The 460,615-nt window shown below is 45.3% G+C and overlaps 1 protein-coding gene and 1 long non-coding RNA gene across 6 annotated transcripts in view; both read left to right on the top strand.

Moving 5' to 3' along the window:
• The window catches only part of LOC138288131 (uncharacterized), a 147,607-nt gene extending 49,955 nt beyond the window's left edge, over nt 1-97,652 (top strand). For both annotated transcript variants that reach the window (XR_011202346.1, XR_011202345.1), the window contains 2 exons: nt 94,373-94,480; nt 96,638-97,652. This is a non-coding gene — a long non-coding RNA (uncharacterized lncRNA). The remainder of the gene's footprint in view (nt 1-94,372; nt 94,481-96,637) is intronic.
• Nucleotides 97,653-120,632: 22,980 nt separating this feature from the next.
• LOC138288128 (cadherin-related family member 5-like) lies at nt 120,633-411,700 on the top strand. 4 transcript variants are annotated; one of them, XM_069229387.1, is made up of 16 exons: nt 120,633-121,443; nt 265,788-265,927; nt 267,026-267,234; nt 269,262-269,321; nt 269,513-269,605; nt 273,331-273,417; nt 276,396-276,506; nt 311,680-311,850; nt 312,943-313,033; nt 332,157-332,257; nt 357,265-357,465; nt 369,489-369,620; nt 370,547-370,625; nt 372,616-372,809; nt 399,467-399,487; nt 409,570-411,700. In XM_069229387.1, the coding sequence occupies exons 2-16, from the start codon at nt 265,867-265,869 to the stop codon at nt 410,413-410,415; spliced, it is 2,457 nt and encodes an 818-aa protein (XP_069085488.1). In that variant the 5' UTR covers nt 120,633-121,443; nt 265,788-265,866; the 3' UTR covers nt 410,416-411,700. The 4 variants fall into 4 exon arrangements, with proteins under 4 accessions (XP_069085488.1, XP_069085489.1, XP_069085492.1 ...); XM_069229388.1 differs by lacking the exon at nt 399,467-399,487; XM_069229391.1 differs by lacking the exon at nt 399,467-399,487 and having other exon boundaries at nt 120,634-121,443; nt 410,828-411,700.
• The last annotated feature ends 48,915 nt before the right edge of the window (nt 411,701-460,615 follow it).

Genomic DNA, 460,615 nt, shown 5'->3' with positions numbered 1-460,615 from the left:
CTTTTGTTTTTCTTCAAACTAGAAGCTAAATGTAACCATACTAGATCCTTTCCCATGAATTCTTTATTGCTTGTAGGAATTATTAAGACAAAATGCAACAGTGTAGATTAATGTAATGTACAAGGTCATTCAAACCGGTGAAGACAATGGAGCTACTGACCAAAGATGTGCAAAGAATTACAGAAAGATGAAATCATACTGGACGTGCTACCTCTGAAGACATCGAACATGAGGACCAATGAGAGACTTGTAAAATAATATGGGGTGAAAGATTAATGACATAATCTCTTTTCTAATAGGGTAAAGATAGTAAGTTTGGTGTGAATCTAGTGAGGGGCGGACAAGCCGCAAGACTTTGTCAGCTGCAGTGTGTGTGAGTGTGACATCAGTGATGCTGCGCTGAGATAGGTCAGTTGCCGAGAGGGGTCGCGCACTGATTGGCTGCCGTCCGTCAGAGGCAATAGGTTGAGAAAGGTGGGTGAAGAGTGTCCTTGGAATGAAAGTCACTTTCTGATTAAATACAAACAAAAGAAAAGACGCAAAGATTAACTTTATCAAAGCTTTTAGGAACGCTCTGAAAGGAGACGCATACATTATGGCGAGTGAAGGGGAGCCTACACCGCCTGAGGGTACTCCAGCTTATATAGTCATGGAGGAAAAAGGTGTCGCGCCTTGCCTATGGATGAAACAGTGGCGCAAACTCACAGAGAAGGAGGGATGTTTGGCGTTTCCAGAACACGGAACGTTCAATACGAGAGTTCTAGAGAATTTGAGGTGGATGTTAAGTGTACAAAAGCCACCTCCGAGGCCGGCTCAGTACGAGGCATTAGCAGTCTGGGATTTAATGGGTGTTAAACAAAGACAGCAGAAATTCGAAAGGAGAATAAAAAGAGCAGAAAAGACTTTAGCTGAGGCTAGATGGGACAATGAGAGCAAAATGTGGAGACGAGGAATAGTTGACGGACTCAAATTGTTTCCAGCAATAGCACAGGGAGACGAGACGCAGGGGAAGAAAGCCACATGTAAAACAGACAAAGACTCTAGTAAACCTAAAGAGACTAAGAGATCTTGGATAGAAGAAGATGATTCAGACGATGAAGAATTCCTAAATCAGATACTACATGATTACCCGCCACCTTATGCAGTAAGCGACAATGTTCCGAGCACTAGTGCGGGTCCTGGGAACCAGACGCAGGAGAAGGGAGTTACTGATACAGTGCAGACTAGTGATACGGTTTTGACACAAAATGGTGTCAGTGTACCCACTGCGCCAGACATGCAGATACAGTTGCAACCTCCACCGCAGATACAGAGAATCTATCCAGACGTCCCAGTACTAGAAACTACTACAAATCTGATAGTGCCGCCTGACCCAATATATACAAAATCAAGGTTAGTGCAGATTGAGCCAACTCCACAATTGCTGCCCCAGCCACAGCAACAACTGATACCAGGGTATAATCCAGCAGCAGGACTTCCATTAGTACCTGCCCCAGCTTCATAGAACCAAACCTTTGGAGTTGCTGCTCCACGGAGTTTGGGATCAGGTCAGACACTTGCTGCCATATCGTTACCAATTACTGTTGGTCCACCGGTGCCATTGTTTGCGCAAGGTAAGCCTGGTGTGTGTGATCAGGGGGTAATGACCCAAGATGCAATAAGAGGAGGATCCATAGGAACTCCCCAGATAATGGCCCTGGGAGGGCAATTAGTTGAAAGACCGAGGTCTTTACTAGACCTTAGCCCGGTTGAAGCGCCGTTGGAGACAATGAAACAGGCAGGTCTAGGTGTGCTAACCCCACAGACAATAAGTACGAATGCTTCACAGTCGCCAATGATACATGCGGGGAATATCTCACTGCAAGGTTTTACGGTACAACAGTTAAATGAGGGGTTAGAGAAAACCTATGTTTCACAAAAGACTGCAGTAACTGCAGAGAAGCCAGAAAGGTCAGAAAAAGATGAGTACCTGAACATTGTGAGTCTGGGCATGGAGGCTGCTGAATTAGTGGAGGGAACAATGGGGGTAAACAGATTAGAGTCATACACCAAAGCAGAATTGAGGTATCTGTGCCCTAAAATCACTAAAGAAGTAGGTAAGGTACATCAAAGATTAGCGAACCTGGCAGACAAATACAACATCGATATTGAAAATACTAAACATTTGAAAAGAAGCTACAGATTAGACTTTGACTCAAAGGATTTCGAGCACATGAGGTCTGCCGGAATGAAAGTGCATCTAAAGGAAATTCTGCAAAGTGCTCAGATCTGGGGAGCTTTAGAAAAGTGGGAAGGCAGATGGTCAAAGAAAAGAGATAAGGAGAAAAGTGACAGTCCGGGATCAAGTCAAGCTAAAGCTTCACCAGATACGGGATCAGTAAAGATGTTACCAATGAGAGAAACAGCTGGTGGGGTTTTAATCCATGTACCGTGTACTAGGGGAGACATTCTGTCATTTACAAATGATTATCCCAGGTTGAGGGAGAAGCCGATAGAATGGTATCAGCAGACAGATAGGTTTGTGAAGCTTGCGAAGTGTCTCTGGGAAGACTTGAATACCTTGTTTGAGATCATTGTTCCGCCCGACTTATGGCTTGAGTGCAAGAGAGGTGTAGACTGGCCGACACAGGAGCCGGAAAGGGATAAGGTGACCGGAGCACCCTCTGAGGAGGTGATGAAGTACTATCACAAATGATTGAGTTTTTGAAGCAGAAAGTGTCTCCGAAAGTGACAGCTTGGCAGAAAATAGATCGGACCTCGCAGGAGGTTAAAGAATCGATCCATGCTTACTACGAGAGGTTGTTGAAAGCATTCAAACATTACAGTGGCACTGAAACTATTGAGCCGAAAGACATGAACCATCTTGTGTTTAGATTTGTTGAAGGGCTGAGACCAGAGGTTAGCCAGATGATTAAGAATCATTTGATCTGTTGGCAAGCTAAGCCAATTGATGAGGTGTTGCAACATGCGAAATACTGTAGTGACGAGATTGAGCTGAAGCAGAGAAAGCTGAAGCAGAAAGTGATGGTGATGCAGATAAGGGCAGCGCAGGCAGGTATGCAGGGAAATGGAATCCAGCAGATGATACAGCAGCAACCGCAAGGGAATGGTGTGTTTCAGGCGCAACCGAGAGGCTGAGGTCGAGGTTTTGTGAATCGCGGTCCAGACTTGAACATAGTTGTAGTTCAAAATGACATACAAGGGATGAAAAAGATGTCACCATGTCACACGTGCTGGGGTGTGGGGCATTGGAAGCGGAAATATCCGAATGCGGTGCAGGATGGTGCCGTTCAACAAAGCATAAATGTCGGTACATTACAAAATATGAGAGGTCCAAAAATGAGAAGTCAAAATTAGAACTTCCAAAATAATATGGTTCAGATGCAGGGGCTACAGCCCATGCAGCAAATACAAATGCTGCGTATTCAACCAGTGCAAATGCAGCAAGTACAACAGCAGGTTCCCATGGTACCTAGACAGCAAATGCAATTACCATTAGCTCCAATGGGACAGCAACAGGTGATGCTTCCTCAGCAGGTCACAGGTCAAGTAGTGAGCCAAAATAATACAGTACAGCAATTCCCATTGTGTGGTGAAGATGGAATGAATGATGAATGGTCGGATGAGAGTTCAGACAGTGAAGAGTGCAGGCTTGCAGCGTCCCTAGAAGTAGATCAATGGCGACCTTATATAGAGGGAAAGGTAATGGGTCACAAGGTTTCCTTCTTGGTTGACACCGGAGCTACATGCTCTACAGTCAGAAGTGCAGAGGTTCCGAAATTACCACTTTCAGGGCGTACCATAAGAGTGGTAGGAGTAGCAAACCAGTACTTGACAAACCCGATTACAGATCCGGTGCAAGTTGAGATTGAAAACTTCCAGGGACTGCATAAGTTTGTAGTCTGTGATTGAAGTCCCGTGTCCCTACTGGGAAGAGACTTATTGTGCAAGACGAAATGCTCAATTACCTGTTCCAACGATGGAATTGAGGTGCAGACAAACAGTGATGATGAAGGGGATGATGGTCAGTTTTCAGAATTAGAGACGGAAACCGCGAATGACGATTACCCTTTGATAACCTTATTCCCGATGCTTACGGTAACTGACTTACCTGCTGAATTACAGGGGACAGTGACAGAGAAAGTGTGGGATTTGGCAGGAAAGAAGTAGGAGTGATAAAAGGAGTGGAACCAGTTAAAGTACAAGTGAAGCCTAATGCAGTGTTTCCCCAGGTGCCACTGTACCACATGGCACAAGATGTCCTTATTCAGGTGTCGCAAATAATTGCGGATTTTGTAAAGCAAGGAGTTCTGAAAGAGGTATTGAGCAGCCCATGTAATTCATCAATAATGGGTTTGAAAAAGCCTTGTGGGAAGGTTCGAATTGTGCAGGACTTGAGAAAAATAAACGAGATTGTGGTAAAATGTTGCCCCATAGTGCCGAACCCAGCAGTGATTATGTTTCAGGTTCCGTGTGATGCAGATTGGTTCACAGTTGTGGACTTGTCACAAGCGTTCTTTTCGGTGCCTCTTCATGAGGATAGACAGTTTTTATTCAGTTTCAAATTCTTGGACAAGGTTTACAGCTGGTGCAGAATTCCTCAAGGGTTTTCTGAGTCACCGTCCATCTTTAATCAGATATTAAAGAAAGATTTGGAGTCACTAGAACTGCCTTTCAGTTTGACTCTGGTACAATACATTGACGACTTACTGATTGCGTCCAGAACAAAAGATGACTGCAGGTACGACACAATTGCCTTACTGAACCATTTGGGAAAGAACTGACATAAAGTGTCCCCAAAGAAGTTGCAGTACTGTCAAAAAGAGGTGAAGAACTTAGGTCACTTGATTGAGAGTGGGTCCAGGAGAATATCAAAGGAAAGGGTGACGGCTATTTTGCAAATGAACCCTCCGACAACAAAGAGAGATGTCAGGATGTTTTTGGGAATGGTGGGCTACTGTCGCCAGTGGATACCCAACTTTTCAATTATCTCTAAACCATTGATAAAGCTGACAGGCAAGGAAACTAAGGATGAACCGTATACCATAACTTTGTCTAAGGAAGAGCTTGGGTCATTCATGGAATTGAGGGAGTGCATGTGCAGGGCACCAGCTTTAGGTATGCCTGATTACACGAAGCCTTTTCTACTGTTTTGTCATGAACGTGATGCTTGTTCTTTGTCTGTCTTGGCACAGGCCCATGGAGATGCAAACCGTCCTGTAGCGTATTTTTCAGCTACCTTGGACCCAGTTGCAGCAGCCTTACCAGGCTGTTTGCGCGCAGTTGCAGCAGTTGGTCAAAGCCTTACGCAGTGTGAAGGCATAGTGATGGGACATCCCTTAACAGTAATGGTTCCACATGCAGTTGAAATTTTGTTGACTCAAACTAAAACTCAGCACATGACAAATGCCCGACTTACCCGATATGAAACAATTATTTTGGGGTCACCAAATGTCTCCTTGAAGCGATGTACTGTATTGAACCCGGCAACTCTACTTACTGTTGAAAATACTGAGATTAATAATGAAGAGGAAGTGGAGCATGATTGTCTTGAGGTAACAGAACTATGGGGGTCATTCCAAGTTTGGCCCGCCAAACGGGAACCGCCAGTTGGCCGCTCCGCGGTCAGAAGACCGCTGGGGCCATTCAGACTTTCCCGCTGGGCCGGCGGGCGCCCGCCAAGGGAGCACCCGCCGGCCCAGTGGGAAAGGGCCTGCAACACTGAAGCCGGCTCCGAATGGAGCCGGCGGTGTTGCAGGAGTGCGACGGGTGCAGTTGCACCTGTCGCGCTTTTCACTGTCTGCTGTGCAGACAGTGAAAAGCATGCTGGGGCCCTGTGAGGGGGCCCCTGCACTGCCCATGCCAGTGGCATGGGCAGTGCAGGGGCCCCCAGGGGCCCCAGGACACCTGTTCCCGCCATCCTGTTCCTGGCGGTAAAAACCGCCAGAAACAGGGTGGCGGGAAGGGGGTCAGAATCCCCATGGCGGCGATGCTTGCAGCGCCGCCATGGAGGATTCGCCCAGCCGGGGGAAATCCGGCGGGAAACCGCCGGACCCGGTTTTCCGATGGGCAATGAAGCACCGCCAGCCTGTTGGCGGTGCTTCAGTCATCCGTGGCCCTGGCGGTCTCGGACCGCCAGGGTCAGAATGGCCCCCTATGTACCAAGCCCCGACCTGACATTCAAGATAAGCAGTTAAAAGAAAATGACTGCATTATGTTTGTTGATGGATCCTGTTTGAGAGACTCATTCAGAATGTTGAGAGCTGGTTATGCTGTGTGTACCATAGCTGGTATCATTGAAGCTTCCTGGCTCGAGAGAGTGTATTCCGCACAAGTGGCAGAATTAATTGCCCTTACTAAGGCATGCCACGCAGCTGAAAATCTGAGAGTCACTATCTATACTGACAGCAGATATGGATTTGGAATCGTACATGATTTTGGCCAATTGTGGTCACAGAGAGGTTTCATGACCTCTTCTGGTTCTCCAGTGAAAAATGGCGAACACATTAAGGACTTGTTGCATGCGATTCATTTACCTCTTGAAATTGCCGTGGTGAAATGCAATGCTCATGTTAAGTCACAAGACTTTGTGTCAATGGGAAACGGCTATGCAGATCAAGTCGCAAGGTTTTGCGCATTGAACTGTATATCGTTCAAGGATCAGTGGGAATTGTTACCGCAAACTGAAAATGAAACATGCTTGAACTTTGCATTAAGGGTGGTTGATACATTAGATGAGTTAAAATCTCTACAGAGTCGTGCTAGCAGAGAGGAGAAACGCTCCTGGCAGAGAATGCAATGTGTACAGAGAGCTGACGACTTATGGGTCTCAGAGGAGGGGAAGCTGGTTTTGCCAAACAGTCTTTTGTCACAATTTGCAAGGCTTTATCATGGACAGGCAAATCTTGGGAGAGATGCCATGATCAGGTCATTCAAAATTGACTGGTTTAACCCGAAATTCAGACAAGCTGCAGAGGTTACTTGTCACAGGTGCATCATCTGTCAACAGATGAATGCAGGAAAAGGGACTGTGGTAACTTTGAGCCACATAGGGAGAGCTGGCGGTCCATTTAGCAAGATGCAAATGGATTTCATTGAAATGCCTGTTTGTGGAGGATTGAGGTACGTGTTGGTGATAGTGTGTGTTTTCAGCCACTGGATTGAAGCTTACCCCACACGTAGAAATGACAGTCTCACAGTTGCTAAGCTGTTGCTTAGAGAACTAATACCAAGGTTCGGTTTTCCGGTCTCTTTAGAATCAGATAGGGGCAGACACTTCGACAATGAGGTGATTAAGCTCTTGTGAGCTGCATTACACATTGAACAGAAGCTACATTGTAGCTACCACCCTGAGGCATCAGGACTAGTAGAACAGATGAATGGTACCTTGAAGTCGAGAATGGCAAAAATGTGCGCAGCTACCAATATGAAATGGCCAGATGCATTGCCCTTAGTACTTATGTCAATGAGGAATACCCCTGATAAGAAGGCAGGACTATCTCCTCACGAGATATTGATGGGCAGAGCTATGAGGCTACCCGCAGTACCCGCAAATGCTCTTGTGAATATCACAGATGATATGGTGTTGGACTACTGCAAAGGCTTGGCTGATGTGGTTTGTTCTTTTTCCACCAGGTGGAAGCCAACACATTGCCACCGATCAGTGATCCAGGTCACAACCTGCAACCCGGTGACTGGGTGGTTGTCAAGAAGCACGTGAGAAAGTTGTGTTTGGAGCCGCACTGGAAGGGGCCATACCAAGTAATACTGACAACAACCACTGCTGTGAAATGTGCAGGCGTTCCAAACTGGATACATGCCAGTCACACAAAGAAGGTAACATGTCCGACTGATGAGGAACTTGAAGTTTCTGACTCAGCAGTTCCAGAGAAGGAAGTCTCAGGGCCAGAAAATAGCCAAGGGGGAACTGGGACTACAGGAGAGCCCACTGAGAACAGCCTAGTCCCTCAAACGGTAAACGAGTTCGAGAGAAGTGACAATGAGCCTATCTCAGTAGAAGCAGCAGGAGAACTAAATCAAGGAGAGGTTCTCCCAGAAGTAGACGGATACGGGTTAGAGCTTGAACCTGTTGCAGACCCAGAAGAAGAAGAAGGGGAAATAGTAGAGAGAGGTCAAAGCACACCGGTATCCCCTGAGCCAGTTGCAGGTCCGTCAAGAGAAAACACCATAGCACAAGAGGAGGGTGCTGTTCAGCGTCCTGAAAGGACAAGCAGGAAGAAGACGCATAAAGGTGATAACTGGCCAGAGAAACAGGCTGCGAAAGAAAAGGTTGTACCAGGTGATACAATAACAGAAGAAACTGATACATCCCGAGTAGAGGATTTAAGTGAAGGAGAATTGCAAAGTGAATGCAGGTTGAAAAGAAAAAGATCCACAAATAGAAGGTATGCAGGTCCTGAATATGCAATGACATCTGAATGGCAACAAGAATTCTTAGCGTTCTGTTTTGATCGAGAAGTACCAGGCCAATACTACGGTACCTGAAATCAATCAGAGAAAGAGACTGTATTAAAACTAAGATTGAAATTGAAAGCTGAAAAGCTGAGAAAGAGACTTATAAACCACCGGATGTGACACTGATAACCTGAATTGACTTTGAAGCCCGATTATGACAAGCTGCTAACCTGATTGACAAAAGGGTCCTGGAGTGAGTGAAACGCTGTAAATACACGCAGAGAGAGAGAGAGAGAGAGAGACTTTGCAGCAAGAAGAAAAGAAAAAAAAAAGAGCTTTTATATCGTCCTCAAGTCGATTGTTTTCTTTGAGTTATTCTGCTACCTGATTCTTTACAGACCATGGCTTATAATAGAGGTAGTAACAAAAAGGGTAAAGTGTGTGGTTGGTTAAGCCTTATATTAGGTATTGTGTGTGCAATAATAATTGTAGGTGTGATTGTGGGAATGTCGTGGTTAGATAAGAAAGCAACTAACAATGCTTCAAAACCTAAGACTACAACACTAACACTGTAGGAAAAGTTTGAGCAAGATACAAAACACTTGCATCAGGGAACTAACTCAAAAGGGGAACTCTCCACTAACGTCTTATATCGCTTGCTGAATGAGTATGTTGAGACCATGGATGCGAAAAACTGTTATGTGTGCACAAAGATTCCTTCATCAGTACAAGAAGGGGTCACTTATCATAGTCTTCCATTAACTTACAGGATAAGTTGTAGTTTACTACTAACAAGATTTTATAATCAAGAGCATGTGCAATACTTTTATTCAAATTTGGATGTGGTGTTTTCTTTTGTGCCAGTGATTGAGTTTCTGAACAAGTTAGCTAAGGAGCATAGTATAAAATTAGTTAGAGGGTTCTTTGAACCGACACTTACATTTGGAACAGCTTATGCACACCGCAATAATCTGACTTGCTTATTAACACCTGTAGAGAAAAGCTTCTTAGATCGCACTGATGATAGACGCAAAGCTTTGAAAGAACGACTAGAAAAGGGGCTAGAGAAACGCACATATGTAAATGATTATGCTTACACTGCAATAAAGACACAAGGCAAACTAGTTATAGATGCATTACATGTAGGAAGGCTTTGTGTATATATATGCCGAAATCTGAACATGACACTTTATTTGTGGGAACGAGTGAATGCAGGCATGTGTTTTTGTTTCAGAGTAAATGGACATTCATGTTAAATGGACAGGATCCAGCGATACCTGGGATCTATTATATCTGTGGACTAAATGCTTATTACCGTCTCCCTAAGGGATGGTATGGGACATGTTATTTGGGGATAGTTTTCCCAAAGATTTACCAGATTGATGACTTAAAACAAATACCTAAAGCGTCTGAAATACAACATGCTAGACAAAAATGAGAGACAGCGGCTGCTGTCGTTGGTGACATATTTGGAGCCATAATTCCTTCAGTAGTGGTTATTCTAAACTCCATAAAGATTCGAAAGTTGTCTACTATTGTGGATAACATGCTGACAAATTTAACAGGGGCTATAATCCTGATGGATACTGAACTTGCTGCGGAAAGAGCTATGACTCTTCAAAATCGGCTCGCTTTAGACATTCTTTTAGCAAAGAGCAGTGGAGTCTGCAAGATGCTCAATGAGCGTCATTGTTGCTCGTATATACCAGATAATAGTAAAAAGATTAGAGGTATGCTTACTAACCTAACTAGAGATAGTGCAGATGTGAAGGATTTGAAGGAACCTGGAGTGTGGGAGAAAGTGGGAAAAGGAATTGCCAGGGTAGGGAGCTGGTTTAGCAACATTTGGAATGGGGTTCTTGCAAAAATATTAGGGGGTCTATTAATTGTTCTGGCCTGTTTATTAGGTTTATGGGGAGCATGCAAAATTAATGACAAAATTAAAAGAAATTGGACAAAGAGAAATAAGAAGAATGAGGAAAGTGAAAGGGAGAAAATGTTTAATGAAATTTGGGAAAGTTCACACAAAGGACAAGATGTTGAAATGCGCATTAGGCGTAAGGTGAAAAATTAAAAGTGAAAGGCCAAAAGGGAAAGGTTTGTGTGATGACGAACGTCATCAGAGGAGGGACTGAGAGAGCGTAGCTTATATAATCTATATTAACATGCAATGTTTATGAATTAATGTGTGATAATGCCGAATAGCAACAGATGTAGTGAATTTCGTTTAAATGTGCACTTGAAATGTGACCACGGGGAGTGGCCGCCAATGTATACGTGGACTAATAATGATGACTAAAATGTTTATAAAATGTTATACTGAATAAGTTTTATACTAATTATTAATAATTGCGTTATTGAATTTGTGCTGAAATCTTTGTAGGCCTTAAGTTAGCATGAGCCGAAGCTTAGCTGTTTGGCTCTCATATTAAATGTATTTTTCCTATCTTGCAGTGTGCTGACTCGCAAAAGGACATGACCTTTTGTTTTTCTTCAAACTAGAAGCTAAATGTAACCATACTAGATCCTTTCCCATGAATTCTTCACATGCAACAGTGTCGATTAATGTAATGTACAAGGTCATTCAAACCGGTGAAGACAATGGAGCTACTGACCAAAGATGTGCAAAGAATTACAGAAAGATGAAATCATACCGGACGTGCTACCTCTGAAGACATCGAACATGTGGACCAATGAGAGACGTGTAAAATAATATGGGGTGAAAGATTAATGACATAGAGGGTCATTCTGATCCGGGCGGGCGGCGGACGCCGCCCGCCTGGCGGGAACCGCCAAATGGCCGCTCTGCGGTCAGAAGTCCACAGAGGCCATTCTGACTTTCCCGCTGGGCGAGTGCCCGCCGGCCCAGGGGGAAAGGCCCTGCAACACAGAGGCCAGCTCCGAATGGAGCCGGCGGTGTTGCAGGGGTGCGACGGGTGCAGTTGCACCCGTCGCGATTTTCACTGTCTGCTATGCAGACAGTGAAAATCATGCTGGGGCCCTGTTAGGGGGCCCCTGCACTGCCCATGCCAGTGGCATGGGCAGTGCAGGGGGCCCCACGACACCCGTTCCCGCCATCCTGTTCCTGGCGGTCAAAACCGCCAGAAACAGGCTGGCGGGAAGGGGGTCGGAATCCCCATGGCGGCGCTGCTTGCAGCGCCGCCATGGAGGTTCAGCCCAGCCAGGGGAAATCCGGTGGGAAATCCGGCGGGAAACCGCTGGATCCCCTTTTCTGACCGCGGCTTTACCGCCGCGGTCAGAATGGGCACTGAAGCACCGCCAGCCTGTTGGCGGTGCTTCCGTTGCCCGCGGCCCTGGTGGTCTACGGAATGAGGCCCATAATCTCTTTTCTAATAGGGTAAAGATAGTGGGGTATAGCAAAGGTCCAATAAAATTTTGTGGGAATGTACAACGAAAAAGGGATAAAAACCCATGACACGGGGAGCCATTTGGATGGGTTAGGGAATGCTATTGATTTTATTCAGAAACTTTGTCACTCTGTTTGGTGACTTATTGGATTGCTTAGAACCATCCTCGTCCTTAGAGTGCCTATTTTTACACTTTACCTCCTTATTAGGGAAGTGCTCTTTTTGCCCCCAGAGCTGAGTTCTCACTGATGCCGATTTAACTGATGTCCTGAAGACGAAGTCTGAACCTGTGCGCTGACCAAAACTTTGGAGGGTAATTATGACAATGCATTTGTGATTTGTCGGTTTGCTTTTCCTTTGTAGGTACCAACTGCTTACTTTTGATAGATACCATAGTTAGATGTTTTCCAAATTGGTGATCTAAATTGTTTTGCATGAAGCCCAACATGCCAATGCTAATTAGCGGTTAGGACAGATGTTCACTAAACTGACGCAAATAGACAAACGACCGAATCTATGCTTTGTTGAACTGACGCGTTATTGACACTCTGCTAAATTGATCTATGTTCACGCCGTGTTATGTGTTGATGTTTGTGATTCTCGCCTTAATGAAATCTTATCAGAGTTGCCATATTGTGACTATGCTACTTTGCTTCTTGGTTTTAAGATTAACACATTTGCTCTTAGAATTGTAACCAATAGGGAATAAAACTCATAAAATTCTACTAAACTGGTGTGGTTATTCATGACTGCAAGGTCATGGTAGAGTCTTGAATTGATTAATGACTTTGACTAAATTGAAATGTATTGTTGTGATAAATATTGATGACATTATTGACGTATTGATTATCTATCTCGTCCTAAGGTGTCTTTCAACTGGGTCAAAAGATTCTTGGCCTAAAAACGAGTCCTGATGTGTAATAAATTATCATAAAGGGATGCTTTAACACTTCTGCCCCCTCTCCCTGCCCTCAATTATGTGAGTCTGCGTCATGACATTTATCTCCATTACAGTATTCTAATGAACAACTAGATTGCTAACATTCTCTATTTATTACAAAAGTGTGCCACGCCTGGCGTAATCTTGAGTATTCAAAACTGTATTACCTGAAGCATTTCCTTTAGAAATTATAAAAAATGAGAGGGTCATATTCCCATAGAATATGTGTCAAATTATTTCAAATAGCGACTAAGCACTTTTAAATTGTTTGCTATCTTGATGGTTTTTTATCCAGTTAATCACCTAATTATATGTTACACTTAGGGGGAGAGAATGTGGCGTTACAGCCATAGCTTCAGACTTTGCAACTGGGGAACCGGGTTCGAGTTTCGGTGTCAGCAAGACATCTTGTGATTCTGGACAAATTTCTAAATCTCCTCATGCCTAAAACTGAAATGAATGTGTCCTTGTGTAATGAAATTGATGCTCATGTAAAGCACCCCAATACCTATGGGTCAATTCAATGTCAGGACCAGAGACTTTGAATTATGCTTCTCCTTCTTTGCTGTTTATTAATGTAAAACTCACAGTGGCCAATAAAATCAAACTTTTGAAAAACTACATTTCCCAACAATATGACATCACAGTCTCAATGCGAATCACAGCATACACTGTCATATGAACACGGCGACCATCATAACTCTCCCTCTTTCTTTGCTGCTGCATCGAAAAGATAAGTACATGTCCTAACCCTTTTTTCTATAGTGTTGACAAGATTGTATACTAGTGAGCTTGCGCGCTCTCTGAAAAAAAAAGAATTAAGTGTTGCACCCTTCTGTCATTGGGCTATACTTGGGCTACATTAAGGTGATATTCATGCTACATTTGGGCTTTTTGTCCTCTGGTGGACATCCTAGCAGTCCTATTTGTTATGAAGCTCAGCTCCCTAATCTCCTCATTTACTGCAGTTTTCTCCGTAGAAAATGCTTTCAGTTTTCCACCTCGATTCCATCAAGATGGCGTTCAGATGTGCCACACTTCTGGCATAAATTCAGAATGTTACCACTCTAGTTTCTCATTAGAACACTGTAGCAAACTGCTGATCACCAGGGAGTCAACTAGCAGTCTGCTGCAGGTGTTGAAAGTACATGTTTTAGTATGCAGGTCAGAATGTTTTAATTAAATGGAAGGGGGAGTATTTGAGAACTCACCTAAACGTGTCCTATTTTTTCTTACTACAGCACTAACCATAATTTCCATGACAAAATCAACTCCTCATTTTTTTCTTTAGAATTTTCTAAATTAAATGTTTTAAGTTTTACCACTTTGATTCAATCAAGATGGCTTAAGGTGTGTCACAATTTTGTCATTGCTAGCGCTCTAGTTGTTCTTTAGAACACTATGGGAAGCTGCTTTAGAACACGAGGGGATCGACAGACAGGCTGCTCCTGTTGGAAGTGCAGGTTTTACTGAGAATATCAGATTTCATTCTCATGTGGCTGAGAAAGATAGTGTGAATTTACAAATAATATGCACTCATTTTAGCTTCTGGAACATCTTCCATATTCTCTAAGGGAAAATCATGAGAAGGCAGTTTTCTCTCAAACATGATTCATGAATTCCCAGCAGAAGGCTTTTTCACAGGGTAAAATCACCTTACCTTAGAACACACCGCAATTCCTAAAATTAATATGCTACCATCAACAAATGATTTAAATTGTAACTGAAATCTGTTATCACCCTTTATACATTCTCCTTTTTGTGTCTCTCAAAACCTGCCATTCACTACAATGTATTTCGGTGGGGTACTATCATGTATATTGGTCCCAAGATGGCTTCCAGCACTTTCTGGTTGAAGTGCTGGCAGCCAATCAGATTTCACTATGAGATATGTGCATAGGCTCCAACCAGATACACAAATTTGGTTTTCTTTAAATATCTCTAAAACTACTGAATGAATTTACACCAAATAACAAAAAGTGTGCTTTCTGGACCACAAGCTACCTTTCTGCCATATTTGGTGTAATTCCGTTCAGCGATTTGGGCTGTAGTCGTGTCTAAAATCGCTATGGGAATTAAATTGGGAAATGCCCTTTATTTTACACCCTCCCCCCTTTTTCTGGGCCCCCGTTTGACAGATCACCTTGAAACTTCCCATCTGCACAAAGAATTACCGGCGCACTTCTTTTTGGAAAATGTCATGAAGGTCCGTCAAACGGCCCCAAAGATATGGGCAAGTCAAAAAATGCTTTTCCTATGGAAACATGGTTCTAACTATAACTACCTGTAGCACCTGTAGGACAGCAGTGGAATGGCATACACTGATGAACTGTTACCCATGACCTAAGCTCAGGGCTGTCATAAATGAAAGTTAGGCATGATAGCACAAAATTACTGTAGTACTCAAATGCAGTACAAACTACTTCCGTACTCATCACAGGCAACATCAGAGGGATGAAGTAACCTTGCAAGAGATTTGAGATTCATTCCTACCTCAGATGTAGGGGATGTGATTCACATTTCTTCAAGAAACGAGACACACAAACACTGAAATCACTAAATTACAACATAGGTGGGAAAGCAACTATTTGGTATTCCTCATTTGCAAGAGTAGCACTAGTTTGGGCGAAACCTGGTACCCCATTTGTTGCCACTGAGATCTGTGCTGATAGAGGAGGGAGGTTTGTCCTGGTGAAAGGGAGATTCATCGGACTGATGTGGCACGACCATAAGCCTTTGCTGTTAAAAGCAAGGTGGGATGGAAAACACACACCAATATAAACTTGGAAACTGTAGAGCTCTATTTTAGGAGATAAATAATTCAGGGAATATTTAAATGACACTATAAGCATGAACGTCAATTTACCAAAAAGCCAGGGGTAGCGGAAGTGACATCACACATTATTTGACCTTTACATTTGCTCACATACACATGCTTACACATACACACACAATCACACACACACACTCTCACGTAAACACACTCTCACTTGCATGCATGCACACAACACACATGTAAAAACATTTTTTACTTACCTCAACTGCTAGGGAGGGTCATATTCCAGCTAATTATACTCCATATTTATTATAGTAAAAGTCAATAGTATCTTATTATTCATTATTAGTGTAATAAAAATGGACAAAAAAGGAGATTGCAGCCCCAACCGATCTTCATTAGGACGAGCTGTTCAGGTGTTTCTGGCACAGAAATTGCCACCTCTTATGCAGGAGGTCACAAATGCAGTACTAGGGGTCGTGATCGAGGTAAGTGTTTTTTTTTTATTCATTGAAAGTTTATTCCCCCCTCGCACGCCACCCCTTCCGCTTGCCGCGAAACAGCCGCGACTGGAAATACCCTGCCCTCAAACTAATACAAACGCAGAATTTCTATCCCACAAGACTAGACTCTATAGCAACATGGGGAGAGCCACTCCTAAGCTTGTTCATACCTATCTGAACAGAGCAAAAATAGTGAATAAAAGTGTGAGAGAGGGCCCCACATAGCATGGGGACAGGGGCGCCGTATTCTATGGACAGAAAAAAGATCGGCCCTTGGAAATCAATAACTCTCTAATTGCTCCACCATCACATACACTCATTTCTCACACCTACCCCAAACATAATCCAGTTTTCACAAGGATCAGTACCACAATAATATGTGACAAAAATCCACACAACAATGTGGATGTTTGTGCTCCAAAACTGATACAAATCGGCACTTAGTATTGGCTTAGGGTTTACTTTGCAAAGTAGCCTTAAAATAATACAAGGGAGCGCTGTGCACTACTTTGCATCAATAGAGTGTATTATGAATGGTACATAAACGTTCCTTTCCAACCATGGATGGATTTTGAAACAAATCCCTATGTAGTAAGAAAGGTATAAAAGCATTTGCATAACAAAAAATGCCTCCTCAAGGCAGACATAATGTGTGAGAAAAGTGTTCTCCCAAAAACTTTTTTAAGTTTGTACATGTGCTGTGAAAGCACAGCACACAGGTACAGTTAGGAATCTTTGTAACTATGCTCAAGCATTGTATTTCATACTGGAAGGGTAGCCACCTAATACAAAACCTTTGCTTGACTTCACACACACCCTTGCACTATGGTGCAAGAGTGTGTGCGATGGTGCAAGGCAGCAAAAAATGAACTAGTACAGGGGAGCAGAGACACAAAGCAATATCTTAGTAGATATGCAGCTTTTCTGCTCTCTCCCTTTTGACACAATGCTGAAACTTTGGTTGGTGTGCTGTGCTGTGTTGTTTAACACATCATTAAATTTCCACCTACACGTAGAAAGGTGTGATGTAGAAAATTACATTGCGAACCTATATGGTGTACCCTAAGCGGCACACAACACACAACAAATGTACAAGAGAATGTATACAGTTAACCAACCTTTGCATGATTACTTTCACAAAAATGAATAAAAGACATTAAAAAAATTAAAAATAGAAGAAATATTGATATTCCTTTACCTGTAGACTGGTGAATCTACGGTGAGCATACATGGATTTATCTCCTGGGGAATCCCTCTTCTTGATTCCTTCAATTCATCCCACACCCACCTTATTACAATGCCTGTCACAGTCTGAGTCCGGTTCAGGCATTCAAGGGAATGTAGGTCACCCAGGTGCCATGCATATGAAGGCTCCAGTCAGGGTTACAAGTGAAGATATGCGGTTCCTGCACTCACTTCAGTAAGTTCAGCCTCCGACACCCAACAGTGTCACATTGTCTTCATCTCACCCTCAAGATTCCATTGATGACATCACAGGAGTTCAGCACTGGTGACTCTAGAATCTTCTGCACAAAAGCACTCATGCAGAGTATATATCATACAGAAAGAAAATCCACAAAGAAATACAGGAACTCCATGAGATCAATAACTCCTCTTTGACACACAATATAATGCAGAATGCAGCCGTGCGGACTTAGGGCCAGATGTAGCAAAGGTTTTTACCCATTCTATGTCTATGGGAAAAAGTGTTCGTACATATGGCCCTTAGGGCCTAACTTCGCCCTTGGAGGATGGAGCACCGTCTGTCAGGGTGGCCGAGGACTTAACATCGACTACCTTGACAGATGATGGTTTGTCCTTTTTAGGGGTGACTGTCAGACCAGTAGTTCCCTTTAAGGTACAAAACGTTCAGTGGACAGCTGCCTTCGGTTTTGACAGTCCTCCACCAATCTTTAAACATTTGTGATTTTCAAAAACAAATTCCCAAAGTGGGAGTTGGTCTTTGAAAAAGGAAACTGATGACCCCCACATCCTGGGAGTTTTCTCACAGGGTGGGAAGTCACTGTTTTTTTCCCTGTCCCTCGCTGCCACATTTTTCATGGAAGAAAACAAATTCGACCATCTACTATAAATAGAGTGGGCTGTGTAATGACTTTACTGCGACGGCCCCTGCTCCATAGGGAGGTCTGGCATAGCATTGTGTTGACAGAGCCAAATCCAACCCTAAATGGGATGGGTGGACCAACAGTTTGGCAGACAATGTACTCTATCTGTGAAACTCCAAATCACCTGCTTAATAACACAGACGTGCAATGTACCAACACTGCTTCTTCTGTGCTAGTTACCTTCCGTGGAAGCGCTAACGGTGTTATGCTCAGAGAGGCTACACATGCACCAGTTCTGTGGCATCCTTCTCCCTAGCCCCCTACACTTATAGTAAAGGCCAGTATCTCTTCTGTGGTGTAAACTGATGGTAGGGTTGTTCCAAACAGCTTCTTTCGGATCTCCCTCTTTTCCTCGTTCCCACTGGAGGACATTCGACAGGTCACTATGGCAACAGCATCCTGAAGCCACTACAAGTCTGAGGCATGACATGAAACAAACATAGAAAGGCACACCATGACTGACATGCATGTGACATGGGACACCAGGCAGCTGGAGCTGAAAAGTGCTCAGTTTACACAGTCGTTATGGGCTCCAGGGGGTCTGCACTCCCAGCTCGTCTTCAGACTCGTGAGACCAGGATCACACTCCGCTATGTCTCACTGTTGGCAAGTTAGCACTGACCGGGGGGGAGGGGTCTTTGTGCCCGTGCTGAAACATCTGGATCGGTTTCAGCCTGCCACTGCAGGTCTTGTTGCATATAGGATAGCTGTGTATTGGCTTCACATTTTGCAATGAAATCCAATGGGGTATCATTTTCAATAGGTAAGGAGGGAAAGCTTTGAGAAGCAGCCCTGATGACAGAACATGTTCCTGGAGGGACCAGTACTGTAGGCCTTAGAATGTTAGGACCAATAAATTAGAGGTGGAGGGGCATTTGGCGCATAGGGCAGATTACCTGGCACAGCCCACTTGCTCTGCAAGGTCTGTAAAGGCTGGGGCAGAGAAGGTGGTAAGTTAGGCTGGTGCATTTGACATGTGAGTAAGACTGGTGTTTTTTTAAACTATGTTCTTATATCACAGGAGGGCCCTAGCATACACTTCGAATTCCGGCTCAGGCATCCCTTAGATGTTAGCTTTTTCGAAACTGCAACATGCTGGCTCAGGGTTACGCCAGCCTCCATCACGGAGATTTCAGGCTGCACCATGCGAGGCGTGAGAACATTGGGAAACATATTGAGGGCTGCAGGCTCACTAGCGTGAAGAGGTGGCAAGTGATGGTGTATAACAGTATAGCACGTCATCGTAGGTCTATAACTCTCATCATTGGCCACGAATCTCTGTACCTTTGTCCATGGTACGATGACATGAACCCTGGTACGGGTGTTACGTATTTTAGCAGATATCATTGTCACTATCTAACCCTTGAAAGCACCCCCCTTGCAAATGGTATCGATTCTGTGTGACTGGTGCCCTCGCTGCCCATGGGAGCCTGGCGCGGGTCACTGCGGCTCTGTGGAGAGGGTGGAACAGCGCCATTGTTTGAGAGACAGAGCTGTTCACACAATCCCATCCGCCCCTGACCCTCCTGGGAGGTGTTTGGACAGCTTGCCCAGAGCACTGTAAACATTGATTCTTCACTGGGGCCCAGGTGGGCGCCCTTCCCTCAACACCACCCACCGGGAGCATCGCTTGAAGTCCCCGAACCACTGTCTGTCCAGTCAAATATTTGTTTTCCCAGGGACAGCCGTTCGTGTGGTCAGTGGGGAGAGATCAGAAGACCAGATTTGATGCCCCCTAATGCCTGGGCGGTGCACCTTCGAACCCCTCCTCCTGCGCGCACTGACAGCCCCGCACTAAACACTCCCGTGGGTTGGGTAACACACGGTAGCACCCGCTGTCTCGTCCAGGAGAGATGAAATGCCCGGATTTCTGCCCTTGCACTGGGAACGATCCATCGACAAGCCCCACAGCGCGCCTAAACTACTGAGGGAGATTCAGAACTCATCTTTCACCGTCTCACCGCTCCACACTTTGGGAATAACCCGCGTGGCCGTGTGGTGGAAATATGCACAAGGTTGCAGGCAGTACAAGGGCACATGCATACAATTAGTCAGGGTCCATGCTCGTCACTCTCACATGTTCACTGTGAGCTGAGCAGACCTACCACTACCTATCCCTACTGTTAAGGGTTGTCTGACAGAATACCGATGAAACAAATATCGTGTGGAAACAATATAGAGTCAAAAATATCGAGGACCAAAACATCAAGAAGGTAAATGCAACGAGGTAAGTATAGATATACTTTTCCTAACTCCACAACTATGTACCTTAAATATAGATATAGATATATAGATATAGATATATAGATATATATCATATTGTCACGGTACATGTATGTGGAGTTAAGTATAGTGAGGCCCAAATTTAAGAAAAGTGGTGCTGAATCCAATGCAGCGCCACTTTTCTTGCAACCCTTAGCACCCCCCTACTGCCATCATGTGTGCGCTGTATTTAATATACAGTGAACCATGGCAATAGCTTCAACGTTTTTGACGCTTTTGATGTACTGTGCAGGATTAGCACCAAAGGTTTGGCACTAATCCTTCAGAGTACATAGGGGCCCATTGAAAACAACTTTTAATACCTGCTGTGTGCAGGTGTTAAAAATAACTGCTAAAAAATAGCACAGTGGAATCTCTTAGATTCGACCCCCCCCCTTGCATACATTATGCCTGGCACAAGGGGTTACAAAGTGAGTTGTAAATATGGCATGGCAAATTTGGCCTTGTTGGTCAAACAAACCCATTTCAGCAACCTTCGAATAATGAAAGAAGGGGTAAAAACATAAAGTTCAATCTTACACTTTACAGATTGCATGCAACTCTTTGAGGACAGTTCATAGCTCACTGTGCTATATTATGATTGGAATCTATGAATTGCAAGTAACCAAAGGTTCTCTGTGACAAAAGCAGTAAGTCAATGAGCTCTCTAGACACAATAGAACTATGAGATCTGCCTGGTACATGTGCCTTACAGCAGGCACCTTAATCCTCTGTGCTACTTTATAGTGAGTCAAAACCGCAACAAGATAAAACTCTGAACTCTCTCCAGCAGGTGCGTTCATCACCAGAGCTATCTTGACAGTTTTATTATGTCTGAAATTTGCAGGACACACAAATAATTCTGTAGCAGGAGCTTTTAACCCCAGAAGATCTTTCAAAACACAGTCCCCCCTCGCCCCCGAGCTTGGTGCCAGGTGTGGTGGCAACTGTTGCAATACCCTAAAGTAGGCCCTGACCTAAGGGAAACAGGTTTGCTTATGCTCCCATTTAGAGGGTGCATGGCCTGGCGCTTCAGGTTGGACTGTTCCTAGTGGAGTAGGACCAAGGCTGATTTATATATGGGCAGTTGTTGTCTAAAATACAGTGGGCAAAAACAAGGTGGAGCAGAAAGCAGCCTTGAGCAACTGGCTTTCCAATTCCACCCATTCCATCCATTACCTTTTAGTTTTCCTCCGAGCTTATAGTCACAGAAGCCAGGGAGCCTCCCTGCTTTTAGGGTCACTATTCCCAGAAAACCCCCTATTTCCTAGGGACACATCCTTCAAGGTAACCCTTTATCTTATGGTTACAACAGTCCCCCAAACAGTCTTGTTCCTCTTAGCAGCATGTTACCACAGACCACTCATGGCTCCTGCCGTCTGAGTCTCCAGGAAACTTTCATTCTCATAGCTGAATTGTCCTTATGTCACCCTTTACTCTCCACTTCGTGTTGCATTTCACAAGATAGCTACCATTATGTTCATCACGTCACCCTCCTAGGCAAAGCTCCTTGTTCCAAAGTGACTGGCTGATGTGTAGTAGATGTTTTTCAGGTTGTAAACAACAAAGGCCTGCTCGACGCAAGCGAACATAACATTCCCTTTAAATTCAAAGGCTGTTGGTGCGAGGTGAACGGCCTAGAAAGCAGGACAGCTTGTCATTTTAGTTTTACAGTTAATAAAATGTGCTTGGATTGCCAATTTTTAAACTCATGATAACAAGACTGAGAAGGAAAATTTCCATACTATCATGCATGCAGTGTTAGTAAACATGGCAGCTGAAGAGATAGCTACGAGGCAGATGACCTTGTGTGTTATGTTCTGTAAAGAAGGAAAGAATGTAGCAGTGAGTTTACACATACACATTTTGAACAAGAAGCATTGCATCTATTTGGTAGTTGTTTCGCACGGACCTAGCCAAAAAGAAGAGGAGAGCTGTAAATGGTCGAAAGCAAGCATGCAGTCAACACGTGATAGGAGAGGCGTCTGGGTTCTGGGAGCTGAAGTGTAGTGCTACTGCATTGTTATGCAGCATTTTATCAAGAGGTGCATCTTCAACTCTTTTCTAAATTGGAGAAGCATTGTTAAGTGGTTCTTTATCATGACATAAGAGCCGGGCATGTGCTGCCCCCTCCTTGCTCCATTAAATGCCATGCCTTGAAAAGGTATGCAAAGCATTAATGCAGGGACGGGGTTAGACTCATAAACTGGTTGCTGGAGTGTGCTGAACAATGGATTTCCAACTATCAGTCTCGAGGCACCATAAGGCGCACAGAGAAATACTGCATGAATTGGCATATTAGTATATTAGTTAAGACATACCCAACCATGCTGTTAGAAGGACAGTTACAACAAACGTAGGTAAAACTAGTAGTATATAGATGCATGATAAAATATGATTGGGACATATCTAACCCTTGCCCTACTTGATGTAGACAAATAGGGTATAACAGATAATAATTCAGTAAAATACCAACTTTTGTTTGTTCATACTGATTTTGAGTTTAGGGGGTGGGATAATATGTATACGACCTGTTGACAAAATGTTCTCTGACAGGATTGTCTGACTCCAGTCATTCATTATACACTCAAGCTTAACTCCGTAGGAATGGAGTTAGAGACACCTGCTAGTTTCCCTTTTTGCTGAAAATGTTGTTTCAGACTGTGGTACCTCATCCCCTGCCATCCTCTTCCTTACCTAATCCCAGACTCTTGGAAGAAGCTTGATTTTGAAACAGTCTGTAGTCGGGCAATGAACTTGTGAGACAGGCCTACGCCTCTGAAATCCAGCAATCAGCAGTTAAATTGGAATGGAGAAGTAACAGCAGTGCTACCTTTGAGCCACCTGCAGTGGTGGTTTGGAGTGAATACCCATTGGCAAAGAATCAAACCTGGGACAAGCTTGAGGGTGGTGGCACCCACATGGCATGATTGGCCTGTATTCAATAATGGGGTCTCTAGTTGGCAGTCAGTTTGCACCCTGTCCAAGTAGGGACCCTGACTCTAGTCAGGGTAAGAGAGATGCACAGCTCAGATAACCCCTGCTCCCCCCCATTGGTAGCTTGGCACAAACAATCAGGCTTATCTCAGAGGCAATGTGTAAAGTTTTTGCACAATACACACAGTAACACAGTGAAAATACCACAAAAGACTCTGTACCGGTTTAGCAAAATAGCGAATATTTATCTAAATAAAACAAGACAAAAAGGCCAAAAATCCAGCATACACAAGCAAAGATATGAATTTTTAAAGTAAAAAGAGTCTTATTCCATAGAAATCAATGGATACGTTGTTTTAGCACAAAGTACTTGGTATGCATCAAAAATAAAGCTGCATAGGCGAGCGTGCGTTGGAAAAGCAATCGATGCGTCGATTCCTTACTCGCAAGTGAGGCTGTGCATTGAAACTTTCTCCGCCGGGCAAGCAGTGCATCGATTGTTTCTTCACAGGAAAGGGATGCGTCAATTTCCAGATAAGCAGCCTCAGGTCCGTGCAGTGATGTTAAAGATTTTCATGCTCAGGGTCGTTATGTGTAAAATTCCAACACGCTGTCCGAAGGGTCCGCGTTGAGAACAGGCGCTGTGTCGATTCTCTAGCTACGAGACAGGCGCTGCTTTGAATTTTCAGCCGTAGGTCAGGCCTTGTGTCAATTTTCCTGATGCGCACACAGGGGTGCGTTGATTTTCTCCTGCAGGTTATCAGCTTCCACTTCTAAGGGTCCAGGGACTGGATCTGGCATCACTTAACAAGTCAGGACTCTCAGCTGAAGAGCCCAGGCACTGGCAAATTAAGTCTTTGATGCCCCTGAGACTTCAGAACAGGTGGCAAGCTCAGTCCAAGCCCTTGGAGAAACTTCACAAGCAGGTTTTCAGAAAGCAAAGTCCAGTCCTTTCCCTCTTAAGGCAGAATCAGCAGCAGCAGGCCAGCACAGCAAAGCAACGGGCAGACTGGCAAGTCCTCCTCAAGCATCAAGCTCTCCTCCTTAGCAGGGATTCCTCTTGATATAGAAGTAATCTAAAGTTGTGGGGTCAGCAGTCCAGTACTTACACTCATTTCTGCCTTTGAAGTGGGCAAACTCCAAAGGAAGGTCTTTGTGGTGCACAAGACCCTGCCTCATCCTTACCCTGCCCCAGACATACACCAGGGGGTTAGAGACTGTATTGTGAGAGGACAGGCACAGCCCTTTCAAGTGCAGGGGTCAGCTCCTCTCTCCCACACTAGCCCAGGAAGACTCACCAGGACATGCAGGACACAGCAGCTCCCTTTGTGTCAAAAAAAGCCCAACTGTCAGTCTGACCCAGACATGTATTCAGCAGCCAGGCAGAGGCAAAGAATGGTTACGCAAGAAGGTGCCCACTTTCTAAAAGTGGCATTTTCAAACAGACAATCTAAAAACCAACTTTACCAAAAGATGGATTTTAAAATTGTGAGTTCAGAGACCCCAAACTCCACATCTCTATCTCCTCCCTAAGTGAAGCTGCACTTAAAAAGATATTTAAAGGCAATCTCCATGTTAACCTCTGGGAAAGCTAGGCCTTGCAATAGCGAAAACCAAATCTGCCAGTATTTCACTCTCAGGACATGTAAAACACAGTACATGCCTTACCTATTAAATACAGTGCACCCTGCTCATGGGGCTACCTTGGGCCTACCTTAAGGGTGCCTTACATGTTGTAAAAGGGAAGGTTTATGACTGGCAAGTGAGTACACCAGAACCAGTAAATCAAATATCCCAATCATGGATAAACCAATCACCAATACAATTTAGACAGAGAGCATATGCACTTTAGCACTGGTTAGCAGTGGTAAAGTGCCCAGAGTACTAAAGCCAAAAAAACGGGTCAGACAAAATAGGAGGAAGGAGGCGAAAAGTTTGGGGATGACCCTGAAAAAAGGGCCAGGTCCAAGATGACCATGCAAAAAGGGCCAGGTCCAACAACCTGCTCTTCCCCCCTGAAAAAGTCACCACAGCAATGATGTAATTACGGTGCAATACTGGATATATCCAAGTTCGCAACAACTTCCCTAATCAGCCTTTTTGAGCTGGTGGCATGGGGTGGGGTTGGTACCAACCTCTTGTAAAGTGAATCACCCACCACTCTAAAAATGTCAAGACCAATGGTAAGGAATGCGGTTATCAACAGGCAGCCTTGACGTAACAACCATCATTCCAACAAAGTCTGCTCCTGGAGCTGTGTCAGGCTCACCAGGGCAGGCCTGAGGGAAAGGAGGATACAAAACAAGAGAAGAGGTGTATTTCACATGTAGCCAGTGACTTATACAAAGTAATATAAATTCTCAATTCACTGGGTCTCATCTGGTAAATGGTGCACCCTGGGGAAAACCAATCAATTTCAGTTTGATGCACAAATTATCAAGGACATAATATAATAAACGATAACAATTTACTTAGCAGAACACACTTAAGGACATACTGTGATGAACCCTACGGAGTACCTGGAGACATCCTGGAATACGACGACCACTGGCAATGGTATTGTGCTGTGTTTAAGCTCCACCCTGCAGAATGGTGTAAACAGAATTGATGGATGGAATGCTTGAGTTAATCTCAGCTACTGGTAATTTCATAGGCCACATCCATTCCAACATTATTTTGCACCACATGCCACCTCAATTTGGACTCAGCCATATGCAAATCAGTCTTGACCCTGCTCCAATGGGAACAGTCCAGTCTGAATTGCCATGCTAGGTCCTCCCTGAATCAAAACACAAGCAACCCAGGACCGGTTTTGCCCTAGTTAGGGCTCATCAGACAGGTTTAGCTTGTGGAGGAGGCTGGCCTGGCTTATAGTGGGTACCTTGTGGTACTTACACCTTGTGCCAGGTCCAGTTATCCCTTATTAGTAGAATAGAGGTGTTCTAGCAGCTTAGGCTGATAGACGTAGCTATAGCAGAGCAGCTTAGGCTGAACTAGGAGACATGCAAAGCTCCTACTATACCACTTATATCATATAGCACTATATCATAAGAAAACACAATACTCTGAGTTACAAAAAATAAAGGTACTTTATTTTAGTGACAATATGCCAAAAGTATCTCAGAGGATACCCTCACTTAGGAGGTAAGTAATATACACAAATTAAATGTACAGAAACCAAAATCAGGTAAGTAACAGTGAGAAAAGCAGTGCAAACAATGTAGAACACAATAGAATGCAATAGGGAGAAATAGGCCTAGGGGCAACACAAACCATATACTCCAAAAGTGGAATGCGAACCACGAATGGACCCCAGGCCCAGTGTAGTGTGTAGGGGGTCGCTGGGAGTGTAAGAAAACACTACGGGTGTCCAAGATATCACACCCCAAGACCCTGAAAAGTAGAAGTAAAGTTACCCTACTACCTCAGAAAGACAGTAAAGCCGAGATAGGGGATTCTGCAAGAACAACAACTGCCAGCAAAACACTGAAGATGGAATCCTGGACCTGAGGCTCTGTAAAGGAAGGGGACCAAGTCCAAGAGTCACACAAGTGTCCAGGGGGGGCAGGAGCCCACTAAACCCCGGATGAAGGTTCAAAAGGGCTGCCTCCGGGTGGAAGAAGCTGAAGATTCTGCAACAACGGAAGGTGCCAGGAACTTCTCCTTTGGTCAAAAGATGTCCCACAGCGTGCTGGAGGATGCAGAGTTGTTTCCACGCAGAAAGACCACAAACAAGCCTTGCTAGCTCCAAGAGTCACGGTTGAGGATTTTGGGTGCTGCTGGGGCCCAGGAAGGACCAGGAGGTTGCCCCTTGGAGAAGGAGACAGAGGGGCGCTCAGCAACTCAGAGAGCCCCCGCAGAAGCAGGCAGCACCCGCAGAAGTACCTGAACAGGCACTTAGAAGATCTGAGGACAGCGGTCGACTCAGAATCACAAAGGAGGGTCCCACAACATCGGAGTCTAACTCAGCGAGTTGGGCAATGCATGACAGAGTGCTGGGGACCTGGGCTAGGCTGTGCATGCAGGAAGTCTTGGAAAAGTGCACGCAGTACACAGGATTACTGTCTGGCATGGGGAGGCAAGGACTTACCTCCACCAAATTTGGACAGAAGGGCCACTGGACTGTGGGAGACACTTGGACCCAGCTCCTGTGTTCCAGGGACCATGCTCGTCAGGATGAGAGGGGACCCAGAGGACCGATGATGCAGAAGTTTGGTGCCTGCGTTAGCTGGGGGAAGATTCTGTCGACCCACAGGAGATTTCTTCTTGGCTTCCAGTGCAGGGTGAAGGCAGACAGCCCTCAGAGCATACACCATCAGGAAACAGTCGAAAAAGCCGGCAGGATGAGGCGCTACAATGTTGCTGGGAGTCGTCTTGCTACTTTGTTGCAGTTTTGCAGGCATCCTGGAGCAGTCAGCGGTCGATCCTTGGCAGAAGTCGAAGAGGGAAGTGCAGAGGAACTCTGGTGAGCTCTTGCATTTGTTATCTGAGGAATAGCCCAGAGGAGAGACCCTAAATAGCCCACAGAGGAGGAGTGGCTACTGAGAAAGGTAAGCACCTATCAGGAGGGGTCTCTGACATCACCTGCTGGCACTGTCCACTCAGAGCTGTCCATTGTGCCCTCACACCTCGGCATCCAAGATGGCAGAGGTCTGGGACACACTGGAGGAGCTCTGGGCACCTCCCCTGGGAGGTGCTGGTCAGGGGAGTGGTCACTCCCCTTTCCTTTGTCCATTTTCGCGCCAGAGCAGGGCTGGGGGATCCCTGAACCGGTGTAGACTGGCTTACGCAGAGAGGGCATCCATCTGTGCCCATCAAAGCATTTCAAGAGGCTGGGGGAGGCTACTCCTCCCCAGCCCTTCACACCTATTTCCAAAGGGAGAGGGTGTAACACCCTCTCTCAGAGGAAATCCTTTGTTCTGCCTTCCTGGGACCAGGCTGCCCAGGCCCCAGGGGGGCAGAAACCTGTCTGAGGGGTTGGCAGCAGCAGTAGCTGCAGTGGAGACCCCGGAAAGCAAGTTTGGCAGTACCCGGGTTCTGTGCTAGAGACCCGGGGATGCATGGAATTGTCACCCCAATATCAGAATGGTATTGAGGTGACAATTCCATGATCCTAGACATGTTACATGGCCATGTTCGGAGTTACCATGGTGACGCTACATATAGGTATTAACCTATATGTAGTGCACTCGTGTAATGGTGTCCCTGGACTCACAAAGTCCAGGGAATTTGCCCTGAACAATGTGGGGGCACCTTGGTTAGTGCCAGGGTGCCTACACACTAAGGGGGTGATTCTAACCCTGGCGGTCGGTGATAAAGCGGCGGCCAACCCGCCAACAGGCCGGCGGTCCAAAAAATGGAATTCTGACCCTGGCGGGAACCGCCAACACAGCCCGCCACATTAACACTCCGACCGCCACGGCGGGACCGACAAACAGCGCGGCGGTCACCGCCAACAGACAGGCGGCAGACAATGTACCGCCCACACTATCATGACCGGCCAATCCGCCACCTTTTCCGGGGCGGGAGCACCGCCGATAAAAACACGGCGGAAACAGACTACGAACGGGAAAACGCGCACCTCTACGCACTCCACGAGGAAGGAGGACAGCATGGAACCCGAATTAAACATCCTACCTGCTCTTGTCTACCTGCTCATCTACCACGAGTACGAACGCCGGCGCAGACGACAACGGTGAGTACTGCACCTACGACACAGGGGAGGGGGGAGGACGAAAGGTTACGTGCACACACATACATGATACACCCACCCCCCCAAACCATGTACACACCAATGCAGAGCAACAAGTCACAGTGACACCACCCAAACCCCCGTAAAAAAAGCAAGGACATAATTAAATTGTGACTCAAAATTTATGGGAAATAAAAACCACTGATAAGTCACGGTCAAATAGCAATAACAATTAAAAAAAAACAATTCAATATCCAGTGCATACGATAAACCGAGGCAATAAGTCCTGCACATCTAACGATATTCCAAGTGTCCGTGGGCCAAAGTGTATCAACACAAGGGCAAAGCCCACACAGGAGACCTGAGTCCTTTGGAGAGAACACTGCAGGGGCATCTGATGAAAAAACTACAGGCACCTCAGGGGGAAGGGAAGGGGGGGGGGCACCACAGCCACATGAGTCCACGACGCCAGATCCACGAAGGGGCCACCATGCCCACTGTGCCATCCTGGGGAGTGCAAAGCCACAGTCTCTCAAGTCTCTACAGTGGGTGGCTTGCCCACTCGGCCATCCTGGGGAGTGCAAAGCCACAGTCTCTCAAGTCTCTACAGTGGGTGGCTTGCCCACTCTGCCATCCTGGGGAGTGCAAAGCCACAGTCCATCAGGTGGATAACAGTCTCCACCGGTCAAGGAGGAGGCATGGTGGGCACAGTGAACCGTGAACAGTAGCTCGAGACAGATCCGGCACTATCATTGTGCCAGTGGTGCTTGAGACGGCGGGGCCCAGCGGAGCGGTGCTTGACAGGAAGGGCCCAGCGGAGCGGTGCTTGAGATGGCGGGGCCCAGCGGAGCGGTGCTTGAGACGGCGGGGCCCAGCGGAGCGGTGCTTGACAGGAAGGGCCCAGCGGAGCGGTGCTTGAGACGGCGGGGCCCAGCAGAGCGGTGCTTGAGACGGCGGGGCCCAGCGGAGCGGTGCTTGAGACGGCGGGGCCCAGCGGAGCGGTGCTTGACAGGAAGGGCCCAGCGGAGCGGTGCTTGAGACGGCGGGGCCCAGCGGAGCGGTGCTTGACAGGAAGGGCCCAGCGGAGCGGTGCTTGAGACGGCGGGGCCCAGCGGAGCGGTGCTTGACAGGAAGGGCCCAGCGGAGCGGTGCTTGAGACGGCGGGGCCCAGCGGAGCGGTGCTTGAGACGGCGGGGCCCAGCGGAGCGGTGCTTGACAGGAAGGGCCCAGCGGAGCGGTGCTTGAGACGGCGGGGCCCAGCGGAGCGGTGCTTGAGACGGCGGGGCCCAGCGGAGCGGTGCTTGAGACGGCGGGGCCCAGTGGAGCGGTGCTTGACAGGAAGGGCCCAGCGGAGCGGTGCTTGAGACGGCGGGGCCCAGCGGAGCGGTGCTTGACAGGAAGGGCCCAGCGGAGCGGTGCTTGAGACGGCGGGGCCCAGCGGAGCGGTGCTTGACAGGAAGGGCCCAGCGGAGCGGTGCTTGACAGGAAGGGCCCAGCGGAGCGGTGCTTGAGACGGCGGGGCCCTGTTCAGCGGTGCTCTTCTGCACGGCGGGGACCTGTTCAGCGGTGCTCTTCTGCACGGCGGGGCCCTGTTCAGCGGTGCTCTTCTGCACGGCGGGGCCCTGTTCAGCGGTGCTCTTCTGCACGGCGGGGCCCTGTTCAGCGGTGCTCTTCTGCACGGCGGGGCCCTGTTCAGCGGTGCTCTTCTGCACGGCGGGGCCCTCTTCAGCGGTGCTCTTCTGCACGGCGGGGCCCTGTTCAGCGGTGCTCTTCTGCACGGCGGGGCCCTGTTCAGCGGTGCTCTTCTGCACGGCGGGGCCCTGTTCAGCGGTGCTCTTCTGCACGTAATTGCAAGTAACCAAAGGTTCTCTGTGACAAAAGCAGTAAGTCAATGAGCTCTCTAGACACAATAGAACTATGAGATCTGCCTGGTACATGTGCCTTACAGCAGGCACCTTAATCCTCTGTGCTACTTTATAGTGAGTCAAAACCGCAACAAGATAAAACTCTGAACTCTCTCCAGCAGGTGCGTTCATCACCAGAGCTATCTTGACAGTTTTATTATGTCTGAAATTTGCAGGACACACAAATAATTCTGTAGCAGGAGCTTTTAACCCCAGAAGATCTTTCAAAACACAGTCCCCCCTCGCCCCCGAGCTTGGTGCCAGGTGTGGTGGCAACTGTTGCAATACCCTAAAGTAGGCCCTGACCTAGGGGAAACAGGTTTGCTTATGCTCCCATTTAGAGGGTGCATGGCCTGGCGCTTCAGGTTGGACTGTTCCTAGTGGAGTAGGACCAAGGCTGATTTATATATGGGCAGTTGTTGTCTAAAATACAGTGGGCAAAAACAAGGTGGAGCAGAAAGCAGCCTTGAGCAACTGGCTTTCCAATTCCACCCATTCCATCCATTACCTTTTAGTTTTCCTCCGAGCTTATAGTCACAGAAGTCAGGGAGCCTCCCTGCTTTTAGGGTCACTATTCCCAGAAAACCCCCTATTTCCTAGGGACACATCCTTCAAGGTAACCCTTTATCTTATGGTTACAACAGTCCCCCAAACAGTCTTGTTCCTCTTAGCAGCATGTTACCACAGACCACTCATGGCTCCTGCCGTCTGAGTCTCCAGGAAACTTTCATTCTCATAGCTGAATTGTCCTTATGTCACCCTTTACTCTCCACTTCGTGTTGCATTTCACAAGATAGCTACCATTATGTTCATCACGTCACCCTCCTAGGCAAAGCTCCTTGTTCCAAAGGGACTGGCTGATGTGTAGTAGATGTTTTTCAGGTTGTAAACAACAAAGGCCTGCTCGACGCAAGCGAACATAACATTCCCTTTAAATTCAAAGGCTGTTGGTGCGAGGTGAACGGCCTAGAAAGCAGGACAGCTTGTCATTTTAGTTTTACAGTTAATAAAATGTGCTTGGATTGCCAATTTTTAAACTCATGATAACAAGACTGAGAAGGAAAATTTCCATACTATCATGCATGCAGTGTTAGTAAACATGGCAGCTGAAGAGATAGCTACGAGACAGATGACCTTGTGTGTTATGTTCTGTAAAGAAGGAAAGAATGTAGCAGTGAGTTTACACATACACATTTTGAACAAGAAGCATTGCATCTATTTGGTAGTTGTTTCGCACGGACCTAGCCAAAAAGAAGAGGAGAGCTGTAAATGGTCGAAAGCAAGCATGCAGTCAACACGTGATAGGAGAGGCGTCTGGGTTCTGGGAGCTGAAGTGTAGTGCTACTGCATTGTTATGCAGCATTTTATCAAGAGGTGCATCTTCAACTCTTTTCTAAATTGGAGAAGCATTGTTAAGTGGTTCTTTATCATGACATAAGAGCCGGGCATGTGCTGCCCCCTCCTTGCTCCATTAAATGCCATGCCTTGAAAAGGTATGCAAAGCATTAATGCAGGGACGGGGTTAGACTCATAAACTGGTTGCTGGAGTGTGCTGAACAATGGATTTCCAACTATCAGTCTCGAGGCACCATAAGGCGCACAGAGAAATACTGCATGAATTGGCATATTAGTATATTAGTTAAGACATACCCAACCATGCTGTTAGAAGGACAGTTACAACAAACGTAGGTAAAACTAGTAGTATATAGATGCATGATAAAATATGATTGGGACATATCTAACCCTTGCCCTACTTGATGTAGACAAATAGGGTATAACAGATAATAATTCAGTAAAATACCAACTTTTGTTTGTTCATACTGATTTTGAGTTTAGGGGGTGGGATAATATGTATACAACCTGTTGACAAAATGTTCTCTGACAGGATTGTCTGACTCCAGTCATTCATTATACACTCAAGCTTAACTCCGTAGGAATGGAGTTAGAGACACCTGCTAGTTTCCCTTTTTGCTGAAAATGTTGTTTCAGACTGTGGTACCTCATCCCCTGCCATCCTCTTCCTTACCTAATCCCAGACTCTTGGAAGAAGCTTGATTTTGAAACAGTCTGTAGTCGGGCAATGAACTTGTGAGACAGGCCTACGCCTCTGAAATCCAGCAATCAGCAGTTAAATTGGAATGGAGAAGTAACAGCAGTGCTACCTTTGAGCCACCTGCAGTGGTGGTTTGGAGTGAATACCCATTGGCAAAGAATCAAACCTGGGACAAGCTTGAGGGTGGTGGCACCCACATGGCATGATTGGCCTGTATTCAATAATGGGGTCTCTAGTTGGCAGTCAGTTTGCACCCTGTCCAAGTAGAGACCCTGACTCTAGTCAGGGTAAGAGAGATGCACAGCTCAGATAACCCCTGCTCCCCCCCATTGGTAGCTTGGCACAAACAGTCAGGCTTATCTCAGATGCAATGTGTAAAGTTTTTGCACAATACACACAGTAACACAGTGAAAATACCACAAAAGACTCTGCACCGGTTTAGCAAAATAGCGAATATTTATCTAAATAAAACAAGACAAAAAGGCCAAAAATCCAGCATACACAAGCAAAGATATGAATTTTTAAAGTAAAAAGAGTCTTATTCCATAGAAATCAATGGATACGTTGTTTTAGCACAAAGTACTTGGTATGCATCAAAAATAAAGCTGCATAGGCGAGCGTGCTTTGGAAAAGCAATCGATGCGTCGATTCCTTACTCGCAAGTGAGGCTGTGCATTGAAACTTTCTCCGCCGGGCAAGCAGTGCATCGATTGTTTCTTCACAGGAAAGGGATGCGTCAATTTCCAGATAAGCAGCCTCAGGTCCGTGCAGTGATGTTAAAGATTTTCATGCTCAGGGTCGTTATGTGTAAAATTCCAACACGCTGTCCGAAGGGTCCGCGTTGAGAACAGGCGCTGTGTCGATTCTCTAGCTGCGAGACAGGCGCTGCTTTGAATTTTCAGCCGTAGGTCAGGCCTTGTGTCAATTTTCCTGATGCGCACACAGGGGTGCGTTGATTTTCTCCTGCAGGTTATCAGCTTCCACTTCTAAGGTTCCAGGGACTGGATCTGGCATCACTTAACAAGTCAGGACTCTCAGCTGAAGAGCCCAGGCACTGGCAAATTAGGTCTTTGATGCCCCTGAGACTTCAGAACAGGTGGCAAGCTCAGTCCAAGCCCTTGGAGAAACTTCACAAGCAGGTTTTCAGAAAGCAAAGTCCAGTCCTTTCCCTCTTAAGGCAGAATCAGCAGCAGCAGGCCAGCACAGCAAAGCAACGGGTAGACTGGCAAGTCCTCCTCAAGCATCAAGCTCTCCTCCTTAGCAGGGATTCCTCTTGATATAGAAGTAATCTAAAGTTGTGGGGTCAGCAGTCCAGTACTTACACTCATTTCTGCCTTTGAAGTGGGCAAACTCCAAAGGAAGGTCTTTGTGGTGCACAAGACCCTGCCTCATCCTTACCCTGCCCCAGACATACACCAGGGGGTTAGAGACTGTATTGTGAGAGGACAAGCACAGCCCTTTCAAGTGCAGGGGTCAGCTCCTCTCTCCCACACTAGCCCAGGAAGACTCATCAGGACATGCAGGACACAGCAGCTCCCTTTGTGTCAAAAAAAGCCCAACTGTCAGTCTGACCCAGACATGTATTCAGCAGCCAGGCAGAGGCAAAGAATGGTTACGCAAGAAGGTGCCCACTTTCTAAAAGTGGCATTTTCAAACAGACAATCTAAAAACCAACTTTACCAAAAGATGGATTTTAAAATTGTGAGTTCAGAGACCCCAAACTCCACATCTCTATCTCCTCCCTAAGTGAAGCTGCACTTAAAAAGATATTTAAAGGCAATCTCCATGTTAACCTCTGGGAAAGCTAGGCCTTGCAATAGCGAAAACCAAATCTGCCAGTATTTCACTCTCAGGACATGTAAAACACAGTACATGCCTTACCTATTAAATACAGTGCACCCTGCTCATGGGGCTACCTTGGGCCTACCTTAAGGGTGCCTTACATGTTGTAAAAGGGAAGGTTTATGACTGGCAAGTGAGTACACCAGAACCAGTAAATCAAATATCCCAATCATGGATAAACCAATCACCAATACAATTTAGACAGAGAGCATATGCACTTTAGCACTGGTTAGCAGTGGTAAAGTGCCCAGAGTACTAAAGCCAAAAAAACGGGTCAGACAAAATAGGAGGAAGGAGGCGAAAAGTTTGGGGATGACCCTGAAAAAAGGGCCAGGTCCAAGATGACCATGCAAAAAGGGCCAGGTCCAACAACCTGCTCTTCCCCCCTGAAAAAGTCACCACAGCAATGATGTAATTACGGTGCAATACTGGATATATCCAAGTTCGCAACAACTTCCCTAATCAGCCTTTTTGAGCTGGTGGCATGGGGTGGGGTTGGTACCAACCTCTTGTAAAGTGAATCACCCACCACTCTAAAAATGTCAAGACCAATGGTAAGGAATGCGGTTATCAACAGGCAGCCTTGACGTAACAACCATCATTCCAACAAAGTCTGCTCCTGGAGCTGTGTCAGGCTCACCAGGGCAGGCCTGAGGGAAAGGAGGATACAAAACAAGAGAAGAGGTGTATTTCACATGTAGCCAGTGACTTATACAAAGTAATATAAATTCTCAATTCACTGGGTCTCATCTGGTAAATGGTGCACCCTGGGGAAAACCAATCAATTTCAGTTTGATGCACAAATTATCAAGGACATAATATAATAAACGATAACAATTTACTTAGCAGAACACACTTAAGGACATACTGTGATGAACCCTACGGAGTACCTGGAGACATCCTGGAATACGACGACCACTGGCAATGGTAGTGTGCTGTGTTTAAGCTCCACCCTGCAGAATGGTGTAAACAGAATTGATGGATGGAATGCTTGAGTTAATCTCAGCTACTGGTAATTTCATAGGCCACATCCATTCCAACATTATTTTGCACCACATGCCACCTCAATTTGGACTCAGCCATATGCAAATCAGTCTTGACCCTGCTCCAATGGGAACAGTCCAGTCTGAATTGCCATGCTAGGTCCTCCCTGAATCAAAACACAAGCAACCCAGGACCGGTTTTGCCCTAGTTAGGGCTCATCAGACAGGTTTAGCTTGTGGAGGAGGCTGGCCTGGCTTATAGTGGGTACCTTGTGGTACTTACACCTTGTGCCAGGTCCAGTTATCCCTTATTAGTAGAATAGAGGTGTTCTAGCAGCTTAGGCTGATAGACGTAGCTATAGCAGAGCAGCTTAGGCTGAACTAGGAGACATGCAAAGCTCCTACTATACCACTTATATCATATAGCACTATATCATAAGAAAACACAATACTCTGAGTTACAAAAAATAAAGGTACTTTATTTTAGTGACAATATGCCAAAAGTATCTCAGAGGATACCCTCACTTAGGAGGTAAGTAATATACACAAATTAAATGTACAGAAACCAAAATCAGGTAAGTAACAGTTAGAAAAGCAGTGCAAACAATGTAGAACACAATAGAATGCAATAGGGAGAAATAGGCCTAGGGGCAACACAAACCATATACTCCAAAAGTGGAATGCGAACCACGAATGGACCCCAGGCCCAGTGTAGTGTGTAGGGGGTCGCTGGGAGTGTAAAAAAACACTACGGGTGTCCAAGATATCACACCCCAAGACCCTGAAAAGTAGAAGTAAAGTTACCCTACTACCTCAGAAAGACAGTAAAGCCGAGATAGGGGATTCTGCAAGAACAACAACTGCCAGCAAAACACTGAAGATGGAATCCTGGACCTGAGGCTCTGTAAAGGAAGGGGACCAAGTCCAAGAGTCACACAAGTGTCCAGGGGGGGCAGGAGCCCACTAAACCCCGGATGAAGGTTCAAAAGGGCTGCCTCCGGGTGGAAGAAGCTGAAGATTCTGCAACAACGGAAGGTGCCAGGAACTTCTCCTTTGGTCAAAAGATGTCCCACAGCGTGCTGGAGGATGCAGAGTTGTTTCCACGCAGAAAGACCACAAACAAGCCTTGCTAGCTGCAAGAGTCACGGTTGAGGATTTTGGGTGCTGCTGGGGCCCAGGAAGGACCAGGAGGTTGCCCCTTGGAGAAGGAGACAGAGGGGCGCTCAGCAACTCAGAGAGCCCCCGCAGAAGCAGGCAGCACCCGTCGAAGTACCTGAACAGGCACTTAGAAGATCTGAGGACAGCGGTCGACTCAGAATCACAAAGGAGGGTCCCACAACATCGGAGTCTAACTCAGCGAGTTGGGCAATGCATGACAGAGTGCTGGGGACCTGGGCTAGGCTGTGCATGCAGGAAGTCTTGGAAAAGTGCACGCAGTACACAGGATTACTGTCTGGCATGGGGAGGCAAGGACTTACCTCCACCAAATTTGGACAGAAGGGCCACTGGTCTGTGGGAGACACTTGGACCCAGCTCCTGTGTTCCAGGGACCATGCTCGTCAGGATGAGAGGGGACCCAGAGGACCGATGATGCAGAAGTTTGGTGCCTGCGTTAGCTGGGGGAAAATTCTGTCGACCCACAGGAGATTTCTTCTTGGCTTCCAGTGCAGGGTGAAGGCAGACAGCCCTCAGAGCATACACCATCAGGAAACAGTCGAGAAAGCCGGCAGGATGAGGCGCTACAATGTTGCTGGGAGTCGTCTTGCTACTTTGTTGCAGTTTTGCAGGCATCCTGGAGCAGTCAGCGGTCGATCCTTGGCAGAAGTCGAAGAGGGAAGTGCAGAGGAACTCTGGTGAGCTCTTGCATTTGTTATCTGAGGAATAGCCCAGAGGAGAGACCCTAAATAGCCCACAGAGGAGGAGTGGCTACTGAGAAAGGTAAGCACCTATCAGGAGGGGTCTCTGACATCACCTGCTGGCACTGTCCACTCAGAGCTGTCCATTGTGCCCTCACACCTCGGCATCCAAGATGGCAGAGGTCTGGGACACACTGGAGGAGCTCTGGGCACCTCCCCTGGGAGGTGCTGGTCAGGGGAGTGGTCACTCCCCTTTCCTTTGTCCAGTTTCGCGCCAGAGCATGGCTGGGGGATCCCTGAACCGGTGTAGACTGGCTTACGCAGAGAGGGCATCCATCTGTGCCCACCAAAGCATTTCAAGAGGCTGGGGGAGGCTACTCCTCCCCAGCTCTTCACACCTATTTCCAAAGGGAGAGGGTGTAACACCCTCTCTCAGAGGAAATCCTTTGTTCTGCCTTCCTGGGACCAGGCTGCCCAGGCCCCAGGGGGGCAGAAACCTGTCTGAGGGGTTGGCAGCAGCAGTAGCTGCAGTGGAGACCCCGGAAAGCAAGTTTGGCAGTACCCGGGTTCTGTGCTAGAGACCCGGGGATGCATGGAATTGTCACCCCAATATCAGAATGGTATTGAGGTGACAATTCCATGATCCTAGACATGTTACATGGCCATGTTCGGAGTTACCATGGTGACGCTACATATAGATATTAACCTATATGTAGTGCACTCGTGTAATGGTGTCCTTGGACTCACAAAGTCCAGGGAATTTGCCCTGAACAATGTGGGGGCACCTTGGTTAGTGCCAGGGTGCCTACACACTAAGGGGGTGATTCTAACCCTGGCGGTCGGTGATAAAGCGGCGGCCAACCCGCCAACAGGCCGGCGGTCCAAAAAATGGAATTCTGACCCTGGCGGGAACCGCCAACACAGCCCGCCACATTAACACTCCGACCGCCACTGCGGGACCGACAAACAGCGCGGCGGTCACCGCCAACAGACAGGCGGCAGACAATGTACCGCCCACACTATCATGACCAGCCAATCCGCCACCTTTTCCGGGGCGGGAGCACCGCCGATAAAAACACGGCGGAAACAGACTACGAACGGGAAAACGCGCACCTCTACGCACTCCACGAGGAAGGAGGACAGCATGGAACCCGAATTAAACATCCTACCTGCTCTTGTCTACCTGCTCATCTACCACGAGTACGAACGCCGGCGCAGACGACAACAGTGAGTACTGCACCTACGACACAGGGGAGGGGGGAGGACGAAAGGTTACGTGCACACACATACGCGATACACCCACCCCCCCAAACCATGTACACACCAATGCAGAGCAACAAGTCACAGTGACACCACCCAAACCCCCGTAAAAAAAGCAAGGACATAATTAAATTGTGACTCGAAATTTATGGGAAATAAAAACCACTGATAAGTCACGGTCAAATAGCAATAACAATTTTTAAAAAACAATTCAATATCCAGTGCATACGATAAACCGAGGCAATAAGTCCTGCACATCTAACGATATTCCAAGTGTCCGTGGGCCAAAGTGTATCAACACAAGGGCAAAGCCCACACAGGAGACCTGAGTCCTTTGGAGAGAACACTGCAGGGGCATCTGATGAAAAAACTACAGGCACCTCAGGGGGAAGGGAAGGGGGGGGGCACCACAGCCACATGAGTCCACGACGCCAGATCCACGAAGGGGCCACCATGCCCACTGTGCCATCCTGGGGAGTGCAAAGCCACAGTCTCTCAAGTCTCTACAGTGGGTGGCTTGCCCACTCGGCCATCCTGGGGAGTGCAAAGCCACAGTCTCTCAAGTCTCTACAGTGGGTGGCTTGCCCACTGTGCCATCCTGGGGAGTGCAAAGCCACAGTCTCTCAAGTCTCTACAGTGGGTGGCTTGCCCACTCTGCCATCCTGGGGAGTGCAAAGCCACAGTCCATCAGGTGGATAACAGTCTCCACCGGTCAAGGAGGAGGCATGGTGGGCACAGTGAACCGTGAACAGTAGCTCGAGACAGGTCCGGCACTATCATTGTGCCAGTGGTGCTTGAGACGGCGGGGCCCAGCGGAGCGGTGCTTGACAGGAAGGGCCCAGCGGAGCGTTGCTTGAGACGGCGGGGCCCAGCGGAGCGGTGCTTGAGACGGCGGGGCCCAGCGGAGCGGTGCTTGACAGGAAGGGCCCAGCGGAGCGGTGCTTGAGACGGCGGGGCCCAGCGGAGCGGTGCTTGAGACGGCGGGGCCCAGCGGAGCGGTGCTTGAGACGGCGGGGCCCAGCGGAGCGGTGCTTGACAGGAAGGGCCCAGCGGAGCGGTGCTTGAGACGGCGGGGCCCAGCGGAGCGGTGCTTGACAGGAAGGGCCCAGCGCAGCGGTGCTTGAGACGGCGGGGCCCAGCGGAGCGGTGCTTGAGACGGCGGGGCCCAGCGGAGCGGTGCTTGACAGGAAGGGCCCAGCGGAGCGGTGCTTGAGACGGCGGGGCCCAGCGGAGCGGTGCTTGAGACGGCGGGGCCCAGCGGAGCGGTGCTTGAGACGGCGGGGCCCAGCGGAGCGGTGCTTGACAGGAAGGGCCTAGCGGAGCGGTGCTTGAGACGGCGGGGCCCAGCGGAGCGGTGCTTGACAGGAAGGGCCCAGCGGAGCAGTGCTTGAGACGGCGGGGCCCAGCGGAGCGGTGCTTGACAGGAAGGGCCCAGCGGAGCGGTGCTTGAGACGGCGGGGCCCTGTTCAGCGGTGCTCTTCTGCACGGCGGGGCCCTGTTCAGCGGTGCTCTTCTGCACGGCGGGGCCCTGTTCAGCGGTGCTCTTCTGCACGGCGGGGCCCTGTTCAGCGGTGCTCTTCTGCACGGCGGGGCCCTGTTCAGCGGTGCTCTTCTGCACGGCGGGCCCTGTTCAGCTGTGCTCTTCTGCACGGCGGGCCCTGTTCAGCAGTGCTCTTCTGCACGGCGGGGCCCTGTTCAGCGGTGCTCTTCTGCACGGCGGGGCCCTGTTCAGCGGTGCTCTTCTGCACGGCGGGGCCCTCTTCAGCGGTGCTCTTCTGCACGGCTGGGCCCTGTTCAGCGGTGCTCTTCTGCACGGCGGGGCCCTCTTCAGCGGTGCTCTTCTGCACGGCGGGGCCCTGTTCAGCGGTGCTCTTCTGCACGGCGGGGCCCTCTTCAGCGGTGCTCTTCTGCACGGCGGGGCCCTGTTCAGCGGTGCTCTTCTGCACGGCGGGGCCCTGTTCAGCGGTGCTCTTCTGCACGGCGGGGCCCTCTTCAGCGGTGCTCTTCTGCACGGCGGGGTCCTGTTCAGCGGTGCTCTTCTGCAGGGCGGGGCCCTCTTCAGCGGTGCTCTTCTGCACGGCGGGGCCCTGTTCAGCGGTGCTCTTCTGCACGGCGGGGCCCTGTTCAGCGGTGCTCTTCTGCACGGCGGGGCCCTCTTCAGCGGTGCTCTTCTGCACGGCGGGGCCCTCTTCAGCAGTGCTCTTCTGCACGGCGGGCCCCTGTTCAGCGGTGCTCTTCTGCACGGTGGGGCCCTGTTCAGCGGTGCTCTTCTGCACGGCGGGGCCCTCTTCAGCGGTGCTCTTCTGCACGGCGGGGCCCTGTTCAGCGGTGCTCTTCTGCACGGCGGGGCCCTGTTCAGCAGTGCTCTTCTGCACGGCGGGGCCCTCTTCAGCGGTGCTCTTCTGCACGGCGGGGCCCTCTTCAGCGGTGCTCTTCTGCACGGCGGGGCCCTGTTCAGCGGTGCTCTTCTGCACGGCGGGGCCCTGTTCAGCGGTGTTCTTCTGCACGGCGGGGCCCTGTTCAGCGGTGCTCGTCCAGTAGGTCAAGGGAGCCAGACATGGCCTGGACTCCCTGCTCTGTCGCCCTCCGACCGTGCTGTTGCTGGACCCTTCGGTGACGGAGTCCTGGGCCCTTTGGTGTTCTTCCTAACACCCGGGATGGGGCTTGTGGGCCCCTCCTGCTCTGCGCTCCTGCTGGCTGACTTTTCCGCCCTGCTGCCCTTTCGCTCCTTAGATGGGGCTCTCGGGCCCTTGCCTCCCCTAGATGTTGTGGCTGGTGAAGTGGGCGAACTTTGCTCCTTGGGGGCAGCAGTGTCAGTCCTCTCACGGCGGCCCTTTAGCTTCCTGGTCCTCTTGCCTGGTGGGGGGCTGGCTGTCCCCTTGCTGCTGATTGAAGTGTCACTGCTGGCAAAGGGTGGGCTCCAGAACCCATGCACCACAGTGACACTCGAAGCTGGGCTGGTGGTGGCTGAGGTGCTCTTGGGACTCTTTGCAGATGGAGGGGGTGGGTCAGTGGAGGGAAAGAGGTCAAGATTAGCAAGGAAAACTTTCTTAGGACCAAGGTAAAAGGTAGGAGAAGTGGTGATGGGAGTGGAGGAAGAGGATGTGGTTGTAGGAGAGTCAGGTGTGCTGTCTTTGGGTGCAGGTGCTTGTGCTGGAGGCTGTCGTGAGGTGGATGGCTGTTGGGTGGGTGTCTGCCTGCGTTTGTGTGTCTTGGAAGAGGGGGTGACAGACACAGTGGGAGAGGACGCAGGGGACGTGTAAATGGTAGTGGGGGTGGTGACTGCACGTGTGCGGACTGGACTGGAGGGTGTGCTGGTGATGGAAGCACTGGCTGATGGTGGTGTGCATGCAGGTGTGAGTGTAGACGTCACAGGGAGGGAGGAGGGAGACGAGGAGGAGGGGGACACAGAGGTGGTAGTGACTGTTGGAATGTCTGCATCTGGGTGTTGCTTGCGTGAATGCTTGTGGGTTCTGTGGTGCTTGTGTCTGGATGAGCTGCCCTTGGGTGTTGAGGTGTGTGCAGGCTGGTCTGATGGTGTGGATGGGATAGGCTGAGGAACAGGAGACAGAGACAGGCTGGAGGCAGTCAGAAGAGGGAGGCTGGAAACAGGGACAATGGCTGCCGTCAGTGCTGAGGCCAGAGCATTGAACGATCGTTGATGGGCAGCCTGACCCGAATGAATGCCCTCCAGGTAGGCATTGCTCTGATGCACCTCCCTTTCTACCCCCTGGATGGCATTCAAAAGGGTAGTCTGCCCAACAATGATGGTCCTCAGGAGGTCAATGACCTCCTCACTGAGGGCAGCAGGGGTAACAGGGGCAGGGGCAGGGGCTGAGGTGCCTGGGGCGAAGGAGACGCCCGCCTTCCTGGGCGAGCGGGCACGGAGCGTAGGCTGAGGGGCTGCTGGGAGGGCGGGGCTGGTGCGCTGGGTGGCGGCTGTACCTGTAGAGGCCGGGGGCCCGGATGTTGCCGCCACCGCTAGGGAGCTCCCATCCGAGGACGTGTCGCTGTCGCTGGTGTCACCACCGGTCCCCGTTGTGGTGCTCCCCTCGCCCTCCGGATCACTGGTGCCCTCGGTGTCTGTTCCTGGTCCCACCGGGGCCTTGTGACTTGCAGCTCCCTCGTGCTCCGATGCCAATTCTCCTCCGCCTGATGATGCTAATGCACACATGCACAAGAAGATGAAGAAGAAGGGTGGGGGGAGAAAAACGAAGACCAGGTTGAGTGCATGCAATGTCAACACCGTTGGCGGAGAGGACAGACACAGGAGCCTCATGCACTAAGCCGCGCCTTCGGGGTACACTACTCAGTACTTCTGACTAGGACAACAGGTCTAGAGACGAAAAAGGCGCACATGTGTGATGCTGGACCATCGATAGCTGTACTTGTCACCCTACAGAGGTGGGGGCCGGTAGCACAGGGCCATGCCTAAAGGAGAGGACTACACTACAGAAAGCGCCCTGGCCTAATGTCACCCACAACCCTCCTCCCCCACCCAGACGCCTCCACTGCGCAGAGAGATAGCAGAATGTGCTGATACTCACCCCCTTGTGTCTGCTGTGATGTCCTCAAGCGCCCATCCAAATCAGGGTAGGCCACCGCCAGGATCCGGGACATCAGGGGGGTCAGGGTACGACTGGCACCCCTCCTAGGTTGGGAGGCCATCCCCAGCAGTGACTCGGCAGTCTTCCTGGTCCCGCGGCGGATGTCCTCCCACCTCTTGCGGCAGTGGGTGCCCCGTCTAACGTGGACCCCCAGGGCCCGGACTTCCTTGGCGATGGCACGCCAAATGTCCACTTTCTGATGGGCGCTGACCTATTTGACATGTACAGGGTGGGAAGGAAAAATCATCAATTTTCTGCATGTTAGATGCGATTGGCCCCCCCTCCCCAACCTTGCCATATGGCACATGCTCTCATCTGTCGTGCGTTGCACTCCTCATTGGCACCCCACCCCACCAACTTACATCCACCCCACTCCACACAGGCATAGCCAATTCAATGTGCATCCAGTGTACTTACCTGTTGGTCTGGAGGACCGTAGAGTAACGCATACTGGGGGAGGACCCCATCCACAAGTTTCTCCAACTCCTCAGACGTGAAGGCAGGGGCCCTTTCCCCAGTCGCAGCAGCCATTGTCACTTCCAGACCGAGGTCACAGCAGCACTTGCAGTATAGGTCCTCTCCTGTGGATGATCAGGTCTCGAGTGATTAAGCAGATAGAAAATGGCGGTCACGCCCGCGGCGGTGCGTACCGCGGCGGTGCGTACTGCGACCGCCGGCGCACCTCGTCATTGGCTCCTGAAACCCATAGGCCTCACTGTTAGCCAATGCGGCTTCGTATAGCGGTCTTCGACCGCCTACCGCCACGGTGTGCCACGCCAGCGCATTGACCTCACATCCCATTGTCCCACTTCACAGGTCAGGCAGCCGCCATTTCAAGGGCCCACATGGCATAATTTGTACTGCGTCACACAGGCCTAGGCCTTGCATTGCAACACATACACGCCTTTCAATACATAGATAATCGTGTGCTATGCATGCAGTGGTGAATGTACCTGTGATTTGCTTGACTCTGTGCGCCATGTTGTCCTTCCTAGGCACCGTCCGCTGGGACTTGCGAGGAGAAGGATGAATCCTCGCGTGTACCGACCGTTGGTGGACCTGTCGACAATGGAAGAACGCCACATCATACTACGATACCGACTTGACCGAGCCACTATACATGAACTGTGTGCCCAGCTGGAGCCAGCCCTGATGTCCCCCATCCGCCAACCCACAGGAATTCCCCCTCTAGTGCAGGTTCTGTCAGTCCTCCATTTTTTGGCAAGTGGCTCATTCCAGACAACAGTGGCCATGTCATCGGAATGTCTCAGCCTATGTTTTCAAAAATCTTGTCTAGAGTGTTGTCTGCCCGGACGAAACACATGCGGCGCTACATTGTATTCCCTGAGGAGGTTGATTTGGCCACTGTGAAGGGTGATTTTTATGCCCTTGGACATATCCCCAACATAATTGGTGCCATTGATGGGACCCATGTGGCTTTAGTACCCCCAAAAGACGATGAGCAGGTGTACAGAAACAGGATAGTTACCATTCGATGAACGTCCAGGTGGTCTGTTTGGCTGACCAGTACATCTCCCATGTGAATGCCATGTTCCCTGGGTCAGTGCATGACGCGTATGTGATGCGAAATAGCAGCATCCCTTATGTGATGGAACAGCTACAGAGACAACGTGTGTGGCTAATTGGTGACTCTGGTTACCCCAACCTGCCTTGGCTATTGACCCCAGTGAGGAATCCCCGGACCAGGGCAGAGGAACGGTACAATGAGGCCCATGGGCGAACTAGGAGGATCATTGAAAGAACCTTTGGCCTCCTGAAGGCCAGGTTTAGGTGCCTGCATATGACAGGGGGATCCCTGATGTACTCACCAAAGAAGGTGTGCCAGATCATCGTGGCCTGCTGTATGCTTCACAATCTGGCATTGCTACGTCAGGTGCCTTTCCTGCAGGAGGATGGTCCAGATGGTGGTGTTGAAGCAGCTGTGGAGCCTGCGGAGAGTGAAGAGGAGGAAGACGAAGAGGACGACCCAGACAACAGGGACAGAGTTATCCAACAGTATTTTCAGTAGCACACAGGTAGGAATCACCCACGCCATTTAACATTTACTGAAAGCCCCCTGCATCTTTACTTTGTGTATTTCCTCCCAGTTCTTTTAAACTGATGTTTGATTTTCCCTTCCCTTTTCAGTGCTGTATGACCCACTGCGTGACTTCTGCTTGGTTAGCCCATGGACTAATGCTTATTGACATCGGTATGTTGTCATCACATAAATAACAGAACATTATTGATAAGTAATGTGTTATACATTTGTAAATAATGCAGGCTGACTCCAGAATGATTTCAGTGCAATGAGTGATTTATTTTTAGTGCTAGATATTGGTACATGATATTAAAACGGTGATGGGTGAGGGTGGAGTTATGTCCATGGCAGAGTCCAGTTCTCGGTCGCACAGGTGCATTGTTCATATGCCTGTGGAAGGATGGAGCAGGGGCAGTTCAAGGTTGGACAGGGTGACACTGTGGGACAGTGGAATGACATCCGGGGGGATATTAGGCTGGCGGGGGTCTTGGCATCCTACTCTGTCTTCCTTTGAGATCTCAGGTTCCTCTTGCGGGGTGGTTGTTCTTCAGCAGGAGGTGGGGTTCTGGTGGCCCGTCGTTCTGTGGGGGCCTCCTGACCACTAGCGCCGGCGGAGGTGGTAGGCTGTTCCTGGCTAGTGACAGGGGCCCTTTGCGGTGCCACATGGTCCCGCAATGTGGTTTCTATCCGGTTGAGGGCCTGGATTATGGTCCCCATAGCGGTAGCGATGTTCCTGAGTTCATTGCTGAACCCCATGTACCGTTCCTCCTGCTGTGCCTGGATCTCGGTGAACCTGGCCAGTACCGTCGCCATCGTCTCCTGGGAGTGATGATATGCTCCCATGATGGTGGTGAGGGCCTCTTGGAGAGTCGGTTCCCTGGGCCTGTCCTCCCCCCCCTGTCGCACAGCAGCCCTCCCAGTTGCCCTGTTTCCCCGGGCCTCTGTCCCCTGGACGGTGTGCCCACTACCACTGCCCCCAGGTCCCTGTTGTTGTTGGGGTGTTGGGTCAGCCTGGATGCCCTGTAGTGGCGGACACACCGCTGATTGACGTGTCCGCGAGACAGAGGCATGGGCCCGCTGGGTGGGAGCTGTGCTGGTGTTCCCAGAGGGGTTTGGGTCTGCTGTGGCCTGTGTCTGTTTGTGGGGAACCGACTGTCCAGAGGTCCCCGATGGTCCGGGCTGGTCGTCAGGTTCTAGGTCGACAGAGCTGCTGTCCTCGCTGGGGGCCTGTTCTGGGGGTGGGATGGACAAATCTGGACCCTCCGTGGCGGTGTGTTGGCGTTCGGGCCCTGCAGGGGTAAAGGAGTATGGTTATTGTTTCTGTGTGTACCATGGTGTGCATTTTGAGTGCCCTTGTCCCCCAGTGCTGGCATTCCCTTGTGGGAGGTGTTGTGAGGGTTTGGGGGGGGGGTGTATGGGTATGTGCAATGGTCATGCTTTGGTGGTGGCTGTCTATGGTTTGTGTTGGCATTCAGGGGTTGGTGTTGTTTAGGGTGGGTTGTGCTGGTGAGACATTGGCAGGGAGGTTGTGTGAGGGGGGGTTGAGATTGGGGGTGAAGGGGGGGGGTTGGCATGCTGGTGGTTGGGGGGGGTGAAGTAGTTGAGATTCGACTTACCAGAATCCATTCCTCCGTGTACTCCAGCGAGGCCATCAGGATGCAGGATGTTTACCACCTCTTGCTCCCATGCTGTGAATTGGGGTGGAGTGGGTGGGGGTCCGCCGCCAGTCTTCTGCACAGCGATGTTGTGCCTGGAGATCATCGAGCGCACCTTCCCCCGTAGGTCGTTCCGTCGCTTTCTGATATCTTCCCGATTTCTGGAATGCTGTCCCACAGCGTTGACCCTGTCTACGATCCTTTGCCATAGCTCAGCCTTCCTTGCTATGGTGGTGTGCTGCACCTGTGTGCCGAAGAGCTGGGGCTCAACCCTCATGATTTCCTCCACCATGACCCGGAGTTCTTGGTCCGAAAACCTTGGGTGTCTTTGGGGTGCCATGGGGTGGTGTGGATGAGGTGTGGGGTGGTGTCTGTGGTGATGTGCGTGGTGATATGTGGTGATGTGTGCATAGATGTGGTGTGGGTGATGAAGTTGGGTTCCTGTGTGTGTTGGGGTTTTCTATTGCTGTGCTCGCTCTCTCTATCTCTATCTCTCTCGCTCTCGCCTTCGCTCCGATTTCCAACTAGTGGGGGTTTGTGGGTGATGTGGGTGTGTGTTTTATAGTTGATTGGATGTATGGGAGTGTTGTTTGTATGTGTCTCAGGTGTGCGTATTTCAATTTGTCCAATGTGGCTGTGTTTTGGAGCTGTGTGTGTATTTTGAGCGCAGCGGTGTGTACCGCCAATGGAATACCGCGGTTGAAAGACCGCCGCGTGGATTCGTGGGTCAGAATGGCATGGGCGTGTTTGTGTTGGCGTGACGGTGGAGGTTTGGTCATCTCCAGTTTTCCGCGGCCCGCGGATGAGGCGGCCTTCCTTGGATGTCGGATTTTTGGCGGTTTCACAGTTGGTGGTCAGAATGACCGTGGCGGTTTACCGCGGCGGTAGAATGGCGGACTTCTGACCGGCGGTAAGGGCCTTTTACCGCCGAGGTCAGAATGACCCCCTAAGTAATTTTGCACCTAACTTTCACCAAGTGAGGGTTAGACATATAGGTGACTTATAAGTTACTTATGTGCAGTGAAAAATGGCTGTGAAATAACGTGGACGTTATTTCACTCAGGCTGCAGTGGCAGTCCTGTGTAAAAATTGTCTGAGCTCTCTATGGGTGGCAAAAGAAATGCTGCAGCCCGTAGGGATCTCCTGGAACCCCAATACCCTGGGTACCTAGGTACCATATACAAGGGAATTATACGGGTGTTCCAGTGTGCCAATGAGAATTGGTAAAATTAGTTAGTAGCCTGCAGTGATCATTTTAAAAGCAGAGAGAGCATAAACACTGAGGTTCTGCTTAGCAGAGCCTCAGTGATACAGTTAGGCACCACACAGGGAACACATACAGGCCACAAACTTATGAGCACTGGGGTCCTGGCTAGCAGGATCCCAGTGACACATATCAAACATACTGACAACATAGGGGTTCACTATGTGCACTGGGCCCTGGCTAGCAGGATCCCAGTGAGACAGTAAAAACAGCCTGATATATACTCACAAACAGGCCAAAAGTGGGGGTAACAAGGCTAGAAAGAGGCTACCTTCCTACACAACCCCCCCCCCCCCAAACGAAGGACAATGAGGCTAACCTTGGCCACTTGAGTCTTTATTGTCTAAGTGATGATAATTGGAGAGTAGCTCTGCAATAGATTGGTTACTCCCTTTATCATCCACTATATGGTTACTTCCCTGAGGGGATGTGAACCACCTTGTTTGACGTTTTTTAGCTAGCCAACAATGTGAAGTTATATTCTCAGAGTTACTATTAGTAGGTTTAAGTTTAGAGCAGTGGGGATTGTCCACTGGACCTATATCAAGTGATGAGAATGCCAGTCTGGGATGCTGTCTCAATAAAGCCATAGCTGGGCAAAAACTTTGTCCATGTGGCTGTAAGAGACAACAGGGTTGCTGTTTCTCTTGAGTTGGAGCAGGGCAGGGGTGCTGTCCAATGAGCTCCACACTAGGGCAGGACTGCTGTCCTAAGTGTTGTGAGGCAGTGCAGGGTTGCTGCACTAAAGTTTCTCTGGGAGGGTTGGAGGGATGCTCCATGTTAACTAAAACGGTGCACCTTTTCTCACCAATATTATTTATCCCACAGAGAGGTACTTCTATCTCAGGGAGTACAGCTGTGCTAGCTGATGGTTCCCTTGGTACTGGTGCCACCCCAGGAGAGGTTTCTCCCACCACAGGAAAGGTATCCTGAATGGCAGGGTGGGTAGGGGATACTTTGATGCCCTTTTTACCTGTTGTTGGAGAAGGATCTTGAGTTTTCAGGCCTTTTTCTCTCCTTTGCTTTTTAATTTCAGCTGAAATGAGAGGAAGCAATTCCTCAGGGATACCCAGCATGGCTGCATGGGTATTAAACTCTACCTCAGCCCAAACTAAGGCCTCTAGGTCATTACCTAAGAGACAGTCTACAGGTAAGCTAGGTGATACTACCACCTGCTTAGGGCCAGTAACTCCACCTCAACTAAACTGAATTATAGCTAAGGGCAGGAACTTAGTGGAGTTATGGACATCAATAATCTTGTACTGTTGTCCAATGATGTGTTGTGCAGGAGACACTAGGTTTTCAGTCACTAAAGTGATACTGGCACCTGTGTCCCTGTAGGCCTGATCCTCAACACCATTTATTGAAACTGTCTGCTTGTACTTATCCATTGTAAGGGGACAAGCCACCAGTGTGGCAAGGCCAATGCCACCAGGTGTGACAGAAACTGTCTTGGGACTGACTACCCCAGTTTCTATAATGGACCCATACGTGAACCCAACTACACCCTTATTTTGACTGTTTCCAGCAGTCCCACCACTATTACCTCTACTGCTAGGGGCACTAGAGTTTGATGTACTAGTGGTGGTAGGCTCAGGGGGTTTACCTGGGCAGGACTTATCCCCTGGCCTATGGCCTTTATTTTTACACACATAGCACCAAGGCTTTTTTAATGTGCGTGGGTCGTGAAGAAGAGGAAGAAGATGATTTATCCCCACCCCCTGAAGAGTGTTTAGGATTTGAAGAAGGATCTTTAGTTTTACCTTTATCACCATGCTTATCCTGAGATTTCTCACCATCTTTCTTCTTGCCATCCTTGTCACCTCCTCTATGAACTTTTCTGTTCACCCTTGTTCTGACCCATTTGTCTGCCTTCTTTCCCAATTCTTGGGGAGGTGTCAGATCTGAGTCTACCAAGTACTGGTGCAACAAATCAGACACACAATTGTTAAGAATGTGCTCTCTCAGGATCAGACTATGCAGGCTTTCATAGTCAGTCACTTTACTGCCATGCAACCAACCGTCCAAGGCCTTCACTGAACAGTCTACAAAGTCTGTCCAGTCTTGAGAGGACTCTTTTCTGGTGTCTCTGAACCTAATCCTGTATTGTTCAATGGTTAAGCCAAATCCATCCAAGAGTGCATCCTTCAAAACTTTGTAATTATTAGCATCACTTTCTCTGACAGTAAGGAGACTATCCCTCCCCTTACCAGTGAAAGATAGCCACAAGATAGCAGCCCACTGCCTTTGAGGGACCAACTGTACCATACAGCCCCTCTCAAGTGCAGCAAACCACTTGTTAATGTCATCCCCCTCCTAGTAAGGGGGGACTATCTTATGCAGATTTCTGGAATCTTGCTCTCTAACAGGATTGCTATCAGAAATACTGCTGCTGCCACCGTGGGGAACTAACCCCAATCTCTGTCTTTCCCTCTCTACATCCAGGGATTCCCTGTCTAAGGCCAGCTGCTGCTGTTTAAGCTTCAGCCTGGCCTCTTCCAAACTCAGCTTTTTGAGTTCCCTTTCCATTAAGTTATGCTCAGGGTGGGAGGCTTGGGAATGTTTAGATGCAGAGGAAATGTGGGAATTGGCAGAGAGAGACCTGTCCCTAACTGGCTGGACCCTAATAACCTGGCCTTTAGGAGTGAAAGATGCCCTGCTAATGTGTGACCCTCTCCCACTCCCAGTGTCACTAGGAGGCCTGCTAGAGGGCAGATCTTTGTAAGAACCCTCCCCAATCTCTTCAGGGAACTCCTCTGAGTCTGACTGGGTACCTTCCCCTCCTACCTCCTGTTCCTGAGATGGGCCAGACTGGTTCTGATCACTTTCTAGGAGAAGGTTAAAGAGAAAGTCTTTTGTAGGATTCTTGCTGACGCTTAAACCTCTTTCTATGCAGAGACCCCTCAAACTTTTAAAGTTTAAACTCTCATAGGTTGCTTGAACAATTGTGGGAGTGAGCTCTACTGCAGGCATGATAGAAAAGGTTTAGGACAGAAAGAGAAAAAGTTTTAGAACTTTTGAAAGCACAGAGAAAAAACCTTTTCAAACTTTTTGAAAACTTAAAAAAGTTTTCAGAACTTTTCAGAATATTTGTAGAAAGTTTTAGAGCAGAACAGTAAACTGTTTTGGTTCAATGTACTTATATTGAAATATTTGGTATATGTTTTTCTCATTAACAGTACAGATGACAAAGTGGTAAAGCAGTTACAAGTACTTATCCCACCGCTGCACCACCAATGTAGGAGGCTGGCCTGGCTTATAGTGGGTACCTTGTGGTACTTACACCTTGTGCCAGGTCCAGTTATCCCTTATTAGTAGAATAGAGGTGTTCTAGCAGCTTAGGCTGATAGATGCAGCTATAGCAGAGCAGCTTAGGCTGAACTAGGAGACAAGCAAAGCTCCTGCTATACCACATATATCACACAGCACTATATCATAAGAAAACACAATACTCAGAGTTACAAAAAATAAAGGTACTTTATTTTAGTGACAATATGCCAAAAGTATCTCAGAGGATACCCTCACTTAGGAGCTAAGTAATATACACAAATTATATGTACACAAACCAAAATCAGGTAAGTAACAGTTAGAAAAGTAGTGCAAACAATGTAGAACACAATAGAATGCAATAGGGAGAATAGGCCTAGGGGCAACGCAAACCATATACTACAAAAGTGGAATGCGAACCACGAATGTACCCCAGGCCTAGTGTAGTGTGTAGAGGGTCGCTGGGAGTGTAAGAAAACACTAAGGGTGCCAAGATACCCCACCCCAAGACCCTGAAAAGTAGGAGTAAAGTTACCCTACTACCCCAGAAAGACAGTAAAGTCGAGATAGGGGATTCTGCAAGAACAACAACTGCCAGCAAAACACTGAAGACGGATTCATGGACCTGAGGACCTGTAAAGGAAGGGGACCAAGACCAAGAGTCACGCAAGTGTCCAGGGGGGGGCAGAAGCCCACTAAACCCCGGATGAAGGTGCAAAAGGGCTGCCTCCTGGTGGAAGAAGCTGAAGATTCTGAAACAACGGAAGGTGCCAGAAAGGACCAGGAGGTCACCCCTTGGAGGAGGAGACAGAGGGGTGCTCAGCAACTCAGGGAGTCCCTGCAGAAGCAGGCAGCACCCGCAGAAGTACCTGAACAGGCACTTAGAAGATCTGAGGACAGCAGTCGACTCAGAATCACAAAGGAGGGTCCCACGACGTCGGAGTCCAACTCAGCGAGTTGGATAATGCAGGACGGAGTGCTGGGGACCTGGGCTAGGCTGTGAATGCAGGAAGTCTTGGAAAAGTGCACAGAAGCCTGGGCAGCTGCAGATCACGCAGTACACAGGATTACTGTCTGGCGTGGGGAGGCAAGGACTTACCTCCACCAAATTTGGACAGAAGGGCCACTGGACTGTGGGAAACACTTGGACCCAGCTCCTGTGTTCCAGGGACCACGCTCGTCAGGATGACAGGGGACCCAGAGGACCAGTGATGCAGAAGTTTGGTGCCTGCGTTAGCAGGGGGAAGATTCCGTCGACCCATGGGAGATTTCTTCTTCGCTTCCAGTGCAGGGTGAAAGCAGACAGCCCTCAGAGCATGCACCACCAGGAAACAGTCGAGAAAGCCGGCAGGATGAGGCGCTACAATGTTGCTGGGAGTCGTCTTGCTTGTTGCGGTTTTGCAGGCGTCCTGGAGCAGTCAGCGGTCGATCCCTGGCAGAAGTCAAAGAGGGAAGTGCAGAGGAACTCTGGTGAGCTCTTGCATTCGTTATCTGAGGAATAGCCCAGAGGAGAGACCCTAAATAGCCCACAGAGGAGGATTGGCTACTGAGAAAGGTAAGCACCTATCAGGAGGGGTCTCTGAAGTCACCTGCTGGCACTCGTCACTCAGAGCTGTCCATTGTGCCCTCACACCTCTGCATCCAGGATGGCTGAGGTCTAGGACACACTGGAGAAGCTCTGGGCACCTCCACTGGGAAGTGCTGGTCAGGGGAGTGGTCACTCCCCTTTCCTTTGTCCAGTTTCGCGGCAGAGCAGGGCTGGGGGATTCCTGAACCGGTGTAGACTGGCTTATGCAGAGAGGGCAACATCTGTGCCCATCAAAGCATTTTCAGAGGCTGGGGGAGGCTACTCCTCCCCAGCCCTTCACACCTATTTCCAAAGGGAGAGGGTGTAACACCCTCTCTCAGAGGAAATCCTTTGTTCTGCCTTCCTGGGACCAGGCTGCCCAGGCCCCAGGGGGGCAGAAACCTGTCTGAGGGGTTGGCAGCAGCAGTAGCTGCAGTGGAGACCCTGGAAAGCAAGTTTGGCAGTACCCGGGTTCTGTGACCCGCGGATACATAGAATTGTCCCCCCAAAACCAGAATGGTATTGGGGTGACAATTCCATGATCCTAGACATGTTACATGGCCATGTTCGGAGTTACCATGGTGACGCTACATATAGGTATTGACCTATACGTAGTGCACACGTGTAATGGTGTCCCCGCACTCACAAAGTCCAGGAAATTTGCCCTGAACAATGTAGGGGCACCTTGGCTAGTGCCAGGGTGCCCACACACTAAGTAACATTCCACCTAACCTTCACCAAGTGAGGGTTAGACATATAGGTGACTTATAAGTTACTTATGTGCAGTGAAAAATGGCTGTGAAATAACGTGGACGTTATTTCACTCAGGCTGCAGTGGCAGTCCTGTGTAAGAATTGTCTGAGCTCCCTATGGGTGGCAAAAGAAATGCTGCAGCCTATAGGGATCTCCTGGAACCCCAATACCCTGGGTACCTAGGTACCATATACAAGGAAATTATAAGGGTGTTCCAGTGTGCCAATACGAATTGGTAAAATTAGTCACTAGCCTGCAGTGACAATTTTAAAAGCAGAGAGAGCATAAACACCGAGGTTCTGGTTAGCAAAGCCTCAGTGATACAGTTAGGCACCAAACAGGGAACACATACAGGCCACAAACTGATGAGCACTGGGGTCCTGGCTAGCAAGATCCCAGTGACACATATCAAACATACTGACAACATAGGGTTTTCACTATGAGCACTGGGCCCTGGCTAGCAGGATCCCAGTGAGACAGTAAGAACACCCTGACATATACTCACAAACAGGCCAAAAGTGGGGGTAACAAGGCTAGAAAGAGGCTACCTTCCTTCAGCTTGGTCTAGTGACACAGTGCACACGGGACCCACAATGACACAGTGCACACGGGAACCACACTAAAGTATACAAAAAAGTGATGGATGGAATGCTTGAATTAATCTCAGCTACTGATAATTAATAGGGCCGCGTCCAAGTCCCTCATTATTTTCTACACCAAGGGCCTCATTAAAAACCCTGGCGGTCAAAGACCGCCAGGGCTGTTTTGGCGATTGCCTCGCCAACAGGCTGGCGGTGCAATCTTGCCTATTACGACCACGGCAGAAGCATCCCGGTCGCACCACCTTGACCGGCGGTTTACTGCCATGGTTGTCCCGGCGGTTTTAATCCTCCAGCAGCGCTGCCCAGGGGATTACGAGTCCCCTTTCCGCCATCCTGTCCATGGCGGTAGAGACCGCCATAGAAAGGCTGGCGGGAAGGGGAGTCGCGGGGCCCCTGCACTGCCCATGCACTTTGCATGGGCAGTGCAGGGGCCCCCAGGTACAGCCCCACACGGCTTTTCGCTGTCTGCACAGCAGTCAGTGAAAAGCGCAACGGGTGCAGCTGCACCCGTCGCACGGCCGCAACACCGCCGGCTCCATTAGGAGCCGGCTCCCATGTTGCGGCGGACATCCCTGCTGGGCCGGTGTGCGGAAACTCTACTTCCGCCCAGCGGGGATGTCAAAATGGGGCCGGTGGGTGTGCGGCCGCATTAGCGGCCGCATGGCGGTTAAACCTTGGTGGGCAGCGGTGGCCTCCCGCCAAGGTTGTAATGAGGCCCCAAGTCTCCTCAGGTTGGACCCAGCCAAATGCTTGACCTTTATCCAATGGGAAAATACCAGCCCGACGTGTCAGGCCAGGTCCTCTTTGAACCGGAACGCAAGCAAGCCAGGACTGATTTCATCGTAGTTAGGGCTCTCCAGCCAAGTATAGTTTGGTTCCAGTCACGCAATGTGCACTAGACCCACGTCTGGCCATACCTGGCTCACGTAGGGTGCCATACTAAAGTACACAAAAAGTGATAGCTGGAATGCTTGAATTAATCTCAGCCACTGATAATTATGCAGCCAGGTATAGCTTGGTTCCAGTGACACAGTGTGTGTGGTATCTATGTCTAGGACTACCCATCCCACTTTGGGTGAAACACTAAAGTAAACAAAAAAGTGATGGATGGGATGATTGAATTAACCTCAGCCACTGGTAATTGCTCGAGCTGCATCCCAGGTCATCATTATTTTGCACACCATGCCACCTCAGTTTGGACCCAGATATATGCAAATCAGTGCTGACCCTGTTCCAATTGAAAACGTCCAGCCCGAACTGTCAGTACAGGTCCTTCCTGAACTAAAGCATAGGCAACCCAGGACTGGTGCCACCCTATTTAGGGTGAACCAGCTAAGTATAGCTTGGTTCCAGTGACACATTGTGCACCCTGGTGATTGGTTAGGAAACATGATAAAAATTAATAACTCACAACTAGTTAAGAAGGAACAGGAAGGAGGTCCCAAGGAAAGCATCAAAATAAAGGTCAGGGAAGACAATGCTGGTGAACGAACTATAGTGAATAGCAGGAGTCACAACAACACAAATGCAAAGTTAATAGGCACCATGGTCATAGATCTCAGCTTTTTTATACTACTACTCTCTAATGTGACCCAGAACTACTAGGTGACCTAAGTTTCTAAGAGGGACTGCTGATCTTAAACTAATCCTTGTTAGAAAGTGGTAGCCTTCTCCCAGCACTTCATTGATGTGTTCCCCAAACATGTAATTCTCTTATTCCCAGTAACTTTCTTGCTGTTCTCTTGAAGTCATCCGTCGGTACGCTTCTAGTTTTATCCTGAGCTTTCTTTCTATCTTCCTGATTTTAACATGCCTGTGTTCAACTCCACCTCACTCTATGTGTGTGTTACCCATCTCCCATTTCCCTGATTCCTGAAAACGAATGAGGAATGGCTCGCAGGTACATCTATATAGGGTGGTAAGATCTGCGCCAGTGGAGTCACCTGGATTGCATCAAGTGAAAGGTAGTTGGGGATGGACATGTATGACAGATACGATCAAAGGTCAAGAGTAAAAGATCCTTGTCCAGCCCAGCTCATAAGGTACAATTAAAGTTGTAAGAAGCAGAAAGAAGGGGCATGTGGGTACCATCAGATGTGCAGATATAGGCCTAGTTTGTCACTTATCATCAATAAACATGATCAAAAATATCAATCCTTTTGCTAGGGGGCGTTTCCCCAGACTGTTCTATTCCCTCCATGGTTTCAGATAATATGAATGGTTGCCACCCGTTTCTAACCAAATCCACTGTGTAGCATGGTTATTGACTCTGCGCCGTTAATTTTGGTATTGATGTCATTTTGTGCATGCACCATTGTTAGAGTGTGTGGGAAGTAGGCCAACCAACCAATCATGAGACTGGGGAGTATCAGCCTGTCCTTTGCCCACCACAGAAGACATGATGTCCACATAGGATGTGGGACAGCAAAGCGCATCAGACGTTTCTCCAGCACAAATGTCCCCTCTAGCGCTTCAATGCAGTCCACTCTCAGGGGATAATGCCCACATAATCCACAATTCGAAGCCCAAAGTAGAGGGCAGGAAAATGTCAAGGCTTTAACTTCCCTCCTTCTCTCCATTCTCTGTTTCTTTCCCTAACAAGCGTTCAAGGAGTATTGCTGGCTGTACCTCAATCACCGGTAGTCCTTACGCAACCACACACTGTTGAGGAGCCAATGAGTTATGCCACTGGTACTTGAGTGGGTTACCTATTGGGCACGTGTGCCGCATCCCGTAATGGTGAGCTCTGCGAAATTCATCCACAAATCCTAACAAATTCCTGGCACACCAACAGTGCCCGTGCCCAGACATTCTCGGATGCCCCAGCCTCCGGGCAGAGTGACAGGACCTCGTCCCACAACCCTTTCGATAATTTATGTGAAGCTGCCTATATTATAATCCAGGGGGAAATCTGCCCAGAGGGAAGCAGCACAGACAGCTCGATAGCTGAATCTTCCTGTTTACCATTAACCTTCTGTTCCCAACTACTCTTCCAGATGTGCCCAGCTCAAATTCTCTTTCCTTTCAAGTACAGCACATTGAAAAAGAGGGGGCAAGTAAGCATTTAGCTAAAACTGAAATCCTTCTCTTCTATGGCAATGTGGCTTTTTGTAAAATTACAGCCTTGAACACGATGTAAATCCCCATCTGCGATTTTACCAGTTTACAGCTGGTCTCACGTTTTTACCTACGGAACAGATAAAAAATGTGATTTTTCCAGGAAAAGACAACTGGTTAAGGGAGATAGGTGAAATTGCACCTTGAAACCTTTTTTAAATTACTAGGACAACGCTAAATGTTCATTTTAACCAGGGGTGAAGGTCTAAATAGTGCAGCAGATGCAGCACCTCATTTGTGTTTTGCCACCGAACCAATGATTGTGGGCCATTTTTTGCATGCATAAGGGCCAATGGCTCCCTTGGTACACCATTGTCGTTCACCAGGTATCATGGTCAGTTCCAGGTGTTACGCTCTGTTCAAAAGCACTTTCGTTTCCTACACTTGCGTAAAGCTTGGCACTTTAAGCTTGATCATTTTTTGTGCGTACAGAATGGGCTTGGGCGTTGGTAGCAGTCTTCTACAAAACTGTAAATGAAGTATAGTGGTATGATTTTCAAGTACTGAAGTCAATGGAGTGGGGGCCGAAGCAAAATTACAGGCTTTACAATTTGATTGGTTGAAAATTTTGAAAATTAAATCCATCTTTTTGTTTTGTATCTTTCCCGCTGCAATCAAATGGGATAAGGCATTTTCTGGCCCCTCCTCTTAAACAGTCCATCTAGTTCTCAGATATGGACCTTGATGTTTTGGCAGCCCCCAGAGCCGTACGTTTGCTGCTAGTATAACTACAGCACCAGCTTTCCCATTGCAGTGAACTGTAGCTCGGACACCAGGTTAGAACTTCACTGGTCATTTCCTTAAGAGTGCCCTGTCTGTGGATATCGACTACCAGATTACTGGCTGCCTCTTTAACTGGACACTGAGGCCCGTATTTATACTTTTTTTAGCGCTGCATTTGCGCCGCTTTTTGATGCAAAACGGCGCAGACCTACAAAATACAATGGTATTTTGCAAGTTTGCGCCGTTTTTGCCTCAAAAAACGACGCAAATGCGGCGCAAAAAAAGTATAAATACGAGACTCTGTGAATACCGGATTCATCACCACTGACGTTTAGTATATATATATATATATATATATATATTATGAGGAAAGTGGTGTATTGCATGGTGTGGTTGTGCGACCTCACCATGTAATGCACTCACAATACCGTCTCTGGTCCAGTCAGGCTCATTTCTAAAAAACCTTAGCCCACACCTGGGCTAAGGTGCTTTGAGCAGTCAGGCTTAAACAAAGGAACAAGTGCAAAGCATTTAGAGTACCAAAACAACCGAATAATAAAGTCACACAACACAAAAGATAGCCAATACTAATTTATAAAACTAGATTTTATTTTCTGACTTTTCAGAGCCCAAAATGAACAAAATTCACCTATGGCTCCAAAGATATAGATTTTTAGTAAAATATAAATCACTGTTTTTCACTCAAAATGAAAGCAAGCATTGTCAACTACCAAGGTTAGCGGAAACTGTGCAAACTTTCTAAAACTTTTATAAAGTTGTGTTCCAGTACTTCGGCCGGCTTTGGGCAACCACCTCTGACAGGGAGCAGGTCAAGAGGACCAGAAAATATTTATAGAACAGTTATTTTGTCACCAAAGCAGTGCTGAGTCCAGTTCCAGGATCTGTGGGCAAACCGACATAGACATCAATGGAGTGTTCGTGATGAAAGAGACACATGAAACTGTAGGATGCTGTGGGGTTAATAGGGTGGATACTTCCTGGGGCTACTCTTCAATCCACATTCTTGGTGGGGTAAATTGGGCCACAGGGGTCGATGTCCCTCAAAGTCCTGGTGGGTCCAGCAAAAGTCCAGTTGCCACTAGACTACTGGTCACAAAGAAACCAGTGAAGGATTGTATCCTTTTTGGGCAACAAAACTCCACTAAGACAACTCTTGTGGGCCCAGCTGACTCAGGTGCAATTTTTGAGTGCTGGGACTTGGTCTTCCAGGCTGCATGTCGGCGGTTAATGGGGATCAAATGATTGTGGCCACTGACTTGCCAATGCGATTTTCTTCAGCTTTTGTGACCCTGGAGCTGTAACAGTAAGTCAGCCAACCGACTCTTTGAGTTCACCTCTTCTTATTGGGGCTCAAGGTTAATCTTTTTTCAGAGCAGGGCACCACAGGCACTGTACTCTCATTGCTAGCCCAAGAGCAGCAGGTGCAGTCCAGCCTTTGGTACAGCCTCTCTTGCCAGGTGCAGGGAACGGCAGGGCAGTCCTTCTTACATCCTTTCTTCAGTCCATATGTGATCTGAGGTCTGGGTGCCATATTAATGCGCAGAAAGTTTCCTCGAGGGGTGTTGTGGGTATTAGCCAATGGGCTATCAGGTTCCTTCCTGGCTGAAGACAACTTCCTGCGAAATAAGGTAATTATCCCAGAATATTTTGCTCATTCCCAGGATGGCAGGACTGCTCTCTCAGTGTGTGGAGCTTGGTAGCCCACCCTAGAGGTGTGTCTGCCCGAGGACTACATGCTCATGGAAAACTGGTTTGGCAACTGTTTTCCCTTTTATGCTGCCACCGTCAGCCAATCTTCCAGAACAAAAGAGCAGGCCCTCTCTTGGGTATCCACCATTTGCCCTTCAAAGCCAGTTTCCACTTTGAAGTTTACCTTTGAACTCACACCCTGTGTGGCTTCCTGCCAGGGAGAAGTGGCACATCTTCTGACAACAGCCTTCTATTCTTTCCTTTCTTAGAAGGCGTTCACACTTCTCCCCAGGAGGGCAGAAAGCTGTCTTATGGCCAGCATATGCAACTGGAAACCTCGGGCAAATGAGTGGTAACTCAAAAGTTACATTAAATTCGACCTGGGCATCAAGTAGAGTTTAATGCAACAATTATTTTGATACCCTTAAGTACCAATTTTAGTAGTCTCATTCAGAAGTTAGCACAGCTGAGTTGTCAACTTGTAACCCTGTACTCATCGATGGGGCTACAAGCCTTTCCAAAGTAAAAACAACAATTTATATTGCTATCCACCCAAGAAGGTCACTAAACTGCTGATGTCAGCCTCGCTGCGGAGGGTGCTGCTCAATTTAGGACTGTCAGATGGATGGCGCTCATTGCAACTGGAAGGCAAGGAATATACTTGCCCTTCTCGGTCCCACAACACTTATAGCTGTCTGAACCGCTTCTTATTAGGACATCTAGATCTCACCAGAGTGGCTGCAGTGACGCATATGGGGAGGTTCTTGTCAGATCGTGCCACAGCACTTCTGTCTTTGTCAGAGGGAAATAGGCAAGGAGGCACTAGATCATGGCGCATGCCGTCCAACCTTCTCAAGGATCAGGTCAGCCGAGAGGGCATGAGAAGGGCCCTGGAGAATTACCTAAAGGCGACTGGGGGCCCACAACTAGCAGGGCGGTTGAGTGGGATGCACTTAAGGCGGTAGTCAGGGGGACTTGTATCGGAAAAGTGTGCGGTGTCCGGCAGAGCCTTACAGAGGAACTCAAGGATTTGGAGGGGTGGTTGGCAGACATTCAGAGAGGGGAGATTCTCTCAGAGGAGATGCGTGTAGAGGCCAGTTGTTACACAGGGCGAGGGGACAAATCTGGTAAGCTTTTACCGTGGATTCTGCAAAGAGAAAATTAGATCCCCTCCTGCACATCCGCAATTTACATGGTCGACTACAGACTAGGAGTAAAGATATTCTTGAGGCTCCATTGGAGTATTTTAAATTGGTGTACTGTGCAAGCCAACCACATTCTAACGGTGAGTCCAATAGGGTACTGGCCAGAGTGGGACGGCCAAAGCTGCAGGTACAACTCAGAGAAGAATTGGAAAGGGACCTGTCCATGGAGGAGCTGGACAAAGCTGTGAAAGCAATCAATAAGTCTAAATCTCTGGGTAGTGATGGGCTCCCGTCGTAATTTTAGCTCACACATATTCTGCTAGTTTCGAGAAAAATCTATTGGAGGTCTTGCGGGAGGCCAAGGTGAGTAGGCTCCTTTTGCGGTCTATGCAGACGGGAATAGTATGCCTGGGGGCAACCCAGAACATCCCTCTTCATATAGGCCCCTCACCAGGCTGAATACAGACCTTAAAACATTATGTAAAATCCTGTTGACCAGGTTTCAGGGGGTAGTTCGGGAGTTGGTACATGAGGACCAATGCGGCTTCATACCTGCACGCAGCAGCAAACGTAACTTGACATGTTATATGCTGCCTTGGATGCAGACCGGGAGATGGCTCTGATCTCCCTGGATCTTGAAAAGGCATTCGACATGCTGGAGTGGGGATATCTAGAGTCAGTGATGCAACGTATGGGGTTTGACCCAACATATTGCTCCTGGATTTGGCTCCTTTACGCTGAGCCCTCAATCTGCATCAGAGTGGGGGAGGGAGCTCTCTGCACCCTGGAGGGTGGGTAGATGAACAAACCAAGGATGCCCCCTTTCCCCTCTTCTATTCACATTGGCCATAGAGCCTCTCACACTGCTGCTGTGCAAAGAGATAGAACCCTGGGGGTTTAGAGTGGGCGCTGTCACACATATAGGCCCTCATTACAACCCTGGCGGTAAATCCCGCTTTTTGCCGTGCAGAAGACCGCCAACATACCGTTGCGGCAGCGGAATTCCGCTACAGGTATTACGGCTCACAGCTCGTAATCTGCCACAATACAGACACTCACACAAGTCCGCCACACCAAAGGTCAGTGATAAACTGGTGATACCAAAACCTACACCGTCACGCCAACTGGAATACGCGCCCAGGATCACGACCCACAAATCAACGTGGCGATCTTTCAACCGCGGTATTCCATTGGCGGTACACACCACCACGCTCAAAATAAATACACATTTACAAAACACAACCACATTGGACAATTCAAAATACACACACCTGACACACATACACAAACCACACCCAATCCAATTTAAAGCACACACCCACATCACCCGCAAACCCTAACAACCAAAATTCTGAAAGAAGGCCAGAGAGAGAGACTACCTAACACAACACCAGCATCCACACACACACAACATCATCACTCATACAACATCCATGCACCGCAAACAACACACACCAACACATCCCCTCACACATCACAACAGACACCACCTCACACATCACCCACACCACATCATGGCACCTCAAAGACACCCCAGGTTCTCTGAGGAGGAGCTCAGGGTCATGGTGGAGGAAATCATCCGGGTAGAGCCACAGCTATACGGATCACAGGTGCAGCAGACCTCCATTGCAAGGAAGATGGAGCTATGGCGGAGAATTGTCGACAGGGTCAATGCAGTGAGACAGCATCCAAGAACACAGGATAACATCAGAAAGAGATGGAACAAACTACGGGGGAAGGTACGTTCCATGGTATCCAGAGACCAGATTGCTGTACAGAGGACTAGCGGTGGACCCCCACCTCCTCCCCTACAACTAACAACATGGGAGGAGCAAGTCTTGGCGATCATGCATCCGGAGGGCCTCGCAGTAGTAGCAGGAGGACTGGACTCTGGTAAGGCAAATCTTTACTACTTCATCCCCCCACCCCACCTGCATGCCATCACATGCTCCCACCCTCACCCTCACAACCATCACCCCAACAACCCACAGATACCCCACTAACACAACCCACACATCCCAAAATCAAGCCCTGCATGTAACACCAATGCATGGACACCCATCACTAAAGCATGTCCAGTAGAGAGACTCACTCATGCCCCAAAATCACCAATCACACAAGGGCCATGGCAATAATGCAAGCACAGGAGTAGAGGGTAACTCACCCATTGCACAAGATGGCACACACAGATACAATAACTATGCATTTACACCCCAACAGGACCAATATCCAACGTCACCAGACAGGAGGTACCAGACATATCCAGTCCCCCCACAGAAGAGGCCCACAGTGACGACAGCATCTCTGCACGCCTGGATCAAGATGACCAGACCGGCCCACCTGGGACCTCGGGCAGTCAGTTCCCCTGACACAGTCACAAACCACCACTGAACCTCCCCCCTCAGGAAACACCACCAAAGCACCCACCCAGCGGGCCCATCCCTCTGTCCCCAGGACACATCAATCAGCAGTGTGTCCACCACTACAGGGAACCCAGGCAACCCCACTAACACAGGAGGATCAGGGACCTGGGGGCACTGGCAGTGGGCACAAGGTTCAGGGGACAGAGGCACAGGATAACAGGGAAGCTGGGAGGACTGCTGTGCGGCAGGGGGAGGACAGGCCCAGGGAACCCACTCTCCACGAGGCACTCTCCAACATCATGGGAGCTTCCCACCATTCCCAGGAGACCATGGGCAAGATACTGGCCAAGTTTCAGGAGACCCAGCGGCTACAGGAGGAACATTACCTGGGGATCAGGGAGGACTTGAAGTCCATCAACACCACCCTGGTCACCATTGCAGGGATGCTGTCAGACCTTCTCAACACCAGGAGGGACACAGTGGCACACCAACGGGCCCCTGACACTAGCCTGGATGACGAACAGCCCTCCACCTCTGCAGGCGCTAGTGGACAAGAGGCACCGCCACAGGAACAACAGGCCACCAGCACCCCACCCCCTGCAGATGGAGAACCACCCCGCCAACGGTCCCTGAGAGCCAGGAACAAGACAGAGAACATTGCCAAGAAATAAGACCCCCCTGAATGTCACCATTCTGTCCCACTTTGTCACCCTGTCCACCTTAAACTGCCATTGCTCCACTTCCTATGCCCCATTGGACAATGCACCTGTGAAAAAAATAGACTGGACTCTGCCATGGACATTCCTCCACCATCACCCCAGCCATTTCATACACCCCTCCACTTATTTGCACAGAAATAAACACACTTGAATCACAAAACAATCTGGAGTCTGTCTGTGCTTTCACTAATGTGTAATTGCAAAACCTCTGGAATATAGCAATGTCAATGTACTTGTTCACATACCAATATAACACAGCTGTAGGCCAGCAGTAAACATAGCAGAGGGCACAAAGTGGGCCCCAGATCTGTGAAATGGAAAGGCAAAGTAACAAGTCAGGGTCCATACACTGAGTGAAAATGACAGACTTATGCTAGCTCCAACAATAGTATGAGATGTGGGAAGCAGTTACAGCTTCTTCCCTGTGTCTCACTGGAAGTATTGCATGATGATGTTGTTTCGGTTGTCGACATCTTCTTCTTCTGCGCCCTCTTCTTCACTGTCCACAGGCTCCACAGCTGCCACAAGACCACCATCTGGCCCATCCTCTTGCAGAAAAGGCACCTGGCGTCGCAAATCTATAATCCTCCTAGTTCACCCATGTGCCTCATTGTAGCGTTCCTCTGCCCTTGTCCTGGGATTCCTCACTGGGGTCAGTAGCCATGATAGGTTGGGGTAACCAGAGTCACCTGCAAATGTCGAGGGACAACTGTTAGACACACACTAACCCTTAGGGACAACCCCATACCCAGACACCTATGTCAACTGTGTTGGGACCTTGGCCTCACCTATTAGCCACACACAGTGCCTCAGGAGTAGCCCCATCACATAAGGGATGCTGCTATTCCTCAAAATGTAAGTGTCATGCACAGAGCCAGGATACTTGGCATTCACATGGGAGATGTACTGGTCTGCAAAACACACCATCTGCACATTCATCGAATGGTAGCTTTTTCGGTTTCTGTACACCTGTTCATCCCTGCGGGGGGGGGGAAATACCACATGTGTATCATCAATGGCACCAATGATGTTGGGGATATGTCCCAGGGCATAGAAGTCACCTTTCACTGTGGGAAAATCCTCCACTTGAGGGAAAACGATGTAGCTGCGCATGTGTTTCAGCAGGGCAGATAACACTCTGGACAACACGTTAGAGAACATTGGCTGGTACATCCCTGATGCCATGGCCACTGTTGTTTGAAAAGACCCACTGGCCAGGAAATGGAGTACAGACAGAACCTGCACTAGAGGGGAGATTCCTGTGGGATGGCGGATAGCTGAAATCAGGTCTGGCTCCAACTGGACACACAGTTCCATGATTGTTGAACGATCAAGTCTGTATGTGATAATGATGTGTCTCTCTTCCATTGTTGACAGATCCACCAGGGGTCTGTACACCGGAGGATGCCGCCATCTCATCACCTGCCCCAGCAGACGTGCCCTATGGAGGAGAACAGCGAGCAGAGGGTCATCCAACACTTGGGTATCACAATGTGTTATTTGCTAAAACGTTGGAAAATCACAATGTGCCGGTATCTGTCTGTATTCCAGGCCTAGATATGTCTGATGCAGTTTTTTTCCATCCCATGTGGCCCCCTGAAATGGCGGCTGCCTGACCTGTAAGGTGGGACAAGGGGAAATGAGGTAACTGCGCTGGCGTTGTACACCGTCGGTGGGCGGTTGAAGACCGCAGCGCAATTCAGCATTAGTTGACATTGGGCCGTATGGGTCCCAGGAGCCAATGACGATGTACGCCAGCGGTGACGGTACGCACCGCCATGGACGTGACTGCCATTTTCTTACTGTTCACTCACTTGATACCTGACCTTCAACAGGAGAGGACCTACACTGCAAGTGCTGCTGTGACCTGTGTCTGGAAGCGACAATGGCTACAGTGTCTGGGGAAAGGGCCCCTGCCTTCACTTCGGAGAAGTTGGAGAAACTGGTGGATGGGGTCCTCCCCCAGTACACGCAACTGTACAGTCCTCCAGACAAACAGGTGAGTACACTGTGAGCATGGTGGATGGCACCTGAGTGTATGGAGTGTCGTGAATGGAAGAGGGTGGGGAGGGGGACAGGCCAGCATGTCAGGATTGTGTGTGTATATATGGCAAGGCCTATGTGGGAGGTGTTTGGCAATGCGTGAGATGAAATGTACGGACTAGAAACATCCATTTTTACTTCACTTTTCCTCTAGGTCAGCGCCCACCAGAAGAAGGGTATTTGGCGTGCCATAGCCAAGGACGTCCGGACCCTGGGGGTCTACCATAGATGGAGCAACCACTGCCGTAAAAGATGGGAGGACCTGCGCCACTGGAGCAAGAAGATGGCGGAGGCCCAGCTGGGGATGGCCTCCCAACGTGGAAGGGGTGCCCGTCGCACCATGACCCCCCTGATGTACCAGATCCTGGCGGTGGCCTATCCGGAGTTGGATGGGCGCTTGAGGGCATCACAGCAGCCACATGGGGGTGAGTACACTCTAATTCAGCTGACTCTGCGTGCATTACGAGGTGTCTGGGTGGGGGAGGTGGGCCGTGGGTTCCCCTAGGCCAGGGAAAACTTGGTAGGCAAGGTCCCTTGTTAGGCAGGCTCTGTGGCACCCCAACCCCACTACTGCTAATAGCCATCTACACCTAGTCAGGCTCCTGTGACGTCCAGGTGTGCAGCAATTGGGCTTAGGCCTCGTCCCCCATGGGCATGTGAATTTGCTAGGAACTGTTAGGGCATGGCTTAGTGCAGAGGGCTGCTCCCTGTGTGTTGTGTCCACCAACGGTAGTGGTGTTGAATGCACTGAACATGTGTTTCTTCTGTCTCCCCCCCTTTTTGTTTTGTCTCCCTATTCTTGCATGCAATAGCATCATCTGGCGGAGGAGCAGTGGCACCGGAGCAGGAGGGAGCTGCAACCCACTTGGCGATGGAGGGTGAAGCAACAGAGTCTGAAGCCACCAGTGGGACGGAGGGCGAGAGGAGCTCCACGACGGGGACAGGAGCATACACCAGCGACAGCGACTCCTCCTCTGATGGGAGCTCCCTTGCGGTGGCGGGCACCTTTGTGGCCACCGCATCAACAGGTACAGCTGCCAACCCCCCACCAGTACTGCCCTCCCAGCAGCCCCTCAGCGTGTGTCCCATGCCCGCTCGCCCAGGAGGGTGGGCATCTCCTTCGCCCCAGGCACCTCAGGCCCTGCCCCAGTCAACCCTGCTGCCCTCAGTGAGGGGGCTATTGACCTCCTGAGATCCCTCACTGTTGGGCAATCTACCATTTTGAATGCCATCCAGGGTGTTGAGAGGCATTTGCAACAAACAAATGCATACCTGGAGGGCATTCATTCTGGGCAGGCAGCCCAACAGAGAGCATTTCAGGCTCTGGCCTCAGCACTGGTGGCAGCCATTGTCCCTGTGTCCAGCCTCCCCCCTACAACTTCCTCCACCCAGACCCAATCCCCTGTACCTCAGCCTATCCCAAGCACACCATCAGACCAGCATGCACACTCATTAACACACAAGAGTGGACATGGCAAACATAAGCACCACACATCCCACAAGCACTCACACAAACATCATCCCCATGCAGACACAGCAACATCCACTGCCTCCACTGTGTCCCCCTCCTCCTCGTCCTCCTCCTCCCTCCCTGTCTTGTCTCCACTCACACATGCATGCACTACATCCTCAGCCACTACCTCCATCACCAGCACGCCCATCACCACACACCGCTCACGTGCAATCACCACCCCCACTACCATGTACACATCCCCAGTGTCCTCTCCCAGTGTGTCTGTGAGCCCTCCTTCCAAAGTACACAAACGCAGGCACACACCCACCCAAGAGCCATCCACCTCACAACAGCCTCCGGCCCATGCACCTTCACCCAAATTCAGCAAACGTACACCTCCTACAACCACCTCCCAAACCCCCTCCATGTTCCTGTCCCAGTGTGTCTAAAAAACTTTTCCTGGCAAACTTTGACCTCTTCCCTTCACCTCCCTCCCCAGCCTTCCCCTAGGGCCAGGCTTTCCAGGTCCCAGCCCAGCACCTCAGCTACCAAATCCCCAGGCACTGTGGTGCCAGCAACTGCGGGGTCAACGAGTGCGCCACCCATCAGGGCTGCCAGTGTGCCACCTTGCAAGGCCAAGGACATTCCGCCACCTGCCAAGGTGAAGAAGGTGCCCACATCCCAGAGGGAGAAGCTGCACCTAACAGCCACCAAGAGATCCGCCATAACAAAAGGGGACAGTGGCAAGACACCTGCGGCACCATCATAGGTGGGGAAGGGACAAAAGCAGAAGAGCAGGTCAGGACAGGGCACGGTGGCACCAACTGAGGGACTAGTGTCACCCCTTCTGTCAATGACTACACCAACCTATACGGCGGCGAACACCGCAACCTGCCCTGCCCTGCCACCAGCACATGCCAACTGCCCCGCCACCAGCACCGCCACCTGCACCACCACCTGCACCGCCACCTGCACAGCCACCTGCACTGCCACCTGCAGGTCTGCAGCCTCAGCAACAGTCCCCAGCATCTTCCCCAGTGGGCAGCCGTCCGAGGCTGCAGGAGATGTCCTGCTGTGTCCCTCAACAGGTGCTGACACATGCTGACACATGCACCACTGCCAGCACCGCCGCCACAAACACCGTCGCAAGCACCGCCACCAGCCCCATGACGTGCTCGGACAGTGGCACCACCGCTGACATGGCTACCATCCCCAGTGGTCAGCCGTCCGAGGCTGAGGAGACTTCCTGGACCCTGCCCAGCTTCCATGAGGCATGACTTTCATCACTGTTTGCACCTGCAGGTGGAAGGCGAAGCCGCAGCAGGGTGGGGTATGTCTCTGCCTCCATAGCGTATCATGCTACCTGTTCCTAGGAATTCCCGTGGCACTGCATGTGGAGCACTCTGGGCACATGGCCCCCTCCCGAACCAGTGGAGAATCACATCCACTACCTCAGTCCTTGGCAGGATGAAGCACTGTGTGCAAAATGCTCCTTCCAGAACCAGTGGAAAATCACATCCACTACCTCAGCCCTTGGCAGGATGAAGCACTCTGGGAACGAGGCCCCCTCCAGAACCAGTGGAGAATCACATCCACTACCTCAGTCCTTGGCAGGATGAAGCACTCTGGGCACAAGACCCCCTCCAGAACCAGTGGAGGCTGTTATCCACTTGAGAGACTGTGGCTTTGCACTCCCCAGGATAAAGCAGTGGCCAAACCACCCACTGGAAAAACTTGAGAGACTGTGGCTTTGCACTCCCCAGGATAAAGCAGTGGGCAAACCACCCACTGGAAAGACTTGAGAGACTGTGGCTTTGCACTCTCCAGGACAAAGCAGTGGGCAAACCACCCACCGGAAAGACTTGAGAGACTGTGGCTTTCCACTCCCCAGGATACAGCAGTGGGCAAACTACCAACTGGAAAGACTTGAGAGACTGTGGCTTTCCACTCCCCAGAATACAGCAATGGGCATGGAGCCCCCTCATGCAGCAGTGACGTTGTGCGTTCACCCGACTGAGGTGCCCCCCTCCCCTTCCCCCTGAGGTGCCTGTCTATTTTCAATCTGATGCCCCTGCAGTGTTCTCTCCGTTTCGAGTCAGGAATCTTGTGTATACTTCACCCATGCATTTTGGGACCACTGGTCCACGGACAATGATTAGTACCCTATCTGACTTGTGTAGTTGGTGTACATATTTGTATATACTGATTTTTGAACTTTCACTATCAGATTTTTCATGATTACAATTGTTACAATCATTTAATTTTGTCCTTGCGTTCTTCCAAGGAATGGGGGGGGGTGTATATGTAATGTTGCTGCATGTATTTGTGTGTATGGTGTTGTGGGTGAGGGTGGGGGTGGGGTATTGCATGTTGTGTTTGTGTGTCACTCTCTTTTCCCTCCCCTGCCCCTGTATTGTAGGTGCAGTACTCACTGTGGTCGTCAACGGCGTCTGTACTGCTCCTGATACAGCAAGAGGAAGACCAGCATGGGCAGTACGTGTAACTCGGGCTCCATGGCGTCCTGGTTCCTCGTTGGGTGTCGAGAGGTGAGTGGTTTCCCTTCTGTGTACTGTTTCTGCCATGCTTTTGATAGCGTTGGTTCCACCCCGGAAAAGGTGGTGGATAGGCCTGTTGTTATACAGTGGGCAGTACTTTGTCCTCCGCCTGTCTGTTGTCGGTTACCGCCGTGGTGTTTGTTTCTACCGCCGTGGCGGTCGGAGTGTTAAAGTGGCTGTCTATGTTGGCGGTTTCCGCCATGGTCGTGATTCCATTTTATTTTCTGCCAGCTTGTTGGCGGTAATACTGCTGCTTTACCACCGTCCGCCAGGGTTGTAATGAGGACCTTAGTCTCCTTGTATGCAGATGATGCATTGGTATATTTGCATTCCCCCAGAGAATCAGTTCTGTTGTTGATAAGGCTGTTTGTAATGCGCACTGTTGCACAGCAGAGGCTGCGTGCCGATGACAGCCCCTTTAAGGTGGAGCGCGCAGTCTTTATGGCTGCCTGCTACACCGAGATGACCGCTCGTCATCAGTTCTCTGTCTCCTCCCCCTTGCACTCACCTAATTCTGCGACATCCTTGGTGGTGTCCTCTTGCTCCCAGGGTGTTGGACGTTCAAATCTGTATTTTTCCCGTCTTCCCTTGCCTGGCTACCTCGCTTCTGAAATCGTGTTGGATTCATCGGTTGGCATCACGTTCATCAGGGTTTCTTCTGGTTACCTTTTCAGACCCCTGGAGCTGCTGCTTTCACCTATGAAGGAAAGGAAACGGCAATGTTAAAAGCAGAAATCATTTTGGAGGGTAACAAAAAACTGTACATGTGATGTAATCTGAGTTAATACTTATCTCTTGGCATTGTTGTATGAACAGGTGACTTCTCTGACTGTACCTGCAAAGGACAAAGAATAAATTGCATGTTTAAATGTTATGTTTATTTGGATTGCACTGTTCAACAAGGAGCTAGTGTTGTGGAAATTTGACTGCTCATTAAGTTACAAGGACAGCAGTTCAGTATATGCCTTTCAGTTATTCAATCTGACGTATATATATATATTCACTGAAAAAAATAAAGTTTACAGGGACGTTATAGTTAGTTTCTGAATTGACTCGCACAAAACCAGAAACATTCAGCAGTTATGGTGATGGTTAACTCAAGTAACTATAACTTGCGCCCTAAGGTAACTATAACTTGTGCTTTCGCCATGCACAGTTTTCTCATCAAAATTTTTATTGCAAATGTTGTAGTAATTACATCAATAATGCCATAGAAGGTGTCATGAATGACGTAATATGTGGAGTAACTAGCTGTGCCTGGCAAGGGCACAAGTTATGTTCCTTAGGGAGCAAGTTATAGTTACTTGAGTTAACCATGACTGCTGAATTTCTCTGGTTTTGTGAGAATCAATTCAGAACATAAGTAAAATGTCCCTGTAAATGTAGTTTTTTTTCAGTGAATTTCTATGTCTTTTTAGCATGCTCAGACTTAAATATAACCAACGTCGTGCACAACCGAAGGCTGTGTGCAGCAGCAGTTGGCTGCCGGGCCTGACCTGTGGTCAGGCCCTGCAGGCAACCCTCCTGCATGCCATGCGTTTAGCCATGCGTAGGATGAGGTTGGATGCAGTGGATGTTTTGTTTTAAAAAAACAGTCTCTGGATACGCGGATCCAACAGTGGATCCGCGGGTCCACAGATCCGAGGATCCACTCATGGATCCGTGGATTGGGCAAAAAAAAAAAAACGGCCAATTTTTTGCCCACGAGAAAGGTACCCCGCTATGTGTCCTATGGAGTCAGAATACTTGTATCTTGACCCCTTATGTGTTTTTTCACTGATTGTTTCCCACCCCTGAGCCGATGTGACAAAAGAAAGTGGCAGCCGCAACTTTTCTGTCAGGTTGCGGCCAGCTAATCAGGGCTTTCCTTTACCCCCGGATCCACGGATCCAAATCTGCAAATCCAAATCTCAATCTGCGGCCCTATATAACTATATTTTTTAAACTCTATTATCTCAGAAACTACAGAATGGATTCACACCAAATCACAAAAAGCACACTTTCTGTACCAAGAGCTAGCTTTCTGCCAAATTTGGTGTAATTCTGTCCAACGGTTTGGGCTGTAGTCGTGTTCAAAAATCCCATTGACTAAAAATGGGGAAAAGTGTTTTGGGCCCCCCCCTTTTTCACTGCCCCTGCTTAACGGATCACCCTGAAACTTTCAAGACAACAGCTGAACTGACCAAAGTATAAGTTTATGAATACTTCGTCAAGATTTGGAAAGCGGCACCAAAGTTAGTGGCAAAATAAAAAATGCTCTGTCTATGGTAAAAAAAAGTCCTAACTATAACTACCTAGTGGCAATTGTCACTAGGTGTATATATATATATATATATATATATATATATATAAATATATATGCATATATGACTCATACTGCCAAAATTATAAGGATGTGCTCTATTTTTGTTTTTTATTTTATTTTAGCTCCTGAAAAAACAGACAGTACTACAGGTATGTGTGTACAAAGAATGACCTTGGCCTACATATATAAATGTATATATGATGTATTGATTCATTAGTGTCTAGTTTGCTTTACAGAACCAGTACACCTCCTTGCCAGAAGTCTAGGAAATTGTTTTTGAGTTCACAAAAGGGATTAAGGTACATTAGATGGGTGAATGGGGCAGGCAGTGTTACATGAAATACAGTTCTTAGAAATATTCCCAGGGTTAAGCAGTATTATTTGTCTTTTAGAAGCTGATATACTTAACCGTCGTCATCAGGTGTTGGACTTGGTCAAGCTTCATCCTTTCATCCCGGTGGGTCAGGCGTGAGCATTTATTGGTCCATCTGGGTTGAGGGAAGTAGGGAATTACATTGTGACCATTTCACTTCTTTGAAAAGGTAATCAGAACTTGACACCGTTCAGCTCATTCGGTGATGCCTCGGGACTGAGGGTCAATGCTCGCAAATCGCTATTGTTCCCTCTAGGGGGACTGATTCGGTGGAACCTGGATGGGCTTCCGAATCTGGGACTCATGTGGGGCTTGGAGGGATTGCGATACCGTTGGATTTGGGTCACACATTCAGAGTCCTAGCGTCAGCTTCAGAATGTGGACAGGGTGTTGTCGGGCCTCTCCGACTTCATTCAATTCTGAAACAGATTCCTTCTCTCCCTGATCGATTGAACCGCTTTTGCAAAGACGGTCTTTCTTCCACAGTGCCTATATTTGGTCCAGAATTCCCTTTTCCCACTGAGAGAAGAGCTTTATAGGAAGCTGGATAGCCAACTGGGCTCTTTAATATGGGCCAGTAAATGCAGCAGAGTGTCGTTGGCGATACTCAAGAGAGACCTTGTGGAGGGTGGACTAGCCATACTGGATATGAGGTGCTATTATTACGCTGCCAAATGGCTCATGGACTGAGCGACTGGGAGAAGTGTCTATTGGGGGATGAGGAGGCTGGCTTATCTCTATCACAGTTATTGATGTGAAGGGGCAGGTCTGACACTTCAGTCCCATAACTTGTAACGACCACAGCCGGGATCTGGGAACAGGTGGTGCAGAGGGCTCTTTGGCATGTCCCATACAGCAGGGAACTCTGATTGTGGGACCTGACACCCTTTAGGAATCTAGATAACAACATATCCAAACAGAGTTTATTATCCTTTCCATGTAAAAGGATTTGCATTGGTTGCTGCTGGCAGGGGGGCGATGCTCCTCCGCCAATACAGAGGAGCTGCGCCTCTCCGATTCGTTTCCCAATCCCAGAAGGAACTAGGACTTTCTTTTCTTCCTGTATTTTGACAGTTCCATTTTCCCAACAAAATATTTACAAGGCCCTCGAGCCACCGTTGCATCATTTTTTTGGTGCAGTGGTGGAGCAAACCAGTCCCCCACAGTGCGCCACATTTACAAATGGGTGCAATGGGACCATTGCACCAGTTTGTAAAGGCTTTCGCCACATTATACCTGCACCATGTATAATGTATGCAAGGTAGGCATTCCCTCGTTAAAAGCCATGCTGAACTGGGGCAGAAAAATGTACAAGATTTCACAAGTTCTGCACCTTCACTGCGTCAATAATTTAACACCTGCTCAGAGCAGGTGTTAAACTGATGCAGGTCTTTTTAAAATGGGAGCCTTCCTTGCATTGCTGGAGTAGGTCATTTTTTAATGCTAGTCCAGCAATGCATCAGTTTAGTACCACAGATGCGCCACAATTTCTGACGCATCTGTGAAAACGTACGCCATGGATCAAATTGATGGTGTCGTTAGGGGGCGTAGGGCAGCGCAAGAAATGTGATGTGTCAGAGCCGATGCGTCAGATTCTTGTAAATGAGGCCCATAGTTTGCAAAGCTATAACTGTGACTGGAAAATTGACTGAACTGAGAATGAATGCTACTGTTATAGATGTTGGATCACTTTCTGGAGCAACCATTGAATGCTGTCCTTCACTACCCTTGGAGAGTCAGGGACAATACAAGTAACTTAGTTATCCAGCTGACTTGCAATAATACCACAGACCCTGGCTCACCACTAGGGACGTAATACAGGGCCCTGCAGCACAGGGCACCCCTAACCCTCTAGGGGGCCTCCAAATCTTCAGAAAGAGACCCCATTCAGCACAAGAATGTCTATGAGATATGGCTTAGGGTCCCTTCCTCACATTCTGTAGGGGACCATCATTGTGAGTTATGCCACTGGTCACCACTTTTAAATAGGGCGACATTGAATACATACACAGAGACAGCCCAGTAAGCACCACCGTTCCAAGAACTGTTGGTTGTGCAGAAGTAGAAAATGAATACGGTTTAGCAGCTAGCACGCCATTATGCACGTCAGTAGAAACGGCAGGCAACATTTCTGCAGGAAACAGACCTGTAAATGCCTTAGCACAGTATTTGAAGGGGGAAATGAAGGAAAAACTAGAGTGCTGAGGTGAAGTTAACTATTTTGAAATATTTAACTTTTGTTGGTGTTTTTCAGAAATTTCAGGATGTCTGATCTACTTTGAGAGAAGTGGTGGGGAGACATTTTTCTTATTTGCTGAGGGAAGATCTAGATGGCGTGATAATGTGCTATGCATTTAGTTCTGAAGTACCCAAAGAGATCACATGGGGGGAGTTTAAGTGAAGAGTTGGTCAGGTAGACTGTCTGGTCCAATGAGTATTTGTCAATTGCTTACACTCTTTCACAACCTCCGGCTCAAATAATCCTGACATTCTGTTGAAGATGGTGAAGAGATTTCTCATGAAAAGACGGTGCAAAAGTGGAATTGTGATTGTTCACAAGTGAACAAGTCAAGGAAGTAAGATGGAAAGAAACACGTAAAAATCAGCTGGCAAGAGGTTTTATTTTTGTTAGGGATGGTTCTGGTGAGCTGGTTTAGTTTCTGAGTGAACAGAGAAGCCCAAGGAGTTACTAGCTCAATGAGATCCAAATGGCAGGACATCAGGCAGGCCCAAAGAGGTAAAGAAGGACTGGTCGGAGAGGACCAAAGGAGGGTCCTGAGGTGTTACCAATAGGTCCAGAAAGGGGAGAAGGTACGAGAGAGGGCAGGACAGATCTGCCTCTCAAGTATGGTATTAGAAGGCCACTAGTTCAAAATTTAGATTTTGACATGCAAATCATGTAAGTCTTAGCTTTTATCAAAGTCCTCAATCAACAAACATGCAGACGACTGGGTTCTGGGCTGCACATACGCTCCATCCAGATCTATTGCTTACAGCTAGGGTTGACACCTTTCCAAGAGGAAAACACCAGCCATTTCTTGATGTTTTAAGAGTCTGCAAAGTCCCAGACTCAATACTAAATTGGCCTTAAAACCTTTTAAAAAATTGTATGCATTCATTGGTTAACATTGCTTTATTGCCTTTGGTTACTTTAATTGTTAGTCAGGGATCGTTAACATAGCTCTAGAACACATCTAAAAGTGCTTTCTGTTTATATTTGCTGTACAAAGTATGTTCACATAAATGCTAAAAATACCGGCTTTAGATGTTTTTGCTTATTTTTGTACTGGCAGGGACATGAAAATACCTTTGCTGCCGGAGAAAACCGGCCAGGTGGCAATCATATTTTACATCTCAGTTGCATTTGTTTACCCCGCAACCAGCACTTTGAGGTCTTCAATCAACCCCCAGGGGGCCCTGGGTTCATGGGAAGAGGGACGTGCATTCCCCAGCCTCACTTCTTCCTGGAATCCAAAACGCATTTTGGAAAAAGACAACCGTCCTGGGACGGTTAATTTCGATAGTTTAAAAAGCTTAAACTGAATTGTCATTCAGTGAGTCTACACACGTTACTACCAGGGTGCCTGCTTGCCGGAAGGAAATGCAAATGTGTGCTCTGAGTTAATCTGCAAATGTAAAAGGTAATCTGCAAATGTAAAGGATGCTTAGGAACCCTATACTGGCTTTAATTGAGCGAACAGCCCAAACTTTTGTGATGACAAAGATTTATTCTTTTTGAGTGGTAGTGAAAAGAGTTAACAACTGAGCTTTTAACTGTAATTGTATTTACACAGTGCTTACGTCCCCTGAGGGGGTGTTGAATGAACAGTTATGTAAAGAAAACTGTATTACGTACAGTCTGGGTATTACTAAAATCTATATTTTGGAAGCACCATTTTATAGTAAAACATTTTGTAGCAGTCTATCTTTTTCTGTGTACAATGCACATATAAAATAAAGACTTACATTTTTACAGTGCTTTCTGTCACAGTGTGTGACCTTGTAGCACTAAAAATACACAAGTCACTATTCTCCACTGCACCAACCAAGATTTAATTATGTGGCTCTCTGGGTACACACAGACCTCTGCAGTGCATTAAGTAATAGATGTATTATAATGTACTGAATAGTGCATTTCCCACTAAGTAACAAGTATTTTTGTTTATTTTTAATTTATGCTGCCTGTTATTTTATAAGTAGCTACCTGGCGGTGAAAGACCTAAAAACTGGAGTCAACAGCAGCAAACTAATATAACCAGGAGTCAGTTTTTGCTAAAATAGAAGAATCTGTTTTCATACTGTTAAAAATAAGAACCTTTTTAGAAAAACAGTGTGAAAGAATATTAAGAGACCTCTTCCTCCTCTGGAATTAAAGAAAGTGAGCTCCTTGCACCTTACAGTTCATTATTAATGATTGGTATGTTTTAATTATGATGAATGATGTTTGGCAACCTCCAGTTCCAAGCAGCTGTAAAAGCCAAGCTGCCAGCATCCCATGAAATATAGTATGGCTCTCCTTGGATGTCGTACACTAAAGTTACAGCCCGTGCATTACAGCCATCATACCCAGGGCCACTGAAATTATGTGACTGTGCAGCCATTGCAAATTTAGCATAATTATAGATTTGCCTCATTTGCCACATAATACATCATCTGCTGCATAATCTGCTGATTGTAACAAAATAAATTCTGTTTATAGATCAAAGGATTCAAAAGTTACTAAAAAGCAGCAACACATGTTGCCGCGCAGTATATGGCCCTCTGCAAAGTTGGACTGGCACCTTTTTGTTGCTTACTGCTATATTTGGGTGTTAAACGGGCATTAATGAGGAGCAACCACAGATTGACCGTCTCTCTAGAGAAAAACAGGTACACCCATCACACTAGCTCAGAAACGTGCCATTATCCAAATAAGTTATGTCAAATTATGCTTTGCGAAAAAAATAACATTGTGCATTTTTGGGTATTTTTGGGGGGAGTTTTTCTTTGAGCTGTGTGATAAGCCTCTGACACTGAACCACAGTCACCCACTAACCTTTGGTTTGCTGAACATGGTTTAATATTATTGCCCCACCGTAAAAGTGATTTGCAGTGGGAATTGGGAGCGTTTATGGTTGCCAATTATGAGGAGTACCAGGTTTTAGAATTTTTTGTCGGGGGGGGGATGTCCTTAAGCCTAAAAACATTTGGTTGGGGGGGGGGGGGGGGGGGGTCTCAGCATCAAAAAGTTTGAAGACCTCTGTTCTAAAGAGTCTCAACAGAGGGAGCATCTACTCGACCAACTGTAAAGCGCTTTACGGGTCCCACCAATGAGTAGGCAAGCACTGTAGAAATACTACAAAACAATTCAGGCAGGTAGTAGGTTGAAAGGGAGTAAGTAGCAGGTAACCTCGAAGTTACTGGCGAGTTCAGAAGAGAGGGGGTAGTTATTATCATATTTGCCCTCGTTCAGGGTAGCTTGTACTGGGAATGAGCCAGCGGCAGCATCATTGTAACCACAAACGTTGAATTAGAGCGGCCATTTAAGGGCCGTTCTGCCCAATTCTGAATGGGAATTGGATCTTCCAGAAAGTGAAACTGGCTGCTTGGGGACCCCTACACAACCTACTGGTGGTCTGCTTGGGCTACGAACTACAGTAGAATGCCACCGGTCATTGTAGACACGTCGAAGTTGCAGAAAAAGCCGGGCGTGTTCCAAAACGCAAACCACTGGCAAGCCAAAACAATTCATTTCATTCAGCAGTTAGAGTCTGGCTGACCACAGCATGGAACTACAGACTAACTCCCACCACTTAACCCACAAAACATTAAAAGACAAAATCTATCCCGAGCCTGGGAAAAGCAGAGGCGTAAGAGACGCTGCCCTACACTGCTGCCAGCACATGCAGTAGAGGTCGCCGATTTATTTGACGAATTAAAAAAAGATCTTCATCCGGGAGGTACAAGGAATACTGTAAGGGGCTGCAACTTGTTTCTGGCCGTCGCCAGGTGGGACATGCTTAAAACAGCAGCACTGTCACTGTCCAAGATGCTCTCTAGAAAGGTCATATTAGAATTGTAGGGGGTGCAGCGCGGAAGCGTGATAATCGCGGGACACGATCGCCACCTCGAGGTCAGTGTGAAGGCTCACATCTTGATTTATATTCGCAACACCAATTCCCCTCACATCAGCCATCAAGAGAGAGGCAGAAGAAAGGTCAGTGGGTCTGTCCAGCGTCGAGGATGGCGGGTAGGATCTCCGGACGCCCCCGTGGAAGATGTAGAAGAAGACTGAAAAGCTCGCCCATCAACAGGGGCCAGGAAAATCCCCAACAGGCCATCACCCCAGAAAAGGAGGCAGGGTTGGGGAAGAGCCATGCATAGGATGACCACCTGGAATGGAGGCAAATTTTGGACAGGGCTGTAAAAAAATTCAGGACAAAGGGTCAAATTTCAGGGAAAAAATTCAGGACGAAGGGTCAAAATTCAGGACAAAAATTCAAGAACAAGCGTCAGTTTTACATCCAAGGAGAGGCCATACCTCACTGATTTATCAGTGCATTTATTTACTATCTTCTACATAAGCACAGTATATTCACGATGGTCTTTTTGTGATTGCCTCCTGGTATGCTACATACAGGTGGCACATTATGATCTTGTTCAGTAGTAAATTGATGCCCTTGAGCATAGTGTCAATCACCCATACCCAAATCTACCAAATCTTTCTTGAAGAGAAAGCAACAACAAAATACTGATCATGTTTCTAAAGATTAAAAAACCCATGGCAGACAGTTTGGAAAACATTAAGGTAAGTAACCTTATGCTAGTTCGAGCAAGTTGAACAAAAACATCTGGCTCACTTCAACCTCCTGTGGATCTTAAACCTAGAAGAAATTTAGGCCCAGTTTTAAGAAAAGTGGTGCTTCATTAAATGAAGCGCCACTTTTCTTGTGCCACATTTCACCTCCCCCCTAATGCCACCATGTGTGTGCCATATTAATGATACGGCACGCCATGGCACACGTTAGGATCAATAGCGTCATAATTTCTGATGCTATTGTGGTACTTTGAGGATTAGCGATACAAATGTTGGCGCTAATCCTGCAATTTTTGGCACTAATCCTGCAAAGTACATAGAGGCCCATTATAAACAATTATGTGCCTCAATTTAGCTTCTGCACTGAGCAGGCGTTAAAAATAATGAGAAAATGATGCAGTGGAATCTCAGAGTCCACTGCCCTATTTTTCTGGGCCTCCTAATAGATAAATTATGCTTGGTGTAGGCATAATGTGGCGGAAGGGTTTACAAAGTGGCGCAATGCATGTATTGCACCACTTTGTAAATTTGGCACGACATTTTTGCCAACCTAACACCACATTACTGTTAACAAAATTATGCTAATGTGGCGCGTGGCCCTTCCTAAATATGGGCCTTATTGAGGCAGAGCAGATGGTGTGGGCAACAGTCTCACAACCAATGTCAGGATGTAAGGTACCCACAACTTGTCTGTAGTCTCATAGCACTAGAGTGCAGGTCCAGGACTCTACACTTATCTCAGAGCTGGGAGCCCGGACTACCATTCCAAGAGAATAAAAGAGGAGGATGAAATCTAGATTAGATGGGAGATCCGTTGCAACATATTCAAAGGGTTGTTGTTAAGAACTGGATAAATAAGGAAGAGAGGAACAAGGTGAGACAATTCCTAAAATCAGACAAGATGGGTTCACCAAGAGTATCAGAAAGTATTGCATACCTGGGAAGTTGTCTCAGCAGGGAGGAGAGAAACAGAACAGGCACTGTTCAGTGGTTCAACAAGCAGCACCCACCCACCCTGGCAATATCTTCTGGAGCAATGGTCCGCTGCTCGTGCTTGTGAAGGGTGAGCAGGGGATAGAAAATTTGCAAGGTTGTAGTGGGCGATTGTCTACTCTGTCCATGTCTTAAAATGGTTTTGCAAGTGAGCCAAGGCCAAACCAATGATCTGGCAAATAAAATGTAAGAATATGAGAAAGATTTGAAAATTTAATTCATTTTTGTTCAACATATGATAGACCTCAGATTGAACTGGGAACCAGTTAACTTTCAATACCTAGGGATTAATATCTACCATTTCTCCACTGATCTGCACAATGGAAATCTGGGCAGAGTGACATGGTCCCTTCGAGCACAGTTTGCTTTGTGGTCTTCTTTTCCGCTACCTGTAATGGGCCATGTGGCAGGTGAAGATAGTGTGCTACTCTGATTACTGCATTATTTTGCAAACCTTCCCCTGCTCATCCCTCAATTCTTCTTCAGACACATCCCATATCTAATTGGGTCGCTGGGGCACTGTCGAGTAGTCTTTCTACTCTAAAACGACCTGTGACTGCAGGTGGATTAGCCCTTCCTGACTTAGAACGATATTATTTAGCTGTACCGCTTCAACTGGTGGCTTGCTGGCTGTATGGATGCCCCCTGCAAGAGATGGGGCCTTAAAGACTTTAAGGAGGGCTATGTGCACTATTCATTGTTTTCCACTGACCATTCTACCAAACGCCATCCAGGGTTACCCTGCACAGGTTTCCTTTGTCTTTCTAGAACCTGTAAACTCACTAACATGAAGAAACCCTAAGCTCCTGCACTAACTTTGCTAGGCCTTCCCACTCACACAGGACAGACACACTTAGTGCAACCCCGTCAGTGGCATGCTGCTGACGTCTTAAAATTGGGAGATTGGTGAGCTACTAGATTGGCCAACCCTTGTGGCATATTACATCCTTCACCTGGGTCAACTCCTTACTTACAAACACCTTAAACAATCATTAAATGCCCTTTTTTGTGTCTGCCACCTTCCACCAACTCTGCGTAAGGTAGGAGCCCCCTCCCGCTCCCGGACTTGCATGTTTATCTCTTAAGTGCCACAGGATGCATGTATGAGGATGGAACCTGCTAGACTGCGCCACCTGGGACTTGCCCTCTAGCAGTTGAGGTCTATGCCCCGAGACACTTTATTTATGACTTATGTTCTCTTTTCTTTTACTTCCTAAGCCTGGCTTCTGTTTGGTTTCATCATATCTTTCCTTCAAAAATAAGTGTCTAATTTAGAAATTGCCAATTGGGTTACTCCGTCAAAATGGTGATGGATATCCCGTCCGTTGAATTCTAAAACCGACTTGAGATAATGGGATTTAGATTTCGGCAGGCGGGATCTCTGTCACCATTGAGACCGAGTAACCTGTCCACCAAGTTCTAAATCAGGCCCTAGGTGTTAGCTTCTATGACTACTCCCAAGTTACCCCTCCTCCCTTTGGTCCCGATGCACGGTCATACTGGACCTACATGTTTGGACACACTCAGGGAAACACCCAAGACCTAGTCCAGGCACTCCTGGTTAACATATGAGGGGGGGACAACAGATGGGTGACAAAGTCGGATTACAATTTGTAAAATAAAGAAATGTGGGAAAGTACACCGAATGTGGGAGAGGATATATGTATAACATCTATTAACATATACCTGTTAAGTACCCAGGTGCCCTTAACAACTCCCAGCTTCTGGAACCGTCTTGGTCTATAAATTTGTTTGTATGCTTTATTAACTGCCAATAAAAATATCTTTAAACAAAACAAAAACAGGGGTTTGTAACTATTCACTATCGGCCTGTCTTTGAAGGGGAAGGAGCTCCTATCCCCTGTCTTTTGCAAAGCATGATGAGTGTCTTTGATGCTGAGCAAAGGTCAGCCTGACGGACACTCACAATGTCATGGTCAGGTAGCAAGGTGCTTTACATGTGCAAAATGCACAGGCGCCTGGACTCCTAATCCAAGCTTTGCAGGGCTGAATATTTCACAGCCCTGATGCCGTGACCTCATCAACTCAGCAAAGTCTTTTGAGTGCCCCCCCGTGACAAGAGAGAGCGTCATTGATAGACTCAAACTTGGGAACTTCAGGATTAAGCCCTGAAATGGTCAGGGGCTGACTATCATTACACCTTCTCACAGAGTGGAGTGGGTCAGCAACACTCACTGACCCCATCCCACTCAGTGAGGAGGTGGGGAAATGTCTTCCTCTCATTGACTGACTCATTACAAGGTCAGTCAATGTGAGGAGGGGGTGGGATCTTACATCAGTCCCTTCCTTTCCAGAGTCCTTCAGGGGCTACACATGCCTTTGCGCTTCTCGCTCCTTCCGCCGATGTCCTCGCCACACCCAGTAAGTCATTCTTCAATATTAGATGCATGTGTGTATGTATGAATGTATGTGTAGGTGTACATACATGCTATGAATGGACATGTGCAAGACATGAGCAAGTATGTGCTTGACAATGGTGGGTGCATGTGTGTGTGCTTCGGAATGAAGGAGAGTGAGTAAGTATGCATGTGGATGAGTGTGGGTGTGTGCTTTTGTGAAACAGAGTGTGCGTGTGCCCACCTACCACTATTTCACATTAGGGGCTGACACTGAACTATGCAATGCCATTTTGTGTTTACGCACAACAACTTTTCAGCACATAAAAAACTACCATAAGAAAGTAAATTGATGCAACCAAATATGCCACTTTGAGGCGTATAGCATCCCCTTACATCACAAAAGCGCCCATTCAAAAATACAATAAAGCTGGGCCAGGTTATCCCTCCTTTCTGTGATATGGAGATGATACCCAACTATACATTAAGATCAACTTTCTCAAACATCCTGAACAACCTAGCCAACTCCCTTAAGTACATTAAAAGCTACATCAACCAATTCCTTTGATTGGTCAAATCAACTTAAGTCCCTGGGTCTTACACTTAAAAAGATCACCTCAGTGAAATCCCTTGGCTTCAGACTTAACAAACTACTCCACCTTGATCAACACATCACTTGTCATCTTGCACGTGCTATTCAAAGTGCATGGTGACACCATGGCCAAGAGAAGAAGTCACCTTTTCCTTTAAGAATCGAAAACAGTTGAATAACGGAGACAATTGGAACCTACCCTTTACAAACTGTAAGTGACGTAGCTGAAGCAATGATCGAATAGCAGTGACAGACAGGACATAACACTGGAGGTGAAGGCGGGAGGTTTGACAGTTTGGAAGCAAGATATTTCTGATGAGGCACAGGCAGAATGTGAACATGTAACTGGTATCCGCTCTGATACAGAACTGAAGGGAAATGAGGGAAGGAGGATGAAATGAGCAGGAAAAAAGGGCATGTACTAGCGAGGGCATGTGGTGAAGGGGAACATTTTTAAGAGGGCTCTAATGCAAGAGATTTTAGTGAAAAAATAGAAGGCAAATTAAGACGTGGAGCATCTGGAAGCCGTTTCATGCATCTCTCCTCATCACTTCCTGTATTGTCAGCTGCTTGTGGCCATGTCTTGCACTCCCTACCCCATATCTTCACCATCTTTCTTCTTCCCTCCTAACGTGAGGTTGGCCAGTAAACTTGCCTAGCATGCATTGGTAGCTGCTAATCTTTGAAAGTGATGGGGCGTAAAAACCCATTAAAAAAATAACTTGCCTCACTCATACTTATTGCCTCTCACATTTAGGTCTTCATTATGACTTCGGCAGCAGATTTCTGCCACAATTTGCGGGTAATCCTCCAGTAGTCATGCTGGTGGTTGGAGGTGCAGAGGCGGTTCCACCACCGGCCCGCACCGCCCTGCCAAAAGGACTCCGCCAGCCGTATTACGACCTGTAATAGGGCCTGGCGGTGTCCTGATGGAGGGGCGCTGCAGGCAATGGAAGCACCCGTTTCCGTTCCCTGGCGGCCAACCTCCTCGCCGGACAAGGTAAGGGGAGAGGGGGCAGGAGGGAGGGGAGTGCTGTGTGTGCGTGTGTGAGTGGGTGTTGTCTGCATGTGTGAATGTAAGTGTGTATGCATGTGTGTATGGGTGTTTGAATGCACATATGATTGTTGAAATGAGTGGGTGTTGGAATGTTTGTGTAAATGCGTGTATGTAGGCATGTGAGGGAATGCGTGTATGTATGCGTGAGTGAATGCATGTATGTATGTGTTGGTGAATGAGTGTATGTTGGGTGCATGTGGGTGTGTGTATGTGGAGGGGCGGGGGAAGGAAGGGGAGTGGGGGACGGGGTGCTGTCATGCAAGTGTTTTTTTTGGGGGGTATTGGGATTGCAGGGGGGGTTGGGGGAGCCATCTGCCAGTGACAGGAAAGAAATTTCCTGTCACTGGTAGCCTTTCCTCCAGGATTTTCATGGCGGTGCTACCGCCTCGGAAACCCTGGCGGAAAGCTAACTCATTATACCGCCGGTGGTCTTCAGTGGACCGCCGGGTCGGAGATGCTGATCTCCGACCCGGCTGTCCAACTGCCCTGGCGGTACACGTGAGGATGTGGCTGTTTGGCAGAGGCCAAACTGCCACATTCATAATGTGGCGGTCTTCACCGCCGGCTTGTCGGCGGTAAGCCACCACCGCAGCCCTGGCGGGTCATAATGAGGGCCATAGTCTCTTCCCCTCACTCATTCTCTCACTTGCTTATTATCACTCATACTCACTCCCACTCACTGTTACTCACACACAAACATACTTATACTCACTGACTCTGGACCCTGGTGCAACTGCATATGCTGCACCATGGCTAGCTACACACTTGACCAATTATCACTCCCTCTCACATCTTACACTCACCAGTCATCCTACCTAACTCTCTCATAGTCCTGATAAGGAGTTACTGCTGCTAGCATGGTCAGCCATCTGCATTAAAACCCGAAATGCGAATGGTTTGCTGCTGGTTTATGGTCTGTGGTCCCCAGGATTCATGGAATAATTTTAAGCACTCCAGGGCCAAATTATGTAAAACACCACACTGGGCAGGTTGCACCTGGCACAGAGATGGCATTGCATGTTACATATAGAACCGGCTTGCCCCAGTGCAGGTGAATACTCATGTCTGCTTAACACAGCACAGGTTTGAAAAGAGTGGAAGTCATGGGACTAAAGCCCCTTGCAGTCACAGGTTATACACCAGAAGCATACAGAAGCATCTGCTGCCACTTCTTTAATATGAAAGTGCCCCCGAGAACACAAAATGAGCATTATTACCCAATGCACCACCATACACTTTCTATAAAACAGCCACAGATCAGTGCTGGTCTCCAGCCCCCTGGTGTGTTTCTGGGGCAAGGCCTGTGCAAAACAGGATCTTGTCAACAACAGAGACTTTATTTTGAAGTTTGCTTACTTCAAAGGCAGACATGGGTATAATAGTGGACCAAAAACCCAATATTTTTAGTACACTTCTGGATCAAGAGGAACCTCTGCCAAGGAGAAGAGCTGGAGGAGGGGTACTGCCCCTTTGCTATGTGTGCTTTGCTGGGTTGTCCTGCAGATGCTGCTTCTGCCTTAAAGAAGACAAAGACTGGACTTTGCTGAGTATCCTGCCATTGAAGTTTCTCCAAGGGCTTGAAGTAGAGCTTGCCTCCTGTTGGAAGTCTCAGGGAGATCAAAGACTTCAAGTTAATCTGCCGACAGCACTGGGAACTGTGTATTTTGTGCTGCAACAGAAGAAAAACTACCATGACACCGTCAATGATGCCGCTGCCTGCACTGTGACCTGACAACGCTGCATGGAGCTGTGCCCTGCTTTGCACCGCAGCCCTGGTCTCATCGATGCCACCACCTGACGCCGTCACTGAGCCGCTGCTTGCACAGTGACCTGTGGGCCCTGCACTCCGCATCGCATTGCTCACACCACAGCCTTGGTATTCCTGACAAAGCTGCTCTACGCTGACACCGATGCTGCTGCCTGCACCGTGGCCTGAGGACACCACTTGTGAGGCACACGAAGCACCGTCCTGCCCCGCACTGCAGCCCCATTAGACTGAAGCCAGCACCATCGACTCCCACTTCGTCAACAGATACCCGTGCCTGTACCACGACCAGTGGGCACCACATGGTGCCACCTGCGTCGTACTGTCGCCTTGGCCCTACCGAACACAGCGCTTCAGCAACGACAACGCCACTGCCTGCACTGTGACCTAGAGACAACTGACAACGCACTGCCACACTTCAAACCACAGCCCTGGTCTCACCGATGTCGCAGGAAGCCATCACCAAGCCACTGCCTGCACTGTGACCTGTGGGCACCGCACGTCGCATAGTCCCACTTCGGACCGCAGCCCCGACGCCATCAACACTGGTGCCCCTGACTTTGTCATCAGCAACATGTGTGACTTCAAGGGACCGACGACTCCTACACTAACCTCCGGGACCGATGTCCGTGACGCCGCTCTCCAGATCTCATTACGCGTATCACAGTGCCCTGCATTTCTGAGGTACTGTTTGCAGGTCTTCCTGACATCGTAGCAGGCCCCTGACTCCGCAATCAGCCTGAACTGTTGGATTTGTTGCTCAACACTCTGTGATAGCCCAAGACGAAGCTATCAACTTCAAGGAACTGTATTTTTAAGTAATTCTTGCAAAATCCATATTTTAATTACTATATGTTGTATTTTTCTTGTTCTGGTCTTGTTGTACACAACTAAAGATTGGCTATTTTTCTAAAATTGGTAATGTGTGTTATGTGCAAATGCTTTACACATTGCTTCTGAGATAGGCCTGACTGCTTGTGCCAAGTTACCAAGAGGGTGAGCATGGGCTATCTGAGCTGTGTATCCCCTTTACCCTTACTGGAGTGAGGGTCCCTACTTGGACAGTGTGCAAGCCTACTGCCTACTAGAAAACCCATTTCCAACAATCCCCTTTAATGTCACTTTTCAAATCACCTAGCAATTTAAATATAGTTGTAACTTTATCACGCTTTATGTCTCTGGAAGACATGTGGGCTTTTGTACAATTTACAAGAATAGTCTAATCATGTTTAGATATTTACTGTGAGTTTTGTTGTGCATATTATATAGAACTGTTTTAAGTGGACACTTAATTCACTGAGCTATTTTGCCAGGACTGAAACTTCCAACCTGTATTTTACAAAGGACCTCCATAAGTAAAACATAACCCCTCTAACCTTAAGATGCAAATCTGTGATTTCCACATTACACATTATGTTCTGCAGTAAGCACACTGACCAGCTGAGCTACTGTATGATGTTTGAAGCCTATTACCAGAGACTGCCAGCTGACCTCTCCAGCAAATGTATTAACCGCTGGAAATATGCCACTATTATATATTACTGATGACACATGGACTGCAATAGTTTCCATAACAGTCTAAGGGGGTGATTCTGACCCCGGCGGTCAAGGACCGCCGGGGCCGGGGTCGGCGGGAGCACCGCCAACAGGCTGGCGGTGCTCCGCAGGGCATTCTGACCGCGGCGGCATGGCCGCGGTCAGAACAGGAAAACCGGCGGTGTCCCGCCGGTTTTCCGCTGCCCTGCTGAATCCTCCATGGCGGCGCAGCTTGCTGCGCCGCCATGAGGATTCCGACCCCCTCACCGCCATCCTGTTCCTGGCCGTTTTGACCGCCAGGAACAGGATGGCGGTGAGGGGTGTCGTGGGGCCCCTGGGGGCCCCTGCAGTGCCCCCATAAGAGGGCCCCACTTTGAATTTCAGTGTCTGCTTAGCAGACACTGAAATTCGCGACGGGTGCTACTGCACCCGTCGCACCCTTCCCACTCCGCCGGCTCCATTCGGAGCCGGCTTCCTCGTGGGAAGGGGTTTCCCACTGGGCGCCCGCCAGCCCAGCGGGAAACACAGAATAACCACGGCGGTCTTCTGACCGCGTAGCGGTATTCTGACCGCGTAGCGGTATTCTGTTGGGGGAACTTTGGCGGGCGGCCTCCGCCGCCCGTCAAAGTTGGAATGACCCCCTAAGTGACCTTAAAATTAAATGTATTATACATTAAGCAAGTCAGAACAGTTTTACTACCACATTTTATGTGCTGCATGCACTCTTGCTTGCAAGAGATATTTTATGCACGAAGGGGATTGCAGCCTGCCCATTGTTTACCATTTGTTGGCTTCATTGTCAGTCTTATTTGCATGTAAGCTTCACTTGCTCTTCTTTAGACTCGAGTATTGACCAAGTACTCATTTGTCCAGCTTGATTCCTGTTCTTCTGCTGATGGGGCTGTGATTGAGGTACTATTTTTTTCCCCTGTCATCTTTGTCCATGTTGCTTTTTCCCTCCCACTCTACCGTTGTCATTGTTGCTTCTTCCCTCCCACTCCCCACCCTTCCATTGTCTGTGCTGCCAGTTCCCTCCCACATCAATGCTTGTTCATGATTATTGTGACTTTCTTTGCTTAATGGTTTATGTCAAGTAATAGACTTTGTGGGAGAGGTTTGACATGAATACAATATCCAGTGATGCACCCATTTTTATTAAAGAACATAGGGCCAGATGTATCAAGATTTCGGTTTGCACATCGCAAATAGCGAATTTTAAGAAATCGATATTTTCGACATGCAAAATGGGATGTATAAAAATTGCGAGTCGGAAATAGCGATTTCTTAAAATTCACTAATGCAATTTGCGAGGTCCAAATACCGAATCGCAAAAGAAATAGCAATTTGGTATCTGAAAATTGCAAATTGGAAAACAGCAAACCGGAACAGCCTGATGACATCACAACCAGGAAGTGAGTCAGCCCATGCTGTTTCCAGGAGCCACACCCACAGGAGCAGGTAGGGAGACACAGCCCCAGGGAGCCAGCTTAGTGAGCCTGCCAGGATCAAACTGCACTATGGCCAATGATGGGAAGGAGAAGGACAAGGAAGACAGAATGCGCACAATCAAATTCAGTGAGCAGTAACTGGAGGTGCTCATTGAAGAGGTTGTCAGGAACCATGACAGACTGTTTGGAAAGAGCTCACTACAGGTGCCTTAAAAGTGAGAAAAGGAAACTCTGGAAATCCAGACAAAAATATGCGCAGTGGGTACTGCGCAGCGCTCTGTGGAGGAGATACACAAGAGGTGAAATGACCTGCGTTCCCGTGCCAAAGAAAGAGTAGCCAGCAGGCTACAGGAGGCAAGGAGCACTGTAGGAGGTAACCATCTACCCACCCACCATCTACACCACTGGAGGACATGGTGGAGTCCACGCTGCTCCCTGAAGCTGTCAGTGGGGTCACTGACATTGACACCTCAGGCACACCCAGCACCAGCAAACGTAGGGACAGTAATGATGTGTATCCCCATATGTGCATGTACAAATGCCCCTTAGAAAATAGCTATCAGTGCAACGCAATGTAGTCCAAGCCACATCTTACATACAACGCACCAATGCCTTATGGAAGTGTTAGTCCACAACCCTAACTTGCAAATAACACATAGATAGCAGGTATGTGTACAGCCACACAGAGGAACAACACACACAACTCACAGTGATACGATGTAAGTGTACTTATATTAAAATTGTGCAACATTATGTGGTACATACATAAATGACATGCTGCACATTGTCGTTGCAGATATCTCAGGCCCTGCCGCAGCAGTATGTGGATATGTGGGGGATGTTGAAACACAGCCACACTCCGACTCGAACACCAGTGAGTCACTGAGCATTGCACCAACTAGGTGCAAGGCAATGGTGTTATCTCTCCCAGAGTTGAACATGGACTCAGACCAAATCCCGGATGAAGTCCACACACGACCCCCAGAAGCTACATCCACAGGAAGACAGCAATCCCTGCCCCAGCGTCAGTCAACTCCCCTCAGGAGGCGTCACGAAGCAGGCAGACAGTGCACAGATGAAGGAGAGGGCCCATCAATCTTTGGCGGCCTTGAAGCGTCCATGCTGAAAGTGCAGCGCCTGCAATGCAAACACATGAGGTTAATGCACAGGCAGTTGGTGTCAATTGATCATAACATGGGTGCAGTGCACAGGCAGTTGGAGTCTCATAATGACAATATGGGAGTACTGCACAAGCAGTTGGAGTCTCTGCATGAGGCCCAGCAAAAATCGGCAGAAAACACTGAGGAGTTGACAAACGCCATTAAGGAACTCTGCACTGAGATGAAGCATGAGCGTATCAACCATCGCAGGCGCCATCATCAATTCATGGGAATGTTCAAAGGGTTCTGCAGATCTTTCAATCGGCTCGCGAGTTCAACTGCCTTGATATCAAGGCGTGCTGTGGCCACACAGGTGGAGGCGGCACATTGCAGTCGGGACGTTGCACAGGCATTGGTGCAAATAACCAACATTCTGGATGCAATGCAGACCGTACGCAGTGCCACAACCAGCGAACTAGGTGTTGGGGATAGTGAGGAGTCCTCTAGCCTCAGCAATCTAACAGTCCCTGTGATGGATCCTAGGTGTCGCAGTGCCAGACACAGTACTGGCTTTGACCCCGCTACAGGAGGTGCCAGCGAGGGCACTGCACACTCAAGTGGAATGCGTGGACGTAAGAAGTGACATTGAGGGCTACAGGGGACTACCTTCACATGTAGCAATACAGTTATACTATGATGTTAATAGTGTGACACATATGTTACCTGAGTAATAAAGATGCTGACTACCGGAATACATATTATTGAGGTTGTGTTTTCATTACTTACTTCAGAAATGGCTGCGCGTGATGTCAGCACGCCTCTGCCTGCCCTCTGCTGCACTGGTCTTGTCTGCTGGGTGAAGGGGTGGTATGGGATCATCATTCTCATCTGAGTCTGGCTCCGTTAATTCCACTGGTATGCCCCTGGTGGTTGCTATATTGTGCAAGATCGCACATGTGGCCACTATTTTACATGTTGTGTCTGGGCTGTACTGTAGTGCGCCTCCACTTTTGTGAATACACCTGAAGCGTCTCTTCAGCAGCCCGAAAGTGCACTCCACCACATTGCGGGTTGCCGTGTGTGCTGAATTGAACCTCCGCTCTGCTGGTGTTGCAGGGTTCAGGTAGGGCGTCATCATATAGGTGCACACTGCGTAGGCACTGTCTCCTAGAAGGAACAGAGAATAAAATGAGTACTTGTGCCATCTGACGCCACACTGACATCAATGCAACATTGTAAAGTGGCAATTTACCTAATAGATAGCCTTCACCAAATTCCCCAGCTAGCAGTCTTGTGTGAATCCCGCTGTGGCGGAATATGTACGAATCATGTGTGCTCCCTGGGTACCTGGCGACGAGATCCATAATGATGTAGGAGCCATTGCATATCACCTGTATGTTCATTGAATATTGTTTTTTACAGTTGTGGTACACATACTCTGTGGCTGATGGTGGACAGATTGCAACATGTGTCCTATCTATGGCACCTAGGACATGTGGGAACTGTGCTATCTGGTAGAATGTGATTTTAGTGTGCTGTAATTCCTGTGGGGTGTGGGGGAATCTGATGTACTAGTGTATTCTGCTAAGCACGGCATTGAGAAATGCGTTGAAAAATCTGGAGAAGGCACTCTGTGATACCCCTCCAGCTGCTGCTATGACCCCTTGATAGCTCCCTGAGGCTAGTAGGTGCAGGGAGCATAATACCTGCACATGGGTGGGTATGCTATTGGTCCTGTGTGTTGTGCGCTGCAGCATGGGTTGTAGCTCAGCTATCAGGTCAAGTATCATGGCCAAGCTCAACCTGTACTTCTCATAAATCTCCTCCTCAGTCTGATCAAAAAGGGTTATGCGGACTTTGTAAATGCGCTCCTGTCTCCTCCCTCTCCTCAAACCTGCCAGGACCCTCATTCTCCTCGCCATCACGTAGAGTGCAGCCATGGTGGAAAAGAGGCTGAGTCATTCTGGGCCTCTTTTTATAGTTTGCACCTGGTTAATACCTGGTTTCAATTTGCGGTAAATTGCATGTGCAAAACGGAAATCTGCGAATAATCACAATTTGCGAATTTTTGATGCATCGCTTTGCGATGTGGGTTTGCATGTCACAATCTGGGTTTCGCAAATAGCAACATGATTTACAGAATCGCTATTTGCGAGTCACAAGTGTAGCTCGGACTTTGAGATGTGCAAATAGCGATTTGGTATTTCATGTCGCTATTTGCGAAACGCAGATTGCGACACGCAAACCCGTGTCACATTTGCTAAAGAAATCAAAATTTTTGCGAATCATTTTCACGCTGCAAATGCCTTTGATACATCGCAAAAGGCATTTTTGCATTCGCAAACGGTCGATTTTTGCGATTCGCACCATTTGCGAATGCAAAAACGCTTGATACATCTGGCCCGTAGTTCAGTTTTTACCCCAGTGGAGTACTTATCATGCTTCTTTAAATGCATTTTGCATGTTGCTTGCAGCCAACCATGTTTGTGCAGACCCTCTCATTGTGACAAGGGAGAGCCTCACTGATTGCCTCGGAACTGGGCTCTTCAGCTTTAAGCCATGGAGTGTCCAAGGCCAAGTTTCAATCAGTCTCAACCCTCCTGGGTTCTTTAAGGCTTCCCTCTCCGGGAGCAGCAGCTCATGTACCTTTTATTCTTTTGAATATCTGGTTCATGTGTGCCTGTTTGTACGAGTTGGTTGTGCATGAGTGTTGTGAATGGTGTGTGTGTGTGTGCGCATTTGTGAATGCATTGGTGTGAGTGAGTGTATAAGTGTGCCTGCCATCTCCTCACCCTGCTAGAATTACCTGCTGCCACTGAATCACACTCGAGGCTGTTTCACTTTCCAAACTGGCCCTTGCACATTTAACAGGGAGAGACGGTGACACTCTTACTTGATAAAAAGAGCTGTGTTTGAGCCCAAACAAACCCCAATCAGACCCTTTGTCTCACGCAAGCAATTAAGCACAGACACGTCAACTGCGACTCTGAAAGGAAAAAGGACCAGGGCCCTGCTTCTTGTTTAAACATAGAAAAGGCGTTCCCTGCTTTGTTTATGTGTGTGTGTGTTTGCAGTTTTTTCATTTCTAAGCCGCCCCTCGGTCCGCAGTACATGTAAAATTGTGAACAGATGGGAGGAAAATGTGAGAGCTGTGATAAAAATAAACCGCAGTAGTTAATCTTCAGGAACCTGAGTTTTTCTCTTCACTAACTTGCACAGCGCCACGAAAATGGTTTGTGTGTCAATGCAACAAAAATATAGGAAATGTAAAAGTTAGCTTGATTGTCAATTTGCTCAAAACGTTTGATCAAGGGTACCGGTAAGGGAGATACTGGATATTCGTTTTACCATGGCAGATAAAGCAACAAGCATTAGCAAAGCCAATAGGTCTCGCCTATGCAGCACCCACTGGCTTTGCACGTATTTTTTTAGTCATGTTGTACAGATACTGTGCAAGTGGCTGAAAGCAAAAAAAAAACTAAAACGTAGCCAGCACTGACATCATAGCACCTTTTCTACCTTCATATTTTTGTTTTTCATTTTATTTAGGCAGCAGCGCCCTGCTCCGTTTTTTGCTTCCTTGTCTAATGCTCCACCCCATCCTGTGTTGCGTACTCCTCAATGAAAACATTGACAAAGCCAACAGAACTCGCAAAGGTAAGATCTATTGACTGTGCTAGTGCTTGTTCTTTATTGTCAATATTTCTGCAAATTTTGTAGAATTATCATGCATATGCTACCTTGTGCTCCCGTCCCCTATGTGCAGGCTATCAGAATATCAGCACTGAGCCAGGCAAAATGTTTTGCTAGCAAACACAAGCTTCAGTGGCCCACATTGGAATAGAAAGCCCTATATAAATGCTACGATACAATACAAATTTTATGGTATTTTTTTAGTAAGTAGGTGTCAGCCTCACATGACCCTTTAAAGCTACCTCATCATGGCCTTTAAAACATCAGTTTCAGCAGTCCCTTCACCACCAAGCCTCTGGCTTCCTCAGTAGAAACAATACTTTTGTGCTGTGTTAGCGTAACTAGAGATATTAGTGTATCTATTGCTGAGCTGAATGGTAGGGGCGGCTCCTTCACAGTGGCGGAGGGGAGTCGCCCCGCTAGATGAGCCAGCAGATGAAAAATAAAATGATAGCTTACTTTCGTTTTATTTTCCATTTTTCATCTGCTGGCTCAGCCAGCAGCTGCAGGGAGGGGCGTGGATGGGCCACGGGGAGATGGGAGGGGAGAGGTGGGAGAGCGCACTAAGTGCGCAAGAGTGTTTGGCCGGCCGTTTCAGGATGGCCAAACACGTGCACCTAGGTTTCTCCAACCCGGCAGCATACACAGCCGGGCTGGAGAAACAGCACAGACCCCAGGCTTGTGTCTGACCAACCGTTCAAACCAATCCTGACGCTGCTTACGTGCTATGTTTAGCATGTAAGCAGCTCCAGGATTGCTGGGGAGCCTGTGCTGTGTCGCACAAGAGGAGCAAGGCAGCAGGAAACGCAACGGGAGACGGGCGGCACAGGGTAAGTGGTTTCTTTTTTTTTATTATTAAATGTTTCCCCTGTCATCCCATCCCCCACCCCTCCCCCTTCCTTGACATATGCGGCGGCCAACACTGCTGAATGGTGCATGAAACCTTCCTTGCTACAGCACCTCCTTCTCACAGTCACCCATGAAAACAAATGCTGGAAATTAACCAAGTATTTCCACACAGTTCTTGTAAACTGCGTGAATTGCTGGAATACAGTTTAAGGGTTAAGCATAAAACTGGAATAACTCATACTTAGAACTAAGGATACAGAAAAACCCATTGCAATACAGGAATTCTAGCAAGTGGCTAAAAATGTTTATTTTCTGCAGCAGGTCATCTGAGCACAGTGATGTGCATGGGAGCCATGTTCACAAAAGTATTGGTGGGCCTGGGTCACATGAACCAGCAGTGAATATAAATTGAGAAGAATTGCGGGTAGAACAGGAGTGCAGCAGGCTTATATTTGTATCCATTTTAAGATGAGACTAAGCTGTTGTTTTCATCACCAAACTCTGTTCCAACCCTCTGCTCGTATACTGCCCTCTCTCCTTCTGACCCTCTGATCATATACTTGCCTCTCTGCACCAGCTTCCCTTGCTCATATACTGCTTTATATGCCCCTGTCCCCTCTGCAAACCCACTGCCAAAACTTTCCCTTGCCCCTTCTGCTTGTATGTTGCCATCTCTGACCTCAGCCCTGATTAGATACTGCCCTCCCTACCTATATTGTGCCTTCTTCACTCATACTCTGTTCTCATATACTGCCCGCACCTCTGCCCCCTCCCATCATATACTATCCTTCACTCCTGCCTGTCTGCTCATATACTTACCTTTCTTCTCCAGCTCCCTGTTCTCATACATTGCCCTCTGCCCCTGCTCCCCCTGGCCATATATTACACTCCCTGCCTCCTCAGCTCATATGCTGCCCTTTCTGCCCCTGTTGCCTCTGCTCGCCAGATGGCTGGTGATGTTTGAAAACGATGGCGTGTATTACTTGTGAGAGAGCGTAGTTTAAATATTACCTATTCTAGATGTGAAATGCTTATATTTAACAAATGCTGTATTAATAATATTATTCATTGAAACGTATTTTAAACGTGGAGAATTTTTCACATGCGTAAACAAATGTCGACTGTAAGCAATAATTGTTTGTCTTATGATTAACTGAAAACATTAACATGTATGAAGACTGCATTTATTAGAATTCATACGCCTTAAGTTAGCGTGAGTCGAAAACTAACTCTGTAGCTCTCATATTAAAGCGTATTTTTCATTTTCTCCAGTGTACTGATTTGCAAAAGGCCATGAACCAGCAATTGTTCTTTTCTTCACTTATTTGCAACAATGCTAAATTTTCTCATCCGCATGCTAGCAGCTTTAGTATAAAAATTATAAGCTTTGCAACAATTATGGACACTTTCAAGGACATTGAATCACGGAGAAGAGAACTCTTGACCCGAAGTGTGTGCCAGAAAATGAAGTAACCCCGGATGTGCCACCTACGAAAACGTCAATTATAAAGACCAATTAGAAGCACGAGAAATATCATAGAATGACAAATGTATTACTTAATGTATAAATTGATAGGTTACAGATAGTGGGGTGTAGTGACTGACCAATAGGATTTTGGGGGAATGTATTTCAAAAAAGGGATAAAAACTCATGACACAAGGAACAAAGGGCATTAGGTAGGGAATGATATCGATTGCATCCAGAAACTCTGTCACTCTATTTGGTGATCTGAGACTTAGACAAAACTATCCTCATCCATAGACTGCCTTTTACACTTTCTTCCTTATGAGGGAAGTGTCCCCTGCCCTTAGCTTAGATAGACTGATGGCGATTTAACTGATGTCCTGAAGACGAAGACTGACCCTGTATGCTGACCTATTCCGAGGAGGGTAATTATACCGTTGCTAATGGAAATTCATTTATTTTGCCTTTCCTTTCTAGGTACCAACTGCTGTGTGTTTTGATTAGAGACCTTAGTTAGACGTTTTCCAAATTGATGTTCTAAATTGTTTTGCATGAAGCCCAACATGCTAATGCTAATCAGTGGCTAGATGAGGTGTTCATCTTAACTGACGAAACTGATGTGACTGACATGGTGTTATGCTGAACTAAGACCTTTAGGAGGTTCTATGTATTTTGATTTGTTATCTTCATATGATTATCTTATATTTGTGATCTTTGCATTGATGAAAACTTACCATAGTCGCCGCTTTGTGATAATGTTCTTTGCTTCTTGGTTTTGAGATTAATACATTTGCTATTAGATTGTAATCAATAGGGAATAAAATTCACAAAACTTCAATAAGGTGTGGTTATTCATGACTGAAAGGTCATGGTTGCGTCGAAGATTTTTTAATGTCTAAAGTGAAATATATTGTGGTGATATATGTTAACAATATTATTGACATATGGTTTGATGTATTGATCAGTTGTCTCGTCTTACGGTGTCTCACCACTGGGTCCAAAGATTCATCGACCTAAAACGAGTCCTGATGTGTATAAATTAACATAGACTGACGCGTTATCACTTGCCCCCAACTTCAGTAAGCAAACAGAGTTCATTTAGGAGGGCTCGAAGGGAGATTTGTTTTTAATGAGGTCAAACAGTGCATTTTTAAAACACCATTGATATATACATTTTTTAAAGGTATAAAAAGCCATAGGTTCTAAAGGACACAGCTGACCCCTTTTTGTCCAGCCATTATCATGGGTTCTGTTATGTTTTACCTCCAGTATGCCCAGGAGACAGTTTTGTCATGGGTGTCCCCATATGCCAAACTTTATCTCCACTTTGACAGAGCCTGTATATTAACAAGGGTAACTCCATCCATAAGAGGGGAGGTGGTGCCATCACTCACACGTTGAGAATCATAGAGCATACCCACACATATACTCACTCTAGCAAACTTTCTTTTAATTTCGCTCACACTCTCATATTAGTTAAATTTTTTATACACTCACACTCCCATTTTTCGAATCTCCAAAACCCATTCTGTAGATAACTCAAAGAAAATGTAGATTTCAGCCCACTTATGGCGGTTGTGTGGTTCTCCCTACTAAGCAAACACAACCCACATAGAAGCGCATGAACTGATGTTTAGGCACGTCGCCCAGGCTCCCTGTGAACCGGGTAGTTCCTTCTGCATTTCATTCGCTACCTACCTCTTGTTATTCATCAGTGGCGGCGGCAGATGCAGATTCGCACCGCGATCCGCTTACCGCAGAAGGAAGAAAAGTTTTGCTCACCTCTAGCAACTGGTCTTTATTTATGTGCAAAGTAAGAAATGCTCACACTGCTGCTTCCCCTGCTATAACGGTCTTCTGTGTTAGTTAAACTTGGCCAAACAGCTTCAAAATATATAAATGTCAAACAAAATGGGGCGGAAAATGGTTGATTTCCTGCACTATGTCAATAAAATGACGCACTTCAATAAAACCGATGAACATGGCTCTTAGGGTAAAGCGCCCACCCAACATGGGGGGGTGCAGCCCATTAGGAGACAGGGCCGCCGAGGCCTGATAACCCCCTCCGCACTAGTTGTGCGGTGGGCTGGCCTGCGACTTCCGCCCTCACGCCTCGCGAGTCGTGGGGGCAGAAGTCAGGAGACTGGAGTATGTAGCGGCTGCGTTGGCCGCTAGCTGGTTTGAGCCGCCACGTACCTTTGGGGGGCTATTTAACTGCCCCCCGAGAAGGCTCGACCTTCTCCTTTCGGTGGCGCGCCAGCTGGGGCTTGCGGGCGGCGCGCAGTTGTCCTACCCACCCTTTCCTTAATTTAGGTTGTGAAGAAAGGTATAAGCGGAAAGTGAGGTATTAAAGTGACCAGAAACAACAGAGGGGTCCCCAAGGCTGGGGCCCCGGGAGAACACCAGAGATAGGATCCTGAAGTCCTGAGCCAACTTGCAGATGTACACACCAGATTAAGGGGTAAGGGAGCCCAGAACGCTTGGGGGCCCATGGGGCTCCTGCTCCTGCCGCCCCGTTACACCCCTAGGCCGATTGGTGTTTGGGGGGGCAGAACCCTGAGCGTGGGGACAAGGAACTGTGTAGTCAGGGCAACCGCCCCTCCTAGGGACACAGATGAGGTACGGTTCACTTGTGTGGTCCAATGGTGGTTCAGGACAGGAAGGGATCCTGTCAGATAAAGATTTATGGTTACTGATTTGTATCTCATGTTTTGTAAATATTACTGAAGTTCAAGTGGAGTGATTTATGATTTTGATGTGAAAAGAATACCATACAAATGTTGTAATAAAAACTTCTTCCAACAAGTAAATCTGTCGGCCTGCGTATAGCTGGTGGGGGGTAAAGGCTGTCTGGCGATCTCCGGATTGTATTTGTTTTTAAAATGCTGATCAAGCAGTGACGGCATTTGAATTGCCTTACAAGCCTATGTGCTTAGCAACAGGGCAATATGTTTAAAGATTAAAAACGCAGTTTGTGATTTTTGACCTTTATTGTTGGTCAAAGATTAACCAGCAAAGTGGTGAACAATGACAGTTCCATCCAACTCCTCAAAAACAAAGGGGCTTTCTAAAAACTGTTATACTGACCACAATGAGGGCCCGTGTGGTGAAGACCAAAGAGAGGAGATGTGGTTTAAATGCCAGAGCTGCCAATTTTGGAATAGGAGCTCCAACTTTGGGTTTTGGCGACAGCTAAACATTCTGTGACTCTGGGCAAATCACTTAGGGGGTCATTCCAACCCTGGCGGTCATCGACCACCAGGGTGGAGGACCACGGAAGCACCGCCAACAGGCTGGCGGTGCTTCCCTGCCCATTCTGACCGCGGCGGTAAAGCCACGGTCAGAAAAGGGGATCCGGCGGTTTCCCGCCGGATTTCCCCTGTCTGGGCTGAATCTCCATGGCGGCGCTGCAAGCAGCGCCGCCATGGAGATTCCGACCCCCTTCCCGCCACCCTGTTTCTGGCGGTTTTTACCGCCAGGAACAGGATGGCGGGAACGGGTGTCGTGGGGCCCCTGGGGGCCCCTGCACTGCCCATGCCACTGGCATGGGCAGTGCAGGGGCCCCCTAACAGGGCCCCAGCATCATTTTCACTGTCTGCTTAGCAGACAGTGAAAATCGCGACGGGTGCAACTGCACCCGTCCCACCCCTGCAACACCGCCGGCTCCATTCGGAGCCGGCTTCTATGTTGCAGGGCCTTTCCCGCTGGGCCGGCGGGCGCTCCTTTGGCGGGCGCCCGCCGGCCCAGCGGGAAAGCCAGAATGGCCGCCGCAGTCTTTTGACCGCGGAGCAGCCAAATGGCGGTGACTGCATGGCGGGCGACTACTGCCGCCCGCCGCGGTCAGAATGACCGCCTTAATCTCCCCATGCCTTAAAGAAAAAAAAAATATGTGATTTAATATGACGTAATCTGGTGCTCATGTAAGGCGTTCCAGTTGCCCTGGGCCGAATTCGTACTATAGAAAGCTACATGAAAATGACTTGGTCTCGCTGTCTAGCAACCCAAGGTGAAGATAAAGCCTCAATCTTGTCATTCCTGTTCCCAGGTAGAGCTCAGGCGCGCTTTTACTGGGCTCGAACCCCGGTGCTCGCTCAGCTTATCTCACGTGCTGGTGTGGAAACCGTTACTTTCAAACCTGGGCGTTCCTACCGCCACCTAACTCCCTCCCTGTCTATTGCTGTACTCCTTCCGCCTTTCTCCTCCCTTCTACACCCCTGTCCTGCTTCCTGCACTTGCTAGAGCCCCCACCCTGTCCCTCCTTCGAGACCCTCTTTTAAATAACTTAAGGGCGAGAGAAGTGGCCGTCGCGGGAGACACCGCCTACCCTCGGAGGTGGCTGCAGGTGCTGCTAGCCTTAAGCCTCTTTCCCATAAAGCCTATTAGGAGGGCTCAGGACGAGCAGTTCAGTAAAATGGCAATCACTTACCGGACTAGCAGGTGCCAGAGATGACCCCTGACCCCGAGGTTAGCATTAATGTTAGTGTGCTCCCCAGTGCACCAGGATGCAGCACACGCCACACTAGTGCTTTAAATGGGCAGCTACTCACCGGGACAGAGTATCAGCATTTCTTTCATTTGGAAGGGAGAGTGCCTGCACTTCTCAGCACTGCTGCAATGCGTTTATGAGAGAGGACTGGCACTTCTCAGGAGCAAACAGGTACTTAAGTGCAGGGCTCGAGTCGAGGGAAGACGCGTGTAAATGCTGTATACCCACTATCTTCAGAGGCAGACGCCCTCTACCCTGCTGCAAAGCTGGGCGCTTTCAGTGGAGTGACACCTTTCTTTCCTACTTCTCCCAGAACTCACAGAAATATGCTGAACTCCCGGTGTAATTTTCTGACACCGGGACACTTTCAGCAGCGCCTGCAGGTTGTCTGCTTTTGTTCTGAGCAGCAACATGCAGGCTGGGAGGGGGCTTATCAGATCCCAGCTTGCCCATGACAAAGGCCGAAGTTAAGGGGCCATTAGGCCTCTTTTTTGGTGAAGTAGGAACCTCACACAGAGATGTAATGGAGGGAAAACAAAGGCTCACATATTATCACTTCACAGGTACTTGAGAGAGAAATGCTTTTGACTTTGTTCAGTCCCTGTATATAAGAGATATGCATTCACTGTAAGAATGTCAAATGTGTTGGTCGCCCCAGTATTAACACAAATAACAATTTAAATACCACTATTTTGTTTTATTTCTTTTATAGCGTTTTACAGCACTTTAGCACTTCAGTAGTGCTAAAGCACTATAAAAGAAATAAAACAAAATAGTGGTATTTAAATTATTTGTGACACCGATGAGTAGTGCCACTACTCATCCCAGTGCAGGGTGTCAGAGCACTTTACATCACACGTACAGATTAGACATTGACAATAAATCATATGTGTTTACATCAATATAAAGGATGTGTTTACAAAAGACATGGAAGCATATAAGTTGTAGGAGCTACGTCCTTCATACTTTACAGTTCTATATGAGAAGGATTACAATTTATGAACTGCAAGTAACAAAAGGATCTCTGTCTTAAAAGCAGTAACCCTCTTACCCATTTATATAAAATGACAAATCTGTCATCTGTGTGTTACATAATGTGCTTTGCAGGAGGCATATTAACCCTCTATGCTACTTTGATTCAAAACTAGGACTAGGCAAAACACAGATCTCTCCAGCAAATACATTATCATCCAGAGTTATTTTACCATTATTATTATTCCCTGAGATTAAACTGACACACAAAGATCTCTACAGCAGGTGCCTTAATCCCATAAAATATTTTAAAATACAGACATTGCAACCAATTAAGCATAACATATTTACTGCCACATTTCTCTTTGTTGCCAATTTCTTTGTGGCAGGGTTTGAAAAAAATAAATATATAACTTGAGTCCCTGATTTTGCGTCAGGTTTGTGTCAATATTTTGCCACAACCCCAATGTAAAATCTCATTTATTAAATATTGTAATGTGCTAAAATTTATTCATGATATACCTGCTAAACATATGTGATGTCTTAAGATCTGAGGTCACTTCCTGTGAGGTCATGGGTTGTGATGCCACTTCATGTGATGCCACATGAAATGTCACACGCTTTGATGTCATGCACTATGATGTCATGTGCCATGATGTCACTTGCATGCTAACTTGATTAATCCCCTGCTTCTTTTTCTTTAAGGATTTGTGCCCTGAGAGGAAATGTAGATTTGTGCAGGTTTCCAAATACTGGAATATTTTCAAAATTACTTTGTGCTATTTTCAGGGTATTGAGGTAGAATTTTTTGTTGGTAACATTCTCAGACTGCTCAGAGCCGCCCTGTATGAACTGTAACTGAAGCACTTAAAAGAGCAGCTTTGTCGCACACACTTTCACACTAATTCACCTCTGTTATTCACCTGCATTCTTCAGAAGCTTCTGTGCACGATTCTCATGTAAATGGTAAACTGTTCACACAGAGCAATAGCATGTCGCTATGACCCATCTTAAAATTCTCTACTTTGTTGGCACTGGAATCCGTGATCTAGTATGCATGAAAGTGCTGTTTGTTTAGCTAGTCATTTATCACTTTGTTAAATTCCATTCACATTCATCTAGTTTGCGTGAAATACACATAGAGGTAAAATGCCTTAAAAAGATTGGGAGTCTGGCTCCAAGCTACTTGAAAATCTTGATAGGCAGGCATATCTCCAAAATCCAATCCAAGTGCCATAACTGGTGCCTGCAATTGGACCAAATGCTACTGTTAGGCTCATGCTTTGCAAGTTTGAAAACTGAAGGTGAAGTAGAATGTCCTGGAATGAGTGACAGCCAGTTTCCCACTTGATTGTAACTAAGTCATGTGGATAGGGGTGCACTTCAGGGGCATCACTACATTTGGTACAGCGGGTGCAGTGACACCAGAACCCAAAGCCTGGAATGGCCCATTGATACTTGATAATTGCTGTATTATACTACCCCAGCAGTGCAAGGGACAATTTCCCTGGCTTGAACCATGGCATCCTTGATATGCTACTCCGATAGCTCCATTGTCTGCCTCTCCCTCTTCATTGCTGTCAAGTTTCACAGGTCTATTCCTGATGTGCTGGTCCAGGCCAGGTTTTGTCTTTGAATTCCGGGACTTGTTTTATAATAGAATAAACAAGACTGCAAGTCCCAGGATCCAAAGAAATTGGGACTGAAGCAGCACCATGCATGGGCCTGGGAAACATCATAGGGCTGCTGCAAGGTTTCACTAAAGACTAAGGAAGCAGTAAGTAGGGGCAGATATTCTTCGTGCCAACACCTCTGCAAAATCGTCCAGCAACAATCTTCACTTACTGTCTGCATGCTGGTGTCCAAGACCCTCCTTCAGAGTAGCTATATTGGGCTCCTTTTGGATCACTTTGGGCCAGAGAGTGTTCTAAAAAGCTGGCAACACTGGAAAGGAGATTGTAGCGTTTGGGAACTGTTTTTAAAGGGCTGCCTTAGCCTGCACTACTGACACAAGTCTTGTTGGTGTCCCATCTCATCACCCTTTTCTGCCTCCCCCTGCTATGTACCATAACTATTCAATGGCCCTCCTTAGCGAAATATAAAAGTGCTTAGAGTGGAGGACCAGTGGGAACTAGGAGGGTCAGGGATACTTAAAGAAGAGCAGTTAGGGTGAGGGTGAGGGTGGAGGTTTGGTGTTGTTTTAAGACTCTGCACTTCCTGCACATGATACTAAATAGGATTGTGAACAAAACTGTATGTATTCTATTGTAATATTCATTTTCTGTCTTTGTTTACTTTAATAAGAAGCCACAGGACATTACTAAAGCTCTAGAACCAACTTAAAAGTGTTTTGTAGTTAAATTGCTGTTTGAAGTAAGTACAGATAAAGGCTAGAAATATCAGCTTTAGATTATTTTGCTCATTTACTGAAGTTGCCCACTTCATTATTATGGGGGTCATTCCGACCCCGGCAGGCGGAAACCACCCAAACACCGCACCGCGGTCAAATGACCGCGGCGGTGATTCTAACTTTCCCGCTGGGCCGGCGGCCGATCTCAAGAAGATCGCCGCCGGCCCAGCGGGAAAGCCCCTGCAAAGAGGAAGCCGGCTCCGAATGGAGCCGGCGGATTTGCAGGTGTGCGACGGGTGCAGTTGCACCCGTCGCGATTTTCAGTGTCTGCAAAGCAGACACTGAAAATCATTATGGGGCCCTGTTAGGGGGCCCCTGCACTGCCCATGCCAGTGGCATGGGCAGTGCATGGGCCCCACAACACCCGTTCCCGCCAGCCTCTTCCTGGCGGTGTAAACCGCCAGGAAGAGGCTGGCGGGAAGGGGGTCGGAATCCCCATGGCGGCGCTGCAAGCAGCGCCGCCATGGACGATTTCCTGGGCCAGGGGTAAACTGGCGGGAAAACGCTGGTTGCCCTTTTCTGACCGCGGCTTTACCGCCGCGGTCAGAATTGCCCATGAAGCACCGCCAGCCTGTTGGCGGTGCTTCCGCGGCCCTCTGCCCTGGCGGTTTCAAATCACCAGGGTCAGAATAAGGGCCTATATGTGGAAGTGTTCTTCATGTTTTCTTTTATTACTGTTGCTCACAGTATTGTAAGGTGTGAGGTTAAATCTCAAGGAACCACATACTTAAGGACTTTGCTGCTCAGGTTATATCTTCATATATGTTCTGCAGAGACACCATCCTATCAGGTCCCCCACACAAATTTATAACACTAATTTTGAGTGTGTATAAGTTGGGGTAGTTATTGACAAATGGCACTGAGGGTTTTGTTACTGTCATATGCTTGCCAGTGTCTTCATGCAGTGGTTGCCAGTGTCTTGGTGGATCGTGTCGAAAGCATGCCGCTTACACATATCCTTATTGAGTAAGGAATGGGACGAGGATTTAATGGTTTGATTACTTACTGGTAATCTTCAGCACTCTGATTCTCACTCCTTCATCCCAGTATGTGAACACATTTCCACCTGCAAATGTCTCACTACATGGGCATGTGCTATGATGTCAGATCTCCAATCTATTTTCATTATTCCTTGCACCATGGACCACAAATTTTTCTATGGAACTTGATCTAATTTTCACTAAAGGCAACACGCACCTCCTTCAGCAGCCAAAATCCATTCAACTGTTTGGAATATTAATATTTGTGGGTTCCAACTTGAGGGATATCCATTGACTTCCTTTGAAGTGTTTCTAAGGAATGAATTAGTGGGCCAGCATGATGTTATCTGTCTTTCAAAATGCTTACAGTCTTCTAATAAATGTAGTCTTCTTTTTATGTGCCACAGATTATAGACGTTATCATGGGAGCCACCCAACTAAACAGAGCTCCCTGCTTACGTGCTCACCTGAAGCCCTATTTCTCGGTCTGGTTCACACCTTCCACGGTTCATCCTCCAACACAGCATGGCCGCATCTCGTGCACACCCAGGGGACAACACGGATCGCCATGATCAGAATATCTAATACAGTGTGCAACTTGCATTTTTGTCTCATAACGATCAGAGTGATTATAACTGTTGGTGTATGCAATGGTGCTATCTTAGGTAGATTAATACATTCTATAGTTCACAATAGGAGTTTCTGTCATCTTTATTGCAGTGTGTTAATTACTTTGTTTTTGGTGCCACAGGCTTAAGTACTGATCAGCATAACACTTTTTAAATCTCTTAATAAATTCAAGTGTACTCATGACAGACCAACTGAACATGCATGTCACTTCCTGTGATGTCCCTTCCTTTGATATCACATTCAGTGCGGTCACACGCAGTCAGTCAAACACTTTCTGCCTAACTTGGTGAGTACCCCCACTTCTTTTATTAGGACCTGAGCACTGAAATAGTGAGTACCTGACCTTCTATATTTCCATTTAAAGCCCTGCGCCACACAGACACTAGAGGCGGGCAAGCCAGAGAATTCATGGGAAGAGCCGACCCAAGGGCCTAACCTGGGTGTAAAAGCCCAAGTATGAGCTGAGCCAACAAAAAAGGGTAAAAAAATTTAAGATCACGAGTCATCAGTGGAGAAACAAAACTTGAGGGGGGGGGCTCCCTGCAAAGTGCATGTAGGGGGGCCCCACACTCCAGACCCAGTCAGGAACTCTCAGGGCAGGAGCCCACCACCCACACACAGTGCAAGAGGAGGTCCTCTGGCGCTCTCCCCCCGCACAAGCAGGGCTGCAGTGGCTACTATTATGCCACTGCAAGTCATTCTAGAAAATTGTCACCCTCAAACTCCAGCTCATTCCTTTAATTAAAACACACTTTCTCTCTTTTAATTTCTCGCACTATCCTTGCACTATCCTCCTTACTAACCTCACTTCCCCCTGTTTCTGACAACCTCTTGGCCTCTCTCTCCTATATTTTCTTTTTCATTCTTTCGCCCTAGTTCTCCTTCAATACATCGTTCTCCTCTATCCCTTTCGAAAGGCAGCAATGAGAAGGCCCAGTTTAACACAAGAGAAGCAATGTAGGCCTTCCAATTGTTGTTAAGAGCCATGTTTATCTAGAGATGCAGGAAATGCAGGCGCTGGCGGACATGTGGTGTGGTGTTGGGGCAAGGGTGCTGGGTGGAGGTTCCCTTGGATGCAGCTAAGGAGGGAGTGGCAAGTGCTATCCTTTTTGCATTTTGACTATCTCCATTATCAAAATGCAAAATCTGCGTTGCACTAACCAACCCTCCTCTGATGCATGCAGGCGGCATAGAGAATAACTTGAGAGAGTGGGAGAGGCAAACGTGACAACAAAGCTCGGAACATGTTTGGCAGTCAGTTTTCGAGTAAGTCAAGCCGACCAAGCCAGACAAATGGCATGAGTCAGGCTCGAGCTTTTGGTGGCTTGCACACCTCCAACAAACACACACTAATATTTGCACACAGACGCATTCGACACACACACATTCACAGCTTCAAATACATAACACAAAAGCAACATAGAAACAAACAGAACAACATACACAGTATGTAAGCATACAAAAATGCACTGTAAAAGCATGTATTTTCACACACACACAACATAACACACACATATACACACAAACACATAGCAAGGTGCACATAGGCAAACACATACCACAACATTCACACATAAACAAACATACCTGTAAGTACTACAGTACGAAAATGAACACACACCACAGCATGCACATACTCAATCACACATACAAAAACATATGATCACGGACACCTAGAAGTGAACAGCTCTCATAGCAACAACCATAATTGCATCACAGTAAGGTGAACACAACCTATGAACAACACACCCAGGTGTCCCCACACACTACTAAAACACCATTCTGCACGAACACGCTAACATTCCCTACTTTTATTTATTGCCACAAAATACCACACATTAACTCAAAAATGCACATTACTAGAACTTCATTTTGTGCTCCAACTCAGTATCAGCAGACACATGGTGGACTACTGCTACACTACTATATGCTCCAACCACTGTGCCATTTCTGGTTAACCAACTTAGGGCCAGCTGTACGTAGCTTTTTTTCTTGTCCCAAACAGCCCGATTCCCAGAATCGGGCCGTTTGCGACAAAAAAAAAGCATTTTGGTATGCACAAACTCTATTTTGCGATTTGGTAATCTATTTACCGAATGGCAAAATATGTTTGCGAGCTGCAATTATTAAGGGGCGTTCCCTTACTAATTGCGAGTCGCAGTTCAATGTATGATTGTTTTATGACTGTGAACGAGGTCACAAAACAATCACAGTTAGCACCAATTTCAAATCGGTACTAACCCATTCGCAAATGGGAAGGAGTCCCAATGGGACCCTCTTCCCCTTTGTGAATGGTGGAGAAAATATTTTTTCTGAGCAGACAGTGGTCCCACGAAAAACTGCCTGCACTGAAAAATGAAAAAAAAACTTTCATTTTTAGGTTGAGCACAGCAGCGCGCAAGCGCTGCTTTTCCGACATGTTGGTATGTATCTGGGCTTTTAACCACACCACCGCATGCCCATCACTATCACTTGTTTGTGGGCTTGCCTTTCAAAGATTCTTTGTTTTCAAACTGCTTTACGTTTGTCCCTCCACAGGGCGGTTTTGTTACTGCCTTGGCCACTGACCCTCTTCCATGGATAATTGCACTTTTGCCGATAACTTTGACTGCGAGCAAACTTCTTTTTCCTTTTGTCTCTCTCTTTGCGTTCACGGCGGTGCTTTGAATTGGATCACTTATGTTAACTGTTTTATTTTTTATTTTCAGTTTATGTGGCAAGAAAAGTCCAGTTAGGAATTTACAAAGCTAATAACGGTAAAGCGAGCAAACACAAGACCCACTGCATTGCAAATTCTTGTTGTTTTTGAAATGCAGCCCGTTTTCCTTTAAGGAAAATGGGTTGCATTTCAATAATAAAAACTGCTTTATTTAAAAGCAGTCACAGACATGGTGGTCTGCTGTTCCCAGCAGGCCACCATCCCTGTGAGTGCAGCCATTCCCAAAGGGGTCGCAAATTGGGATCTACCTCATGAATATTAATGAGGTAGGTCATTTGTGACCCCAAAGGGAATCGCAAACAGTGTGAGGTACACTGTTGTACATATGGTTTTGTGACTCGCAATTTGTGACTCGCAAATGAGTCGCAAATTGTGAGTCGCAAAACTCTGGGTCGTACATCTGGCCCTTAGTCCTATAGGAAACACTCTTACCCAACGCAGCACATTTACCATGGCAAATGCTATGATGAAGAGAGAAACCAAAACTTGTTCAGACACAAGTAAGGCGATGGCATATCTGAAACCACTCTTTCAGACTCTGCTATTTCTTCTTCGATGAACTGGGATCCTTGGCAAAGACGCAACAAAAAGAAGTCAAAATCCTAAAAAGCATTGACAATGCCAATAAATGTGGGTAATGGATGAAAGTGTCTTTTGTATCATTTATTTACTTGCGATTAGGCATTGTATAAGGACAAAAGATGTATGTATACATAAAAAATAAAAAAACGAATTAAACAATGATGTATATGACAATAAATGTATGACTATGCTTTACATATATTTGTGTGTAAAATTATGTAGTTAACACATACATACACGAGTCTCTGTACATGAGATTTATACTTCTTTGTATGGTAATATATATATGTCAGATTATGTAATTATGTTTATGGGGTAGGTACCTGTACCTATGCATATTCATCGGCATGCTTTCTCTAGGGTATGACAATATATTTAGACATTTAGAAGTGTCTGTGTAAGTTTTCTTATCCAAAATGTCCTGCAAACCTCAAACTTTGCTAAAATTGCACATTTACATTGGATTTTTTGACAGAAACTTCCAGAATCAGCAGGAATCCACAAAATTCCTACCACCCAGCTTTTTCTCACTTGTCTCAATAAAAATACTACCTCGCTTGTGTGGCTGGGCCTAGGGCAAGCGACAGGCACATATCAAACCAACATCAATGGGAGTCTCACGGAGGGTCTCTCATTGATTCTAGTTTTGTTTGTGCCTAATGGGGGCACTAGGCCAAGTCAAACAAGTGGGGTAGCAATTTTATCAGGACAATGCTGGGTGGTAGGAATTTTGTGGATCCCTGAGGTTTCCAGAGGTTTACATCATAGAAATGCAAGAAAAATGTGCAATTTAAGGCAAAGTTAGAAATTTGCACTGCACTGTGGGTAAGAAAATGGCACAACACCCTGGACATCCCAAATGTCTAGTTTTCAGACATGTCTGGCTTTTCTATAATTCCCTATGTGGCCTCCAAGCCCATGTCCATTTACTGAAGCTACTCCTCTTGGCGATTTCCCCACATTGCATTTTGGGGCCATTTGTATCATGGATGCTAGGCCCAGCAACATGGGGGGTAACATTTTTATAGGGGCAAGTGGGAAAAGGCAGGGTAATAGGAATTTTGTGGATCCCTGATGTTTCTGGAAGTTTACATCACAGAAATGCAAAGAAAATGTGCAATTTTAGTCAAGGTTTGAGATCTGCAGGGTATTGTGTTTAAGAAAAAGTCATGGGATCCACACAAGGTACACCACCTTGAACTGCGCCAGGTGTTTCATTTTTAGAAATGCCTGGCTTTGGTAGGTTTCCCCAGATGGCAGCTGACTGAGCCCAAAAAGTGCAGCCATTCAGCATAGACGTTGGACAATATTGGCACTTAGCCCAACTCTGCTACCCATATGTAAAAAACATCCATAAATAAAATTTCCCTTCTTGCCATAAAGTTGTGGATGCTTTGGTTCCCAGGGAGGCAGAAAGAATGTTGATGTCATATTGGAGGTGGCGGCTAGGCCCAGAGTGTGGGCAAGCCACCCCACACCTTGTAGCAGCAAAAAAAACTCCCTGTTGCCTAGTCGGCTTTCTCCTACCCTACCCCATGCAGGGCAGATTGGCGTTAAAGACCTCTAATCTGCCCCCGGGCAGAAAGACTGCTGATGTCATTTGAGGGGTGGGGCTAGGCCCAATGCCTGGACAGGCCATCTCCTCCCATTTCTTCACAAAAACAGCCCTGGTGTCTAGTGGAGTTTTTACCCCTGCATCTCCCAGGGTGCAGATTGGCGATATCAACCTCCAATGTGGCCCCAGGACGCATAAAGACGTTTTGACCCAGGGGAGGGGGTCACTAGCCCATTCCAGGGAGACTTCTCTCCCTCCAAATACACTGCTTGGTGGTCCAGTGGGCTTTCTGCAGCACAACAGGTGGTTGATTGGAGGAAAACACCTTTAATCTGCCCGACGGGGTAGGAAGAATGCTGGGCCTTATTTTCTAGGTTTGATGCCTGGGAGGGCCACCCCCAGCCATTTTGCCACAAAAAACAACCTCTTGTGTCTAGTGGGCTTTTAACCCCTGGGAGACAGAAAAACCTTTGGACCTGGGGAGAGGAGGGAGCAGTAGACGATTGTAAGGGGATCTGTTCACACCATCCAAATACATTACTTGGTGGGTAGGGGGGCAGAAAGACTGCTTGTGGTTATCTGGGTGGGTGGGGGCTAGACCCAAAGCCTGCGAAGGCTTCACCCACCCATTTTGCACAAACAAAATCCCTGGTGTCCAGTGGGCTACCTCCCTCAAACAAATAGTCAGTGGTGTGTAGTGGATGGATCCTTTCTTGGTGATCGCCCTCCTGTGTACCAGTGCTGAGGATGTCTCCACCATGTCCATTGCACCCAACAGGTTAATCACAACCTTTCATAACAAGCTATCAAGCCTATATTTTTTTTCATTGGCTTGTCAGCATAACAAACTCAGACTCACTGCATTGGGAATAAGCTTTCCCACAAGACACCCATCAGGCATACTATCATAAATTACAAATATGTACAAAATTACAGGTATTAAATCAATTTAAAATTCCTCCTAATAGAGCCTAATGTGGATTATCATAGTACAAATGTACAACCTCTCCCCCCACCTCTGGTTAGTTCAGGTGGGTCACCAACATCAAAACTCTGGGGCCCATATTTATACTTTTTGACACAAGCCAGCCCCAGTGCTGGTTTGCATCAAAATGTTTACCGCGGGCTAACGCCATTCCTACACTTGACGTTAGCCGGCGCTGCGGGCCGGTCAGAGTAAAAAAAATGACTCAAACCAGGCAGCGCCGGCGTAGGGGAAAATGGGAGTTGTGCGTCAAAAAATGGTGAAAGTCAGGTTTGAGTAAAAAATCATGGCTCAAAACGGACTTGCGCCATTTTTTGATGCAAAACCCCCATTGAAATTACTCCTGTCTTAGCAAAGACAGGAGTCATGCCCCCTTGCCCAATGGCCATGCCCAGGGGACATCTGTCCCCTGGGAATGGTCATTGGGCACAGTGGCATGTAGGGGGGCCCAAATTAGGCCCCCCTTTGCCACTTAAAAACAAAATATATATATACATACCCCAACTTACCTGTACCTACCTGGGATGGGTCCCCCCATCCATGGGTGTCCTCCAGGGGTGGGCTAGGGTGGCAAGGGGTGTCCCTGGGGGCAGAGAAGGGCACCTGTGGACTGCTTCCATGGTCAGAGACCATGGAAGTGAGCCCACAGGTCCCTTAAAGCCTGCCCTCACCCAGGCGTTGAAAAACAGCGCACATCAGGCTGTGGGCCATTTTTTAAGGCCCGCCCCCTCCTGTACGTCAAAATGACACGGGAGTATAAATAAGGCGCACAGGATTTAAAGTCATTTTTTGGATGGGAACGCCTACCTTGCATGTCGTTAACGCAAGGCGGTTTCCCGCATCCAAATAATGATGCACACGGAGGAATTTTGATGTCCGCGGGGTCGGGCGTCATAGTATAAATATGGGGCAAGGTTTGCACTGAATGTGCATCAAAATGTTTGACGCACATTCAGCGCAGACAGAGTATAAATATGCCCCTTGGTTACTACAGAAATCTGCAATATTGCATCTAACAGAATACCTGCCTCAAGTCTGTAACACAGTGTAATAAAAATCTACCCTTAAAAAAACTATTCCCTTTAACATATGCCTTTCACAATCAGTAAGTCAGGCTTATTTGATTTTTATAACTTTTCATTATAAACAAATGACACCTAAGGAATCTGACATAACTTTTTCTAGTTTGACACTATAATCAGCCTTGGGCTACTGAAGTTCACAAAAAATGGCAACAATAATTCATATATTTAGAAAAATACAAATAAGTTAAAAAAAATACTGCTTGCAAAACAATATACAACCCGCTCAATAGGGCCTAACAAGAATCATCACAGTAACAACCCATGGAGTTTGTCAGAATGGGTGGCCAACACCCAAGCCCTTGCCTATTATGGTAATCTGTGAGATTATATTAAATAAAACACATGTATATAGCTTGTAACACAATGTGATAAGAATCCATGCTAAAGGACTACTGCTTTTACCAAATGTTTTTCACAATGAATAAACAAAGCCTATTGCCTTTTTGATAATTGTCCATAATAAACAGATCCGATCTATGCCACTGGACATAACTTTCCAAGTGCACTAATTAGGCCTATAGCTTGTCACCATAAAAACGCATGCCTACTGTTTTAAGTATAAGCTTTCCCATAAAGCAACCATTAAGCGCATAAGTAATTAAATGACAGAGGTACTAACTCTTCAGGTTGGACCAACAAAGAATCTCACAGAGTATGTTTTCTATATCCACAGATTGCTACAGGGTAACACAAAAAAAACCTTGCCTACTAAAGTAATCTGTGAGATTCCATGTAATGAAATTCTTCTCTGCAGGCTTTCATACAGAGTAATAACAATCCAGCCTTAAATGGATTGATGTTAACACATACAATAATGCTCCAGGCCTACTGCCCTTAATGAAAATGTCATAATGAACAAATTAGGCCTTTAGCCACAAACACTGGCCTGGCTTGTCACCATTAACAACCCAGTCTAACTGTATTGAGAACAAGCATTGCCACAAGCTGCTACCAGCAAAATAAGCATTCTTTTCACTGGAAGCACACAACTTTGGTCCAATCATATCCAGTAGTAAGCGCAACCAACATGCCAGTGGAGCTTGAGCCCCTCTCCCAGCAAAACTCTGAAATCTATTTTGATGATCACACAAGGTCTGCAACAACTGCACCGACAAACCAGACCTAAAACAAGCAGAGCATTGTAAACTCCAAATATTTTCAAGGAGCAATGTACAACAAAAGAAGTATCTACGTCCCTCTACTCAGGCCACATTAATGAGCTCCTCATGACAAAGAAATTGAAGGCTTAAGGCAGCTTTTCAAAAATATTGTTAGAAATAGGGTCTCTAGTTGGCAGAGGTATGCACCCTATCTAAGTAGGAACCACAATCTTAGTTGTGGTAAGTCAAATACTCACCCTGAATTATTCTGTGTTCACCCTCTGGTACCTTGGCACAGAGCAGTCAGGCTTAATTTCAGAGGCAATGTGTAAAGTATTTGTGAAAAACTTAATTACAGTAACACGGTGAAAGACAAAAATCCAATAAGTAGAAGTCGAGATATGAATGTTTAAAGATTACGGGGGTCATTATAACCCCGGCGGTCGGCGATAATGTGGCTGTAGAACCGCCAACAGACTAGCGGTACTTACCGCCACATTATGACATTGGCAGGTTGGCGGAAGCCAACCCGCCAATGTACCACTCTTTGACCGCCATGGCGGTAACAGCCGCCGGGCTGGAGAGGACCATCTCCAGCCCTGCAGCCGCCATTGTGCCATGACATTCGTAATGCCATGAAAACCATGGCGGTAGGCCCAATCAGTGACAGGGAATTCGTTCTCTAATACAGATAGGTGGCCCCCACCCACCCACCTCTCCAAAGGCCCCCTAACCCCCTATCTCTCCCAAAATAAAACCACCCCCACCTCTCCAAACTCCCACCTACATCCACGCCCCCCCATTCACACACAAAATATACAGACACACACTCATTCATATATAAATACACGCATGCATACATCCAATCACACACACATACGCACACACTTCAAAACATACACAAATTACAATTTCTATACATACACGCACTCACACTTTCATACATTCACTCACGCAATCAACATTCAACACACACCAGCAATCACGCACACACATATATGCACACACCCCTACACACACACAACACCCCCCAACCTCCTCCCATGTCGGAGACCTGACTTACCTGGATCCAAGGGGTCTTCTGTCAGGAAACGGGACAGGGCGCTGCTACCGCCAGCAGCGCCCACCAGCAGAACACCGCCAGGCCGTATGATTTCTCATAAAGCGGCTGTCGGCGCTCTACTGGTGTGGCGCTGCTGGTGGTAGTAGCGCCACCTTACCGCCAGTATGGCCACAGCTGGAATTCCGCCCTTCTTGTGGCAGAAATCTAGCTGTGGTCATAATATGGTGGATGGCTGGTAGCCGTGGCGTTGGTCTTTTGGCGGTCTTCGGAGCGGCTGTAGGCATTTTTTACCCCCAATGTTATCATGAGGGCATAAATATGAAAACAGTGCTTAGAAGTTACTAGTGGTCAAAAGGTTATTGAGGTCTCGAGGAACTCATGCACATCCAAAATCCAGCCTGACGGCGATGGAGGGAAGACTGGCTACAGAGCCCACAAAGGGTCCTCTGAGCAGTACCATTTAATGTAGCAATGTGTTGTTCGGCGAGGACATGATGTGTCAATGTTTTTACCATTCCCGGGTCACTGTGTCATCAACAGGCTTAGTGTCAGTAGATGCAATCAGGGGCGGCTCCTCCATTGGGGTAGAGGAGCATCGCCCCCCCTGCCTGCAGCGGCAGCTGCAAACCTTTTCCCAAAGAACGATCATAAACTGGCGGGACCACGGGGGTGACATGCACTGGGGGTAGTGCTCAGCACTCCCCCTCAGAGTGCATGTGTGTTTGGCCAGCCGTCTTGGGCTGGCCAAACACACATGCGCACGTGACTCTCTCCAGCCCAGCAACTGGGGAGAGCCCACACAGGCTCCCATTCTGCCTGGGAGCGCCCAGCCAGGGTTCTCCCAACAGCATCAGGATTGGCACAGGGCAGGCTGGGAGCCTGTCCCTGCAGCACCAGCGAGATGGGAGGAGGCAGAAGAGCGGTGCGGCACAGGAGCCAAGGGTGTTTTTTTTTGTATTTAATTTAATTCTCCCCCTAACCCCTCTCACATGCGGGCTGCCCCGTCAGTTTCAGTTAGCGCGAGCCGTGACTGGATGCAATGCATCGTCATTGGGCCCCGCAGAGCGTCATCGTCAGGCTACACACTCTGTGATCAGCTGTCATTAGGCAGCCGCTGCTTCCCCATCAGAGATGCAATCTGCTGAATTTTCTGCCGCACTCGGGGCAATCTGTCACTTTTTGAAGGTTGTAGCTGCAAACCCTACTTCTGAAGCCCAGGATTCGAGAGGGCACCTCAGGCAAAGGTAGGACTCACAGATGGCAGAGTCTAGCAGCACCAGAAGAGTAGCAGCAAGCAGTCTTTGATGTCACTAAGACTGCAGAAGAACAGGGGGCAAGCTAGCAAGCCTTTGGAGATTTTGGGGTTTAAGGATGTAGAGAGCAAGTCCAGTCCTTCTCACTGTAACACAGAAGCAGCAGGCCACAGCAAAACAAGTAGCAAAGTGACAGTCCCTCCTACAGCATGTCAAGTACTAGGCCAACACAGCAATGCAGTTGCAGAGTGACAGTCTCTCCTGGCAGCGCAGCAGTCCTTCTTCCTGGCACAGTGTTTGTGGTTCCACCAGAGATCTGATTTGCTGGGTTTGGGGGTCCAGTACTTATGCCCATAAATGCCTTTGATGTGGGCGAGACTTCAAATGAGTCACCTGAAGTACACGAGTCCCTCTCACCTTTCTCCTGTCTGCCAGGCTATCTCTGGGGGATAATCAGTCCTTTGTGTGGAGCCAGGACACCACCTATCAAAGTGTAAGTGTCAATCCCTATCCTTCCCTCTGCCCAGGAAGATCCATCAGTATGGAGATGAATGCAGATGCATCTGAGTGTCCTGTGTTTGTGACTGTCTACAGGGAATTCACAAAGTGTACCTGCCACCCAGCCCAGACGTGTATTCAGAGACAGGCAGAGGGACAGAATGGTTAAAGTAAGAAAAGCCCAACTTTCTAAAAGTGGCATTTTCAGATTTACAGTTTAAAATCTGACTTCACCATAAATTGCAATTTTAAATTGTTAGCCCCAGAGACATTAAACTCGGAATCCTTATCTCTTCCCATTTGGAAATTACACTTAATAGATATTTCAAAGTAACCCCAATGCTATCCTATGGTAAAGATAGTCCTTGCAATAGTAAAAATCATTTTAAGAGGTTTTCTCTATCTGGACATGTTAAACTTAAAAGTACATGTCTAACTTTTTAAATACACTGCACCCTGCCCTTGCCTAAGTTAGGGGTGACCTTTATGTAATAAAAAAGGATGGTTTAGGTCTGGAAAGTGGGTACACGTGCCAGGTCTAAATGGGAGTTTGAACCTGCACACAGGCTCTCCAGTGGCAGGCCTGAGACATGTTGGTAAAGGCTACTGTAGTGGGTGGCACAGTAAGTGCTGCAGGCCCACTAGTATCATTTAATATACAGGCCATGGACACATATAATGCACATTCCTAGGGACTTACAGGTAAATTAAGTATGCCACTTCTGGAGAAGCCCATGTTAATATGTTTTAGAGTAAAGAGCACCTGCACTTTAGCACTGGTCAGCAGTGGTAAAGTGCCCTAAATCCAAGAGTCAGCAAAAATGAAGTCAGAAAACAGGAGGTCAGAGGGCAAAGAGTTAGGGGAAACCACGTCAAGGATGCTAAGTCTAACAATTATCAACTACTAATACAGCGTATCATACTGTGGAGCCTCATTTGTCAGCCACTTGTACAGACTCAAACCCACATATGCCCCATCGAGTAACCCCACTCCACTTCTATGCCATCTACTACTGTGTCACTTGAACCTACAAGCTGTTCAGGTGGCCAGGATGCATGTTCCAAGTGGGTGGACAGTATGTGTCCGTTGACTCGACTTAGTTACTGGTGGTGAGTGGCTAATGTAGACATAACCAGATAATGCAGCTAAGGGTGCTTGTGACCAAGCCCTTAGGGGGAAAAATATTCATTAATGAAAGAGACAATCTTTCTGTGGCAAATACAGCTCATTTGCCCTGCCAGATGATAATGTATTTAATGTGAATGTGCTGAAGGTAAAAGAGCCAACGTAGATGCTTTGAAAACAGCCATGCCTGTACCCAAAAACTAAGTGGGCACTCACATCATTTCTCCATAACACTTTGCTCATGTCCTTCAACCATGCTTTGGATAAACTCTTTTGGTCTGAGAGAAAGGTCCAGTCTCCATACTTACTGAATCACTGACCTTTACTTTGAAAGCACTGGCACAATCACTGAAATATGCTATAATGGTAACTTTTTGCAACCAGTCTGCCAGCTCATGGCAAGAAGGGTACCAACTCGTGCCAAGACATCATCAATCTGTGTCAACAAGAACACTAATAGATGACAAAAAAGGCACTAATGTGAATTAGTCAGTCACCAATCAGTGAAATCATGAATACAAACTCATGCCAATATGCATACAAAGGCACAACACATTATAATAAAGGTGCCAAAGCATGCCAAAAAGGACATCAGCTAGTGCTCATAAAGATACCAACTCATGCTCACAATGAAACCAACCTATACAATTTGAGACAAAAAGTATTTCCGACACCGTGTGTAAACTTTACCATCCAACTGTGGTTGGCAACAACATTGCCAATAAGGCCTACAAGGATGTACTCTCATGACAGAATAGGTGTCAACGTGTGTCAAACAATGACAACAAGCGTACTAATTCCAGCCGGAGCCACTGGGAAATTCCATCCTGTGCCAACAAGGTTGTCAGTTCTTTTCAAATAGGACACTGCCTCATTACAAAAGGGGCACCAATCTATGCTAACAAAGAATCCAGCTCATTTGAGTCAGGGTACCAACTCAACAAGGGAAGAAACTAATGCCAACATGTATACCAACTGGGATGCCAGCTCTTGCCAGAGTAGTAGTTCTTGCCAAGAGGAGCATAGGTTTTAGCCCATCAAGTGTAACTATCCATTAAGATGACACCAAAGCCAACAAGTCAGGGCCACAAGAATGTTAACTTGTTAACCTTTGCTTGCTGGTACCAAGTTGTGTCTGGTGTCTGAGGTTCGTACCTCCAACTCCATGTGTAGACCTGACATTTCATTCTTACATCCACATACGCAGTATCATCCATCAGATGGCCTGAGTCCTCAGTCTAACATCCTAATCTAGATCCACTTCCACATCCATCAGTGACACGGAGTCTTGCATCAACAGCCATCTGTGGCATTAAGACTTCAGTCTATCATTCAAACCCACATCTATGAGTGTTGTGCTGAGACCTTGGTCCAGCTACCAGATCTACATCCACAAGTGGCTCTGAGACCTCGCTCCTCCATCCACACCCACATCCATTACTAGCACTGAGACCTCAGTCCTGTATCAAGATCCGCATCTATCAGTGGCCATGAGACCTCAGTCTCACATTGACATCCAGATCCACTTCCACATCCATCAGTGGCCCTGAGAGTTCCGTCTTACAACGGCAACCGTCAGTGAACCTGAGACATCAATCTTACATCCACATCCAGATTCCCTTTCACATCCATCAGTGGCCCTGAGACTTCAGTCTTACATCTGCATCCAACAGTGGCCCTGAGACCTTAGTCTTGCATCCACCGCCATATCTATGATGGCCCTGTGATGTCAATCGTGCTTCCAGATCAATTGGTCTCAATCAGTCATCCACATGCATTAGCTGCCGAGTCTTGCATCCACACCCATCAGTGCCCTGTGACCTCAGTCTTGTATCCACATCTGTGAGTGGCCCTGAAACCTCAGTCTTGCACCCATCAGTGGCCCTGAGACATCAGTTCTGCATCCTGATCCACATCTGCATCCATGAGTGGCCCTGAGACCTCATTCTTCCGCTCACATCTATCAGTAACCCTGAAACTTGAGTATTTAATTCACACCCATCAGTGGTCTTGAGACCTTAGTCTTGCATCCACATCCACCAGTGGCTCTAAGACCACATTCCTGCATCCAGACCCACATTCATCAGTGAGCATGAGTCCTCAGTCCTGCAATAGGGTGACAATATATTCTTCTGACAGCCAACACTGTGTGACAGTTGACCTTCTTGTGTGCTCCTTGGGCCCGGGGCAGGTGGGGCGGCTGCATTTGTACGCCCCCTGCAACTCGTGGGCACTCAGTCAGTCACCAGAGGCCAGCAATCCAATTATGACATATTCCCGCTGGTGTGGATTAAGTCCGTCCGTTGCCAGCCTCGAGGGGGTGTAACTGCGGCCGTCACTCGGTCCATCACTTCCTCCTTGACACTCCCCACGGCGCGCACCATCCCCTCGCCCTCGGCAGCTGGCGTGGTGCTGATCCTTTAACATTTAATTACTCCGTCTGAGCCCCCCAAGGGTGCTGGTGTCACCGCCTGCGTCCTCAGAAGGAGCCACCTTGTGCCACCTTCCACTGCAGAGGCCTGGCGGGCACCAGGCCTACCGGTGGCCTGGAAAGAAAAGGCACTGGGCACAACCGGGGTCTCCCAAGGAGGGGCAGCGCTAGACGCCGAAGGTCAAGGTGCCGGTTAGTACCCTGCGAGAGACGGGGCTGCCTGCGCCTCTGGAGGGGACAGGGCTGCTCACCAAGCAGGGCAGTACACTCAGGGGGAGACGGGTCGGGCCCCCATAAAAGTCCAGGGCTGGGAATTAAAGAGCGAGATATATAATACAATTGAACAATCGGGGGAAACAGTGCAGGGCACTGAGGAAGGGCACGGAGTCCGCACTAGGGGCAGGACAGGGATGGATGCCTAAGAAGGGGCAAGAGTGTGCGCAGGCTGGGGACTGCTCTGGGCTCCCGGAGAGGGGCACGGTGCTGGACACCCTGGAAGCCGATGGTGTCGGAAGTAACAGGAGATAACGAGCTAGACAGCGGAGAAGCGGACAGTGCCAGGGCACCCAGGAAGCGGTGGGTGACGGCCCCCCAGACCTAGCTCCAAGCGGATCCGCAGCGGAAACACAAATATGAACACTCGGACTTGGGAACCGAGGGTCTGTGCTCAACCAGAGAGAACCCCGAAGACAGTCGAGGCGTGTTTGTGAGGAGAAAGCATCGGACCCCCTCTCAAAGGTATTATTATTATTATTATTATTATTATTATTATTCCATCTTTGTTTTTAAAGCCCTCAAAAATATTGGTTATTTTACAAAATATGGCGTTTTATCTCTTAGTGTCCCTACCAATCCGCACTCCTCTCCCTTTCCACTGCCCCATAGGCCCTTCTCGTGCACCCTGCTTGTGTATAATGTATTTAAACATTACATGCCAGCCTGATTGTTGGAAAATCTGAGGTTCACCCCCCCCCCGTATTACTGACCAATCTACACGTCTGCACTCAATGCCTTGGAGATATTGCATTCGCCTAGCAGTGCCTCTTCAGCAAGGCTCGTCCCTCAGTGGTGGTCTACAACAAGTCCAGATTGAGACAAGGGCCTACACAGATCTCTGTGGCTCTGTCCACTCAGGTCAACGCTGTTCCTGGGTTTTAGCTGTTTGGGGTCGTTGGCATCAAGCAATGCTCCCCTACACTGGAACACAGCGTAGCAAACATTCACGAATGAAAAAAGAGAGGAACATCACATCGCCGTGTCAGATAAATGCTCAAGAGTGGAGGGTGGGTGCAAATTACTGCAGCAGAGATAGTTATACAGTTACTGAAACAGGGTGGACATAGGAGTAATTTCAGGGTTGCATCTGCGACCTCCGTCTGCCCCTTGCGACCCTGGCTTCAGAGATCACAAAGGAAGTGCCAGGAACAGAGCAATATCGGGGCTCTCATGAGCCCTGTTCACTTTCTGTTGCTCCACCTCCACCAAGTCACTGCAATTCATTAACGTGTGCATCGTATTTCAGGGTGTTTTTACTTTGCAAAACAGACACATTCAGAAGTGCATGTGAGGAACTCGCAAATGAATCACAATGTTGCTTTCTCTGCTGCAAGTCGCACATGCCTTGGTAGGGCTGTCTTCCCTCATGACAGGGAAAAGCAAATCCATAAAGCAGGACCTCTCATAGATTATGTTTGAACGTCATTTCACCAAAATGCCAGGGGTAGCGGAAGTGACAACACGCCCTTTGACCTTCAATTACATTCACACACACACACATGCTTAGATGTAGACACATCCACACTTACACTCTCACGTAAGCACACACCATCAAGCTCGCACACGACATACATTTAACACATTTCTCTTACCTCAACTACGAGGGAAAACCATAGTCCAGCTAATTGTACTCCATTTTTTATTAGATTAATAGAGGATAATTAGACATTATTTACTTTTAGTGTAATAAAAATGAGAGAAAACAACGAGAAAGGAGCCCCAATCGAAGTCCCTGAGAACATGTGGCCGCTCTGTTCCTGGCACTGATCTTGCCACCTCTGAAGCCCCGGGGTTGCAAAGACAGTGCCAGGGGTCGCAGCTGCGACCCCTAAATGACGTCCATGAGTGTATGCATGGCCTGGCACTAGGAATGGTGGGTCGTGGAGCGATGGTGAACCCAGGCCCTTTTGCCTCATGGTGCCCACTGTCCAAGATAACATGAGGTCCTCTTGCAACCCTCATTCTCTAGGCCAAAGGACCTTAGGCTGACTGTACATTTTTTACATTTTTATATGTCGTATAGGTGAATAGAGCTAGCCGTGTTTAACAGCCCTTGTTTGTAGCTTTTGCTCTCATTGATGCCCAATGCAAAGATCAAATAAATACAAGGAAGTGATCTTTGAAATGCTCTTGGCCAACCCTGCAGATGGCTCAGATGCTCATGTGCTGAAGCTCTCAAAATTCCCCTCCGTAGTGCTTTTTACGTGGCCATAGAAAGATGCCTGAGAGTCTCATCATATACATTACAGCTTCTGGTAGCCCTAGAAGTATAGGTAACATAAATTTGCTTCATTATAGGACTTGTCATGTTTTAAAAGTTACATCAGAAATGTGGTGTTAGATAAAAAGTCAGGACTGGATGAAGTTATCTCACATGACTGGGAGCCACTAGCTAAGTGTGCCCACCAAGCCGTACACTGCTACCCAAGAAGTGTGTGTTTGTGAGGTAAGCTTGCAAAGCTGCAGCCCATGCGGTACCTATCCCGCGAGGGTAGTATGCACTACTGCTGCCCCATGTTAAGGGCTTATCTTTACTGGCATAAATCCTGGTTGCTATTTGTGCACCCGGTAAACACTGACACAGCGGGTTGCAATATTTATGGAGTGTGCAATTACCATATCGAGCATTTGGATCCGATGCAAATAGCTCATTTACGCATATCCTGAGGTGCACAAATCCAGAAGAGAGTGAGACTGAGAAAGGAATGCCAAGAGAGTGTAGACGCCAAACAGAGAAAAGAGAAGAGGGATGGAGCACTCCAGTGCAAGATGGATGAGGAAAAGATGAGTGGAAAACTGAGAAAGGAGATAAGAAGGAATACATTAGCATCGCAGTAGAGTAAGAGGGAATCTCAAAGATGGATATGAGAGAATATTTGGGATAATGGTGAAGTAGGGTGGGCAAAGGCGGCAATACAGAGTTAAGAAGATTAGAAAGGAAGAGGTGAAAGAAAAATCGACTTTCTGCAATGATGGTTAGAGAAGGAAGGCATTAAAAATGGAGGGAAATATAAGAAATTGCAATAATTTGTGTTCAAAGACAGGGATTAACATGAAATGGTAAGTGGATGGGAGGGAGCACAAAGAATACAAGACCCTCCGGTGAGAGGAAAATAGAATATAGGTCAGAATAGAAGAGATGGAGGTAAGAGGGAAACTAGGGAAGATGCAGGTGAGCGAGGGACAAGTAGAGTTAATGTGTGAAAGATGTTGATAGTGGTAGACGAGATAACTGAGAATGTGAGAGGAAGTGAATAAGAGAAGCTGTACATAGCTATGCAATGGGTGCACCGCGGGCGAATCATAACAACACACTACTTTAAATATTCTTAGTATTTAAATTAGATATGCATTCTATTTAGTAATCATTGTGATATTTTGTTAATGAAGGACTTACTGAAGAATTTTTAACTTTTGTGATGTACCTGCTGGGATGTCATTAGGATCGAAAGTCGCATGCCATCACTTTCTGGGATGACATCTCGCTCATCTGTCTTCACTTCCTCTAATATTATTGGCTGAAAATATATGTGACATCACTTTACCCCTAACATTTTGATGAATTGACGTCCGAGAACACAGATTTAGTATGAACTATGACCACTCGCAATTTTATTTCAAATTTCTGAGTGAGCTTCTCCTTTCGGACCAAGCTGTTCGTCTTCATAGAGGTGCCCAATCTGGGATATCAGATGGTGGTCCATTGGGGTCCTGCGGCACTTCCTTTATTATGGCAGAGGAGTGTCGCCCCTACGCCTAGAGCTCAGCAAACATGAAAACCAAAGAGCTGACCTTGTACACTTCAGTTTAAAGTGCACATGTTACTTTGGCCATCTGTTTTGCGACAACCGGCTTGGCATGCTCACTTTAAACACTCTAACCCAAGCTATTTTAGACAGCTGGGTTGAGTACAGTCATAGGATCCTGGTGCCTGAAGGAGCATTGAACCAGCCCGCAGCCCACTCCACCCAATACTGGTGCTGCTCTCATGCTGCCTGTGCAGCATGAGAGCAGCGTCTGTATTGGTAGAGGGGAGGTGGCTGAGGTTCTGGGTGCCTTTTCTGGAGCCACAGACTGACGACAAGACAGAAAGGAGCACTGAGGTCCAAGTCAGTAGATAAACAAAACCTTTACATTTTTTTTATTTAAAGTTTATTGAATGCAATGACAGGCACTGTGAAAAACTTGCAATGACTTCAGCCTCAACTCCAGAGCTCTCAATCGTGGCCCTTTAGAAACACTGTTTAAAACGGACCACGATTAGGAGGTTTGGAGTTGAGCCTAAGGGCACTGCTAGTTTTTATCAGTGCCTGTCAGTGGTCAAAAATTCACCCCATCATTTTCATGTGTTAGCAGCCACCACTGTTGGGGTCTCTGACTTTTTTTTCTTGGGTGCTTTCTATGAATTTGATCAAGTTCTAGAGTAACATCCAACGGCTTCAAACAATTGACGTTTAATCTTCTTGGCACACTCCATGTCGGTGCTTTAAGCCAAAGACCTGGTTCCTAGTAACCAAACCAGACCAGCAATCTTCCCACAGTGGGGAGATGCTACACTTTTCACCCAGCCACTTAGTTACGTGGTCTAGGACAATCTGTGGAAAGATCATTACCTTGAAGTTGGTGAAGTTTGTGTGTCTTTATGGCTTTGCTTACTGTGCATTTCACACTGATATGAAATAAGCAAGAGTGACTGTAAGGAAATGCCTCCTTGGCATGGTTACCCCCTGACTTTTTGCCTTTTGCTGATGCCAGTTATGATTGAAAGTGTGCTGGGAACCTGCTAACCAGTCCCCAGCACCAGTGTTCTTTCCCTAAACTGTACCTTAGCTTCCACAATTGGCACAGCCCTGATACTCAGATAAGTCCCTTGTAAATGGGACCCCTGGTACCAAGGGCCCTGATGCCAGGGAAGGTCTCTAAGGGCTGCAGCATGTTTTATGCCACCCTGGGGACCCTTCACTCAGCACATGCATACTGCCTTTCAGCTTGTGTGTGCTGGTGGGGAGAAAATGACTAAGTCGACATGGCACTCCCCTCAGAGTGCCATGCCAACCTCACACTGCCTGTGGCATAGGTAAGTCACCCCTCTAGCAGGCCTTATAGCCCTAAGGCAGGGTGCACTATACCACAGATTAGGGCATAGGTGCAAGAGCACTATGCCCCTATAGTGTCTAAGCAAAACCTTGGACATTGTAAGTGCAGGATAGTCATAAAGAGTATATGGTATGGGAGTTTGTCAAACACGGACAGCACAGTTCCATAATGGCTTCACTGAAATCTGGGAAGTTTGGTATCAAACCTCTCAGCACAATAAATGCACACTGATGCCAGTGTGGATTTTATTGTAAAATGCACCCAGAGGGCATCTTAGAGATGCCCCCTGAATACCAATCCGACTTCTAGTGTTGGGCTGACCAGTTTCTTCCAGCCTGCCACAACCAGACGATTTGCTGGCCACATGGGGAGAGTGCCTTTGTCACTCTGTGGCCAGGAACAAAGCCTGTACTGGGTGTAGGTGCTTCTCACCTCCCCCTGCAGGAACTGTAACACCTGACAGTGAGCCTCAAAGGTTCACCCCTTTTGTTACAGCAGCACAGGGCATCCCAGCTAGTGGAGATGCCCGCCCCTCCGGCCACTGCCCCCACTTTTGGCGGCAAGGCTGGAGGAGATAATGAGAAAAACAAGGAGGAGTCCCCCACCAGTCAGGACAGCCTCTAAGGTGTCCTGAGCTGAGGTGACCCCTGCCTTTAGAAATCCTCCATCTTGGGATTGGAGGATTCCCCAATAGGATTAGGGATGTGCCCCCCTCCCCTCAGGGAGGAGGCACAAAGAGGGTGTAGCCACCCCCCAGGACAGTTGCCATTGGCTACTGCCCCCAGACCTAAACACACCCCTACATTTAGTATTTAGGGGCACCCCAGAACCCAGGAAATCAGATTCCTGCAACCTGAAACAAGAAGAAGGACTGCTGGCCAGAAAGCCCTGCAGAGACGACAGAGACGACAACTGCTTTGGCCCCAGCCCTACCGGCCTGTCTCCTGACTCGAAGAAGACTGAGAGGACTGCCCTGAACCAAAGGACCAAGAAACTCTTGTGAGCAGCGGCTCTGCTCAACAACAAGCAACAAGTTTGCAACTTTTAAAGACTTCACTCTTCCCGCCGGAAGCGTGAGACTTCACCCTCTGCACCTGACACCCCTGGCTCGAGCTCCAGAGAGCCAACACTACAGGGAGGACTCCCAGGTGACTGCAACCTCATGAGTAGCCCGAGACCACCCCCCTCGACCCCCCACAGTGACGCATGCAGAGAGAATCCAGTGGCTCCCCCTGACCGCAACTGCCTGTAACAAGGAACCCGACTCCTGGACCAAGCACTGCACCCGCAGCCAGAAGAAACCGAAAAACAGTGCAGGAGTGACCCCCAGGCAACCTTCTGCCTAGCCCAGTCGGTGGCTGGCCCGAGAAGCCCCCCTGTGCCCTGCCTGCACAGTTAGAGTGACCCCCAGGTCCCTCCATTGAATCCTATACAAAACCCGCCCCTGTGACGCTGAGGGTGTGTTTTGTGTGCCTACTTGTGTACCCCCCTGGTCTGCCCTCCGAGGACGTGGGTACCTACCTGCTGGCAGACCGGAAACCAGAGCACCCCTGTTGTCCATAGGTGCCTATGTGTTTTGGGCACATCTTTGACCTCTGCACCTGACCGGCCCTGAGCTGCTGAAGTGGTAACTTTGGGGTTGCCTTGAACCCCCAACAGTGGGCTGCCTATGCCCAGGAACTTAGACTTGTAAGTGCCTTACTTACCTGACAAACTAACCATTACTTACCTCCCCCAGGAACTGTTGATGTTTGCACTGTCTCCACTTTTAAAATAGCTTATTGCCATTTTTACTAAAAATGTGTATGCTATTGCTCTAAATCAAAGTTCCTAACTTACCTGTGTGGAGTACCTTGCATGTTATGTATTTACTTCAAATCTTGAACTTGTGGTTCTAAAAATAAATTTAACAAATATATTTTTCTATATGAAAACTATTGGCCTGGAGTTAAGTCTTTGAGTGCGTGTTCCTCATTTATTGCCTGTGTGTGTACAACAAATGCTTAACTCTACCCTCTGATAAGCCTACTGCTCGACCACACTACTGCAAAATAGAGCATTAGAATTATCTAATTATCTACATTTGCCACAATCTTACCTCTAGGGGGAACCCTTGGACTCTGTGCACACTATCTCTTACTTTGAGATAGTATATACAGAGCCAACTTTCTACAGTGGCTGATACATTTTAGAAAGATTCCATTCAGGTTTTGCACCTAACATTTAGGTTTCTGTATTTAAAAGTTATTTGATAGTAGACATGGCTCTGGAACCTTTTGATTTTTCAAATCTTCGATGATTTTAATGTTTTTTTCTTCTGTCCAATTGTCTCTCCTTCAGTGCTTAGTTTCATTCTACCTCAATATCTGCATTTCACCTCTAGGTTTTCTGTTCACACCCAATCTTCCATATTCATATTTTAGCTATGTGCCTTCCTTACTCCTCCTTTTTCTAGATATTGGTCACATGCTCCTCCCCTCCTCTTCACTAGCTGAATGTCCTTCTTCCCTCTTTCTCTCTCTTTTTTCCCAACAGAAGCATAGTTATTAATAGTGCAGCTAGTACAGTGACACCAGGGACTAGAAGTGTGAAGGGCCTGCTGATCCCTTATTGGAACTGTCTTATACTATCCAATCTGGGTCAGAAGGGACAGTTTACTTGCTTCTATTATGGCCTCGGCATCCTACCTTACTAGATCCAAATGGTCCTCTCCTCTTCTCTGTTCCTCTCCTCTCCTCCTTCTCGGCTGCTCCTTATAGCCTACCATCCTCTGTCAAAATGACTGTGGTCCCAAAGGATTCTGGGGCTTTTAAAGCTGCAGGCACTGACATCCAGTCAGTCCATGTGTTAGATCTGTCAGCCTTATTGTGGTCTTCCCCCAAATGTTTTCCCTGCTTCCTTCATTTTATCTGGATGTTTACTCTTCTCTGTTGGCCTTAGGACACTGTGCACTTTACCACTGCTAACCAGTGCTAACGTCCATGGGCTCACTCCCCTAAACATGGCTTGATTGGTATATACCAGATTGGCATAGTTAATTTACATAAAAGTCCCTTGTAAAGTGGTATACCTTATACCCAGGGCTTGTAAATTAAATGCTACCAGAAGGCCTGCAGCACTTATTGTGCTACCCACATAAGTGGCACCTTAAACTTTGCCCAAGGCCTGCCACTGTAGCCTGAAGGCTGTGTCCCACTTCTATGTGGACCTGGCATTTAAAATCCATTGCCAAGCCTTAAACTCCCCTTTTATTACATATAAGTCACCCTAAGATAGGCCCTAAGTAGCCCATTGGGCAGGGTGCTGTGTAATTAAAAGGTAGGACGTGCACTTTGTAGTTTTACATGTCCTAGTAGTGAAAAACTCTCATATTCGGCTTCTCACTACTGAGAGGCCTACCCCTACCATAGAGTAACATTGGGGATTTCTTATTAAAATTATTAAACTGTAATTCATAAACCAGCGGTGGTAGACATGTTATGTTTGGTACATATGAACTTGTAATAATAAACCCTATTATTTAAAAAGATGACATTTTCCTGCCACTAGCTCTCTGTGCCTGTAATCTGCCTTAGGTCACATGACTGGCCACATGACTGGATGTAACTGACAGTTGGGACTTTGTTAATTCACCCAGACATTCACTCAATAGGGGAATTAGCAGAGCCTGAATGGGCCATTAACTGACTTGGTGGGGGGCGGAGCTAAGCTCAGACCCACTTGCAACTGAATAGGCTGGGCTCTGCCACTCCAAAATAGGCTTAACAACCGTGCACTGTCATTGCAGCCAGCTAGGAGCCAGGGCAGGAAATTCCTGGAACTTCAGAAAAACTTCCGGAAACTTGTAGGAGCAGGGCACCAGGGTATAAAAAGAGCGCGCTCAGACCTGCTCCTCAGTTCACTACTGGACCCGTGGAAGGACTCTCTGCTGTGACCTGCTGTGCACTCTGCCAGACTTCTGGTGTACCTGGAAGAACTGCTTTTCTGCCCAGAGCGTTCTTGGGACCTCAGAGACCAGCCCTGCGGCAGAGCCCTGCATTACCACCTACACCCAGAACTCCAAAAGTGACTCCGAGGGCTAGTTCAGCTAGACTCCTGTTTCGAGCCACAGAGAGAGAGATAACAGGCTCCCACCATTTTAAACCTGCACCTGGAGCCAGCCTGAGTCTTGCACCCCAAGTAGTCTTTCTCCACTCTTGGACCCTTGGATGTGGTCCGAAAGGTGCCCAGGTGACCTATTTCTAAAACCGAGGACTTGCTTTTCTGAACGTTAAACTTTAAAAACAGAGAAATCTGGTTCTACTAATTGGATTTTCATGATTTTGGTGTCAAATAATTTATTAACATTGTCTCTCTTTTTCTTAATTGGCTTGGGATTTCTATTGTGTTGTGCTTTCACTGTGTTGCTCTACTGCTTAAATACTTAACACATTGCCTCTTTAGCTGACTGCTTTTTGTGCCTAGCTACCCATGGTTAAGTCCAGGTTAATTTAGTGACTTTTTGTGGTTCACCCTGCAAGGGATTGTGGCTGTTGCTTGACCAGAGCTCACACCACAGTCAACCAACAACCTAATTTCTCACACCATGTCACAGATTTATAAGAGGCCAGACACCACTAGTCTACAGATGATCCAATCAGGAGTATGTGATGCTCAACTTTTGTAAAACGAACTGTAGGCTTTCTCCTCCAAGGGTGGCTAGCATGACTTCAGCACATTGACATTGACACAAATGTTGGTTCTAGCTGATGTGAGCTTATCAAAAGTCCTTTTTTAATTTCAGTAAATGTTAGTGAAGATTTTCTGGCAAGGGAATATGGTGGCATAACCTAGCATTGGAGAATCACCACAGGGCAAAAGTAATGATAACAGAACATCAGAAATACAGAAAAGGATGAGAGCCATGTCAACAATGTGCAACTAGAGTTAGGATAAATACAGTATTACAGCCAGTAAATGAAAAATGAGATGGCTGTGGTTGTACATGCTGTAGGGGGATTGTCGAATTGTCGGTAAGCTAGCGAGAGAGAAAACCATCCTGTGATCTTTTTCTTTTGCCCAAACTACTTTTATATTAGCAGAAAAAAACAATTGTGAGTGAGGAAAGGAGATAGAAGAAGGAAGCAATATAAAGAAGAAAAAAGATACAGGGAAAAAGCAAAAAGAGAAAAAATATAGAAAAAGTAAAAGAGGACCTGAAGACTTACATTTCTAAGATCATAAACTATGAAGTCATTGTGCTAAAGGTGCTGTGGAGTGGGTCGAGGTGCGAATGAAAGAGTCGAGTGAAGACCAAATCTAACAACCATTTCAGTCCTGACATTTCTTTTGTAAGTCATTGCTTTCTGATGTTTTGCTACAGTTAATTTAGGTACATTGATTGAAAACTACAACTCCATGAATGCATTGATGTTTTTATGTGGATGCCATTCCTGGAAATGTGTTCTTGCGGTGACATAAATGCACTGGGTAACACTAGTGTGAAGGTTTTTTGTGGTCTTGAGTGCAATATGCTGGTGAGATCAAAGGGTTTTCTTAATCAGTGACTCTCAAAATTAGACTTATAACAGTAATGCTGAATCCTAGTAATATATCTTTGCAAACCAGATCTGGATTGAATGGTACAAAAACTAAAATATCCTTTTAGCAATATCAGCGAAGTCTTGAAGTGCACAGAAGGGGACTCATGAACAGAAAACAGCCATAGATTGAACACTTAATGGGGGTCTCAATGGTTGGATTTCTTTCCCTCCCAGTCAGTATCTCTGTATGCCTCTCTCACTTTTCCAAGTCTTCACCTGCCCTAATAAATGAATATTCCACTTTTTTTCTCCCATTTTCTCAGTATCTCTGTTTTGTCTTCTTCCTTTGCATTTCACTTTCTCGTCTCCCATTTTCTGCAAACCCCTCTCCCAGTTTCTCTATATCTCAATTTATCTCATTGTCTCTGTATTTCACCATCTCTTTATCTTCTATTATATACTTCTGTGGCTCCCATTTTTTTCTTGTATTTCAATCACTCATCTGCCAGAACATTAGTATTCCTCTGTCATTGCTATTCCTCTGCCCATCTTTCAGGATTCCAGTTAGTTTCTCTCTCTCCTGCCAATTTTTCAGTATATATTTCTCTCTTTCATCTCTTAATTTCACTCTCACTTCTCTCAGGCTCTCTATCATGCAGTATCTCTGTATATCACTATATATTGTACAGTTACCCTGTATCATTTTCTCTCTTTATCTCTGTACTTCAGTCTTCCTTTTTGTATTGGTGCATCTCTTGCTCCCAGATTGTTCTGTATCTAAGTTCTTTCTCTTTTTACAGAACTTGTTTCTCTTGTAATTATCTCTCTATTTCAACCTCTCTTCTCCAAGTCTCACTCTGTTTCTTCTGTTTCACTCACTTCACCCAATATTTATTTTATTATTCATTTTTTAAATGTATTTGTATGCCCCCTTGCTCCAAGGTAACTCTGTATTCAACTTGTTCTTCTTCAAGCTATTACTCACACCCTCACCATGCACAGTTTTATTCTTAATAATTTTACTGCAAATCTTACATTGATATTATCATGAGGTTATCAAAGATGTCATGAGTGATGTAATATGTGAGGCAATTAGCAGTGCATGGCGAGGGCGCAAGTTATAGTTACCTTAGGGCATGAGTTATGGTTACTTGAGCTAACCATAACTATCACTGCTGAATTTCTATGTTTTTTGCAAGTAAAGTCAGATCCTAACTATAACGTCACTGTAACCTTTAGTTTTTTTACTGAATTTCAGTTTTTTAATTCTATTTCCTAACTACAATGTCCTCTTAACCTTTGATTTTTCAGTGAATTTAGATGTTTTTTTTAAAATTTAAACTAATTTTAATTACTATACGTTAATCCAACCACCACTGTGCATGGCCTTTGGCCATGCACGGTGGAAGTAGGCCACAGGGCCTCGCCTGTGGCCAGGCCTTGCAGCTAATCCTCTATAACTACCCATCCCGTGCCAGGCACGGCCGAAGGCTTTGGGCGGTGATGACTGGACAACCCCCATAACCACCAGCAGGGCCTGGCCACATCCTATAACCACAAAAAAAACAGAAAGGGAGCACCCTGCCTCACAATCCAGCATGCAGTCAGGATTGCAGCAAATGCTGTAAATCTCTGGACACGTGTTTCTGGGTAAGCCCTTCATCAGCAGAGAGCAGCTTTGTCTGTGGGGTTGCTGGAAATGCTGCCAAACGTCCTCTCAGGTTTGTGTACCACTCACTGGCACGTAGGTGCTTCAACGTCCTATAACCACCCAACCCTGCATGCATAAGTCACTGAGTGGGTCTGTGAGTCGGTGCATGAGTACCTCAGTGGGTTTGCAGTGGGATCATGGCGTCTCTGAGTGGGTCTGTTAGTGGGTGCAGAAATCTCGCAGTGGATATGTGAGTGGATGCATGAGTCTTTGAGTATGTCTGTGAGTGGATGCATGACTGTCTGAGTGGGTCTCTGAGTAGGCAGATGATTGTCTGATTGTGTCTATGATTGTCTGCTTGAGTGTCTGAGTGGGTGTGTGAATGAGTGAGTGATGTCTGAGTGGGTCGGTGAGTGGGTGTGTGTGTCTGAGTGGGTCTGTGAATGGGTGTGTGAGGGTCTGAATGGGTCTGTGAGTGGGTGCCTGAGTATCTGAGTAGATATGTGAGTGGGTACATGAGTCTCTGAGTGTGTCTGTGAGTGAGTACATGAGTTTCTGAGTGGGTCTGTGAGTGTGTGTATAAGTCTCTGAGTGGGTCTGTTGGTGGGTGCATGAATATTTGAGAGGGTCTGTGAGTGGGTGTGAGTGGGTGTGTGAATGTCTATATGGGTCTGTGAGTGGGTGCATGAGTGTTTAAGTGGGTCTGTGAGTGAGTGTGTGAATGTCTGAGTGGGTCTGTGAGTGAGTACATGAGACTCTGAGTGCATCTGTGAGTGGGTGAAGGAGTATCTGTGTGGGTGTGTCAGCAGCTGTAAGAGTGACGTGGCCGCAAAGGAACCTCACCTACCCTTTTATCCAACAGGAGGCCACAGCTTTGCACAAAATATCTACCTAAATGGCATTCTTTCTACTTCCTTGTGTAAATGTCCAGTATGTATTCTACACTACAGCTGTGCAATGGAGCACAAGGAAATGTCACCAGTGACTTTGTTTGCGTTTTGGCAACCTGATTGTTCCTGGTGCGTCTTTCTCTAGAGTTCTGTGATAACATGAATCCTCCTATGGAGAGACCAACAAGACACTAAAGACGTAAATCTCCACCAAACCAGGGTCCTGCAAGTGCGTCTTTGTTTTGTGGAGATGTCTTCATGTTCCTTGGAATCAAGAACCCGCCACCAAAATCAGTAGGAAATGCACTGAGTGTGGGGGGGAGGGAGGGTGGGGTATGGTAAGCTGTCATCATCCTGGCAAAAGGACGGGAAGACATATGCATTCTACTAAGGTGGACAATGCTGGCCCAAGCAGGCGCAGGTTCCAGGTGATTTGCAGATTTGCAGCAATTTAAAAGTAGAACCATGGACTCTGCTCTCAACGGGAGAGGACAAGAAAGTACCCACTCGTCACAGCGCACAGCTCCTCTCCATCATTTCTATTTAGCCCTGGGGAGGTGGTGGTCTCCAGGGCTGGGAGTCCATGACTGCCCCCCAATCTTATTTTATTTCAGCCCAGGGAGGCAGCAGTTTCTAGGGCTGCGGGAGGGCCACACGCCCCCCACTTATTTTTAATGAATTGCCATGGGAAGGGGGGGGGGTCCGTGAGAGGGGGCACGTGGACACCCTGCATTAATTTACTATAATTTGCCCTGGGGAGGAGGTGGTTTCAGAGGCGCTAGCTGGCCTGCATATGTATATTAAGTGCCCCAGTGAGGTGGCGGTCCCCATGGCTGCAGGAGACCATGTCCCTCATGTTTATTTATTGAGATATGCTCCGGAGAAGTGGCAGTCCTCAGGGCTACAATAATTTCCAGGAGGGGGGCACTTGAGCCCCCCCATTTTTAGTAGCCGGGGGGGGGCAAATGAAAGGAAGAACGCGAGAGACCACAGATCCAGCCATGGACTTTTAGGAGATTTTATTTTCAAAAAGTTGCTTTTAAGCCCTGGCGGGATCCCTTGGGGACCCCTGCACCATCGCTATGGGCTCATGGTGTCCCTATCCTGGCCCCTTTTCTTTTTTCAATCTTTTTTTGTGGGACCCAGCTGAAGACGAGTCCCAAGATGGCTGTCATCACTTCCTTGTTAAAGTGTTTGCAGCCAATCAGATGTCAGCCCGGGGTCAGTTCCGCATCCTTAGATACCTATCGTTTTTTAAACTTTAATACACCAAATTATGAAAAACACTCTTTCTGGACCAAGAGCTAGCTTTCTGCAAGATTTGGTGTAATTCCGTCCAGCGGTAAGGGCTGGAATTGTGTTCAAAATCCCTATGGGAATATGCATGGGGAAAACACATTTTGGGACCCACCTTTTTTCTTGGCCTCCGCTAGACAGATCACTCTAAAATTTCAAGTCAGCAGTTGAACTGACTGTCATAGTAGTTTTGAAAATTACGTGAAGATTTAAGCGATGCCAAAGTTATTGGCAAAACCAAAAATGCTTTTCCTATGGAAACTAGATCCTAACTATAACAACCTACTGGCGACTGCCAGTAGGTTTTATATATGTTTATATATGTGTGTGTGTGTGTGTGTGTGTACATATATATATATATATAGATAGATAGACATTTATTTTTATTTATTTATATTTATTTATGTATATATTATTTATAATATCTATATGTATGCAGTCTTATCATCCATGATGTCATTTCAGATTTTGCAATGATTTTATCAATGTTATCGTAGAACATGTCATGAATGATGTAATATTGGAGCTAATTAGCAGTGCATGAGGGAAAGTGTGAGTTATAGTTTCTTGAGGTAACTATGACAGGAGAATTTCAGGGGTTTTGGTAATATAAAATTATATCTTTTTTACTAACATTTTCACCTAACTATTGCTTCTGTTTAACATTTGTTTTTTAGTGAATTTATACGATTTTTTAACATAAGGTTAGATATTGTTACCATACAAAACTACAATGTGAATTTAACCTTTGTTTTTTCATTGAATTTGCAGGTTTTGTTTAACACGAAGTCAGTGGCGTAGCGTGGGTTGTCAGCACCCGGGGCAAGGCAAGTAATTTGCCCCCCCCAACCCGGGGCAAGGCAAGTAATTTGCGCCCCCTAACCCGTGGATTTTAGCACTCAAGTCTCTTCCAAGATGTTGCGCCCGGTGCGGCCGGCCCCCCCTGCACCCTCCACGCTACGCCACTGCACAAAGTATTATTTTATTAACATAAGTAATACCAACGCCAGGCCATGCACGGCCTTTGGCATGGGTTTTGGAGCAGGGCCTGGCCTTAACCCCATGCCACATACAGCCTTTGGCTGTGTGCAGCATGGTGTTGGCCTGCTCCCAGCTCCTCAGCCCAACCCCAGCTGGCACCCAAATTCCAGCAGATGGGCACGGCTGACTATGTAATGCTACAATATGAGAGTGTCAATTTAAATAAAGCAGACCTACTGACTTCGTCAAAAGGTCAGAACACCAAAATTTAAAAAGTAGGCATATAGGCTTTATGAAGGAATCAGCATATTAACATATATTAAGGAGACCTATTATCTTCGTCATAAAGTCATCAGTAATATTAATTAAATGTACATTATATAGATTCACATATTGCAATGTTGAATAAAAGTGATTATCATATTTTTTAATAACGCCTTCTTAAAAATACATGAACATGTCAGAGTTTTTTTTAAAACATTTTTCAGGCCACCAACTGCACAACATAACCACTCCCAATAGAGCCCTGTACTTCAGCTGATGAGCATACAGCTTCAGCTCGGATTGCTTTAAAAAATACGGCAAGCTCTCCTGTGTTCATGGATTTAATGACCTAGAAGACTTACTGTGTTTTTTAATGTTGCTAGGGGGGTAGCTGCACTCTCTGCAGACCCTCACAACATTAACATAAGGCTGGATGTGCCCCGCCCCTTCTACTGGCTCCACTAACCTCTAAAAAATATAATTAAGAAGCCCTTGCATGGCATTATGGGGCACTCCTTCCCTGAGCAATGAAACATATATGAGCAGACACCTTTTTATAATGTTGGGGGCTCTGAGTGGCACCCCAGGACCGGCGTGGCCCTGGTAGACTTCCCAGACACTACTGTAGCAGGAGCTGACAATTTTTAGATAATTTTTGAACAAATGGGTGCAAGCATGCCCAACTATGGCACCACATGTAGTGAAACCATTTGGGGCCATGGGGGGAGCGCCAGGTCCCCAACCTGCTCCCCAGCCACTACTGTGGCAGGAGCCGGTGACATTTAGATTTTTGCATGGTTGTTGGGTTCCCACCCCGTGCACCCACAATTCAAAACTTGATTGGGACGGCTGGGAAAGCCTCAAAGCCCCACGGCCCCAGCCAGTTCCCCCACCTGCACCATACTGGCTGGTGGTAGGAGCCAGCACCATTCCTTTGCTCCTGCCTGGAAGGGAGAAGCATTTTTCACTGTTCCTACCCAGGCCCAAGCAAAGATGCCCAGGAGAGTACAGGAAGGTAATGGATTTCTGCTCCCTGCCCACACTATCCCAGGCTGAGAACTGCAGTGTCCCAGGAGATGGAATCCCCGGGACACTGTGATCGTGCTCTGGAGGATGAGGTCCCTAGAGCCTGTTATGGGGGAGGGTCACCACGCATGCCCCTCCCCCCAAAAATGTACAATGGCCTGGGCCATTTTTTACTGCAATCTTGCAAGAGAACAAAAAAACATTTTTTTAAGTTGTAGCCCCTGAGGATGTCCCTCTGGGGCCTTCCACCATGCCTAGTGGCCAGGGCATCCCTACTCTGCATGTTTAAAACTTTTAAGGACAGGGAACTAAGTCCCCTTGTCCTGTAATGGCCGCTACAACATTTCTTTTCATGTTGCAGCCAGCAAGCCAGAGTGCTCACTCCCATGGGACCCTCACTCCAGCAGAATTGGAGATTGGGGGTGAAGGGATAAAAATTCTCCTCAGTCAATCAAAATGCTCTACTTATTGAAGTTGCATGCTCGCGGGACTCCTGCAAGAATCTAGTGAATACAACCATTGAGATATACAAAGCTTTTCAACCTTAATTTCTGAAAAACTATTGGACAGATTTACGCCAACTCACAAAAAAGCACGCTTTCTTGACCAATATCTAGCTTTCGGACAACTTTTTGTGTAATTCCGTTCAGCCCTTTTGGCTATAGCACTTTTCAAAAATCCCTATGGCTCATGGACAACCCAACTCCATTCACTCAGTGGAAGGATTTAGCAAATTGACAGACGTATGTGAGGGCTATGCTGCAGAGTCCTAGAACTGTGTGGCTGAGACTGACAGTGACCAATTCACACATACACTTACCTAGGATGCAAAGGGTGGTATTCTGGCTAAATTAAAGAAGTTTTTTGGTGCACGTGCGTGATTTTCAAACTGAATCTCAGTGTCATTCATTTATCTTTTCAGCTGGTGCTGCGCTCTGAGAACCAATGAAACTTCACATTTTCTAGGGCAGTCTAACAGGAGGTGGGCGTGCCATCAAATTAACAGGAAAAGCCAAGCCAGCCAGGCCAATGGTCTGGCTCAGATCTTAGAGCTCGTGCGCAAGCCGAACCCTCAAAATGTTTCCCATTCCCATGAAATACGTTAAAGCCTCTTGAAAAAGTATAAAAATATGCTTTATTGAAGAAAGAGAAATTTTGTGAAATACATTTTTTGACTAAAATCCCACAGCTTAAACGGGAGAAGCCACTATTTATCCGGTTTTTTTTTAGTTTCGCTTTGTACAAATCAGCCACTACATGGGTATCTATTTGCCTTCCCTTAAGTTAAGGCTTTGTTTTTTATCTGTTGTGCTTTTTCTGCAGTTTTAATATCGCACCAACTCGACCTGATGCAGCATTTACCTTACAAAAGGTCACTGTTCATTGTTTGTAGACACCAAGAGATTAAGTGAGATGCTCCGAATCACAGGATTTTGAGCTGACATTGAGCCTCAAACCTAGGGCCTCATTTACAAAGATTTGGCATGGGCCGCAAGTCTTTTTGTTGTGCTGCAGTATGCCAAATCAAAAGGGCAGGAATGCACAGTATATATGAAATATTGTGCATTCCTGTCCTTTCAGCCGGCGCACAATTTGGTGCCTATCGCCAATGCATGCACTCTTGCACCATGGTGCAAGGGTGTCTGCTTTGCTGGCAGGATTGTTTGCGTTCAGGAAGGGACACCTTCCTGCACAGAAACAATCCATGGAAGCGTTTTCCTCGTTCCAGGTGTGCTGAGCACCTGAAAAGAGGAAAAAATGAGGAAACACCCACCACAATGGCCATGGAACGTCTCCTTTACACAGAGTAAGGCTATGCAGCGCTTCGCGCTGCCTTACCTTACTCCATATCTATGAGGCCGTGCAACAGAGAGGCCTGCACCACTGGAGCACCTAAAAAAGTGCCACTCCGGTGGCGCAGGCTTTTTTTAAATACCTCCCTATATTTTCTAGTACCAAAGTGGACAGATCTGGCGGAAGAGCCACATCCCGGGTACGGGGAGGCAGGCAGAAGCCACATACAAGCTCGGCTCGTTGCAAATGACTCTGGCTCGAGCTTTCAGTGGCTCACCGAACTCTAGGTCTAACAGACTCTCTCTTTCTCCACGTGCTCTATACCACTACCACTCCACATTCCATCGCCTCCCCCGTTTTTTTCCACCCCCGAGGCAATTCTTTGAGGAGTGGTCTGGCAATAATATATACAGAAAGATGGCCTCGACCCGGATTTTCATATTTTGAGGGTGGGAAATTGGGAAAGGTAATTAGACATAACCACATTAAGCCACTTGTTTCCTAGAATTTTGAAGGCATCTTCTAAAAGGTCGAAAATCAGATGTAAACACAGCTCAGTGGGCTGCGGCGTGCTGCAGAGATCTCTGTGCTGTCTACAGGCTATTAGTGAAATATTCCTTTGCGATGTCCTTCCAGTAAAACCAGTTCCACACAGTTATTTTCCATTTTGTGCGGTTTTACTCGTAATTGTACGGTATTAAAGGGGCTAGAGGGATGTTACCACCTGTCACTTACTGGTAATTACACTTTCAGAGCTTCACCCTGCTAGCTTTATGCAACTTGTTGTAGGAGCCCAACTGCTTGCGGATCTTACATGGAAGGTTCCTTTGGTTCCATGCGCCTATCCTTAACCCCTTCCTCTCTAGGTACTCGAAATCATCCCCTCACTCTATCCTTAACCATAGATGGAGCTCATTAACCAAAGGGTTAATGTCTGGGGTCCTTCCGTGTCTGAAGTAATCCTCCATAGCTTTAAAAAACAGATGTTACTCATCCGCCTTCTAGATTTTATCTTCAATTTTCCATGTGAAAAAAAGCATTTAAACACATGAAAGCCTAGGAGCTAGTTACTTCGGTGGGAAGGATTCTGCCTTTTTCAAAGTAATTATGCACTTTTTTTTAACCAAAATCCTCAAACGGACTCAAAATGTACTATTTTGTGAAATGAATGCATTTCTAACTGGAGATAAAAAAAAAGTCTGCGCAAGATACACTTTCTGGCAAAGTACTTTATTTTGTGCAGGAGTGCTGCATCTACATGGAGAAGTATATCGTGCCTTTCGGGTTTATTTTCATGAATACTGTTTGTTATGTTATTGCCACGCCTTTTGTTCAGGTACTGGGGTAACTGGTGAGCACTGGGTAGTACGAATGGATGACATTTCCTGCTGGAATTTGTAAAGGATGGCATCCGCCATTTCTAGAATTTAGCAGGTCATATTGCCTGTATGCTACTAGTATTCAACCCTACTTGCCTTTCAAGGGCTGTGCCCTGTGCTAAAGAAAGACAATAGGACACCCAGAGGATACCGAGACAGTCTTATTGGCTGCTGCCCGACACTGTTCGAGGGGGCAAAGGATTGGCAGAAGCTACTTGGCCACCGCCAAGGTGGCTGCCATTGTTCTGGGGCTGCCTTACTATGGCTCTGCAAAGTGGTCAAGTTCAGCCCTTTGACACCTCTCTCTCGAGGTGACAAGGGCGAGCAGGCACATACTCCTCATTAGTTAGTGTGGAGGTGTTGGGGGTGGGGAGGTTAAAAGACTCAGAACTCAACAGTCAACCAACATACACAATAACACAGTTGAGCCCAGTGCAGGTCCTGGTAAAAACAGAAGCACTTTAATAATATAGCAGAATGAAATACCACACACAGAAAAAGGGGTCAGCTTCAGAAGGGGTCTCCACTCTTCTGTGTGATAAGATCTATTAATGTTCAATGAATAAAATCCCGATCTACTGTTATTACTGTTGTAATAAAGAGCATATCAGACAAGGTTACATTAGCAGCCACCCTATGCAAGATTGTTAGCAATGATCACCTCAGTGCCTCAGACAGGGTTGCCACTAGTAATGTAAAACAAGCATTTGCAATGCAATGGGTCTTGCGTTTGCTCAAGTTAAAGCTTTTGGTGATGTACATTCCTAACTGGATTTTTATTGCCACATAAATTGAAAATAAAAATAAAAACAGCTGACATAAGTGAGCCGATTCAAGTGCCATGGCTGCCGTGAGCGTGAAGGAGAGACACAAAAGGAAAAAGAAGTTTACTTGCAGTCAAATGTATCGGCAAACGTGCAATTATCCATGTAACAGGGTCGATGGCCAAGGCGGTAGCAAAACTGCCCCGAGGAAAGACAAACATGAAGCATTTACTAATGTCATCAAAGGATTTTTGAAAGGCAAGCCCATGAACTAGTGAAAGTGATGGGAGTGAGGCGGGCGTGGTTAAAAGCCCACATAGAAACGAACATGTAGGAAAAGCAGCGTTGGCGCTCTGCTATGCTCAACCTAAAAAGACTTTATCAATTTAGAATGCCTCTACATAAGTAATACATAACAGCTATAGCTGTAATGCCCCTAATGGCAAGGTAATAATAACAGTAACAAGACTTCCTACGCCGCTTGATTTGTCACTCAAATATCAGCTTTAAATATATTTTATAAAGTCAACCTTTGTTGTCCAAACATCAGCTTATTAGTCCTGAAAATACACAAATTTTTATCTTGATTGCTCACTTTTCAAATTTGGTGTACATAGATCAATTCGAACATGCAAAACTTTCTAATTTAGTAAGCTGAGCTAAATACAGTAGAGCTACTAACAGGTAGCCGGAGAGCTACCAGTAGCTCATGAGCTACTAGTTGGAGAAGCCTGAGCTACAGGGTTATTCCAAGTACAGCTATGGTGTCCTAGCCCAGCTCTACAGTCCTCACACCAGCTACAAGATCTGGTGGCAATAGAAAGATCAGAGGCTTGAAACAGGCATTTTTGCAAGCTCACAATTAGGCTTGGCCAAGCAGTGATTCTGCTCTGTAACTCACAGATCAATTTGATATGTAGCCAGCACAAAAAGAGTTCACAAGTGCAAAGCAGACAGTGAACATTGCGACTGTGCTAGTCAGGTGGGCCCGGGGTCTCCTGCACCCATTCTGTGCCAGCCTTTTTATGGTCGTGCTACCGCCATGAAACCGCTGGCAGAGAAGGGGCTCGTAATCCCCAGGGCAGCTCTGCTTGCAGCACTGCCCTGGCAGATTAGGACCGCCACTATCCTCCAGACCGCCAGGATCCTCGTGGAGCTGGTGGTTCCCTGGCGGTCCGACCACCAGGGCCAGGGTTGTAATCTGGTGGTGCACACTGCCACCGCAAGTGTGGTGGTCTATAGACCGCCATACTCATAATAAGGCCCTTAGTCTATTATTCAGACCTTACATTAACTGTTCAATGAGATGTGGTTCGCCATGGAGATTGGCATCTGAGTGAATGACACAGGATCATTGGCAGTGCCCCCACGTCTTGAATCTTCCCTCTAGGGTTGAACATCAGATTAGATCACTCAGTACATAGGTAAATGCATATTTACGATGCGGGCCACATTCCTGCCCCAAAGCTGCTCAGGAGCCAATAATAACTGCTTAAATGCCAAGATCAAAAAGATCCTTTGGCATTAATTGTGGTACTAGACTGAAGCTGAACAGTAATATAGGAATTTGCAAACAAAGCAACAAAATTAATCTAATAGCAGAGTAGCGAAAGAGTTCTGAAAGCACAAGAATCAAACCAGAAGGTCCACGAAGAAGTTCCACTGCTGAAAAAGAGCAAAATTAGGAACAACAGAGCATAAATTAGGAACAACAATCATCTAACATGGGTGATCATCTGGATAAAAATAGAACAAATAAGTTGTGATGCATCTGTCCGTAAATTTAACCTTCTTGATTTTATAAAACAAACAGGAAGTAACATTACTTGAAATTAGTTGAAATCCATCATGTATTGGGAAGCTCAAGTGTAAAATACTGGACTGGCAGCCACCTTGAATTGGGAAAGTTATAGGGTCGAGAACAAGAGAATGGTGTTGTATCAGCATGGCAGTTACAGCCTCAGGCCAAGCTACAGTGTCTCTGTCTCCAGCTTCTGATAAGCTGATCCACACTCAATGGCATGCTCTGCGAGCAAAGTGAGACACCAAAGCAGGAAAACCCATAATGACCATCACTCTCACAGAAATGTCAGCATAGCTTGCTCTGTACCATAACACAAAGTGATGAGGCCCCTCCTGCAGAAGGTAAAGAGGGGCCTGATACTCCCACATCTCACCGTATTGCATAGGCTTAGACTGAAGGGGGATATCTGAAGATTACCCCCACCTGTGCTACAGGGGCCCGTGTTATGCAACTGAACCTGCTGAGACTCCATGATGTCTTGTGATGGCCAGTGAACTCAGCAGACCAGGCAACTATCTATTGATGCATGGTGCGTGCAAGGAAGCGTCCACTTCCCCTTCACTCCATCAGGGCTAATAGCCCATACTGCCACCCCAGGAGTACAACAGCTGTGCAGGAGCCCCGCACTCATGTACAACAGCTATGGGTCACCAATCACAATGGCTAGGTTTCTGCAGGCTTTGTCAGATACTTTGAGAACTGAGGAAGGCGCGTTTTACCGCCTGGGACTTAAGTGAAAATGAGAACTGGGAATTTGCCAGTGGTTCGCAACATTCAGTGGGACTCCATCATCCACTTCACCATCACAGGCTCCCAGGACACCTCCACCAAGCCCTGCCGCTCCTCTCACCGCAGCTGGAAGAAAGTGACGGAGACCCAGTGGACACAAGCCATCAACACCATCCAACCTAAAGAAGCATTAGACTTGGAGCAGGCAGTTCAGAACTTCACCGATGGGATCACCAAATTTACCAACACAGTTGCCCCCATGAAGCCAGCTAAAACTAACAAAGCCTTAAGACAAGCAGGCTTGTATACCCCTGAACTAAGAACCATCAAGCACTCCTGCAAACGACAAGAGAAGCAATGGTGCACAGCAAAAACCTTTCCAACTGACCTGCCTACAAAACAGCCCTGGACAAATACCACCAACGCATTAAAGAAATCAAAAGAGCAGTCCTTACAAACTGCATTACATCAAGCGCCAACCACATGAAGAAACTCTTCAACATAATCAGAGAATACTCCAGCCCACCAGCCACCGAGAACACATTTAGCCCTTCACAAGAGCTCTGCGACACCCTTTTGAACTACTTCCAACTGCAAGATATCAACAATCTACAACAACTTTGACCCTCAAATCTCCAGCTTCAACATCAACACCTGACCCACTCATGCACACCAACCACACCATCACCACATGGACTCCGCTCACCACGCAGACCACCTCAGCCATTATGTCCTCCACCCTCTCAGGAGCAGCCACTGACATTCTCCCACCACTTCTTCAACCTCAGATCCAAGGAAATCAGCACAGAACTCACCAACATCTTCAATGCCTTCCTCACCACAGCAGCCTTCCCTGACAGATGGAAGCACGCCAAGGTCAGACCCCTTCTAAAGAAACCCTCTGCCGACCCCATCAAACTGCTCCCGTGCCCCACCAAAGTCCTTAAGAAGGTCGTCAATCACCAGTTGACCGATCACATGGAGAAAAACAACCTGCTTGACGACTCCCAATCTGGCTTCTCTGCAACCACAGCATGGAGACGGCCTTGATTGCAACCACCAACTACATCAGATCCCTCCTCGACCTCAGTGAAACTGCAGCCCTGATCCTCCTTGACTTATCAGCCGCTTTTGACACAGTATCTCACTACACTGTTATCAACAGACTCAACAGCATCAGCATCCAAGGTAACACCCTCAAGTGGATTGCATCCTTCCTCACGGGATGAACACAGAGAATCCGCCTGTCACCCCTCACCTTTGAACCAAAGAGCATCATCTGCGGCGTACCCCAAGGATCATCTCTCAGCCCCACCCTATTCAACATTTACATGACGCCCCTTGCAGACATCATCACAACCCCTAGACTCAGCAACATATCCTTCTCAGATGACACACAACTCATCCTGTCACTCACCAAAGACCCCTCCACTACCAGAACAAACTTTCGCAACGACATGACGAGTGTCGCCGACTAAATGCAAACCAACTGCCTCAAGCCCAACTCGGACAAGACAGAAGTACTGATCTTTGGGAAGAACACCTCCTCTTGGGACAGTAGTTGGTGGCCCTCCGAGCTCAGACCTACACCCATACCTTCAGACCATGCCCGCAACCACTCCATCATCCTCAACAACGCGGTCGCTTCCTCTTGTTTCCACACCCTCTGCATTCTCTGTAGAATCTTCAGATAGAACCCCATCAACACCATAAAGATGTCACCTGGGCCCTTGTCACCAGCTGGCTAGACTTCAACAACGCTGTCTACGCTGGCATCTCCACCCAGCTCCTCAAGGGACTCCAGACCATACAGAACACTGCCACCAGACTCATACTCACCCTTCCCAAATGGTCCCATATCACCCACCACCTCAGGAACCTCCACTGGCTACTCATCCTGACGAGATGCCAGTTTAAGCTTTTCACACATGCCTTACATAACCAAGGACCGGCTTACCTCAACCGCCACTAAAACTTCCATCAACCCACCAGACACCTGCGCTCCTCGCACACACCCCAGCATCGGTTGCAGCCTCAGTGGGGGGGGGGGGGGGTCGTCCTTCTCCTATATCACGTCAAGACCGGGAATGACTTGCCACTCTACTTGCAAACCTCTCCCTCTCTGGCGGACTTCAGACGCAGACTCAAGACCTGGCTCCTCAACTAAGGCCTGCAAATTCACCATCACTCAGATACCCTCTGGGATGATAGAGCTGCATTATACAAATACTGTTTGATTTTATTTGTTTTGATTTGACTCTTCTGAATGTCACACCATTTTCCTGTTTACAGATGTAGATCCAGGTGTAATGGAGCCTCACAGTGAGCCGCATTCAAAATAAGCAGACAGAAACCTGTGGGTTCCACTGAGGTCTACTAGTGAGGGCCACCTGTTTCATAGTCTCATTTTTTATCACTGTCCCAGAAGCTTGCTACTATTGCTTGAAAAAGTTAGCTGAGACTCTTATTTTCCTTGACTCACCAATGGTAGCTGTAGTCGAGAGGTTAAGGCTTAATCCAGGTGCTTACATCAACATTAGCTATCGCACTAAGTAAACACTAATATCCAGACAATACATTTGGGACCCTAACCTGTCTGTCCAGGGATTGATAGTAATTATTTGTAATCGAATCCGGATGCCTCTGGAATCGGACCGCCGGGTGAAACCACAGCACACAGAAGACCGTATAGAGAGGCCGGATGTGAGGAAGCAAACAGCTGCACTTCTTTTGTGTAATTAGTAATGCCTGCTTTGTGGAATCTGCAATGTGCACTAATCCCAAACTGTCAGGCTCGAGAACCTTGTACCGTACTGTGCTTCTCCTTACCTGTTCCTTGCTTATCGTCCCCAGCTTGCAGTGCAGAAAAGCAAAAATACAAGTTGCAGAGCAGCAAAACCGTGCGATGAACTTTGCACACCTGACTGGGCCAACTTGAGAGCCCTGAACGTTTGATTTGTCACCTTAGACGCATTATTTTCCAATCACCTTCAACGCTACAAAAGAGAGCAGAAGCCATAACCCGGGTTCCATCTTTCATCATGATGCGTCCGGGTACCTGCAGTACTCCGCTTCCTACGGCCAGGGAGCAGCCAGTGTAACAATAACCCATAATCTGATTGCACGCCCTTCCTTTAAATAAGCAGAAGTAAAAAGTGGCTTGTTTGAGAAAAATTACAAAAAGTTTCAAAAAGATGATCCATCAAAAACAGACAACACAAGTGATTTAATGGAAAATGTGAAAGGCACGGTATCTACTGTTGATAATGTATTCCCACACTCCTTAACCACCAAATAAATCTCCAAATATGTCTTACACCTCAGAGAAATGTGGGTATTTCTGTAATTTTAAATGTGTCAATTATCTGTTTTTATTCACATGGCAATTTGATTTGAGGTTATTTTATGCAAAGTATGTTCTCTTCACTGAGATTAGTAGCCATCCAGGGAGGCTGCCAGGGAGGCTGCCAGGGAGGCTGGGAAATCTTCTAGTGGGACAACTAAGGTTGACCAGCCGACCTCCATCTCTTTTCAGCAAATTAAAAACAAGGGGCATAATTCAGAAAGAATAATCCTAAATCAACACCCATACCTGTACTCCTAAGTACAGATGTAGTTTTATGAGATTTGGAAATTCATAAAGATTTCCATGAGTGCACTTGGGAAGTTGTGCAAGTCACAACTTTCCGGGTGTATTTCTGCGAATGTCATGTGACATTTTCCTAAAATTGCTATTGCCCCAGGTCGGAGTTAAAGCTACAACACAACTCCACAGTGGGGAAAGGCAACCCACTGTACAAAAAGGCATTTTTTCTATGTTTTTGTAGAGAAATCATTCCTACATTCCACTATGACATTCAATGGTGTTCCTTTCCCATTCCCACTCTAGAATGGTATTTACTCCAGCCCTTTGCTAGTGAATAGCCAAAATCACTGCCTGGCCAAAGACACTTTGCCTGGTGGGAAACGGTTGGAGAGAGGTTTGTGACTGGAGACAAACTCAGGAGTTTGTGGGTGATCAGAAGCTGTGCTGCCACTAAATGTGGTCCCATATGTGCTTGCAATAAAAACTTTTTTTTAATAAATCCATTGATGTAGCTGTTTTTACTAATGATTTGTAAAAATAATCTCTTCAGTCTTGCCGTGCATTTTATTATTATTATTTATAAAGGAGATAAGTATAACACCCCTGCCCCCCAAAGAAGCACTCAAATCAAGGGCTGATACGAAATTACACTGTCATTTTATAACACCAACTTTACAAAGGAAAAGAAGATTAAAAAAACATCTAACTGGGCAACCGAGGTACGGACTATAGAAGTCTGTACTTCGGTTTAAGGAAAAGTGAATGATGTGCACAGGTTTTGTCTGTCACTCAAAGTGAAGGGATCGAGGGTGAGGTGTCTGAACGTTTACCCCATGAAGTACACTGTGGTGGGTGGAAGCAAATTGTGAATGATAATTAAACAGACCAATGGCTGACGTCTGCTGACCAAAAGCCAGTAGCGGCTTGAGGGAGTGGAAGGGGCAGGGCGGCACACAAGGGGGAGGAGAGGGAATAAACATTTATTTATTTTGATTTAAAAAACGACCACTTACCTTCCTTCTCCGCCACGCTGCTCCTTCTTCTCTGTATGCTGCAGGCACAGGCTCCCAGCCTGCCCTGCGGCCAATCCCGATGCTGTTCCGAGCAGCATCATGATTGGCTGGGAGTGCCCAGCCAGGGTGCTCCCAGGCAGACTGGGAGCCTGTGAAGGCTCTCTCAGAGCCCTGTGTGCATGTGTGTTTGGCCAGCCCGAGACGGCTGGCCAAGCACACTTGCGCTCCGAGGGCTCACTCCTCTTCACCCCGTGGCCACGCCCCCTTTACCAGAAAACAATCACTATGAAATACGCGTCGCTTTATTGAACATCCAGATCTTTTTGACAAAACAACACATGCGGCCAATCCGATGATATTAAACGGAGTTTTAACTTTAAGATTTGCCAAATTATGGACAGACAAACGATATCATTCTTGATTTGAGGTATACTCCTCAAATGGCAGCTAAGGGCATTTTTCCTGTACCGATATAAGTGGAGGTTTTTCGTCTGACAAATCATAACTGATTCTCTCTCCAGATATCATTTATATACGTGGCATTTATTCTGCTTTTCGCACATGAAGTTGGCAGAATGTCCGGCTGTCGGGTCCACATCAATATTGGACTAGAAGATTGGGAACTGCCCTGATGAAGGTAGCCTCAATATTAGAGGATTACTGAAACGCGCGTAGGCTATGGGTTCCTTTATGTAATTAGGTCTGAGATCGTTGAATTATCAATACTGGACTTCTGTAAATCAAACTTTCAGCGACATGTATTAGCATATATATTGAGTCTAATTGTATTTGTACGTTTGACATTGTTTTGTTTTCTAAAGTATTAGATATGTTGTCAACAACAGAAAGATCAACAGATGTGGCTGTGTAAGAATGGTGCGCACTTCCAATATGTCTGCCGCAATGGATGGTTGAATTTTATGCTGAGAGAGTCATTATTCGTGAGGAAGAGTGCTCCAGTGGTACCACACCTAGCCACAAGGTGTGAGGGTCGTAACCTATGTAGGTCACAGTCCATTTAAGTAAAACAGAAAACCACGGCACATCTCAAGGTCACAGTAAAAGCCATTTATTCCTTGGTGATTGTAGCAAGAGAATTGGTGAAAAAACAGCCGACACGTGTTTCGTCACACTGGACTTTTTCAAGGCTGTAAACATATACAAATATGATGTGTGAGTAACAAAAATTATCTATGGATTGTTGGCAAAACAAATAGTGATGCCAGTCATAGAACAGAACAAATGTTAATGGGTCTTGGAGAGAGACCACGTGCCAGAGATACGTGATTGTGAAAAAACATAGGCTATACTAAAAACGAAGGGAGATATCTACTTCTGTTTCCCATATGTGTGGTAAGACACCTGAAAACAAACACCTATGCCGTGTGCTAGTCCAAACAGTGATCGTCAGACAAGGAATGAGCAAGAATGTCCCAAAGAGCAGTAAATAACATACGTCCAAAAAGAGGGTGCCATACATCAAGTGAGTGATAAAATGTTAATTGCTCTGTGAATGAAGGAAATCACCCATGTGGTATACAAGAGATCGACTCGTCTACATATAAAACCATGCACAAAGAAGAAAGAACAAGAAAGAAAGAGAAACGAGCATACCTTTCGTAGATTAGAGGTATTGGTAATGTATATTATACTCCAGTGGTCATGAATATAGACCAGATAAGTATGGTGTGTCAAGCGTTAAAAGGGGGAGTCCGTAGACCATGATACGTCTGGGAAAAAAGGAAAAGGAAATATTTTCTCTCTTTTTAGAGAAAAGGAACATCTACAAAACGATCGACGAGCCATGTAAGCAGTGAGGCTAGGATCAAGTTATATCTTGTGTATCGAAAGATGATTAATGAATGCAGATAACTTTATAGTTGCGCAGATTTATGGTTATGTACTATATGGTGGATGCCAATATTAAGCTAACAAGTCATAACGGGTTGTGCCCATGTGTTAGTATTTCGCAGATATTATAAGCTACATAGCCGGGTCTCAGTACCATTTGAATGGAAATTGGTCATAGATTACTAGTTGATCAACCGGTATTAACATAACTAGCACCGGTGAAGAAAGCCGTCAAGGCATACTAATATAGTGGTGGCGCGTCTTTCGGGGAGTTAACGGTGCGTCTAACGGAGAGTGAACGGTGCGCGAGCCGAACGCATTATGCAGTTTATAAATAAACTAAATATCCCAGGAGGAGCAGTGTTAGAATGGACAGTGACGCTAGCAATCGCTAGCGTCAGTCACCGTGCATATATCTTTGTTAAGAATAGATCAGAAATGAAGAAAACTAAAAAGGTATGGGCAGAAGCCACATTACCTGTTACCGGTCTCCCGTCACTCCTGCTTATGGATCGCGTCGCATCTGAAGCGAACGCCGACCCGTTGCTGGGATTTAAAATCCCGACCGCAACCGGAAATGAAGAGTAAACAACAAAAATGGACTAAGAACCCTGAAATAGCGTAGTCCGCCATCTTGGGAGGAGTAGTAGGGGTTGTACCGAAAAAGGGCATGCAGGTAGAGAGGGGTGGGCCCTTAGAAATAGTAATGATCGTGGCATGCCAACAAGTGATAAATAACCAGTGAGAGGAAAGGAAAGAGACATGCACCCCCGTAGCGATTTGTATGGTAGCATGTGATGCATCCCATTATTCGTTTTCATTGGAGACATGAAATAAATCGTCAGGATTTACAGACATTATATTAGCGTAACAGAAAAAACAGAAAAAACAGGTGGATTAACACAAACTTGATCAAATGATTCTTCCGACATCTTGTATATGTAAAGTTATAAAGAAAGGTAACAAAAAAGAAACTTACAACAAGTAATATGTCTACTGTAAAGATGTGATTTGTTACGAGTCTGTAGATTGCGGCAAATTAATTTAGAAAAAGGGGGAAGAAACATGCAGGAACATAATGCATATTAGAAAAGAAAGAAACTTTGTTCTTACAAATTCGTTATATTGACCAACGGTTGATAGTCTAAAGAAATACATGCAGATCTTTATCAGAGTTTAAACCCTCCTCCACCGTGCGTAATCTGACAATCCATCTACTCTCAAGCTGTCTCAGGAGGAGAGTTCTATTGCCCCCCCTCGGACATTTGCCCAAAGTGGCAATGCCATGGATTTTTATGTCTGGTTTCTCGTGTAAAGGGTGTGCCTGGTTATAATGGACTGCAAGAGGGTAGTCACTGTTGTTGTTTTTGATCGCCCGGATGTGTTCTTGCAGTCTTTCTCTCAGTGGTCTGATTGTGCTGCCAATGTAGATCTTTTTGCATATGCAGATGATACAATAGACAGTGAACTTTGTGTTGCAGTTCATGACTTGTTTGATCGTGTACGTCGTTTTAGAATTATAACAAAAGTTTTTCGTCTTGTCCAGGCCATAGCTGCAGATATGACAATGGCCACACCTGTAAAAAACAGACGGTGGTGCGGGTAACCAACTCTCATTAGTGACCATTGGTAAATAGCTGTGACACAATTTATCTCTCAAAGTACGGCCCCTACGGTGAATCATCTCTGGCCTATTCCTGAGGCCTCGTTTGAGGGTTTTGTCAGATAACAAAATGTGCCAGTTGTTGTTTAAAATCTTGTAGACTTCTGCACTCGCACAGGTGTATGTGGTTATGAACGCTGGGGCCCTCTTTGTGTTAACCCTTTTGTTTGTTTTTTTCTTGAAAAGAGATGCTCTGTCAATCTTAAGAATCCTGTCCCGTGTGTTTTTTAGCAGTTTATTGGGATAGCCTCTGTTGACAAAACGTTTTTCTAGGAAATCAAGTTGCTCCATGAAATCCGGGTCTTCCTGGCAGTTACGTCTGATCCTCACAGCCTCCCCAAATGGAATGGCTTTAATCTGAGAAGGTGGATGTGAACTGCTGGCATGTAAGATAGAGTTCGAAGCCATCGTACTTTGAGAGATAAATTGTGTCACAGCTATTCACCAATGGTCACTAATGAGAGTTGGTTACCCGCACCACCGTCTGGTTTTTACAGGTGTGGCCATTGTCATATCTGCAGCTATGCCCTGGACAAGACGAAAAACTTTTGTTATAATTCTAAAACGACGTACACGATCAAACAATTCATGAACTGCAACACGAAGTTCACTGTCTATTGTATCATCTGCATATGCAAAAAGATCTACATTGGCAGCACAATCAGACCACTGAGAGAAAGACTGCAAGAACACATCCGGGCGATCAAAAACAACAACAGTGACTACCCTCTTGCAGTCCATTATAACCAGGCACGCCCTTTACACGAGTAACCAGACATAAAAATCCATGGCATTGCCACTTTGGGCAAATGTCCGAGGGGGGGCAATAGAACTCTCCTCCTGAGACAGCTTGAGAGTAGATGGATTGTCAGATTACGCACGGTGGAGGAGGGTTTAAACTCTGATAAAGATCTGCATGTATTTCTTTAGACTATCAACCGTTGGTCAATATAACGAATTTGTAAGAACAAAGTTTCTTTCTTTTCTAATATGCATTATGTTCCTGCATGTTTCTTCCCCCTTTTTCTAAATTAATTTGCCGCAATCTACAGACTCGTAACAAATCACATCTTTACAGTAGACATATTACTTGTTGTAAGTTTCTTTTTTGTTACCTTTCTTTATAACTTTACATATACAAGATGTCGGAAGAATCATTTGATCAAGTTTGTGTTAATCCACCTGTTTTTTCTGTTTTTTCTGTTACGCTAATATAATGTCTGTAAATCCTGACGATTTATTTCATGTCTCCAATGAAAACGAATAATGGGATGCATCACATGCTACCATACAAATCGCTACGGGGTGCATGTCTCTTTCCTTTCCTCTCACTGGTTATTTATCACTTGTTGGCATGCCACGATCATTACTATTTCTAAGGGCCCACCCCTCTCTACCTGCATGCCCTTTTTCGGTACAACCCCTACTACTTCTCCCAAGATGGCGGACCACGCTATTTCAGGGTTCTTAGTCCATTTTTGTTGTTTACTCTTCATTTCCGGTTGCGGTCGGGATTTAAAATCCCAGCAACGGGTCGGCGTTCGCTTCAGATGCGACGCGATCCATAAGCAGGAGTGACGGGAGACCGGTAACAGGTAATGGGGCTTCTGCCCATACCTTTTTAGTTTTCTTCATTTCTGATCTATTCTTAACAAAGATATATGCACGGTGACTGACGCTAGCGATTGCTAGCGTCACTGTCCATTCTAACACTGCTCCTCCTGGAATATTTAGTTTATTTATAAACTGCATAACGCGTTCCGCTCGCGCACCGTTCACTCTCTGTTAGACGCACCGTTAACTCCCAGAAAGACGCGCCACCACTATATTAGTATGCCTTGACGGCATTCTTCACCGGTGCTAGTTATGTTAATACCGGTTGATCAACTAGTAATCTATGACCAATTTCCATTCAAATGGTACTGAGACCCGGCTATGTAGCTTATAATATCTGCGAAATACTAACACATGGGCACAACCCGTTATGACTTGTTAGCTGAATATTGGCATCCACCATATAGTACATAACCATAAATCTGCGCAACTATAAAGTTATCTGCATTCATTAATCAGCTTTCGATACACAAGATATAACTTGATCCTAGCCTCACTGCTTATTGCTGCTTACATGGCTCGTCGATCGTTTTGTAGATGTTCCTTTTCTCTAAAAAGAGAGAAAATATTTCCTTTTCCTTTTTTCCCAGACGTATCATGGTCTACGGACTCCCCCTTTTAACGCTTGACACACCATACTTATCTGGTCTATATTCATGACCACTGGAGTATAATATACATTACCAATACCTCTAATCTACGAAAGGTATGCTCGTTTCTCTTTCTTTCTTGTTCTTTCTTCTTTGTGCATGGTTTTATATGTAGACGAGTCGATCTCTTGTATACCACATGGGTGATTTCCTTCATTCACAGAGCAATTAACATTTTATCACTCACTTGATGTATGGCACCCTCTTTTTGGACGTATGTTATTTACTGCTCTTTGGGACATTCTTGCTCATTCCTTGTCTGACGATCACTGTTTGGACTAGCACACGGCATAGGTGTTTGTTTTCAGGTGTCTTACCACACATATGGGAAACAGAAGTAGATATCTCCCTTCGTTTTTAGTATAGCCTATGTTTTTTCACAATCACGTATCTCTGGCACGTGGTCTCTCTCCAAGACCCATTAACATTTGTTCTGTTCTATGACTGGCATCACTATTTGTTTTGCCAACAATCCATAGATAATTTTTGTTACTCACACATCATATTTGTATATGTTTACAGCCTTGAAAAAGTCCAGTGTGACGAAACACGTGTCGGCTGTTTTTTCACCAATTCTCTTGCTACAATCACCAAGGAATAAATGGCTTTTACTGTGACCTTGAGATGTGCCGTGGTTTTCTGTTTTACTTATTAGATATGTTGTATTGTATTTTAAGGATGTCTTAGCTGGATGATATTGTGGGGTGTTTGAATCAGTCTTATAGTATTTTTTGTAGTAGGTTTTACATATTGTGTGTGTTGTAAATGAATTAAATAAAATAATGTATTGTTGATATAATTCAAAACCTGAGATGTTATGTATATATGGAGATTTACATTAAGATATTAATCTACTCCAAGACCTAACACCGAGGTGTTCCATATTTATGATTTAATGTACATATGTTGGTGAAGACCTACATAATTATTTAATATCAATATAAATTGTTATGTTGTTTTTGAGAAATATCTATCCAGTTGTATCCATAGTAGCTCATAATTTTGATTTACTTTACAGAAAACAATCATAAACAAAGTATATGATTGTTTTCTGGTAAAGTTTGCAGCGGCCGCTGCTGGTGGGGGGGTAACGCTCCTCCGCCAAACGGAGGAGCTGCCCCTGCCAATATGTACATTAAATATGACTTTTTGGATAAACAATAGTCAAGTGAGCTAGCTACGCTGTCTCAAAGGCAGACCTGATAATCTGAGTGAGTTTGGTGTAGTGTAGTCAATTTGAATGAAATTCCAGATAATCTTGACCTTTTTCAGGGAGAGTTGCTAAATGTCTATAGATTTCTGGGAGCTTTGTTTCAGAATTTGGGGAATAGGTAAGCAACCAAGCAGATCACTGTGAGTTAAGAGAGGAAAATTTCTCAGCAGGATCGAAAAGGCCTTTTATTCCATGTGCATTTCCTCAGAGAGCTGGAGCCCCTGGAGGCCGATTTTCAAAGTTCAGGGCTTCTTCCAGTGCATCTGGCACTTTACCCAGCTCCCGTAGAGTACATGCACCAGGAACCGGAGGCTTCAAAGAGAGAGAAAAAAGAGAGGGAGGGAGAAGGTGGCGATAAAGTGATCAGAAAGGGACAAGAGAGAGGAGAGAATGGATGGATCAAAAGAGCGAGATTGCATGCAGAGGTAAAAGGAGAGGGTGTGGTTTGAGTATCTTTTGGAGGGCTGCTTTCGTTTCCCTAGTCGAGCCCTGACTATCAGTCATGTTTGTGAGCAAAACCGCATTCACATGTAACAGGGAAGAGAGTTTATGAGCCAGGGCAGCATGTGTCAAGAGCTAGCCATATGGAATAAGGGTAAACCCACTGGTAAGCTGGAGGACAGAGGCTGCTTTCGTGTTGGATGGGTTGGGTGACTGATGCTCAGCAGTGCTTAATTTGTAAAATAATGGGTGCTGGTGCCCAAAGAGCTGCTCAGAAGACCACGGCTGGTGCTACTAAATATCAGCGCCCCAAATATCATGGATGTGTAGTCCTGAATCCAGCTCAGATCTCTTTAAACCACTGACAATCACTCTCTGCCCGTTTCTCTCACTTTTACAGGTTCATGCTTTCTTCCTCGGTAGGGTTTTTCTGTCTTTCTCTTCCTTCATCTTTTCCGTTTGGGTTTTTTCCTCCCTTTTGCTATTGAAAAATATCTAATGAGGAAAAAGAAGTGCTGGTTCCCAAAAATGAGTGCCGGTGGCCCCCAACTGGCAACAAGCAGCTCAAATTAAGCACTGATTCTCAGATCGTCATGGCCCGAATATGGCCCAAAAAGAGCAGCAGCTAATTTTGTCACTTATATTGTGTATCATAGGAGTCAGGATTGCCACATTATTTGTACAATAAGGTCATATGATCAGTTTCATTGGGAAGCAAAATGACCAATATTTCTCTCAGAATGCCCTTTACACAAGTGCTGATGGACCCTAACTAAACAATAAATAAGCAAATTATTGATTTTGAGCAGCACCAATCAACCAGTGGTAGACACTCAAGCTCCTTGAACCATGAAGGCAGGAACCAAGTCTTAATAAGAATAAGAAGGGGTAAAATTGGTGTACGCAATGTGCATCAATGTCACTTCATTTTAGGAAGAGCTGTCACAAACTTATCATTATCACATATGGAAATGTGAAAACAGTATTTATTTCACTACTGTAAATGACATGAATGTTTTCCACGTATCGAGGGGTTGCCTTTGTGAATTTTAAAACAAGGATTACACCTGCTTGGTGCTTTTAAAACCGGTAGTAAATTAAATATTTCTGCCTTGAATGCTCGGATGCTAAAAGTATGAGAGATGACTTTGAAGTGCAGCCTTGTCATACATGCCAATGGACCCGATTCAGTAGAGAGACTCCCGATTTTGAAGCAAAATTGCTTTATTTTAGTTGTCTCCCGCCCCAGATTGCCCCTGTTTCAATAGAAGTCAATGTGGGAATATTTTCTATTTCTTCTTACAAATCGCCAACTTTCCTTATCTGAAACGTTGTCACGGATGCCTTAAGTATCTCTGAGACCTCATCTCAATCCCCTCTAGAAATGCGGATCATTCTTTCTCACATTTCACAAAGGAATATTTATTTTCTCTAAATTCGAACTGCTCGTAAAAACCTGCATTTCACTCGCTGTATTTGGAAGGTTGTTCTGTGAAGTGAGCCGCGTGCCCCTTCTGTGAAACAATTCAGTTTGTTTCCGTTGCACATGAATAGCCCCAGTGCTGCCCGGGTGACTGCCCACGTGCAGTGGCGCGCGCTCCTTCTGTGCGGCTCCAGGTGCTGCTTGTCCTCCCCTTCCTGCTCCACTGAGGGCGGCTCCGTAATCCTCAAACTAGTGTCTCATCGCATTAGCGACAGCGGCAATCCTGGAGGTGTCATTCCTCCTCCCCCACCCCCAGGATTACCAACACAGGCAGACACAGAGCGTCCTGGCCGGCAGCAAATTCCTGCCCGGATGAGAATTATAGGCCAACACTAGTGTCCCAGGAGAGAACACCAGCAACCCATCCGGCTGCAAATCCATCTCGCATACTTTCTGAAAAAGACAGCATTCTGCGCGGCAGCACACACATCCGTGGGGTGAGACCCACAGCACTGCACAGCACACATCGCCACTGCACCCCGAAGTGCTGCAAATGCCTCTTTGGCAGTGCTACGCAGCACCTTGTCCACCCGTTGCCCTCGCTAAACCCAGAACACCCGACAGTCTGCACACACCGGTTCGGCAGTTAGTACTGTGAAGGCAGCAGATACCTCTGTGCGGTGAGCCCTAGAAGCCTTCCGATGGTCTCCCTAGGACCAACAGTATACGAACATCTGTACACATCTGATGAGAGTGACCGTACCCTACAGACGACTCACATTTGCGGGGGAAACCCAAGCTTACTGCCCGTCTGCAAACACTCCCTCGGGTGAGGTACCAGGGCGTAGCTCTCAGCAGAGTAGTAGGTGCACTTGCTCCGAAAACCAGTGGTATAAATAGCTCTCTCACAGAAATTACGGCTAGTTTTTACTACCAAGGTAGGGTTTGGGGACGCTCATTGCAGTTTTGCTGTGCCAATGTCAGGTACATAGAACCCCGAAGAGGCTGACACTCCTCCCCAGAACCGACGGGACCAGGAACAGAGGTAAACAACACTTGGAGTGAAGTCTGTGCCCAGGACATTGGGGAAAGTCCACCTGTCCATATAAAAGGAGGCGAGGAAAGTTTCTGGAGAGACAGTAGGTATCTGGCGCCAGAATGACCACCTGCTCACAGGTCGGGGCCTACAGGAGACAGTGACTGCACGGCCCGCAGATCTCCAATGGATTTATCTGCAGAAGGGGGGCATCCGGTTGCCCAGCTGGTCTGCCTACGAGCCGGAGCCTATAGGTGAAGCTTTACGTCCTGTAGTGCTCTGTGAGCAGGCTTACTCTTCTGTACACTGAACTCTTGATGTCACCCTTACAGGTCTTACACTCCTTCTTTGTATGTCTGGCGTTAGCTAAGACCTTTTCGTTTTCATCATTTGGGCTGTTGTTGTGTCCTGCGCGTTTACTTCGGCTGACTACAGCATGGAGCACATGGTAATTATTCAGCCCACTTCAGCAACTGCTTGATTTCAATTGTATTCTGAATGATGGCATTCTACGCTTTCACAGGGAGCACAGTCGCTCACAAAGTAGTCACTTTTTATGCACGGGGCTGCGACAGCAATAATCTGTGTTTTTAGGCATTTTTTCATATTGGTGATGGACCCCCAGCTCCCCCAACGATAAAGTTTTATAAAAGCAATGATCAAACAAAATAAGAATTGGCAAATGCAATGGCTGACAGACATATTGCCTTTGTCAGTGCTTATTTATAAGTATACATATTCCGGGCTCTGTATTGCATTCCTTAGTTAATGAGGTTTAAGAACAGTACCTTGCTGTTGTGCGTGGAACCCTTTCATCGTGCTGGTAGTACCTGGCAGAATGGGGAAGATGCTGTGTACTGGTGTTACCTCGTCCAAAGTCATTGCACCACAGTGTGGAATCGAAGACATCAGCAGAAAAACAAAATCCACTGTTACTGAAAATAAGAAAAAGCTCTGCCAGCAATGCCTTCAGATGTTCTAAACAATATTACAGCAGCCTGACTTCCGGCACCTCTCCATGACCTCCGAACTTTATGAAGAGCAGATTTCTTTGTTAAAGCGATGCCAGACATGTTTTCAAGAACTGCAGGAGACTATCCTGCCTCAGAATGAAGGAAGCATTTAAAGTCTACAGAAGTAACATATAAACACATTATCTGATGTTATAGTTTGTTATCATGCATAATATTACATTACAATAGCATTTGTATTGCCTCATATCTCTGACGAGGCGCCAAAGAGCGTTACTGGACTGGGGCGTGCTTTCTTTATTGGCGGGTGTTGAATTGCAGAGCTGTCTCTGTGAGGTGCGTTTTGGTTTTGTGCGTGAGTGACCAGAGTGGTGATTTATGTTGCAGTGCTTCAACCTGTAACGATGGTAAAAAAAAAAAAAAACGAGATCACATTCACTTCACATTAATGAAGGCTGCGAATGATTCCCCTGGTCTCTCTAGGACCCACTAAAGGAGGCTGTAGAGAGGCCTAGGGCATGAGCTGCATACAGCAGTCATGACAAAAGGCCTTTGCAACTCCTGGAGAGACAGGTGCGGACGGTATACATCTACCCATTCTAAACTATCTTGAGAATTCCCGAGGGGGGTGAAAAGAGCTCACAGACATGCAGGGAGGCCCCATAACAGTAGCTTTTCTAGAGGTGCTGCCTCGGTGTGACAGAGGAGTGAAGTACAGACATGGCATGGTAACAGACAGTCCGATTAGGAGCTCTATAAAGTATTTCCACAAATGATAGGCGAGTGGGGCATTGATTGGGAACAGTTAGTCTAGAGGGGTGCCCTGTATTGTTCTTTCAGGAAAGGCAGAGCAGCAAATTATGGCATAGCCTCCATAAGGTCCATCCTCTCTCCCTTTGTTTAATAAGTGAACCATAGCCAAGAAGAGTCCAACTTCTATATACTATCCAGATGGCATCAAGCTTATCTTCAATCTTCCTCATCCAGGGTCTCAAAAACCACTCAGCCAAGGCCTTGCTAACTTGTCTGAACCTCTACCAATCGTTTAATGGTGGACGGCCACTAACTTCTTGGGGCAACATCCTTCAAACACAGAGATTTGGCTTACAGCACCAGAGAAAGTAAAATGGAAGTAGTGGCGGTGGGAGAAATGATAGCTTTCCCATTCATGCCCTCCTGGGAGATAGGAAACCAAGGGTGGCTGTTGAACCATAATCTGTCCCTAGAGGATCAAACCATGAAAGTCGTCCAGACCCCCTTCACCTAACAACACATCCTTAAAAATATATTTTGAATCACTAATTCCAGCTTATATGCCATGGTAACAAACAAACGTATCCAATTGAGACTTGATTATGCAAGGCCAGATGCTTAGTACACCCACAGAAATCTTCCATTACCTACAGCTAGTTCTTAGCTGTCCATGTTATCACACACCCAAAACCCTCCACTGGCAGCCCATTCAATCCAGAGTTGCTTTCAAAGCATTGACATCAGGGCTTCGTAAGTTCTGCAAAGGGCTAAAGACCTGGCTCTTGCAATAACACTGCGGGGAGCACCCGCCTACCCACCCACTCAAGTGACTAGATACCCTTGCGGGTGAGGAGTGTGCTATATAAATCAACATAACATAAAATTGCCACAAAGCCATTGACAAGAAGCAACCTACTTTTTTGGCCATCAAAATCCCCACTGCTGTCCTGCTCATTCTCAGATCAACCAGCTTCTCTTAACAAGCAATTCCCAGAGCAATACCCACCACCTCTAGGGACAATTCCTTTTCCACAGCAGATAATAAAAACTGGAACTCTTGCCCCTTAATTTCTGTGATGACTCCATTGAGTCTCAACTCAGTCTTTTTCTGAAAGTCTGGCTTTTAAATGACTAATCTCCTCATTGCTGTCTACTCGCAGCTTCTGTCATTTTATGTGTTTCTTTCAGCTCCAAGAAGCTATGTAATCAAGCGCTTTACAAATAAAATGACATAACATAGATGATCTGAGGTTTACTTAGGAGTGAAGAGAAGGGCAGCACCCAGCATGCACCACTACCAGCAGTCTGCAAATCAGCGAAGTCCTGGAGCGTCCACCCTACAGTAGCAGATGAGAAGCCCCAAGCATCGATGTGATCCATGTCACCATTGCTATGTTAGTTTAGACACGCAAAGAGTAGCCTGCAGCCATGGAGCGGGGAGTCCCATCGCAATGGGGTGTTCATTAAATTCCATTTAAGAGAACATGGAGCCCCCTACGAACTGCAGTGGTAACAGGCAATTGTGAAAAATGCTCATTCAGAACAGCCCAGTAGAAAATAATCACCAATATACCACGTGCACGGGTTGTAGTCAGGCAGGGTAAATGCCCCATCCGAGTTGGTACGGATGTTACCAAATTCAAGCCCTGATTACGAGTCAGTCAGAGCAAAAATAGCACATGGCTTTATACACCAATTTCGCAAAGTGTTCCGCGTGTTATTTTTTCGCACTTAGAAATGCTGCTTGGTAAAATCACATGTGGAAAAATCACATGTGGAAAGACAATCAGATGTATTGAGCGGTTAATTTGCATGCTGTAAATGTAAAACAACTATTCTGAGTTGAGTGGTAAGACCTTTAGACACAAGGAATTAGCACCTAAGTTTGCCGCCTGCACAGGGCAGGTGGTAAACATAAATCATGACAAAAAATTGTGTAAAGTGTTCAAAGTTCAAAACTAGTAACATTTGAGAACACTTTTTCTGTTAAAAAATAATAATCAATGTAGTTATTTTTTTTAAGAATATGAAATTGGTATTATCATAACGTAGATGCAATTAAATGTTGAAAGAAATAATTACACACACACAAACTGTATATAAATTCATTTTTTTAATTATGAAAAATATTTACCACAAGAATTTATATAGCTCTACCAAATAAAGATAGCCTACATAGAGATAAATTCAATGAGCTTTTTATTTTTATCAAAAGTTAACATTGTCTACATTTTCTTTGTTCTATCAGTAATATATTTCAAATATATACATAGTAGAAACATACAAATTTATAATTAAACTTTTTGTTGCACAAGGTCTTAACACACTTTACGCATAAGCGTACCAAAGGAAAAAAACGAATATAATATTGACAAACCACATCACTCTAAATTATTGAGAGTCAATTTTCCTGAAGACTTTTATGCAACACCTCTTTTTTTGCAGGAGGACTTTCTTGTCGTTGAACGTTAGCTGTAAGGGCAGACCTTCTGTAAAGCCTGATGGGAGAGACCTGTTGTGAAGGTGCTAAAAATATGGGAGGTGGGGGCCATGGGGGAATGTGTGCTTGTGCTGATGCTTGGAGTATGGATATGCCAACCTGGTATTTGTCTCAGGTTTCCCTCCTGAAGGGCACAAGTATGCCCTTCTAGTGAACGAAGCATGCTTGCGTGCCCCTCTGCAACTGTTCTTGTGAATTCTCTTATTGCAAGCCTCATTGGACAAATGCCACGTCAATTAACCTTCTGTTCAGCAAGGTCTACCAAATGTTGCCTGTGAGCAGACCGCATGTCAGCTTGCAGTTATTTGTGATGGCGTATCATTGCTCTGTTTTGCTGTTGTTGGAGCCTCAGCATCTGACTTACATTGTCACATAGAATCTTCATCGGATTCCCAATTGTGATTATTACATTTGTACAGTGGTGACAGGTGGTGAAACTTCATGAGGCTCAGGTTGTATGTCTTCCTCTGCTGATGGGCTCTTTGCTATGTTGTTGCTATCTCATCTCATACAGTCATCTTCCGCCCTCTCTTCCACTTTGGGCCTGGGGAATGGATGCTGACAAAAGTGGCCGCGTAATAAAGACTGCTGCAGCTGTAGATTTCTCTGGTTGTGCTGTGAGGGGGAGTTGATTCTAATGGCGTGGAGGTGGCCACAAGGCTTGAGGTTACAGATGGAGTGGCTCCTGGTCAACTAGTGGACACTGCCTATGTGGTGCAGCTATTGTGGAACTGGCATCTTCGGGATGCTTTGCCTTTGGGTCGTTTGCAGGTATTGGTGAAGGTGCAAAGCTGGTAGAGGGATGTTCATTGTCTTCCTCGGATTCCTGCAGCAACAAGTTTTATAACTTCTTTACTATTTTAACAAAGGCAATCTCAGGACATACCACTGATACCTAGATTTAACCGTTGTCTCAACATTTGCCCTTTCATTTGCAAAGGTATCTACATTGTTTCAAAGGCATGCTAACATCCGTCTTTAAATTTCAACATTTCACATACGCCTATCTGTTGTAATAATGCATATACATATATGGTATTATGGTGTAACTGACTCACCTGGGTCCTTTACACTTCCAGCATCTGCTGCTTCGTCAATTCCTTCAATGCCGGTTATATTGATAATACTGCAAACTGCTCCGTTCCGTCGAGTTAATTTGAGTTCTGGAGTACGTCCCCCATGAGTGGTCAGGCTCTGCTGTCTGTGCCTTGAAAGCAGGTCACACACTCGATGTCTGAGTTCCTGAAATTGTTTTTTGTTTTCTTCAACAGTCCTTTGGTGTGCAGACATAGCACTGACCTTATGAAACAGGAATCATTTGGGAGCACACTGCCTCACACTCCAGCATGCAGTTTACCCCATTTCACTATGGTAAATGCAGTACAATTTTGTGCTCAATCCATCTCTTTTGTTTCACCTTAGTGGGTGCAGCTAGTGCTGTATATCTCAGAACACGTGTTTGCATGCTGCATGCTGCAGTGTGAGGCTGTGTGCTCCCAACTGTTTCCTGTTTAAAAAGGCTCCCTAGAGACAGCAAGCTGATGAGCTGTGGTTGATGTACCTTTGTGCCAGTGTGTGGTACTGAGACCAGAGAGGACTTTGGCAGCATGTCCAGCAATCCCATAAAAAAGCCAGCTGCTCTCTACTGATGAAGGGCTAAACCCAGAACACGTGTCTTGGGATATACAGCACTAGCTGAACCCACTAAGGTGAAAAACTACAGATGAAGTAAGCACACATTTGTACTGCATTTACCATGATGCAATGGGGCAAAGTGCATGCTGGAGTGTAAGGAAGTGTGCTCCCAACTGTTTCCTGTATAGCACTGACCTTATTTGTTGCTGTAATTTGGATCTTGGTTTGTCACTTGTCTTGGACACCAGTGCCGCGTTAGGTGCGCCTCCTCTTCGACCAGCTCTTTGTATGCATCTTTAATTCAGGCTCACAGAATTAATACTTTCTGATCCTCTCAGTAGCCATGCTTCACAGTACAATGTGTACAGCAGATGGATGACTGTTAGATTACAACTGATTGTAAATCCACAAAAGCAGTCGCAATTGTCAAAAGAAATGAAGATTGTTCTCAGGAATAAAGTGTCTTTTTCGAACAAAAGTCTGTCCTCTGCATTGTCAATTAGCTGGGAAGCGGGGAATTACATACTTCATGTTTTTATATGTAGTTTCAAGTTGACACTGTTTCCACACACGCACGTCTTTGAAGCTTTTTTATCGGCCAGTAAAAAAAAAACATGCAATAAAATCAAGTGCAGAAACATTGCACCCAGTAACACCGATTTCACAGGACACAAAAATTCTCGTAAATGAGCAATTTAACATATCTAACCTGTGGTTTTACCACCTGGTAACTGTAAATATAGGTACTATTTTACCACACACAATTCACCATGCAAATTATAATCAGGGCCATATATGTACTTGTAAGAAACTGGAGTATTATTTGAGGGGGCTAAGTACCCACCTCAAGTAACAGTCACTACCCTTGTCAGGGTGAACCCTCAAAGTCACTAAGTTCTGCACTTTTACTTTTATTGTTGACATTGTATATTGAAAACTCAATAAATAAAGGTTAAAAAAGTCACTAGGTTAACCTAAGCCCAACTCTCTGGTAGCTGTGGAACCGAGCAGGCAGGCTTCACTTAGGATTATGTATGAATTATTAATGCAGTACTATAACAGTGATAAAGTCAAAACGGAAAACAATATGAATTTTAAACCAAATTCTAAAAAAGTAAAATGTAATAAACAAAATTGTGTCAAAATCACAAAAAATCCAATAAGAAGAGCCCAAAATATTAATTTTTTAAAGTTTTAAGTAGGAATACTGTCAAAAAGCACAAAGTCCCACTGATTGTCAATGGTTGCGGTAGACCAGAACCTGATCGTGATGGAGCATGGGCCTGATACACCAACCAGGTTTGTCTCAGTCAAAGATTTAACCTTCTAACTTTAGTCCTTTCAGTCCCAGTCCACCAACGGAGTACACTTCTAGAGCCCCTCAGGACACCTCAAGAGGGAAGACATTTGAGCCCTGAAGACATGTTTTACACTGTCACTGTAGTGGATGGCACAGCAGGCCCCACAGCCCACTAACCATCAAGCCCACATTACATTTTGTACCACATACTAGGGGCTATGTCTAAGTTAAATATACCAATTAGGAATATGCAAATTCGACCACGTTTAAAGGGGGAGCAGAGATACTTTACCACTGGTTCGTAGGGATAAAGTGCACAGAGGTCTAACACTAGCAAACATATAAGGTCCAGCAAAAAAGGCAGGCAATATGTGGCTACCAGGCAAAAAAGGCAGATTTCCTACTCTACTCATTTTGTTGACCACAGGAGGATTAAAGGCTGAGTTGATCTACTGGGATTTTCACCTGTGACTATTAGGTCAAACTCATATCAGTGCAGTGGATGCAGTAGTTGAATGAACCATTAGTCCTGGCCTTCTATTTTTTCACGAAAATTCTTGTCCATGCAGGTAGGGATGGACTGGCAATGTTGCAAGCTTAGTGTTCTGTTGGCGAATCTCTTTTGAATGTAACTGAGAGAAACAACCTGCCTTTGCCTTGGATGGCCCTTTGGCAATGCGGGTTGCCTTGAAGGCAGAACATCTAGTGATAGGCAGCCACCAAAGTGCTTGAAGCACTGGCATACTGTCTTCGCATGAGTGAAGATGTAGGTGTCATGCCGCAGTGTTTTGGATCTTTTACAATTTTCGAATTTGGAACAGCCATACCACTGCATAGTCTAGATGTGGCATCACAAGTGTGATAGCCTGTGATTTCTGCAGATATATTAGATGCATGTTAGGTGTGGAAAGATGTGCTGGGGGTTTGCATTGAGTAGAATGCACTTCATATGACTTGGTGCACTTGAGGAATAATGGAAAGGTTGAAGTCCATAATTACACTCAGGTTTCTTACTTCATTTAATGGCCAGGTGGGGGTCTCTACTTCCTTGGTCCTGGTGGCTGAATGTTGTTGATAGTTCACGATTTCAGTATTTGAGTTTGGTTTAAGATGGTTAGTCAGCATCCATTTCTCGTGGCCTAGACACAGTGGTCAAGTCTTGATGAGAGTTAACTGTGTCTCGTCAGCATAACTGTAGCAGGTTAGATCAAAGGAGCTGATCAGATCTGATAAAGTTGTGAAGTTGAAAAGAGTGAAGAGCTGATTAAGCCTTGCTTTGTTTTACAGTGTGCATTCAAAATAATTGAAGAGAACAAGGGAAGTGAGACAATTTGTTGCCTACCTTGGAGGTAGTAGGAGGTAGTAGGTGGTAGTAGGAGCTCCAGTTTAGGATAGTTTCTTGCGTGCTGGGCTCTTCTAGTCTCAGTCTGGTAGTGGACAGTATCAAATGTCACTGGCAGATCAATCAGCAGGAGTACTACCACACTCATTCTGTCCAGCATCCATTTAGATTATCCCAGATGAATGTCAACATGGATTCTGTTCTGCTTGAGCAGAGGCCACTTTGATTGTCAGAGAGAAGACAATTTCTTTGTTGAATTTGGAGATATGGCAGAAGGAAGCACTTTCAATAAGCGTTGCTATGAATATGCCACTAAAGATCAGTCTGTAGTTAACTGATTTGATTGATGAAGTTCTCATTCTTATTAGGCAGCCTGATTAAGGACGTCTTTGGTTTGGGACGATTCTGACTTTCGTGAGGTGCTGAGTATGCTTCTTGCTGCAAAGGGGACAGATGTAGTACGATGTCTTTGAAGATTCGTTCTGGAAAGGGTTCTGGCAGTTAGCCAAATGGCCTGCTTGCCTTGACCAGTTCCCTGAATTACTTATTTGACTTATCTGAGAGCGGTTTGAAGAGCTCAGTTATTGTTGCATGTTGTTTGATTTTATCCATTTGCACTGACAGATGTCTAATTCTGTTTTTAGCCCTTTTTCTGCACTTAGGACCAGCGGATGACTTTTGTTTATTTGCCTGTCAAAGCCTTTGATCCGCTAGTTCTAGAATTGATCCACTTCTGATAATTGTGTTCTTCGGAGAGACCTTAATGAGGGAGGGTCATGTACATATAGGATTATTTTTTCCCATTTTTATTAAAGTAGATTTGTTTGCGACTGTTACTGGTAGATGCTCGAGCTGGAAAACTGACATGGGTGAAGATTTGGTTATTGTTACACCAAACTGTTAGGGCATTTCTTATTATGCCCTAACAGAGAAAATTACACTGAGGGGGCTATCCATCAGCATGTGTCCCCTATGTTGGGGGAAAATTGAGGCCTCAAGAATTGTTGTGATGGATCTTATTTGGGCAGTGGAGGTCAGGTTATCTTGTTAGCTGTTCAAATTTCCTGGGACGTAGAATTGGTTGTGATTTATCATGATCTCTGAGGCAGCATCAGTTAAAGAATCAGTGAATGCTCCATTGTTCTCTGATAGTCTATATCCCAATAGGACTGAGTAGGAATATGTAGGGGACAGCAAGCCTCATAAATAATAGATATTCATTTGGCCGGAGTAGAGGTTTCTTCATTGTGGAGGTGTTTTCTCCATAGAACAAAGCTAGATAGTACGTTTGCACTGCTACTGCATGTCTTCTCATGTATAGATATGCACTTGTATATTTTGATATGAGAAAATAAAAATCACATTTTATTTACTATGACTGGATATGCCTGTAAACCACCAACATTTGTAGGTTTCCACGCTCTTCTTCTTCTGAAAACATTTGTCACTTCATGAAAGTTGTAGATCTGCTCCCAGTGCGGTTACAGGCCTGAGGGTTCATATTTCTGACTTTCTGTCCTTCTCTATTTACCTGTCACATTTGCCTGCTTGCATTTCTAAACACAATTCTAACTCTAACATTTCATTTTAGTGTCAGTAACATTCTAGACCAGTGTCTCTTAGCCTTGGGTAAGCAAACCCATGGGGTCCACATGGTCTAGTCAGGGGGTCCGTGACTGGTTAGAAAATCAAATACTATTCGCAGATTAATAAAGTATGTATACATGGAAAAAGCAACATTGAAAATGGAAAATTTAAAAACGTTCTATAATTGCACCCGAATTTGAAACTGGAGGCTAAAAATTAAATTGATATTCTTACATTGATTTTTATAAAAACAGCAAACATAATCTGGCATAGATGATTTGTGGCATAAATTGAAACGCTAGTCTGTGCCAAAAAAGAGAGAGCATGTATTAGAAGCAAAAAAGACAAAGTGAAATTCTAGATTCCAGCATATCGCTCCATCTTTTAGAAATGAAAAAACATTTTGGACAGCTCCATCATTCCCATTAAAATTAAAACTTTATTATTTACATGCTTGTGTATGAATTAAATGACATATTTAATATTTTTTGTTATTTTTGGAGGTTCACATACTAGGAATTGCTTAGGCCTGGAGTTGCCATCTTCAAGTCGTACTACAGTGGTGGTCCACAAAAACGATTTACTATTTCAATTTTTCTCGTTTCTACTTTGAACTAGAACAGCTCTGTAGTGCCAGTGTTGTACTCCCTGAAGTGCTTTTAAAGTTTTACTACTGACAGGTGTGGCTGTTATTGAGCAGTAGTTTTCAAATACAAAAGTGACTCACTTGGGAATATAGTAAGCATAGGTTTAGACTAGATTAACTCAAGGAGACCAAAGTTTATTTCAGTCATCCGGTGTGCAGCATCTATTCATTTCGGCTTTTGATGAGATTCGATATTTAATCGATCTGTGACAAAAGTTAAATCACTAGCTGAGCGTTTACTGGCCATTCCAATTCTTTTTTGTTTTTAACATATTCAAGACCTCATATTACCTCTAATCCTCTTAATCTGTACTACAAACAAAAATACTTTTTGCGAATATGACAGACCTTTTCCACGCCTGTCTGAAAATGGAAGAGGAGAATGTCAATTCGAATGGAAAAGTTATGCAGACAACGGGAGCTAAAAGGCATGAAGTTTTTTATGCAAACGCGAAAATTTTACATGTGGGCCTCTCACATTTAATTAGTTCACCAGAGCAGACATGGTACTAAAAACTGGACAAAAGAGTAGCATGAAAATGTTAAGGTGGTGATGGTCACTGGCTTAAGCGGAGAAGGATGTGGACGCTGACTCTAAACTATCAGTTCACTCTTCCATGCGTCTGTCCTGTACATTTAAGTGCAACAAGATGTGTACAGTTGAGCAGAATCACTAGGGAAAATGACAGATAAGTATTGATATAGTTGCAGATGGGGATCAATCGTAATAATGCACAAGATTTCAGAGAGTGAGAGAATGTGGTTGATTATTATTATTATTGGCCGTGCTGGGTGCAACACTCCCTTACTTATTTAACCTGGACCCTCAGTGTAGATCTTTATCTGAGAGTGGCTAAAGAAATTCTTAAGCCACAATAACAATAGCTCAATTAACAATTTAGTTATTTTACAGTCAATAAGGAGAGTTTTAATAGTTCTCAAAATATTTATTTAAATAATTAATGTAGTTTATATTAATCAAGTTCTCAGGTTACAGAAATTCACATGAAGAGTGTCCCGAATCTGTCCCTACTCTATTCGTCTTCGTCCCACAACTGTAGTATGTCTGAATCAATCAATCAGAGATTTATAAAGCGCACTACTCACCCGGTAAGGTCTCAAGGTGCTGGTGGGGGGGGGGGGGTACTGGTCGAAAAGCCAAGTCTTGAGGTGTTTCCTGAAAGATAGAAGGTCTTGGGTCAGGTGGAGGTGGAGTGCTAGGGAGTTCCAAGTCTTTGCAGCAAGGTGAGAGAATGACCTTCTTCCGGCGGTCGTGGGGCGGATGCGAGGAACATAGGCGAGGGCGTGGCTGGCGGAGCGAAGGTTGAGGGTGGGGGTGTGAACGGTGAGTCTGTTGTTGAAGTAGGCGGGACCTGTGTTGTGGAGGGCCTTGTGTGCGTGGATGAGGATTTTGAAGGTGACCCTCTTTGATACTGGTAGCCAGTGTAGGTCTCTGAGGTGGGGTGAGATGTGGTTGCGGCGTGGGATGTCCAAAATGAGGCGGGCGGATGCGTTCTGGATTCTTTGCAGTTTTGTTTGGAGTTTGGAGTTTGTTTGTTATTCCTGCCTGAATGATACTGTCTCTTGGTCTGTGAAAGTCAGAAAGAAACATTCAGTCTGTTACACTAACCAAGATTCTCACAGTTATTTGTCTCATGTGCTTACAGCTATCATACTATTCTGAAACAATTTATCAACTCTCTTTAAGACCCAATACAATCTCCACAGTGGAATGAACAACTCTGTTGTATCTAGCAGCTCGGCAACTAGACAGTTCGTATGAATCTTTCTAAACTTGATCCTACTCCCTTAAACTAATAAGCTCTGTATGGTCTCTCTAAAAATCTCACCTCACCCCCTTTGTATTGTTCACACAGTGCTCACTAGTTACCTATACTCTCAGCTCCAACAGCATCAGTGGGAAGAATTAGTAGTCAAGTCACAGTGGTTGTCTCTCAGTCTCTCTCTCTCTCGATGGGTGAATCATATGTCATCACTCGTCTGCTTCTGTCATCTGCCTCGGATCTAGGATCTCTGGTCTCTGCTCTCTGATGTTAGCATCTCTGATCTGTGTGGGTTGCCCTCTTTTTCCCTAGGACACCTTTAATAATTAATTTGATTGAACCAATTGTTAACAATGTAATTGTTTTCTTGGGATGTTGCAACAGTAGATAATGCATCATCTTGGTGGATGGCGAGGATCGGATACATATGCTTCCTTTCCCATATGCTTTCACTTCTGTAAGAACAATTTTACACGCATAAGTGTAACACCCACTTGTTTCACCTCATTCATGTAATGTTAATGTTTCAAACTAAGGCAAAAATCTATTTTCTAAATACACGTCAGCGCATTCCAAAGCGGTTTAGTAGGTGGGTAAGAGTGTAAGTAATACTTGTTCTATTGTTTTAAAAAAAGTTTTGTCATTTCACAAATCAAGAAGAGGTTATAGAAGAAACATTAAAAAATATTGTGCTAGCTTAGCAAGTTTCCCAAGTCATGCAGCATGGGTTAGACAGAGTTCAGAGCATGTTTTTAAACATGCAAGCAACAGCAGATTGTAGGCCTAGCAATTCATTCTCATGTTAATGGTATTATGAGTCTTAATTTTCTAATTTTTTGATAGGGCCGTATCAGACTCATAGCACATCCTCACTGATGAACCTGATCTGACAGTTATGTTATGTTAGCTGGATTTGTAAAGTGTGGCTCATCACCCAGTAGGGTATCCAGGCAGTGGAGCAGGTGTATAGGTTTGGGATTGGGGGAGTGGCAGTTAGTTGAAGAGCCAGGTCCTCAGAGTGGGGTGTGGCAGAACAGGCAGGAGAAACGCATTTCAGAGTAAGAGAATAGGTAGTGTTTGTTCAGTTTCATATAAGGAAGTTAAATGGACTGGGATTGGTTCACTACTTGGTGTGAGTACCAGGCAACTGAACAATGTACAATCGACTAGACAAATATATTAGTGCCCTGTCGGAGAGGGTGCGAGTAGTATGAGTTGTTTAAGTTTGAAGCAGCTGAGCATTAACAATACCTTTGTTGTGGTTCGTTCAGAGCACAATTATGGATGGAGGTACACAGTTTGCTTCCTCATCTGGAAAGTTAGGGGGCTGCACGTTTTATGAGGAGGATCATACCTTAGGAGAAATAAATTAACTTAGTGTGTTTACAAGAAACACACTTAACACAAGAGAAGGGTCAAACGATATCGAAGAGATGGAGACACAGATTTCATTGTGCTGGATACACATCTTATTCCAGGAGGGTTGGTATATGGGGTCCTCCTGGCACTCCATTATCAGTTAAAAGGATGAATACTGGAATGTGAGCTACTATAAAACAAATCATAACCATGCATGCCTTTGCTGAGCAAGGACAGCAATAACTGCAATTACAACACATTCTCATTAAAAATAAGATGTAAATTTACCATTATGATGCAAACCACTATCACACGTTATATTGCACTATATCTCATGCACACACATATATATTTAGTAGCTATGGTTCAGATGGTGTTTCCATTGAGAAGACAATTTCTGATTTGCCTGTAACTTTTGTCCCTGTCAGACCTCGAAAAATCATAAGAATGTCACTAGATCTGCAGGTTGAGTAACTTGAATAATCTACTCAACCTAACTGTAATGTACTTGACCTATACATGGGTATCAAATTGTATGATCATATGCAAATATTTTATTTTACAGAGTCACCTTTTTCTTCATTCTCACATATGAATGCACCATCAAATATATGAGTCCAGCATTTCTGCTGCACAAAAAACTCTTTTGTTTGACTAAACAGCCTAAACGTTTGCTCCATATAAAATACGAATCTAGCCCACATATAGGGTACACATAATCCATGACTTGCCTGCTAGTTTACTAATAGCTTTGCCATCAGGGCAGGAGTGTTTCTTAGTTTATGTTTAAGCACTCACATTTAATAAATATATTAATTTTTACAGACAGTAAATTTCCAAGAAATGTCCACAAACCTTCCCACTGACTTGCAGCCTTACTGATAAAACTAAATAGTGTATTAACAATAATCTGTGAAAACTGGGTTTCAGAAAAATATGTATCATGTGCACATCATCAAGTAAAGTGTCCTGATTTGTTTTCATCCTATTAAGGTATTTTTTCTGCACACAGTAGTACCAAAAATAGGCTTCCACAACTACTGAAATATATTTTGAAATGTTTGTACAGTTAACTTAGTTATTTAAATATTGTGTGCTAGTTAAAACCTGACACCCATCAGCCTTTCATTTCACAGAAGGAAAGTGTTTGTAAGAAAAAAACCTGACATTTGACCTCTATCTATAAACAAAGAGCAAATATGACAAGATAAGAACAAGATTTAAAGGTGTCTTTATTGTTCCTTCACTTTTGGCTGAAGAGAACACCTGTTCTTTGTCAACTCACCAGAAGGTGCGAGTAGGTCCCAAAAATAGCTTGACCTGATAAAATATGACTCACCATAGCGAGTTTGCAAGTAGATTATTTTAAGCCTGTCGGTGTATGGATTTACAAAAAACTCGGAGGTGTTCTTACTCAGTCAAATACCTTTTTGCATCCCAACCTTTGTGAAGCTCTCTCTAAGTGACACTGCAACCCAAACAGCTCAATGAATATACACCAAACTTGGTATGAAAGTAGAGCTTTACTCAGAAGTCGATCCATTTTTGGTTTGTCATCACCAGTTTAGTAGTTTTTGGGATATGTATGCATTTATGTATTGATAAATATTTCTATAGTGTGAACTGAGCCAACAGGCAGTGGTGAAATGCAAGCTAAAGTCGCCAAACAATAGGAGAGGAAGCTGTGTTATGGACGGGTAATGCATTATGATGTAAAGGGGCGAGTCCTCAATTGTTTCCTAAACTGGAGCAGCGTTGGGGTGGTTCTGATAGATACGGGGATGCTGTTTGATATCCCGGGTGCAGAAATGGCATAGATGAGCATTCAAAAAAGCTCTTCAGTGGGCTTGAAAGTGGTAACAATTTTGTATATCACAGCCATATTAGGCATGACTCGCAAATCCTGGCAATCACATTTTGAAATTTTTACACAATATTGTCTGGGTTAGGGCTGAATTATTTTTTTACCACCATGTTGAAACACACCAGTTGTTTCCGACTCACAAGTTTTACGATGTGGAAAAAATGTTTCATAGCCATTGAGGGACAACCCCAAGGGTGACTAGCCCCAAGGCAGCGGTCGCACTCCCGAGAGAGAATTAAAAATGTCAGAGATGTCATGTGAGCGCACCAGCAGCAATTTTACAAGCTGGACTGGACCACCATTTTGTGCTTGACTCGCAAGTTTCACGCAGTGTGAAAAACCAAAACACTAGCAAAGCCAGACACTAAAGTGAGTGTCCTGTCTTTACTGGAAGGCAGAAGGTATGACTTAGGACCTGACCACAGACAAGGCTTTTTGCTCAACCCTGCTGCAGGTTTGGTGCTGGGCTTCATTGCAGGCAATTAATGCATCCAAACCCTGTTGTGTATGGTGAAGGTGGTGAGTAAGGAGTGTTGGGTATCAGCAGTAGATTGGTAGTAGGACTTGCACTATCCAGGCCCTGTGCCCAACCTTTGCTGTGCCTGGCTGAAGGTTATGAGAAGCTGTAATTGCATGCCATTGGCAGAAACAGGGCAGTTCTTGGCTGCAGGCCAGGCCGTGTGGACCAACCCAGCTGTGGATGAACAAAGGTTATGCACAGTGAGTCAGAAAAAAAAAAAAAAAAAAAGCAGACCCTGAAGACCTCACAAACTACCGACCCATTTCTTTTCTTCCCTTCCCCGCAAAGGTCGTGGAGAAGATAGTCAACGTACAACTGTCTCGCTTCCTAGAAGACAGCAACATACTCAACGTCTCCCAGTCTGGATTCCGCAAGAACCACAGCACCGAGACCGCCCCCATCGCCTGCACAGACAACATCAGGACCAGATTGGACAAGGGCGAGACCATCGCCCTCATCCTCCTAGACCTCTCTGCAGCTTTTGACACTGTCTGCCACCATCCCTCCGCGCATGCCTTTTCGACGCCGGAATTTGCCACAAAGCCCTGGACTGGCTCACCTCCTTCCTCACCGAAAGAACCCAAAGAGTCCGCCTTCCTCCTTTCCGGTCTACAGCCACCAAGATCATCTGTGGGGTCCCCCAAGGATCCTCCCTCAGCCCCACCCTCTTCAACATCTACATGGCTCCCCTCGCCAACATCCTCCGCCCCAACGGCATCATCATCATTTCATACGCTGACGACACCCAGCTCATCATCTCCCTCACTAGGAACCCAGCTACCGCCAAGAATAACCTGCATGCTGGACTCCTAGACATCGCCAACTGGATGACAGCAAGCCACCTCAAATTGAACTCAGACAAAACAGAGATCATCATCTTCTGCCCCAACAAGGCAACATGGAACGACTCTTGGTGGCCCACCACCCTCAGACCACCCCCAACACCCACGCTCGCAACCTTTGCATCATACTGGACTCGTCTCTCTCCATGACCCAGCAAATCAATGCCAGATCATCCTCCTGTTTCAACACCCTTCGCATGTTACGCAAGACTTTCAAATGGATTCCTTTAGAAACAAGAAGAACAGTCACCCACGCCCTCATAAGCAGCAGACTGGACTACGGCAACGCCCTCTACACAGGGACCACAGCCAAGCTTCAAAGAAAACTCCAGCGAATCCAGAACACGGCCACACGTTTCATCCTCAACCTCCCTCGGCACAAACACATATCCACCCACCTCAGATCCCTACATTGTTTGCCCATCAACAAAAGGATCATTTTCAAAATCCTTGTCCACGCTCACAAAGCCCTCCACGATACTGGACCGGCCTACCTCAACGAACGAGTCAACTTCCACATACCAACTTGACAGCTCCGCTCCGCCGACCTCGCCCGCGCTACTGACTCCCGCATCCAACGCACCACCTCTGGTGGTAGATCCTTCTCCCACCTCGCTGCCAAAACCTGGAACTCCCTCCCCACCAACCTACGCAAGACCCAGGACCTCCTAATCTTAACAAAGCACCTAAAAACATGGCTTTTCGAGCAGTAACCGCCCCCCCTCCCAGCGCCTTGAGACCCTTCCGGGTGAGTAGTGCTCTTAAGAAATTTATTTGATTGATTGATTGAGACACCCACAGCAGGTTCAGCGCAGGGCCTGACCCTGCACCCACCCCCTGGCTATTTACAGTGGAGGTTGGAAATTAAGCACAATTTAAAAAGGAAAACAATGAAAAACAGTTAAAGCAAGTTTAAAAAGTTATGTTTGTGGAATAAACGCGTAAAACGACTGAATTGGACAGTAATGGTTATGAATGCAAACAACATTGCCATAACTCACAGCATCTGCAATGCAAACAATATATTTGTCAATGGCACAGATACACAAATACAGTTAACAAGAGAACAGGATGGCAGATAAAGTGAGTTATGGCATCAAACATCTTACTTCCCCATAACACTACCCTTTCATTAACCCTAAAACCCCCTGGCTACCCCTCAGCACTGTCCCTCTCTGAACCTCTAACCCTCCTTATATCCTAAATATTACTCATCCCTGACCCCTAAAACAAACGTATCACTGCTTAACACGACCCTTGTCTGAACTCTCAAACCTCTCACTATCCCTTAATCCTACCAGTCCCTGAACACTACACCCTAACAGTTCCCATGCCTGAACCCTGAAAACTGCTTACTACCTATTAACATTACCCTTCCTCGAACGCTAAAAACCTCTTACTACTCCTTAACACTACCCATCCCTGAATCCTAAAATCTCCATATTAACCCTAAACACTGCCCATCCCTGAACTCCAACACTTTAACCTTTAAAACTACCCTTTTTTAGCCCTAAAAACTCCCTACTACCTGTAGCACTATCTTTCCCTGAAGTCTAAAAGCCTATTACCATAAACTCCCATATCATTTGCTATACATGTACTGCATTGTAACTTACCATGTTATAAATTGCCAGGTTTCGATGGAAATTATTTGTGAAAAAATATGTTGGAATTGTCATGCATGGTGATGTGCAATAAAGAGGCATTACTGGTTATTGTGGATGATGATACATTTTTTTCACTAAATTACCTCTGTTATTTGTAGATTATGTGGGATGTGCTAACCTGTTGTAGAGGTGATCATAACTGTATAGTATAAAGAAATCCTTGTAGAAAATGAACATGCAAGACTTTTAAAGGAAGTACGTAAGACCTGGATTTACTGGATGCCTGGAACATGCTGCACCCAAACATGAGTGGTTTTCTTATTATTCGAATAGACATGGCACATGTACTAGAGTGAATGGCTTGTTGATATTGGGTGTCTATACCCAAAACCTGTTATAGACTATCAAAGTATACCAAGGTGTGATAATGTAAGAACACTCCCTTCTGGATGTACATATGAATGTGAGATGATACACCTTAGGGTTCCCATATGAAGACTAGTGTATTGGTGCTGCAGGATGGGGGATTCAGATTTCCATTGACACCTGAGTTGTTGCAGTATTTCCCTACAAATGAATGTTCAGGTTCTTCCAGACGGATATAACCGAAGACCATTAAAATGGAGGTGAGAGGTCCTGCTTTGGTTAGAGTCTCTTTTACCAGAAAATAATTGGATGATCAAAAATCAATGAGGAGATGATGATTGCACAACTTGATTTATTAAGTCAGGAAATCTAAAGTCCATTTGCATGATTAAAAATTACATAGGAAAGGTGATAAGATGGGTGAGTTGTTCTAGTGGTTGCTAACTAGGGAAGCTCCAACTACACAAAGCTAACAAAAACAGTTGCAGCAAGCTCATAGACAACGCACCATCCCAGTAATTACCTAGTAATTTGTAAGAACAAGTAAACATCAATACTACTACTGAGTCTCCATGGGCGTGCAACTTCACCAAAGCTCCTGCTGCAAGAAAAATGCAGCAATGCAAGTGGAACCGGTAAAACCGCGGTCCAGCAGGTCCCGTCCAGTACTCCGGTTGTACTCCTCAGGGACCGGCTTCGTACTCGGGCCGGCCTCATGTTATTTCATATGGTCGTTCTGACTGCGTTATTTCTATTCGTGGACGGGACCCGCTGGACCGCCGTTTTACAGGTTCCACTTGCATTGCTGCATTTTTTACTATCATGACTGACTGGACACCATTTTGCCCTGAAGAAGCCCTCTAAATGGGCGAAACGCGTTGGCTGTTCACTCATAATATCATCCAATTTGCCTACGGAATTGCAAGAACACAAGGCTGTTTTATTCATTGTCCTAATACGCCTCATCTACGGAACTGTGTGAAATTAACACATTGGACTTGCAAAGAATTATTAAAAGAAATAAAGCTCCAACTACACGTCTGGTCAGGATTGTGGACTCAGCTGTGAAATCACAGATCATATTTCCACACAACTGGGCATTAATAAGTGTTCTTTGAATATCTGAGAGGAGTAAGTCAGAGAATTTGCTCTAGTGGGATTTGATTGGTGCCAAAATTGGTGAAAAACAGGAGGAACTAGAGAATCTGCTGGAACTGGACGAAATTAAGCTAGCTGTTCAGAACGTAAATTTAGGTAAGCTACCAGGTGGGCATGGACTGCCTTCGGAAGTGTATTAACTGTATAAGGATGTGTTGGGATAGAAGATGCTCACGGTTTTTAGGAGTCAAAGGATTCAGGGGTGTTGCTTAGGTCAATGATGGAAGCACTGATAGCTATGTTGGCAAATCCAAACAAAGATCCATGTCCTAAAGACCGATGTCCATGTTTAATTTGCTGAGTATATTACCAAGTCTGGTACATGAAGGCCCATGTGGGTTTGTTCCAGATCACAGAGCAACATTTAATGCAGGGTGATTAGTTCATAACGTGTGGTTGGTGCAGGAGTAGTAAAGTTAATTTGGATGCTCTGGGTGGGCGTAGCCGAGCAAGAAGGATGACGGTGCATAAGCACAAAACTCCCAGATCCCGTTTTAAGGAATCTATCATTCTCCTATCTACAAAAGGTTTTGATCCTGTGCCTTTGAAGAAATGTGCCTGTATTGACTAATGCTGTTATTCATCCAGGATGCCTGAAAAGGACAACGTGCAGCTCGAGGGAGTGGGTGGAGTCTCCCCCCAGGCCTACTACAGGCTGGTAGGTCATTACTGATGCACGCCTGTTAGCGGTGATCAGGAGCTGTGGAACAGCTGGCAGTGAGAGCCATCTTCACCGAGGGACCAGAGTGGCTGCTTTTGGTGTGGGGCCGCTGGGCATCCTGCCCATGTGGTGAGGACCTTAAAATTCAATAGGCTGCATCTGATCTAGGAGAGAAGCAACAGCTGGGGAAAGGGTCTGCTTGTCTCCCCTTCAGTGGGTTGGCTGTCCTGCTAATAGGCTGGGGCAGAGGATTGCTGCATGCCTGGCTGGCATGGAAGAGTCGAGCAGGTGAGAGCTGGTACCTTGAGCGGACCAGACTAAAGCCCCATTCTGTGCTGCTGCCATGCTACATAGCAAGTGAGGTGGATTTTCAAAGCATCTAGCTAGAAGGCAACAGTCCTGTTGTGGTGTCGCAGGATTTCCTGGAGGTACAAGTATCACTGAGAACATTAGTCTCTTACAACATTGGTGTGACAACTAAAGACCACCCCACCCCCATTCTTAAGGGCAGGAGGGTGGATTAGTGAGCACTAATGCAAATATTACCCTAGTTCTAGCCCAAGACGACATGTTGCCTGGTCCCTGGTCATTGCTAGTGGTATTAAATTCTCTTTGTGATTGGAGTTTGGCTAAATAGTTTGAAATAAAGTGCACATGATTGCGTTTAAGCAAATAGTTGTTACTCCTGTTGTTGTGAGTACCTGATCCACTATTCACTATTGGTTCCAGTTGTTTGGAGTGTGAGAGTTGAACTGGATGTTATATGAAGTGCCCTCTTTCAGCCATATCACCATTGCCATTTGATATAACAGTAACCAGAGGCAAAGACAAATTGGTGAAACCCACACAGAGAACACAATTACTCAATGCATAACTTCATAGGCTGCAAACAGTGGAACACTTGTCAAACCAGTTCCTCTTCATTTGAGATGGCAACAGAACACTCCACAAACCCATGACAATGGACATAATAACGGCAATTCAGAGCTCCAGATGGGGACTTAAAAATAGATAGACACTGTGTCTCTGAAAGTCAGTCTGCTGTATAAGGAACTGCCGAAACTGGCAGAGAGAGAGTACAGAAAACAGAAGTGAACTACTGAATATTAAAACTTAAAGTTAGTGCCCTGAAGGACAAAATGGATCAAATGTCCAAACTAACTAGAATCGTGAAGGACAGGATGCAAGATGCAAAGGGCCGTAGGCAAAGAAATAATTTGAGATTCATGGGACTTCCTGAGTGCTCTGAGGTGTCTTCACTAGCACAATTGTGGAAAAAAGGATACCACAGGTGCTTCAACAAAAGGGCTATTACCAAAGTTTGTGATTAAATGAGCAAAGATATTTGGCTCTGCAGGCCACACCTAGGCCCATCATTAACAGTTATAGTCAAATTCCTTACCTACTGGAATTGTGACTCTCTATATATACTTCAGGCTGTAAGGAATGCGGATTGCTGAGAAATGGGAGCCACAAAGTCGCTATCTTCCCTTACTACACTAGGAAGTACAAATACAGAGAAAAACTTTTGTTGAAGTCAAGCAACAACATTAAGCCCTAAACCTGAAAATGCACATTGCTTCACCCAATATGCTTACTGAGTGTTTTCTGATGCAAACAGCCACTTTTGTAATGACGCTAAATAAGAGCTTTGGTCCGGTTAGAAATGTGATTCTACAACTGTTCACCTCGATCCTTAACAGGTTCTTAGAAGTTTCACACTGGGTAAAGAGCTAGTTGGTGGATGGCATCTTCCTTGAGAGCACCCATCACCAGCAGACGGGGGCTCTGGGTGGGACGTGACTTGCCTGCAAAGAGGTATATTAAGTGAGGTTTGGTAACAGAGGTTCACTATACCTGGTTATACTGTTACAGCCTCTGCCCTAGGGTGTGGGGTGGGGAGAGTGGATGTTTAGTTTAACAGATATTTTATGAGTTACAATGTTTCTTAAAGACTACAATCTGCAGCTATTTGAAAGTGACCATGTTTAAAATACATTGAGCTGCTTTTTCCTGAACACGGAGTGGGTTGGTTCGGAGGGGGACCCAGATGGGGGAAGACAAATGGAGTTACTAAATAGATGGCGAATATATATTGGAAACTAGTGTCCTGGAGAGTCCGTGGGCTGAATAAATATCCGAGATGGTATAGACTTTTGGGCTATCTTAAACAACACAGAATACAAATTCCATGCTCTATGCTCCAACAGATACATCTTGTAGATTCAGAGCTAGTTAAACTACAGAAAAAATTGAGATTACATATACTTGTTTCCAACTACTCTACTTATGCTTGAGGAGCTCCTCCACAGATACTCAGAGGCGATTCATTATTGTTATGGACCTCCTGAAATGGAATTTAAACCTATTTGTTAAATGATTAGGCCCCATATGTGAATGATAAATTGTTTTTAGGAAACGTCATGCGAGCGCCAATCATTTGGGTGGGAGATTTACCCTGTGTTCTGAATGGACACGTAAATGTCCCCTGATAGGCAGAACCAAGCTGGGTATGGACATGCATGTGATGACCTCAATGAGGGAGACTGACAGTGGATGTTTGAAGAATCCAGCATTTGCCTGATACAGTTTACTCCTACTACTCACACACTCATCATACATATAGTAGGCTTGATAACATATTGGGAAGGGCTGACGACCTAGTGAGGTTTGGAAAGGCAGTGTATCCAGACAGATGTTTATCAGACGACTCACCACTGGTCCGTACGTTGATCCATGTTCATACCAGATGGAAGATACCTACATGGCGACTCAATGATGAATCGCTACAAGACCAAACATTTGTAACCTGTGTGCAGGATTTTACCAGACTTTTTTTTCAACATAAGTGGAAGGCAAAGGAAATCGGGGCCTCAGACTGGAAAGCCTATAAAGTAGCACTCAAGGCTGATTGTACTTCCTGATTGACTGGAGTATGTAAACAGCTGGAGTACACATTGTGACAAAGAAGGTGAGAAGTGTAGAAGGAAGTAGCATTGAAATCAGAGAAAATTCACTTTTTAGAAGAGATTAAACACAAATGTATACCAAGTATAGACAAAAGTTATTCAAAGAAGGAGATAAATTGGGACATAAGTTTACCTGACTATTGAAAAAGGAGCGGCCCCACACACATATAATGAGATTACGGGGAGGGAAAAGGCATAGATAGAAAAGGCATAGATATTGTCCCCCAAATAGGCATAATGAAGCATGCAGTACCCAGGAATGAAATAATAAAATATTTATCGGAGATGACAATGCCTAAACTATCAAACAAGCAGAGGGCTCGACTTGAAGGCTTTCTTACTAAATAAGAGCTACAAAAGGCTCCACTGTCAATGCCAAAGCATAAATCACCAGAAATTGACAGTGTGCCTGCTAACTTTTATTGAAGGAACCAGGGGATTGCGAAGATCACTTGCCTCTTTCTGGGAAGCACTGATCAACTCGATCCCTGAACCAGATAAAAACCCCATGCAGCTGGGTTTAGATCGACCTCTGTCGATGCTAAACGTGAAGCTCCTTAGTAAGGCCCTGTTAGAGCGTGGCACCCAGCAGGGATGCCCACTGTTCCCTATGTTGTTAGCTCTGGCCATGGAGGCAATAGCATGTACATTACGTCAAACCTTTGAGCTTTAGAAATCCAGGTGGGCCTTATAAATCATATTGTACCACTCTATTCAGACAACTCTCAGGTCTACTTGAAAGCTCCATTGCACTCACTCCTTGCAGAGCTTGAATCATCTGATAAAATCTCTGGCATGAGAACTAACTGGAGTAAATTACAACTTTTCCCTTTTGAGGGGGGTAAGAGCGGACTCCTGGGCCTAGCCTAGGAAATTAGAAGCTTTAGATATTTGGGGATATAGGTCAACATTGATGAAGAGGCTTAATATACTGTTAACATACTGAGGGTGACGGGGGGACTTAGGTGCTTAGTGGATTTTGGAAAACGCTAGCTTTCTCAATTATGAGGAGAATATCCCTCATTTAAATGTTTTTTTCTTTTTTTGTTGATATGCCATGATGTCCAACAAAATTCTATGTGCTCTATACCATCCAGAGTGTCTCACAAAATGGAGAGACAAATGTGTTCCTTGGTTTCAGCCGGTAAATGCAGCAGGGTGAAACTAGCAGCACGCAAACATCCATGGCTGAAAGGTGGTTTGGGCCTCCCATACCTTTTCCCTTACTATGCGGCATCCCGGCTTTAACATGTGGTGTTCTGGTTTGCTGCTAGAGACAACTGGGGAAAAAACATTCAAAGTGATCCATACAGGTGGATGCTCTACTTGATATATTAATTCTTGGAAGTAAGGTACCTAAAGATTGCCCTAATTCTGTCATAAAAGTCATGTAAGACATGGGGAACAGTAATAACTATGGGCCAGATGTAGCAAAGGGTTTTACCCATTTTGTGTCTATGGGAAAATGTGTTCGTACATATGGCCCTATGTCCCTAAGAAGAACTTCTTTCTCCCCCCTTAAGACCTTTGGAGATATTAGTAAAGACATGTTCATAATTGAATGGAAACCATGGGGTTGTCAAACAGTGGGGGATTTATAGCTTAACGGCAGCTTTTTAACATTTGAAGAGGCTAAGGAAATTTATGGAGCTGACCCTGGACAGTTTCTACATCATGCAAGCCTGGCACGTATCACCAGTGGTAGTGGGGCCACTTTTCCTGAAAGCCCCGCCCTCCCTCCACCCTCCAGACATATGGATTATGGCAGCAATCCTAAAAGTTGGTATGCAATTGAACACAGACCCATACTCTGCCTTAGTGCATGAAAGGGGCGGGGACCCAGGCTCAATGAGCCAGAAGTGGTCGACGAAGAACCTGAACCTCTAATGGAGTCCGAGTGGAACAAAGCACGTAAACAGGTCAAATGTACGTCACCTAACGCACGCTTCAAGTTAGTATACTTTCATTACTTACACATGACCTACATTGCACCTAAAAAATTGGTGATGATCTAACCAGGCAGAATGTCTGCTTGATGGGGAGAAAGGAAAGAAGATATCCTACATATGGTGTGGAAATGCCACAGAATAGCAGCTTTCAGGGAAAGCATGGTTAACTGTTTATACTCAGATATACACTCGAGGCCTGTTAAAAGTATTAAGCAACGCTCATTGGGTATATTGCTCACAAAATAGAGCAACAAAATGAAAAACAGAATGGCATCAATTGGCACTGTTCTCGGTCAACGGCACATAGCAATCTATTCGGAAACCCTCAAGCCCCATCGATGAACTCTGGAAACGTGAATTACTTGACGTGACGCTGGCAGATGAACAGCATATTCAGGCCACGAGAAAAGATGAGAAACTGGCTGAAGACCCAGCAGAATGGTCAGAAACGCCACTCAACCTAAAGGATTCTCCTAGTAAACAACCTCCCTGAGAAGATGAAGAACTGATATTTTTTCACTCGTTCATTGGCATTATTGTCTTTGATAATATTACATACCTTGAATGCATCTGAATTACATGTGAACTGTGACTCAGAAAGAGACAACAGTGTGGCATGCTGAAAACACATACTTATTAATGTATTGCATCTGAATGTTGTTGTTTGTTGTAGCTAAAAACTCAATAAAAATAATGTTTTAAAAAGTTGGATACTTTTAAGACCTGATGTGATATTGTATTCGTTTGCAGCCCATTTACATACATGATGGGGTGGGTTTCGAAGAGGAAGGGGAAAATGTTACATTATTGGAGGTAAAAATGACAAGAACAGAAATGATGACTGCATTATTTGGGAGGCCCAATAGGTTATCCTAGGTAAAGTTCAAATGGCTGTAGGGCAGGGGTGACGTCTCCGAAGGCTATACTAAGGCTATACCAGTGCCGGCCTTAGGATATTTCAGGCCCTGCGCGGGGTTTACTGTACGGGCTCCCCATGACACAAGTCAAGTTGTTTTTTATTGCTATTAATTTTTATTTTAGTAGATTGTAAACAAGTACAACAAGTAAATTTAACTATACAAGTGCACCTGTAATAGAATTATATATAATGCTACTTCTTCACAAAAAGGAACTTTCCTTGCTTTCTATACTGCAAATGATTTTATTAGTTCACTGTAGTCGTGAGTTTGTCCAAATTCTTGTTCAACTGTTGTCAGTGCCAAGCCAGTCTTGAGCTATTCAAGAGCGTTTCTTAATCATTTTCAACTTTGAGAAGGGTCGTTCCCCAGAGACTACTGTGAGAGGAACTGTTTGTGCCTAACCTAATAAATCATTAAAAATAAAATCCCAGAAAATGTAAGAGAAAAAAAATAATAACATAATAAATAAAATTAGGCTAGCTAAATAGGCCTAGAAGCAAAAAACAATAAGGAAAAGCAAAAAACATTTGCAGGAATAAAGCAAAAAATGTGAATAGGTTAACTTGAAAACTGCAGGCATCACAGAAGCATCTAATAGTAGCCTACAAGTAAAAATGTTATAAGAAAGTGCATGGGTGGAATGGGTAGCTGAGTGACTGACAATTTAAGATCCACTCCAAATACTGAAATAGAGATTTATTTTTTGTCACTTATAGCCCTTAGTATTTAATGCAATCATTAAGGCCGTAATGAAATCGCTGATCTGAAAGTAAAAACACTTAATTAATTTACACCAATTGTGGCACTCTGACGTCAGTGGTATAGTTCTGTGAAATTTTCTGAAACATATTTGGGCAGTCTGCTAAATGATAGTGATGAGCAAATTATCGACCTTTTCAAATTCCGTACAAGCTCGCAGCATTCTGGTTACTGGCCTCTGTGAGTTTGTGTTTCTGAAGCTCAGTGAGTTCCACTGAAGAGTCTATAGTACATTGAAAACACATTGGAAAGGTGGCAGTACCTGATCTACAGTGCTCTGCAACAGAGGACGGGTAGATTCTACACCACATTTGAAAGCTTCAGCTCCTAATCTAAGGAGGAAAACAGTCGATCACTCGCAGCCTGCTCTTTAAAATGAGCCACACCCCACAGGTGTAAACAACAAGTTCTGCATCATCCCTAATGCATGTTAAAACAAATTGCTTGCACTTCTCACATTGCCGACAATGAGGAAATGTACTTACTGCTTAAGAATGAATTGAGAAATATGTTCATAAATATCTCTGCCCTATAGCAGGGCGCCATACACAATGTACTGCGCACACGGCTGCTATTTTTCCTGCTGTGCGCGTTTGAAAACTCACTCAGGCCAGTGTTGCAGGGCTGCCACCCTTCCTTTGATGCAGCAGATTATAACAATGACAATACATGCAGCGCACGTTCCAACAGTAATCCACAGAAGCACTGTGCGCTTACCTTACTTGCTACTGTTCTGCAATCTTGGAGCTAGCAGTAGTATATCCCGTGATAACAAAAACCATGAAAAGCTTTTCGCTTTCTGTGGGACTTGTCAGTTTACAGGGCTTATGAGACGCACACACTCCCTTCCGCCTCCTCGACCCATTGTTCTTTTGTTGCCTCCATAGCTGACTGGTCCCAGCTCTTCCTCAGCTGAGAGCGCTGGCCGACAAGATCACCGGCGCTGAGGGGCAGGCACTTTGATGTCAATGATACATTTCTGTGAAATGTTCTGAGACAATTTCAGGCTCCCCTAAGTTGTGGGCCTTGTGCGACAGCACGATTCGAACACCACTAAGGCTAGCACTAGCTATACACAGTTAAGGTATTGATCATGGGCTCCTCTATGGGTGATTTCACTTCATGAATATTTCAAAAGGAAAAAATGTGTAACCACAGGAGAACTATGCACTGAAGATATTTTTACAAGTGAAGACGGTTGCATAGCCTACTCTATCCCAAGCACACAGTTTTTACAATATAGTAGAAGATGCAGAATAGCACTTAATACATGGGGGGCAAGGATGGTGTACAGACAAATTTACAAACGTTTTATATGCTACAGGACATGGTGATGGGGAAGGATCCAATAATTTTGCCATATAATGTAATTAGAAATTACATGAGAGCTGGAAGTCTGATTGTGGGGTATTGCTCACTGAAGTTGGTTGGAAAAGTGTCTTTCAGTGTTTGATAAAGGCCTTTAGAAATACTATATTTTGTTTGAATCACTTTAATTTGTTGCAGAGAAACTTTATGACGGTTCATGTTAAATGTTTAATTGATTCAACTTAATTTCATTAGTGCCCCAAATATGAGGTGGAGAAAGCCATGTGTAGTTATTTGATGTGGTCCTGTACTGTAATAGGAGGATATTGGATAGCAGTCAGAGATAGATATATACGATACACATGGCCTTGATGCTACTAGTAAGTGGCAATCCACTTTAAGAATAAGTTATGATGTGTCTGAAAGCAGCCGAGTTTTCATTGTTTCTGATCAAACGTAGGATAGCAATCCTCTAGTTGGCAGGGCCTGTGATTGAGGATTGGTTGAGACAGGTGGCTGAGTGGACAGCAGCTCCGAAAATTCACATGAAATTGACCAGACCAGATTTAAAGTTGGCAGAAGATCTACTTGACTTTCAGGAGTTTATGCATGGTTTGACCCACCCCTGGATGAAATGTCACTGTGTAAACTGTCAGCGCCTTGAGACCCTCATGGGTGAGTAGCCAGGCTTTACAAATATTGATTGATTGATTGTACAGATGGGGTGGAATGCACGTTTAATAGAGATAGAATGTGAGTGAAATGTACAAGAGAGATAAAAGGAATGGTTAATGTTACTACTCGTCTAATTATGACACATGTACAAAAACTAGAATGTAGCTGTGTCTATTTGTGTGGTACCAGGACAAGATGTGGACCCTAAACGTTCTCCTTTTTTTTTACTTTGTTTTTGCTTGTGATGAAGTAAATTGATTTGTATGTTTAAAATAGTAAAAAGGTAGTAAATGTATTGAAAAAAGAAGTTAAAAAAGTGATGATTAAACCACAAACATGGGAGGAAGAGCTATCATGGTAAAGACCAACCCATTGTACTACTTATGTTAATTTGGAATGGTATTTAGAATCATTCGTGAAAACAGAGACATCATGTTATTTTCGAATTGGAATCTTCCACAATTTGGCTTATAAGAAAGCCCAAATCACATTACGGACACTCTTTGCTCATCTTTGATCAAGACAATTTCTTTATATGCAATTGCACTTTTTTTTTTCTGTGCGTCACACGCCCATTAAGCATCGCCCTCTGTGCTGACCCAGCTTGCCAACTTAGAATGCTCTGGTTTGCAGAGAGAGAGGTTTAACATGGTTAAGCAGAATTCAAACACAATTTCAATTCGATTATGTAGGAAATCGGGTTACTGGTTGAAGCAGCAACCACAATTCTCTCCAGGGCGAAACACACGCAAACCCCAAATTAACCTGTGTTAAGCTGTTGGGCCTGGCCCTTTCTGCATGGTCACCCCCAAACTTTTTTCTTTCCTTCTTCTATCTTTGCTGAATTCGTGTTTGCTGGTCTTAGGACTCTGTGCACTTTACCAGTGCCAACCAGTGCTAAAGTGCTAAAGTGCTTGTGCTCCCTCCTCTAAACATGATAACATTGGCTTAACCTAATTTGGCATATTTAATTCACTTATAAATCCCTACTACATGTGTCCAAGGCCTGTGAATTAAATGCTACTGGTGTGCCTCCAGCACTGATTGTGCCACCCACTTAAGTAGCCCCTTAACCATGCCTCGGGCCTGCCACTGTAGAGTTTGTGTGTGCAGTTTTACATTGCCATGTCGATCTGGGAAAATTAACCTTTTGGCATGCCCAAACCTGCCCTTTTTATACATATAAGTCACCCATTAAGGTAGGCCCTGACAACCCACAGGGCAGGGAACAACATATTTAAAAGGCAGGGCATGTACTTTTAAGTTTTACATGCCCTGGTAGTGAAAACCCCCAAAAGTCATTTTTCGCTGCTGCAGGGCCTATATCTCCCATAGGATAACATTGGGATTACCTTATTACATTTTATACACGTAATTTCCAAATGGGAAGAGATAGGTCTTTCAAGTTTGGTGCCTCTGGAATCACAATTTTAAATCCTCACTTATTGTGAAGTCTGATTTAAATTGCAGTTCTGAAAATACCACTTTTAGAAAGTTGGCTGTTTCTTACTTTAGCCATTTGGTGCCTGCTGCATATCTCTAATCTCATCTGGGGTAGGGACAGCTGGGCTTTATGTATTCCCCCTAGCCAGCCACTCACAATGGGAGCATAGGCGTGGCTTGATGGGCCTTCCTGGCAGGATGGGAGGGAGGAGCTGGACCCAGCCTCAATTACACCTGAATAGGCTGTGTCCTGTACCCACAATAAGGACTGGTTACCCCTCTGTATTGCGTCTGGGGCTAGGGCAGGAAGGGAAGACATCTTTGCACTTTACATGTCTTTGAAGTTCTCCCGCTTCAAAGGCACCAGTGGTATAAGTACTAGACCTCAGACACCACCACTTCAGTACACTTTTGCACCTGTGGATACCCTTTCAGGAAGAAGGACTGGTGCTCTGATGAAGGACTGTCACTCTGCTGGGCTGTACTCCTGCTTTTCTGTACTAACCTGCTAGCCTGTTGTCCTCTGCCTGGGTGAGAAGGACTGGACTTACATCACTTGACCCAAGAACCCAGAGTAACTCCAAGGGTTAGGAGGCTGGCCTTCTGATCTGAAGTCTCAGAAGCATAAAGGATTCCAACCACCCTACTTCTGCACCTGGACTCTGTCATCTGTGAGTCTAACCTGCCAAGTGGTATCCCCCAGTCCTGGACCTTTGGAAGTTGGCCTAAGGTGCTTATTAGCTGAATCAACACATCGCCCCTGCTGAGCAGCGCATCCTTGAGCAGAACCAACTCATCTCCTCTACGGATCAGCACATCCTTGAGCAAAACTGAAGCATCACCGCTGCTGCGTGGATTGGACCCCTCGCAAAATAATGTCATTGCGCCAGCGACCCACATCTGGGTTTGATGCATCACCTTCGTAACCGCAACTACGCTACCCTTTTCCTGGAGCAAGCTCCTTGCATCTCCCGTCAATGGCATCCTCAAAGATGACAACAAAACTCTGCGTTGCAGCCTCACCGCTCATCGGAACCAGCACATTGATTTAACTGCTCAATGCATCCTCCCCACAAGCCTTCGTATTGCAAGCCATGTCGATAGGATCTTTGACATCAACCCAACAGAACCTCGCACCGCAGCCTTGCCACATCACAGAACCGACGCATCACCTTGGCTGCACAGCACACCTTTGACGCAGATCCACCCAACACTCTGTAGCCAGAATTTAAGGGTACTTTGGCTTAGCGGGCCTAACTGGGTCCCTTAGTTGGCCCATGCTTACAGTCAGCTGGAACTTTTGATTTGTCCCGGTCTGGCGCGACCAGATATCCTCATAGAGCTTTGTGCATTTTGGCGCAGTTTTTACTATTTTTACTTTAAACTTGAAATTCAATATCTTCAGTTCTACTTATTGAATTTTTGTCATTTCAGTCTTGTTGTATTTAGTAAATTCAAATCTATTTTTCTAACCTGGTGTGGAATCTTTTTGTGTGGTGCTTTCGTTGTTTTATTGTTTAAAGTGTTGCAAAAAATACTTTACACACTGCCTTGAAGTTGAGCCGAACTGCTCTGTGCCAAGCTACGGAGCAAGAGGATGAGCAAAGGTTAATTTAGAGTTTGCCTATACCTTACCCTGACTACAATTGTGGTTGCTGCTTAACCAGGGCTCATACACCAGTCAACCAGTAACCCAATTTTTAAAATTAAACTTCTTGTAGCTTTGCACAAAAGAAGTCAGGCTTAATTTAGAGGCAATGTGTAAAATATTTAAGCAACACACAAACAGTAGTGGTGAAGAACAAGTTACTTTCCTTTGGTAATGCCTTATCTGGTAGAAACCCTATCAAGCCATAAATTCTTTACCTTTGAGTACCTTCCCAAGGTGTCTGACTGGATCTTGAATATTTTCATGAGCAGTACTCCTGCTCATCGGTAGGTGGCATAATTTGGCTACATGTGGCATCTTCCGTGCTGGAAGTGACATGCGCGCTGCCTTAATATGCGCCACTCCAGCGTGTCAGTTTGTTTTCACAACTTTCCACACCAGTAGCGCAGAGTCACAAAGAAAATTGATCACTGGTATGGAAAACTAGGACCCTGCAAAGAGAACAGCACTGACCCCAGTATCTGCTCGAGGAGCGGGGAGGATGGGTGAGTCGGTAAGGAATCTATGGATAGATAGAGCCTCTACCAGATAAGGTGCTACCGAAGGTAAATAACTTGTTTATCTGATAAAGCCTTCTAGCCGCAGATTCCTTACCTTTGAATAGTACTAACACAATGGTCACTGTCTTAGCTCTGGTGAATGAGCAAACAGACCCCTAGGGTGTTGCTTTTTGGCCAATGCATAGCAGATCTTAAGGTAAATAATGATCCAATGGGAGAAGGTTCATTTCTGCACGGGCTTTCCCGTTTTCACTCCGAAATATCCCACAAAGAATTGTTCATCCACCTGGAACTCTTTTGTATGGTCAAGCTGGAATGACAATGCTCTTTTTGAAACTAGCTGGTAAAGTCACTCCTTTTCCTTGGAGAGATGTGGTGGAGAGTAAGAAGTAGGCAAGGTGATGGATTGGACTATGTGAAATGGAGTGATGACTTTCGACAAAAAAAAGAGACCCTAGTACGCAGAACCAGATTGTCTAGATAGCTGCTCATATATGGAGGTTTTGATGATAAGGTCTGAAGCTCACTCACGCTCCAAGCTGGTGTTATTGACACGAGAAAGGCTTAAAGGGAGGGCACATGAGAATAGTGAGCAAAAGGTTAAGGTCCCACTGAGGCATGATGAAAGGTGAAGGTGAAAATATGTGCTGTAACTGTTAGAAATGGGGTCTCTAGTTGGTGGTCAGTCTATACCCTGTCCAAGTAGGGACTCTCACTCTAGTTAGGGTAAGGTAGATAAACAGCTCACATAACCCATGCTCACCCCCTTGGTAGCTTGGCACAAGCATTTAATCAATAGAAATCAATGGATGCGTTGTTTTAGCACAAAGTACCAGGTATGCGTCAAAAATAAACCCGTACAGGCGAGCGTGCATCAGAAGAGCATTGATTCCTTAGTCGCAAGTGAGGCCATGCGTTGGTTCTTTCTCCACCGGGCAAGTGATGCATAGATTCTTTCCTCGCAGGGAAGGAATGCATTGATTCCTTGACAAGCAGTTTCAGGTCTGTGTAGTGATAGTGAAGATAGATTTTGACGCCCGAGGTCGATGCGTGGAACATTCTGACGCACTGAGAACAAGTGCTGCGTCGATTCTCCAGCCACGAGGCATGTGATTTATCAAATTTTCGGCCACGGGACAGGTGCTGAGTCGATTTTTCTGATGCACACACAGCAGTGCGTAGATTTATTCCCGCAGGTTACCAGCTTCCACTTCTGAGGGCCCAGGTACTGGATTAGGCACCACTCAGCACTCATCAGAAGAGCTCAGGTACTGGTAGATGAAGCCTTTGATGTCCCTGAGATTTCAGAACAGGGGACAAGCTTAGTCCATGCCCTGGGAGACACTCACAAGCAGGATTTCAGTAAAGCAAAGTCCAGTCCTTTCCCTCTTAAGGCAGACGCAGCAGAAGCAGGCCAGCACAGCAAAGCAACAGGCAGAGTGGCAGGTCCTCCTCAAGCATCAAACTTCTCCTTGGCAGAGATTCCTCCTGATACAGAAGTAATCTGAAAGTCTTAGGTTTTGGGTCCACTATTTACACTCATTTCTGCCTTTGAAGTATGCAAACCTCAAAGGAAAGTATCTGTTGTTCACAGGTCTGACCCCAGACCCACACCAGGGGATTGGAGACTGCATTGTGTGAGGACTGGCACAGCCTTTCAGGTGCAGGTGTCAGCTCCTCCCTCCCCACTCTAGCCCAGGAAGACTCATTAGGATATGCAGGACACACATTAGCTCCCTTTCTGCCACTGTCTAGAGGACATTCACAACAAACCCAACTGTCAGTCTGACCCAGATGTGGATACCACAGACAGGCAGAGGCACAGAATGATTAAGCAATAAAATGCCCACTTTCTAAAAGTGGCATTTTCAAACTAACAATCTAAAAAACAACTCTACCAAAAGATGTATTTTTAAATTGTGAGTTCAGAGACCCAAACCTCCAGACCTCTATCTGTTCCCAATGGGAAACTGCACTTAAAAGATATTTAAAGGCAGTCCCCATATTAACCTATAGGAGAGATAGGCCTCGCTATACTGAAAACCGAATTTTGCAGTATTTCACTAACAGGACATGTAAAACACACCAGAACATGTCCGACCTTTTAAATACACTGCACCCTGCCTATGGGGCTACCTAGGGCCTACCTTAGGGGTGACTTACATTTAGTAAAAGGAAGGAAAGGTTTGGGCCTGGCAAGTGGGTACATTTGCCAGGTCGAATTGGCAATGCAAAACTGCACATACAGACTCTGCAGTGACATGTCTGAGACATGTTTACAGGGCTACTCATGTGGGTGGCACATCAGTGCTGCAGGCCCACTAATAGAATTTGATTTACAGGCCCTGGGCACCTCTAGTGCACTTTACTAGGGACTTACTAGTAAATCACATATGCCAATCAGGGATAAACAATCACTAATACAATTTAGACAGAGACCATATGCACTTTAGCACTGGTTAGTAGTGGTAAAGTGCCAAGAGTCCTAAAGACACAAAAACAGGTCTGAAAATAGGAAAAAGAAGGAGGGAAAGGTTTGGGGGTGACCCTGCAAAAAGGGCCAGGTCCAACAGTAACCCTTTAAAAAATATGTTAACAACACAGGATGTGAAGAGGATGACTGGTCAGGCAGCTGAGCTGCAGAAAAGCTGAAATGGCAGAAAGAAAACCATTGAGAGTGCCCAGAGCAGAACCTTATAGGCGACAGAAAGAATACATAAAAGGACCTGATAGAGTGGAGCATAGAGGGGGTCAGTCTGTTCTCTGCCAAAAACTTGCTCCAACAGCAGGCGTATACAGTCTTAACATTGCAGGCTTCAGGCAGAAGGCCAGGAGCTGTCAACCTTTGCTGCTCAATCTCCAGACATGAAGGTGGAGCATTGACAGGTTTGGGTGGAGAGCCCTTCCTTGCTGCTGCAACAGAATATCCTCCTGAATGGGCAGCCTAATCAGAGAACCAGTGGCCATGCTCAACACTCTCCAAGCCCTCTATGAAGCCACAAGGATGGCTTCTGCCAGCCACTCCTGATCTTCGTGAGAACTCTGGTCAGGAGTGGTATGGGCGGAAAGGCTTACAGGGGGCCTCAGCTCCACTCAAGATGAAAAGCATCTCCAAGTGAGAGCCACCTTGGAAACTGCAGTGGGCAGAACTGCTGACATTTGCATTCTCGGTGGTGGCAAACAGATCTAACCAGGACCTCCCCAACTGCTATAAGAGATGTTCCACCACCTTCAGATGGAGACGCCATTGGTGATCCTCTAGGCACCTTCAGCTGAGTTTGTCTGCTCTGGAGTTCAGAGAGCCCGCCAGGTGTTGAACCACCAGGCTAATGCCATAATATTCCAATCAAGTCTTGAGAGACAGAGCCTCTTGATGTAGGGTCCACGACCTCACCCCACCCAGTTTGTTACAGTACCACATGGCAGTGGTGTTTTCCATGAACACCTGCACTGGCCTTCCCTTGATGCCAGCTGGATTGCCAAGAGCTCCAGTAAGTTGATGTGGAGGCTGGATACTGCCGAAGGCCATAGTCCTCTGATCTCCACCTCTTCCAGCTGGCCACACCATCCCAGGAGTGGTGCATCAGTCACCACTGTCAGATCTGGTTGAGAAAGGGAGACAGGTCTGCTTCTGACCTAATTGTCATTCGTTAACCACCACTGCAGATCTTTTGTATTTCCCTCCGAGATCTGGACCATGTCAGAGATATTCCCCTGACGCTACGTCCATTAGAACTTCAGATCCCACTGCAGAGCCCGCATATGCCATCGGGCATGTGTCACAAACAGGATGCAGAAGGCCATGAGGCTCAGGAGCATCAGAGTCAGTCTCACTGAAACCCAGGATAGAGGTTGAAACATCGATATCATAGCTTGAAAATCCTGGACTCGCTGTTCGAGAGGATAAGCCCGAAACTGCTCTGTGTCCAGAACAGCTCCAAATAAAAGGGAGTGTCTGACAGCTAGCCAGGTATGGCTTTGGCAAGTTTCTTGTGACCCCCAGTGAGTACAGGAGGTTTGTCGTAGTCAGGAGGGTGGAAATGACAGTCTGGGGAGCCAGCCTTCTACAGCTAGCCATCAAGATAGGGGAAGACTGGTACCCCTGATCTCCACAGATGAGCTGCGACCATCACCATCACCTAGGTGAACACCTGAGGGGTGCTGGTAAGGCCAATGAGAAGCACTGTAAAACAAAGTACTCATGGCCTACCATGAACTGCAGGTAACGCCTGTAGGCAGGCAAGACAGGAATGTGGAAGTAAGCGTCCTACAAGTCCTACACTACCATCCAGTCTCCCGGGTCCTGGGCAGATAGGACTTAAGCGAGTGTGGGCATTTTGAATTTCTTCTTGAGGAAGAAGTTGAGAAGGAGCAAGTTTAGGAAAGGACAAAAGCCTCAGGCCTTTTAGGGCACTTAAAAGTAGTGGGATTAACAACCATAACCTACTCCTGCCATTGGCACACTCTCTAAGGCTCCCTTGGCCAAGAGAGCTGTCACTTCTTGGCAGAGAAAGGAGGGATGAGCCTCCATCAGCCTGTTAGAAGCAGGTGGCATGGATGGATGGGAGGTTGCAAAGGGGAGGGAGTAGTACCTTCAGAAAATTTAAGGAACACACCGGTCTGATGTTATAGACCGCCAGTGGGGCCAGTGATGGAGTAACCTGCCTTCCAGTAGGTGCCCATGATGGAATAAGGGCAAACTGAAGGGGTTTGGAGACTGAGGCTACTGGAGAAGTTGTGGACTGGCCCGCCCTCTGTCTGCCTGACTCCCAGGGTCTGTGGGTACTGTGTCCTCGGCCAAGCAGAGGCTGGGAAGCTTGCGCTATGGTGGCTGGGCAGGAAAAGATGTGGCTGAACACCCCTTCCATGGTCACAAAAGGAGCAAAATGTGTACTGGGGTTAATGAGGGACCATGGCTAGGTCCAAGGATCTGGCCATAGCCCTAATATTCTTGAAGCGCTCAAACACCAAGTCCGCCTTGATTCCGAAGTGATGGGACCCGATAAAGGGCATGTCCTTAAGTGATGCTTTGACATACCTTGAAAATCTAGTCGCCCTCAGCCAGGCTTGTTGCTGAAAGGCCACTGACGATGAAACCGCTCTGCCCAGTGAGTCTGTAATGTCCCATCCACATCAGATCGTGAACTTGGCTGCATTTCCCCTATCAGCAACAGTTTGGGAGAATACGGCCTAGGCCACCTCCTGGACCGTTTGCAGCACATGCACAACTGTATCCCACAGTGTATGGGAGTAATGGCCCAAAAGACATTTGGGGGCATATTTATACTCCGTTTGCGCCGAATTTGCGTCGTTTTTTTCGACGCAAATTCGACGCAAAACTAACTCCATATTTATACTTTGGCGTTAGATGCATCTAGCGCCAAAGTTCATGGAGTTAGCGTCATTTTTTGGCGTGAACACCTTCCTTGCGTTAATGAGATGCAAGGTAGGCGTTCCCGTCTTAAAAAATGACTCCCAGGCATGTGCGTGGTATTTATACTCCTGGGCAAAAATGACGCCCGGGAGTGGGCGGGGCAAAAAACCCTGCATTTGCGCCTCTTTTTAACGCCTGGGTCAGGGCAGGCGTTAAGGGACCTGTGGGCTCAGAATGAGCCCAGAGGTGCCCTCCCCTGCCCCCAGGGACACCCCCTGCCACCCTTGCCCACCCCAGGAGGACACCCAAGGATGGAGGGACCCATCCCAGGGAAGAAAAGGTAAGTTGTGGTAAGTATTTTTTTTAATTATTTTTTTGTGGCATAGGGGGGCCTGATTTGTGCCCCCCTACATGCCACTATGCCCAATGACCATGCCCAGGGGACATAAGTCCTCTGGGCATGGCAATTGGGCAAGGGGGCATGACTCCTGTCTTTGCTAAGACAGGAGTCATGTTAATGGCGTCTGGGCGCCAAAAAAAAATGGCGTAAATCGGGTTAAGACGATTTTTTTGCCTCAGCCTGACTTGCCCCATTTTTGGACGCCCAAACGCCATTTTTCCCTACGCCGGCGCTGCCTGGTGTACGTGGTTTTTTTTCACGCACACCAGGCAGTGCCGGTCGGCTAACGCCATTCGATAAATACGGCGCCCGCATGGCGCTTCAGAATGGCGTTAGCCGGCGCTAATTTTTTGGGCGCAAAACTGCGTTAGCGCAGTTTTGCGTCAAAAAGTATAAATATGGCCCTTGGTGTTCATGGACTGCAGTGCCAGGCTGGTGGAAGAAAACATTTTCTTTCCAAACTTATCCAGCCTCTTGGATTCAGTATAGTGGGGTGGTAGGGAATGTGCCAGGATTTACATGGGAGCTGGAGGCTTGGATCACCAAGCTCTCCAGGGTAAGGTGTTGGGTGAGGAAAATGGAGACCTCTGGCGCTAGGCAGTGGCTGCAGGCAATCGCCCTGTGCACAGAAAATCTGTGCAGTTTGGACCAAGACTCTAGCAGGACATCTATGGGGGCTTCACTGAATGGGAGAAGTCGTTCTGAAGGGGACACTCCTGGCTAAAAGACCTTTGTCAAGATGTTAGTCTTGACTGCCACTGAAGACAACTGGATGTCAAGGTCCTCATTTGTCCTTCTCACCACCAGTGTGAATGAGGCTCCTCCGTAGCTATGGTGGAGGAGAGAACATGCCAATATCTGGAGAAGTATCCAGTCCGCTCGTTGCTGCCAGGGCCTTACACCAGTTCATGTTGAAATATAGGGGTGGTATTCACAGGGTCCATGACCCCTCCCAATTCTCCCCAAGTCCCAGCGCACAGGGAATAGGGCTCAAAATCCGTCCTGGACTGCATGGCTTCAGCTGGCGCCAGCGTCATCCGACTCCTCTTTGTCTCTGTCTTTTGAATTTTCAGGGTTACATTATGCATATGTCACTTTATTCAGGATTTATGATAAAAAAAAATATGAAAATGGATAATGGACATTTATGAATGCAATTGCATTTACCAATTGAACATTGATCTTAATATGCTCCAGTACTGTAGTGATGTGTTTTTGCGCTCTTATTGGGGCGTTTACAAAATGTTATAGTGAATAAATAATGCATAAAACCCAGTAATTTCACATGCATGACATAATTGAGATGCTTTCCATCAAGTGAACATTGACAAGCAACAACTAAACATTAGATATGAGAACTAGTAATCGGACAATTTATACGTTACAAGATGGCCACCCAATTAGTCTGCACCAGTAAGTAATCAAAACAGATGAGGGACTATTTCGTGTATTTGTTGAGGTCTTTGTGTGTGGTGGAAATGTCCAGTAGAAGGTGTTAGCCGAAACACGTAGACATTTTTGTTTGGAAGCAGCATTGATTTTGCATCATATTTGGAATAAAACATATGAGCAATTACGGATGAGATATTGTCTTCTCCTCGAATTCTGTTGGCGAATGTAAAAATTCCTTTTTGGTATGGTGCAGCCGTATGGTGAGCTGATTCTCATCGTTGTGGAAAATATAAATTCACTGAAAAAAACAAAGGTTACCAGGACGTTATTGTTAGGTTCTGAATTTACTCGCACAAAACCATAGAAATTCAGCAGTTATAGTTATGGTTAACTTAAGTAACTATTTTTTGTGTCCTAAGGTAACTGTAACTTGTGCCCGAGACATGCACAGTTTTCTCATCAATAATTTTATTTCAAATGTTGCTGTGATATTATCAATGATGTCATAGAAAATGTCATGAGTGATGTAATATTTGGGGTACTTAGCAGTGCATGATGAGGGAGTTAGTTATAGTTACCTTAGGGTGTGAGATATAGTTACTTGAGGTAACCATAGCTATAACTGCTGAATTTCTATGGTTTTGGGCGAGTAAATTCAGAGCCTAACTATAATGTCAAATGCTGTTTCCTTTACGGGAGCGGTCTCAACACGTACACAGTCTAATGCCAAAAGATGATCTGGAGTGCATTTTTGGGCTGCCAACTCAAGGCAATGAGAGTGGGAATTTCAGGTGGACTGGTCCCAGAAGGGGTAGTATGCAGGTAAAAGCGTCCACATGCACTACTGGATATGTTTCAGCCAATGTATTTTCCATTGTCAATGAAGATTTTACCCTGGATTTTACCCTGGATTTTACCCACTATGAGTGCTTGCCAGGATTGTATGCATTATATTATAGGCAACCTTGGATCTATGGACCGGTACTGGTGTGAACTGTGTGAGTCTGATATATTTTTCTCTGGGATCAGTAGTCGTGCTAGTCTTCCATGTTGATGTATGGGATGCAAGCTTGTACCTGGTGGTATGTACTTGTCTATGTGATAGCGGTGTTGCCTACTAGCCTGCATGGAGATTCATTTTCTTAGTGATGGGTATGCTACCATTTTATGACAAGGTTTGCTACTGTATGTATTTAATGTGGTCCTTTTACGTTGGTACGTGGTTCTGTGTTTGCTTTTATCGTGTTGATGTTCAGGTTCTATGTGTACCTCTACTAGTTCTTTGATTTCTAAGAGAAGGACGGTGTTATGTCCTGACTCACATGAGGTTTGTGGGTATAGCTCTCTCAGCTTGTGCTGTGGTTGGTTGCTGCCGCTAGCCACTGTGACGCAGAAGTTTTCTGTTGCTGTGTGTTGGGGTTCCAAGACTCTTACTTTGGAAGTTACAGATGTAGGGCTGAGCATGGAGGCTGCACTGCTCCTGATGGGAGTTTTAGGTTACGATTTGTACACATTGGTTTTCTGTAACCGCATCCTGCAAAAGAAACTGGGTAAGTAATTCATGCAGTGCGTTATCTTTCGTCTAACAGTACATTTACGTTAGTGGGCCTAGGGCTGGTTCTTTATTCTACCGAGAGCCCGTAAAAGTTTCTTTTTAGGAACATTTAGATCACTTGAAATCTCAGATGGAAATGCATTGTCTAATCAGCATAATTCAGCAGAGAATTAAGATGCACCTAGTTATTATTTTTCAGTGAGATTGAGCCGCCGTTTGCTGCCGTTAATGGGGTTGAAGCATTTCCTCAAACTTCAAATACAGGATTTCCTGCGCTGTGGGCATAACACTTCTGTTTTTGAAAGTGCGGGCCTTAGTTGTGTTAATTAAGGTTTTGTGGGCATTACAAATACTCTAAAGCTGTAGACAATTCTAAATCCGGATTAGTCTCTCCGGTCTTTCGGATTTCTTCTTAAATGGCTTACTTCTTTATGAAACCAGGTGTTGCTGGCGCCTGAATAGAACTGCCGCAACTAAAGGAACCATTCACTTAGAAACGGACAAAACGTCACAATTACATATTACGACCTATGTGTGACCGGATGATCCTAAGTCTGAGCGTAAAATATGAAGCAATAACGGCCACCAGCCAGAGAAGATAAATGTCCATGCCTTGGTCATAGCGATCAGTAAATTAACCAATGAGTCCCTCTGTCAGCAAAAAAGGCATCAATACAATGTTATAAACATCACCAATTCAGTGGAAGAAACTACCAGTGCAAATTGATGACATATGATAAAAATATCGATGCTAGCCTTGAACCCTTAGCTGTGCTTTAACAGCAGTAGGTTAAAAAAAAGTGAAAAAATGAGAGAAACGAACTGAGATCTAAAATATTAGCTGTTTTTTCTTTATAACGTTTGATGAAATCCTGTTAATCGACCGAAAACTCTCGCTTGAAAAAAATAACTCCCTAAAAACACCACATTCCTAAAGATACAGTCAGCGGTGCAGCTTGATCAGTAAGACTGAGGGGGTGTGAGTCTGAGATAACCGAACGCTCACTGACAACTAAGGTCCCGATTTACTATTATTTAGTCCCGATTTACTATTTAGTGTCAGAGCACACGTGGTGGCATCATTCATCAAAACATAATTTGCGCTGAAAACCTGTGAAGTGGCTCCACAGAGATGGCCAACGCAGGTTCAGTCAGTAACAATGTTCTTCTTTATTTAAGCATAACAGTTACAGGAAACAGGTCCATTGGTGATGATCCCCCAGGCTCAACTGACATGAATCAGTTCTACACCTCACGGACGCAATAGAACTCATCCTCCTCATAATGCCCCAACACTCTCTCACACCAAGCACAAGCAAGCACACACAACACATCCCCTCCCTTATCTAATAATAAAAAAAAAATAACTAACACATAATGAAGAACACACACACAATACAAATAAGCAACACAGACCATCTCTGTCTCTAAATGCCTTGAGAGCTTATTCTATACCCAACACTAATCTAAATACCTTGGGAATTTATTATATATCCCAACACAAAATCCTTCAACCAACAGGGAGGTATAACCTTCCTCTTTCCCTCTCTGTTCGAAGATCCTGTCTCAAAATTCGATACTTGCTCCTTACCTCCTGCCCCTCCTTCACACTCATTATCACCGTCTTCACAATCATCAACACCATCCTCACAATTATCCACCACATTTTCTTGATTAAGATTAGAAGAACAATCCTCCTCCACCAACCAATCAAAAGTTTTCCTCTCATCCATCTTCCCGTCCAAAGCATTCTCACAACTTCTAATGTTCTGTCCATCATTATGCAGTGCAACACGTTTTAGATTCCAGACCCTACCATCACTCAATCTAACATCGTTATGCAGCACCTCCATCACTTGCTCTGGTCCAAAGTACTGACTCTCACCCTTCCTAACCTTATAGTTTTTTTTTACACAAATCCAATCGCCTACACAGATCTTGAAAGGTATTGCACTGTGCAATTTATCATAATAAGATTTCTTCTTTTCCTGTGAACTGTCCAAACAATCCTTTACTAACTCTGGGGACCAACGTCTAATTCCAGTATCCACCAACCAAGCAGGATTATATTTTCCTCTGGGATTCCTTTCTCTCATAATCACAAAATGACTTAATCCAGTAGTACTATTCTCAGTAATTCTGTATGCCCAAATGGCATTTAACACAGCAGTATGCCAATCAACATTATTTCCCACAGCTCCCTGAATAACATCCTTGATGACTCTATTAAACCTTTCCACAGTGCCATTTCCACTGGGATTATACAGGTATGTAGTTTTGTGCTTGTTACCTACTCTCTCAAATTACGTCTTTGCTGCATCAGACACGAATTGGACACCATTGTCGCTTAACAAACTCGCTGGAATACCCTCCGACAAAAACGTTCTGGCAAGAAATTCCAAAAGTGTAGTAGTGTTAGCCCTTTTCATTATTCCAATCTCCGGCCATTTAGAATACAAATCCATTAGTACAATTACATACTCCTGTGCTTCACCTACCAGACCAAACAAATCCACAGCTACACACTCCCATGGCCGTTTAGGTACAAGCATTTGCTCCATAGGTGGTCTCAAAGAGCGTAAACTATTATCGGCTGTAGAACACACTTCACAAGACCTGACAAATTTTCCACAGCCTTATCTACGCCCAGCCACCAAAATAAATACTCAACAATAGATTTGGACCTGACGATACCAAAATGACCCTCATGACACAGTTCCAAAATCATCTCCCTTTTCCCACATGGAGGAATAATTTTATCTCCCCTCAGAATAACCTCCTCATCCACTGAAAGCTCCGACCTAACTTCCCAAAAGTACCTACAAGATTCTGTCAACTGATCCTTCCTAGGCCACCCTTCCAAAACATACTTCAAAACAGATTGCAACACTACATCTCCTTCCATCTCCTTCTTCCAAAATTCTTTTTTTATAGCCGGTTTACCAGAGTCATGTACTAGAGCAATACTGAAATCATTCCATGGATCATCCACACATTTCTCTAATGGACTAGGCAATCTAGACAAACAATCAGCCACCCGATTATTCATACCAGGTATATACACCATGTGGTACATAAAGTCCTTCATGCACATGGACAACCTCGCAATTCTCGCTGAAGCCAATACACTGCCCTTGCACATGAGTAACTTGATCAAGGGTTTATGATCTCATTGAACTGTTACCTCCTTACCCCACACAAATGCACGGAAATGTTCCAATGCCCAGGCACAAGCCTAAGCCTCATTTTCAATGACCGGATATTTCTCCTCAGAAGGTGATAAAGATCTGGAAGCAAACATAATTATCCTTTCCTTTCCATTCCTGTCTTTTTGAGATAAAACTGCTCCTAGTCCCTTGTTGCTAGCATCTGTAGTTACAAGAGTATCTACCTCCGGGTCAACATTTCCCAAATTAGCCACCTTACTCAATTCATTCTTGACCCTTATAAATTCTTGTTCGCAAGATTCACTCCACACAAACCGTGTGTTTTCTTTTTAATAACAGCCTCATATTGTAGACCTTCTCTGTGAAATTCGAAACAAACTTTGTGCAAAACTCCCCCAGTCCCAGGAATGATCTCACATCATCCTTGCTTGTGGGAGTTGGTGCATTCATAATAGCATCTACCAACGCGATTTAGGTTTCACCCCTTCACCACTGATCTCATGTCCCAAATAATCCACACTCTTCTCTGCAAACTTGCATTTACTCAACTCCACCGTCAATCCCTTGCTTCCCAATACCTCCAACACATGCCGCAATCTTCCATCATGCACATTCCTATCCTCCCCGAATACCAAAATATCATCCTGGAAACACATCCCCCTTTGCACCTTCCTAACAACTTATACATCAAACGCTGAAAAACAGCAGCAGCTGACGCCAGTCCAAATGGCATTCTCTTATATTGGAAACACCCAAAAGGTGTTATGAAGGTTGTAAGCTTCTGTGACTTGGCAGAAAGGGGAATCTGATGGTAGGCCGCAGACAGGTCTATTGTTGAGAACCAACGAGCTCCATTAAGACTGGAAACCATTTCGGTGATTCTCGGTAATGGAAAACGATCAATAACAATCTTGTCATTTAAATACCGTAAGTCAATGCATAGCCTTATTTTTCCGTTGCTGTGACGTGCTATTATCACAGGTGAAATCCATTCAGAACTTTCTATAGGTTCGATGACGTCCATCTGCATTAACTTGTCCAACTCCTTTGATACATCATCTCTTATCATCATTGGCACTGATCTTACCTTGTGAATCTTTGGGACAGCGTTGTTTTTTAATACGATATTGTGTTCAAAACCTATTAACCTTCCCAGTTGTTTGCTAAAGACTTGAGAATTGTTTTTTTCCATTTCCATGGCTAATAAATGACCAACATCCACCACCAAAACCTTCTCCTTGCCATTCGGATCCAAAATCATTTGTAATTGTCCTTCATCTTTCCACCCAAGCACAGATGGCCCACTCTTTGCTATATACAATTTCCCTCTGGCATACCTGTTTTTGAATGAGAACTGTAGCCATCTGAATCCTAATAAATCAATCTTTCCTCCAGTATAACTTTCACCTGGTATATACGGTTGTAACAAATGTGTGCCAATTTCATTCATGAATGTCTTTTTCCATACCTCCTCACTAATTATGGTGAATGGTGAACCCGAGTCTGCATACATCACAATAGGAACACCTGCTATTTCCATTTCACACACCGGTTTTCCTTTTGTATTTTCAGTAGTTATGTTCAAAACAAAATTTCCTTCCTCCACAGCACTTCTTGATTCAACATTTCTTTCCTCTGTATCACTACACATCTGGTCACTGCCTTCATATATGAACTTAATTATCTTCTTTTTACTTCTGCATACTCTTGCAAAGTGGCCCACAATGCCACACTTGCTACACTTCAGTTTTAAAGCTGGACATGTCTTAGCGAATGCCAGATGCTCCTTGCTGTCGCACCGACAGCATCTTCGTTCACCATTCCCACTCTGTAGAGTTTTCTGCTCCTTCGTAAATTTCCGGTTCAACACTTTATAAACACAGTCATCACCAGCACTCTTCTCAGATGACTTTAATTCGGAAGCACATCTTTCGGAAATTTCCGCCTTCCGTACTATAGCTAAAACATCCTCAAGTGGAGAATCACCATTGATCCACAACCTTTCTTGGATGGATCGATTGTTACAATGCATTACAAGTTGGTCTCCTATTAGATCATCATAGATCGCACCAAATTTGCAGTCAATTGCCAACTTCTTTAAATCTGCAACATAGTCATACACAGACTCTCCTTTCTCTTGTTTCCATTGAAAACATTTATATCTAAAAATACCTATGCACACCTTAGGTGCAAAGTACCTATCAAGATCCTGCATCGCCGCTCCAAAAACACATATGTCACCACTTGCAGAACATTTCAGCATTTTATTGTATGTCTTTAATCCAATTGGACCCCATCACTAATTCTTGTTGGGTTCCAGAGTAGCGTGCTACTCACCGAAAAGCGCTTAGACGCCTCATCAGGGGTAGTAAGTGCTATATAAATACTGTTACAATACAATACAATACCCCGATGATCAATGCCAAGGTAAAAGTATTGCTGAAGTTCCCACTGAATTCCTTGCTTTAATCAGTTTTCTTTTTTTTTTTATATACTGACACTGGTGCTTGACCAGTTTCCAAACTGATGCAGATATTGTAATAAAGGCAATAAATACGAACTACGCATACACAGGTAGTTGTGTTACCAAGGACTGTACTGAAGTAGGCAGAGAAAGGAAACAAAATATCAGCCCAGTACAACGGTTTCCACTCACGCATTCTCCATTTTACAGCACACGCGTGGCTTAACCGTTAACAATAATAATTATGTAAAAAAAAAATTGAATACTTTCAAAGTTCCTCACCAACTTCCACAGCCACCAACGTTGCAGCAATTAACAATACATATCCGCGTCATGTTGATTTAAATGCGTTGCCAGCTTTACACATGCTGAAGTCCTAGCGTGTTGCCTAGGTGACGCGTGACGTACAAATCCACGTCGTGTTGATTGAAACGCGTAGCCGGTTTTACACATGCTGAAGTCCTAGCGTGTTGCCTAGGTGACGCTTGACGCGTTGAGTACAACGGTTTCCGCTCGCGCGTTCACTCCACCACAACGTGCGTGCAGCTTAACTATGAGAAGAAAAATAAAATTGGGCTGGTACACCTCTCACCGATATCGTCCTAGTAAAAACACCTTGCCAATCCAGAGATAGAGGTATGTGCCATTTCAAATGGCACGCTGCACCATCGTCAGTTTCCCCAACGTTAAAAGCGCCTTCTTCTCCTTCAACCACCTCGTCGCCAAATTGAAGTGGCTCTGCAGAGACGACCAACGCAAGTTCAGTCAGTAACAATGTTCTTCTTTATTTAAGTATAACAGTCAAAGAAAACAGGTCCATCGGCGATGATCCCCTCAGGCTCAACTGACATGAATCAGTTCTACACATCGCGGACGCAATAAAACTCATCCATGTCATAATGCCCCAACACTCTCTCACACCAAGCACAAGCAAGCACACACAACAACCTGATATGCACAGAGCATAAAACTGCTTTTCGGCGAAGAGCAACAGCCCCTCTATTATTTTTGCAAAAGAATTGATAACAGCGCAGGCGCCTAAATAACTTCACACAAAGTCAGATCTACTAAAATATTGTGATCTGGCTTTGCATGAAACCATAGTGACAAATTAAAGCAAGTGCTCAGAAAGGGCAAGGGAATATTGCATGAAATTCCACAAATAACGTGTGTAATTTCTGCAAAATTGAACAGGGGCCACTGTATAAAAATGTGGACTGGATGTTGAATCCGAGTACAAATTTCACACAAGATACCAGTGGCTTGTCTTCGAACCAAAGCTCAGTGCTTAGTATTGCACAAAAGATTTTTTGTGTGTAGACTCTTTGTTAATATGGCACTGCGCTGTTTCCCAGTCGCACAACGTAGCACTGCTTTAGTGCTGATTGCATTGGATTTAGTAAATCTGGGCCCCAAGATATGATGCAATGAGCAAAAGATGGGGGCTTAAGGATTTGGGTGACTAGAAGATTGCGTGGTGTTAATTAGCATTTCAAATCTAACCAAGCATTGAAGAAAGTGTATGTTGGCTCACTTGCCAACAACTGCAAAGCTGGGGCAAGTATGGCATAAATCAGATAAGCATCATTACCTTCAGCTTTGCCACCATAATATTCCCACAAAAGCCAATTAAATACGACTGTGTGGTGGTAGTCGACATATGATTTATTTACCATGACTTTTGAGTAAGATGGTGGTGGGGCCTGCCATCTCAGAGCCAGTAATAGCCTCCTATGTGGCCCCTCTGAAGGTGCTTGTAAGCCAGACTCACACACCAATAGTCTTGTTGCAATCAACTTTTCAAAATAAAAACTGTTAGTTTTGCACACATGTATAGTTTTACTTAAAGAGATATGTTTGTAGTCAATCTATGACCAGGGGTATGGATGGGCAGAGAGTGTGTTACAGGACGCAAAAGCTCTGTGAGTTCGTAAACACGCACAAATTTACATGTTTGATGGTGTTAACAAAGTCCACTCTGACTCCCTTCCTACCTGAAAAAGTTTGATTTACTCCTGAGACTAGCAGGACCGCATGTCTGTGCAGAGTGGGATCGGCAAGTGAATACCCACAAAGTTGGTGGGGATTTTATTGTAAGGGGTTTTAACTGGGGAAATATTTTCTCCTGTGTAGCGAAACAAAATAACAGGTGATGCACTTCCTCTAATTTTTCATGCAAATGTGTATATTTTCCTGTGCAAAAATAGAATTCACAAACGTTTTCCCAGATTACATTTGAAATCTATGACTGAGGCATGTTTCCATGGCATAACCTGGAAAACATTTGTGAATTCCTAAACATCAATAAACCTGGATCCATGTAAGGTTGTAAATCACTCATGTTTTTTTTTTTAATCGGACCTAATATGAGAAGCAGGTGGTAAATCACTCTATGCTTGTGACACTAGGACTATCAGGCCTTAACATGCCTCAGTTGTTTCCTTTGTGTTCTTCTATCCTGGTATGAGAGTTTCATCAAACACGGTCATCCACGTATATTTCCGACGCTACTAGTGACAAGGATAATCCAACACTGTCTTTCTGACTGGCGGTCTCTATATCCAGCTATCAAGTAGATAATACTTTTATTAGGGGAGTGTAACAACCAAAAACACCACTGCCAAGGCTACGCCCTGCATGTAATTCCGGCCAACCTAACAAAATGTAATAACTAACTAAATGTAACCATCAATACGGTTCCTGTCAATGAGTTAAACGTTTGACAGAGGGTACCATCAAAATGACGGTACGACCTGTCTAGCTTTTGAGTTGTTTTTGTTTTTTCAAAAACAAAATCCGAAAGTGGCATTTTGTTTTTGAAAAAAACTAAAATTAATGACCCTCACACCATGGGGTCACTTAAAGGTTTTTACTGGCCTTTACCACTAAGTTTTTCATAGCGATAAGGCAGAGTAAAAACTGGCCAGTCGACAGCCCACTTGGTCGAATTGCCAAACCTATAACGGCCCATACTCCGTCGGGCATTCGGAGTATGTCAGCAGCTGTAAGTAAAGTACGTAGGTGATTATCTTGTTTGTGTCTGTGAATGCGTATTCTGCGTCACACCGCTTGAATGTTGTGTTTCTTGAAGTTTCACTCTGTGTGTACTGGATGCTGTCATCATTGTCCATGAGAGACCTTCTGTCTGGTGCTTGTGCAGCCTCCAGAGGGAGCGGTGCTGGGTGCAGATTTAAACGCTCTCCTTTATCTTCCATATGGTCAGGCTGGTTTGTCCATCTGCTATGGCTGGGTGTTGGGAGTGGTGACATGCTGGGATGCACTTTTGTGTGTGAGAGAGCGTGATGGACTGTAATGTCCTTGTAGACTTGTGCGTATTGCTTGTGGAAGGTGGAGAAAGTGTGTGTTTGTCTTGTCTCTGGTCATTGTTGCATTGGTTTGTTTGTGTGTAAGGAAAGAGGATGATGTAGTGATGTGATGAGTCTGTCTATGAATATGGTTTGCCCTGCGTGGAAGAAAAGAGGATGATGTAGTAATGTGATATGTCTATATATGCTTGTGTTTTGTCCTGTTTGTAAGGAAAGGGCATGATGTAGTGACATGATGTGTCTGTATGGGCTGAGTGGACTTGCTTTACAGTGTAGAGTGTTGATGCAGTGAGAATGTAATGACAAATTGAATGTTTGAATCTGTGTACTAGGTGAAGCCCAGAAGATGATTACAGTAGGAGAGAAAATGGAGCCCTAGCAGAACTTATCCAGCTGTTTTGTGTAAGCTAAGGGCCTAACATAAAATAAAGAAATAACATCTACCTGAATGGCTCCAGACTCTCGTATGAAGTTCCAGCCCTCCAACAACCACAAGGCTAAAGAGGGTATTATCAAACACACAAAAGATGATGGAAGAATGCTTGCAATAAGTCTAACCACCGGCAATGGCTTGTGGTAGCATTCCAACCCATCGCTCTTTTGTCCACCATGTCACCTCAGATTAGACACTTCTATAATTAAATCAGTCTTGACCTTACTCCAATGGGAACAGTCTAGTGTGAACTGCCAAGCCAGGCCCTTTTCGAACCAAAACACAAGCAATCCAAGACTGTTTTTGCCATTATTGGTGCTCTATAGTCAGGTGTAGCTTGCGTCCAGTGGCACAGTGAGCAATAAACTCACGTCTGGGCTTACTTTTGGCAAATTGGATGGTACATCAAACAAACAGAAGGTGATGGGGGGAGTCTTGCAATAAGTCTAACCACTGGCAATCACTCGGAGTACCATTACAGTACATTATTTGTTTGCCCACCACCCCTCTTCAGATTAGACCCGCTATATGCAAATCAGTCTTGACCTTGTTACAGTAGGAACATTACAGCCAAATTTCCAAGTCCAATCAATCCAAGATCAGATTTTCTGTTGGTGTCACTTGATGCTAGTGACACAGTGAGCAAGGGACCTACAACTGGGCTGGGCTTACCTTTCGCCACCTAAGGCATTACATCAAACACATAAAAAGTGATAAGAGAATGCTTGCAATGAGTCCATCCACTGGCAATCACTTGGGGTAGCGTTACAATCCATTGTTCTTTTGCCCACAATGCTGCTTAGACCCAGCTGTATGCCAATAAGTCTTGACTTTGCTCCAGTAGGGACAGTCTAGCCCTAACTGCTAAGCCAGGTCCTCTCTGAACCTGAACATAAGCATCCCAAAAAGATTCACACTTGCATAGCACACTACTCACCTGTTAGGGTCTCAAGGCACTGTATACATATCACTGTGGAACCCCTCCTGGCTTTTCCCTGTGAGGTGCCCACTCCTGGACAGCCCCAGGGTGAAGCCAGGCATCCAAGCACTGTGAGAGCCATTGTGGAGATTAAGCAAGCTATTGCCCAGAGTTACAGAGTGGGACCTATTAATTAGATGAGGCATCAAGGCAAGAATTATTTGGTCCAAGGGAATTGAGCCCAAGACCCACCAAGGTGTGAATTGAACCCTGGTCCCAGGCCAGATCTCTGCATCAGGGTCTGCTGCTGTAACCATTGTGCCACACTTCTCCACACATCCCAAGATGAGTTTTGCCTTGACTGGGGTTTTTCAGTCAGGTGTAGCTCGGCACATCTGGGCTTACCTTTGGCCACTGAGGACGTTACATCAAACACACAAAAGGTAATGCAAGAATGCTTGCAATAAAGCTAGCCACTAGCAATCACTTTGGACAGCATTTCAATCCAATATTCATTTGTCCACCATGGCTCCTCAGATTAGACCCGAATCAGTCTTTTCTTCCAATTCAGAGAGTAACTGGCCTGGCAGGTCGGGCTGGACTGTTCCAATTGGTGCAGGGTCAACACTGATAGGAAATAGTAGGCAAATGTCTGCAAACATTATTTGCATTCACAACAACACTAGTGCATAATGCAGCTGCCTTTGAGAATGCAAAATGACACCTCAGAAGCCACAAATGCACTGCAAGGCATAATTTATTTTCTAAATCGCAATACAAACTTTGCAAACACTTGTGACTTTCTATGGAAATGGGGTGGTGAAAAGAGCAGGTGATGACTTGTTCCCTCTTTCTTGCACGCTGCATGTGAAGACATCAATCTCATTGAATCGGTTCTGACTGCCAGTGATTGGCAGGAACCACAGTGTGATGGATATTCATAGTGGATAGCTTCCGCTGCCCATATGTTAGCTGCTGTTACCAGACTGCGGCCCGGTTACTGCATGCTCTTCCAATGCCCTGCATCAGTGTCTTTTCAGGCAGGACAGAGGGAGCTGGCTCATCCTACGAGAGATATCATTAACATCTTATTTAGAAAGGGGAAGATTACTCACACCCTAGAGCAAGCCCTATTGACTCTACTCCTCATGAAACCTGAGTTGGATGCTACGGATCCCAAAAATTAACAGCAGACGTGTATATTTCCTGGCTTCTGAAATTGATGGAGAATACTGCTACACTACAGTTTCCGGAACATTTTGAAGATAACGGAATCCTTCGAGAATTTTTATCTGACTTTCATTCAGAGGTACACAGATGGCAAAGCTTGATTTGACATCATAGATGCCTGCACTTCTGATGCTTCTGGTCCACACAGCTTTTGCCCATCATATTTTGTTAAAAATGCTGCAAAATGAAGTTTGTATTTCTGCTCCTAAGATGAATGACATTCTTCGAGTATCCTAGATTGCATTTGGTCCGGAGTATGCACAGGCTATCCTAAAAGGCTGTGGGTCGTACTTATGGCCCTTTCTCTTTAATAAATATGTATTCTTTCTTTGCACCAACTCCTAATGGAATTGGGAGTTAGCTTTAAGAGCAACGCTAATGAAACTCAAGTAGTGTTTCGTTCGTCCGGCAACCCAGAAGCCAATCGCAGGGCAGAGACTTTCTCCAACATTCAGACCTGGATGAATGCCAGCCGCTTATGCCTGGATACCTCAAAAACATAATGTTTCCTTGTTGACACCAGTCAAAGGCTGAAGAATCCGTGTGGATCATGTGTAGGAGATAATATCTATAAAGTTAAGGGCACTTGGAATGTGGTTTGATAAAATTATGTCAATGACTGTAAGGTGAATACTGTAGTCCAATTCTCACTTGATCTTGCTGCACAAACTCTACATCTGCTAGAGCAACCGGATCATACCAGCATTGCTGGGGTTTAACAGGATCTAAAAGTGGTTACAGGAACTCACTGCTAGCAGGAACACCCAAAGCAAATGTTAATAAATGGCACGCACTGTCGGATTCTGAAGTACACACAGAATTAGATTTACAGTAGTCTCCTCATACTTCGTACCTTGCTTAGGAATCTACACCAGCTCTCTATTAAATTATGTATTTGTTTTAAAACCATGACTCTTACACATAGAACATTATTTGGGGGTGCTCCTGGGTATTAGCAGCAATGCTTTACTGAATATCGTTAAACACTCTTTCTTCGATTGACAGGCAAACACTGGATTATGTGAGTGTACTGTTCCTTGAGTGTATGAACATGTCACTGGTGCTTGTGCAAAGGATCTGACAGTGAAGGCATCCTTTTTTAGGATGGAAGACCCTCACCCTCCGTAGTGGCATGTTTCATCGTTGGGTAACGCTCATCGATGGGCAGGCGTTGCAATGCCCAGCAGGCCCCTTTGGGAAGGGCTCTTTTGCAGACGGTTGAGTTTCGCAATGTGCCTTGCTCTGAGAAGGATGTGGTGTAATGCGAAAGAGGATTAAAATTAGCTATGGGTTAACCAACATTTCACAGAAAGCTCATGGTAAGATTAAAAACAGAACTAAGAACTGCCAAGGAGTCCAATGAACCTTCAGTTCTTGAAGAGGTGTCAAAGTGTTTCACGCCTTATGTGCTCCTACGAGTCAAGAGAAATTCATCAAGACCTTGTGTAAGTGTCCTAATCTAACGTAGAAATGAGTTCTTGTATATTTTGTCAAATATTCCTATAATATATTCTCACAACTCTGCTGGTCATGTGCAAAAAGTAAAAACACGAAATGTATGTATAGAAAGTCTCACATTGGAGATCAGGAATCTGTCTGACCTACTGCTAAAAGTTGATTGGTCGGTCATTTAGAGTGATATAGAGCTGGTTCTTAAGCTTGCAAATGTGATCTGGAGAGGCATTATGGAGAATCTTCCCCCTCAATTGTACCCTGGAAGTCAGCAGAGTTCTCAGGTAAAAGGAGGGATTTTTCTTTTTTAGACAGTCCTTGGAAACACATTTGTTGACAAAATGTCTTAAAATTATCCCTGTGCTTTCTTTGGGGATTTTATCGCTTTATAAGAAACTAGGCTGTTTTTCATTCTGGTCCTTTGAAGGAATAGATTTTGTACACCCAACACACTATGAAAGCAATAGTAACCATTAAGGTCTGCTGTTGATTGCAGGTATCTGTCCCTGAATTTGCAGCTGCCCAAAGCCAGGGCCTTTTTCATTCTTATTAAGGTCAGTGATTACTTACTTGTAATCTTCATTATTCCTAGTTTCACTCGTCCTCGTCCCAGGCATTACTTCTGAGGTGAATTCCACCTTAAAACTGGCAACTCCAGAACCATGGTAAAAATGCAAAATTTCCTCAACCTACTGGATGCCAGAATGGCACACCCAGCATCCTCCTGACATAGCCAAGTCAGAGTCAAATACCACACAAGTCAAAAGGGAAATTAGGCAGGTGATAATGGTTGCGATGAGTACGAGCAAGACAAGGATTAAGGAAACTTACTGGTAAGTAGTTGGATCATTACCTCTACATCTTTCATCCTGATGGATGTCAAAGCTGCACATCATAGTTCGGATTACCAGCAAGAAGCACAAAAATCCACCTATGTTGCAAGCCAGAAATGATATGTGGACCTCAACACCAAAGTTCCTTCCACAAATATCCAACCTCTGAAGCCTGTAGTGCTGAACAAAGGTATAGGAAGAGCAAGATTGCTGCCATGCTGTTCTCAGTAAGAGAGTTCCTGAACATCAGCCCAGAAAGTTGTAAAGCCCAGGGTGGACTGACACCGGATTCTCTCCAGAAGTTGAAGTAAGGGCAATATTGGAATTAATCTATTGACTGATGGACATTGTGGAGGCCTTAGAGCACTGTCTTGCCCTTATAAAAGTCACATACAAATAGATGGACTTCCTACAGGGTAGGGACCATTCCAAGCACAACAGAAGGCCTCTGCAAACACCAAGAAAATGCAAAAGCTCCTCTTCTGATGAAGGAGGGAAATTAAAAGTTACAGGCGAGACAACCTCTTGTGCCCTCTGCAGGATGGAAGCCACCTTTGGACAAATATCTGGGTCAGTTCAAATGATCACCCTGTCTTCAAAAACCCTCCCAGTCCGGAAGAAAGGGAGCAAGGCACAACAGAACTCAAGCTCACCAATACAGTGTGCCAAGGTGCAAGCAACCAGAAGAGCTACCTTTAGTGTTGGATCTCACAGAGGGAGTGAACCCCAGAACAGGACAAAGAAAAGCACTTCAGGAAGTGATCAGCCATGGCCTCTCCATCATCCAAGCTGGTCCAAGGGTCACACATCGTCATCCAGTGAGCACCTATCATAAAAATTGAAATATTAAAATCATAGCCATCACAGGGAAACTGAATGACTCACAGAAAGCCGCATTCCAAGTGTGACAAGGAATTGACTGAACACCATATCTGGAAAATCCCCCAGTTCCTAGCTGTTGGACCTGGCCCTTTTCATAGGGTCATCCCCAAACATTTGGCTTCCTACTACTGTGTTTTCTGACCTCTCGTTGTTGGCTCTAGGACCCTGAGCACTTTATCACTGCTGATCAGTGCTAAAGTGCATGTGCTTTTCCTTCTAAATTTGGTATGATTGGCTTACACCTAGTTGGCACATTTAATTTACCTGTAAGTCCCTTGTAGAGTGGTAGCCCTACACACAGGGCCTGTAAATTAAATGCTACTAGTGGGACTGCAGGGCAGCTTGTGCATCCCACAGAAGTAGCCTTTCAAACCTGTCTCAGGCCTGCTACAGCCGGGCATGCATGCACAGTTTACTGCCACAGGGATCTGGAATCTAAGTTTACTTTCCAGGCCTGGAATTCCCCTTTTACTACATATAAGTCACCCCAAGGTAGGCCCAAGCTAGCCCTAGGGGCAGGGTGCTGTATGGGTAAAAGGCAGGGCATGTGCCTGGTTGTGTGGCCTGTCCTGGTGGTGACAAAAAGCCTATTTGATTCCTCTCTACTGTGAGTGCTGCCTTTCTCATAGGATTGCATTAGAAATGGCCAAACATATGTCTAAGCTGGGCTTTGTGCATACTTTTCAGACAGCCTGTAAACAGGAAGGGTGGAGGTGTCACAAGAGTGCATCTGCATATTGAATGATCTTCCTGGGCTGGGAGAGGGAGAGGCAGGGGACACCTACATTTGTAAAGGCCGTACCCTGGCCTCACACAAAGGGCTTATTTACCCCCCACGGATGTCTGGAGACAGTGCTGGAGCAGAAAGGGGACACTCCGGGTACTGGGTGGAACCCCTTCCCTTTTGTGGAGACTGCACAAAATGAATATGAGTACAGAGGGTCTTCCCCCACAAGCGCACTCCCTGGATTCCCCCCGGGGTACATATGGGCCGCAACCCGGGCATAAAGGAGGAAAAGGAACAGGCCGGCCCTGAAGATGCAGGAGGCCTAGCACGGCCCCAGACACACCCCCGGGAGGAACGCATCTTGCCAGAAATCTGCCAGAGGTTGGAAGGACTTGCCAGAAAGCTGTCCGTGTTTTTAGCCGCCTTGAGGACATGGGGTGCTGCGGACGGAGTGTGCAGCATCTCCACTGTGCCCATGACTGGAAAACACCATCCTACATCAGTGAGTGAGATGTGTAGCGCGCCATTGTCTTTGACCCATACTCCAGTCACCATATTGATGTAAAAAGTCTTACTGTTCTAAGGATGCTTCTAATGAGGTATGTTTAGTCCTATTTCAAATAAATGGATCACTTAAAACTAAGTTACAATCCACCGCCCTATATAAGCAGAGTTCTTATATTTAATTGTTAATGATAGTTTTTCTTGTTATATGTGCTGGCCTGCTCCCCCTAATGATTCACTCCTCAGTGCTCTGCCACAACCACTTTATGTGACTTACCAGTGGTTTACCAAAACTACAAGGCAAATGAGACACACTAAGGTCAACCATTGGATATTTTCCCTATTTCAGAAGACCAAACTATAACGTTTTTTGTTTGCCAGTAGAGGACCCGTAGTACATCAATATTTCTATTATATTATATAAGTCAATTCAAAATATTGAAAGGTGGGGGCTCACACACTCACTGGCTGTCATGCTTCATCATCTGCCATCCTTGCTCACCAGAGAATTTTTTCTAGTGGCAGGCTGGCTCACCTATGGAACTATAGGGAGCACATATGGAAAAAGAATAAGGGTTGGGATGCAGGATTGTAAGAGCTAAAAATCCCAGTAACCTTCAGTCAGTAACTGCCTTTATTCTGTTCTGAAGGAAAAAAGATGGTTACAAGATACAACGATTTCTAGAAGTTGTAATTACTCCTGCATATGTGGATTGACATGTTTAAGCCATTGGCCACATACTGGGTCTGTGGATTTCATCGGGACCAGAGATCCCTTATTCCTTAGATTACTACTACAAACTAGTTATACATATAGTGGGCATACACACACACACAATATACTTTTCTACATGTCTCCTTTTTCCTGCTAAGTGGAAGAACTCTTCATCAATGTATATTTGGGAGGTCCCTAAACTGGACTAGGGTGGGGCCTAATGGAGGAGTATGACAAGGATGTCTTTGAAGTCAAACAGTCATCAAAGATTGCACCCTACTTTCCCACCCACTACGGCATCTGTATCCTACCCTGGCCTTGAACAGCAGTCCTACGCCCACTATGAGAGCATGCTTGGTGCATCCTAAGAAAGGAACATCTGATGCTTCAGAAGGTTGGGAATGAAGCCACTGTGGTCTAAACATGTGTCAACCTCCTCTAGACCCCAAGGGCCGTATTTATACTCTGGTTGCGCCGAATTTGCGTCGTTTTTTTCGACGCAAATTCGACGCTAAACTAACGCCAACTAACGCCATATTTATACTATGGCGTTAGAGGCGTCTAGCGCCAAAGTTCCCGGAATGTGCGTCATTTTTTAGCGTGAACCCCTTCCTTGCGTTAATGAGATGCAAGGGAGGCGTTCCCGTCTTAAAAAATGACTCCCAGGCCTTTACGTGGTATTTATACTCCCGGGCAAAAGAGACGCCCGGGAGTGGGCGTGGCTAAAAACGGCGCATTTGCGCCGCTTTTTAACGCCTGGGTCAGGCATGGCGTTAAGGGACAAGTGGGCTCAAAATGAGCCCAGAGTGCCCTCCCCTGCCCCCAGGGACCCCCCCTGCCACCCTTGCCCACCCCAGGAGGACACCCAAGGCTGGAGGGACCCACCCCAGGGACATTCAGGTAAGTTCAGGTAAGTATTATTTTTATTTTTTTTTAATAATTTTTTTTGGCATAGGGGGGCCTGATTTGTGCCCCCCTACATGCCACTATGCCCAATGACCATGCCCAGGGGACAGAAGTCCCCTGGGCATGGCCATTGGGCAAGGGGGCATGACTCCTATCTTTACAATGATAGGAGTCATGTTGATGGGGGATGGGCGTCGTTAAAAAATGGCGCAAGTCGGGTTAAGACGATTTTTTTGCCTCAACCTGACTTGCCCCATTTTAAGACGCCCTAACGTCATTTTTGCCCAACGCCGGCGCTGCCTGGTCTACGTGGTTTTTTGCCACGCACACCAGGCAGCGCCGGTCTGCTTGCGCCGGCTAACGCCATTCCATAAATACGGCGCCCGCATGGCGCTTCAGAATGGCGTTAGACGGCGCAAAATTTTTTGACGCAAAACTGCGTTAGCGCAGTTTAGCGTCAAAAAGTATAAATATGGGCCCAAGTGTCTTTAGCAGGCATGGGGCATGAAGAAACCAGTTGCAAGAGATCAGTAGACTGGCCAACCCCACAGATGGAGAAGAGCATCAGTGGAAGCCATCACCTTGGGGAATAGGCAAGGAGCTGACCAGTGGCACACTTAACTGGAAGTAAAGACCCTAGACACAAGTCAATCGCAATCATAAAACACCTCATGACCGTTTGGACCAGGAAAATAATAGAGATGACTCCTCACACCGCTCATCTAGGGGAACCAGTATCACAGCATTCTTCTCTGCAGGGCATGCAGGGTTTGAGAGAGCACAATCCTCTTCACTGGACATCATGGCCAGGAAGTGGCAAGCACCCTAGAGTTCAGACGAAGAGAAGCAGATTCGATATGAATGTCTTCTAAACTAATTGGAGCACAAAGGTGTTTGAAGTGGCAGCTGCCCAAGCCTCAATAAAGTGCGATGGCGACCTCCAACAGGCTAGTCTGGGCTATGTTCGGCTTAGTCAAAAGTGATGTAGTTTTCAAGGGGCACTTTTCTTCTGCTGGTAGTGGCCTGAAAACATCGTCCCTATATGCCTAAGTGACAGGTGGATCTGTCTACTGGAGGACTGACGAAAAAGAACACTTCATCAATGTAAAAGAAGAGCACTACTGCTAGTGCCTGTATGAAGAAGAATGCTTATATTTTTTGAACAGCTTGTGCATTTTCTCTTTCAGCTCTATCCCAAAAAGGCTTGCAACCTCAAAAGGCAGACAGAGACAGGGTTGCAGAATCCTGGGATTCCTTGGTATGCCAGATCTTCAGAAGAAGGTTGCATTGAACCAGCCACCACAAGCACCCTAGCAAAGGTGGATGTGCAAAGTATAGCAAAAGGATCATCTGAAAGCAAATCATGCAGATGATGCAGTGGAGTCCTCCTCTCAGGCCCGAGAAGCTACTTACAGTCTAGAACTAGAGACCGTGCCATATATACATCATAGATCCCAGCCCTCAGTGCAGGTGAGACTTCAAGGACACCTTTAAGTGAACAGTCCATATTCTTGCTGTGGAATCAATCCACCCATCAGACTGGCCACCAGAGAAGGAGTGTCAGTGTGGACTCCACATTCACCAATAGGTAGAATCGAGCCATTAAATGCAAAGGCTAATTGAGTCAACGTACTTCCTTGCAATATCACGTACATCCTGGTGGAGAGGAAACCGGAACAAGGAAGAATACTGAAATTGACCAAGCAGCATACCGGATGTAGTGCCTGTGGCATCAGTTGTAGGAAACCCCACATTCTCCTTGATCTGGCATACTGCCTGAGGTAGAATATTTGTCAATCTGGTTTTCAGGAACCACCTCGTTGTCAGTCCGCTCAGAAGCAGTGAGGTAGTTGTCTGAACCCTTCTCATGAGTCGCATCCCTCCTGCTTGAGAAAGCAAGCAGCCTTTTCCCCTTCAGGGCAACTGGAGGCTCTGCCACAACACATTCTAGAAACTCCTCCAAATCAAAATAATCACCCATGGGGCACACATGTTGCCCATGTGGAAAGGGGAAGGTGAACATGAAGGAGAAAATGGAGAAAGACATTGTATGGTGTCATTTATGGGAGGATTTTTCTCAGCACACAGTGTAGGAGACATCTTACCAGGTTATGTGAGGATTTTTTGAAAATCTGAGTAGGTGTCCCAAAAACCTCACAGCACAAATGAAACCCCTCACATAAGTACTGCCCACACCAGTGGCCCCAGCCACCTCACTGATATGCACAGTGTGGAACACTACTCAAGAAGCCGATAGCCATTCCTTACTTATGAGAACATCCACCTCACAGAAACCCCTTTTACACCCGCATCCCAAATACTGCTGCTGGAAGAGCTTAAATTAACAAAAAAATCATAATAAATAAGTTGACATGCCCAACGTTTGTCTTAGGAGTTCGCTACTGGTGCTGGTGCACCTTATGCCCCTTTCTTTCACCACCTTATGTTTTCCTGTATATCACTGTTGCAAGATCTTTTTCGTCCCTGCTCTCTCTTTTTGGCACAGTTTTCCTATTGTTCTCTTTCTCTTTCCTTCTCTCTTTTATGGTTTTCTCTATTAATCTAACTATAGGCAGATGATTAAAAATAAAAATAAAAATAAGTCTTGGTCCCCAAGAAATGAGTGTAGGTGCCCACTACATTCAGTCACATGCACACATTAAACACTGGCCACAGAGGAATCAGTGGTGCTGGCCTCAAGAAAGGACCAACAGAGAATGTGCCAAGTTGTGCCACGCGCCAAGTTCTGCTCATACAAAGATAACCAGGGAATACAGTAAGTCTCATATGCCCACCGTAAGCAGGGATCAAATCCAGACCCTTCCACTTCAATGCTTCCACTGTGATCGCAGGTCACAAAGTCAGAGGTCCAAAGTTGGCAGGCACCTCGTCACAAAAAATTGCCTCATCTCTGTCAAAAATAGGAAAAATGGAGGAATAGGGAAATTCCAGCTATTAAAGCACCCAGTAAGATGAGTGGGACTTTCATTTTGAGCGTGTTTCTGGAGTTTTTTGCCTCGAGGTGAGATTCACTGAAGAAGTAACTGGGATGAGGAATAGGGACGCAGAGATCATAAGTCAGACAGTCTGTGTCCTATTGGACACAGCCCAAGTCGCTCTGTGTCAAAACAGTACCTCAGAAAGAGGGCAAAAAGATTGAATTCTTCCAGTGCAACTCTGTGCAGTTACAGTCCTGCAAGGAGATCAGTTCACATGTGCATCTCATGATTACAATACATTAATAGCCACTAATTAAACATTGTCTGTAATATTCTTCATCTTGACCATGTGATGAGAACATTTACACGTTACCACTATGCTTCCATCTGGTGTATGTTGCCCTAATCTAATATCTAGATTAGTGTTAATTACTGCATTTTGGGTTTGTAGTTAAACTTCTACGTATACATTAATAGGGAAGGTGCATCCTGGAAGGGGAAAGTGACAGATTTCTGCTGGACATGGTGTCTGTTCTTTAGGGGTGCTCTTCAGGTGGATGCAGGGGACAGCACCTTTCGACTCAGACATTAAACGGGTCACAAACATGCACTGAATATACTAATGGTTGCTGCAATGTGTTTATCAATTACCTTGTTCAATTTTTAAGTAGGTGGGTGTTTACATGAAATATTTTCTAGTATATATTGTTTAAGGTGCATATAATTTGCATTTTCATAAACTGTAACAATAGTTTATAGTATTAAATATGCTCTACTGCAGTGGTTCCCAACCTTTTGACTTCTGTGGACCCCCACTTTCTCATTACTGGAACCCAGGGACCCCCACTGAATAGGAGCCCTCCCCAAAGAGTCATTACTGAGAGCTGGGGACCTAATCTGTTAATAATATTTCATTTTCTAAGCAGTCAGGGACCCCCTGAGGAGGCTTCACGGACCCCCAGGGGTACCCTACTGGGTATATAATATAAGCCTATTTGTCGCACTGCTTGAAGTAAATGGGTCTCAGCAAGCAACGTGTTTCCTTTTTTTACTGTGAGAAGTATCTGTATCACCTCTTGAGTGCCTCTAGAAAGTTTGTGCAAGCTACATTCCTTTGCAGCAGAATTTGAAACTGTTTCTTTCAACAGGTTTACATCCACGAACTGCATGTACAAATTCTCAGTCTGTTATATTCCTTAAAATCCTGCATCACAAATTGACCTTCTATCACCCATGTTTTTTAAATCAACCACAGCTTCTTTATACCTTCTGTCTGCCTCTTCTGTATAGAAGTTACTCTAAAAGCTCATGCCTATCTGCCTTAAGGCTCTTTTTTGGAAACCATAATAATCTCTATTAATTCCGGCAAGCAATTGTGTCTCACATAGCTCCCTCTAATAATAACATCTATGTCAACAATGTACCACAAAGGAACTGGATTGAGTGCATGGAATGAACATGCAAAACTAACCCCAAAAACGAATGGACTGACCACTAACTTTAGGCACCCAGGTAGTGTGCTGCTCGCTACAAGGCACTTCAACACCTCGCCAGGGGTAATGAGCACTATACAAATATAATTTAAACAATGTTAACAATTTAAACTTCTCAGTGGGGTACCAGTAAATGATTAGTTAATTCATGCTTTGGAAACTGAGCTTTGACCGTATATTATGACAACGGATTATGGGGGTCATTCTGACCTCGGCGGTAAAAGGCCCTTACCGCCGGTCAGAAGTCCGCCATTCTACTGCCGCGGCCGCGGTAAACCGCCACGGTCATTCTGACCACCAACTGTGAATCCGCCAAAAATCCGACATCCAAGGAAGGCCGCCTCATCAGCGGGCCACGGAAAACTGGAGATGACCAAACCTCCACCGTCACGGCAACACAAACACGCCCATGCCATTCTGACCCACGAATCCCCGCGGCGGTCTTTCAACCGCGGTATTCCATTGGCGGTACACACCGCCGCGCTCAAAATACACACACAGCTCCAAAACACAGCCACATTCGAAATACACACACCTGATACACATACACACACCACTCCCACACACCCATTACAATATAAAACACACACCCACATCACCCACAAACCCCCACTAGTTGGAAATCGGAGCGAAGGCGAGAGCGAGAGAGATAGAGACAGAGAGAGCGAGCACAGCAATAGAAAACCCCAACACACACAGGAACCCAACTTCATCACCCACACCACATCCACGCACACATCACCACATATCACCACGCACATCACCACAAACACCACCCCACACCTCATCCACACCACCCCATGGCACCCCAAAGACACCCAAGGTTTTCGGACCAAGAACTCCGGGTCATGGTGGAGGAAATCATGAGAGTTGAGCCCCAGCTCTTCGGCACACAGGTGCAGCACACCACCATAGCAAGGAAGGCTGAGCTCTGGCAAAGGATCGTAGACAGGGTCAACGCTGTGGGACAGCATCCCAGAAATCGGGAAGATATCAGAAAGCGAAGAATGACCTACGGGGGAAGGTGCGCTCGATGATCTCCAGGCACAACATCGCTGTGCAGAAGACTGGCGGCGGACCCCCACCCACTCCACCCCAATTCACAGCATGGGAGCAAGAGGTGGTAAACATCCTGCATCCTGATGGCCTCGCTGTAGTACACGGAGGAATGGACTCTGGTAAGTCGAATCTCAACTACTTCACCCCCCCCCCCAACCACCAGCATGCCAACCCCCCCCCCTCACCCCCAATCTCAACCCCCCAGCACACAACCTCCCTGCCAATGTCTCACCAGCACAACCCACCCTAAACAACACCAACCCCTGAATGCCAACACAAACCATAGACAGCCACCACCAAAGCATGACCATTGCACATACCCATACACCCCCCCTCCCCCCCCAAACCCTCACAACACCTCCCACAAGGGAATGCCAGCACTGGGGGACAAGGGCACTCAAAATGCACGCCATGGCACACACAGAAACAATAACCATACTCCTTTACCCCTGCAGGGCCCGAACGCCAACACACCGCCACGGAGGGTCCAGATTTGTCCATCCCACCCCCAGAACAGGCCCCCAGCGAGGACAGCAGCTCTGTCGACCTAGAACCTGACGACCAGCCTAGACCATCGGGGACCTCTGGACAGTCGGTTCCCCACACACAGACACAGGCCACAGCAGACCCAAACCCCTCTGGGAATAACAGCACAGCTCCCACCCAGCGGGCCCATGCCTCTGTCTCACGGACGCGTCAATCAGCGGTGTGTCCACCACTACAGGGCACCCAGGCTGACCCAACACCCCAACAACAACAGGGACCTGGGGGCAGTGGTAGTGGGCACACCGTCCAGGGGACAGAGGCCCGGGGAAACAGGGCAACTGGGAGGGCTGCTGTGCGACAGGGGGGGGAGGACAGGCCCAGGGAACCCACTCTCCAAGAGGCCCTCACCACCATCATGGGAGCATATCATCACTCCCAGGAGACGATGGCGACGGTACTGGCCAGGTTCACCGAGATCCAGGTACAGCAGGAGGAACGCTACATGGGGTTCAGCAATGAACTCAGGAACATCGCTACCGCTATGGGGACCATAGTCCAGGCCCTCAACCGGATAGAAACCACATTGCGGGACCATGTGGCACCGCAAAGGGCCCCTGTCACTAGCCAGGAACAGCCTACCACCTCCGCCGGCGCTAGTGGTCAGGAGGCCCCCACAGAACGACGGGCCACCAGAACCCCACCTCCTGCTGAAGAGCAACCACCCCGCAAGAGGAACCTGAGATCTCAAAGGAAGACAGAGTAGGATGCCAAGACCCCCGGCAACCTAATATCCCCCCTGATGTCATCTCACTGTCCCACATTGTCACCCTGTCCAACCTTGAACTGCCCCTGCTCCATCCTTCCACAGGCATATGGACAATGCACCTGTGCGACCGAGAACTGGACTCTGCCATGGACATAACTCCACATTCACCCATCACCGTTTTAATATCATGTACCAATATCTAGCACTAAAAATAAATCACTCATTGCACTGAAATCATTCTGGAGTCAGCCTGTATTATTGACAAATGTATAACACATTACTTATCAATAATGTTCTGTAATTTATGTGATGACAACATACCGATGTCAATAAGCATTAGTCCATGGGCTAACCAAGCAGAAGTCACGCAGTGGGTCATACAGCACTGAAAAGGGAAGGGAAAATCAAACATCAGTTTAAAAGAACTGGGGGGAAATACACAAAGTAAAGATGCAGGGGGCTTTCAGTAAATGTTAAATGGCGTGGCTGATTCCTACCTGTGTGCTACTGAAAATACTGTTGGATAACTCTGTCCCTGTTGTCTGGGTCGTCCTCTTCGTCTTCCTCCTCTTCACTCTCCGCAGGCTCCACAGCTGCTTCAACACCACCATCTGGACCATCCTCCTGCAGGAAAGGCACCTGACGTCGCAATGCCAGATTGTGAAGCATACAGCAGGCCACGATGATCTGGCAAACCTTCTTTGGTGAGTACATCAGGGATCCCCCTGTCATATGCAGGCACCTAAACCTGGCCTTCAGGAGGCCAAAGGTTCTTTCAATGATCCTCCTAGTTCGCCCATGGGCCTCATTGTACCGTTCCTCTGCCCTGGTCCGGGGATTCCTCACTGGGGTCAATAGCCAAGGCAGGTTGGGGTAACCAGAGTCACCAATTAGCCACACACGGTGTCTCTGTAGCTGTTCCATAACATAAGGGATGCTGCTATTTCGCATCACATACGCGTCATGCACTGACCCAGGGAACATGGCATTCACATGGGAGATGTACTGGTCAGCCAAACAGACCACCTGGACGTTCATCGAATGGTAACTTTTCCTATTTCTGTACACCTGCTCATCGTCTTTTGGGGGTACTAAAGCCACATGGGTCCCATCAATGGCACCAATTATGTTGGGGATATGTCCAAGGGCATAAAAATCACCCTTCACAATTGCCAAATCAACCTCCTCAGGGAATACAATGTAGCGCCGCATGTGTTTCGTCAGGGCAGATAACACTCTAGACAAGATTTTTGAAAACATAGGCTGAGACATTCCAGATGACATGGCCACTGTTGTCTGGAATGAGCCACTTGCCAAAAAATGGAGGACTGACAGAACCTGCACTAGAGGGGGAATTCCTGTGGGTTGGCGGATGGGGGACATCAGGGCTGGCTCCAGCTGGGCACACAGTTCATATATAGTGGCACGGTCAAGTCTGTAGCGTAGTATTATATGGCGTTCTTCCATTGTCGACAGGTCCACCAGCGGTCGGTACACGCGAGGATTCATGCTTCTCATCGCAAGTCCCAGCGGACGGTGCCTAGGAAGGACAACATGGAGCACAGAGTCAAGCAACCCACAGGTACGTAACCACAGCTTGCACAGTAATTGACTCGAAATGCAGTGAAAGGCTTGTATGAGTGGCAATGCAAGGCCTAGGCCTCTGTGACGCAGTTGAAATTATGCCATGTGGGCCCTTGGAATGGCGGCTGCCTGACCTGTGAAGTGGGACAATGGGATGTGAGGTCACTGCGCTAGCGTGGCACACCGTGGCGGTAGGCGGTCGAAGACCGCTGTCCGAAGGCGCATTGGTTAACATTGAACCCTATGGGTTTCATGAGCCAATGACGATGTGCGCCGGCGGTCGCGGTACGCACCGCCGCGGTACGCACCGCCGCGGGCGTGACCGCCATTTTCTATCTCCTTAATCACTCGAGACCTGATCATCCACAGGAGAGGACCTATACTGCAAGTGCTGCTGTGACCTCGGTCTGGAAGATACAATGGCTGCTGCGACTGGGGAAAGGGCCCCTGCCTTCACTTCTGAAGAGTTGGAGAAACTTGTGGATGGGGTCCTCCCCCAGTATGCGCTACTCTACGGTCCTCCAGACCAACAGGTAAGTACACTGAGTGCACATTGAATGGGTTATGCCTGTGTGGAGTGGGGTGGATGTAAGTTGGTGGGGTGGGAAGAAAATGAGGAGTGCAAGGCACGGCAGATGAGAGAATGTGCCACATGGCAAGGTTGGGGAGGGGGGGGCATTCACATCTAACAAGCAGAAAAATAACGTTTTTTCTTTCCCACCCTGTACATGTCAAACAGGTCAGCGCCCATCAGAAAATCGACATTTGGCGTGCCATCGCCAAGGAAGTCCGGGCCCTGGGGGTCTACACCAGACGGGGCACCCACTGCCGCAAGAGGTGGGAGGACATCCGCCGCGGAACCAGAAAGACTGCCGAGTCACTGCTGGGGATGGCCTCCCGACCTAGGAGGGGTGCCAGTCGTACCCTGACCCCCCTGATGTCCCGGATCCTGGCGGTGGCCTACCCTGATTTGGATGGGCGCTTGAGGACATCACAGCAGACACAAGGGGGTGAGTATCTGCACATTCTGCTATCTTTACGCGCAGTTGAGGCGTCTGGGTGGGGGAGGAGGGCTGTGGGTGACAGCAGGCCAGGGCGCTTTCTGTAGTGTAGTCCCCTCCCTTAGACATGGCCCTGTACCCCCGCCCCCCACCTCTGTAGGGTGCCAAGTACAACTAACCATGGTCCTGCATCACACATGTGCGCGTTTGTTGTCCCTAGACCTGTTGGCCGAGTCAGAAATACTGAGTAGTGTACCCCGATTGCGCGGCTTAGTGCATGAGGCACCTGTGTCTGTCCTCTCCGCCAACGGTGTTGACATGGCATGCACTCAACCTGTTTTTATTTCTCCCCCCACCCTTTTTCTATCTCTTCATGTGCATGTGTGCATTAGCATCATCAGGCGGAGGAGATTTGGCATCGGAGCACGAGGGAGCTGCAAGTCACAAGGCCCCGGTGGGCACTGGAACAGACACAGAGGGCACCAGTGATCCGGAGGGCGAGGGGAGCACCACCACGGGGACCGGTGAAGACACCAGCGACACGGACACGTCCTCGGTTGGGAGCTCCCTAGCGGTGGCGGCAACATCCGGGCCCCCCGCCTCTACAGGTACAGCCGCCACCCAGCGCACCAGCACCGCCCTCCCAGCAGCCCCTCAGCCTTCGCTCCGTGCCCGCTCGCCCAGGAAGGCGGGCGTCTCCTTCGCCCCAGGCACCTCAGCCCCTGCCCCTGTCGCCCCTGCTGCCCTCAGTGAGGAGGTCATTGACCTCCTTCAGACCATCATTGTTGGGCAGACTACCCTTTTGAATGCCATCCAGGGGGTAGAAAGGGAGGTGCATCGGAGCAATACCTACCTGGAGGGCATTCATTCGGGTCAGGCTGCCCATCAACGATCGTTCAATGCTCTGGCCTCAGCACTGACGGCAGCCATTGTCCCTGTTTCCAGCCTCCCTCTTCTAACTGCCTCCACCCTTTCTCTGTCTCCTGTTCCTCAGCCTATCCCATCCATACCATCAGACCAGCCTGCACACACCTCAACACCCAAGAGCAGCTCATCCAGACACAAGCACCACAGATCCCACAAACACTCACCCAAGCAACACCCAGATGCAGACATTCCAACAGTCACTACCACCTCTGTGTCCCCCTCCTCCTCGTCTCCCTCCTCCCTCCCTGTGACGTCTACACTCACACATGCATGCACACCACCATCAGCCAGTGCTTCCATCACCAGCACACCCTCCAGTCCAGTCCACACACGTGCAGTCACCACCCACACTGCCATTTACACGTCCCCTGTGTCCTCTCCCACTGTGTCTGTCACCCCCTCTTCCAAGACACATAAACGCAGTCAGACACCCAAACAACAGCCAACCACCTCACGACAGCCTACGTCTCAGTCACCTGCACCCAAAGACAGCACACCTGACTCTCCTACAACCACATCCTCTTCCTCCACTTCCATCACCACTACTCCTACCCTTTACCTTGGTCCTAAGAAATATTACCTCTCTAATCTTAACCTCTTTCCCTCCCCTGACCCACCCCCTCCATCTGCTAAGAGTCCCAAGAGCACCTCAGCCACCACCAGCCCTGCTTCGAGTGTCACAGTGGTGCATGGGTTCTGGAGTCCACCCTTTGGCGGCAGTGACACTTCACTCAGCAGCAAGGACACATCCAGCCCCCCCCCAGGCAAGAGGACCCGGAAACTAAAGGGCCGCCGTGAGAGGACCGACACGGCTGCCCCCAAGGAGCTCACTTCGGCCACTTCACCTGCCACAACAGCCAGGGGAGGGAAGGGCCCGAGCGCCTCATCTAAGGAGCGAAAGGGCAGCAGGGCGGAGAGGTCAGCCAGCAGGAGCGCGGAGCAGGAGGGCCCCACAAGCCCCATCCCGGCTGCAAGGGACGAGAACAAAGGGCCCAGGACTCCGTCCCCGAAGGGGCCTGCCACTGCACGGTCGGAGGGCGAGTGAGTCCAGGCCAGGTCTGGCTCCCTAGACTTACTGGAAGAGCACCGCTGAACAGGGCCCCGCCGTGAAGACAGTCACCGCTGAACAGGGCCCCGCCGTGCAGAAGAGCACCGCTGAACAGGGCCCCGCCGTGAAGACAGTCACCGCTGAACAGGGCCCCGCCGTGCAGAAGAGCACCGCTGAACAGGGCCCCGCCGTGAAGACAGTCACCGCTGAACAGGGCCCCGCCGTGCAGAAGAGCACCGCTGAACAGGGCCCCGCCGTCTCAAGCACCGCTCCGCTGGGCCCTTCCTGTCAAGCACCGCTCCGCTGGGCCCCACCGTCTCAAGCACCGCTCCGCTGGGCCCCGCCGTCTCAAGCACCGCTCCGCTGGGCCCTTCCTGTCAAGCACCGCTCCGCTGGGCCCCGCCGTCTCAAGCACCGCTCCGCTGGGCCCTTCCTGTCAAGCACCGCTCCGCTGGGCCCCACCGTCTCAAGCACCGCTCCGCTGGGCCCCGCCGTCTCAAGCACCGCTCCGCTGGGCCCTTCCTGTCAAGCACTGCTCCGCTGGGCCCCACCGTCTCAAGCACCGCTCCGCTGGGCCCCGCCGTCTCAAGCACCGCTCCGCTGGGCCCCGCCGTCTCAAGCACCGCTCCGCTGGGCCCCGCCGTCTCAAGCACCGCTCCGCTGGGCCCTTCATGCAAGCACTGTTCACGGTTCACTGTGCACACCATGCATCCTCCTTGACCAGTGGAGAAATGTATCCACCTGATGGACTGTGGCTTTGCACTCCCCAGGATGGTACAGTGGGCACCCCACCCACTGTAGAGACATTGAGAGACTGTGGCTTTGCACTCCCCAGGATGGCACAGTGGGCAACCCACCCACTGTAGAGACATTGAGAGACTGTGGCTTTGCACTCCCCAGGATGGCACAGTGGGCATGGTGGCCCCTTCGTGGATCTGGCGTCATGGACTCATGTGGCTGTGGTGCCCCCCCCTTCCCTTCCCCCTGAGGTGCCTGTAGTTTTGTCATCAGATGCCCCTGCAGTGTTCTCTCCAAAGGACTCAGGTCTCCTGTGTGGGCTTTGCCCTTGTGTCGCAAAACTTTGGCCCACGGACAAATCGAAATTCGTAACATTTGCAAGGCTAATTGCTTCGGTTATCCACTGCTGTGTATATGGACTTTTTGAAATGTAAATATTTTTGATAGTTGACCAATACTTCTCAGAGCCTATTTTGTACATACATTTTTATTCCCAAATTGATTATGTAATTGCATTTTTTATGGGGGTTTGGGTGGTGTCACTGTGACTTGTTGCTCTGCATTGGTGTGTACATATTGGGGGGGGCGTCGCATATGTGTGTGCCCGTAACATTTTCTCGTCCCCCCTCCCCTGTGTCGTAGGTGCGGTACTCACCGTTGTCGTCTGCGCCGGCGTTCGTACTCGTGGTAGATGAGCAGGTAGACGAGAGCAGGTAGGATGTTTAATTCGGGTTCCATGCTGTCCTCCTTCCTCGTGGAGTGCGTAGAGGTGAGCGTTTTCCCGTTCGTAGTCTGTTTCCGCCGTGTTTTTATCGGCAGTGCTCCCGCCCCGGAAAAGGTGGCGGATTGGTGAGTTGTGATAGTGTGGGCGGTACATTGTCTGCCGCCTGCCTGTTGGCGGTGACCGCCGCACTGTTTGTCTGTCCCGCCGTGGCGGTCAGAGTGTTAAAGTGGCGGGCTGTGTTGGCGGTTCCCGCCAGGGTCAGAATTCCATTTTTTGGACCACCAGCCTGTTTGCGGGTTGGCCGCCGCTTTATCACCGACCGCCAGGGTTATAATCACCCCCTATATGTCTGAACGCTCAGCTTCATTGGGAAACTGGTTGTGGTGTTTACTCAGAAAAACTTACTAGAGGCTCCTCACTGGAAAGCCATGCAGTGGAGGTAAAAATCTCCTTCCTTTTCCTAGTACCACGATTACCCTACCCGCAATAGGCCTTTAAGAATGTTGCTTTGTTTGATGACGTCAGCTAGGGTGTTTTCTTATATTTTGACATCATTCACAAAATGACCCCTTTAATTCACATGGATTTATCTTTCTTGTGGAAGTATAACACGTCATACCCATACAGGGGTGCATTTCACCTTAGGAGTCACTCCTCTCTATAGCCCAACCACATGTAAATGGCACTATGTCCTTCTACTGTTGTTCTGGCGGTGGCTCCATTTAACGGTGTTTCAGGCAATTAGAACAAACCAATAGCTTGCAGCCGGGAAGTCGATTTCGGATGGCTAAGGGTGGCAGGTGCTGCCCAAGACTTCCCCTTTCGTACCCTGGCACTCTCCTGGCAAGGGCTGGCCTCAGAGGCAATAAAGCATCGGCAGAGACAAAAGGTAATTATGACTGTCTTCCAGGACCGGTTTTAGAGGGTGGGCCAGGCCTTCCCAAAGCATCCCCATGGCCCACCCAAGGTAATTCACGAGTGAGCGGTCGCCCTTTGTTCTATTTTGTAATGCTTCGCGTGGTCTACAATCGGCTCTTACTGTCTAATTACCTAACTTTCAGGATTCCAAGCAATGACTGGGCCCTGTTACTGGTGTGAAATCAGTGAGGATGGAAGCTGCGGATCTGATGCACACGTGTAGAGAAGGGGTACCCTGTGACACCCCCGCTATAGAGGAAGAGATTGTAAGTTCCTCTTGCAAGGTAGCAGTAAATACCAAACTGCAGCATTTCTAAGTGGTATACAAATACCAGATGTTACTATTACCCAATTTGAGGCACTCCATTTACCCACTTTGGAAGGATGAAAGGCTTATCTAAAAGTGTCTGAACAAAATGTGAACAAAATAAATGGCATTGGCTTAAAGTCAGAACATTCTAGTGATCATTCTTCTTAGTTCACATGGTCTTAAGCCGAGCTACTTAGGAGACAGTAACGAGTTGTTGTTTCATGAATGCTTAGTCAAGGGCATGCAGACGCAATCTTTCTAGTTAGTTTACTTTATACTGTTAAGTTGAATCCTGTTTATATGATGTGTGAGTGCTGCTCCGATGTATATTCGTTTTGAGAACATACATTCATTGGTTTAAACATACATTCTGTGTACAATTGTAGGATCCAGTGGGTGTTGGTTCAAATGCACATTGGATACAATGGATGTACACTTGATAATCCAAATGTACCTTTATTAGAGCAATTGTATATTTGATAAGGCGCAGTTTCGAGTATTCCAGATAGTTGACAAAGTGGATTTTGTGTTAGCTTCTTCAAGAATTGGCCATTTCATTTCGTCTGGGGAGCCAAGGCAGGCTGATCACCGTTCCTCTCAGTGGGCTGTAGGCTAGAGGGCTGCTTCTATAGCGGGTTGGGCTGCCATAACCCAGCTATAAACTCCCAGGTCATCCGTTTACCGTAATTTCCTGCAGTGTGGAGCTGTTTGATCGTTTCTGCCGGGGCCGATTTTAGTTTCTTAGCGTGGCTCTGCTTCAGGAACTGAGCTTGTGGAACTTGTATTTGTAATGGGGCCGTGAAGGACTGGCCAATTTTTTTTTAACGTATTCATTAGATATACACCATTTTCTTTTGTGAATGACCACATTATATTTGTCATGAACATATTTAATGTTTTTCTTAAATGGAACAGACAGTTTTTACAACTTAATAAAGTGCACGTGGGCCAAGTAGATTATATGTGCATGTCAGGCTTTGTGAAATTTGATGGACATAGATTTGAGAAGTGTGTTCTTTAAGGGGGTATATTAGTGAATTCCCTTTAAATTTAAATATGTATACAAAGGGTGTTGGAACTCCCCAGTAAAGCCTTTCAATTCTGAACAAATGTATTTCAAGTTGTTTGATAAATGCTGGTAGGTCTTGATTTTGGCACAAACCCACCCCTTTATAACAGAAGAAGTGGGCACCTGAACGGGGACCCCTTAAATGCTGAATCCATGTGTGCATAAGATAAAATTCCTCCAGGAGGAACTTTGGTGAATCTACATAAATGACTTCGTGGATCATTCAAAATACTGTAAAAGAGATTCATTGAGTTACCTGGGGGCCATTTGGGGCTTGCAAGGTGAGGCACTATTCATTCATCTATTCTCGGGGCCAATAGTATTAGAATAGCTATATTTGGACTATTTAAAGTTTATTGATCAAGAAGTCGTGCAAACCCACAGCCAGGTCACCATCAGACTGGATACTAAGAAGTGTAAAGAAAACATAAAAAAACATAGGAGCAGGCCTTTGTCATCTATGCACCCAGGATCCTCGTATGCATCAGGCAAACCCAAATGGCACTTTGTTTTAGGATTAAGTTGAAGATGCACCACAGTAAAGAACACTACATCACAATGCAGTAACAATTCACTAACCATCCACCTGTCCGATCACTTGTTGACTTTATGCTTGCCTTTGACCATGTATAGTGCTCTGCTGTTTTTATTTTCTAGGTTAGGCCGTACAAGTACCAAATCCATACACACATCCAATGACATTTCCATAATGTAACCTAGACAAGACAGTCAATTTAATTACAAGGCTTTTGTCATTAACAGGGAGAAAATGAAGACTTTTTTCACCTTCCTCAAGATGACAAAACAGTTAGAGCTTATTAGTTGAGGAGGTTAATTTTGATTCAAACATAATACCTACATTTCTGACTTCACCTGCGTGGGTACGAGCCAGACGGTTATGGTGCGTCGAGCAGTGATCCAGATAGGAAATGGAGGAGGCTCCTTTGTGATTAGCAGCTCTTTTAGTCCCCTTTTAGTCAGATATGCCGTCTGCCGAAATATAAATCCTATATGAAATAGTGGGATTTATATTTTGGTTGATGGGATATTGGTCACTGTTGTGACAGGGTAACCCATCCGCTAATATCTAAATCAGGCCCTTAGTCTGCAACTGCTCTTAGACAAGTTTGGAAGAAAGAGGAGGGCTTGGCCAAAGAGACATCTAGTATCACCATGATTTTGGGGCTGTCTGCAAATGCACAGAACATTGTGCAAAACAACGTGATCTGTGTGTTCAATGGGGCACTGTATGTACCAAATAATATAGGGTCTGATGAAGACTCTTGCGACACTTTACACTTCAGGGAAGTAAAGGCTAACTCACATATCTACGAAAAAACTCACGTTAGAATAGTGTTCAAAAAGAGACATCGAAAAATCTAATTTCAAACTCTATGGTGCCACATATTTATCCAAGAAGGCTTTTCAAAATAATGTGACTTTTACTCTCAGATTTTAAAAGTTTAACAAAAAACAGATTTTGAATTCTTACTGGAAAGTGTAATTTAATATTACCTTTAATGGCCCAACTTCACTTTTGTGCCACTATAATATCTATATGCCTGTATGTATGCAGGATAAACAATGGGAAACTGTGTATTTTGTTTATTTTCAGCAGTGTGAGAAGCTTAGGACTTTCAATATTTTTTGTAATCTTCAGGTTGCAAATGTTTTAAAAAAGGTTAAAAAACACCTTATTAACCTGTTGTCCAACAGGGTCTTTAGAGTGCAGTGTGTCAGCCATTTCTTACCAGTTTCAAATAGAAATATACCTCTCCTTTCCTCATATCCTTTTAGTTACAGAATAGGACTGGGCAGTGGGGAAGGAGGACTATGGAAATTGTTTGGTCCTGGTTATTGTGTTTCCCTGTTGTTACTCGTCATGTGTGAGAAAAGAGTAGAATTTTCTGCAGCAAATGTGTGGTGGGACAGAATGTAAGCAAAGTTTATAATTGGGTTCTTATGGGTTGTATGGCAGAACCACGCATGGCTTAACAACGCGGTCGGAAACACGACTGTGTCTTAACCATGCATGCCTTCACCACGCATGCCTTTACAACAAATTATGATTATAAAAGCATGCTTAGTAAAGGTATATTTGGTAACGCCATGCATGGTTTTGTGATACAACCTTCCCTAACCCCCTCGCCCCAGCCCTAAACTCTACAACCCACCCTGTCCTAAAAACTACCCTGAACCCCACCCTAAACCCTAAAATCTACCCTGCCCTGTCCTAAAAACTATCCAACCCCCCACCCTAAACCCTAATAGCTACCATGACATATCCTAAAACATACTCCACCCTGTCCTAAAAACTACCCCAACCTCCTTCCCCTGCCCTAAACCCTAAAAACTACCCTGCCCTGTCCTAAAACCTACCCCATCCTGTCCTAAAAACTACCCTGACACCCCACATCCCTTAAACCATTAAACCTACCCTGTCTTAAAAACTACCCCACCCTACCCTTAAAACTACCTAACCCCACCGCCCTAAACCCTAAAACCTACCCTGTCCTAAAAACGACCCCACACTGTCCTAAAAACTACTCGACTCCCCCACCCCACCCTAAACCCTAAAACCTACCCTGCCCTTTCCTAAAAACAGCCCTGCCCTAAACCCTAAAACCTACCCTGCCCTGTCCTAAAACCCTCCCTACTGTGTCCTAAAAACTACCCCGTCCCCCCACCCTGCCCTGAACCCTAAAACCTATCCTGTCCTAAAAACTAGCCCAGCCTGTCCTAAAAACAGCCTTGACCCCCCATGCAGAACCCTAAAACCTACCCTGCACTGTCTTAAAAACTACTCCAAACCCCACCACGTCCTAAACACTAAAACCTACCCTATCCTAAAATACTCCCCAACCCTATACTGACAACTACCCGACTCCCTGCCCCGCCCTAAAACCTACCCTGCCCTGTCCTAAAAACTACCCTAACCCCCACCCTAAACCCTCATAGCTACCATGACCTGTCCTAAAATCTACTCCGCCCTGTCCTAAAAACTACCCTGACCCCCGCCCCTGCCCTAAACCATACCCTGTCCTAAAAACTACCCTACCCTGCCCTAAAAACGACCCCGCCCCTGAACCCTAAAACTTACCCCACCCCTGAACCCTAAAACCTACCCCACCCTGTCCTAAAGACTACCCCAACCCCTTTCCCCGCCCTAAACCCTAAAAGCTACTCTGCCCTGTCCTAAAACCTACCCCATCCTGTCCTCAAAACAACCCTGGCCCCCCCTACCCTCTTAAACCATTGAACCTACTCTGTCCTAAAAACTACCCCACCCTGTCCTAAAAACTACCTGACCCCACCCGCCCTAAACCCTAAAACCTACCCTGCCCTTTCCTAAAAACAGCCCTGCCCTAAACCCTAAAAGTTACCCTGCCCTGTCCTAAAACCTACCCTACCCTGTCCTAAAAACTACCCCGACTCCCCCCAACCCTAAAACCTACCCTGTCCTAAAAACTACCCCACCTTGTCCTAAAAACGACCTTGAGCCCCATGCTGAACCCCAAAACCTACCCTGCACTGCCCTAAAACCTACCCCAAACTCCACCACGCCCTAAACCCTAAAACCTGCCCTGTCCTAAAATACTCCCCAACCCTGTCCTAACAACTACCCTACCCCTTGCCCCACCCTAAAACCTTCCCTGTCCTATCCTAAAAACTACTCCTACCCCCAGCTCTAAAACCCTAAAATCTACCCTGTCCTAAAATCTCTCCCACCCTGTTCTAAAAACTACCCTTCACCCTTCCCCTAAACCCTAAAACCTACCCCGCCTGTCCTTAAAACTACCCCATCCCCAACCCTAAAACCTACCCTGTTTAAAAAACGACCCCACCCTGTACTAACGACTACTCAACCCCCAAAACCTAAAACCTATCCTGCCCTGTCCCAAATCAACCCTGACCCCCCACACACCCTAAACCCTACTCCACCCTGTTCTAAGAACTACCCCATCCTGTCCTAAATACTACCCTGGCCCCCACCCCGCCCTGAACCCTAAAACCTACCCGACCCTGTCCTAAAAACCTATCCAAACCCCCACCGTGAACTCTAAAACCTAACCCACCCTTAAAAATCACTCGACCCAACCCAGTCCCACTTACCCAGCCGCCTCGTTCCTCTTCCTGCTGTTCCTCCTGTGTGCCTGAACCACGCAAATGCATGGTGCCTTTCGCATTTGCGTGGTTTAGGCACATGCATGGCCCCGTTGTAAAGGCCGTTTCCCGTTCTTGTCACATAATAATCAACCATGAGGCACAGTGGTTTGCAAATGCCAGAGTGACTCTAAAATGTGTTATCATATGTATTTTTATATTAGTTTTTAAATTAGGAAAATTACCATTTTAATATTACCACACCATCCTGCTGTATGCTGTACTAAATTATAATACGTTATAGCCCTATTGTTAACAGAAATCTTGAATTCACAGGTGTAGTGTAATTTCCACAATTTACAGAAAACAAACAACTCATAGGTCTGTAATAATTTCCGTGAAATTTGTTTTGAAAGCATTGCTGTAAGGAAATTATACGTATGATTCAAAACTGTATAAACATTGATTGTCATCATATGTGTCTAGGTGTGGTGCAATTCTCCACTCATACATTGTGGCAACGAGATGTCTATGCGTGGTCGGTACTGGTAAAATAATGGCTTGAGCCCAGGCCTTCGGTTCAGAATCTTGCCATGGCCTGCAGCTGGGTCCAGTGGGCACTAGGCATGGTCTGCAGACGCGACCTGTGGCAGTCACTCCTCTTTGCAGTACTGAGTAGGACATGCGTGAAACTCAACTATTCCGTGATATGTGATTTGAGAGATCTATCAGAATTAGATAGAAGTCAGTGCCTAAAAGAGTAGATGTTGTGAAAACCCCCTTTATTCTTTTTGCCTGCTACCACATGTACCTTCATGTCCCAACTATGCTTCTTCGTGGCCCTCCCAGGTCTAGAATCCTGAAGTCGGGCCTGCTCTCTCTGTTCACAGAGACAACGGCCCTCCTGACGTGAATGACTGTCTGACCACAAGAGTACAGTGCTTTCCCTAACTACACACGATAGGATTCTTCTCCAATTTAGCACAGGTTTGGGTAATCGCATAGTCAGCCCGTCGTCCTTTCTCTCCTGTCTCTAAAAAAAGACATCAGAAAGCAACTTTGATTCGTGATTGTAAAGGACACCTGAAAGGAAATCAGTAGCTGGGAATCTCGCCCGTTACGATGATCATTTCTGACGACCATCATAAAAGAGTTGTCTTCTGGCCACAGGTCCAATGCTCCGGGCCTGCCTCCTGTATATACTGTGCACCACAGCCCGAATATGTAGTTAGGAATAACTGCACCAAATTAGCTGCGGCGGTATAAAACGTAATAAACAGCGAAATAACTAAGGGGCATATTTATACTCTGTTTGCACCGAATTAGTGACATTTTTTTTACTCTAATTCGGTGCAAAACTAACTCCATATTTATACTTCGGTGCTAGACCCCTCTAGCACCAAATTTATGGAGTTAAAGTCATTTTTTGAAAGTGGAGACCTACTTTGCCTTAATGAGATGCAATGTAGGCATTCCCGTGCAAAAAATGACTCTATGGCCTTAATGCCATATTTAGGGGCATATTTATACTCTGTGGCAAATTTATACTCTGTTTGCACCGAATTAGTGTCATTTTTTTTACTCTAATTCGGTGCAAAACTAACTCCATATTTATACTTTGGTGCTAGACCCATCTAGCACCAAGGCCCTGATTTAAACTTTTTTTGCACCGCATTAACATCATTTTATGACACAAAAGTGGCGCAAACTTACAAAATATTGGCCCTTATTTATACTTTTTGCTGCAAAACTGCACTAACTCAGTTTTGCACCAAAAAGTTTAGCACCGGCTTGCACCATTTCTGTGCACCAGCCGGGCACCATATTTATGGAATGCTGCAAGCCGGTGCAAAAGGTAGGCTAGAGTTTAAAAAAATGACTTTAGTCGGGTGGGGCTGGCAGTATAGAAGAAGAGGGTTTAGCACCAAAAAATGGCTTTAGGCAGGTTAGAGTAAAAAAAATGACTCTAACCAGATTAGCGTCATTTTATGGTGCTAAACCTACCATGCCACATGACTCCTGCCTTAGAAAAGGCAGGAGTCATGCCCACCACCCCAGTAGCCAGCACAGAGGACAGGGGTCCCCTGGGCATGGCCATTGCACCCTGTGCCATGTATGGGGGCCCATTTCAGGGCCCCCTATGGCACTTTCAAAAATAAAATGCACTTACCTGTACTTACCTGGGATGGGGTCCCCCATCCTCGCAGTCCCTCTAGTGTGGGTGGGGGTGCCCCTAGGACCTAGGGAGGGCACCTCTGGGCTTATTCCATGGTGTTCCACCATGGAAATAGGGCCACAGGTCCCCTAACGCCTGCCCTGACCCAGGCCTTAAAAAAAGGGGCAAAGCAAGCTTTGCCCCATTTTTTGACCCCTCTTCCCTCCCTTGCACCATTTTTGCATGGGAGTATAAATATGGTGTTAAGGCCGTAGAGTCATTTTTTTGCACGGGAACGCCTACCTTGCATCTCATTAAGGCAAGGTAGGTTTCCACTTCCAAAAAATGACTTTAACTCCATAAATTTGGTGCTAGACGGGTCTAGAACCAAAGTATAAATATGGAGTTAGTTTTGCACTGAATTAGAGTTTTAAAAAAATGACGCTAATTCAGTGCAAACAGAGTATAAATATGCCCCTTAGCGTCAAAAAATGATGCTAATCTGGTCAGAATAATTTATTTTGACTCAAAACTGCCTAACGTAATTTTTGTTTAAGCTAGCTTACCCTTTGCACCGGCTTGCACCATTCCATAAATATGGTGCCCAGCTGGTGCTAAAAAATGGTGCAAGCCGGTGCAAAACTTTTTGGGGCAAAACTGCCTTAGTGCAGTTTTGCACCAAAAAGTGTAAATAAGGCCCTAAATGTAGGGCACACCGAACTATGAAAATCATGAATGAGTATACATAGGGGGTGATTCCAACCCTGGCGGTCCGAGACCGCCAGGGTTGGGGACGGAGGAAGCACCGCCAACAGGCTGGCGGTGCTTCTGGGGCAATTCTGACCGCGGCGGTAAAGCCGCGGTCAGAAAAGGGAAGCCGGCGGTTTCCCGCCGGTTTCCCGCTGCCCCAGGGAATCCTCCATGGCGGCGCTGCAAGCAGCGCCGCCATGGGGATTCCGACCCCCTTCCCGCCATCCTGTTTCTGCGGTTTTCACCGCCAGAAACAGGATGGCGGGAACGGGTGTCGTGGGGCCCCTGGGGGCCCCTGCAGTGCCCATGCCACTGGCATGGGCACTGCAGGGGCCCCCTAACAGGGCCCCATTGAGATTTTCAGTGTCTGCTTGGCAGACACTGAAAATCGCGACGGGTGCAACTGCACCCGTCGCACACCAGCAACTCCGCGGCTCCATTCGGAGCCGGCTTCCTCGTTGCTGGTGCTTTCCCGCTGGGCGGGCGGGCTTTTGGCGGACGCCCGCCAGCCCAGCGGGAAAGTCAGAATGACCGCCGCGGTCTTTTGACCGCGGTACGGTCTTTTGACCGCGGTACGGTCTTCTGGCCGTTCCCGCTTGGCGGGCGGCGACCGCCGCCCGCCAATGTTGGAATCACCACCATAATGCCACTTGAATTAAACAATCACACTACAAATTGATTAGCGCTAATTAATTAGTGAGGAATGTTATTAAGAGAAGCCTCGACAGTATGCTAACATTTGGCTGAATGTTGTTTCCAAATACATTCAATTATGTGCAAACGTGAAAAATGCAAGGAAACCCCGTGGAATCCCCATGCATTATATCCAGAAAGGTCATGGGGACCACCACTCATTTTTCTCGACCACGTCCATCTCACGTAATAACCACGATCTTTTCACCTTTTATAAGCCTTCTTACGTGCATCCACAAGTGCACGGCCTACACCTCTATCACGGTACTTCAGCTGGAAAAAACCTTTAGAAACTAAAATGAGGGGTTTAGCCTTGCAGAACTACGCAGGTATTGCGCCCACAGTTCATCGGTATATTAGTGCGTTTTTAGCAATGAAATTGGCTCTAGTCTTGCATTTTGTTTGCATAAGGGTAGGCCTTCCTGTTTTTAGTTTCTATCTGTTATAAAATCGAATAAGTTTTCAGTGTTTTCCAATCTTTTGAAAACTTGTAAAGATGTGTGGTTAACCCAGTTTATTCTTTTTTGTTTCTGTGCGTAGTCAGGGAATAGTGTTTTTCCAGTGCTTATAAAGAAATGTGATTTTTATTTTCTTCCTTCCCTCATTCATTCCTCTTGTCAATTATTCCTACATTCTTTCCTCCCTAACTCCCTTCTTTATACCCTTCAATTAAATGTGCTTTTTCATACAATATTTCATTTTTTTCTCCACTCCCTAACTGTCTAATTTCTCAGAACACAAATCCCCCATTCCAGCAGATTATTCCCACCACGTCAAAAATGTACATGAGTAAAAATGTTTGTGCATCCTATTAAGATTTGATTGTAGCAGATATGAGGTTAATGGAAGACATTTAGCACACCTTCCTGCTACTCTGTTCAGTCAAATGGCAAAAGTAAGTTCATAATTAGGTGCTGAAATGAGATAAGAACCAACATTTAAAAACTGAAAAACACTGGAATTCACCTGTTATATTAAAGTGACGTAGGGTGCCAGCATTGCTAGATATAAAACAGTGCCATTTGTTGGGACACATAAGTCTCTTGCATGGTAATGGACCTGCACCCCTGCTCTCAGTGACCCAACTGTAATGATGTCTGGATCGCTGATGCTGATTTTTGATGGCATGGGTGAACACAGACCATGTGTGTGCACCATGATATAGGCCTGTCTCACACACTGTGGTCTTTTTGGACCAGGAGGTGTGCCCAAAGTGCTACTCTCATAGTGGTGAAGGGCTACTGCCTTTGCCATTAGTAAAGTAGCATGAACTTGGTGGTGGCAACATACCATGTGGTGATTAGTACAAGCAAACAGGTCCTTTTTACCTGTGTCACTGAAGTGAGGACTACAGCCCCACTCATTTAAAGTTCTGTTGCTGTGTGCTTTTTCTCACCCTTGGCCTTCATCAGTTTCGTGTAGTGCTTCACAATGCTTGTGTTTTATTCATGTACTGGGTGTATGTGTGCCTGTAATGGATACAATACATGAAGGATGTAGTGCGAGTGCCCCTCGTCAGGAGCAACCTGCATGTCCAACATGCCATCGATTATTAGGTAGCAGCAGACACCGCGCACGTAGGACACTAATTACGATATTGCCTGCTCATAAAAGGACCGGCCACGTCAAGGCTAGAAGGTCCCCCGACTGACAAACTTCCCCAACATATCTAGGAATACGAAATGGATTACTAATGAGCCCCCAATACATAAATAAATACATTATCACGTCCCTTGTACCGGACATGGATAAATCTCGCCGCCCCACACGCAATACAACCTTAATAATCAATACTAATGTGGCTCAGTTCATTGTTATGTTCTCATAGCACATCTATATGTGTATCTCACTGTATAAGTTTATATATATGTACATCACTTCCCGACTTTGTGGGCAACTGTTCTGACAATCTTTATTATGTTCAATAAACAGACTGAAAAAAAAATGAAGGATGTAGTGCTGTGCAATAATTGTATATTATATGCATGTGTTGGATCTACGTGTGCCTGTGAATAGTGAAATACCTGGAAGATTCTGGGTTCTATTTTGGGAGACTCATGAGTAACTGGAGGAACATGTAGTGTTGTGCAATATGTGTATATAATACACATATGCTGGGTGATTATGTACCTGTGAATGATAGAATACATGGAAGATTCTATATTCCATTTGGGGAGACTCTGGACTAACGGGAGGAACAAGAGGAGGTAGAGTAATGCCCCCAGACAGATTTGTGTTTTGCTGCATTCCTGTGTGAGGGATGAGACACACTGGAGGAACCAAGAGCCAGGCTCTTCAGTACACTTCAAAGGGTGCTTTTTAATTTAGAGAGATGGCACTGGGAAGGGGCCCAGGGCACATCTGATGAAGGAGATGGGGATCGTAAGAGAATCATAAAGAGTAGGGCTGAGGTTCTGGGGAACCTTTTGATACACATACCACTGTGACATCCTGGTGTGAACCTCTAGCCACTCTCATGACCTGTGTTGTGGGGCTGTCAGATTTGAAGTCGCTCCTGCTTTGACAAACTGCTTTCTGGAGGAAGGGCAGGCTAGAGGAGAGGGCACTTGAAGGGGATGCAGACCCCCAACTCAAACTTCAAAGACTCATACTCTACAGCACATTTGGTGTCTGGAAATTGACTATTAGAGGGGGAGCCTGAGGTCCCCAAAATTGTCAACTGTCAAGCAGCCAGTCAAGCTGTGCGAGGAGGAGAAGCTTTGCAAGACTTCTGCCTGTGACTGGGGGCTAAGGTTTGCCGGTCTCCCAGCTGGATAAAGGGACATCACCCAGAGACTTCAAGACCACCCGCCTCTGGAGCCTGGGACACCAATGTCTGCCTGATTGCCAAGACCAGTGTGCCCTGTGAGGAAGAGCAAAGCACTGGAGTAGGGAGGTCCAGTGGGGGATCCTGTCGACTGGATCCCTGTAGTAAGGTGTGAAGAGACAGCTGCTGCACCAGTTGGGTCACTGCCAAAGGGCAAGGAAAAGTTGACGACCCCTGAATGCCAGAGGAGGGCCACCGTGAAGTGAGCAGTGACCGTTACAGCACCAATCTGAGATTGTAAGTCGGTAACCCTGTATGCCAGGTGAGGCCACTGTGAATAGTGTTTTTTTTTTTTTTTTAATATTTTTATTGTGTTTTCACTTTAGGCCCATTACCAACATTTGACATTTACAGTTTCAGGATATGGTAGATCTGTTACGCAATTATCACACAAATTGACAATAGAACTTAACTTAGGTCTTGTCATTATGCTTAAAGGGTTTTCATATGCGGTTTCTGGATGATCACATTTACCATGTGAATTTAATAGACTTGTGTGCCCCGGCTTTGTTATGTTCATTTGTTGGGTTATGCGGTTATTTGCTTTGGTGGGGGAGACCCAGTTTAGTGGCAATTTGTGGTATGTGGGTTCCCTTAACTTTGTGTTCCTGTGCAGGGCCCTAGATCCGCTCTGAATAGTCGCTGTAGGTTACTTCTAGTGGAAGAGGTGGGCGTGGGAGCCTACTCTGATTATACAATTTGTCCCATCAAGCCTACTCGGAGTGTGAGGATCTGTTAGGTAAAATAATGTTTGTCTCAGGGTCGCCGTATGTTCCAATTCATGGCGGTTTCTCATCGCTTTTGGCTTCTAGTCTGCTTCTTAAAGTTTCCCAGACCTTGCTTCCTGTATGCTGTTGGCCCTCCCTAGCTGATTTCCGCAGTACCATTAATTCTGCGCTAGCCCATCTCAGTGTCATGCTGTGCCAGGTTTTCAGATCTGGAGCAGTGGCCAATTTCCAGTTCATCGCTATCAGTCTTTTGTACATCACGTATGCTAGGTCTGTGAATTTATGTAGATGCTTATGTTTCTTATCTCTCTGTCTCAGACCCAGCAGGCAGGATTTAGGGTCCACTGTGAGCACCAACACCGTCAACTCCGATACCCTCTCCACTATTCCACTCCATTCCCTGTGCACCTGGGCACATTCCCAAACCATGTGGTAGAAGTGTGCCAGCGGGGCCTTACATCTTGGGCAGGTTGGGTCCGAGCTGGGGAGCATACGTTTGATCCTGGCTGGTGAGAGGTACGTTTGATGTGTGTAGTTGAATTGCGTGTAGCGAAATCTGGGGTTTCTCGATACCCCCTGTGTGTGATGTAGATCGTTCGGCCATTCCTCTTGCGAGATTGGGTTTGGAAGAACTGCGTTCCACCTTACCCGTGCATTCTCCAGGTTGGGTGCAGGGTATTTATTCAGGGTTTTATATAGATTCGACACGACCTTCGTCTGGCTGTCATATTGCAGCATGTGGTGCAGTGCTGGGGAGATCATTGGTTCTTGGTTTCCTGCCAACCACATCTTCTTGATGGAGTGGCATATGGCATAATATGTCATGAACTGCCCAGGATTTACTGCAGTGAGGTCCCGTATCGATTCAAAAGGCATTAATTTCCCTTCCTCGAAGCAGTCATCTACCGTCACTATGCCCGCCTCTGTCCAGGCCGCTAACAAGCGTTTTCTTTCCCCTCTTTCCCAACCAGGGATCACACCTAACTGAATGAGCGGCGAGTAGGGGAGCACGCTGCAGCCATTTTGGATATATCTCTTCCAGCATGCATGTGCCACTAGCATAAGTGGTTTGTCTGTCGCCCCCTTTGGAGACCTGGTCGCCAGCCAGGCGACCAAGGGTGCGCCGCACAAACTCGTCAGTACCCATGCCGACTCCACCAACGTGGGCCTATGCATCCAGCTCAGTATCCACTGTAGCTGTGCAGCCGCGTAGTAGCGTTCAAAATCAGGGGCACCCAGACCGCCCGCAGTCACTGGGTGCTGCAGTGTAGTGAGTGCAACGCGCGCTCTACCCCCCCCCCATATAAGTTGCAGCAAAGCTCCGTTCAGGTCTCGGAAGAAACTCCTGGGGATCAAAAGAGGCAGTGCCGCAAAGTAGTATAGAAGCCTGATTAATATCAGCGTGTTTGCTATCGCCACTCTGCCCATCAGTGATAGTGATAGTTTACCCCAGAAACGTAACAACCCTTTTATGGAAGCCAGTGCTCTCCCCAAATTTCCATCTCTAAGGTCCTCTGGGCTGTGATATATTTGCACCCCCAGGTATTTGAATGAGTCAAAGCACCATTTCAGGTGCCCAGTCGGGGATGTTTCTCTGCTTGACAGGGGCCGTACGGACAAGGGGAACACGCACGATTTTTCCCAATTCACTACCAGTCCGGACATCTCTCCGAATTCGGTCAGGAGTGAAATTACCAACGGAATTGTCTCGCTTCCCTTCTTCAAGTATATTAAGGCGTCGTCTGCATATAAGGATATTATATGGTGCGCCCCATTCCTGAGTATACCCCAGCTGTCCTCCATTATCCGTAGGCGGGTCGCCAATGGTTCCATTGCTATTGCGAATAGCAAGGGGGACGGGGGCACACCTGTCTGGTGCCTCTAGCAATCAGGATGCTATCAGATACAACTCTCCCCGTTTTCATGCGAGCTTGCGGGTTGGAGTACAGTGTCTGCACCCATTGTATATATTTAGGGCTGATTCCCATTTTCTGCATGGTGGCAAATAAGAAGTCCCACCCCAGTGTGTCACATGCCTTCTCGATGTCCAGTGAAAGCACCATTTCCTCGTGCGTCCCCGGCGGAGTGCCCCCCAGCACTCCCAGCAATCTGCCGATATTTAGAAAGGTATTGCGTTTGGGGATGAAGCCATCTTGGTCGTTATGTATCAAAGTGTGGATGACGGGTGCTAACCTATTAGCCAATATTTTACCCAGGATTTTACAGTCAGTGTTTAAGAGTGAAAGTGGCCTGTAGGATTTAACGTCCGCGGGGTCCCACCCCTGCTTGGGTAGGACCACTATCATAGCTTCTCTCTGCGTGGGGGGAAATGCCTTGTGGTTCCAAGCCTCCTTATATACTTTCAGCAGATGAGGCTTTAAATGTTTTGAGTATTTCGCGTAGTATTCTAGTGGAAGGCCATCTATTCCCGGCACTTTGTTCCTGGGCATCTGTGCTAATGTTACGTTCAATTCCGCTACACTCAGAGGGGCCTCCAATTTCTCGCCATCTTCCTGAGATAGTTGTGCTAATTGAGATCCTGCAAGAAAGGATGCGAGCTGTGCAGGTGTACAGGCCGCTCGTTTGGCGTAGAGGTTCGTATAGTATTCCCTGAACGTCCCATTTATCTCTGCTTGGGTGGTGACTGTCTCGCCGTTGTCTAGTTTTATGGCCCCTAATGGAGACTGCTGTCGGTCCCCCTTCAGGAGCAATGCCAGCAGCCTGCCTGACCTGTCTCCCTCCGACTGCAGCCGCATTAAATGATATTTGTGGTTGTGTCTACGGAGGCGAGAATCTGCTTCATTATATTTTATATGCGCCTCTTTTAATGCAGTGTAGGGTGCCTCCTTTCTTGCCAATGGTGTTTCAAGTGCTCTCAGTTCCTTTTCTAAGTTGCTGATCTCCGAGTGTAGGGTACGCCTAACCCCCCAAGTGGATGACATACAGTACCCCCTGACTACCACCTTATGCGCCTCCCACTCTGCCGCCCTTGAGCCCGCGGACTCTGTGTTAATTTCCCAGTACTGCCTCAATGCCGTGTCCAGTCCCTCTGCGTATGCCTGATCTTGGAGTGCTTCTGGCTGTAGACGCCATGTAGGGATCACTGAGAGAGTTCCCCCCCATGTTAATATCATTCTGAGCGGTGAGTGGTCAGATAGTGTCTTTGCCAGGTATTCTGTCCCGTTCGTCAATGTGCATATATCCGCAGTGCCCCAGATTATATCTATTCTAATGTGCACTTTGTGGGGTATTGAATAGAATGAGTATTCTCTCTGTTGAGGGTGCTGCATGCACCAGAAGTCGTATAGTCTCATATCTTCCGCCCATATCTGCAAAGGGCTCTTAGCACTTCTGTTTGTTATACCTTTCTTGGGGGGGGGGTTGATCTGTCCAGCACTGCATTTGGTAAGCTGTTGAAATCGCCCCCCCATATGGCCAGGGCTGTGGGGTTTACTAGTAGTGCCGGGTAGAGTGTCCCCAGAAATCCCGCCAATGCGTTGTTGGGGGCATAAATCCCTATGAACGTTAAGTGTCTCCCATCTAGTTGTCCCTCTACTATTACGTATCTGCCCCCTAGGTCTAACTTATACGAGGTTCGGACAAATGGGACGCCGCCTGCTATCCATATCAGTACCCCCCTAGCGAATGCTGAGTAGGCTGTGCCTATTATCTGCCCACCCCATTTCCTACGGATCTCCTGTAGCTCAGGCTCCAGTAAGTGTGTTTCTTGTAGGATAGCTATGTGAACCCTCTGGCGTTTGAGACGCGCGTACACTTGCGCTCTCTTGCCCGGCGTGCCCATGCCTCTCGCATTCCACGTGACTATTTCATATTGGTGTGCATGTACATTCATATGTTGAGACATGTATTGTTGTGTGGTGCACCTCCACAATGCACTTTCCGGATTGCGACTTCCTGCCGAGCTCCCCCCCATTTCGCCGGGTGTGTGTTTAAGACTGACATTCGTGGTAGTATACCCTGTTCACTGAGTTGACCTATAACATACAACTTAACTCCCTACTCCCCTCCCCCCATTCTAACTATTTCCCTTAACCAACTACTGTCACGCATTGAAACACCCCACACTCTACTATTTGGTGAGGTCTGTATCCGTACGAATACCTGTGGGGGAGCCATTTTAGGTACCAGATGTGCCCCTTGTACAGAGCTCACATCCTTCCTCAGACCTAGTCTGCGTGTATGTACATATGTAGGTGTGGGCGCTCCCGATAGGTTCTCCTTCATTCCGTATGCCCACAGATATTAATCAGCGATCACAACAGTTAGGGATTAATCGTTCAAAAGATACTCTTTATAGCCAACATGGCTGGCAGTTCGGTTCCTGCTGCGGTCCCTTCTGTACCCTAGCCGCTTGCTGCCACAGCAGGGCTGAGGTGGCCGTCGTGTTATTACCATTCACAGTTTGTCTGCAGTTCTAGGGGTGACCTCCGGGCCCCTGAGCGCTTCTGTAATCGTAGAGTCCGAGCTGGCTGATTCCGAGTCTGAGCCCACCAGGGGGCCCGACCTGAATGTCTCAAAAGAATTCTGCATTAGCAACGGGGTTTCTTTCAACACTTTTGCTCTTTCCTCCGCTGCCTGTCTCTCCGTGGGTTGACCCCTGGGGCGTCTCCTGTTGCGCTTTCTCGATGTGGAGGTCAGCCATTCCTCCTCTTCTTTCACTCCTTCGTTAGTCTGTGCTATGCCTTTAGTGTGCATCCAGGTCCAGGCGTCTTCGGGGGAGGTGAACATGTGAGTGCGTTCTTCTGAAATTACCCTCAGTTTGGCAGGGAAAAGGAGAGCATATTTGATATTATCCTCCCGGAGTCGTTGTTTAATCTTTACATAGGAGTTCCGTTGTTTCTGTACCTCTTGTGTGAAGTCTGGATAAGCATGGACCACTGAGCCCTCATGTCGAAATGGGCCTTTGCTGCGGAATTGCTGCAGTATCAGGTCTCAGTCTCTATAATTTAGGAATCTCACTATTAATTGTCTGGGTGGTTGACCCGGCAATGGCGGTCTTCCCGGGACTCTGTGCGCCCGTTCAACAGAGAAGAACTTCGAGGGGGACCCGCTCAGTACCTCTTTAATTAGCCACTGCTCTATGAATAGTTCTGAGCTCTGTTCTGGTAATTGCTCAGGGAACCCTACGAAGTGAATATTATTGCGCCGGGATCTGCTTACTGCTTCTTCGGCACGCCTCCATAGGATCTTCACCTCTGCATCCAGACGCTGGATTTGTTTCTGATTGTCTGAGACCATAGGGCTCGTCTTACTCAGGGTATCCTCCGTCGTTTTCACTCTCTCTGTCAAGCTCCGATGGTCCACTCTGAGTAGGTTCAGATCTTGCGATACTGTGTCTATTTTGAGTTCTAGTGAGGATTTAGTGTCCATGATTGCCTGTAGCACTTTTTCGAATTGTATAGAGTGGGATTGGAGTGTGCTCTCCAGTGATTGCAAGGTTGGGATTTGCTGTTGGTCGCTGGACGTTCTTGATTTTTAGCTGACTTGGACTTCCCAGCCATTGTTTTATCTTTTGAGTAACTCCCACAGCTAGGGGGCGACTTAGTTGTGTGTTTCTAGAACGGCTGGGCGACCCAAGAGCACCGGTTCTCCTTCTGACGTATAATGCCCTATTTAGGCCCCTATAGCCTGCTTGTGGGCCCTTTCTATCAGATCTGTAGGACCTTGTGCTGGATCGATTGGATCAGTTGGGGGGGGGGTCTTGTTGCTGCTGGTTGGGTGCTCCGGTCCCAGGGTGCGTGTAGGTGCCCCCAAAAGGGTAGCCACCCTGTGTAGAGCCTTTGGGGGGGGTCCAGGCGGCCAGGTGCCCGCAGTGGTCCACCACCGACACCACTCCTGCGCGTGTCCGTAGGCCCCCACCGACACAGCACAGAGAGGCCTGCAGGGGAGGCCAGTGTTATCAAGGGTGATGGCACGGGGGAGCCTCCTGGTTAATCCGCCCCGTCGGCTATTTTTTTTTTTTTTTTTCCTTTTTTTTCAGTCCATGTTGTTGCCCCCTTTTTTGCTTTTCTCTGTCCCCACGCTTCTGGGGGTGGGGGGAAGGCAATTGTTTCCTTATTTGGGCGGTGTGGGGGGCTATCCCGATGTGTTTGGGCGCTGCACCCTTGGATTGGGTGAGTGCCTGTGAGGCCTTGCTTTTACCCCCCTCGGCAGTCGCTCCGAGTCCTCTGTGCGTCCGGGCCGTTTCCGACACCCGGGCGCAGCACCACCACTCCGCCGTGCCCCCCGTGTATAGTACGCGGGGACAATCCGCCCCACAATAGAGAGGCCCGCCGGCTCTCTCCGCTCAGATCCGCTGGAGGGGGGGGGACGCAGCGGGGAGGGGAGAGGCCGCATCGATGCACGGGCCTCACTCCTCGGGGCCTCCGCCTCGCCGAAGGCCCCCGGCCTCTTACCTCCGCCCCTGCCGCACCGGGGCACTCTCCTCTTCTTTCTTCGGGGGCTCGAGGCGCCGCCCCTGCACGGCCTCACGGCCTCGCTCGCGCCTCAGTGCTCGCGCGCTCCCCGCTCCTGTGTGGCTCTGTTCGGTTCCCCGGTTCCGTGGGAGAACCTGGAACCGGATATGCTCTACAGGGTTCCTATCTCCCGGTCGGGAGCGCCCTGCAGGATCGTTTCTCCGGGCCCGAGTCGGAGCTCTCTGCTTAGGCATCCGACTTGGTCGCCATCTTGGCTCCTCCCTCCACTGTCAAGAGTGTTGCTGTGCCAATTGGGCTGTAGTCCATGTACAGAGTGAAGACAATGACCCTGTATGCTAGGGAGGCCACCGGGACTAGGCATGGTCTAGTTGAGTCTGTCGTTGTGAGGAGGAGGCTCCCATTGTGACCCAAGCAGTCCCAAACTCTGACTGAGGCTCAGCACAAGAAAAGTAGCAACCTTCACTCACCAAATCTGTGGGGAGGATCCCCAGAAACTTACGCAGCATCAGAGGAGCACAGAGGACCTCCTAGCAGCTGCCTCCACAGGACTGCATGAGTAACTTTAGGACATCTGATCGCTGACCCTCCTGGACTGCATGTGAGGAACTTACCAAAGACAGCCCCTGCAGCTTCAGCACCTGCGAAACAAGTATGCTTGGATATTCTAGTCTCTCAGATTCTGCGGAAGTGGGTAAGACTGATTTACCAGATGGCCCTGGGGAACTTGCCAGCCATATACCAAATCAGAACTGGAAAACTTTTTACATTAATAAAAAGCCAGAGTAGGACACCTGAGACTTGGACTTCTAGTGGGTCTCAACCTGAATGTCGCCTACAGTGAATGGGGAATAACTGCTAGCTAGACAAAAACTTTGTATATATATATATGTATATATTTTTTTATATATATATGTGTATATGTATATATATATGTATATATATATATATAAAATCAAAAACAGGCTCCGACACTCGGGGGCTCCAATCGTGTAAATATCTATTCAACACAAGGCTACAGTGTAACGCGTATTGGCCACAAACGTGACCTTTCTCAAACACAGAAGAGACCATTACAAAACAACTTAAAAATGTTACGTAGGTACCATGTGAACAGAAGAGATACTACCAAGTCATTCATTGTCACAGGTTAATTCTTTTCATATTAAATTAAATATCATACTTCAGACACTTTTTCAGTGTATAATACGCTAACTGGTTCACTATATTGTCATCACAGATTTTATGCCTTATGAAACAACTGAAATTAACTTAATAAATAAATAAATATGCATCTTGTGATCACAATATGATTTAAAAATAATAAGCCTTTTCAAATAAACTTATCAACATCACGTTGTCACAGATTAACTCATTTTTCATTCTTAATTGAACACCATGATTCGGACAAATTTCCTGCGTAGAATATGTTTTGCTAGACCAATGACCTGTCCCACATGACATATACCATAAATACATCCCTACTCCCTGCCTTTATATCATTATCACAATCTGTGGCTCTCCTCTGCTATTAAATAAGTGAGCAAACACCACCAATACCTACAACCATTAATCCATCTTAGTGACTAGCTTCAGAATAACAAACCAGACTCATCTCAATTTCCATCTTTCTAGAAATGTACACTTAGGCCCTCATTACAACCGCGGCGGTCTTCACAGAAGACCGCCGAGGCTGAGGGCGCCAAAATACCGCCAGTGCTAGCGGTATTTCTGGCTCCCTATTTCTACTTTTCCGCTGGGCCAGCGGACGGTAACAGTGTTACCGGAAAAGTCACATCAACATTGCTGCCGGCTCGTAATAGGGCCGGCAGCAATGCTGATGTGCAGCGGGAGCACTAGCACCCGGCGCGCATTTCACTGCCCGAAATTCGGGCAGTGAAATGCGCAATGGGGCTATGCCTGGGGGCCCCTGCACTGCCCATTCCAAGTGCATGGGCAGTGCAGGGGCCCCTAGGGGCACCCCAAGTCCCCCTTGTCACGACTTACGCGCAGCTTTAAACTGGAGTCCGCAGAACGAGTGGCGAGGATCTTGTTCCTGAATGTTCAGCCTTGGCCCAGGTAGGGGCGACTCTTTCTGGTAGCCACGGTGCTGCAGGCAATGGAAACGCCAAGGGCAGGCCGTGTCCTTCAGAAGTAGTGCCAGAGGGAAAAAAACCCTGAAAGGGGAAAATCCTCCAGAAAGGAAAAGTTCCTGAAACAGGAGCAAAATGAATAGGTAAATACAAGAACAAAAAAAACAGGAAACAACACTAGAAGCAGGAGCGAAGACACCATCCAAACAGAAAGTGTTGCAGCGCAAGGAGAGAAAGAAGCACAGCCCTTATATACCAAAAAACAGGAAGCGACCCACAGTAAGTGCAAGGACACCATCTTAGATAGGGAAAAAAACATAGAACATAATGAACTAGAACCCATATAGAGTAGGGAACTAAGCATGCTGGGAAGAGAGGGGTAATATGGGAAAAAGTAAAAATATAAAGGGAGGCACAATGAAAAAGGAAGAAAAAGAAAACAAGAAAAGGTGAGTGGGGGAGGGTTAGGCCTGTAAGCGCGTCGCTCTATGTAAGAACGGGGCCCCATGCCCAATTTTGGGCCTCGTAGAGTGAACAGCAGGCTGGGGGCACGGCGCGTCTCCATGCCGCACGCCGCAGCTCAAGCCGAATGTTTGGCTCGCCCCGCCCGCCCCTTACCGCCAGCCTTTCCAATGTGGTGTTTACCGCCGTGGCTAGGCTGGTGGTCGGGGACTCATAATTCCCAGGGCAGCGGTGCAGGCTGAAGCCTGGCGGTATAGTGGAGGGGGCTGTGGTATGGCTGTGGCTATTGCACCATGGTCATAATAGCTGGCAGAACACCGCCAGCCTGTTGGCGGTGTTACCACCAGCTTACCGCCGGCCGCCAGGGTCGTAATGAGGCCCTTAGTTCTTTCTCTATGTTCAGCCCAGTTGGAATCTGCTATTCAAAGTCAAAATATATCTGGACTCAAGCCACTTCAATTGTTTCTCCCTGTTCCCGCCCGTGATATTTTTGGTCACTGAATCAATAACAAAATAGCAGAGAGAAGTCTCATCACTACTGTGTGTCTCCTCAAAATGGCGGCCCACCGGGTAACTTTGAGCCTTATTTCTAATCGTCCTGATGTGCTGTAGGATCCTTTTGTGCACCTGCACAATGGTGCTCCCCACTTACATTTTGGGGGCATGTGCACTGCTAAACATACACCACAAATTCACTCCTGCAATGGAACCTTCCCCGAACCTCGTATCTGGCTCCAGAGGAGGGTACTATGACGTCCGTAGAATTAATTCAATGTCTTCAGGCCTTATATTTATGGCACTTTCTAAAACCTTTGTTGCTTTTTAACCAATTATGAGCAGCCTTTTCCATACTACTCACTACTAGGTCTTGTCACATAGATCTTGCTTTGCCAAACGTCATTAGTGGCTTGTTGTGTATTGTTTGTCCTATCACAGAATCACTCCTGATCAAATGCCAATGCTGCACCCGGATTTTCCTAAGATCATGATTTCCCTTTGCCTTACCCTGCAATGATTGACAATTCCTGCTGGGAGTTCATGTTCTTACATCTCCTCTTAAATAAGAGTGTCTCTCTATTGATCTGACTTCCTTGTTTGTGGCCACACAAATCACATCTATATATATGTACCACTAGGTAATATAACCTAGTGGCAGTTGCCACTAGATAGTTATAGTTAGGACCTATTTTCTATAAAAAAGTGTTTTTTGTTTTGCTGGTGACTTTGGCGCCGTTTGATGAATCTTCATGAAATTTCCAAAAAAAATACAACACTCAGCATCTGTCTGGAAATTGCTGGGTGATCCATCAAGCAGGGACAAAGAGCAAAAGAGCATTTAAAAAAAAACAATTCAGCAGTAGACATGGTGGATCTGCAGATCCACTGACTTTTTAAAAAAAAGCCTCCCACGCTTATTTAAATGAAGACCCCGGGTGGGCCAGGCCCTGGAGGCATTAAAAAAATGTATGCATGGGGCAGTGGCGGCTGCCATATATGTACAGTATTGTGTTAGGGTGGCAATAACATAATAATAAAAGAAAGGGCACTTACCTTATTTACTTGCCACAACGTCCTCCTCGCTCCAGTGTCTTCTGTCTTCAAAGCTACGGACTCAGGAAACTGCACTAACCAATACTGGAGCTGCTTTAATGCTGTTAAACAGCATAAAAGAAGCATCAGGACTGGAGGGAGCTGTTACTCTCAGCGCTCTCAAGAGCACAGGAGGCCTGTGCTTTCTCTAACCCAACTGTCTTAAGCAAGCTGAGTTAGAGAAATTTAAAATGTGCATGTCAGGCTGGCAATCGCATGACGGCCGGTCAAAGAGACATGCGCACTTTAAACATAGTTGCTCAGCTCCCTGCTGCCACTCAGCAGCAATTGTCCCACCCCGACCTGACACTCGGTTCAGGACGGGTTGCTGATAAATAAAATGGTAATAAATAAACTTTATTACCATTTTATTTTTCATCTGCTCTGGGGCATTTTTCCAGAGGGGCAATGTTTCTTCGCTCTCACGGAGGAGCCACCCCTAGCAGGGAGGCTGCCTGGCGCCCCGTTCTGCAGCCCCTGGGATCGCCACATCCCCGGGGCTTATATTTAGTGAAATGGCAGGGTCTGGGTGGCCACCACAGCCCGAGGGACCATGCACTGCAAATTACCCAACAAATTACGGCACTCATGACACCTTTGATAACATCATTGATAATATCAATGTAATATTTGCAGTAGAATTTTGGGCAAAAAAACTGTGCATGGCGGGGGCGCGAGTTATAGTTACATTAGGGCAGGAGTTATTATTACTGGAGATAACTTTAACTTTAACAGGTGACAACAATATTAATAAATCCATATATATATATATACACCTTCCAGAATGCATTGTAAATAAGGAAGCACTATGGGGAATAAATGGCAAAAGGGAAAAGGGACTCATTCACTGTGAACAAGACTCCTGGTGGAGTTGAAACGCGTAGGTGGTTGTTATATTGGCATGAATAAATAAGCACTATTGGAACTTCATGGAGTGCAGTGAATACTTTTGTTGAATTATATATATATATATATACTTCTTTTTTTCATAAAAGCAAGTATTTGACTGGACACCCATTTATTACTGCTGCTGATTGTATTTTGAGTTGTGAGCCTATGTTCACCACTATGTGTGTACCTGATCCCCAGCTCCCGAAGAAGCCTATGGCTGCTTGACCCGTGCCATCCTTGAGGGTAGATTGTTGAAGGGGTAGTTGTCCCAGTTGCTCAGGATCCATAGTAGGCCGGGCCCGAGGCATAAGGAGTAAAAAGCCTCAACCCCCACGGTTGGGCCCAAGGTTGGGCCCAAGGTTGCCCCTTGGCACGCTGAACATGGTTTTGACAACATGAATATATCAATAACATTTTAAAAGTTCATGATTGTTTTCTTAAATACACACACGCCAGGAATAACTCTTCCCTAAGCTGTTTAGACCTTCTTATTACCATTACCAGTGAGGGGCTTCAAACCAAAGTATATGACAAACCCACTGATAGGAATGGTCTATTAAGGTTCAACAGCCATCATCCTCTGGCCCTAAGAGGACATATCCCTTATGGACAGTTTCTCCATTTACAATGCAACTGTTCCCAGAGCCACAGATATGACGAACAAGCAACTGAACGGGCTGTGAAGTTATAACCCCAGAACTACCCAGGCAGGATTATCAAAAAGGCCAAAAAGCAGGCAAGCAGCAACTGCAGCAAATTCTTGGTTAAGACATTTCCAAAACCAACTAATGATAGAATAGCCTGCATGACCACCTTCTGCCAACAAAATCCAACAAAATTAAGAAGATTATTTCGAAAATTTCAATATCTCAAAGACCACAGCTCAACATTGGGAACATCCTCTTTTCTCTTTTAAGACAATCCAGAACATTACAGACAAAGTAATACAAACACACTGTCCCTTGAGAAAACAGACTTCCTCTGGACAGATGCAGCATCTGTCCCTATGCTAAAGCAACCCAAATCATAGACCTTGGACTGACGACCCCATAGGAGTTCAAGAAATATACCAGTTGCAATAATATAAATGTTATCTGCATGACTACATGCCCCTGCAACCGTTGGTATTTTGTTATGAGGTCCAGAAAGCTCAGGGTAAGAATAGGCGAGCATTAGAGTAACATCAGATGTCAAAGGAACACAACACATGACAGTCCACTAAGTAGAGTTTAAGCACAGATAATGATATTCAGTGGTTTGTTTCGGAAGGCACAGAGAATTACAATTGTAATGTGACAATGCAGACAGTGTTAGTCAAGAAGGGACAACTATGGGCATATCTCCTTAAGACTCACATAGATGGTCTTGATAACGACATTCCCTGGTTACAGGTATACACTAGGTGAATGCTTGATGTGACGTATCCATTTCATACTGAAACCAGTTTTAATGCACCATTATTATCACACATTCATGCATGCCAACAGACACGATTCAGGCGGGAGGCTGACAATGTTTTAAGACAAAAATGGCTTAAGTTTGGCTGTCTCCCACCTGAAATTGAGACTGTTTCGATAGAAGCCATGAGGGAATTACATTCCCCAGATAATTTTTCTAAATCTCCGATTTACCGCTTCTAAAATGTTGGCATGAATGCACACTGACACACAGGCGTACCATTTACTTCCATATTCCTTGTCCTAAGGTCATGATCTTGACCAAATAAATGAACGAAGAGTGATTTATCTGTTTTTAATTCCTCACAGCCTTTACGGTAGGCTGTTATGAGCGATATAATTGCTCTTTTTGTCCCTTGTTTTAATAGTAAATGGGGACTCCTTTTATCGATGTGTACACTTAGTATCAAATATTTTATCCACAATAAAAACCAGTATCACCAAGTAATTCAAAGGGATTCAGGCGACCGCACATTCCTCCACTCTTGACCATCTGGAGGACAGGTGTTGGTGCACGCCCCTTCAGTTCTCAGATTGATTTGGGATACGCTGCGTCATCACATGATGACTGACGCTTCTTCAGGCATCTTTGACGCCAGTCCACGTTCCATATACAGTAGACATGTTCAATGCACAGAACAAATGGCAATATATGGAGGCGACACAGGATAATGGTGAGTGTCTTAGTGGCGCGCTTGTGATGCAACAAGCGCGGGCACTACCATTGCAAATGCAAATGAGAGGGGTTTGGGAGCCCACCCCACTGTAATGTTATGATATGTCTCAGTGTCCCGTGGGTCACGTGAGTTAAGTAAATAAAAAGTGCATTGACCGCAGGCGCAGTCTCTTAGAAGAGTAGCGCAATGCAAATACACGCCTGCCGTCATTGTCACATGCCAAGACAACCACGTGTCTGTAGTTAATTGATGCGCACACAGTCCACACAACAAGCGCAACATCACACTGGCGACGAGGGTGTTGGACCTACCTATGTTGCCCTGATGCGGCGGCCGCACGCCTGACTATGAGGTGAGTGGTGCTGATGCCGCGTCTTATCGCCCATCCATCAGCCGTGCCGCAAGTTGGATCAGAGCCCACCCGATTGTGCTGGCTGCTCCAGAGGTGTGTCCCTGTGTGCCTCTCCCAACACGTTGAAGTCTACCAAATGGAGGCCAGAATGAAGTGACTCAATTCTTCAGACCCGGTGAGTCTCCAAGGCCACGTCCCTGTCTACACCGATGGATGCCTCTTAAAGGCACAGCACTAATTTAACCCTTCTGCTCACGACGTTACTCCAGTACAGTTTAACCCAAGTATACCTGTCATCAGCTGCTCTCAGCACTTTCACAAAAACAAAAACAAAAAAACAGCATTATACAGCAAAATAAGGTTGTACTACCTCCATTCAGACACAGGAGACTACACCATCACCATGAATTCCATACCTCCCGTTGAACCATTCATTGTGGAAGGCGCGCCATCGGCACAGGCCACCTGCTGGAAAGACTGGTTGGAGAGAGTAATGCTATTTTTTGAAGCCACAAAAGTAGAAAATGCACAGACAAGAGCAATGATACCGCATTTGGGAGGGAAAGACATTCACCACATATCTAAAACAATAGTTGAAGCAGAACCAAAGACTCACTTCACCCTCATTGCAGCCCTGAGAGTACACTTTGAACTCATGGCCAATACTGATTTCGAGAGATTCGTATTCAGGCAGGCACGACAACTCCTGAAAGAGCCCATTGATGTTTTCTACATGAGACTCAAGGAGTCAGCCAGCACATGCGATTTCCACAATGAAAACGAGGAAATCAGAGGGCAAGTCCTCCAAGGGTGCACATCATCAAAACTCAGGGAACGCATCCAGGAAGAGTCAGGATGGTCCCTAGCGGACATAATAACCATGGGGAGGACGAAAGAATTGTTGGAAGCGAGTGCAAGCCAGATGGAAGCAGCTCTCCAGAACCCAATCAAAACAGAGCAAGTTGCTGCGGTGGTGCCTATACCAAACAAACTGTGACCTCTGAAAACAATACAGGCACCAAGAACGTGCGGTCGCTGTGGAGAGTCATCCCACCCGATGCAGGACTGTCCTGCCAAAGGAAAGAGATGTACCAACTGCGGCAAGCTCAATCATTATGCACGCGTGTGCAGATCATCGAGGGGTGGTGCGACCCCAGTCACCATGAACTCAGCTACAGAGGCTCATGCTCGAAACAGCAACATGGACGACGATGTAGAGGAAACACAAACTTTGCACTCTGTGTTCAACCTCAGCACTGCCACTCAAGAGAGCGGGAAGCTACATCACAGGCATTAAACTTTGACAACATGAGTACAGAGCATAGCCTGGGGCACGAGGGATACAATTTTACTAAAAATGCTCCAACATCTTTTCAAGTTTCAAAAAGCAGTGTGTGACTAAAAGGGACGCCTGGTGTCTCTTCTCCACAACACAATGCGTATGCTCAATTAAGGTATGAATGTGAGAGAGTGAGTTGTTCATAAACACCCAGAGTGCCAGGTGATTTATTTATTCCTTGCGTGTTTTGCCAATTTTGGCACCATCACTATCCTGCGTGAGTTTGCGATGTAAAAATACTGTCAATCAACCATGTAGCTTATTTCAATTGCTAGATTACTGCCTCATGCAGAGAAAGTAAAGAAGATACCAAGGAGTGATGACTACTCCGTCATTTATTTTTAATGTTAGCATGTCTTGTCCTGTTTTTATTTTATTGGAACTTTATGCCAGAATCTTGATTTTGCACCCACAATGAGTATTATGTACACTACGCACTAATGTGTGTGTTTATACGGATAACTAATAGTTACCCAAATTGATAGGGATCACTATCCTGAAGAAAACTTTGGACCCCACAGTGGGCCCTAGACAGGCTGAAACATGTTGTGTGAAGAGACAGAGAGCCTATAATTGTCCGGATTATTCAGTTTCTTTGTTTCTAATGCCTCTCCATGGAGCCCACAATAAATATAGACACTGGGTCCACAAAAAAAGGATTTTTAACAATCTAATATTCCTAAGTGAGGTGGCATGTTACCCCCATATAAGTGCTGCTTGTAATGATGTCCCCTTGACAAACTGTCAAGCAGATGTGACAACCTGATGAAAAATCATGCTACCTAAGTTGGTGGGTAAAAGTTTGCCAAAAACATCTATAATAATCCTGACACAGCTACACCCAGAACTATTGGAACTCCCAGATTACAAAACTCTCCTTTGCTTGTCTCACTGACCTAGAGATCCTAGGATTTTGTATGTGAGTGTTACTGGGAGTAAGCTATCATGTGTAGCCCTGCCTTTTCTGTTCTTTCTCTGTCCTTTACATTCAACTCTGAGTCGTTAATCAAGTGATAATGAACATCATTTTTACCCACATGCTGGACACATGGCATATCTGCCAACTCACCCACATGTGATGGATGTTACCCCTCTTTTTACTTGTATTAACCAAATCTTGTAATGGCAGCCGCAGCATTTTTTCCAGTGTTGTGGTCAGCCAATCAGACTGTTTTGGTGCCACGGGGACGATACAGTGGTGCCATAATGGCCAATCCAGGGCAGACAGGCAACCCCAGCAACACAAAATTCATCCACTAAAATGTTGATGATGGGTACATGAGTAAACAGATGTGGAAATGGGTTGCTGTCCTTTGGCTGACGTCTCTTTCTTTAACTATTTTTAGCCCCTTTAAAAATACAATGTGCCTCAAATTAAAAAAAAAAACATATGTTCGCTCATATTTTTTATCAGCTGCTTTTGTGCCTGCAACACCTCAATGCTCATTTACCTCAGCCTACTCCTTATTAAAGGCTTTAGTTCAACAGCTGCTATTCTAACAAAATGTCTTGAATTCAAAATGTTAGCTCTTTAGTTGCTCATTAAAACTCTGCAGCTGCTCATTAGGGAGTTAACTGACATACTGCTGCTGGTGTTGGAAGTACATTTTTGCTATGCATGTCAGAATACTTTACTGACATGGATAAGGAAGATCATTGAAAACTCCAAAAAAATGTGTTCCTATTTTAGCTTTCTGGAGCACTAATCCTTTTTTTAACAAATGCAAACCTGATTTTGTTTATTTACTGCAAAGACATGGAAAACAAAGAACTTAATTCTCCTATAGAATATTCGATAATTAACTTGTAATGTGGAAAAAGGCAATACCCCAAATAAGCAGCACACTTCTTAACAATAGTGCTACCATATTCGAAAAATTGCAGGAACAGGGGAAGAAAGATTTGACGCATACTGGTGGCACAAACTTGGATGAGGTGTATGAACACCCTAGAATGGTGGCAATAAAATCAGGATTCTGATTAGTACAATTGAAGATACTGCATAGATACTGCAAGATATTACATAGAGTGTGCTAGAAACAAATGGAGATATTTGTTTGGGCTAGTGATGAATAATGTTTGAGAAACTGAGATCAACTAGCTACCTTTTATCATAACATTTTTCAATGACCAGAAGTAATTAAATTATGGGACTACCTTCTGAAACTGCAATGTAATAGGTGTGTAATCATAATTAGGGAAGAGTGGTCTCTATGATGAGAGCATCCATTCAGGCATGCGACCAGTGGAATATGTATGTCACCACAAATGGGAATCACTTTGTTGGTTCAGGTGGTTCTTGATCAGTTGGTGAGTCAGTAAGTGTTTAAACTCTTAAACATATGCCACACCTGACCGTATACTACCTGAATATTATGTAGTCAACCTGCCAATATATCATAGCCTAAATATCAGGCACCAAATATCAATACAGTAAATGTAAATAGGAAATGATAAGTTTACTATACCTAACATATCTAGCGTGACAACGCATCTTGAATGTACATTTTAGCACACATGTGTGGTCTGTGGATTAAGCATGTCAGTACAGATAAGGGACTTTTGGAATAGGTGTGGTGGTACAGGCATGAGGCCTTCGGAAGACGGGTAACATTACAAATGTGTGACCTGTGGATTTGTTTAAAAAAACACAGGCAACCTGCGAAACTCCCATTTAGAAAGAGCATATGAGGTGCAGGTGTGTCATTGTAGAACATGTGGCGAATGTTTGAATATGAAGGTCAGTGAGCAGTGGTCGCCAATAAGACATGTGTATCAATGCAGAATGGGAACCCATGGTGTATCAGTACAGCAGGTGGCCTAATATTTGTCAATTCAAGTAGGTAACCTATGTAACCGATGTGCCAGTACAAATAGGCGACATTCACTATAGATGTGTCACTGTAGGCAAATAAGTTGAGAAAATAAATGTGCCACTGCGGAATGCAAACTGTGTAACAATACAGCAGGGGGAAGAAATGTGCAGAATGGTTGGGTCAAAATATACATTCAACTTGTGGAACAGGTACGTCCGTAGAGGCATGGAAACTGTACAGGTAGTATCAGTAGAATCAGTAGAGACTATTTACCTACAGAATAGGTGTATTGAAAGAGTTAGATGACCTTTAAAATAGATGTCTCAGTACAGACAGGCAACCTGTATAATAGGTCAGTGGTTTCATGCCGGCGACCTGTGGTGTCAGTACAGATGTATGTGTGCATGTATGCATATGGTATTTCTAATGCACAACCCTATCCAAAAGGCAGGTATCACTGTACAGGGTCAAGGACAACCATAAAGCCATGGAGTTATAGGAGTTGTGGAGGATTATTGCAATGAGATGTAGCACCTTCAGTTTTTTCCCAAATTTGAACAGCATTGCTGTTGTCCTGATGAACACAGGGATGATGTTCCAGATCTTTGCTGCATAGATGGGAAAGGCTTTCTACCTGTTTTTTTTACACTTCTTACTCTCCAACCTGATGGTATCCTGGCTGTGGGTATGCCGAGAACCACTTGTCTTTAAGATAAGTGGGAGTTCGTCAAGACCCTTCAGAGAAAGACCTTGCGCATTGAAGCCCAGTACTGGACCGAAGCTGAGAGTAGAATGATCTGCAGGGAGGAGAATAGGGGCTTTAAGCTTCATCATGTCACGTAGGCTCTCATTATCCTAATTAGACTACTGGATTTTTGGGTGGCAGGATTGTTCAGAGTGTGGGGGACTAAGTCTAACCCACGGCGAAGGACCCTTGTCACCCCCAATCTGGTTTTGATCCGGCTAACTAGCAGTGCCTCATCTCTCCCAGAGGGAAGAGATAATTGGGCAGCCGAGCGCATGACATCTTAGTGCTTCCCAGGGAAGTCGTGGTCACTCAGATCCCAACCAGTTCTCTCATACCCAGTGTGGTCTCATATACAAATGACAAAGGCAGTTTGAGTTTTAAAGATTGATTTAATAAAACGACTGCATTTTAGATAAATACAACACAGTAGGATTGAAATAGTAACGAGGAGAGTGAAACATAGGAATAACGCTATCATAGTGCTACTAGATTACGTTCTCTCTTCTAAGTTCTATTTTGAGCACAGCATGTTAAGCTCTAAGCCTGCCTTTCAGGTTCCCCGGTAGGACATCAACCCTCATACCTGAACAAAGGCCTGTGATCTGGATCAGCATCTGCGACAGGGCAGTCAGCGTCTAGTTGTGGTTCCCTGGTCGGAATCTCCCTAGCAGGACTAGGAAGTGTTTTTATAATTAACACGCCGGTGTTCTAAGAAATGTCCCTACGTAAGAATGTGTACTTTCTACGAACCCTAAAGACTATACTCCTACCACGTCTATCGGCAATGTACCAGACTGTATCCTTGACTGAAGCACAGAGCGAGCATATTGTTTCAGAACTCCGGTGCTGAAGTAAGCTAAACAGTGTGATAGAAGAAATAAAACAAGACCGTGAAACTGGTTATTGAAAAATAACAGTGCGAGGCTAAATAAAATGCATCTAGAACAAAGTGCACAAAGGCCTAATGCTTTAAGCAAACGTGCAAAGGCTATATTAAAAATGGCTACACTACAACCCCATTGCTGACCAATGGGACGTACTAGTGCAGGACCTGAAGAAGTACAGGGAGGGAGATGATAGACCTCCATTATCTGTAGGATATGGAGATGCACCGCCTGGATGGGCTGCAACAGACTACACAACCAGAATGGTACCTTTCACACCACACAATGGCATTCTACTTTCATAAGGGTGTCTCCTGACTGCACATTGCAAGACCTGAACCCTGGTCCAGCTGGCGCTCTGGGCCCTGGAGGGGTCAGTTATCAGATAAAACTTCTGCTGTGCTTGTGCATGTTCCCCTTCCATGCCCCCCAGAGCTAATATCTCACTGACTAGGGGAGGGGTAACATAATATCACAATATTTGCTGCCATCCTGTTGCTCCAGGTGGCTGGGGGAAAGGTGAGGGGTGGACTTATATAGGGTTCATGAGTTGTATGCTAGCCCAAGACTAACTGAGTAAACGTTGTGTAACATGTATCGCCGAGTGAATGTGTGACTAGGAGACAGTATACCCTGTTCTCTTATCATTTGTATATTTCATTTGTGTACATGCCAAGCATGATGTTTGTTTATATGTCTTATGCACGCACTCGGTTCCTGGCGGAGTTGGGACAAAAGAAAAAACATAAATACAATTTTTTAGTTTAAAAAAAACAAGATAAGTGGCGTGCTGGTCATGGTGTCTTTGTCGATTATGTAGCTGGATTTAAAGATAGTCTGGACCAGCAAGGGAGAGATTTCAATCAGGATGGGGGTTATCTGATTATATTTCTTCGGCTCCAGATGGGACATTCTGCTACATGTAGGAGGTGCTGGTGTGGACTCTGGGAAGCCATGCATCAGGATGTTACCGCCATCAAGATTTGAGAGTACAAGGGATTGAGAAACAGTTCCAAAGTCACTTTCTGGAAGAAACAGTTTCACTTTCTTTAGAAGAGGGATCTAGTAACAGGTCATCTGTGATTGTATGCAGTTTCTTCCTTAAGGGTGAGGATGGTGTCCAGAGCAAATCAAAGACATTTGAGATTCAATGAAAGTTGGGATTCAAAGCCATCAAGATTCTTGTAATTGAGCCAGGTTTGCATTGTGTTTTGTTTGTTGCTCTTGGCAAATAAAAGGAATTCTGTCTTTGTTGGCTTGAGCTTCAGGAAGGCGCTGGACGTCCAGGTCTGGATGATGTGTAGCAGGTGACGGAGGTGTTGGAAGTCTGAAGCAATTGAGACTTTCAAGCAGAGTTAAATGTCATCAGCATAGTGGTGAATCTGATGCTGGTATCTGTGATTATAGCACCAAGTGGCTCCATAGAGGTTGAAGATGACAAGAAACAGTAAATAACTGACCTTGCAGGAGATGGCTGAGCATGGAGAGGTGACCTATGGTGCAAGTGTGTCAGTACAGACTAGTGAATTATAAGATAGGTGACGGTGCTAGCAGGTGACCTTACAGACAGGTGTGTCATTATAGACAGCTGAACTACTTAATAGTTCAGCTGCATGTAATTTGTGATTTCACTGTTATCTGCCTCTACCAACACTTCCTTCACAACTCTGATCTTCTTTTTCCTTCACCAGGCTCTTCATCCTGTGCTGAACACTTGCAGACCACTCCAGCCCGGTCTGCACAGAAGGACCTCTTGCAGGGTCTCAAGAGATGATTCGACCATCAGTGGTGTTCTTGCTGGTGCTCAGCTTGTCCCTTCAGCTCACTGCAGGTACCCGGGGACAAGCTCTGGAAGAGGATGGGGGAAGTTACTTGTTGGTTGGCTGGTCCAGTTAATGTCCCAGTTAATGTATTTTGTAATCACAGTGTTATCCTCTCCGATTGGCTGCATTTCAAGATCACAATGCTACTGGTCTCTCACCTGTGATTTGGAGTGGGTAACAAACAACCCCAGAGCTGGCAGACTGCTAGTAACCTGTCTCCAAATAGAGTTCCTCCTCCTATTTTTGCTTTCTTTTCATGGTTCATTGTAAAGTGCACTCAGGCAAGGCAACTCTATATGAAAATGCTAAGTCCATTAATATACTGTGGAATTAATGTGCAGCGTGCAGAATAAGTTATCAGGATTGGGTCTTTCTTTAAAAGGCATCCCAACTTTTCCCAAAATGGACGGAAACTCCCTGATTGGCTCTCAATTCCTTTGACTGTACCTATATTGAGACAAAGTGATTTAGCACCTGTACAAATGCATTCTGCTTTAAATTCAGTGTAAGACTTAGACAATTCATGTCTTAGAATATCAGAATGTATTGTGATAACATGGGCTCTCTGAAGTTGCATGTGCAGTGGTGAAGTGGGGAGTGAATGGGGTTCTTTATTAAAGGGTTGGTACGCCAGCCCAATATAGAAATGGCACATAGTTCTGGTGAGGTTGCTCACCTGTTACAACACAAAATGCAGCATTCTAACCAGGCATGCAGATTTGTCATGAGAAACAGCTCTGTAATAAATAAATAAATGAAAGGGGCCTCCATCCTGATGGACTTAATGACAGAGAGCCCTTAAAAAGTATATCCTAGCATAGAATTTAGCTCTAATGGCCTACTTGCTTTAATACATGATAAGTGACATTGATTCCTGTTTGGAAGAATGACAACTCGTCAGGTCAACAACTTTCATAAACTTGAATTAAAGTGGCTAGGTGCACTAATATTCTACACTAGAGGAGGGGTACACCGAAAAAACTCCACGTATGAACAGTTTGTCTGGGCTGGTGTGTGGTCCCCCATGGAGCAGGATGGAAGCAACATGTGTACACTCTTGTCATGGCCTGCAACCATCTCTTCTAACCACACTGCTTTATTTGCAGCGGACCAGTGCTCTGGGGGTAGCAACATCTTCACTGAGATCCAGGAGAACAGCCCGAATGGGAGTTTCATTGCCAACCTGACAGCCTTTGGGGATCCAGTGACCACCAGTGTCCGTTTGTGTTTGAGCGGCACCCAGGCCGACTGGTTCTACCTAGAAGGCAAGACTGTGCGGCTCAACGTGTCCACAGGGAAGCCGCTGGACAGAGAGGTGAGAGCGGGAGGCTCAGTGAGGGTAGTGGGCAATGGCCAGTCAACTATGACCCACTCTGTGATTCTAAAGTGGGCATGAGGATCATGTTTTATCGCTCCATTGATTGTTGCAGGTCTGAGAAAAAGCAGAAGGCAGGACTAGACTTGGACTTGTTAAGTTCAAACAATAACTGGGCCATTTACACTCTGGGAGGGTTTAGAAAATGTGATTTTATTTGTTGTTGTTGAAATGTATAGCCTGATTTATGTGGCACTTAAAGTGGAGGGCTCTTTACTTTGTGTTCTCAATGTACACTTCAGCTAACTCTACCCAGGGAAACACTTTAATTTGCCTAATACGGAGAGATGCCCATGACTTTTATCTTTAAGAAGGAATCTGAACAATTATAGAAAAACACTTCCTAACTGAGTCCTTCTTTATGAGTGCACAACATCTGATTTGGAATTAAGGCAAGAGTATTCTTAGTGATCTCAAATGTTCACTATGCATTGTGCATGGTTCAAAAAGCAGTCTTTGCTAGAGTGATATTCATTGCTGCTTTGGCAGATGTGGGTTGTTCTACAGCAAATCAGGCTAAGTCATCTGCCTTCATTGTGAAGACTTTCTACCAGCTTTCCTACCACTAATTGTAATAACCAAGCTTAGGGCAACTGTAGTTTTCCGACTACCTTCAGAAAGAAGACTTCAGTGTCCATGTTGAGACTGAGTTCAAGTTTGAGAACAAATCTTGAGTAGAGTGAAAGGGCTGAGCCTCCCAAAACTGGGATTTATCATTCACTGAGATGAGAAACCTGGATCCAGTACATGTCTGGTCATACAGCTGGATGCTGCCATCTTGATGAGGAACTTCAGGAACAAGGCAAAACATCCACGTATGATGTATAACTGTATGTTTAAATAGACTGAGGCCCATTTCATTAGACATAATCTAGAAAGTAGGTAAATTTTATTCAACCTCATGGCAAAAAGGCCAAGCTTCCAGAGATCACATCTACAAAATCCTTGCAGCAATAGTAAATGAATTGTATTTTTAGATGCGAGTGGTTCTTCCCTGGTTCTGAAAAAGATAGTCTAGGTTTAATAGTATTCTGTTTATGGAAACATATTATTTCATTGAACTTCTCTCTTATATTCTTACAGTAATACCTTTCTTGATACTGGATGGTTTTGTTAAGTGTCCATTTTCTATTTTATGTATCTTCTGGTAGTAGCCTGGAGGACAAAGGCTCCCAGAATTCACAAAATCTCTGGAATTAATGCACTTTCACACCTTTTACATCAGCTTTCAATCATTTCAGGGACCTCATGCCAACAGTCATATGAGGTTTGTGGTAAACCATAATGAGAGAGAAACATCCCCAGGGCAGGAGCTGCAGCAGAGTGGGGGAGTCTGGTAAATCATGAAATGAGAGGACTCCAGGTCTTGCACCTTTTCCAGATGTGGTGGTCTGTCATACTGTGCAGCTAGGTGGTGTTTCATGTGCACCTGTTTACGTGTGACAGGAGCCAACTCCACACCCAAGAGACAATTCGAAGTAAAGACACCTCCATTGAGCACAATCTCTGTGTTGTTTTAGTTTTGCCAGATTTGATACAATGAGCCATGTAGTCACAATGTCCTGGTGGGGAAATCACAACATACATGTGTCTTTAGTGCCACACCCACCAGGTGCATTTCATACAAGGAGGGAGAATGGCCAGGGAACTGCATACGCAACTGGGGACGACAACTGAAATATGGGCTTTCTTTCCACCTATGGAAAGCAGGCGTTAGAAGATGGTGGTCCAAGAGTCTTGCCAGGATCATAGCTTGTCAGTTATTGATTAAGACGGTCTGTGAGACCCAGGTTCCTATGCACTGATATAGCAGCATGGTGTATTCTGCATGGGGTTTGGAGGTTGGAAGCCTATAAGGGAACTCAAGAGCACTTAATGAGCAATTGCAGCCATGGCATTACCACTAGTTTCATAAACAAATTGACAATACATCACCTACATAACGAATTGCACCTATTGCTTTACAGGCCCTGGAATCTCCAGTGCTGATGGTCACACTAACATGTTCTGAGGAAGGAGTTGCCAAGGTATATGTTTTTCTTTATTTCATCAAGCATCTAAAACGAGATCAAACATTAATCCTCTGGTGTCTGGGTAGAAATAAAGAGCTTCTCTTCCTTCTTTTTCCCATCCTGTTGCACTGCTTCCCCTCCCCCTAACTGCTCAATATCCCAATCTTCGTCCACTTCTCTTTGATTTCATCTCTCTGCCTCTTTAGGCCCAGTACAGAATCATCGTCCAGGTTCTTAACGAAAATGACAACAGGCCTACATTTCTAGAGTCTTCCATTATGGCTCGAAACATCAGTGAGGTGAGTAGTCAGTCAAAATTTGTTTATTGAGACCATAATCATTAAAACAGCAAAATCCATACACAATATATAGAAAACATATTGATAAAAAACAATAAGAACAGTTGCAATGTCTTAAAAAGTCATTTACAGCTAATGAAAACTTTCCTATCACACAGGTTACATCAAATACCTTGTATCCATTAACAATTCTTCAGCTTGTCCTCAAACTAAAATCCCATACTTCTGGAGAATTGGCCTTAAAAATATTTTCTGTGCAGGCAGTATCCATATGTAATTTATCAAAATGTGAAGACAGTTACATCTTGCACTCAAACCACATGTGCATTGTCCATTGAGCATACGAGAAAATGATGCGGCCCAATTCTAAACTTTAGCACTGCTTGTCCCAAGCCTACATTGGGTAAAGAATAATTATATGGAAACACTTCTTTACTCTGCTCTGGAAATACTAAAAAATAGAGGTGAATCTTTTTATGAGTAAAAAGCCTCAAATCATTTTCCCTGGCACATGTTTTGGTTAATCAAGGCTCATATTTAGATATCATCACTTGTAGGTTTGTATTAACCAATTCTATTGACAACCTACTACATATATCATATAATATCTTCCTGACTTCTTGTGCCTACTTTAATTCACCATCTACAACCTTATTTTGAAAGAGTTGTTGTAATTTTTGGGTTCATACTGCTCCCCTTCCGAACACAGAATCTTATTGCATTGGCACAGGTTCAGTAGCTGCAAGCTGTTAAATCAGCTTCAATTTTGATTGCTTGAAAAATTGCCGTTTTTTGGTAGGGACAGCAAATTCTTTAGGCATTTACCTTTTTCATAATCCCAGTCAGATGTATCCTTCATGATTTGTTTTAAAAACGCTCACAGATTAAAGTGCTTATGCTTTTAAAAGATCAATATGGTAATTCCACTGCAATTTCTTCTCTACTACATCATTAAATATTTATAATTGTTTACTACTTCTAATTTTATCGTACCTAAATTGTGGATATAATACAGGCTCCTTTTTCAAATGCCATACCATTGGTTTTATCCATATTAATTATAATTTGTGTCTTAGTACAGTAATTGTCAAATACTACTAATTTCCTCTAAGGGCCTATTTCTGTTAGATCTGTAATTACTACGTCATCTACATATAAAATACACAGGATGCGCAAAGCACCCATTTATTTTAGGACTTTTTCATTTCCGTTAGTACTGATGGTATACCGGCTTAAAAGATCAAAAATAGCAGTGGAGACAACACACATCCATGTGTCAAACCGTGTTGATTGATATCTTTTGTGACAGTGTTCTGTCTATATCTATTTCAATTTGTGCCTGATTTTCTCTATGCAATGCTTGAATAATTAAAATTAGCCCTTTTGGGATTTCTAGCTTTACTAGCATATCGTAGAACAATCTCTTGTCCACCAGATCACATGGAGCATGAAAGTATATGAAGTAACAGTACACATCCCCTTTTGCACGGTAGACTTTCGTTCTAAAGACCACAGACTAAAACAATAGAGTGCCCCTCTATAAAGCTACTTTGTGCAACTGGTATCATAGCCTCTATGTCTGTCCATTTTTTCAATAAGCCTAAAATTATTTTGGAGAATAATTTTCCCTCACGTCTAACAAACTTATCAGTCTATAGATTTATAGGGGAGGTTGTATCATCTTTTTTAACTATGAGCTTTATGATTGCTCCCGTCCAACTTGCCGGGAAAATTCTTGCTTTTATTATTCTTTGAAACACTAAAAAATACTCCTAGCCCACCAATCAATGTTTGTTTTAATTATAATAGCTGGAAAGTTATCTTGGCTGGACAGGTTTTAGTTGCCTAATTGTTTCCCTTATGATCAGAAATGAGAACTGGTCTACTATCTCCTTATCTATTGAAAACAAAATCATGCAGGACATCAACAAGTCCCTCAATCAAACATTGCATCTTACCTAACGCTTTTCCCATCCTATGTTGAACAAGCTGCCAAATCTTTTTTACATTATTTGTTGCTATTGCATCAATAATACTTTTGCAGCATTTATCTTAATATAAGTTGTTTTTGCTTAACATCACTTTATAATCTCTTTTTTTTATTTGAGGACGTACTTGTTAATACAGACATACCTAAAATGAATACATCATTTCAGTTTTCGTATCTGGCTTTTAGAAGTCTAAAGTCTTCATTAAACCAGGATGCTTCTTCCTTACTTTAGGATTCAGTTTATTTTCATATTGTTTGGCACGGGTTAACTTCAAACTAAGCATTAGAATACTGGCCTAATAATGTAATCATGCCAGCTTATGAAATGCACTGGCACTGCAACTCACCTAAGAAAGTGTTGTTTTGCTGAAAATTAGCCAACAATAATAAATGATCTTCTGTAATCCTAACAGTAGGGTATTTTAGGAATTCCACAATTAAGAGAAGAACCAAATATCTTACTTGTGACGCCACTGAGTTAATGGACAAATGTAGAGGGTGATTATCACTCCATCTGTTTGCAGAATCTCAAAGTCCTCAATTTGATTTAAAAAAACAAGCGTGCACCCACCTTTCACCTCCATGGAGGGTACAAAGGTCTGTTATGTTGCAGAGTACATGGTACCATGAAAAGAGAGGCTGTATGCCCCTGGTGCTTCCAGCTTTGCAAGACTGTATATTCTGTTCTTCGGTCCTGGAAGATAAGTGGAGTGAAGGCGAGTCAATCCTCTACTATTGAATTGCCCCAAGCAAGGGTCAGTGAATCTTTAGCTTAAAGGCACTGGCCCTGAAAGGCTTTACCGTGAGCAATGACCTTCATTTTTGACATTGAGGCCACCATCACATTTCCCCCACAATCTTTGGCACTTATTGCAGGCAACATGGCATTCTGACATAGATAGGTCAAACGTTCAGAAATGTTTCCATGAGTCATAGGTTTGTTTCCTCAAAAATGCACATGAGAAATGCATAATATTTTGTATAAACTAAGATGTAATTTCTATCCGTTTTTGCCAGTTTAGCAGAACCAGAGCTCGACTTCCTTTCACATAAGGGTTTGGCTCATCCATTATGTATGTAGCTTCTCCGAAAATCCAGGTATTGCTCTTCCCATCAGCTGAGTGTAATCCCATTTGCTGCGGTTAGCCCCTCCTACCGGTTGTATGCTCCCCCACCCCTCCTACGGTTGGATCGGCTAATTATAGGTTATATCCCAAAGTAAATAGAGCTCATCTGTCAGATTTGATTCAGCTGTGCCTATAGTCTGCAGAAGAACACGTGGAAGGATCACCGTTTTTTCAGGTATATTAGGCGAGGGAGAAATTTGAGATTTTAATGTCAAAGGACTGAGTAAAATGACACATTAATGACTGACCTGATGGCACACTTCGCAGGGCTGGTGAGAACTTAACTGCTCATTCACGTGAGGAACCTGAGTCGCAATATGTTAGTCAAGGGGGTTATGAATTACGACGCTATGAGAGAAAGGTTTTTCTTACCCCATCCTGAGCTACATCAGCTTTACCCAGGTGCTGGAAAGAGATGGGTAAATCTGTATTATCTGAAGAAGAAAAACTAAATAACTAAAGAGTTGTTTACAGTTGGGTGTGTGGGGTAAATCCTTATGCTAAACAGTGGCAACACCGCTCTAATTTTGACTGATAGCATTTGTTTGTGATAATTTCCGGATGTTCCCCATCTAGTTTCCAAACTGCCTTTATTCTCTTGTCTCCAGCTGGCTGAATTGGATTCTGTGGTGTTCACAGCTCAGGCAGAGGACAAAGATGGTGACACGCTCATGTACGTTCTTGACAACACAATGGTGAGTCTGTGCCAACAAAATATTACCTCTGACCCTTCCTCATCCACTAAGAGGACAAAGCCATTTGAAGAGGGAGATCTAGCCTGGCTTCTGCAAATCACTACAAGGCTAATGGGCCGCGTGGCTGTTGGGAAATGGTGTCTTCACCTGAGGACTGGGTTGTTAGACAGGCTGTAAGGAGTCTGAGTCTTGGAATGCTGGTTTCTGGGCTGGAACTTACCAGGCGCTCCTCATTAGTTCTGTGAATAAGTTGTCTGTAGGGAGTCACTCATTGCCAGCATTGCCGTTATGGCATTGGTGCTCTCCCTAGTGTTTAATGTACAGCTCAGCTGTTGACTAACCTTAAAGGTAGCTACAGATGCGAGACTGTACTTTAGTGGTAAAGCACTGAGGGTTGATATTAGGAAGTGTGCTGGCAGAATGTGCATGATGGACCTTTCAGCTGCTAGGGTAGGTTTAACGAGTGTAAGAGATCAGTGATCGAAGTGCAGTTGACGAAGCCTGGCACCACACGTTAAATTATTGAGAGAGTGTAGGTTTAACTATCTGGGAACCTGTAGAGCAGAGGAAGGAATAGGTAGGTGCCTTATGCCAACTTCTTGCTAAAATGTTAGCTGTCTACATTAGTATCTGCCGTCTAAGTAGGAGTTCCCTTTGCACTGACATCTGTGCTTTTTAGCCTTAAAATGTTGTACATGCAGTGTTAGAGACACAGAGGTCTGGGTTCAATATCCGGTGAGCTGTCAACGAGCAACACCGACAAGCTGACACATTCTACAGTGTACTGTAGGTTGCCTGACTGAGTTTTGCTTCTTTTATAATTGAAATGTGGGCTTTTGTTTAAATGCCTGAGCTGTCGAGCTTCTTCTAGCACTGAAGCGTGTGTTGCTGAGACACAGCTGTACTGAACTACTGCTGAAGTAGACATCACTCAACTAAATCCTATCTCACAGGGCAACTAAGCTTACATGCCCACGGACAAAGGTACCGTGACCTGCCGGACAGCTTACCTGACTGGTTTCGACAGTCTTGTTAGGGACATGCCGATAGCGACTTTGTCCACTGATTTCCTTTTTTTGTTTTCTCCCTCTTATTTTCTTGCTTTCTGTCTTTCTTTTGTTTTTTATTTGTTTTAACCCATTCATTTAGTATGTACCCCTCTTGTGAAGCATAACCTGTTTACCATTTCTCTGATTTGTTTCTTTTATCCTTTCACAAGTGTTTGTTTTTCAGGAACTTTTTTTTCTTATTCTAATAGCACTCAATGAGAGTGAATGCTTTTATGCTGTTCCCTGCGTTTTCCAACTCCTCCCAGCAGATTTTTCATATGGTTATAAAAATTCCATCTTCCACAACTCTGTCCTCCAAGCTGCTCTTATGCATGCTTCCACTTTTATTTAGTTTCGCCCTTCGAGCCACTTTAACTGCACTTTGCGCTTGTTCGTTCAGTTCCCCCCACGTTACTCTGTCTCTGCTTGCTTCACTCCCTGCGCCCTCTGTATTCCTGTCTTTCGACATTCTTTAGATGTCTCTGCTTTATATTAAACAAAATCCCCTCTGTGCCACGTGCATCTCACTGAGCAGCTGGAACATGTCGCTCCACTCTGAGCATGTCCCTCGTGTTACCAAGTGAATTTTCATTCAGAGTCCAAGCCTTCGTTGCGCATCCATGGAATTCAGTGGGATGCTGAAGCATGTTTCTGTGCCCTGTAGAAGTCAACGGGCAGGTGGATCATGTCCACCACCGTGACACAATGTCAGCCAGCGTGGGACTATTGGATGTCATGTATCATGCCACAGCACATTTCGTTTGGGAAATTTGGCATGTCCTGCACTGTTTGCAGCACATTGCAAGGGGCAGCTGGAGCAGGCCACTCAGGCCCGTATTTATACTTTTTGACGCTAAACTGCGCTAACGCAGTTTAGCGTCAAAAAGTTTTGCGCCGGCTAACGCCATTCTGAAGCGCCATGCGGGCGCCGTATTTATTGAATGGCGTTAGCCGGCGCTAGCAGACCGGCGCTGCCTGGTGTGCGTGGAAAAAAACCACGTACACCAGGCAGCGCCGGCGTTGGGGAAAATGGCGTTAGGGCGTCTTAAAATGGTGCAAGTCAGGTTGACGCCAAAAAATCGCCTCCACCCGATTTGCGCCATTTTTAACGATGCCCAGACGCCATTTACATGACTCCTGTCTTAGTAAAGACAGGAGTCATGCCCCCTTGCCCAATGGCCATGCCCAGGGGACTTATGTCCCCTGGGCATGGTCATTGGGCATTGAGGCATGTAGGGGGGCACAAATCAGGCCCCCCTATGCCAACAAAAATTATAAAAAAAATAAAAAATTATACTTACCTGAACTTACCTGAATGTCCCTGGGATGGGTCCCTCCATCCTTGGGTGTCCTCCTGGGGTGGGCAAGGGTGGCAGGGGGGGTCCCTGGGGTATGGGAGGGCAGCTGTGGGCTCATTTTGAGCCCACAGGTCCCTTAACGCTTGCCCTGACCCAGGCGCTAAAATCCGGCGCAAATGCGGGGTTTTTTGCCCCGCCCACTCCCAGGCGTGATTTTTGCCCGGGAGTATAAATACGACGCATTTGCGTCGCAGTCATTTTTTTAGACGGGAACGCCTACCTTGCATCTCATTAACGCAAGGAAGGCGTTCACGCAAAAAAATGACGCTCTTTCCTCATACTTTGGCGCTAGACGCGTCTAACGCCAAAGTATAAATATGGCGTTAGTTTTGCGCCGAATTTGTGTCGAAAAAAACGACGCAAATTCGGCGCAAACGGAGTATAAATATGCCCCTCAGTGTCTGTTAATGGGGAATTAAAGCATGTCCTTCACGTGGGTCAGTCACAACATGCTCAACATGGACATTCCAAATTGGCATGTAGCTGCGATTATGGTGTTTTTTCCTCGTCCCCATAGATCAGTGACATTAGTGAATGTGTGTACATAAGTGAAATTGTGCTTCCATTTCAGGCTGACGCCAAGTACTTCCGGATTGACATGCCAAACAGTGGGAAGTTGGTGCTGGCCCGGACGCTTGATTATGAGACCAAACAAGAGCTGGACTTTGTCATTTACGTTGTGGTGAGTGTTCGAGTCAAAGTCTACAGGTTATATTGCCAATTTACTCACTTCTAAGTGCACGTGTGTTCTACCAGATAGTGCTGTCTGTAGTAAGAACTGGATGGTAACAGATAAACTCACTCCCAAGCCAGACTTGCGATCATGGCAGCCACTAAGTCTTTGGCGATGCCATGACCCATGAAACCCCACTACCACTTTTTCCCTTTTTAAAGCAACTGCAATGTTTTGCAAATAGGTGTGAGTGTATGATAGGACATAGCATGCCAGACACAGTCACAGTCCTGATGGAACCTCCAATTCAATAGGGTGTACTCTTTCACGCTAGAGTTTTGGAGAGACTGAGGCCCATATTTATACTTTTATAGCGCTGCATTTGCGTCGTTTTTTGACGCAAAATCGGCGCAAACACAAAATGCCATTGTATTTTGTGAGGTTGCGCCGATTATTTTGTAAGGTTGCGCCGATTTTGCGTCAAAAAACGACGCAAATGCGGCGCTAAAAAAAAAGTAGAAATATGGGCCTGAAAATGTATAATGGACAAAAAAGGCTTAAAAAGAACATATTCACATATGCTACATCAAATATTACACCTAAAGAAGACATGCAATCATACTCGACCAGAGTCTAAAGACAATACCTTGGGGCTTTCGGAAGCAGAAGTACTCAAAGGAGTCCACAGCTTATTAGAGTCAGTGGGGACTGCAACCCCACCACCCCCCGCTGCCTTCCGTCATGGTGCATCAACCCTCCATAACTGGAAGACGCAGCTGATCCATCGCTTGGAGGTACCACTCTTTAGTAGTTGCTTCGACGGTATAGAGAAGGGTCATCCCTCTGTACACACATTCTCCTTAATGTACACTTTGGGCATGCGGTGGCCTTCGGTGTTAGTCACCCACCCCTTTACACAAACCATCCTTTTCCCTTGGGAAAAGGAGCTCTAGGCGCTACTCACTCATTGCCCCAGTTGTTAATTCATCTACTAATCAGAATAGAGCATGGGCAACGACGTTGATTTCTTAGCCTCTTGTCTCCACAACACACAGGTAACTGTGGCGGTCCGATCACATGGTGCTCCTGTCATGCAGTGTAAGCATGCTTGCTTGTCACATTGTACATTTGGGTCTCTCTCTCTCTCCTCCGCCCTACCTGCCCCTCCCCCCCACCCCCCCCCCCCCCCCCTTCAAAGCAAGGGTCACTCCCGACTGATAAGAACACAAGATACTTATTAGCAGTGGCTGTTGTATTACATCCATCATTTTTTTGTTTTTCCTCGGTGCTTTGACCTCCGATGGTATCACAGAGATGACCCTTTGCCTCTAATTTAGCCCCTCTAAGGACTCCTATTTCCTGCTGGGGATAAAGGAAGGGCGGGAATGAAACCCACAGAAAGGCTTCCGGGGCCCCCTGTGCGCACTGTCCTTCCACAGCCTTCACCACAACTAAGACCACGAACAGCGAGGCCTGTGCCAGGTGGGACCAAAGGCCAAGCCAGTGGCAGCAACTGCTGTACTTGACTGATGCGTATACACAGCAAAACACTGGACCCCGCTGCCAATGCTTGAGTGTCCGCTGCTCACTCGCACCAGGGCGCACCACACACCACTCCAGATCCGAAGCAGTCACACGCTCCCAGGTGGCACTCAGCCAGCAATCCTGTCTCGGGCAAGGGAAGGCACAGACGTGTCACTAAAGGGCGCAGCAAGCCTGTGCCGTGGTGATTATCCACCATCAGTCATTTACATCCAATTGAACAGGTCAAACCCCAAAGCACTGAAGTAGTCCCACTACGATTTCTGCCTGGTGGCGAAACCGAGCACAAACCTCCTTAAGACTCGCTTGTCTATCACGCGCTACGTTTTGAAAGATCCAGGGCACGTTGCTGAAGACTGAAGAAGGACTGTAAATTCCCTTGCAGAAAAGACTGTTAGTGAATAGGTACTGAGGAGCTATGCAGGTAAGACGCTGCTATTCAAACTAATATAGCTACGCTCTTCTGAAGAGCTCCAAATGACGCTAAATATATACCAAACACAGCATGAGGAAATGCTTCTACTTGATTATCATTGACAATAAAGAGTTGCGTTGAAGCAAGGTGTGACGAAATGTATTGGACATCAACAACTACAGTGACAAAAATGTAATGGGGTTTCCGTAAATGGGCTATCAGGTAAATGACTACATTTAACTGTGATCTAACTCTATAAATGCCAACACACGTGTGAAATTATTCAGGCTGGTTTGATGGGGTGCACTCACATTATGTATGTTAGAAGAAAGAACCAGATACATCCTACAAAGCTTTCAGGGCAGGTAATAAACCAGAACATGAACCTTAAAATCTGTAAAACCGTCTGGCCTATTTATGATGAATTCCTTCAGCCTCATCGCCCTGTTCAGTCATTCAAGCGAATGGCATTATCCAATTCAGAACAACATACCACCATATCTGACAAGCAGTCTGCGGTCTAGGGATTTACTGCCCCTTTCCCATCTGCATCTCCTACAATCCTAGAGCATCCTCGCTGCCAGATCCTGCCTTCCACCCCCCTCTAGACAGCGCCTTAAAGGGTCACCCCCGGCTTCTGGACCGGTACTCTAATTGAAGCTGACATGATCTTGGCAGTTTCCACTCCTCATTTGTGTCTTAAATCCTAATTTCCAATTTACTTAATAGGTTCTCGTGGACGCTCCTGGTTATAGGATAAAGCTGTCCTTCGCCCACGCCCACAAACCCAGCAGGGAAATCCTCTCTCTGGCCTCTGATCCTTTTCGTCACCATGGGCGTCAGGGTTTTCCTAAAGTGTATTTCCATGACTACTACTTTGAGGCGCTCTTTCTTGTGTTAACCAGGTCACTCACATCTCTCAAGTGCCCACTTAATCTCATACCGTGCCTGACGCCACAAGTAGCCTGGATCGCCCAATATAAAACTACAAGCAGAAATGAAAGACTGATTGAATACATACATCTGTCTTTCCCTTCTCACACTCCCACGCCTTCACTACATTCTACCACTGGCCTCTATGAAATGTCACACAACGACAATTTCAGCAACCTGAGAACCCAGGAAATGAGGAGGGTCTTCCAGGACAGAAGACAAAACTTGTGTTTCCCAGTAACAACCCTGTGCCTGTAGGATCCTTTTCCCTGCAGAAGATGAAGCATCCTTCTGTACATGCTCACCTTCCTTGCAGGAATGTCCTCCTGGACAGACTAGTTTGTGCTCCTGGAACATAGCCCTGCACATGGACGGTCACTCCGCAGAAGCATTATCTTGCACAGATACAGCTGTCCTACAGGAACATTCACCTGCACAGACGTCCCGTATGCAGGACCATTCTCTTGCACAAACAGATATAGTCCACATGAAAACTGCCCTGCGCTGCAATTGGCACCCTACAGGAATATCCTATTGAACAGAAAGCTCTATCGGGCAGGAATATTGTCTTGCACTGACATGGTCACCCGCTGGAACTTCCTCCAGCTTAGACATGTTAAACCACCAAGAGTGTTGTCCTGTACTAATAAGTACATCCTGCAGGAACCTTATCCTGCACAAACATGGCCACCCTGCAGGATCATCCTCTGGCACAGACATGGGCAGCTTGTAAAGGAACATTGTGCTGCAAAGATGTGATCACATTACAACATCCTCCTCCTGCACAGACATGGAGCAGGAGCTCTCTCATGCACAGTTATGTCTACTTTGTAGGAACATCCTCCTGCACAGATGTAGGAATAATGCAAACCTACAGAAGCATCCACCTGCACAGAAGAGTACCCATCAAGAGCACCCCTCCATGCTTCAACTCTAGTAAACTGTTGAATAACGGTAAAAGGACTACAGAGACCAGGGTGCCTGGGGAGGCTCACAGTTGTGCCTAGTAAAGAACAAGTGCTGGATAGCTGAAGGAGTGTGTCATGTTGCTTTTAAAAAATCGCTTACAATGTTGCGTTTTCCAGCAATCGCACCTTCCATGTAGACACAGATGTCTACCACCCTCCTGATGGGACAACTTACTTTACTTTGCCGCTCTCTTGCACATTATACTCTCCCATATGCCTGCATCCGATTTTTCAAACCAACCCGATCCTCCAAAGAGGCAAGGAGCGCTGTAGCAATACCATAAGTTACAGTTCCATACAAATATGTGGACAGCTGCCAGGGCCGTTTTCAGGCATGGCGAAGCGGGCAATTGCCCCGGGCCACAACCTTCCAAGGGAAGTAAACTTTGTCTCACTTCTATTTCTGTATGTCAGCCTTTCTCCTCTCTGTCTACCTCTAACTCAGTCTCTCTTTGCCCATGATTCTTTTAAGGATTTTTGGGGTCCTAGGCAAGTCATATTTCTTTTGTTTTTATAAACATTTTATTGGTTTTAACTTACTGGCAATATCAATAATAAGCATGTTAATTTTTATTAGGCTAGGCATGTGACAACTGTTTTGAGTGACCCCATTTTTACAATTTCTGCATGGTATCATGCAGACTTAGGTTAGCAGAAAATGGGTAATAAAATTCAAAGTTGTTCCCAACAGGGGGCCCCATGTCTTGCCGGGGACCCCAAAAGTCTTTGAGAGGACAAGACACATCTCCACTGGTGTGGTAAATTCTCCTCATCCCAACACACCTTCGCTGCATTTTTCCATGAACGTCAGAAGCGCTTACGTTGTAATTGTGGCCAAAGGCCACTGCCACGACCTGCAGTCCTCGTATGATCCTGCAGGTGTTTCTTCTGTACCTATGTATCGATGGCACATCCTGATTGTGTCTGTAGATAACAAAAAACACATCTGCACTGTGTATTCTGTGAAATGGAATCTTAATCTATAGTGAAAGGGACAGAAACTTCAAATTGCTGTCTCCCCAGTGGCTGATTAGAATTTGGGACAAGGCTGACAGTGGGTGCTGCTAGCCATTCTGTTCATGTAGCTTTTAATTCTTAAACTGTAATGTCTCCGTGTAGTCTGAGTTGGTGTAAGTAAAGGTGTCACATTTGTAGCTATATCAAAGATGTCAACACATTATATATGAAGGATGTAAGGTGTGTTTTAACTGTCCTGATGGAACTGTAAGTGCAGTCACAAATAGACACTGGAGTGGTGGTGACAACAGGGTGTGGGATCGAACACCTTAAACCTGTGTCCCATCACAACTCTTCAGAAAACCAAACACACCCGACCCTATAAAAAAAACTCACCAGATGTGAAGATAGTGAGACTAAGAAAGGAGTGTGGTTGGTCAAAAGTATTTGTAATGCCACTCTGTGCTCCCTTCTATGTGGGCCTTGTTGCCATGCTTTCCTCCCAAATATTCCCAACAGACACATACTAAACAGCTACGTGGGCACCTAGCAGCAAAACATAGTCACCTATTAGCCTTGAGCCAACCATGTTATCGGTACCACTTGGGGGGAATGGGTTCTAATATGGTTTATTGGCAAGGTATGGACGCCTAGATATGGAAAATATGTGACAGCAAGTCACAACTCTTCGCCGTTTGTGAGTTACCACTCCACTCTCAAAATACCTTGATGTAAATAGAATTTTTTTCATAATTTTTATTATTGTGAATTTTATTCTTAAAAATTACAATTACAGTAAATGTGATTAAATACATTGATAATAATTATAATAATTATTATGATTATGTTAAGTACACCAAGTAAAATTCATACATTTTTTAACTAATGTATTTTTCCAGAGCTGGTGGTGAACGACCATGCGGCATCTTGAAAGAGACTGAAAAAAGCACATCCAAGCACGATTAGGACATTTAAAAATACATGTCCTACTGTTTAATATACAACATCCTGCGTTAGGACTTATAAATATTAAAAAGTGAGGTCTGGACTTTGCCATTAGTTTAAATCAGTGGTTCCCAACCTTTTGACTTCTGTGGACCCCCACTTTACCAGTACTGGAGCCTGGGGACCCCCACTGAATCTTTATAGGACTCTGGGGACCCCCTACTGAGTCATTACTGAAAGGCGGGGGTCTAATCTGTTGATGTTATTTAGTTTTCTAAGCAGTCGCGGACCCCCTGAGGAGGCTTTGCGGACCCCCAGGGGTCCCCCGACCACAGGTTGGGAAACACTGGTTTAAATGACAAAGTCGATTTATCAGTTTACAACTGGTCTGCTAGTGTGCAGTGGCAGGTTGGGAGATATGTTGTCACATCCAGGGTGGACAATATGTGCTGCAGCCCTGGTGGGACATTTTAATTCCCAGGCCATGAGTACCCCTGGTGCCATATATCAAGAACTTATACGTAAGTTAGGTTATACCAATTAGATATAGACCAATCAAACATACATTTTAAAGGTCAGAACACTGACACTAAGGTCTGATGAGGTTTCAGTGCACTCTCAGAGTCGAAAAAAACATCAGTATCAGTCCAAAACTTTGGGGGTGATCATACAAAAGGAGGCATTTCCTTACACCCAGACTACTATATGCACTTCTACAAAACTGGGTTACTGGTTGTGGGGGTTAGAACCCTTTTCACACAGCAACCACAATTCCTGTCATGGTTAAAACATATGGAAACGTAACTTTACCTGTGCTTTACCCTCTGGTAGCTTAGCACAAAAGCAGCCAGGCTTAACTTAGAGGCAATGTGTATAGAATTTAAGCAGCACTTCAAACAGTAGTAAATTGAAAACAAAACATATGAAAAATCCCACACCAATTTAGACAAATAGAGTAAAATCTATTCAATTATTTGAGAACAAAACAACAAAAATCCAATTTGTAGAACCGGAGATATGCATAGGATTTGAGTGAAAATAGTGTTTATAAGCATAAGGCACCAACTGTGACTACCTGGTCATGCTGGACTTGGACTAAGTCACAAGTTCAGGCTGACAAAAATGGACCACGGGTCAGTGACAGGGACAAAGTTAAGCTCACTGAATAAAGTACCTTAGATCCAGGTCGCGGACCTTTACGAGGTCCTAAGCAGAGGATCCGTCATGCAGCAGCAGTTCCAATGGCTGTGGAACTGCAATTTAAGGTGTTTTTTTCAGAATGCATTGCACAGCGAAAGATTCCAATGACTGCGGGGCTGGAATGTGAGGTCCTATGCTGAGATACATCACACTGTAGTGGTTCTGTTGGGCTGCAGTGCTGCAATACAAGGTCCTGCATCGAGATGTGTAGTGGCAGTTCTGAGAAGCTGCAAGCTGTGATGCCAGATCCTGCTTTGGGAAGCATTGCGCAGTGGCAGTTCTGAGGAGCTGCAGGACAATGCATCACACTGCATCGGTTCTGCGGGGATCACTGCTAGGCTGGCAGAGCACCGTCAGACCCACTTCCAAGAGTCCCGGACTGGGGTGGCACCTTTTGGGTGCAAGACTCACAGCAAACACAGTCCAGGTGATGGGTTCAAGGAGTATGGTGTCTTTTCTGCCTGAGGCTCTGATCATGATTCTAACCTACTAGAGGTTGGAGTCACTCTGGTGGTCCTAGGATCAAGATGCAGGTCCACTCCTCCTTATACAGGCAGTAGGGCAGCAGGGCAGCAGAGTAGCAGTCCTTCTTTCAGAGCAGAACACCATTCCAGCTGAATTTTCCGCAGGTCTAGAGTTGGGGGTCTGAGGGTCACCTGTTTATAAATAGTGACTACTTTGAAGTAGGAGAAGGTTCGGGAGGTTTCCACCCTCAGAGTTGTTTGGAATTTCCTGCCTCTCTACTCTAGCCCCATCGTGTCTGGGGGCACAAAAGACCAGTGTCAAAATCCTTTGTGAGCATGCTAGGCGGAGCATTTGTGATATCCAAGTGTATTAGGTGACAGGTCCTTCCCCTCAACAAGTCAGAGACGGCCCATCCAACATGATTTGAAAGCAGACAGGTCAACCTTCACTAATGGTTTGAACATACAAATAATTCCTGGTCAGGCATTTAACAAAACTAGATTGTTGAGCTATGTAGGAGAGAGACTGAGATGAGATTGGGCCGGCGTGCCACATGCCAAAACAATCAAATTCCTATTTGTGAAATTGTTTTCTGTGAGGAATACCTGGCTCATATTTGATAGCTTTCCACAAGTAGGAAGGCCTCCCTCAGAGAAAATGCTCACGATGCATATGGTGCATATGGTAACACCAAAAATAAAAATCACTGTCAACAAGTAAATTACTTAGAATGTACAAACCAGGGTATAAAAGGACAGGAAAAAATCCTGACTAAAATGACACAAAGACAACTGAATGTAGGGCTCAGGCATTGTTAAAAAAACATTTCATATGTGTGGTATATAATCAATTGTAAAGTCAATGTAGATTGTACTCTTTGCTCTGCTCTCAGGCTGATGTCATAGTCTGACATCATGTAGAATATGGAATGTTAGAAAGGTTTGAGGAGAGCAGAGCTGAGAAGAGTGTAGTTGGCTGTGGATGGGATGCTCCAATAAAGGACCAGATTTCATACCTTTTGATCTAAGTTTCATCTTTACAACACTGGCGACATCCTAAGGATTTTGTATCTATTTTAGGAAATTCAACTGAGATGTTATTTGACTCAGGGGCATGGTTGACCTTGATTTCTAATGAGTTCTTTGATCAAAATTTTAGTCACAAGGTTAATTTGAAAAGTCCTGATCTGGTTCCTGGAGGGTATGGTGGTCAGGTCATAGATTTGAGGGGATATTTTGAAGCGGAGATTATCTACAAGTCCAACACAATTTTGGGAAAAATTTATGTTCCAGTCAAAGGGGGTAGTGTGTTGAGTTGGCCTCATCAGGCCGGTTTGAAAGTCATTTTGGATCCTAATTCTCCTTCTCCAGTGATGGTCAAAGATGAATATGTAAAGGCTCTTGGTCAGATATGTGAAATAAGTACAGGAAAGGAGGAGTCTTTCCAAGAATTTGTTGATGAATTTAAAGATGTGTTCAGTTCGAAGTTGGGTTGTTTGAAGAGTTATATTCATCAAATAAAATTAAGGAAAGGATCAGTTCCTGTTATAGCTAAAGTGCGACCTATTCCTATCTCGTTGAAGATGATGTGGAAAAGGAAATTAAGAGACTGTGTGATGAAGGTATCATCGAACCTGTGGAGTCATCGGAGTGGATTTCGCCTATTGTAGTAGCAAGGAAACAATCTGGTGAGCTGAGGTTATGTGTGGATTTGAGGAATCTCAATAAATGTGTCATCAGTGATCAATTTCCATTACCCAACATCACCGAAATGGTCACTTTACTATCTGGGTCTAGATTTTATACAAAATTTGATTTGACCTCAGCATATCACCAAGTCGTGTTACATCCTGATTCACGTGATCTTACTACATTTATCACTCCTTTTGGCACATACAGATTTTTAAGAATGCCTTTCGGATTAGTCTCTGCAGCTGCGGTTTTCCAAAGGTTGATGTATAATCTGTTTGGTTCCATGGCGGGTGTCAAGTGTTTCCAGGATGACATTCTGGTATATGGAAGTACAATGATTGAGCATGACGAGAGGGTTAGGAAAGTTCTTACCATCCTTAGAGATCATGGTCTCACACTCAAATTGAAAAAGTGTAATTTCAAGGAAACTGAGGTAGATTATTTAGGTCACAAGATTTCTGCAACAGGTCTGCATCCTAAGAAGGAGTTAGTGGATAATATCTTGCATCTCCGTGCACCTGCGAAAAAAGATGAGTTGATGTCCTTTTTAGGAATGGTTGAGTTTCATGCTAAGTTTCTACCGGATCTTGCTTCAAAAACTGTGTGCATGCGTCAGCTTCTAAAAAAAAATGTTGAATTTGCTTGGGATGATGCGTGTTCAGAGGAGTTTAAGAACATCAAGAGTATTTTGTCTTCTTTAGGGTGTTTAGAATCATTTGACCCCAAGAAGAAAAGTGTAATCATGACAGATGCGAGTGAAAAAGGTTTAGGAGCTGTATTGTTACAAGAGAATAAAGATTTGATTCGCAAACCCATAGGCCCTCATTACGACCCTGGCGGTATAGAACCGCCAGGGCCGCGGCACGCGGGAGCACCGCCGACAGGCTGGCGGTGCCCCGCAGGGCATTCTGACCGCGGCGGTAACGCCGCGGTCAGAACAGGAAAACTGGCGGTCTCCCGCCAGTTTCCCGTGGCCCGTTTGAATCCTCCAAGGCGGCGCAGCTTGCTGCGCCGCCGAGGGGATTCTGACAAGCCATACCGCCATCCTGTTCCTGGCGGTTCGGCCGCCAGGAACAGGATGGCGGTATGGCTTGTCGTGGGGCCCCTGGGGGCCCCTGCAGTGCCCATGCCAATGGCATGGGCACTGCAGGGGCCCCCGTAAGAGGGCCCCACTTTGTATTTCACTGTCTGCATTGCAGACAGTGAAATACGCGACGGGTGCCACTGCACCCGTCGCACCTTCCCACTCCGCCGGCTCGATTCCGAGCCGGCGTCCTCGTGGGAAGGTTGTTTTCCGCTGGGCTGGCGGGCGGCCTTAAGGCGGCCGCCCGCCCGCCCAGCGGGAAACTCAGAATGCCGGCCGCGGTCTTCAGACCGCGGTGCGGTATTCCTGCGGCGCAACTTTGGCGGGCGGCCTCCGCCGCCCGTCAAAGTTGTAATGAGGGCCATAGTGTTTTGCTCTAGAACGTTACGTGGACCGGAGTTCAACTACTCAACAATTGAAAAAGAGGCTTTGTGTGTACATTGGGCAGTTAATAAACTTAGGAATTTTGTGTGGGGGAGAAAATTTGAAGTTTTTACTGACCACAAGCCTTTAGTTGAGGTATTCATGAGGAAAGGGTTAGATTTTATTTCTGGAAGAGTGAGTAATGGGTGATTAGTTTACAAGAGTATGATTACACTGTGCATTATGTTCCCGGTTCGTATAATAGAGTTGCGGATTGTCTTTCCAGATTGAGTTCTAATGCGGAAGAGAGTTCGAGTGAGTATGGTTTAAGGGATGTTTCTGTGTGCAGTGTGACAGGTGGTATTGTAGAACAGAAAGAATGGGAGAAAGCAGTTGCAGAGGATGAGGTTTTGCAACGAGTGTGTGAAAAGATCAGAGGTGGTTGGACACATGATGACAAAAAGGATGTAGAATTGTGTGGCTATTGGAAGGTAAAGGATGAACTATCTATTCAGGATGGTTTGTTGTTACGAGGTCTGAGACTAGTGGTTCCTGTAGTTGTGAGAGATAGAATTGTTAGTCTTGGGCATGCTGGTCATCAAGGTATGAGCAGAACAAAGGCTAGAATTCGTCTGGACTATTGGTGGCCAGGAATGGATTTGAGAGTGGAGAGGGTAGTGAGAGAATGTATTGAATGTTGCAATAGTGACAAAGTTTATAAAACAAGAGTACCTCCAATGTGTGTAAGAGACATGCCACTAAAACCATGGCAAGAAATTGCGGTGGACATTGTGGGTCCGTTACATGGTAGGGGTGGTGTCACTTATTTGTTAGTGCTTATTGATCATTTTTCTAGATGGGCTGAGATTGGTATATGTCACAGTACAGAAACTAAGAGAATAATTGAGTTTTTCAATGACATTTTTGGACGTGAGGGTTTTCCTGATACTCTTGTCACGGATAACGGACCGCAGTTTGTCTCAAGAGAAATTAGTGAGTTTCTTGAGAAGTCTGGTATAAGGAACAAAAGATGTTCTCTTTACCATCCTGAAGGTAATGGAATAATTGAAAGATTTAACAGGTGCGTAAAAGAATGTATACCAATTAGAGAATGCTTCAAATAGAGACTGGAAGGAAGGTTTAAAAGGATTTCTATATGCTTATAGGATGACTCCTCATTCTACAACAAGAAAGGTTCCTTTCGAACTTTTCAGAGGTCGGAAGGCTAACACATCACTTGCACCTGCGTGGGTACGTTGGAGGAAGGAAGTAATGGATCAAAACATAATGGATGAGAAGAATGTGCATGAGAGTGTAAATGTACAAACAAGGAAATTGTATTATGACCACAAGAAGGGAGTGTGTGAGCTTGACATAAAGATTGGAGATCAGGTATTGATCAAAAAACCGACATTGAGTAAAGGCAAGAGTAAATTCCAAGGACTTTTTGAAGTTATTAAACTGTTCAGAAATGCCGTGAAGATAAATGATGGAAGAATATGGAATTTTAATAGAATTGTAAAATTCATTGGTAATTGTTAAGGTTGGTGTTTTAATGCATTGTATTTTGTTATCTATTCTATTGCATTTTCTTTCAAACCTTGTATATAGTTGTCTGGAGCATTTTTATTTTAGGAGGGAGGTGTGTGGTATATAATCAATTGTAAAGTCAATGTAGATTGTACTCTTTGCTCTGCTCTCAGGCTGATGTCATAGTCTGACATCATGTAGAATATGTAATGTTAGAAAGGTTTGAGGAGAGCAGAGCTGAGAGGCGAAGAGTGTAGTTGGCTGTGTATGGGATGCTCCAATAAAGGACCAGATTTCATACCTTTTGATCTAAGTTTCGTCTTTACAACAATATGAAACAATAGGAACTAAAAAAAAGGAAGTATTAGTCTATAGGATGCAGTAGACTGTGACCTGGGCATCTTCCAAGGCCACAAATGGGGCACACACAAAAGATAATGGTTCTTAGGGGGCAACATTTATTAATGGATGGAACAAAGGCATTCTTTGTGGATGTTCCCCTTGTTCAAATGTTCCACCAACAGAGATCGAAGTTTCCATCAGGATAAAGCTGTAAACTTTAGTCAGAATAATACACAATGAGATAATAATTTTTTGGGGGGCTGTAGAAGCCTTAAAGTTAGCAGTGAAAAGCTTTGAGCAGGATAAATAACTAAAATATAGCCAAGGCAGTGGTACCTTTCTCAGATAAGCTTGGAATTCTGTCACATTCCTCCAGAGATTAGTTGCAATTTTTAGTAAACGTTCTGTAACGTTTTCCACAAGCTCCAAGGTCTTTAGACTTTCAGGAAATCCTTCTTGTGTGACAGACCACAGATTCAAGGCCTAGGAACACACACAAAAATGCTAGTTCATGTCCACTGCAAAATGTCCTGTTACAACTGGTTTATGTCTTTATATGGCTCTGCAGAGCCTTTTTCATTACCACCACAGAGGTGAGAAGTTTCACAAAGCAGGTTGAAGAGCTATCTGGTTATAACTATTTCACTGGTCTCTTTGTAACTGGATGCATCTCTGCCTCCAGGGCCTTCTGCATTTTCTAACTCAAGAAGAGCGGTTGCCACAGGGCATGCAGGCTTTGTGACTGGACATGCACATCTATGGCCTAAGGTGACAACAAGAGGTTATCTTCCTTAATCCTCAGAGGAGATTTACAGTCCCAAATATTTAAAATGGTGGTGTAGACAATCTTGTCCAGATGCCTCACTCAGGCAAATGGGATTTCTTTCAGCAGTAGCAGACAATCCTCTATCTGTTTTTTTGTATTAGGCAGCTGTCTCAGACTGGCCATGCAGGAGTTTTAAAAGGTGAACTCAGGTGTTTTGCTTTCACGAATGACCGAGCTGACAAAAATCTCTGGAATGCACTTCTTAGTTTAAAGAAAACATATATATATTACTTCACCACGAGGTTCCTAAAAAATGAAGGAGATTAGTAGGTCGAAGACACGCATTTAAAAATAGTCACAGCAATGAAAGGAAAACATATCAAAGTGATTTTCAATTGCAATGTACACAGCAAATATATGTGATTATATTATAGCATAATTGCAAAGCAAAGGATAAAGTAAAAATACATCATGGTAGGGCCTGCCAAGCTCTTCTTCTTTTTCATGCCAGCAAGAAGACGTCCCGTGTTCAACTGCGAGTAAGAGATATCCACCCTCACGGGAAAATGTCAGGCATTTGACGTCCAATCCTGACCGGGATCTCGGAAATTCCCTCACTACTGAGCAGGGCCACCTCTTTTAAAGTTTAAACAACCATGGAAAGAGCCTCGTGAAAGGCCCTCCCCTCTCCTATGGAAATATTCAAACATGCTGGCTACTGTAGGTCAGAGTTGGAAGACAAATGTTGAAAACTGGCCAGCCTTTCAAGGCTCTCCTTCCAAGGCCGCACTTTTCCATGCACTGGAGAAAACAAAAAATATGTACTTTCTTATCAGGAACTGTTCATGTTCGGTGAGAGAAATACGAAGAAACAAGCTTAGTTTACAATGTGGAAAAACACAGCTCATCTGCAATGTCTCAACTGCAATGTCTAACGCCACGTTAAAGCCAATAGGCAGCTAAACTGAATACAAAATGTAATCTGCAACTGGTAAACACTGAACAACTAATATGCACAGTGGTGCAACACAGAGTCAGTGGTCAAACACGTCTATTTTGACTACATCAGGCTGTGATGCATTTGACCAAATGAAAATTCCCACCTGATATTTTCAACAAAGTAACTTAGTTCAGGTTTCAGAATGTGCCTTATTGCAATAGCAAACCAAGATGCCACCTACCAGGATCTAGGGGAATCTGTGTTTGTAAGAGAAGAGGGATGGGACATAGCAGTATACACTCCTCAATTCAGGAAAGACATGTCCAGAAGTTTAACTTTGCATCTGCTGTTACAATACATGACAATGAACACCACTCTGTTCTGTACACAATACAATTAACAGTTTGCAAGCACAACTCACCCATAGGCATCAGAGCTATCTACAACTCCACAGATGATGCAGCGAAGGAGGTAACATGCTACCCATCTACTTCAGGTTGCAAATTTGACCCATAACATTCTGTCTACTTCACAAACCTTTTAGTCAGTTGAAGTACTGATTTATGAGATCTGCCTTAGAGTCTGCTGCTTCATCTTCCTCTGGCTCTTCATCACTTGGCAATTCTGCATTAACACTCACAAGTACTGCTGGCTCCCCCTTATCTGGTATGAATGGTATCTGTTGTCTCAGGGCAAGATTGTGGAGTATGAAGGAGGCAATTATTATTTGACATACTTTGTTGGATGAGTAGAGGAGCGCCTTTTCTGATCTGTCAAAGCACCTAAATCTTGTCTTGAGGAGCCCAAAAGTCTGCTCCACTACACGTCTTGTCCTCCCATAGGCCTCATTGTAGCAGACTTCCCCTGGCGTGGTTGGGTACCTCACTGGTGTCAACAACCAAGGACGGTTTGGATAGCCAGTCACCTGTGAACAAATAGGTATAACAACACACACATATATGTGGGGCATGCTACATTGTGATGGCGGGAGACATACATTGCAAACACACATATCAGTTGTAACTTACCAACCAGCCAGGCCCTCTCTGTGTGGAGTCGTGTCATCAGCAGTAGGACATTGCTGTTCCGCATGATGAAGGAATCATGGACTGATCCAGGGTGCCTGCCACTGACTTCTGAAATCTACTGGTCTGCCAGACACACCACCTGAACGTTGATTGAGTGGTAGTTCTTCCTGTTCCTGTACACCTGTTCATTGGCACTGGGGGGGAACCAAGGCTACATGGGTGCCACCTATTGCTTCAACAACATGTGGAATGTGTCCCATACCATAAAACCCTGCCTTCAAATAGGACTCTGCACTTTGGGGAAACCTCAAGTAGCTGTCCAGGTCTTTCAACAATGCCTACAGTACATCCCTCAACAGCATACTGAACATGGGCTGAGACATTCCTGCAGTTAGGGCCACTATATTTTGAAAGGACAGAGTGGCCACAAAGTGTAGCACTGACAACACTTGAACAATGGGAGGTATGTAATAGGGATTGCGAATGGCAGGCATCTGATCTGGCTCCAATTGATCACAAAGATCCATGATGGTATGACAATTCAGCGGATAGATCTGGATACAATGTAGTTGTCGTCCCCTCCTCATGGCAGGAAAACTGTGTGAAGAAGTTAAAATATGGTATGTGACATGCAGCATGCAGACTTATTGTAAAGTCATTAACACATATCTGGTGTAGAGCTTAGATACTAACTTATATATCTACATCACAGCACATAGATATTAACCCAATGACACCCTCATTGGTGCACATTCCCCCACTTGACTTTTGGACTACACATACAGATTAATCAGTTACTGTACATGGTTGTCACTCCAACCGATATGACATGTCTTACACTGAATGTTGCACATCATCTACATTTTCTAGAAACTTTGTGAACATCCGAGTTGGTGTACATTATTAACACCACATGCCTTCCAGTAACCCAGTATTTACTGCACAGAGGCACATATTGACAACTAAATACAAAGGCAGTACTTTACAGTTGTACTGCACGATATGGGGTACAGTGAATGACACAGATGAAAAATACTCTTCCATACATGTAATGTGCTTAAGATGACCGCTGCCTGACCTACTGTACTGGACACATGGAAGTGACCTAAGTCTGCCGGTGGAAGTCGTTATGGCGGTAGGGGGTCTCAACTGCGTAGGAAGTTGCCATTGGAAGACTTTGCTGCCTTTGGCGGACTTGGGCCAATAGCGATCTCCACTGGCGGTGACAATCCTGTACGTGGCGGACGTGACTGCCATCTTCTGCAGTATTGCTCACTTGACTCCTGACACTACTGCCAGCAAGACCTCCACTATATGTTCTGCTGTGTACTGCCTCTGGGAGCTATCATGCCACGTCCTGCAGATGATAGAGCATCATCCTTCACCCCTGAGGAGCTGGAAAAGCTCATGGAGGAGGTCCTACCCATGTACGGACAGCTATGTGGTGCACCAGAGGAGCAGGTGAGTACAATGCAATATCTATGTGTGATAGGTGTGGTGAATGATGGTGTTACTGAATTTGTACTTAGTGGAGGTGTTGATGCATGCAGATGATAATCCGTAAATGAGTGTGAGTTGAGAGGATGGGAATGTTTGCCTACTTGTTGTCACTGAAGTGTACTGTCTGCTACTATTGGTATGGGTCATGTGGACATGACTTTTTCTTTTTGACTGTGTCACCCACGCAGGTCAACGTTCATCAGAAGAAGGGAATTTGGCGTGCCATCGCCAAGCAAGTGCAGACCCTGGGGGTCCACAGCTGGCAGAGCATCCACTGTAGGAAGCGGTGGGAGAACCTGAGATGCTGGGCCCGGAAGACCACAGAGGCCCAGCTGGGGATGTCCTCCCAACAAAGGAGCGGTGCCCGTCGGACCTTGACCCCTCCCCAATGGCCCACATTTTGACCCTGGCCTACCCTGAGATCGATGGGCGTTTGAGGGCAGCACAGAGACCACAAGAGGGTAAGTACTGACAGAACCCATGTACTTGCCTCTGATGGTTTAGTGTATGATGTCTCAGTATTGCAGCTATGACGATGTGGTACGTGCTACAAGTATGGTGACAACTAGGAAGACATGGTACTACAGTTGCCAACATACAAACACAGATGTGGCCATTGTATTGTGCAAGGGAGCATGGTAATCAGCTTTGTCTACCAAATAGTATGACTGCATGTGGAGATGCACATGTGACTGAGTCATATGTGTGACTCTACTCTGCTGTACACATCTGTATCCTGCCCTGTCATCCTTTAAACCTGGTGTTCCCAAGTCCATTTACCCAAATGGTGAGCTGTATATCTCTTTGGTCTCTGATGACCCGTATTCCACTGGCTCTGCTCTATGTGCAACATTTGGTCTGACAGATGAGTGTCAGGGCCAAGTAATCCTGTGTCCTAAAATAGTTGGGCATTTCAAGTGAGGCTGTCATCCAAAGCAGGCATTTGACATGGCCACCTTACAACACTCCCCATGAGGTCTGAGGAGGTGTCCCTATTGTCATGTCAGAGTCATACATTTGGTAATGTGAAGTTTGACAAGGGTGGACATCCTACAATGGGGAACTTATGGTGACGAGAAGACATTGACATTTCATGGTATGACATTGACGTGTACAAATACCTTTTAGCCTAATGAATTTGGTGTAGAGAAGCTAAGTGGCTAGGCTGCGTTTCCTTTGCCCATGTGTGTTGTCCATGCTACATAGGCTAATTCAATGCCTATATGAGTGCAACATATGATATTTACTGCATACATCATGTCTCAATTGATACTTTGTGCATGATTTGATGTGGGAGACACTTTTTCCCCAAGATATACTTTTGCAAATCTGAGGCTATTTGGACTGTTTTGGTTAAGGCTCTGCTCATTACTGCCTGACTTATTTCTATTTCACATACACTTGTTGGTGTTGTAGGATATATTGTCATTCAATAGGTTGACTCTAGGTGTATGTGTCATTAATGGGTACAACAGTAATCAGTTGTGTAAGTGTTAGTTATGGAATTAGGTAGCGTGAATCACATCTGGGCGGTTGTTAGTGATGTAGATGTTCATATGTTGTCATGTAGAGGTTTCTATTCAGCATGTATGGTGGAATGGTATGAACCGTTCATGGACATTGTTTGGTGTCTATTGTTTTGTTGGTGTAACTATGCTCCCTGTGGTTGTCTGTGGATGAAATCTGTGTTCTGGGAAGGCCCCAATTGCAGTACATAGGACTGTTGTGTATGTGACAATGTATCTGATTAGTGGCAGCAGGAACTCCTAATGAATCTTTTCCTAGTATTTAGATAGATGTTTCAATGAAATGCTAATTCATTTTGTGATGCACTCTGTATGGGAATGCCAAATGTAGTGTACTCATCTGAAAGCAACATGCTGTGTCGTATGTGAAGTGAGATGAGTTCACTTTCATGAAACATGAGTTTTGGTGAAGGACTGGGCAGGTGTTGAGAAGGAGTAGACATTATATTGTGTTATCGATCAACTGGATTTTCTTAGACTGATTTGATGAAGGACAGTGATGATCTGTATGGAGATAGATTTTTGATGTAGCCAATCCATCTTGTGCATAATGCTTTTGAGGTACAGCTGATTTGATGGGATGGTGAAGTAGTGGTCAGATGGTTGGCTTATATTGTGGGTGGCACTGTTGTCATATGGGAAAGTTGGAAGTATCTTGTTGTGACATGATGTAGACTCTGAATGGTTTCTGACTGGGGCCTTATTAGCAAGAGTTGTTTTGTAACAGTTGTGCATGTTGTAATGTATGTATATGTGAAGAATGTGATGACCCTCTCTCTCTATCTGTCTCTCTCTCTCATTTTCTGTGCATCAGCAGGTGAAGGAGAAGGGGCACAGCCGAGTGGGGAAGCTCCCGGCCACGGGACCGAAGTGCTGAGACCACCAACACCGAGGGATCCAGTGGCCCAGAGGGCGTGGGGAGTGCCACGGGGAAGACAGGATCCAGTTCTTCATCATCAGGATCCTCCTCCAGTGGACACTCCCTGGTGGTGACAGACTCATCTGGGACCACGCCAGCACCATATCTGTCCACCACCAAAGGCATCTCCTTTATCACAGGCACCTCTACCCCTGCCAGCCCTGCTGCCCTCAGTGAGGAGGCTATTGACCTCCTGAGGTCCATCTATGTGGGTCAGTTGACCATCGTGAATGCCATCCAGGTACTGGCAACTCAAGTCCAACATAGTAATGCGTTCCTGGAGGGCATTCACGGTGCACTGCCTGGCCTACAGAGATCCTTTCAGGCTCTGGCTTCCACACTGATGGCAGCCAGTCAACCTTTGTCTCCCGTCCCCACTCCACCTTTCTCTTCCCAGTCCCAAACCCCTCTTTGCTGACCCAGCCAAAGCACACATCAGAGAAGCATGCAGCCACGTCAACATCCATGGGTAGCTCACTCAAACACAAGCACCACAAGACACACCACTGGCATGCACACAAGCAACATACATGTGCACACACATCAACAATCACTACCTGCCCTGAAACCTCCACCACCCACAGCATCACATACACAACACCTGACACACCTGACACACCTGCAGACACCACACCAACATTCACAGATCCAGCCACTACACCTATCTTACCCACAAACAGCCCCACAGCAGACCTGCAAACATCCACCTCAATCACCAGACCCACAGACATCACAACCACTGACACTCCTACATGCAGCACATCCACCATACCTGCAGTCACCACCCCAACAGATAGTCACCCACCCACCACAACATCCCCCAGCAGCTCCACCTCCCCAGTCCCACATAAACGCCCTCACTCACCCACCAAAATACAGCCACCACCCATAAGCATACCTCCCACACACGCGCACCCACAATAAGCACACCGACACATCAGACAATCACTCCCTCACCCTCCAAACTCCCTTCTGATGACCATCCCCATCTGTCTAAGAAATTGTTCTTCTCATGTTTTGACCTTTTCCCTACTCCTCTTCCTCCAGTGAGACCCCTAAATGCTCCGTTTCCCTCCCCAGGCCTGTCCCTTACACCTCCAAGGCCTCCTCTACCCCCTCTGCAAGTACTCATGCCCCTCCCCGTCAAGAAGTCTACGCCTCCCAAGAGAACCCAACCCTCCCCTAAGCCTATACCTAATCCCCTCCTCCTTGTCCCAAAGGACCCCCTCCCAAGCCAAAGCTCAAGCCCCCTCCTCGCCCCTCCCCACCCACAATCCGTGAGGTGCCTGCCTGCCCTCTTGATGCCCCAACCTGTGGAGGTTACGTGGCAGTCAGGAGTCAAGTTATGGGCACCAAGTTGTGCATGAAGTGCATGTTGCACATGTCATATTTGGACTGGCCAATGGCCCTGAACTTCTTAATATTTATCACATTGATATTACATATTTGGCCCAACCAGTTGTTGGTTTCGACGTTACATAATTGTCCTGGATTTCTTTTCTTGGGGCACTCTAAAAAATTGCTGACATTGTGTGTGAGAATTTGTGTGTAAGTGGTGCTTGTGCTACCTCTTTTGTCTGGGCAGCACGTGAGGTTGTGTGCAGTGTGTTTGTCCCCCAGTGATGGGTTTGTGTTGTCTGATGTGTTTGTTGGGGGCATGTTGTTATCATGGTATTGAGTGGTGTTAGTATTGACATGTTTGTTGCAGTCCTGTGTGCCTTTGTGTGGTTTGACTGTGTGCGCCTGTGGTGAATGGTATGTCAGATACGTTGTGATGTGTATTTGCTGGGTATGTCGACTGCTGCGTCATATGGTTGTGTGATAGTGTGTGTTCATTCCCTCATGGTGGTATGTTGTGTTATTTGTGTTTTGTCCGTGGGTAGTGTGTATTGTGGGTGCTTGCCAATGCTTTGATGGTTTTTTGGTTGTGTTGTTGTAGTGTTGTCGGGTGGTGTTGTGTGCTGTTGTGTGTGACTGTGCCGGTGCCGTGTTTCTGGAAGTAGGTGTGTGTTTTTGACGTGTGCGTGTATGTGATGGCCGTAGTGTGTGTACTGTGTATTTGTGGATGTGTATGTGGCTGTCTGTGAGTGTGCGTGTCAGTGTCAGGTTACGTGTGTGTCGCACTCGCCACCCATTTCCGATTGGTATGTTGTGTGTGCGTACGTACTTTGACAATTTACAACAGTGACAGGTATGTGTTTGTACTCATGGTTGCTGTTGTCATCTTCGGCATTGATTCTGGTGTCTCTGGGCGAGCAGGAGCAGCGGAAAGACGTGTAGTTCTGGGTCCATGGTGGCTACGGACGAATCTGGCTTCCTGAAGGTGAGTGTCTCCTTTTATACTGTTGTTTTCTGCCTGGGTTTCTGTGGTGCTGTGACCACAGCGGAAACCTTGGCAGTGTGCAACCTCGTAATCTGTTCGGCGGAAACCTGGTCTCCATTGGCCTGCAGGTGGCTACCATTGTCAGTAGCAGCTAGAGCGCACTGGTGGTGCCGGAGGTGCTTTGGTTGTGTTCTGTAGGGAAAACTGACATGGTCATAATATGGCAGTCTTCTCCACCAGCCTGTTGGCGGTGGGGGTCCTGGGACCGCCAAACTCGTAATGAGGCCCATGATGATACTTTGAAGTTTGTCACATTTTCCTAAGAATAGTGAGGGAAATGTTTTTGCCAGTTGTAGTTTTTAATACAAGACCATGCACCCTATTTGATTGATGCAAGTGGGGAAAATATCTCCCTCAATCTTGTAGAGATGTTTTGAACTTTCCACAGCTGTGCAAAACATTCATGCATATTTACATGACAAAGGGTAACCTAGAGCAATTCAAACACAAAAACGCTTTCATTTTTAGGAAACATTTTTAGGAAAGGCACATGCAGTTGGAGGTCAGATTGGAAGTTCCTCGCTGCCCTAGAGACCAAATATTTGATGTCTATGGTGTAAAAATATAGACATTTTATTGAGAACAGCAAGTATATGGTTATCTATGTAGCACTTTCACTTTTTAGTGACTGTGAGCCATCGAGATAATGTTTTTACAGAACCTCGTCATTTGTTTCCTTGGGATTGAGTTGAAGTGCCGGCTCCTTGCACATCCAGCATCCCATGTCAGTTACCGTTTCAGTAAAGCTGCTTTGGCTGTAACCGCAATCAGAGACCGTTAAAGTTTCCGTCTCTTGTGATTACCCAAAAGCCTAGTTTCATATAGCTCACTATACTAGCAGCGAGGCATGCTTTTAAGAACCTTTGCTTTGGTGCAAAGGCAGCACTTTAGACAAAGCCTGCACATCTCATACAACCTCCACTGCTGAGGCATCGGACCTCACCTTAGGAACGCGCCTTCGCCCGGGCAGAACATATCTGTGCACTGCTAGCCAATCAATCTAGTGTTCTTATGCGGACATGAAGTCAGCACTGCAAAATCTTATTAAAAACGCAAAATAAAGAAGCCATCAGAGAAAAGCATAACATATCATCTTACAAGTGACCATAACATATAGTAAGATAACAAAATTACTCTTCGCCTAAAACATAACAAAGTATAGCAAAACATTAAACATAATGCAACAGACATTATGTCAGCATGATATAAAAAACAACGTAACAGAATGTAGCATTAAAACACAGATTACATTTAGAAAAGATTGTTTAAGGCAAGAAAGATATGTACTAGAGGTCGGCGAGCCACACAAATAATCACTAACTATAGTTGACATTTAGAAAAGATTGTTGAGATTAAGACAAGAAAGGTATTTATTAGAGGTTGGAGAGCCTCAAAAGTAATGAATAGCTACTGAATTAAAAGCGTCAAAGCCATGCTGATCATTGATGTTGTGTACAAACAGGGATAAGCAGTACTTGCTTCGAAGTGAAAGCAAGTGCTCACCAGATGCCAATAGTGTGGAAAACTGCCCTCCTGAAAGAAGTTTGACTTTGACCCACTTCTTATGTGGATTGCCCTTAAAGAACATAATCCCTCATTAGCAGCCATTAACGAGCAAATTCATTTGAATACAATTATGTAGTTTTTGAGGTATATGTAGATTACAAAAAACATTTTTTAAAAATCTTTTCGAGGAAAAACGTGTGGCAAGATAACTGAAAGTAATCTTTTTTTGGTAATATCATTCCAAATGCAATCAAATTAGCAATTTTGATTATATTACACCTTGTGCACTCCATTGCGCAGCATGGTCATCATATCAAATATAATTGTTTACAGAACACTGCATAGATGTTTACTTTCAGGGACTATTACGCTGTGCTTCAGTCTGCTCCTTGATCTCTTCCTCTGACTATCTAGACAGGAAGCTATCGGACTATATCTCCTTATTGATGGGAGTCCAGTGGGGGGAAACTCCCTACCCAACCCCAACGTGGAGTTGCAGCCTGCTATGCTGAGGACCCAGCCTTCCCCGCGATGACCTTGGATCAGACCGCAGAATACTTCCAGCACAATGAACTGACTAGCTCTTCCCCAGTCACCGAGTGGGAAGATTATAAGGTGGTTCTCAGAGGGGCCTGCATACGCTCTATCAGTGGGGAACGCTGTAGTTTCTCAGAGACCCTGCATCAGATGGAACAGGCCTACGTGGCAAAGAAGAGGCAGCCAGTGGATGACCCAAACCAGCGGGCCTTCCTGACACCGCTCCGAGAGTGGGAGGCACAGCTAATGGAGAATTTACACTGCTTGGATTATAGGACTATAGGACGTACATTGCTAGATCATACTCGGAGGGCAACAAATCGAGCCATCCTGGCCTGGCTAGTTCATAATGGATCACATCAGCCCCTATACCACATCTCCATCTAGCAGATCATGTCGACCTTTATTCCCAGGAAGACATGCTTCACTGATCTGGCCCTGGTGAAACGTGCCGTGACCATGTGCTGGAAAAGCACAATCCTCCCTACTTGCATGGCATCCTGGGCAGAGGCAAAAGTACTACACAGGGAAGAAGCCAAAAGGCATTTGACGCAGTCCAATAGCACCCCTCTGGGATTCATTACTCTCCAGATTCCTAGATTCTGAACGGGAGCCCCATACCTCTCTCTCCCTGTGAAACTGCCCAGTACTGATTAGAACTAGACCCTCTTAGAATTCCAATCCCTTGTCATAAGTCCTGTGCTGAGTAGGCTCATTCTTACCCCTTCCCAGTAAAGCAGTGCAGCAAGGTGACTTGCTGTGCTGCTCTGCATCACTTTATGATAAATATGGCCCTCAATTTATTGCATTTTGTAGTATACATCTTAGTATAGCTAGAAATAAAATATAAACATTGAAAAAAATTAAGAAACCAAGGTGCATAGTCAACAATCCTCCCCTCCTCCCTCTCCCCCTGCCAACCCAATATATAGGGTTTTCCTCTGACGAAGACCCAACTTCCCCACTCGCCTTCTGCCCCGCCACACCTCACCCCCAATACTTTTGTATTTCAGACTCCAGGAGATCCGGTGTAGCGGACTCTGGGTGGAGGTCAGTCCCTCTGTATCACGCCAAGTCTCCCCATATCTTTATGTACTTTTGGAGGCATCCTTCACCTTCATGTACCAGTCTTTCCATGTTCATGTAGCGATCAATCTTAATCTTTCACTTCCTGATTACCGGGGGCCTGTGCCTAGTGGCATCTAACTCTCAGTTTACGTGCAGTAGAACTATTTTGGGTTCCTCTGGTATTGTCCATCCTAGGACCAACCCGATTCAAATGAGTACCTGTGTCTATTAGCGCGAAAGGTGTGGGCAACTCTAAGTTGTATGCAGGAGGTCACCAGTGGGTGCCTCATACCTGAGACAGACGGGGAGGCAATCACCCCCATCTTCCCCAGACAGTCTTTGTCTGGTAAGATAGGCTCTATGGAGGAATGTCACTTGTATGAGGTGCAGTCAGGAAACAATTGCTGAATGTCGTGGGGTCGCCCTGGCCTCGGCCCACTCCTCTTCTGTGAGCGAGTCCAGGTCACGCTTCCAGGCGGATCGCAGTGGGCCGAACATGACCCGATTTTGTTAATTATTTTGTGAGAGATCTGTGTCACATTATGATCTCCCAATTCCTCCAGGAGCAACTTTGCCTCAAGCGGGTTAAACTCTCGGAGAGCCTCCAGCCTGGAAATGTAAGGGGACAGGGTGTGCCTGAGCAGCAGCAACCGGTAGAATTGCCTATGATGCAGCTCAAATTCCTTCTGCAGTGTCTGGTAGGACTTGGGGATCGTCCCCTCCCTCACATCTCCAAGTGCCGAGATACCTTTGGTGTCCCAATTGCCTAAACCCTTGCAAGTTATCTACCTGCCCAAACCCTTGCAAGTTATCTACCTGCCCAAGGACTGTGCCCTCCCACAAACGCGTCTGCTCTGCCAGCTTACTGTGCCACCACAGCTGTCTCAGGCTAGCTCTCAACACATCAAGCACCACTTTGATTGCCATGAGTGGGGACGCATCCTCCCCCATATAGTAAGAGGTGGATTGGTACTCCCTCTAGAGCCAATTTCTCAGAACCATATCCTGAGTCCCCTGAGAAAACCCACCACCCGTCAGGCTTGTCAGGTTTGCCTCAAAATAATCAGACACTTCTTAGGAATAGCACGATGCTAACAATGGACCCACCTCCAGGCACCACTGGGACCCTAAATGAATCTACCAAGGAACCTATGAGATGCCAGGTGAGGGGAAGGAGGCGGGGAAAGGGAATGGTGGGAAGGAGGCCTGAAGTGAGAAATGTATCAAAGTTTAGCGTAGTATATGTATATGTTAAATTCAGTAATCATCTTAAAATATGTTCATGTAATACCACTGATACCTTCAATAAATGTCCTGAAAAACTTTCCTTCCAAAGGGGAAATAGGCTTTCCAAAAATAAGGTTCTTATATATCTTTCAGGAAACGTAGAGATAGAAATGCCATAACATGATTGTTCTTTTAACTCAATGTATCTTTCGTGAAGGAAATATCCACACAGCGATATCCTTCTTGCTATGAAAATGTATTGTGATCCCTTTTCAAGACGGAGCTCACCTCAGCACGCGACTATCATTGTGTTATTGACAATCGAAATAACTGCGCTCTTCCACAGCTCATAACGTTTCATTAACAATGAAATAATTCACCTAGAAAGTGCTTTCCTCAACGCTTGTTAAGTAATATTAATAAGTTTGGATCTGAGTTCATAAGTGGAAATGCTCACAATGATTGCGAAAGAAAAAAATAATGAGTCCACTTTCCAGCAGATTCTGAACAAGCGCGTCTTTTTAAACTCAAAAGATATATTTGTAAGAAATCTGATGGAAGTTGGCTATTGAAAAAACAATTAACAGGAATCACCGTTGAACATGACAGAAACCACAATCTTCGAGCATCTTGATAAAACAGGGTGATTCGTTTATTGTTGCTAACGAGTTAAACATGAAAGGACAAGTCTTTTAACTTTTTTGAAACTGAGAGTATTAAACAGTGTATGCTACCCGCCAGGCTGAAGGCACATCCTTAAGTTTCTAGACTACAACGCAAGCTTTACTTAGAAGAATTAATTGTTTGTACAAAGCGTTTTAGCTTCTGACATAGAAATGTAGTTAAACAGTGTTCACTGCCAAGGGAAACATATTTTTATATTTCTGCTGCTTTTGAACAGAGACTGAAACAGATATTTCTAAGACGAAAACTTGGATATTCTTTCAAACAAGCGTGCTTCCACAGCATTTCTTACCACACACCTCACAAAGGTGAAACAAGGGCCACATTCACACAGCAGGTTTACGAACGATTAGGCTCCTCAGTGATTCTGACTGATTGAGAGTTACAAGATCTTCCACCAAAGTTCCATGAAAAAAACAAAGGCTGGAAGACAGAAAGAGCACTTCTACTGTCCGTCCATGGAAGGATAAGTTCGAATAGCAAGCATTGATCAATAAGGCCCTCATTACCGGCCGGCGGTAAAGACTGCCATATTACGACCTGAAATACCGCCCGTTCCGCCAGGGAGATCGAACCTCCAGGCTAGCGGTAGCCGTAATAGCGCCGTCGGTATTATGACTCAGCAGACCGCCAGCATTTTTGTGGTGGTCTTTCTGCCACAAAATGCTGGCGGTCATGCACCTGGAGACAGGAATCTCCATTCCTGTTGCTGGCAGACTCAACCCCACACACCTACATTCACGCACCCCCACTCACCCTCGCTTACATACACCCCCACACACTCACACCCAAACACACACTCAGATACACCCATTCACTCGCACACACGCACTCAAACAGACACCTCCTTCCCGCCACCGCAATCATACAAACGTACACGCACTCAAACACACACACAACCCCCCCTCGACATACACGCATTCAAAAACGCACACAGAAACACCCCCCCGGCATTCATACACACACGCAGACACCACGCACATCCATACTAACACCCCCACATGCTCTCACACTGACATACACACACCCCCACTCACACATATGCACCCCCCTCTGCATTCATGCACACCCCCACCCACTCCACGCATGCATACATTCACACACACCCCATCTGCACATTTCCATACAAACACCCCCACCCGACCATAGGCATACACACAGCCACCCCCACTCACTCGCACGCATACACACAGACATCCCCAGTCACTCATAGACTTGTAGACTTGCATACATGCAACCCCACTTGCATGCATCCCATTACACACAACTACTCACTCGCACCCTGACACACCTCCCTCCCCTCCGCATACATGCAGACACACACACCCTCCATGCACACATATATAGACACACGCACTCACGGACACCCATTCTGCTACACATACACACACCACACACATGCACCCAACCCCGAACTCCCCCCCCTTTTTGGACGGTCCACTTACCAGTTTCAGCAAGGTGATCATCATGGAGGCATGGGTCCTGCTGTCTGCCACCGCCAGCACCGCACCGCAGTACAGGAAACCACCACACCGTATTACGCATCGTAATATGGCGGGTGGAGTCCTGCTGGCGTGGCGGTGGAACCGCCTCTCTTCCTCCTTCAGCCAAGCCGACGGGGTCGGATTTCCACCCGTAAACAGGCGGAAATCCAATTCAACTCCAAATATGGTGGTCTTTGGACCGCCAACACTGGCAGTCTGTTGGCAGCAGCGGCTTCATCGGTCTTGCACAAAGACCACCAAAGTCGTAATGAGGGCCTAAGTGTGACTACCTTCTATACAGGAAACACCCAGCTAGAACATAGCAAAGAATCATGGAACTTGTAATTGTGTAAAATCTAGATGTCGCTTTTCTTTGTTTATTAACTTTATTCATGGGGGTTACACATGAAACGATCATCACATTCCAGATTACGACACCACCATTCATTCACTATTATTAGTGAGAGGCCCTATAATATGACTGTGTGTCTGCGTCTGCCACCCTGCTCTCAAATGTAGATTTAAAGCATTTGGACAGAGCTATACGTGAGAGTCCTTCCTTTCATAGGAAGTTGAGAATTAATTTCACTGTAAAAAAAGAGGGCGGGATATGGTAAGGGTAATCCTGCAGATCATGCAGAATCCATGTTAGCAACACCATTTTGAAGATGGCCCATCTGCCGAGAAGGGATATGTGGCATGCTATAGATGTCCATAGATCGTAAGCCTTTCCATTAACAGTGCAGTGTTCCTCTCCGAGGCAAGCTTGGGTGCCTGTGTGATGAAGACCCCCCAGATATCTGAAGCCCTGTGTTTCTATTTGTAGGTTTGATACCAACCCCAGGACTTGTGGGTTAGTGTTAGCTGGGCATAATACCGACTTAGATACATTGATATGAAGTCCCGATATCTTCCTGAAGACCTGCAACATCTGGGGCATCTGTGGGCCAGAGTCCTCTGAGTTTATTAAGAATAAGAGGACATTGTCTGCATATAGAGCAAACCAGTGGGAGACGCCATCCCTTCCTCGAATCCCCTGATCTGAGCTTCAATACGAAACCAATCAATGAGGGGATCTATAGCTATAGCAAAGAGTAATGGGAAGAGAGGGCTTCTCTGTCTAGTTCCCCTATAAATCTGGAAGGTCTCCATCACCTTCTGTCCCACTCAAACTCGAGCAGAGAGTCCTGCATGTAGGAGTCAGACACATTGTATGAAATTCGGGCCAAAATTTAGGCATTTGAGCAGGAGAAACATATTTCCACCCCACAGAGTTGAAGACTGTTTTGATATCTGCCAGGAGTACCACCGCTGGCCTATGTAACACATCCACCAACGCTAGAGCGTTGTGGCGGCTGCGTATATTGTGTCTAATTGCTCTATGCAGCATAAAATCCACCTGGTCGTGGTGGACCAGAGAAGATACCACTCCCACCAGGCACTCTCCTAGGGCCATCACAATGATTTTGACCTCGGTATTCAGGAGGGAGATAGGGCGAAATGAGGAACAGCGGTCTGGCGGGTGCCCGAGCTTTAAGATCACCACAAACTCCACCTCTCGCAGATCAGGTGGCAAGCACGCAGTCATCGCTGTCTTCACCAACATTCACTCTAGTGATTCCCCTAACGGGTTCATATAAGATTTGTAGAATTCTTGGGGAAAGCCATTGGGGCCCGGTCCCTTAACCGAATTTAGTTTGCTAATGACTGCCAAGAGCTCCACCGCTTTGAGATCATTTTGTAGGCATAGCCTCTCTGATCTTGAGAGGCTTCTTAGGGCGAGATTGCTGACGAAGTCCTCCATCAGTTGGTGCGAGACACTGTATCACTTACCATAGAAATTTGAGAAGTATTGTGCAAATTGAGATCTTTTTTTGCCTGTAACTGTTTCCCCTCTGAGGTTACTAGGGGCAATATAGGCAGGTTATGATGTATATTTTGTCAAATTCTATGAAGCATTTTTCCTAACTTATCATCCCACTTGGGACCGAGAAGGCAGACATTTTGCCCTTACCTCATTTGTTAAGGTTTGTAGGAAGAGAGCTTGAGTTTGGGCCAGCCAGGGCGGTACATAGCTCTGGCTCCTGATCACTTTGCCTCCGTGTCTCCTGATCCTGAGCTCTTTCTTCTAAATCAGTAATGAACTGCAGGCTCTAGAACTTTTCCACAGAAGAGTAGCTGAGGATGTGGCCCTGATGGTGACCTTGAGTGCCTCACAGAGCAGATGTGGGGAGGACACAGACTCCTGATTATGAAAGAAGTATTGTTCAATCATCTCATCTATACTGGTATTGCACTTTTTATACAGGAGCGACCAGGTAGACAATCGCCACCTCAGCTGTGACCTAACGGGCCCAACTGCATCCTTATCTCCAGTGGGGAGTGGTCTGACATCCCTCGTGTGTGCTAGTCTGACGCACTGCATTTTGCCATAGCTACAAGGAAATAGTCTAATCTGGTAACTGTGGCATGCGCCCCAGAATATTATGTATAGCTTCTGTCTCCGGGGTGGCTGAGTCCCCGGACTTCTGAAAGCCTCAACGCTGTCATAAAGACTATAGGGTTTCTTAATATGCTGGACTTCTGAGAGCATCCTGCTAGCCAATGTACCTAAAGCCCATTCCAAATGTAAATTGAGGCTCTTGTCTTTTTGTCAATAAAATCAATAAAACCTATTTACAAAACCTTTTAGGGATTGTTACTGAGGATCAACCACTAGGTGTCATCTTGGGGCCTCAGTCAGCGTTTTCTAAGGTGATTAGAGTGAGTGAAAGTGTGTAAGTGTGTAAGTGACTAGAGAGAGAGTAATGGGGAGGAGGAATACTCCAGACCCGACGAGTGCCTGCTATGCATCTATGTATGTGATTTATTTAGTGGAAAGCTTGCTAGGAAGCAAGGGAACTCTATAAAGGGCCGAGGTATACAATACCAGATAGTGGGTACCCTGCACAATGAATGAGGGGACTCACAATGCAGTGAGGTTAGGGGGTACAGTAGGCTAATGGATGGAGTCGGTAAAAATAGTTATTCTTTAGTTGATCCAGAAACAGTCCAGCTGTCAGAGATATTGTAAAGATGTCGGTAAACTCATCCTCACAATAGCCAATAATTACTACACAGTCTCTCATCTCTCAATTTATTTAATCTGTCTATATTCACTTTGCCACTCACTACACTCTGTTCATTCTCCCCCATCCAACAAATCCAAATAAATTACTACAAGGCCTCCTGGAGCAGCCAAGCTCCTAATTTACTTCCACCTGGCTAGAGCAACCACCAAACAGTCAACAGACTATTGGTCAACCCTACCTCCTAAACCATAGGTAACTCGGCCTGCTTATTCTCTGCTGCCAAGAGCTATCATCAGTTTCGTCTAACCCCACTGTCTTACTAGCCAAATAAAACACCAGAGCAATCACCAGATTGACAACCTACTTTTGGTCACTTAATGAATTAGATCAGATGTCTTCCTCAGCCCCATCCTTCGTCCTGTGCTGTCTCTCTAGCAAGAAATAGCGACCAGCTTTTTAATTTGGATCAATGGTGTATCTTTTACCAACATCACGTCATTAAAGATGGGTTATCTCCTGGTGCAAACAATAATCCATACCAGAAAATAACAACAAATACACATGTCCCCTAAAAAAGGTGGGTGAACAACCAATTAGCAGAAAGCAAACTGAAAATGACAAACTATAAGTAAATACCTTAACTGAATAAAAAAAAAAAACTACGAAGTACCATGCTTTCTAAAACAGGCTTTTTGTTACAGTTATTTGATTAAATTGAGTCCCCCAAAGACGTGTAAATAATCTGTAGCAGTGGCCTCTGTCTATGGCACATGCTCTGCTTTGAGTTGTTACCCCAAACTCACTCCCCGTAATTCAGATCCTTTCAACTTCTCTTTATAGAATTATGGTAACCATTTATAGTAGGTTAAAAAGGTATTTCTCTCTAACAACTCCCCCTCCCGAGCTCTGCTGTCTGGTTTTAAAGACTTATTGAGGGACATACTGAAAGTTTACCTTGGAACGCATTCTGTCCATTGTTTACCTTTGACTTTATGTTTTATAACTCATGTTTGTTGCCTTTTATTTACTGGTTTTAGGTGTTCTCGGCCATCCAGCATGTTTAGGTCCCTCCTGTGGAGCATAGCCTGTTTACCACCATCCTGAATGGCTCCTTGTCTTCTTCCACGAGTGCTAACTTTCCGGGAACTCTTTTTTTTCTTTTGAGTGAGGCACTCCATGAGAATGCATGTGCTTTCAGCTGTATCCCTTAAATGCTAGTTAACAAAGCAACTGCTGCAGTACACTTGCTGTATATCTTTGAAATGTTTTCTTGTCTCCTATCCTTCTGCATGACGTATTCTACTTAATACTGGCACTACCGTTTAATCAATCGTGCATGTGAGTAACCATGTTCTGTCTAGGAACTTGTTTATTTTCGTCAGTACTCTTTACCAAAAGCTAATAGCAGCAGCACTGCAGGACCCCCAAAATATTCATGCAGGAGTTTAGAAGTGGAATGAGTAATAAAGAGGCCTGCAAGATGTTGTATTCACCTTGTAACATTTGGTTTTGTCTTTAAAGACAGAACTAAAATATCAGGCTCTGCCTTCTGACAAACTGTTGTGTATTCCTTTTAGAGGGAGATTGGGGTTTACTTTTCTTTCTGACCTGAAAGAGAGGTGATTTTGTAAAGTGAACTATGTGACAAGGTTGCTGAGTTTACAGGGAGTGTGAAAGGAAAGGCTGTATGCTGTAATCTCTTCTTGCACGTTATAAAATGTAAATACCTGTAAATGAACTATACAAATTTTGCACAATATATCAGCAGTTAAGAAAGAACAAACAAAGCACATTTTTTGTAATTCTGAAATGTGGTAAAACATAGATTTTAATACAACCAAAACAAATCAATACATCTAGTGATGCACAAATGAAATATTGACTGAATCCCTAATTTCCAAACATCTATCTGTGTCCTGTATAGCTTTATCAGTAAAACTGTATGTCTCTGCACATTTAGTGGTAATGTCAGTGGAATTCGAGTTGCCTGTAAGTGGCCATACGTTACCACACAATGCTTTAGTAATATATTTGCAACAGTGTGTTCCAAAATGTACCACCAGATACATACTACATCCGTACCACTCTCCTGCTGAATACATTTGCTATACTTATTATTTGTGTGAAACATTTTTCACAACGACTATGACTTCAGTGATGGAACATTAATGGCAACACCCCCAGTCTGAAAATGTATTCAGCACCACTGGCAAATAGCAATTACAAGATGTCATTCAAGCATAAGCCCTTGTTATTACACTGCTTTTCCGCTATCCTGTTTTTACACAGGGCTTGAAGGAAGCAGCGTACTGTAGCTTAGCATTTGCTTAAATATCTGGTGTGCACCTCCCAGCTTTTAATTCAGTTTTGAGTGTTAATTCATAAGTGCCGAAAAATACTTCTCTTCATCAATGAAGCTTGTATACAGATTACTATATTATCAACAATAATTCACAACTTAACACAACATTATTACAAATGTTAATAGGATCCACTGAAAACAGTACAGGGACACATTCAGAGGACTTTTCACATGAATCTAAAACTGGCACAGTGATATAATAAAAAACAAAGGAAGTGTGTGTGTGTGTGTGTAAGGGTATTACAAACAACAATTAGAATCACCCAATATCCTGTTTTACCAGCAAAACATATATAGGGGGTCATTCTGACCCTGGCGGTCATGGACCGCCAGGGCCAACGACCGCGGGAGTACCGCCAACAGGCTGGCGGTGCTCCCATGGGCATTGTGACCGCGGCGGTACAGCTGCGGTCAGAAACGGGAAACCGGCGGTGTCCCGCCGGTTTCCCGCTGGTTTCCCGCTGCCCAAGGGAATCCTCCATGGCGGCGCTGCAAGCAGCGCTGCCGTGGGGATTCCGACCCCCTTACCGCCAGACTGGTTCTGGCGGTTTTGACCACCAGAACCTGGCTGGCGGTAACGGGTGTTGTGGGGCCCCCTAACAGGGCCCCACCAAGATTTTCAGTGTCTGCCAAGCAGACACTGAAAATCGCGACGGGTGCAACTGCACCCGTCGCACCCCTTCCACTCCGCCGGCTCCATTCGGAGACGGCATCCTCATGGAAGGGGGTTTCCCGCTGGGCTGACAGGCAGCCTTCTGGCGGTCGCCCGCCAGCCCAGCGGGAAACTCAGAATTACTGCGGCGGTCTTTTGACCGCGCAGCGGTATTCTGCCGGCGGGACTTTGGCGGGCGGCCTCCGCCGCCCGTCAAAGTCAGAATGACCCCCATAGTGCAAGTCATGACAAAGCAGGGGGCTTTTGTCAAAGAGTTTTTATAGCACTTGCTACCTTACCTGAGTCTGCTTTTAAGCCTCAGCCTCACCCCAGACCATGCTTTTTAGCTAGCCCCTGGGAAAATGTTTGAGTACTTATACTGTACATCATCACTAAAAACCACTGCAAAGTCAGTAGATCCCAAAGGTGAGACCTATTGGCTTTGTCAATGCTTTTTGCTCTGTGTTAAATCTACTATTGACCTACTCCAAGTAACTTGCGGTACCTCTGAGGTACATGGCCACTATACAAATATGGCATATCCTAGTACTTGCTCAATTCAGGGAGACACCAACACAAACGCTCAATTTTTGTGTAGGCTATAGAAGAAATGGGAGCTTGAATGTGTCTTGAAAAAGTGTAATGTTTGTGATGTATGAAAGTTCAATGTCACAATTACGAACTTATCAAAATATTACTTGCACTATTTATTTGCGAGGAGACTGCCACACATACTTCATTCATCAGAGTACCATATGTTATTTTGTTTTCCATTCACAGTACCAAAATAAGGTTTGTTTGTCAGATTATCTCCATCTCTTAAGAAGCAGTGCACACTCAGCGAATAATTTTAAGGTAGACTGGTGCTAATACTTAATGATAGTGTGTATGTCCTAGTTGCTCATTGTGATTCTGAGGCCAAACACATACTTGTCCCTCAATGCCATATCAGCTCAACAAAGAGGACTGTCTGACTGCAAAAAAACAAAAGTACCATGGGGAAAGTCTTGACATCTCATTAGTCTATTGAAGTAAACTATACCATTGTGAATGCTTCCAATTCACACAAGTGTCTTTGCTTTTTTGTCCAAAAGGAAATGAACACTAAGGAAAGATACAACTCTTCGGCCCGAATCCACATTAGTGTCCTTGATGGAGACGATCAGTATCCCCAATTTCTGCCTTGCAAGCTTTTGACCCATGAGGGGACCGACGTGTGTATGAACCCAACCTACACCGCAAACATTACAGAAGGTGACCTCCAAGTAAGTGCAACTTTTGTGAAGTGGCATGGTCACTGGCCACAGTTGTCAGTGATGCTGAGTATGAAGGAAGCCAGACAAGTCGCTCACAATGAACTGACACTGAATTAATACAATAATGAATAAATATCTTTCAAAGAGTGGGTTTGAGTTTTTAACCTCTTCATGGCATATTCTTGTCTAGCACAATGAGTAGACTTGGTAATTTCAGTTATATAAACCATGATTCTTCCTCAGTATACAGGTTAGGCTCTGTAAACCCCAAATAAACCACACTGCAGCCAGTTTTCTTTCTCAGCCAATCTACATAAAGTATTAGGGTCACAAAGGACGAAATAAGGGCCATGAGGGAGGCTTTGGACAATCGTACTTCTAAAGCCAAATTATTAGCATTGGACAGGCTGAATACACTGTGGCCAATCACCGTCCAGTGTTGATGAAGAATTCCTTGAGGACAGAGTGTAGTTATTTCTCATTTTCAGACAGCTACAAACATGGCCAGTTCTGTGGCTGGATCTACTTTGCATGGTAGAGCTTGGAAAGTGAAGAACAGACCTGCTGAGATTTCAGACCCACATGACTGCAAACCTGTGGTTTTATAAAAAGGCTTCGTGAACATCATGTCCTGCCATTCTATGCTCCTATCCTCTTTGGAACCGTCATGATGAAGCGTATAGTCTCCTACACAAGTGCATCGGCATGCTGCCTTTAATCAACTACGGAGCACTATCCATATAGTTAAACATTTTGGTGAGGGATATAGCTGGGTAGCTGTTGTTAACAGTAGGTCTTAGTGCAAGTGTATTGTGCCACAAGTCCGCTACCCAAGATCGCTTGTATGACCCATTGTGGTTCCAATTTATTGCATACAGCACGATGGTTGAAGGATATGCTATTTCTGTGCCTGTTCTCCAAGATGTTCTTGCTTTCATAGTAGCTAACAAACAATAGCAATTCATTACAACACTGTTCAAATACAATACTTTTTTAAAAGGCGGAAACAAGTTGGGAAGCTTCTTCTTGCAAGATCCTCAGAATGTGTACTGGCTCACTGTTGTCTGATGTGGATGACTCTATCACAATGTTTCCCTGTAGATTATTCCTTTGGAGCTCACTCCAGGACCAATCTATGCTGAAGATGGAGACCGGGGACTGATGGCTGCTGTCACCTATTCCATCCTGTCAGGCAAGCCTAATTACTACGAATATATTTAGTTAACATTGTAATCGTAGCTCCATTTTTATGTGAACAGCTCAGAAAGAGCAAATAGACTTTAGAAGAATGAGGCACTTATATTTGGATGCTGTAATTCTTAACAAGCATTATCAAAGCCATAGGCCTGGCTTTAACATACTAATGCACAGGCATACACAAATCCGCAAGATTATTTGTGCTGTCACTCTGTGTAACTTGGTGTATGGTAACACAACAGGGGACAGACAAAGGAGGCAGAAACAGAGGCATATTGCACATAAACAAAGTACAAGTAGTCTTTGCAGAAATATATTCCATATTTTAGCACATTTAATCCAGAGCAATACATCCCAGTGAGGCACTGGCAAAATAATCATACGTTTATGCATGATAGTCCACTTTGTCATTCAGTAATGCTCTTTATATCCACAATATGTGATTTGGTTTATGAATACACTTGCAGACATGTGTGCACTATATTTTCTGGAATGAGACTCTCATTTATCACTATACCAGCAGTAGTTGACAGTAGCCCTGAGGAAGTTCTCTGTTGAAGAGCAAAAGGCGTTGGCCATAAAGTCTGTTTAATATTCTTTTACTGAATGAGGAAACAAGGTCTGAATTATGCCTTTTAGGAATACAATGCTTTGTATTGTATGGCTGATGACAACCAGCCTTTTAAGGCGGGCACAACCTTTCATTGAATGAGGAGCTCTTTGGTTGGTGCAGGAGATTAGGGTTAAAGTTGTCCAATCATTTGTTTACATTTTGCACATTTAATGCAGACTTACTGGCTTTACCAGTGATTGTTTCTTTTTGTCAGTGAGATGGCAGCATGTGACAGGTCTGCCCAGACCTAGGTGTCACACTTGCTTTGCCATAAGACTTCTGCTATATCTCAGTGAAAAGTCCCAGTAGATTGAAATCAGTCTTGGTTTGCTTTTGCTAACATTGAAAGATGACACTGCTTCGAAGCATGGGCTAGAATGTTCCTACTGGAGCAGAACCAAGACTGATGTGCCAATGGTTGAGCCCTCCTGCTGTCTGTGTTCGCACCGGGAGCAAAAAGAGAATGGCCTTGAAAGCGACCCAGAGAAATTACAAGTGGCTGAGATTAATTGAAGCACTGCACTCATCACTTTTTGGTTTTTTTCATTGGATACAACTGTAGTCACTGGTGTTGCTTGCGTTTGTTGACATTGTTTTGTTTTTGCCATTGTTCTGCTGTGATTACAATTGTGGTCGATACATTTATCCCAGCCTTGCTTGAAGCTGTTTTTGCTTCTGTGGTCACTAGTGGGTTCCTGCTAAGTTCAATGCAGTTGCAGTAGCTTGGTCATTGCTGTTGTGATAGTCGTTGCGGTGGTGGTCCCTTCTGCTCCTTTTAGCAGCAACACTTATAGTTCAGATCTCAACAAAGCAGGCAACTTTTGCCAAAGAGTTTTTACAGCACTTGCTGCCATACCCGAGCCTGCTTCTAAGCCTTCCAGATGTTGTTGCGGTTCCCACTGTTATCCTGGCTTTGGTGGAGGCAAAGGGCTCAACTGTGGTCACTGTTGCATTTACAGGTATGGGGAAATAGGTGTCATTGGTGTAATCTTACAAATGTCGCATTTGTTGTTGGTGCTGAGGCCCCTGCTCTGCTTGCAGCTGTTGCTGCTGTGTTGGCATCTGTTACTGTTGCTGCCCTTGCTGTTATTGCAAATGTCCATGCCTTCCTTGCAAGTGATGTTGTACCAGCCTTGGTGGCAGCTGTGGTCAGTGCTTTTGTTACATCAGTAGTCCCTGATCTGTTGACAGCTGTTTATGTCTTTGCCTTGCTGGTAGCTATGGTCGCTGCTGTCATAATAAGTTAGTTCAAGGGATGTGTGGCTGTAGATACACATGCTTTACATAATCCTGCCATCTAGTGTTGGGTCCGGATGTGTGCAAGTTGTTGTTTTTGAAGATGTCTTTCGAGTCACGAGGTAGAGTGACTCCTCCTTTCAGTGATAATGTGCATGGGCATCAACTCAATTGTTTTGTTTCTGCCGTCGGATTCAGACGAGCGTGCCTTCACTCTTTTTGGACTCCGTCACGGTTTGCCTTTTGGTTTGCGTAACCCATTCCTTTAGTTGGTATTGTTTCGATCACATTTCCCATCTGCAAACGATTTACATATCCATTGGTTCAGTTCACTTCAACCGTGGCCCCTGCAGGGCCTTGCTCTTCGGGGCCCTCCTTTAGACTCCATCACAGTCTTCTGAGAATGCCCATCTGGTGATGGAATGGACGCCCTTCCGTTATTGCCCGCATTACCACGCAAACTATTCCAGCACTTGGTTTGTAACCTGTGTTTGTCACCTGTACACAAGGAAGCAGACTGTGATGTCTGCAAATACTTCCACTTGGAGAAAACTCTTTGGGACGATCAAGCTTGTCGCCTGGAAATGTCTGGCAGAACCATCAATGACACTCCGGACATCTTTAGTCAAGAATATACCAAAGAAGAGGAAAGTCACCCTCAGCAGTCAGCTGTGGAGAAAGAGGCTTTTTCCATCAAGGGCAGTTCCGTCTCCAACCTCAAAATCAATTTGGAAATAGAGGATGTTAATCTGGCTCAGAAACCCGCAAGTACAGTATCCCCTCCCCCTTTACATCCTGTGGATCCTTCCAAGAGACATTCTGCTCTTCTAGATCTGCACTCAGAGGCCCTCGGTCCACTACTGCCTTCTGTCCATGGTTGGCACTGAGTGACTGGTTTGGACACCCTACCTTTAGGCTCAGTGCCAAAACCTCCATCAAAGACTAAGCCTTCGGCATTGAGTACTTCAGCCACGGAACAACAGCTGGGACCTACTCGACCTTCGGTGCTGAGCCGGCCTTTGCCGTTGATGTTGACCACCTCAACGCCAAGTGGAGCTTTGGTGCCTAAGCTGAACTCTTCTTTGGCGCCAAAACCTTTGAAGCTGAGCTTTTCAACACATCCGTGGAGCCAATCCTTCATAAACTCCAAGAACAGCTGGATGTTAAACAAAAATAGATCCACATCCAGCCCCACACCAGACACAGTGGACACAGATCTGGACGTACTGTATATCCTACCACTCCCCTCCCCCTGATGACGCTACCTCTTATCAGGAGGTCATAGCCAGAGCTTCTACTTTCCACTGTGTGAAATTACATAAAGATCCTGTAGAGGAGAATGTCCTCTTCGATACACTCTCAACGACAGATAGGGCTACACAATATCTCTTCATGTCAGGAGCATGCTATGACACTCTGCAGATATATTTATGGATCCTAATAGGGCTAGGGTCATAATGCCCAGAGTTGACTAAAAATACAGGCCTTCCCCACCTGATCCATATACATTAAGGGCCAGTACTACCAGACTGCCTTGTCACTACCACCTCTTGCAAACTTGCATGCAAGGGGGGATACCCCGCCTCCTGATGAGGAGAGAAAGCATATCGATGCTGTAGGAAGAGAGTTGCGGTGCAAGTGGCTAATCATTGGAGCACCGCCGACTTTCAGTGCCTTCTGGCACGTTATTACTGCGCCCACTGGGATGAAAAGGAGGATCTCCTTCAATATCTCCTGAATGAGCATAACAAACGTGGACAAGAACTTGTCACAGAGGGCAAACGCATATCCAACATCTCTATTCTCTGTTCATTAGATGCTGCTGACAGTGCAACTAGGGGGATTAATACCAGCATCTTACTCAGGTGCCATGCATGGCTTCAAATTTCTGGTTTTAAACCAAAAGTACAACAAAACGTACTTAATATGCCCTGTGACAAGGAACATCTCTTTTTATGCTTTGGGCCTCAAGTAGATGCCACATTAGAGAAAATCAAAGAAGATAAGGAGACGGCAAAAGCAGTGGGGGCCTTTCAGACACCTCCTCCTCGGGGCACTTTTTGCCGTCACGGTTATCGTGGGACCTCAAAGGCGACATCCTCAGATGACTCCAACTTCTATCGACGGCAGCAAAGTACCTCCCCAAGGGACTGCTACTGTAGTTCCTACAGAAGCAGCAATGCCAAAGGTAGAGGTAAAGTTACCTCCCTGTGTGCAGCAACACCCTCCATCAAAAAAAGACTTCTCTCTCCTACCCCCTGATCATATAACATCTGTCAGGGGCCAATTATAAGATTTTCTACCCACACGGCAAGCAATTACATCAGACCAGTGGGTGTTAGCCGTTATCCAGCTTGGCTATTGTCTGGAGCATACTACAACACTTCCCAACATTCCACCTCACACTCACAGGCTATTACTGTGAGGAGCTATGGAACTCGCCCCTCTTCAACACCAAGGCTCAGGAGTATACTCTCTATACTCCCTAAACTCCCCAAAAATGGTCTTTACGGCCAATCCTAGATCTCAGACCAAAACGAGTACACCCTATCAGAGCACTTCCACATGGTCACCTTGCAAGATGTGATTCCACTTGTTCAACAGAGCGGCTTTATGACTACTGTAGACCTAAAAGATGCCTACTTTCACATATCGATACACCCAGTTCCTCAAACATATCTGAGGCTTATCATGGATAACAAACGTTATCAGTTCAAAGTCCTTCCTTTCAGGGTCACTACTGCATCCTGAGTATTCATCAAGTGTCTAGCGGTGGTACTGGCCCATCTGCACAGACCAAAAGTCCATGTGTTTTCCTATGTGGACAATTGGCTTATCAAAGCCAACACTCACTAACAGTGTCAATAACACACTCAGATTACAGTAGATCTGCTCCACCGCTTGGGATTCACCATTGTTGGAGAATGGATTATTGGTAAGGGCAGGTAAGACCCTACACTTAGCAATAGGCCACTAACACCCACTAGGTTCAGTTAGGTCTCAGTAAATTAACCCCAGCTCAACCCTTGGTAGCTTGGCAATGAGCGACAAGGCTTAACTTAGGAGACAAAGTGTAAAGTGTTCAAGTATCACAAAACAGTAATTAAATAAAACACAGGAAACAGTTTAAAAATCCAAAACCAATTTATAAAAATAGGAAATATTTTTTGCTTTAAAATGACAACAAAACAAATAAAATCAGATAAAGAATTTGTATTTTAGCGCTTAGAAACGAATAGCGCCACTCTGGTCAGCTGGTTGCACCTCGACTGGGGCAAAGTCAAAGTTTAAGGCTGACCGCGATTGAGCCCTGCTCGGCTACAGCAAGCGGGAGGCCTCGGTCAAAAGTTTACCTTCGGACTTATTCGTTTTGGTCGAGACCAAGTTGCCAGTTCAATCCGACCTCCTGGAGCCCTTCCTCTGATACGTGTCGCGGGAGACCTCAGTGAGGATTTCTACGTTCGGACTTAGGCAATTTTTCAAGATGAAAATCCTTTGACCGGGGCAAACCTTGATCTGACTTCCCAGTAGCACTCTTCAGATACACTGCCTGAGAGGTCCCGGTCAACTTTCTACGTTCGGACATAGTCACTTTTTCAAAGATTTTCTTCACCGGGACAAACCTGCAAGTCAGGCCAGGTCGCGTTTGAGGCAAGCCGGCTAGAGTTGACGTGGCGGGTCAGTCCCTTTATGAAGCTTTTTTCTCCAAACTTCTCCAAACTTCTAGATCTTCTTCCAGAAGTTCTTTTGGTGTTCACAGCTCACTCCAAGGTTCCAGAAGCTCTGAGTTGCTCCTTGAGGGTGCGGACTACAACTCCCAGAATGCACCTGGTGCAAACTCCAAATTGGCCACTGGACGGTGGTCAGCTGATCAGTTTCTTCAGGAGTTGGTGCAGGGGCCTCTGGTTAGCAATTTTTCACCTGCAGCAAACAGGGAGTCCCTCCATGAACCAGTTGAAGCCAGACAACTTGTGGTGAAGCCCAAGTGTGAAGCTGGTGCAGTCCTCCACTGTGCAGTGTCCAGGTGCAGGTCAAGGATCCAGCAGGGCAGTCTTTCTTCTCCTGTTGTTCTTCTTTGTAGGGATCTGAGGTGTGGGTGCAGCTCTGCCAGTTTTATCCTTGCACCTGGGTGAAAAACAGGGGGGTCCTGGTTCTCCAATCAGATGCAGGGTCCTTCCCCCTGTGATGACCACTTCCTGGAAAGTGTGGCGAAAATCAATCCTAGGGAGCAACATTCCTAAAAAATCCATCATGGCTGAAACTGATTTTTGGAGATTACATCTGGCTGAGCCCACCCACTGGTGTTACTAAAAATCCTAAACACCTCTCCTGCCCACTCCTAATCTAATCAAGGATGCACCTAATTGTCTGGGTTTGCAGGATGTGAGGACGGTGCTGGGTTGTTCAAATGTCCTTCCCTGCCTTTGAAGACCAGTTTGGCAGCCCACCCCCTTCCTGCTTCTCCATCTGCTGAGGGGAGTTCTCCTCCCCCAGGCACATCTCTTTGTGTTCAGCCCAGGCCACTTCACATCTCATCAAGGCAGCCTGGCCAGGCTGCCAGAGGCTGCCCGGTCAGAGAAGGGCACTACAGGGCTGAAGTTGGCCACTTTTCAGTTAGAGTTTAAAACTCTTCACCTGAACAAGTTATATTAAATCCAACAATTGTGAGTTGTGGGATTTATTATCACAATTAACTTGATACCAAATTTGAGGTATCTGACACTTAAGAGGACTTTCTTAATTAAAATAAAGACTCCCCATTTTTGTCTATAGAGACCATTCACTACAATGAGGGAAAAAACGAATTTGGCTAATTTACCTCACCAGGGCTCATAAAACTATTTTTATAAGGTCCCTGCTTATAGTTACATGGCATCTAACCCTAGGAGCACATAGGGCACACCTTAGGGATGACTTATATGTAAAAATAAGATAGTTAAATACTTTGGAAGTACGTTTAATTCCCAAGTCGAATTTGCATATAAGTTTAATTTAAAACCAGCCAGCAAGGCAGGCCTGCCTTTAAAATGACACTGGGCACCTCAGCAGTGCACCTATGGGTGCAATACCTATGCTGGGGTCCCTAAACCTACATGACCTACCATATACTAGGGACTTATAGGTAGGTTAATACTGCCAATTATAATTAGCCTAATTTGTATATCCACTTTAGCACTGGGACTGGGAAGCAGTACCCAGGGCACATCCAAGAGTCAGTAACCACCAGTATCTGTCCAAAACGTTTGGGGGTGACCTGGGCAAAAAGGAGGACTTTTCTACAACCATCAACATTTCCAAGTTTCACCTACATCCTCTACAGGTTTAGCCATATCTAGGGGCTATTCTAAGCCCACAAATAGGATTAGCCTATCCCAATTCTGCTAGAGTCCAGAATTTTCAGACATAATTATCTCAATTTCAGGCAAATAAACAACTCACAGTGTGGACAGTCATGCGCCTCTTAGGCATGATGGCCTCCTGCATTGCCATGGTACCCCATGCCCGACTAGACATGTGTCTGTTACAGGAATGTTTAGCTCAAGGGTGGTCTCAGTCACATGGTCAGTTACAGGATCTAGTGTTGATAGACAGATAAACATATCAATCTCTGCAATGGTGGAATACCAACAACCTGTTGAAAGGGCTGCCTTTTATTGGCCCTGTTCCCCACATCACTGTCACCATGGGCGCATCACTCACAGGATAGGTTGCTCATTTGAAGGATCCCGCAGTACAGCCTCTCTGAGATGCCAGACACCGGGGTCTCCACATCAACTACCTAGAGCTTCAAGCTGTTCACCTAGCGTTGAAATCATTCCTACCTCACCTCATTCACAAGGTTGTCCTAGTTCAGATGGACAATATGACAGCCATGTATTATCTACAAAAGCAGGAGGATCACGGTCTCCACAATTATCTCATCTATCACAAACCATTTGGAGACAGGCTCTACATCACAACATTCACCCATTAGCAGAATATCTCCTGGGCGTAGACAACGATTTTGCATACCTCCTCAGCAGGATTAAGCAACAAGTCCACAAGTGGGAACTCCACCCACAAGTAGACTCAAATAGACCTTTTCTCAACTCATAAAACACAAAGGCCCATATTTATACTTTTTTAGCGCTGCATTTGCCTATTTTTTGAGGCAAAAATGGTGCAAACTTGCAAAATACAATTGTATTTTTCAAGTTTGCACCATTTCTGCGTCAAAAAATGATGCGAATGTGGCGCTAAACAAGTATAAATAGGGGCCAAAATGCCCAAACTTTGCCTCCAGGTTCCCACACTCACTATCAAAGGGCAGCGCACTTTGGATAAGTTGGTAAGGAATATTTTCCCATGCCTTTCCTTGTCTCCCTCATCTTCTATTTCTGATTCAGAAGCTCAGGCAAACACCTTTCACAATGATAGTAGTGGCTCCCACTTGGGTCCATCAGCCCTGGTTCACAACCTTACTGGACCTCTCTTTAGTTCCCCACGAGAAGCTCATCAACAGACTGGACCTTCTCACTCAGAATGATAGAGAAATCAGGCACCCAGATCCCAAAGCTCTCATCTTGGCGATCTGGCTCCTGAGGTCATAGAATTTGGTTACCTCAATCTACTACCTGACTGCACTACCATCCTTAAAGAAGCTCGTAGACCTACAACTCAAGCATGCTACGCTGCAAAATGGAAAAGGTTTGTTCATAACTGTCATTCCAAACATTGATCCATTGAAAGCCAATGTACAAGACATTGGGCCTCATTCTGACTTTGGTGGGCGGCGGAGGCCGCCCGCCAAAGTACCGCCGTCAGAATACCGCTGCGCGGTCAAAAGACCGCCGCAGTAATTCTGAGTTTCCCCCTTCCACGAGGATGCCGGCTCCGAATGGAGCCGGCGGAGTGGAAAGGGTGCGACGGGTGCAGTTGCACCCGTCGCGATTTTCAATGTCTGCTATGCAGACACGGAAAATCTTGGTGGGGCCCTGTTAGGGGGCCCCTGCAGTGCCCATGCTGTTGGCATGGGCACTGCAGGGGCCCCCAGGGGCCCCACGACACCCGTTACCGCCAACCAGGTTCTGGCGGTCAAAACCACCAGAACCAGGCTGGCGGTAAGGGGGTCGGAATCCCCATGGCTGCGCTGCCTGCAGCGCCGCCATGGAGGATTCCTCAGGCCAGGGGAAAATCGGCGGGAAACTGCCGGTTTCCCTTTTCTGACCGCCGCTTTACCGCCGCGGTCAGAATAGGCCTGGATGCACCGCCAGCCTGTTGGCGGTGCATCCGCAGTCCCCGGCCCTGGCGGTCCATGACCGCCAGGGTCGTAATGACCCCCATTGTCTGCTACTTGCTTTTTTTCTTAAATCTGGACTAGCATTCACGTCTAAAAGATTACATCTCGCTGCAATGGCTGCCTACCTACAGAATAGGCAACACATCTCTATATTCAAAATACCATTCATTAAAGCCTTTACGGAGGTGCTCAAAAGAATTATTCCTCCATGGGTCCCACCTGCAACCTTAACATTGTTCCTACAAGACGTATGGGCTCTCCATTTGAGCCCCTGCAGACATGCCCTCTTCGGTACCTCTCTTTGCAGGTGCTATTTTTAATTGGTATTACCTCACTTAGACGTGTTAGTGAGCTCCAGGCTTTAACCTTAGAAGAACCTTTCTTCCAGCTCCTTAGGGACAGGGTGGTTCTCTGTACCAATCCCAAATTCCTCTCTAAAGTTGTCTCTCATTTACACATCAGCCAATCAATTGAATTACCGTTCTTTTCCCACAACCATATTCAATTGTGTAGAGGGCTGTCCATGTATTATATGTTAAACGGGCCCTTATGTTCTACATTGACATAACTAATACGTTCTGGAAAACTAAACAGCTATTTGTAGTTTTTTCCCCTTCCCGTAAAGGAAGCCTATATCTAAACCAGGCATAGCCAGATGAATAGTTAAGTGCATTCAAACAGGTTATGCTAAAGCCAACAGAACTCTACCTACACCTCCTAGAGCGCACTCTACTAGGAAGAAAGGAGCATCTATGGCTTTCCTAAGAAACATTCCATTAACTGACATATGTAAAGCAGCTACATTGTCTACACTGCACACCTTCACTAAACATTGTGTGGATGTTTTGGCACGCCATCAAGCCAGTGGAGGTCAAGCAGTCCTACGTACCCTTTTCTGAACAACTGCAACATCCACAGGTTAGCCACCGCTTCTGAGGGAGACTGCTTTACAGTCTGTGCAAAGCATTTGTATATACACCCACACATGCCTCAAACAGAATATCTTACTCACCCTGTAAGCATCTGTTTGTGGCATATAGTTCTGTAGATTCACATGTGCTCACCCTCCTCCCCGGATACTTGCGGCCATTGCAGTTGTTTACTTTATATTCACATGGACATCTCATTACTTACATATATTCTACACTCCATTCTCACCCACCTGCGGGAAAACAATCGAACAATGGAGTCGATACCCATCTGCATTATCACCAAGAGGAGGAGTCGGTGTACCTCATGACTCGAAAGACTTCTTTGAAGAAAAACAACTTGCACACATTTGAACCCAACACTAGATGGCAGGAGCATGCAAAGCATGTGAACCTACAGCACTGCATGCCACAAACCTAGGCTTACAGGGTAAGTAACATATGCATGCATTTTGTTTTAATGTATGTGGTTTCTACTGTGATTGACTGCTGTTGTCTCTCCCTAGCTGGTAGCGGTTGTCTTTGCTGTGGCGGCAACAACAGTTATTGCTTCTGATATTCTTGTTCATGGTGGCAGATGTTGTCACTGCTGCAGTCCCTGCTGTGTTTGCACTGTTGTTGCTTACTGGGGTTTTAGCTGTGATCACAGTTGTTATGGCTAATATCGTATCTCCTCTTGTTGATACTGTAGTCTTCCTGTGGCTAAAGCTATTGTGGCTGCCATTATTGCTGTTTGCTGTGGTTGTTGCTGTGGTCCCTGCTGTGGTTACCGTTGTGATCAATGCTTGGTCTCTGCCATAGTGGCTGATATAGTCACTCCTGTGGTCCCTGCTGTCATCACTACTCTGATCACTGCTGTGGTTGCAGCTGTTGTTGTTGGTGTGCCAAACGCTGTAGGTGCAGTGGTGGCTCACCTTATGTACACTTTCTTAAAAGAACAGGCAGTGGCAAAGCAAACAGGTCTGGCTTTTACTTTCAGTTATAAGCCAGATGTATTGGCTTTGCCACAGCTGCTAGTTGTGCTGCATTTGTATTTCAGCAGCAGTAGCAAGAGAGATACTAGGCACGCCACACATTACTTTAATCTTTTTATAGACATAAACAGTGTTTAATTTGTATAAGAAAAATAAAACAAAATAAGTGCCAGGACCTAAGGTATTTCACAGGGGTCCACTGCAGTTGGCACAACCCACGTCACTTTAAACTGCAGGTTTAAGCCCAAGGGTATTATTTTTTAAGATATATGAGATAGTTAAATGTTCCACTAATGAACTTTGCTTAAAAATAAACAAACAGCGCCACCATGTGGTAGATTCTCAAATCTGTGATGGCGTTTGCAAATAGGTACCGTGCTGAGCACCGGCAAACACTGGCACAAATTAAGCAATGGTCATAAGCAAACCTGCTGTACTGCAATCTTTTTGTAATCAAAATTATACCTGTGGTACTTGTATTTTGGTTTCTTCAGTTTTAGAACACTCCGGTTCATTAGTTTCCTCTAATTACTTGTCTAATTCCCGCTGACAAAATAATTCCAAAATGTGTTTTTTTATACGTATAATCTCAACTACTTTTTTTTTATAATTCTGTTGTCAAAATTACTAGATTCAATCAGTATCTATTTATTACGTTGTTCCACTTGGTTATAAAGGGCTAGCTGTCTGTCTAGCAATGTTCTAAGAGATACTCTTAGTCTAGATTGTGCCAAAGTTTCTGTCTCATTTGCTTCATCTGAATGTGTTGTAGTTTTATCCTTTGTGCCTCGGAATGTGTTTGCATTTTTGTAGGGTTGATGTTAAACTACTCTACTTCAATGTTTAACTATCTTTTCTGATTCCTCTCTGCATTTTTATCTTTAATTATATCTATTTCAGAAAAGAGAGGATGTGAATAATATTTTAATCGAATGTTTCACTTCGAATTTATTTAGTATGTAATTATACTTCTCTTTGGCTATTATCCGGGCCCTCGTGCCTGTCACCTCTCAGGTATAAAATCGTACACCAAGGAGGAGGAGTTCTCTTCCTCTGAAAAGGACATTTGTGCCTCTATTACATTATATTTCTACCAAAATATTGACTGATGTCAAGACAAATGAAAGAGTACTACTGAAACATTCTGATTTGATTCAACACGATCAGAAATTCAAAGGATTACCTCCTGAAATAGCCACTATTAGTATATATCAAAGAAAGAACCAACACAATACAATTGTAAACATAGAAAAGAGTAGGTAGCACGATACAGACTGCACTCTTGTGCAGACTACACTGCAAAATAAAAATATTCAAAGTGTTCCATACTTGCAGTACATAGACTGTAACAAAGTGACAAAAATTAAAAATAGTTACCATCCACATACAGACAACGCAATATCCATAGAAGGGTATTATAGTACATATATTACATGCATAATAAAGGCTTTATTAGGATCCAAAAGTATGATGAATTGAGAAACTGGTGCAATACAAGGAACAATCACATGTGGTCCAGCGTTAAAATCAACAGAAACCTCCATTTACTCTGAGCAATATCAGGTTAAATTAATTGATTTTATGACTTGCAGGCATATAAAGAACTCGGCTCTGAACCAGAAAAGACCATCATGATATGACCTCATCAGCTATGTTGCAGAAAGTTCCCCGTGGCATGTTGGTATAACAGGAGGGCCTGCTGTCACTTGTGAGGCCTCTTGTATAATACAGCTAGCACTGAACGTAGCGCCTGGAACTATCTTAAATAGGCATTTCTAATATCCCTTTGCCCCTAAAGCATATTATGGCAACAGGAGCAGAGGCAAAGAAGCATTCAGGAGTTGCACTGATTATGTGCTAAAGTGAGGTGACACAGCCTCTACCTGAGGGTGCCCGTCTGGAGGGGGGAATTGGGTCACATGAACCTCTTTCCACCTTGGAAATGCAGGCCGGGGTGCTGCCTGCACTGTGAAACGCCGACTGGCTGCTTCAATCAGCAGGTCCACCTTTCACTAATGCTGTGCCCCCCGCAACTCATCGTCAGTAACAGAGCACACTGTCCCTGTTTGCGCCTGGCACACCAAGTTAAACGCCACGGCACAATCAGGGACTGTGCGTCCGATCTATATTACAGGCCTAGGAGTGAATTCCAGGTCACAATCAGCACTGAAACCCACGAAGCAGTAAATCTTAAAGGCAACTTCGCCTGTGCTAGGCCATGTGGTTATGACGGAGAGCTGATAAGGGAAGACTGTCAACAGCACAATAAGACCAGTGCCTTAGGATTAACACTGTACTTAAGGAGGCTTGCGATTTGACATTAAGGGGCATATTTATACTCTGTTTGCGCCGGAATTGCGTCGTTTTTTTTTACGCAAATCCGACGCAAAGCTAACTCCATATTTATACTTTGCCGTTAGACCCGTCTAGCGCCAAAGATCTTGGAGTTAGCGTCATTTTTTTGTGTGGACACCTACCTTGCGTTAATGATATGCAATGTAGGCATTCCTGTCTAAAAAATGACTCCAAGGCATGTGCGCCTTATTTAAACTCCCGTGCAAAAATGGCGCACAGGAGTGGGCGGGTCAAAAAAAGTGACCTCCAGCCGCTTTAGCGTCATTTTTTAACGCCTGGTCAGGGCAGGCGTTAAGGGACCTGTGGGCTCGGAAGGAGCCCAGAGGTGCCCTCCCATGCCCCCAGGGACACCCCCTGCCACCCTTGCCCACCCCAGGAGGACGCCCAAGGATGGAGGGACCCATCCCAGGGAACTTAAGGTAAGTTCAGGTAAGTAATTCTTTTTAAATTTTTTTGTGGCATAGGGGGGCCTGATTTGTGCCCCCCTACATGCCACTATGCCCAATGACCATGTCCAGGGGACATAAGTCCCCTGGGCATGGCAATTGGGCAAGAGGGCATGACTTCTGCCTGTGCTAAGACAGGAGTCATTTTAATGGGGGTTGGAAGTCGAAAAAAATGGCGCAAATCGGGTTGAGGCCAATATTTTGTCTCGGCCCTGACTTGCCCCATTTTTTGACACCCAAGCTCCATTTTCCCCTACGCCGGTGCTGCCTGGTGTGGGTCATTTTTTTTTATGCACACCAGTCAGCTGCGCCGGCTAACGTCATTCCATAAATAAGGCGCCCGCATGGCGCTTTGGAATGGCGTTAGCCGGCGTTAACTCTTTTGACGCACAACTGCGTTGGCGCAGTTGTGCGTCAAAAAGTATAAATATGGCCCCAAGTTTTTTATGAACACAAAATTTAACATTTACTGAAATGAGTGTGTTTAGGTCTAAACTACAGAGCTGGCCTAAAACACTGGAGTTGGGATTTTGCAATTAAGGAAACTCACCCCTTGAAGGAACCTTACTATGTATGAAGTATTAGTGACAAAAATAATGGTAAAATTTATTTTGTTTCTTTTTACTGACAGGAGAATAATTGTTTGATAAAAACAGCGAACCCTGATGAAGATGTAGGAGCTCTGAGATGCATAGGATGTACAAGTATTGATTTTAGTAAGCTCTTCTGAATTTCAGTGAAAATAAATTGGAGCTAAATTACGAACCTTTTAAGAATGTACATATGTATCGGAATATAAAACAAGGCACTGTTTTTAATAAAGTACCAAAGTAAAGAAGCTTTATGAAACGCTCTTTCCACTAAACTATGCAAATTGTAAGGAATCAGGACCCACTTAAAGACAAAGTGAAATTCCTCTTCTCCTGTAGGAGCGTGGGCCCGAGTAATGACCAGTGTGAGAACATAGGTAATTCCTAAGGAAGGATAATTAAGACCTACATAAAGCAAATAAAACAAATATAAAACTCTTAGAGGGTGGGAAGATGTGCCATAAACACACTTTTAGGATAACCATGGACTTTGTAAATCTTAAGCATTTAGGTTGTGTGTAAATGCTTCTCATTTAAATATCCTGAACATCTGGCAAGGCTCGGACTTTGGGCCAACCAGTTGGACACACCTGTCCTCCATTATGTGGCATTAGGTCCCTATCCCTGAAACGCTTGTGTCCCTTTAGTACAGCACCACAGTCAATAAGATGAGAGTGAGCAGGCACAGTACAAATGACTCTGGGTTTAAAGAGTTTTAGTTATTGTGTTTTTCATTCAAAGCATTTTACTAATGTACTAGAACAAGCGTATACAATCAATGAGCTTTATAACATAATATAAAAATAATAAAAGAAAACATCAGCCTTCAAACAACAATCATCAAGCTGACGGAAAGTGAGAACCAGTATATTTTTTATAAATATTTTCTTATTGTAGAGTGAGTGAAATCTGTATTGTAAGTGCAGACCAGAGATCATAAGATAAAAAAGAAATTAAACGAGTTAAATGGGCAAATAGTACAAATACAAGGAAGCATTGGAAGCAGACCTTAGACAACATGTAGTCAGAAAGCAATGAGCGTTATGAAGGTTATATTATGTTGTGCTATCTTTACGGAGGGCTACGATTACTGTTTTCAGTGGCCCATTAGACGTTGGCTTGGCGTTAATGGCCTGAAGATGGTTGACCCAAACAGATCATATATCATGATTTAATTAATTGAAGCTCCATCTGTCCATGATGCTATGGTAACAGTCGTTTTTATTCAGTCTATCCAATAAATTAAAGCTTTTTTAAGCAAGATTCTTCAATCATTATCCTGCGGATTTGAATAGCTGGTGCTCCCGCGGTGTTATTCTGTTACGGATAATAGATGTCAATGGATATTTGATACCAAGAGGAATTGTACGTCTGGTATTTTGCTCATGATTTAATCCATAATTGATCCCTAATGAAGTCCCTTTGTGGGGTAAGAAAAGCGTTGGCTAGGCTGACATGTTGTTTGTTATAAGACAAAGAGAAGATTGAAGAATACATTCTAAATATTTTTTGTACTACTGATGGTGCCTGAATTTATTGGATGGACTGAACACGAATGATTAGGATTACCATAGCATCACAGACAGATGGAATTTCAATTAATTAAATAGTGATATACGATCAAGGACTATTCAAAATCTTGAGTTCTTCTCTCTGATTTGTATTTGTGAGTTTGTATAATTTAGAAGATTTTCTGTCTGTTGGACCTTGGGGGCTAAGCAACAAAGTTGATTTGTTATTGGGACTTGGATTAGTGCAGTGGTATAGGACTATTACGGCCAAATCTGTTGTGTGCCAAACAAAAGTATGTTAGTCTTACTTCCCTTAACTTCAACCCATGTCGGAATGTTCATACGTCTTCCTTCACTGTGCTGAACAAGAGTGAAAACATTTTCAGACAACACTCAAAATGTGAAAATAACTGTGGTAAGAAGCTGATAATAACTGTATGAAAGCAAGTTATACAGAGATATGAGCTGAATAGGAAAGAACAAAAGAGTCCAAACTGTGAAATAAATGGCGTGATATGGTAAAAACTACTGGATTGGAACAATCCTGGAATCTGTAGAATCCCATGGCACCACAGAAGATGAGGGATGTAAGGACAGCAAGTGCTTCATACCAAGAAAAGGCAGAAGATGAAGTAAAATTAGATAGTACTAAAATTGCAAGACTGGTAGAAGTTTTAGCTTTGTCCCAACGTAGTCCTCGCTTTCCCAGTAATAACGCCAGATGGTTAACAGGAAAATATCTACATGCAAACTGATCAAACCGACGCCGTGTAGTCTGTGCCAACATTATTAGTTGTGGCATGCGGCCACCAGCAAAGGAAGCCAATGCTGGAGTTGCCAAGATCTACCTGGAGCGGGACTCAGCATTTAACATCTCTGAAAGGTTTTCATGTTGATCCGCTTTAAGTGAGCTCTCGTTGGAGCATCATATCAAATGAGTTACCGTTTGAGAATGCACCAGAACTGAGGTTTCCTTTTGCAAAAGTGTTTGGACTGTGGCAAAATTCCAGTTCTGTATTGATTGAGAGATTTTTGTATTTGGTAGTCGGCCGAATAGGAAGTGTACGATCTTTGTAGTATGTTGCATGCATAAATGCACATGCCAAATTACTTTTGCCATGGAATTTGATAAGCTATGGTGCATGATTGTCCATTGCTCAGTGTGCAAATACTGTTCTGTTAAGAGGCATACTTAGCTGATTATATGCAGTGCTGTGTGCATGTAGTGTAAAAAGTCTGAATTAATACGCTGTGAATAGTTATGATATGTAGATTGAGTAGGAAGCATTTAGCCAGCTATCGTTCTTGGCTGTCATATTGTACACATTAGGGTGTCAAGTGATGTGTCTAATGTGTCTTCTGAGTTAAGTTCTCATCTATTTTTATATTTCGTGCCTTGTAGTACAATTGTGAAAGCAGTGGTTATTAACTGATGTACATTTTGTAGACTGTGATTTATGAGTGTACAAGGGGGGATTTGGTGTTGGCCTGGTATTATTTAGCCAGCTGTGTGGGTTTGTTGCCTTGTAGTGCACTTAGAGACGTGGTAACTACTGTCTAGATTGTAGTGTTGCTTTATAGTAGATGTGGTTGCCAATGGAGTGTGGTATGCTGTTGGCGTGGCAGTGTGAAACAAACTCCAAGGTTTTGGTGTAATGTTTGTATGAGTACTAACCACATTAATAGCTGAGTTTTAATCCTATAGTTCATCTTAAATACTGCAAATAGCGTGGGATTAGGTTATACTGAGCACAGCCCCTTAGACACCTAGGCCCATATTTATACTCTGTTCGTGCCGGATTTGCGTAATTAATTTTGGTGCAAACTTAACTCCATATTTATACTTTGGCGCTAGACCCGTCTAGCACCAAAGCTATGGAGTTGGAGTCATTTTTTGTACGTGAAAACCTACCTTGCGCTAATGACATGCAAGGTAGGCGTTCCCGTGTTAAAAATTACTCTAAGGCATGTGCGCCTTATTTATCCTCCGGCGTCAAAATGATGCACAGGAGGAGGCGGGCCTTAAAATATGGCGCCCAGATGGATTTGCGCTGTTTTTTAACACCTGGTTCAGGGCAGGCGTTAAGGGACCTGTGGGCTCATTTCCATGGTGGGAGACCATGGAAGCAGTCCACAGGTGCCCTTCCCTGCAGCCAGGGACACCCCCTGCCACCCTCGCCCACCCCTGGACGACACCCATGAATGGGGGGACCCATCCATGGTGAGTGCAGGTAAGTGCAAGTAAGTATAATTTTATTTTTTTTATTAAGTGGCATAGGGGGGCCTAACCTGGGCCTCCCTAAATGCCACTGTGCCCAATGGCCATGCCCAGGGGACATAAGTCCCCTGGGCATGGCCATTGGGCAGGGGGGCATGACTCCTGTCTATGCTAAGACAGGAGTATTTCCATGGGAGTTGGACGTCAAAAAATGGCGCTAGTCAGGTTAGAGGCAATATTTTTTTACTCTAACCTGACTTGCACCATTCTTTGGCGCACAACCCCCAGTCTTCCCTTCTCCTCTGCTGCCCGGTCTCTGTCATTTATTTTGACGCTAACCATGCCGCAGCGCCGGCTAACGTCATTCCATAAATAAGGCGTCCGACTGGCGCATTGGAATGGCGTTAGCCGGCAGTAAACTTTTTGATGCAAATCTGCCTTAGGCCCATATTTATACTTTTTTAGCGCAGCATTTGCGTCATTTTGTGACGCAAAAGCAGCACAAACTTCCAAAATACAATTGTATTGCATTGTATTTTGTAAGTTTGCACCAATTTTGCGTCAAAAAGTGGCGCAAATGCGGTGCTAAAAAAGTATAAATATGGGCCTTACACTGGAAGAAAAGTCGCTGCTTGAAGATAAAATGCACATGGCCACACTCCCAATAACTAGTCATATGATTCCTGTTTGCCCTTTGGGATGTGGCGGCATTTAGTTTGAGTCCCTGGAAGAGACTCATTCTGGTGTTGAATATTAACAAGATGGTGTACCACAGTGCAATGTCTACGGTTTTAAGTAACTCACCTCAGTGGTAAGCTAGTGAACTTTAATCTTTTACCTGGAAAGGGGGCGAAACGTCCTGCCCAACAAGGGGAATCAGTGTGCAATTTAACAAATTTAACTCAGTTTTCTTGTTTTTAGATTTGCCTATTTATAGTTTTTATTTATGCTACTATTTCATATACAGATACCGAGCTTTTCCAAATTGACAACATTACTGGTGCATTTGTCCAGTTAAAACCGGTGGAGAGCAGCAGAAGCACACCATCCGTCGCCCTGCGTGTCCTGGTAGGTCTGCTGTGTGATCATGCACCTCTAAAATCACCTCAGTAAGTAAATACCACTGAAACCCTAATGTTTGTTGAGCCCGCAGACTACTCATGGCACTTGTCGCTCCTCAGCCTTATAATATATGTCCTGGTTCTGAGTTCTAAATCCAAATGAGGGGTTGTCCGGCCTTTACCCTGATGCTTGCAGTTGCAGGGATGAGAGAAACGAGGGATACCAGTAAATTAAATGTCTTTAACTGTTTATTTATTGTGGAACATCGAGTAAGAAGGAACCTTGGATAATAACTCAGGGTGAACAAAATCAACGTTAACACTTTATACCAATCTTTGGCTTCAGGTTCAGTCCATTTCCCTACCTTAGCATTTGTTTAACCCTCTGGTTAAATATTTCTGCTAACCCATCTGGGATGATGCATTGAGGTCTTAATATGATGTATTCTCAAAGTGTTACACATTTATGACCTTATCTGGGACATAAAAATCTGTTCCTTGATCCATGATGATTTCACTCTGGCAAAGAAAGGAATTAGAACATCACAAATATGAATAGCAGTGGTACATTGCAAAGGAAGTCTACTAGGATTTCAAGTTGCACTGTCTCTACCTACTCAAACACAAAACTGCCAGGAAAGCATACTAACTACATACAGCACACAATTCTTCTTCCTGAAATTGTACATAAGCAATGTGCAGAAACAAAGACAGACAGACCGATCCCCAGGAAAGAGATGACTTGTTGGACTATGGCAATGTACTGCTGTTTTGAGTTTCCACATGATTGTCGTCAAGGGGGAGGTTAATGCTTCATTGTTAAAACATGTATTGGTTGTGTGCAAAGCAAAATAAATTTGAATAAAAAAAAACCTGTGTAAACATTACAATAAGAAACTCTCTTTAGAGCCCGCTCTACCCTCCCTTGCCAAAGAACGTTTGAATGCCTTCTCCCCTCTATGACTTCTAATGAAAAACTCCTCCCTGAAACCAGCCTCGCTCCTGGATGCCCTTAAGGGCCATGTTTCAACTCTTCTTATGAGAACTAACACTGACCCAGAAATGTTCCACAACTACTGACCATCACTGGCCTCCCCTCCCTCTCCAAGATTTTGGAAATATGTGTTACCAATCAACAAGAAGATTGCACAAGTAGCATCATCGCTGGAGAGTTCAGAACTGTTTCTGATCAGTACAAAATGAATACCTCAACCTCAAAATTCTGAACAACGCTCTCTATCTCATCACTAAAGGAAACTCCTGGTCCTTCTCAACATATCATAGCCTGTTGATAGGGTTCCCCACCTTCGGAAAACCTAGGCAGCAAAATGGTATTAAAGAAACGTGCTCAAGTGGTTAAAGTGATTGCGACAGATCAGAATGCATCAAAGTAAGAAATGTTCTCTGAAATACTACTAAAGTCCCACACAGAGTTCCTCAAGGCTCCATTCTCACATGCATACTTTTAGGTCTCTATGGAAAAATAATGATCGCCATGTCTTAACAAAACAAGGTATCTCCTTTCTCCAATATTAGGTTGATAACAAAGCCAGCAATGCAGTTAAATCAAATACTCAAACGTCCTTAAGGTCTTCACCTCCTCCGTTAAGGAAAATAGCCTTCCACTAAGTGAGCAAATCAACTTATGGAATACCTGATTAAGATCCCCTCACTTCAAACTTGACATACTACAGTGGAATGTAACTCAGCGTATAATACTGCAAATGTTATGTACATAGCTGCCCCCTGAACAAAGCAAATAACCACCCTAAAATAAATTCAATTCTAAATCTCTGGTAGAAACAGGAGTCTAGAAACCCAGCTTTGTTTCAGCTGGGCACTACCAGATTCAGAAAGACCTTCACCCTCAAGCAGATGTCCTCTGAAAATGCTCTTGAAAGCTAGGCCAAACCCAATTCAGAAAGATGTTGCCTTCTCAGAGAAGATACTGGGTAGAATAGAAATTAAACTGCTCCTTGATTGGGTGTGGAGGTTGGTGGCTACATGACAGCAAGTATGTACATATGGAGGAGCATGATTTTGAGAGAAACCTTGCATATTTATTCCTGACAGAATCTGAAGACAAAGAAAACAAGAGAACGAAGTTGGGCTTGAGGGTATCATTGTTTCTATGGGCAGCAGGCAACCTCAATATTGCACTCACTGTTCATATTAAATATATGCTCATGATTATGAAGGGTATCTTAACCCCTTCGCTGCCAGGCCTTTTCTCCCTCAGCTGCCAAGCCTTTTTTTGGCTGTTTTGGACAGTTTGCACTTAGGCCCTCATAACTGTTTGTCCACATAAGCTACCCACGCCAAATTTGTTCCCTTTTTTTACAACATCCTAGGAATTCTAGAGGTACCCAGACTTTGTGGTTTCCCCTGAAAGAGACCAAGAAATTAGCCAAAATACAGCAAACATTTAGTTTTTTTCAACAAAATGGGGAAAAAAGGGCTGCAGAAGAAGGCTTGTGTTTTTTTCCCTGAAATGGCATCAACAAAGGGTTTGCAGTGCTAAAATCACCATCTTCCCAGGTTTCAGGAACAGGCAGACTTGAATCAGAAAACCACATGTTTCAACACAATTTTGCCATTTTACTGGGACATACCCCATTTTCACTATGTTTTGTGCTTTCAGCCTCCTTCCAGTTAGTGACAGAAATCAGTGTGAAACCAATGCTGGATCCCAGGGAGCTAAACATTTCTGGAAAGTAGACAAAATTCTGAATTCAGAAAGGGGTAATTTGTGTAGATCCTACAAGGTTTTCCTACAGAAAATAACAGCTGAAATAAAACAATATTGAAATTGAGGTGAAAAAAACAACAATTTTTCTCTGTAACTTTTTCCTGAGATGTCAGATTTTTTAAAGCAATATACCATTACGTCTGCTGGACTCTTCTGGTTGTGGGAATATATAGGGCTTGTAGGTTCATCTAGAACCCTAGGCACCCCGAGCTAATAAATGAGCTGCACCTTGCAATGGGTTTTCATTCTATACCGGGTATACAGCAATTCATTTGCTGACATATTAAGAGTGAAAAATAGGTATCAAGAAAACCTTTGAATTTCCAAAACGGGCACCAGATAAGGTGTTGAGAAGCAGTGTTTATTTGCACATCTCCGAATTCTGGGGTGCCCATGTGAATTACAGGGCATTTCTCAAATAGACGTCTTTTTTACACACTGTCTTACATTTGGAAGGAAAAAATGAATAGCAATACAAGGGGCAATAACACTTGTTTTGCTAGTCTGTGTTCCCCCAAGTCATCTGATAAAAATGGTACCTCACTTGCGTGGGTAGGCCTAATGATCGCGACAGGGAACGCAACATGGACACATCACATTTTTACATTGAAATCTGATGTTTTTTGCCAAGTCCCTAGCTGTAGATTTTGGCCTCTAGCTCATCCGGCACCTAAGGAAATCTACCAAACCTGTGCATTTTTGAAAACTAGACAAATAGGGGAATCCAAGATGGGGTGACTTGTGGGGCTCTCACCAGGTGCTGTAACCCAGAATCCTCTGCAAACCTCACAATTTGGCCAAAAGCACACTTTTTCCTCACAATTTGTTGACTGGAATTTCTGGAATCTAAGAGGAGCCACAAATTTCTTTCCACCCAGCGTTCCCTCGAGTCTCCCAATAAAAATGGTACCTCACTTGTGTGGGTAGGCCTAGCGCCCGCGACAGGAAATACCCCAAAACACTATGTGGACATATCAAAATTATCAAACCTACCAAACACAGACATTTCTGAAAACTAGACACCCGAGGGAGTCCAGAGATGTGTGCCTTGCGTGGATCCCCCAATGTTTTCTTATCCAGACTCCTCAGAGAACCTCAAATTTAGCAAAAAAACCCACTTTTTTCCCACATTTCAGGATGGGTCACCGCACCGGGACAAATGTCCTAACACCCAACATTCCCTTCAGTCTCCCGGTAAAATTTATACCTCACTTTTATAGGTGAGTCAAGTGCCTGTGACAGGGAAGAGCCAAAAGATGTTGAAATTGAGGGGAAACCAAAACGGGTCCAAAAGGGCAGTTTGAAAAAAAACATTTTTAGGCTGACAAGTACAGCAGAATATTTATTGGTATAGATGAGACAACGCTGGGTGATAGGAACTTTGTGGATTTCTGCAGATTCCGGAAGTTTCCATCACAAAAATGTGGGAAAAATGTGTGATTTCCAGCAAAGTTGGAGGTTTGCAGGGCATTGTGAGTAAGAAAATGGTGTGGGGTGCATGTGAAGCACACCACTCTGGACTCACCCAGATGTTTAGTTTTCAGATGTGTCTAGGTCTAGTGGATTTTTCTACATGGCAGCGTCCCAAAGTCCTGAAAGTGCAACCCTCACCATTCCAAGTGGGACGATTTTGAGAGTTAGCCAAGCTCTCATGGCCCAAATGTAAAACCAAAATCCAAAATAATCAAATGGCCTCTTGCTTGCCATGGGATAAGATGTTTTAGTGTGCTGGGGGAGAGCTGAAAGACTGTTACCCCCTTAAGTTGGGGTGGTGGCACAACCAGGCCCATACTGGTTACTAGCTACCACCCCACTATTTTTATTTTTTTATTTTTTATTTCCTTGCATCTAGTAGACTTTCTGCCCCCCCTTGGGTGTGGATCGGGGGTAATTGCCCAATTTGCCCACTAGTGGGCAGAACAACTTTGGCCCCATTTATTTGGGATGGGGGTATGGCAATACCCTCACCCTCTTATTTTGAAAAACAAATTCCCTGGTGGGCTTTCTGCCCCTGGGGGCAGATTGGCCTAATAGAAATAGGCTGATCTACCCCTAAGGGGGGCAGAAATGGCCTAAAATAAATGTGCCCCCCACGGTGAGCGACCCTTGCCTAAGGGGTCGCTTCCTTTCATGATTTTACATACTAATGCATGTCTACCAATTGAAGATCCATAAACCAAACTGTGTCCCACTGCAATCGTTGACCTATAACAATTAATAGTCCTATAAGACATCCCTTTCCTGAACAACTCTGCTAAAAAATTAGCTACCGTGACTACATTCGTCTCCACGGGATCCAGATTCCTCTGAGTGCACCAACATTACCAAACCTTCCATGTGCTTTTATATCTCCTTCTTGTTCCTGGAGCCCATGACTCAAATAATAACTCTGAAGCTTCTCCAGATAATTCTAGGAAGCATTCACTTCTCCTGATATTTTCCAAACTAGAAGGTTGAGCTTCCCTGGCTCTACTAAAGGATGTTTCCGACCATCTACATCTTTTAAAAGACCCTTGCATGCTTCTATCATAATTAGATCCTCGACTGCTAATTCCATAACCGATGAGAACCACACCTGCGTTGTCCAAAAAGGGGTCACTAGAACCAGCTGACATCTCTGTCTCCTCACCTGCACGACAACTCTCTGAATCATACAAAAAGGAGGAAAGGCATAGCCCTGAAACTTGCTCCAATCCCCACTGAAAGCATCCAATGCTTTCGTTCCAGGATCTGGACGCCAACTCACATAACTCTCCAACTGATTTGTCAACCGTGACACAAAAAGATCTACTTCTAGAGGTCCCCAAATCCTGACTATCTGCTGAAAAACTTAAGGCATGAGTTTCCACTCGCTGTAATCCCAAATATAATGGGAACCCCAATCTTCCCCCGTATTTCTTTCTCCTGGTAAATACTGAGCTGTCACCTGTATCCTATATTCCATGCAAAACTCCCAAAAATTCTTCACTAATTTCAAAAGTGTTTGCAACCTGTTGCCTCATAGCTTGTTTATGTATGTCACTGCAGAAATATTGTCCATTTTCAAAAGGATGGTTCTGCCTTTCAACTGTTCTCTGAAACTCCGAATTGCTGATTCTCCTGCCCTCAACTGCAAATAGTTTATGTGATCTTCCTTCTCCTTGCTGTTCCATTTGCCTCCTGTCAGATGTGTTCCCAACACTGCACCCCAACCTTGCGTACTCGCATCTGTTTCCAAAACATAATCCGGAGTTGAACCGAATATGGCTTTTCCATTCCAAGCCTGCAAATTTACTAACCACCAATTCAACTCCTCCACTGTGTCCTCTGAAATGCTCACCATATCTCCATACCATAACCTTGTGATAGTGCTAGATGTTTTATCCTCTGGAGTGCTCTGTAATGCAAAGGTCCCGGAAAAAATGCTTGAATTGAGGAAGATAGCAAACCAATTGTTCTCGCCAACTCTCTCAAAGAAATAGTACCTTTCCTCAATACACTCCTTATCTCCTTTTTTATCAAGGCAATCTTCCTGTCCGGCAACCGAAGTTTTGCCTCCACCTTATCTACTACAAAATCTAAAAATTCCATCCTTTGTGACAGAACAGGAACTGACTTCTCTTAGTTGATCAAGAAACCCAAATCCTCTAGAATGTTCACAGTCATCCTTACATGCTCTAACAGTAATGCCTCTTCCTGATTCATAATCAAGATGTCATCTAGATAAATAATCAATCTTATCCCTCTCTCTCTCTCAAAAAACCTACCACCAATCTCATCACCTTTGAAAAACACCAAGGTGCTGAAGATAGACCGAATGGAAGACAAGTGAACTGATGCAATTGACTCTCCCACCTGAATTGTGAAAGTTGTGCGTCAAATATTTTAACGCCGGCTAACGCCATTCCAAAGCGCCATGCGGGCGCCTTATTTATTGAATGACGTTAGCCGGCGCAGCTGACTGGTGTGCGTCAAAATAAATTACCCACACCAGGCAGCGCCGGCGTAGGGGACAATGGAGCTTGGGCGTCAAAAAATGGGGCAAGTCAGGTCTGAGGCAAAATATTGGCCTCAACCCGATTTGCGCCATTTTTTTTTACTCCCAACCCCCATTGAAATGACTCCTGTCTTAGCACAGACAGGAGTCATGCCCCCTTGCCCAATGGCCATGCCCAGGGGACTTATGTCTCCTGGGCATGGCCATTGGGCATAGTGGCATGTAGGGGGGCACAAATCAGGCCCCCCTATGCCACAAAAAAAATAATAATACTTACCTGAACTTACCTTAAGTTCCCTGGGATGGGTCCCTCCATCCTTGGGCGTCCTCCTAGGGTGGGCAAGGGTGGCAGGGGGTGTCCCTGGGGGCATGGGAGGGCACCTCTGGGCTCCTTCCGAGCCTACAGGTCCCTTAACGCCTGCCCTGACCAGGCGTTAAAAAATGACGCAAAAACGACTGGACGTCATTTTTTCAGGCCCACCCACTCCCGTGCGTCATTTTTGCACGGGAGTTTAAATAAGGCGCACATGCCTTAGAGTCATTTAACGCAAGGTAGGTGTCCACGCTAAAAAATGATGCAAACTCCAAGATCTTTGGCGCTAGACGGGTCTAACGCCAAAGTATAAATATGGAGTTAGCTTTGTGTCGGATTTGCGTAAAAAAAAACGACGCAAATCCGGCGCAAACAGAGTATAAATATGCCCCAAAGTACTTACAAACACTCTCCTTGTATCGTCTATCTTTACAATTGCACCCTTCTCCAACATGCCTCGAATTTCCCGTAATACAACCTCTCTGATCTCTTCTTGAAAACAAAGCTCCTTTGGTTCTTTCTCTTGATACGGAAAATCCTGAAACTCTATTGTGTAACCTTTTACCGTCTCTAGGACCCAACAATCGTTTGTTACCTTTTCCCAATTCCTTACAAACATTTTTTGTCTCCCTGCAACTCCTTCCAGGGAAGAACCAATTCCAATCCTCATACTCACCTTGTCCTGAAAGTGCTCCTGAATTGTTGGTCTGACTACGTCCACGACCTGCTCTACCTCTACCTCCTCTCCCCTTCTGGGGATAGAACGAATTGGTTGAATATCCACCTCTAAATGATCCTCGTCCATAACCCCTATAAAATTGTCGGCAGAAAGAATGGCCCCTTCTTCCGGCCCTGCCATATAAATTTCCATCCCCAAAAACGTTCCTCATCGACAAATGAGCTTTGTCTAAAGCTGTGAATATATGTACATATTTACTCAATGCCTTAATCATACCATCCCCAAAAAAGTAGACCTTTCGTCTCCTCGGATGGCTCTTTCTTTGCCAATTCTCCCAATTTTGGACTTATTCTCAATAAAATCACCCTCCTTCTCTCATGAATGAGGCCTGCATTAGCATTCCCTAAAAAACAGATTGCTCTCTGGCTCCATCCTCGCAACAAATTAATATCTAAATCTGTGCCTTTAATGTAAGATTCCTCTACTATATCAAAATTCCTGGCCAAAGTCCCCAGAATATCCAGTAACTTATCCTGACATTGTTTCAGAGATCTTTCCAATCCCTTACGTGGATCCCTACCAAGCTTGAAAAGGTAGGTAATTAAATTTGGATCCAGATTAGGAGTCATAGACTCTTTCTCTCCAGTTACCGGGCGTGAACATTCTGCCCTCATTATGTTCCTCTCAGACTTCTCCAAAGGTTTCCTAATTTTTTGCTTCAAATAATCAGCAACATGACGCAAAGGCCAACATTCCACACTTCTGCTTAACGTCTGAGGGCTCAAACAAGGTATGTCCAAAAGGATCTTTAACCTGTCTAATTTTTCCCATTTCTTTTCGTTCTAAAATATCAAACTCATCCAAATCATTGTCTTCACTTACATCAAGAATGTACTCAAACTCATCAGAATATTCGTTACTCTGCCTGCTGGTTTCTCCAGTCATCTTCTTGGCAGGGTTAGCCTGCCTTTCCATTGTGCCGCTTGGGACACCTGAAAGCGATTTCTTTTTATTTGAAGGACATTCTCATTCCAAATATTGTTCTCCTAAGTGCTTTCTTTTCCCCAAACATTTCCCACCTGGTCCTCTTTCTTCTAATTCCTCATCCCCTGATAGTGACCAATATTGATCTTCCTCTAAAACTCTATTCTTTTTATTACATTCTTTCCATAGTTTATATAATGCATATTTTGCACTCTCTCCTACCTCTTTAGATATAAATCTTTTAATATTCTCCTCCTGAGACTCCTTATTAGTTAAATCCATTTCCTCTGCCATATTAATAAATCGCTTCTAATCTACTATTGCCTATTTTCTTATGTCCTACTTATAATAAAATATTAACTTGCTAAATACCAACTCAATACGATGCCTGAGATTTAAGGTTTCTCTAACTAAAAATTATATATATTGACAATTTTCCTACGTGCGTAGAAGCACCTTTGCGATGTGTTACAGGATACATGGATAGTGTCTAAGTACTTAGTTCACACTTCCCATGTGTATATCACGTAAAAAGTTCAGATTTTTTAATAGTAGACAGTCCTTGAAAGGGTGCTAAAATGGTATACACTCAGCCACTCAGAGTGTAATATTGTCTACTGGAGACCAGTTGACAAGTAATGCTACAAACTTCACAATACCCCAGCACACCCTAATATATCTATAAAGTCCAAATGAAAGTGAGGAGTCTTGCGTGGCCACATTTCACCGTTTAAAATTCCTTTATTCTTAGTATTTGACAAAAAATTGCAATCAGGAAAAATGCACAGGAATGGTCCCTTCAGACATTGGTGTATTCCAAAGTGCACAGATATCATACAGAGATCCCATTGGCCGTCCAGGTGATGCTGTGAAAGAAAAAATAAACCGATCTCATGCACAAAGAAAGAAGTGCATCCCATAAAGAATGAGTCCCAAAACATGCAGTCATCAAGACAAACAGTGTCACTCAGTTTATGCCTTATTATGTACAAAGACGAAAAAGAGAATACGACAATAAAATTGCGATGTTGTGTTTTCAAAAATGAAGATGTAGAAAGTAAAAAACGTTCAAAGATGTTGTGTAAAAAGAAATATCCAAACCCTCAAAACAAAAATAACATAAATAATAAATAACAAAAAGATAAGAAAAAAATAATTAAACAACATAGAAAAAGTGAGTGAGAAACAAAAGATATTTCTAGATATAATGAAAAAACTATGTTATGACATACCAGACAATGTCTGTATTAACACTTTATCCAATATGCTGAGCGGATCCATATATGTGAGATAAGCATAAAATGCACGACAGTGAATTCTATGTCAGGACCGGAGGCTTCGTATTATGCTTCTCTCTCTATGCTTTATTTACCACAGCAGCCAATCACAAGAGAGTAACCAAAACAAAACATATCCCATCATTCAATGGGTAACGTCACAACCATCGAGACCTACACTGTATATATAAACTAACGAGGATAAAGCACTTCCTCTTTCTTTGCTGCTGCCGCAGCCAGTTAAGTGCCTTTCAAGTTCTCTCCTGAATTTTGTACTGTTATTTTGAACGCGCGCTACGCGTCTATTGGCACCGTGGAGCGGGAGTTCGCCTACGAGGCTCTGCCCCTGGCGATGATCGGCTTCCCGATCGGAGTACCGGCTGTATTTTGCCCCCACACACACGCACGCACGCATGCGCGCTCATTCCGTTTTTCATGCCGACCAGCCCCCTTTTCATTAACAGGGCTTGGCGGCATTTTGCAACGGGGTGCTCGCACGTGAATTGCAGCCCGGTTCCTTTCTGTTTTTGGCTAGAAACGCTGCGCTCTTGCCGGTGACCCCCACCTTGACCTGCCTTCAGGCTGGGTGATACTCCCTGACGCCCTGGGGCCATCTGGTCGGCCCAGGGTTGAAATAATTGGCATAGGCTCTGCCTAGAGTGCAGCAGGCTGCTCCCTCCACGCTCAACTATCCTTTGGTGCCTTATAGCCTGCTGGGGTTCGCACTCCCCCTGATTGTAGTCTTTGGCTACCTTGATTGCAGTTACCCATACTGCCCTGATCATGTCTCACTCCTTTGCTTATGAGGAGGAGGATTATTATGGCGAAGACGCCCCTTCTTTGGAAGAGTCCCTTGTGGGTGCCCTTGACAATAGCGTCCAGCTATCCGTAAACAAAGCCTTGGCTAAGGCTTTGGGACCCCTGACTCACCACTTTGAAAACTTTGCTCGCCAGAAGGGTTGGGTACCTCCCATCCCCCCGGCTGAAGATGCCCATAAAGACACCCAGGAGAATCGCCCCTCTACCTCCAAGGGCAAGTCTAAACTCCAGAAATGGGCGCATTCAGAAATGTTTGACAAGCTGGCCGCCTCCATTCAATCTGAGCATGGTTATAGCTCAACTAATTTGCAAGAGGTTCAAGATTCGGACACCTCTTCTAATAACTCCCCTCCAAATGTCTCGTCAGATTCTGACTCCGACTCTGCGCGAAGTGTTCCTTCAGTCCCTACTAAGCGCAAGAAGCATTCCAAGACCAAACATCAGGTCCCCAAGGCTCCTCGTCTTCTTAATTTTAAGCCAGAGGACATTGTTCACCCTCGTTCCTCCAGCTGGACTCCTCTCCCGGAGGTAGCGTTGTACATGCAGGAGCATGTTAGAGCTGGCTTCGATAAAGAAGTTCGGGCGAGACTAAAGACGGAATGCCCCAGGCCAGATCTAGAGGGCAAAGTCACTGATACTCCAGATGTCGATCCCACAATGGTGACATTCTTAAAGAAGTGGGCTAAAGACCCTAAGAAGGGCCTTGATCGGGCATGGAGATCATGCCAAGATAAACTACTTGATCTCACCGGCCCCCTAGCAAAAATTTTGGAGTTAGCCTATGTTTCCAAGGAGTCTAATGCTCCCATTGATCCTGACATTCTTATGGGTTGGGCACAACGTGCCATCTGCCTCCTGGGGAATGCCAATGTGGCGATCTCATCGGAACGACGTCGTTCGATATTGATGCGGGTTGATCCCCAGCTCAATGAACTAGCTTCCTCAGAAGCAGGTCAAGCCGCCCAAGGCCTCCTTTTCGGAACTCCTTTCCTCAAGGACTTGTCCAAGTTTGCGGCTACGTTTAATTCCATGGATAAGGCGCAGCTTTCCCTTAAGAAGGTCTTCAGGGAGACTCTTTTTCGTAGGGTCGGACGCGGTCAGGCCGCTCTTTCTATCAAGGCCCCAGAAGAGACTCATTCTCCCGTGGCAGAGGTTTCTACAGAGATCAGCAGGCAGAGAATACCTTCTACCCCACACGTCCCCGCGCAGGGAGGTCCCGTTTCCGTAGAAACGCCTACAAGGGTCAGCAGGGAAGCTCCCAGGATGCCTCCTCTTCAGGTGAGACTCATTCCTTTTTCGGAGGTTCTGCTGGGGGGCAGGGTCCATACATGTCTGGGGGAATGGCAGAAGATAACCAAGGACCCTTGGGTGTTGGAAACCGCTCGAGGTTTCAAACTAGAGTTCTATCGCTCTCCTGTCCAACCTTTCATTCCTCCCCTTCACCGTTTTTCCCATCCCGACCAAGAAATCATGAATACGGAAATTCTTGCCCTTCTCAAAAAAGGGGCTATTTGTCGGGCAGACCCTCATCCTCGAGGTTTCATCAGTCCCATCTTTTTAGTAGAAAAGAAGGGCGGCGGTTCAAGACTGGTTCTAAACCTGAAGGATTTCAACGCCTGGTTAGTTTACAGGCATTTCAAAATGGAGGGAATCCACCTCCTAAGAGATGTGCACCAAGAATCAAATTGGATGGTTCGTCTAGACTTAAAAGACGCATACCTAAGCATTCCGATCTTCCCTCCACATCGACGTTTTCTCCAGTTCTTCTGGATGAACCAATGTTTCGAGTTTCAGGTTCTCCCCTTTGGGCTTTCTTCCGCTCCTTGGTGCTTTACCAAGATGATGCGCCCTGTGGTCGAATCCCTGCGTGGCAAGGGGGTTCGCCTGATCGTCTATCTCGACGATCTGATCATTATGGCTCAAGACCCGTTGGTTCTTCGGGAACACTTGTCCTGGGCAATCAACCTTCTTCAGAGTCTGGGTTTTCTCATCAATCAGCCCAAATCTTGCCTCGTCCCCTCTCAACAGATGGAATTCTTGGGGTTCCAAATAGACTCGATTCGCTCCCTTCTGATCCTTCCTTCCCAGAAGATTTGCAACATCAAGAAGGAGTTGCGTCTTCTGTTGTCGAAACAGAATGTGTCCTTGAGGAGCTTAGCGCGGATGGTAGGTCTTTTGTCCTCCTCGATTCAGGCCATTTTCCCGGGCCCTCTTCATTACAGGGCCCTTCAACGTCTCAAGATTTCCCACCTTCAGAAGGGCCTGTCGTATTCAGACAAGATTCCTCTGTCGAAGGAGGCCCGTTCGGAGATTCAGTGGTGGCTGGACCACATGGACGCCTGGAATGGTCGGGCGATATTCGGTTCTTCGCCGGATGTGATACTGGAGGCAGACGCCAGCAGATGGGGCTGGGGAGCTCGCTGCGGTTCTCTGACCACGGGCGGCCGTTGGTCCCAGGAGGAACTTCTCCTCCACATCAATTGCCTGGAACTTCTGGCCGGTTCCTTTGCGATTCGGAGTCTTTCTCCCCTGAAATCAGATTGTTGCATCCTTTTGAGGATGGACAACATATCTGCGGTCAGATATGTGAACAAACTGGGTGGTACGAGATCTCCGATTCTTGCTCAGATTGCCAAAGAGTTTTGGCAGTTCTGTCTTCAGCACCGCATTTCAGTGATTGCGGAGCATCTTCCAGGAGTGGACAACACCGTAGCGGATTGGAACTCCAGGTTTCTGCGGGACGGCAGCGACTGGAGGCTCCTTCCGCAAGTGTTCCGTCACCTCCACCAGTTGTGGGGTCCCTTCTCCATCGACCTCTTTGCATCGCGCCTGAACCGACAACTTCCGTTGTTCTTCAGTTGGAGACCGGATCCGGAAGCAGCAGCCACGGATGCCTTCCTTCAGGACTGGTCTCCCCATCTGGGATATGCGTTTCCTCCATTCAGCATGATCCCCCGAGTTTTGTCTCAGGTTCGACGCCAGCGTGTGGTGATCTCTCTTGTGACCCCCCTTTGGAGGGCACAAGCTTGGTTTCCCCTAGCTCTGGAGTTATTGTGCGATTTTCCGCTCTTGATTCCGCATCATCTCAACCTGTTGCTGGACCCTCTGGGGAATCCTCATCCTCTGATGTTGTCAGGCCAGTTACAACTAGTGGCGTGGAAACTTTCCGGAGACAATGGCTTTTGCCAGGTATTTCAGAACAAGCTTCTAAGCTCATCCTTCAGGCATGGTCCTCTGGTACGCACAAACGATATGCCTCCGCCTGGAAGCGTTGGGCTTCTTGGTGTACGGAACGGGATTCCGATCCCTTTAAAGCAGATGTCAATCTAGTAATCAATTTTCTGGCATCTTTAGCGGCTTCTGGTCTCGCTTACAGATCTATTAACAATTATCGATCTTCCATTTCAGCGGGCCATGTCCCGGTGTCAGGTAAACCTATAGGCGAACACTTTGTTGTTTGTAAACTGATGAGAGGTATTCGGCTTGTTAAACCTCCTCTCCCGCGTTATTCCTCTCTTTGGGATGTTAACGTGGTCCTGTCTTTTGTTTCCTCATGGCCTGACAATAAATACTTGTCACGTAAACAACTGTCGGCCAAGCTTACGTTACTTCTATGTCTTGTTTCATGTAAAAGAGTGTCTGACGTTAAAGCTCTGGATCTGTCGGGAAGGATGTTTACTCCTTCCGGAGTCTCTTTTTCGATTTTCCGTCGTACTAAGACAGGTACTTCTTCGGTTTCCTATCCTTCGTTTCCTCACAATCCTAAACTTTGTGTAGTTCAGTGCCTAAAGGCTTATGAAGCGTCTACAGAGGAATTCCGGAGAGACCCTGGTGGTCAACTTTTGATTGCTCTCCATAAGCCGTTTAACCCTGTCTCATCAGCTACTCTAGCGAGATGGATTCGGTGGCTTCTGGCCGAGGCTGGCATTGACATCTCCATTTTTGGGGCCCATTCGGTTCGTGGAGCTATGGCTTCAAAATCTTTTTCTCTTGGAGTTAGATTAGAAGACATTATGAGAGCGGCGGACTGGTCTGCTGAGTCTACTTTTAAGACTTTCTATTATAAGCCCATTGTGGATATCGCGTCAGTCGTGATTAGTCAGCTTTGAACTAGCATAATACGAAGCCTCCGGTCCTGACATAGAATAAAAAATGTTCTAGCTTTCGCGTCAAGAATTTTCAATTCTATTAAGGACACGGAGGCGAGGATTATCCCACCCGGATTACAGGAATTAACATACTTAAGAGTTAAGTATTTTAAAATTTGCATTTACACTGTTGTTTTGATGGTATGCCCTCCCTTTGTATAAGTGGATTTGAGATTGAGTTTTATGATTTTTTCCGTTGTCTATGACTGGTTCTGTTTGTGTCCTCTAGGTTTTGAACAGAAACAATGAGAAACTGGACGTTCGCTGGATTCTCTGATTGTTTTCCTTTGGATCCTTGGTCCCCCATCTTCAGCGTGGTCTGTGGATTTCGTTGGGATCCTGTTATTGACTTTATTGACTGTTATTGTTGAATTTTGTTCAGCATTCGCAAAGAAAGAGGAAGTGCTTTATCCTCGTTAGTTTATATATACAGTGTAGGTCTCGATGGTTGTGACGTTACCCATTGAATGATGGGATATGTTTTGTTTTGGTTACTCTCTTGTGATTGGCTGCTGTGGTAAATAAAGCATAGAGAGAGAAGCATAATCCTCGCCTCCGTGTCCTTAATAGAATTGAAAATTCTTGACGCGAAAGCTAGAAATTTTTTTATTTGACCCTTAAATAAATGTGTATTTCCAGTCAAGAAATACACCCGACCATGATAAGTCTACAAGAAAGAAGAAAGGCTATACCATTCCGATGTGTTTAAACCGACTTCCCTAGCGTTATTTCTGTTGCCAAGCAACCAAACTATGCATACGTCGCTCAACTGTTCTCTTACACGCGAACGCGCTCTCGTGCAATTACACACTTCCGTATTGCGTGACTTCAAAGAGACACGTCCTGCCGAGCGCATGAGTCGAAACGAGTGCACGCCTCTGCAAGAACAGAAAACGTGTCTCGCTCAAACACACGCGCCGGCAACAAGAGCACATCTCTGTCAATTACAGAGTACGCTTCTCTCAACTAAAATGCCGGCTCATGCGTTCCTGCCAGATTAAAGCACGTGCGACTCACGCTCGCGCTTTAAGGAAAAAATAACTGTCTCTTCCTTATTCAAAGGTAAACCTTCCCAGTTTCCCAAGAATTATACACTTATGTCTTTAAATTAATCAGTACAAATCCCCAATAATACTATCCAAACATAATATTTCCTAAATAAGTCTACATTTAACAATACCACATGAAATAATTAAATGAACACTTAAAAGTATTCTAAACTCCCTTAATCCCCATATTGGGGTAAAAACTCAGAGAAACACACAATGTCATACATTCATCAACATTAACATCACCAATTTTAAAAATAAACAAGAGAGGACTTATCTGCACAGAAGTAACAAACAAAAAAGGAAGACGGCTGCTGCTGTGGGACTTTATAGATTGTGTTTGATTCTATGTTATTGTTGCAACATTTGGTTCTAAGTCCTTAAAGGAGCTGCACAGAAATGGTGAATAAAAGGCTTATGCATAATGCTAGCCTCTTGTCTTGACATAAAATTTGCCCCCCGGGGAGCAACCCTTGCCATATAGAAAAAATCAAATAAAAAAATAAAAATAATCCCTGGTGCTAACGCTTCCCCCATGAGCCAGTCCAAGGACGTAACGGTTACGTCCTTGGTGCCTCAGCGCCACAGCAAAGGACGTAACCGGTACGTCCTTGGCTGCTAAGTTAAAAACAGATGCAACAAATATGATTACAATCAGTCTTTAATGTACCCTAATTTATTTGAGCTGAAAAAGTTACTTACCATTGGCAACAATTCAGAGATGGAATCGACGAAAAACGCAGCAAAGTGCAAAACATCAGTGAGAAACCAATATACCATAATAAAACCACACTATTGAGCAGAGAGGTTTGTGGGGACAGTGAAGAACCTGCAAATATATAGAGTATCCACCAGGAAAACTCCTACCAAACGTGAATACATTTCTCTTCTGAATACTTTTATTTCTTTAATGGATACCAAAGGAGTACCCCACAGAGGAAGGCCTAAGAAGTAGTTAAGACAAATTTTGGTAAACTCATCACAGCTCTCATCTAGATATAGTATGACCAAAGCTAAACCAGAGGTCTGGTACACCGAAACAGAACCCAAAAGTGAAGGTCAAGCAAAAATACCCAGGGCAGAAACAACTTTAACCCAGAGGCATCAGTTTGAAGGGAGAATCTCAATAGCCTACGGCACCAGACCATAGTACAGCTGAAAAACAATTGTTGCCAAGTTAGCAAGTTCAGACTGAGGTACCAAAATGCTTAACAATGGAATGAGCCCTAACAGAAAGAATATAATCAAATCCATCTCCAGATAAAGAAGCAAAACAGGGCATGGCAAGACCCAGGAAGTAAACAAGCCAGAAAAGAGCAAACAGGAAACCAACAGCATCACAGCCATCCACCAGTAGACACTTCCATAGATGCACCTCTGTTCCCAGAACACATCAGGTTGAACAGCAACAACCACAGGCATAACAACTAAACACTAGAGTCCCCACAACCATAGACAGCGTGACCACCCAGTTTGGCCTCAATCAAATCACAAGGGGTGCAAATCAGGCAATAGTAGATAAGTAGAAGGTATGGCAAGCCGGAAAGCCAGAACACAACCAAATGCAAACAACAAAACCTGAACCAGTGTGTAGATTAAATCTGAGGTGTACTCTAAATGGAAAATTCCAACAGCTCACACATCACCCAAAGACAACAACAGCACTAAATGACAGTCAACCCCATAGTGTGAAAGGTACCTTCAAGAATCAGGGTCTAGTAAAAAGAGAAAACCTGCATACCCTTGACATTGTAAAGCAAGTGAAGGGGCCAAGAAGCAGAATGACCAATCGCTCACATAGCCATGCAAGAACGAGCTGAACATGCTACCCATCATGGCAGCCTCTTCAATAACAATGCAAGAGAAAAAGGGGTGGTCAGATGGGAGGACCCAACCAATAACAGGGTTTACAGAGAAAGTAATCCTCACTACATGAAACATCAACAGAAGCAAATCACACAGCCCACAATCCATTGATTACCAGACCAACAGAACACCTACAGATATAACACCCAAGGGCTACACTAGATGAGTCTACCAACATATAGCTGAGCAACTGAAATCTGTAAGTAACGCCCCTCCTCCCAAGAGGTCCACAGGTTGACAATGACTGATTTCCACATGAGCAGAGGAAACACTGAGACAATTCCAGCAGGTCATTTGCCCACAACAGCTCAGGGTATAGGAAACCAGGAAGGTCCAGCCATCAAAGAGAACAGAAAATGAAAGATACTTGCTCAGACAGAACAAGTGGAGATAACAACACTGGTATTATTCTGTTGCAGCTGCCCTCTGAGCACACAGCCCATCACCAGTCAAGACCCCTGCAGGACATGGCTCAAGAACCATGGATACGCTGTTGTCTAGTATGAATGTGAAGGGTCTGAATAACAAGGACATGCTCCAAGGCGATGTGACTCAAATGCAATGGCCAGCTGCAGTAGACAGCAGAGGTGAGGCAAAGGGCATCAGAAATACCAATAGCAAAGAAGCTATGCCATCCAATGGACCCCTGCCAACATATCGGAGGGTGTATCATGGAAGATATAGAGGCATTATTGCCTCTGGCAGCCAAAGAAAAAAAGTAGACAGGAAACCTCCATCACCGCAGCACCAGGTAACACAGCACACCTTTCAAAACTGGAAACTGTAGCAAACCATACACAGGCAGGCCAAAGCATCTATCCAGAACAGCAATGTGACAAAAGGACCAAGGCCAACGTGCAAACAATCGTGCAAATGAGATGTGGCAGAAGGGCAGCCTAAAACATTTCACATCTCACAACCAGCACAGCATAGTATATAAAGAACAAGTTACTTATTTTCGGTAATGCTCTTTTTAGTCTCCATCTAACTGTAGATATCTCACCTTTTGAACATTCCCCAGGTGCCAGACTGGACCTGAAAAACCTTTTTCAGCAGTATGCCTGTGTTCCTGAAGGTGGCGCCATATGGCTCCTCATTGATGACGTTATGCTATGAAAATGATGTGAGGTGCCTGTATAGGAGCCACTCCTATGCACTGATATCAGTTGCTTTCAGGACTGTCCGCACTACTAGACACAGTGCCCCAACATCAGACTTTGACCTGTGGGCACATTCCTAGAATTGGTATCTTATTAATAAATGGAGTCCAATTCACAGAACAGGGAGAATGGAAGGATAAGTCAGGTTTCTGCGGTTAGTTGGAGTCTCTACCAGAAAGATGATTGCCAAAGGTAAGTAACTTGTTCTTCTGATAGAGACTCCTAGCTGCAGATTCCTCACCTTTTGAATAAATAATGGATCAGTAGCTATTAAGAGGTGGGTCTGTGAATTGGATCAAACCAAGAAGTCCTGTAGGACCGAGCAGGCAAAATGCCATTCTCAATGAACCTGGCAGTCCAGACAGTAGTGCTTTATAAACATATAGAGTGATGCTCACATAGCCGCCTGACCGTGTCCACAACGGCTCCAATAAAGGCGATTGTCTGAGACTATATTAGCTGTGACTTCAGCACATTGATAGTGAAACCCCAAAGATGCCAGATGGTTTGACTGTAGTCAGGAGGTGGTAAATGACTGCTTGGGGCAGATTCACCCTCAATAGCCAGTCGTTGAGGTAAGGGAAGGCTGAGACCCTGACCTCCGAAGGTGTGCTGTAACCACCGCCATCACTTTAGTGGACATCTGAGGTGTGATGGTGAGACCAAAGATAAGCATAGTGAACTGAAAATGATCCGATCCCATTATGAACTGCAGGTCTAACACCACCATCCAGTCTCCAGGGTCGAGGGCAAACAACACCTGGGCCAGGTTGAGCATCTTGAATTTTTCGTTCGAGCAGAAGTCGTTGAGAGGGGGCAGGTCTAAAATAGGACAAACATCTTTGTCCTTCTTTGATAGCAGAAAGAAGCGGAAATAACAACCACAACCTACTTCTGGCTTGGGCTCCCTCTTAATAGACCCTTTGGCCAAAATGCCTTGCACCTAGTGCCTTAAAATGGACAGATGATCCTCCCTCAGTCTTTCTGGGGATGATGAAATGTGTGGCAGAGTGGCAATGAAAGTCGAGCTGTGGCAGTGCTCCAGTAAGGGCACACTAACGGGGTTTGGAAGGTGGGACTGCAGGAGGGCAGTGGACTGGCTTGGCTCGCTGACCTTGAGGTGGCATTGAGCACCCAGCCACCTTGCTGAGACTGAATTGGCTGCCGATATGGGGAGCCTCAGCCAAAAATGCAAAAAGAGTGGCAAGGCTGATGTCGCTGGCAAGGTGGGGCAGATAAGCCCAGGGAGCATGCTGTGGCCCTGCTCTCTTTGAACCACTCCAGAGCAGAACCCGCCTTGCCTTCAAACAGGTGAGTCCCGTCAAAGGGCATGTCCATGAAGGACGATTGGCTATCACCTGGAAAACCCATTGACCGCCGCCAGGTGATGCTGGTGTCGTTGGTTTGCCTGATGAAATCTGTGGTGTCCAAGCTACAAAGAATTGTGAACTTGGCCGCATTACAACCATTATGAATAGCTTCGGTTAGGAGAGGTCGGAGATCTTCCAGGACACCTAAAGGACTTGAGCCACCAAATCGCAAAGAGAATAACAATTGCGGTCCAGTAGGCAGCTGGTTTTCATGGACCAGAGGTCCAAGCTGGTAGAAGAAAATACTCTCCTCCCAAAGGTCTCCACATGTTTGGACTCCCTATAGGGAGGAGTAGTCTGGTATTATTTGGGTTCGTCGACTGGTGGATGCCTGCACCACCAAACTTTCATGGAGCGTGGTCCTGGGGCAAAAATGCAGGGATCGCCTAGGTGCTGGGTGATGGCGTTTTGCAATTTGGCGATGGACTAGAACTAAATGCAGCTTCAGTTGACGCTGTAATAGCTTTGAGTTGGAGAGAATGGTAAACATCACCTCCTCCAGCCTCGATTTAGCCGACATCGACACAGACGTTCCAGTAACCAGCATGGGCTGTAGAACCAGAGGTGGAGTCAACATGCACGGGGGCAGTGAAAGTTCAGAGACTCCAACTGACATGAATGGCCAACCTGCCGGCTGTACCCTCGATGGAGGGACTCTCGGCTGCTTGAAGCCCACAGGTGCACCAAAGGAAGTCTGTAAGGATCCAAAGAGTCGGAGCATGGATTCGCTGAACTCTTCAGTCTGCCTTGGTGTCACAGACAGCCCCAGAAACTCGGGAGAATGTGAATGGCGGGAAGGTGCAGAGTCCGAGTTGGATTTTTTATGTTTTTTCTTTGACTAACCTGAAGACGTGGTGTGGAAAGACAACTGACATCAGGAATGACTCTTGCTACTTCTGTGCCAGGAACATGATCGGGACGGACCCTTTGTCTTGGATCAGTCTTGTGGCAGAGTCTTCCAAAACTTCGCTACATAGAGTTTGACCTTGTGGTGTTGTATGGTCTTTGGGTTCAATGATGTGCAGTCAATGCAGGCCTTAGAGTTATGGCTCGACCATAGTCCCTACAGGCAAGCCTGGAGAGGATCTGCCACAAATATTTGTTTGTGACAGTTCTTGCAGGACTTAAAACCTGTAATTTTGGGAAGTGACATTTCCCTTCCACACAGAATTGTTTTTAGGTAAAGTGACTCGAAGCAAGAGGTAGCTCCAGGTCCAAATCTGGTGAGGAGGAAAGAAAGGAACTGACAGCACATGAGAGTGGTGCCTATATGGGATCCTCATGTCATTTGCGGAACAGAAGAGGTCAGTGTAGATCAGCACTGCGCCACCTTCCGGCATGCAGAGGTACTGCTGAAAAAGGTTTCTGGATCCAGTCTGATGTCTGGGGAATATTCAAAAGGAGACCAATCAGTGGTTGAAGTCTCTTTCAGATGTCCAAAGACAAAGAGGGTTAAACTATTAATGTCGGCATGAAGGTCTGCCCAATACTGGTGTCACCTGTCCCTCAAACTCTCAGAAAACTTGGAATGTCCATAAACAGACACCCCATAAGGATTACTTCCCTAGAATGGCCAAAGGCTCTATTAAATCCATCTTCACAGATGAAGCAGCTGTTGCACTAAGGAGGTGAGAACCATTGACGGGCAAAACCAATATAGCTTTTTGAACCTTCCCTGTGGGTCCAGAGTGTTACAAACAGGCAGGGATACTGATGAATGGTGCCACAGTCCACCAAATCAAGACTGGAGAAGTTGTTTGAAGGCTCTAAAACCACCATCCATCACTTGCACCAATGGTCAGCGGGACGTGATGTGGGAGGAACGGACTTGATCTGGGAGGAGTGAAATTACCAACGCCACCATCCCTGTCATGGGAGTAACAGGTCAACAAGAATACAGCATTATAGAAAAGGAGGAGTAGATCCCCAACAAGAACACGTTCCTACCCAAACATCAACGCTATGCCTCTTCTCATGAGGATGAGAGTAAAAGGGAGCAAATGGCACGCTGCTAGGCCTAAAGGCCAAAGAGGGAGGCCACTCCAAATCAGCTTTTGGAGGCAAAGACAAAAGGGAAGGGACATTCTCATCTAGGTGATACTGGTGCCAGATCAGAGCTAACAGCCGAATACAAGACAGACCTACCACACACTGCCCGAACAAGGGTTCACAGTGCCTTAAGGATTGGCAATAACGTTTCTTATAAGGAGGAACAAGGCTGTAGGATCTTTGTATCGCATCACTCTTTACCTTTACCATTGGCGAGGGCAATTCCTAGATGGAAGGATCCTAAACAAGGTAGAATTGAAGGAGGCAGTCCTTTGAAGAGACGTTTCCCAAGAGCACTGCCAAAACACAACACATTTATGAATAATGCCTCCAAGCCTGTACCAGAAGTGAAAGAACACCAGATTCCTGGAACCCAAGCAGTACACCAGATGGGAACATATTATCCCTGCTCGCCTTCATCCAACAGTCAACATCTTTCAAGGGGTCTCTCAGCACAAATGAACAGGCGAAGCAGTAGGTGATGTCAAGGATGGTTCCATCCCTGGCGCCAGTGCCAAAGCCAAAGAAATAAACCAGGACTCCGACGGTAGGACGGTTACTGTTGAGCCACTGTCAACAATGCCAGTGGGGGTAGAAGCCCCTGGCAAGGAAGAGATCAAAGGGCATGAAGGCACCTTGGGGCTAAGCTGTTGCACTAGAAAGGGGTCACGGGGGGTAAGACATCACCTGCAAAGCTTGCATGAATGCTACTACTTAAGCCCGTATTTAGAGGCCAGGAAAACCTGACGAACTTGTGGCAGCAACTGACACAAAAACAGGCACCCGCACCAGCACCAGGACTCTGCCCATTTGGACAGGAGCTAAAGCAAAGAACAACGCCAAAACTGGGGGAGTCAAACCGCTGACAAATAGATCTGCCCCCTCAAACTGGAGCAGCGACATTTGAGAGGACAACCCTTAAGTAAATTAAAGTTAAATGATTATCAGAGGTATTCCCAATTTCAGAGCCATCTCACCAGAATCACTCTGGGTGCTGGAGCGGGACCTGAAGGCTCTCCATCCGCATTGGCCTAGGCACTCCCCCTTGGCACCTGGACATTTATCAGAGGAAGACAAAGACGAGACACGGTTATGTCCATAACAGGACTAGGTACAATTTGGGCACCTAAGATCAATCACTGCCACTGGAAGTACAGAAAAATCGAAGGAGAGCACTCCGAATCCGAATCAAAAGGTGCACAAAAACAGAAAATGATGTCAGCATATCATGTAGTGTCTTATGTGGCTCCATGATGTCACCAGCATGAAGAAGCAGAAGACGAGATGAAGCCACAAACCTGCTGGTGTCAAGTGTATGGACCCAGTCTGGTGCCTGTGGCGATTCATGAAGTGAGGAATCTGCAGGTAGAGTTATCCATTAGAAAATCTGCTCACAAACATTTACACTGGAGAACTCTTTGAAACTGTGACAAGCTACCCTGGCCTCCCTCACCAAAAATGTTTTAGGATAAAGGAATCCCAGGAATGCTAACAGCTAAACTAGTGCCTGTTCTCCTTAACGTTACAAGAGGTTAACATGTAAAAAAAAAAAAAATCCCTGAAAAATCTAACTTTAAGGGAGAGTTATGGTTGACAGGCACGGAAAATATGACAAATTCACAAGTGCACCCTTAACCTAAGTTCCCTCCTCCTCCATACCCTCTCAACTTTAACTCACACCTTGACTGTGTACTGGTTGCAGCGTCAAAACACCTTTCCACACATACAAATTAAATAATGTAGAATCTCACAGATTACATCTATAGTAAAAATGACACACACCTGTATATGTATTGAGTCTCTCATTGCCATGTTATTTGCACCTTAAATGCAGAATTAAATTAGGGTGGCTGTTGCCCTGGCTTTGGACTAAGGAGAAGGTGTGCTGAACACCCAGCTAGCTTTTGCACTATAGAGCAGGATCTAGGTGCAGGGCCTGGACTTCTAGCTCTGCTCAACAGCCACAATCCATATGTGCCCAATTTGCACTGGGTGACCATGCTCAGTGTATTCTAGGAGCAGGCCTGAAACCAAGTCCCTTTTCGAATAGGGGCTGCTCGGAATGAGCTATGGCAGTGTCTATTCTGCTCCTGATGAAGTCCGCTGGTCATGGGTACAGTTATACCCAGGGTGCTCCACGTACAAGTCTCGACTTTTATCAAGGCCTTGACATTGACATACACTACACTAGAGATCACTGCAATGCCCAGCCGACTCTGGTTGCAGACGGAAGAATGATATGTGACATTTACTTGAACTGTATGAGAAAGATGGACGATTGGTAGCGGTAACATATTGTTCTATTTACTGCCAGGATAAAATCCTCATAATTTGGTCACAATTTATTTTATTTTGAAAATATAAATTCTGATGATTGCTCTTGTCTGTCTCAGAACCATATCCAAGATAAACAATTGGCCACATCTTTCCTGGGGGTGGGGAGATAAAAGGCAGATATCTCACTCAAATCTTTACAGGGTCCGCAGTGGCGGCTAACAAATACAAATGATTGTTGTGCAGTCATCTGTTGTGGTTTCTCTCCATGTATCTCTACTATGTGACTGTGTGCTGTTAGGTTTCTCAAGTGAACGACATGAGGAAGTACTCCATAACAGACGTCTTCATCAAGGTCCTGGCAGCCAACAGGCATCCTCCAAGGTTCAGCGCATCCCGTTACCAGGGCTACATCCAGGAGGACCAGAACCTGGCAGCGCTGGTGACCACCTACAGCGGGAGGGTGCTGTGCCTGAACGCCTCCGATGAAGATTTTAACAATGTAAGTCCATGGAGTAAAAAACACACCACATGGTTCACAGTAGTGTGGGCACTACGACTGAGTGGGAAGTCTCCCTCAGCGGCCCTGCCTCATTGGTTAACTCATTCAAAAACTCTACGTCTGTACTCCTATCAACTGTCCTTCTGACTTTTTATCTCCTGCACCCCTTCTTCCTTCACTCATTCCTTACTACAAGAGTCATGTTAGTAAAGTTACTTCAGTTCCTTGCACTTCAAATCGATAACTTTATCCCGACCTCAAAGAGCAGCCCGAGTGTGGTGTGACATTAACATGCAGATAGATCAGTGTGAAAAATGGACGATGATGCTATGTGTGTATAAATGCAGGAGTCTGTGTGTGAGGATGCGTGCATAGGTGTGTGTCTGTACATGTGTAATACACTCTGTGAGAACCAGATCAGTCTTGGTAAACTCTTACAAAACCAGACAAGAACCATCTCTGCTAGGACCATTGCACAACAGAGTCTGTTCTCATAGAAAGTTTTGATACTTTCAAGAGACTATCAGAAAAAAACTAAAAGGTGCAGTTGTAGTTGTTTTGGACCAGTGTTAAACCTTTGCCAGCATTATGGTGCTTGTAGTGCTAGAACAAACTTTTATTTGTACAGATAAGCCCTTCTCCTGAGGATGACAGAGTAGGGATAGTTTAGTCTGCTCCTATGCAAAACAGCTATTTGTGTCTGGGAACAAACTTGAATGATGTGTGTGCCACCTATGGACACACCGGCCCATATTTATACTTTTTTAGCGCCGCATTTGCGTCGTTTTTTGACTCAAAATCGGCGCAAACTTACAAAATACAATTGTGTTTTGTAAGTTTGCGTCGATTTTGCGTCAAAAAACGACGCAAATGCGGCGCTAAAAAATTATAAATATACAATGCTTTCTCAGAATATCGCAGTGACCTTGCATTGCTGGATGCTCCTATTCATTGGCCACCTTACTCACAACCTGCAGTTTGGACTTGATCATTTTTTGGTCTGGCTTAACAGCGCAGCTGTCGTCAGACCTTGCATTATCACCTGAAAGAGAACTTTAAAAAGCTGTACTCCATCCATCTGTTAATCCTCCTATCTACACGCTTTTGATTGGGCAGAAGGTGTGTGCTTCCACTGGGAAAAGAGTATCTGATTTGGCTTTTGAGGAAGCTTATGCTCAATAGAGGAGGACTAGGTTGGTTATGGTAACAAGCCAATAATGGTGATTTTCTGGATGTTAAAGAAATTCTAGATTATATTAAACATACAGAAATGAGTATTATGCTTTCTCTTTACTATCCATCAGCAGCAAAGAAACAAGTGTAAATTTTATTTTAAAAAACTACAGCCCCCATGAGTTCCATGATAAATATAGAAAAGATGCTTCATCCAATCCAATCTTTCTAACCGATGTGTAACATTCTCCATTTCGACTACTGCTTCCTCTTTTCTTCCCTTTGCTGTGAGAAAGGTGTTATATTGTAAAACGTCGAACCAGACGTGTTGAAAGTAAGTCCAATGTCTATGTTTTTAATTTAACTGTTATATCAACCGCTATCTAAATACTTCACATTAAAGAACATTCCCATACCGCCCGTTTTGAGATGTAGCAATGCACTATTCGAAAACCCGAAGCAATACATTGCCCTCTCCCATCTTTTTTCTGTCACAGAGGGCATATTACTCACCTCTGCGCCTTTAACAGAATCTAGAATTTCTTTAACATTGCCCAGAAAATCACCATTTTATGGCACGGCATTGAAGCTCCTGTTATCCTATATCTAAGCTTATTCAGAAACACAGAAGCTACCCCTTCAATCCGGTTAGGTTAGAACTCTTTGGAAACTAAATCTGCAGACCTGATTGCAACTTTAATATTAACTGAGTACCAACCTGGAAACCTTTCGAGGCCACTGCACTTCTAACTGAATTTGCACTTAACACAGTTACGTCAATTCCCTCGTACTGTTTAAACCACCGGAGGCAACAGGCCAAAGTTGGGGCACTACCCTTTGATAAATAGGTTTCATGGCAATAAGTAGCTGCCTAACCCCATGAGTTCTCCGTGTTTTTGTTCTAGGTTCCTATTGTATTAAATATAGAACCACACATAATGTCAGTCTTGCCTTAATCGAATTTCCTTTTGTTCTCCTCAAAATAAAAAATGTAGCACCCTCAGGAGAGAAGGCTCACATTACAACTTCTAGAACTCGCATGTCAGATACCCTTCAATAAAAAATAATTCACAGGATTGATGGCATTCAAGAAAGCTCCTTAGTGGGCTGTGACTCAATATCTGGCCAGAGTAGGTACAGTTCTAACACATCGTTCACATCCCAGAGTAAATCATAACATAGCTGAGGAGGAACCTGCAGTCTCACACTCTTCATCCGCCCACAGAGCAGATGCATGCTCCCCTATTTGAGCAGCATCCACATAGTTATGACACACCAAAATGGCCATCCACTAACAACTCATTGTTCTTTTTCTCCAATTTTACTGTGTTAGCTTGAAAAGAGAATTCAGAAGGTGTACTACAGCCCCGAAAAGGGATGTAAAGTCCAACACTATGTAGCCTATGCAGATCTGTCAAATTTGAATGTACCTGGTGTCCATGACTCTCTGATATGTCCTCCATGCTCCAAATGCCCTCTGATGCTCTGTCGTTCTTGTAAATATTTAATGCCACCAGACGTAGGAGCCCCTCTTCTACCAAGAGATGAGTCTCCTCTATCAAGGTCTGTAGAGGTGTGAATACTTGCAGTAGCAATTTCGGAGATTCCATGCACAATTTCAGAAGGTCCGGTACCATACTTGAGTCTTACAGGAAGATGTAATCAAAATCACATTTGCTGTCTGTTGCCTGACTTGAGCTGCTGTCCTTGGAATCATGATGGGAAGACTTCATTGGGAAGCAGATCTTGTATGAAGGTGTTGGTCACCGTCTAGTTTCCAGATGCAGATCTCTGTGGCATTCACCACAACGATCCTGCAGAGCCCATAAAAATGACAGCTCTAACTTCCAGTTGCTGGGGTTCAACTACATGGTGAGAATGCCAGTTTACAATCTTGTTGGGTAGAACTGGAAGATATTCTGCCACCACCAATATTTGATAGCCCAGGCAAAAAGGCCACAACTCTTTGCCAACTTCGCTAACACGTTCAATTTTATCTCCCAAGTCTGTTGACACATCAGACTGCAGCAATGTTGTTCATATGGAGAAAGACCTGGTATTGCACCCTCTCTCATGAAATTCCTTACTGCAAATGATCCTGCTGAAAGCACAGATAACTAATGCGTAACTTTAACTCCTACTGCAACCACAATCCCCCTTCAGTATCTTGTCACAGCAAGCACCCCATCCAGATAGGCTGGTGTCCAATTCTGTTGTGTCCAGTATTGTGTAAAAACATAGTCTGTTCCTTCCAGGTCTACATATGCCAGCCACTGAGCTAGTTCTGTTCTGGCTTCCTGTGACCATGTTACTCAATAAGTATATAATAAGCCACAATGAAGATGGAGATTTTTCATTTTCTAGATTGCCCGAGACTGCAGTGGGCCTGAGAAAATCAGTCTTTTCTACCCTGACCCAGCTTACCCCCATGGTAAACCTTTAAGGGTTTTTCAGCTCTGCTGTAACTTTCTGAATCTCGTTCTTCATCGTTCAGATCTTTTTGATAAGCAGCGTTAGTACCACATTCACAGATTCCACTGTGAATCCCAAAAAATCTACCTTCTAAGTGGAACCCTTGATTATCTTGTCCCAATCTATGGCAAATCCTAGATCCTGTAGCAGAGAAATCACCCCTTAGATGTGTTCCTGTATTGCAGATAAATCTTGGGCCATAAAGATCCTATTGTCTAGGTACACAATGACCAAAATTCCCCTGGACCAAAAGGTATGTCACCACTGGCTTGAGTAGTTCTGTAAAGCACCAACCAGAAAGCAGACTGGAATGTTCCCCAATCTGTCTATCCCCCTGGGACACGAGGAACATTGGATGTGGTTCCCAAATGGATACTATTAAGCAAGTGTCCTTCAAATCTAGTCATGTTATCCAGTTTTTCAGTCCCAGAATATCTCAGAGGAGATGAATCCCTAAATTTTGAAATGCCAAGACACAAGCCATTGGTTCAGCTCTTTTAGATTCATGATGGGTCCCAAGTCCATCAAATCCTTCTTCGAGACCAAGAAGACATTGCTCAAAAAGCCAGTAACCAAGGTCTCTACAAGGGTGATAGTCTTCTCTTCTCCAAGTTCTGTATCTCTCTGGTCATCATCTCAAATGCCTCCTCAGAGAACCAGATCGAAACTGGGGTTCAGTCCTGAACTGGGTAACCTGTGAATTTGAGATGGAACTACTTTAGCAATTGCGAGCTTGCGAGATTGTATGTTTATTGTGAAAGTAGCATGTTATCCTTTCCTCCTAGAGTGGGTCTTGCTAGATCAGGACTCCACCAGAATAGATCTCCGGTGAAGGCTTCTAGCCTCCTCTTCAGACTCTGCCATGACTCCCTCCACCTCTGGAAGGAAAGAACCGCAAGAGGCGCCATAAATCCTGCCAATGCTGGGGATACAGGTTGTTCAGAGAACTGTTTGTCACCATCCCTCGGCCAGCTAAGAGACCTCTACTTCAACCAGTCGCTAAAAAACATCTGGCCATTTTTCAAAGTGAATCCAACCTTAAAGGCTTTTCACAAAATGCGTCAGCACTACTGCCTTTGTTGTAGCAGCATAAAAACATATCAAACCTATGGCATCTGACATAACTTTTCACAATAGGCCTTCAAGGTTGGATTGTTATTGCACTGTGTTAAAGCCTCTAGACAGATTCATGGAAGCTCACAAATTATCATAGGAGGCAAGGGTTTTGGTGTTGCATAAACCCTCTACTCTCATCAAACTCAATTTGGCAGATTTGGCAGACTACACAGATCTTCATGGTCTTGGTTTGCCAGAGGTATTGCCAACCCCTTCCGGTAGCCACAATGCAGCCGACACTAGAAGGCCCCTAAGCAGACAGTGCCTTCCAGAAAAAGCCCCTGTATGAAGGAAAAAGCCAACTTGGCAAAAAACCTCCAGAAGGTCACTGGAGAAAGCAACTGGAATATAATTGGTATCAGAAAAAGGAGCAGGACGGATACTAGCAGAATAGCAGGACAGGAGCCTGGACTCAGGAAAACAGTAGGAAACGTAGAAACCCTCAACATGACTGACGCAAAAGTAAGGCAGCGCTGATCTCCTTATATACAGGCAATCCCAGGAAATGACAGTAGGAAAAAGGAAAACATTATTGTTTGGGAAGAGACAGTTGGGAGACTAAGGATGGCTGCAAATAAACAAATAAAATTCCTTCACTAGAAATTCTGGGAACAGGAAACACCAGGAACATGTATGTACGCAAGGTACCTCCTAGCACCAAGAACCCCAGGATCAGAGTGGAGGCAAGAGGGACAACACCGGCGGGCCACCTGCTGCAAGGTAAGTAAATAAGATAAGCACAGTGGCTCGCTGGAGCCCCTCATACTATCACCGGGGGAGAAGCACTGGGCATTGTGAACACACAAGCCTGCATCTGAAGCTGGTGTCGGGCACAACTGCGGCACCACAGTATGTCCCCTCGAATCCCCAGCATTATCAGGAAAGGAGGAAAAAAAGCACTGAACTAGGAGTGAAGCATGAACCGACGACACATCCTCCTATGATCTTTCATTCGGAGGATAGCCTTTCCAATGAATCAGGAACTGGAGTGTATTTCTAAAGAAACAAGATTCACAGATTTCCTGGACGTCAAACTCGGGAAGATCATTAACTAAAACCAGAGGAGGCCTGGAAAAAACATGATGGAAGGGGTCCACCTTAAATGGTTTAAGTTGGGAAGAATGAAATACCTGACAGACCTTCCAGTGCAGCTGCAGTCAGATTCTAGAAGGGACTGCATTTATGACTTTGAGAATCTTAAAAGGGCCATAGCATTGAGGTTTGAACTTATTGTGAGACTGAATACTAGAAGAATATTGATGTTTCCTGAATCTATGGTGGTCGTATGAGTCATTTCTTTAAGAGTCCAATAATCGTCTGAAGGATTGCAAAATTTTGGGCAGAATTGGGAGGATAAGTATATTTTTCTGGTCTCCCAATTGATGTAAGGATTATTATGTGACAGCCAGGGCACCTCTAGAGCAGGGGTCTTCAAACTGAGGGGCGGGCCTCAAGTGATTCCAGGGAGCTGCCAGGCCCTGGCCAAAAGAGGCATTATGTAGATAACACTGCTTTTTTTAAGCAGAAATACATTTACTGCATTTTTAAAAATGTAACAGAACTTAACTGCAATGTTTAAATAAGTCTAGACATATTTAAACATAGCCAACTTAATAGAGTAATTGTGAAAAATTCTGTAGGGGGAGACAATTTTATTTTCCCCACTGGGGGGCGCGGCAGTAAAAGGTTTGAGAACCACTGCTCTAGAGTTGTAATATGATGGGGAGAAGCTATGAGGTTGAAGGATTTGGTTTCCTGGTGTTTACAAAGCAGTTTCAGTGGAACTGTCATCTCTTTGACTGGTCTAGAAACCAAGGGGCAGGTTTAAGAAATGTGGCACTACACCAGTGCAGTGCCACTTCTCTTGCACCCCCTTGCACCCGCCTACCTCCACCATGTGTGCACCATGTTTAAAATACGGCACACCATGGCGCAGGGTAGGGGGTAGTAGCATCAACATTCTTGACACTATTGATGTACTGTTCAGGTTTAGCACCAAAATGTTGGCACTAACCCTGAACAGTACATAGGGGCCCATTGTAATCAATGGTGAGGCCCCTTTTAACACCTACTCTAAGCAGGCATTAAAAATGCTGAAAAAATGGCACAAAGAAATCTTTTAGATTTCTTTGCTTCATTTTTTCGCACCCCCTAAAATGGGAACGCCCCTCTTGCATACACTAAGCCTAGCGCAGACATAATGTGGCGCAAGGGGCTACGAAGTGACACAATGCATGCATTGTGCCACTTTGTAAATCTGGTGTGGCGATTTTGGCCTTGTTGGGCCACATTAGCATAAAAAATGACACTAATGTGGCGCAAGGAGGCGCAAGGCTCTCTTAAATCTGGACCCAAAAGTGTACCATCCACGGTCTGAACTTGCTCTTGACCTTCCTTGGGAACACATAAAATGCCTTTCTCTCAGGCCCAGTCTTCGACCAAGTAGCGACCACTCGCCCCATTGTCTAAAAGGGCTAGACCGTTTCCATTCTCACCATTAGGAAATCTCAACATAATGGGTATAAGGAACATAGAGGTTGGCGAATCCCCAGGTACTTTGACAAAAGGGATTCAAGCAATTCCCTTCCTTTCCCTTTTCGCAAGAGACAGGAGCTGGTGTTTCCCAAAGGCCTTTGAGAACGAACAGGTCAACCTCGGACTAGGTGTTCAGCCGACCCACAGTTCCTCAGGGAAAGTGTTTACCTTATACATGGGAACTCCTGTACACTCAGACGTTGAGGAAGGCTGCATTTTTCTCTTTTCTGAATGGCATTCAAGTAGGTGAGGTAAAATCAGCAGGGCCTGATCCATTAAGGTCAAAATACTCTCAAGAGTGAACCAGTTCATCTTTGACTTACTTTTTGAGACTTCTGCAAAACAGAGGTACAAGGTTTTGTTCAACCCAGTTGGTCTTGGTGGCTAATTTGCAAAATTGGGTTATGTAGCTGAAAACACCTTGATTTCCTTGTTGGATTTCACGGAGAGCTTCTTCAGCAGAAAAAACAAAATCCGATCTCTCAAACATCCACCCAAACGCAGTTAAACATGTTGCATAGTCTCTGCAGCAGGAGTCGTCTGTGGCTACTAACTGGGTCACCCTTGCTAAAGCTGAAGCAGATAAGGCACTAATAAGGTAACCAATATTTGTCCTAACCTGAAAAAATTGCCCTTGGCGGACAGCGAAAAATACAGTCAAGGAGTCTAAGACTTCTTTTAGCTTGTAAGGATCTCCAGAAAAAGAGGAGTTGCTGAAGAAACCAATGGTACATCAGATGCCCTTGCAACTATGAACTGGCATAAGGCTAGGTTTTCATCATGTAATTGCAATTCTTGTGTTTGTTGCTGAACATTTCTGCAATAAGGCTTGGGCCTCGTCCACTGGGGCTCCTTGTACAATATCCAGGACTTGATCCATTCCCTCCAAAACACGACCAACTTGTGAGCATCACAATCCGTCAGTCTCAGGGGAACCACGTCCGGCTAACGACCCTTAAGTTTGATGAGAGCGGACTACCAAGGTCTTCACAGTCTTGGTCTGCCAGAGGTATGGGTGAATCTCTTCTGGTAGCCATGATGCCTCTGACGCTAGAAAAAAACAAAGCGGATAGTGCCTTCCAGAAAAATCCCCTGTTTAGAGACAGTGGCAATCGCTGGAGACACCAACTGGCATACAGGTGTTAGCGCAAACAGGAGAAGGACAGAACTAGCAGAGTATCAGGACAGGAACCTGGACTCAGAAAACAAGTAGGAAGTGAAGAATCTCATACTCGAACTGACAAAGTATTGTGACGGAAAGGCAAGGCAGTTCTGATCTCCTGTTATACAAAAAATCCCAGGAAATTACACCAGGATCAAGCATTGGCAAAGCCTAGACAAAATCTATTGGTTTTGTTAATGTTTTTTTTTTTACATCCTAAGCTCCACTACAGCATGAAGGCCAGTGTAGGGTTTATGGGAAGGGATGATAAACTAATTGTGTGGTGGGCCATGGTGTGCAACTAAGCTTCTGAGTTAATTATTCAAATGTTTACATACACTTCCAAACATTTGTAATGAGCTTAGAAATCGTTAACAAGCTGGAACCGGCAGCAAGGGAGCTGAGACAATTAATTTAACACTGGGACAGAAGGGGCGCAGATATGTCTGGTGCAGTCATCTGGTGCCTTCTCAGCAATGCCCTATAAGTAGGACAGCAAGAGAAACGGCGCCACCTCTCAGCGCCCTGTGCTCTGCAGAAGGACGCATGCACACAGTAATTCAAATAATAATTTAAGAACAGAAAGAAAGAGCAAAATAAAGCGCTATAATGTCTTTTGCCGAGTTCATGCTACATAAAAGGGAAAAAGTAAATAAATAGGAAATGTGGAGGAGCGGCAGGGGGCCTAAGGAGGGATTGTGGAAGCGAAGGGGATCCGGGGAGCTGCGATCTGTAGCATGAGCCAGGATCGAGCTCCGCGCTTCCATTAGCTCCAATTGTTTTTTTATTAGGGCATTCAATCTCAGCGCGGCGGTAGCTTGCCTACAAGCGTCTGACTTATCTATTCAAATGTTTACAAATGGCGCGAACATTTGGAATGAGTTTGGAAATCAATAACAAGCTGCGACCGGCATCATGGGAGCTGAGACAATTAATTGAACACAAGGGACAATTAATTGAACACAAGGACAGAAGGAGCGGGGAAATCTCTGGTGAAGTCATCGGTGCCTTCTCAGCAGAGCCCTGTAGGTAGGACAGTGAGAGAAGCGGCGCTGTCCCTCAGCTCCCCGTGCGCTGCGGCAGGGCACATGCACAGAGCAATTGTTGTAAAAGTGTAAGGAGAGAAAGTAAAGTAAAATTAAGAAAAGTGGCTATTCAAGTACGACGGGCTCGTAGAAATGAACGTATTTGTAAGGAAAACAGAGGATAAGTCACCAATGGTAAATGAGGACGTTGCAGGCGCATTGACGGCTGGGCAAAAAGTAAAAAAAGATGCACCTCAGAAGCCCGCTGCATGTGGAAGGACACTTGGGCCAGTCACTGATCGCCAACCGAAAGGAGTACTTCGTTGATGCTCCAGAAAACAGCTGAAGCCAGAAGGAGAAAAGAGGAAGTACAACCTGTGAAGTGAGGATTCCTGTTGACCAATAAGAAGCAAGGAAAGGAGAGTGATCAAGTGACCAAAGAAGCCAACCAATGGCAAGTAACGGGAAGCCTGTGGGCTGGCTGCAAGTCCCTTTTCAAAGACAAAAGATTTTGCCACAGCACAAGAGCTGTGCAGGTGAAGCCTAAAAAGGAAACCATGATTGATTGGGAAGAGACCATTGGGAGATGAAAGATGGCTGCTATATTGGAATTGGCAAATATACTTCCTTCCCTAGGAATTCTGGAAGGAAGAAACACCAGGAACATGGAAGTACGCAAGGTACCTCCAAGCAGCAAGCCCCCCAAGATCAGAGTGGAGGCACCTGGGAAAACACCAGTGGGACGGTTGCAATGAGGTAAGTAAACAAGGCAAGCATGGCGCAACAGCCCTTCATACTATCACCGCGGGAGAAGTACCGCGCAACGCGCCCACCTGAGCCTGCATCTGAAGCCGGTGTCAGGCGCGACCGTAGCACAACATTTTAGGGCTATGTGCCTGTTGATTTCCCCGTGGGAAATCCTACACTCCACATATCAAACTTAATTTGTTATGGTAATGAGCCAGTGGGAAAGGCTCTAGACCTCCTTGGTTGATTGGGAAAGATTATGTCAGATTCCATAGGTCTGATGTGTTTGTTATGAAACGTTATGACAACACCTGAAGGCCTGACTTATTTACTGTAAAATCCTATGTGAAAGCCAAGAGGCCTTTAACAATAATATTACTACACTGTGTTAGTGTATGTAAGTAGGGGTTTTGTTACATGAAATCTCACAGATTAGTTTAGTAGAAAAGTATTTTGATGTTGGTTACCTATCCGACAGCCGTGGGTGCTGAAGATCTGCACTGTGCCCTCTTAGGAAGGAATGCATAGTGTTTTGCTAGCTTTTATTTACTGACTCTGCCCATTGTTTGCCTTCTGGGAAAGGTTAAGTGCAGTATAGAAGTCCTGAAAAGGTTATGCTCACAAGTCAATGATTGAGGCAGTAAGCCCAACTGGTTCACTGGGACAAGATAGCACAAACACCTTTGGTCTAATCTGTTCATTATTAAACGATACGACGAAGGCAGTAGGCATGATACATTTATCATGAAAGGCATATTTTAAAGCCAAAGCGTCTTTCAGAGTGGATTGCTATTACACTGTTAAAGCCTGTAAAAAGCTTCCAGACTTCCAAAGTAGAGAAGAGTTTTGCTATTGATTAGCCCCACTGTACATGGGATAATGGGTCAGTCCGCCTCAGCAATTGGCTCTGTTGCTTTGTGAGTGACAGCATTTTGTCTGATCACACGGGAACATTTGCTTAAAAATGAGTGCCCTTCATTGCCAGGGTTGGACCAGTCCTCTAGTTTTCTATTTTTTTTATTTTATAGGTCCCTTCCCATTCCTTTCCTTTCCTTCTTTTTTTATTTTTTAGAGTGCCTGGCAAGTCCCCTGAGACTGACTGGCTTGCCACTCACTACATCAGTAGTGTGCCTAAGTCCAAGCAGTCACTATTTCTGAACCAAGTTCACACCTTGGAGTGGAATTGTCCATAGCGTTTCAATGAGCATCGTTGGTGCAATGATACAAATTGAACAATATAATTCAAGATGGGTGACCAATGAAATGTTTACTGAGCGGCCATCGTGAAATGGTATTTCCATCCCAACCATGGCTGACCCATGTGTTTTCAATGTGGCAGCCATGCTGCAATTTTAAAACAATGATACACTATGCACAGTGCCATTTCTAGATGAACATCCACTGTATATTTATTGTTGTACTTATTTGTTATTGGAAATATATACCCACCATGCGTGGGCAGTAGCATTTTTCTGTTTATTCTATGTTTATTCTTTTGATTTATTGTTCGTCCATTTGCCTGTTGAGTATGTACTACTTCTTGGAACCATAGAATGAGAAAGTGGATAGATGAATGGATGCATGAGTGACAGAGTGAATGTATGATTCGCTACTGAGTGCCACAACTGACTAAGTACTGTCTATAATAAGTGCACCATTAATTGAGTTACTTGAATATGCTTCTCAAGTTCATGTCTTTCTCAGTTCAGGATTGTTATCTCTAGAATTCTTAGTAATGTGTCTGTCTAGTGCAACACTGGGCTAAACTGTATTTTTTTTTCTGTTTATTGTAGGGGTCCAATCCAAAGATCCAGTTTAGCCTAAAGCAGCAATCGAACCACACAGAACTCTTCCAGATTATGCAGAATGGCCTTCTGCTAGCAAGAGTCAACCGGCTGTGCGCTCTGGAGCAGTACTTCCTACTGGTAAGAGGATGTTATCAGCACACTCTGGAATTAAGGTTCTTACATCGAGAGTCCGTAAACCTACAGCGTGAAGTAAAGAGGGGTTCCTGCGAGCTTTGATAAATGGATCTGCACTTCCTGCGGGTAATGGACTGTAAGACATGCATGCTAATAGACCCGATTCAGGCGTCAGACTCCCGATTCTTTAAGCCAAAAATTGATTTTTTGGCTGTCTCCCGCCTGAAATCGCATCTCCTTCAATAGAAGTCAATGGGAGAAATACATACTCCTGATTATTTTCTTTTAAATTTCCCACTTTCCACTTCTAAAATGTTGGCATGTATGACTAAGGTGCAAAACAATGCAATGTTTTTACTTACTGTAAAGACATGGCCTGGAGGGGAATGCACTTCAGTTACAGTGAGGCATTGACCTGCGCACCTGGGGAAGAATAAGCGATGGACACCAGCTTGCAATGTCATTGGCCCGGCAGTGGTTGAGCGGGATGAGTGGCTCTAAGTCCAAGGTCAGGAACGGGTACTAAACGGAGGTGCTTGTTAAAAGGAACGGGTGCTAGCTAGCAGCGTGTAGTAGTTTTCTCAAATGGAAAGCAGCCCCCACCTCCATGGTTCCAGAATCTCCCAGTCCTTAGCAGTTCAGGAGGTTCACGTGCCTACACAGCAGTGTCATGGTCTGGGTCGGTAAGAAACTTCCACAATGAGGAGTTGAGCAATAGATATTTATGGTGTAACCCGGTGCACTGCCACACAGGCCTGAACACACAGAAATAAGTATGCTTCTGTTAGGACATGCAACATATTACAGGGTTTGCACATGGACCACCAGCTCACGTGCTGCTGAAGAAGAAGTCACCATTGCTGTCCTACTAACCTTTCTCCACTGCTTCCTTCCCACCTGCACTCTGGGCTCCACATTGGGGACCACAGGTCATCGCAAGAGATGAAGAGTCGGGGGAGACGACTAACTGCACCATCAGTGTGGAGGTGCTGCGGCCCGGCCAGGCAGGTAAAGTACCTCCTCTTCTGACTAGTACTCCAAAGGTTAGGTTAAAACATCAGTCTATGTGGAGAAACAGTTTAGTGTCGAAGGGTCCACGTTTTTACATTTGATTCCCAATCCCACTGTGCCACATACCGAAACCTGTTGCTTATGAGAAACTGGCGCATCAGGGTCTCTCTCCCTCGACAAACATTATTAGTCAAGCCAACAGAGGGTTATAATAAAAATGCGTTTTATCCACTTGGAATGCAATTGCAAGTGAGCCAGGAACAACGGCTCGGAACTTGCCACAAGCAGATACCGATACCACAGCATGCACGTCGTTTAGGGGTTGCCAGCCTTGCCCCTTGCGACCCCTGGCCTCAGAAGTGGCTAAATGAGTGCCAGGAGCGCAGGGGCAGCTCCCCCTTGCAGACGTCTGTTGGAGCTCCATTGACCGTGTTTTCTCTCAGTGCTTTATTACACTAATACTGAATAATATATCATTCACTATTAGTGCAATAAAGAACAGAGTACAATTAGCTGGAATACGACCCTCACTGGCATCTAAGGAAAGTAAACATACATTAAATGTATGTATGGTGTGTGCGCGAGAGTCTGTTTATGTGAGAGAGTGTGTATATGTGCATGCGTGTAAGCATGTGTGTGAGTAAAAGTAAAGGTCAAATGGTGTGTGAAGTCACTTCCGCTACCCCAGGCTTTTTGCCGAATTGACGACCATGTACCACAGGGGTGAAATTCCTCCGGGATTACAAATTGTGGATATCAGGTTGGGGAATCACAGCAGGAATTGGTGTTTGAAAATTGATTTCTGCCTTTTTTTCTCGCCACTACTTTAACAGTGTTACCTGCCGAAACGTGCACAAGGATTATCAAACAAGAGTTTGGTTTACAAACACAATTTGTAAATCTCGCACAGACACACACACCCGTTTCCTTCTGCTTCGGAATTGCAAGGGCACTTGTTTGAGTATTTTCTTGAAATCCTTGTATCATGGTTAACGTATGCGATTCCGCTGCAGTGGAGGGGTTGTGTTAACATATCAAGGGGGGACGCAATAAGATCGTCAAGAAACGAGAGGCAAAAGTGCCCTTTGAATTCAATAGGATGTTCCTTCTTTGGTAATACAACGACTAATACAGGGAAAGCAAGGATTTGAAAAGCCAGTAGGTCTTGTCTTTGGGACCTATTTGCTTTACAAATGGTTTTGGCTATAGTGTGCAGCATCCCCCATGATATCCAGCCTGGCCGCTAATCAAGAAGAAAAACAACCTACGTAGCTGTGCACGCGCACGCCATTACGCAGACACACGCACCAAGTATGCATACTCCTATAAAATGACGCAACCACGTTATTTCTGTGAGTTTGCCAGTTTTGGTTGTCTTGCACTTGTCTAGTAAGTGAGGCTTTGACATGCTTTACGATGAAAATCGTGGAACTGTAATGGAATATGCCATTTGTGACACGAAATAGCTATGGCATGAGTGAGAGTTTTTCAATCCTTATTTAATATAAACCTATTTAAAAACACTTTTTGAGAGTTAGTAGTTGGGAAGATTTCAGAACTTGCATTTACTTCTTCTACGGTACCTGATCTGACAGTGGTTTAAAAAATCCTAGAAGGGGGTAACCCGGATTGTTGCACTGAGGTTGTCATCATAGTAACACCCCAAGTAGACTCCCAAGGAACATCATCACTGACTTTCTAGTAAATATTCCTTACAGTAATGTCGCTGTAATTTCCCAAAGTATCCTTGAAATTCAAACAACTAATCTGTTGACTTAAACATTTCACTGAACAGTTTCCTCAGTGTAGAATATGAACAGACCTATGAACGTGACCATATGTTGAGTGCTCTGATCTTTAACTGGATTACAACAGCATGCTGGCAGTACATTTCTATCTGAACAACCTGAAAAGACTACACTTTACAGCGAGTGGTTGGCTGTTGGTTCTCTCGTGATCCTCCTTTTTCTTTCCTTTCACCCTACAGCACCTCCTGATCCCGCAGAGCCTCTGCGTGGCCCCAGTCTGCCGGATCTCGCCGTCCTGTCTAGTGGCCTAGGAGCCCTGGCGCTGCTGACGATCTGTGTGCTCTTCCTGATTGTACGTGCTGTAAAGGCTCGCCATCGTCACCAGCAGAGCATGGGTCAAGCATCACTAGCCATTGAGAAGCACCCAAGCGTGGTAAGAGTGTCCATTCATTTAATCTAGAGCATCTTTTCAGCATATTATGCCCAGGGGACAGTGAGTCAACCTCAGATCATTCCTTCTAATGTCTAGTGGCTGCCAGAGTGCAACGCATAGCCAGCAAAAAGGTCTCAGGCCTTCCTGGAGCCCTTGATTAAACCATAGAAAGAAAGACTTTGGCAGATGGGATTCTTAATCACAAATGGTGACACCTTGTTTGCCGTAATAAAAGTGCCCTTAGGATGTACATGCACTTAGAATACAGGGAATGGGACATCCTTCACAGGTGTGTCCGAGTAGCCCATCCTCCAGTCTCATGCCTTAACTCCCGTAAATGCACTAAACCGTCTTGAATTTTGAGCCGATCTAAATACCGCACAATTTAATTACTCTAAATAATTATTTGCCCAACTCTCGGTGACAGTGAAATATTTTTACTTGTGCTCTCAAAAATTGCATCCAAGATATTACCACCCACCCGAATATGGTACTATTCATGATGCATGACATTACAGTACATTATTGTACCTAATGCAGTAGAAAACCAGAGAAAGATTACTAGACTGTTACCACTTATTGACATTTATTTATTCATTTTTTTTAGCTAGGAGTTTTGTAGGGTTAATACATGTCCCCACTCTCATGGCCCCTTTAGGAAACGCATTGAGAAGGAAAATACCATGTTATTGTAAGTACTCGGCCAGCATATGCACCCTTGTGTCGGGGAATGTCTTGAAAAGGAGGACATAATGGAGAGCTCAAGGAGAGGGCACTGTTCTGGCTTTTTTAGATTATGATCTGTACCTGCTGCTTTGCTCCACTAAAGAGGTTGTTCTATCAAAATTTAATACCCTTAAAGCATTTGGTGATGCGTTTTTTGGTTACCTGATCCACTCTTGAGTTGAAGGTGAATCTGGGTGTCCTCTGCATGCATTTGTAATTGGCAGAGATGTGGCCTCATGATCTGAGCTGTGAAAACAACTAACATTTGGTCTGTGCCAAAATTTAGGCCCATGTTTGGGACAACCCTTAACCCTAATAGACGTGTCCGCAGAGCGGGGAGGCATGGGGGTGTAAGGAAACTGCAGCTAGTTGGAGTCTCTACCAGATAATGCATTACCAAAGGTAAATAACTTGTTCATCTGCTAGATTTCTAGCTGCAGATTCCTTACTTTAGAATAGATACCTAGGTCATACCCTCCTGGTGGTGGGCTGTGGACAGATCTTCTTACACTAGAAATTCCTGTAGGACCAAACGGGCAAAGTGCCCGTCCTACGGACCTGGCTGTTCATGCAGTAATGTCTTGCAAACGAGTGCAAGGATGCCCACGTCGCTGCCTTACAGATATCCAGGACCAGAACACCTCATGCTAGCGCAGTGGTAGCATCCTTCCCCCTGGTGGAAAAAGCTCTGAGGAGGCTGATTCTTGGCCAGTGCATAGCAGATCTTAATGCAGAGAATGACCCTGCGCAAAATGGTTCATTTCTGCACTGCCTGACCCTTCTTTGCTTCCACATACTCCACAAAGATCGCAAGGAGAGGGCACTGTTCTGGCTTTTTTTGATTATGATCTGTACCTGCTGCTTTGCTCCACTAAAGAGGTTTTTCTATCAAAATGTAATACCATTAAAGCATTTGGTGATACGTTTTTTGGTTCCCTGATCCACTCTTGAGTTGAAGGTGAATCCGGGTGTCCTCTGCATGCATTTGTAATTGGCAGAGATGTGGCCTCATGATCTGAGTTAGTGAGTGTATGTTCACATTCAAAAGGATCAGAGACAGAGAGGAGCCCTATGTCACACTGGATGAAACTAAGTTGTTGCTGAACTGGTCCTGCTTTTGCAGATTTGTTTAGATATGTACAAGGCAAAGCAATAAATCCATTTCAAGGCCATTCCAAACACTTGTGCCTTTTCAAGTAATAATTTAAGCAGTGACTGGTGTTTATTGCATCATAAGCAAAACATAAATGAAGTCCAACTTCGTCCAGTTCATTTAATATCTCATCACAAATAGCTGTTAAACTTGGTTTATGAACTAGTGTGTCTGTCATAGAGTAAGATGTTGTAAGTGAATGCCCTGGATTAGCTGCATGACGTCTCTTTTGGCTGGGTTTGAGACTGAGTGCTAGTTGGAGCAGTCTATGGACTTTGCTTAGGGAAACCTAAAATGATAAGTGATCACAGCTTGTTGTAACTGGTCAGGCACTGAGCCTTGGAGGCAACATATTGATCAGGACTCTGACATTGAGCAACAGAGTGGAGATTAATTCCATGAGCTATAACACTGGGCAGGGATGTACTAATATATTTGAATACTTTTTTTGCATGTTTCAGTGTCTTGGTCGGGTTTCCTTGGCTCAAAGGCAGTGAAAACATTACTATGGGTAGGTGAATTATAAGGGTTGAAGGGCAGAGAATTAAAACACTATACACATGGTCTTCCTGCATGCCCCATATGGTAATTGTGATCTCCCCCACACTTGATACAATGCAACAAGTCCGTAGATATGATACTCACCATAATACGGTAAGAGTCTCCCATAAAAGTCCACACAACACTATACAGACTGTCCCAAGACACAGCACAGTAGGATAGGGATATTTTCACAAAGTAACACAAGTGAACAAGCCCTGTAGCACAGTAGGGTAAGATCAGACCCCATCATCTCTCCCCAACACTGTACAGGCAGACAATAGATATGGAAATGCACACAACTATAGGCACCTCCTCAAGTGACATAGCATTGGAGTACAGAAAGGAAAAAGACATCCCCAAGTTCATGCATCAGCACAATGGTACGTATAGACATGGTGCCACAGCACAGCTTGGTGTGAGTCATCCCAGCCATCCTCTAACATAAAACTGAACAGGTAGTCATTAGACATGATACTAAGTCACAGGAAAGAAGCAACTAGCTTTTAGTTTGGATAGTCACCATAACTACCCACAACATTCTTACCATTTTTTTTGATACAATGGGCCTTATTCTCAAAGATAAGTTTACATTTGGCTAGTCATTACTTTTTAGCATAAAGTTACTCAAAAGTGTAGACTTATATGTCCCCATCTCCTGAATTCTGGGGATGAAGACTAATTTACAAGTGTAATGTTACTACTTTCCACATGTAAATGGAGGTCTCAGCCACTAGAGTGGAGTGATCCATAGTGTAAAGTATAGGTAAAAGTTTAAAAGTCCAATAAACCTTAAAGAAATGTAAACAAATATATGTATTTTAAATACCTACGTGCATTAATTTAAAACATTTTTAAATGGGCAACATACTAAAAAAGTTTACAGAATTGGCAAGTTAATTTTGATCTGAATATTTAATTATTTTGAACATATTAAATAAAAAATATTTTCTTTAGATTTAGATGAGGAAATCCCAACTAAAGTATAACATGTATATTCATTAAGTAGTAAATAGTATTATATGTTTTTTAAAGAATTAATTTGAATTCATGATTTTTTTAAGTAGTTACATTAAATTTACATTTAAAAAAGGTTCACATTTTAAAATAAACCTTTTTTTAACATTAAATTAGTTTTTTACAGAGTTTAGATGCTAAGTTTTGGCAGTACTATTGCAATGTGATAATTATGTGCTGTAACTCAATAACCAATACAAAACATATAAAAAAAGAGTCTTATTAGTGGGTGTGCCTTACCCTTTTTCCCAGTTCATTTAATGACAGAGAAAGTTATATTTCTTTGTTGTCGCAACCCAAGTGGGCTGATTTCCTGGGGACGTCTGATCCTATACTTGATCTAAGGCTTCATGTGGGGTCTTTCTGGCCCACCTTGGAATAAGGATAAGGTCCTCTTCCTCTAGATTATGCATAAGCAAATCACCACTCTATGTTAAAGTACATTGTGACGTATCTGAGAATGTACAATTTAGAAATAAAACGTTTCTGATAGCAAAAAAAAAATTTTTTTTTTTATCTATTAAAAAATTAAATAAGGTAATTTAATTTCACATTAGCTCCTCTGGGCTTTTATTTTAAGTTCCTGCTTCCATAATTTTTTTATGAGAAGGTGTTGCAGTACCAGTGGTTGCGATAAATGGTGATAGGCTTACACTAGCTCTGAGGTGGAGTAGGTTTACAACCATTTCATAACCTTGACTGTAGTAACTATAGAAGTGCAGTTTGTGAATCACAATGGGCCTACTGTTTTGAGGGTGGGTTCTTGTGCCTTCCAAAACTCCTCCTTACCTCTCCATAAACCCTTCTTTACTCCTCCCTTATCTCCTCTCATTTAGTAGTAGGTATTCCCCATTTTCCAACCACTCTCACATTTACTATTAAAATGTATACCTTTGCTTGGAGAGATGTCCAAAGTTGGGACAGAGATCATTGCACATAAAAGATAGGAAAAGGTGTTGACACTGCATGTAGGCTAGTGAGTAGCATTTCATGGTATGCCAGTAGTACTATTGTAGTACTACTGAATTTACTATAAAATGCAGTTTGTGTGTAGGTCCCACTGCGTATATCCACTTAATATTTGTTGATATTATAGCAAGCATCATTCCTATACCGGGTTATCTTGTGTCATAATGTCAGTTTTTTTCTGATCATTTTAAATGCCAAAATGTTTATACGGATACCACGTTGAGGCTGAATTTTGCCTTATTAAATCTGTTGTGAGAGGAAATATGGAGATTATTATAATTAATGAGCAGTAGGACATCTCTGCCATATTAAGTAGTAGATGTCCAAGTATTGATGATCTTGATGAGCAGCCCTGCAACGTGGTTCAGAAGTAGCACAATCCATAAATATGGTAATGTGTGAATAGAGTGTTATGGTACAAATCTAACAGTGAATGAACTCTGTAATTTGAACATTGTAATCGATACCTTCCATCCTGAATGGTAGTACCCATAATTTTAACCACTTAGCAGCTATGGAGGGAGGTATCCCTCTCCAATGAAAAGTTCTAGGAGTTCTCATTTGTGAACAAGTGATTCACGTCAGGTAATCACTTTACAACTATTCTGTTAACAATAATACTAAATAAGCACAACAAGGAGGGAGGGAAGATTTATAGACCTGCAATTGTTACCTCCCAATACTAATCACAGGCACACAAAAGGCAACTGGGTCTCAAAGCAAGGAAAGAACGATGAGAAAAGTAATCACGGAAGATGAACAAGTTACTTACCTTGGGTAGCACATTATCTGGTAGAGACTCCATATAGCTGCAGATTCCTTACCTTAGAATTTCCTGACGTCATCTTGGAATCTGGAATTTTCACAGATCAATACCCTTGCGTGAGCCCTCGGGTGGCGTCGTTCGGATCCGCGTGCCATCGTCGGCGTCGTTGGAGCCGTCTATAACGAACATCAAGGTCACCTATAAATACACCACCAAGGCACGCAGACATCAGTTCTTTTTCCACTAACTTCCACGCCAGAAGCGCAGAGCTGTGGAAAGAACTAACATTTGGTCTGTGCCAAAATTTAGGGCCATGTTTGGGACAACCCTTAACCCTAATAGACTTGTCTGCAGAGCGGGGAGGCATAGGGTTGTAAGGTATCTGCAGCTAGTTAGAGTCTCTACCAGATAATGCATTACCTAAGGTAATTAACTTGTTCATCTGCTAGAGATGTCTAGCTGCAGATTCCTTACCTTACCTACTCCTTACCTGCTTCTTGGCCAGTGCATAGCAGATCTTAATGCAGAGAATGACCCTGCGCAAAATGGTTCATTTCTGCACTGCCTGACCCATCTTTGGTTCCACATACTCCACAAAGAGTTGGTCATCCACCCGGTACTCTTTTGTGCTGTCAAGGATGAATGACAATGCTCTTTTTGGGTCCAGTCAGTGGAGTTGCTTCTCTTCTTTAGAAGGATGCGGCAGAGCAAAGAAAGTGGGCAGGGTAATGTTCTGACCCAGATGAAATGGGTCACCACCTTGGGGAGGAAAGTGGCATAAGTTCAGAGTACCACCTTGTCCGGAAACATGGTGAGATACGGCGGCTTACATGAAAGAGCCTGCATCTCACTCACCCTCCTGGCAGATGTTATTGCCACTAAGACGGCTGTCTTGATGGTGAGCAGCTGGAGGGGACAGTTATGCAGTGGCTCAGAGGGAGCACACATGAGAAATGTAAGGACCAGATTTAAGCCCTTCAGACGCATAACAAATGGCATAGGGGGAAGCATATGTACAAGCCCTTTGAGAAATCTATGAACACTAGGTGATTTAAATAATGAAGGCTGATCAGGCAGCCGAAGGAACGCTGATAAGGCAGAAAGATAACACTTGAGTGTGCCCAATGCACAACTGCGCTGGGCAAGGGGCAAGATAAAGAGAAGAATGTCAGAGAGAGAAGCTGAAAAATGATCAATAGATCTTTCTGTATAATAATTTACAAAATGTTTGCAACCGTAGGCAGATAATGTCATGGTGGAGTGACGCCTGGCTGCCAGAATAACTTTACAAACTTTGGGAAGAAGGTCAAAGGCTGACAACTGTTGCCTCTCAATCTCCACGCATGAAGGTGCAGAGTAGACAGGTTCAGATGGAGACCCTTACCCTGTTGGTGCGACAGAAGTTCTTCCCGAATGGGGCAGCCTGATTGGAAGATCGATGCTCATTTTCAGAAGCTCGGGAAACCAAACTCTCAATTCCCAGTCCGCCACCACAAGGATTACTTGGGCCGAGTCATTCTTGATCTTCTTGAGAACTCTGGGCAGAAGTGGTATGGGCAGAAAGGTGTACAGGAGGCCTGAGCTCCACTCGCGACGAACAGGGTAGCCGAGCGAGTGCCGCTTTGGAAACCTCAAAGCGCAAAACCGCTGACATTGTGCATTCTCTGCAGAGCAAACAGATCTAACAAAGGCTCTCCCCACTGCTGAAAGAGTCTTGGTGCCACCTCCAGATGGAGACACTATTCGTGATCCCCTAGGCATCGACGGCTGAGTTCGTCTGCCCTGGCGTTCAGAGAACCTGCCATGTGTTGAACCAACAGAGTTATGTCCTGCTGTTCCAGCCATGTCCAGAGACGTAGTGCCTCTTGACAACGGGTCCACAACCCCACACCGCCCTGCTTGTTGCAGTACCACATTGCGGTTGTTTTGTCCATGAACACCTGCACTGTCTTCCCTTTGAAAACAGGAAGAAATGCCTTCAATGCTAGTCGGATGGCATGGAGCTCCAGCCAGTTGATATGGTGTCTGGATTCCGCCAGAGACCAGAGGCCTCTGATCTCCATCCAGTCCCAGAAATGACGGAGCGGAGTCTGCCTCTGACCCAAACGCGGTATACTAACCACCACTGCAGATCTTTTGCAGTTCCATCTGAGATCTGAACCGCGTTGGCGAGATTTCCCTGATGCTGTGCTCACTGGAACTTCAGGTCCCACTGTAGAGCCCTCATATGCCATCTGGCATTTTTTACTAACAAGATGCAGGAAGCCATGAGGCCCAGCAGCCTCAGAGTCTGTCTCACCGAAATCCAGGATAGAGGCCAAAACATCAGAATCATAACCTGAATATCCTGGACTCGCTGCTCCAAAGGATGCGCCCGCCGAAACTGCACTGTGTCCAGAACGCTCCAATGAAAGGGAGCATCTAAGAGGGAGTCAGGTGTGAGTTCAGCACATTTATAGGAACCCCAGCAAATGCAGGAGGTTTGTCATAGTCTGAAGGTGGGTGATGAAAGCCTGGGGCGAAGTAGCCTTCAACAGCCAGTTGTCTAGGTAGAGGAAGACTGAAACCCCTGGCCTGTGCAGATGAGCTGCAACGACCACCATCACCTTGGTGAACACCCAAGGGCCGCTGGTGAGGCCAAAGGGGAGCACAATAAATTGAAAGTGCTCGTGGCCCACCTTGAACCACAGGTAAAGCATGTGGGCAGGCAGGATAGGGATATGGAAATACACATTTTGCAAGCTCAACGCTACCAGTGAGTCTCCTTGGTCTAGGGCAGACAAGACCTGAACTAGAGTGAGCATCTTGAATTTCTCCTTTTTGAGGAAGAGATTTACGCCCCGAAAATCCAAAATAGGGCAAAGGTCCTTTTTCTTTTTGAGTATCAGAAAGTAGCGGGAATAACAACCACTCCCTACTTCTAATATTGGGACCCTTTCAATGGCTCCCTTGGCCATGAGAGCTGTAACGTCCTAGCAGAGCAAAACCAAGTGATCCTCCATCAGCCGTTCTTTTGAGGGAGGCAATGGCGGAGGGAAAGACTGAAAGGGGAGGGAATAGCCCTTCTGTATGATCTGCAAGACCCATTTGTCTGATGTTTAGGATCACCAGTGAGGGCGATGAAATTGAATCCTCCCTCCAACTGGATGTATTTGGTATTGCAGAATCACACTAGGAGGGCTTGGACGCTGTGGAGGAGTGGGGGTTGGGTGGTGGACGACTTCTGGCCAGAGGCAGAGGTCAGTCGCTGGTCTGTGGGTGGCATCGTGCCCTGCCATTTCTGAAGCCTTGAAAGGAGCAAAAGACAGACTGTTGGCAAGGGGCTGCCAAGAGGCCCAAGGACTTGCCCATTGCCCGGCAGTCCTTGAAGCGCTACAGCGCAGAGCATGCCTTTTTTGCCAAATAGATGGGACCCATCAAAGGGCATGTCCATGAGGTTTGCCTGGACATCCTCAAAAAGCCAGATGTACAAAGCTACGTGTGCCATCATAGGCCACTGTTGATTAAATCCCTCTACCCAGTCAGTCGTGTCCAAACCACACCTTATGGTAAACTTTGCCGCATCTCTCCTGTCCTTAACAGCTTGGGAAAGAACGGCCCGCACGTCCTCCGGGACCCAAGTCAGCACCTGCGCCACCATATCCCATAAAGTATGGGAAAAACTGACCAATAATGCCACTTCCCGGAGTGTCCGGAGGACCTTGAGTGTGACTTGGGGCTTCTGGAGCGGTCCCGCAACTTCCTCCTCGAACGGGACCGTGAACTCCAAGGAATTGCGCCCACCAACGTTGACTGCATGGTCGCCATTAACTTCAAGGACCACTCCCTCAAGGCTTTCAGAGCCATGGCCCGGTAGTCGGAACACGACTTTGAGTCATGCTCTCAGTCCAGGCACCAGAGGCATACCTGATGCGGGTCCGTCACCAACATGGAGAGGTGGCAGGTGCCACACGGCTTGAACCCCATCTTCCTCGATGTCATCCCCTGCACAGACAAAAAAGTCTCAGCTAAAGGTCGAAAAAAGTCCTGTCAAAAAAGACAGAGGGTAGCTCTATCCAGCATCTGCGTTTTAACCGACGGGTAAGGAAAAGAACTGACGTATTCCTTTTTAAGGACGAATTCCCTCACCCACCAAAGGTGGCATGCTTCATCATTGGTAATCTCCTCGCACAGTGACCACTGATTGCAATGCGGGCTACAATTCCTAAGGAAGGAAGATCTCCTCAGATGTTTTCAAAGAATGTATTGGAGAGACCTATGATGAGCTAAAGTGTGGTGAGGTGTGCATAGCGTGAAGAGTGTGAGTGATGTTTAAAACTGACTCTAAGACACGCATCCAACTTTATTCATACGTTTCCTGGATCAGTATTAAAAGAATACCAAGCAGAGATACCTTGACATTGGCAATCTGGTGGTTGAATCCAGGCCACATTGTATCTGTCTGGCCACTTACAACGAGTTGCCTATTTTTCCCAGGAAAAGTAGGAAATCTGAGAGCACTATTCACCTGCAGGCTCTCATTCATATCCTAGGCCATGCAAACGCCAGTTTCCGGTTACATGATTATCTTTTGTTTTGTACACGTTTCTGAGCACTTACAGAATAGATATAATATAAGCTATTGACTCTATAAGTCTGTTTCTTTTTAATTGTATTGTTCCTCAAGCAAGTGAAGATCCTTACGGTTCTAAATGTAAGTAGAATAATGCACCCAGGCTATCGATTTCCTCTGACAAACAGGTCATACTACAACATTAGGGAGACTCCCATTCCATCTGTTTTTGAAATGAAAATGCTGCTACCCAGCAGTTACTTGGTTTACCTGCATCAGTAGGCCACCTATCCTAGGTGTGTGAGACTCCATTAGCCGAATTAGGCATGAGTTTAAGGCCATCTCAAGCATCTCTGTGAAACAATGAAGGTCTGTGGAATATCCTGGATAGGGTACACAGTTAAGACCTTCCACCGGACATCAAATCAGCACCTACAAGGCACAGATATTTAGAAAGAAACTAACACAATTATTTCTAACTTTCCCCTTATGTGATTTCAAAATGTATAACTTTTTTGTGTTCTGTTCCAGAATTACATTTCTACTTAAAGTTTATAATCCCTTGTATTGTTTGTTATTTATGTGATGCTAAGTACCCAGAAGTGCATGTGTGGTGGGTTTGTGCACTAAATAAATCAAAACAAAACTATAGTAGCCATCAGCAAATGCTAAAAATGTATACATGCAGATCTAAAGGAGCGTGGCTTCAAACTGGAAAGACTCCTACTTGGTTGGAGAAGTAAGCGAATGAATAAGGGAGTACCCTAATTTAACATCCGCACATACAAGACCAAACTGTCTCTTGGCCCTAGCTTCTTTACAAATGACTAAGAGTTTGGTGAGTTATATGTATTTTGCAACCACAGGCAGGCTTTGCACGTCTACATGTATACATTCATCTACCGACAATGGTGTGGGTGTGAGCATGGAGGGGTACAAAGGACTCGGGAAAGAATGAAAGCGGCAGTCTTACCATCAGTACATTAAACACCTGTGTGTGTTTCCGATTCCTCCGGTAAATATAAGCACATAGGGGTCAGGAGAAGGGGTCGTGTGATAAGAGAAATTAGAAGGCTGAAATAAAACCTTCCATCTCAACAACCTTCTAATTTAACTTCTCCATTCCCCGTTGCATCTCCCCAGCACCGCAGAAGTGGGAAATACACATTGGCACGTGATACACACCCATATAAGGCCCAGTTATAACTGGAATGATCCACTCTGCTTCGCAGCTTGATGTGTTACTGCCTTCTTTTGATACAGTCATACTTCATTAGTGATATAACTCCCCAGTAAAATCCCTCACAATATTAACCCCAGGCTCAGGAATTCTGCATATGTGTGGCCCATAGCTAGAGTGCAAAATTCATTCATGCAAATGTTGTCAGGCTTCATTTGCCCTGGTGTCTGAACCTTAGCTTGACAATTTCTCTCACTGTTACAAATTTCTTATGTCAAGGTAGACATTTATGGCATAGGCGGACAGGGTGTTCCCACTATCCAGTCTTAAATGGCTCAGCAATACCCGTCAGACACACATCTCAGGTGCCACTCTGGATGACTTACCTAGTGATGCATCAGGACAAGACAAAACGAACAGTGCAAGCAACCCCTCCTTCAACTCGATTCAAAATTTTGTTTTTCTAAATTCCCTGTAGTGCCAAAGATGCAAACACTATCAGTAGTTTTGGTATTCGCTGAACTTGACTGGGGCAATCAGAAATAACATATCAGGCTAAGCCAAGCTCACTCCAGATGATCATAGGATTCATCACGTACGGAGAGCTATTGTAGTACAAAAAGAAGTGAGCTTGGACTAGAAGAGTCACTAAAGCCAGGTGAAAGTAGGCCTTTCATGTGATCACTAAGTCAAGGGATCCTTCCAGGTCTCCCTTGTCAGATCCCTCCAACTAGAAGATATACTTCACAATCTCCAAACTGGGGAAAAGTATCTCTTTTTGGCAGGACAATTTGGTGACGCTCAGTGACAACGTTTCATCTGCTTCAAGTTTAACATTGGTTATAATATTGGCCATCCAGCTAACCTCATAGATGCTGACTAAAGAATAATTGTGTATTTTGGTTGGTTGTCTTGTTTTGGCAGAAGCTAGGTTTTCCGTGGCATTGGGACATGTAATGCCCCATACACTCCTGGAATCCCATCACTTAGCAAACAGTGGGAACCTTCTGGTCAGCCACTCCCTTTTTATCCCACAATAGATCAAACTATGGAGTGCTCCTAAAGGTCCACATACAAGACATGTCAGGGGTTTACACCCTTCACTCGTATGTGAAGTTTCATGAAGGCAGAGCAACTAGGGAAATATCTCTCATTATCATCCTTTGACTTACCCAATCCTTTCACCGTGTTCCTCGGGGTTGTCTTTTAAGCATCCGGTTTACTCATTTGAGCCATATTGATGACCTGTACAAGCAAGTGACGTACCCTTCTGCCCCACATGCATGCCACTAGTCTTTTGTGATTTTTCCCAGAAACTGACGCTTTGAAGATTTATTGGGTGAGCCTACGACCACTGCAGGTGACAGTAAGTCAGTCTCAATCCCACATTTAGCATAATCAGCAATAATGGAGTTGTATTACAACATGAAGCTTTGATGGAGTCTCTTGAAAGGGTAGGCAACATTGAACTTGGTTCTCTCTTCTGGGTGTCCACAAAGCAGAATGTTTTGAAACACTAGCTAGTGCTACTCTCAGCCTCACTAACCGAAGACCCTTCTCCTCAACCAACACCTCACCCAAGTGTAACCCCGTGGACGATAGAACCCTGCTGGTGATTGCCTGGCCTGCTTGTAATCCCCTCCCACAATACAACACCCCGTCCTCCTATCCTGTACCCCCATCCTTCTTGCAGAGCTCCGTTGCTTTGTAGCTAGTTCCACGCTAGATAAAATTAACAATCACACAGACAGTATGAGCTGGGTACTTGCTAGGGGGTTTTGATGAACGAGTCTGGATACCTAGGAATACAGAAAACACCCTTCTCAATAAACTCAAAAACTAGGTTAGTGCTACTGACTCCACAAAAAGGAGGTTTTTCGCTTTCCTTTGACAGTGTCAATCATTCCTTGTGAGAGACACGCTGTGGTTCTGTTGCATACACTGTTCTGAGATTATTTTTGGCAGAGATCCCCATCTCAATGCCCAGATGGAGGCAGAAACAGCCTGCCTCTGTATCTAAGGCAGTGCGGAATACGGAGTAAGGATGTTCGCTTGTTGAAGCGTCGGTAAAAAGGGACTCCTGCCCCCTATATTGAGCATCTTAAATTCTCTTAAATTGGAACTGTGTGGCATCTTGCCTTATTAGTACGGGTATTGATTCTAAGAAGTCAATTTTCAATAAGGATTCTTTGTCAAATGGCACATGTAAATCCAAGAATTCTGTGCAAGATTTATTTGCCAAGAGTGCTGGCACATAAATACAGTATTATTTCATACAGTTTCAGTTTCTATTATTATAACAGGATAACAGGCCAAGCTGTTCAATAATTGGCTCTGTCCAGATCTGTCACTTTGTGTTGTTTGTATCCTCGTAGTGATCCAGCTTGCCCTGGGAAAGAAATAAAAATGGCGCTTTCACTCTGCTTTCCCTCTCCACTCCAGACCAACCTCATGGTTGAACAGTTGCCTGGAGAAAAACGGTGCTGCTTGGATCTTACTTCTCAATCAGTAAAATACCCTTTGACACTCTTTTGTATTGGAGCAGACCCCCGGGTATGTCATCTGAGATGTTACAATTGCGCCAACTCCTTAGTCCCCCCCCGATCAACTTCGTTCAAGCACATCCCTAAAAAAGCCAGCTGGTTCACCACTGAACTCCAAGAATCAAAACGCACCTGCAGGCACCTAGAGAATGGAGAAACAGCAAAACCAGCAAAGACCTCGCCTCCTTCGGAGCCGCCACTGCCACCCATCACCAACCCATCAAGAACGCCAAAAAGCCACACTCAGTGAACGCATCAACATCTCCCCGCACAACACGCGAGAACTCCTCACGATAATCAACAAATTCACCAGTCCTCCCTCCAAAGCCACCAACATTCCCCTCGTCGCAAAACCTCTGTGACAAATTGGCCACCTTCTTCCACCGCAAGATCAAGGAAATCTATAACAGCTTTCTCTTGCAGAACCCGCCCAACACCAGAACCTACGACCGACCCAGCCCCCTCAGAGCCCACCCAAACCGTTCACAGCTGGTCCACTCTCACCAAAGAAGAGTCTGAAATCATCATGAAAAGCATTCACTTCGGAGCTCTCACAGACCCCTGTCCTCACCACATCTCCAACAGAGCCAGTGCATTCATCACCCCCAAACTCCACAAGACGCTTAACTGCTCTATCAAAAAAACAGCCACCTTCCCCGAAGATTGGAAACACGCAGATGTCCACTCCCTCCTGAAGAAACCCACAGCCAACCTATCAGAGCTCAAGAATTTCTGGCCCATCTCGCTGCTACCCTACCCAGATAAAGTCCTGGAAAAAGCCATAAACTCACAGCTGCGACAATTTCTCAAGGACAAAAAACTCTCTGGATACCTCTCAGCCTGACTTCCACTGCAACCACCGCACGGAGACAGCTCTTCGCGCAGCCACCGATGACATCCACACACTCCTCGATCACAGCCACACCGCAGCACTCATACTCCTCGACCTCTCAGCAGCTTTCAACACAGTTTGCCACAGTACACTATGCCCTAGACTCCATGACGCAGGATTCAGCAGAAAAGCCCTGCAATGGATTCACTCCTTCCTCACCGGAAGAGCACAGAGTCAGGCTCCCACCCTTCATATCCAAACCAACAGAAGTCAGCTGCGGAGTCCTCAGGGATCCTCCCTGAGCCCAACGCTCTTCAACATCTACATGGCCCCACTTGCAGCCATCGTCAGAGACCACGGAATGAACATTGTGTCATACACCGATGACACACAACTCATCATATCCCTCATTGAAGACCCAGACAAAGCTAAGAGGAACTTTCACACTGGAATGAAAGCCGTTACTGCCTGGAGGAGGAAGAGCTGCCTCAAGCTCAACTCAGAGAAGACCCAGCTCATCATCTACGGAAACTCCACTCCAGCCTGGGACGACTCCTGGTGGCCAACATCACTCAGCACACCACCTACTCAACTGACCACGCCCGCAACCTAGGAATCATCCTCAACTCTTCCCTATCAGTGGCCCACAGGTAAACACGGTCACCTCTTCCTGCTGGAAAACCCTCCTCCAACTCTGCAAAATCTTCAAATGAATCCCAGGCAACTGCCGCATGATGATCACCCAGCCCTAGTAACAAGCAAGCTCGACTATGGCAATACACTCTACACCTGTACCACAACAAAGAACATTGAGAAACTACAACTCATCCAAAACGCCGCCGAGGGATTCGTCCTGAACCTCTCCCGCCAGGAACACATCTCCCAAAACCTGAGGATCCTCCATTAGTTCCCATTGGAGAAGCAAATCAACTTCAAACTACTCACCCACACCTACAAGGCCCTTCAGAACATCGGACCGGCCTACCTGAACCATCGCATCTCATTCCACAACCCCACCAGACCCCTCCGCTCTGCCCAGCAGGCGCTAGCCACCATCCCTGGCATCCGAAAATCCACCGCCGTAGGAAGATCTTTCGCCTACCTCGCAGCTAAGAGCTGGAACAACCTGCCCACGCACATCAGGCAAAGCCTATCATTCACCATCTTCAGGAAGAACCTCAAGACATGGTTCTTCAAATGAGGCTCAGGCCCACCACCAGTGCCTTGAGACCCTCATGGGTGAGTAGTTGCGCTTTATAAAAACTTATTGATTGATTGATAATTAGGATGGTTTCTATTTAGTACAAGCTTCCAAACTGGTGTTTCCAGGACTGTCCTCAGGACTGACTCTACTTACGTTATATAGTCATTCCACCCCCTTTTTCTATTCTGTTGATATGTTGACATCACAGTGTGTTTCTCCTTTCCAGGCACTCTTTTTTTTATCCCATACCCGCTCTTTTGAGAGAGGTGGGCGATGACTCATAGGTCTCTCCAGGTCTGGTCTGCTGGGCATCAGCCCTCTGGCTGTTCCTGTGCACTTTTTCCTCACACATCACCAAACCTGAAGGAAAGGAGGATGCACCTTGGCAAACACAGCATTTCCTGCTCACTTCAGTGGTCCGCCATGAACTAATCCGTGCTGTCTGAGCATGCCGCATTATGCAATACAGAGGGAAAGGACCCTCGAAACAGCAACAGTGCATGCCACTACTTGGGCCCATCCTAGGGATCCTCCAACACCCGATGAGTGCTGGAGTGTTAAGAGACACACAGAGGCTCTTGAAAGTCTCAGACAAAGCAAGGCATTAATAAGAGCTGTGCTTCCGCTCCTGACCTTTCCAGGAGTGGATGCTCTAAATTAAAGCGACGATTCCATTGTGATATACAGTCTCTACCAGAAAAGACATTACCAAAGGGAAGTAACTTGTTCTTATGATAGAGAGTTCTAACCGTAGATTCTTCACCTGAATAGATACCAAAAGGTATACCCCCCAAGTGGTGTGTCTGTGGAATTGCTCAGACCAGGAAATCTTACAGAACAGATCAGGCAAAGTACCCATCCCACTAGACCTTGTATCCAACCTTGTATCCAGAAAGTAGTGCTTTGTAAACATTTGGAAAGTTGCCCATGGAGTTGTCATGCAGATGCTCAAGACTGGCACACTGCTCACGCAGTGGTAGCAGAGTTTTTCAGATCTTAATGCATAAAACAATCCACCCAGAGAAGCCCACAAAGGTGGATCATCCAAACCATGGTTTTGGTTCTATTGATGTACAAACTGATGGCCCAATTAGAGTCAAGACAATGGAGCTGTTTCTCCTCCTTAGAGGGGCACGGTTGGGCATAGAAAGCTGGCAAGGTGATGGATTGTTCTATGTAGAAGGGCGTCCCTACCTATGGCAAGAATGCTGATTTTGTCCAGAGGACCAAATTGCTGAAAAAAAGATCTACATGACTATTTCACAGACAAAGTCTGGAGTTCACTCAATTGCCAGGTAGAGGTAAAAACAACAATGAATACTGTTTTTATGATCAATAGATATAGAGAACAGCTGTGCACCTGTTCCAAGAGAGTGCACATCAGGTGGGGAGGATCACCTCAAGGTCCCACTGCGGCATCCCAAAAGGTGTTGGCGGGAACATGTGGGTCAGTACTGTTAAGAAACACATCACAACAAGTGACTTGAAAAGGCATGGTTGATCTGGCAAATGCAAAAAGGGCTGCAAGTGCTAAAAGATAACCCTTAACTGTTAACACAGCAAGGCCTTGCTAGGCTAAGAACAGACAAAACAATAGGATGTCAGACAACTTTGACTGTAATGGTTGGATGTCACAGGAAGACCACTAGATAAACCTCTCCCAGCAGCCTGCACATACAGATTTCGTGGATGGACGCATTGCTGCCAAAATGACACCTTCCACTTTGGAAAGAAGATTGAAAGACATCAACTGTCACTGTTCGATCTCCACACCTGGAGGTGGAGGTTGGGCTGCCTTAGATGCAGGCCCCAGCCCTTTTTGTTGCAACAGGAGGTCCTCCAGAAAGAGCAGCCAGATCAGAAGACATATGCTTATGGATAGAAGTTCCGGGTACCACATTCTCCTCTCTCAGTCCAGAGAAACTAGGATGACCTGGGCCTGATCTTTCTGGATTTCCTTCAGCAGTCTGTGAAGGAGAAGCAGGGGTGGAAAAGCATACAGGACTCCTGAGCCGCAGTTCAGGCAAAAGCATCGCCAAGGGAGAATCGTCTTGGGAACTACAGCACGTAAAAGCTTGAACACTGAGGCCCATATTTATACTTTTTTAGCACCGCATTAGCGCTGCTTTTTACATTTTGTAAGTTTGCGCTGTTTTTGCGTCAAAAAGCGGCACTAATGCGGTGCTAAAAAAGTATAAATATGGGCCTGAGTGTTCTTTGCAGTGGTGAATAGATCGAGACAGGTTTCTCCCCACTGTAGGAAGATGCCCTGTGGAACCTTTGAATTCAACTGCTATATGTGATCCTCTAGACAATGTCAGCTGAGTTTGTCTGCCCTGACATTTGAAGATCCTGCCAGGCTTTCGATGATCAGGGAGATGCCAGCCTCAGATCAAGGTCTAGTAGGCATCAGGAACTAATTTACTGGTGTTGAATCGACTGAATATATTACCTAGTACTGTTTTCAGCTCATGAAGCTGCTGCCACTTAGCAGATGGCCTGTGGACGTTGGAGCATATGAGGAGTAGCATCAGAAATGGCTCAAGCAGGGGGAGCAACTCCGCGGTCTAGAGGTACTTGGGCTGATACAAAACTCCAAGTGCTGGGATTGGTAGGACGAAGGAGAGCTACGTCTGGATTTCCTGTTTTCTGTACTTTTTTTTTTTACTTACCTGAGCTGCATGACCTCGTCAATAATCGGTCTCAAGATCAGTCTCAGGAGGAGGAGCGCCCTCAACTTTGACCAAAATTGGTCCTTCTTCGACTTCCTTTGGAGTTCCGTCACAGCTAATTTGATATTTCAGTTAATTTTTGTGCAGCAGTCACACAACACAGAGGGGGTCATTCTGACCCTGGTGGTCGGTGACCGCCAGGGTCACCGACCACGGGAGCACCGCCAACAGGCTGGCGGTGCTCCGTCGAGCATTCTGACCGCGGCGGGCCGACTTTCCGCTGCTCGGGAGAATCCTCCATGGCGGCGGAGCGCGCTCCGCCGCCATGGGGATTCTGACACCCCCTACCGCCATCCCGCCAGGAACAGGATGGCGGTAGGGGGTGCCGCGGGGCCCCTGGGGGCCCCTGCAGTGCCCATGCCAATGGCATGGGCACTGCAGGGGCCCCCGTAAGAGGGCCCCACTGTGTATTTCAGTGTCTGCAATGCAGACACTGAAATACGCGACGGGTGCAAACTGCACCCGTCGCACATACCCACTCCGCCGGCTCCATTCGGAGCCGGCTTCCTCGTGGGGAGGGGTTTCCCGCTGGGCTGGCGGGCGGCCTTCTGGCGGTCGCCCGCCAGCCCAGCGGGAAAGCCTGAATGGCCTCCGCGGTCTTTCGACCGCGGAGCGGCCATATGGCGGTTCCCGCGAGGCCGGCGGCTACCTCACTCGGAATCAGGCCCAGAGTCTTGCTTTGAGCTGAGACACCAGAGGCAGACTTTATGGGTGTCTGTCATCAATATTTGGCATTTAAACCTTGGGGGGGTTTAGATGGGACATGTCCCTAGAACACTGGAAACATTTTAAGGGACTAGAAATCCTGTCAGGCTGAAAGGATTCAATGGAACTCCAGATCCATATCAAAAGGTGTGGAAAGAAAGAAACTGACATCAGCATGCAGAGGTGGTGTAGATATAATGGCTTGATATCCCATCTGGGTGGGACAGACTCAACGCACAGCCGTACAATGCCACCTATCGATATGCAAGTGAAAAGCTATCATAATTCTCCGGACCCAGTCTGGCACATGTAGAAATTGATAAGGTGAGGAAACTGCGGTTACAATTGTCTAGCAGAATCATATTGTCTGGGCAGCACCAATTTCTTTATGTCTCCTATATATTATGACCACTTTAGCTGATGCCAAGTTGATGCTTCTCATTGAATGCACTTTGTATTTTACATTCTGTTGAAAAGGGTCATCTAGTGACCCAGATAAAGTGAATGTGTTTTTTTTTATGTTGCTAATAACATTAGCACAGTTTGACAAATCTCAACTAAACTTTTTTTAAATGCAAATGTTTGTGTAGTTTGTACATGGAAAGGTTCAGGGCGAACTGTCAAGTGTGGGACAAGAAAAAAGGGACCTCAAAGCGTGAAATTCCCATGAATTTTCCATAGACTTTTTTAGACAGTGCTACCGCAAAAACTGCTAAACGGAATACACCAAATTTGGCAGGAACCTAGATCTTGTTTCAGAAAGCGTGCTTTTTGTGATTTGGTTAAATCTGTTCAATAGTTTTTGAGATATTCGGGTATAAAAAATGTTGTATATCTAGATGGTTGGGATTTAGGGACTCCTATGAGAGTCCCTTGAACCCAGTTTTAAAAAATGGAGCATTCAGATTAGCTCAGGGAGTTTTTTCCCCCAATTCGCTCCTGAGGGAGTCCTGGCTGGGGGGATCCAAAAGAATAAAAAGACAAATTTTGCTGCTATGCCGCAGGAGGCCCACTGCATCGCTGAAAAAAAGTGGCTCACACCTTTTTATAATTTATATAAGGGAAGGTAGGTGTCAGTCATAACACTCTCGCTAGCCCATTTAGGGCCCTGGGCACCCCATCCCCTGGTGCCAGAGAGGGAAATGTTTCTGCTCCTGGTCCATGAGGCCCTCATTCCCTTTTGAAAAAGGCACGGCTCCCTGGATGGGGTCCACGGGGCCATAAAGCTGTCGGGGGGCATGCACCCCACTCCCATTTCATTTACATTTTGGTCCCTGGGGAAGGGGTCAGCGGGCCTAATTAGGCTCATGGAGGGAGGCCATATTCCCCTCCCTTGATTAATTACTCAGCCCCAGGGTTGTGCGGCAAAAGCCATCCTACTGTTTTTTTTTTTTAATTAAATTTGATCCGAGGAATGGGGTCCCTGGGCGCCAAAAAGGCTTGAGGACGGGTGCTGCTCATCCCACTCCTTTTTAATTGGGTTTGTCCACAGGTGATGGGATCCCAGGACCTGATAATTTGCTTCTGTGGGAGTCCTGGGGTGGGGGTTTGGGGGCGGAAAAAGAAGGCAAATTTTGCCGCTATGCTGCGTGAGGCCCACTGCATCACAGAACAAAATGGTACTCAACATTTTATAATTTATATAAGGGGAGGGAGGCGTCAGTCATGACACCCTCCCCACCCCATTTAGGGCCCCGGCGACCCCGTCCCTTGGTGCTGGGCAGGGGAACATGTTTTCTCATGTCTGCTCTCTGTGGATGGAAACATTAAAAAATGCTCCTAGCGGATGGAGGCAGACTTGTAATCGGTCTCCTTGCCTACACTGATGCGGGCAGGAAAACAGAAAAAAAGATAGCTCCCGCCTAGAGGGAGCGGCATAAATAGCTGCTCCCTCCCACCTGGAGCAATGCCAGCCCCCAATGTTGCTTGGTAGGTACTTTGGGTGAGCACCCACCTTTAAATAATGGAAGACCTGGGTATAGGGTCCCAGGCCAAAATAGGTTCGGGTGAAGGGGCCATGAGACCCCTTCTCCCCTTCAAAGAAAACACCCAGCCCCAGGAGTTGGGGGTCCTGTGGCGTAATGAGGCTTGTGGGGGTGGGTGACATGGCCTGCCTTTTTCAGTTATATTTGGCCCTGGGGGAATGAGCTCAGGAGGGTGTCCATGCGGTTCTTGTCCCTTTTAAAATAAGGGGATGGGGTCCCTGGGGCCATAAAGCTGGAGGGGAGGCATGCAACCGCTTCGATTTTATTTACATTTTTGCCCCTGGGGATTGGGTCCCCAGAACTAATTAGGCTCAGGGAGGGGGGCCATGTGCCCCCTCCTTTTATTAATTACTCAGCCCCAGTAGGGCGGGGGTCCCCAGGGTCTAATAATGCTCAGAGGCACATGCCCCTCTTGTTTTTTTTATTACATTTGGTCCAGGTAATGGGGTCCCTGGGCCCCAGAAAAGCTTGAGGAGGGGGGCTGCACTCCCTCTCCCCTTTTTAATAGGTTTTGCCTATGGGTAATGGGATCCCCGGGGCCTAATATGACTCAGGGAGGGGGAAACATGCAGTCCTTTCCTCTCTTAAACAAAACAACAGCCCAGCCCAGAGGGTCCATGAAGGCTTGGGGAGGCTCTTTTCTAGTGATTTGGCCCCAGAGGATGAGATCCCTGGGAACTAATAAGGTTTAGGGAGTGTGGCTGCACTGCCCCTTCTTTTAGAAAAATTATATTTGGCCCCAAAAGGCTTGGGGAGGGGACCTACACACCTCCATTCCCTTAGATTTCGGCTGTGGGGATGGGGTTCCTGGTGCCTACTAAGGCTCAAAGAGGGTGGCTGAACACCCGCTTCCCCTGTTTAATTGTATTTGGCCCCACAGGAAAATGTCTCCAGGCCCTTTTAAGGCTTGGGAAGGGAGGTCACAACCCCTCTCTCTTTTCAGTTGGGTCCCCTGGGGCCAATTAAGATTAAGGGTCAGGGAGTGGACTGCACCTCCCCCCCCCCCCTTAACATTTATGTTTCGGCCAAAGAAAATGGGCTACCCAGGGCTTAAAGGTCAACCATATGCTGTGCATGTCAAACGTTTTGCTCAGTGCTCGGTATGTGGTTGGCAGACTTCTAAAGGTTTAGCCACAGGGTCTGGTGGCAGGCCAAGCCCTCAGGCCACCCCCCAGCTACATATGGCCAAAGGCTGTGCACTGAGTGAGGTTGGCTGCTTGCGGGGAGTTGGAAGTAGGGCCTGGCTGCAACACAAGCCCTGCGGCTAACCCCCACACCACGCACCATCAAAGCCAGTGCACAACGTGGGTTTGGCTGACTCCAGGTGGCTGTCTGCAGGGCGCTAGATGTAGGTCCTGACTGCAAACCAGGCTCTGCGGCCACCACCTCACATCATGGGCTACAAAAGGCCATGTGCAGCATTGGAATGGCTGCCTCCGGGGGTTGGTTGCCTCAAGGTGGATTGGCCTGTTGCCAACCCCCTTCTGTGGACGGGCAAAGGCAGCGCACAGCATGGGGTTGGCTGCTTGTGGGGGATTGCCAAAGGGCATGCCAGGTACTGCATACACCCCCTGCCACGTGCGACCAGAGTCTATGCACCTGGGGGGTTGTGGGTTGGCTTTATATATGGTAATAGAATAGGTCTTAACAATAAAACAAATCCTAGAAATTCACACAAAAAACAAAGTTTAAAGTAATATTATAGCTAGGTGTGATAAAAATATATATATATATTTTTTTTAATGTAGAAATTCACTGGAAAAAACAAATGTTAAAGTGACATTATAGTTAGGTGAATATCTCAGTGATAACATCAATGTTTTGAATGCAAAACAACACAGAAATTCACCAGTCATAGCTAAAAGAGCCAACTATAACTTGCGCCCCTGCCATGCACTGCTTATCAATTATGTAATTTAAGATGTCATCAGTGATGTTATAAATGATGTAATAGAACATGTCATGAGTGTCGAATATGTGAGGTCATAAGCAGTGCATGGTAAGGGTGTAAGTTAGTGAATTTCTGTTTGTGTGTGTGTTTTATTTTAGTTCAAAACATTAAAGTTGTCACTGAGATATTCACCTAACTATATTGTCACTTTAAGCATTGTTCTTTTCAGTAAACTTATAAGGTTTTTTTCTAAACAAAAACAGATCTTTTTATCACACCTAACTATAATGTTACTTTAACCTTTGTTTTCAGTGAATATAGATATAGGTTACGCATGCATGAATGGATACATTTCTTTAAAATCCCCAAATGACGTTATATTTTCTCCATTCACCCATAAATCCAAAGGTTGTTTTCACTTTCAAAAAGTAAATGAGAGAAAAACAGTATCCTAATAATATAACACATTGAGCAGCTTACAAAACATTACTTGGTTAAAATTTAACATTCATTAAGAATAAAAAAAACACAGCCTGAAGTATGATTCATGTGAATGAGCATAACCTGAGCTTAGTCCGATGCCCTGTTTCCATACATTTATTAGAATGTAGCTGTTCCTTAGGTGTCCATGAGAGACCTTTTTCATAATTAAAGACTAAACGATTTAATTTCCAAATCACAAAATCTAAATAAACTCTTATTCCCCATCTGCAACCCTTTCCTTCCTATAGCTCCCTCACTTTAAAGGATCGGGGTGAGCCAGACCGAAAGTGAAAAAAGTAATGGCAATTCCATTAGGTTATTCTTATGAATGCACTATTAAGCCATGATTGCGGTCTTCACATTTGTGTTGCTGCCAGAGTAAAACACCATAAATTATCCAGTTACCTAAGACGCTCTAATAGCATTATAATGTCATATGTATGCCCCTGAAATGTCAACAATAGGCAGCTGGATAAATAATCAAAATTATCACAAATCTGTGAGAGCAAGCACTTTTTTTGGAGAAGCACACAAAACCTGCCCAATCAAAAGATGTACTCCTGGGGCCGTATTTATACTTTTCAACGCACAACTGCGCCAACGCAGTTGTGCGTCAAAAAATCTAACGCCATTCTGAAGCGCCATGCGGGCGCCGTATTTATTCAATGACGATAGCCGACGATAGCCGGCGTTAGCCGGCAGAGCTGCCTGGTGTGCGTCAAAAAAAAATGACGTACACCAGGCAGCGCCGGCGTAGGGGAATATGGAGCTTGGGCGTCAAAAAATGGGGCAAGTCAGGCTGAGGCAAAATTTTCGCCTCAACCCGATTTGCGCCATTTTATTTTAACTCCCAACCCCCATTAAAATGACTCCTGTCTTAGCAAAGACAGGAGTCATGCCCCACTTACCCAATGGCCATGCCCAGGGGACTTATGTCCCCTGGGCATGGTCATTGGGCATAGTGGCATGTAGGGGGGCACAAATCAGGCCCCCCTATGCCACAAAAAAAATTTAAAAAAAATACTTACCTGAACTTACCTTAAGTTCCCTGGGATGGGTACCTCCATCCTTGGGTGTCCTCCTGGGGTGGGCAAGGGTGACAGGGGGTGTCCCTGGGGGCATGGGAGGGCACCTCTGGGCTCCTTCCGAGCCCACAGGTCCCTTAACGCCTGCCCTGACCAGGCGCTAAAAAACGACGCAAAAGCGGCTGGACGTCATTTTTTTTGACCCGCCCACTCCCGGGCGTCATTTTTGCCCGGGAGTGTAAATACGGCGCACATGCCTCAGAGTAATTTTTTAGACGGGAACGCCTACCTTGCATATCATTAACGCAAAGTAGGTGTCCACGCTAAAAAATGACGCAAACTCCATGAACTTTGGCTCTAGACGCGCCTAACGCCAGAGTATAAATATGGAGTTCGTTTTGCGTCGAATTTGCGTTAAAAAAACGACGCAAATCCGGCGCAAACGGAGTATAAATATGCCCCCTGGTTTCCAACATATGAGCAGAGCCAAAGCTCCTTTCTAGTAATGCTCACCTAATTGTCTGGTGTAGGCTGCATGGTCAAGCCAGATTAAAAAATGAGAGCTTTGGGCAGTAGAGCGCCTAGTGTAGAGTAAAAAACATAATCACCGTTGACATCGTTCCTGCCTATGTGGAAGGCTGACATTGTATTTTGATATGTACCACGCACTAATGCTATCCCATGCACCATGTTTAAATTCAGGCCAAGTGAGATTTGAATCCTCTTATAAAACTGGAAAGCTCTAACTTTTTCAAGGTCAGTTCCAATCTGAGCCTGTGAACTGCTTGTTTAAAGCACTGTAGCATTAGTTCAGCAAGGACTCTGTCAGCAAAAGGATACGGGATAGGTTGTTATTAGCAGATAACAAAGCCTTGAGCTTACAGAACACACCCCCAGTTCTTCTTGGATTACAGTCATTTTACTTTTCCCTAAACAAAGGATGTTCTGCCACAAAAGCCCTTCAAAGTTTCCTATGTTCTTTAGGGAGTCGGGTAACCAAGCGGGGGCACCATGGTCGATTTCAATCAAAATCATTATGTAGAGCCTCACAATCAGCAGAAATGTTATTCACCTTTCTTGAGGAACTCTCACAATACTCTTACAATATTCTTACTTTCTTTTACAGAAAATATTGAATTTCAATCCCTGCACTGTTATCAGCTGATTTACACTCCCATATGTTGGTAGAGACACCAGGCAACATGATTCAAAGAACAGCACAGAGAGAAGTTACACAATCCTGTCATATGCTTTGGTAAAAAGAAACAAGTTACTTGAGGAGAAGATGAGGGTTCACACTGAAAACATGACGGTGATGTCATCAGAGTGCTCCAAAACAAAAGATCATAAACAACATTTACTTTAAGAAAAAGAAGAGAAAATGTAAGTGCCACATTTGGTCTGGTGCCATATCAGGAAGAGGCATTACAGACACCTAAGGGATCTAGGGCCATATGTATGAACACTTTTTCCCATAGACACAGAATGGGTAAAAACCTTTGCTACATCTGGCCCCTAGTGCTCTTTCATGAGTTATGCCATGCCACCACAGAACTGGGATATACAAAACAAACGCCACCACAGAGATTAGTTGCACACATGTGCTCATCATCCACAGACCATGATGGGGGAGCAACAGCCGTCAAGGGGGGGAAGCTCACTGAAATAAAGAACTCCTAGTACATAGAGCAGAGTGGAGGATCTCTGCTACTATTCAGCTCTCAGCTTTCCAGCACAGCAGTATTATCGGCTTTTCATGCCACTTGTCACAGAGGTCATATTTAACCACACTAAAGCTATCATGCCAATTGGGCCTGTTGCACAGAGGGGTAAAACTATATAGGAAATTCCGTCATCACACATTGGATCAAGTGATATGAATACTCTACGCTCTATATTGACTCAGTCACAGAGGTTTTAGAGAAAGATCCTGTTAGCTTGCTGATGAACTAGCTGGAGTGTACATACAGTACCAATTTTCTATTCCGTCTGCGCTACTGAATAGCACATTGATTTCTCAGTATGTGAAACCAGGGTTGTTTCTTGAATCCTTTCCCTAGACCTCATTTGTCTGGAAGTGCAGCACAGTTCTGTCTCTTCTCCTTTATGGACCTTTTTCTAAAGAGAAAGTGCTTAGCTCAGTTCATAGGCAGCAGCAGATGCTGGGACTAGTTGCAGCAGGTACTAGCACAGGCCTACAGCTTGCATCGATTGACCTTGTGATTGTCCATGCTCCGCATGTCCAGTCTCTGTGCTGAATGTGGGTGTTTTGTCCTGTTCCCCACCTCCTTTCTCACAGCCTTTTCGCTTTTTTCTCATTATTTCTGTTCTGTGGTTCTCCTGCTGCCTGAAAGAGCTTAAAGTGGTTCCAGTCGGTGAGTTCCTACATTTGGCAGTGTCATGTGCAGTAGAAGCAGAAGGGAAGGGAAGGGTGGGAAAAGTTGCCTTCCAAGTTTGTAAAAAGGGTGAATGGTTGCAGCCAAGGTGCAGCTTGCTACATATTTTCTCAGACCAACAAAAAGCATACTTTACGGTAGCATCACAGAAGACATTTTAAAAGTGCAAGACATTGAAGCAAATCGTTTTGTTAATCCATTCTGGACTGTAAGAATCAAATTAACTTTATAAAAAGATGGCCTTTTGGGCTTTTCACACAGTTGAAACACAGTCAGGGGTGGTGTTCATTTAGGGCCTGATTTAGATTTTGGTGGATGTGTTACTCCGTCACACTGGTGAGGGATATCCTGTACGCCAAATTATAAATCCCATTATTTCCTATGGGATATTTCAGCAGACAGGATATCCATCGCAGTTGTGATGGAGTAACACGTCCGCCGAAATCTAAATCAGGCCGTTACTCTTGACCATCTGTCTTACTCAGAGCAGGCAGTCACATTTTTAATTGCCCACAATATGCTCATAAAGCAATGCCTAATTTCAGAGAGAGTAGAGTATACGTCTCAGTCCTGATATGACAAAAGGGCTTTTGCCAAGGAAGAAGCAATACAGTGTCACCTAGTCTCCGACTTTTCTGTGTGCTTTTGAAGAAATATAAGACTATCCAATTATTGTGTCAGTGACCACTGAGTTGGAGAGCTTCTCGTTCATTGTAGTCATTTAGGGCCTGCTCTAGAGTTTGGAGGATGGGTTACTCACACAAACATAAAAGATAACCAATCTGCTTTATTACAAGTACCATAGGCTATAATGCATTTGTATTAATGCGAGCAGGATGTTTGCCACTTTTGTGATGAGGTAGCCAGTACATCAAAGTCTAAACAGGCCCTTTGTTTTGTTTTTTTAGACATCAGGCCTAATCGTGGACTAAAACATCTCCAGCTTGGCACAGGATGGTCACTGTTGACCTCTCGGTGTGCTTGTCCATAATCACTGTCAAGTCTATCTGCGGCGCAGGCTTCACTGACAATGTAGTGATGACGGATTCCACTGAGAGAGCACAGAAGTGAAAAGATGTCTCGTCAGAGTGCTGTGATGTCTGCATGTGACATCACAATGTTGAGATAAGTAGTTAGCCACTCCGGTGCTCCCATCGAGCACTCCATCCCTTCATAATTAGCCTTTGCCTCCCCCCCATGGTCAGTCTGCTGTTATCTTAAGAACGAAATCCATGGTCATGTTGGTGAGCCATTTTCATAGCCTGTGGGCATTGTGAGGGTCACTTCTGGTATAAGGGGTTTCTGGTGTGGATGGCAGGTAACTAGGGACAGCAGATGCAAACCATGCATTACTTTCACCAAGTGACAACATTTCGTTGCAATGGTATAAAAAAATAAATTATAGTTCAAGTGACCAGCTTTCTACACACTATTCCATACAGCCTGCATAGTTAGATAGCATTTCATCATTATACTGTGCCCAAAAGTGCATCATTTTATGAAATGGGCTAATGTCACAGTGACTGAGTACTAGTCAGTGGTGTGTCTAGATTGTTTAGAATCCAGCCAGCGAATCACAGTCCATTTGTCTTCTTGGCCACTTGTCAAGTATTTTATGATCTTATGTTACAGGCTAATTTTGCCAATATCCATACTGCCCCTGCATTTTTCCCCATGAATCAGTGTTTGAATTCCACTATGTGAGACAAGCAAAAGCTATAAATACAAAACAGGCATTTGCAATGCAATGAGTCTCGCATTTGCTTGCGTTAGAGCTATTCGCATTGTAAATTCATAACTGGACTTGCCACATAAATTGGTCAACCCTGCCTCATAATTTCACCTTTTCCTGCCACATAATTCCAGTAGCCCTGCGTATAACTAAAGCACTTCCATTTACCTTCTTCCTCTGTCTGCAGAAAAAATTAAATTGTTGCTTTTTAGCATCCTTATTTAAATCTGCCATGCTAATTCCGATGGAATACCACTTTCACCATCCCACCATCAGAGTTGCTGGCTGGCTAACACAATTCACCAAAAAAAAGACATGAGACAGCCACAAAGGAGAAATAAACTAGAAGGGTCACCAAAACATATCAAGGGTGTTCAAACAGTCATAGTGTAATAAGGATGTTCAGTTGGCCTGAACCACGGTCATAATTGTAGAGATATTATTAAAACATATACAATTATCATATAAACCTTTATCAGAAATAAACTTTTGGCATTAGACTGTAATGCTCAAAAGAGCCCCTAGAGGGTACCATAACACAAATATCATTTGGAAGCAACATGGTCATGTAACTATATTGTTAGCCCCTAGAGGACATAACCCCATGGAAAAAAAACAGGAGAAAGTCATGCAGTGTATCCATATATGTAGCCCCTAGGGGGGATTTTTAGGGCTAGCAGGCCTACTACAATGATATTACAAACTAGGCCTTTAAAACAAAACTTCTCCTTGCTGTAAAACAAATGTTCTAGCCATGAGAAAGCTTAAAAGACACTGAATAGTGGGAGGGGTTATTATTTTGGGATCCCCACTAAGCTAGTGTGGGGACCCAGAGAGGATGTAGACAGAAAGAGCATTTTGAAGGTGGTCCCATTGTCCTAGGACCACCACAGGCTGAGTTATGAGCAAACATGTTTTGTAAAAGTAATGCCCTGCAAAGCATTATGGGGCGAGTTTTTGTGTTGCAAATATTATAGTTTGTTAACTGCAATGCTCAGAAAAGCCCCTAGAGGACACCACAATAAAAATAGCATTTGGAAGAAACATGGTCATGTAACCATACAGTCAGCCCTTATAGAGCATAACCACATGTAAAAAGAATGTGAGAAAAGTAATGCAGTGTAACCATATACGTAGCTCCTAGAGAGTGTAGTTTATTACGCATTTTCAGGCCTATTGCAATGATATTACAAACAAAGCCCATAAAGCATAATTTCTCCCAGTTATAAAACAAAAGTTCCAACCATGAGAGAGCTTAAAAAGATAATGAATGGTGGTAGGGGTTATTATTTTGAAGTCCCCACTCACATAGTGTGGGAAACCAGAGATGATGTAGACAGGAAGAGCATGTCGTGGTGAATGTTTTGAGGGTGGTCCCATTTTCCTATGACCACCACAGGCTGAGATATGATCAAAAATGTTTTGTAAAAGTAATGCCCTGCAAAGCATTACAGGACAAGTTTCTGTGCCACAAATATTTTAGTATGTTGCCATGACTGTAATACATAGAACAGCCCTTAGAGGACACCACAATGAAAATAGCATTTATAAGAAACATAGTAATGTACCTCTATAGTTATCCCCTAGAGGGCATAACTACACAAAAAGAAAACGGCAATAAACAATGCAGTGTAACCATATATTTAGCCCTTAGTGAGCATAGCGCAATACACATTTTCAGGTGTAGCAGGTCTATAACAATGATAATACAAACAAGGACCTTAAAACACAAGCTATTCCCAGCTGTAAAACAAAGGTTCCAGCTATGAGAGTGCTTAAAAACACACTTAATGGTGGGAAGGGTTATTATTTTGAGGTTCCCACTAACCTAGTGTGGGGACCCGAAGATGACTTAAACAGAAAGAGTGTGTTGTGCCAAACGTTTTGGTGGTGGTCCCATTGTCCTAGGACCACCACAGGCTGAGCTATGAGCAAAAATGTTTTGTAAAAGTAACGCCCTGTACATCATTATGGGGCGAGTTTCCCGAATGCAGTGAATATTGTAGTATCAGCTCTCCCGCTGTGCCAGGAGAGCCACTTTCGCCTTGAGGATTTCTGTTTTACGTAAAGCATTTTACCAATTTCAAGTGTTATAAGGGGCAGCCACAAGAAATGACACTGATTAGATAACTGTGAACAATGTGACCAGTGCGCCAATACCGCTGATCGAGTTCACGCTGTTGTGCCTGTTCACACTGTCAGCGCCATGGCCACCATGGAGCACGAAGAGGAGAGACAAAAGAAAAAAACTAGTTTGCCCACATTAATGTATATTGGCATTCGTGGAATAATCCATGTAACAGGGGCAGTCTGCAAAGCGTGACAAAAACAGCCGCAAGGAGGGACAAATGTAAAGCATTTACCAATGACATCAAGTGATTTTTGATGAGCAAGCCCAGGAACGAATAAAAGTGATGGGCATGGTTAAAAGCACAATATTTACACCAGGTCAAAGCACTTGTGCGACCTAAAAGAGTGGTCCTGGCCAAAAAAGGAGAGAAGCTTGGTAACTGCACTGTGAGCTTCTTAAGGCTTGATTTATTAGAGCTGATGCACAATGCCGAGAGACCTCAACCATGAGCCCAGCAGCTCTACATGACTATTAAGTTGGGTTATCAGAAGCACGGACGGTGCAGACTGAGGTTTCTCAGGCAGTCAGTTGCCAGTCTTTCCCAAACAGGGCCAGGACTCGGTAAAAAAAAAACTTTAAACCATTTTGAGGACAATTTTAACTTCCTGGACACAATCAAAAACTGGAGCTAGTACAGCCTTAGGGGGAGTTCCAGTTGTGTCTCTGAGTGATGAAGCTTCAGTGAATGAAACGGCTGTCTCCTACAGGAGAGGTACATCATGCACGTATGATCACTAAATGCCTTCTTTGGCTCGGGCTTTTGGTTCCATGAATGGAAAACAATGGGTAGGTTGACACTGTTGACAGTGTTCAAATCCCCCCTCTTGCTGGCCCTCCAGAGACACCCCTCTCCTTCACCCTACAAACCTGAACCTCCGTGATACCCGGTGCAGTCCCTACTGTCACCTAACACTTAAATCTCTCCCTGCCAGAAATAGGTCCAATGTTGCATCAGGGGCTGCATCTTTGCAGTCAGTCTCTAAAATGTCCCCACTGATGTATAATCAGGATCTCCTGCCTTCGCATTGAAGCAGAAAGCATTGCCTGTCTTGTCTCCTCTGCCTCCATGCCAGTCTCGATGACCACAAAATTCAGCTTTTCCTTCCCATTGTGAGCATCACAAATGTTTGAATGACTGAAGTCGAGTATAGAATGTCATGCAAATTTAACTGAAATCATCGGATTACTTTCTTAATTATTACCCAATTCCTTAGTTAAAATGTCAGAATGATACGAAAAATGCACCCCTTCTAAGTACCACTCCCCAATGTTTCGGTATTTAGCAGTTGTGTAATTTGTGCACGAGATTGCACACATCTCCGAAAAAAGAGGCTAAACTGTGTTTTAATACGCGCCCGCCCGAGTTACCATTTCTGACGGCACGTCGTACTGAGCGTGACAGCTCCATAGTAGCTGAAGTGTGGATACGATACAGCAGCAAGAATGTAAACTTTATACGACAAAGCAGCAAGAAGATGAACTTTTATACGACACAGCAGCAAGAAGATAAAGACACAGCAGCAAGAAGATAAACTTTTATACGACACAGCAGCAAGAAGATAAACTTTATACCACACAGCAGCAAGAAGATAAACTTTATACAAACACTGAAGAAAGAAGTTAAAGACACAGAAGCAAGAAGATAAAGACACAGAAGCAAGAAGATAAACTATACGACACAGCAGCAAGAAGATAAAGACACAGCAGCAAGAATGTAAACTGTATACGACACAGCAGCAAGAAGATAAACTTTTATACGACACAGCAGCAAGAAGATAAAGACACAGCAGCAAGAAGATAAACTTTTATACGACACTGCAGCAAGAAGATAAACTTTTATACGACACAGCAGCAAGAAGATAAAGACACAGCAGCAAGAAGATAAACTATACGACACAGCAGCAAGAAGATAAAGACACAGCAGCAAGAATGTAAACTGTATACGACACAGCAGCAAGAAGATAAACTTTTATACGACACAGCAGCAAGAAGATAAAGACACAGCAGCAATAAGATAAACTTTTATACGACACTGCAGCAAGAAGATAAACTTTTATACGACACAGCAGCAAGAAGATAAAGACACAGCAGCAAGAAGGTAAACTTTTATACGACACTGCAGCAAGAAGATAAACTTTATACGACACAGCAGCAAGAAGATGAAGACACAGCAGCAAGAAGATAAACTTTATACGACACAGAAGCAAGAAGTTAAAGACAGCAGCAAAAAGATAAACTTTATACGACACAGCAGCAAGAAAATAAATGTTATACGACACAGCAGCAAGAAGATAAAGACACAGCAGCAAGAATATAAACTTTATACGACACTGCAGCAAGAATATAAACTTTATACGACACAGCAGCAAGAATCTAAACTTGCAGCAGCACTGTCGTGCCTTCTTTACAACACCCTGTCCCCTCTACCCCCACCCCTCCACGCTCTCGATCACACCGTCCTGCCCAATTCTGTTCACTCCATAGAAGTATGGAATCTGAGACAAAAATATTACTTAAAAACAAGCCAAAGGTGTTTTCAATATTCTCCAAATTGCAGTCTATGGGTAATCTTAATAAACGATGGTTGTAGGATAATATCAAAGGACAGCACAGAGAGTTATTGTTTAGTTTGTTTATGTTTAAAAAGAGTACCCAAACTTCTTTACAAAAACTAAGAAACCATAGAAAAGTGGCTTCAGTATTTTTGGGCTTCTCTTTGAACACTTGGGGTAAGAACTGTTGCTAGCCTGGAGACAGGTTGCCTGCACTATTTCAGGGACCTAACATTACTTATTAATAATAATTGTGGACTTTTGAACCATTTTTTTGTGTTAATCTAAACGTTCGTGCAGCCCACTCACCTTCAAATCAGGAAAAAACTAAACAAAGCACTTCATGCAGGAAACTCTGAAAAGCCCAATAAGATTAACGTCCCATCCATCCAGAAAAGAATAAAACTCCAGCGAGTTCTGGATTACCTTTAATTACAGCATCAGGATTACAATCTTCCTTTGGCTTCTGTGACATCACTAAGGGTTCAGCCTCGTTCTCGGTGATGCCACATACATCATCAGCACGTCAATGCAAGTAGTTATTGTGCCGCAAAAAGTGATTTATACAGTCTGAAATACACATTCTCCCGTGGCATTGCGTTGTGTTGAAGCCCTGGCGTACTGCACAAGACTGTTCCTGCTTCTTTTCACACCTCTCCAATGTGTTCCTTCTCCTCAGTCCACAGTATAGTTTGTTGTTGTTTACACTGTTAACCATTGGCCCCAGAGTGGACAGAATTCCCCGGTGTAGAGTGACCTTCCTTTGACTCTGGAGGAAGGGCCTAGAGTACTGACGAGGTGTAGGAGAGAGACAGTTTCCTCTTCTGTGGGTAACATTCAGGACAGTGTGTCCCTGTTTGTGGAGTCTCGAATAACACATTCCGTTTGCAGGAACTCTTCCCAGAAGTGCATAATCAGTCTTCTGCCTCATAAATGAACATAGAAAGTGAATGTCCTTGTGCCAAACCCCTATCTAGGAAGAAACATGGGAGTGGTTAGCGCACACCCACAATGGTCACTTGACAGGATGCGGCACACGTAGACCTTCTTGACCCAAACTGTGGTGAATCTAAAAACAAGCTTGATGTGGGTCATCCATAAGTGAATACGGGAGTGGGATCACAAGCACACAAGGATACCCCGTGTTATTGAGCTCGCAAAGCTCCACATAGTATGGTGACACCGAGTCACTTCCATGGTTTAAGTGAAATGAAGGACTTTGTTAAGGGTAGATAATACAGGCCCTTATTTCACACTTTGCACAATGATGTCCCGTCTTTGCACACAAAACATACCTTGTAGTTACCCTAGTGGACATTCTGCTTGACCAGCTGTCAATGGCTTCAAATTTATTCAGTTGTGGCGACTAGTGTTTGGCCATTTCATTACATTTGTCCAGCCGAGTAAAAAAGAAACATTCTACTGGCCAAAGAAAAATGGTTACTGAAACTAACGAACATTGATAACCAGTTCCATGATGCAACTGAGTTTCTTCCATAGCGTCTATGTCCAAAAACCATACGGCAGCAGCTAGATCCACCAGAATCTGCTGGAAATTGACCAGTTTCCACAAGGGCTGTCTGGCCATTCACATACGACTTTGAATTGCTTCTGAGTCTGAAATATGTTATTTTTCACCTTATAAACGTCCCTTCTCTGTTGCCGACTACTTGGTGTATGCAAGGCATGTGTAATATTGTTATAGCAAACTTTGAGTATCTCCGCTTTGGGCAATTCACCCCATATATAGAGCTTTGGTTTCTAATGCTCACCGTGTCTTGTTTCTCAATGCACAACATGCCAAGCGTCATTGTTCGCCCATTGCCTTTCGGGCCACACGTGAGTAATTCATGGACAAAAGACAAGTGCATATGTCGGAGGGGTAGCGGGCAGCCAGACCTCGTTAATCTGCATCTCATATACCCTTAATTGGGCACATCAAATGTCGTAGCCATCAGCTCTTCTGAGCTAGGGAGCTAGTCTAAGGCCAGAACACTTAAAAATATGACTTACTTATTCTATGGCTAATGAGTTTATGGGGGCGACCATTTTAAAATTAAACTCCTAATTTGTAGATAGAGTGGATTACTAATATAGATATAGTGATTGTCACAGAACCCGATGCTTTAAGATTAACTGGGTCTGGCTGTATTTTAGCGCAATTAGGCATGATTTTGCACAAGAATTACCACTTCTAAGCACACACAAGTGTGTCTCGCTGAAAGCCAGTGCTAATGCAAGTCCATCCAGGCACCTTAGCTAACAGATATTCCTCCAGGCACCTTGGCTTATGCATATCCGGCTTAGTATGAGCAGCAACACCAATCCTGCTTATGCGCATCCTGCTGAACAGCAGAGGTAATAGCAATGCCACCCAGCACCAGAGCTAAAGCACATCAAGCAATGCATGTTCATTCAAATATCTTAGCTAATAGTCTTTCTTCCAGGACCAGGGCTTATGCACATCCTCTGGAGTACCAGACTCCATGCCAGAACCTGCTAGCACCACAGCTAGAACACATACTGTGGAACCCCACCTGGAGGGCACCTTAACAGGGATTACAGGTTCTGCATGTTCTGCAGAGCAGAAGCAGCAATGCCAGTTCTGCCCAGCCACACACATTCATATATCAGTTTCAATGTAGATGGCCAGCCTTTATTTGAATTGATTTCATAGATCAGCAGTACCTACTATCGGCCACAGCAAGACACGAATGACTCAAAGAGTAAACGTCAATATAGAAAAAAACGGCACAATTGCTATATTAATGACTAGCGACGAGTAATGTAGCCAAGATTAATCTTGCAGTGCAGCGTGCACACTTCGCCTGGCTAGTATATTCTGTACAAAGCTACATTTGAAGACACATTTATTTCACACTTAATCCACCACAAATACATGCACCCGATGTGATATTCTTGTGCATCAGAGCCCTTAATGGCATAGTGCTGCCTTAAATGTATTTACTACTCACTGAGAGCTACAAGATGGCTGGAAACAGCTTGTAGGCGGATATTAAGGTAGACATGTTTTCCAAAACACTGCGCCTGCCCAGAAACCACAAAAGGTGTTATCACCTTCACAGTGCCACCAATCTCGATTTTGTTTTTTAATCGACTGGATAGACTGGTCAATTGACTTTCTTGGCATCAAAAATACCCAGGCTTTAGGTGAATTAATACATTCTCGAACACACTGTATTGTTTGAAAACTGGCAAGCCCTGTGAACGGAAATGGACAGTAGCTTTTTTAAAAAATTAATAGATCTAGGTTAAGTTGCTTTAATATTGCTGTAAACTCTCGGGGAGCAGAGGTTACATCAAAGCAGGTTTGCTATCTGTTTCAACCACAACATGCTAGATATTTGGGTATAACATTGGAAATCACAAGCCTTTTGACTTTCTCAAACAGTAAAAAAAATGGGTTTATAGCATTATGCATCTCAGGGCATACCTGGGCTATGACGAAGGGCAAGTTGGAGAATGGTCCAAGAGAAACGGGCAAATCAAGGCAGCTGACCTTTTGGAGGAAGAATGCTGAATGCAAGGCATGAAAGGGGATACAGAGTACTTGGAAGAGCATACAAGGTGGTAAGTTAATATTGTCTGTTTTTCACTAACTTTCAGTTTCTGGCTTGTTTTCTAGGTAAACTCCAGTAAATCTGCAACCAGCATGGGTGAACTTTATTTTCAAAATGAGGGCTATAGTGAATTGGCTGATGAATCAAAGGATAGCCCGGCGAACTCTGCAGCCAAACAGCTGACCCCAGATATCAAAGAACAACGGACTGAGATGGTAAAAGCCCACTCTGTGAGCAGTGCTACTGGCAAAACAGATTGTGCACCAGGGAACCAGGTGAAACACGTGCCTATCCTTGCTGTCACACCAGTAGAAAATGAGTCGGCTTCTCGGTCCATTCTCACCAATGGCAAAACCGGTGAAAGGTCGGGAGGCAGAACAGTGTGGTTTGAAGATGTGGGCTCATCAGAAGTCAGATTACCCTCACCTCAGCAAAGAACTCAAGAAAAGCAGGTGACTGTCCAAATACTGCAAGAGACGAAAGATGAGCATTCACCAATTGGTTCCGAAGAAAAGCTTACCCAGACACAGGCCATCGTGGAAAGTGAAGGAAGCAGACACTTCCCTGATACTAACATTCAGACAGAGATTGTCACTGTTGAGAAACACAACAAAGTATCAGAAAATGAGAAGGCAAAGATTGGCACAGACAAAGATGAAATCAAGTCTAAAGATGACACTGAGGAGGTCAATGCCATTGACGTGGACCTGCAGACAATGGCTACACCTGATCATTCGGGGGAGCAGCTGCAAGTATTACTACCAGTTCTAGAGGAAACGAACGAAGAGATACTGGATGACACAACATCCCAGAAAGATCATCCTGCAGAGTCCCAAGCTCCATGCCATGGCAGTGAGGTCATCACACCAGGATCACTAATGCAGCTCTTAGAAGATTCCATAGAATGTTAATGGAGGGGTCTTTAAGAAAAAGGTGGATCTGTCGAAACCATTTGAAAATGGGTACAGTGGAGGACGTATAAGGACTTGGTTCCTGACTTGACTGTACCAAGACCGATATGTACTTAATCATATGCATTGGTGATTGAGGAATGACAGCTGTGGGTGTGGGATGGGTAGAACAATAGGGAAGAAAAGTGTGCAGTGTGTCAGAGTATGAGGAAGAGCAAACATTTATTTCACAGGCATCAGCGTAAGGACGGCTGGTCACTAAGGGGACAGTAACAACAAAATATGGCAAATTCTTCTAGTCTGTGGTCCCAGATTGATGCGTCTCCTAACAAAGTTTGTTTAACTGAGTAAAGTTTGTATTGATGTGGAACAGTATATTGATGGACTTAAAATATTTCAGTTTTCTTTGCAGTCACTTATGGGTGGAGTGAGTCAAGAGGATGTAACTTCATCTCTATGAGCAACATTCATCCTTTGAGCTGAAACAGAAGAAAGGTGCTACTATACATCAACAGATGTTGACGCCAGTGTAGAACCAAGTATGGAACCACTTCCGCTCAAGGTTCGATTGCTAAAGTGCTTGAAATGGTTGGATACCTGGTGAATGCTTTGCTTTGAAATTCCGATGCATACAGCATTAAAAAAACAAAAACACACATGTCTATTTGTCTAACACTCAACAAATTGTATGCATTACTGGAGGATGATGGAATGGACTTGCTGTGCACAGACAGGGTTCGCAACAGCTTCTCCCAGCTGGCCTCTCATGGTTCTTCAAACCTTGTATCAGCTACAGTGCTTTAAAAGGGCCGATACTGTCAGGCTACAAGTATCAGCCCCCAGGTTGTTTTCTTTTTGTTTTTTTCTAATTTTTTTAAAGGGCCAACGTAGGCACTTCTCTGTTGGACTGCACACGCTGAAAGAATCAACTTAACTGTATTTTTGCAGGAATACACAATTTTAATGAGAATACTGAATTACCATTTTCGCAGTGGAAAAGCACAGATTGAAAAAAAAGAAATCCGACCAATATATACTTCCAAGAAAGCCGTTTTGGTTGAGAAGTACAGCACTACAAGCAGTTTTTAACCAAATTACAAAAATAATTAAAAACATGTTTAAATTATCCACTGTCTATATAGAATGTCATAGAATTTCATACAGTTATTTAAATGTGCTATATCTTGTGACGTAATGTACACAACTGGTGTGACCATGTATTAGAACTTTCATTTTCTAAGACAGACTATACTTAACACAAGTCCATAAAATAAAAGTATGATATGCCCAAAGATTCTCTAGTTTGTGCTTTACTTTTCTCATTTCATATATAAATGTTCCTCGGGCAATGCAAATGGATAACATCTCCAGGAGCTCAGTGAAATATACTTGGGACAGATACAAGGAGGCTCGATCCTTAACATTATGTACAGAGGAAGTTACTGCCAAGGAGTGTACTTTCAGGAAGATGTGGAAGAAAACACTTGGCCCATATTTATACTTTTTTAGCGCCGCATTTGCGTCATTTTTTGACGCAGAAGTGGCGCAAACTTACAAAATACAATTGTATTTTGTGAATTTGCGCCTCTTTTGTGTCAAAAAGCGGCGCAAATGCGGCGCTAAAAAAGTATAAATATGGGCCAAAAAAGTCAGTAAGAATGACACACTGAACCCCAAATGGACTCTAGGGCAGGATCAACCCGTGCTTGAGCGCTAGGACACTGTAAAAGGCTTGGAAGCATAAACTAATTCGTTCGACATTGCAGTCCTCAGCCTTGCCAAAGTGGGAATAAGCATTCATACACTAATGTTGAGAGAAAGATTGCAAGGACGACCGAGTAGCAGCCCTGCCAATCGTCTCTGTAGGATCACTGCACAATACAAAAGCTGCTGCCATTTCCTTAACATAACGAGCTGTAATGCCTATTGGAGGTTCCTTTGCATTTATTTATATCATGTGTTCGTCAGTAAGGAAAGCCACCTCGTCACAGTCTCTTTTGTAAACGATTTACTTAGTTTTACACCTTGAAAACCTAATACGAGATTATTTTAAAATCTTTAGTCCAAAAGAGATGAATAATGACTCCATATTATTCTCTGATCAAGACTAAGCAGACTCTCTTCTCTGCTGATAAATGTGAAGGATACAAATAATCCATTTACACCACCCCAGCCAGATGAAATTCGAAAATTACATTTGGTAAAAAATAAAATAAAAAAAAAGAACGACTAATCCTAACTTTGTCCTTAGAACGTAGAGTAAATGTAGGTCATGAAGACAATGTCTGAAGTTTACTGACTCTCCTACACGACGTTTCAGCAATCAGAAATGCACCGAAACTTAAAATCACAAAAATGAAATGGGGCTTGAATTACATAAAATGAAGAGTCTCACACATCTGCTTCATCGAAAAAGTGAGAACCAAATTCGAGAAAACAGTATCTTAAATGATGTACTTCTTAGCCAACAAAATAGCAAATTGCAGAACATGCACCACTTTAGATTTCAAAGGGTTTAACCCTTTCACAAAACACCACGGCCCATATTTATACTTTTTTAGCACCGCATTTGCGTCATTTTTTGATGCAAAAGCAGCGCAAACTTTTAAAATACAATAGGCCCATATTTATACTTTTTTAGCGCCGCATTTGCGTCGTAGTTTGACGCAAAATCGGCACAAACTTACGAAATACAATCGTATTTTGTAAGTTTGCGCCGATTTTGTGTCAAAAAACGACGCAAATGCGGCGCTAAAAAAGTATAAATATGGGTCATAGTATTTTGGAAGTTTGCGCCGATTTTGTGTAAAAAAACTACGCAAATGCGGCGCTAAAAAAGTATAAATATGGGCCTACGTATCAAAGTTGTGACATGTAACTTGAACACAGTGTAACAGATTCTCCCACACTGTTGGATGCCACAGTTCATGCTCAAATCCAGCAGGATCAGATATAAAGCACATCTCACCCAGTCCGGTGCTATCAAAATGACTTGAGGCATCCAATCTTCTATAGTACTCTCTGCATCAAAGATACTTACAAGAAATGCATAGAACAGACTGAAGTCCCACGGAGTAAGAGTATCCATAAAAAATCCTTTCATTTTCAATGGTCTATGGAACAGTGCATCTGGCACGTGCTGTTCCCAAAAGTTTCAAAAAGGTCTTGAGACCTCCCAAACTATGGAAAAAGCACATAAACTACTATCCGCCTCCCCAAATCTTCCATTCCTGAAAAACTGAAATATCTGCTGAAAACATTTGCCTTTGTAGTTAGGATACCTAAAAGATGAATACAGTCAGTCCATTTCGTCAGCCAATGGCGTAAAACCCGAGAACCTTCCATTCCTTGCAGAGCACACAATGATTTATGCCTCCCACTCTCAGGATATACAACAACCAACAGGTGAACTTATTTTCCTGAATCCTTTAAACTAAAGCAAAGGGTGCTAAATTCACTGCTCTCAATGTCAACAAATTGATATGACAACTAGAATCCTGATACAACTTCTTCACATTTCTATGCACATAACTCAGACAGGAAGGCATTTGTCACCACCAACCTCTTAGGCCACTAAGACCTATAAGTCTGACCCTCAAGCAAAGTACTGGGCCAGAATTACCAATGACTTCACGCCTTACCTTAGAAAGTACAGAAACTAGATCAGGGTGCACCTTGTTGGTTGAGGAAATGGGAGCAGTAATTTGGATGACACCATCTGACTCAGTAACCACAAAACTAACATTGCAGTCTAAACCAGCTCCATGACACGACAAGCCACTTTGTGTCTGCTTTTCAACTTTTCCATCAGTTGAAATCCAGATCTTTGTCAATATCAAAACCTGCACCAATGTGCTTCAGATTATGTGAGGGGATCCATCATGACATCTACGAGCTCACAGAAAACTCCAGAACATGAAAAGATGATATCTTCTGAACCCCATAGAGCAAAGGAGAAGGGCAGTTTGATGTTACAAACCAATCAAACAAATAAGGAAAATGATTAACTTTTTGACAATCGAGATATGGTGTCATATTTGCAAACACCTGGATGATCAGTCTTGGTGCCGAAGAAACTTTAAAAGGAAGAACATAAAACTTGTAATATTCTCCTTTCCTCATAAGCTGCAGGTAACACCTGCAACACTTCAACATACACAACGTGAAAATAAGCATCCTGGTGATCCAAAGACACCATCAATTCTTGTTCCTTCCATTAACTTTAGAACTTGCTGCAAAGGTACAATCCTGAAGTTTTCTTCCTCAAAAACGTTTTCAAATACTTAGGTTAGGTTATTTTAGAGGAATCCTGGATAGGTCAGGCGACTTCATCCCTTTGAGGATGTGCACATACTTTAAATATCGACCTTTGCCTGTCTCTAGGCAAAGGAAGAAAAGCCAAATTTCTTCCAAAAAGATAGATTGAGGGGAGGGAAATTGGCAAATGAAAGGTGGCAAATGATGTCTTTTTGCAGACATGAAGAAGTAAATATTCACACAACAAATACCTACATCATTTCATGGGGTGGTTGGGAGGGGGGCAGTAGTGTCCTATCTCAAATCTTGTGGGGATCCAAAGATATCTGGTAAGACTTGTTAGTGTCAGATTGGATTTTGTACCAAGGTTTATGAAGTGAGACTGATGACTCTTCCGGGAGCTTTCTTTCATCAGTTAATCATCCAACTAACGATAAAAGTGCACATCTTGCACTGTTTAAATGGTGATCACAACCATAAAACAGTGGTAAATTACTGTGGTGCTGATAACAAGACACGCTAACAGGAAGTGTTTCGAACTGGTCTCGATTGCCCTCTACAATGAAATGGGGGAATGTCATGCGAAATGGCAGAATGAGAATATATTGATGGATACCCTCCATGACCTTGTAGGATTTCTGTCAATGTTACAACATTAAATTTTTCTTTACTCAAATTTTTTGAAAATTCACAAATCAAAAGTGTTTATTTTTTCCCTTAGAGAGCATCATGTATGAAAAAACAGGTATGCCATTCTGCCATTTGGAAATTACTTTTGGGGTGTATGTATAAAATAGGTTTAAAGCACGAGGACTCATTTATTTATTGACTTGGCTGCCTGATATTTTCCAGCAGAAACATTATACATAAGGGCAGTAGCAGTAGATAACAAGAAATTCAGTCTTAGTGCATGACGCAAATCAATGTAGATGATGAACAAGTTACTTACCTTTGGTAATGCATTATCTGGTAGAGACTCTAGCTGCAGATTCCTTACCTTTGAATTCCCTGGCGTCGGCTTCGAATCCAGAATTTGTTGCTGAACAATATCCTGCGCGTGCCGTCGGGTGGTGTCGTACGGATCCACGTGCGTCATTCTGCTCTGTGTGTAGTCATCAGCGTTGTTGGAGCAGTCTGTGATGTCACGGTCGCCTTTAAAGGCACCACCCCGGCACGCGTACATCAGTTTTTTTACCCGCAAACTTTCACGCCAGAAGTGCAGAGTCATAGATGAACCAACAGTTTGTCTGTGGAAAACTAGGGCCCTTAAAGGGACAAAGCTTAACCCCATTAGACATATCCGCAGAGAGGTGAGGCATGGGTGGGTGTAAGGAATCTGCAGATAGTCAGAGTGTCTACTAGACAGCGCGTTACGGAAGGTAAGTAACTTGTTCATCTGATAGAGACTTACAGCTACAGATTCCTTACCTTTGAATAGATAACCAAGCCATAACCTCCTGGCAGTGGGCTGCGGATACCTCTACTACACTAAAAAGCCCTGTAGGACTGAACGGGCAAAGTGTCCATCTCTCCATACCTCATTTTCCAGGCAGTAATGTTTTGTAAACGTGTGCAAGGATGTCCACGTTCCCACCTGACACGTTTCCAGGGCTGGAATGCCCCGAGCTAACGCAGTGGTAGCAGCTTTGCCCTTGGTAGAATGAGCCCTCAAGCCCTCAGGAGGCTTCTTCTTGGCCAGTGCATAGCAAATCTTGTCGCAGAGAGCGACCCAGCACGAAATGGCTCACTTCAGCACTGCCCGACCCTTCTTTGCTCCCACATACCCCTCAAAGAGTTGGTCATCTACCCGAACTCTTTTGTGTGGTCAAGGTAGAACAACAATGCTTTTTTGGAGTCCAGTAAGTGAAGTCGTTCCTCTTCCTTAGAGGGATGCGGTAGAGCAAAGAAGATGGGCATAGGGATGTTCTGACCCAGATGAAATGGGGTCACCACCTTGGGGAGGAAAAAGGCACAAGTTCTGAGTACCACATTGCCTGAATAGATAGTGAGACACAGTGGTTTTGATGACAGAGCTTGCATCTCACTTACCCTCCTGGAAGATGTTATTGCGACTGAGAAGGCTGTGTTGATGGTGAGCAGCCGAAGGGGATAGCCGTGTAAAGGTTCGAAGGGAGCACACGTCAGAAATGTGAGGACCAGATTTAAGTCCCATTGGGGCATATCAAATGGCATAGGAGGAAACAGATGTACAAGCCCTTTGAGGAATCTACGTACAATGGGGGATTAGAAAAGTGAAGGCTGATCAGGCAGCCGAAGGAATGCTGATAAGGCAGAAAGATAGCACTTAAGAGTACCCAAGGCACAACCCTGCTGGGCAAGAGAAAGTATAAAGAGAAGGATATCAGAAAGAGAAGCAGAAAGTGGATCAATAGACCTGTCTGTACAATAATATACTAAGCGTTTCCAACCGCAGGCGTATACCGTGTTAGTGGAGGGACGCCTGGCTGTCAAAATAATTTTACAGACTTCGCAAGGAAGGTCAAAAGCCATCAACTGCTGCCGCGTAATCTCCATGCATGAAGTTGCAGAGTTGACAGGCTCGGGTGGAGAACCCTCCCCTGCTGCTGCGACAGAAGATCCTCCCCAAGGGACAGCCTGATTGGAGGATTGATGCTCATTTTGAGAAGCTCAGGATACCAGACTCTCTGTGCCCAGTCCAGAGCCAGTAGGATGACTTGGGCCCAGTTGTTCTTAATCTTATTGAGAACTCTGGGCAGAAGTGGTATGGGCGGAAAAGCGTACAGGAGGCCCGGAACTCCACTCGCGACGAAAAGCGCCGCCAAGCAATTGCCGCCTTGGAAACTCCAACTCGCAATACTGCTGACATTGTGTGATCTCTGCAGAGGCAAACAGATCTAACCAAGGCTCTGCCCACTGCTGAAAGAGTCCTTGCGCCACCTCCGGATGGAAATACCATTCGTGATCCGCTAGGCATCGACAGCTAAATTTGTCCGCCCTAGCATTCAGAGAGCCTGCCAGGTGTTGAACCACCAAGGTTATGCACTGCTGTTCCAGCCATGTCCAGAGATGCAGATCCTCTTGACAAAGGGTCTACAACCCCACACCGCCCTGCTTATTGCAGTACCACATTGTGGTAGTGTTGTCCGTGAACACCTGCACTATTTTCCTCCTTACAACAGGAAGAAATGCTTTCAATGTCAGTTGGATTGCCTGGAGCTCGAGCAAGTTGATATGGAGTCCAGATTCCGCCGAAGACCACAGACCTCTGATCTCCACCTCTTCCAGATGGCCGCCCCATCCCAGAAATGACGCATCTGTCACTACTGTGAGATCTGGCTGGGGAAGGGAGAGGAGTCTGCCTCTGACCCAATCGCAGTTCACTAACCAGCACTGCAGGTCACTTGCAGTTCCCTTCGAGATCTGAATCGCGTTGGTAAGATTTCCCTGATGCTGCACACACTGGAACTTCAGGTCCCATTGCAGAACCCTCAAATGCCATCTGGCATGTTTGACTAACAGGATGCAGGAAGCCATTAGTCCCAACAGCCTCAGAGTGTCTCACTGAAAACCAGGATTGAGGGCGAAACATCGGTATCATAATCTGAATATCCTAAACTCGCTGATCGGGAGGATAAACCCAAAACTGCACTGTGTCCAGAACAGCTCAGAAGAAAGGGAGCCTTTGAGAGGGAGTCAGTTGTGACTTTTGCACGTTTATAGAGAACACCAGTGAGTGCAAGAGGTTCGCCACCATCTGAAGGTGGCTGACGAGAGCCAGGGTCGTAAAAGCCTTTAACAGCCAGTCATCGAGGTAGGGGAAGACTGAAATCCCTAACCTGCGCAGAACGAACTGCTACCAATGCCATGACCTTGGTGAACCCCCGAGGGGCACTGGTAAGACTGAAGGGGAGCACTGTAAACTGAAAGTGCTTGTGGCCCACCTTGAACCACAGGCAGCGCCTGTGGGCAGGCAGGATGGGGATGTGAAAATATGCATCCTGCAAGTCCAATGCTACCATCCAGTCTTCTTGATCTAGGGCAGACAAGACCTGAGCAAGAATGAGCATCTTGAATTTCTCCTTTTTGAGGAAGAGATTGACATCCCTTAAATCCAAGATAGGGTGAAGACCCTTGATCTTTTTTGGAATCAGAAAGTATCAGGAATAACAACCACTGTCTACTTCTTTCATCTGGACCCTTTCTATGGCTCCGTTGGCCAAAAGAGCTGTAACTTCCTCACGGAGCAAAATTAGATGATCCTCCACCAGACATTTTTTCAATGGAGGGATAGAGGGAGAGAAAGACTGGAAGTGGGGGGAATAGCCCTTCTATATGATCTGCAAGACCCATTTGTCCGGTGCTATGGACCGCCAGTGAGAGAGATGAAATTGAATCCTCCCTCCAACTGGATGAACATGGTCTTGCAGAGCCATACTAGTAGGGCTTGGGCGCTGTGGAAGAGGGGGGCTGGATGGTGGCGGACATCTGGCTAGACCCTTTGGGTCTGAAGGTATCACCACGTCGTTCTCGCAGTGGGTGATGGAGGACGGTGGCTGACCTGTGGGTGGCGTGATACCCCACCCCTTCCGAAACCTCAAAAGGGGCAAAAGGCAGACTGCTGGCGAGCAGGCGCCAAGAGGCCCAAGGATCTTGTTTTAGCTCGAGAGTCCTTGAACTGCTCAAGAGCCGGGTCTGCCTTTTCTCCAAAAATGCGTGAGCCATCGAAGGGCATGTCCCTCAGGTTTGCCTGGACATCCCCCAAAAAGCCAGTCGTAAGAAGCCAGGTGTGGCGACGAAGGGCCACTGTCGACGAAATAGCCCTGCCCAGAGAGTCAATCGTGTCCAAACCACACAGAATCGTAAACTTGATTGCATCTCTCCCATCCTTGACAGCTTGAGTGAGAGTGTCCCGTAAACCCTCCGGGACCTGGGGCAGCACCTGTGCCACTGTATCCCTTAAAATATTGGAATAACAGCCCAATTAGCATGAGGTGTTCAAGTATCTCAATGCCAGGCTGGAGGAAGAAAACATCTTCTTTCCAAGTTGGTCCAGCCTCTTGGATTCCCTATCCAGTGGAGAAAAGGAAAGGCACCATGGGAAGGGAAGGCTTAGACCATCAAGCTCTCCGGGGTGGGGTGTTGGGTGAGGAAACTAAGGTCAGTAGGAGTTGGTCGATGGCAGCGGCCAATTGTCCTATTTACAGAAGTCCCTGTGCTGAGTTTGGACCAGGTGCCCAGAAGGACATCAGTAAGGGCTTCGTTGAAGGGTAACATCGGCTCCTATGTAGCAGCCCCTGGCTGAAACACCTCTGTCAGGATGTTAGTCCTGACCGGCACCGTAGGCAACTCTAGGTCCAAGACCTCAGCTGCTCTACGCACCACCATGGCATATGAACTTCCCTCCTCCATAGCCACATAAGGAGGTGAGAGCATTCCAGTAGCTGGAGAAGTATCCAGTTCACTGGCTTCCTCTAGATCCTCCTACCAGTCCTTCACATGCTCCAAACCATACTCTAAAGGGTCCTCAGACCCCTCCCATTCCTCACCTGTGCCTGGCTGTTCGAGATAAGCCTAAGGCACTGATCTGGGCTGAGCCGGCACCGTCGAAGTCAGAATCGGCGTTGTACGATGTTGTTCAGGCTCATCTGGAATGAGGATGGGGCTCGCACCACCGGTGAACGCCGGCAGTGGGGGGGGAGGAAAGCATCGACATCGGGACCGGCGCCGGAGGAGGCCTTCTGTGTGGAATAAGTGTCAGTCCGGATCCATAATCGGATCCTGGGGTCACCAAGGCCGAAGCCGCCGGCGTCAAACCGGATGATGCCCCTGCTGACCCCGTTGGGTCCAAAGACCCACCTGCGGGGTCAGCCCGCTCAAACACGAGGCGCATGACTTCATAAAATTCTTTAATTTGAGCGGCGGTCGCTCCAGCTCCCGGATGGTGGGGAGGGGGTTGGGAAGACACAAAGTCTGCCCTGGCTTCGGCTCTGCGGAACCGTGCTTGGAACAATGGCATCCCTGTGATGCCTCGTCGGCTGACGGGCATGGCGAAGTCAAAGTCCACTTAGACTTCTTCTTCTTTTTGTGCCTCTTCCTCAAGGGACCTCAAATGAGAAGAAGAGGACTTGGGGCTCCTGGAGTGGTCCCACAACCTCTTCCTTGAGCGGGACCGTGACCTCCTAGGAGTCGCGCCTACCGACGTCGACTGCTGGGCCGCCATGAGCTTCAGAGACCGCTCTCTTAAAGCTTTCGGGGCCATGTCCCGGCAGTCGGAGCACGACTTTGAGTCGTGGTCTCTGTTGAAGCACCAGAGACATACCTGGTGGCATAGCACGATGGCAGGCACCACACGGCTTGAAACCTATCTTCCTCGATGACATCTCCCACAGACGAAATAATCTTCGACAAAAGGGTCGAAAAAAGGTCTACTAAAAAAGGCAGATGGTAGCCTGATCCTGGACCTGCGCTTAACTGGCGCAGAAGGAAAAGAATTGACATACGCGCACCAGGGTGGTGCCTTTATAGGCAACTGTCACGTCTCCATCAACGCCACGTGGAACTGAATGACGCACGCTAATCCGAACTACGCCACCCAATGGCAAGTGCAGGGTATTGTTCAGGAAAAATTCCGGATTCGAAGCGGACGTCAGGGAATTCAAAAGTAACGAATCTGCAGCTAGAAGTCTCCATCAGTTGGTTGTGACTTTGTACAAAGATGTAAATTTGTGATGAGTGATCAGCAAAACAAATACAACATAGGTTGATGGTACAGTTTCAAAACAGCCATATTTACAGTCAAGATACGATTTTCCCATTAAATGTTGCTCATTTCCAACCCTATCAAATGGCTCTTTCAACTTCTCATGATACAGTGTGTTCCAGTGATGAGGGCCACAAAGGTGGAGAGATCAGAATCCGATTGCTGCTCATGGAGGTTTTAGTATTTTAGTTCTGGTTTGTGGACCACAAATTCCTAGAGGGTATGTAGGAGGTCATGAAATTGGTGAGGTAATGTGGATACAAATCATAAATCACTTTGAGCACATTTGTCAACAGCTTGTAGAATGGCACATATTTATTGAGAGCCACCCAGCTTCATGATGAAAGGGAGTGGTCGGAGTTTGTCTGAGTGAGCTACCTAAAGTTGCTGGTAACAAAGTTAGGTATCTTGTCCAGTGTGAAGAATGAAGACCAATGGAGAGCCACAAGTAGGTAGAATGTTACAGTAATCAATTTGATAAGCACTAGTGATTTAATTAGCACCTTGGAAGTATGGAATGGGAGACATGGGTGTAATTTTGTACATTATTTGATACCATGCTGTCATGACATTGCTAATAATGAACTCTTTCATGTGTACTGAAGTGTTGAATAGCACTGCTGAACAACACACCAAGATTTCTAGCTGAACGGGCAAAGGTTGGGCTGTCAGGTTGGAGGTGGACAGAGGCAGGTGAGGAATGGAGACATAAGATGAGGGAACGTATAGGACTTCAGTTTTGGCAGAATTCAGCCTAAAGGCATGATTGGTGAGAGGCAGAGGATGGGGAAAGAGAAGAAAATGTGTGATATTGGCCTAGAGATGGTAGAAGAAACCAAAATAGAATATAATGTCGCTAAGTGAGGTGGTTTAGAGAGAGGGGGAAAAGGAGAGGTCCCAGAAGTGATCATTGGGGGACTCCAACAGGAAGAAAATTGGTTGGGATCTCCTAGGCCCTGATTACAAGTTAGGTGGTTAATTCTGATCAGTGAATAAACCTCTGTTTATGCCTAGGGTGGAATTACCAGTTATGTATTTAACACATCCGATAATTATCAGATGTGTTAAATAATTCGACCATTGTTAAATTACGGCAGATCAAACATACTTAATGGGGGAAGCCATATGGCATTTACTGTATCATGTGGATTTTGGTCCGTTAAACACCAAACTCAGTATGTTATTCCTCAACAACTAATAGGTGGTATTTATCGCTTTCTAGAAATAATGTACCCCATGGTATTGTTATCTATCATTTAGAATACATACTGCCTACTCTCGTAATCAGGGTCTTAGTGTTCCACTGCATTGAGAAAGAGTAGACAGAGCACTATGAGCACTACCCATCTTTAAAGATTTTGTGGGCCCTGGAAATAGACATATTTTGGGTTCCATTCTTATATGATTATGCACATATTTATAAATGTTTATGCATAATTAGTGTAAGAATGGCATATCTCCAATACATGGAAGGGATCCGCATGTTGACCTGGTCACATACACCCTAGGAACCCACTAATACTAACTCTGTATAATAACTCAAAAGACAGATCCACCTGTTAGCTTCTCGGACTACCAATACCACCCTACCTATAGACCTGATACCAGGGAAACCTTATTCGTAAAAATTACAGAACTTAACAGCACCTCTTCCATTTTTTAGTCCAACACTTTTTTTCTTGGAATGCAACCCTCTTGTCAATTCCTTGACCAAGATTTTGAAAGAAGCACTATTCAGCCATTGATTGACACAATTGAACATAAAGCAACCCATTGAACCAACCAAGCCCAAAGTAAAGATTGTCAATCTAGTCTTTCCAATTATGCAGTACTTCTATTGACTGGATTGATCAGAACACGCTACTTTCCCAATCAGTATCCCCCAGTCGCTAAAAGCAATGATCTACTACTGTTACTTCAAATCATAGTGCTGCTCCTTCATGTTCTTCCATTTGAAAACTTTCAAACACCTCACTCTGGAAAGTAGACTCAAAAGCCAATAAGTATACTCGCAAACCCTGGTGTCCTTCATAAAACCAAAGCAAAGAACTATTTTGTTGCTGACAGAGCCAATAAAAGAGCTACTGACCGTGCTGCTTAATTGTTCGAATGTTTGATCCACTGTATCACCAAAACGTTTATCTGATTCTAAATAAAAACAAAGGAGCCCAGCTTACACATCAAGGGAAAAGTCTAATGTAAGCAACTCATATTGATACAGCTATTGAATTAAAGTGGCTAACCACTTATTCGCTAATAAGGTTTATCTCCATGTATCTAGCTAGAGACATCCTAAAGTCTTAGGTAGCATGAATCCTCTCAATGTAGACTATCTTTATTTTGATCTGGCTCAATCTCTGTCTTGATGCCCTGCAGATGCTCAAACCAGAAACCATCTTTCTGTTAGGTATTGTAGTGGTATTCAGGGAAACCACCCAAACTCTCTCAGGATATTAGAGCAGCCTGTAGTACTAGATAGTCTGTAAACAGCTCAAAGGTTGACAAGGGCAGCGGTCGGAGACTTCAGATCCTTAACCCTCTTGAAAGCTGAAGTGCCAGGCAAATTAGACAATAATTGTTGCAAAGGAAGACTGACCAGTGTCATTGAACTCGACCGACTCAACTCAACACAGCCCCCGATATGCACTGTGATATAGGTCGAGAGAACTTTAGAGAAACTATCTTCTACTTCATCTGAAGTATCTTCATAATGTCAACCGTGATGGACTCACCCCAAGCTTCATGAACAAAGATATATGAGGTGCCAGACAAACCAACTCCCTGACTTCACCCTCAGCTCTGTGGAGAAACTACTAGGACACTGGCAGATTTCTGCTCCTTACTAAACCCCACGCTGACCAATTTCCTCTTCATGCCCATTTCACTGTGGACTTCTTCTGAAATGGCAGAATCACCTGCCTCATCCACTCCTTTGTCCAGTTTGTCCTTTGTCCAGTTTCCACTCGCCAACTGCTCCCTCTTGCAGCAACTCTCCAATCATCTTCCACCATCCACTCCCCTATTCAATATCTTCTCTAGCCTACAACCTGTTACATTTTTTCTTTCTCTTCCTGGGTGACACTTCTCCATCCTTTATGCCATTTCGTCTTTCTCTCACTTGATCTTTCTGTTCTTTCTCGCACATGCTGCTCAATAAGAATCCCAATGAGTTTTTAGTAGCCTCGGCATCAACATATGCAAGGCGTAATACCAATCACATATGAAGGTATGGAAAGGGGGTGTCCTCTGCAATAGCAGTGTTAATACTATAATAAAACGGATTGATGTATGTAAACGAAGCATACTCGTGAAATGAAGGGGAGAAGCCGTAAACAAAAACCTGTGTACGAAACATGGCAACTGGGTGGCAAAGAGCGGATCTATCAGAAATTGTGGTGATTCCGATCAGCTGAGGCAATGAAAACACAAAATTAAAGTTCTGGTCCAGCACTGGAAGGCACCTGAAAAACCCTAATCCGAAAACAAGTTCTATTTCAAAAAGTGCAGTTTATCAAGTTAGTAATACCAGAAGAAAACTTTTGAAAAAAGTCAAATCAATCCATAGACATACTTTGTTTAAACCATGTAATCCAAAGAAAATAGATCTTAATAAGAAAAACGAAATGAAAAAAACAAATAGGGAAAGAATACCAGGTGATCACAGTAAGCAAGAGGCACCAGCAGCAGAAAGTGATGCAATACTATGAGATGATTGGTGGGGAGTACTTTTATAGAGAGCAGTTCCTTGCTTCCCGTCATGCTCACGGATGCTATTTGTATCTCAGGAATGATAGTCCCTGCCATTGTGTCTGAGGGGATTACAATGAAAACGTACCCGCGAGGGAGCGTTACAACACGGGGACACTGCTGCCAGGAGCAATGCAGTCGTGCATGTGGGGGAGCAGAGGCAGTAGGAGTGAACTACCAGGCACACTCATTTTCGACACACATCACAATTGTGGCTGTAATAGCAGATTCCTAAACATCTTATAAATTGCTTGTGGTGGAGCAAATTTGACATCATCTTTTTGCACAAATTGCAGTATTGGAATCTCAAAGACTGAAACTGGCATTGGAATATCAAATCTCGAGATGATAAATGAACAGCAATTCAAAATAGTTTTGCAGCTGAAAGCGTTGAAAAGCTCAGCATTCCTGACTGCAGACACCTATGGTAAAAAAAGGGACGTAATAAGCACAAAATATAATTTATACACCAAAGGTGTTGTCACATTCAATATGCTTGTTGCACCATCAGTGCAGCACCCCAAGTTGTAAATGAATATTTTCCTGGGATCCAAGTTAGACAGCAGAGAATCCAAAGATAAAAATTCCATAGAGCGAGGAGGATCCATTAGAACATTAGATTTGATTCTAAATGAGGATATCCAAGTATTGCTACTCATAATTGTCAGGATTCCCACGCAGCTGAGACATCCGGTTATGTGCAGAGCTTGAAAGATTTGGAAACTGGAAAACAGCAGTCGAAACTGTTCTTTCAATGACACCAGGCTGCACATCATAGCTTCAACAGACATCCTCACTTCTGAGTAACATGACCACTTCTGCGGCAGAAGCAGTAGAGTCATTACACCAAGCCTTTTCATGATGGAGCACATGCCTGACAACCTGTCATTTAGTTGCTATGGTTGTCTGCTTCATAGTACTTTGGAACCGACTTTTCATCCCCGCATCTTTCCTTTTCCAGGCCATTTTGGTTCTTGTTAACTCCCATTTGCCTTTTATTTATCTCCTTGATACTGGTAATTTATCTTGTTGATACTGCTAACCATTTTGTTTTTAGCTTGTGACCAGCCTGTCTTCTGGCGTCCTAGGGTTCCAACATGGTTTACTGGTCTTTTAGGAGCTCATGACCATGTCTAACCATTCCACTGCTAAGCCCTGTTCTAGCTTACTGCATACTTTAAAATTGTGTTTTAAATTGTGGTGTACCACTTACCTTTTAGCTCTACTAGGTCCAGCCGTGGTGGTGGAGGTTTTTTTTATTTACTCCTGATGTCCTGGAGCCTGACCTACTATGGATCCTGATCATCTGAGCCTAGAGCCCTTCTGCACTTGACTCTCAAATGTGGACTAGCAGTTATATGCAAATGAATAATAACACTCATTCCCTTGAGGCACTGTCATTGTCATACAATTCCTTGTTCCATCCTGTTTCTCATAACGTGGTTAGGATTATTCCCCATTCACTGGTAGCTGCATCAAGGGATGTTTTCTAGTCAGCCGTACTCAAGGGTTCCTCTTGACTCCTTAGGAATTAGCAAAAATGCTTATAATGCCATTGGACCATTAGCAGCGAGTTCCCAGGGGCCCATAAGGTCCAGTTCCAGTCCAACCCACTCCAGTATTACAGTATGGAAGCATTCAGTGGTGCAGAGAGTGCCCTCTCTGCAGGTGCTCCTGAGTCCTGATCCTATATGTCAAAAGTAGGCTGCTAGCAGTACACATGGCAGCTCCCGGCAGGTGCATACTCTCTCCCTCGAACAGCGCTGCCAGTTCATTCCAACGATCTTAGTTGTTCCCACTTGGCAGACATGAGGTAAGCCAGGTTTGCTTAGTTGGGAGGAGGACGAACAGATGTGGGACTCGATCTTCCGGCTCCTGGTTTGAGCCCCTCTAGGTTTCGATGTCTCGAGAGGTATCCTTGTGGTCCTGGGGGAATCAGTCAGGAGCAGGTCTCAGTCACAGCTGTAATCTTTCTGTCAGTGAAACCACCCGAACTCTTGGTCAAAGACAGCGCCTCCTGCCATAGGTTTTTGCCACCATACTCACAATCTTGGCTTAGGCTCTTCTGATGTGTTAGCCCTCACCTTGGAGGCCCCATCTGGCATATTGGGACGCCAAGAAAGGCAGACACAATGCCTCAACACTCCTAGCCCAATAAGTGCAACGGTGGCCCCCTTTGGCATATGGCATCACTGCATTGAGGTGGTGTGGGCTCAGCACTTCCCAGATGGTAGTTCGTGCATGGCTCATCACGGCAGCCCTCTCCTGGCATATGGGGACCATATGGGCACAGTTGTTGTCCTCACACCTCGCTCGTAGAGTCCTCTCAATAGGGCTCCCCACTGAACCTTGTTTGCTCTAATGCTCTCCTCTTACTCACAGAGTACACTTGTTTTGGCAGGCAGGCGGACTCTGATGTTCTAGGCTCCACAGCAGGCGCCTAGGTGTCCCTGGGTGATGTCCCCTCACCCAGCAGGTAGACTAGCAGACCTTGACCCCCCCCATCCTAGTCATAGCCGGAAGTCTTGCAGAGCTTCTCACACAGCCTATCCGGCTGCTTGGCAGATGACACATTTTGGGCTCTCAATCTCCCCTTCTTATAGTCCTTTTCCAGACACCAAATATGATTTAGGGTCTGAATTGTTGAAGTTTTATGTTGAAGTTCTGCCTCTTTTTAAGTGCACATTTCTTCTTTTCTTCTTTCGTCTTGAAAGGCGGACTATCACAGCAGTCATGACTCTGAAGTTCATTTTCCCACAACAGTTTATTGGAGTGACCGCACCTGGATATCAGCCACAGTGGCTCCTTCCTTGTAAGTTAACACTGAATCATAGAGCAACCTTTTGAAGTGTAAAGGAAGAGACCCTTCCTCACCCCCCTCACAGGGGATTCCTCTGCTCCTCATGTCTTCGCCAGGCAGGCCTGTGCTTCCCAAAATGGAACCCAGGGTCTTCTATGGAATATATCACTGTAGACACTTTCACTCGTACATTCACAGCACACACACACACACTGTCCAGTACTGTTCCTTCCATGTAATGTGCCACCATAGATTCACATGCCTTCATCACACATATTCAGTCTGCACACACTGCTTAGTATTGCAGCTTTTCTGTATGGTACCAAGGTGTGCTATTTTCAAACATGCACACTGCCAGTAAACACACCTACATCCCACAACCCATGTGCGCTATGTAACACTTCACCCTTCATGTATTGTCTGTTTCGCAACCCCACATACAACCAGCACATACTTTCATTGAGCACGCACTGCACAGCACTACATCTCTCATGTAATGTATTCCAAACAGACATACAGAAACTCAATACATACCGTAACCAAGCATGCACTTCATAGCAATGCTCTATCTCTATACTGTACCCTTCCCAGGCACACATACATCCAGCACAGGCACAGTCACAACTCCTATGCAGCACTCTATATCTACACAATGTTGGCCAAGATTGAGTTAAGCACCCAACAGTGGTACTTTTATAAAGGTGAGTGAGCCTGTAGGTCTCACTCCAGTGGCACAGGGTAAAAAGGACCTGTTCACAATTACTGATCATTACACGATATACAGCCACCCAAACACACATACTGCTTACTCCTTGGTGAAGACTGTAGCCTTTCACTACTATGAGGGTAGCACTTTGGGTGCCCCTACCGGCCTAACAAGACCGCAATCCGTGAGACAGGCTTATGTCATAAAGAAACACACAGGATCAGTGTTTGCTATGACAAAACAAATCAGCATTAAGGAACCAGACCACAGTCCAATTGGTCGACTCAGGGCAGGGTTCACATCTCTTACCCAGCAGAGGACTTTTCTGTCCCAACACCAGTCCTGAGTCCCTCAACTTTCCTGGGATCTTTTGCATAAAGTCCTTGGTATCCCTCAGTGACAGACAAATATACAGAGAAGGTGAATCCAGTCCATGTTTCTCTTTTGCCCCTTTCCCTGTTTTTCCCCATTCTTTTGATGAGCGTATTGTTAAAGTAACACATCCACGTAGGGATTTAGAGACAGCAGAGGTTTACTAGCGATCTAAACAAGAAGAGCCTGACAATTTGCCAGGCCCATGAATTGTCCGAAAGCACTATTCAGACCAGGGTGTAACCCATCCCTAGGATGCAAGAAGATCTATTTATGGCACACTAAGAAAGGGCCTTTGTGTTAACAAGCATTAACCCAGTGACTGGTATGCAAATGATAACAGCTAGCTTCGTCAGACCTATGGATGCGGCTCCTATGTAACAAGGAAGTCCTCCCCCTAAAGGCAGCAGTACTGCGGGAACACGACTAATAGGGAATGTACAACCTATAGTTTTTCACCCATTAGCAAACCCAAAGAAATTTGCAGGTGATCTTTTTTTTGTTTCAGCCAGTTTTGGTGAAATATCAATTATATTTCCTAGCTCTACCACAATATATTAGTTTGGAAATGGCTAGGATAGCTTTTATACTCCACATCTTAACTAAAGATGCCATTACTTGGGCTACACCGTTAACCTTGACCCAAAGACTTGGCTTTCTAATTTGGGCCAGTTACTTACACAGTTCTGTGTTACTTTTGGAAAACATCAAACAAGACATGCTGCACATACAGTGCTGTTAACCCTTCAATAGAGGAATAAAGAACTTGTTAACTGTACCAATATATTCAGCAATTTACGACTAAGACTTATCTGCATTTTAGTATTGGCTGCAAGAAGAGTTAAATGATGCATTGGCCATAGTAGTGAATCTGCCCACTTCCTCCACAGCTTTAATTGACTTAACACTACAAATTGAAGTCCAACAAAAGGCCTGCTGTGCTGTCACCCCTTAACGTGCTCTCCCACAAGAAGAGGCCATGCAGATTGGGGAGGGAAGTGTGGAAACATTTCATGAGGGACGATAAGGAGAAAGAAAAGAAGGCAGGGCTATGCTTATGTTTATCTAAGATGGTACATTTTGTACAATGTTGTCCTCAAATGCCAGGAAAACACATAGGCTCGTCCCCAGGAAACAAACAACAGACAAGCAAAGCAACGACTGACATGTTGGTTAACAAAAAAGCCCATTTTTGTTTACAAGCATTATTTATTAACTACTTCTCGACATCTCAGTTTTTGTCTTGGTGTATCCTGGCACCTCAAAGTGTTTCGTGGATTGCACCTTTTAAGTTAAGGTACAAGTCCTTAATTTAGAAAAGGAGACACAAGAAGAAATAGAAAGAAATGATGGCACATCATTTACATCAGGTGATGCTTCTTGTGAAACTGTTTTTCCCTTTAATGGTCCTCCAAACTTGCAATGTGGAACAGATAACATCCGATTTCATAAATGCTCTTTTATTCCCCATTATGTAAGAGATAACTCGGTTAAGGATACATTACCTTCGGATATTACTTGCCGAATTTGGGGGTCACTGCACACCTGATCCTGCGCACTCCGCCCACTTGATCCGTTTCACATCTGGTCTGAAAAATTAATGTTACTTCCGGTTAAGAAGTATTAACTTGTTGGTTGTGTAAATACTATACTACTCTCCACACCTTAATAATAGTGTTATCCCTTGAAAATACTTGGACACTACTATAATTATGTTCTGTTCCTCCCAGTGCCACAAACATAGCTTTTTGTCTACGATTGTGGGAAAACCCCAACCCTAAGAGGTTGTGTTCTACAAAAGTCTCCTTAATCATCTTAGACAAAGACTGCAATCAAGGAAGACCCCCCGCCCCCCCACACACATTACAGAGACTTGCAAATGGTCTTTAGTCAGAAGAGAGCGCATAACTTTCCTAACTATTCAAAGTATGACCGTGGTATCAATTTGGTATCTACGGTGCCCATACTACACAGGAGAATACATTCAATATCAGCGAAAGAAGAGAGCCTACCTCAATAACTGAAAGAAAATATGGATAAAGGCTTTATGATGCACTCCTCTCTATTTTCTTTGAAGTAAACCACATGGAGAGTAATGGCTGTGTACTGACTATTGAGAACTCAATGCCATCAATATCTGGAATAGGTACCCCCTGTCCCTCATCTCAAGTTCTCCCTGACAAATTCAGGACCGCCAATATTTTCATTAAGCATGACTTAAGCAACTTTAGCGTGGGTTTAAAAGGGGAGTGAGAGTAAAACCACTTTCAGTATGTGGCACAGACTCTCTTGAGTACAGTCTTTCCCTTTAGGTTCTGTAACGCGCCAGGTGATATGCAGCATTTTTAAATTATATTTTTCACAATTTGCTGGTTGTCTATATGGCAGTAAATTTGGACGGTCTAGTATTCTACTCAGATACTGGAACAACGTTGCTGTCTTCTCCATAAAATCATCACTTGTCTATGAAAAACCTTTGTACATAAAATCAGAAAAATTTTGCTGGGATTCAAGATTTCTGGAGAAGGTATCGGTATTGGTGTTTAGAAGGTAAAGGGCTTCATTTACTTGAGCCAAAGAAGTGAAATTATTTGTTTGGTTGGCTAACTTCTACAGACTGTTTATAAAGGAGTTCTCAAAATAACCAGGTCCATCACAAAATAAACCAAGAAAGGGCTATATATCTCTGGGTGGAAGGACAAGAACAAGGCTTCCAGAAACTGAAAACTGCACTCACATAAGTTCCCATTATAAGACACCTTATTGTTTTACCTTTTGTGGAGGAAACAGGATGCACCTTCGTTTGCCACTGAAGCAAGGCCCAGCATCTAGTACCTTCTTTTCAGTGACCTTGTAAAAAAGAGAGGAAGTATACAATCTTGACTATAAAAGAAGTATTTGCCGATCGGAGGCATTATTTGGAAGTTGAACATCACAGAATCACAGCATGGGCTGATCATGAAAATCTGTTATTTGAAGTGTGCTAATGCACAACATGCTAAATTGATTTTTCCTCCTACAGGTCAATTAGGAACCAATGTATTAACCAGGATACAGCAATGGAAATCTGGGTGACATTGCATGATTAAAGAGACAGAAGTTCTCTTCCACCCCCTTCCAAATCTACTTTCCGCAACTATCAGGGAGACAGATGAACTCTCCAAATTTCTGCAATCAGTTTAAAAAATGCAATAAAGAATTAATGCCAAGCAATCAGTGCAGGTGCAACCAGATCTGAGAACCCTAAGAAACCATGTTGAATTGTAAAGAATCACTATGTATTTAAAACACTTTGATCCTGATCCAAAAAAGAACTGAAGTGGTGTCACAATGCCCTAATAGCCAGGATTCCTGAACTGAGGAAGTTGCAAGGTATCATCAACTGGCATATTTGGTGGCCGCATTAAAAACAATCTCTAAGAATATATTCACCACTGCTCGGTGTGTGTACAAGCAAAGACCTCACACAATCCTATAACTTGATTATTTCATCATCACATACTTTATTCGGTTCAAATAAAAAACCTTAAAAGACATCAAATATATACATACTAAATTCTCAGACATACAATAAATAACAAAATTAATAAGAATTTTGAATACCAAAAGCAGCATATATAATTTAACACAGCCTGTATTATCTCTTCATTTCCCAGATTGTATAAGTAAGAGAAAGCAAGGTAACTAGATCTAATGCCTTTGGGAAAAAAAAGACGTAAAAACCTTCTTCTAGGTGCAATGTAGAGGGTACAAAAAAGAACAAGGTGCAAAGTGCTTTGAGGTGTTTTACCATCACAACAACATGGCAGAAGTTTCTTAAACCAAGTGCCACGAGTAGGGAATGCTACTAAATAATGTACTATATTCAGACATAGCCTGGTAAGTAAAAACCTATGCCGCTCAGAACTGATAATGTCCAAGTATAACATAGGATGTAGTTGCTGTAGCCGCATCTTCTCCTGATCTCTGGCTATATTTAGTGTTAGGTCATGAATTAAATGCCAATATGTCTCCTTGATCCTTTTAATGTCTCGTCTCACTAAAAGGTCCAGGGCAAGAAAAAACTCCCCTGCCCAAGACGAAGAGATATAGAATGAACATATCTAAGCCAGGGAATGTCCATCAACCGTGACAGTGAGAGACAGTCCTGGATCACTGGTCTACTCAAGTGGACTTCAGGATTTGACCACATTTTTTGCCATAACAATACAAGTTGGAGTTTTATATAGTCAGATATGCCCCTCAGGCCTACTTCTTCATGACAAAACATTACCGAGGTAGATTGTGGGACTGCTAATAGCCTTCTTAGAAATCTATTTTCAACTACCTGAAGACTTGAACAATCAGCATGGCCCCAGACTAGTGCTCAAAGAGTTGCAATAAAAGAACATTTACTTTTAAAAACAGTCAACATCTCTTTAACAGGTTTGTACCCCAGCTTTTTAGAAAATCTAAAAATATCATCTATGGCTCTTTGAAATGGCATGACTCGAACACTTACTAAAAATTTCCATTTGAAATCTACGTCAAAATAGAACACCTAAATATGTAAAATTAGAAACCTTGAGTATTTCTGCACCATCCAAGATAATTTTTCTACTTTTTGCTAATTTTGGGCTGCTCTTTATCACAAATAACTTTGTTCTGTTTATTTTGAGACCAAGGTTTCCCATAAACGTATTAAAAGCATTTAATAAACTTTGGAGACCATTTGCTGTCCTTGAAATGAGTACAGAACCATCCGCATAAACAAGAACTGGAATTGGGGAATTATTAATAAGTGGAAAATCCTTCCCCATTGCACATTAAAAAAAAAATTCAACCCATTTATGTAGAGGAGGAAAAGAAGGGGGCCAACACACATCCCTGTCTTACACCTTTAAAGAAACAAATGTTTCAGTTAAATCATCCTCCTGGCTAAAACAAACTTGTGCCGAGGTGCAAGCATGGAGCCTACTGAGTAAGACAATTATATCTTTATCCACCCCCATGTTTAGCATAACAGTCCACATTTTCACTCTGTCAACTGTGTCAAATGCACAGGATAGATCAATAAAGGCTAAATGTACACAGCCTTTTTTGGCTTCGTATATTTTTAAACTATCAAGGTCAAATTAAGAGTTTGTTCAACTGTGCCCAGCCCTGGGCGGTACTCATACTGTACCTTTGACAGACAATTAGTCTCCATTTTCCAGTTTATTTAAAATCATTCTGCCTAATATCTTAACAGAACTATCTAAGAGGGAAATTGGGCGGTAACATTGTGGATCACCCCTATCCCCCTTCTTAAAGATAGGCACAATAATCGCCTCTCTCCAAGTGTCCACTATGTGGCCTATCATAGCAGATCTCAGAACGTTAGTAAGCAATGGTCCCCAAAATTCTGGAATCGCTTTATATAAATCAGCTGGGATTCTGTCCGGACTAGGAGCTTTGTCGGAGGAGCAACCTTGGATAGCCTGTATTACATCGGCTACATCTATTGTGTTACAGAAGGCTGCACCTACCGAGGCATATCTTATTGCCATAAAACAATTCATTTCATCTTGGGAAACATTATTCGCTATAATAAAAGTTTTAGAAAAATGGTCCACCCATGCTTGGGCTGGAATAACTGTTTATTATGGTTTTGTCCTTGTCAATCAATGGGGCAGAATTGACCACTTGCCAGAAAGCCTTTGTGTCTTTTTTACTTGCTCCAGTAAGCTCATCCCAAGTGATCTCCCTCAGTTCGATCTTCCTAACAACAAGTACATCCTTATATGTCCTTCTTGCCGCTTTAATAGCATATCGATTTTGAGGGACAAAATTGGTTATTTTGTGTCAGATCTTTAAGGGAGGAGGTACGTGCATGATTGAACTGAGGTCCTCTTTATTTTCTGGTACTAGGGTGTTGCAATTTGTCAGCCATATACCTTGTCAGGGCAGAAAATGCCTCGACAATTTTATGTGGAAGCATATCTTCCCCCAAAGCATTCATGACCTCTTGCCTTTTATTCAACATTAAATCTCTGAAAAACACTATGCTTATCAATTTTTTCCCACCTAATAGTCAGACCTTTCTGGGCAGAGAGCTTCAAAACTGGCTGACGTTCCGCTACCCTTGAGTCCTTATCCAAACCCAATCTTGTTTCTAAAATTAAGGGGTTATGATCACCTATGCAAGTTAGCCTCACCCTAAACTTCCCAACAAGGGGGGGTAAGTTCTCTAGAGTAGACAATAAAATCAATTTGTCCCGGTTTGGGCATTTCCCCTTATAAACATGTGAACCCCCTCAACCACTGGTGTTGGGAAGATCAAAGAATTGTCAGCCATCATACAATTGAGCGCATTTCCGTAAGGGGAATGTTTAAAATGTTGCATGGGCCAATCATAGTCATCGAGGAACCCACAGCAATCTAAAAGCTCTGGTTCACAAAGATGAGCGTTAAAATCACCAACCCAAATTATTCTAAGATCCTTCTTGCTCACATTCAATGCCTTATGTACCATAGCCTCAAGATTACCAATCACACTAGTATCTGACGAATCGAAAACATTATCATAATAGTTGATCAGCAACACGTCATACGGCTCAATTAGTTTGAGAGTAATGGCCAAATAGTGTGGAGTTGCATCCATGACGCGCACATCCACCCCCTTTACCAATACCGATACAAAGGTGACCAGGCCTCCCTTAGCCCTGCCCGACGGATTCTTAATTCCAGGAACACTATAAGTGGTATAACCATTAATATATGGGGGGGGGGTCTATAAGCCAGGTTTCTTGACAGCATTTATAAGCGTCTTGGGTCACTATTTGTAACCAGTCTCAGTTCTCCAGTTTGGACTTTAATCCTGCCACATTCCAAGAGATAATCCTGGGGCTATCATATCAAATGTATTAAATGCTCCACTAGACTGCAAGTTGGACAAGTGTGGTATATCTGTCTTCAGAGTTTCTCCTAGAGGGCATCCAGTTACTAATGGTCAGTCCACTTGCTCCAGAGAGTTCAGAGGCTCAAAACTATTACATAGCGGCAAAAGGGTATCCGGAGACTTATACACACAGGGGTAACAAGGTTTCTGTTTACCTGAGTCAATTAGACTGGGTGGATGGACCTGCAAAGAAGTGCTGATAAATTCTATTAAAGTTGTACTCTAATAGATCCTAGAGCTTTCATTGGAGTTAAAAAAAATGATACAAAGTATCAGCTAACTTGTTTATTTCAACCATTACCAACCCTGTTGCAGCCACTGATCATGATCTCAGTAAACTGTATTGAGGAATTTCTGCCCTCAAATGGGTGTACCACCTTGATGGTAGTGGTGAACTGTTTCACCAAAATGGAACATTTCAAACCTCTAAAGAAATTACCTAAACCTGTGGAATCTTCATAATTCACCTTTTTACATCTGCATTTGCATGCAGACACATTATCAATTACAGAGGAACAGTTTGCAGCCTTGTTCTGAAAAGCACACAAAAAATAATAAGTAACCAATATTTAGGGTCTTAGAGTCCTCCTAACCCCACAAACAGATGGACAAACATAATGCCTGAACCAATTAATTGAACAATCACTAAGACGTTGCATGATGAATCTTTATAATTTCTGGATTAGTTGGATTGTCATTGTAGAGTTGGTCTGTTACTGCTCAATGCACTTCTCCCTGGGAAGGTCTCCTTATCATTGCATCTATGGTTACCATCCTCAAATGAAGTCTGCCAACACAACAGCATCAGTGGTCCCTTCAGTTATTATTCTTCTGCAATATATCCAGACCATCCAAAAAGCAACTTACCACAATACAAGTGCTTTGCAGATCACCATAGAAGTGCTGCACCAACATTTAAAAAAGGGGAGATGGTGCATTTTTCCACTAAGAATCTGAAATTCTACTTTTATTGATTTCTTTTTTTCCAGCCTTAGGACTCTGAGCACTCGACCAGTGCTAACCAGTGCATGTGCTTCCTCTTTAAAACAAGGTAATACTGACTTATTCCCAATTGGCATATTTAATTTACTTATAAGTCCCTAGTACAGTGGTGCTACAGCACCCAAGGGCCTGTAAATTAAGTGTTATTAGTGAGACTGCAGCACTGATTGTGCCACATGTAGGAAGTTGGCCTGGAGTGTGGTGAGCACCTATCGTGTTATCACCTTATACCAGGTCAAGGTATCCCCTATTATTGAAGTGTAGGCAGTGTCTAGGAAGCCAGGGCTCTCTAGAGGTAGCTGTGGATGAGCAGCCAAAACTTATCTAGGAGACATGCAAAGCTTATGCAATACCACTATAGTCACACAGCACTATCACACATGAAAAAACCACAAAGTGTTACAAAAATAAAGGTACTTTATTATGGTAATACAAATACTATAATACTAATAGGCAGTCCCCTAACTGGAGGTAAGTAAACACACTAATATATGTACATTAGCAATCAGTAAATAGCACAGAAAGCTTATAAATGTGCTGTGTGTTAGCTGGGCTGATGTGGACCATCTGTCGAGGAGTATTTTGTCTACCCTTTCTCACAGACATTTAAAATGAAATTAGAATATCCATTTTTGGGATAATATGGGACTTTGTAACACGGCTCTAGATGTCATCGGACAGTTGTCTGGCAGTTGCGTTGTTTTCCTTCGGCACGGCGACTAGTATTGGCTGTGTTTCTCGAGTGCATGGTTGGAGGGGTGAGTTTGTCAGGTGACCCTTCATGGGAAGCTTTGGGTGTGGTGTGTAAGGTTCGAAGGTGTACTCCAAACATCAGTCAATTACAAAATGGCATTCTGACATCATCACAAGAAATATCACAACACTGGGCATGACAATGCCTAGAAAATCAACTTGATCCACATCACAGGAATTGACTTCTAATACAGATGACATCATGATATACAAATGACATGACACAAAAGTGTTTTTTATCGTAGCTGGTTAGCAACTCCAGCAGATGCAGCAAAGCATGCAGTTCCAAAAATGCTACACAGGCTTCAGACGGTTGCTGGTAATTCATACAGGTTTACACATCTGATTCAGGCGGGAGACACTTGATTTTGAAAGCCAAAAAGTGGCAAGTACATGTGTGTAAGCTGGTCTAACCTTCACTCTCATCCAAGGGCATAGCTTGGTCAGTAAGATGGGAGGGGTGTGAATTTCAAATTTCCCAACAATCACACTGTTGTAACATGGTGAAAAACATTATTTGAGAAGCACAGCAAGAGGGGGTTTAAGGCAGATCACTGGAATTACACAGCAGGAGAGAGTCAAATTATACGGCAGGATTGAGTAAATTATGATGTAAGAAACGGCAAATTATGCAACACATAACATGGCACATTTTGTAATAGTGGTACTTAATTATTTCTTCATTTTAAGTCAACTTTATATTAATCAGTAACAATGCTGATCCATATCTCTTGATGCTGTTTGCCCAGTGAGCAATATTTGATGCAGTTGCATATCAGGTTTTTCTTGAAGCTTTCGAGTCATACGTGTATTACTGACAAGTCATAAAAATGAAATCCTCAAAATATCCACCAACTCCTGTGTTGTGTCACGTTGTACAGGGCCACTGGAATTATGTGGAAGGAAAGGACCAAATTATGAGTCAGGGTTGACCAATTTATGTGGCAAGAAATGTCCAGTTATGCATTTACAACGCCAAAAGCTCTTACTCTCGCAAATGCGAGACCGACTGCTTTGCAAATGCATTCCAGTTGCTTAAATAAGCCTTTATTTCTGGCCCTAATACTTCCAAGTCATCCTAAAGTGTACTCATATATACCACATTTGCCGAATGCATTCCTAGTTTGTTTTCTTACACATTCTCAGTCAGTGTGCCACTTTTCTTTATATTTATGGAGTGGTAATTGTCATGAGATACTTGGCTACGTTTCTGAAATTGGAGATCTGCATTGCAAAGCAGAAGTTAAAAAATGTGTCCAAGTATATATTCACTCTGCTAGATATTTCAACATCACCTCGTAAATCTGCTCCAAACACCAGACTGGACCTTGAAAATTTGCAATGGCTCTCATATGCCAACAAGTGGGAGCATGACTCCGATTCAGCTTCAGTGCCTCCCCAGGTGTTGTGTCATGAAGCCATATAAGGAGCCGCCCAGCACCCTGGCACAAGTTCCTTTTTTGTGCCCTTTGACACAAATGAGATTGCTCTATTCAGACGTTTTCTTCTGTATTGTACGTTTTTATGGTGTTGAATCCTGTTTTTTGCTGTTCAAGTTAATCACCTGAAAGCCTGGTTTCTAAGTCGAACTGGACCTATTTAGATGGACCTCCGTCGAAGAACCCTAGAAAATGGATGAGGTTTCCTATAAATAGAGTAGAGCAGGTTGGAAATCATTGAAGCAGAACTCACCTCCAAGATCATTGTGAAGACCCATCTTTGTTAAGTGTCTCATCAGCATGGCTCCTTTAAGTTGATCTGTTTGGGAAGTGTGCCTCAAAGTAAATGTCGTCACTGGCCACAGGGCAAGTTGTCTGGTCAGTGGGGACCATCCACGACTCCAGACCAGTCTTTGGACTCGATTTGTGGCTTACTGGGCAGAGACCCAGAGCCCAGCTCTGTTCCAATGCCATGCACGGTGATGGCAGACACGCTTCCAGCTTTTGTGGTATCTGACACTGACCCCACTTGGGTGTCATCATTCAACTAGCGTTAGCTGCATATAATTCACTCCCTCCAACTGGTTTCAGACAGCAGGTTGGCTCTGCTCCAACCTCATTACCTTAGCCCCCAATCATAGGCCGAGGTTTACGTTAAACCCTCCAGATGCCGGTGTAGGAGAAATCAGCATGGAGGAAGGATTTTGCCCCACAATCCTTGAGCAGACTTGATCAAGTCGAAACACACAAGGAAACAAAGATGGCCCTCCCAGCCCTCAGGATGGAGGAAATGAGGCATTTTTCTTTACAAAATTCTGCCAACATTACCTTTAACTTGCTCACTTTTTGTTTGATGTAAACACTACCAAACCACATCTTAAGTACTTGTCATCACAACTGTACAAAGGCAGTAAAGCTGGGTCTATCGCTCCCGTGAACGCCCAGCAGAGGTCCCACTAAGCAATAATTCAGACATCACCAGAATCTCAAACAAAGAACGCTCACCATGTTCTTCAAAGGGATATGTGCTGCCATATAGCCTTTTACATGTAACAAATAATTCAGTTCTTTAGACAAGGAAGCTCCTATAGTGTCCCAGTCCATGCACAACTTTGCCATTCTCAAACACCCATGTATGGGCACTGTAAACTTGTGTATACTGTACATAAACCAACCAGTGGATACTTTTTTATATATTGTTCAAAACTTGATTACTGTTTACTCTGTGAATAACAACTAAAAATTTAGTGATACAATTTTTCTCTAAATGTCTCCCAATACTTCACTGTATCCTCCTCTTTGTTTTTTATAAACATCCCCCTTTCTCCCTGCTCCCATGTATTAGTAAAATTGTGGAAACAATTGTCAACAAGAACCTCTCCTCATTTCTGGAGGAACAGGGAACTCTCCAACCTACTCAAACAGACGTCAAAACTGGTAACAGCACGGAAATTACCCTGCTAGCCATGACTGATGAGCTGAAAGGAATCCTTGAGCTAATAGGCTCAGCTGCAGTTATATACCTGGTCCCAAGTGCTGCACTCAACACAATATCCCATTCAATACTCATAAAAAGAAGCTGGAAGTAACGGTACAGCACTGAAGTGGCTTAAGGCCAGGAACCACTCTGCGCAACGAGCAGCTCCACCAGACTGCCCTCGTGCTCCTGACCTCGCTGCTGCCACGAGTTTGAGGCCCTCCACCACCGGCAGGCACCCGCCTGCGCCTCATCCCTGGTGCCTTGTGGTAGGCGTAAGTATCGTTGGTCTTGTCTTTTTGTGTATTTTGTGACAGTTGTGCAGTTTTTCTCTACTTTTGCCTTTTAGCTTTCTCTTGTGCCTTTTTCTTATGCCTTTCTCTTGTGCCTTTTCTTGTGCCTCTTATTGTGTTTTTTCTCGTGCTCGGGCTTCTCTGCCCGTTTCTGGTCCTGCCCGGTTCCCACCGCTGCATCACCTGCGGCCCAGCCCCCCTCGCGACCCCATTCGCCACTCCCTCCCACCTCACAGCTGCTCCTCCCTCCCACCTCCCCTTCTTAATGGCGGCCGCTGTGTGGCCGTACCAGCGGCAAGCCCGTCTGCGCCTGTCCACCTCTGACCGCGCCTAGCACCCGTCCCCTTAGCCCACACCCCCGCGCCTCTAGATGCCTCTACACCTTCACAGAGCTCCACGCTCTCAACCCCGGCCAGCCCACAGCCTGCACCCAGGCTGATCCCAGGCACACCCACAGACCCTTTGCCTATAGCTCATGCCGCTTCTCCCAACCAAACCAACAACCACCAACACAACAACACCAGACACCCCAACCACCTCAGCTGCATCCTCCTAAACACCCGCTCCATCCACAAGCACGCCATCAAACTCTGGGACCTGCTCACGACAGTCTCCCCTGACATCGCCTTCCTCACTGAAACATGGATGAACCCCTCATCTGAACCAGACATTGCCATAGCCGTCCCGGAGGGCTACAAGATCACCCGAAGAGACTATCAACAAACCAGGAGCAGGAATCGGCATAGTACATAGAAGCTCCATCAGGATCTCCACCAATGACACCCTGGATGCCGCAGAGCACCTACACTTTCAGATACACATCAACACCACCCTGAGAGGAATCCTCGTCTACAGACCACCAGGCCCCTGCCCCCAATTCTGGAACGCCATCGCCGACGCAATCAGTTTCCACCCCTCGCCTCCCCAGACTACCTGCTCCTCGGCGACCTAAATTTCCACCTGGAGAGCTCCAGCGACCACAACTCCATTGCCCTATTGGACAACCTCACAAACCTCAGCCTCAAGCAACTGGTCACCTCGCCCACCCACTCAGCCGGGCACACACTTGATGCCATATTCTCCTCCAGCAGGCCACATCACCTTCACTCATATCACTGAACTCCACTTGACCGACCACCACTGCATTCATTTTTCCTTCGCAAAGCCCACCACCCACAACACCAGATCCCTCACCGCACCTGGAACAAGATCTCCAAGGAACAACTGATCTCCATCCTCGCCCAATCCCCACCACCCAAAATCAACGACCCCAACACCGCCGCCCTCAACCTCAAACGATGGCTCAATGACTGCGCCAACACCCTCGCTCCACTCAAGAAAACCAACAACACCTGCATCAGCAAGAAAGCTCCCTGGTTCACGGCAGAACTTCAGGCCTCCAAATGTGAATGCCGGAAATCTGAGAATACCTGGTGCCAAGAACAATCAGAGAGCAACTTCACCGCCCTCAAATCAGCCATGCGCAAACACCACCAGCTCATCCGGACCACCAAAAGATCCTTCTACAGAGAGCGGATAGACAACAATGCACACAACAGCAAGGAACTATTCAACATCATCAAGGAACTCACCAACCCCAATGCATGCTCCATTGGCCCTCCCCACTCACAAGACCTCTGCGACTCCCTCTCCATCTACTTCCACTGCAAGGTCACAGACATACATGAAAGTTTCGCAACGCCATCCCCTACCATCACCACCACTGACATGGTCAACCCCATCGCACCCTACTGCACCAACACACTGAGTGCCTGGACCCCCACCAATGATGAAGAAACCACCAAAACCATGAGCACCATCCACTCCGGCTCTCCCACAGACCCCTGCCTTCACCACGTCTTCAATAAGGTCAGCCAAATCATTGCTCCCTAATTCTGGACCATCATCAACAACTCCTTCGAGACCGCTATCTTTCTGGAAAGCTGGAAACACACAGAAGTCAACGCCTTGCTCAAAAAACCCAAAGCCGACCCGAAGACCTCAAAAACTACTGACCTATCTCCCTACTCCCCTTCCCAGCAAAGGTCATAGAGAAGATAGCCAACAACCAACTTTCGCGCTTACTGGAGGACAACAGCCTACTTGACGTCTCCCAGTCTGGATTTCGCAAAAACCACAGCACCGAGACCACCCTCATCGCCTGCACCGACGACATCAGGACCTGGCTTGACAAAGGTGAAACCGTGGCCGTCATCCTTCTCGACCTTTCCGCAGCATTCGACACCGTATGCCACCAAACCCTCCGCACACGCCTCTTCAAAGCCGGAATTCGCCACAAAGCCCTGGAGTGGCTTGCCTCCTTCCTCTCCGAAAGAACACAAAGAGTTCACCTCCCCTTGTTCGGTCACAGGCCACCAAGACCATATGCAGAGTCCCCCAAGGATCCTCACTCAGCACAACCCTCTTCAATATCTATATGGCCCCGCTCGCCAGCATCGTCCGCCCCCACGGACTCGTCAGCGTAGGATATGATGTTGACACCCAGCTCATCCTCTCCCTCACAAGGAGCCTCACAACCATCAAGAACAACCTCCACACCAGACTTCTCGCCATCGCTAACTGGATGACAGCAAGCCACCTCAAGCTGAACTCGGAAAAAAACGAAATCATCATCTTCAGACCCAACAAGTCAGCATGGGATGACTCCTGGTGGCCGGTCACCCTGGGGCCGCTCCCGACACCCACCTCCCACGCACGCAATCTCAGCTTCATTCTCGACTCTTCTCTCTCCATGACCCAGCATGTCAACGCCATATCATCCTCTTGGTTCAACACCCTTCGTATGCTCAGCAAGACCTTCAGGTGGATTCCCGTAGAAACCAGAAGAACAGTCACCCACGCCCTCGTTTCCAGTAGACTGGACTAGGGCAACGCCCTCTACGTGAGAACTATGGCCAAGCTCCAGAGAAAACTCCAGAACGCCTCAGCACGTCTCTTCCTCAAACTCCCTTGCCACAAACACATCTCAGGCCACCTCCGCTGGCTCCCCATCAACAAAAGGATCATCTTCAAAATCCTTATCCACGCTCACAAAGCCCTCCACGACACCGGACCAGCATACCTCAACGATCGACTTAACTTCCACATCCCGAAACACCAGCTCTTCTCTGCCGACCTCACAACAGTCCCTCGCATTCGCCGCACCACATCCCGAGGCAGGACCTTCTACCACCTCACCGCCAAAACCTGGAACTCCCTCCCCACCAACCTACACAAGACCCAGGACCTCCTGCCCTTCACAAAGCACGTCAAGACCTGGCTCTTCGAGCAGTAGGACCCCCTCTTCCCCCCACCCCAGCGCCTTGAGACCCTACTGGGTGAGTAGCGCGCTCAACAAATTGATTGATTGTCCCATTTTAAAGTAACAGAAGCTTTCAAGTATGTGACAAATCTTTCTGCTCAGATACTCAGGCCCTGGAACATGGTGTGCCACAAGGCTCATCATTAAGGCCCACTCTGTTAGATGTCTGTGTTCAACCACTGGCAGATATAATAATGGAGCATGAATTTTAAATGGTATCACATGCTGATTATGCACAAATAATAATTTCTCTAATCCCAGGCACAGCAGCACTCTCCACCCAACTTAATGCGTGTCTAGTAGCAATTTAAAACTCAATGGAGATAAAATGGAGGTCCCGGTAGTCGGCAACAACTGCTCTCTCTAGAGTGAGTTATGCAGGCCCAACTACCTAAGAGACCTTTCCTCTCGTAAAACAGAAAACAGAAAAAAAAATGTCTTGGCTTCTGGATTGACAGCCACCTCACTGTATAGGTTCAAGTAAGAAAGCTAGCAGCCAGTTGTCTCGGCTTACTCAGGAAGGTTCTGAGCTGGCTCCCCCCTGCTACTCGCAGAGCTGGAGTCCAGGATCTTGTGCTGTCCTGTCTTGACTAAGGAAACTCAGTCTACCTGGGAAGCCCTTGGAATGTGGTCAAGCGACTTCAAGTGGTCCAGAATGCCACAGGTTGCATTCTGTTAAAGATACCTAACCTTCTTTCTGTCTCCTCATTCTTGCACGACCTTCACTGGCTGCCAGTGTCCAAGAGAATTAAATTTAAATCTCTCTGCCTAGCCCACCGGCAATGTACAACAAAAGTACTCCTCTAATACAGCAATTGCTAACCCCCTACAACGGTGAGAGATCATTATTGTCCACTGATCAGAGGTGCTTCACTGTGCCCAAAATTAAGAAAGCCAGACATGAGGGGCGCTTGTTCACTTACCTGACATCTAAACTCTGGAATACTGTCGTCACCGCTGAGAATGATCAAAGACAAAATACATTTTAAGAAACACCTCAAAACCTACCTTTTCGAGTAATACCTAAATGCAAGGTACCATGTGACGGGCATGACTTCCAGCGCTGGGAGGCCTACTGTGTAACCATGTGTTTTGCAAATGCGTAGCATAACATAGCTTTTGAATCTATGTAAAAGCTCCTCTAACCTCACCCCTGGATAACCAAACTTCTCACTCAGAGACAAGGAAGAAGTTCCCTTAAGCTCTTCAAAAGAAGCTAAAATCAGCATTGATAGTAACATGAACATTTTTTATCATAAAATTAGGGGACAAGGGTGAACCAAAATATAGAGTCTAGCAAATGGAGTCCAGATCCAAGGACGATGTCTTAGAAACTGCACCTCCGTTTATGTGCATTCAACTTCAAAAGGTTATTAGTAGTTCAACATGCCAAAGAAGCAAGACACTCACGAAGATTAATGGTAACGTCAGAATTACTAACACTTTGTCATTTTAGAAATGGAATATGTACAGTGTAGTTAAACAATGTATATACACAACTAATTTCTAAGTATTCAATAACAAATATACACAATGAAAACAAGATCTCTCTAGCACCTCCTGCACTAAAGATCTGTTTCAGAAGGCCTCTTTTTGTTAAACTACATAATAGACTCTACCTTTTGTATTCATCAAGGAGTTCACAAGACAAAGCGAATTCTGTTGTATTCGTCAGAGAGTGCTCATTATAAAACCCTTTATTCTTGCATTTGCCTAGAGTCCACTGTGCAAAGCGTGAATCTCAGGGTAACAGCCCAAGACTGACTGATGAAGTTGTTAGAAGCTACAATCTCAGAAGACATTAAGAAACAAAAATAACACACAATAAATCAATGTCCAGCCAATATCATTTTATATAAAAAAGGAAACATACTTCAATGCAAATACAATTAAATGCTGTACTTAAAATAACAAATGATTATAAGACTATTGGTGGAATTACAAATTGGAACCCTTAAGTACCACAAGAGGCATCTAGGCCTGTGAATGTAGTCTGCTCCAGTCATTTTTTTTTTGTTTTTTTTTTTGCAGTTATATATCGCAAACTGGACCCGAAGGTACTAGAGCACTTTATGTGAGCACCAGTTACAATACACAAGGACACCTTCATTTTTAGTAGGCAATGGGAGATTAGTTGATTGGTCCAGAATCACAGAATGTTGAGCCGACACAAAGACTCAAACCTGGCTTCCGAGCTCCACGGCCACCAGCTCTGGCTGTTACGCCACATCATCTTTGAGGGACAATGTGACAGTCTGATCTAGCATGCTCTAATCCTAAAAAATAAATTTAAAAAATGCTCCTCAATGGGCCTATTGGAAGACATGAGTTTTTTTAACAATTAAAAAGGATAAGCCTACATGCTTTATCGAATCCTTCACAATGTAAATGAGAGTTCTACTGTCTTTCTCACCACCTTTAATAATAAAGCAAGACCCGTAAGTGATAAAATGAAAATAAACATGACTATGTGGTCTGCCTAGAGAGACCAAATACATATTCTAAGAAGACTTATAACATAAATTGGCATGAAGCAAAAGTCACTCAAGTGTCAAACATTTTCCAGGGCCACTGCAAGAAAAGGCACATGTATTAAACACATCCCTATTGCATTTGTCAGAGAGATCACAATGTAAATTCCCTTGATACAGTATTTGTCATGTAGTTAAAAATGTTAAGTTCCTTCCTGTGGCATGTGTCATGGTGTTCACAAAATAAAACCTCTACCTAATTCTTTTGTCGAACAGGAAAGCCAATGTATGTTGTATTTGTCAAAGTCCACCATGTAATTCCTGTACATGTTGGATTTGTCAGAGAGTTCACAATTTAAACCTGATTCCATTTTATCCTAGAAATCTGGGCTACGATGTCCATGGACAGCCAGTAGTTACTGGGCCCAAAATGCGACAATGCATGTGTTTCACCTTTGGTGTCTTAAAGCCTCCATTTCAACCCCTTAAACTGGGCGGCAAGTTCCACTTGACTCTCAAAGTAAAGAGGCGGAACAGTTCAAGTCTAGCTCAGGCAAGTAATTTAGACTAGAAAATCAAAGCTTAGCAACATTCAAAAACAACAATAAACCAATGACCACCCAATACTTCTCTAGAAAGGAAAGGTTCTGTAACGAACGCAAAAACTGAATGCTACACAAAAAATACATATGCTCACAAGATTTCAAGTGGATGGGCCTGGCAGAATCGCAGAGGGAAAATCACATCCCCCAAAGAAATGTCACAGGGGCAACTAACTCAGTACATGTAGTCTGCTTCTGCTATGCATGTAACACCAGCTTGACAATCTGCACTCCAATCGGTCTAGCCATAAAAACCAGCAATGTCCCCTTATGGGTCTGTTGTAACACAAACCTTTTCACGATCAGAATGGTTAGGCCTTTAAGCTTTGTCAAGTCTTTCACAATGCAACAATAAGAGGCCTACTGCGTTTCTCCACCACATTAAAAAAAAATCAATAAAGTAAACCTACCGGCTGTAACATGAACCTAAACATGACAAATGGTCCATCAAATAATTTAGTCTGATCCAAAGTATAGAGTGACATGAACATACAGGCATTATTAACAAGCTGCCTGAAATTTGGTGCAGGCACACCAGAGGGGAAAGGGCACATCGCTGCACCAAATCACGGATATTCTGAGTTTTCTCACCAAAGGGCGAATAAGTGTAAGAATCTAGAAATACCAGGTCCTTTACTGTGCATTTTAGCCCACCCTGGGTGGAAAGTCACTGACTTTCTACTTCCTCGAAGCAAAGCAAAGATGTGCTGTGGGCTAGGAACTAAATACACAACAAAACACAGGATTTACACTTAAAAAAACAATGCGCAGCCAGTGCTTTTTCTTTAAAAATTAAACGTTCTGTAAATGCATGAACAACTAAATGCTATTATCAAGATGACAAATACTTACAAGATTTCAGGTGGAATTGCAGAGTGGAACCTCTCCTCTATGAACCTGCCATATAAACCAGGGTACAATGCAAATCACATACTCTAAAGAAATATCAAAGAAGGCATCTAAACCTATAAATGTAATCTGTTCCTGTTATCTGTGAGGTACCATGTGGACCCTATTCTGGGGGGCCAAGGAAAACAGGGGTAATTAGGTGTCAACTGGGGTGGTTGAGGACATTTGCCACTGTGCGCTTAGGCACCCCCAAGACACAATAATACAATTTCCATCCAAGTGCTTGCCTTTTAGGGAAAAGAAACTACTTTTAACCACACAGGAGAAACTCACTACAACACAATTCAACTCCGTATACAGGGCAATGGCCCTGGCTATGATGGTCCCTCGTGGCATTAGAACCATCAGGTTCTCTTGCTAATTCCACACAGGTAATCCCTTTTCTGATGGGTTCTCCCTTTTGTGATCAGGTAAAAGCAGGAATCAGTTTCAGGTGAAGTCTTTAGGATTCCCTGCAAAATAAATGGAGACTCAGTTCACGGTTTCTCATGTTTCTTAGCCCCTTGTTGGGCAGCAGGCAGGCAACAGTCTAATGTCATGCCTTCCGCGCGGGTAAGGCAGCGCCGCTGCACAAAGGTAAGCAAGGGCTGCTGTGAGCTAAGACAGTTCAATGGCACTTGTAAATAAGCATAATTCAGGGCAGCTAACACACAATATAGTCTGCTCTCGTTATCTGTGAAATACCAATTGACAATTTGAGCACCAGCAGGCTCTAATCATGAAAAGTACTGGCAATGCCAATAAATCTGGTTTGTAACTGAAAGAGTCTCATTAGTCACTAGGAAGTAAATATATGCATTCTGTAGCTCACCTTGCACTCATTTACCTATCCATCTGCTGACTCACTCTTGCATTCAGCCATTTACTCACCCACAATTCGTTACACACAAACTATACAAGCATATGCAAGATAAATTAAAATAATGAAAGGAGAAAATGAAAATAGGCCATGTAGTAAAGTGCCCTCTTTTTGGCATGCTTACCCCCACTTTTTGCCTGTCAGTGTGTTTTGACTGTTTTCACTGGGATCCTGATAATCAGGATCCCAGTGATTATGCTCTCTCCCTCTAAATGTGGTTGCTTAGGACTTTACACACCCCACAGTTGGAATACTGGTGTTTCCATATTAGTCCCTAGTATATGGTACTTAGGTACCCAGGGCATTGGGGCACCAGGGGTTCTCCATGGGTTGCAGCATATATTGTGCCACCCATGGGAGCCCTGCAAAATCTGTCTGCAGGCCTCCCACTGCAGTCTGCATGAAAAGGTGCATGCACCCTTTCACCACAAATCACCACACCATGTCACTGAGGTCACCCCTATGGCAGGCCCTCCTACCCTAGAGGGCAGTGTGCAGGTACCTGTGTGTGAAAGTACCCCTGTATGAGCAGAGGTGCCCCTACAAACTCCAGTTCCATTTTCATGGACTTTGTAAGTGCGGGAAATACATTTTATCCCTGCACTGGACACAGGTCACTGTATGCAGCTACATAATGGTAACTCTGAACCTGGGCATGTTTGGTATCAAACAAGTCAGAATCATACCCCAATACTGTTGCCACTAATGGTTGTATGACTCCATGCTCTCTGGGAGCTCCTTAGAGGACCCCCGGCACTGCTCCTAATAGCCTTATGGGGTTTTCCAGGCAGCCCGCACTGCTGCCACTCATCAGACAGGTTTCTGCCTTCCTGCTGCTTGACCAGCTTAGGTTAGGAAGGCAGAATAAAGGATTTCCTGTGGGAGAGGGCGGTAACACCACCTCCCTTGGAAATAGGTGTTACATGGCTTGGGAGGGGTAGCCTCTCCAAGCCACCGGTATGCTTTGAAGGGCACATTTGGTGCTCTCCTTGCATAAACCAGTTTGCACCAGTCCAGGGACCCCCAGTCCCTGCTCTGGCATGAAACTGGATAATAGAAAGAGGAGTGACCACTCCCCTGTCCATCACCACGAAAGGGGTGGTACCCAGAGCTCCTCTAGGTGGCCACTTGTTTCTGCCATCTTAAATCCAAGGTGAGCAGAGGCCCCTGGGAGCATCTCAGTGGCCAGGTCAGGCAGGTGGCATCGCAGCCCCCTCCTGATAGGTGGTCACACTGCTAGGTGACCAATCCCCCTTCCTGGGCTATTTAGGGTCTCCCTCTGGGTTGTGTCTTCAGTTTCGACTTGCAAGATTCCAGCAGGACTCCTCTGCATCGTTTATTTCATCCTCTGGCCACTGGGACTGCAACTGGACCCTCCAAGGGCTGATAATCTTCAACTTCAGTGACGACTGCACTCTGCAACATTGTTTCTCCGGCTCCTTCCAGCAACTGCAACATTTCCCTGGCTGTGCATCCTCTGAGGGTGACGAGTCTTCAGCCAGCACAAGAAGAAAGAAGGAATCTCCCTAAGAGTGAAGGATTCACTCCCTGCTTCCGCGAGCACCAACTGTGTGGATCTTCTCTCCTCTGGTGCTGCATGGATCCTGCCTCACAGGTGGCGGTCTGGAGTGGTCCCTTCTACCAGCTGTCCAACATGGGAGATGGTAAGCCCTTGCCTCTCCTTGCAGGACAGTACCCCTGTGCACTGCGACTCTTGCAGCTACCAAGGCTTCTTTGTTCCTCCTGCAAGGGATCTTCAGGGTCTGTATAGCGCTGGCCCCTAGCGCTTCTTCATGCAAAGCATAGTCTCCTGCCTGCTGCTCTAGCGATGTGGGAATGCTCTTCAGGGGTGCTGAGTGGGCCTCACTGCGATTCCTGTGCCTGCTGCCAGTGGGCTGCCTGTGGGGGCAGCCTCCTCTTCTTTTGACTCTTCCAGCTGCTGAGGGCCACCCCGGACTCCCCTTCTTGGGTCGAGTCCCCTGGATCTTGCTGGACCTCTTCAGATTTGCAAAACCTTCTTCTCCAACTCTTACATGTGCCAAGGCTTGATGGTGGTTTTCCAGCACCACTGACTGACTGCACCACAACCGCCGACGTGGGACATCTGTTGCATCACTTCTGGAACTCCTCCTGTGCTGCACTGCTGACCTTCTCCTTCCACTGTGGACCTGGTCCTACATGCACAGAAGGGTGGGTAGTGGATCCTGCCACAACCGGGCACTCCATCACGAATTGGACTTGGACCCCTTCCTTTGCAGGTAGTCTTCTGTCAAGATCCACCTTTGGGCTCCTCCAGTCTTGTCTGGGTCTTGCAGAATCCTTTTCCAAAGTCTTCCTGTTGGTTTTGGGGAAAACAAGGTACTTACCTCTGCTCTCCTGGTCGCTGGGGGTCACTCTGGTACTCATCGCTTGGGATTCCTAGTTTCTCCAGCTCCCTTCTACCGATTCCACTTTCTTGTTATTGTTGTATTAAAGTTCCAAGATGGCAGCCATGTGTAGCACTAATGTTTTTGCCATCTTGGAGTGTGACCACCATGATCAACTATTCATGACAACCACCCAAGAAGGCCATTCATGAAACATTGCACTGGGATGGCTCTGTGCATAATGTATCAATATTTTACTGAGCCAAGGAGGCAGACATACTACTCCTATATGTGGTGGCCATTTTAGAATAGTAAACAATGATGCAGTATCGAGAGTACCATTATAAATGGCTACATAGTGTAAATCCACTGGTAGTATGAGAATGGGAGTGCTGCAGAAGAAATTAGTAACAAGTGAATGGCCCTGTAGCACTGTCTGAGGAGTTGCAGAACACTGTTATAAAAAATAAAAAAAAGGGTATGTTTGCCCCGTTGTTGAAGCACATTCATTTTAAGGCAAAGACGGGTGATCACATAAGGTAATGTGAAAACTGTGTTGTTACACCAGGCCTAAAAAAAACTCTCTAAAACAAAAAAAAAAGTTTCATTACCAGGCAGCTCCAGCATATAGTGAGGTTGCAGCCATTAGCTGCCTCAAATTATCCAGCGAGGTAACTGGTCTGCACTATAGAACCACCCCAAATTGAAGAATTAAAATAATCTACAATTGTATAGATGCTTCTTGCTATTTTACCTGACATCTAGCGCCTCATCCAACGGACCTTGTCAAGTACTTTCAGTTTCACTCAAGTATCACTGTTAAAACACATGGCACAGGAATGTAGCGTTTGGTTTGAAACCGAAAGGTACTTACGTTTACCTCTGAAGCCTATGGATCAGGGACACCTGGGTGTTCACGAAGCCTACTCAGGGGATCCACGACTACTTAGAAAATAAAATAACATTAACACATCAATCAAGTGTATGTAAACAAATAAGTAAATTGTAAAATTGGAGACTAAAAATTAAGTTAGATCCTCCGATGGGAACACAGCAAGTGCATCAAACAAAATATAGTATGGATGATGAAAAGCCTCAATTGAATTTAGGAGGGCGCCAACCTTCCCATTAAAATTAAACTTTTGATTTTGTTTTTATATTTGTGAATAAACTGAAATATTTCTTCATTTATATATTTGTTTGATTCATTCGTGTTTCTGTATTATATGGGTATTGTTTTATGAAAGCCCTAAAATATTAATATCAAGCCATCGAAAGTGCATAGGCCGGGCTCCCCAGCTTCCCGTAATGCAGTGGTTCCCAAACTGTGCGCCGCGGCACCCCGGTGCGCTGTTAGAAGTTGCCAGGGGCGCCGCGTGCATTTTGGAAACATGCTGCATCGAGGCAGCTTTGATAACAGTGTTTACAGAGTCTTATAAACAAAAGCATTAATCACAATGATCTTGTTTCTATCTGCTCCCTCGCGCCCGGCCTTTGCTGCTTCACAAAACCATTCCTCTGGGAGCCCCCATCCGAAAAACAGGAAAATATTTGGAAAGAACCGAATTAATTTGTATTTGGAAAGAACCAAGTTAATTTGCTAGGAGAAGGCAGGGTCAAGTTGCGTGCACTCCACGGCCTTGCAGGGGAGATTTATGATGCACCATTGATGTTAAAGAAAATTCTTAATTTTATACCACTAAATACAATCACATTTACATATTTACATTTTTATTACTGAATGGCTTGCACCTAAAAAGGAGACAGTAGTATGAAATTGTATGTAATGGGGCTCTTTTGACTGATTTTAAGTATAACTACTGGAGCACATGATCTGTTTCCATGCCTCTTTATTTATTTTGTTGAACTACAAAAAACAGAAATGAGTTATTTTAGTGTTTTGGTTGGTCATGACGTCCTTTTCTCATTATAAAGCACACCTTTCCTTTTTTCCCCATTTGTGTTTAAAGAATGCTATTTAAATTGTCCAAAATAAATTATAGGCCCACAGTCCTCCCTCACTTGCATGCCCACATCAGATTACTTACTGAGTCTTACTGCAAAGGAAAGGCAATTTTTGTTGGGAGGCCAGAAAAACGGCTACGGGAGGTACAGACCGAGTGGAACTTGAAAAGCACAGTTATCAAAAGCTGAAGACTTTGAGATAATATAGAAACTGCAGAGTGAGAGTGTGAACGACAGTGCTTAATTTGTAAATAAAAACGTGCCGGTGCCCAAAGCCCTCCTCTTAAACATGTGGCTGCTGCAATTAAATGTGGGAAAACGGAATACTGAGGCAGTGTAATCCTGAAGCCATCTCAAGCCTCTTCAATGATTTTAAAGCCACTCCCTGCCCCTTCAGCTCACTCTTGTAGCTTTCTGTTTGCTCCCATTGTGACACTATTTTGTTTTTTCTCTTCCTCAGTCTTTCCCATACGTGTCTTTTGCTCGCAGTAAATGCTTGAGGCAGAAAAATAAGTGCCGCCCCTCAAAAATAAGTGCTGGTGCTGTGCACCGGAAACAAGCACAAATTAAGCACTGATGAATGAACAAGTACTGTTAAGTAGTGTTAGAGGAGAAAGTGTCCAGATTGAAGGCAGAATGTGTGCTCCAAAGGTGAAGTGTGAGGTGTGTGTGGTCAAGGCAAAGTAATGACGTTGTAAACAGAGAAGAACATATGTGCATGGAGGACAGCAAGTGTGACACAGAGGGGAGATGTTGCTACATTTTTGGGACGTTCAAAAAATGTTGCTAATTCATGGAAACATTTTTGGCCATTAATATTGTATTGTTTCTTACTTAACTGAATTAAAAAAAAATCTTAAAGTAAACAACCTATATTTTTCTTTTGTTACCAATATGATAATACCTTAATCGCCTTCATCCTAATTATTTGTAGGGAGAAAAATTGAAGTACTCCCGAGGCTGGGCTTACATCGCCTACACGAAAAGAAAGTGACATAATGGGGAGCCACGGGCAATGGCCAATATAGGTGAAGGGAGCCGCAGGTCGAAAAAGTTTGGGAACCACTGCCGTAATGACTTAGTAGGGGGTCCCGTATTCAATAATGATTCAGTGGGTGTCCCTCGGTTCCAGTAGTGATTAAGTGGAGGTACACACAAGTCAAAAGGCTACGAATGAGTGCTCTAGATGAAAGCAAAGACTGTGCCAGGAAAAGAATCAGAGAGCAGATGTCTCCTGTGGTTAATGAGAGCAGATGGCGCTTGCGGCTCCTTCCCGTGCTCCTCTCTTAGGAGCGCTGCCTATTTACTGTTGCGCACAAAAGTTAGCACTGGCGGAGAACGATTGGGAGGCATGTTGCAGAGTTTCTAGTGCCCCTTAAAATCTTTTGTTGAAATACATTAACAGTGTGTCTCCCCCACCACACCAAGATCCATAACTACTAGAGCAATTAATTTGGTTCTCGCTCTGCTGAATTATCATCCCAAATCCTGTCGCAAAGAGGGGTGGGGGCAAACTGCGGAACACGAGGCTAAGTTTTTAGCACATGGCCTGCGATTTCAATTGCCCCACTCTCCTACTGAAACAATTACCGATTTAAAAAAAAAAAAATTAAGCAGATCTCCCGTTCTTTTATTAATAATAATGAAGCAGCTCGTGTAGTGCAGCCACTAGATGGCGCAAGACACCATGTTTTCTATTTACTTAAAATACTTCTTATTTTCTTTCTAACGCTAAGCAAATCGCAGCTGGTAAACTAGAAGAAGCACCCAGAAGGGCGCATTAAATTATGGCCACAGCTTCGCCCTAATCTCGTACACACCTGTCCATGGGCGTCTGCAGATGGGGGGCACTTACCTCTCCTGGATTTAAGTACAGCATGGTGCGCAGCTCACAGTGCAGCGTAACCCTACGGCCACCATAATGACTGTGCCCCCTGCTCTTTCTCACACTGTCACAAAGGGTCGGAGGATGGATGACCTTAAAATTATGCCCCCCCGCCCTGAAAAAACTTCTGCGGATGCACTTGTCCCACTACCCCAGCTGCGAACGCTCTTTCCATAGCACTTATGCATCAACATCAAGCGTCTAAAATGCGCTCCTGAAAGGCTCATTTGATTCCGAGAAGACAGGGGAGTTGGGGTTTGCTAGGGGGTATGAGGCAAAGCACCTTGCTACCAGTTAAATACAACCTGACCTTGCGGCAAATAGGGATCAGTACAACAGACATTTATGTTCATGCGCTGCATGTTGATGCTGATATTTGGTGGCACCAAAGTCCTTTTTGGTTTGTGACCCAGAGTAGTTAAATTCTTTGACTTGTGATGACCCCATCCCAAGTCTGGGTTGGTATGAGTGAATGCATGAGGGACTGAGTGACAAATGGATTGCTTTAAAGTTTAAGAGATAGTGGGTGTATTGACAGCCATTTCCAGAACATCCTTCCATCCCTCAAGCCGGTGTCCGTTTTTTTTTTAGGGTTGAGCGCGCAAAGCGCTCTGTCCCTGGTGTAATCTCTCTGTGGACTTTTAGCCATGTCACGCCAATCAGTTCGGTTGGTTCGTGGGCTTGCTTTTTAAAATTTGCTTGATTTCATTAGTGACAGGCATGCATACATCATGCCTTTTCTGGTGTTTAGCCCGCCTCAAGCGCACCAGCAAACTACTGAACACATACGAGGCTCCATGTTTTCCATAAGGTTCCTGGACTACTTTTTCTCTTTATTTCGCAGGCAGCGTGTCTCGCTGGGCAGTAGTCGAGTGCTCTGAATGACATTGATGAAGCAGAAAAAGAAAGACTAACAAACATTCATATATCATGTAACAAAATAGTATAAGGCAATGTGATTTTAGCAAAGAAAAATAATGTGTGTAGAAAATGTGCCCACGAAGTAGGTCGCCATTAGTATAAAGGAGCTTGATTAATCATGAAGAATCGTCAATGTAGTAATCCGTCATAATTGCACATGTATTTTATGATTTTCTTGTTAAAACTGTTATATGCTTAGCTTAAATTTAGCAGAGGCTTTGGCCTAGTTGCCTGGCCTCAATTTTAACTGCGTAGTTTTCACTTGTATTAACAAAGACATGTTTTAAACTTTAAAAGCTGTATTTTTCCTGGAGAATGACTAATACACTTATCTCAAAAGTTGCATGCTAGGCAAGTTTCATCCCCTTTGAAGCAAGGTCAGTTTTTGCAGGTGCAGACAAAGACACTGATACAGAATTAATTGGCAAACTTTGTTGCTACTTGTGTTCCAAAACTCCAAGGACACCTTATGCGTAAGTGAACATTGAGATAAGGACACTATTCATTGGTTAAAGAGAAACCACCCCATGGACCCTCCAATGGAAGACCCTGAAGAATTTGGAACGTTTTCTTACTTAAACCCACCGGACAAAGAGAAGCCAGCCATTTTCCTTGATGCCATTTTGAAGCCAGATCTGAGAAGTCATTTTGATGACACTTGAATATTTTTTTCTCTATCCCAGAGAGAGACTTTAAAGAGTTCTCACCCTAGAGACTAACTTTACCCCGTCTTGCCCATACGATAACTTTTGCCCCATTTTCCTTGCTGCTGCAAGGAAAACTTGAATTAAACTTTGCCCCTTTGAAATCCGCCCCATGCTGATCAAACCGGTACCTGAAGGACGAAGACTTACCTTGAGTGCTGATTGTATTTGGTAATTATGAAAGGATAAATGTATTATTCATTGTATTTTCCTTCTTAGATACCAACTGCTTATTTTGACAGAGCCTAAGCTAGAAGTTTTCTAAATTTATGTTGGTTAGATTCTTTTGCATGAAGCCCCACATGCCAATGCTAATCAGAGGTTAGTTGAGGTATTCATTTGATGCACCATGCTGAATTGAAATCTTGTTATGCTGACCAATGTATGCAATTAGTCAAATTCAGTTACTTTAATTGGTGATTTGCATTGCTATAACCGAGTGCATTATAATTCAGATATTGCGTAGATTGCGTTTCTTCCGTCGGTATGGACAGCTAGTAATGTTCGTATATGTATATCATTTGATTTTGAGACTTACTTATATTGTATTAGCTTTGTTAATATAGGGAAATAAACTCATTAACCTTTAATAAACAGGTGTGGTTGTTCATGACTGAAAGTTCATGGTGTGTCTAATTACTGATTTTCCGTTTAATTAATTAGTTGATTGATTACTAATCGAGTATTGGTTATAAATGATTATAGATTTGAGGGATCTGACAATTCTTTGGATGAGGAGAGCTCAACCCGGTCAAAAGGTTCACCGACCTCCAGCGTGTCCAAGCATAAGTAATATATAAGGACTGGACGCGCTATCAGTAGATGGTAGCAGAGTTTGATGGTTTGGACCTTTGGGACTCCATCCGAACAATAGATGGATTCAAGTTAGTATTTTCTTTGATAAAACAAGATGGAGAGATGATGATGCCCTAAATCCCCAATGACTTTCCTGGAATTTCGTAGCTTGCGAATGGAGGAAATGGAGGTGTGAGAATGTTTTCGGCGTTTCTAGTGACGGTATGAGTGAAGTTAGGGGTTTGCGCTTGCATAGCTTATGCTGCAGATGAATTGTGAAGCTTGTGAGGACTTTAGGGGGTTACGAACTCCAATTAAAATTTTTAGAGGAGTGGTACTCCAAAGTGTGAAAGTAGGGAAGTCTTCGAACTTCACATGTGTGTAGAGCTTTGCGCAGGAAAAATTGCCCACGTGGTTGTTGATATTGAGACGGGCCCTGCGAGGTCAAGAGACTCCGGACTACGTTGAAAAGTGTATGAGACACTTGATTGATGTTGTAATTTGTTCGGTTTAATAGGTTGATCGGGCGTGGTCAACAAGTCGGTACGAATGTTGAGGAATAAAAGAAAATTTTCGACTTTGAGATTTGACGAATTCTAAGGTGCACTAGAATAGTTCATTGATCAGTTGAGAGTAAAGTTTGCAGGTCAAATTTTGCTTGCGAAAGTGGGAAGCCGAGAAAGATGGAATAACTGCTGAGGCTAGTGAAAAATCCCTAAGGTTTCTGAAGCTATTGTATTACCTTCCTGTAGTAAACCAACAGATTTGTTTTCTTCTTTTTGGTTAGTAAATATTACAGGTGATATGGTATTGGACTACTGCAAATGTCTGGCTGATGTGGTCTGCTCTTTTTCTCACCAGGTGGAGGCAACCACCTTGCCACCGATCCAAGGTTCAGGAAACGCCCTGAAAGCAGGAGACTGGGTTGTGATAAAGAAGCACGAGAGGAAGTCGTGTTTGGAACCCCGTTGGAAAGGACCTTTCCAAGTGATTCTGACGACTACCACCGCTGTGAAGTGTGCGGGAGTTCCCAACTGGATTCACGCCAGTCACACGAAAAGGGTGACGTGTCCCACAGAAGAGGAAATTGAAGCACTGAAGTTACCAACAGCTGACAGGAAAGTACCAGACACTGAGACAGAACGAAGAGAGCCTGAAAGCGAACAAGAAGAAATTGAGACAGAAGAAATATTCTCTGAGGAAGACAAAGTCGATCCTTTTGAGGACAACAGAAAAGAAGCCTCAGGAGGTGACAAAGATCCTATCTCAGGTGAAGAAGCAGGAGAGCCTAATAAGAGGAGGGCTTTCCCAGAAGCAGACGATACAGGAAAAGAAGGAGAAGACCTGACTGATCTCCCAGGTGAAGGAGACAAGACAGAGCAAAGTGAAATTGTTCCAATTCTTCCAGAACCGGTTGCAGGTCCATCAGGTGAAAACAACACGAAACGGAGACAAAGCCTATCAAAGATTAAAGAAACATTGAACGAAAACAAATGGCCAAAATTGAAGGAGAAGAGAAAGGAAGTGTCTATCATAACCACATCGAATGAAGAAAAAGACACAGCCAAAGAACAAGACATAAGCGAAAGGGAATCGAAAGGAGATGCAAAATTGAAAAGGAAAAGAATACCGAGCAGAAGATATTCTGGTCCAGAATGGGCATACACAGCCACTAACGATTGGTCAGACGAATTTCTATCTCTTAGTCTTGAAAAGGAAGAAGCTGAACTTCACTTTGGTACTTGAAAAGTGAAATTTCATGAACATTACTGAATAAGACATTGATAACCTGATTGACTTTTGAAACCGATTTTGAGACAAAGCTACTAAACCGATAAGAGACTAAGCTGCTAAAGAAAACCGTGTGAACTTTGACCTCGTTCATCCATTTTATATATATATATATATATATATATATATATATAAATATATATATATCTGCGAATTTGATTTGATAAAGTGTCTTCAGCTTTCTGATTCTATATAGATCATGACAGACAATACTACACAAGGACATAAAATGAAATATTGTAAATACATGTGTATAGGTCTAATAATTGCATGTGTACTAATAGTTATGGCAATAATTCTTGGAATGCATGGAGGGAATGAAAGAGACGCGAATGATGCTTCTATTTTTAAAACTACTACTGAATTAACTCCTATGAAGAAACTCGAACAAGACGAAAAATATTTACACGACAAGAAAGAACTTTCTTCTAATATCTTCTATCGCTTGCTGAATGAATATGTTGAGACAATGGACGCGAAAGATTGTTATGTATGTACACAAATACATACCTCAGTAATAGAAGGGGTGACATATCATAGCATGCCTCTTACGTATGGAATAACATGTAGTTTGTTACTAACCAGATTTTATGGCCAAGAGTATATTCAATACTTCTATTCCAATCATGATGTCGTATTTTCATATGTCCCCATAATTGAGTACTTGAGTAAAGTAGCAAGAGATTATTATATAAAATTAGTTAGGGGTTTCTTTGAACCATTACCACCTTTTTCCACAGTTCACGCTCCTAAAGAAAACCTTACATGCTTGCTTTCACCCGTAGAGAAAAGCTTTTTAGATCACACTGAAGATAGAAGGAAAATGGTAAAGGAAAAATTAGAAAAAGAATTACATAAAAGGACATCTGTAGATAACTATGCTTTTGCCACAATAAAGACACAAGGGAAACTAGCTTTAGACGCAATACATATAGGGAAACTTTGTATATATAGACCTAAATCATACTATGACACAATCTTTGTAGGAACGAGTGAATGTAAACACGTGTTTTTATTCCAGAGTAAATGGACGTTCATGTTAAATGGCCTAGGATCCAGCTACTCCAGGAGTATATTATATTTGTGGACTTAATGCCTATTAT

The sequence above is a fragment of the Pleurodeles waltl genome, chromosome 4_1 (genome assembly GCF_031143425.1).
Source record: "Pleurodeles waltl isolate 20211129_DDA chromosome 4_1, aPleWal1.hap1.20221129, whole genome shotgun sequence".
Taxonomy (NCBI): Eukaryota; Metazoa; Chordata; class Amphibia; order Caudata; family Salamandridae; genus Pleurodeles; species Pleurodeles waltl.
Note: the sequence above shows the minus strand (reverse complement) of the source record. Positions and strands in the feature narration are given on the sequence as shown.

Bases quoted from the DNA above. Each gene is read 5' to 3' on its own strand.
- LOC138288128 (XM_069229387.1), top strand. From the start codon at position 265,867: ATGATTCGACCATCAGTGGTGTTCTTGCTGGTGCTCAGCTTGTCCCTT. The intron at 265,928-267,025 runs GTACCCGGGGAC...CTTTATTTGCAG, and splicing joins GTCCCTTCAGCTCACTGCAG to CGGACCAGTGCTCTGGGGGT. The intron at 372,810-399,466 runs GTAAGAGTGTCC...GCTGCCTGAAAG, and splicing joins TTGAGAAGCACCCAAGCGTG to AGCTTAAAGTGGTTCCAGTC.